The sequence below is a fragment of the Periplaneta americana genome, chromosome 11 (genome assembly GCF_040183065.1).
Source record: "Periplaneta americana isolate PAMFEO1 chromosome 11, P.americana_PAMFEO1_priV1, whole genome shotgun sequence".
NCBI lineage: Eukaryota > Metazoa > Arthropoda > Insecta > Blattodea > Blattidae > Periplaneta > Periplaneta americana.
In genome coordinates this window covers 125265086-125837347 of record NC_091127.1, presented here as the reverse complement: position 1 = coordinate 125837347, position 572262 = coordinate 125265086, and the positions used below count along the sequence as shown (strand labels likewise).

The window sequence follows — 572262 nt, the reverse complement described above, 5'->3', positions numbered from 1 at the left end:
TTGATGAGGAATTCGCTAAGTGCCAGGCCGAGGTCTGTGACAAGTAGCAATGATTGCAATGGTACTTACTCCTGTTCATGTTTCACCGAAGTAGCCTATTTTATGTTATGCTTTCAGACAATGTTTTAACTATCTTTCCAGCAGAGATGCCGTTAGATGACCTCAGTCATTTTGACGAGAAGAGTGGAGTCATTTTTTGTACTACGCCTTGGGGTCGATGGTGGCAAACTGTTCATGAAATCCATATTGAAGTAAATCTACCGGAAAATACAAGAGCAAAAGAAGTGTCTGTAAAAGTTTTTCCTAATGAAATCAATTGCATAGTTCGCAAGGAGACAGTTTTCAAGGTATATAGGCCTAAGACATGCAATGGGGGCTGTAGTTATTTTGCGGTACATACGCAATATCTGTTGCTGGTGCCATTTTCCCCTATTATGCCTTATACCCGTTTTCGCCACTACTGCTGCTCTCACTTTCGCCAACATTCTCTCTCTTACTCTATGTCTCTCTCTCTCTCTCTCTCTCTCTCTAACTGTAGACTCCCGCTCAAGAACAATGAAATAAAGACGCGCGGGATTAAAAATTCGGCATCTACAAAAATAACACTGTGAAACGATCGTTGAGTGACTCCCGCCAAATTTGGAATAGACACCGACTGACTTGAACTGCCAACATAGAAAACAAAAAATCACTACCTGTTCAAGAGCGTCACACTCAATCGCCTTCACCATCTTGACGATAATAAAAGCCTAACTTAACCTATCGCTAAAATCTTAAACTAACCTAACCAAACCTAATTTTTCACATATTTGTCTATACAAGGCAAAAAAAAAAAAAAGCCTAAACTGTCCTACCCTAACCTGTCACAGTTTCATATATGCAAAACATAATAAAAGCCTAACCTAACCTAACCTAACCTGTCACTAAAATCCTAACCTAACCTGTCACAGTTTTGCCTATACAAGGCATAACAAAACCCTAACTACTGTAACCTAACCTGTCACAGATAAGTAGGTAAGACATAAAAGTCTAAACTAACTAACCTGTCATATCACTCCATTTTCTTACCCCTACACACTTCTGTGAGATATGAAAATGGCCGAATTTCTATCCCGCTGGAACATTGCAAACTAGCCAGAAACGTTCGTAATATCTCGTAAGTTATGTTGGTACGACATGTAAGACGGCTGAAGATGCATATTGTATCTGCAATAGGAAAAGAAGTCACTCAATGCTCGATGAAACGAGCGTTGAGTGATTTCCGCCGAATTTGGAATAGACACCGACTGACTTGAACTGCCAACACAGAAAACAAAAAATCACTACCTATTCAAGAGTGTCACACTCAATCGATTTAGACCTTAGCTACAAATCTAAATTTTTACATGAAAACAGAAATAATAGACACTGACAATTTCTACAATTCAAGTTCTGATTTAAATTTAATACAAGTATTCACTGAAGTGACTAAATTTAAAATTAGAACAAGTTTCAAACCTGAATAAGGGCGATAGATTTTTCACTTAGTTTCTATTTCAGAGGCAGATTGATCTAATAGTGAACCCCTGATGGTGTTTTCTACTAGGCCTATCTAAATATTGCAGTTTCAAATATGGATAAGGATGATGGATTTTTAGTTACAATTTCTATGTTCAGATGCAGATTGATCTAGCAGTGAACCCCTGATGTGTTTTCTACTGTCTAAAAGTTGCAAATTTCTTTGCTAATTATCATTCTCGCCTATTTTTCTTTTATTCAGTAGTCTAATAGTTATATTCATTTTCGGATCCAATGTCCATGGGTTGAGACAGTTGAGGATAAGAATTTGTAAGAGTTATAAAAATAATGAGTGTGAAGTTCTAAAGATAATAAAGAATCCTTCATATAACTTCATTCAGAAATGCAATAAAACCAGAAGCTTCATATCGTATGTTTATAGTACAGAAAAGAAAATTATGCCCGATTGAGAGAGCACCAGACAAAATTATTGATGAGATGTTTCTCGCTGACAAATTTTCCTACTTTGTAAAGAGATGCTTTCGTGGGCCAACATCTAAATTCAGACTGTAGATGTTTTTGCAGACTATTAAGATTACAAAGATGCCCAACAGAGAAATCATGAAGCAAGGGACACAATAGACCTTCAAAGGCCACGATGTTTCAGGAGACCACTGATAGACATCAGAAGGCATGGCAAAACAAGCAGCAGAGCAAACTGATGTTAGAGTTTTAATTTCTTTTCACTATTGTAACTTTTATTTTCAACAGTAATGTGTGACTTTTATTTCTAACTTTAATCACACACCTGTCAACAATGAGTATTCCAGTCAACACAGCAATATGGTAGTCGTTGTTGCACTCTACAGAACGACAATGACAATTCACGTGTATTATTGAGAAGAACAACAATGTACTCCTAATATCAACTAATGTTCACAAAGCACTATGTACAAAACAAAACTGCCAGTTTTCAGTTCGCAGTTCGTTCGCCTTGGCTAGTTCTTCTAGCTTACTCACTCAAGTTCACTGTACGTCGAACCCAAGACGTTCAGACACAGTTCACTGTACTTCGAACCCAAGACTTCCGGATACGCCGCACTTGCCTGGATGCTTCCACAGTTGCGGACCTACTCAAGTTCACTGCACATCAAATTCATGTTCACCTTGCTTGAAGACTAGCTAGCTCTCTCACAGCTGACAAACTAAACTAAACTAAACTAAACTGACTCGAACTCAGGTCCACCTTGCTTGCTGCCCAAGGCTGGCTCGCTCTCTTGCTGCTGATTCAACTGACTCACTCGCTCAAAGGCTGCTCGCGCTTTTATTTATTAAATCACACATTCTCAATCATTCTGTGTCACGAATGTTCTGGGCCTCCACAACACTCGGAGTCCAGATGTTTCCTTATGTCAGTCCACTCCACGCCGGGCCCGCAACTCTCTCCCTTGCCGCTCCGTGCTTCAGCGTCCGCTGAAGCCTGAGCCCCGTGTTCCACGCCTTCCTCTCCGCTGGATGCGCACGTAGACTCCCGAGGCAACGAGAATCTTCCAGCATGGTTGTCACAGTATAAAGGACTATCTTTAAAGACATACAGTGAAAGGATCATTTTATCTTCTTACTTTACGAAGTATGAAGAGAAAGTATTATGATGCTACCAAAAATCGATTTCGAGATTTTCCCAGATATACAAGTTTTCAACATCCCTGATACTGAAAAGTGGTTTTGGACAGGCTGTCTGCATGTCTTTCTGTGTACAGTGATTAGAGTTGCCAGTCCTTCCGTATTTCTTGGGATCTCCTGTATTTGCCCCTAATTTTCAACAGTCTCTCAGCTCTCATATTTTCTTTCTCTTCGAGCATTTTTCTCCCTTACTTTTACATATTATAAAAAATCATTATTTTAAACATTTGATTTTGCCGTGAGTGATGATTGTTTATGTGATGAATTTTGTTGTTCAAGAGATTCGTTGAAATGTGCAGTCTTTATAGAAAGTAATGCTTGCCAAGAATGGGTTTTAGTGTTCACCCATTTAAAATCATCATCATCATCATCATCATCATCATCATCATCTTCTTCCTAACAAGTATTAGGCCAAGTGGCCTGTTACGGTCTCAAACTAGAATTTTCAGTCCATCTCTTCCTGTTTAAAATCAAACCATGTTAATGTTATAAATTTGGAAAAACTGTCTAGTTTTGTTCTAAGCAAGCAAGTAGTGTTGCTCATACAAAGAGGGTGTTTCATCTCATGAATAATTGGACAGATGTCCGAAACAGTAGCATAGTAGCATGACACATCTAATCAAATCAGAGTTAAAAATTGCAGTAGACTTCAACTGTTACCCGAGACAGAATCTGTCTCAAAATACTCTTAATTTAAGCCTAGCTGCCAAAGTGTACCTAGAATAAAGTTTTTTTTTTTTTTTTTTTTTTTTACTGAACGGAATAATTTGTCAATCTTATATCTGAAATTTTGTCGATTCCTTAATCTCCCGTATTTTCTTTTTTTTTTTTTTTCAAAATAGTTGGCAACCCTAACAGTGATCTCTCTCCTTGATATGTTGTATTACGAACAAAAAATTGGCAAATAAGATAGTTTACTTTTCTATGAATATTGCGTTTTGCATTATCACAGCTGAAGATAAACTCTACAGCCCTGTATTTAAAAAAAACCTTTCTATGAAAAAAAAGTTTGGTTATAGGAAATTAATTGTTATACAGTAAAATCTCTATTGTTCGTGTTAATGTGCCAAGACTACCTCGGATAAGTAAAAACTCGGATAAAATGGATAGTTATTGAAAAACTGTATTTTGATAGAAATTAACCAAATGTTTTACTTAATAGACTAAATAGAATGAACACATCAAGTTAATATGAACTCTAGTCATTTAAAAATATAGTACATATAGATTTTAAAAAGGAACTAACATGCAGTAGATACTTAATATGCAGTACTGTACAGTATTTAGAGTATATTTTTTTGTTTGGGCTCGAATAACACGGAACCTCAGTTAATCGAAACTCGGATAATCGAGAATCTACTGTATCTAGAATTATTTATACCTTTCGTTATGACTTATTTTAAATGTAAGTCATAAGCTGGGAGTATGCAATATTCAAGGCATGGTAGATAACAAGGGAAAGTAGACTTATTGCTCCAAGGAGTTACTGTTCCTTCTAAAATCATATGTTATGCATGGTTGAACTTCTAAAATGTGTAAAAAAAATATATCATTTATAGGAAGGAGCTGTCAAGCGAGGTAACAGAGATCATAAAGTACAATAAAACTTCTTTATACATTTTACACTTTGCATTTTCTATATTTACATGTTTTTTGCTGAAGTCCCGGCAAAATTCCTATAATGGACTTTCCATGTTAATTTGTTTCAGTTATATGTTTTTCGTTTATTCATTTTTATAATTATCGTATTTTTTAACCCATTGTCATTTATGTGTATGTTCTAAATCAATTTTGCTCGAAATTAGATTTGTTCTAAAAATGTAAGAACACGAAAATTATTCATTACATGTTTATTGTTAAGAATAAGTTCAGATGAGGCCTACTTTGAAATTCGTGGAAATTCGAAGCTATCTGTGCTTGCCTCCAACAATCTTGTGTGTTTTTTTTTATGATACTGTTACTGCTTTAGAAACAGTGAATCGTTTTGTAACACATCATGATGTAAGTGAACAAATTATGGAATATCACAATTTTAGGACTTGATTTATTCCTTAAGAACAAGCAGTCCAAAATAACTGATTTTTTTAATAGTCACATATTATATATAAGTTCTCAGCAGAAGAACAGCCTGTGAAATGAAATTTATGAGAGCAACACAAGGATATAGTCTCTTGGACCACAAAAGGAATGAGGATATCATGCAAGAACTCCAATTACAACCAGTCTCTCAGTTTATAAACAAGTACCAGCTGCAGTGAAAAAACCATGTCCAACAATGAATCAGAATAAACTTCCAAAAGCTATGCTTCAATATCGTCCCTAAGGAAAGAGATCTTTAGTAGATAAAAAAAAAAAAAAAAAAAAAAAAAAAAAAAAAAAAAAAAAAAAATGGATTGAGAATGACTCGCTGAGACCGTAACAGGCCTTGGGCTAATTGATAATGATGATGATGATGATGATTTTGATATGTCAGTTTTGACTCTAAACAGCTATGATTTCCAACAAATAACCTTACATTCTTCAATATGTGTTATAAATTTGAGTATTCCAAGGATAGTATAACTGTGAAGTTCTAAATTTCTCTTGCGAAAGTTTTACTAAATTGACTAACTTGTTCTTCCCGAATAGGCTCTTTCAGATGCTATTAAATATCATTTCAGTTACTACGTTTTTCTCACATTTTTTTATCTTCGGACCCCAGAAAAATGTATAGGCCTAAATGAAGTTTTACTATATTATGTAAACAATAAAGCAACCAATAACATGAGAAACTAAAGTGTTATGGAACACACAAAATGAGAAAGTATGTGTAATCTTGTAATATTCATGAGTTTATTTATTTCATTCTGTGCCGAAGGTGCTAAGACAAAAAAAAAATTGCTAAAATGAAGAAAAGAGACATTATAATGTTCGTAAAGTGATTATTATTATTATTATTATTATTATTATTATTATTATTATTATTATTATTATTATTATTATTATTTAGGGCCCATTGTTTAGAACAGTGCATCCAGATGAAACAGTTTGGACGATAGAAGACAATAAACTCTTGAACATTGTTTTGGCCAAAGCTGATGTATCCTCTAAAGATGAAATATGGGAGTCTTTATTACGAGATTCCTTCAAACCAGATCTGATGACGTTGCACGAGATGAGGAAGAAGATAGATTTGGAAAGGTTCCAAATTGAAGTAAGTGTGAAGTAATTGCAGGTAGGAAGAGAAAATTTCCAAAGCATTTCAGTTATCACAGATTTTCCTCAAGTAAGCATTAAAATGAAAGTTTATGTACATCATTTTCTTAACATGAAATTTAGGAAGAGTTATTGTATGTGCTAAGGCAGCTGGGTAGCTCAGTTGGTAGAGCAGCTGGCTACGGACTGGAAGGTCCGGGGTTCGATCCCAGGTGGTGACAGGATTTTTTCTTGTTGCCAAACTTTCAGAATGGCCCCGAGGTTTTCACTCAGCCTCCTATAAAATTGTGTACCGGGTCTTTCCCAGGGATAAAAGGCGGTCAGAGCGTGGTGCTGACCACACCACCTCATTCTAGTGCCGAGATCATGGAAAGCATGGGGCTCTACGTCCATGCCCCCCCCCCCCCAAGTGCCTTCATGGCATGTTACGGGGATACCTTTACCTTTTTTTTTTTTTTTTTTTGTGTGTGTTATAGCTATCATGCTGGCTGATAGATCTGAAGTTTAAATCCACCGAGGGGCGATAAAAATTTTTAGCATACTTCCTTTGAAGGGAAAACAAACTAGAGATCCTGTGATCATGTGTCATAGTTTTATAACACGTAAAAAGCTCTGTCCTCAATAAGAGGGCTTCAAGTAAAATTCACTAGCCATTTCAAGCCCACAAAGTTCCCTACTTCATGGTTAGATACATCTGCAAGTAAAAGCCTCATGAAACGAGATTGAACTCTGGTGTTCCAAGATTCCCAGAATGTTGCCTTTCTTTCCTAAATTTCTTTCTCTGGTTCACAAAGAGTGTTAAGGCTGCATTAAACTAGTCTAGAGCTGCAGACTCACACAGGTGGCGCAAATTATCAGGTGAATAAGGTTGCAGTTTTGGAAATTTTTTTCGGAATCTTTATTATTTTCAAACTTGTTTCAAACAAAAGTTGCCTGATTCATTGACGACAACCAGAATATTAAAAAAAAAGATCATCATTCCATCAAAATGTCAGAGCTGAGTGGGGCCCAATGGAATTCCGTCCATGACGCAATTTGATAGGCCGCCTCCTCTAATGAGATTTGGAAAAATCAGCATTTAGTTTTATTGATCCATTTAAGAGAAACTAGTAACACTTTACTGTTCAGCTCAACTCCAGGCTGGGATTATGCACATCTGACATGCTTTTATGACGCATAGAATGCATCATCAATCCATAACCTTCCGCGTATTTTTACTCATATATTTTGATTAATAATAGCATATACACGATTATATTTGTATTACGTAATGAACACAAACCTGTGTTACAGTTGTTCAAAGTGGTGTCCATGTGCATTCACACATTCCCAACCTCTTTTTGTTGTTTAGTAAACTGTCCGCAGATAGGTCTGAACCTCACAAGTGTTACCAAGAAGGCATCACTTATGAGGAAAGTAGGCCAAGAGATAATGGTGTAGGTTGGCCAGTTCCTTTCCCCTCCAATGCATACATCACCGACTAGCTATATATTACACTAGTCAGAGTTCAGATGCATACAAACAATTGGTCTTCCGCTGATAGGGTAGACCAGGGTAATTGTAAACAAATGCTATGAGAAATACAAAACTGTCAATATAAAAATTTTAATTCGGGGAATATTTCAATTAACATGTTGGCTAACCTACAAAGCAGTTTGGTGCCAAATAGGAGTAACTGCTTAGTTGTGAACGAATGTTTTGTAAAAGTCTACAAAAAAGTTGAGGAAGAATTTTGCTTCACCTTCATTTTTGGCATTGGAAGTAAACGTACAGTGCTATGTTTTAAGAATATGTTGTTTTTATGAGTAATCTATAGTAGTTAACATTTATTACAATGGTTTTGTGATCTCCCATAACCTCAGTTCAATAAATTATGACGTGTTTACATTTGCCCCATAGTTTTAATTGTTTGGGGGTAATTGTAAACATGTTTTACTATGGTTACATTTCGTACTTTTCAGTAATCAAAGAGACCCCCACCCAACTACACTGGAGGATTTAGAGAGGGCTGTCACAGATGTGAAAAATGGTAACTACAGTTATCGTGATGCTCAGGAGAGGTACTGAGTTCCTATATCAGTCATATATCATAGGTTAAAGGAACGAAATGTACCAGTGACCAAAATTGGAGTTGGAAGGAGTACAGCTCTTTCTTCTGAAACAGAACAAAAAATGTTCAGTGTCTTATAGCCCTTGCGAAAATTGGTGTTTACAATTACCCCTCTTTCAAAGGGGTAAATGTAAACAGGTGGGATAAATGTAAACTAGCAATTAAAAGATGAAAAAAGTCAACATTATTATTTTAAACCCATTTTTAGGGAAAAGAAGATGTAAAAATAACACAATGTTTCTTTGTCATGCTTACCATTACTGAGGGTTGTGTAATGTTGAAATATATTTGAAATCAGTGAAAAGTGTTTACAATTACCCTGGTCTACCCTACATATCGTCAAGTGAGATGTAGTGCTTGATAATAGATGTACATATCAGCCAGAATCTCAATCAGAGGATAAAACATCTTTTTATGGAATTGTTATTCACACACAAAAGTTGTATTGCCTTTGAGGCCGGAAAGGGGATGGATCAATGCACTTAGGCTTATATTGGTCCATTGTGTGCCCTAAATGCGATAATTGTCGAAGTCTGGCAGGTGGCTTGGATGACATGGGAGTGCACAATAAGAACCCTCTACAATTCTGCTTTGTGCACCACAATTTACATCACGACCTAGCCAGAATTCGAACCCAGGCCATCTAGATTGAAGTTCAGTGTGTATGTACTTGAGATACAAACGTGGCAATGCTTGCAATCTCTCTTCTTATATTTTTTCAAGTTCATATATAAAAATGTTGTGTTCTATTGTGAACTTGTTGGGTGACATATCAATGAACTACCATGAAACTAAATGAACACACACTATAGACGCGTCACTGTTATTTATGATAGCCAATCATGTTGCAGCTCGGCTACATTTAAACGTACACGTCTTGTCATTGGCTGTTGATGACGTTATGCACTTCCACTGCTGAAACATTTATTTAATAGTTGTTAATTAATATCACAGTCTACTATATACAGTCACAAAGCTTGAGTTTTGAGGGTGCTAGAAACAATAGATTGTGACGGTACTATTTTGCATTGCCTGTAATGAGGCGATATTAGCGATCCTAGTGGTGAGCAACTATCCAATGTTTGCATATTTACTACGTATTGAGCTTCGCGACTGTATATACTAGACTGTGTTAATATAGTGTCCTCTCGGCAGCAAGCAAGTAGAGAATGTGTAACAATGCAGCCAACTTAAGATGTAAACAAAGAGGAGGAGCACACCAGAAATAACAGTGATGTGGCTATAGTACTTGCACTTTAAAAATCATCTTATCAGACTGAAACCTGGAAATCAACTAACATATACGCAAAATCAACACATGTCTGCTCTGCCCTTGAGCAAAGCATGATGCGTCATATGTGTGGGTCATCAATGCATGGATGCAGGCATGTCTGCTGTGAGTGTTCCCAGCTGGGAGCCAAGCTGAACTCATGTAAATATTATTATTATTACCGCCATGACAACGATGACATTTTCTTCATACAATAGTATAAAGAGAGTAAAAAGTAAAAATAGATTCAACACAATTTGGACAATAATTCTACAAAATATGAGAATAACACGTTTAAATCTCGACGAAAATAGCGAAATGATTGTGTTGAAACTATTTTTTCTTTCTTTCCAGAATCCTGGTTTTGACTTTAGTCGTGCAAAATTATCTAAGACCTATGATCACCTACCAGGTTGGTCTCAGGAGGTTCTGAAGACTGAAGAGGAAGCGAAAAAAGATGAGAAAGCAGAAGAAGAAACTTAAGTGCATGTGTGTTAATGATATTTCCCTCCTGATATCTACTTCCACTCCCATCCTGTTTCTACATCCTTCCTATACTTATCAATATCATCACCTCTTCTTACAATCAAAAAGGTAACTCTTCTTTATAATTATAGTGTAATTCATTTTCTTTCGAAGTCCATCAAGAACAGTTTTACTTCATTTATTTACAGTATGTTGCCTAGTCAAGATATCTTGTCTAAATCTCATATTAGAGAATTGTTATTCCTTATTAATTGGTGACCTAAACTTGCCTCATAGATCCTGTGAGATCTGTGGTGAACAAAGCATATAAAGTAGTTTTTTCTCAGATGCTTGGTTTCTACTGACATACTCAATCCGTACTGCTCCGGTATTGCCATTCCATTTTATGTAGTTAAAAAACAATGTTAAGTAAAAACTACGTCTAAATGGAATTTGTGGTTGACCATATTTACTATGGGTAAATGTATCTCATTAATTGCTGATTACCATTCATTTATTAATATGCTTCTTCATACCTCTCCCCTCACAAAAAAATGAATAAACAGTAGATCTGACGTCCTCATCAGATAAATGGAACATCTGCCAATTTCAGTTATTGCTGTAAGCTCCAGAAACCCAATCATCTGCTTGCCACAGGCTAGTGATCTCACAAATGAGACGAGTGAATTTTCAGCCTCATTAAGTTTCTTTCAAAATTTACCATTGTGACTGATGAATTTGTTTTTTGGATCTAGTAATTTTTCCAGAAAACAAATTAAGATGCAAACAATATATGATTATACATCTTGATTACACAACTTTTAACACTGTATCACTTCGGAATATGTATGATAAGAACTTTCTTGTGTTAAATATTATTAACGTACCTTGTTAACATGTTTCGACCTATTTTCGGTCATCTTCGGAACTGGTCGTTGTTGGTCTTGGGCGCCTCATGTTTCCTGTGTGGGTGTGTTCGAAGTGTAGAGTCAAAGAGTGTATGTGTTTTGAAATTGAGTTGTGTGTTGAGAATAATGTTGGGGTGTGTTTTCGTGTGTCTGTATATTTCATATTGTTCTAGTGTGTTGAGTTTCTGACTTTTTGGTTGGATGTGCAGTATTTCCATGTCTGTGTTGATGTCTCTGTAGGTGTGGTTGGCATCTCAACACACAAACAACACAAACAAACAAATACAACCACACAGGCGTATACAAACTCAAATGTAACACCTGCAACAACTTCTACATAGGACAGACAGGCAGATCATTTCAAACACGTTACAAAGAACACATCACAGCCATAACAATATTACAAAACACCTCCACATATGCAGAACACATCACAAATGCCAACCACACCTACAGAGACATCAACACAGACATGGAAATACTGCACATCCAACCAAAAAGCCAGAAACTCAACACACTAGAACAATATGAAATATACAGATACACGAAAACACACCCCAACGATATTCTCAACACACAACTCAATTTCAAAACACATACACTCTTTGACTCTACACTACGAACGCACCCACACAGGAAACATGAGGCATCAAGACCAACAACGACCAGTTCCGAAGATGACCGAAAATAGGTCGAAACATGTTAACAAGGTACGTTAATAATATTTAACACAAGAAAGTTCTTATCATACATATTCCGAAATATATGGCTGTTAGTGTTTCTCATACATAAGTTCTTGGCAGGCTTATATTCACCGTCTTTCTTCCCAGCACAGATGATGATTTTTCTTTTTAAATTGTTATTTAAAACTGCAAATTTGAAGGTGTTTTCTATTCGTTACGAAAATATTGAGAAATAGACAACATTCTTTGAGTGAGCCCAGCAAAGGAATGATCACTGTCCAAACGCAAACTGTTTCTCCAATTACTGTCCCCCTCTTTTCAGTTCTCTTTTTCCAACATTACTCCTGCCGTATACAAATTAATTAATATGGACATTATAGTATATAATAGACATTCACCCATTTTATATCCTGAGGCAGAAAGTGCCTGTTATTGTACTTTTATCATATGGATTCAGTGCCTATATTTTTGCTACATAAGAAATAGATACCTGTGTTTTATTTTATGTTATAGATCTTCATGTTTCAGATATAATATTCAAGATCACTGTAATGTATGTGTACTCAGTGACGTGTTCAGTAAATCAATACATATACTGATTCTACCCAATAATTTAAGTGATCCATTTTCCGTTCGTATTATAATTATAAGTAGTACTGTAAGTCTATACCGGTATGGTGATACAACCATCTATATTAATACGCCAACATTGAAAACAAGGGATTTTGGATATGAAAATAAACATTTTAGCTTTTGCACATGATGTGGTGTTGATGGCAATCTCAGAAAACGATATACAGAGAATGATATATAAACTTTCTCGATAGCTAAAACCTACAATTTTAATATATTCGTTAAAAAGACCAGAGTAATACCTTTCAAAGGCAGATACTCATTAGATCAAAGATACAAATATAAAATTCAATCATTGAACAGATGTTTCATTCCAGTACTTGGGATGTGATGTCATCTACCTAGAAAACCTAGATATACACAACAAAACAGCAAAATTACAAGCAATGTGTGAAACCATACAAAGAACCCTTGGCAAGAAGACAAAAAGGGATACACAATTAAAACTGTATACCAGTAAAGACGCTTGCTTCATCTGCATGCATATATAAGGGGCAGTCAAATGAAAACAGGTCAGATACCAAAACGTATAATAGAACATTTATTACCTCAAAAGTAATCTCTAAAACTGTTTTTACATTTATCCCACTGTGGGACAAGACGATCAGTCCTATTCTTGAAAAAGTATGTGGGCTGTCTACTGAACCAGTTCTTTACCCAGTCTTTCATCTGATGCAAAACAAAGTCAATGAATGTCTTTCTTCAATTCTCCAAAAATGTGAAAATTGTATGAGAGAGATCTGGGCTTTAAGGGGGTGTTGAAGCGTTTCCCAACCAAATCTCTGAATCATATTCCTCATGGAGTTGACAGTATGAGGGCGGGCATCCCCATGAAGAAGGATAACGCCGTTCGATAGCATTCCAGGGCATTTTGACTTAATGGTGTGTCTCAGTTTCTGTAAAGTTTCTTCATAACGTTGTGCATTGATTGTGGCCCCATGCTCGAGAAATTCAACAAGCAGAGAACCCCTAGACTCGAAGAAGAATGTCAACATGACTTTACCGGAACTTGTGTGTATTGCTTTGGACTTTTTTGGTGGGAAAGAATCTATGTGTTTCTATTGTTGGCTCTGCTGTTTGCTCTTCAGTTCAAAATGGTGATGCCACGATTCATTCGATCATTTATATATATATATATATATATATATATATATATATATATAATTTATTCAACAGTTATTTATACTGTATATGATAGGAAAAACACTTTACTTTAGATAACAGGAAAATACATGGAAACAAATCAAATATATTGAAATAAATGTAATTATAAACACAGTAATGGAACATCGAACTCACCAAGGATGAAGAATGAAACTGGCATATGAATATATTGAAGAAGGGGTAGGAGGACTATGTCTTATGTCGATGTAGATTTTGTTACTCTGACAGTGAAAAATTAGAGAAGGGAAAGCGATTATGGATTTAAAAAACTCAAATCTACAATAAATATGTCATTTTTTTAAGGTCAAGGAGAGGGTTCTGACTCTGTAACCCCCTCCCCTTGCCTATGCCCCTGATGATAGGCTATAGTTTTAATTAACTGCAACTATAAACTCTTTTCCAGTTAATCCTGTTCCCCTCACCCACATATATACACGGATATGAAAAATGCTTTGGCATATTATGTTAAGAATTAATCTAGAATTTGTGTTCTCTGTATAATTTCAGAAAATACACTAATCTTGTGGACAGAGAAGACAGACACTACGTAAAATTGTAAATGTTGCAATTTTCATTCCTTCTGTTGAAGATTGATTTGTAAATTTTTGGAATAGGTTGAAAGCATAACTACACAATGTATTAAATTTATAATTCAGTGTTCTGAATATAGCATATATGTGTGGACAGTATTGATCAATTTATTTATGTGTAACTATTATAAATGACTACTGTAATAATTTTCTGAAATTTGTAATTTTATAGCAATTATATCGGAATTAAACCTGCAGTTCTTTGTCTATTGTGGGTACTGTTTTGTAGTGGTATAAAATCTAAAACATTAGCACTGCATGGCAGATTAAAAACACATTCTCCAGAATTTAGATGGTAGTTGTCAACAAATTAGTTTTAAACAGTGCTTCTTTTGTTTTGAAGGCTTTCATAATTATATTAGAGTTTACCCTTACAGGTCCATACATATGTACATTGACAAATTACTGGGCCTTCACTTCACAAAAATCAAAGTATCACATTCACAACGCAAATCATTCATGACTGATGTAGATTTTGGACCCATAATCGTGGCTTCAATGCAACTGCGAACCTTGGCAATATAATTATTCTATTCGACTGGGTAAAAGTGCAGAATTTGAGACAATGCACATCTGATTTTTTTTTATGCAAGAGTAAGGTACAATATTGTTTTTCATCTACGGAAAATACTTGTATTTTTATGTCTTGATTCCATAGTTACTTAACAGCAAAATTACACGCACACACCCTTCCCACCCTCACACACGCACGCGCACACACACACACGCGCACGCACACACAGGGGGGGTTATCCTTAGGAGACTTACTGAGAATAAAACACCATAATACCATTTGCACCATGATCGCCAGTGCTCTTTGACAGCATGACTTAGAAGCACATGAAGAAATGCAATGTATAGCTATCTGTGGAAAAACTCAGAGAATTGATATCATAACGATTGACAGAAGAAAAGAAGCTCAAATAACATCCCACTGTCAGATTTGAAACTAGTCCAATCAGTTGAAGTGAACATGGAAAAATAAACTATCGACTATTCCATTCTTCCTAGAGTTTACTCCCTAAAGAAAATTATGGTTACAGATTTCTTTCTCAGAGCTAGAGGGCCCATTCCTGAAGTTGCATCTACATGGTTCAACTATCCATGTGCATACGCATGCAGTCTGGGGAGGATATTGAAAGATAAAAACAGATTGGAAATATCTAAAGTGAAATTCTTGTGCTATGTGGAAGGATGCACACAAATGGATTAGATAAGAAACTCTCCATTCGAAGTAAATTATGTACTTCCTCCGAATTCCTCCACGAATTTCTGTACCTAAAAGTATAAAATACATGTTATTCGAATGGGTATTATAGAAGTTTGAAAATACATTTTTTAAATTTCTCAAAGAGACCATTTACCTATAATTCTCTTAATGTCATTGGCTTCAACATGACACAGTTTCGTCGTCTGTTTTCTTGTCATTCAATGTGACCACTTTCTTGTACATACGACTGTCCCTGAGCGCTTGTGTATGTTGTACCTGAAACCTTACTCATGCGCACGAACAGAAGTCCCCAAGTATTTGCCTATGCAATATCAGTACTATTAATGTAAATATAGCACAAGTGTCGATAATTTTTAGTGGGTTATTTTACGACGCTTTATCAACTGCTGTGGTTATCTAACATCTGAATGATATGAAGGTGATAATGCTGGCGAAATGAGTCCAGGGTCCAGCACCCAAAGTTACCCAGCATTTGTTCTTAATGGGTTGAGGGAAAACCCGGAAAAATCCTCAACCAGGTAACTTCTCCCAATGAACTCAGGCCCAACCGTCCGAGGTGTATCTTATGAGATGAATCACAACAAACCAAAATGGAGAAGTTTTTCGAAAAAAAAAATACTGACGTGATTAACTTTAAAAAATGAAGAGATGGAATGAATCAAAGGCCTAAGCAGTGAAGTTATTGGTGGTGAATGTATTATGACTGGTAGAATAATTAAAGGCATGATTCTCGACTTTCGTGTCAATGTTACGTTAATATTTAAGTTTGCATTATGATTGAAACCTTATATCCAAATAATCTGAAATTTTACTGACGAATCAATCTTCTGTCCAACAGTTATACATCATTGCTGGGAGGTCTCTGGCAGCAGAGGCACCATAGCAGATTCCATATTGAGTTGTAACTAGCCTAATTCATTTCTTCTAAGATACCTCACATTATATATAAAGTAAAACATAAATAAAGACAGTTTCAAAGAATATGATTATTTATTTACATTAAAAGGCTTTTACAATTCGGTACATGATTAAATTTTCTCCTGCTATGCCCTCATCTTCCTCTGCAGCTCTTTTAAGTACTGCATTTTCTACTTCCACACCAGTGACATCTTCCTCTCCTTGTATTCTACTTCTGCTTATGCTTCAAATACATTCACAGCGGTGGCGGTGTCTGCTTCAAGTTCTTTTGGCAGCACTGCAAACAGGAAATTCCGTTTTTCGGAGACGTTCTGTGGTTCATCATCAAAACAGTCTTTGCTCTCATCTTCCTCTGCAGCTCCTTTAAGTACTGCATTTTCTACTTCCACACCAGTGACACCTTCCTCTCCTTGTATTCTACTTCTTCTTATGCTTCAAATACATTCACAGCGGTGGCGGTGTCTGCTTCAAGTTCTTTTGGCAGCACTGCAAACAGGAAATTCCGTTTTTCGGAGACATTCTGTGGTTCATCATCAAAACAGTCTTTGCCCTCATCTTCCTCTGCAGCTCCTTTAAGTACTGCATTTTCTACTTCCACACCAGTGACACCTTCCTCTCCTTGTATTCTACTTCTGCTTATGCTTCAAATACATTCACAGTGGCGGCAGTGTCTGCTTCAAGATCTTTCGGCAGCACTGCAAACAAGAAATTTCGTTTTTCGGAGACGTTCTGTGGTTCATCATCAAAACGGTCTTTCTTCACAAGGCTGAGCTGGAACCCTCGTCGCAGTGATGTTCCTTCGTACTTGATACGTATCTGATGCTCGTTCTACCTTGTATGGAAATTGCAAAGATATCTTGTACCTGAAATTGCAGAGATGCCACGTACACAAATTTCAGAAATACCTCGTACCAGAAATTGCAGAGCAGTAGAACAACAGGCAGTGCATATTGGTGTATCATCCATCTTCTTAGAATGAGCAGTGGCTCCGAAACTGAATATTTAAATCCTTTCGATGGACTGACGGGAAAACACAGACATCAGTGATTTAAAAACGCTCACCGTTGTTCGATTCCCTTGATGTGTATTCCCAAATTGACTTCCTTCGCTTCTTACTTGGTGACACCTACAATACACACGACGTCATTGTTGAGTCTGTGCCAGGCAATCACAGAAAATTGTTTCTTGCATCTCTAAAATATGAGATTTGAATGTAAATTTTTTAAGCATGCAAATATTAAACATTTTGGCTACAAAAATGTTTGCATGCCTAAATAATAAACATAGTCTACATTTTCAAATCATGGGACTATTGGGGTTCCAGGACAGTCTTTCGATTTTCGTGTGTGACATATGCCATATGGTTGGTGAGTAAAAATAATATTTTGTATAATAATAATAATAATAATAATAATAATAATAATAATAATAATAATAATAATTGTGGCGCTACAGCCCACAAAGAGCCAAGACCGACCAGCCGGCTGCTGGCCTCACGTCCACATGCCAAAGCAGAGGTGGACGATCATCCAACCAGAATGGAGGTATTGTGTGGTTAGCACGATGAGCCTCCCAGCCGCCGTTATGGCTGGTTTGCGTAACCGGATTTCGCTACCTATCGTAGCTCCCCAACTGCATCACGATGCTGGGTGGGCACCGGTCCCATACACTGGCCGAAATTTCATGAGAAAATTTCTTCCCCCATGAGGACTCGAACCAGCGCGCATCCCGTAATGCGAGTCTCAGACAGGATGCCTTAGACCACGACGCCACGGTACAGGACTAATATTTTGTATGCAGTGAAGAATTCGTTCCTGACAAGACTATGCTGAAGAATCATGAGACATTTCTGTCTGTACACTTGGCACACCAAACGAAATTCTTCTATTAACCAGTGTTTTATCATAGACCATGCTTTCACGTATAAATCGCTCTTTTAGTCTCATTGGTAATACTGTTGCCAGACGATCATTCTTTGGTCTTTCACGTCGTATTTTTTTTTTATTTGGACGACATTTGAAATTTGATTTAGAGCTCTTAATGCCTTGCATCCTATTAACATGTTGGAGCTACGTTTTCATATTTATAGCATCTTATGTCCTAATGATGCAATACTATAATGTTATATTGTCCATAAGTGTGTGTCTCGCCATTCGATGTATAATAATTCTTTTCAGTACTTAATTCAAAATGCCCATGACGGCTCACTTCATTTTACGTGTATTATGTTACTTTATTGTAATCAAGAATATGCATTATTATAAAACATAAATGTAGTCAGTTATTTCAAAATCATCTAACTGGGAATTAATAAAATATTTTATAAATAAACACAGTAATTTATTATCAAAGTTCAGTCTATAGAATATCGCCAATATTTAAACCCAGGACATTTTGTCGAGCACAATTTCGACAGTTATATTCTTATTGCAGTCACCATTCCAGCGCTTGGTCTCGCATGCATTCAGCTGATTTATATACTGTAGCTGAGTTTCTACTCAGATAAATGGAATTGGTGTCTGTTATTAAATTCGCCGTAAATTAATATGATATAAATCAATGCTGTAGTTAGAAACAAATTTTGCAGGGTAATGTTGAAATCTCGTTGGTCAGACTAGACTCGTACTGCACTTCTTTTCCAAGGTTACTTCTTCGTTATGCAGGCTCCTCTGCAGACCTTCTTCCACATCGCAGCCACAATTGCATATAAGGCAAGAAATTAAATGCTGACACTGGTGGCCGAACACTTTTTAGGAACAAAAACATAAGAACTCTTTTACTGGAAGAGTATTCCTTTTCTTAGTGCAGATATTGTTCATTGCAGTAATGCTCATTCAAATTGTTTAGTTGAAATTGGAATGGAATCTATAATATAGGCCTATAACTGGACTCAAGATTCATGAACGCACGAAAAGTAACAATATTTCCCTCCTCTAGCAAATTGCTAGCATTACGTCTGAGCGAGTTTTAAAATTAGTGAATCAGTGCAGCAGAATTCTTGAGGCGCCACATCATAAAATTAGTTACGCAAGTTTTGAAATTAGCGAATCAGTGTAGCAGATTTCTTGAGGCGCCATGCCATGAAGTTAGTGTTAATTACTTATAGAAGTACGACGGCCATATGCAAGTTTGAAATTAACAAATCACAACTACTCCTGAAGTGCCATACCATGGTTTTCGATAAAACTACGAATGGACAAGCGTTTAAGCAAAGATACGAAATGCCAGCCGCTACTTTTATGTCATATATCAAAATCAAAATGTTTTTTAAATAGGCAACATCCTCCATTTAAAAGTATATTAAAGGTTACTTAAACATTAAAATTTCTTGGCTTAAAAATCGATAATGTGTTAAATTGGAAAAATCATATTAAAGAAATTACCCCTAAACTAAATTCAGCTTGTTTTGCTATTAGATCTATGCAAAAGATAGTAAATATCAATACTTTAAAAACAATATACTTTGCATACTTCCACTCGGTAATGACTTTTGGAATAATATTCTGGGGAAATTCCACAGATAGTAACAGTATATTTCTATTACAAAAAAGAGTAATTAGTATAATAGTAGGTGCCAAATCTAGGGAATCTTGTAGGACTATTTTCAAAAAACTACAAATAATGCCCATGGCTTGTCAGTATATCTTTTCATTAATAGTTTTCCTTGTATGTAATCGTGAAAGCTTTGTAACTAATTCAACAGTTCATAACATAAATACACGTCAAAAATGATTTTCATACTCCATCGGCAAGTCTATCGTGCTATCAAAAAGGAGTGCGTTATATGGCAGTAAAAATTTTTAATAGCCTCCCTATCGATATAAAAAATGAAAATTGAAGAAGTACCTAATTTCTCACGCCTTCTATTCTGTAGGTGAATTCATGACATTCAATAACACTTCATGAAATTGATACTAAAACTATGTGTTTTACTAGTAGACTATATTGTAAATCTCGTCTGTATGTATATATTTCATCTAGACTGTGACTATAAATTAAGACTTTATAATAGTATTAAGTTTTTTGACTTGTCCCATATTCTAGCTGTAAAGCAATGTATGAATACCATGGAATGTTAATAAATACAATACAACATAATTATTCTATTTTCGAGTCTGTATCTTTTTCCGGTACGGTAGCAGCGAGTTTTTATTTTAGACGGTACGGTGTATCAACCTGTACTGGCTCATCTACAGCACTGATGTGAGTACAATGTATCAAAAGGAAGCTTGAACGATATTAAATAGAGACACGTAATTGCACAGAGATGAGATTTTAATTATGAATATAGCTTTTAGCTACCATCAAACTACGGAATACAAAAAATTAACAATTGTTAAAATTTCGATTCAAATGTATTGATGTACAAGAGGCTAAAATAGGATATAGTAGTGCATAATATTGGGTGGTACAGAAGTCAGTTTACACTTAGATAATCATTTGTGTACATAAAATAATAGATAACATATTTAGTAAAATGTCATGTAGTAGGCCTAGTCACTATTCCAATGGTTTTATATGGAGGTAAATATTAGACTTTCAGATATTAAGTGGCTTTGAAAACAGATGGTTATCACTAGGGGGCGGATTTTAACATATTTGCGTATTTTATTCCTTAGTTGCAAATCATATGCTGTCATTATATAACTGCATTTCAAGTTATTTGTAATCAAAGATTAAGATTTTATAGTGCATATGTATGTATATTTAAGGGGTTAAAACATATTTCAGCTATTAGCGTATATAAAAGCATATTTTATTTTCTTGGCAATGTGGTGCTTAAACCAAGAAAATCGGAAAAATGGAATACAGAAGAAATACAGACATTGAAACGCATTACAGGAGTTATACTGTATTTTATTTACAGTATTGCAATCTGACAACATGGAGACAGGGTTGTCGGTGAATCATTTTGGACAAATCCTTGGCTATCAACAAAGCACTCAAGTAATTGAGTGCATTGCCAACTCTGCAAATTTACAATATTGGAAAGTTATGATGAATGAAAGTTGTCATTAAAAGAACAGTAAAGTTATTCGAAACGAGAAGCCACTTTATTGTCTACTCCGCATGTGCATAACATTTTGTCACTAGAATGCTGTAATGTGATTGGAGCAGAAGTTACAGGAAGTGTTCATAGGCTTCTTTGCACTCTCTAAACTCGAATTTCTCCAACTGTCAACAATAATATAGACACGATAATGCTATTTTCTGTTTTTTTTATTTGCCAACGTGACATATCAGAATATTTCATTTTATTATAGTGACAGATTTAGAAACTTCGACAGTGTGTAGAGTGCATTGTATTTTAGAACAGCTTAGCTGCAAGAAAATTAATTTATTGTGATTTTCTTTTATTAACAATGCCTAACGAAAAATGTGCTAAGCAATTGGTTGAAGGACACGCAACTTTAACAATTGATAGTGCCTCAATATTCTTATGTACAACAGAAAAACTATCAATAATAGTATTGCTTCCCCCCCCCCCCCAATTTCAAGAGTGTATATTTTGTTATTTTTAGTGCATATATGAAGCGCGTCCATAAAGTAACTTTCCCCACTCGCCCCACAGCTAGGAAACTATATGTTGCGCGAAGCGACGGTGTGTATGTAATAGAGTAATGTCCTGGCATGGCGCATGCGCTAGTGTAACTTCCCGAGTGCTCTCAGTAGCTTCGTTGCATTGGTTGAAGATGGACGTTCCTATTCCAGCTCCTGCCGCGTGAAGTGCGGTCAGCGATAAAGTTTTTGAATGCACAGGGCAAATTGATCGTCAGCTGTGCCAGGTCTATGGGCCTAACGTCATGAGCAAGCAGATATTGCGTTGCTTCACAAGGTCGTCTGTGATGATGGTTGGCCTCTCACTGCGCTCCTCGTTATGCACATTTTGGCGTCCTGCTGAAAATTGTCTACAGCAGCAACACACCATCTGATTGCCCATAGACCTGGCACAGCTGACAATCAATTTCAATCGGCGCTACGCCCTGTGCATTCAAAAGCTTTATCACTGACCGCACTTCACGCGGCGGGAGCTGGAATAGAAACGTCCATCTTCAACCAATGCAACGAAGCTACTGAGAGCACTCGGGAAGTTCCGCTAGCGCATGAGCCACGCCAGGACATTACTCTATCACGTACACGCAGTCGCTTCGCGCAACATATGGTTTGCTACCTGTGGGACGAGTGGGAAAGTTACTTTATGGACGCGCCTCGTATTGTGGTTTTTTAAGTGCATACGTGCATGCATATTTTGCCGTTTTTTTAGTGCATATGAATCCATCCCCTAGCTAGTTACCACCAGACAGCGGATTTTCAGTCCCTACACAGCGACAAGACGCTACATCCCTTGGCTTTTGGAAGAAGCGTAGCAATGACCTCCCTTCAACTGACATACACCTAACGTTCTGTATCGGCACCCAAAATTCGCTCTCTGGTTATAATAATATATTATTATTCAAATACGTAGTAAATTTCCGGCTGCGGTGTATTCAACTAAGACGCGCAAGTTTTAACGTTGCGTGAAAGCTACGATTTTTGGTTCGAATCCTGCCTTCGTTATGGATGTTCAGTCTTTGTTATGATATTCTGTATTGTCTTTGGTGAAGCACCGAAGTCTTCCTGAATCCACATCACAGGTGTCTCTCTGCATTTTCGTCTAATATTATTTACTTATTTAATCTGACGGAGTAAAGGCCATCAGGCCTTCTCTACCACAGCACCAGAATACAAATAGGCATACAAAAAAAAAAAGAAATGCATAGAGAATAAACAAATAAGAAATATAAAAGAAAATTACAAATACAAAAAGCACAAGTGAAAAAATGCAAAAAGTGAGGAATAAAGAAAAAAATATACAAGTAGAAAGATAAGATCACAATGGGCATAAGAAGTACTAATACAATATATTGACTGCCTAATTATTAGTATTAATGATTAAAGAAAATGACTAATATCTAGAAATAAGTAGCTGACTGTGCAAATATCAAGAGAAACAAAATGCTAACAATTTCGAAACATTTGCAATAATTTAGAATACTCATGCTGGGTTGCAAGAAAGCACATCTATAAATAATGTATTCCTCCATTAGTTAGTGAGTTATGTATCCCGACCCCAGTGGTCGAACTACGAGCCCCAGAGGCCCAAAACCTAGGGTTCTAATAATTTAATATTAATATCAATTCATTATAATACACGAGTAAGAATCATTCTGGCCAGGCATATAGTCTGGGATTTATCACTAAGAAAATAACTCATGACTTTAAGTCATGCGTCTTATCGCCTCACGAGGGTACGAGTCACAGTTCACCCTAGCTGGACTCATATAGGATGACACCCCATCACGGGGCCATGACTGTCAATATGCAACGTCATTCTGTCAGACCATGTAAGTTTGACACCAGAATTGACACGTGACCCAAGCCTGGAAGAATTCAATAAAACTAAGGGTTTTCAGCCACTCACTCTTTTTCGTTTACCTGTCGTCGAAGTTATAATAACTGACCAGCAGGCTTCACGTCTCAAGTCTTGGGTTCAAACACTGACTGATTACTTAGCTGACATGTAGTTCAGTCTAAGGGAATTGTACATTTTAGAACCGGCTATAGAGGATTGAAAATAAACCAAGTATCATAAAAACTGGCTTCTCATTTCGGTTGAATAAGATATCACACAGCGCGAAGTGAACCAACGGAACCGTGGCTTCAAGTTCGCGATATACAAATACTTGTTAAGCTGCAAAACTTAACTAGTGGACCTTCAAAGTTAGTGGATTGTCGGGTTGCAGAACAGACATTTAACGGGCCACTAGTTATTGGATCGTTAACCAAGCATCTTTGGATTTCACAAGTGACGCAATAGGACATGAATGAATAAAAAATGTACATCGGCTGCTTGACTGATGTGAGAAATTAGTTTTATTGTTGTCAAAATTTGCAATAAATTTAGACTAATACGAACCAGAGAGAAATCAGGAACAGAAGTTTCAGTGAGAAAGATAAATATCCCTATTTGTTATTAGAAATAACGCACGAGTGCATTAATTTCATAGAAAATAAAAATACAGACTACAGAGCACATAACCTCGTCGACAGAGTCTGTAATAAAGAAAATAATAATAATAAACTGGCCCCCATTGAGGGTAGCCCTTACGGACTCAGTATATCCTCAAAAAAATTATTATACATATGTAAACATACTTACTTACAAATGGCTTTTAAGGAACCCGAAGGTTCATTGCCGCCCTCACATAAGCCCGCCATCGGTCCCTATCCTGTGCAAGATTAAGCCAGTCTCTATCATCATACCCCACCTCCCTCAAATCCATTTTAATATTATCCTCCCATCTACGTCTCGGCCTCCCTAAAGGTCTTTTTCCCTCCGGTCTCCCAACTAACACTCTATATGCATTTCTGGATTCGCCCATACGTGCTACATGCCCTGCCCATCTCAAACGTCTGGATTTCAAGTTCCTAATTATGTCAGGTGAAGAATACAATGCGTGCAGTTCTGTGTTGTGTAACTTTCTCCATTCTCCTGTAACTTCATCCCGCTTAGCCCCAAATATTTTCCTAAGCACCTTATTCTCAAACACCCTTAACCTATGTTCCTCTCTCAGAGTGAGAGTCCAAGTTTCACAGCCATATAGAAGAACCGGTAATATAACTGTTTTATAAATTCTAACTTTCAGATTTTTGGACAGCAGACTGGATGATAAGAGCTTCTCAACCGAATAATAACACGCATTACATATGTAAACATAGATATTAAATTTTAAAGAAGGGAAACAAAGAAAAGGGCTTGAAAAATTACAATTGCTATTAATGTGGCACCATGTGATTAATTAGGATTTGGCAGGATTTTTTAACACAATTATCACAATATCATCCCTCAGAGATGTTGGCAGAGCAAACTGCCGTCGAAATTCTTAGAAGAATTCATGAATAAATAAGTAATCAAATTACCGTATATCGATAGCTAAGAAGAGATACCTCGTATCGACAAAATAGGTAATTTAGTCTAACTACATTATTACTATTTAAATTAACTACATTATCAATATGTTCACAAAATTGGACAGTGTATTAATATTTTGTTCTAGAATAGAAAAGCTTGCAAAGCAGAAACATATACTTATACAAGTTTGTCTATTTTGAGAAACTAATTTCTAAAACAGTTTTTTTACCTACCAATGTAGAGACACGAGGTATCACTTTTTAGCCATCGATATACAACATTATTTTAATTTCGTTTATATATGGGCCTAGTATACAAATTATCGCATGCCTGAATCTCACACAGGTAACATTATGATGAACCAAAATATATAAACTACTCGCCAATACACGAAATGTACGTAAGATGACTGTCTAACGGAGGAATAAAATAATATTATTAGATAGGAGGAAAATCAGATCTCTAAGTTAGTGAATCCTGTAACGGACCAATAACACTAAAGATGTTTCTTGTATGACGTATTTCGAACTTATTAGTCCGTTCGCAGCTAACGAAGGAATAAATGCGTTCTTGCAACCCACCATCAGTTTACTTATTGCAGTGCATTCTACACAGTAAGAAAATGTTTAATAAGTGTTTTTGAACACTTTTAAATTCCGATAGTCTCTGATGTCACTGGGTAGAATATTCCACAAGCGCGATAGTGGGATTGTGTATGATGAATACGATTATATCTTCTGTATTGCTATGGCTAGTACATACGACTATCTTACGTGCGTGTGATTGTGATACGATGGAAGGTAACTGAAGCGGAAGGCAAGGTAGGTAGATGTAGAGGTGTGAAGGACTTGGAAAAGGAGAACAAGAGACTGAAAATTTCTACGTTCATTAAGCCGTAGCCAGTTTAAAGTTTGGAAGGATGGCGTAATGTGGTCAGCGCGACGGACATCGAAAAGTCTAATATATGACTTTTTAATTGGTTATTTAAGCATTATTATGCATCAAGTAGGTACGTAATTATATAGCATCAATGGTATTTGGAGAGACGAGACCGAAGATTTACCATGAGATTACATGACATTCGTCTTATAGTTGATATAAACCCCGGAAGGTGGATATTATTTTGCTTTTTATTCTTAGCGAGTTACCTATCTTATTAAAATACAGAGCTGTCACTGCCATTCACGAGGTGTAGTTACTAGCTAGGTAACAGTAGGTAGAATTCATTCATTAATAGTGTATGCCCAAGTTTAGGTCTTTCACTGCAAACCCAACATTCTCCTATTTTCCATCTTTCCCTTTGATCTCCGCATATGATCCATGTATCTTAACGTTGTCTAGCATCAGATATCTTTTTTTTTTTTTTTGCCTAATAATTAAAATCTACAGACATGCTGGAAGCATTTGGTAGAAAACGTTTTGGCATGTCATAGGTATAATTTAAAAAAGACAACATCTCTTCTTGCAGAAAGGTATCATAGCACGTGCCACTCTAGACACGCCTTTTGACACTGGCAAGGGCAAATACACAACTCAAACGGAACATGTGACAAGAGGTGGTCTTCTAATCTGGGAACTCAAATGATTGGAACTGTTTTAGATTGGTTATTAATTAAAATGCTAATCATATACATTCACTCCAAAATTACAAGAGGGCTGTGACCCAACCGGTAGACACTGAAAATAGCATCATTGTCCTGCATATAGAACAATTCTACAAGGGAGTGGCTGTCAACCAATGTCAGCTCGGAATAGAGTGAAAAAAAAAATAAAACGAATCTGCCCAATTTCCTTTCAGTCAATGCTTTGGTTTGTTGTGTGAACGATGAAACAACTGGAATTGGCATTGGCTTCCGCAACTATACGATGTGAAGATCACAGTACGTCCAGCCAGGCAGTGAACCGGAAACAACGAGCAGGCGCACCAGCACAAGAGACAAGAGAGGACAGATGCATTGTGAAGCCGGTTTCGCAAGGATATACAAACCCACATGGAGCTGATAAGCTCTTCTAATGTGAATTGGCGGTACCCGTAACTATAGAAACAATGATATGAAACAAACGTTGCTGCGATTGTGCGCTGATCGATTTCATGTTTCGGAATAACACCGCCAGATGGACGATATAACATGGAACTTGCAGTGACGCGGGAGATAGCACTGGGCACGGGCTCACAACAATATGGCTACTACAACAACCTTCGCGACTGTTATTATAGGCCTGCTGACAACTTATTGTTACCGTGTCCCGCCCGTGTTGGCCATCCCAGACAAGAAAGGTAAGTATTTAAATTTTCACAATATTTCTCTTACAGGTCTACTGTGTTTGTTCGGTAATGAATAGTGAATTCAATACCTTCCGTCGATGCGGTGTGAAGGGGGAGGGAGTGGTTTAGAATGCTGTGACGCAATCCGAGCATTTTTACAAATGAGAAAACCACAACAATGACGTTATTTTGATGCGCAAAAGAAAATTGTTCTTTTGAAAAGCGAACAAAAATTGTGTTTATTGCCAATACATAGCGATTGTTTGTACCGGAAATGGTGATCGTAGTCGACACAACAGAACTGTACCAAAATGACGTGTGCGTGTTGCATTGACCTCTGCTGCACGTGTGTCTGACAGGAAAGCACGCGCATGCTGGAAGTGACGGCTATTGGGTATTTCAGGAACAAAAGAATAACATAAATCCGTAACATTCCCTCTAATTCGATACGAGTCAATTTTGGATTCATTTGTTTTTCTTTAAGAAAATTATTCGAGAGTATGCATTATTATTATTATTATTATTATTATTATTATTATTATTATTATTATTATTAAAATAAAATACCGAATTGCGTATCTCTCCCTACTAGTAACTTTTCATTCAAATATCGAAAAATTATATTTTTTATTAATTTTGTTGTCACACACTATTTCATTACAAACATTCAATATGCTAATACGACTTGAGGACAGACATTAAGAAACGAATAAAATAAATAAACATATAATTTTTTAAAGTCAAATTCCATAAACTGCCCGACGCTGTAGCCTAGCTCAGGTAGCGTGTTGTCTTCTTAACCAAGCGGCCCGTAGTTCGGTTCCCTGCGTAGGTGATTTATCTCCATTCCACTAGACTATGTATTTGCCCTTTATCTTGTACTTGTCCTGTAACTTCCCAGCGATGGCCCTGCATCTTACTGACCACACAGCCAGGGAGGTCCATATCGTGAGAGTCTGGTATTGGTCCAAAGAAAGGCCAAAATATTTGGACTTGATTAAGATGAGAATGTAGCGCCTCAAGAGGAAATAGAGATTTCTTACTTAGTGCCTACTTTTGGGTTTAAAAAATTTTTGTTTTACGTGAGAATCGCGGAATAGTATATTACGATATAAGGTTGCGAAGTGGTTTTTACAAAATCGAGAAAAAGTTTGAAAAACGAGCAGAGTGAATTGTTATAGGCAGATCTTCGGATTTTAGGTAAAACTCACATATTAAAACCTAGTTTGTTCCTCATGTAATACATGAAAATAAATTTTATATAGCTTACACGATGTGAGGAAATATATTACCGAATTTGGTGGACCTAAACTACCTAAATTGACGTGAGAAACTATTTTTACTTATTTTACTTTTTCTTTGCAAAAATTCATACTAGTACCGTATATAGCATATAAAATAGTTATTTATGATACAAGTTCGTAAAGGTTCTCTTTTTGGTACAAGTGTTAAGCTTGTGAAACGAGTTCGCTTCGTTTTACAAACACACGAGGGCCAAAAAGATAACTTTACGAATGTATATCATATAATGTTTTTTTCTACGGTAGCACAAATTTACATTAGATAAATATTTAAATTTAAAGGTTATAAGATCACAATTTCAAGGCCGTATAAATTCAGAAGCATTAAGAAATAAGCATTCATGGAATTACAGCCTGTTTTATTCATGATCACTATTTTATGGCCATCTAAACCGTTACTTCAGAATAATATGGGCTAAAATGTAAATATGAATGTTATTTACTTATTTATTTACTTACTTATTTACTTACTTACTTATTTACTTATTTATTTACTTACTTATTTACTTATTTATTTATTTATTTATTTAACTAGCTAGCTAGCGAGTACAAATTAAAATTATAAAACAAAAATGTTGTGTTACGTGTAATATTTACGTCATGAAAGATCGAGGTAATGCATTAATTTCTTACTGAATGAAGTTTGTACAGTGAATATTGCATTTTCTTTGGCAGTAGGCTAGGTAAAATGATTACTTACTTACTTTTTTTAAGCACTTATGTTTTAAAGGCTCAGTTTACGCACTAATAACATTGGGTAAAATGCAACTTTACGCGCTATCATAGAAAAAGTTGTTTTAAAATATGACACTGCCCAACTCTGGATTTAGTGACGTCAGTTATAGTGAAAATTCGGCTATAGTTAACTTAAATCATTGGTCGCGTGGCCAAGTGCAACGACCTCTGCTGCGAACCCGCAGGATAAATGAGAAGGGGTGTGTGGAGATGGACGAGTGACTTTCTGTGCTGTACTTGTCAATTTAGTTAAAGCACTAATGGAAAATAAAGTACTGATCCTTTTTTATATTAAGTTATTTCTTTATGTAAAGGTATAGTAAATTTAACTCCATGACAGCCCAAATCGGCCCAAAGGGTGGCGGGATGTTAAGACTGCCACTTTACAATTGGCACTAACGGCAGTAGGGATGTCAGTCCCACGTGCCCGCCGTCTTTATCCTCTAGGAAATGCCCCGGTATTTATTTCTATTACAGGCTGAATAAACCCCAGGGCCATAATGTGGTCGGAAAGCAATAGGGGAAAATCTATAACCCCATCGGGAATCGAACCCACGACGTTCTAGCTTTGCAACGACTGTTTCTTTGAAGCATTAATTATTATCTAATTCCACATACTTTCAGTATAATATGAATGATTATTACAACGTCGTTGGAATGAATGAATAAATGTGAATTATAGAATTTATTTATTTGAATATACAATTTCTTGAACCGTATTTTACCCGAAAGTACATTAGGGTTATAGTGATAGACTAATAATTTATATTATTACAAGGAGAATTCATTTTGACGTGGGTAATCCAGTCTTGCTACTTGAAATTAACACATATCTACTACATTAATTTGAATTAATGACGAATTCTTAAATATATTACATATAAAATTATAAAACTGTTTATATCAGCATATTTTTCTGAACATATTGAATAGTGGTTTGTCATATATTACATTACAAAAATGTAAATGTCCGACAAAAATAAATCTTCTGTTTTCGAATACTGGACAATGAAACAAAAGGTGATCCACAGTTTGCTGTTCCTCACAGATACATAAATAGCCATTTTCATTATGTAATTTAAATCGTTTCTAAATAAGACCCAAATTTCCCATGACCCGATAAAAATTGGGTTTGTATAAAATCCGGTATAATTTTGTTGCTATTTAAGCGGGTGTTTGACCTAGGAAAAAAGATTTCTCTCGTAACTGAACCCTTTGCTTTGCACAGCCACTGATTATTCCACCTATTCATTATGTGCTCATTTATTTTTCTTTTCACATAAGAATAAGGACACAGACTATAGCTCAAATTGAAGTTCGAAACTGCAGCACTTTTTGCCAGTTCATCAGCCCTTTCATTTCCTGCTGTTCCACTGTGTCCTCGCACCCATGAGAAGCAAATGTGTTTGTCGCAAGGTATTAAATATCTTCTGATTTCCACAGCCAGAGGATTTAAGTTAAACTTATTATATATAGATTTGAGGGCTGTTTGAGAATCACTGTAGATATAGCAATTTATAATTACGAATTTTAGTCCATGTCAGTGCTTTCTTAATAGCTAATAGCTCAGCTTGTATAGAATTAAAGCTAAGTATAATGGAAATATAAATACTGTAAATATTGTAATATTAATAGACATGACATGTAGGAACTCAAATTAATATGAAGCCATATGAAAATTGTGTATATTTTTACGGGATTAAAATTATAAAGCATAATTGATCGTGTCGGGATTCGAACCGTCGATTCCGTACTCTAGGCACATACACTTTAACCACTGGATTACTTCGCTTGCCTCCAAGCATTAGTTGTTTTCATAACATGGTAGAATGCTCCCGGCTCTTCTGAATATTTCAGGTTTGTCTGTATATATGTATACACTATTTTAAATACAGTAGTAAACCTCCACATGTTTTAATTTCTCCTCAACATAGATATTATGTAATATTGAAACAGAAAAGAGACACGAATATCTCTTCATGGTGTGAACCAGGCTTTTAGCTCGGAGCATGCGCAGTGTAGCATTCTTTGACAGAAAATACTAGAGCCGCTCAACAATAAATTATGTCCCTACATAGAATCGCTTTCCATCACACACTAATTTATTAAATCTTGTCGGACCGTAAAGAAAACAACTATCGCAATGTCCATATTTTTATGTATTGTACAATATTATAGAATTGTGAAATTTTAATTTTCCTACCATTTTTTTTCTATTGTTCTATTAAAATTATAGCATATAGCTTATTAACCTGTTGTATCCTATGGGATACATTGTCAATTTAAGGGTTAACAAATCACTTGCCATCAATTCCATGATGATGGTGATGATGATATCTGTACTTTATTTTCATATTCGCATTCCTGTTTCGTTGTGTATGTGAACCTTCACGTATCTCCGCACGTGCATTTCAAGACCACACAGCCTCGATTTACTGCGCTTAATTTCCATGTACTACAGGCTGTATCTTTCATAATATACCCCGTTGTATATTAATATTAATCACAGTTACATTTCTGAAATAGTTGACACAGTACATTTGAGCTCTCTGTACTACCAAGCGAACTGTACACAGTAGCTGCCGATAAGATCCATTGCAGACTCTCTCCCCTTGCAGGCAAGCAACACGCAACGCGAGTGATGTCACGAACTTTGCTCGTCAAGATTTTCATTCAGTACTGCTAGTCCGGAATTACTTTTTGGTCTTTAGAGTTAGATTCTAAAGAACAAAGACTAAGTATTTTAATTATGTGACTTTAGAGACTTTTACCTCACAATTTAGTCCAAGGGCTAGAATGTCGAGTTTTCATGGTTGTGGCGCGAGATTCAAGACTGACGAGTGAGAATAATTTGTGGTGAACAAAGACTATCTCGGGGCAGATTTTCTTCAGGTACTTCAGTTTATCCTTCCATAATTTCGCCGTTTCTGCGTAATTCATAATGTTTTATTAACAGTGCACTAGCAACTGAGAAATGCTGTACCATACCACTTACCCTAGGAGACCTACTCCATGGAACTCCTGCAGCAAATGTAAAGGAGCAAGAAAGGATGGGAATTTTTGACGTTGGCGCTGACGCCCGAATACAGGCTCAAAAGTTAAAACAAAGAGAAGCAAAAAGCATGAATCCACAAATTAACCGTTTACGAGATAATGCCATTTTGTGCTGATTGGAGCCAGCTGAATACTACACTCTATACCAGATATTTTTGGAGCAGACATAACAACGGAACGAAATGCAAGAGAGAGCGGTTCACACGATACTAAATGTCTGTGTATGAATTAAGTGACCGACAACATTCATATAACGAAAAGTGAAAATTAAAGTAATGTGTCTTTAAACATACCTTCTTCAAATTTCAAATGTATTCACAATTTATTTACATTTGAAATGAATACATATGAATAGATACCCGAAATGAGCATATGCTCGTGCTCAGGTACAGTCCAGTAGTCCACATAAATTTTACAGAGATCAATAATAATGTTGATGATAGAAATAATAGTAACAACAACAACAGCAACAACAACAACAACAACAACAATAATAATAATAATAATAATAATAATAATAACAATAACAATAACAATAATAATAATAATAATAATAATAATAATAATAATAATAATAATAATAATAATAATATAACCGCGACGGAAATTATACAACGATAATAATACAAATTAATTCATTAATAATAATAATAATAAAACAAAAATATTTACAATAATAAAATAAATACTAAGACGGATAAAATAAAATATAAAACCTCTTAGCGAGAGTTAACACAACTTAAATAACCGTATAATAACCAGGAAAAAAATGACGAACTCTAAAATCAACAGGAAAGTTCGTTGTATCGCAGACGACAGCAACCGCCGTATTGACAATGTGTTATGCATTATTGGTAGTAGGAGGGAGCCGAAGGTCTACGTAACTGCCGTTCTCTTCGAATCTTCTCATACAATCATGGGAAGTTAATGCTGAAAAACAAAATGTCTACGAGTCAAACTGTTCATTATTACCAGGATAAATACAAATAATACTGAAATATATTATTAAAGTTTCAGTTATAGATCTCCCCTTTTGTGCAAGAGGTATCATAGTAAAATATTTTATGAATGGCGGGGAAAATATCAATTTCAAGAACTCTCTAGTGACAGAGATAATGACAAGTACAATCAAGTGTATCTGTGGCGATGCACTGTTATTAATTAAGAAAATGATCTATTTATATTTATTACCAGGGAACGGATTTATATGGACTAAAAATATATGAAATATGTAAATATATATGTAGTTATTTTTACCAAAATATGGAATTAAATATGGATTTTTACCAAAATATGGAATTAAATATGGACTTAAAATTATAAAAAAAATGACTATGTACGTTAAATATTGGTACATTTTAATCAAACTAAACAAAAAATATAATGGACGTACCTTATCTTCCAATGTAGTTTCAACAAAACACAATTTTTATTGTCTGTTACCATAACAATAGGTTACAAACATTTCTTTCAAGTGCTGAAAAGTGAATCTTCTTCTATTGTCTCTGAGGATAGATTTATACTGACTAAAAGAGCGTTCGACGTCACAAGAAGTAACTGGTACATAATTCAATTTCACAATGTCTGCTGGGGATAAGTCCAAGTTAATCTTCACTGTTGATTCACCACTCATCACAGCAACAACCTTTTGTAGTTCTTCATATCCAGGGTTTTTTGAAAGTACAGTGTCCACCTTAGCTCTTACTGCATCTGCAACTTTACCTCTACCACGATTCAGTTGTTCCACAGTACTATTTATAATTTCAAAACTTTCAGATAGTGAAAGGTGCCTATTTTGGAGACTTTTGAGCGTTTTTATGATGCATGAAAATGTATGCTGAATGTGAGCTAAGTCATTCTTCACACTTATGTCACAGGTAACTGTTTTCGCAGTATCAATTGAGACTGCATCTTCAGAGTCCAATGCAAGGAGAACATTGTTAATAGAGTCTATATGTTCGGCATAATATTCAACTGCTTCTAGCCATGTACCCCATCTAGTTAAAATTGGCTTTGGTGGCAATGGAATTTCAGGGTACATTTCTTTCAACACGTTAACTCTACTGGGAGCTTTGAGAAATACTTTTTTCACTGATGAAATCAACAAATCTACTTTAGGGAAATTGTCTCTGACCACTTCTGCCACACGATGAAATGCATGCGCCACACAAGTAAAATGAGTCAATTTAGGATATACAACAGATAATGCTTGTCCAGCTTTGACCATATAAGGGGCAGCATCGCTAATAAAGAATAACACATTATCGTACATAATACCCATTGGCCACAGGATACCCATAGCTTCGTTGAACAGTTTAACTATAGTTTTGTTATTGCACTTTTCTAGAACATCACAATGTAAAAGAATTCGTTCAGAATATTGTTCACTTAACAAACCGATAACTACATTACCAACAAGTCTACCTTCTTTGTCGGGAGTCTCATCAATGGAAACCCAAATTGAACTATCTTTAATTTCATCTCTTATCTTCTGTATTGTCTCATCGTAGATGGATGGAGCATACGTCTTCCTAAGTGTTGACTCATCCGGGATTGTATGTTGAGTATATTTTTCAAGGAATTCCCTGAAGACCTTATTCTTTAGTTTGTAGAGAGGAATATCAGCAGAGATGAGAGAACGGCACAGGTCGATGTTAAACTCAGATCTTACATTCGATGTTGTTGGTTGTGTTAAAAACAATTGTCTCTGCTTGGAATTTAGTTGTTTGTTGGCCTGATGTTTACTAGTTGTAATGTGTTGTTGCACCAGGAACTTTTGTGTAGATGATACTGCACACTGACACAAATTACAAAATAATATTTTATTGTCAGTTGATAAACCATCTTCTTTAAATTCTGAAATGTAACTTGTTAGTTTTGATTTTAAATTGACTGAATGACGTACTTTTGGCATATTTACCGTCTTTATAGTATGATTTACAAAACTGAACCTATGTGTACTCTGACTGGCATTTAACTGTTGAGCTGCACAACTGAAGTCTGTTAAAAATTTTAAATTAAATTAATACAGTTTTGTAACTTACTTTCCCATTGTTGATAGGACTGCTAATTTTCAAATAACTCTGATGTTAAAGGGATTACTGAACATGTGTTTAAATCTCTATTGTTGAAATGTATTTTTAAAAGTTAATGGAATTTTGTTTTGTTTTATTGTTAAACCTAATATAATATGGACTGTTTTATATGAAATATGGAAAATATATGGAAATTAACGAAAATATGTACTAAACTCTAAAATATGGAAAAATATGGAAAATAAAAGTAGGATTTTTCAACCCTACACATTGTGAAACATAAAGATAATGCAAAATATAAATTATATTAGCTTTATAAGTAAATATGTATTTACATATAAATCCTTTCCCTGTTTATTACAATGTTTTATCTTATAGGTTACATGCATCAGGTAAATACAATAAATATTAGTACCATATAATGCTAGTAACACTTAAAATAATAATAAAATTTATCAAATATTATACAAACATTTTCACTTTATTTTTAAACTTAAGAATGTGTAAATTGCTTAGGTCTGGATTATTTTTCAATACTGAATTGTATAGTCTTGGTCTATCAGTCACTAGTTGTACTGCTGTCGTCTGCTCGTACACCGCACAGATGCTAGACGCAATAGAACTGTAGTAGTGGACGCGTCTCTGAATACCGTCTCATAACCAGGATATGCACGCGCTAGTGTCCACAACGCTCTCAGCTAAGTAATGACTCGCCAACCAATGGGAGCGCAGCGATAACATGAGCTGCATCGAGACCTTTGTTATGGTGTGCTCCAAAGGCATCTGGTATAGAGTTAAGTACTAATTCCAACCAAAGCAATGTCAACTTTATTTAATTTATTAATCACGAGACTGTAAAATACATAATTTTGGCTTCAACACCACAGAAATGTGATTAAAAATAGCCTACACGAAAGAAACTTCTTTGTTTGAACAACAGTAAAGTATGTGGGTAAGAAACACAGTAGTACAGTATGGATATGTTAACTGAAGAATTTTACAGCAGGTGTTCAAAATGCTGACCATGCACTTGAATGCATCTGTCTAGTCTTCTCCGCAAATATCCGCGAATGCGCTCGAGCAATCCTGGATCATTCTTCATTTACTGGATGGCATCTACAAACCGATGCTGCAATTCTTCAGGTGTGGTGATAGCTGTTGTGTGAAGTAGGCTTTCTGCATATACACACGTCCAAAGGATTTAAAACCTGTGATCTAGGTACAGGACCTCCTCTACTTATCCACCGTTCACCATATTGTCTGTTTAGATATCGTTTCACACTTATGGTTCGTTCCAGGAATCTGTGGAGTATAAACACTAAACAAGACCTCTGCGCAAGTAGTATGCGGGAGGGCTAGGGCCAATGACTACTCTGGGGCAAAGACGTTTCATAGTTTAACCTAGACTCACTACGAGCGCTGTTCCTCGACCAAAAATTGAACACTTTCGCGCATCTCCATCTTGGGGCAGAGAGTCATGTGACTACAATATGTTTACATCACAATTTCGCTTAATTTGAAATAACATAGAAGGTTATTCAGTATTATTGAATGTGTTAGGAGTAAGTGCGTATTAATTTAATCAATAGTGTGTGTGTATATATATAGTGTTTATATAGTTTAAATGAATCTCACAGTGTAGGCCTACTATTGTGCTACATATGAGGCCTATACATATAGTGTTTATATAGTATTTTAATCATGTTATAAGTGAAACCATCGTGTGCTCTTGTGCTGCATACAACTGCATACTAAATCAATTTTATTTATGAATCAATAGGTGAGTGCAAAATAAATCTGGTTAAATATTTTCATATTATCTAGATATGGCCTAGTTACAATATTTTGACATTCTTGCACATATTCGATTTAATAATAACAGTTGATGCATTTCCTTGTTTATTGAAATATTTATTATTAGGCCTAAACAAAATGCACACAGTGTGCAAGATTAAGTTAATGTCCTAACTCGATTAATTAAATATTTCAGGAACTCCATCGGTACAGATTTGATGAATTGTGTAAATATGAATAGGCCTAATCACGAAGACAAGAATTTTAATTGACAGCTTTAGCATAACAGCTTAATATTTGTTGTTCACAAAGATGACGATTACTGACTAACAGTTCCAGTTTCTCCAATTATTTGCTGTTGTAGACTACTACAGGAATGCAGGTGATTACGTTTCACTGTTTATATTTGTTTTTATCCTTGTTACTCTTTTAACTTATATTTGGTTGTTTTTTATAGTGTAGTAATAAATCTTAGTGTCTTTTATGGTTGCGTTCTATCAGCATTATTTTTCGTCCGCTATTTTCACGACCGCAAGATGCACACAATGTGCAAGATTAAGCTAATGTTCTCACTCGGTTATTGAAATATATTTCAGGAAGCCCATCCTACAGATATGATGAATTATGTAAATAGAAATACCCCCAAGTCATAAAGACGACGAAGATTATTGACTGACAGTTGCAGCATTAATATCTTTGATTATTTGATGTTATACCACAAGAATGCATGTAATTACGTTTTACTATTTATATTTGTCTTTATCCTTGTTACTCTTAGGCTCATGTTTGGTTGTTTTTTATGTTGTATAGTAATAAATCTTAGTTTGTTTTACGATTGCGTTCTATCAGCATTGCTTTCCGTCCGCTATCGTCACGGCCCCAAGATGGCGGCGAGCGATCGCTTCAATTTGGGTCCAGTCGTATCTTCTGCGCAGCCGGCAGTGTGGGGACTTGCTCTGGGGGGAGGCATTGCTTGAACGAAGCGAGCAGGAGAGGATAATTTCTATCTGAACTCTACTCCAACTTCTACTACGAGCATCTTACCCCTTAGCGGACTCGAGCTGATACTGCCCGCAATACACTCCGGCATAGATAGACTCCGCCCCCATATGCGCGAAGTTACTCCACAGGATCCTGGGACGGACCATAGAAATAAATGGGATGGGGAGAGTGTGACATACATACAAAGCATGAATGTTGCCGCTTTACCGTATTCAAGCACTCGGTTCACTGGCGACCCTAACCAGGGGGAAAAAAAAACATTATCTCGTAAACAGTTAATTTGCGGACCATGTTTACTGAAACTTTTTTTGCTTCTTTTCGTTTATACTTCTAATTCTTAAATTTTTTACCATCGCTTTTGAAACATCCTGTATATGGGTATGTTAACCTACCACATCCGAACTTATTAACAATTAAACTTCTCAGTTTTACAAGACAAATCAAGGTTTCGGCCCTTTTGTTCTTTCCGTCCTCACTCTTATGCCAGTTATGAGTAGACCGAGAAGTTTCATGAAACTGCACGTTTGTTTATCGAAGACCAATTTTATTTCGCATATTTCACCAGTTTTTATAAAAATGTATATTTTAATAATTTATTTTTTCATATAATTGCAATTTTTTTTTTCACGTTTTCCACAACATTTATACGATGAAACTTTAAAGCGTTCCTTGAAGTGAAAGGGATGATTGCCACAACCGCGCTCAAAGGATTCGTGACTTATTCCAATATGTTTGATTGTTTATGCGCTTGGTTTGAGCCAACACCCAAAAATAAGAAAAGAAACAGCTTATTACCACAGTCTAGTATATACAGTCACGAAACTTGAGTTGTGAGGGTGCTAGGAACAATAGACTGTGCCGGTACTATTTCGCATTGTATGTAATGAGGCGATATTAGCGATCCTAGTGGTTAGCAACTATCTATGGATGCATATTTACTACGTATTGAGCTTCGTGACTGTATATACTAGACTGTGTTATTACCAGTTCAGAAACGGATGACTAAGGAAAACCGGCTCTTAAGTTCCAGCATAGGTATACCTATAGAGAGCAGGGCGCTGCTTCGACTGGTCTGCAGAAGAGCCTGCAATTCCTAGTAGCACACTATTCGCTCCTGCCTAAGCTAAGGCCATTGAAAAACTGGAGATCAGGAGTCTACCTCTCCTTGACTCCTTAGCGGTAGTTTAAAATTTATTACAGTGTGCCAGAAAATTAATGTTCTAACTTCATAGTGAATTGCAGAAAGTGGCATCTGTGTTGAAGGAACAAATAAAGTCTAGACTAAGTACTGAGGATTTTAAAAGGATGACTTTTTTTACGTTTGCCTCAGTTATATCCTGTGATGTTGCACGTTCATTTTCAGCATCCGGATTCTATTAATTGAAAAAAGACGTTTCTTTGCAAAAGGAAACCTGGAAAACTTCTTACAGTTTATTGCCATTTAAACTACGACAAACGTGAAATTATTTCGTTGTGCGAATGCAAGAACTAGGTAACTCGAAATTTGCGTTTTTTAGTTACCTCTTTTATAGCATAGCAAAAATCGCACAAAATGTAATGCAAGAACTTGGTAACTGATCGAACGATACCAGCGACATCTATTTTCCAATATAACAAATAGGTGAATGAAAACGAAACATATTCCTTAGTGCAATAAATAAGTAAATAGGCAATATCACAAAATATGACAAATCAAGTTACCCAGTTCTTGCATTCACACGACGATTTGATATTTGTAATCAGAATTTTTTGAAAGTAAAATTATAGTTTAGAAGTTATTTCAATCTCTCATTAAAAGTGCACTAAAGCGTTCCATGGTCAGTTTTTTAGTGCATATTTAAGTGCAAATGTATAAAGTTTTTAGTGCTTAATTGCATGCATATTTTGGCTGTTTTAGTGCACATAAATCCTCGATCTAGTTATGAGTCAACATTAGGCACAAGTATCGGAACTCCCTGTCCATGTGGTTAGCATGACGCATAGCAGAAAAACGCTATTAGTTCGAGCCATAGTTGAGAACCTTATTTCTTTAATATGAAAATGGAATGGTAATGAGCTTACAGATAATGAAAACAAAAGACGGACAGAAAGGTAGAACTCCGTACTTTATACTTTAACACAGTTCTTCGTTCACGAGAACTTCTGAGTAGAAGTAACACAGCTTCCTTTAGAACAACAGTGTAGTTCGCAACGTTCAAAGCTAATCCGAATTTATTTGATGAAAATCGAAGATATAATTTTCTATGTTTATCTAGCCCGCAATACAAATTTATTAACTTACCATCACTTTAATCTAATATCTTACTTCAAATACAGAAATTCGCATTTCAATAGTTCGATAATAAGTAATTTCTCGACAAGAAGGAAAGAGAAATATAAACAAAAGGTACGCGAATTAGAGACCTGCAAAACTGCGCACACAACCGGTTTAGATTCGTCCGGTCGGGAGCTCAACCGGCTACGATGAACATCGGGCCGAATAACTCGGTTGTCGAGCGATTACGCCTGATGTATTGCAGAATAGACAGAACATCAGGCGCATTTACATGAAAATAACGTTTTTCGAGTAATAAACCGGAGTAACAAGGAAATTTACTTTGTCTTATTGAAAAAATAAGTGTTTGCAAGTACTCTTACAGTTCATTCGACACTATAACACATATATTTCCTTTATTATTCTGAACTTTTAGTAACTTTATAAGTATCGTTTATATTTTAAACTTTTAGAGCTTTACTAATGAAAGTTGCTTATAGATATGTTAAACAATGTAATAGTTTTTCACAGAACAAGACGTGCACAAGCCATGTATATTTTTCTTACCAATAAACGCTATATAGCTGGCGTTTTTCCATACCAGTGTTAAACAGTATACGTCATAACTTCATCATTTGATTACGTCGTAACTCTTTCTCGTCACATATTGACTGAATCTTGTTCGATTTGTATAACCCAATGATCGATATTACATAAGTTCATGTAAGATCGCGAATTGTTTAGAACACAAATCTCACACAGAAAGAAATGGTAAGGAGGAAGAAAATACGATCTCCAAATAACACCAGGTACATTTCATCATACAATAACTTTTTAACATTTTCTCAGTAGGCTATACAAACAGAGTAATAATATGGAAGGATATTTATTTTGTTTAATTACAAAAATATGTTTGCTTCAAATAGGAATACAAATAATATGACACTTTAATATATTTATTTTTGTATTTCGAACTTGCAGTAATTTGACTAGTAACAAATAAATGAACAATGGACACAGTGACATCGAAGGAAATAGACGTAATGTATAATGTGAAATATCATAATGTAAACATATTCAAAAATATAATTACAATTCATTATAAAACAAAATAGGGAATAAGTACACAAGTCCATTATGACGTTTGTACTTTAAACTAAAAAAAATGCATAGGCCTACCTCTAAAACAATAGTTGCATGCTTTTTAATTATTCTAATCAGTTGCAATATTACTTATTAAGAAATCAATTTAAAAAGATAAACAGTACTGTTATTTTCAACAATACGATTACTTTGGCTCCCAATGGTGGTTGTTCTGTACAAAATAAGTATAATTTACACATTTCTAAACTACGAATAACAAAAGAATAGCAAGGTTTAGAAACAAATCATTCTGTATAGAAAAGATCTACTTCAGAGAAAACAAGTGTCATTCAAAGAACTATTTTATTACACACGTGCTAATATCAACTATTTGATGTTCACAATTATTATTAGGGCCTATTATCATAGACTACATGATCAGAGTTGACTTCTTGTGTTTATGTATTAATAAATCTGCTTTACTAGTCTAAAGTTACGCTCGGTGCAAACACTTATTCATGGAATGGCCAATATTCGTTTCACAAGTGTTGCTAGAGAGGCTAGAGTTGTTTGGTGATCTTTCCATCAATTTAGTACATATGTAGAAAATGAAATGAGCATAATGTGTAATGTGAGATATAATAAGTAAATAAATCCAAAATAGAATTACAATTAATCACAAAACATAAAATTAAATAATTATTAACTGTAAATGCATTCCTCCAAAACAGTAGCTATTCATATAAAGGGTAGAAGTGAAATAACCCTGCAGATTGTACGGGGCGATAAGGTTCACTTAAATGAATGGAAAACCTATATTACGTTTAATTCTCTAGTCATAGTAAACATACTAAAAGCATTGGTTGTAGTAGGTTTCCGAAGATATAAAGTTATTTTTGTTTTAGTTTTACTATTGATCGAGTTTACTGTTTTTTTAAGTGTGTCATTATTGTAATATTATAATTCAGTTTTCTAGTGTAAGCAAAAATTACAACCTTGGTAATTTGTGGATATCGAAAGTTTTTTGTCTGCAATTTACGCTTTACAACGTCTGTAGTTTCACTCTGCATGCTGGTTGTTCCTCTTGATGATCCGCAGCTATAATATCTGGATGGTTCACTGTGATCTTCATTTTATACACCAGAGCCGTCCACCCAGAGAGAGATCGGATCAACACGAATACACGTTAAACCGAATACTCAGGCAGTACGCAAGCAGATGTACTTCGCATACTGCCTATAAAGCCAGGCGTTCAATAGCGCTATGCAAGATTGTTCGGCTTTCAACCGGGTTTGCAGGACTCTAACGCGAATGCGTGTCCTTGTAAGGGTTCTTGGAATGGAATTTTCGTGAGCGGGGGGGAAGTATAACCCTAGATCATATATACCCAGATTGCTCGGCCTTATAGGCTTTGACGGTAACAACTTTTGTCAGGTTTACAATGCTGCCATCTAGTTAAGGAATCACGTCATAACTCCCATTTTAATTACATTAGCGACTGTGCTTCCATCTCATGTTCGTTTACGGCGAACGGGTGGCGATCCTGGCGGTTGTTCTCTTCAAAGTACAACCGATTTTAACATAGGAATGAGCAATCTATTTGTGATCTGGGGTATAACCCAGCACTGGGACTTTTAACGATGTATTGTGTTAATCCTCGAGCTAGACACATTCCCAAGCCCACACCAGCTGACTACACTAAGGTTCGCTGCGTATCCAAGTTTCGAGCAAGCCACCTCACTCTTCCCTAGGCCAGTTCTCTCCGTGCGTCGCCAGCCGACGTTTGGAGAATGCTACAGAATGATGACGGAATAGTGATGCCTAATATGGGGAAACGGGAGAACCACGAGAAAAGCCCCAACTGCGATTTTCTCCACCATAAGTGTCACTATGAATTTTTCAATGAAAAATCCCAAGCCTGACCGGGACTTGAACCCGGTCCGCCTGTGTGACAGGCTGATCACTCAGCCACAACAGGGGGAGGATTCTTGGGACTTATTTTAATATTTATGTAAGCTCCAAGCTTAAAGGCCACCTGTTTCACTTCGATCAATGGTCCTACTTAAACGTTTGCACGAGGGAAAAACCGAAAATTGATCGTAACATTAGCAGAATAATGCTAAAGGGTGAGAAAAGATAATCAATAATACACACGGCGACTACAGCCCCATTCCACTACAGCAACCGGCAACCGACCAGTCGGCGAGGGAATGTTAGAAGCGCCGCCAAAGCAAAGTCTTCAGTGCAGCCGAAGAGATTGGAAAAGATATCTATTGAAGCCCACGCACAAGAATCGCAGTACTGATCCAACAGACAATGGTTAACTAAAATCTACCCCTAATAATTTTTTTCTCATGTAGTCTACTGTTTACAGTTTTGTTAAACGTGAATACCCTACACTATAAAAGATATCCTACTTTTATTCTTTATTTAATATGCACTTTGTCTGGGCCCGAGGTAGTGGGCTACGGATAAGCCGTTTCTGATCTTTACTCACGTGTTTTTACTAACAATTTTGACACGAAACGTTTATGCTCGAGTATCAAACTAATACTATAATACAGTATTCTTAAACTTTCAACATCTGATGTCAGTTACTTAGCAACGGCAGAGAGTTGTGTCACACTATTCTGACGTCAGTCGCTTAGCAACGGCAATGAGTTATGTCACACAATAGTCACTTGCTTAGCAACGTATCATTCAGATGAAACATAGAAATTCCATTAAATTAATTATTTCACTCTCAATCATGTTCACAACCATTACAAATATAAAAACCAACTCCTTAAAATCCTAAATATCACAATAACATCCGAACGACAGCATAAACGTTTCACGCAATTATAGGGATCATACGAATTCCCTGCCACTTTTTACCTTATATTAGCTATGAAATAGTTATACTTTACTCCCATTACAGAATGATTGCCAACAAATGAATTCACGATCGAAGAATGCCCCCAGAGCACGAATATGTATTCTTTCTGGGGAGGTAGAGATATTTTTTATAAAAAAATATATGTACCTTTGTTCTAGCAATAAATTTATTATCATCGTCTTTTTTTTTAGTTGGTTATTTAACGTCACTGTATCAACTACTAGGTTATTTAGCGTCGATGAGATTGGTGATAGCGAGATGGTATTTATTATAATAATAATAATAATAATAATAATAATAATAATAATAATAATAATAATAATAATAATAATAATAATAATAATAATGATTTATTTTAGCTGACAGAGTTAAGGCCGTAAGGCCTTCTCTTCCACTCAACCAGCAAAAAGTATATATACATATGCATGGACTTACAAAGAATTCAACAATTTGATTTAGATGAGAGTTACATTTATACAAGAGTTATTTACGAATTAAACAACAAAATACTATGAACTATTAATTAAACACTGAAATAAACTGTGTAGCAGAATTAAACTAAAATACATAGAATGTTAATATATTTCAAATGATATTAGATAATAGAAAGAGATTATTATGAGACAATTTTGAAAATACAGCACAATCAAGATGATGTCTAAAGAAAAAAGTAACAGTGTAGTAGTATTTGACGAGATGAGGCCGAGAATTCGCCATAGATTACCTAGAATTCATTATACGGTTGGAGGAAACCTCGGAAAAAACCCAACGAGGTAATCAGCCCAGGCGAGGATCGAACCCGCGCCCGAGCGCAACATCAGACCGGCAGGCAAGCGCCTTAACCGACTGAGCAACGCCGGTGGCGTACATCATCTTAATTTCGTCTATCATCTGATATCTTCTTCTGCCACGAACTCTTCTCCCGTTCACCATTCCTTCCAGTGCATCCTTTAGTAGGCAGTTTCTTCTCAATCAGTGACCCAACCAATTCCTCTTCCTCTTTCTGATCAGTTTCAGCATCATTCTTTCTTCGTCTCTTTCGGACACAGCTTCGTTTCTTATGTTGTCTGTCCTTCCCGGTGCATTGGGCAGTGTATCATCTTCCCATCTGCTCCAATATAGTGTATTTTATACAGAGCTCCACCATCTTTTTCTCTATAAAAGAAGCACTGCTGATAAGTATTATGAATATTACATAACAGTAATAATGATTTTGTCATTAATTTATATGGATAAATTGGTTCAGCATTATTATTATTCTTCGGCGCTCGCAATCCTTGAAGTCATTAGCGATACTGGACCATCAACACCAGCACCAGAATATGGACTACGGATCCTTTGGTTCTTTCCATCCATATTCCTTGGCACTAGACTCCCAAGACGTGGGGTTTGGCATGATGCCAACACTGGACATAACACTAAAAGCTGACGAATCATCCATGCCCTACATGTTTTCCGATTCGGTAATCGTTGAATTCCACGCAGTGCCAAAAATGCACCTTTACGTACAAGGCTGTCACTCATTACGTCACTGATACGAGTAATGTACCGGTAATTGCAGCAATCTAGTAGAATTTTAACCCGTTTGTTTATGGTACGGCGATGCATGGTTATTTTTGGAGCTTGTGATTTGTACCATGCTTGAATATTGATATCGGTCAATGTCCCAGGCTGCGCCCGGCACGGAGGTGCGTGGCTGTATCGTTATTCAGGGAGTTCGATCCGCGAGGGAGAGGTAGAGGGTTTCTGTCACCGCCACGCACCGAAACCTCTCTTCCACCCTTAATCTATCAACAGGGACATCCACAAAAATATCATGTTCACAACGAAGCTACATCTATTACTATAATTAGCAACGTACATTGCTTCATACGAAGTAAAACTTCAAGGCTGAGGAACTACTTAATTAGGGTGATCAGTTCCTCCGATGTGGAAAAGAGGAAAAAGGGGAAAAATGAAGATCACTCTAATGGAAGTAATGACGAATGGATATAACAAACTAATATCATGTAGCAATTTCAAAATATATTAAAAATAGTAATTCAGTGAATTTTAGTACGGTACTTGGAATATTTACGAATACTTTATTATAAAATAAAAAGTACCATGTTTTTTTTTTACTTGATTATTTAACACTGGGGCATTTAGCGTAGATGGGATTGGTGATAGCGAGGTGGTATTTGGCGAGATAAGGCCGAGGATTCGCCATAGATTACCTGACATTAGCTTTACGGTTGAGAAAAAACTCAACCATGTAGTCAGTCCAAGCGAGAATCAATCCACACCAGAGAACAACACTGATTCTGCAGGCAAACGCACTACTACCGCCTGAGCTACGCCAGTGACTAGGTGCTTCCCTGAGGATGATATTTTTTGCAAGAAATTAGGTTTCTATAATAGATATTTTATAACATTCTTAATTCTTTAAGGAGTATTACTTAAAATTGATTTACCAGGAATAAAAAAAAAAAAATACAGTATAGCCTAGTCTCAACAGTGATGTACGAGTATATCGAAGAGAACTGAAACTTATAGCGCCATCATAAACTGTGAAGGCATCAATACTGAATACATGCACATTTTGATTATTAATGATGCTACGTTCAGGAAAAAAATTATATTAATTGTATAATTGTATTAATCATAGCAAGCCACCGGCGTGGTTCAGTCGGTTAAGGCGCTTGCCTGCCGGTCTGAAGTTGCGCTCGGGCGCGGGTTCGATCTCCGCTTGGGCTGATTAACTGGTTGGGTTTTTTCCGAGGTTTTCCCCAACCGTAAGGTGAATGCCAGGTAATCTACAGCGAATCCTCGGCCTCATCTCGCCAAATACCATCTCGCGATCACCAATCTCATCGACGCTAAATAACCTCGTAGTTGATACAGCTTCGTTAAATAACCAACTAAAAAAATAATCATAGCACGCAGGCCTATTATTCAATCATAGCCTATAAGATGACAAACTTTAATCTTCTGAATTGTACACAGGAGATATTCTTTCTAAATTTTATTGTACTATTTAAGCAATGTGTGCATTTAATTTTACACAAATTTACATTAAATTGCTTTTGTACATAATTACTAACATTTCATATCTATTTACGATATTCGATATTTAAAAATTGATGTCAATATAGAAAGTCTTAAGTACCGGTACGTTCCTTTCTTGTCAAATAACCAGCACTATAGTCAAAACAAAAATCATTAAAGAGAAAATTGTAAAGATAATTGATTCTGTAGGTATTGGTTCATATGCATAACAAGGATTATTTTGAACTAGTGACTGCTAATCCTTTAAGAAAAAGTGATCCGGAATTATTGCTGTACTACCTGATGGTTATCTTCTCTGGTGCTTTCTCTTGGAGGTGATAGGACTTTGGACGAAAAGTTTATGTAAGTTTGTAGAAACTAATTTCTATAGAAAATAGTTATATAATACAAATTATACCGTTTCATTTCTGAGATTATTCCACGCAATAAAAATTTACCAAGAAAATAGCCCGCTCAAATTTTATGCGTTGATGATTTAAAAAAAATAGTTTTTTTTTTTTTTTTAACTAAAACTGCCGATACTATATTTCATGTGCGTCATTCCTTCTTGAATTGGCTCATTGCTACGTATGTATTTAATCCGTCAATAGTTTAGATCAGTGATACGTGCATGATATTTAGGGGGTACACGAGCAGCTTTCAAGAAAAAAAAAAAAATATAAAAAACAAACATACACAGAAAGTGAAAATATTTTCCCGTCCTACCTTTATAGTACATATGTCTGAATGTTGTTGGCAAAGTTTTACTTTTGCCGACAGTCACCAATCTAGCAATTGCTTAAGGAGACCATGCCTTTTCAAAGTTAGAAAACCTGTGTTAATTTAGCAAATGTTTCAGGAGGGAATTCCAGATTATTTTCTATCTTATTTGAAGAAATGGAACGTGAGCATAAACATCTTCTCTTCCATACTGGGATAAGATGGCTCTCCGCAGGAAATTGTTTTGCTCGTTTGTATGAATTGAGACAAAAAAGTACAAGTTTTCCTCTCTTGAGCGAGAAATTTACAGATGAGCATTGACTGTACAGGGAAGCTTTCTTGGCTGATATCTTCCAGCGGTTGAATGAACTGAATAAAGGTCTGCAGGGCTAAGAACCCTTCATGGTTCATGAAAAAATAAAAGCTCTAAAAAGAAACTTCAATTTGCAACACAAGAAGTTGCGAATGGACAACTGACATTTTTTTCATTCTTGGAAAATTTTGTAGAAGAAAATGAACTTCAGCTTCATGGTTCCGTGATCAAAGACATCAAAGTACATTGTACATTATCTGGGAAGCGGAATTCTCGTCACAGGCACTCTCGTCATTGTACCACTTAGTTACTCTAATTTTGTCACCGGTATTTTGGTCACTTTTTTGGTTATTTAACGACACTGTATCAACTACTAGGTTATTTAGCGTCGATGAGATTGATGATAGCGAGATGGTATTTGGCGAGATGAGGCCGAGGATTCGCCATAGATTACCTGGCATTCACTTATAGTTGGAGAAAACCTCGGAAAAAACCCAACCATGTAATAAGCCCAAGCGGGAATCGAACCAGCGCCCTAGCGCAACTTCAGACCGGCAGGCAAGCGCCTTAACCGACTGAGCCACGCCAGTGGTCGTTTTGGTCACTTCGACTTTTTGGTCACCCGATATTTTGGTCACCAGTACATATTTTCTTAAAAATAATAATTTATTTTGACAAGTAAAATATCCATAGGTACACGGTATAAATCGTTATGTGATTAATGTTTCAAAATTGCCACAATGCATAAAATGTTACATGATTTATGTTTCAAAATTTCCACCAAAATTGTTTCCGATGGCTCATTGATCATCAGTATCTTCCAATTCATTTATATGTGGGGGATCAGGTGAAAAATTTCGTCTTCGTGCTTTTCGGACAGTGCTCTTCATGGTATCTTCCTTTGGCAGGTTCAGGTTTGTTTCACTCGAGACATTTCTGAATAATGGCTGCAGGTGATGCATCTGCTGTTCGTGCAGTTTCTTTAATTGCATCCACGGTTTCAATGGCGTGAATCCTTTCCCATGACTTGGGTGTTCAGAAGGAATTTCAATTATAGATGTTTTATCTGGAGTTAAGGTTATTGTAGCGTTGCATCTTCTGCGCTGGTCGCATCTGCAAACAACACCGGAATCTCGAACTTTATGCTTGGCATACATATACCCTTGATGTATTAGTTTCACAAAGCCACTAATACTTCGAGTGAATCGAAATTCCCCTTCGTGATACTCCACCAATACAATAGATTTGATAATAACTAAAATAAGTAAGAACGTCACCTTACACCTACAATTTTTTTGCCAAATACTGCGTAACCATAGAAACAACCTTAAAATTACATTAAAATCTTATTGAATTATTCCAACAAAACATTAATTATTAAATCTAATCGATGACGAGAAGGCCGGTGACTAAAATGTAGGCTAATAGGTGGCCAGAACGCCAGTGACTAAAATGTAATCGATGACAAGAAGGTATAATGACGACATCTCCGGTGACGACAATTCTTAGGCCCACATTATCTCGGTATGATTGCATACTTTGGTGAATATTTTCCTGAGAATTTAGATAACGAGTTCTGAATGCGAGATCCTTTCTCTGCAGTGGAAGACGCCAGTTTGCCAAACTTCTTTTCAACGAAAGAAAAAGAAGAAATTATTGAACTGTCCTGTGATGAAACTCTCAAATCCAGTTTCAAGAAAACATCTTTGACAAACTTTTGGATGCAGAGATTGGACGAGTTTTCTTATACCGCTGACCGTGCTGTGGAGTTTATGTTACCATTTTCAACAACATATCTACGTGAGAGTGTTTTTCGTTCATGGTGTACCTAAAAAATAAGTTCCGAAATAAGCTGAATCTGGAGCCGGACTTTCGCTTGAGACTTTGAACTGGGCAACCAGACATCAGAAGACTGTGTCACGCCATGCAGGCTCAGCCATCTCACTGAAAACTTTGATGAATAATAATCTCAACAAGTAGGATTAAAAACGTTCATTATTAGTTATTACTTGCATTTTATTTTGAGATTAACAACATTAGTGTCTTGTAAATTTTCATACATTATTGTTACTGTATTGCACAAAACGATACTGACATGAACACTCAGGTTGCTTTGTTGTGATGTGTTATCAAATTTGTATATCTTTTCACGATCTTATCTTATTAATTACACTGTGTATTTGAAGATATGTCCTTTATAAATTAAAAATTAGCATGTAGTCGTATTTTTTCAGTCTGTCATTTAGGAAAACATTATCGAGGGGGTACATTACATTTTTAGTCATGGCTAAGGGGTACAATCTTAAAAAAGTTTGAGAACCATTGGTTTAGATGAAATCGCTGTATTCACACAAAGATAGTCAGTACACTGAAGACTGCTTTTTCTGTGCCAAGGATCCTGAAAACGCGTATTTCCAGGAAAATATTCATTAAATGTGAATCATTGGAACGCCATTTCATAATTTCAATTAAGAAACACGCCAAACGAATTATCTTTGCGCCAAAAACGGATGCTCCCTGGACCAAAAATACACAAATTCAATCTTCTAACACGATTTTTTTGTTTTTAATACACAATTACAATTAATACTTTCATTTTATAGTTTATTTCACCGATTTTGAAAGAGGTAAGAAGTAGCGTTCCTGTAATTCACAATTACCAAATATTCAAATACGTTTTTTAGCGACACAATATCATGTCTCAATACTTCGTGTAAGTCAACAAAAATCTATAATACTAGAAATACCGTAGATGAAGTTGTAGAACACAGGAAATAAATCGACCATATTCATCTGAATAGAACAGTTCGGAGAGAGGAGTCTACTGTAGTTCAAATGTTGCTCTGACAACACTCAAGGTGTAGTCATGCAACACCACACTGACTTTTTTAATTTGCATGAGCAGCAGCAACGCATCCTTTTGCATGTTCACATAACAATGCGGGAAAAGTTGCTATTTTTATAAAAGCAGTTCTTACAAATATAGCCAGAGTTACAAGGATATTGTATATAGTCGGTTCTTTACTAGAGTGATTCCAGCTGTTCTTTTTTCCCCGGTAAGGTAATCTGAAGGTAATAGGCTACTGCAGTGGTATTCAATCTGTGGTACGCGTAACCCCAAGAGTATACGGTTGTCTCAAGGAGTGCGCATCACTGATTACGTATGTAAAAATGCTGACATATATAGCCTATTTTATTATACTTGATAATTATTACAGTTTACATATTTTCTTTTACAATATCAACTCTTGTTTTCCCTTGCTTCAATAACATTTTTCATTACTATTGTTATTGCATGAATGTATGCACTTATAATAATAAACATTTATTTTGCATCAATCATAGTCTCTTGTTATTTCTTATATAAATGCAATGCAGTTTTGGGGATACGAAGGTAAAAAAAAAAAATGTATTTTGAAGGTACGCTAGCAAAAAAATAATACTGTGCTACCCTAAGAAGCAGAGTATAGTTGATTCCTGACGAAAGAAATTAACGTTACCAAACTTACAGCCGGAGCACGTGATGATCTGTTTTTGATACATGCTGGAACATCTTCTTAAGTAGCAGTTTTAAGCATGATTTTAACTTTAGGCAGTTTTTGCTTATTTATATAATGAATATAGCTTGCAAACATAAGAATACACACGCAATAATAGTAATAATTCAATTCAGTTCAATTTATTATAGGCCTACCAGTAAACATAAAAGTAATAGGATTCGTCACTATGATACATTTTAAAAACACAAAATATGAATGAAATTAATTAAAACAATTTACATATGATGTACTAATAAAATGTAACTAAATTCACTTACCTGTATTAAAAAGCAATTTCATTAGCATTTGTGTTTAAAAACTCACCAACGGAGAAAATAGTAATATGCGTTACAAGAGCGGTATGTTGAAGTTTTCATGTTCGAGGAAAAGTTTGAAAAAGCGAAACGTATTTGAGCTTTTTTAATTTCCGAGAATTGAAAGAAAACATACCGCTGGTGTATCGTACATTATTTTGTGCGAAGATCGTTTATTACATACCTGAAAGAGGAATTTCTAATTAGTTGGAATGAAATCTCCATCTTGGTTTCTGTTCAATGACGGCAAATTTTCAAAACAAAAATATCTATCTTCAACATTGTTGCTTTAAAATGTTTTCTGTGTTTACTATACTCCATCAGGCCGTGATATACGTCTGTCTTTTTTTTCCCCCCAGTCTATGATGAGTCTGGAATCTTGTTGATTTTTTCACGGCTTCCTTAATGTTACTTGCATCACGAATGCAGTAACTTTAGTGGAGTTGTAGAGTTTACTTAATTTTTGCAAATATTTAAAAACAATAATTAAGAGTGCAATTTAGGTGAAATTGCAGTGGTAAGTTTCCAATTTATAATTATTACTATATTGAACGTCTCTAAAAATAATATGTTAAAAGCCTAAAGCAGTAAAATCAATATGTCACTTAAGCGGTAAGAAGAGGGAAATTGTTATGTGTGTTAGGTTGGGAATACTGAATGTGGAATTTTAGACTTTCCGCGGATTGGTTTTGTGCGGAAACCAAGCAAATACGCACGATCTCGCACAAAAGAATTTTTTGATAGCCAATTATAAAATACAGAGTGTTAAGAAAAAAGTATCCAATAGTTTAGGAGGTGCTAGTATGCATCAAAACAAGAAAAAATGTCTAACAAACATGGGTCCTACAACACATACTTTCTGAGATCTGAACATTTGTTCATAGGAGGCGCTCAAGGTGTGTGGCCTCCCCAGTCAATCCAGCGGTCCTGAAATGTCAGCGTCAGGTCTTCACGCTCATTGCGGAAAAAAAAAAATGTGCTGGTGTGCCATCATGCATGAACCATATCTGTAGTCTTTGATGACATGGCACATACTTCAGAAAGATAGGCAATACATTAATTAGAAAATCCTGATAACGAGCCCCAATTTAATCTCTGTGGTAGCACGTATGGCCCTTAATCTATCACCAAGAACACCTGCACATACGTTGATTGAGAATCGGTGCTGATGCCTTATTTCTTCAACTGGATGGGAATTTTCATCAGCCCACACATGCTGATTACGAAAATTCACAAAACCATCTCTGCTGAACCCTGCTCATATCCGCAACCAAACTTTTCTTTATAGTATTTCTTGCGACTTATCAGTATTCCATGCTAGGGTTGTCAACTATGGTATTCTTATTTGGTAGTCTGTTGTATTGTAGGGCAGAAAAATACATTGGCATAAATGGACGTCACATTGAGCACCTCCTATGAACAAGTGTTCAGATCTCAGAAAGTATGTGTTATAGGACCCATGTTTATTAGACATTTTTTTCTTGTTTTGATGCATACTATCACCTCCTAAAATATTGTACACTTTTTTAGCATCCTGTATATTTTAAAAATTTTTATTGGTTAATTATAATACTGACTGGACGCTTATTATATATATTTTCATTCCCATAACAGAAAAGTTTGTGTTAGACTTTTTGTAATATGCAATATGGAATATTAATTTGTTTTTATTTCTAATTTCATGATCATGAATATTGGCCAAGGTTGTGGCTGATCTGTACATCTATTATCAGGCTGTACATCTCTCTTGGCGATATTGTGTTAGAGGGAGAACAATAAATATTTGTATACATCTGAAGTCTGAATAGTGCAATATGTAGCTAGTCAGCGATGTATGCAATGGAGGAAGAAAGGAGCTAGCCACTCTACCCCATTATCTCCTGACTTAGTTTATTTATAAGTGGTGCCTTCTTGGTATCATTTGTGAGGTTCAGATCTGTCTTCGGACAGTTGACTAAACAACAAACAGTGAGTAATTGTCGATATTACGTCGAGTGTAAAGAACTATATCGTATATGTATAAATTTACAACTGTTAATGTCTGTAACTGTACAAAAAGCGATCGACTGTGTTCAAGATAGTTTTATGGACATAAAATTCCAATGGCTTTCTTTTGAAAAATGAAAACATTCCTAATTTTGGTACCATTTCCCCAGAAAATTAAAGCATATCGGTTTATCGACTGAAAAAAAGAAAAGTACCGTAAGCACATCTTAGATAATTTTGAGAAACGAATAATAATAATAATAATAATAATAATAATAATAATAATAATAATAGTTGTAATACTAATAGTAATTGTAGTAATAGTTATAGTAGTAATAGTTCTGTAGTAGTACTAATAGTAGTAATAGCAGTTGTAATAGCAATACAAGTAATAGTAATTGTAGCAATAGTTAAAGCAATATTAGTAGTTATGTAGTAATAGTTGCTGTAGTAGTACTAATAGTAGTAATAGCAGTTGCAATAGCAATACCAGTAATAGTAACTGTAGTAATAGTTATAGTAGGATTAGTAGTTATGTAGTAATAGCTGCTGTAGTAGTACTAATAGTAGTAATAGCAGTTGCAATAGCAATACCAGTAATAGTAACTGTACTAATAGTTACAGTAGTATTAGTAGTTATGTACTAATAGTTGCTGTAGTAGTACTAATAGTAGTAATAGCAATACAAGTAATAGTAATTGTAGTAATAGTTATAGTAATATTAGTAGTTATGTAGTAATAGCTGCTGTAGAAGTACTAATAGTAGTAATAGCAGTTGTAATAAGAATAGAAGTAATAGTAATTGTAGTAATAGTTATAGTAATATTAGTAGTTATGTAGTAATAGCTGCTGTAGAAGTACTAATAGTAGTAATAGCAGTTGTAATAAGAATAGAAGTAATAGTAATTGTAGTAATAGTTATAGTAATATTAGTAGTTATGTAGTAATAGCTGCTGTAGAAGTACTAATAGTAGTAATAGCAGTTGTAATAAGAATAGAAGTAATAGTAATTGTAGTAATAGTTATAGTAATATTAGTAGTTATGTAGTAATAGCTGCTGTAGAAGTACTAATAGTAGTAATAGCAGTTGTAATAAGAATAGAAGTAATAGTAATTGTATTAATAGTTATAGTAATATTAGTAGTTATGTAGTAATAGTTGCTGTAGTAGTACTAATAATAGTAATAGCAGTTGTAATAGCAATACAAGTAATAGTAATTGTAGTAATAGTTATAGTAATATTAGTAGTTATGTAGTAATAGCTGCTGTAGTAGTACTAATAGTAGTAATAGCAGTTGTAATAAGAATAGAAGTAATAGTAATTGTAGTAATAGTTATAGTAATATTAGTAGTTATGTAGTAATAGTTGCTGTAGTAGTACTAATAGTAGTAATAGCAGTTGTAATAAGAATAGAAGTAATAGTAATTGTAGTAATAGTTATAGTAATATTAGTAGTTATGTAGTAATAGTTGCTGTAGTAGTACTAATAATAGTAATAGCAGTTGTAATAGCAATACAAGTAATAGTAATTGTAGTAATAGTTATAGTAATATTAGTAGTTATGTAGTAATAGTTGCTGTAGTAGTACTAATAATAGTAATAGCAGTTGTAATAGCAATACAAGTAATAGTAATTGTAGTAATAGTTATAGTAATATTAGTAGTTATGTAGTAATAGCTGCTGTAGTAGTACTAATAGTAGTAATAGCAGTTGTAATAAGAATAGAAATAATAGTAATTGTAGTAATAGTTATAGTAATATTAGTAGTTATGTAGTAATAGCTGCTGTAGAAGTACTAATAGTAGTAATAGCAGTTGTAATAAGAATAGAAGTAATAGTAATTGTAGTAATAGTTATAGTAATATTAGTAGTTATGTAGTAATAGCTGCTGTAGTAGTACTAATAGTAGTAATAGCAGTTGTAATAAGAATAGAAGTAATAGTAATTGTAGTAATAGTTATAGTAATATTAGTAGTTATGTAGTAATAGCTGCTGTAGAAGTACTAATAGTAGTAATAGCAGTTGTAATAAGAATAGAAGTAATAGTAATTGTAGTAATAGTTATAGTAATATTAGTAGTTATGTAGTAATAGCTGCTGTAGAAGTACTAATAGTAGTAATAGCAGTTGTAATAAGAATAGAAGTAATAGTAATTGTAGTAATAGTTATAGTAATATTAGTAGTTATGTAGTAATAGCTGCTGTAGTAGTACTAATAGTAGTAATAGCAGTTGTAATAAGAATAGAAGTAATAGTAATTGTAGTAATAGTTATAGTAATATTAGTAGTTATGTAGTAATAGCTGCTGTAGAAGTACTAATAGTAGTAATAGCAGTTGTAATAAGAATAGAAGTAATAGTAATTGTAGTAATAGTTATAGTAATATTAGTAGTTATGTAGTAATAGCTGCTGTAGAAGTACTAATAGTAGTAATAGCAGTTGTAATAAGAATAGAAGTAATAGTAATTGTAGTAATAGTTATAGTAATATTAGTAGTTATGTAGTAATAGCTGCTGTAGAAGTACTAATAGTAGTAATAGCAGTTGTAATAAGAATAGAAGTAATAGTAATTGTAGTAATAGTTATAGTAATATTAGTAGTTATGTAGTAATAGCTGCTGTAGAAGTACTAATAGTAGTAATAGCAGTTGTAATAAGAATAGAAGTAATAGTAATTGTAATAATAGTTATAGTAATATTAGTAGTTATGTAGTAATAGCTGCTGTAGAAGTACTAATAGTAGTAATAGCAGTTGTAATAAGAATAGAAGTAATAGTAATTGTATTAATAGTTATAGTAATATTAGTAGTTATGTAGTAATAGTTGCTGTAGTAGTACTAATAATAGTAATAGCAGTTGTAATAGCAATACAAGTAATAGTAATTGTAGTAATAGTTATAGTAATATTAGTAGTTATGTAGTAATAGTTGCTGTAGTAGTAGTCGTAGTAGTACTGGTAGTTACGGTAGTATTAGTAGTTATAGTAGTTGCTGTAGTAGTCGCAGTAGTACTAGTAGACCTAGTAATAATAGTTGTAGTTCTTGTAGTGCCTTAGTTATTGTATTAGTTGTAGTAGTAGGCTTAGTTCTTTTAGTGGTAGTAGTTATGACGGTGATAGTGGTAATTATTGTAGTTAATATTTGATTCTATGCCTCTTTTAAATGAAAGAAAGTATTCATCGTCGAAATTCAACGTGGGCGAGAAATGGCAGCCAAATTTTGCCTCGATCCCTCTATTTAGTACAAGTTTCTTTTATGTACATAATCTACGACACGGGTCCGGAAGCCTTATTCCCACCTGAAGGAAATCATGCTAAATATTTCATTACTCTTTAAAATCTATCGTCCTCGGCTGGGTTCAAACTCAGGAATTCTGATGAAACGTCCAGCATGGTAAACGCGAGACCTAACAACACTGCAGAGCAGATTTGAGGATAAGAATTTTTCTTGAAACTATCTCGTTCCCCTCATCTTCACAAATTACATTTCATCAACACTCAATTTCACTTAACTCTGCCTATATTTAATATTATTTCATTTCATAAAAAAGCGAGCCGTGTAACCTAAGATATTGTGTAATACTAGGTAAGAATAACCGACCAGATTACAGCTTTCTTCCGTGTACCGGTGCTAGTCGGGAACGCCCAGTCGGCGAGACTCGCTAGTGTACGGATTAGCTCTGTCAATCTGGTAACATGCAAATTTCTACATATTATGCCTTCGAGGTACAAAAGATACAGTAGTGGCCAAAAAAAAAAAACACCCGGACCGACCCTTGTTGCTGATTTCAGAGCCTTGTTCACTCCAGAGCACGATAGACTGGTAACTAAGACTTTCGTGGTTCGAATCCTGCTTGGGAAGGAAACTTTTTTTCGTTCCTTATTCAAATTTATTCCCTACTTTTCGATTGCTGGTAAAATTCATGTTCTGGGAATAATAAGTTAATTAAGTAGTAAAATATCGCTGTAATCGAAAAGTATTTGGGAATACATTTGAATAAGGAACAAAAAAAAGTTTCCTTCCCAGGCAGGATTCGAACCACGAAAGTCCTAGTAGTCTATCGTGCTCTGGAGTGAACAAGGCTCTGAAATCAGCTACAAGAGTCGGCCACTACTGTACATTTACATTTCTCTCATCTCACTTCACCTTCCCGAGGGCTGTGCAGGTAATTTACCAATCGATAGTCGAAATGCGGAAGTACTTCCGTCCTATCCCTCCGTAGATGAATAAAAAATTGGAACGTTGCGCAAGAACTTAATATCGCTCGATGGAAGAGTAATGGAACGGAGAAAAATTCTCTCCGGCGCCGGGATTTGAACCCGGGTTTTCAGCTCTACGTGCTGATGCTTTATCCACTAAGCCACACCGGATACAACCCCGACGCCGAACAGAATCGACTCTGATTGAGTTCCAACTCTTGGGTTCCCTCTAGTGGCCGCCCTTTAATATCGCTCGTTTCTATTTGTTTAGTTGGACTACACAGTGACTAATATTTTCAATGTCCCAAGGTTAGTAACACGCACGCACACACTTCTGTTTTACTACTTATATTTTTAAATGTTGACGACTTTATCTAACATCTTTCTAATTGAATTTTCTACACACACATAATGCAGGTTCTTAGAAACTTTTACATTTTAAATGTTCGAAAGCAGGCTATTGTATCAATTTTTTTAATTGTATGTAATCATACATAAACAGGCTTTTGCTGGGAATTTGTAATTAATTTTATGACTATAATTATGGATTCGCCTTCTCTGAATAATAGGTAGTCAAAGTTATGTTATTCATGTCTTTTTTTCTTAATTCTGGGAAACATATCTGGCCCATGCTAACGTAGTTAGGATTGTCCAAGAGATGTATTGCGGCAGTGAGGCCGATGACGAATTGGAAACCTGCAATTATGATTTACTGGGTTGTGTTGTGTTTTCATTTTTACTTGTAGACTAGATGATTGTGTCCATATTTCGTCTACTACAGGAGTCGTCATCTCAGTGCACTATGGTGCAGGCACAGTTCGCTCGCTAGCTCAGTTCTATCCCTTAGACATCAACTGTGCAGCAGGAGTTGGGGGGGGGGGAAGGAATCAGGCGATGGCAGTAGCGTTCGTTCACTTGTTCAACCGTTTTAATCAGTCTCTAATAATTATAATAAAAATAAACATGGAAGAAGCATGTACTGAATTTATTTTAAGAGAAACTGTGTAATAAGTAAATCACTTTTCAGTTTAAGACAGGAAACAAATTGTATTTTTCCGTTATGTATTGTAACGGTTTTGAAAGTAAATAGTTTTTTTTTCATATTAAAGTAATTGAGAACTTACAGACCTATAATGCATTTTCACTGTAATATTTAAATTATGTCATCCTATTCCTTTGTTCAAGTGTCGTCAATAAAATAAAATTAATTATCCATTTCTTACCTGACACTACTGGGTGTTCAGTTCAAAGTGTGTCATGGCTCGCTGTATGTCGTCATGTGGCTAGTCGATGAGCCTAGAGAATTCGATCTTCCTACACTTCCGCAAAGGCGAATTACCTATGTGGTAGACAAGTTGCCTAGCAAGTACGGCGTTCATTCTGAAGAGTACGTACCGATACGTACGGTAACGCTGGTAGTGGCAGGAATGTGAACTGTTTAGAAATACGTAGTCTACAGAGGTGAGTTTTTTTTTCTTACAGTCGGGATATGGGGAGAGAGTCAAAACGATTACTTGCGTATTTGTTGACATTAACTTCGACGGTCAACATGGACACGGAGCATTTGATTTGTATTGTGGAATGTTGCCGTACGCAACCGATGATAACAAATACCCTGCGTACGACTTGCCCGAGCAAAACACAGTTCGAAAGAGGTTATGGTAGCACACAGACCGTACAGACCGCCATCTATTGCTACGACGTTCAAGTTATACCGTACACGTTCTCAAGTTCAGATTGAAAGCCTTAAATATAGGCAACTTCTCTGACATAAAAGCTGAAACTCGCTTCAAATCGCTGACTCACAACAGTGACGTCATGACACAATTTGAAATGAACACCCAGTATATAACACAAAACCAATTAATTGTTATTATGTATAACATATGAAACACATTATCGTTTCTATTACAAGACTGAAGTAAGCCTAAATTATTTTATTGCAATGTAAATAACAAACGAGAAAAATTATTTTCGATGATCATTAGCATTGGTTTTCCTGCATTTTTAATTCGTTTTTCCCTCACTAACTGTTCAATGTTACGTTTCAATGCTCGTGTAGAACACAATCGAAGAAGACATTGTAAATTATGGACAGAAAGTTGGCTTCTGTGATGGGATGCGTTGGCTTGGCTCGACACACTGCACACTACTACCTCCTCAGCCAGCGTCTCGGCGCTCCGAACTAACATGCAGGCCAGTTGACGATGGCTGGTCTACTAAATCGTATTTGATGCCATTCTCGTACTCTCTTTTCTTTCCTGATATTATCTGCTAATATGACCTCTTCCTCTTTTTCCTATTCCTCCTTCGATTTTTCTTCTTATTCTCCTCCTCCTCCTCCTCCTCCTTCTTCTTCTTCTTCTTCTTCTTCTTCTTCTTCTTCTTCTTCTTCTGTTCGTCACCTTTATTGCTTTCAATCTTCATTTTTACTTCTTTTTTTTTCTCGTCGTTCTACTCTTCATCTTTATCGTCCTTAAATTTCTTTAATTCCTTATCAGTACTTCTGATCTTTCTTTTTCTATGCTTCTACATTTTCATCCTGTTCTCTTTCTCATCGTCTTTATTGCCTTCAGCTTTTCTTTCTTCTTATCTTCTCACTCCCTCTTCCTCATATTTTCTTCTCTGTTTCTATCATGTTCTTTTTCTCCTAGACTTCGTATTTACCATTGTTAACTTTCCTTAACTTCTACTCTTCGTCCTACTTCTCTGTCTTTTTCTGTTTATTTTAATTTCATCTTACTTATCTTATCGCCTTCCCGTTCTTGCTTATCCTCTGTTCATCCCTGTCATTGATATTTCCTTTCTCTTTTTCTCCACGTCAACTTACTCCCTCTCCTCCTCCTCCGGGTCTTCCTCTTCACCCCTTATCTTAGACATGGATTGTTCCTGCCTTTGTAATATATAACCTCATTCTTGGTCTTCGTGTTATGTTAAAATATATACATTGAAATGCACAGTTTTCTTTTCTGTTAGGTGGTGAAGCCATATTTGCTGTATTGATCTATTTTCTTTCTTCGCATTATATCATTTTCACAAAACGGATGTAAAACAGTTTTCTTACGTGTCTATAAACGATACATATCATAATGATGTTTTCTCAAGAACTGTGAAGCTGTGCAATAGAACGTAAAATAAATAGTAGAATCCGGAAGCTAGAGTTTTCATGCTTTACTTTCTTGGAATTTATGTTCACAAGAAATTAATTAGAACACAGTTCTAAAGAAACTCGATATCTAGGTTTATAAATTTTGGTACATTACTCTTTAATTGCGAAAATAGGTCCAATACGTTCAAAGACATCAAAATCTGCACATATGTCAAAATATGAAATTCATCTTTTGTAAGATTGTAATACACCTATTATAAAGTAAAATTTTCGCTAATAAAAGGTTTGAATGCGTAATGAGAGCACCACAATGAAGTACAATAAAGTTAGTCATCGAAGAAAGTCCTGTAGATTAAAAATCTTAATGAAAATCACGACTTAAATACATTGATTTGATAACACTGAAAAAAAAAATGTCTAGCTACTGGACATATGTGATCCATGAAACTTAATTGCGAATAATATTCAAAGTAACGTTGTTCATTAACAAAAACCGCTATGACTCATAAGTTAGTATTATTATTATTATTATTATTATTATTATTATTATTATTATTATTATTATTATAGATTGGTTACTATGTACGCAACGGCTAAAGTGGACCTGTAGCGCTACCTAAAACTCACGGTATGATCCTGTATAAGGTATCATTAATTAGGCTGTTGCCTGTGTAATAGTTTTTATTATCTTATATGGACGTCTGATGTTTTGACCACACGTCACTGAATCCGGACCATAAGTCAAGACAAAATTGCGTCGCGTCTCGAAGGATTTCAAAAAATATAAACTTAGGCCAAAGCCTTTCAAAGACTGTAGGCGTCATGTAAATACCTTATGTGATCAAAATTATCCGGACACTCCGCAAAACATGTTTTTATCACAGAAGGCGACACAGTAGTCAGCAGAAATCAGACAGCTGTCAGCAGACAGTGTGAGACAGCGGAATGGGATGGTCTGAGGAACTCACGGACTTTCGACGTGGTCAGATGGTACTTGTGTAAGAAGTCTGTGCGCGAGATTTCCACTCTCCTAAGCATCCATAAGTTCACTGCTAGTGATATTATACTGAAGTGGAAACGTGAAGGAATGTGTACAACCCAAAAGCATGCAGGCCTACCATCCATGACTTCCAGAGACCGTCGAGTGTTGAAGAGAATCGTACAGCGTAATCGTCAATCATCCACTGCCACCATGACACAAAAATTCCGAACTGCATCAGTATCTTCAAGCACCATGACTGTTCTGCGCGAGGTGCGTAAACCTGGTTCCCATGGCCGAGCAGTTGCCCATATCCACACATCACACAGGCAAATGTCAAACGCCACCTCGCGTGGTGTAAGGAGCGTCAAAACTGGACCCTAGAAGAGTGGAAAACCACTGTATGAAGTGATGAATCACGGTTGAATGTGGCGATCTGATGGTAGGATATGGGTGTGGCGACATCTACCAGCCTTTATAGTGCCGACTGTGAAATTCGGGGGTGATGGGGTTTCAGTGTTGTCATGTTTCTTCTGGAGGGAGCTTGGTCCCCTCGTTGTTTTACCTGGTAATGTCATGGCACAAGCTTACGTTGACATTTTAACCACTTTCATGCTACCGACCGTCGAAGACCAGTTCAGGGTGACCTTATGTCTTTAAACTCAACCGAACACCCATCCATACTGTAGGGCTTGTCGGGGAGTGGTTTGACGACAACAACATTGCACTAATGGACTGACCTGCGCAGAGTCCTGATTTGTACCATATAGAACATCTCTGGGATGTTTTGGAATGCCAACATCGTGCTAGACCACACCGAACCACATCGATACCACTTTTCATTTCGGCGTTCGGGGACGAATGGGCTGCCATTCCCAGGAAACCTTTCGCTGCCTGCGAGAATGAGGGCTGTCATGAGACTAAGGTTGAGCGAACACCGTATTGACTGCGAATGTTCCCAATGAAGGCCTGCCCAAACTTGTACTTCATTTTGAGGTGGGTGTCCGGATACTTTTGATCACATAGTGTAGTTTCTCGTAATGTAATGGTATAAATAAAATAAACCTATATATATATATATATATATATATATATATATATATATATATATATATATATATATCGACGGGCCAGTTCAAAACGGAAACAATTCAAAATGCAAAGTTTCGAGATAACTGCATTTCAAAGTTTCATGTTGCTGTGAAAAATCCAATAATCATTGAAATTACTCCAAATTCTGTTAATGATGTTTTTTTATACTATAGTTCCAATTACATTGAATTTTTCACTGCAATATGAAACTTTAAACTGGAGTTATCTAAAAACTTTGCGTTTTTGAGATGTTCTTCTTTTGAACAGTAGCAATTAAATCCACTATATTAACCCTTTGATGCACGTATTTGGGAAGGAAATAAAACATTGTGTTTGCAATGAAATTAAACTTTTATTTGTCTAAGAGAAGCGCCTCAAATTTTAAAAATCTTAAAAACTTCTATTTCTTACACAGAAAATGGGTGGTTTCAATACTACGCAATACTATGCAATACTGCAGAACACAATGTCTTCAGACTTATTGCGAATGATACAAAAGAAAACAGTTTCTGGTTTCATTAAGGCAAAGTGCCATTTCACATGTGTTGCGTGCTAATTAGAAAGGAAAAGAATGGACCTTCTATCCTTCCACTTGAGCCAGACACTCCAGCATATGACGTACGGCTATCACTCTCACCATGTTTCATGTCGCGGTCTCTTCTTTCGTCGTGTGGTAAACCAATACGCCCGTGTCTAACTGTACCAATGCATAGATATTTTGCTGCCTTAGAGATCATCAGATTCAAACTTGTGAAAAAGTTGTCAAAAACACTTTGTGATTGTCATCAATTATCTCTTCCTTGTAGCCATGATGAATAAACTGACACAAAAATGGAACATTTTGTTGGACATGGTAAGCATAACTACCCTGTTTGCGTAGTGGTTACGTTTGAAACCACCACATTATTTCTATATTGACGCCACATGTGTCGAAGAAATTACAATCTTGTTACTGAAATATGTTCTAAAAGACCGAAAGACAAATAATACTAAATAGAAACTTACATAACTGTGATATTTAGCATACAACTGAAATAAAAACACGTAGCGAGTCTTCCACACCCCAACTATACACAACAACATCGGCCATCTTAGTGGAGCAACACAAATATAGGGAAAATAAAATTCTTCGACAGTTACTAGGGATCAGTGAACGCAGCGCAGTAGTTTTGAAATAAAAATCACACTGTAAATGGGCATGAAACTCAAATTTAAAAGGTGGTTATGTACTGTAACCACTGTGCTTCAAAGGGTTAAGAGAAGGTTTATTAAATTTTATCCATCTTCATATTATTGCAGATACATTTGTTTTGTAAAGTAAAATTCCCAGCTTCAGGGTTGCTGCTTGCCCTAACTCCGCCACATAAAGCTAAGACACACGCACATACAGAAGAATTCCTTTACGCAACAGCCCATGGAGGGCCAAGGCCCACCAATGGACTGCTGACCTCCATCCACATGCTTCAATAGAGGTGAACGATCACCCAACCAGTACGTAATAATGTGTGGTTAGCACGATGATTCCCACAGCTGTTATAGCTGGATTGCGAAACTAAATTTCGCGATTTGCTACAGGTCACAAAATTCATCAGGATGCTGGGTGGGCACCGGTTATATGCAGTGGCCGAAATTTCAAGAGAAAATTTCTTCCTACGTGAGGACTCGAATCAGTATTCATTCCGTCTGCTAGCCCAAGGCATGACGTCTTAGACCATGCAGCTACGGAGTGTGACTACAGGCAGTTATAACGCCTATAACACAATAAAAACAAGAGAATTCCACTCTAAGCAGCTCAGCCATTTCAAAATTTCTGTTCAAAACAGTTAACCAATCTTGCATATTAACCGGCCAAATAAATCAACTTGTATTTATTCTGAATCAAACTGCTTCATTCGGAGCTCTCAATTACATAGATGTCGAGAAGAAATTAGTTAGAGCTGATTTTGAGTAAACGGTCCTTTTTAAATGGAGTGATGTAAATTTCCTCCAAGGGGACCGTTTACCTTTTTATAAGTACGTAAATTGCCTCCTGTTTATTAGAGATATTGTACGTAAATTGCATCTCATTTACCTATGACATCGAACCTTCAAATCCGCCACTGAGTGCATCGCGCATGGTACTACGTGTTCCTCCGCCGAAATGATGTCATTCCATTGAAAACTAATCTTCAACGCCAGTTATCCAAATATTTATAACTTCATTGAATTTCTTAAACAAATACAGAGCGATACCTATTTGTTGTTTAGAATCTTGGGCAAAATAAATAGGACTAAATCTGTTTTGCGCAAACATTTATATTAAAAAAATAACATACTTGCCCTTGGCAAGAACAGACTGCTCGACCTAAGTTTATAAGAGCTGTATGTTTTAAATTATTGCCTATGTAAAAAAGGAGGCATTTAATGTTTTAAACACATTTTAAATTCTATGACGAAGTTTCGGTAACTAAAGCTGTCCAATATATTAATCATATTGAACCACATTTTTAACCACATCAGTAATTTGTGCGAATTATGCACGTAAGCCTATATTACTGACAGTCCTAAGTATGCGAATTGGGAAGGAAATGTTGATTACAGTGGCGTATTTACAAACGGGAAGCACGTCCGCTCTCTCCAGTAAATAGGAGGCAATTTACGTACCGCAAGCTCCTGTAAACAGGAGGCAATTTACGTAGCCTTGACCTCGGGAGGCAATTTACCGTCTCCGTTTTAAATAGGAGTAGGTCTACATAAAACATAAACAGTATATATACAGGGACATCATTTTATTTTTACTATCATTTCTAATATTAACCTGGGTATACCTTTGGATTAATTGTTGAGAGCCGGAAACATCGTTTGCTACCCGTTTCCAGAACTGGAGTTCGATGAGAGACTACTGGCGTAAAATACAAACAAATCACTTTACTAGGACGAAATGTAGTTCATCCACTTACGTAATGTAGGATATATCGCGATTTTGAGTTTGATAATTTTCATTAGGTTTTTTTTTTAAATCAAAATACAGTACAGTATTAACAATAAGTGTTTTTACTCACGAACTGAGCTATCCATTCGGACGTATTCATTATGCATTGTACATTATACTGTCTACAGCACATTAGCGTACAATGTAGAGAGTGAAGTTAAATTGAAAATTAATCATAATAATATGGATATTTAAACACAATTTTGAAAATGGTGGCCGTTCATTTCGAAATAGGCTTCAGTTCTTTTTTGCACATTATCGCAATATAGACTATTGTACGTAATTCCAATTACCAGTTTCGTCCTTCGTACTAGTAACTCATGTTGAAATAATTCTGTACCTACTCTACGTAGGTACTGTAAATTCAATCTTCACTTCTGCCCGATCCGAAAAGATAAAATTACTCAGACATGCTATCTACTGTCCGTTCAAGTGGTTTTGTCACAGGGTCGTGAAAAGGAGGGAAATCACGTGACAGTTAATTACTTAACGAGGGCCTTTTATTTAAGTTATTTTAAACAGTTGTATAATATTATGTAGACGTCCAATTCCTAACAGAAATTAATGTTTTCAGAAAAGAGCTAACAGCCCAGCCACTAGCCTTTACAGAGGGGCGAGCAGAAGCGGGTGGGGGAAACCGAGATGCGACGTAGGCAAACGGACGACAGTATCTGTGCGAAAATATGATTCAATATTGAAAGCTCTTTCGTCACTGGGAAAAGACAACATATTTCTGAAACGTACTATATTCACTAACTCAATACTGTTTGTGTTTACTATGTTCGTCAGGCGACTTCGACTGTATACGCTTGGTTCTGTGTGGAATACGGTTGGAAGTTTACTAGTAGAGGGGGTAGGAGTGAAGTACATTAAAAATCTCAGGTACAATAAAAATTGAAGTTAAAATGACGTCCCTACATATATTCTGGAATAAAAATTATTACATGTCATATCGTCGGTTTCTTGGTAAAAGTGACCAAGTCCAAAATGCAAAATTGTTGGGAAAAGGCATTTAAAGGTTTAATGATCAATCAAAAGATAACTGTACTTCTTTAGATGTTAGTAATAAGCTATTTTGAAGGTAAATATGCTATATTATTAGTTTTAATATAAAATTATGTCTCAAATTTCCATAATACTTGGAAGCTTTGGAATGTGACTTGGTCACTTTTACCAAGAAACCGACGATATGTGCATAGACAGACCTATACTAGCCTATATTTCCGCAAATTAATTAATTAATTAATTAATATTTCAAGCAGGTACAAAATTCGTATACTAATTCTGAAGGAAAGGCTGTATACAGACAGAATGTCAAAAATGGTCTCTTCGTCGGTGTTAGGGATGCTGGAATCTTACATTAGGCTTATTATACAAGCTTAATAGCCGATCCTTCGGTGCATGAGTACTTTGTGTTAACAGTTTAGACTAAAAGATTAAAGAGGCTGTGCACAGCGCGACGAGGCATTATGCAGGAATGCGAAGCACAGGCTGTGCTGTGTGCAATTTGCGGTTAGCCGCCCTGTGCAATTCATCACCCGGAAGCGGCACTACCAATTAATTGTATGTGCGAGTTACCTGGCCGTGACGTCACGGATTATCACGTGACCCTCAAGGGTGCATTGATCCATGAGGAAGTATTTTGTGTTTGAATATCCCAGCTTCATGTGTGCCTATGTCAAACATACGAGCGCCTTCAGTAGGACGTGTTGATTCATCAGAGTGGAGGAATTTTACGTTAATTAGGAAGCACTAATAGTTACAAGGGAACCTCTGGAAAACCAAATCGTGGAAGAACGTATAGGCCTACTCTATGATGGTTTGAAGACTTCATCGGAATTATTGTTGTTCTGTTATTTCATGGATTACATCTTCTGGTGTCTTTCGACTTCAAGGAATGTCTCAGAACTGATTTCCATTGAGAGGTAGTTCAGCTTCTAGAATCCGCTTGGCTTGTAATTAAGAATTTATATTTGGTTTCCTGCATATTTTTTAAGATGAAATATATTTAGTTCTTTTCCAGTAAGAGACATTAAAATCAATCTCGAAAATAGCAATGTTTATTTCATCATTTTTATTTGAAGTTCAGTTTAATATAGGTGTTTCCATTATGTTATACAATTAATTCAGTACTTTTCATGTAATGCTCATTTTTCTACTTAGTTATTTAACAACGCTGTATGATGGAATTGGTGATAGCGAGATAATATCTGGCGAGATAAGGCCGAGAATTCGCCATAGATTATCTGACATTCGCCTTACGGTTGGGGAAAATGAATGTTCTTCTTGCCAATCACACATACTGTATTCTGAAATTTATACAGGGCTAAGTTAGTACTCAAATCCTCTCTTCTGTAGTAAGATATTCTATGTATTATATTAAGATCTAAATGGTTACTCATGTTATGTTGTTCAGAAAGCATGAAGATTCAAAGGTACCAATTGTACAAGTAAGAACATTTTCAAATATCAAGCGTTCTTAGGCTATAGTGAAACATAGTACAAAAATTCAAATTCGTTTCATTAAGCTTAAGAACAATAATTTATGTTCCTTGTGGAAGTGGAAGACTAAATAAGCCACAGGCGTAGCTCAATCGGTTAAGACGCTTGCCTACCGACCCGGAGTTGCGCACGGGCGCGGATTCGATTCCCGCTTGGGCTGATTACTTGGTTGGGTTTTTTCAGAAGTTTTCCCCAACCATAAGCAAATGTCAGGTAATCTATGGCGAATCCTGGGTCTCATCTCGCCAAATATCATCTCACTCAATCCCATCGACGCTAAATAACATTGTAGTTGATACAGCGTCGTAAATAACCAATTTAACAGAAGAGACAAAATATTGTAGGCTCTGCAGTCTTGTATTCAGATGTAATTTCTCTAACACAAGGTTGCTAAATCCAAAATTTTCAATGCAATGAAATCATCGTGGAATCCTAAAATTTCCTCTAATACGGATATGCACTTTCACGGTGAAACAATGCAAAAATATAAAATGTTTCTTTCTAACCTAAATCTAAATCCTTTATGATGAAGGATGGGCGGAGCGGAGAAAAATTCTCTCCGGCACCGGGACTCGAACCCGGGTTTTCAGCTCTACGTGCTGACACTTTATCCACTAAGTTACACCGGATTCCAGTTCCGAAGAGAGGATTCAATCCGGTATCGGAACTGGAATCCGTCGTGGCTTAGTGGATAAAGCGTCAGCACGTAGAGCTGAAAACCTGGGTTCGGAGAGAATTTTTCTCCGCTCCACCCATCCTTCATCATATAATAATGCAGAATTCCTTCACGGAAATATCATATATACTTCGGTACATCATAATAATATGGTTTAGTTCTACTTTTCTTGAAAAACTCTGAAGCTATTAAAGATCGATTGTGCCCCATTTCTTTGTTTCCTGCTTTGGCCTTCAGTTACATCTTCGCTCTCGTAAGATGCATTGCAGAGACATCTCAAGTCTCAACACATGGGCTACAGGGTAATAATATGTCGGAGCGAGAAAACGTTAATCGGTAATTTTGTCGGAGACAGAATTCTATTACTCGCAGTAGCCTAAGTCTAAGACACAGGACCTCTCGTTTTAATCTCCTCCCAAAGGAAACTACGTTATGGATATTTCCAACGCCCGTGTCAATAGCCCATTGCCCTGGGATCATTAACTTTTGTATTCTTGTGTCGTAGAAGTCTGCCTCCTGAGATCGGAACCAGTGTGTGATAGCCGTTTGCACCTCTCTGTTGATCCCACGGTATGACAAATGTTTCAATTCTAGAGGGGAATATGTTCAAAAATAGCTCAACAGTTGTATCTCTTGGAATAAATTTTTCCAATGAAATTGTGATTTCTTCCTATAAACGGTCTCAGGGAAATTTATTCTTTACGGCCCTAATAACAGCGCTAGAGTGGCCAAATTTGTACAATCATTTGTTTTGACATTATTGACATGGTGGAAGATAAAAAAGTTAACTTTTTCTCTGCCTCCATGAGAATATTTTTGTAGCACACACAGTGTATATACAGGGACATTATTTTATTTTTACTAAAATTTTTAATATTAACCTGTCTATACCTTTAGAGAACCGGAAACACCGCTTGCTCCCCCCTCCAAGACTGGAGTTCGATGATACTGGCGTAAAACACAAATCACTCTACTAGATATAAGAAGGAAGAAAAGTAGTTCATCCATTTACGTAAACTAGGAAATATCGCGATTTTGAGTTTGATAATTTTCATTAGGTTTTTCTTTAATCAAAGTACAGTACTGTATTAAGAATAAGTGTTTTTACTCACGAAGTGAGTTATCCATGCGAACGTATTCATTATGCAGTGTATATTATACTCTCTACAGCACATTAGCGTACAATATAGAGAAAGAAGTTAAATTGAAAATAATCATAATATGAATATTTAAACACAATTTTGAAAATGGTGGCCGTTCATTTCGATACAGGCTTCAGTTCTTTTGTGCATATTATCGCACTATAGACTATTGCATCTAATTCCAATTGCCAGTTTCGTCCTTCGCACTAGTAACTCATGTTGAAATAATTCTGTACCTACTCTACGTACTGTAAATTCAATCTTCACTTCTGCCCGACCCGAAAATATAAAATTATTCAGACATGCTATCTACTGTCCGTCCAAGTGGTTATGCCGCAGGATTGTAGAAAGGGAGGAAATCACGTGACAGTTAATTACTTAACGAGGGCCTTTTATTTAAGCTAAATTAAACAGCTGTATAATATTACGTAAACTTTCAATTCCTAAGAGAAATTAATGTTTTCAGAAAAGAGCTAAGACAGCCCAGCTATTACAGAGGGGCGAGCAGAAGCAGGTGGGGGAAATCGGGATGCGACGTAGGCAAACGGACAGTACCTGTGCGAAAATATGATTCAATATTGAAAGCTCTTTCGTCACTGGAAAACGCGAACATATTTCTGGAACGTACTATACTCAGTAACTCAGTACTGCTTACTATCTGCGGTCTTGGTTCTGTGTGGAGTTGGAACTTCTTAGTAGAAGGGGTGGGAGTGAAGTACATTCAAAAACTCAAGTACAATAAAAATTGAAGTAAAAATAAAATGAAGTCCCTGTGTAACTATATGCTATGAGCTTTATCGACGTGATACACTATATGCTCATTAGGGCCTATATACTGAGTGCAATCAAGATCACGTCGATAAAGCTGATAGTACGGTAATTGTTGGTAAACGTGCAATTGCAAACATTTATAATACTGATTTCCATTGCTTTCGCTAATAACTGTTGAGGGGACGCCGAGTGGCGTCACTGACGATGCGAACCGGTGATAAAGTGAGAGGGGCATCCGGTGGCGTGAGCGAGGGTGGCTCACCCCTACCACTACTTGAGCGACGGGGAATTTCCCGATTGTTGTTCAACCACTTCCGTGTTGGGGTAATGTGGACACAAGGGGCTTGGGAAGGAGACGAAGCGCCTGTGCGCTGCAAGTTTCATCTTCATCATATTATCGGGAAAACTGAGACATGCAGTCATGATACTGGTCACACGATAAATTTCCAGGGAAGAAATAATTGATTCTGGACGGCGAGAAACTAATGAACAGGTGGAGAAGCGTGCATCGAAAATCATGGGATGCGAAGGGGGAAAAAGGAACGAAAAACAAGGAAAAGGATGGAAATGTAAAAACAAAAGAATGAAACAAAAAAGGAAACAAAAATAAAAATAAAGGAGGAAAATGAAGTGCGGACGAAGTAAAGAGAAATTAAGAAAAGAAAGGGGAAAGAAAGAAATGCAAAGATAAAATATACCGAACAAAAAAGGAAACAGAAAACACAACAGAACTTAAAAGAATGGAAATAAAAGGAAAGACGAGCAGGTAAGATTAAAAAAAAAAAGGTGGTAATTTTGGACTCCTGGGTAGCTCAGTTGGTAAGAGCGTTGGTGCGTTCAGCTAAAGTTCGCGGGATCGATAATCGATACCCGGCCCCGGAACAATTTTTCCCTTGAAATTATTTAATGCTAAAAAGGTTCAGCGTTGTCACAGCTTAAGACTGTCAAAAGAAAGTTAAAGTACATACCTGGAACAGAAATAGAAAAGAAAAACAGGGAAGATAATTAAAAAAACAGGAAGAAATAAAAAACAATAACAAAACAAAGAATAAAGAAATAATACGGGAATTAAAAGTAATAAGAGAAAAAGTAGATCAGAAAAGGCAAAGAACAAAAGCAAAGCAGGAAATAGACGAAAATAATTACAAGGGAATGAAGGAATTAAAGAAATTGAGGAAACGGATGTAAGAAAGAGAAAGAGAAAAATAATAAATAAAAATGGGAAGAAGAGAGACCTAAGGAAACAAATTAAAAGAAAAAACAAGAGAGAGATTGTCAAAGAAACAACAGTGAAACAAGAAGACAGACTAAAGAAGAAACACAAGAAATATAGAAAGCATAAAAGGAAGCAACAACAGATAGGAGGAATAAATACGAAGCGGGAAATGCTGAAGAATAAAAAATAAGAAAGATGAAGAAGGGAAAGAGAAACAACAAAGGAATCAAACGTAAAAAACATAGGAAGAAAAGAAAAGATTAAGAAAACGATGATGAAAGAAAAAAAGAGATGAAAGGAGAAGAAAGTAGAAAAGAGAGATTCAAGAAAGGAGGAAAGAAAAAAGAATAAAGAAAGGAATAAGGAAAAAGAAGGGGAAGATGGAAAAGACAAAAAAGAGACGAACAGTGGAAGAAATATAGGAGACAAAGATAAGAATGCAATATACAAGAAATGAAAAGAATCGATAAAGCAAATTTACAATGTCTTGTTTGATTTGATCGTTTCACTAAATGTGAATTAAAAAATAATAATAATCCGTGGCGCTACAGCTCGTGAAGGGCCTAAACAGACCAGCTGGCTGCTGGCCTCACGCCCACATGCCGAAGCAGAGGTGGACGATCATCCAACCAGAATGGAGGTATCGTGTGGTTAGCACGATGATCCTCCCAACCGCTATAGCTGGCTTTCGCAACCGGATTTCGCTACCTATCGCAGCTCCCCAAGTGCATCACGATGCTGGGTGGACACCGATCCCATACACTGGCCGAAATTTCATGAGAAAATTTCTTCCCCCATGAGGACTCGACCTAGCGCGCATTCCGTAACGCGAGTCCTAGGCAGGATGCCTTAGACCACGACGCCACGGCGCGGGACTAAATGTAAATTACCGGTAGACTATATTTTATTATGAAAGGACTCGTTTGCCTTAACAATATACTTTTAATGCTATTAGAAGGTGGTAGTTTCCTTATTTATGTACCCCTGTTTGTAGTGAGGTGCTAACGGCGATGGCGTGAGTATGGCGTAGATGCAGATTTGAAAACTTGTTAACACAAGGATGGGATGATTGCTTCTACATTAGAGGGCTGACACTGCAACGTGAGTGCTTGGTGAACAGCTCTACCGGAGGAAATGGAAACAAAGTTTCAGAAGAGCATCGCCGGTTGCATGACCAGGCTTACTAACTTTCGAGAGTAAACTTTGTCCCCCACTCCCAACACAAGCTCTACTGGTACAAATCAAACTACCTATATTTTCTCTAGTTTATCAGCGGCGGCTGGTACAAAAACATTTGAGAGTATAGGCTACGCATTACAAGGAGCCATTTTCTTCTATTTAACCAATATGTAATTATTGGAATTACACAACGCAGAACTGCACGCATTGTATTCTTAACCTGGCATAATTAGGAACATTAAATCCAAACGTTTGAGATGGGCAGAGCATGTAGCACATATGGACGATTCCAGAAATGTATATAGAGTGTTAGTTGGGAGGCCGGAAGGAAAAAGACCTTTGGGGAGGCCGAGACGTATATGAGAGGATAATATTAAAATGGATTTGAGGGAGGTGGGATATGATGATAGAGACTGGATTAATCTTGCACAGGATAGGGACCGATGGCGGGCTTATATGAGAGTGGAAATGAACCTACGGGTTCCTTAGAAGCTATTTGTATGTAAGTAATTATTGGAATGAAGTGCAAAGTTAGCTTGAATATTTTGAGCTTCGGCTTTCCACGCAAAAGTCTCGTCTTCAAATTCAGATGAATACAAAGAGAGCTTGTGGTGGACAAAGAAGATTTAGGGGCTGAATTACCCCTGCAGTTCATAATAATCTCTATTACTAACTACGCAAAAGATGCTGCAAGTAAATACAAAATCTATGAAATGCGCTCAACGTCTAAATTTTCGGGTATGATACCTTATAAGGAAGAAATAATTGGATTATTTCAGCACAATTTTCCGTTCAGTATCACACAGGAGAAAATAACAAAAATCTTGTTAGACCAGTCCTGGGCACAAAGGGGAAGTGCAGGAAAACGAAGAAACCCCCGCCCGTGTCCTTCTTTGCTTTCACAGCCTACAAAAAAACGTACAGCAAGGCATTTTATGTGCATCAGTGGTGAATAAGATGAGTAGCGAGAGTCCAAAATTCGTAAAAGCTATGATAATAGTGTCGTCATGTAATGATACTTAATATAATAATTATTTGCATATCCGTTTGGTACTGAATACACACGCAGCTTATTTCACTAATTTCTGGCACCACATATCTCACGAGTCGCTTTGATGAGAAGCCGACATCTGACTCAGCTGGGGTGAGGCCTTGTTATTTTCTCCACCACATATATCATGAGCCTACCGAGCGAGTTGGCTCATACGTATCGCATTCGAGAGGTCCATGGTTCGATTTCTAGACCGACCAACCTGACTGTGGTTTTCCACAATTACTTAGGCAAATGCCGGGTTGGAATTTTCATTGCCACGGTCCATTTTCCCTTCCCCTCCCGTGTAGAAAAAGAATTTAGATTTTCATATATCATCCATCTTTCTCATCTCATGCAATAGCCATATTCAGGATCAAGACGCATGTCTTCATCCGCTTACGGGAGGGGGCGTCCTTTCTATAACCGTCATTTTGCTTAGCTAATGTCACTCTGTCAACTCATGTTTCACAAGTATCTTTGTTAAGAAGCAGTCATTCTAGTCAACAGGCTCGCTACTGTGTCCACCGCATAAATCACTAGTCTCTTTGATGAAAACAGTCATTTGACTTAGCTATGGACGGGCCTTGCTACCATAGTCTAGTATATACAGTCACCCATTTTCCCTTCCCCTCCCGTGTAGAAAAAGAATTTAGATTTTCATATATCATCCATCTTTCTCATCTCATGCAATAACCATATTCAGGATCAAGACGCATGTCTTCATCCGCTTACGGGAGGGGGCGTCCTTTCTATAACCGTCATTTTGCTTAGCTAATGTCACTCTGTCAACTCATGTTTCACAAGTATCTTTGTTAAGAAACAGTCATTCTAGTCAACAGGCTCGCTACTGTGTCCACCACATACCTAAATCACTAGACTAGACGGCAATTCGGAAGGCGGGTGGCCACTAGATGCGCCGTAGCCTGTATGGCATGTGACGTCACAAGCTTGAACAGGAGAACCAATCAGAATCAGTCTTTAACAAGCACTTCCTGAGTTCGTTTGTTCACGTGCGAGTGTTTCAATACATTGAATAAGTAAAACTAACATTTACTATGTGTATGTAAGGTAAATAAATGGAAGAAGAGACTGTAAAAACACAAGTATTACACAAGCAGGCGCGGAAAATAGTGTTTAAGGTGTATAATTATTATAAAAACGTTAACGAGCAGAACGCTGCCGGCAGCAACGTTGCCAACGTGCAAGAAACGACTGCAGAAGCATGTGGTGTGGGATTGAGAAACGTGCAAAGAATATTGTTAGTCATGCTTACAGTAATCAACGGCTAAGGTCATTATTGTCTTTTGATAATTTAAATTCTCTCCTGCGCTATTTGTATTGCACGTGCGTGAAGTACGATGTGGCAATGTTGTACGCTGCCTTGCTCTCTCTATCTGTCTCTCTCGACGCAAACGCTAGCAGACAATCCGCCTTCCGAATTGCCGTGGACTTTGGTCTCTTTGATGAAAACAGCCATTTGACTTAGCTATGGACGGGCCTTGCTACCAGTCTAGTATATACATTCACAAACTCAATACGTAGTAAATATGCATCCATAGATAGTTGCTAACCACTAGGATCGCTACTATCGCCTCATTACAGACAATGCGAAATAGTACCTGCACAGTTTATTGTTCCTAGTAAAAAAAAAGGTAAAGGTATCCCCGTAACATGCCATGAAAGCACTTGGGGGGCATGGAAGTAGAGCCCCATGCTTTCCATGACCTCGGCACTAGACTGAGGTGGTGTGGTCAGCACCACGCTCTGGCCGCCTTTTACCCCCGGGAAAGACCCGGTACTCAATTTTATAGGAGGCTGAGTGAACCTCGGGGCCGTTCTGGAAGTTTGGCAACGAGAAAAAATCCTGTCACCACCTGGTTACCCTCATCAACTCGAGCTTCGTGAATGTATATCTAGACTGTGCTTGCTAGTCTGTCCACTACATATTTCAAAGTATCTACGGTGAGAAGCCGGCATCTGACTCATAGTAAGGTCTCGATTATCTCTTGCGGTTGCTGATTGATCAGACTTTCAGCATGTCACGCAGGCGGTTCGGATTCAAACCCCTATCAGACATGAGATTTTTCATTGACACTTGTGATGGACAGAAAAAAATTAACTCCATATCTAAATGAAATTATTGGGGATCATCAGTGCGGTTTTACGCGTAATAAATAGACTATTGATCAGATTTTTGTATTCGACAGATATTGGAGAAAAAAATGGCAGTATAAGGGAACTGTACATCAGTTATTCATAGATTTCAAAAAGGCATATGACTTGGTTAAGAGAGAAGTCTTATATAATATTCTTATTGAATTTGGTATTCCCATGAAAATAGTTCGATTAATTAAAATGTGTCTGAGTGAAACTTACAGCAGAGTCAGTATAGGAAGGTTCTATCAGATACTTTTCCAATTCAGTGCGGACTAAAGCAAGGAGATGCACTATCACCTTTCCTTTTTAACTTCGCTCTAGAATATGCCGTTAGGAAAGTTCAGGATAACACAGAGGGTTTGGAATTGAACGGATTACATCAGCTTCTTGTCTATGCGGATGGCGTGAATATGTTAGGAGAAAATCCACAAACGATTAGGGAAAACACGGAAATTTTACTTAAAGCAAGTAAATTGATTGGTTTGGAAGTAAAACCCGAAAAACAAAGTATATGGTTATGTCTCGTGACCAGAATATTGTACGAAATAGAAACATAAAAATTGGAGATTTATCCTTCGAAGAGGTGGAGAAATTCAAATATCTTGGAGCAACAGTAACAAATACAAATGACACTCGGGAAGAAATTAAACGCAGAATAAATATGGGAAATGCGTGTTATTATTCGGTTGAGAAGCTTTTATCATCTAGTCTGCTGTCAAAAAATCTGAAAGTTAGAATTGATAAAATAGTTATATTACCGGTTGTTCTGTATGGCTGTGAAACATGGACTCTCACTTTGAGAGAGGAACAGAGATTAAGGGTGTTTGAGAATACGGCTCTTAGGAAAATATTTGGGACTAAGAGGGATGAAGTTATAGAAGATTGGAGAAAGTTACACAACGCAGAATTGCACGCATTGTATTCTTCACCTGACATAATTAGGAACATTAAATCCAGACGTTTGAGATGGGCAGGGCATGTGGTAGGCATGGGCGAATCCAGAAATGCTTATAGAGTGTTAGTTGGGAGGCCGAAGGGAAAAAGACCTTTGAGGAAGCCGAGACGTAGATGGGAAGATAATACGTATTAAAATGGATTTGAGGGAGGTGGGATATGATGGTAGAGACTGGATTAATCTTGCACAGGATAGGGACCAATGGCGAGCTTATGTGAGGGCGGCAATGAATCTCCGGGTTCCTTAAAAGCCATTTGTAAGTAAGTAAGTAAGTACTTGTGATGGACAAAGTCGCAGTTAGGATTTTTCTCCGGGTTCTCCCGTTTCCCCATATTAAACTTCTACATCATTTCATCAATATTTTTCCATTTAAGTCGGCCTGGGTAGCGTAGTCAGTATAGCGTTGGCCTTCTGTGCTCGAGGTTGCGGGTTCGATCACGGCCCAGGTCGATGGCATTTAAGTGTGTTTAAATGCGACAGGCTTATGTCAGTAGAACTCCTGCAGGACAAAATTCCAGCACACCGGCGACGCTGATATAACCTCTGCAGTTGCGAGTGTCGTTAAATAAACCATAATTTATTTATTTTTTCATTTAATCATAATTTCATAGCATTCCCCGATCGACAGTTGGTGACGCACAGAGAGGGCTGGCCTAGCGATAAGTGGGGTTGCCTGCTCGAAATTTGGGTACGCAGAGAACCTTAGTGTAGTCAGCCGGTATGGTTTGGGAATGCGCCTAGCTCAGAGACGAGTAAAGGCTGGTTCACAATAAACCGGGAACGAGAACCAGAATGAAAACGAGAAGGAGAGGACGTGAATATGAAAATTTTTGATTCACAATAAACCGAGAATGTAGACTATGCATATCGATATGCATGTCAATAACGATATGTAAAGTCGATATTACACATTCTGATGTTATTTGTGTATAATTGACCAATGGCGTTCTCTCATGAGTACAAGGCAGCCAACAAAAACACAGGTTAACCAACTTCGAAATTTCAACTGAAACATTTCATTAGGTACGGTACTATAAATATGCCCATGCATCTTTATTATCACAACCTATTTTAAGTCTGCCGTAACGTAAAATAATTAGAGAAGAAACATTTGTAATAGAACAAAAATGAACACAACTGTAGTTATTGAATTGAAGCATGAATAGCTATGTAGTGTGTAATACAACCAATACAGTAATAAAATATGATTCACTTACGATCAGTGTTCAAAGATGCAGCTATTGAAAGCCACGTATTCTCCTTCATTTTCTCATCTTTATACGAGGCGCGCCGCTTATCGTAAACGTGAGGATTTTCCTCAACACTCAATATTAGAATCTCATCAAATAAAACTTGCTCCATGATGCACAGCACAGAACAAAATAATGCATAGGTTATGTCACTGTCTCCTTGCTACAAAATATATGACGACAAAATAGCTTTTAGATGGCAATAGAATGAATCTAGTGGGCTGTGATCGGAAACGTGAACGCCAAAGTTGAAACTTTGCCAACTCTTCGTTCCCGATCCTGGGCTCCGGCAAGCTTTTCGTTAATTGTGAATGCTCACGTTTAAATGTACACATTTTAACAATTTTACCGTTTTCGTTTTCGTTCCGATTCTCGTTTCCGGTTTATTGTGAACCAGCCTTAACTCGTACTGTAAACAGAGCAGTCAGCATGAGTACTTGCATACAACAGCAACTAAGGTAGCGGGAGAAGTTAAGCTCTCTAAGAAAGGCTGTTCCCCGTTGCTCGCCTAGTTTGAGGGTCAGCGCAATAGCGTAAAAAGTCGCAGTGCTGGGTCGTAGTGCTCCTCTCCCGAAATTCCATTTCATTCCAAGATCTCGATACTCTGTCCACCATATGAGTCGGTTAGAGTCATAACTCACTCGTTCCAAAAATGAAAATTTTCGCAAATTATGGAAAACATATTTATAATACTTGGAGTCTATTTTCTTCACAATAAAGGTTAATAAATGAAAGAGCAATGATTAAAAATACTATTCAGATTTGTAACCGTATTTATTTATATAGGAGTAAAAGTTATTTAGCTTTAAACTATGGATCATACGAGTTTTGACAATGACCAATCATGAGTGTTCTGAGAGTGCTCCGTTTGGAACATGTGAGTTTAGAAAATGACCAGTTGGGATCATGTGGGATTTGACATTAACAAATTAAAATATTACACAAGAAAACTGCCTCAAGCATATTTTTAAATTCTATGTAAAAAAATGTGTGTTATATTATTAAATTCTTTAGATGAGTAAGCTACATTTTACAAAATAACAAAGTACAATATAAACTGGGAGGTCGAGTCAGAGAGAAGGATAAGTCACAAAATTTGGAATAGAGAAATTAAGTATTCTGAAAACAGTCTGAGAATTTCTGGCGGATATTTAAAACTCCAATGGAGTAAACTATTGCCAGAGATATTGCAATTATGACACAGCATTCTAGATGTAAAAAAAAAACTAAATTTTGTTAGAAAAACTCTCAATTTATAACCTACAAAGAAATACTGATTAATAATAATTTTATCTAAACTCAAATTTTCCCTATTACGTTCCTTTATATCACAAGATTAACATCTAGATATTAAAAAAAAATTTTTCACCACTTCCGCATGTTTAAAGATTACAAATTTCATTAAAGAAACACTGAAAACGACGTTCAGAGACGTTATATACAAGTAAGCTATTTGAAAATGTTTGGTTAACACAAACCGCTAAAATACCGGTTAACAATTAATGCATATAGGCTATTATAATTGTGATAAAACATTAGGCCCAGCTTAATTTACCAATACATCAGTAGCAGCCAAAGAGGATCAGAAAAGAATATTAACCTTGCTAATTTGGCCTGTTTTCTTTTCGTTATTTCTGGAGCTGCTATACATTTCCGTGATCGTCCTGTCTCTCCAACTGGCGATACGTTCTCTTCCGTAATATTACGTTTACAAAATGCTCAATTACAGCCGCTAAATTCACTGATATTTATAAAAATAACAAGGCACATGTAAGATAGTCATCCACAAGTCTATTCTACACAACAAGAAATAGAGAAGTGGGAGGGAAATACTGATCGGTGATTGGTCGAGAAGCGCTATACAACAGAACTCACAAGGTCCAGTGGATCATGAGATTTTTGACAGAAACCGGGAAGTTTGTCGCCTGTTTACACAAGCATCATGTAAGAAATGTGACAAATTAACCTCTGAATCGTGTTCTACGCATATAACCGCATGGGAATATAACAGTATCTAATTTTTTTCATTTTTGGAGCATGTGAGTTGTGACTCCAACCGACTCGTATGTATCAAGTTTCTTTGATGAGCTGACATCTAACTCACCTACAGTCAGGCCTCGCCAATTTGTCAACTATAATCTCAAATGAAGAAATAATATAATTTTAGTTTTGTTTCCGTCTTGACTTATTTTAATGTTAACCCAGAAGTATGTTTGTTAACACATTTTAATATTTTACTGGTGATCGTTTTCGCCCATTTTGGGCATCTTCAGACCATGAAGATATCTGTACATAATTGCATAATTAATACATATTGAAATTCTACAAACAATTAATGGAAGTTTATAAATACACTAGAAACATTTTCTATAAAGGTACACTAAAAATACAGCAACAAAAAGTAGTTGTATGATAAATATGCATATTTAATGTCATATTATAATCATTCATGACAGCTAGAGATCGCGAACGAGTTATTATATTGGATTGGTAAACTGTATAATGACTCAAAGGTGAATACTTGTTTAACAGTAAAAGTCTTAGGTTAAAAGTGCATATTTTAACAGAAAGTCACATGAAAATATTACATATCAAAATTCAAAATCATCAAAAAATCAAAAAGATCATAAAGATGTAAGGGGTCCTAGTTGACTGTTGTATTGAAGTTGGTGTAAATAGAAAGGATGTGGATTGAAGGCGAAAGGTTTGGAATTACAAAATGAATGTTAAATGTAGTTTATATAAATTAAGTGACGGTGTGATAATCTATTAAACAAATATGTTATAAATATGCACTATTGTGAAGGTTGCAATATTAAATAAGTCAAATTGTTACAAGTATGTATCGTTATGATGGATACTATCAACTTGTTATTGTCAATCTCATATTGCCGTAGAAGTTCGTTGTGTATCAAAGATTAATAGATTAATAGTATAATGACAAAATATCATTATGTTGCGGTCTTAAATAACTTCATAAAGTTGAGAAGTATATTAAAATCACATGTTAAAATCAGTTAAAAGTCGAGGATTAATGACATATTTGTTTAATAGATTATCACAGCGTCACTTAAGTTCATACTGTAGAAACTACATTTAACATTCATTTTGTAATTCCAAACCTTTCGCCTTCAATCCACATCCTTTCTATTTACACCAACTTCAATACAACAGTCAACTAGGACCCCTTACACCTTTCTGACCTTTTGATTTTTTGATGATTTTGAAATTTTATATGTAATATTTTCATGTGACTTTCTGTTAAAATATGCACATTTAACCTAAGAGTCTTATTGTTAAACAAGTATTCACCTCTGAGTCATTATACAGTTTGCCGATCCAATATAATCTCGTTCGCGATCTCTAGCTGTCATGAATTATTATAATATGACATTAAATATGCATATTTATCATACAACTACTTTTTGTTGCTGTATTTTTAGTGTACCATTTTAGAAAACATTTCTAATGTATTTATAAACTTCCATTAATTGTTTGTAGAATTTCAATATGTATGTACAGATATCTTTATGATCTGAAGATGCCCAAAATGGGCGAAAACGTTCACCAGTAAAATATTAAAATGTGTTAACAAATATACTTCTGGGTTAACATTAAAATAAGTCAAGACGGAAACAAAACTAAAATTATATTATTTCTTCATTATAATTCGACGTATTTGACAGCTTCATTAAGATAAATTCAAAATTCAAATAATCTCAAATATTTTCGTAAGAAGCCTTCAACTGACTCAGCTACGGTCAGGCTTCGCCACTCTGGCCACCATAAGTCTCACAATCATTCTGGTGAGAAGTCGTCAGCTGACTTGGCTATCTTCTTGTAGAATTGAGGATAACCTCATTTGTTACTACAACAGTAAGCATAATAAATATATCAACGTGATTCTGATAATGTCATTTTTACGACGACTCTTCCCCTCCGGGATTTCGTTTCGGAGAAATGGGGGCGAATGGCACCGGATGGAACGCGGAAGTGCCCCGAATACGCATTACATTAGTCAGGGAGTGGTGAAAGTCCCCCTCTCCGTGCGTTTTAATTGTTCCGTGACGTCCAAACTTTTGTTTCAGATCTCTCGTTTTCCCCTTTCTTTGTTTGCGTTATAAGTCGCTAATTCTCTTTATTAAGCCCATGGCTTGCATTCATTTCTTTGCAGTTCATTATCAAAATCCGAAACCTATTTATTCTATGAAGCAGTGTTCAATATGAAATTACTCCTGCTTTATTTACCCAGTACGCAGGCTATAATAACTAATCGCAGACAAGTTTTTGAAATGTGATGAAATGGGTTAGTTATTATTTTCATTTTTCTCAATTCACGACATTCTCAACATATGGAGCGTGTACTTTCGGCAAGAGGAAATAATCGTATGTAGTTACGACAATGTTTTAATTATAGATAATAATTGCTTCATAATCTGAATGGTACCTCTACAAGAAACATCTTTCTCTGTATCTCAATTTAAAAGGCACATATTACCTGAGTCGATCAGTCAATAGTGAGAGGGGAATATTATCAAACTGAAGTATCAGATTTGACAGCCATTTAACAGCCTAATGGCCGGTTTCACCAATCTCCTTTAAATTAGCACAAACGACTTGTCAATAAACGGATCATTTAATTTTAACGAGATCTTTAAAAGTTGACTGTTTCACCATGCCTCGTTTCTTTAAAATTAACGTGCGTTTACTAACCTGGGGATTTTGTACTTATACCTTGCATGTTTTATTTCTCATACGACCATGGCTTCGAAATCGCGAATTTCATTGGTTACATATGATCACGGCTGACTTTGTTTGGCATGAGGAAACAATCATAGGCAAACGTGTAAGAGGCTGTAATTTTAAGAACATCTAAAAGTTTTTATTCTTGATATTTTTCCTAAATACAGTATGTTGTCATACCGTAATTTAAAAACCAGATGCTTCCAAATGTAAATAGGAATGTAGAGCAGTTAATTTGTAACTTCTAAAGGAAATATAAAAAAAAAATTTGCGGACGATAAGGTAAACAGCTTCAGAATTGATGCTACAATAGTTATTATTAGGCCTAAATTTAGGATAGGAAATTAACTCTTCCATAAATTGCATACTACTTTTATGCTGTATTTCATGTAGATTTATGTATCCTGCAACAATTTTGCCCTGCTTGTGTGGTAGAATTCAGAAGCGGTGTCATTAAATTGGATTTTAAAGGGTATCCATTATCCATTGCATCCTAAAAGCAAAATCTCTTTGCAACCTTTTTTTAAAAAGGCATCCTCTTACATCTTTGGAATGTTGTGCTATCGTGTACTGACCGTAACATTATCTTAAAAACGAGAAGAATCTGTTGAAGAGGCATTAAGTGGGTGATTCCTATCTGTCGTATTCTAACCTATTACAATTTTAATAAACTAGCGCTGAGGTAATTCTGCTGATTTCGGAATTGAAAATCGTTGAATTTTATTTATTTTATTTTATTTTATTTTATTTTTTTTTTGTGGAGATGCAATTGATCGTATATACAAGGCATAACAAAACCCTAAACTAATCACACCTAACCTGTCACAGTTTCGTATGTGCAAGATGTATAAGCAGAGCACGAAGGAAACTACCTCAGCGATAGAATAGTCACAATTTTTATGCGGAACTTTACAAATGAAACTGTTTGAATATTGAATGAAAAATAGGATCTTCTGTTGCGGAATCTTTTGGCCATATTACTGACAGGAGATATAATTGGAACATGTAGCCTACACACTCTATCGTTGTCAATGACGACAGGAAATTTAACTGTAGGCCTATTATAAAGATAATGAATGTATTGTGGTCGTAATGTTCATACGTCTGATACTTTATTCACATATCTAGACAATATAGATTTTGACATCCCGTTCATATCACCAATTACTCCTTCAAAACTTCCCGTAACATTATCTTAAAGCGACAAGAATCTGTTGCAGAGGTGTTAAGTGGGTGATTCCTATCTGTCGTATTCTAACCTATATTCAGTTTCTTCTAGAATCATTCTTATTACTTATTTCCTTAATGTGTGGCTTTCTGAAATTCTTTATCACTTAAATCTTCAAAATGATTATTCCAAGTGTTATTACAACACACAGAAGTTCGTCATTATGTTGCGGAACTTCAACATCGAATACGTCCGCCATGTTGTTGACTTCTTAACCCATCGTTACTGCTTTAACGCGACGAATTAGGTCCTAATAAATTAACGATGAGTTTATAGATGCGTTAACAATAACGATGTTTGGTAAAACACAAAAATTGACTAACGTGTCATTAAATTATTAAACGAGACGTTATAATGATAACGAAGGTTGATGAAACCGGCCATAAATCTGCTTGCATATGGCATTAAACACCGAGGTAATGAATGGTAGGTCATTTCATTTCTGTAGTTTCTCATTTCGTTTAGTTTTAGAACAATATTTAATGTTCTTTTAATTAACTTTATTTTGTGGTCATAAAGTGACACTTATTTTAGAATAATTTCATCATCATTTTCTCAGTTTGATATTAGAATAGTCAAACAGATACATAATATTTTTACATCTTGATTACACAGCTCTTAACACTATATTACTTAGAAATATAAAATAATACAAATTATATGCTTTCACGTGTTAATTAACTAGGTTACCTTGTTGACTAGTTTCAGCCGGTGGCCTATCATTATAACTGGGTGGTCCGCAATCAGAAGGCGCGAAGACCACTCAGTTCTACACACCGGCCGAAACTAGTCGACAAGGGAAACTAGTTAATTAACACGTGAAAGCATGTATATACTTTGTATTCCCAAATAATATTTTTAGTGAATACGTTGTGATAGTTTATCTGTATTTAGGTATACTAGTACTTTTTTTAGAGCTGTGTTTTAGATAGGCCTATGATAGCTTTTTTTAAAATAAATTTATTGACGGCTAGTATCTAAGTGGTATTTGTAGGACAGTATTTTGGTTTGTGGCTTTGACTTTGCTTTTGGAAATGCATTTCGGATTATAATAGCATTATGTATAGCTCCAGGAAAAAGAAATGAGGTGCCTAATTTTACTAAATTCCAGATTCAACGCATTGCGCATGTGCAATAAACAAGGGCGCCTGTACATATGCTACCTGTTGACAGTCTTGCGAGACGTGTTGCATACATACAGGAGGACGGTCATCAAGACTTTGTCCATACTTTCTTCTGGTACTGTACAATTAAACGAAAACCTTCTAAAAATGCATTAACATATATGAGTATATCTATACTTTATATAGGGTAGACTGTATAGTTGTTGACACTGTTACAGTTATCGACACTTTTCCATTCTTGTGTACATAATAAGGTTCCTACTGCAAAGAGAAAGAATGTACTTTCATTATCTCATGGTACATTTCAATCCTAAAACAACACTGGTAATTCGTTTTAAATAGTTGGTTGCATTGTCGAATAATTCTCAACTTTCATAGGGCGTGTAAAAATGAGTGCATATTTTAAATATTTTCTTAAGAATTTACATTTATTCTTCGTGTGCCTGCGTACATATTAGTATCAGGTAAGACATAATTTCAATTAGTATTATGATAATGAAACTACCTAATATATTAAAACTATATCTACCACTTTTATTAACTATATTGTGATGATTTATTCTCAATGACAATAACTAGAACGTTATATCTATTAAACTCAGTCACTGACACCCTATGTCAACAACTGTATTTTTGAGAAATTTATTTACAGCTAGAATTTTAACGGAATTTTATAGATATTGCCATAATGAAACCATAATACGGATTTTAGAAGTGCTAATTTTACTTCTTACAGTTATTGTCACTGGGTGTCAATAACTGTGTGTTGTGTGTCAACAACTCTCTTATTCTTATTCACGCCTAGACCTAATATGAATAAACAAAAACATCTGTACTCTTCTGAAGCATTGGAGACTGCTATAGACGCTGTGGATGTGCATAAAACTCATCTCACATATCAGTTGAGTGAACTCTGTTCTGAATTAAAAATAATTCTGATTGCTCAGTACCCAAATTCTACGAGAATCATACAGCCAGCAGATGTATCTGCTTTCTTTCCCCTTAAGTGTGGATGGAAGTATGCTGTGTTAGAATGGCGAAGGGCATACCTATCAGAAGCATTGACCAGGAAATTCCTTGCTGCAATCCTGGAAAAAGTGGTGAAGACACAAATAAAGGCTGAAACATTGCAGAAAGGTTTCAGAGCTTTTGGTCTATATCCTTGGGATAGCAATGCTATAGATTATTCAACATGTTTGGGTGACAGCCATAAAATAAAAGCCAAATGAAATGATTTACCTAGTAGAGATACCAATGAACAGAGAACATCCAACTCTGTTATCACATACAACAGATTCAAGGAAATTATTGGCCAACATTTTCTTTCAAAATTTGAGTCTGTAGACAGAAACAACAAGATCTGTACTTCGGAGAATGAAGAGTCTAAAATGTTGTTTACAATATGAAGCTAGTATCTTCCCATGAAAGTCCGACTGAAATGTTGGAAACACAATTACCAGCAGAGAATGATGGGAACAAAGAAAGAGATTTGACTCAAAAGGAAGATAATGTTTCTGTACTCGAACGTATATCTCAGATGCAAATCAATAATAGGTGAATCAAAATCAATTCAATGATGTGTAAATGATAACCCGGCTTTGGTTGATAATAGTCTACCAACACAAAATAACCACTGTCAGATATTCTTGTATGGCAAAATACCCCTAAGAGGAAGGGGAAAAGAAATATTGAAAGAATGCCTTTTGTACTGACTTCAGATAAATGGCAGGAGTTACACAATGAGGAAGAAATGAAGAAGCTTACATTAGAAAAAGAGAAATTGGAAAGGAAGAGAAAAAGAGAAGAAAAGAAAGAAGAAAAAAACAAAAAGAAATACGTAAAGCAGTCCGAAAAGAGAACAAATGTTTACAGAAACAAAACGTAAAGAAACTGTAACTGAAAATCGGGTAGAAGAAAGTAAAAATAAGAAGCTAAAATAGAATGAAATTCTACAGAAAAAAAATGAAACTGCGAATCTGGTACAAGAAAAAACTAAGGTAGTCAGGAGAAAAAGCAAAAACTCACTTTAAATGGACAATGTTTTAAATGTGCAGCGAATGTAAAGAATTATGGAACAGAGTGTGACTTCTGTGAAAGATTGTTTTATGACAAATGTTTCTCAAATCTCCCTTCAACATCAAATTCCGACAGTAGTATTCGCTATTGTGACCATTGTAAAACATTTATGGATGACATTCTACATGATCGTATGTAGGATTCCATGTTCATTTCTCATAACCAATTGTTGACCTTTATGTGGATAGACTACATAATTTATTATGTACTGTAAGTGTAATGTGGTCTAAATATCCTTCATTTCATCTTGTGTAAAAGTGGACTTAAAACAGCTAGGCTAGGTCTGAATGTAAATAAAATACTTTTGTGTCAACAACTGTATCAAATGTGTCAATATCTATCAAATGAGTGTCAATAATTATACTTTTTGTAATTTTTTATTTATTAATCAATTAATGAACATTAAAGTGTATTTGAAAATATTTGACTCACCCAAGATAACATAGAAGTTCTTTAGAACTAATAACAAAATGTAAAACATCTTAGTTACTGAAAATAAAGAATTGCAGGAGACAAATGTAAAGAAAAGTGCTTAATGTGTCAATAACTATACAGTCTACCCTATATAATATAATTTTGTATATATGCCTCCGTCACATGGAGATGTTTGGACACATGCATAGGCAACTCCTTAATACGCAAGCAGGACGGAGGGGTAAGGCATGATCTCCCTCCTCTTAACCATCACTTGTTCATTTAACGTTAAGCAGAATGAGTATCGTCCCCTCCTACCTTCCCCTTTGCTGTGTATTACAGACTGCATTTTATATTACGTAATCTTTGCCGACCACTGTTCTATATATTTTTACTTTAGTAGGTTATTTTACGACGCTTTATCAACATCTCAGGTTATTTAGCGTCTCAATGAGATGAAGGTGATAATGCCGGTGAAATGAGTCCGGAGTTCAGCGCCGAAAATTACCCAGCATTTGCTCGTATTGGGTTGAGGGAAAACCCCAGAAAAACCTCAACAGGTAACTTGCCCCGACCGGGAATCAAACCCGGGCCACCTGGTTTCGCGGCCAGACGTGCTAACCGTTACTTCACAAGTGTGGACTCACTATTCTGTAGGAACTGTACAGTACATGTCTCTTCAGAACAACATCTCATGCTATCGCCGAGGATTTGAACAGACAAGCAGTAAACCTGAAAAAAATGAGTAATATGCCTTTAAACACCTTTCGTTTAAAGTAACTGAAAAGACCAAAATTACTAATTATTTAGATAAAACATCTAGACTGTGCTTCTCATCTGCAGACATCTACGTGGAGGATGACTGGCCACTAAGACGCTCCTATCGGCTGGAAGACTTTCTGTGGTCAGGATCTGGAGATGGTCAACCGGATGGAGGTTCCGGCAGTGGACAGGATCCTGGAGGAGGAGTTGGTTCCACTTGGAGAACCACCACCATCGTCCGTACCACCACCGTCTTGACCACAATATACCCTACCCCTCTCTACACAACGACATACGTGCAGGAGCACTCACAACACACGCCGTCGCCATGTTCCTCGGGGGTGTGCACCCCTTCGTGGTCGACGTTGCCCTCCAGCGTACCGTCGGGGCCCATCGAGCCGACGCCCACGCTGTCGCTGCCCTCGCCCACCGTGCGGCCTCCCGGACCAGAACCCAATGCCTCGGTGCCGACACCCGACCCCCGCTTCTGGCTGCTCACGGTGCTGCGAGTGGAGTCCGCAGCAGAGGCGCCCGCCACGAAGGAGATGGAGGACCGCCTTGCCAGGCTCTACAAGATCGCCTTTACCAGGTGAGGCAGTGCAAACCTTCACAATAGGTCACTTACTTTAATATAATACTGTATTTATAAAAGTGAACATATCTACTGGAGCCAGAAAGCAGTAGCGACCGGTGATCGAAATCCTCGGTGAGGCCAGATGCAACTAGTTTAAGTGCTTCCGGTAGGAAATGTTTATTACTTACTTACTGGCTTTTAAGGAACCCGGAGGTTCATTGCCGCCCTCACATAAGCCCGCCATTTGGACTCTATCCTGAGCAAAATTAATCCATTCTCTATTATCATATCCCACCTCCCTCAAATCCATTTTAATATTATCTTCCCATCTACGTCTCGGCCCCCCTAAAGGTCTTTTTCCCTCCGGCCTCCCAACTAACACTCTATATGCATTTCTGGATTCGCCCATACGTGCTACATGCCCTGCCCATCTCAAACGTCTGGATTTAATGTTCCTAATTATGTCAGGTGAAGAATACAATGCGTGCAGTTCTGTGTTGTGTAACTTTCTCCATTCTCCTGTAACTTCATCCCTCTTAGCCCCAAATATTTTCCTAAGAATCTTATTCCCAAACACCCGTAGTCTCTGTTCCTCTCTCAAAGTGAGAGTCCAAGTTTCACAACCATACAGAACAACCGGTAATATAACTATTTTATAAATTCTAACTTTCAGATTTTTTGACAGCAGACTGGATGATAAAAGTTTCTCAACCGAATAATAACACGCATTTCCCATATTTATTCTGTGTTTAATTTCCTCCCGAGTATCATTTATATTTGTTACTGTTGCTCCCAGATATTTGAACTTCTCCACCTCTTCAAAAGATAAATTTCCAATTTTTATATTTCCATTTCGTACAATATTCTGGTCACGAGAGATAATCATATACTTTGTCTTTTCGGGATTTACTTCCAAACCTATCTCTTTACTTATTCCAGTAAAATTCCCATGTTTTCCCTAATCGTTTGTGGATTTTCTCCTAACATATTCACGTCATCCGCATAGACAAGCAGCTGATGTAACCCGTTCAATTCCAAACCCTCTCTGTTATCCTGGACTTTCCTAATGGCATACTCTAGAGCAAAGTTAAAAAGTAAAGGTGATAGTATATCTCCTTGCTTTAGCCCACAGTGAATTGGAAACGCATCTGACAGAAACTGACCTATACGAACTCTGCTGTACGTTTCACTGAGAAACATTTTAATTAATCGAACTAGTTTCTTGGGAATACCAAATTCAATAAGAATATCATATAAAACTTCTCTCTTAACCGAGTCATATGCCTTTTTGAAATCTATGAATAACTGATGCACTGTACCCTTATACTCCCATTTTTTCTCCATTATCTGTCGAATACAAAATATCTGGTCAATAGTTGATCTATTACGCCTAAAACCACATTGATGATCCCCAATAATTTCATCTACATATGAAGTTAATCTTCTCAAAAGAATATTGGACAAAATGTTTATTTTTGATATTAATTATTGTTATTATTATTAATATTATTATTATTATTAGTCTATTATTATTACTACTAATGAAAAATAATTTCACTCGCCAAATAAGCTGTTATGCTGTGAGTTTCAGTGATTGTTTCAGTGTGATGAAGCAACTCATATTATGTGTTGAAATTTCCCTTTCTTTCTTTTCTTTTTTTTTTTTTTTTCCTTTGACAGCAACAAACAAGGCCAACAGAGAAGTTTATTTTGCACCACATTACCACTTAACCATTTATGTTGCCCATATCAGGATGCAATAGAAACTCGCGTTTTAAGATTATCTGTCAGAAAAATTGTCAGCGATGTCGTAGGTACAGCTCGACCAAGTTAAGTCTGCGAGCCGAGAGGGGAAGTTGGAAACAGTTCTGTAGGGAAAGGAGGCGATAACGAGAGCAGACCAGTACAGTCTCATATGACAGCAAAGTTTTCCTACTGCGCTTCAGTTCATAGAGCGGTAACAATTTAAGACGCTTTAAAATAGACTGTACTTCTACTTCTGCTTGACAGTGAGGTTTGGCGTTCTGATTGGCAAGCGTGGGCGTAGGAGAGAAAGTTGCATGAGGGGAGAGCAGCGTAACTGTTGCCTTTATCTGAAGACAAGGACAACAAATGCATGCGCTCCGTAGTGTATTTTAAACGATGTGCACACGTTGAAATCTGAACGTCAAGTGACCTATGTGGCAACTGTGTTTTGCCTCTACATTCCATCCCGATAACCCCACTCGCAGACTTGACTTGGACGAGCTGTATCTCGGTAGGCTCTCTCTTTAAAACTTCCTTTCTTTCAATATTACTTCTTCTCTAAAAAGAAAACACTAACAATGAATTAACTACACCAGCATTATTTCTCGCATTTGTTTCTGTTTATATTTTCCCGAAATACATAACAACAGATTCACTACTGTACTATGAAGTACAATAGTACAACACCCTCGCTTAAGTCATAAACTAAGACATAAGAGGAGAGAATAGTGTGAGTCTCTGCCTGCCAAAGAGTTGGAATTTTTGTTATTTACGTACTATTTAGGAAGACAAGTCACCATCGCTATTCCCACCCCCTCTACCCTTGAGGTTGGCCCATGGATAGGAGGAGTGAAACTTGACCAGGCCACGAGGCCAGACGAATTGTGCCTCAGCTACAACGTTTTAAGCGTAACCTCAAAAGCCCGCGAAGACACACGAAATGCAGAAACCAGACCCGTCACGAGCAATCCTGGCCTCAGGAACAAATTTTACTGCAAAACAGGTCTATCTACATCACAACGTTTTCAAATGCTTCTACAGTGATATATGCTTCATTCAAATAACTAATACATTATATAAAAACACAAAATTTGATTTCAGTTAAGCCAAGTGACTGAGGCCCGGCCTCGCTTGCCTCAGTCAATCAGCCGCCACTGCCAGAAAGTTACATTCAGGTCAAGAAAAGCTTCAAGTTTCAAATAACGATCAAAATATCATAATTCAACGCTAGACGCTGTTTTTAAAACTGTTGTTTGTTTTGTTTGTTTTGCATACACGCATACAGATACACAAACATACAGGATGTATCAAAAGATTAGGTCAATCGTTAAGGACGTGATGGAGGACCTGATTTGCTGCAAAATATGTTAATACATTTTTTTTCGAATTCGTCCCCGTTTCTGAGTTCTACAATGATAAACATTCCCATGAATGTCATTACTCTATGGACCCATTTCGTATTTTATTTCGCTAAATAATCATGATAAGTACTTGAATAAGCATAAACTATTCTAGTATATCATTAAAGTCTATCGGAGCAGGTGTTGAAAATGTCTCGCATTCTCATGCACACACAGTCTAATCTCGCGCTGCATGTTGTACTCCCTGCTGCCATATCTCCGCTGTAGTTGTGTGAATCTTTGCGACTAAATCATATTCACTTGATATCTCAGAATTGTAGACACGTTCCTTCATGGAGCCCCAAAGATAGAAATCCACTGGTGTCAAGTCTGGAGATCGTGGCGGCCAAGAAACTGGACCATCCCGTTGGAGAAATCGAATGCAGAGTGTAAAAATACAGTACATTCAACACAACAGAGCATATTTAGTGAAATAAATCGACAAAGAAAATAATTAAAATATGTCTTCATAAACCTATTTATTTTCCATCTGGTAGAGGGGCAGAGAAGGCCTGATGGCCTTATCTCTACCAGGTTAAATAAATAAATACTAAAAAATAAATACTAAAAATTGTTTTTTAGACTTTAATGTTCTTAAAATAAGACAAATTTATTATATTGTATTAATAAAATTCATATATAAAATGGAAATAATTTTGAATTGTATTCCCATAGTTATGAAACAAAAGGTATGAATTCTTTAAGATTGTTTGAACCAAAATGCAACACTGCTACAGTATTTAATCATAATAGTAATTTAGCCCTAGAATATATGACAAATTTATATTTAAATATCCTAATCTTGTCAATTCTTATAGTTGTAGTATTAAATTAAAAAAAAAATAGGTATGGATTTTATAAAAATTGAAAAATTGTAAATTTAAATTTATATAGGGTAAACTAGAGTCTGTTGGACAGTCGGGCATGTTGGACACTCTGTACTTTAACGTGTTACCACGCCACTTGTGGGCACCACATTCTGCTAGAAGTCAATGACGGAAGTAGCCCCACTCGTGGCTACTTCCGTCATTGACTTTAGCAGAATGTGGTGCCCACAAGTGGCGTGGTAACACGTTAAAGTACAGAGTGTCCAACATGCCCGACTGTCCAACAGACCCTAATTTACCCTACTTATTCTTATTGCGTAGTAGACGTAAGACAAATTGTATTATATACTTCTTAATTTCAGTTCAGGAATCCGCCCCTGAGCACGAGTTCTACTCTTTCAGGGGCGAGCTAAAGTTTTTCTGTTTATATTATATTTTATGTTACAGTTATTAGAAAAATAAATAAATAAATAAATAAATAAATAAATAAATAAATAAATAAATAAATAAATAGAGCATGGCAATCAAAGGAACGGTTATCATCGTGCAATTCGAAAACGGAGACAAATTGTGAAAAATAGTACCTACTAACATTTTTGCAGAAAATCGGATCCTCTATCACCTTCATAACGTTTGACTTTACCTTTCGATAAACCCTGTAAAGACTACATACATACATACATACATACATACATACATACATACATACATACATACATACATACATACATACATACATACATACATACATACATGCATGCATGCATACATACATACATACATACATACATACATACATACATACATACATACATACATACATTACATATACATTACATACATTACATACATACATAAACAAACTAAAATAAATGAATAACACATAATTAAAACAGCAAAAAAAGATATGCACACATGCAAACACACATACATACACAGAAATGTATCCTTCGACACGGAAATTGGTCGCTGTTCAGAGACTAAATCGCACCTCGGAATAGCTCGGGAATCATCGTGTGCGCTGTTTACACGCGTGAGTTTTACATAGAGATATTCGAAGCCCGGTCTTTGTAACGAGAAGAAAGAGCTCTATCGCTAAGCCATAAAGGCTTCGTAGGAACTATATTATGTCGCTTCGTGACATACAGATACGCCGCTGCTACGACTTGACTTCATCCTCGAACCTCAATGCTAAATATTGTCCCGTGTGCATTGTGCATTGCTAACCCGAACGAGACACAAATTCACGCCACAGGAGAGCGACTATTTTCCGTGTCAAAGGGTGTACATACGTGCGTACAACTTGTAGAACTGAGTAGCTGATTGGCTTACAAGAAGAATAAAGTATTCAACAGACAAGTTAATTAACGTCTACAGTTGTTAAAATCAATGTTTTCTTTACTGAGATACAAACATTTTATTATTTAAGAATATTCATGAGATCATATCAATATAATTGTGAATGAATGAATGGGAAGAGAGACATTAAAAAGGTAAGCGAAAACTCTTCCTTTCAAGGGAGTTCGGAGTTGAGAAAACTGAATATGTGATCTCCACGCCTTTTGGCCTCTTGTCTCACTCCAAGTTTCCCTGTTCCACTGAAGGAACTTTAGAAACATTTTGAAGGGGAAAGGCCGAAATGGACGTAACCTAAGCTACCACATAAGGGGGGGAGAAAGTCGTTTGTATATTTCATCGACATATTTTGTAGTCTCAAAATTCATCGATGCAAAATAATTCCAATGTCTTGATGATTCACTCAAAACAAATCTAAGAATCTAATTGCACAATTGATATTTATATCTGGGAAACAAGTTGTGTTCTGAGAAAGAAAACGACATTATAAAATGCTGTGACTCGAAAGTGTATAATGTACAATAAACCTTTAATTAACGAAATGTCCAAATGTCCCTTGAACTGATTAATATTGTCATTTTCATGGTGGCAGGCACCAGGAGCGTCATTTGGGCATCGGCAACGCTACAGCTGCCCAGCTGAGGTCGCGACGGGCGCGTGACCACAGAGTCCCAGACAACGTGAGTGTGCACGTGCACAACAAGACATCGAAGGGGGAGCACGAGCTAGAGCTGCTGTACAGTGTGCATGTGGCCGGGAAGCCCGTGCCGGCTCCAACCGCAGCTGAAGACATGAAGCTGGTGTCCAACAGTGAGGTCACTGCACAACTCGGCTACCCCGTCATTACCAAAGCTGAACGTGAGTATTTCATTCAGCCACATATAATCACAGACGAATTATATCAAACCTCAATGTTTCACTGTAATGGACTCTTTGTGTTTATCTATTTAAGTAACAGGGATGAAGTTAATTACTTTGTATTTCTAGGAATCCAAATTCGTTGCAACCTATTGCCGTATTTTGCTTCTTCCTGCTTTGTCCATCAGAAGCCTCTGTTGTCTTAAGATATATTATGCTGCAAAATCATGCGCAGTCTCAATCGAGATGATGGCCCACGGAAATGTTAGGCTACACGAAGAGGGAACTTGAGGCGAGGGAAAGTTGACCGGTAAATTTTTCCTGAGACCTATCAATAAGAGAAGCCCCAACTTTGTTTCCTTATTATATGTGCTCTACTCTGTTTTCTAATTTGTACGTTAGACGTTTCTGCAACCTCACAAGACGTCCTGCAGATACAGTATATCTTAAGATTCTGGTCTGCAGAGAGATATCTGCTAAGGAAATCACTCGGTAGGGTGAGAAACTTGCCGATGAGTTTTGCTTGAACCTTCATGTCGTGGATCAGATGCTCTTCTTCCTCTTCTTCTTCCCTTCAAGTATTACGCCATATGGGCTGTTATGATCTCACAGTTGAATTTTCAATCCAGCGCTTCTTTGGACGACCGAGAGATCTCTTCCCGTTTGGACGATAGTGGAGCATGACTTTTGGGATTCCATCTCTACGCATGCGATGCAGATGATTTTATCCAGTTGTTCCGATAATGTTCTACGTGATTAATTACAGGTTCTAGTTGTAATTCTTCCATTACATCTTCATTGCGTTTGTGATCCCATTTCGTATATCCCGCTGTATATCTCATAAATTTCATTTCATTAGCCGTTATTCTGCTCTTATAAATCATAATTATACACATTGGGATCCACACCTGTGGAGTAACGGTTAACGCGTCTGGCTGCGAAACCAGGTGGCCCGGGTTCGATTCCCGGTCGGGGCAAGTTATGTGGTTGAGGTTTTTTCCGGCGTTTTCCCTCAACCCAATATGAGCAAATGCTGGATAACTTTCGGTGCTGGACCCCGGACTCATTTCACCGGCATTATCACCTTCATCTCATTCAGAAGCTAAATAACCTAAGATGTTAATAAAGCGTCGTAAAATAACCTACTAAAATAAATAAATAAATAAATGAATAAATACACCTTGGGCCCCTTGTCTTTCTTCACTTCCGAAGAAAGCAATAATCCTAAATATCGTCTCATGCAGTTACATTTTTTATACTTCCTAACTTCATACTTCGCGGCGCTTAATGAATCACATTCATGTAGTCGTGAGCAGGACTTCGAGTAGTGCGATGATCGACACTTCTCCGGAGTGTCATAAAGGACGTTTTCTTATGTATGGGCTAATCTTCGTAATTGGCTTAATATTATTGTCTTGAATAGAGTTGTTAATAATATTAATAGTCTGTTAATAATATGGTAAAATGTGAATCTTTTAATATGTGAGCAAAATATATATAAACAATGTTTAAACTTAATATGGAAAATTATTATAATTATTACAATATATTCTGGCCGTATGTATTAGTGTCGTGCATTTCATGCTGTATGTTCGGTTCAAGTTTGTCGAGCGTGACAAGAACCGAAGTCTGCTTTGAAGAAGCGGATCTGTCTCGCTCGCTCGGTCTTGCGCCTTGTATTATCTGGATCTGTGCCCTTGAAGTTCGCTGGCCTCTCCTACACTCCTCTCCCAACACTTTATGCTTATAGCTGAGTAAGGATTTTAGAACAAATCTTGTGAAGTTTCATTTAGTTGTAAGGAGAGGTAATTTTTATTACAAAAATATGATTAAATTTCGACAGAAATATTCGTACATATCGGTACATCACATTTTGTTTTTAAAATACATGACATTTGTTACTATTCCAGTTACCGAAAAAAATTGCTATAATTAAATTCTTAACATAATATTAAACAAATCACAGTTTCTCGGTAACAATATATATGTGACTATACGGATGATGAAAGTATTACAGGCACAATGTTCGATTCAAGTTATAGAGTTTGATGAAGTTCGATATTCGTCGATGTTCGTTCTGCAGAAGGAGGCCTGTCGTGTCTGTTCCATTTTGCATTTTGTTATAAAAAGTATTGGTTGTCCTCCACTCCCACCCCTTCATGTTTTAGCATACATCTTGCGATTAGTTTTTCATATAAAATAAGACGAAGTTTATAATGTCTTGGTTGCCTCTCTCATGTTTGAACATTGCAGGACGATATTTTAAACCGCTTAAGGGTTTGAGCACATATCTTGCCATTAGTTTTTTTTTTCCTATGGAATAAGACGAAGTTTACAATGTCTGGGTTTCTTCTCCCATATTTGAACATTGCACGTACTATTTGGCACTTTCAACATATACTTTTTAAAATATATTTTGTTTGATTTCTTTATACGTATATTTGTGTGAATGTTTAGTCGTATTAATAACAAGAAAAATTACCTATACTTATTACTGTGCGCAACTTCGCAAGATATGTGCCTGATATCCTTACGCAGGTAAAACATAAAGGTGCAGGGAGAGTAGGAACTAAAGAGAATGGCACCGAACATATGTAAGGAAAGGGAAATATTGAACAAACGTAAAGGTAGCTTCAGTTCTGCAGAGACTCGGCAAACATGAACCGAACATAATGCCTTTTACCGGTTTTCAATGGACTCGGTTATTTTAGTTTACATCTTCACTTCCACGTACTGTTGGGATGTCTATGGACTAGGCCGAAGTTTGTGGTATCTTGATATCCATATAGGCCCTACTGTAGATACTGTAGGTAGGAAATGAATAATTGGTAATTAAGTGGTATAAACGATGTAATTTAAAACTTATTGTGTTAATAAAAGTCCTGTTTCTCCACATTCTAATTTATTCAGTTCACTGTTATAATCGATGCTTCATGGTTATTACTCTTCTTGTAAGTTATAAGAAATCATAACCTTTGCGGGACTGGCTTTATTCTCCTTCCAGCTGGTACGCCTACCCCACATCCGGGGTCCGGAGCACACTTAGCATGCCCCGTGGTGTAAGTTCTGAACATGCCTAGTCTAGTAGAATGTCCTGTCGAAGAGTTTTCTTGATTCTTGTGGGTTGAGTGAGAGCTCTCCGTTCCAAGCGAAGCTATTAAGCCTATGATCCATGTACATTTACTTATACTCATATTCACCAAACGCAGGGCTCTAGTCATAAATCTACAACACAAGGCTCGCAGCCTTAAATCCATGCCGTAGAATGTCATACTAATGCTTTTAGCACGCTTAAAAATTCGTTCTTAGTCTCTTGAACCAGTCAACTTCGTATCCAATAGAAATGTGACGACCACTAGACCACAAAGACGATGCATCATAATCATCATCATCATCATCATCGTCGTCATCATAGTGTGTGAATGATGCCTTATTCACAAAGCTGTCAATTCAGCCCATAGTCATTAAAACTTTTGTCCAAGTTGTACTTGAATAGAATGAAGTTCTGTGATACAAATCATTGTTTTAGTGGGAGGGACGCTAGTTTCGATTATTGTCAATGTAATCTCCCCCCCTCTTAATTTGAATTTGTGGTTCAATTAAGGAACACAGGATACAGGAGAATGCACCTTGTTGATATGATTTGAAACCTCCAATGACAATACAAGGGCGTGACTTTTTTTTCTCTACCCTAAATGATTGGCCATAGGCCGAGTTGTGTCGGTATACACAGAAAGGAACCATGGCTATCAGTAATTGTGAGGTCCTCTGAAGTTACAGTTATTCAAGCGAACTGAATGCTGAATTACATTCGGGAGAGTGAAAAATCAACTGAACTGGATGCACAGATTTGTTTGACCTCAACTTACACGTAAGTAATATTGGATTTATTGTAACATGTAACCTGATTTATCTTGATATAGGGTAAAGGTTGGTAATATTGTGATACTAATAATATTATGATAGTACTTTTTGAGAATTTTTTACAATTTTACTAAGCGAGAGAAGAACCGGTTTTGTGTAGAAACTTGTCCACGAACATTCTCTTAATACGTTGACGCAAAAAACCGACCTTCCTCTCGCTCAGTAAAATTATAAAAAAATCTCAAAAGAACTATCATAATAACGTATTATTAGTATCACAATTTACCAACCTTTACCCTATCTCTTAAAAGAAAGTTTCAAATTTGTTGCTATTGTCCTACCTATTAACCTGTAGAGTTCTAGATCACTTTACGTTTTGCTAACTGTAGGCCTCTATTTATAATTCCTACCGATATTTCAGAAAAAAAAATAGCTTCACAGTTGTTATATAGCAGAGATGTAAGGTGATTCAAAAAGGATGGTGCGAAAATAAAACTGATTTATTCATAACTGAGCAAACTTAATACAACTGTATTATCATGAAAAGAAGCATTAACTGCCAAGTTTTACCTGTCCATTACACATTCTCGACTTGAGCCGCGTTTGTGACACAATAGATGATATCGAAACTGTACACCAGTTCTTTCCAGGCTCATGCCACCATGACCTCGAATATTGACTCCACTGCTTTTGTGATGCGCCATGTTAGTTTGTGTGGCATGGGGTGACAGACCCGAAGTCATTGGAATACCCCAGTAAAAAGAAGTTCGCGGATTAAGTCTGGCGATCATGGAGGCCAGAGTGGCATTGGTGAGTCGTATCCTGCATGGCCATCCAACGTTCTGGGAGAGTATTATTATTACGTTTCCATAAGATACGCCTACTATGGATTATGGCAATTGTAGTTCTCTACTAGCTCGCCTTGTTGACTTGCTAGAACTACGTTCGTACAAGACTCGTATGTTGTTTACTGTACCTTCCGAAGTCTATGGACGGACCGGACATTTCCTAGGGCATAAACAGCCATTAGTTTCGAATTACGTCACCCAGCGCGCAATGCAGTTTCTATGTGGTGTATTCTTATCAAATTCAATTCTAAAGTTTCGGTGTACTGCATACAATAACTTGAGACCTGTCCCTTTCACTAATTTGAATAATTTATTTTTTACCATTGTTGTCACTCTCACTAGAGGTCTTTACTTTTGCACCATCCTTTTTGAATCATCGTGTGTAATTGAGAAACATCTAGTGAAAATTTCAAAGCGATGGCCTTTATCGGAAAAATCGCAATAAAATTTAAAATAGTAATAAATAGGAAAACGTAGTAGGCCTACTTATAGCAAGTTAGTCATTTTAAATATTTGGAGTGTGGTATCTCATCCAATCATGATGATTATCTTCAAAATAAGCTGCACACATATTCCAGTACATGTGTGAAACTATTAACCATAACCTTAAAAACAAATCTAGAAAATATAATATACTATCCGTACCTTATTTAATTAAGGGCGGTTGTTACAATTATGCGGTTTTCAGGAAAGGCAAAAAACGAAGTGAAATTGATTGCAGACGTGCAGAAAATTTAACCATAAAGGCGGTTGTCATGTTATCTAGGCGGCTGTCCATGAAAATAACATTATTGTGAATTCTGAACTTGGAAGTTCATATTCGCTCTTAATGCTCCAACAATGACATTGACTTTCGACCTTGTACAAATAGATCCTCGTAAACCACTGGGAGTTGGACTACCTGCTTTTATGATCTGATTGAGAAGCCGTTTCTTATTAAGAATCCGAAAATATAAAAAAACAAGGTACGAAAATTAAAATAAAAAAAAACAACGGCCATACCAGTGTTGACTTATGAATGTGAAACTTGGCCACTGTAGAGCACAAGATAGAAAAAGTAAAAGAGAAACAGATTGGACGAAATAAATAACATCACAAAACGAAAGGAACTAAACATTTTAAAATTAAATTACCCAAGTACTGCGGAAGGAAACTAACTGGAAAGAACATAGATTATTAAAAATGAACAAAGCGCGAGAGCGCTGGTCTTCCATCCAAGCGGTCCGGATTCGATCCCCGGTTAGGTCGAGATGGAATTTATGATGGGCAAAGGAGACGTAGCAGAGGATTTTTCTCGCCGTACTCCCGTTTCCCTCTGTCATTCTACCAACACACACCATCTTATTTTATTTACATCTGCAACGATTAAAAATAGACTTGGGTAAAATATTGGTGATAGTACAGGTTTCGGATTCTGATACAGGAAAGGCTTCGGGCACCGGACCTTGGGGCTTGCCAGGCACTCGTCTGAGGACAGGACTTGACTCTGACAGGCTGAGGCAGGATGGCCTACCTGTCAGCATCGGGTTCACGAATATCATTCAGGCTACTAGAGCAATCATCGGCCAAGCCAAGAATAGACAAAACAAAAATAGTTCAACAAGCCATAAACCTACAAAGCAAATAGCAAGAAAGAAGTGGGCCGACCAAGATGATGATGGAGAGAGAATTTTGATGCTTGTGAGCAGGGTGGACCAGAGGGTTCAATTCATGATGAAGAAGAAGAAGAAGAAGAAGAAGAAGAAGAAGAGGCAGAAGAAGGTGGTGATGACCAACTTACTCTGTTACCAAGGTATCTGTTACCTAATGTATCACCAAAATAAAGTTGAATTTAAAAGTTGTTTCTACACATTAGACACTTTTCCTTACTTGAATGTCATGCCTCTGTGCTCAAGAATATATTATAATGATAATAACCAGGGTTAGGATTTTTAGGGGCAATTTTCATGATGAAAAGAGGAGTGAAAAGGTGCTAAAATAAGCCAAAAAAAAGGGACGAAAAAGTGCTCTTTCAAGCTAAAATTGACTGTTGTCAACAGTTTGGAATGTATAAATACACAGTTACTGATTCCAGATAAAATTAAGAGAAAACGAATGCACTCATATTTCCCATTGTTGCAGGTGTGCTGTTTTTCTTTCAGTCCCGCGTTCACTGAAAGCTGACGGGTTCACTGCGAGAAGTTGATTAAATGTTTTAATGTTTATAAATAATAAATTTAAAAAAATGTTTCTTGGGCATTGAAAAGTAAATAAAATGATAAAATGCGCTGTGGAAAAATAAAAAAGTAGCATAAAAAGGTCAGAAAAAGGAATTAGGGGAAGAGTGGGGCTATGAAAGATGAAGGTCACAAAAAGGGGAAAAAAAAGGTGCTGTAAAATTACCTTCAAGGAAACGTCTAACACATTGGTTTCTTAGAAAAGGTGCGCACCTAAAAATCCTAACCCTGGTAATAACGATGATGGTGATGACAACGTTAATAATCATGATAATGATAATAACGGTGATGATGTCATTGATGAAGACGAAGACAATGGTTAAAGTACCGATAATGATGACGAATGTAGCGACAACGGCGATGATGTCATTGGTGGAAACGAAGACAATGATCACGATAAAGTGATCTTGCTGTTAGCGACGACAATCGAGATGACGATAATGATGATGTCATTGTTGACGATCACTAGAATGATGATTATGGTTGCGACGACGTCAATGAAGACGAGATGTCATTGATGAAGACGAAGACAATGACAACAGTTACGATTACCATAATGATCATGGCAATGACAGTAGATATGACGACAGCGACGATAATGAAGATATGATGACGACGAAGTCATTGTGAAGACGAAGACAGTGATCACGATGACGATCATGATAATGTCAATAACGATGATGACAAATCATTGGGGAATACAAAGACAATGATCACGGTCGAAGTGCAGTAAACTGTCTCTGGAAGTCTTGGTTTCGACGTACCGTAAACTTGAGTGAGTGAGCTAGAAGAACTAGCCAAGGCGAACGAACTGTGAACTGAGAACTGACAGTTTTGCTTTGTAAATAGTGCTTTGTGAACATTAGTTGAGATTAGGGGTACATTATTGTTCTTCTCAATAATTCACATGAATTGTCATTGTTCTGTGGAGTGCAATAACGACTACCGTGTTGCTGTGTTGAGTGGAATACCTGTTGTTGACGGGTGTGTGGTTGTTGTTGAAATAAAAACCATATTATTGTTGAAAACAAAAGTTACAATATATTATCCCTTTTTAAAATTTATAATGCCTTCTTCAAAGATTGTTGTGCCTTTTTTTACGATTTTATTGCCTTTATTCTCTGCCTATTTTAACTGTTATAAATGCCTAAACACCTGGGCTCTAATCATGATGATGACGATGACGATATAATGGCTGTGATGACGATATCATTAATGAAGACGAAGACAATGATCACAGTGACGTTCACGATGATGATGTCTTTGGTGAAGACGAAGACAGTGATCACGAAGACGATGTTCATGACGATGGTGATGATGACAATAAAAATGACGTAATTAATGAATACGAAAGCAATGATGACGGTGACGATAGCAAAGATGATGATTATGATGATGAAGAGAACGATAACGGAAATGGGAATAATTGGAAACTATGTAACTGTAGATGGAGTGACTTACTTCTGTCACCTGGATGAAGTAACACTTTATTTACATGCAGCCTACTTGAAAGGTGCAGTGCCGCTGGACAGGGAGTGGAGACGGGGCCGCGCGCGAGACACGTGGCTGCTGGTAGGGGCTGCCATCGCTGCCGTGTCCTTGTTGCTGCTCCTCATTGTCCTCATCGCTCTTGGCCTCAGCAAGAGGAAGCGCAGCAAGAGGCGAGTTCTGGCTGGAGGACGTCAGCCCAACGGCCAGCAGCAGTTCGAGGAAGGAGGAGGCACTGCCAATCTCGCCTATCAGGATGACGTCGATGCTAAGGTATGTCAATTATTAATGTTAGGCCTAACTGTCTATCAAACAATACATCATCTTGCTACTGGATCCGAACCTGACGGAAGGTGACGAATTTTTAATGAAAGATAGAAATTCTTACATTAACTTCCATAATATGAAGGGAAGTAAGGCCGAGGGGCCTATCTTTTTGTATGTACCGTTCCTAACTAAGAAGGGTTCATGAAAAATTTACCGGCTGGCTGTTCTCACCTCCCTGCTTTGCCATTAAATATGTCTTTGTAGAACAGCGTCTTATAAGGCCACCGAGGCCGCTGACAGACTTAGTAGGAAATAAAGTACAAAATAATTATGATGGGCACAATAAGCTTACAATCTGTGATGCATTCATATATAGTGGATGGTCCTTCAAAATGAAAAAAAGTAGTAACATTATTGCCTAAAAACTCATATTATTGCAATAGTTTCTCCTAGAAGAGAAATAAGACCGATCAGACCGATGATCTGCCCTAGATTCACAGCATGTAAATCAATCTTATTTCTAAACCAGAAAGCTTAAACCTTTACCTAATACTCCCTTGCCCATGTTTCTTAATTCATATGTAGATGTCTCTGCAGGCTGATTATCAAATCAGGGAATTACAAAACCGATTCCTATCATTATTTCCAATGTTCTAAAGGCCTCTACAATATGGCTAGAACTGACGGAAAAATTACGAAATTGATTTACGGTATTTAGGATGACCAACCTCTGGTCACAAAAATACGGAAGACTTGGTTAAGACAAATTTTAGCGAATTTTTTTGAGGTGTGAAACCAGGATTCATTGGTGAAAATAGTTTATGTTAAATGATATAAAATTATATACCGTATTTAATTAGAATACAAATATGAGTTAGATAACAATATTGAGTACAATATAAAAAATATGTATGTTTCTTAGTTTTAACTTATTTATATTTGCCAACAGAAGAAGATTTAATTTCTTTATCTTCCTATGCAAGCTAAAACATGTACTCAGTTACACCAAAGTTTATAGGATCACTGGGACAGAATTATTGTATTGATTGGTAGTACTTGCTAAACTATCGATATTATTGTCAGTTTATTATATATAAATATATTTAGCGGCTATTATTATTATTATTATTATTATTATTATTATTATTATTATTATTATTAGGTTATACCAAAAAATAGCTTAAATACGAAAGTTCTCAGAAAATACGCGAGAGTTGGTCGAGTTGTTCTAACCCATTAATCTTATATCGGTCGCATTATCCTTCGCTATTTCAAGTATTTTCAACCAACTCAAAATAGTAACAATAGGCAGGTAAGATAGCTCTTAATGTCGCTTTTAAACTACAGAGGCTATTCGGAAACAAGGGGCAGAAAGACTGGCGAATAGGAGATGGCAGGGCATATAAGCAGTCGGAAAAAACCTGTTCCACAGCTGCTTTGTTGAATATGCTGATAGTTCTCTGTTATTTGAACTGACGGCATATTATTTAGTCTTAGCCTACAGTGTATTTTAATATCCAATCTTGACCATTCTCCTACTTTTAATGCAGATCCCTTTTGAGTTGTTCTCTTCATCTTCCTACTCTTTTTGTCTTATTCCTTTTTTCCTCTTTCTATCTTCTTTTCCCTTTTCTTCTTTTCCTCCTACTTCTTATTTTTTTTGTTTTAGTATTTCTTCTTTCTCCTATTTTCTTCTTTTTTTCTTTCCCTTTCTTCTCTTCTTGCTCTGTTTATTCTTTCATCTAGTCATCATCCTCTTTTTTCCCCTTTTACATCCTATTTCTCTCCTTTTCTCTATCCCTTTTCTTCTCTTCATTTTAATTTTTTCTTATGTTTTGTTCTCCTCTTCTCTTCTTTCTATTCCCCTCTTTTTTATCTTCTTCCTCTTTTCTCCATTTGTTTTTCTTTTCCTTACTTCTAGTTCATTTGCATTTCTTCTTTCTCTTTTGTGTAGGCCTTTTCCTCTTCTATGTTATGTCATTATCTTCTATTACGAGCTATAGCAATTGATTGTTAGAAATTACTTTATAATTTCCAGTTAATGTTACGTTTATGTTGGTGATATTATCTGAGTCGTTTGACTAGATCTTGATTATGTTTATGTTGGGGAAATTAGAAAACTTCCTTCTCTACTGGTACTTCAAATCCAGTAATTTAACTTAGTTTGTATTTTTAATTAATTATCCCAATCAACTCAATCCCACTACAGATTTCATTTGTACCTTTGTTTCCTCAGGGCCAGAGTAAGTCTGGATCAACAGTCTGGGTGGGTGGCTCCAAGACTTCTCCCAGCTTCTTGCCTGTAGGTCCCGCAACCACAGTCACATTCAAGGACGACATTGAAGAGAGTCAGAAACGCAAGGGGTCGAGCACGAGCCTCAGCAGTGGTGAGTCATCAGGGACATCTTTGGTCCGGCGAAGAGCAGCCAATGGAAGGAAAGGTGCCAAGACTAAGATCCGACAGATCGACAGTCGGCAGCGAGAAAGTGACAGGGACGAGGAAGTGAGCATTGTCCAGGATTATCCTAAACCCCAGCCACGCAAGAGACAGCACATCTCTACCAGACCACTAAAAGTCATGGTAAGGTTGCATGCAGCTGCTTTCTTAGTCTTCACTGTTTTTTATTAAATTGTATTTGAAAGCAGGGCAACTGCATTAAATTTCTGAAACACAAAGTTGTATTGTCTTTTGTTTTGCAAAACAAAAGTGTGTTTCTGTTATTCTAACTGGAGACAATGATCGAAGGTCTGTTTTAATAAGTGTGAAGGGAGGAGGATATGAGTTAACTTTGTACGCGTACTTGTACCGAAATACCCCTGTTGACGTCATCCCTAGACAAAGCACAATACAGAAGATAAAAATTTTCTTGATTATACAGCGATTTTAATTTTATTGCTTTGATATAGCTTCATTTTAAGTTTATATTATAAAAGAACTTGGTAGTCTCAAAAGATTTATTTTAAGTTTATTTCTCAAGTGGAAAGCTTAGGACGTATCTCAGAGTTCAAATCTATGGGCCTACTACACACTAGAGACCAGCAACTACGTAGATGACTAGTAAACTACACACTAGAAGCTTTGTACATGTAGACTTTATAGACTATTTTTCTTAAAACTATGACATCACGGTGCAGCACTGAAGTAAGAAAGCAGTGTCCTAATACTCCTAATGCAGTTTCATTACGAGTTATGTGGAAAAGATAAGGGCTTAAAATATTATAATAGTTAAAAAAATATGAAGAAGGTACTGGAGTACCAATGTCAATGCTGAAGGTTAACATATTGTTCTATATTTTACTTGCAAAGCATCTTCAGATTTCATAACTCCAATTGCTGATGAGGCATCCATGTTTGTTTAGTGTACAAGTCATCAATCAAGTAAGCATTTTCGTTTACTAGCTACTACAGACTTGATTGCTATGCACTATGTAGCTTTGGATCATGATTTCTGATGCCACATCCGGCTGTTTAGTCAACTAAGTATCTGCTTCACTTCAGCTGTAAATGTAGCTGTAGAACTCTAGGTTCAAAGGCCTCATTTTAAGGTTAATTTATCGAAATCTTCACCTGTAAAAATTTATTCTGGAACAACAAGGTTTATTAATTTGTTTAGTAGGTTATTTTACGACGCTTTCTCAACATCTTAGGTTATTTAGCATCTGAATGAGATGGTGATAATGTCGGTGAAATGAATCCGAGGTCCAGCACTGATAGTTACCCAGCTTTTGCTCATATTGGGTTGAGAGAAAACCTCGGAAAAACCTTAACCAGGTAACTTATCCCAACTGGAAATCGAATCCGGGCCACCTGGTTTCGCGGCCAGATGCGCTAACCGTTACTCCACAGATGTGGACAACAAGGCTTAGCTTGACATAGTTTATTGTAAGTTTATTTATTGGATGAGGATGATTATTTCGTTTTTAGGTTAGGAAGTTTAAACTGAAAATTCTAATTTTAATTAATTTATTGAGTGAAGACACTTTGCTTCTAATACATCATTCTAAAGCTGTAAATATTAGCCTAAAATGCCACAGATTGCATGCTGCCCAGATTTAGCCTACAATGCAACAGCGTGCATATTTTAGCAAACAATTTTGGGGAAATTACAGTAGTGTCTGAATTCTAATTGAGAGCATTTGACTTGCTTCCTGCAGTTGCTTTATTAAAATTTATACATATTATGCTTTGCAGCACTCATCACACGGAACACAGACTGCCGTGCTGAGTTCAGAGAATGGCAGGAGGAAGGCACAAGAGGCAGAAGAGGCAGACAGCAATGATGAGCTGCCCGTCTGCGACTCACCACCTGCGAGACGCAGAGTTGGCGCAACCATCAGTCCAAACTCTTTCCTTTCAATGCCTTCGATAAAAGCATTCCCACGGTAACGAACTTAGCTATTTGTGTTCCTACGAAAATATGATACTTAGATGTGTTAACAATATGATACTGTAAGCAGATGTGTTCATACATCTATACATTTAAGCGTGAATGTAGGAATTCGAAAATTTACGAGTAAAGCATCACGTTTTAAGCCACTATATATTGTAAGACTTTTCCTATTCATACCTGTACTAAGCACATCCCATCAGAAACAAAATGTAAATTTTCTATATATTTGTCTTTGTAAAAACTGTGCTTTTGAGCCACTTCTTTACAGCCTTGCAAGGAAGTCATTATCTAAAATTTAATTTCACCACGACTGCAACCTTTGAGTTTATCAAAAAAGATCCTATCATCATCATCATCATCATCATCATCATCATCATCATCATCATCATCATCATCATCATCCTCATCATCATCATTTCTTGGTCATGTAGCCTTTTACGAAGTTTGGTCAGAAAGTAATGCTTCCTATTTTTCCCCCTTGAATAAGTTGGTAATGTGAAAATCTATTAATTTGAGAAAAATTCGTTCCGGCACCGGGAATTGAACCCGGGACCTCTCAGCTCTGTGCGCTGAGCGCTCTTTCCAACTGAGCTATGCCGGGACACGATCTCTCCTCATTGTATCGTCAATGACCTACTATCTGCATTTTAGACATACTGTATAATTATATGCAGGAGCGCATATTTAAATGACTTTATGGCCATATTTAACAACAGTTAATAAATACTGTTAACATTGATATACACATATATTCATATATGAGGTTTCGCCATCCTCACTGAATAATCAAGACTACTATTTTATGTTAGTAGTCAACATGTAAATGTGAAACATTTTAATTTCGCGCTTCCTCAAACCTTCTTCTACAGTCCACTGTAGCAACAGCTTTCTTCCTGTTCTGTGAATGATATTTGTCACTGAATGGTTGTACTGTTGTACAAATACAGCACGCTGCACTATGAACTTAATTCAGATTATGATAATGGTGATAATATGTGAATAATTTATGACGAAATTAGTCTGAGATCCAATGCCAGTAATTACACACACGCAATCACGCACATAAACACATACGAGGGAAGAATCACTGAGCCAATTTTGCTGCAAATCAGCTCTTTTGTTTGAGTGCTAGAAGGCAGTGTAGTACAGTACCATACAGACACTACAGTACTGTACAAAAAAGGAATCGGCCTGGGTAGCGCAGTTGGTATAGTGCTGACCTTCTGTACTCGAGGTTGCGGTTCGACCCTAGCTCAGGTCGATGGCATTTGAGTGTGCTTAAATGCGACTGGCTCATGTCAGTAGATTTACTGACGTGTAAAAGAACTCCTGTGGGACAAAATTCCGGCACATCAGCGACGCTGATATAACCTCGGCAGTTGCAAGCGTCGTTAAATAAACCATAATTTAAATTTAAATTTAAACAACAAAGGAAAGGGCAGTACAGAATATTTGGAATAGGATTGCAATTGTTTCCATTTTTAATAAACTTTTCAAGTAAAATTTACTAGGTTGAATTACTGTTAGGAAGAATCGATTCACACTTTCCTTACAGTAATCAGAAGACTGAAACAAATATTTCGTATGAGTTGAAAAAAATTCTCTCCAGCACTGGGACTCGAACTCGAGTTTTCAGCTCTACGTGCTGATCCTTTATCCACTAAGCCACACCAGATTCCAGTTCCGATGCCGGATTGAATCCTCTCAGTTTAAGTTCCACCTCTTAGTTTCCCTTTAGTGGCCAACCCTCATGCACTGTGTCACAGATGTGTGACAGTTGCACAATGTCCAACACACTATGTGCAAAGGTGCACTCATTACGAGTGAATAAGTGGCCGGGATGCAACGGAATGAACGCCGTCTTAAATCACAAAGTGATTATTTACACATATCATATTATTGTGGTGTGGCTTAGTGAATAAGCATCAGCACGTAGAGCTGAAAATCAGGGTTCGAGTCCCGATGCTGGAGAGAATTTTTCTCTGTTCCACCCATCCTTCATCATATGGTAATGCAGAATTCCTGCACGGAAATATCATATGTACTTCGGTAAATCACAATAATAAAATATTTCATATGTTTGATGACAGAGGTGCCAACATACCAGAGCCACTGGCTAGAGTACTGGAGCCCATGAGTGTGAGACACTTGGATTCTGAGGGAGGAGGAATCATCGTGGAGCCAGTGCGACGCTTGGCAAGGCACGGCAGTATGGAAGGAGAGGATCCTGGAGTGATTGGTCCCCTTGTATGGGACCTGCATTGTCACAGGGTCCAGTGCCAGCAGCAACATCAAGGTGTTCATACAATGTCAGTTTGTTCAAATTTAGCTTTAACTACCGTGTGTAGTAGTTGACTTGCTTAGTTTATATGGATGCTATAACTACCAGAGCAAATATGCTGCCCATTGCCGTCATAGCCCATTTAGGCCATGAATAAACTTCTCGAATGCCTATTATGCTAACACTAGGCCTTTACTTTTTACTTTTTAACTTTGCTCTGGAATATGCAATTAGCAAAGTCCAGGATAACAGAGAGGATTTGGAATTGAATGGGTTACGTGAATATGTTAGGAGAAAATTCACATACTATTAGGGAAAACACGGGAATTTTACTTGAAGCATGTAAAGAGATAGGTTTGGAGGTAGATCCCGAAAAAATGAAGTACCGGTATATGATTGTCCCGTGACCAGAACATAGTACGAAATGGAAATATAAAAACTGGAAATTTATTGTTTGAAGAACTGGATAAATTAAAATATTTTGGAGCAACAATAGCAAATATAAATGACACTGGGGAGGAAATTAAACGCAGAATAAATATAGGAAATGCCTGTTGTTATTCGGTTGAGAAGATTTTGTCATCCAGTCTACTCTCAAAAAAAAGCTGAAAGTTAGAATTCATAGATATATTACCGGTTGTTCTTTATGGTTGTGAAACTTGGACTCTCACTTTGAGAGAAACAGAGGTTAAGGGTGTTTGAGAGTATAAGGGGCTAAGAGGGATGAAGTTACAGGAGAATGGGGAAAGTTACACAACACAGAACTGCACACATTGTATTCTTCACCCGACATATGTAAGATATGCATAAAGGATACAATATCTTTATAAACAGAAATATTTCTCATATTATTCATGTCAGCATGTGTCGTTCATTAAATTTCATATTGGTGTACTGGCAGTGGAATCCTCAGGCATCTTACGTACCTATGTAATCACATACATACATACATGATATTATGTTTATACTCTTGAATTGAATATGTTTTACGCTATTTTATAACTTGACAATTTTATATATGTAAATTTTTAAACCATATGATTTAACTGTCAACCAACTTATTATATTTTGTGATTGTCTAATATCATTCATTTGTATTTATATACGTACTTCCACCCATGTCTCTTCCTAATTACCTGTATTTCATCAATGTATTCATAAAGATCATGAAGGTCATTAGATCTGAAGATGGCTCTAAGTAGCAGAAAACGTTCATCATGCATCATTAATACTACTATGTAGTTCAAATAAAATTCTGTTTAAGATAAGCTTTTGACAGCTATTGTGTAATTTATATATCTGCACATATTATATCTTCACCTGACATAATTAGGAACATTAAATCCAGACGTTTGAGATGGGCAAGACATGTAGCACTTATGGGCAAACCCAGAAATGTTCATAGAGTGTTAATTGGGAAGCCGAAGGGAAAAAGGCCTTTGGGGAGGCTGAGACGTAGATGGAAGGATAATATTGAAATGGATTTACGGGAGGTGGGATATGATGATAGAGACTGTATTAATCTTGCTCAAGATAGGGTCCGATGGCGGGCTTATATGAGGGCTGCAATGAGCCTCTGGGTTCTCTAAAAGCCATAAGTAAGTAAGTCTCTTATTCTATTTATTCTGTTGATGCATTCTTCTCACTTCATGTTCTGGTGTTGCCATGTACTATGCTCCATACTTAAGTTTTGTATTATTTGTTAATTCGTTTATAATCTCATTTCTTTTTTGGTTCTGTTTATGCTTCATCATTTCTGTTGCTATCCCTTATCTATGCACTTGCTCTTGGACAGTGCAAGTTTTACAATAAAATGTCCAGTTTTACATGTAAATACTCAGTATCCATACTGTTATTGTGTGTTTCTAGGTTACTTAGATGATACCAACACAGTAGAAGATCTTGTTCTCGAAGCAGTGCAAGAAGACATACCTCACCCAGATAATACAAGTGGTAATGTTGGTCGCATGAGACGACGATTCCATGAGTTACTTGATGACGCATTTAGCTTGTTTGGAAGTCGAAGTGGAAGTCCAGGAGCAGAAGAAGACAGCAGTAGTCCCCCCACGTTACATAGAGTCCATTCAGCAATTGTAAGGTACGCCTCTACTCCGACTCTCTCTATACATTGCTTACAAGTAGAGCTCTCCAGTTCGCTTGTATGTTTTCAGAATTAAACATATACGGACACATAGTACGCATTGGTAGAGTCTATTGATATACCTTTTAGCTGCTAATGGTCATGGGAAATGGAGGTACAAATTCGAAGTGTGAACTTCAAAGATATCAATATATGAGGGGTTCACAACCAGAGTGGACCAAGTCCACCAGTGATCAGTTTGTGGATTAATACAATCTCGGATGAAGAAAACTTAGATTTATTCATTGTCATAACAAACAAACTCCATAACTCACTGGTTACTCCACAGAGGGCAGCATTTCTTATGGAAGGTGAAGGTTGCTGAGCGTGAGCCAGGAACTTTAAGACTCGATATCTCAGAACTATTCCAGATGGACTTGGTCCACTCTGGTTGTGAACCCCTCATATGAACGTATTTGCTGATTCATCAGTCTTAATGAACAAAAATGCGGCAGTGGGTAAAGTGCAAGTCACCAGCATTCTTAAAGTGATCAAAATATAACTTTTCAGTGCACCATGAGTACCTGATATAGAAAGAACCTCCACAAATATCGCAAAAGTTAACTCCTGGTAGTATGTAAAAAGGGTACTGCTTCAGCATTCAAACCATTCGATGGGATCATTAATGTATCCTGATTTATAAAATGTATATCGAATCATGTCTTTGAATCGCGGTGACTGAAATCGATTGTAAAAAAAAATGAATGCAAAGTGACAATGGTATTTCTTTCATTAAGTTTTGAATGAAAATGGTTGTCCTTGATTGCATAATCCGACATAGTCCTCCAGTATATTTTGTATTGTCTGAAAAAGAATACGTCCAACTGTTGAATCGTATCAATAGTTCCTTTTGGAATTTGCCAAACTTCTACTGACTTTCCAGCCGGAACTGTTGTTGTTTGTACTTTTCATGTACTAATGCATCAACATCTGGTAAAATGGGATTACAACAGCTGCGGGAATACTACCTTAATTGCTATTGGCCAAATGCAGGTAGCAGGAATTTACTTATGGTGAATAGCTGGACATTGTTTAACAATGAACAAATGCAAACAACAATGGCTACGGCTGGGAAGTCAGTGGAAGTCCGACAAATTCCAAAAGGAGCTCCTGGTATGATTCAACTGTTGGACGTATTATTTTTCGGACAATACAAAATATATTGGAGGACTATATAGCATTATGCAAGCAAGGACGACCATTTTCATTCAAAACTTCATGACAGAGATACCATTGTCACTCTGCATTCCTTTCTCTACGATCAATTTCAGTCACCGCTATTCAAAGACATGATTCGATATGCATTTTATAAATCAAGATACATTATTGATCCCATTGAATGGTTTGAAGTGCGAACCAGTACGCTTTTCACATACCAAGAGTTAACTTTTGCGACATTTGTGGAGGTTCTTTCTACATCAGGTGCTCCTGGTGTACTGTGAAGTTCTATTTTGATCACTTTGTGAATGCTGGTGAGCTGGTGACTTGCACTTTGCCCACTGCCGCATTTTTGTCCATTAAAACTGATAAATCCGCAAATACGTTCATATATATTGATGTCTCTGAAGTTCACACTTCGAATTTGTACCTCCATTTCCCATGACTATTAGCAGCTAAAAGGCATATCAATAAACTCTACCAATGCATACTATGCATCAGTATATGTTTCATTCTGAAAATGTATAGGCGAACTGGAGAGGTCTACTTGTTAGTATCTGAAGTAATAATGTAGTACTAAGAAATAGTGATTAGGTATATTATTTTAATGTACCGAAGTACATATGATATTTCCATGCAGATATTCTGCGTCATCATACGATGAAAGAGTAATGGAACAGAGAAAAATTCTCTCCGGCGCCAGGATTTGAACCCGGGTTTTCAGCTCTATGTGCTGATGCTTTATCCACTAAGCCACACCGGATACCTACCCCGGCATCGGACAGAATCGTCTCAGTTTAAGTTCCAACTCTTGGGTTCCCTCTAGTGGCTGCCCTCTGCACTACATCATAGATGTCTATGAACGAAGGACTGAAGTCCACACATGTGCTGAGGTGCACTCGTTATGAGTGACTAGTTGGCCGGGATCCGACGGAATAAGCGCCGTCTTAAATCACGAAGTGATTTACGCATATCATATAGGAAAGATATGATGAATGAGTGTAATAATTTGTGAAGCTTTAGATTCTGTTATTGTATAAGCGTAGGTACCAGTACCACTTTCATAATGTGATCACACTTTCAATATAAAACATGAAATTCCCTGCCACTGTCACCATCAAAATCACTACATCCTTTTCCCACTCATTTATTTTTTATTTATTTATTTATTTATTTTTTTTTTTCTTTTTTCATGTTCCTCTTCTTATTTTTCTCCTCGCATTTCTATTTTATTCTCTGTCATCATCGTTACTGTCTTCTCCTCCTCTTCATTCTCTTACTCCTCTTTTCCTTCTTCTCATTTTCTGTTATCTTAATTTTTTCCATCATCTTTACAATCACTTTCCTTCTCCTCATTTTCTTATTGTTGTCCTCCTTCTCTCTTTCTCTCCGATATAGCTCCATGGCCCTTTAAGTTTAGTCTTGGCTTCCTTTAGGATTGATAAACACTGTTCATGAATGTCTTCTTTGCTATCACTAATATTATCGTCACCACAATTACTATAACCAACATAGTCCTTTGCTTCTCTTTATGTTCTTCTACTTCCTTACTTTCTTTTTTTTTGTGTGTTTGTTTTAAGCTTTGGAATAGATATACTGTACTGTCCTAACCAATATATTTAACCATGAAATAGTTGACAAGAATGCTTATTTGATAAAGCAAAATAATCTTATTATAAAACAGCTCACTCCTGAATCTCACCAAAGCTGTATATTGATTGAAACTCATTTTAGGATAAATACTAGTACCAGTACTGTGGCAGAAACAGAATAGCTACGATAATATGATAAACATGTTCCCTTGCAGGCCAGTAGGAGAACCGTTGCTGGGACCTTCTGATACAGCCCCCCGGCCAAGAACATCAGACCCCCGGCGTCCAGCCACTGCAGCAGCTGGAGTGGCACGGCCTAGAGGGGCTTGGGGTACCTGCAACCCATCTCCGCACTCTGGAAGATCTGGGACCCTGCCAAGACCACTTAGTGCTGGTCCTTTCCATCGCCCACAGTTACCCGGCCCAGTTGAGATCACTATTGACAGAACGCTTATGCTTTCGGACAGTCAACTTCCCCCCACGGACCCTGCCATACCACTCATAGCAGCTATCAAAGAAGAGCTCAGGAAATTCCAAGGGACAAATGTGCACCCTGCAATATCCTTGCCTGGTAGCACTTCGACGAAGCCTTGAGCTACCGCCATCTGTAGCAATATCAGCCTCCAACTGCCTTCTCATCAGGGATCCTAGAGACTTGAATCACTGTATCCTCCAGTTCTATTCTAAATACATATGGTGTCCATAAATATCATTTCAATTTTAAATCTAATTTTATAAAGCTCGTTCAAGGTACAGTTTAAAATTAAATCATAAAATATCAATTAAGTATTTTTTAATATGTTATTATAGTAGAACCAACTGCAAACTTGGTATGATAAACAGATTCACGTCATCAGTTCAATGAATTATCGTCACACTCAGTGCTGTCATGGTAATTTTTTTCTTGGCCATATGCCCCACACCTTGTTTTATCCCTTGAAACATTTGACTCTCCTCTCTCTATCTCTCCGACTGTCATTTAATGATTTTGTTAATATTAAAGAAGAAGTAAAGAAATTGTTTTGCTTTACATTTTAATTGTACAACAAATTTGATTCAAAGATTTAGCACCACCGTAGATGCACACTTGTTTCGATGAATCTTGGAGTGTGTATTTGCAGCACTTCTTGTTTTTCAACCATTATTTTATACAATTGTGGATTCCAGTGCTGCAGAGGTGGAAAATTTTTATTTATGAACATCAAACAAAATACATTAGGAACAGCAAGAGATGATCTAAGATCTGTACGTGCACAGATTTCTGCCTACAAAACTGAGGCACCCATATGACCATACAATTAATTAAAAAAACTGTAGGTTCTCATACGAATTATGGCCTCCATGACAGCACTGGTCACATCCAGAAAGTTCATTTTACAGTTGGCGTTTCATAAAACGTAATCTGTTAATATTTCAGATGCAGAGTAACATTTCAGGTCTGATTAATTTCCATCACGGTGCCCCAAAACACGTCTTTGATAAAGCATAGTCTTTCCAAAACACACTTTCCTATTAGGTTGAGAAAATAAGGCGATCCTTAAAGCTGTAGTATTAAGTCTAATACAAAAATATGAATTATATTGTTCGAAATACAAAATGCAAGCTTCTACTAAATAAATAATTTAATCGATTTCTTTAAAAGAAGAATAAAAAAAATCGTATTTCTAGTTAACAATAGCAATATTTTATTCCATTATTAAAACAGAATGATAATTAATTATTGTTTTATAAAAAATATTTTTGGGTCTCAAGAAAGAAACATAGAAGTAAATTAGAAACTGCTTATATATGAGATTGTTGAGATCTTTATTGGGTTTAACAACTTCTAATCACTAAACTGTGCACCAATATGCCTGGGTTAAATCCCAGATCTCTTCACAGTCCATAAATGAAGAGAAGGCATATGTCACTGTTGATAGTGATTCGTCCATCAGATGAGGAAGTTAAGCCTGGCCGTCCCCTTGACGCTATTCAACAGGAGTAGGCTACATGGTTTCCCCTTCTCCCTTCCTCACCATCATTGTCCTCACCCATTTCCTACACTATACTTACACGAACACTTACACATACACTCGCCCTAGTAAACGACATAATTCTTCACAGATACTACACATGCATAACGTAGCCGAAGTGGTATGCAACTTGAAAATGGGTTACAGTCCTGCCATCTATCCGCAGTATGCGGAACTCGAACCACGCAAGTGAAGTGGGTAGGCATTAGTCACACACACAATATTAGATAGAGAAAAAAACATAACTATTAGGGAGAAATTATGTATTAGCAACAATGTTGATGACATTTGCAATTATCAGTTACATTGGAGAGAGCACATCGACTGAATGGATCCAGATTGGCAGCACGAAAATCATTATTGGGTGTGGTCGCATTTCGTTCCAGTTCCTCCGAGCTGAAATCCGTAAGTAGTGGTCATTGACGGCAGTCGTAGCCCTTGAACAGCCTGTGCGAGGCAAGTCATCAACAGTTCCTGTCTCTCTGTCCGAAGAACATTGCTTTGGTCCACTCTGAGACATGTGACTTCCTGACACAATGTGACAATGCAGACACGATCAAACGTCACAATTGACCTTCTAGCCACAGCAGAACTGCAGACAACACGAGTACGAGTAGTGTAGCCTACTTTCTTCCTGATGTTATGACTATAACTCTTATAAGAGTGGATAGCGTGATTCTTGATTGAGTCTTCACTACATTTATATGTAGTTGGTATAGACTATTTCATCGAAATGTGAATTTAGCTGCCCTGGGCGTACAACAGAAAGATAGATCTACCATTACAACTCAAAAAAGGGTTATAGTTAAGTAGCAGTTTTAAAACGAACAGAATGTATTAGTCATTTTTTTAAAGAAATTCTGAAAGGAATTAGTTAGGTACTAGAGAAAGAAAAAGAAATTTCAAAATATAACTGCAAACAAGAACAAGAATAGCTGCTATAACATAACTTATTTTAAAATAAATTCACGTAAATAGTGCTGAAATTTATTTTCACTTTGAACTACATGCAATCTCTTTCAGATACAGAATAACCACGCTTAGTTGTTAATTTTTGCAGCTGCAGAGGTACTCGTATTATGTAACAGTCTCAAAATTTCCTCATTTAATGTGTTAGTTTCCGTTTAATGGAATTCAGAAAATAACATCTGCAATAACACTCCTATAGTAATACTACACGAACTAGAAGTTGTGAATAAAAGAGTCATGTACAAAAATTGTATATCATGGCATATACTCGTAATTTATTGTCAGTTTGACATTGTTTGAGTCAGTACAGTGTTCACATTGACTGGTAGTCATATCCTAAATAACAGTGTATTTAACTTCACTACACTGGAGATGGGTTGATATTATATTCACTTTAATTGTGGACGAGAAAAAGTATTCAGGTATGTTTGCCTGGAGTACTTCATCTCCGTTACCATTATTTAAAAAATGTTCAGTGCACTGTAATGCATAAAATGGAGTAGGCCAACTGTAGATGAACAAAATCATACTGCCGTTGTGAAGGCTCACCAGGGTTGGCGGATTTTGTCATCAGGAATCCAGGACAGATGATAATGCATAACTTAACGTGACTACACATTTGAATTAATTCAATTTGTAATACAAATGATTTTATTCGTTTGATGTATTTCAACTAATTATATACCAGTATAGGGTTAAGGAATAATGCCAAAACTCCTGCTTCATGGACATATTATAGGAGTAAGAAAGAAAGGAAGACCTAGGAAGAGATGATTACAGGACATTGCGATGGATATGGGAAGAATGGGTATAAGAGGATGGAAAAGAAGACACAAGATAGAGACGAGTGGAGGAAAATTGTGAAGGAGGCCAAAGCTCACAAAGGGCTGTAGAGCCAGAAAAGAAGAAGAAGAAGATATATAGGGTTGCCAACCATCTGGAACTTTTTCGGATTGTCAGGAAATCAGTCCTCTATGCAGGAAAAAAATTAAATTCTTTTCAGGATGCTTAATGTCCGTAATTTTGTTCATTGCAATATTATATTCTGAAATTTCATATTGATATGTCATTATTAGGGACCCGACATAGTTTGCAATGGCTTGGTAGTAAATCAGCATTTGAATAACTTGAGTTATTCTGATGTGTATCTCTTTAAGAATGAAGCACAGAATATGTATCAGAGGGCCAGTGACTATTTGCAAAAATGGTTTGATTACGATTCTTCATTTCTTAATAAAATTGCTTTTCTAAGCCTTAATGACACTTTCACATTCAGTGTCCTTATTGAAATTGTGAATACCTATATTGAATGTTAATATAGAACTGGACTTTGAAAATGGTGATGCATTGTACTAAGAGTATTGCCTATTAAAAGAGATAATGCCGATACTGAAAGATCTACCAACTCCTCAAGAATGCTGGAATACTGTTTTTAAGACACATAGTGTGCCAAACTTAAAGAAAATTGCTGAACACATACATGCTCTTCCAATTAGTAATGCTCATGTGGAACGAGGTTTTTAAAAAATGAAGAGAGGGACCGGATGAGGCCAGAACTTGTAAAATCAGAACTCTTAGTAAAGATGAATTTTAATATATGATGTAGAGAATTTTTTGATTATGTTTCAACAAACAAAGAACTATTAAACAAAAGCAAAGGAAGCAACAAGTACTCTTTTAAACAATGTTAATGTAGTGAGTGTAGGGACATGTATATCAACCCCTGTGCTTTTCAATGTGTACAGACTTATAGCATGTTCTTTAATATAGGGCTACAACACTACAACCAAATAATAACACGAAGGTAATCTAATTGTTTGATTGAGCGTCAAAATAGAAGTGTATTTGCATTGAAATTCATTATAAGTTTGTGTTTTTTTATTTTTTTAATGTGTCCTGAATTTCCATCCTCTAGAGTTGACAACCCTAATTATATAGGATCTAAGCTTTTTATTTTGTTACATTGTGCTAGATCATGACATTTCCTTTGAATTATTGGTAAAGTTTAAAAAATAGTGACATGTTACAGTCTGATCTATGCTTGATATTGTGTTTAAATCCTACCAATAATAAATCGACTTCCAAAGAGAGTAAAAAATAAAGATCTGTATAATACATAATACGTACTATTAATAGTATAGTATAATACCCGATATGAGGTGCCTGGCAGTGTTAATGACAACGTTGAACGTTGACTGAACTGGGTCTTGAGAAAATGAATAAGGAATTTTAAAAATAATTTTCAGAAATGAGCAAGAATTGTACTTTCCAATCTTTTTGACATTCCGGGACAAATATAACTCAATCTAGGACACAGGACATACTAATGTAATCTTCATCTTACGATGTTTGGTGACGTCACCAAACATCGTAAGATAACGATTACATTTGTAAAAAGTTTCTTCACACCCATAAGCAGTGCTGACTAGATCAGACGCTATGGACAGTACTCTATAATAGAGTCGCCAGTATGAAAGGATAATTCCAAACCTTTGGCGTGAGACGAACTCGATAGCTCAGTGGTAGAGCACCTGACCGGAAAACAGGAAGTCACAGATTCGATTCCCGCTCGAAGTTGTGTAATTTTTCTTTCATACCATAGCATGATTGTGACTATAATAGTATTTAAATTTACAGGACATACTGTTAAAATCCAGAACAATCCTAGGAAATCCAGGACGTCTGGCAACCCTAGTGCCCACAAATAATAATAATAATAATAATAATAATAATAATAATAATAATAATAATAATAATAATAATAATAATAACATGTATTTATTCTGGCGAAGTTAGGGCCATCATGCCTTCTATTCCACTTAGCCAGAAACAAAAAAAGCTGATACAGAAACATCCTCTGTTTTGTAATATCATTCAATCAGTTCATAATTCGCCCGATATGCAATTACATGGCCTTACTACCAGTAGACTTATCATAACCTGCACATGCTGTATAGAGACTTCATATCTGACCAGCCACTTGCTATGACAACAGATTAAGAAATAAACAAACACTGAGCTTACACAATTGGTTACAAAACTGTGCCTTGAACGATCTCTGATCACTAAGATAATGGACACTGTGTATTATGCCATTAGCGTATCATATACAAGTGTTGAAATAAACCTAGGGATCTAAAACGGCAGAAAATGCAAAGATATGACTTATACAAGTGGTAATAAGTGAGAAAAATGTGAAGAGTCATTAAGAAAGAATTCACTGATCCTATGGTGCTTCACAATTCTAAACTTCTTATTCTCTCTCGTGTATTCATTAACCTTCACCTGTTGAATGAGGTGCCTTATTACATGCAATCAGTGAAAGATGGATTCTGCCCAACTTTGAGCTAATTGGTTACAAATAGTTGAGTCACAGTGAGAGTCAATTCTTGTCCTTTTCATACACCATAAAGATAATTGAGCTGTGATATATCCATGACGAAGAAATCAGAGTTTTCATGTGTTTTTTGTGTGATGCTTTATTCCTTCTTTTAACACGCAAGATGAGATGTTATGTTATGTTTTATTTAACGACGCTCGCAACTGTAGATGTTATATCTGCGTCGCTGGATGTACCGGAATTTTGTCCCGCAGGAGTTCTTTTACATGCCAGTAAATCTACTGACATAAGCCTGTCGCATTTAAGCACACTTAAATGCCATCGACCTGGCCCGGGATCGAACCCGCAACCTTGGGCATAGAAGGCCAGCGCTATACCAACTCGCCAACCAGGTCGACTGCAAGATGAGATTTTTGGTGCTTTATATATTGTTAGTTTGAAGTGAAGTTTTTGGGGTTTTCTGCAGTGTTAAAGAGAGATCTATGTTCTTTGTTCTGAAAAACATGAGTGTTTCAATCTTAACATATTCAACTACAGAGACATTTTTCTTTGGTGTGCATCAAAACAAAGGAACAGATGAAAATTGGTTCTGACAAGCTTAAGTTATATCGGTACTGGTAATGTCTTATTTGTACTGGCAGAAAGTGATTTTCAGTCACAAATCAAAACGAGAAAGCAAAGCAGAAGTAATAGAACTTTCTTCCCCCTTGTCTCCCATAATGGAACCTTCTGCTGTTACAAACTCTGTATCTACTACAACAGACTTTTGACTTCTTTTACAATTCAAGTTAATTCATTCCAGTGCTCTTGTGTTCTTAGTAGGCCTACTATATTGATGACTGCTAAAATTTTCTGGTTTAAATCTGTCACGACAAAGAATATTGCAGCACTTGTTACATAACATATCTCAGTAATATGTTCAGGTGTATTTTATATCAACTAGTCTATAGACTTCATAAAAGAAAAATATTGGCAGTCCAAAATATTATAACTTTAAATTTGCAAACACTTTAACTTAATAAGACTGACAGGAGCCTAAAACACTAAATTTAATTCTTGCGATAAAAAACATAAAAAAATGAATAACATTTATGAAATAGGTACTACATATATGTAAAATAGCCTATATCAAAAATTAGGATTGCAGCACAGGGCAAGAGGATTCAGAGATATACGAAAATCTAGAAAGCAATAGTCTAGTATGAACCATAAAGTTGTGGTCGTTGATGATGATGATGATGATGATGATGACAACAATGAGTCAAAGGAGTAGGAAGGGGAGAGAAGAGAAGATGAGGAAGATGCAGTCTTCGACAATATATAAAAAAATGACACATTTTGGTCAAAATATATCATATTCAATTAAATAATGCATTAATCATAAAGAGCAACAGACCACCATATTGACGAACTAATGACGACTGAAATGGTTACTCAGTAATTTTTATATAGATCTTAAATCAAACCAGAAATTATAATTCTCACAAACTCTGAAGCAGCAAAATATTGTATTACTAATACATCAAATATTCATTATATGAGGTCTCGCCATCCTCATTGAATATTAACACGACTACTATGAAGTAGTCAATGTGTATTATCACCATTAACGAATTTTTCTCGATGTAATGGTGATAATACACATTGACTACTTCATAGCAGTCGTGTTAATATTCAATGAGGATGACGAGACCTCATATAATGAATATTTGATGTATTAAAATGTTTACAGTTATCACAAACTGTCGTTGAATATGGCCATAAAGTCATTTAAATATGCGCTCCTGCATATTGACTTACATAGGTTTAAATGCAGGTAGTAGGCTGTAAAACAGTACAATGAGAGGAGTTCGACCTGCACCGTGGATCATGTCCCGGCATAGCTCAGTTGGAAAGAGCCCTCAGCGCGCAGAGCTGAGAGGTCCCGGGTTCGATTCCCAGTGCCGGAACGAATTTTTCTCGATTTAATGGTGATAATTGTATTACTAATTATATCAACAAAATAACACAAGAAGTTAACGAAATACGAATTTGGTTAAAGAATAAAAACAGAGAATTAACAAGTTACGTTACAATGCATTTATGTGTACGCCTACGTGTGGAGAATGAATATGCCATGTAGATGAGCTGGAAAACTGTGCGATACAGGGCAATTGAAATCAGCAACAAGATCTGAATTCATTCATTCATTTCATTTATAGTTTTCTGCCCAAGGGCAGGTTTTTCATTGCAAACTCAGCATTCTCCAATCTTTCCTATTTTCTGCCTTCCTTTCAGTCTCCACATAATATATGATCCATATACCTTAATGTCGTCTATCATCTGATATATTCTTCTGCACCGAACTCTTCTCCCTTTCACCATTCCTCCCAGTGTATCCTTCAGTAGGCAGTTTCTTCTCAGCCAGTGACCCAAGCAATTCTTTTTCCTCTTTCTGATCAGTTTCAGCATTATCTTTTCTTCACCCACTCTTTCCAACACAGCTTCATTCCTTATTCTGTCTATCCATTTCACATGCTCTGGTCTTCTCCATAACCACATTTCAAATGCAAGAACTGTATATAGAAGTTAATTGGATAGATAAATCAGTATTTTACAAATGAACGAATGCAGTTGGCATTAATTTATTAAATATAATGAATTTGTTGATATTCAATGTCATAACTGACAAGAGAGACACAGTTACAGGATAGAAACGAATTATGATAACCAGCTGAACATATATTCATGGTAAACTACCTACACAGAAAAAGTACATAATAAAATAAAATAAAAATAAATATATGTACAAATGTCTGAATATAAAGAAATAGACTACCAATGAGAAGCTGGAGAAAAATTTATTCAAATCAGATCATTGTAATGCCATTGTATGGCAAACAAGGGGGAAAGGTCATCTTTCCCTTGCAATTTAAATATTTCCCAATTCTAAGTGATAAAATTTCTGAATTTAGCAACTGTGTCACCTCCTCTGCACCTTCAAAGAAAAACTGCGCACGGTTCTATAACATTGGAAAAAATTTTCAATTTGATGTAATCTAGATATCCGAAAACTGCTTGAATACACGGTATGTAGGCCTATATACTTTTGTCATTAAGGTATTGTCGTTTGAGGAGAGGAAAACAAAAACTTAATTTAACATTGTTATAAAATGAAAGGAGAATCCGGAAATTTTAACTGAAGTGGATGTTCTTGATAATCAAAATACAATACATTTTTATACAAAATTGTACATCTTCAACAGTGACATGAAATTAAATTGACTTAATATTTTTGTTATATTAGATGATGTAGGTACCGGTACTAAATAATTAGTTGATATATTATACCAACTGCATCAGTTATTTCAGCACTAAATAAGGTTATGGAACAAATCATGGACGTAAAAATTAATTTCACATAACAAAATAATAATGTTTACACAGAAATAGCCAAAATGACATCGGTCAAGAAGAAACATTTTAGGGAATGCCAGAGTTGACACCAACACCTGTGTCTTCAGATATGGTATACAATAACGGTTAAAATATGGTATGCAAATCTTAGTTTAGAACATTTGGGAATAAAAGTAGTTACCTAAAATGATCAAGGAAAATTTCATATTAAAAATACCAGTATATGTTTATGTTATTTAAATAAGACTGAAAGAAATAAATATGTCTAGATATTTGCAACTCTTTGTTAAAGGGCCTTCTAAATTGAGTGCTCAAATGAGAATATGAACTAAGCCACAATAAATGTAAATGAGGTACATTTCCATACCATCATCATAGCACTACAGTCCAAAGTGGACCTTGGCTTCCCTCACAACAGCTCTCCACTTCACTGTCCCCACCCACAGTCCTCCAATTCCCCACTCCCAGGCTTGTAACGTCTCTCAGTACGTTGTCCATCCACCGCTTCTTCAGTCTCTCTCTCCTTCTTTCTCCAGTCTTGCGTTCATTATCATCTTAGGAAGCCTTCCCTCCTCCATTCTCACTACATGTCCTAACCATCTCATACTGACAAATTTAATAATTTAATAATAATTGCCTTCCAATAATTGATCGATCTGTTTATTCGTTCTTTTTCTCCACTCTCCCCTATCATACACTGGACCATAAATCCTACGTACAATTTTTGTTTCAAAGATGAGAAAGCTATTCTCACCTTCCAGTTTCATTGTCTATGTTTCTGCTCCATAAGTAACTACTGGGCGAAGGAGTATTCTATATAGTTTAAGTTTTGTTCCTTTAGATAGCATTCTTGACATGAACATGTGTGAGAACGAGAAATAAGTTCTATTTCCGTACATTATTCTTTTATGAATTTCATTCTCCATCTTATTTTCAATTTCCATACCATAGTCCAGGTTGAGTTCATGATATGACATGCTGTACTTCTACAAGAATGCGGCTGTTCTGCTACCCAATCATTTACAGAATAGGAGTGGTAAGCACAATAAGCCTCAGGCTGCAGTGCAAGTCTTCAGGTCCTTCCTCCATACAAGAGAGAGAGAGGAAAAACCCACAGAAATAGAATTCTTGGAACATGAAGAGCATAAGACTCTGCTTTCGATAATGAAAGTGCACACTGTCAGCAGTTATTGTTGTCTTCAGATGTTAATTGCCTCCTTTGAATCCATTACAATATTCTAATTTCATAACATTGCAAGCAATAAAAAATGGCAAATTTTCGTAATTTTTTCCTTCTACCGAGTTAGCGAAAGATTAGAATGTTAAGGCTGATGATGGAAAATTAGTGTTAAATTCTTGTCTGTGCACAGATCAGCATGGGTCCTTGAGCAACTGTCTAGCATGTCTGGCATTGGCTCAGAGACCTCCTCTTGTGAGGACTGTGGCAGTCCCACTGAATGTGCAGGATTCTAACATCTTTCAGTGTTCCTGTCCTGTTACTCTTCTGTCATTCTTCTCTTTACCCTCATTTGGTAACTATTAGGTTACGTATTTTCGACTTTCCCCTTCAAAGTTCTATAACGTTCCTTCAGTTGAATGGCGAAAGTCAGAGTGAGACAAGTGACCAACAGGCTTGGAGCTCACGTATTCAGTTTTTCTCAGTCTCAGACTCCCTTGTAAGGACCCATTTTCGAGCACCTCTTAAATATTTCTCTTACCATTACCTCCATTGACATTGACAAGACAGCAATTTCAACACAATAAATAAAATTTATTTTATATTGTATTATTTTGTATCCTTAACTTTATAATTTTATATTTTTATTATTTATAATTTTTATTTGTAGTTTCAAAATGTCGTTTAGTACGCAAGGAATATGAACTACCGTCAAATGAGCAAACTTGGAACAGTGTTTAACTTGGAACATTATCATAGGGTATTTTCGTTTTGTCACAGTAACACCAAACTGTAATAGAAGCAATGTGCTGCACAACAAAGTAACAAGTGAAGATTATATTACCACTGTGACAAAACGAAAATACCCTATGATAATGTTCCAAGTTAAACACTGTTCCAAGTTTGCCCATTTGACGTTACTTATGACTGGAACAAGCCAACAGGCCTAATTGATGATGAGAAATAAGAATGATAAAGGTGATGTATGAAAAAGAACATTTTTTATTACATATGTGAAAAACAACAGAACTATAGAAATACTATAGTTGATATGGGCTATTCCTTTTTCCTACTGACCCACTGAATTCTTTTACTTTTTGTACAAAATATTTCAATAATTAACGTAATTAAAAATGTAAATATATTAACAAGAAATTACTGTGTGTACCATACCATAAACCAAATGGCTAGACCCTCATTACTCTACTAATGGAGATCCTGCTTTAAATTCTGAGAGAATAAATGGATCATGTAGTGGAAAACATTGTTATGGGGGATATTTTCTCAAGGTAATCTCGTCCCTCATGACTTATCTATATCATTATCACTATCATCGATATAATCATCATCGTCATCATCTGTATCATATTATGTGCATAGAATATAAATAGTAGTCATCCCCACAATGAAAAAAGTTTATGAGGATAAGTTTTTAATAAAGACTCCTGGATTTTGGCACCAGTTTCTGCACCAGATAGACCAGATGGCAGGACAGAACAGTACAGAATGATGGGAAAATATTAAAACACCTCTACAAATGAATATGATAAAAAATATGATTGTGGCTAATCATTCCTTCAAATTACATATTTTTAAATGTTTTACATTAGAACATATACAAAGACCTGAATTAATCGATATTCATCAGAGATAATTTTCACAGATGAAATATTTTCTTAATACAAACCTCTCTCTTTTAATAATTTGGAGAACTTAAGAAAAAATATGTACTATTTAAATAATATGTTAGTGATACACTAAAAGGTAAAATATTGAAAATCTGAAAACAGTACTGGTATGGACTACAGAAATAAATAAATCAGTAAAGGATGTATAAGAGAGGGTCTGAGATGTACCAGTATCATTACGAAAAATTTAAAATGTCAATATATTAATTCTGCAATGCTTGGGAAAAGTGGCATAAGTCAGTTTCCACAAACATTTTTTATTAATTTATTGACAACTTACGGAACATCTGCTTGCTTGAGAAAAAAGACATAAGTATTTCTCCCATTACAATAATTCGTACAGAAGAAAATCAAATTGACATAAATCAGTGTGAAGACAGCTTTCTTCCTTCTCCTGTAAAATTAATATTTTTGACTTGTGCCACTTTTCCCGAGCACTAAAGAAATATATTACACTGAACTGGTGATTGTAAAACTTAGACTATTAAATTTTACACCACACTGAAGTGGATAAATAAGTAACATACACATACACACATACATATACAGTAGAACTTGGTTATAGCGACCTCGTTTTGTGCGACACCTCGCCTATAACGTCAAATATTCTGTGGTCCCAACTAATTCCCCATAAGACATATATGCTTTTCTACCTTGCTTAATACAACAAACGTATATGCGTCTACCTCGCATATAACATCATTTTCAACCTCAGTTTGGAATACGATTTTCTAAGAACCAAAGTATTTTAAGATATATTTTGTTGAAATCTGGTAACCTGGAAAATTCTTTACTGTCCCCTTCTGTCATAGACCCCTGAAATGCAGGCAGATTCCCCACCCCATTGTAACCCATCCGAATTCATGTGGTATTAACTAACGGTAGCTGCTTGCGATCAATTTCGATAGGAAGTTTTCACTAAGTGCACGCATTTTAACGCAGTATGGCCAATAAAAGAAGAGTTTTAACATTGGAAGAAAAAGTTAAAGTGACTCATCGAACTGAGAATGGAATTAAAAAAGCTTACATGTGTCGTGAGTTTGGTCTAGTTAATTTCACAATCCAAACGATTTGGAAGAGCAAGGATAAAATTGTTGCTGCATTTGAACAGAATGGATCGAAGCTAGAGGAGGGAGCGGTGAAATTGTAACTGAAATTATGAACATACTCGTAGAACGTAATTTAGAAAGTGTGTATTCAGCAAGTAGGAGACAACAGAGTAAAATGCCTGATTACTTGACTCCTAAGTAAAGAAGTTTAGTGAGTACAGCACAAACTGTTTTACTACAGAATACTGCATTTATAATTGTACCTGTATTTTATTATGTTCATGGTAGGCTTAAAAGTGGATACATAAATCTAAAATAAGCCTAATTAAGTTTGTTATTTTTCATTTCCCACCTCACTAGACTGATAATACTAATCTCGGTTACTACGACACTCGTTTATAACAAGATAATTTTTAAGGTCCCTTGGTTGTCGTTATAACCAAGTACTACTGTACATAACATACATTACACACAACAAAAAACACGCACACACAAAACAAAAAAAAAATCTCTCTCGCTCTCTCTCTCAACATACATACATATACACACACATGCATACAGGTCATTTGTTATCTCGTGAAACCAAATGAGGACCTAACATTCTGAATGTGCTAAGTGCCAAAAACAACTTTCTGAGACACTGATGAAAAACACACTGCGAAATGCATGTTGAGATATCTGCAATATTGTCTTATGGCGCATGAATGAGTCACTTACAGTTGAGCTACAACAAAGACAATTTAGTATCATATTCTCATACGGATGTTCCTCTCTTAGATTGAATAAAATTAAATTTATAAAATTGACTGGCACTTAGCACATTTAAAATGTTAGGTATTCAAATGCTTGTGTGCGCCATAGCTCATAGTAAAAATCTTACGGTGGGGCGTAAGTGAGCTAGTTAGCTGCTAGTTGAAGCATAGAAAGGGAGAAGCTTTCTGGTCCACTTCTTCTTTCCCTTTATGCGCAGGTAGGTTTCACGAGATATTTAATGGCTTATACATACATACATCACACGATGTAATGTAACACAACAAACATACATCTTGTAAGAACTGCATTTATATGCAAGTTGAAAATAGTCACAATATATTTAATCACAATGACATCAGCCAAAGAATATTGGTGACCACAGGATTCTGAATTACAAGAAAATATTTACAAAGTGATTTAAAAAAAGAAGGATGATACTGTAATGGATATGACCGTAACAATCTGGAATGTTTAATATAAATATAGACGTAAGATATTGTAGCTGTTAATCTGTTTGCAGTGTGAAGATTGTGTATATAAGCAAGAGCACTATCTGGGAATCACCTTTTTGTAAATTATGTTGAAAAGAATTTAATTGTTTGAAGTTCTGTTTTGTAATATAAGTACAGTATATAAGTATTAATGCTGATGTTGTTCATTTATCATGTTAATATTTGGAACTTTGTTAAATTGGTACTAACATACAATAATGTGAATCTCAAAAGATATTTGCACCCTATCACATATGTCAGAATTCTCTATTTTGAAACAACGTAACACTTTTACGATCACATAAAAAATGCTACTGAAAATTGAAGTAATATAGGTATCATTCTAAAATGCCGAATATGCTGCCAATAGTCATAAGATTCACATGTTCTTCTTACTTAACAACAAATGCTGAGGTTGCAGCATATGAAATAGATTAAGAATGATAGGGTTATTGTTTGTAGCTAGAGTCCGGATGTGTATTCAAAAGCAAATTCTGAAATATGCATATCAATCGTCTAGTTCAAAAGTGCGACAACTAAAAAAAACAAGTTTTGAGATATCTTCAGTTGAAAGTTTCAAATAAACCACTTAGAAAGAACAGAATTCTGGTTCATAACTACGACAATTAGAAATGAGTCAGTATCCAGGACGAGTATATCACAATCTTCCAGTTCATTATTAGTACTGGTACATTTCGAAATGTACTAATAATGAATTAGTAAAGTCCATAGTTATAATTATTTCTAAAGCAGTTTATTTAGTTTTTTTTTCTTTTTGGTTGTAAATATGACTTATCTCAATACTGAATCGGAAAGAGCTCCGAAAGGAGTTTTGAATAGTATAAATAACTAAAAAATGTCAATTTTTGAGTTGTCGCACTTTTGAACTGGACGATCGATATAAATATGTACAAAAATTATTAAAATGTACAATTACAATTATTATTATTCATAACAGTTGTATTCCCAATAAACAGTTTAATGATTCTGTTTGAGATATTGTTTGATGCGCGCGCTCAATAAACGAGTAAGAATTCCGATCTTGAGCTGGGTGGCAGGACTATTGCCACATTTCGCTAGATTGAATGGAAAAGTTGTGTCGCTGTTAGACAAATTGCTCCTCAGAAAGAATTATTTGAAATGCTAATGGGAGAAGCAACAATTCAATCTCGATTCAATTAAAAGAATACATAGTAAGTTGCGCAAACCTGCAACTGGATCAGAAACCGCCATTGCTCAATGATCATAAACCAAAATAAAAGAAGAAATAAAATGTTGGTAAACTTAAAGTGATGGCATGAATATGTGTGGGTGGAGTTGTTAAAATGTTATTGGATTTGAGACTTTCAAAGGGCTTACAAGTATACCTATTTGGTATTTCATCCATCAGGTAGAATTGAAACTCCTAATGTTTCACATTTAGTGGCCGAGAAGTGTTGCAAACTTTGCATTTTATCAGACATTTGGTGATCAAGTAATTGCTTTCTATTTGATCCTAGTTTCCCACAGTACATTCCGACTAACAAGGGAAGGCTTTGGACCTCCCGACGAGAATTGTCACGAAACTTTCTGAAATGGACAAGCATGAGACCAAAGTAACTGGTGCGAAGTGCGGCATTTCGCAATCGTCTGCAACCGGTAAAACATGGATTTTGAAAGTGCCTGTAATGTTTGTAGTTATAAAGTGTCTAACACAATTTACCTGTGATCAGTGGCACCAACTTATAGGGCCTATGGGGCCCGAGCCCACCCAATAATTTGTGTTATTATTATTATTATTATTATTATTATTATTAATTACGAATAAGCCCATTTAGCTCTACGCAAAGTACTTAGAGGCTTTTCTTTGCCCATACTTCTCTCATTATTTGGCTGTGAGCTTCTTTTCTCTCTTCAGTCCACATTTTTCCAGTCTTTTTCGTCGGTTTTTTTCTCTTTGTCAACTTTGTTTCCAAAGATCTCTCTGTTTAAGATGTCTTCTTGTGTAATTCCTGCTATTTTAAGTCATTTTTTATTTCGTCAATCCATTTTATAGTATCTGTTTGTGTTTTACTCTTATTTTCATAAAATTCAACTGTTTGTTTTGTGAGTTTGTTGGGGTTCATTCTTTTGATATAACCCATAAAATTTTAACCTTTTTTTTATGAATGTCTGTGTTTCTTTTTATGTTTACTTTTCAGTCTGTATTGTTCACCTATGATTTTTGGGACTAAAATTTTCCTTAAGATTTTGCATTCTCTTTTCTAAATGTTTTCGACATCTGAGTTTCTATTCAAAATTAACGTTTCAAGAGACATTCTGGTTTAATGACGTGTTTATAATGTTTTAATTTTGTATGTTTGGATATACACTTTTTATTGTAAATATTTTCAATGAGCCGAAATGCTGTCTCCATTTTTTTGGCATCTAATTTCGTTCGCCTTTGTTTCAAGTCCATTTTCCTAATCATTTCGCAGAGGTATTTACATTGTGCGACTCGTTTAATTTCACCATATTTGGTTTCCATATATTTTGGTGCTTCCAGGTAACATAGTCTGTTTTTTCGAAGGATATCAGGAGACCGATTTTCTCCGCGATTTCTTTTTTGGAGTTTTTTTTTATTGTTTTTTTTTTCAGCTGTTATGACGTCATGAAAAATTGCTGAGTCGTCTGCAAATGCTAGGCAATCTATCTTTAATTTTCCTCTGCCTAATATGATTGGTTGATTAATTTTGAGAATTGTTTTTTGTTTATGCCACTCTTGTATTACTTTTTCAAGTACATTGTTGAAAAATAATGGAGAGAGTCCATCTTCTTGTCTTACTCTTGTTTTTACTTCGAAAGATTCTGAAATTTTCTCCATAAACTTAACTTTAGACTTTGTATTGTCAGTGTCTCTTTTATGATTGCAAAAGTTTTGCGGTCTAATTAAACCATTATTAATATTATTATTATTATTATTATTATTATTATTATTATTATTATTATTATTATTATTATTTATGAGATTTAGGCCTATTTATTTTAACTTATAACTCGTCTTTGAGCCCACCCAACGTTTTCCAAAAGTTGGCGCTACTGGTGTCCGTTAACATCGTCACGTCATCTTAAATAGTGTCTCTGAAGAACTCGACCAAGACTGATTTATTGTGTTGCCTAACGCACGTAATATATGAGATTCAGAAATTTTTGGCATATAACAGGTATGTGTATGTGCATATACACATCAGACATCACAATTCAATTAAGCCTACGGTAATTAAATGGAATTCGTCGGGCAAGCAAAGACAAAAGAACCATTTTAAATCCTAGAAGGAGATTGGTGCCCTAGAATCTTCCCTTAGTAGTTATTATTCTGTATATCTGCATCCAAGAATTTCGTCTCAAGTTTTTGGCAAGTAATGTTTCCCAAATGACCAATTCAATTGTGTTGCTTGCATTTCATAGAAAATTAATGCATTTTTTTTTTATAAAATTTAAAATTGTGTAAAAATTTGAGTTATGTATGAATCGAAATGTCTTGCTCCATTTTTTGTTTGTTTTATTTTATAATTTTTGTTTGCATGTTGTTTTCGAGTAATTTGCTTCTGGACTGTGAACATATGATATACCAACAAATGACAAGAAAACGAGAGAAATGCAAGGAAAAATTCCTTGTTACATTTCAGTCATCTCACAATAAATATACAAACCAACTGGTGCCTATGGCAGACATTTTGGAATTGAAACTTTCATAATTTCTTAAAGGTCAATATGTTATTTAGTGGTAATCGCAATAGTATACAATGTAAAAAGAAAATACTTGTAAGTGAATAGAAAAAAAGTCGAGGTTTAATGAATAGTACAAATTTTTGCTTTACCAATTATATGGTCGAGGAATGCAATGAAATTTAAATATTTTGTTTTTGGGATAAGTAAAACGTATTTGAGATGTATGCTGTAGACCAAGCCTTTTGTTTCCACACTTTGAAGTGTTTCTGAAACAAGTATCTTAATGCTTTAGTGTGAGATTCATTATTGTAAACTTAAGAGAATGTGTAACATTTTCCACCTTTATATGAATGACTGTAAACAGCATTATGTTGTAAATTAGAACATTGTAAATAAAGAAAGTTGATGTTTTGTTTACTCTTCAATATCGATCATATTGCTTAATGCTGTAATATCCATTATTTCCATTATCGTTATTTCTTAATTCCATGTCGTTCCAGTAGACCTATCTTAACCTAGGGTGACCAGACGTCCTCTTTTGTCCGGACATGTCCTCCTTTTCAGGCCTTTGTCCGGGTCCGGGCGGATTTTAAAAAAATCAAGAAATGACCTCTTTTTCGTAACTTGTATGCCTGATATTTTGAAATTATTTGATTTGACGCCTTTTTCAAGTAATTTGCCTGTAGGTGGCAGCAGCATCAACGATCGTAACTCTCTTTGCTTACAAAGTAATATTAAATTCACATTTTGTGCGGTCTTTTTATAATTATCAGTTCCCTTAGCTTTCATATATAGTTAACTGTAAAATCATTTTATATTATTAAATTTTATTATATATGTATGCTGAAATAAAATAGATATTGACATAATTTTAAGTATAATAATATTATACAATATTAAAGGCTTAAGCCTAAATATAAATAGATACTTTCTGTCCTCTTTAATAATTAGACTATAGTTCCCTTGACTTTATATGTAGTGTAGCTAACTGTAAAACCATTATTATAAAATTTTATCATAATTATTTTGTAATGTTATCATGCTTTAAGCATGATATAAGCCTAAATCTGTAGGCCTAAATATTTTGTAAGAAAATAGATATTGAAGTAATTTATAGCATAATATAGGTCTAAACCTAAATCTAAGTACATATTTTCTGTCCTATTTTTTCGAACAATGTACTCCTTTTTGAAGCTTTGTGTCCCCTTTTCTATCGATGTGAATCTGGTCACCCTATCTTAATTGAATATTCGCTTTCTTCCTCGTGACAAATATGTGGATTGAGCTGACATAGCATGATGGGGGGAGAGGGCGAAATGAGAAAACGTTGGTGGATACAATTAAATACTCATACTCCCTAATTTAGATATTAAATCATAAAATAAAACAGCCACTATATTAAATAATGTTTTGTCACATTAGGTACACACTATTACATTCTTCATTCTTTATGCAGCAGTTCTCTACCTACTCTATTTTCTACTGCATTAATATTAAACACACAACAATACCTAGTGGAATGAGTACCACCCTCTGCCATATGCGCTATTGTGCGGCCGAAAATTAGAAACATATAAGCTTTGGTGTGTGTTTGCGTTTAAACTAATCTAAAATTTCTCTGAATGAAATTTAATTTATGTATACCGGTACTGGTACCGTTTTATTTGGAACTGTTTCTTATGTGATATTGAAACGAGCTCTGAATAAATAATGGTTTTGAGGAATTTTGATAAAAGGTCCAAGAATGTCATATTATTATTCCTGAATGAATTGATTGATAGTGGATGCGAAAAAAAATCCGTTTTACGGTTTTAGGATAAATACATTAATAAATGCCACAAACAAAGGACATGCTTGTCGAAAACTACTTTCGCTTTAGTCCTTGAATACTTTCCCAGTACAAAAATTTGTTCCATTTCCTTTCTTAAGTAATTTCTGTTTGTCTTACAAAACGGTTCATTTTTCATTTTCATTTCTCCATGGGTCTTACATCTATATTGTAGCTTGTGTGAAACATCTATATTCGAATTAATCATATAATAAATACAGTACGTTCTTTCTTTAATACTGTAGTGTATTTTAATTAATATTCATGTATATGCACATGGGTGGGCAACTCGTGCTCTCAAAGTGTCAACACAATCTCAGTGCAGGTAGAAGGACTCTGTACTCTCGGTACTGTCTGTGTGCGGTTCTTTCAAGACACAAGTTCGATCGCGTCTGAAGTAAGTGGCGGCTCGTTTTAAGTGAAAAACAATATAATTCCCAGATCATTTTATATTAGTTACGAGTAAAAAGATATTTTTTTAATAAGAAGAGAGGTAAAGCTTGTATTCTATTACACTTTCTTACGCATGACATTTTATGTTACAAATGAAAACAGTGAAGGTTTTAGTAAAGAAATACTGTCTGCACTGCTTTAGAACAGCTAAAGGTAAAAATGGGATATCAAAAAGGTGAGACTGATATCAAATATCATTAGCACGTTGTGCGTGCGAGTTACAGAATTGCACGACATATGATCGACTAGCTAAGAGCATTTATGGATAAATTTGAAATGTGGAAATATCATGTAGAACACAGAGAACTTCACTTTCTTTGACTATAAACTATCTTGAAGAGTGATAAGAAATTCTTCTTATCAAATATAAGACCCTACTTCAAGACCTACAGCAGAATCCACTGCTAAGTTTGGAGAAACAGTGACAATTGACAAGGAATCGAAGTTTTTCTGAAATCTTTTTGCTTACGCCGATAGAAAATCCTGAAAATTTATAGCTTGAATTAATAAATCTACAGAATAGCACGCCACTCAGATTCCAGCAAAATCAGGAATCGAACTGTTCGTAATGTTGCCTAAGTAGAATTTCCAAATATACTCTTTGCTTCCTTATACAGAGTGTTTAAAAAATACGGGGCATAATTTCAGGTATTTCCCACATGTAGACAATCAAAATAGCATTACAACATGTGTCCGGAAATGCTTTATTTCCGAGTTATGGCCTTCACAACATTGAAATTCACCGGAACGTTTTTCTTTCCGCAGGTCGTTGCCGTCAAAGGAGACATTAAGAGGGCACTCTGACAGTTCATTCCGAGGCGAAGGTTACATTCAGTGTTGTGTAGGCGTTAGACTGTGCGACATGTATTCAAATCAAGAGCTGGCAGAGATACACTTTATGTACGGTAAGGCGGACGGCAATGCTGCGCTGGCTCGTCGTTTGTACCAGGAGAGGTACCCACAGCGACAATGTCCAGATCGGAAGACATTTGTACGTCTCCATTACCGTCTGTGCGAGTATGGAAAATTTAACTCTCCTGGTTTGGGAAGGGGACGACCAAGATCTACAACTCCAGAAGTACAGGAGGAGATTCTAGAGGCTGTGAACATGACTCCTTCTATCAGCACACGAAGGGTAGCGTTGCAAGTCAATGTTCCTCATACCAGTGGCGTATACTGGTTTAAGAGTCTGGGCTACCACTGACCCTATTATTACACAAAATATATTTTAAAAACCCTATAATAAAATTCCTTACCTATTTATATGTGAATTCCAGACGTCTTGATTGGGAAGAAAATACTTTGATGACTTCGTCATTGAAATTACAGTTGGGCCGCTTGCGAAGTTTCTGTAGAAATGACTTTTCAATGGACATCAGTGCCAAGCCGGATAAACGTTCTTGTGTATGAGTTGATCTACAGTAGGATTTTATTCTCTTCAACAAAGAAAATGTTCTTTCTACCGATGCTGACGTAGCTGGTGTTGTCACAATTAATGTTGTCAATTTAAGGACTTCAGGAATAACTTGGTTCAGCTGGTTTTCATATATGGCAGATAATATTTCATGGATAGGTTTGTTCGAAAAATCAAAGACTTCTGCTGAATATATTACACTTAAATTAATTTTTCAAACGTACTTGATCAAAGTGACTGTTATAGGACTGAAATAATTTGTTTAGTGCCTCATTCGGGAAGTTTTCTCTATAAGCAGAAAATTTTTGAGAATCTAGAAGATGTGTGAACTGAAGCTTTCCATAATCAGAAAATCTGTCAGTAATTTCCATGTGCATACGATCTAGTATGCTGTAGTACAGCTGCCTGTATTTCAATTTATCATCTCCTTTTCTTCGCTTTAATGGTGTTCCATTGCATTGTCTGAAGAATTTTCATTTTCCATATTACTCCATATGGACGGAAACCCACTACGTCTGAACTCGGATATAGCCTAGTATTTTTTAACTTTGATACCTCTTGCAAGCAGTATGCTATGTCTAGACTTTTTGTCTGAAGAATATTGTAGAGCACATCTGTATGTGCGAACACACTAGCATAGACTTCAAGAAGAAATATATTCTGAAACTGTGTGAAAAAATACAAATATCCTTGAGCCTGCACAATTACATCATCATCCCAGTTTTCTTCAGAGTCATTACAAATTATATTTTCAAAGAAAGCAGTCAGTTGTTCTCTGTATTCCTTTGCTGTATTTACAAGCCGAGATGTAAAATTCCATCTAGTTGGTGCTACTTTTGGGAGTTTCTTTTTCATAAATTCCTTGAGTTTTTCTGATCTTTTAGGAGATGATGAGAAAAATGCAGCTAAACCCGACAGTGTTTTGAAAAAAATGCGGCATTCTGGAATGGATGAAGTAGTTTGTTGCAAAACTAAATTGAGAACATGGCTGTAACAATGGACAAATAGTGCTTGAGGATACTTTTCTTGAACTTTTGTTTTTAAGCCGTTAATATTTCCCGCCATAACTGAAGCACCATCGTATGTCTGTGCAATTAACTTATTGCCGACATTGTATTCTGCTATAACACCTTCCACATGCTGAAACCAAGCAGCAGCAGTTTTGCCCGAACTGACATTTGTGAATCCTATAAACCGTTCTTGAACATTGGCAGTACTGTCGACGTATCTTAAAACAGTGGACAATTGACTCTGATTAGAGCAGTCACTTGTTTCGTCAACAACAATGGCCACAAAAGGTGCTTCTTCTATTTCAGATTTTATGTTCTTTATCATAACCCCACTTATAGCAAATATTAAGTCATTCTGAATTGCGGGAGAAGTACCAAGGAATACTGTTGAACTCTCAAGATGATTGGCCAGTAAATGGTCAAATTCACTTAAGGAACTTAAATATTAAATATAATTTCCTCTATTGTCTGATTCCACACTCTCATTATGACCCCGAAAAGCCAATTCTTGTTTTCCTAGAAAGCAGACTGCGTTAATAAGACGCAGTAAAATCTCCCGATTTTTTTTTCACAAGAGCATTGTGTTGGTTGATGTGTAGAACTTTTTGCTTATCTAGCTGTAAATCAATTCTTGTCTTCCCAAAGTTTGCAAAGTTCATACTACTATAAATATGAGCTTTTGATTTGTCGTGTTTTAGGACTGCCGTTCGAAGGGAGTTCATATTAGAAAACCCCTCTTTTGACCACACATTAGTTTCGCGGCTAAATAACAAACATGGCCAGCAAAATAGTTTAGACAGTTTAGAACTACCACACAACCAATTCCACTTACCATATGATGTTGAAGTGAAATGGCGTGTGTACTCACGCTGTTTTTCTTTTACGTCCATGGACAAATTTAACTCTGGAGTTGGTCTTTCCATTTTCACAATTTCAACTTCCTCGTTGTATGTACGACGGTTAAAAGGCACTTTTAATAAACCTTCTATTATACAGTCATTTTCAACACAAACCTCTCCAGAAACTTATTCTGCCATATTTTTCACAATATCACTTAATTGGGAAATTAAAAACTTAATAATTCACAATTAATATAACTCTTAGACACTCGAACAAATCACAAATTTAAAATACTGCACTGCAAGAACACAATCACATTAATGAGCTAGCGTACTAAGATTTTGTTGCTTCGCGCCTTCCAAGAAACCGATCACGAGAGCGGCAACTCAACCACCTACATTGCACGATAGAAACTGAAGGGAGTGGGGGACGGGCAGTTTTGCGACGTGAGCGGAACGGTCACAGGCTACCCTTCGCGGCAGCGGTTTCTCCAGTGATGCCAACTTGTTTCTTTTCGAGAGCAGAGAGCGCATATAAATCTAACAATTACTTTAATTTTAATTACTGCGGTAAAACTAATACGGTAATACAAAATTATTACATTATGTTATATTATAAACTTTTTCTTTTGTAATTTCCTTGGGCTACCGCCGGTAGCCCCGGTAGTCCGCAAAATACGCCCCTGCCTCATACGACTATCTGGAGACTGTTGAAAGAGTATCAATAATTGTATCCTTATCATTTGCAACGTGTACAGGCCCTGTCACCAGCAGATTACCCTGCACGAGTTAGGTTCTGTCAGTGGTTCTTGCAGCAGTGTGGTGTAAATCCGAACTTTCCTGCCTTAGTATTATTTACAGAAGAAGCACACTTCACACGAGATGGCATAACAAATTTCCACAATCAGCATGTATGGACGTATGAAAACCCACGTGCAACTGTTCCATCTCATCACCAGGTGCGGTTCTCCCTCAACATGTGGGCCGGTATCATTGGTGATCGATTAGTTGGGCCCCATGTACTTGTAAACAGACTTACGGGGCAGGCGTACACAAACTTCCTGGAAAACACCATACCTCATGTTTTAGAAGACACTCCACTGATCAATCGTCAACACATTCACTTCTTGCATAATGGCGCTCCTGCACACTTCAGTCGTACGGCTCGCCGGTACTTGGATCGAGGGTTTCCTGATCGATGGATAGGTAGAGGTGGCCCAATTGCTTGGCCTCCACTCTCACCTGATCTGAACCCTCTCGATTTCTACTTGTGGGGCCATTTAAAATCATTGGTTTATTCGTCTCCGGTGCCTGATTTGGAATCCCTTCGGAATCGAATTGTGGCATGTTCTGAGGACATACGCAATACTCCTGGAGTTTGGAATCGTGTTCGCAGGTCAATGAGACATCGATGTGAGGTCTGTATTCAAGCAGGAGGTGGACATTTTGAACATCTTCTGTAATGACAACGACCTGCGGAAAGAAAAACGTTCCGGTGAATTTCAATGTTGTGAAGGCCATAACTCGGAAATGAAGCATTTCCGGACACATGTTGTAATGAACTATTTTGATTGTCTACATGTGGGAAATACATACCTGAAATTATGCCCCGTATTTTTAAACACCCTGTATACATAACACACATAGGTATCCAATATTTTCATGATTAGCCTACTGTGTGGAAAACCTCGAGACACAAATACAGAATTGAGTGAGACAGACATTGTGAAAAACCACAAGACTCAAAGTCCATCTTAGAGCCTCTTCAGAGTGGATTCTATCCACCCCCCTCATCAGAAATCTTAATTCGCACCCTGACCACAACACATTATTCAAGTGGCCGTCTTTGTAAAATTGATATCGGAAGTATAATAGCAATCGTTCCCCAACCTTTTTTGACTGGCGACACACTTTACTGAACGCCCGCGATATCGCGACACATTTGTTTTTATTAATAATGATAATATAATAATACATCACAACCAGTGCTTTTCCTCTGGAGAGAAAGGTGGTGGAAGTCTGTGTAGAATATTTTATAGCGGACGGGAAGATGATTAGGCCTACTGTTCACGGGAATTTTGACGTTTTTAATCTCCTTTTCGTCCAACTAAGACTTTGAAGGTCTAAGCGGAATTCAAAGAAAAGTTATATTAAAAAGATAATTATTCATACATATTTCAGTTCCATGAAGAAAAATGCAAGAAAAAGATGCCGGGACGCCGTTTCAGCGCGTTTCGCCAGAAAAAAAGCACTGATAACAACAATGTAGTGTCGGACATCCAGTGTTGTAGATAGATCGATCTTAACACGCAATCGAAAATTCTAAGAAACAAGCAGGAACCTGAGTGGCATTAGAAAAAACAAAGGTAGCCTATGTGTCAAAAATCCTAACTTATCTATATTTGTTTTTTTGAAAGATGAGACATGACAGTTAAGCGGCCGAGCTTGGAACTACAGTGCTATGTTGACAATATGGACTACCACGCTGACAGCTGATGGAAGCTAGCATTTGACGTTAAGATGGCTGACGTTAAAACATTAATTGACAATTGACGCAAAGGTAAGAAAACAATACAAAAATCGACAGAGAATCAAAGACGAAACGTACCAATGCTAACATTGTATGCGCAATAAAGGTCGCCAAGAGAGCTATTAAGCACTCGCCACGTGTTAAAGTTAAGTTTGGCAACTCAACCATTGTTACCATAGCAACAGGCCTACCACGCTATGTGACATTCAGTTGTTTTTTCCGATCGCAACGCTCCTGTCATGTCCCATCTAAAAAAAAAAAAAAAAAAAAAAAAAAACAAGTATAGGCTGGATAACCGATAAAAGATTTCTATTATCGTTTTTGAAAACTCATCTATTTAAATTAATGAGAAGTCTGAGCTTGGTGGGTTTCACAAAGTTTTTCTATACGTAGTCTTATTGTTGGCAAGTCAACACGTAAACAATCTTCAAGATGCAGCAGTCTATTCCTTTGTTTAGACTTCACTATTGTCATGGTACAAAATGCTGATTCACAGAAGTATGACGTTGAAAACGGTAGTTCTAAATGTCTTTTTAGTTTATTCGGCACAATCGACGGATTTGACAAATCTTTCCGCATATGACACTCAGGATTTTGTTTATATTCATCTCCACGCCACATAAAACCATATTGCAAGTATTCATAACTAGTATATACCTATACGAAACGGAGTAGTCCTACGTTTTTGTGAACCCTGGAGGGAATTTTCGCTCATGCTATTTGAATTAGCACTGCTGTCATTTAACCCAGGACTTGATTCAGATTGTATTTTTCGAATTAGAAATTTGTCCGTGATGAAATCTAAATAAAGCACTTTTGATAAAAAATAGTCGCACACACGTAGGCATACGTACAATACTGAAACTGACCAATATGTGCTGACGATTCTGAACTCTGTTTATTACTAAGTGGGAAAGGTAAACGAATTATTAAGCATTGTTGCAGATGTTCACTTTCATTGGTAAAGTCTGTCTCAAAATAAAATGTACCATATCAAAGACTTCGTTGTAAATAAAAAATGCGTCACAAGGAGACTTTGTTGATGGCATAAAATTTATTATTCAATTCCAAAATTTCGCGACGCACTCCATGGAGCTGCGCGACACACCAATGTGTCGCGGCACACTGGTTGGGAACCACTGTTCTAATAAATAGAAGGCCATGGTGTTACAATATGAATAAATATTGAAAATAAGATTAAATTTTAGATTAATACTAGTTTTAGAAGCCAAAGGATTGAACTAAAAATATTATTGTATGTAATAAGTACCGTATGTGAAACTTTCAATGGCCTCGTATGATATTAGACTCTGTTCATGCTTCGTCCATAAACATCAGTCTTGTCCGCTAAAGATAAGTTTCACTTACTAGTACATAAATAACTAATATTAAACAGAAATTGTAAACCATTTTTGGAAATCTGATCTAAACATTTTTCTCGGCGATGTAGCCTACTTCGCTATCTTAAAAAAAAAAAGAATAGATTAAGATACCGTAATTCAGAATTGAAAATATTATTTCCTCTGCTTAGGAATTTCAAAACATTAAACTCATGTACCGGTAAATAATGTTACCGGTTGTTTTACAACTGATAACAACAAATTCTGATCTATCTTTCCAATATAATATAGCGGGCTACCGACTACAAAATTTTATTGAAGCGTAACGTTTTAAATTTGTAATGCTTGTAGCTGAGAACTTACGAGTATAATTCACACACTTCTACCACAGTCTAGTATATACAGTCACGAAGCTCAATACTGTTCTCCAACCAGGAGATAAACCGTGAAAGGAATGTGGTTACTATTGCGTCATCTATTGAAGCGAAGTAGATAGATAATATTAGAGTTATAACGTCAGTTTACAAATCATGCGCTCTCCTGCATTCCTGTATGGAGGGATTAAAAGACCAGGAGATTAACCGTGACCTAAATTTGTAACTAGGGTAGTATACAAACGTGTATATCAGTGTTATTGTTTGTGCTGTGAGACTTAGCCAATAGAGATACGAGTACCCACGTGTGTGACCTTATGACATCTTATGACATCAACATTCATTCACAGTATCACCCCGCTCCCTCTCATTCCCTAGAGACTTTCTCGTGGTTGGAGTACAGTACGTAGTAAATATGCATCCATAGACAGTTGCTAACCACTAGGATCGCTAATATCGTCTCATTACAGACAATGCGAAATAGTACCGGCACAGTCAATTGTTCCTAGCACCCTCAAAACTCAAGCTTCGTGTCTGTATATACCAGACTGTGCTTCTACGTAACAGCAGAAAATTTCGATCATAAAACGAGAAACATTTTAGAACACCAGAAGTAAAAATGAATCAACACAGAAATATTCATGTAAAAAAAATTATTGAAAAAAAAAACAACTATTTGAAACTGAAAGCAGAACGTTTCTCAGGACGTTTTGAGAAAACAATGTCATATCTTAATTTTCTGTGTACGTTCACAATCTGCAAGGAAACATAAGAGGGCCATGGATAAATATTTATCCATGACACGGCTATCCGACAAAAATTTACCGTAACTTTTTCACATGTAACGTTCCTAATAATTCAACCTATTCTCGATAGATGGCAGAAGCGAACCTCTCGTATACTGTTCCGAAACAGTTCGATATTTCACTTGGTGTGGTAACAATCGATTTAAAGGAATAACGTACATGATGACATTCATGGTGGAAGAATACCATGGAAGACATTAAATAATACGTTTGAATCACAATATTGAGAAACCCCACACGTCCATTCTTTTTAGGAAATTGAGTTATATATGATTTCGTATTCTAAACGTATAGACTCATGATATTATGAAGAGAAACCCCAAATGTTCCTATCAACATTTATTTTAGCTAAAGTGTTAAAAAAAAGTAATATCAGCACAAATCTAGGACCCGAGATGTTTTTTGTATCACCTGAAAAGTTTAGTTTTCTAGACATGTGGAGTTTCTCAATATTCCGGTTCATTTATATAATCTCTTAGTAATCAAACTTCTTGCCAATGGCGGGTACTCGACTGTTCGTCATTCACCCATATGAAGCCAGTTATGTAGACCAATTTACCGGTCGTTGTCCAGAGTGGGCCATAGGAGGCTAGTCTACGCTGCATGAGATGATTATGGAGATTTGTTGGGATGTCACAGGAGAGCCGGAGCTCCCCCAAAAAACCTCTGCGTTACTTGAGCCACGGGCTCTTTTTGCTCTTGTATGGAGGAGGGACTTGAAACTTTCGTTTTTGTAGAGGTACATGGTTTCGAGAGAGAGACTGCGACGATACGCCACTCGCAGGGCAGAGTCAAACAAATGGAACGGAGTTTGACTCCAGTGAGTGAGAGGGTAGAAGTTGGGGGAGGTAGGAGGCAAGAGAAATGCATAGCCATCACTGCGAGCCACAATGTGCTCTCGAGTCACATAACGTGTTAAGACTGGTCACAATAAACCGGGAACGAGAGCCAGAACCAACATGAACAGTTGAACACAGGTTAACCAACTTAAAAATTTATGACACAGAATACTTAAGAATTCAATTCATATGGTAATTTGGTCACATACGAATATACACCTAGCATAGCTAGCCTATACTGAAAGTGATTCTACTGATTTAGAAACGATGCATGAAGAATATGTCATGGCCTCCTTGCTACATAATTTATGACGATCAAATAGCTTTATGATGACAACAGAATGAATGTGATAAACTATGATCGGAAACGAGAACGGAAAAGTTAAAAGTTCGCCAACTTTCACGTTCCCGTTCCCGGGCTCCGGCAAACTTGTCGTTATTGTGAATGCTCACATTTAAATACATTATATTTTAACAATTTTTCGTTCTTGTACTCGTTGTCGTTTCCGTTCCCGGTTTTTTGTGGATCGGCCTTTACAAGTGTAAGCCATTAAGATTGAAGTTTTTAATAGACAGTTACAGTCTGCAATACAACTTCACCGCTGTTCGTGTTCATAAACATAGTTCTCTATGCAACACTGTCTCTTATCAACCTAATGGTCTGGAGTTCTTCATCGAAATGAGTTAGAATACATATTAAGCGTTAATGTGGTTGGGAATGCATTATAAATGATTGTATCTGTAGGAATGAGTGCAGTCCTTGAAAATAGCCAGTGCCATAATTATACTGTACAGCAGCCGTGGCGAAAATGTGACCCACAAGCACATTGTGGCTCGCAATGATAGCTATGCTTTTCTCTTGCTTCCTACTCCCCCAACCCCACCCTCTCACTCACTGGAGTCAAACTTGTTCCATTTGTATTTGTCTCTGACCTGCCAGTGACGTATCGTCGCAATGTCTCTCTCGAAACTATGTACCCCTACAAAAACAAAAGTTTCAAGTAGGATGGGAGGACGCATTTTTTTGCTGCTAGTGTGATGAGAATATTAAATGTATTTTTTGTTCACAAGCATTACGAGGAAAACGGTTGTATAACATAAAACGGCATTATACTACACGTTACTCATGAAACATTAAAAAGTTAAGTGTTGTCATCATCATCATCATCATCATCATCATCATCATCATCTCTGTACGTGGATTCTTTTTCAGCAGATGCACGAATAATGCGGTTAGACCTTCAATTTAAACTCACAGATTTAAAACGTGATGTTTAGGGACCGGATTTTTATTATTAACTTATATTCCTTTCAACCTAACCATATATAAATAACAAATCCTTGCGAATCTTGTAGTTACCATTAATATACTAAAATTTTATACTACATATTTTTACATATTTACCACGCATTACACATTATGGTTTGCTATTACATAAATCTACATATTTAGGAGTTTTATTCATTTTTACTTCTCTAAAAGGAAAAAAAAAATCTGTTGGGGAAGTTTACAATTTGAAATACACAGATTTAAACAGCCTTTTTACCTACCCAAGAAAAGACAATATATTTCGGGACGGGACATAACGTCCTTAATTCCAGGAAGTAATAGAGGCACTCACTCCTCTACCGCCCACTGTAAATATGAGTGAACACAAATTGCAAACTTTCTCATACAACTACCTTATTTTGTAAAAATCACTCAGAAAATAGCGTTGCCTTCATGCGGTGGAGTGGGAGGAGGATGACATGATTTGTCTCGAACTATAGCCTAATTGTTCTGCACACGTCTTAACAAGCCGTTCCCATACAATTTGCAACCTTACCCACCCTCTTCCTAATCCTTCCAGAGAAAATCCGTGTCAAGTTTGACATGAGCCACAATAAAGTATCCGATTTTTGGAAAGAATCTGGAGTAAAGGAATAAACTGGAAAGATGTTGAAAGATTAAAATAAATAGCTTTTCATGTTATTGCTTGACCTCTTTACTTTAAATTTAGTAGACCTATATGGAAATGGTATTTTCCGAGCAATTATAAAGTATGGTTCTCGGCTGGAATAATCCTACCCTTCTGAATGACACAGGAATGTCACTTTTCAAACGACAGTTTGTAAACGCCTATAGTTTGAGATTTTAGTAGGTACTTTGTTTCTTACAGGGAGCAGCTAAAATGTATGTATCCCACATCTCCTATTATTTTCTCCTAATCCAGTGAAGCGAAACAGTGCTTGCAGTACTGTTGTGTCATTCATTTCACTCAGTTGTCTAGGTTTAGTACTTACAGTATAAAGTGCAAGTGAATTTATCTACTGCTTTTTAACTGACTAAAATGGCAGCTGTATCTTCAACACTAACGACAAAAATAAAACAATGGATTGCGATGAATAGTAGCGATGTTAATTTTTATGACTTCATGCCTTAAATCAGTGGTCAGTAAAATGTTTATTTTATTGTACTTAACAGCAATTGCAGAACATTAAAAATGTATAAAGCGTGTGAGTATACATTTAAATCAATGATCTTGAGCGTCATTGTAATTAGTACTTACTAATTATTATGTAATTAGGCCTACATATTGCTTACCGCTGCTTTATGCGCAGTTTTACCTATTCTATACCTGCCAGATATTGATATTAAATATTTTCATGATTTTACATATTTTGTTACATATTCAGCTTATTTTTCTCACATAAATTTGTACACATTTCACACCTTGATATTACATAAAAATCCGGTCCCTAGTGATGTTAAATGAAAGCTAGATGTAAGGACTTGACAAATGTTGAACTTTTCAAGTCTTTGCCCAAAAAAAATAAATAAATATTCGAAGTTTCGTTCTTTCGCTTGCTCTGTTGAAGCCATGTTCGTTACAACTTACGTTTGTGAAATAGTAATATGCGTTACAAGAGCGGTATGTTGACGTTTTCATGTTCGAGGAAAAGATTGAAAAAGCGAAACGTAGTTGAGCTTTTTTAATTTCCGAGAACATGAAAACAAACATACCGCTCGTGTATCGTACATTATTTTGTGCGAAGATCGTTTATTACATACCTGAAAGAGGAATTTCTAATTAGTTGCAATGAAATCTCCATCTTGGTTTCTGTTCAATGACGGCAACTTTGGAAAACAAATATATCTATCTTCAACATTGTTGCTATAAAATGTTTTCTGTGTTTACTATATTCCAGCAGGCCGTGATATACGTCTGTCTTTTTTCCCCCAGTCTATAAATGCGAACTTAAAACAAACGGTAAGGTTATGTAATGATTTATTTTTCATTTTAATATTTTAACAATATTATTTATATAACATATTGCAGTAATAACATCGGCATCTGGAATCTTGTTGATTTTTTCACGACTTCCTTAATGTTACTTGCATTACAAATGCAGTAACTTTTGTGGTGTTGTAGAGTTTACTTAATTTTTGCAAATATCTAAAAACAATAATTAACAGTGCAATTTAGGTGAAATTGCAGTGGTAAGTTTCCAATTTATAATTATTACTACGTTAAACGTCTCTAAAAATAATATGTTAAAAGCCTAAAGCAGTAAAATCAATATGGCGCTTAAGCGGTAAGAAGAGGGAAATTGTAATGTGTGTTACGTTGGGAATACTGAATGTGATATTTCACACTTACCGCGTATTGGTTTTGTGCGGAAAGCAAGCAAATACGCACGACCTCGCACAAAATTATTTTCAACAATGAAAATAGTAAAAACCAAATTTAGATGACGACAGACAAATACCTTCGTGATCAACTACGACTGGCAGTAAGTGACATAATTCCTGATTTTGAAACTCTGTCGCGGAGACATTCTGAAGACAGTTAATTTTAGGTTGTGATAATGTTTCCCTATATTTTCTTATTCATTTCTTTCTTCGTTACACGTTACTAAACATTAGTTTGTAACCGTATACTGTATAAAATTATATTTAAGTGCTTGACGTAAGGAAAATAAAAATCCGTTAATAAGTCAGACAGTTGCTTCACTTCCCCTTCGGGTGTCCGCCTCCCTCCATAGGTGCTATGCACGTTGCAGGTTACACAGTGGCTCGGCGCACGATCACATTTTCGCCACGGCTGCTGTACAGTATATACTGTTAGAACGTACCGGTACTTAATCTTAACACATTCTAGAAAAAAAAAAACACAATTTATAACATGTAGTGTGGCAAATGAATCGATCGCCACTATTTTGATGTGCAATGTAGGCATATCATTTCAGTGAGAGAATTATGTAAGCAATAAAAATCAGTGACGGTTCGTGATATAAGTGGTCGCAATGAACGCAGTCTAGATCAGCCATTTTCAACCGGTGTGCCGCGAATAATCCGCTTGTGTGTCGTAAGAAAATGAAAATAATAAAGGTTGTCGTATCAAAAAATTGGAAAAGTAGAAGTAGAAAGAGGAATAAAAAAAAAAGGTGAGCCCACAAGAGTCAACTTTCAACGAACGCGACACAAGTTAACATTCAGTAAACACAGTGTAAGCAGTAGTAGTATACACAGTCACGAAGCTCAATACATAATAAATATGCATCCATAGATAGTTGCTAACCACAAGGATCGCTAATATCGCCTCATTACAGACAATGCGGAATAGTACCGGCACAGTCTATTGTTCCTAGCACTCTCACAACTCAACCTTCGTGACTGTATATACTAGACTGTGGTGTAAGCCTAAATTATATGTGAGAGCGGCACAGAAAATGATTAACACGCAGCCAGGTTGTCAGGTCAGTGAAGTTAGAATATGGGACCGATCTTGAATTGAGTTTGAATTTTAAGGAAGGGGGCACTGCGAGCTTATTAGATCTACAGTGTTGACAATCAAGGTAGGAGCATTCCCAAACCACACCGGCTGACCACACTAAGGTTCGCTGTGTACTCAGGTTTCGGACAGGAAACTATACTGTCTCTAGGCCAGCCCCATGCGTCGCAGCTGGCGTTCGGGGAATGTTATGGAATGATAACGAAATGGAAAAATGTTGACTGAATGATGTAGACGTCTGATATGGGGAAACGGGAGAACCCCGAGAGAAACCACAACTGAGATCTTTTGCGCCACAATTGTCACTATGGACCACTAACCTTTAAAAACATCGTATTTTACGTGTTTTGATTAAAAATATTTGACATATACGGAACCACTGGTTTAGATTATATGAATATGTCGTGGGATTTTAAGTTACAACTTCAGTGTGCGACATATTGAAAAAGGTGCACTGGTACACTGGTCTAGATTTTATCTACAAATGTTGGGCCTATATTTTGAAAACAGCCTTCAAACCATTCAACATAACTTTAATAACCAATCAAACCAAACCAATCCCAACCAAACCAAACCAACCCAACCCAACCCAAACCTATCTCAACCAAACCAAACCACACCAAACCAATCCCAACCAAACCACACAAAACCAATCCCAACCAAACCACACAAAACCAATCCCAACCAAACCAAACCAAACCACACCACACCACACCAAACCAAACCACACCACACCACACCACACCACACCAAACCAAACCACACCACACCAAACCACACCAAACCACACCACACCAAACCACACCACACCAAACCACACCACACCAAACCAAACCACACCACACCACACCAAACCCAACCCAACCAAACCAAACCACACCAAACCAAACCACACCACACCAAACCCAACCACACCAAACCAAACCCAACCCAACTACACCAAACCAATCCCAACCACACCAAACCAATACCAACCACACCAAACCAATACCAACCACACCAAACCAATACCAACCACACCAAACCAATCCCAACCACACCAAACCAATCCCAACCACACCAAACCAATCCCAACCCAACCCAACCCAACCCAACCCAACCCAACCCAACCCAACCAAATAAGTTTACTAAACAAACTAAAACAAATTAATCAAAGAAACAAACACACAAACCAAAAAAACAAACATACAAACGCAAAAATAAATAAATAAATAAATAAATAAACAAATAAATAAATAAATAAATACATAAATAAATAAATAAAGCAATAACGTAAATAACGAAATATGAGGGGAGTTCGTTTTTACAATAATAAATTACGATTAAAACATGATTACGCACAGAATCAGGTGTCATTAAAGTTAATTGAAATATCAACCTTCTACGTTCTCTATCGATTGTAAAAGCTGTATTTCATTTCGTTGACCCTAAATGGCAGGAGAGTTGATTATGTGAAGTGTTGTGCTAGTCAAAAGATTCAAACTTCGCAATACAAAAATATATTACACTCATTCTTTATACATCAGGCCTTTGGCAGTATCATGTATGTACTTACAATACCGTTTTCAGACATTCAGTGTTTCAGGACATAATATACCACCAAAGGAAGAACTTAATCTACAAAATCCCCCTCGTCCGGGCTTAAAAATTATCAAAGAAAAATGATATTTCTTTACTGAAATTCTTAAAACCAGAAAATACATATTCTCTTAAAAATATTGTGTGCTGGATGAAAATTATCCTGAAAGTGAATTCAGTGAACATGAATAAGAATATTTGACACTATAGTAGAGGTGTCATCTGTAGCATAGTTTCAGGACTGATTTTCTTAATACATCCTCTGTTTTTTCTTATTATAAATTTAAAACAAATATTTTGTTTCTATAGTATATTTCTATAAATAATGTAAAGGCTTATGGCCTAAAAATTCTTATTTTGTATTATTTTGATAAGCTGAAGCTTTATTGTAGGCCTACTATTATTTATTATTCATTCAATAAAGTTCGTGTATGTTACTGAAATACATTTTTCTACCGATTTAAATACCTAGGTATTCTAATTTAAGACGTCTCAGACTTTCTATGCAATAACGACTTAAGTTTTCGATATTTTATTTACAAATATTTAAAAATGGATTGTGTTTAAATTATATCTGATATTGGATTTGAATAGTTTATACAGTCTGAAATATTATACAAAATCAATGATACGAGTTTATATACTAATAACTAGACAGTGGATGCGGGATGACTTATCGTTGAATGTAAGTGCACATTTACTATAAGTTACTTTTTTTTTTCATTCAGATGATTAAGGCTGGTTGAGTGGAAGAGAAGGCCTTATGGCCTTAGCTCTGCCAGCGAAAATAAAACATTATTATTATTGTTATTATTATCATCATTGGCTGAACAGGTTTTAAACTTAAACAGATGACGTCAACATGCTACTGAATCTCCGTACAGTTAGAAGGAAAAGAAAAATAACATACTGTAGTACATACCTTGCAAGGTCCAGTCCTCGTCATCATTGATGCAATTACCAGCGTTGCAGTAAACGACGATATATTCTCGTAAGTTGTCGAAGCTGAATCGTCTTCGCCTATAGCTTAAACAGTTTTTGTATCGAGAGAATTTCTGAAGAAAACCTCTAAAATGGGGATCACTCAATTTCTTTAGAGTAATATTTGTACTGAGCATCATGTTGCACGTGTCGTTAGACCCGCACAACTAAATGATGATGATGATGATGATGATGATGATGATGATGATGATGATGATGATGATGTAGATGGTTTCTCAGATTTCATTTCAACGCATTTCCTGTGCGATGTACTGTTGCAATGTTTCTCTATAGCCTGGGTTGCTCTGGTTTTTATTTCAATTTTACATACATTACACACGATATTGTCTTCGTTAATACATAAAAGTCACTCTCATACTTCTTAATTGCATTTCGTATCTCTAAGCGAATTTAACGTTTTGACTTCGACATTATGAATGGATCAGCACTACACTATTCAACTCGTACTAAATACTTGAGCAGGATAACACAACTGCACACATTGCGCTGCAATGTGGACCGGGGTTCCTTCGTTATGTACGCTGCTGTACTCGCCAGGTACACAAAAGACGGACGATGCGGTACGTGCCATATAAACCGATACGAAACAACTCCACTTTTCCTTAAGTCATCCCGCATGCACTGTCTACTAATAACATTTCTACATTGTTTTAAAACGTTGAAATTGTTTTTTTCAAAACATAGGTTTTCAACTGAAGTTGTTATTGCACCCAGTGCTCAATTGCTCTTCAAATTAAAATTATGGTTTATTTGCAACTACGGAAGTTATATCAGCGTCGCCGATGTGCCGAAATTTTGTCTTGCAGGAGTTCTTTTACATGCCAGTAAATGTACTGACATAAGCCTGTAGCATTTAAGCACATTTCTATGCTATCGATCTGGTCCGGGATCAAACCCGCAACGTCGGGCACAGAAGGCCAGCACTATATAGGGGCTGCAAGAGAATAAACATGTTTAAAAATAGCTTAAAGGATAACCTTCTTAGCTATTCACTCTAATTATACCGACTTAACGGTCACTAACTATATGGTAACTTCTTTCTTTAGACATGCATCCTGATAGCGCTGTATTTTCAAAATTGTTTCTCAATAATCTCTTTCTATTATCTGACATTATTTGAAATATTTTAATATTTCATGTATTATAGGCTAATTTAATTCTTCTACACAGTTGCATTTCATTGTTTAATTAATAGTTCATAGTATTTTACGGTTTAATTCATAAGTAACACTTGTATACACGTAACTTTTATCTTGCCTAAGTTAAATCAAATTATTGTATTCTTTGTAGCCTTTAAGTTCATACATATGTATGTATACTTTTTGCTGGTTGAGTGGAAGAGAAGGCCTTACGGCCTTAACCTTGTCAGCTAAAATAAATTATTATTATTATTATTATTATTATTATTATTATTATTATTATTATTATTATTATTATTATTATTATTATTATTATTATTATTATTATGTCTGTGTCACCCAGGCGGAATCATTTGCATTTCCTCCGTCACATATCATCAAGCGAGATGTATTGCCTGATGTAGCTCATTGGTAAAATGCTTGATTATCTACGGAACAAAAACTATTGTTATACGAAACAATAATGACCATAGGTTTTGGATTGAATGGGGCCGTGAGATGCTTATCTACTAATACAGTATTAATATGTTACAATTTATTCATCATGAACGTTTTCGGCATATTTATGCCATCTTCAGATATTAAACTTTGTCATTGTACATGCTTAATATATGCCACAATGGTGAAACATGAGTACGAGCGACATAATCGCTGTGTGCTGTTTAAATGAACTTGTAGATTACAGTGTTCATACAGGTATTGATTATACGCTGTCACTTCGTAATGAATTAAAACACACACTGAATGAATGGAACAACTAAAACAGAGGTGTAGCAGATGATGCTTTGTAAAATTCAAGGTGAATATCATTAGTGTCAATCACTTAGTTACATTTTCAAATAAACCACTTTAAAACGGTTAAATACACATTGAAAGAATGGAACAACTAAAACAGAAATATAAAACATTAGCTTTAACACACTGGTAAATGATGCTTGGTAAAATTCAAAGTTGAATGTCATTAATGTCAATCACGTAGTTACATCTATACTAATCTATACTAATAATAAATCTGTAGCCGAAATTTTTCTGGTAATTTTCGATTTTCCAAAAATAATTGGTCCTAACATATATAATTAACCAACCTGAAACCGAAAATCGCATTTTTGAAATTTTTGTTTGTATGTCTGTCTGTATGTTTGTTACCTTTTCACGCGATAATGGCTGAACCGATTTATATGAAAATTGGAATATAAATTAAGTTCGTTGTAACTTAGATTTTAGGCTAAATGGCATTCAAAATACTTTATTTAAAAGGGGGGTTATAAGGGGGCCTGAATTAAATCGAAATATCTCGCTTATTATTGATTTTTGTGAAAAATGTTACATAACAAAAGTTTCTTTAAAAATGATTTTCGATAAGTTTTATTCTTTACAAAATTTTGATAGGACTGATATTTAATGAGATAAATGAGTTTTAAAATTAAAATAACGCCATCTAAGACGGTGCAATGAAATAACAAATGACTTCGTCTATAAGGGGCCTTGGACAACAACAATCGAAAAAGGGGCCTTGGACAGCAACAATCGAAAGCTATTAAACTTAGCCTACGGACAATGTTTCTGTGTTTGTATGAAGTAATATCGGAAGCTAAATTAACCGATTTGTATAATTAATTATTATTTCACCACTGGAAAGAGTAGTTTCTCTAGATGGACATACTGCTATAATGTTATTAAAGTAACTTCTTAGTAAATCTAGGACAGGTAAGATTAAAATATCTTCCTATGCACAGAAAATTTGATAGGCTTTTTTGTACATTCGTTTTCTGTATTTATTAAAATAATATTTATGTACACACTCATTTTAATCTCCGAGAATTAACGAACAACGAGAGTGTATTGATTTAGTATACAGTAATAGTACGTAAGCTTAGCAATCCATTATTTTATAATTCAAATTTTAACTATGCTCAATCGAATCGTGTTAAAATACATAAAATAGACTATATATGCAATAAATGCAATGCAAAAAGAAAAAAAAAACTGGGTAATGAGCCAAGCAGATTATGTTGCGCTGTTGTAAAAGTTGTTGCTTCTGAGATTCAAGAGCCCCCACAACAAATTAAAAACTTTCTTATCGGAGTACATCCGTATCAACGCACTTTTTATATAATATAATATAATATAATATAATATAATATAATATAATATAATATAATATAATATAATATAATATAATATAATATGTAGCCGAAAGTTTCTTTAAAAATGATTTCCGATAAGTTTTATTCTACGCAAAATTTGGTAGGTCTGATAGACTTTTAAAATAACAATACAATACGTTTTCACCGCCGCCTCAGATTGTAGCGTTGTTGTTCCTGCAGTAATTCCCATGTGCAAAATATAAAATTTTTGAGTAGGAAGAAAAAACACATTTATTCATTCCATGGCAATGGTACATAGAAGATCGTGAATTCTTACATTTTCGAAAGAAAGAAATATAATTACATATCACTGTTTATGTTGTATCACTATTTAAGTTATTTGAAGGTTTCAGAACCATAGTGGGCCAAGCGCCATTTACTGAAGACGTAGAAAACAAGGGTTAAAATTAAGTTATTACCATAATTCAATGGAACCATATAGCAAGTAATATACTCGTAAAGTTTACACATTAAAACTAAATGATATGTCAATCTTCATTAAACTATTGCGTGTAATAACAAAATAAGAAACATGTTAAAGGAATTGTCGTTGCACCAAATGAGTGCTCTCTGGACCAAAATGATCGCAATTTAATTATTTAAATACAATTTCAATTAAGTAACATATTAAACGATTTATCCTTCTAACAAACACGAATATTCCCTGGATCAAACGTCCTATTTTAATTATGTAATTACTTTATATTTATTTCTAACAGGTGCAGCGGAGCGCACGGGTACGGCTAGTTTTCAATAAAACACATTAAAACAATTAATCTCTGCGTTTGTACTGCACTTCAACTGTTAGTGACTGAAAACCAGACAACACAAATCACTACAAACGCAAAGATTAATTGTTTTAATGTGTTTTATTGAAAATGTAACTACGTGATTGACATTAATGATATTCACCTTGAATTTTAGAAAGCATCATCTGCTAGTGTGTTAAAAAAATTTTACACCTCTGTTTTAGTTGTTCCATTCATTCAGTGTGTGTTTTAATTCATTACGAAGTGACAGTGTATAATCAATAGCTGTATAAACACTGTAATCCATAAGTTCATTTAAATAGCACACAGCGATTACGTCGCTCTTACTCATGTTTCACCATTGTGGCATATATTAAGCATGTACAATGACAAAGTTTAATATCTGAAGATGGCATAAATATGGCGAAAACGTTCATGCTGAATAAATTGTAACATATTAATACTATAGCCTATTAGTAGATAAGCATCAGACGGCCCCATTCAATCTAAAACCTATTGTACTCTGCTTATCGGTCAAAACCTCAACAAAATGAAATAATGACCATGTCCAGACCCCGCGTATTGTTTGATTTTTTTTAAGTCCGTATTTTCACGTGTTATTAGTTTTATTCCACTATCGCTGTCGTAACATTTTGCTCATATTGTATCTCATTAGTATGGAAATTTACTAACCTACCCAAAATAATGACCCGTTTTTTATGGTGCATTTGTTGTTATAACAGCAGTTTGTGTTCACGCTCGACGAAATTTTAAGTGTGATGAAAAGAATTTTGCTATTAAAGTTCTTCGCTGTAGAACAATAATACACTTAAATGATAATATAATCAAATAAAGATTATAAATTACGTCAATGTGATAATGCCAATTCTACTTTAATTAACAGCTTTAACAGAGCTTTTATTATCGAATGATTGTGTGTTCACTTCGTCTTGCCTATGATAGGCCTAGACGTTTTCGATGTTAAAACCCCCCGAAAGATAAAACGTGTTAATGACCTATATTTTGTCTTTCGTTCGTAAAGTTACAAAAATTATTTGAAAGATAAAGTAATTAAATTTACGTTAACTCTTTTATACATATTTCATTCTTATTTATTTTATATAATAGGCCTATTTATCGTTAACGTTTTAGTAATATTAACGTTATACAGTAATTCCAGTTGTGAAAAGTATTATGAGTTTCATTTAAAGAAACACACGTTAACTGAACTGTGTAAATACATTATTGAATTTACGACTATTTTATTTAACTCGAACATTGTAAATATTTAGTCCGTCTTCCCGTACTTAATTAATTAATTCATTCATTCATTCATTCATTCATTCATTCATACATAGTGTCGTGCCCAAGGACAGGTCTCTTACTGCAAACCCAGCATTCTCCAATCTTTCCTATTTTCTGCCTTCCTCTTAGTCTCCTCATATGATCCGTATATCATAATGTCGTCTATCACCTGATATCTTCTTCTACGCCGAACTCTTCTCTCATTCACCATTCCTTCCAGTGCATCCTTCTGTAGGCAGTTTATTCTCTGCCAGTGACCGAGCCAATTCCTTCTTCTCTTCCTGATCAGTTTCAGCATCATTCTTTCTTCACTTACTCTTTCCAACACAGCTTCGTTTCTTATTCTGTTTGTACATTTCACTCGCTCCATTCTTCTCCATATCCACATTCCAAATGCTTCTAGTCGCTTCTCTTCACTTCATCGTAATGTCCATGTTTCTGCCCCATACAATGCCGAACTCCACACAAAGCACTCCATTAGTCTCTTCCTTAGTTCTTTTCCTAGAGGTCCGCAGAAGATGCTCCTTTTCCTATTAAAAGCTTCCTTGGTCATTGCTGTCCTCCTTTTGACTTCCTGGCAGCAGCTCATATTACTATCTAGGACTATAGTACACTCTAAGAAGCTGTTTACTTGCTTGGTTTGGAAGTAAATTCCGAAAAGACAAAGTATATGATTATGTATCGTGACCAGAATACTGTACGAAATGGAAATATAAACACTAGAGATTTATCCTTCGAAGGGGTGGAAAAACTAAAATATCCTGAGCAACAGTAACAAATATAAATGACACTCGGGGGGGGGGGAAATTAAACGCAGGATAAATATGAGAAATGCCTGTTATTATTCGGTTGAGAAGCTTTTGTCATCTAGTCTGCTGTCAAAAAATATGAAAGTTAGAATTTATAAAACAGTTATAACTTATTACCGGTTGTTCTATATGGTTGTGAAACTTGGACTCTCACTTTGAGAGAGGAACAGAGATTAAGAGTGTTTGAGAATAAATTTCTTAGGAAAATATTTGGGGCAAGAGGGATGAAGTTACAGACGAATAGCGAAAGTTACACAACGTAGAACTGCACGCATTGTATTCTTCACCTGACATAATTAGGAACATTAAATCCAGACGTTTGAGATGTGCAGGGCATGTAGCACGTATGTGGAATCCAGAAATGCATATAGATTGTTTGTTGGGAGGCCGGTCGGAAAAAAACCTTTGGGGCTGCCGAGATGTAGATGGGAGGATAATATTAAAATGGATTTGAGGAAGGTGGGATATATTATATTGATAAAGATTGGATTAATTTTGCATAGGATAGGGACCGATGGCGGGCTTATGTGAGGGCGGCAATGAACCTGCGGGTTCTTTAAAAGCCATTTGTAAGTAAGTAAGTAAGTAAGTAGGCAATCGAATGCTGTTTCTGTGTATAGACTGGGCCTAACATAGTTTTGGCCCTACAATTTGGCGGTCAATTAAGAAAACATGACCGGCCACTCTTTGTTTCCGTGAGTGTAGGCTACACATATTATCAAACATCTTTCTTGTGAATATTTAGAATATTCACTAGTCCTACTTGAAAAGAAATATCCCGAAAGATCTGGCACTCAAGTTTATAGGAGGCTGAGTGAACCTTTGGGCCGTTTTGGAAATTTGACAACGAGAAAATCCCGTAATCGAATCCCGGACTTTCCAGTCCTTAGCCAGCTGGTTATTTAGTTAGGAATGTTCAATTAAACTCAACGACTTTTATTAGGCCTAGTTCTTCCAGCATTGTTATTAGGCAATTCAAATAAACGTAATTATTTTATGCACTAAACATTATCCAAATTATTCATTTCATATAGGCCTGAATTTAAATATTAAAATCCCCCAGTAAAGTGGTAATAATTTATTTTCATTTCAACCAATTATAGCAACTGTGTAATAATTAGTACTGCAATAGTCTGTAGCTCTATTAATTATTTCTTACTTAATTTACTACGTTGTTTGTGACTGAGCCAATTTAATTCAGCTAGACCTATTCACTGCTTAACGTAAGTAACAAAATTGTATACTTCTCCTCCAGTTATATTTAATAAATATATTATCAATTACTTCGCAAATTATTACATTTTAAGTATTATTTAATCTACAAAGCTATTTAACAAGTTAACTTACATTAAATTACTTTAACATTAGTGTAATTATAATTTTTTAATTCGTCGAGTAAAATTTAATACATTTATTAGACCTAATTATTTCGCCAAATTTTATTAAGTCATGAAGTATTATTTAATCCAGTAAGTTATGTAAATTAGTCATTCAATTTAAGTATTTAATTCGTCAAACAGCATTTAATAAATATATTATTAATTATTTAACCAAATTTTATTAAATGCATAAAGTATTATTTAATCCATTGTATTATGTAGGCCTAAAATTCAATTTCAGTAAAGTTAGTGAGATTCAGAAATTTGTATTTAATTCAAGCGAAGTTTAATAAATTTATTAAACCCAGTTAATTATTTCACAAATTTCATGAAATTTATTACGTATTATTTAATGCATCACGTTATTTAATTCATAGCTATACTTAATTAACATTATGAGTATAATTCATAAATTTATTTTTCATTCATTCCGTACTATGTAGTAATCTTAATGGTGCATTATTTTTCAAATTGTATTAAATCCATTAAGCATTATTTAATTTATTATGCCATTGAATTAATTAAGTTATATAACTCATTACGTTATTCATTAACATGCCTATTAGGCTAAACTAATTACATATTAAATAAAATATGTGAGAGTGAAATTTAATACATTTCGAGAAGGACCATAGTCCAAAAGTTGTAAATTTGAGAAAAGTTGAAATAACTGTTCTATGTTGCTCTTATTTAATAAATGACTTCATTAGCATTGTGATGCCATAGATGTGATAATAATGTATCCATATAATATAAAAATGAAAATCAAAAATTATTTTCTACTTATGTTGTAAGTTCCCAAAACCCTGGACTTAAGCCCATTTGGAAAAAAAGTATTTTTTTCTCAATTTGTTTACAACTCGATATATAACCACAATAAAGGGTGAACCGTAAGTAATATTATTAATTTCAGGGGGTTATTCTTTGAGATATTTGAAACGAAATAGTTTCATAAAATTTTGTTCGTTTTTTCTTCCATTTCGAGATAAAAATTGTTTTATATTAAACATTTCATTGCTGTTTCGGGAAAGCCATTGATTTAATTCCCAATATGCTCAGTCAATTTGAGAGAGCAATGTATTGATAACAAAGGATTGAAAGAATTTTAGTTTTCTCTTTTAAATAGGCCTATACAGAAATTTGATCCGAACAAATATAACATTGTAAAATTCCTTTGCAAAACGAAATTTTACATGTGTTCGAATCTTCTTGTTTGAAAACTCTCTCAATCCTGCTAAAGTTCCTGTTCTTACTGTAATTTACAGCTATTCACTTTCCTCTTTCTTGAAGCATTATTTTCATCCATTTTTACTTACAAAATGAACCAGGAATGTCTTCAACAACGATACAACAGTCAAAGTAGTATCAACAGAACATTACATTTATAACATTTTACATTTATAAAACAAAAATGTTTCTAGCCACTACCGTAAGAGCCAGGCTCGGGTACGGTGTGGTCTTAGTCAATAATATAACATAAAATTTACAAGGACAGTTTACTAAATACAGTAAGTAACTTAATTTAAATCAATAAATACAACACAAGAGCAAGAATAAAGAAGAAAGAGAAAAAGAGAGAAAAATACACATTTAATATAATCTATATTGACAATCCGACAGAAGCCAATGATATTCAATAAAAACATGAATATAGTCGACAGAAATAATACATTTGTTAATATCATATATCATATATCATGGATAATTTTACAAATTTCTTTTTTAAAAGCTTTAATTTTAAAATATTTCAAATTTGGAAAATGGTTTGTAATTTTATTATAAAGTTTTGGGCCGAAACTAGCACCATGTTTAAGGGCTGCACTTGTATGACATTTAGGCTCAATTAATGGAAAAGTAGATTTTTGTCTTAGAGTAAGATATTCATGTCGATTAGATTTATGTTTTGTTTGATTTCTGTGGTAGTAAGTTAGTAAACTATATTTATAAATTTCTTCAATAGGCAATAGCTACATTAAAATCTGTATAATTTAAATTTGTTGGGTAATCCATATTTTTGGTCATATAAATTTTTATTAATCTTCTGTGTAATAAAATTAATAGATTAAGTACAGATCGATGTACTTAATAGATTAATGGATTAAGTACAGATTACAATACAAATCATTAGATATATCTATTATAATTATCAATCCAATCTCATACATAAACCATGGTTGACAACTTCACAGTCCAGGATTGACGTCCATTTGTAACAATATTCCTACACCTACAGTTCACACATAAGTATAAACTGGACTGACGCTTTTTTGTTATAAAATGATGCGTCGACCTCTAAACTGCCAACTCCAACGGAAAACTCGTTTTGCAAAAAAATGGACTGAAGCCGTTTTGGAAAGGAGCGATTCAATTTATAATTTACTAATTAAATTTAATTCATCGTGTATTATTCAGAGTTAGGTACTCGACTTTATAGACCTACGGCCTGCTAATTTTCATATAATTCGCTCAGTTTTAAACTTGTCTGTTTATAATGCTCCTAACACGTGGAGCTCATATACTAGCCTATCTTTCATAAAGGTATATGAATTCTTTTAGGTCTAATACTGTCTTCTCGTGTAATAATATACTCTACTATTCATGGTAATAAACACAATTTACAATTAAAGACTATGGGTAAGGGACTATCTGAGCTCTAAGCCACTAGACACTTGTGTCACACATCTTTATGTAGACTAAGTTCTTATTCAAATATTTATTTTTACATAATAGCCTAGATGAAATATCGGTAGTGAAATGGCTAGAGCGTCGGTTTTCCACATAGAAGACATGGGATCTAATCCAATTTCTGCTATTTGCATTTTCCCCATTATCCATTATTCATCGTTGTTACCATCTACTTCTGATGGTGCGGAATCATTCAATCGGAAGCAATGGAGCCGAAATGGAGTGCTGAATTAAAATTAACTTTATCATGTGTCATTGCAGAATGTCTAGGAGCAGTGAGAAAAGGCACTAGGCCTACGTGAGCCCCAAGCCTCTTGGCCACTTCTCTCACTGTGTGAATCATTGTTCCAGAGGAAAAAAGATCGAAGAATTGGCGTCACTTGTTAGGTTAGAACGTTATGAGGGGACAAGTTATAGAGCATTACTAAATGCGAGGTTTGGCACCACGGAGGCGAAAGAAGGCCAAGACACGATGCTTGGAAAGTGAATGCTTGAAATTTGGAAATGGAAAAATGGTTTTAAGAGGACTGTGTATGATACATCACGGACAACGTTTATGACGGTCAAATTACTACCTATAGTTTCGGCACGTTATTCCTAGGGTGGGAAAGGGTTCAAAGATAAGCAATTTATGAAAAAGAAACAGGAAACAGAATTCGCTTACCTACTGCGACCAAAGAAGTTAGTTGTGTCAAATCAGCCAAACAGCTTAGGATACAATTATATTTTGTTCTTGAAGTTATTGAATAATAATAATAATAATAATAATAATAATAATAATAATAATAATAATAATAATAATAATAATAATAATAATAACTTACAAGTGGCTTTTAAGGATCCCTAAGGTTCATTGCGGCTCTCACATAAGCCCGCTATCGATCCCTATCCTTTGCAAGATTAATCCACACTCATTATATCCCACCTCCCTCAAATCCATTTTAATATAATCCTCCCATTTGTAGGGATTCGCAACAAGCTGTTTTTGACGGTGATGAGTTGTTAGCCCTTCGTCCAACCCTCAAGCTGGAGGACCACCCCTTATCGCTGTCCACGACTGCTTATTCAATATAGCCTATTCGCACCTACCCTCCATATCTGGAGGCCGTCTCCTCTATCCGCAACCTGAGACCGCGCCATGCCGTGGTGATAGGGACCCACAATACAGTACATGGAATAATAGTAATAGTAATAATAATAATAATAATAATAATAATAATAATATTATTATTAATAGTAATAATAATAATATTAATAATAATAATACATTACTATTGTTTAGTCAACTATCCGAAGAAAGGTTTGGCCCTTATAAGTGACACCAATAAGACATCACTCATGAGGCAACTAAGTAGGAGATAATGGAGTAGAGTAGCCAGTTTCTTTCTCCCTTAACTTATTATTAACAAGCGTTAAATTTTCTTCAGAATTGGGTTGTTGGGACCCATTATATCCGCACGCTGTTGAAAACTGTGAGCAGAATAACTTAGGCCTAACTATAGACACACACAAATATCCCCATGAACCCCTAACTACTCAAAATTAATTATTAATTACATCTATCCTAATTCATAAATCAATCGACCTATTACCTAGAAGCCAAATTGGCTAGTCTCTTATATTGAGACAACTCATCCTGCCTACGGTATTCCGTGGTTTTCCTTAGGCGTTAAGACAAATGTCGGGATGAGCCCTAAGAGAAATGGACCACGGACCTATATGCCCTTCCCCATAAGCCCCCCCCCCCTTTTTTCTAACAAACAACTTAAAGCCCTAGTTCAGAGTATATAAATTACGAAATACCTGTGCAACATCACACCTGTCGTAATGCGAAAGGACAGGGAACCTTTCAATTTGCAGATTAAGAATTCACGGCGTCTCTCCTGGCGGTCTTCACCTGCCTTGTCATCGAACAACAGACGACAGAGTCTTCTCGACTCCTCCTGCACTGCGAAATGACAGTTCATTTCAATGTGCAGATCTACACCAGCCATCTCCTCCTCGTCCCGTCCCGTGATCATTTTGATCACATTTCCATCCCCCTCGCGTATGTGGTACGTAAGAGGTTACGTCCATTTTCGGTTTTCCCCTTCAAAATTTTCTAGAGCTCCTTCAGTGGAGCAGCGTAACCCGGAGTGAGACTAGTGGCCAACAGGCTTGGAGCTCACATATTTAGTTTCTTATAGCCCCAAACCCCTTGCAAGGACGCGTATTGCGTACCTTTTAAATTTGTCCTCCCAATTCTCCTCTCTTTTTCGATTTTCGATTTCGACACACAAATAATAAATCTACGTAGTTTTGTGTAAATAATAATAATAATAATAATAATAATAATAATAATAATAATAATAAAAAATAATAAAATAATAAAAATGAAATAATCAATAATAATAATAATAATAATAATAATAATAATAATAATAATAATAATAATAATAATAATAATAATAATGAACAAGTAGCCTATAGTCTACATTTTCTTGTGTCCAAAGTTTATTCCACTTTTACTTTCTTCTTCCAATATGTTCTGTCTTCCCAGTCCATCTCTTCTACATCCTTTTCTTTCATCTATTCAAGTGCTTCTGAGACGACCTCTTTCCTCTTCCAGTTAGTATCCAGTCTAGAATCTTTCTCTGTAGCCGCTGAACTGACATTCGTCGAACATATCCATACAATTCTGTTTATACTCCACAAAATATAAAGTTGAATAATAATAATAATAATAATAATAATAATAATAATAATAATCTAATAATAATAATCTAATAATAATAGTCTAATAATAATAATCACGTTCACGTGTCTCAACAGAGGTGAACGATCATCCACTCCGTATGGGGGTAACTTGTGGTCAGCACAATGATCCCCACCCCGATCGTTACAGCTGGCTTACGAAACTGGATTTTTCTATTCACTGTAGCTTCCGAAATTGATCACAAAACTAGATTGGCATTTATCCCATACAATGGCCAAAATTGCATTAGAAAATTTCTTTCCCCATAAGGAGGCGAACCAACGCTCATTCCGTACAATTAATCCATGGCACGACGCCTTTGACTACGCAGCTGCGACACGGATCAGCCACGAAGTTTGCATAATGCAAAGGCATCTCTTAAGTCTTACGATAACAAAGAGAAAGCACACTTCACTTCTTTCCAAAATCGAACCCGGGGCTACTGGTTTTATAGTCACAATACTATAATGAGTTAGTCTATAGTGAACAACCTAATTTACTCATGTTCTTTTTAATTTCTTATTGTCTAGTTATTCACTTTAAAACCATTGGGCTACATCTCGTAATATTGTATAAGTTAGACTTCTAAAATATAGAACTAAAATTGTTGCTTTGCATTAAAAGGCCACATTGTTTAAATTGCATTTTAAGTTTACACTGAACAATAATTAATAATGTATTAATATTGGAGAAGAAATCTCATCGCTTGTGTTCGAACCAACAATCTTAACTCCAATACTGACTGCTGCATCTAAATCAGTTGTAATTCTAATGTCACATTACGAAATAGTGCGTTTATAAACAATAAAAACGTCTTTCGCAGTCCATAAATCGTTGAGAGATAGTTGAATACTTTAGAGTACACGACTTTACAAACTGCCGGAACTCATAATGATCTGAACGGACTATACAGCGATGCTCATTGGTTGCAGGATTAGGATTTGAGTGCAGCCATGTTGATTGATCTACTCGGCGGTTGGTGGTCTATAACCACGCCTCCGCTCGCGATTGGTTGGGGCGTGGGTGCCAAGGATCAACTCCGAGTCTGGGAGGAACGGGTCAAAAAAAAGTTTTTGGCGAGTTGTTCGGAGGGTGTGCGGGCGCCGAGTTGTAGCGTGCGGGAGGTGTGCGAGACAGGATACGAACCCGTGTGCGCGAGCATGGAACCCGCGACTCTGTGACTTGGGAACATGTGTCCGTGCTGACGAGATGTTGAGGAACAGGATGTGTAGTGTCGTCTAGTGTCGGAGTGTGCTGTGCTCGGCTTCCAACAAGGTGGCATTCAGACGAAAAAAGTGGAGGAGGAACTGGGTGCAAAGACAATGGTTTCATACTACAACCCCTTAGCGATGTACCGGCACCAGCAGCAGGCCTCGGCTCCTGGGGGACCTCCGCAGTTCCACCACCCAACCAGCCCCGCCGCCACTTGGTACGGGCCCCCCGGGGGTTACCAGCCCTCGCATCACCACCAGGTGCCTCCACCCCCGCTGCAACAGTACCCAAATTGCGTGCAGGACGATCAGCAGGGCACCGCGGGGGCATGGCACCATCACCACCACCACATGTTTCAGCCGGAGTGGACCAGCGCGGGGGCCCCGGATTTTGGGAGTGCACCCGGAATGTTGCAGGGCCATCAGCCCTCTTCGGCGGGGCTCGAGGACCCCCAGTTACCGTCCCCGCCTATAACGGTGTCTAGTAGCGAACTGTCGAGTCCCGGCGCCGTTGGGGGTTCCGTGACGCCCCCCCAGCACGCTGGGCGCCCCATTCCCGTCCGGAGCCCCTACGAATGGATGAAGAAGCCGTCCTACCAGAGCCAGCCGAATCCAGGTAAGAAATTTACCAGATGTCTATGTAGAAAGTTGCAAGCTATTCCAAAGTTAAGAAATACCGACATTCGCCCTGAAAATGCTTTTTAAATGCATTTCATTTTATACCTATATGTTTAGGATACTAAGAAAAACCGAAAAGCTATTGCAATGTTGGGAATGTTAGGGGTTTTCCATGTTAGGTTTAGATGTCAAACGTATGCAAATAATAGGCCTATAGGTAACTTATACGGAAAAAAAATTCTGGGAAAATTTTAGAACACGGACTGCACCTACCAAATTATGTCTTAAAATACTAAAAAGAGAAGATTTGTCTGCGTTTGTCGAATGCGCATCATTATATTTACCAAAAGGCACTTTTCAGTGCCAATAATTTATTAAATTTTAAAGAAGGGAAACAAAGAAAAGGGTGTGAAAAATTACAATTGCTATTAATGTGGCACCATGTGATTAATTAGGATTTGGCAAGATTTTTTTAACACAATTATCACAATGTCATCCCTCAGAGATGTTGGCAGAGCAAACTGGCGTCGAAATTCTTCGAAAAAAGCTGGTATAGTCCCTCGAGCACCTATGAGCAAGCCGAATACCTGTCCAACGTGTGCAAATAATATGGGTAACTTATAGTCTACGGAAAAAATTCTGTCAAACGTTTGCAAGTAATATAGGTAACTTATACGGAAAAAAAATTCCGTCAAACGTATACAAATAATATAGGTCTCTTATACGGAAAAAAATTCTGTCCAACGTGTGCAAATAATATAGGTAACTTATACGGAAAAAAATTCCGTCAAACGTATTCAAATAATATAGGTCTCTTATACGGAAAAAAATTCTGTCCAACGTGTGCAAATAATATAGGTAACTTATACGGAAAAAAATTCCGTCAAACGTATTCAAATAATATAGGTCTCTTATACGGAAAAAAATTCTGTCCAACGTGTGCAAATAATATAGGTAACTTATACGGAAAAAAATTCCGTCAAACGTATTCAAATAATATAGGTCTCTTATACGGAAAAAAATTCTGTCCAACGTGTGCAAATAATATAGGTCTCTTATACGGAAAAAAATTCTGTCAAACGTATTCAAATAATATAGGTCTCTTATACGGAAAAAAATTCTGTCCAACGTGTGCAAATAATATAGGTAACTTATACGGAAAAAAATTCTGTCAAACGTATTCAAATAATATAGGTCTCTTATACGGAAAAAAATTCTGTCCAACGTGTGCAAATAATATAGGTAACTTATACGGAAAAAAATTCTGTCAAACGTATTCAAATAATATAGGTCTCTTATACGGAAAAAAATTCTGTCCAACGTGTGCAAATAATATAGGTAACTTATACGGAAAAAAATTCTGTCAAACGTATTCAAATAATATAGGTCTCTTATACGGAAAAAAATTCTGTCCAACGTGTGCAAATAATATAGGTAACTTATACGGAAAAAAATTCTGCAAAACGCATGCAAATAATATAGGTAACTTCTATGGAAAAAATTCGAACTCCTATGCATTAGTAGTTATTAAAGCAATCCCCCATAGCCGTCCTAAACTTCAGATTAGGGCTCATCGTGATTCCGCATAGGCCTAAATAAAAGTGATAATTATTTCCTCGAGGACGTTTGAGACTTGAAAAACTTTCATTTAACGCATTTAGGATAGTAACAGAAAATAAAAAAGCTATTTCTAAATATAAAATTCTCGAAAATACATCTCGAGCAAAGAAATTTATGTTTTGCAGGCATAAAATCGTTTAAAATTATGAAACTTCCAACTACATAATTAAAATAACACACGAACTTGTCAAATAAACAATGCTCTGTAGGTGATTTAGCAGTCAATATTGTTCGGAAATATTGACCACTGTAAGAGTATTACTTTCGTATTTTATACGACTGGAAAGGCGTTTATGTATTTTAAGTAGGCCTAGTTCAAATTAACGGTAAGTAATTTAAAATTACAGAAAAATGTCACTAATCGGGTATAGGTCATTAATAAAACCATAATTGTGTAGTATGTAGTCGGCAACATGGAGGAACGCGTAGCCCTGGACTAAATTTAATGATTACGTGAACTTCTCCATTTAATCGGTTCAGAATGAATAAATAAATAAAAAAAAAAAACAGGAGATTTTCTACTCTTAATAAGAATGTACGTTGTAGTAGTCACATTATCAAAGAGGTAGGCCTACATAGGCAGGGGCATGTATTTATGGAGATTAATTTTATCATTTGTGTTTTTTAATATTGGTGTCGGCGGACATTGTTGGAGATTGATTTATACTCTTGGCGGAGATTGATGGAAATTTTGGAAAATACAATTATTTTGGAATTGGAGTATTAACTCAGTAGCTATCAATATTCAATATTACTTTCCAAATAATTAATATTAAAGATTCATTGGATTCTGATAAAGGTGCGGTATGGCCAATAGACAATATTTGTTGGATTGAGACTGTATTTAACACACATTCATTAAAAACGAAAAAAAAACTTGAAACCCTCAAATTAACACTTTCAAATTATTAGTAAAATGTCAAATTCTCCGTCTTTTGAGCTCACTAATGTAATCAGAACACCTGGAATACCATGTAATGTAGCCTACTTGGATATGTAACAAGTTCAAATGAAAAAAAAAATCCGAAAAAAAAACTCGGAATATGAAATTCGCTATAAAACTACGCAATAGTAATAATTCGCGAATATGTTCATATTTCGCTATTAGAAATCTATTTCGCGGTTTGTCCCGATTGTTTTATCCATATATTATTAATCAGAATCACTTAATTCGTAAAGATTAGTAAAAATCTAATGTATATCTATTATGTCGTGATTTTCGCGATATCCATAAATACCCGCCCCTGTACATAGGCTATAATATCTCACATGTAATTCCGAAATGTGAGAGAGAAATTTTAAAACTCTTGAAACTGCTATTCGTTCGAGGAAACCTATTTTATGCATTCGTGTAAAATCGTCTATCTAAATTAAAGAATAAATGTTGTACTGAAATATATACGACGGATTGGGTAGAATATATTTCATATCAGGAAAAAAAAAATTCCAAATCCTATGTCAATATAGGCCTACCATAAATATTGCTGAGTTTTTGACCTCTAACTTTAAATAGTATGAAAATTAGTTTTAAATAGCCTAATGTATTTGATAGGCTACCGCATAATTATGTCATAAAAAAGTGGCTATATTTAAGTAAAACTATTTAAACTTTTTAGCATATCACAGTCGGCCTTATGAGTTTAAAATCGTATCTACTTGCACCGTAAGTACACTACAAGCATTAGCAGTAACGAGCAAAATTAATTTAATGTGAAGAAAAAAATAGGACTAGCAATTTTGAAGTTTAAAACATTTCCAATCTAAAAGCTGATATAAAATAACCATATTGCGCAAAATATTCGATTACATCTACTAATTAGGGTCTACATTATCAAATAGGTACATTGCATTTAGATTTAGGCTAACTGTAGTCTTGTTTCACTGTAATTGGTAAACAAAAAGTTCAGAATTAAAAAAATAATGGGAAAGTTTTCGTTAGGCCTAATTAAGTCTATTTGATATAATAACGAACTCAACTAACTACAGTATACTGCATAAAGATAAAGCTTATTATGTGAAGTCATCCTTCACTGATGTTTGATGACTTGCCGATTCTCAATATTTTAGTAGTTAATTCTAAGTTGCAATTTTTTAATAGCTATTGTGCAAAAATTTCCCTGCCTTCAGTTACATTCTTATTTTATGTTTCATATTTTTCAAGCCTGGATATTTATTCATTCTTCTCTTAGCAAGTAACCTGTATTTCATCTCTTACTGCTTAGGTCTACTAGTTATTTCAGAATCCGACAGAATGAAAGTTTCTGTGTTTAGAGTTAACATCAAAGAAATAGTCTATATTATTACAATATTTACGAAGTTATTTTTTTTTAAATGTTAAACATTAAGCTTAAATAGGAAATAAAATTGTTACAAATAAAAGCCCGTTAGATAATAAATTACGAATTCATGAAAATGTTATGAACAAAAAATAAACTATTTTCTAAGAAGTAAAAAGTTAATAATTTACTTTTCCTGTTGAATGAAGTACGTTAGTAAAATTAAATTAAAATAAAATTTTTCTCATATACTCCTGGTTTAGATACCAGTAATGCATAAAATATTATGCGCAAGGCGATTTTATTCTCGCATGGAAATTATCCACTCATGAATAAAATCACACTTTACTCTCTTGTATCAAAAACTGCTATAAAACTGAATTAAAAAAACTCTTTATAGAATAATTTACGCATTTACAGATGAAAGAAATGTCTAGGTCTTTTTTAAATATTGAATTTTAATTTCACTTGCAAAAGCTGTATTTATTAAAATCAAATTTCAGTAATTTTCGCACCACGGTATCGTAATAAATTTAATAGCAACATTTTAACAAATACTTTATCGCAATTTATGTCCGTCTTTAAAACTCACTTCCTACACGAAAGAATGTAAATTATGATACGGCGAAATATGGAAAATGTGCACACAATCTTAGTCGTATTTCTTTCATAACCATGACGTTTCCGTGTTACGTAATAACTTAGGTTAATTTTAAAAAATATATTCAATCGTAGAAATAGTGTGCAATTATTTGCAAGCTAGTTTATCACTCTGTGTTCAACCCTAATGGACCCATTGTGGTTATCTTGCGCCTTTTCCGACTTTATAAAAAGTAAACAAACTACTTCCGATTTTACGAACACAAAACGATTCGCTTCCGATTTTAAGAAGTAAAAATAAAGATGCAGGGCGCTTCCAGACTGCAGAAGAGAGTACCGGAGCGGCGCCCTGGCCTGCCCTGGCACGCCTACACCCGTATAGTAGGCCTATATGCCTCATCATTTTTGTCTTTAAGTGAAAAGAAGGAAATTGAGGAGACTTCATGAAATTAATCTTGTCGTGTATCCTAGTTTCACTTCATGAAATACGTTGTTTATTAGCAGATTCTATAGATTCGTACATCGAATTCATCACGCAGTAACTTGCATTCAATAATAGGCTTATTTTTCCAGCGTTTTTTTTAGTCTTCCTATTGTTCTTCTTCCTCTAGGTCTATATGTCATTGCCATCTTCGGTATTCTGTCTTCCGTCATTCTCCCTAGATGTTCCACGCAATTATTTCTATATTCTTCTATTTGCTGTAGAAGTGGTTGTACTTTTAGTTCCTCTCTAATCTTCTCGGGTGGTATTCATAGACATTTCGCAGTACGCGCTACGAGCGTACTAAGCTAGCCCCGGCTATCCACTGGTTACTAGTACAGAATTCAAATCATATCCTATCGCTAACACTAGTTTACGAATACGAAAAACACTGATAATCCACCGAAAGCCCGCGTTAAAAATGCCTATGAATACGGCCCCTCATTTCTAATATGTTTTTCTCGTGTATAACCTTGGTAGGAAAATTAAAATGTTTCCGAAATTGGTAGAAGTTTGGTGACTTACTGGAGACCCTCACTGCACCAATTACCTACGGCAACGAATAGGAATAGCCGTCCAACGTGGAAACGCAGCCAGCATTTTGGGAACCTTTCCAGACTCCAGTTCTCTGGATGAGATTTTCTTTATTTGAATGTCTGAAAGCAAGACAAGGGTGAAGTACGAAGCCCCGTAGGATGAAGATAAAACTCCACTCACGGCAAGAATCTTTCCAGACTCAAAAATTATTTTTAATGTTTTAACATTCAAATCCAGAGGTTCTTAGATATTAATTTTCCCTTATTTTAATGCTATTAAATTAAGCGTAAATTGAAAACATTCCTGACGGCTTCAGAATTCTTATTGAAATGTCAAAATACTATAATATTGCACAACATATAAAATATGGACATTGCGATAATTGTTTTCTTTACAGTCCGACACGGTTTAATAAACTAGTGTGAGGAATGAAGTTTTGCCAATTTAAGAGTTAATTCTAAGGTTTCAAATACTATCCCACGAGAAACTTTAAATCAACTTAAACAATTTAAAATTTCTGATGCGACGATTGATGCTATAGGATCTCATGTATTAAAATCATCCTTAGCTACAGTAATCATTTATACCAAAGAACCTTTTATTGTAAATGATTTCCTATGTTTTCTTATCATTTATCTTAATGATTTTTTTCTTTCAAATTGTCACATAATTGTTTTTAATCATTGCTCATTGTGAATTGATTAGTAGGCCGATCTATCGAACCCTAATTTAAGTCGGCTTTATTTATTAAAATGTAACGTTGTATTGATATTTTCTTTGAACCACATAGAGTAGTGAAAACATGAAGATAGAACAAACCAAAGTAGACCATAACAAACTGTACAGACAATTCTAATTACTTTGTTCAGAAGCCGTTAGTAGGCCGAACTGTGGTTAGGTCCGTATCGATTTTATTTTTCAAGTTATTCCAGATTGACGACACCTTACTTCATCAAATTATTATTTCTTTTAGGCCTATTTATTCTCATGATTAGTAACATTTTTTATTTATTCATTTTTATTTCATTTTATTTTATTTTGTTAGTAGGCTACATAAAATATAGTATATACAAAAAAAAAATTTAGCTCACCCCTGAAAGAGTAGAACTCGTGCTCAGGGGCGGATTCCTGATTTTAAATTAAGAGGTATAGGCCTATAGCCTCATACAATTCGTTTTATGTCTACTACACAATAAGAACATATAAATTTAAATTTACAAATTTTCATTATCCATACATAATTCTTTGAATTGAATACTGGAACTATTAGAATTGACAAGATTAGGATATTTAAATGTAAATTTGTTATTTATATTCTTTGGCTTAAATTACTACTATGATTAAATACTGTAGCAGTGTTGTATTTTGGTTCAAACAATCTTAAAGAATTCATACCTTTTGTTCCATAACTATGAAAATACAATTCAAAGTTATTTCGATTTTTATGCATGTTATATTAATTTATAGAGCTCTTTAAGAATGCGCCTTCTTCACTCATCGAACCACATTTCATTATGTTTATCTTAAGTGTATTTAGAACTAATTATATTATAAAATACATACAAAATAGTTTAATTTATTCTTAAGAATTGCGAGAGTATACGTGCATTGTATTCGTGCACATGCCAGCTAGCATTCCCCTATATCATGTTAATGAGTTAATGCGATGCACGGGTAAGTCAAAACGTGTTATACGGGCTTTCATACACCCTATGGCAAATAGCTAATAGGATTTTTATCTGATTCTAATGACTCGTTAGCCATTATTTTGTAAAATTCTAGCCTTTAACAATAAGCATACAAAGAAGTTTACATAATATTAGGCCCATATAAATATATTTCGTTTTTATACCAGATCTGAAAGTAGTAGGCCTACTTTTCTATTTTAAAGAGAAATAATGAGTTAAAATCTTTATAAATAGGCCTTGGCTAAATTATAAGAATGTAAATATAGATTTTTAGCGTTCTATAAAAAGTTTTGTTCTTTATTTTATTGTAAAGATTTCCATGTGGGACAATATATGCAGTAAGAAACGCTGTCTATCTGTTGTTTAGTTAGTACAATTAATTCGCAAAAGCAAATAACCAAGTATCTATGGATCAATGTTATCCGGGCTAAAGGACCGCGGTCTGTTGGCGCTGTTGCTACCATACGTTTCGTCTGCTGCTACGGCAGACATCGATCCACATAACGCCGGCCGTGAAAGCCTACATTCCAAAGCTAAGTATCCATTTATGAAAACTAATTTAGGTTTGATGGTTTTAAGGTTGGTAAATTGCGCAGACTATAATGCTTTTCGTCACAGTTGTTAAGTTTCAATAGGCTATTTGATCCTATATTGCTACAGAAAAAATTACGCTGATAGATATTTTGCACATTTGTGGACACAACATTTATTTCTACACGTTTCAAAATTTTGTTCTATCACTGATACGAATGGCGGGGGTAATCAACTACGGTAGTTCATTATATCAGACTGTAGCACATAATCACAGTAGCAACTTCAGTCAAAGGCTTTATAACGAGATAATAGCTAAATTCCCAAACATACAATTTGCAAATGCTCCTCATTTTTAAAAAATCAATTAAAAATTGCTGTTTAGAGAGAAAATTTAAAGTTCAATTATTGTGATATCTATGTTTTCTTATTTTATTTATTTTTTTTTACTTTTTACTCTTTTTATTTACAAAATGTCAACATTATGTGGAATGTCCCCTGAGCACGAATATGTAACTTACTCTTTCTGGGGGTGCTAGTGTTTTTATAGCCTATAAAAAGCAATATGTATCTTTGTTCTGGTAATAAAGTATTATTATTATTATTATTATTATATTATTATTATTATTATTATTATTTGCAACAAAAGCAGAGCATATTATGATGTATTTAATGTTTAGTCACACAGCGGTAGATTAGGTTTAGAAAATTCAGAGTGACTTCAGCGATTTTGTCCGTACTTCGGGAACACATTATAAAGGGCTGAAAGTAGAACAGCTTTCAGAGAAGCAATGTTCGCAGAATTCAACCTCTGACAACCATTTGCGGACTCTGCAATGATGGCCCAACGCTCAAATATTTCGCATTGCTTCCGTGACTTATTCAATACTATTTTTACATAAAAAAACAATACAGTAGGATCTCGTAAATCCGAAAACAATTAGTCCGGAATTTCGGTTACTTCGAATTGATGGGGAAATTTAACTATTAGCTAAATTTCCCAGTTTGCGACTAATACTTGAAAAGTTAAAGACAACGGTAAAGAATATACGCAAGTTTAATCTTCTCATGAAACTCGGATCAAAATTTCTGCACATTTAAAGGACAAAACTAAAATCATTTTATTAATTTAGTTTCATAATACTCTGCTCTCTTAAACTGACTGAGCGTATTGGAAATTAATTCAATGGGTTTCCCAAAACACGCTAAGAAATGTTTTATATAAAACAATTTTTATCTCGAAGAAGAAGCAAAAACGTGCAAAATTGTATTAAACTTTTATGTTAGAAATACCTCAAAGAAAAACCCCCTGAAATTAATGACATTATTCAGGGAAATGGAATAACCGGAAGAGGCGATAGGGTACACATAAATGAATAGAAAACCTATATTACGTTTCGTGACTAAATGCACAGTTAATTAGAAAATTAAGTTTCAGCAGTCTGGCAATATCGTCGCTAACACACTCTGCTCGTGATACAGATGTGAGAGATCAACGAACTCGGCGTATCTCGGTAGGTGAGCCAAGACATTGCCACTTGCTCACATCGTGCAATGAATTGAAATTAGAGGTTTTTAAAATTAAATTTACACGAAAACCGTCCACGGTATTGAAATACGCCAGAGGGATAAATTATTCTTTATTAGATTTCCTATCGAATATCGACAAAAATCACGATCCTACTCGCAATAGTTACCGAATAAAAGATTGTTAAAGATTTGGGAGAACACATTTTTTTTTCTAAAAAAAAGACTATAAACTTCTCACCAATATGATATAGTTTTTTTTTTTTGTTACATACAACATGAGCTATTCGCTCTGGAAATCTGCAAGGCTATTTCACTTCCTCCCTGTATAGGCCTATCTACCTAGAATAGAATTTCCTACCAATCAAATTATGTAACAGGCTATGTGACCAAGACATCTACAGTAGAACCTCTATTATCCGTGGTAATGAAGGAGGTGGTCGAATGGTTAATCGAAAAAATCGGATTATCAGTACCATAGAAGACTTTAATAAATTAAGTGTTGCATAATACAGTTTCGTAATTTTCTCCGTGGTGATGTGTTTTAACACATTAGGTAGTGGATCAGAAGTTTTAAGTATAGGCCTAATAGCTCTGCTGGAAAGAGTGGGTGAAGAAAGAATAACGCTGAAACTGACCAGGAAGAGAAAAAGGAATTGGATGGCTCACTGACTGAAAAGAAACTGCCTACTGAAGGATTCATTGAAAGGAATGGTGAACGGAGAAAGATTTCAGGGCAGAAGAAGATATCAAATAATTGAAGACATTATGATATATGGATCATATGCGGAGACTAAGAGAAAGACAGAAAATATGAAAGATTGGCGAATGCTGGGTTTGCAGTGACAGAACACTATGAATGAATGAATGAATAAATGAATGTCAATGACGGGTTTCTAAGGGTCAAGGAAACTTCTATGATGGATTTCCGTGGAAAGATAGGATTCAAGTAATTAATACACTTTATCCTTGTTTTTTTAATGAAATCTCGTACAGTTGTAACTCCAATCTCGTATTCCGATGTGAGATGAACAACAGTTCCTCTTTTCCAAAACCACTCAACTATATGGGCTATTCCATATAAAATCGATCAGTAAAAAACCTCGCATTTTTTTAATACTCTAATTTTTTCCCTATTTATACAAGGTGCTCAGGAGAGTGCATTTTCAAAAATATACTATCGAAAGTCAAACGGTTTTCGTACTATTGAGCGACAAATTTAGCGAATTTGATAAAAACAAGCCTCTTTCAGCGCTCAGAACTCTGGAACCATTTACTGCAGAACATTGAACGGGAGCTCATTTTGAAGCTGATATTTGGTAGGTTATGGTAAGAAGTAATAGGCCTACTTATTTGTATTGTATACAGGAAGACAAATCTGATTTTACTTACTTTTAGGCTTTTTGCCCATTTGTAAAAATGTGAAAAATGCTGAGAAAAAACCTTGCATTAGTAAGAGGGATTCGCATTGTTTGCTTAGTGGCTCGGCAATAAATAAATTATTTTCACATGCCTAGACTTGAACGGCGCATTACCGCACGCATTGGCCGAGAGCTGAAGATAAGCGAGCGTCGGGCGTCTTTTTACTCCTGTGTTAAGAAAACTTGTGATAAAGCTAGCCCAGCTATGCGCTACTAGACGAAACATCACGTGTTTATGTCTCCTGGCCTTGCTTGCCTCGGCTAGTTCCGGCCTCAAACTCAGCTGGTTAGTTCACGCGCGTACTATTTATTTTCTTTATTTGAAATTTTCAATAATTTCTTATCAACGGTGCACCAGTAAAAAATATGTGTTTATTTGCACTTTCAATGCGAAATCTAAAATATTTTTTCGTGGGCAAAGGCGTCTTAATGAATAAAAATCTAAATTTCTCCATTTCCATAAAAAGTAAGAAAAACTGTTTATATGTCAATATAAACTTTAATTTCTCAGCATCAAAATAAACCATGATTTTGATCATTGGGTGAAAGGGTTTCGGAGCCACAACAGTTTAAAGTTGTTAATTTTATGAAAATACGATAAATTAAAATATTTTTAATTTAAACACTATGAAGTTCTGATGCCCCAAACTTTGCACAAAGCATTGTATCACAGTTGTCAACGGACAGAAAAAGTTTAATTGTATTTAAACATTGCAAGGTCAATTTTCTCTATATTTCGGTCGATTTGAGATGGAATAGCCCATATGCACTTCTCTTCGATACTTAGCACAATTTGTATTCTTTTGGCAGTTCTGGAAGACATTTTGGAGATAAATTAAACATGTCATAATATGTAAGAGCAAAGGTTTGTACAGTCCGCACTTCATGAGAAGATCCGAGCAAGGAATGTGAGTTTTCCTCCTTCTCTTACAACCAACTCCCCAATATGGAAGCGGCCAGCCAATGACTAAACCCTGTTTGTCCCAGCCAGCCAATGATACCATCCCCATCCACCTGCTAATTCAAATACACTGAGTTACTAGCTTATCCTCTCTTCTTACCCCGCAAGGACCATACGCCCCTCGCCGATATCCTCTCGTGAAATTTGGACAGTAATATCACTCTCTATAAAAAAAAAATACGTAAGTTACTAATGTATTGTTCAGTACTCAATACGTTTCCTGCACAATAAAGACGGATAATCCAACAATCGGTTAATAGGATGACGGATAATCGGGGTGCTACTGTATTTACAATGAGAACTACCTTTTATTACAATTTTTTTTTTGTAAATAGCTTACAAAAGAAAATAGAGAACGATGCGCGCCGTAACTATTACTAAACCTATAGTTTTGCCTTTTTCGAAGAGGTGAGAAGATGCTTATGTGTTTTTTTAACATCAATTTAGATTACTCACATTAATCTCATTTCCAAGCGTAAAATATAGCGTTATAACATTCAATGTACTTCTGTTACTCATGGGGCATTAAGAGTAGATTATAGTACCGCATGCGATATTATATTATCCGTAACGATCACAATAAAAACCATAAAATGTTGAGTGATGAAAACAAAAACAAAGTTTGTATACAACTGAGAAGTATTAAGTACAGCAGCCCAAGTGTTGGTGCGCGTTATATCCATTACAGCAACCCTTGAGACAACTGTTGAAGTTGCCAGCATTAAAAAGACTATTAGGTATAATTTATAATATTGTCTGCAAACAGATTCTACAGAGCAGGCACTTGATTTATACAAGAATTCTGTAATGAGTCATTAACGGCCCCGCGCTCATAATTGCCGTGTCGAGTGTAAATATAAGTGTTTTCACACACACAAAGCGAGCCGAGATTGTGTAGGAATGCTCGACTATTGCAGTTATTGCTGTCAAAATTATAGAAAAACGTCCTTTAGAAAAATATGCTATTAAAAGCGTCACTAACTCGTTCTATGCGGATTGCTTTGTACGCAGTTGTAAGCAAGTTAAACTTAAGCTTTGCTTGCAACCCACAGCCGTATGTTCGATTCATTTATCAGTCCGCTGTCAATGTGTTCTCCTGTGTTGTCTCAAGTTAGGGCTAAAGTGATGTCGAACCACTTTACGGATGTCTATTGTGAGCTGTAAATAATTTATACATACATACGTACACTTGGTCAAAATGAAATTGGTCGGCGTCTGAAAAACGAAGTTCGAATCGGGTATTTCCGTGAGCGCTCGGTACAGCCAGGCTTGTTCAAAAGATTGCGTATAGCCTATTCTTCTAGTAGTTATAATGGGGAACACAACTATTAATCACTAAAATCTTCCGAGAAAATAATTCATACGAGATTTAAAACAGACAGATCGTTCAGATTGTTTAAACAGTGAATATTGTAACACAGGTTCTCAAGTGGAGTATGACCATTGCTCGTTACAATGCCGTCCTTACTGCAGTAGTACTCTTAGCGTAGTGGTAGAGCGCTAGCTAAGTGTTAGTGAGGCTGCAAGTTCAGATTTGCTAAACTTTTTCCTTGTCTTTTAAATGCATCAGTGAAAATATAACAGGATTTCGTCATTTTTTAAATCCTTAGAATAATTTTCGCTTTATTATTATTTTTTTTCGTGTTAATAGAGACTTTTGACGGTAGATGGAAATAACATTCAAGACGACAAATTAGGGGCTTTCGTATTAAAATGCCATTATTAATCCCTGCTGCTTTACACTCTATTGCCTAAGGAATATTCAGTAAATATGTTGACGGTTAAATAATTGACAATAATTAATTTGCAAGTTGTGTTACAGGGAATATGATTATTATATTAACCTAAATCCGTGATCATCAGGGCCTAAACGTAATAATTGTAAACAAGAAGCAAAACCATAATTCTGATGACAAAATATATCCTGATTTCCTGGAATTATAACCACAAAGTTTCACCAATTTTGTAATTATCTGTAAGTAACATGAATTAATATGAGCAAATTTATTTGACTATATTACACTAAACGAGTTGTAAAAAATACAAGAAAGGACAGAACAAAAAATTCTCTACGGAGATTCGAAGCATGTTGTGCAGCGCTGTGTATTATGGAGTTAACTAAAGCGGCGCACGGAGGTTTACGGAAGTGAACTGCGCGTTCACCCGAAGGGACTTAGAAAATTTTCACTGCTCAAGAGGCCTGCCAGTTTCATTTTGACCAAGTGTACACAGACTACATAGATCAGACAGTCAGGCAGACAGACAGACAGACAGACAGAGTATTACTATTACTTTCCATTAACCTACCAGTGACAGTGTATCCAACATCCAAGGCGCGAAGCCTGTTCAGGGCATGATGCATGTTATTCTGTTCTCCTGTGTTGCTTTGATGGAGATATGTCGTCATGTTAACCTCACATCTGTAAATATGATAATCTAAAAATGTTCGGTCTTGTTAAAATCCAGGTGTGAGTCTAGATAATTTTTGGGTGTAGTGCCGTGGAAAGAAAGGACAGAAGAAAGGAAAGAACTCGTTCCACTACTGAAATCATTGATATGGTGATAACAGAAAGGAAAAAGTAACTTAATAATTTTAATAAATACATTGTTTACGGGAATTGACAGTAAACATTTTTATATTTTTGTATTTTATGCTATCAAAAATTTGGCAACTCTACTTTTTTTTTTTTTTCGTCCCTGTGATAGAGCTATGGGTGCCGGCAACAAAAGGGTTGTTTTCAGTGTTTAAAACATTGTCCAACCGACGTAAAATTTAATATACTCGTAGAAATACTTCTACATTATTTACTACAATGGAAAATAAAGCAAATTCATTGGTAGGTACGACGTTATTTTATAGCAATGATATTAATGAATTGTAATTACACAGATACAATGCAAATATAAATAATATTGGTAGGCCTAAATAGTTGTACGGATGATCGTCCACCTCTGCTTCGGCGTGTGGACGTGAGGTCAGCAGCCGGCTGGTCGGTGTGGGCCCTTCATGGGTTGTAGCGTCACGGATTATTATTATTATTATTATTATTATTATTATTATTATTATTATTATTATTATTATTATTAACAGTTGTACACATTTTAATATTTTTCATTTAAATTCTAACTCTAATGGCATGGCATGAGCTACCGGCGTGAGTCCCGACACAAACGCACCAAGAGACTTGATAATTTTTCAGTACGTTCCGTCTGACGCACGTAAGCACGAACCGAGGAAATGCTCGTCTCAATGCCGTTAGCTTCAGAGCCGCCATCCCGGTGCGGCGTGAGTAGAAAGAACGAGGTGATAGGCTTACGTAATTAATTACTACTTCAATAATAATAATTGTGAAACAAAATAAGTTCATTCAAAAGTATTTAAGAATCTTCACTGACAAGTTTAGGCATTCAAAATCCCTGGCTCGTGTAAAAAAAAAAATCGAATGATCATTTACCATAGCCAGCTGTTTTTTGTGGAACACCACACACAGATAGTTTTGTATAATGGGAGATTGGAAACGATCTTACAGTAAGGACCGATATTTTCATCTGTAATTTAGATATGAAATCGTAGTAACTGATTGACATTGTGATCAGAACTTAGTGTCTAAAGGAGACTGACCATGAGATCTTCCAAATTGAGATGAGCCGAATAATAAAATTTTAATTGAATCTCTTAGCTATATTCCAAGAATACAATATTTAATACTTAAGGTAAGGTACTAAATAATAAAAAAAAATACATAAAGGTATATCGAAGGAGCAAAGCTCATATTCGGGGACAGTTCCATTTTGATAAAATAACAAGATTGTTACAAAAATTATACATAATTCACCAATATATCTACTGTATATTGTTTCAGAACTAAAATTTAAAATGTTAATACCACGATCAGATTGTTAACATAGTTCACAAAATATAACTTACATGATTTGTACGTGGACTAACATTTTAATATCAGAATAAGATTCTTAAAAACTATATGAAGACAGTAAAGTTAACAACAGCAATAATAATAATAATAATAATAATAATAATAATAATAATAATAATAATAATAATAATGATAATAATGATAATAATAATAATAATAGTAATAATGATAATAATAATGAATTGCACGCACTGTATTCTTCACCTGACATAATTAGGAACATTAAATCCAGGTGTTTGAGATGCAGGGCATGTAGCACGTATGAGTGAATCCAGAAATGCATATAGAATGTTAGTTGGGAGGCCGGAGGGAAAAAGACCTTTGGAGTTGCCGAGACGTAGATGGGAGGATAATATTAAAATGAATTTGAGGGTAGAGGGATATGATGATAGAGACTGGATTGATCTTGCACAGGATAGGGACCGATGGCGAACTTATGTGAGGGCGGCAATGAACCTGCGGGCTCCTTAAAATACATTTGTAATTAAGTAATGATAACGATAATAATAATAATATTATTATTATTATTATTATTATTATTATTATTATTATTATTATTGAGATAAGTTAAATCTATAGCCAAAAAAATTTCAGAGTGAACAAAGAGATGATTTTGACAGCATTAGTGTTATTAGGCCTATTAGTACTATTATAGTAGTTAGCAAATCATTTTGATATATTAACTAAGATACCTCAGGAAAGTAAGACCTATATACTTAGAAAGAAATTTGCTTTGCAATAGCCTATATGATACATTATAAACTTGCGGGGGGGGGGGTCATGAATTGCTAAATTCTGGACGAAGAATGACACGAATTTAAAAAGAAAAATCCCGAAATAGGAGGAATTATGAAGAAAAAAACATGACATTCTATCGTATAGAAATGGTCATGTCCTTCTAAATAAATGTCGAGAAAGAAAATCTCTGAGTTTGAATATTCTCTTGAAGTAGTTGATGCAGTTGAATTGATATTCAATATACAGCCAGCAAATTATAGGTCTATTATGGAGATTAAGAAAAATCATAACAAAGTTAGGCCTATTACTTAGTCGGCATGATTTCATATCTAAATTATGGATTACAACATCCTGTGTATTAGCGATCAGTGTGGATCGATGGCTGTACAAAATTGTAGCAAACAATCCACTGATAGCTGGTACTTTTTACATGCATTCGAGAATTTCCAAAATTCTCGAACCAAGATATTTACGTACTTTGTTAATTTTTCGTGCACATAAAGTAGTAGTAGTAGTAATAATAATAATAATAATAATAATAATAATAATAATAATAATAATAATAATAATAATAAAGTTAAATTATGATTTTTTAACGACGCTCGCAACTACAAAGGTTACATCAGCGTCGCCGGTGTGCCGGGATTTTGTCCCGCAGGAGTTCTTTTACATGCCAGTAAATCTACTGACATAAGCCTGTCGCATTTAAACGAACTTGAATGCCATCGACCTCGGCCAGGATCGAACCTGCAACCTCGAGCATAGAAGGCCAGCGCTACCGAGGCGACAATAATAATAATAATAATAATAATAATAATAATAATAATAATAATAATAATAATAATATTATTATTATTATTATTATTATTATTATTAATTTTCTTGAGCTTTACATGAACGTAGAACATACATTACCTTTACCGTCCTCGGATATATTAGGCCTATAGCTTAAATATTCAAAGATTTTTTACACACAATACTAAGCAAATGTAATTTTTATGTCAAATATGACTTTTCTTTTAGATATGTGCAGGGTCTCTAAAGAATTTATTTCGTATTGTTTTAAAAGAAATTGAAGAAGCTCGAGTTTTGTTTCCAAATTGATCTGTGATTAATTGCAGTAATCATATCCGCATTATTTTTTTATTTTAGGTTTACAATCAAAACGCTGTAATGACTTTGTATTCCCTTAGTATTTGTGACAGCATGGTTAGACCTACTACAGTAGGCAATATCGGGCTCATTGGCCGTTACTGTAAGATAATCTCCTGGTTATAAAAAAACTATCTGAATAAGATGATCCACAAAAAACAGCTAGCTATGGTAAATGATCATTCGACTTCTTAGTTTCTTACATACACGCACCAGGTATCTTCAATACCTAAACATATCTGCCAGTGAAGATACTTGAATACTTAAATAATCCGTGGCGCTACAACCCGTGAAGGGCCTAGACCGACCAGCCGGCTGCTGGCCTCACGCCCACATGCCGAAGCAGAGGTGGACGATCATCCAACCAGAATGGAGGTATCGTGTGGTTAGCACGATGATTCCCCCAGCCCTTATAGCTGTTATTTGCAACCGGATCACGATGCTGGGTGGGCACCGGTCGCACACACTGACCGAAATTTCATGAGAAAATTTCTTCCCCGGAGAGGATTCAACCAGCGTGCATTCCGTAACGCGAGTCCTAGGCGGGATGCCATAGACCGCGACGCCACGGCGCGGGACACTTGAATACTTAGCCATGAATATTCATTTTGTCTCACAATTATTGTTATTATTGTATTAATTAATTACGTAAGCGTATCCGCGCTGCATCGGGATGGCGGCAGTGACTGAAAAAGTCACTAAAATTTTTTCATATAGCCTATCGAACTATGTGTAGCAATTTCATTTAAAGCCATGAAAGTGCATCAGCAATTAACAGATTTTTCAAACTCTTTTTTAGAATCATTATGTTAACATTGCCCAGCAGCTGAAAAAATCTAAGAAACCGCCGTCTAGCGACGTACTGAACAGAAATATGTCTGGCACTTAAATTCGCAGTTATTACAATCCTTTGAAGCTTGAAGAGTAAATGGAGAGGACGCTTCGGCCGAATGCCGGGAGGTAAGATGTCTCTGTGGCCACAAACAAGTAGCCTATACAAGTATACACCGGAAAGAAGAAGACATTTCGGTTATAAATTGGAGAAAGTTGCGAATTTAAACCATGAAAGATACTTCTGACAATGTCGATAATGGTCAAAATTAGCAAGCCGGGATGTACGCACCGAGAGATCCAGTTGAATCATTTTTTTTTTGACACGGTCTTGGGCATCATTCTCGCCTAGGCTAAATTGATCTGCAGTCTATTATCCTTGTGTTTTTATATGAAGTCGCGGCATCGTGTTATTCCGTAACAATGTGAGTCCCACAACTTTCTAACGAAAGAACAATATCGTGATCTCAAGAGTGTTTATAGTGTAGTCAGAGCGTGTAGTCGTATTCAAAACAATAACCCCGCATTCGGTAGTTTGTGTCCCCCTCTACTCTGTCAGCCATAATTCTTCCTGTAGCAGGTTGCACATTGATTCCTATTTCTTCCTTTCGTCTGTGTCATTTATCATGTCCCCCTTGTTGTAGACCTAAAAGGACATTAGACATGTCGCTAAGGCAAAGCTGTGTTGTACCTCCAGCTAAGTTTTCAACGCAGTCCGCGACGAAACAAAGGAAAAGCTGCTGGAATTATTTCAACAGTTTTGAGGAGTGATGAGGATGAGGATGACAATGATGATTATGACAATATAGGAACGACGAACACAGTTTTGTAATTATTTCTGCAACATATTCAACAAGAAGTAAACGGAACTTATGGACACATTACACTAAATAGAATCCATTTTGAATCTTGCGTACACTACTTTTAACACTTGAATATAAGTAATTGATTAACTAGCGGTCTTACTCGTGTTAATTATGTAAGCCTGTGCGGCTTACAGCTGTTTCGGTGCTTCATCACACCATCCTCAGAGCCTACTAGATCTCGGCGTCATCTCGAACTTCTCTGCCTGTTCATGACGCCGAGATCTAGTAGGCTCTGAGGATGGTGTGATGAAACCGAAACAGCTGTAAGCCGCACAGACTTACATAATTAACACGAGTAAGACCGCTAGTTAATCAATTACTAAATAGAACTTAGCAATGATAAGCAACAAAGTTATAATATAATATTTCACTGACCTCCAAACACTGAAATAGAGAACCCGAACATACATTATAGCCTGGCCTAGATCGAAAAGGCATTGACTGTGCCGTATTTCGCATTGTTGTGAAAAGTTGTGTAAACTATGAAATGTTCGTTATCGGTTGTAATAACTTACTGTAAATGACTAAAATACAATAATTTGAATAATAATGTGGACAAGGAGACGTTTGTAGCATTATAAATTGTAAGAAAAAGAGGTCAGAGTTATTCTTCTTCCGAAAGATCAAGGAAGGTGAGTTTATAAAATATAATAAATATACTTTATGAAAATAATATATAAACCTTATGTATTTCACATTTCAATAGTGAAAGGAAGGTGTTAATTTTTTCAAAAGAACACGATATCGAAAGTACAATACATTTTATCGTCTGCTAGGCAAAGGGTCAGTCATGAGGCAATAATAGCGATCCTGGTGGTTAGCAACTATCTATGGATGCATATTTAGTAAGCATTGAGCTTCGTGACTGTATATACTAGACTGTGGTAATATTTCTTGTTTATTTGCAATTTTCTAATTAATTGTAATGTAACGTGTATGAAATTTAAATATTTGAAACTATGACTAACTTTACTAACAATAGTAAATAAAAGTAATTTATTTCGGTGCTTAATCTGCTAATAATCGTGCTTTAATATTATTGGTGTAATATGAATAATGATCGACAATCCACAGTTATTAAATACACATATAAGAGTCATGTTTTCACGGTACCAACAATCAGCTTTATAATTTTAAATATTAAACCCGTTCTCATAAAAGTTGTCACGTAGAATTTCCAATTGTTTGCTTTCATATTTTCAAATCTTACTGTTACAATTTTGTGCTACACGTGTTTATTATAAGTTAGTAGGAGAAAGAAATTTGATTGAGGAACAGTCTGTTATTATCGGCTGACAGAAAGTATAAGATAGGTTAGCTAGAATGCCTGAAAAGTGAACTTTATGCTTACGTTAGTGAATTTGGTACCCATGTGTTTTAAACCAATGGAACAGTTTTGTTATGTAAGATCTGTGAAAAGACAGTTGTTTAATTACGAAAAAAGTCTTTTATAAGTCAACATGCGTCACCTACGAAGTAAATATGCGAGTTATGTTTATATAATTTAAAATATGTTACGCCTTTTTAAAATTTATAAATGCATTTTTAAAAAATTATTGTGCCTTTTTTACGTTTTTATTGCCTTTTTGCCTGCCTATTTTATAAATGCCTAAACATCATTTGCAATAGTATCGATTGTACTATCGATAGCAGTTCCTACAATCGATAGTCCTAGCGATAGTTATAATCAAAACTATCGACAGTCATTGCAAACTTTTTTTTTTGTTAAATTTGTTATAATCTGAATATATTTTTGAATGAATATCTAAACATGTAAGTTACTCAACTATTGATTTAATAATATATTCTGAATGAAATCTGAATTAGATACCAATAAGACACTATTTAAAGTGCCAACATTAGCCATCATGTTTTTTTTTTAACCTGTGACCATTGCTCCAAGAATAATCCGAGGGAACTGAAGATTCCAGTGAACAGAGATACTTCCTGGCTAAATTAATTAGTTGTGAGTGAATGGTGTATGATAAAAGAAACGGATGATTGTAAACAATATATTACATTTGTTTAGTACGTATAAAAAATAATAAGTACACGTCTGAAATTTGCTTAGTAGTTAATGCAGGGATATAATGCAAAATATGTACTTGATAGTAAGGTTGAGTTTATAAATTATAAAAGGAACACTATTTTGCATAATTTTATAGATTAATGGAGGTTGTGAAAACTGGTTCCAGTCAATGGCTCAATTCTCATTGTAAAGAAACTCAATCCTTCCTGGGCCTACACTTCCATCTATGCGAGAGATGTAGAACGTTTTTATTCTACTCTTGATTGCAAAGGGAAAGGCCGTAATGTCTGGTTGAATCGTTGGAATCGATCCCTGATAAAGAATCATGTTGCTTAACTCCATAATATTATAAGGGATTCAAATTGATCTTCCCCTTTTTCGATACTATTAATAATCGCCTGAACTATGAATAGTATCGAAAACAATTTGACTATCGATAGTAGGTCTACTATCGACTATCGCCCAATAACAATAATAAGTATCATCATCATCATCATCATCATCGTTTTACCCATGTTAGGGGTTTATCTTCAGCTAATTTTTTTCGACATTGTGTTAGAGACATGTCACATGGCATAGCGTCAACACGACACCATATCTAATTCTACGACGATATAGGTCAGAACATCGCAACGGACGGACAGTTATGCCTTACGTGGGACTTGAACCCACAAACGTGACTTCCTCTACGCAATGTTTGAAGCCTACTCCTTAGGCTCGGCCTCATATTTAAGTAATTAATAAGCTATAGGCCTAACAAAATTACTACCTTTTATTTCGTGACATTTTTATTTACTGTACGTATTTTTTCTCATTCTTACACAACAGTACTCAGCTTACCGATTACAGATTTAGGTAATGGTACACTATTATGTCTTTTTTCAGAATGTGGCAGATGTGAAATAGTGCAGATCTTAGAAGAATTGGTATAAAATGTTCCAAACGCTGTAGTTTCAGTGTACTCTATTGACTATGCAGGGCGAACATACATTTATTATCTCACTGAATTTTACGTATTGGCTCATTTTTATAGCTTGTATTGGTTGAGTGTTATCGTTTAAAGGCACGGCCACTTCAGTTGGGAGCGCGGTGTCTTGTAGCGTAGCCTATTGTATTATCAGAATATCCGTTGCGTTGGCGTTAATAATCTCTGAGCTCTGGTCAGAAGATCAGACTATTGTCAAGTAGGCCTACACCATCCTGTTTATTATCTGTAGTAAGGAATTTCTTCTTTGTGGACGATTTATAATCAATTTGTGAATGATTTCTGCACTGTTATGCCGAGTCTCGTGCTGCCAAATAGCCAGGTACAGACTCAGAAACAAAATTTGGGCCACCTTAATTTTCCAAGTTCCAGTTATAACATACTGCGCATGCTCAGTACTTAATCAGAATCTGTCTAGAAATAGTCTTACTGTTTGATATTGAAGCAAGTGTTTACTTTTTTCTTTCTTTTGAAAGTCTATAAATATGGACTAATGACACGAGTTGTTGTTTTGTTTCAAATTTGCAAACTTCGTTGGTATTTCGAGATAAATGTTCAAGTGTTTAATCTTTTAATTTTATTCTCTACAATGTGAGTGAATTCTGAGTCTCTCTAAGTATTTCTCTCGAAGCATCAAATTAAAAAAATATATATATTTTATTTCGACCCAATTTAGTTTCTTATGCATATTAATAATTAATATTTGAGGCGAAATATTCGCTCCGGCGCCGGAGATGGAACCCGGGTCCTTGGTTCTACGTACCAAGCGCCCTGCCCACTGAGCTACGCCGAATCCAATCCACAGCACCGGACCGAACTCTCCTCCTTCGACGTTTCCCTTCGTGGCCTGACTCCAAGTTAGGCATTTTTAAAAATGCCGCCGTCCGCTTGAGTACACTTGGCCGCACGCTTGTGAACGGCACTCGTCGCTCCACGTAACTGCATACAGTAGAAGAATGTCTCAAACATGTTCTAGGGACAAAAACATATCTCGATTCTGAAAAGGATAGGCTTCAGAACTATGCTTATAGATAGGGCATTGTACTTTTAAGGGAAAACGCAAAACATTGAACTCCGGTGGAAATACCAAGTGTCGGGTTAGGAAGGCGAGGAAGAAAGACCACCTGGTACGTAATCCATGAATATGATTCATTATACCTTCCAAGGAAGCAGTTGTAAATCCGAGACACAGTATACTACCAAAATGGATGAGTAAACTTCCGATAATAATAATGATAATAATAATAATAATAATAATAATAATGTATTTTACTTATTTGTTTATTTACTAATATTTAATGAGCTGTACAACAGCCAGGGGCCAATTACAGTTCAGCACAAGAAAATAACAAAAACATTAATAATGATATGAATTACAATAAAAGTAGGCCTAGATTTGAATAATTATTAAAATAATGACAATTAAATAAAATGATAACTGCAAATAATATTAGCCGAGAAGCGATTGTTTGAGCACCTCGGAGATAACGCGAGATGATGATGATGATGATAATAATAATAATAATAATAATAATAATAATAATAATAATCATTAACAGCATGGCTTAGGCCTTTGGCCTGTTCCGGCTTCAAGTATTGTGCTTAGGTGATATTAAAGTACTAGGGTTCTTCTTAGAGTTCCACATATATGTTGGAATCTTTGTAACTTATCATTGATATCTCGTCTTGTATTATATCCCACGTTGAAACCTAGATATTTGAAATAACTTACATTACTTGTTCTACTATCATGCCGTTAATTACTATTTTACTTGTAAGAGGATATTTTCTTTTAAAAGCTGTTATCTTTGTTTTCTTCTCCGAAATTTTCATATTATTTTCACTAGCAACTATGTTTAACTTATATTTGATTATATATTGATCTTTGTAGACCATCTTCCGAGTTTGCTATTAATATCTGATCGTCGGCATAGAGAAGAATATCGATTTCTATATTGTTAACACGAAAATTATTTTTAAATTCGTTTTTCCATCTGTTATTGATGACGTCAATGTATATATTGAACAATGCGGGTGATAATTAGGGACCGGATTTTTATATAATATCAAGGTGTGAAATATGTAGACTACATATTTATGTAAGAAAAATAAGCTGAATATGTACAAAAATATGCAAAACCATGAAAATATTTAATATAAATATTTGGCAGGTATAGGATAGGTAAGACTATCCCGTTGTGATTTCATAGAGCACCCGACTTTTTTACCGCATACTTGACACATTGCAATTTTTCAATCTGTAGTGAAACCTTCGTCCATCGCAATCCAAGATTTTATTTTTATCGTTAGGATTGAAGATACAGGGGCCTTTTTTAGTTAATTAAAAGGAGTAGATAATCTCACTTGCACTTTATACTGTAAGTACTAAAACTAGAGAACTGAGTGAAATGAATGACACAACAGTACTGCAAGCACTGTTTCGCTTTACTGGATTAGGAGAAAATAAGAGGAGATGTGGGACACATGCGTTTTAGCTGCTCCCTGTAAGAAACAAAGTACCTACTAAAACCTCAAATTATAAGCATTTAATAACTGTTGTTTGCCTATAACTAAGGACGTTGTGTTTCGTGCCGAAATATATCCTTTTTTGGTTAGGTAAAAGGGCTTTTTAAATCTGTGTAATTCAAATTGTAAACTTCCCTAACGGAAGTTTTTTTTTCTTTTAGAGAAGTAAAAATGAATAAACCCCCTAAATATGTAGATTTATGTAATATCAAGCCATAATAAGTAACGTGGGGTAAATATATAAAAATATGTAATGTCAAATTTTATTATATTAATGGTAATTAGGGTAGGTTCCTCTAAGAGCACGCACTTAAGAGAAAATATTTATTTCAAAACACACTAAGTATTTCAAATACAAAACAATTTCACAAATCAAGAGACATTTGTCTACTCACTGACATCATCTTTTCTCTGTCTCACAATACAAAGTCGATAATTTAATTTAAACAAAAAACTGTAAATGCATACTCTTAGGAGCACATTCCTGTAAGAGTACGCACAGTTTCAGACATCACATTTAAATATGCCCGCGCCCTCATAACAGGAACATGCTTCATGCCACCATAGCTGACAGTTGTGCTCTGTATCCAATCTTCATTGTTGGGTTCCTGGTATGATTCATCACAGACAGGGCAGCGAATGTCTTGATTTGTAGTTGAAGATGAAGTTGATGGACCTTCAGTATCGAAGTGTTTTAGTACCTGCTTGCGTTTTCCCTTAACTTTATTTATTGTAAGTTGTTTCGTCGATGCTTCTATCAGACTGTTTTTAAAAGGTGAAGACGTCATAATTTCAGATCTTTTCCCTCTTCTTTGTACTTTCCGGTCAAATGTAGCAGTTGGAAGAGGCATCAATGAAGATGGTGATAGCCCTACTGGCTGTGAATCATCAACTAGCTGTGATTCCTCACAACTGGCTGTTCCTCATTATTAAGCCCATTATCATTAGGCCTACTGCTTGATCCTTGAACGTGTCTTTCATTTTCTTCTTCGGCAGGATTGGGTCCCTCTGTCACAGCTGATGGTTCAAAATCTTCATCAGAGAATATTGTTGGGTTGAAGGGATATATTCCAGTTCCCCTGAATGAATTTTGCTTTCTCAATTGTCTCTTATATACGGTTAGGTTGAAAGGAATATAATATGAAATTACAAAAAAATCCGGTCCCTAGTGATACTCCTCGATTTATAACCCTTTTAGTATTATTCCTTTTCCCGTTCATTTTAATCATTATTTGATTTTCATGATAAGCTATGCAATAATACTTACTTACGAATGGCTTTTAAGGAGCCCGAAGGTTCATTGCCGCCCTCACATAAGTCCGCCATCGGTCCCTATCCTGTGCAAGATTAATCCAGTATCTATATCATCATATACCACCTCCCTCAAATCCATTTAATATTATCCCATCTACGTCTCGGCCTCCCCAAAAGTCTTTTTCCCTCCGGTCTCCCAACTAACACTCTATATGCATTTCTGGATTCGCCCATACGTGCTACATGCCCTGCCCACCTCAAACGTCTGGATTTAATGTTCCTAATTATGTCAGGTGAAGAATACAATGCGTGCAGTTCTGCGTTGTGTAACTTTCTCCATTCTCCTGTAACTTCATCCCTCTTAGCCCCAAATATTTTCCTAAGCACCGTATTCTCAAACACCCTTAACCTATGTTCCTCTCTCAGAGTGAGAGTCCAAGTTTCACAACCATACAGAACAACCGGTAATATAACTGTTTTATAAATTCAAACTTTCAGATTTTTTGACAGCAGACTAGATGATAAAAGCTTCTGAACCGAATAATAACACGCATTTCCCATATTTATTCTGCGTTTAAAATCCTCCCGAGTGTCATTTATATTTGTTACTGTTGCTCCAAGATATTTGAATTTTTCCACCCCTTCGAAGGATAAATCTCCAATTTTATATTTCCATTTCGTACAATATTCTGGTCACGAGACATAATCATATACTTTGTCTTTTCGGGATTTACTTCCAAACCGATCGCTGTACTTGCCTCTAGTAAAATTTCCGTGTTTTCCCTAATCGTTTGTGGATTTTCTCCTAACATATTCACGTCATCCGCATGGACAAGAAGCTGATGTAACCCGTTCAATTCCAAACCCTGCCTGTTATCCTGAACTTTCCTAATGGCATATTCTAAAGCGAAGTTAAAAAGTGAAGGTGGTGGTGCATCTCCCTGCTTTAGCCCTCAGTGAATTGGAAAAGCATCAGATAGAATCTGACCTATACGGACTCTGCTGTATGTTTCACTGAGACATATTTTAATTAATCGAACTAGTTTCTTGGGAATACCAAATTCAATAAGAATATCATATAATACTTCTCTCTTAACCGAGTCATATGCCTTTCTGAAATCTGCAATAATAATAATAATAATAATAATAATAATAATAATAATAATAATAATAATAATAATTTCATCCTATTGAAGTTACGGATGGAGTTTTTAACGTTAAACCAATCAGGTTTTCTATTTCCGTCGCATTTTATTCTGAGGTGTAACACCTTTGAAGACACAAACTCATTTAGACTATGTGTCATTTGCTTTTGTGTAAGGATTCACAAGTTCAGATAACAGACGCCCTCTCTCCGTCGGGGTTCCGGGAACCTGTCAGCCGGGCCCGCGTTATCTCTGAGGTGCTCAAACAATCGTTTCTCGGCTAAACGCCGGCCCGACCGCAGAAAGAGCTCTCTTTTCTCCTTTTCCTCCTGTGTGCTTAAGCCAGGGATGCCAACTGCCTGCCCTAGGAAGTTAAGATAATTATTTCCAAAATACAACTCTCAGACATATGTCCGTTTACGCCTTCATCGGCATCATAATTAGCATTATTAGCATCATTATCTACTTAATCTTCATTGTAATCATCATCTCTATCATTAACATTATTCACTTCATCTAAGTTACAATTGAAGGGTTAATGCCAAAAACCGGACAAGTCCAAAATATTAATTTTTTTCAGGAAACGAAAAAAAAACTAACCCTCACGTTTCCAATACAATATAATAATCTGACATTTTATATAGGTATCTCATATATCTACCAACTTTGGTAAAAAGTTTCACTGTTCTCTTTTATATAGTTAAAAAAAAAAAACAAAACATTTGGACATATCCGCTTTTTGCAGAAAATATTATGTGTGCACGCATTAATTGAGAAAAAGTAGGCCTATATTAAATCCTGTTTCATTCATATTGTCAACAGTACTTACTTACGAATGCCTTTTAAGGAACCCGCAGGTTCATTGCCGCCCTCACATAAGCCCGCCATTGGTCCCTATCTTGTGCAAGATTAATCCAGTCTCTATCATCATATTCCACCTCCCTCAAATCCATTTTCATATCATCCTCCCATCTACGTCTCGGCATCCCCAAAGTCTTTTCCTCTCCGACCTCCCAACTAACACTCTATATGCATTTCTGGATTTGCCCATACGTGCTACATGCCCTGCCCATCTCAAACGTCTGAATTTAATGTTCCTAATTATGTCAGGTGAAGAATACCATGGATGTAGTTCTGCGTTGTATAACTTTCTCCATTCTCCTGTAACTTCATCCCTTTTAGCCCCAAATATTTTATTGTCAACTGTATCAACAAACAAATAAATACTTTATAAACGCGCAGGTAGGTTTCACTAGATAAGGAATGGCCTTTGAAAACAAATGGTGGACTACCCTTAAGGTTTCCTACTACTTCAAACTATTTCAGACTGTATTTCGGAAAGTATTACAGAAAAAAATCGCGTTCTATGATGTGCTCCTAAGGAAACTGGATTTGACCTGCAATCGGTTTTCGATATACAACCGACAAATTATACTGTCGAGAATAAATGATGAGAATGATATAATAATAATAATAATAATAATAATAATAATAATAATAATAATAACGCCGTTGATGTTAGAAATCGAATACTGAATCTCCTGAGTATGAATCAAATGATGTTATTTAATGCTATTATTGATGCTACTTGGAGGATTGCTGGAGTGTTGGATGAGGGAAATAAATGTTTAGGTATTTTCTTGATTTGAGAAAAGGTTTCGATACAATTGATCATACCATACAAATTAGAAAACATGGACGTCAGTGGAATAGCCCTAAATGTGTTTAAATCATGTTTAAGTAATAGAGCCAAGGTACCTAAAATTAGTAATCAATTTAGTAATATTCAAAATTTAAAATTAGGCGTGTCACAAGGTACTGTTTTAGGGTCAATTTTATTTTCAATTTATAAATGATTTGCTCAAAATGAATTTAAGAAAATATAGTGACATTTAATGCTGATAAAATTGTAAATTTTAGCGGCTCAACCTGGACTAGTGTGTGTACGAAAATGCAAATAATGGTATACATGTTAAAAAGGCCAAATAGCAATTTTCTTGCACTAAATGTTTCCAAGACTACTTTGATCACATTTTGCTTAAACGGAAGTGGTTTACAACATTTAAAGTCTTGTGATAAATTAAATGTATTAATTCATAATGCTGGTTGTTCAATTAATGATGATTAGAAATCTACTCAAGTGAAGTACTTAGGAATTATTATTGATCAGAATTTAAGGTGGGATAAAAAGGTTTTCTTATTTATGTAACAGACTTCGTATAAATGTGTAATTCTTCACTCTTACAGCCCTACAAATATTATGCGATTAGTTTATTTAGGTTTGGTTCAATTTGTCATCCAATATGGTATAGGCGGATAGGGAGGAGGAACAAAATTTACACTTTCTTCGCTGATATTGCTTCAAAGGCGGATGATTAAAATTTCCTTAAATAAGTCAATTGATTATTATCCAAGAAAACTGATTTATTCTGATTTTAATTCTTTCAAAATTGAACAAAATAATATACAAATATACAATATTAAAATATTATCATAAAAATCGTCAGAAATATAAAGAAGAACAACATGTTTATTCTACTAGAAAGTTAAGCAAATTATTTAGTATTCATGCTCCTTTTTACTTTTCCTTTTTCTTAATTTCAATATACGAGTGTATTTTATTCATTCCAACTTATGTTTTGTTCTTGACGTGATTCTCTATTTTTATCTTCGTAATTATCTGTGTTTTGTAATAATTGTATAGGTTTTCTAATTTCATTAAATCTTTGTTATGTTCCATTCAGTATAAAATAGTTATTCATAGCAACCGCCCCTGAACACGAGCTTGCTCAAAAGGTTGTGCGCTACGGTAACAATATATTTTTATTTCGTACTAGCCGTACCCGTGCGCTCCGTTGCACCTGTCAGAAATAAATATAAAGTAATTACGTAATTAAAATAGGACGTTTGATCCAGGGAACATTCGTGTTTGTTAGAAGGATAAATCGTTTAATATGTTACTTAATTTAAATTGCATTTAAATAACTAAATTGCGATCATTTTGGTCCAGAGACCACTCATTTGGTGCAATGACAATTCCTTTAACATGTTTCTTATTTGTTATTACACGCAACTATATTTAATGAAGATTGACATATCATTTAGTTTTATTGTGGATACTTTATATTACTTGCTATATGGTACCATTGAATTATGATAATAACTTAATTTTAACCCTTGTTTTCTACGTCTTCAGTAAATGGCGCTTGGCCCCACTATGGTTCTGAAACATTCAAATAACTTAAATAGTGATACAGCATAAACAGTGATATGTAATTATATTTCTTTCTTTCGAAAATGTAAGAATTCACGATCTCCTATGTACCATTGCCATGGAATGAGTAAATGTGTTTTTTCTTCCTACTCAAAAATTTTATGTTTTACACATGGGAACTAATGCAGGAACAACAACGCTACAATCTGAGGCGGCGGTGAAAACGTATTGTATTATTATTTTAAAAGTCTATCAGACCTACCAAATTTTGCATAGAATAAAACTTATCGGAAATAATTTTTAAAGAAACTTTTGTTATGTAACATTTTTCACACAAAAAAAAAAACAATAATAAGCGAGATATTTCGATTTAATTCAGGCCCCGTTAAAAGAAGTATTTTGAATGCCATATAGCCTAAAATCTAAATTACAACGAACTTAACTTATATTTCAATTTTCATCGAAATCCGTTCAGCCATTATCGCGTGAAAAGGTAACAAACAGACAGACATACAAACAAAAATTTCAAAAAAGCGATTTTCGGTCTCAGGATGAATAATTATACATGTTAACACCAATTATTTTTGGAAAAGGGAAAATTACCAGAAAATTTTAGGCTACATATTTATTATTATATTATATTATATAAAAAGTGCGTTGATAACGGATGTACTCCGATAAGAAAGTTTTTAATTTGTTGTGGGGGCTCTTGAATCTCAGAAGCAACAACTTTTACAACAGCGCAACATAATCTGCTTGGCTCATTACCCAATTTTTTTTTTGCATTGCATTTATTGCATATATAGTCTATTTTATGTATTTTAACACGATTCAATTGAGCATAGTTAAAATTTGAATTATAAAATAATGGATTGCTAAGCTAACGTACTATTACTGCATACTAAAACAATACACTCTCGTTGTTCATTAATTCTCTGAGATTAAAATGAGTGTGTAAATAATTATTATTTTAGGAAATACAGAAAATGAATGTACAAAAAAGCCTATCAAATTTTCTGTGCATAGGAATAGTTTAATAGCTTTCGATTGTTGCTGTCCAAGGCCCCTTTTTCGATTGTTGTTGCCCAAGGCCCCTTATAGACGAAGTCATTTGTTATTTCATTGCACCGTCTTAGATGGCGTTATTTTAATTTTAAAACTCATTTATCTTATTAAATATCAGTCCTATCAAAATTTTGTAAAGAATAAAACTTATAGGAAATCATTTTTAAAGAAACTTTTGTTATGTAACATTTTTCACAAAAATCAATAATAAGCGAGATATTTCGATTTATTTAATTAAGGCCCCCTTATAACCCCCCTTTTAAATAAAGTATTTTAAATGCCATATAGCCTAAAATCTAAGTTACAACGAAGTTAATTTATATTCCAATTTTCATATAAATCGGTTCAGCCATTATCGCGTGAAAAGGTAACAAACATACAGACAGACATACAAACAAAAATTTCAAAAATGCGATTTTCGGTTTCAGGTTGGTTAATTATATATGTTAGGACCAATTATTTTTGGAAAATCGAAAATTACCAGAAAAATTTCGGTTACAGATTTCTCATACAGATGGTTTGTCTGATGTGGAAAAGCCAAATATGGCAACAGTCATAGGAATTTTATTGACTGAGTCCTAGCCAGCTGCTTCTTGTGCAGGGAATGGGATTGAAGGGAGAGGAAATGTTGTGGACTCGTTATATTTTCTTTGTCTGTGGAGATTATCAACACGCATAAGTATCACGCATGCCCGTTGCACAATAACACATTGATTTGAAGTTATGGAGCATCTGTATAGAGTATTCCAAAATTAAATTGTATAAAATAATCGTCCCAAAAGAAAAATAATAGCTTTTAGAGTGTAAAACCAAACTGCAAAAATAGTAATTAAAAGATAAATTTTAGAAGGTTTATATTAATTTTAGAAGAGAAGCGGAATTATGGTTTTTTTCACACTGCAACCGAAATTGGAGGGATCGACAGGGCCAAGAAAATATAATTAACTCTGTACAATGAATAACGACATGAGGTGAAAACTCTCACGAGATAAAATGTACATTATTTTACCGCGTCAGTATTTCGGTATTACAGACCGTTTATTTAGACCTGTCAGCTCAGCGACGCGAAAGAAGGGAAGTAATAGCAGGAGTGGGGAGAGTTCCGGAGTAGAGATAGGGCGAGCGGTCGGTAAAGGCAAGCGAGTGAATAACCCAAACACCCCTTGGCGTAACTAAATGGACTCGCCTGTTTCACGCGCACATCTCCGCCGACAGTCAGGACTAAATAATCGTACTGTACTTACGTTCCTTTCATTAATCTTAATTAATTACTGTCAGAATTTTTTCTCATTCTTTCATTTTTCTGGCTTTACTATAAATTCACCATGTTTTGTTATCAGTATTAGACCTATGCAAGGGATAATATCTGTATCTTAAAAACAATATACTTTGCATAATTATACTCGGTAATGAGTTTTGGAATAATATTCTGGTGAAATTCTACATACAGGCTAGTAACAGTATATCCCTAGTACAAAAAGAGTAATTAGAAAAATAATATGTGCCAAATCCACGCGATCGTGTAGAACCATTTAAAAAAAAAAACCTAAAAATAATGCCCATGACTTGTCAGTATATTTTTCATTAATAAACTTCCTTATGTAATCGTGAAAACTTTGTAACTAATTCAACAGTTCATGGCATAAATACTCATAAAGATGACTTTCATACTCCATCGGCAAGTTTATCGTGCTATCAAAAAGAAATGCATTATATGGCAGTAAACGTTTTTAGTAGCCTCCCTTTGGATAAAAATCAAACTCAAAACATAAGATTATTTAGGGCCAAATTACAGAAGTTCTCACGTCTTCTATTCTGTCGGTGAATGTATCACATTCAACAACGCCGCATGAATATTTCTGTCTTGTATTAAGTATCGATACTAACCCCTGTGTTGTACTAGTATATTTTACACTCTTCAAGTAGACTGTGACTATTTAAGACTTTCGACTCGTTCATTTCCGGACCAGGGTTCCTTATCTCAAATTGATGCCCTTCGCCATCATCCCTGAAAGTTTGTAACACCACCTCTGAAACATCCTGTATATTGCCAACTTCAAAGGAGGTCAAACTAGACACAGATTGGACATCAGTTTCATTCTATGCCTATAGGCCCTTCATACCTACTTTAAAGTTAGAGTCCACACCTGTGGAGTAACGGTCAGCGCGTCTGGCCGCGAAACCAGGTGGCCCGGGTTCGAATCCCAGTTGGGGCCAGTTACTTGGTTGAGGTTTTTTCCGGAGTTTTCCCTCAACCCAATACGAGCAAATGCTGGGTAACTTTCGGTGCTGGATCCCGGACTCATTTCACCGGCATTATCACCTCACCTTCGTTTCATTCAGACGCAAAATAACCTAGATGTTGATACAGCGTCGTAAAAAAACCCAATAAAATAAATAAATTAAAGTTAGATTCATAATATTGCAAACCCAGTTCCTTTCCTTTTCGACGGAATTGTAGAATTGAGAACTTTCGCAAATTCTAAGAACTAGTTCGAAACCGGAGAAAGCTGCAGACCCATAGTGTCTTCAGATAGCCTATATCTATCCGCGAAAGAAGCTTGAACTAGGAAGTGACAGGCAATTATGTCTAAGCACTGTCATCCAGAGATATTTCACTTTTACGTGACCAAAATATACGAGACCTTATTTTCAAGGAAGATATGTTGAGGATAGTTACTTTCCCTTACCTAATTTTAATCAGAGAATCTCTCACCTATTGGCAAAGCATGATAACTACTCGACACTCATTTAAGCACATTTACAAGATCGGTGTATCTTTTCTAGAGCCGTTTTACCCATAAGATATCTATTTAAGGGTCTGTCAGAATCTGAGGTATTATAATACAATATAATTTGAATCACACCTACAGCGTTTCTAGAACGATACTCCTGTCATAGCCTGACAACTTCAAGTAAAACCCCGTAAAATACGCCAACTTTTGGTCTCTTCTCTCTTTCCCTCTCCCCTCGTCCTTAAGAAACCAATTCCCGTAAGTAATCTGAGAGGGTGTGTGTAGGCATCACAGCCAAAGAACAGACAATACTGACGAAATCTACAATAATGCCACGATAAAAGATTCGTGATTTCTGCCTTGATTGTCGGCTAGAAAGGTTTCGTAACACTGACACTGCCGACGATTATTCAACTCTTAGGCCTATTTTCTCCTACCTGTGACTGAGGTTCTGCCTGATACGTACATCTATTATCAGGCAATACATCTCACTTGATATGTGTTAATGAAAGAACAAATTGTTTGTATGCATTTGAAGTTCGATTAGTCTAATGTGTTACTAATCAGCGATATATGCAATGGAGAGGGAAAGGAACTGGCCACCCTAACTTAATATCTCCTTAGTTGCCTCATGAGCGATGCCTTATTGATGTCACTGACGAGCAAAAGTTGTACAGCGAGGAGTTCTGTGAGCTTGGACTTTATCTCTAAAGAATGAAAAGTAATAGCGTATCTCTCAATGTCAGTGAACCAGAACGACAAACATGTATAGCCGGGTGGTAACCAAACATGTGCTCCAATCGTCCACGGCCTTAGGACAAGAAAATAATAAACGAATAATATAGAAAAACAATAATTTGTAATTATAAACTTCGTAACTCCCAATCTAAAAGTAATTTACTTACTTACTTACTTACAAATGGCTTTTAAGGAACCCGAAGGTTCATTGCCGCCCTCACATAAGCCCGCCATCGGTCCCTATCCTGTGCAAGATTAAGCCAGTCTCTATCATCATACCCCACCTCCCTCAAATCCATTTTAATATTATCCTCCCATCTACGTCTCGGCCTTCCTAAAGGTCTTTTTCCCTCCGGTCTCCCAACTAACACTCTATATGCATTTCTGGATTCGCCCATACGTGCTACATGCCCTGCCCATCTCAAACGTCTGGATTTCAAGTTCCTAATTATGTCAGGTGAAGAATACAATGCGTGCAGTTCTGTGTTGTGTAACTTTCTCCATTCTCCTGTAACTTCATCCCGCTTAGCCCCAAATATTTTCCTAAGCACCTTATTCTCAAACACCCTTAACCTATGTTCCTCTCTCAGAGTGAGAGTCCAAGTTTCACAGCCATATAGAAGAACCGGTAATATAACTGTTTTATAAATTCTAACTTTCAGATTTTTGGACAGCAGACTGGATGACAAGAGCTTCTCAACCGAATAATAACACGCATTTCCCATATTTATTCTTACTCATACAAAGTATACAATTATGATCCTAGCCTCACTATAACAAATTTTATCAAAAGAAACAATATTTGTACTCTGAAAATATTCGTTCTACGTCACAAGACGTTACTGGAACAAATCTGAAATATAATACAGTATATCTTAGATACTACCATCAGGTGAACAACTAATTTTTGAATGTAATAGTTTATCTTGTATGTGGCACATAATATTAAACCCATAATTGTTTTCAAGAGTATTTTTCATTTCTATTGTAATCACAGCTAGGAAGTTCGTATCGTAATTCCGATGTTAAATTTGAACTGTAACGCAGCCGGATGCATATCAGCTCGAGACGTCAATATTTAAATATTTAACAAAGAATACTCCGGGAAAAAATGAACGTGTTACTCACTCCTGTTTGCATAATTATTTAATAAGAGATGGGTTTATTTTCTGGAATCATGCATAATATTAACATTACGCAAATAACACAATAATAACCCTAATAGCTCCCTTTGTTCAGAACCTATTCATACAGGGTGATTCATAAGTACCTGTACAAACTTTGTGGGTACAATGTAGAGGTAGAACTAAGACTAAAATGTTCCATACAACTTTTCCCACAAATCCTTACTTTCAGAGTTATGATGTATAATGTCCTACCTTGCTAGGCATAAAAAACATGGTTAATATTTGAGGAGAAAAATTCGCTCCGGCGCCGGGGATCGAACCCGGGTCCTTGGTTCTACGTACCAAGCGCTCTGACCTCTGAGCTACGCTGAATTCAATCCACAGCACCGGACCGAATCCTCCCCCTTCAATGTTTCCCTTTGTGGCCTGACTCCAAGTTCGGCATATATGTTGACATATAGGTATGTCCAATGTCAACTGCCATTATTAATTGTCAATATTACAGATATTATTCTGTAGGACAAATTAATAAATCTATAATAAAAAAACATGGGCCAGTAAAGCCATTCATTTTGTCTTTAGTTCAGTATGATTCAGCTGCGTACTTTACGATAGATCGTGTAACATCAGTTGCTTGGCCAGCCAGATCACCGGACTTCTTTTGGCGTTGTCTGAAGGCGCTCGTTTATGGCACTCAAATTCCGAACGTAACAGAGCTACAGCAGTGAAATCAAAATGACTATGAAAATGTTCGTAATGAGTTGAACAGGGTTTGTAAAATTTTAAGATCAGTTCATACCTAGGTACGTAAATAATGTCCTATTAGGTCGGAATCAACTGTAGTGGGGTGTACCAGTAACAAACATCTAACGCAGTCGCTATGTAGGAGAACATGACACATCCAAAGGCTTTACTGGTCAGTGTTTTTGATACCTAGGAAGATAAGATATTTTGTATCATAACTCTGAAAGTAAGAATTTGCGAAAAAAGTTGTATAGAAGATTTTAGTGTTATTTTTACCTCTACATTACACCCACAAAAGTTTGTACAGGTATTTATGAATCACTCTGTATAAATTAACAATATTCTTCAAACTATTCACGACTCTACACAGCTCCACAGAATGCCACTATGCATTGTTTATGTGAACATACTGTGTATCATCTGTACCGAGCGGAAGCAGTGCCAGGCGCGGGTGACATCTACCTATACTCCTCGCTGTACTCAACTGAAATCTACTGTTTTGGTACGAACTTCCTGTCTATGCTTATGAAGTTCAAACCTGTCTTCGGACAGTTGACTAATGAACGTATTTTCTCTTTGCAGTTTTGACAAACGCTAGGTGGACCAGTAGGTACAATACGCCCACAACCTCACCGTTGCCAATGGTGATTTCATTGTAGCTCATTTGTATTGTATGTTCTTGTGTTATATTGAACTAGACATTTCGAAATGTCAATTATTTGTAACGTAGAACTACGTCTTTCTCCAAACTAGGCATGGGAGGTAACTTGGAAATAGACCCATTCTCGCCACTACAGTTTGTATTCCCCTTGTTCTCTTTGTATTCTCTTTGTTTCTCCTAGTATTTATTTTGTATTCTCGCTTTCTTTTTCATCCCCTTATTATCTATGTTTTCCCTCCTTTTCTTCTTGCATTCCTCTTTCCCTCCGACTATTCTCCTTATCCTTTCATTTCACCCTTTTCACACTGAATGTGTATAAAGAATGAGCCGTAGTGTAATGTCATTAATTTCAGGAGTTTATTCTTTGTGAGATATTTCAAACAAAAATTTTAATACAATATTCCTCGTTTTTACGTTCTTTTGGAGATAAAAATTGTTTTATATAAAACATTTCATAGCTTGTTTTAGGAAAGTCATTAATTTAATTTTAAATACGCTCACTCAATTTAAGACAGCAGAGCATCATGAAATCATCATAATAAATGATTGAAAGAATTCTAGTTTTGTCCTTTATATGTGCATAAATTTCATTCAAAAAAGTATAACATCTATAATAATAATAATAAATCTGTAGCCGAAATTTTTCTGGTAATTTTCGATTTTCCAAAAATAATTGGTCCTAACATATATAATTAACCTCCCTGAAACCGAAAATCGCTTTTTTGAAATTTTTGTTTGTATGTCTGTCTGTCTGGATGTTTGTTACCTTTTCACGTGATATTGGCTGAACCGATTTTTTGAAAATTGGAATATAAATTAAGTTTGTTGTAAATTAGAATTTAGGCTATGTGGCATTCAAAATATTTTATTTAAAAGCGGGGTTATAAGGGGGCATGAATTAAATAAATCGAAATATCTCCCTTACTATTAATTTTCATGAAAAATGTTATGTAACAAAAGTTTCTTTAAAAATAATTTCCGATAAGTTTTATTCAATGCAAAATTTTTATAGGACTGATATTTAATGATATTACTGAGTTTCAAAATTACAATAACAACGCCATCTAAGGCGGTGTAATGAAATAGAAAACAAATGACTTCGTCTGTAAGGGGCTTTGGACGACGACAACAATCGAAAGCAATGAAAAATGGCCTACAGAGAATGTTTCTGTTTGTATGAAGTAGTGTCGGAAGCTAAATTAACCGATTTGTATAATTAATTACTAATTCATCATTGGAAAGTGTAGTTTCTCTAGATGGACATAATGCTATAATGTTATTACAGTAACTTCTGAGTGAATCGAGGACAGGTAAGATTAAAATAGCTTCTTATGCACAGAAAACTTGATAGGCATTCGTTTCCTGTATTTCCTAAAATAATTTTTAGGACCAAATGAGTGGTCTCTAGATCAAAATGATCGCATTTTAATATTTTAATACAATTTAAATTAAGTAACATAATAAACGATTTATCCTTCTATCAAACACGAATGTTCCCTGGATCAAATGTCCTATTTTAATTATGTAATTACTTTATATTTATTTCTAACGGGTGCAGCGGAGCGCATGGGTACGGCTAGTTTTAAAATAATTCCTCTTAAGAACGAAAAGTTACATTTGTTCAAATCAAATTTCTGCACATTTAAAGGATAAAACTAAAATTCTTTCAATCACTTACTGTCATGATACTCTGCTCTCTTACATTGACTGAGTATATTGGGAATTAAATCAATGGCTTTCCAAAAATGCACTTTGAAATATTTAATATGAAATAATTTTTATCTCGGAAAGGAAACAAAAACGTGCAAAATTGTGTTTAACTTTTTTGTTTCAGGTATCTCAAAGAGCGACACCTCGAAATTAATGACATTACTTACGGTTCACGCTGTAGGCTTATAATGTATTATTCAAAAACTATATGAGCCTGTTTATTTATATGCTGTATGAGTTGCAGCGAACTGGGGAAACTCCGTGCATGTGTGTGTGTGTGTCTCTCTCTCTCTCTACCCCCTCTCTCTCTCCCTCCCCCTTTCCCTTTCTTAATAATTAACACTCGAGATTGAAGCCAGAGTTTTTCTTCAATTTGTCACAACTGTCTAAAATGAGGGAAATCTGAGCATATTTTACTGTCCATTTTTCTTGATGTCAAATTTCAAGTTCTCTAGCATTCTTACCCATTTCTCTGTCAAGTGGGAAAAATAATTCTTCCTTCCATACAGCTATTTCAGTCTCGCAAATTAAATTCTGTGACACGCACGAAAGCACACATACACTAAATTAAGTCAGATAATATAATTCAGTTTAGGAAACATAAGTGAGGCGAGGACATAGGAAAGCAATGTATATAAAAGAAAATATGGAAAAGAGTCGTAATATGGCGACTGGAAAGCAACCATCAACTAATACGCATGGGACACAAGTCTGGTCCAGCTATGCAAGGAGTCCAGAAATACCCAAAAAGAGGCAGATAACCTTGATGAATGAATAGAAAAGTATGTGACAATCACAGAAGAAAGAAAATAAAGTTGCGATAAATGCTGAACATTAAAACACACATTGATGTAGGCCTAAATGTTGCACTGTTTTCAATGGGATTATGATTTTAGGTATTAATTAATTACCAGTAATGTTTGTAAGTAGGTCGATATTGTACTTCGTGCACTGACCATAAAGTTTAGCTTTAAAAAGTAACGAGGAAACTATACAATTCCACTAAAGTTTAAAATTAGACAATAGTTATGTGGAAAGTAGATGTTAGGATGAGTATCGTTCTACCTTATCAATACAAAAATTAGACTATAAACTAACTGAAAGGAAGAAATATTACTTGTTGATTTAAAGGCTGTGTGATGAATCTTGTCTCACTGTGAAAAGAGAGAGAAAGAAGATATGTCTTACTTCGTCTGTGCTGTTATGGCGATGGGGGAGTGGAGCGATGCCGTTCATCCATCCCGTGGCGGAAGGGACTAGTTGATACATTCTGTAGCGCAAAATAAAATAACAAAATATCTCTCTTAGTACTGTGTAGTTCCGTCACTGAGCTTGTCTTTCAAGAAACTGAGTTCCGGCAGCCTGTACAATAACAAGATTTTGAAAGGAATCCTGAAAATTTACAACCCTCCTATAATCTCTACCCTCATTTGAAGGGACTTGGTTCTATTGCTACTGAGACAAGATAAAACTTACCAGGTATAGATGTACTGTCATTACTAGAGACGAGAATTTCATCCACTATGAAACCCCAAAATATGCATGAATTCATGCACTATCAAACTACCAGACATGCACGATCAAGCGAAAAATACATTAAAATATGCACTTTCATTTTTGTTCCAAATTTCTTATTTCACTCCATTACTTTTTTTGTAAAGTTAACGATTAACAACATTTCTAAATTGGTTTCTGTGAGGTTTCAGTGCTTGTCAGTCAATTTGTATGTAAGAGAATGACCTCTCTACATCGCAAAAAGTTATGGGTACAAATTTAAATGAACATATTTGTGATAGTGTCAGGTCAAATTTTTCATTCAAGTGTTCGTTACAAATAACCTTCACTGAACAAAACAATCCGTAATCCGTGTTCGCGTTTATGACCTTATCCAATTTATTTTAAAGAAGTTTTGTGATGTTTTACAAAGAACTGTCACAGAAAGTATTCGGAAACAGAATAGCAGTGCTTACCTCTTTACTGCAACAATTAGAAGAATACGATATCCCTAAATGATCTAATAAAATCCTTTCCTTTAATCCACTGTGCAAAGATTACACTTTTGGAACCTTTAATTCGAGGCATATCAGAACCACATTAACACACGCAAACAGAATAAACAAGCACATTAACCACTTACGAGGTTCACACACTGCAAAGACAGTTTAGCAAATGATTTCAGTTTTGGAAAAATCTAAATTGATACTGGTACTGGGAAAAAGAGAAAGTATTTACAACCTTCCTGAAAAAGGGTGCTTTTTACCTAAATTATTTGTCGGCAGTTTCCTTGAACCCTCTATTTTTCCTTTCGACTATTCTCAAAATATCCAACGTAGTAAATTCATTTATGACACACAGTCTGTAGAGAGTCGTCGTTAAATTGTTATTAAAGTGAACTTCCGTCCTGGGAAAGGTCCTCTAACATCTTATTATGAAAATCTTAACATTTTATTTCATTTTTCTGTTATTTAGTTTCGTTTCTTTTCCTTCGTCAATCCTGATTCCTGAAGCTAAAATAAGGGACATAAAAATTAAGAAACTGAGGTGTAAACTCAAAACCATTAAAACATGCACTTGAACAGAATATAATCTAGACCTATATTATATGATTAAGCTAATAATTGCGTAAATATACATTATGCATGTTTTTATCCCCAAAAAGGCCAAAACATGCAAATATACACGGAAAAAGTACACATATTTGGAACCGGAAAGTAATGAAATGGGTAAGTACTAAGTTTGAGTTATGTCTTATGTGCCTATAAAAACATGCATCTGCATGGAATTCTCGCATCTAATCATTACATTATTTCTCAAGTGCGATGACCTAAGCATAACCGAAGTTACTCTGTAACATCGCAGAATAATATACAGCGTGATTCATGCTTTTGTGACAACGAAACGTCATGAGTCAGATTATCTTTGTTTATTTGTTACGAAACTTCCTTTTTTATGATGCAATATTTTATTCATTTTTGTACTTGAACAATGAGCTAGGTAACCTCAGAACGAAACAACGCACTTTAAATAATTTTGAAATATGTTTGAGTTTCTTAATATTAACAATTAAATGGTTTGTTTTCCTTCACAACATAAACCAAAAACAGGTTCGAACGATATTACGTCGCTAGTCTCAGAGGTTCACATTTCTACCTTTTTGAAACGATCCAATATGTACGAGTTGCAGATTGTATAATATATGGCGTGTGTTTAGTACCAATTTTGTTAACTGTCTTCCATTTTATTCTGAGATTAACTACCATTAATATCTATTCTGAAGATTTGGGTCCTTCAGGTCATTTTAATTTTCAATTTTCTGATGATTTTAAATCGATATAAGACTTTCAGAAACAGAGGACTCCCTGGTGATTGATCAGAGTGACGGAAAATAAGGGACATACAGACAGAAAGAAACGCATCACCATTTCTTGCCAGAAAGCGAACCTGGTGTGCTGAATTTAAATCCAAAAATCCCATGGCTTGGTTCACATTTTAAGATTAATAATTTAAAATATAGCCTAATTTTCTCACTGTAGATATAAAAAAATCAAATGATAGCCTAGGAGATATTCTATATAGTCAACCTATATCACAGGTCAGCTAGGTCATTATCCTAATCTATTATACATCACTAGGGACCGGATTTTTATGTAATATCAAGGTATGAAATATGTACATATTTATGTAAGAAAAATAAGCTGAATATGTAGCAAAATATGTAAAAATCATGAAAATATTAATACAATATCTGCGCTGGTTTGTATTGTTGTATTTGTAGTTTGGTACAATTTTTAATTTTCTGTTCTTCATGACGATTTCTACTGCTTCTGGTGCTCTTCCGCCGTTTCAGAGTATCATCATTTCTGTCTTGTCCACATTTATATAAAATTTGTTTTTATTGTACCATTTTACCATGATGTTTATTGTTTCTTGTAACTTTGTAAGGTCTTTAGACCCTACTACTATGTCGTCCGCTTATGCGTATGAGATTATTCCCTTCTTGATTTTTACAATACAAAGTAGTTGTATGAGAAAGGTTGCCTTTTGTTCACTCATATTTACAGTGAGCGGTAAGGGGTGAGTGCCTCTTTTACTTTCTGGAACTAAGATGTTATGTTTCATCCCGAAATATATCCTTTCTCGGATAGGTAAAAAGGCTTTTTAAATCTGTGTAGTTCAAATTGTAAACTTCTCCAGCAGAAATTTTCTTTTTTCCTTTTAAAGAAGTAAAAATGAATAAAACCTCTAAATATGTAGATTTATGTAATACCAAGCCATAATATGTAATGTGGGGTAGATATGTAAAAACATGTAGTATCAAATTTTAATATATTAATGGTAATTACAAGATTCGCAAAGATTTGTTATTTATATCCGGTTAGGTTGAAAGGAATATAATATGTAATTACATAAAAATCCGGTCCCTATATATCACAAGGGAAAATGAAAAACTTTACATCTGTCCTGTCTCATGAGTGAAATTCTCGTCAGGCTGAGGCTGGTAATATCTAAAACTACTATATTCTTCCTTAGGTGATGTACGAAAAGACACAAACAATACGATTTTATACCTTATTGCAGACATGAATTTGTGACCCTTACTAATGCTTAAAAATTAAATTAGAAATTGTCGTCACGTTTTACACTGTAAAACAAAAACATATTCTTCTATGGCTCTGAAGTTGGTAACACTGCGACAAGTGGAAACAATGAGTGTGACGAAAGGGCTTTGGCTCCTTTTGTTACGTAAGAGCGTCTCGCGTGTCTCCGACTAATTTTACACAAGTGCTGAAGCATCCAAAGGCCAAGTCTCAGTTTTACAGACGACACAAGATAATGCAACGGCAGAGGATGGGTCTGTTGAACTGAACAATAGAGATAATGTGATACATCTCACGTCCTCAATTAAGCTTTGTTATGCAAGCGATATACGAATCGTAGTTATCGGATAGAATCCTAAGACAATTTTTAGCATTTTGTACTCACTTATGTGTAGTCTATTTTATTGTATTGAATTCAAACTAACTATTCAAACTAACTCAATCTTTCATTAGTTTTTTACTTACGTTTTTAAAGTTGATCTAAAGAAATATGGTGGTAATATATTTTCTTTTGCAGATGATACTGTACTAACATTTAATGGGGAAAATTGGGATAACACTTATTAAATTCTAGCAATGGAATTAACGTAGTGAAAAATTGGCTCGACTCTAATCTCCTGTCCTTAAATACTAATAAAACTACCTATATTCCATTTTCTTTAAAAACGAAAGATTTGCCTACACCTATGAATAATTATCACTTAGTGATACATAATATTTCATGTAATGAATTAACAAATAATTATTGTAATTGCCCACATCTAACACCTTCAATACAAGTCAAATATTTCGGAATAATTATTACAGATCAGCATTTACGTTGGAATAAACAAATTGATTTTGTGTGTACAAGTATAAGAAAGACAATTTATAAATTCATAATACTTCGAAATTTTATCACTCAGGAGGCATTGAGAATAATATTTTTAGCTTTAGTACAATCATTAAATTGGGATGGAGTAGCAACATCTGTACTTAATCCATTAATTTTATTACACAGAAGATTAATACATACTTGTCTAACCAAAAATATGGATTACCCAACAAATTTAATTTATATTTATTTTAAGGTATTAACTATTGAAGTAATTTATAAATATAGTTTACTAACTTACTACCACAGAAATCAAATAAAACATAAATCTAATCGACATGAATATCAAGACTTTCAAATACAGTCTTTCTAGGGAATAAATTCCTGTTAGACTGGCAGGAATATGAAGTCGAGCCCTCAGCTGTAAATCGTTTTTAAATTTGTTTCCTAGATTATATTACAGAATTAGTAGATAGCAACATAAATGAAGCCGAAACATCCGTATCTTTTCAGTTGTATACACACACTCGCTCTGGTTTGCACGAGAAAGTGTCGATAAGGCTGGTGATTGGGGCCATGATAAATCGCCTTGAGGCCGCAGTGATGTAACTCCACTTTCACGTAATTGTTTGATTTTGCCGTCTCGCAAGTCCGAGAATTTCACGGTAGTGATACTATACCAGGTGTTCTGGGAGGTGCTAATGTCACTTACTGGCCCCATAATTACGCGTAATTAAAATTATTATTAATAATATTGAGGAATATATTGAGGAATTACTTGTCAATAAGTTTATTACGCACAATATAATTAATTTTATTTCAATCGGTAATTATAGGATGGGGTAGCTCATTTAAATCCAATTTTAATCCACTTTATTTATTACAGAAGAAAATAATTAAAATATGTCTTCATAAACCTATTGATTTTCTATCTCAAAATTTGTTTTTAGACTTTAATGTACTTAACATAAGACAAATTTATTATATTGTATTAATAAAATTCATACATAAAAATCGAAATAATTTTGAATTGTATTCTCATAGCTATGAAACAAAAGGTATGAATTCTTTAAGATTGTTTGAACCAAAATGCAACACTTTTACAGTATTTAATCATAGCAGTAATTTAGGCCCAAGAATATATAACAAATTTATATTTAAATATCCTAATCTTGGCAATTCTAGTAGTTCTAGTATTAAATTAAAAAAGTTATGTATGGATTTTATAAAAATCGAAAAATTGTAAATTTAAATTTATATACTACAATTGCATAGTAGACATAAGACATTGTATTGTATACTTATTAATTTCAATTCAGGAATCCGCCCCTGAGCACGAGTTCTCCTCTTTCAGGGGCGAGCTAAAGTTTTTTCTGTATATATTATATGTTATGTTATAATTATATAATAAATAAATAACATTATATTGATTTTACTTTAAGGTAAACATGAACCTTTATTCAAGAATACTGTATATCATAAAGACATAAGTATGCAAAATTAACAGAGAACATGAAGAGAATCAATTTCATCACAAAGACGTAAAAAGCTGTTCTTTTCATGGTATTAATATAGGCCTACGCAACTTTCACACAAAAATTAATACTGATTGGTTTAGACTTCAGTCTATCACATTCTGTCTCAACTTAAATGTTATATTACCTATTTTCTACAGTAGTTTGAGAATTGCATGTTTTGAACTATTCCATTCTCAGTCTAGTAAAGATTATAAACTAGGATCTGAAATACAAAAGTACCTAATGAAATTCCCTAGGATTTGGAACAAGACATTCATTTAGGTACAGTAAAGAAGAGAGATAAGAGATAAGACTAATGAAACATATTTAGTATCTCTGAGAAGGAGATAAAAATATCCACTCTATTCCAGGAACCGAGACTTGATTCCATTATATTTATTCAGGGTGGCATAAAATATAATGGCAAAACTATCGAATAAGCCAGACATAATTTGCGTAGACAAGTCGGAGAAGAAAATCTTGAGGTGCTGCTGTTCCTTTCATTGCTAACTTGAGGAGTGGAGCGTTTTAAATATTGGAAGTGAAGTCCAAAAAGTCTTCAAAAGAATCAAGTTTTCAATGATTCCAATTACTTTGTCTATGGTAAGTCACAAGAGCGAAGCGAGTGGATTTATTTGGGAAATCTCAGACCTCGAGTGACGTTTATTATAGTACTATTTCGTGAGTAAAATAAAAATGTTAGTATATCCCTAAAATTCGCTCACAAAATGTTAATAACTGTATATCCTATTCAGACATTGTGAAGTCGAAATAGATGAATAACGATAACTGCAATAAAGAAATTGAATGTTATTCAGTAATGCCAATTGAGAAAAAGGAAATACAGGTTTAAAAATGTTAATTACATGTACTGCGGTTTTCTCTTGTTATTATAACAGAACTACGTTTTAATCATCTGCTGAAATCATAATTTAATTTAAACATTTTATAGTATAATTACAAGTAACTTGATTAATACTTTAATTAAGTGAACAATTGTTATGAAGTGTCATATTACTTAGATACAATGGATATGGAATTAGAAGAATGAAGATGAAGATGTAGATGTAGATGTAGAAGTAAGATTTCACACTTTATTTAGTACAATGGATTCATGCTCATCGATTTACGCGAAAACAGTTGGCGACACTGACTAAACAAAAGAACGACCATGCGAAAAATTGAGAGTGATAAATCGAGCTGCAGAAATAATCGCGATGTATGACTGTGATTGGTTGGTATTCAAAATTTTATTACACTTCACTGGTGGAAAATGGAATGACGTCATGTGAACGAAATAGTCTGAATAAATTACTTTCTGAATAGCATTAATACTGAAGTTACTGCAGAATCTCAACATAATCATTAACAAAAATATCACACACTAAGTCATAACGCAATAATATTGCTGACTTACTGAGTTTTGGAATAATATTCTGTGGAAATTCCACAGATAGTAACAGTATATTCGTATTACAAAAAAGAGTAATTAGAATAATAGTAGGTGCCAAATCTAGGGAATCGTTAAGGACTATTTTTAAAAAAACTACAGATAATGCCCATAGCTTGTCAGTATATCTTTTCATGAATAATCTTCCTCGTATGTAATCGTGAAAACTTTTTAACAAATTCAACAGTTCATAGCATAAATACACGTAAAAAAATGACTTTCATACTCGGAAAATCTATCATGCTATCAAAAAGGAGTGCGTTATATGGCAGTAAAAATTTTTGATAGCCTCCCTATGGATATAAAAAATGAAACTCAAAACATAAGATTATTTAGGGCCAAATTAAAGAAGTACCAAATTTCTCACTCCTTCTATTCTGTAGGTGAATTCATGACATTCAATAACGCTTCATGAAATTGATACTAAAACTATGTGTTGTACTAGTAGACTATATTGTAAATCTCATCTGTATATTTCATCTAGACTGTGATTATAAATTAAGACTTTATAATAGTATTAAGTTTTTTGACTTCCATATTCTAGCTGTAAAGCAATGTATGAATACCATGGAATGTTAATAAATACAATACACTGCAAGGTAGTTCTTCTAATTCTGATACAACATGAGGAAGAAGACATTGTTTTTTTTAATTAACGACGCTGATTCAACCATTTGGTTATTTAGCACTGTTAGGTGTGGGAAAGAGTGTCTGTTGTGTCGATGAGTGTGAAGAAATAGCCATCGTAAGTTGCCTGTATTGTGAAAAGATGCTGTGTCCTGAACATTTTTTTGTGAACGCGCATTATCATCAGTGAACATAACAGGTGAATTTACCATAAATATTATCCATTTCGTCTTAAATGCAAATGTGAACATATTCCACTTCTAGATTTCTAACAGGGATGGAAAAAAGCAGTTTCCTCGCCTCTAGTGCTCTTTGCAAGTAGGTTATGAGCAAGCTGCATTCAAGAACGACATGCAATTCAGATTTTTAAAATTGCTGTATTTTCACAAATATGCAATTCCGAGACGAGAGACCTTCACCATCGTTTTCAGGAACCTTAAATCAGTTTGCATTAACACTTTTAGTCAAATCTATCGCGCCCTACTGAAAACCCTCCCTTGTGAGTATATTGGGAATTAAATCAATGATTTTCCGAAAACTCGTTATGGAATGTTTAATGTAAAACAATTTTACCTCCAAAAAGGAAGCACAATTAAGCAAATTGTATTCAACTTTTTTGTTTTCAAATACTCAAAGAATAACCCCCTGAAATTGAAGGCATTACTTACGGTGCACACTGTATACATATAAAATGTATATATATTTATGCATGCATGTATATTATAAGTATATAGCACTTCAGAATTAGGTTGACATTTGACGTTACACCTATAAATAAACCTTTTGAAGCGAGTGAAACTTGATGAATTAAAGAGTAGTTTATCAACTCTATCTTCACAAACAGAATACAAAGGAAGAATGAATTATGAACATTTTATTTTACTACTGAAACCCACATAAAAACCAGCGGGGAACTCCGATGGAGTTTCCTACCATCAGGGTAAAAGTTAAAACTTCAGAAAATAAAGATGGACGATAAGTAATGAATTGGTACATTCAGCAGTGTTACATTAATTGTTCGCCGAATTTTACGGCGGTTTTTATATCGAGCATGCTTCACTTTTAATAACTAAAAACATTGACACTAATTCGTACATTAATTAAATACTGACTGTGATAGGCCTATTACAGAACTAGATTTTGTTACTTCTATTTTTAGGTGAAAAATATAGAGCCATTTTTATTATGTTTTCATAGTCGTTTTAACTACGTCATATCGCTATCGTATTTTCGAAGTGATACATTGTTAATACATTGAATTTCCACATTTGCTGTAATCTACCGGACGGCCCTCAAACCCGACGTGTTGCCATTTATTGGCTTGTACACGGCGTCACAACTAATGACATAATTTTCACAGAAAAATGCCTGTTTTCAGAATCGAGAGCGAGAACTAATGTTGTCTATCTGTAAAGGACAGATTGTCCTAAAATATTGAAGAAGAGCTTGATCATCTTCAATATCTACGAGCCAATTTATTGGGAAATGATGCATGTAAAATATAACAAATTTAGTCGTTAAGTCTACTTGAAATCAACTTCAGACAATGGTGATGCACTGGAAATCAAATCACACGATTTTCTTTGTGTTATTTTTTTATTGCATGAAATGAATTTTAAAAAATAATGACGTTTCAGCTCGTGTAAAGTGGAATAGTTTTCGGCAGAGATATCAATTACATTTACATAATTATTTAATCTATTAGGTTGTTGCACGAGTTCGTAGCATTTTCGCATAATTTTATTAAACATATCAGACACACATAAGAGAAAAATCATGAACAATATATTCTCCTTCACTATTTACAACAGTCTTCTTAGATATATAGTTATAATAACCACTTTCATGTGTTAAAATAAAAACTAAGTTGTATATTACCTGGTTGACTAGTTTCAGCTTTATCTCAGCCATTCTAACCTGTAATCAGTTTACTCTAAAATTTTGAGTACCACGATCTTCGTGACGCGGTATCTTTCGTGAAATGTGTCATTCACAGTTTCAAAATGATTGTTTCTTAAATGGTTAACAAAATCTCCATCTAGCTCTTGATTTTCGAACAGTTCCAGATGTAACATAACTGCGTCGAAACGTTCCGTCATTTTGTATTGCAACTAATTTAAAAACGGAAATTTCTATCACTAAACTAATGATAGCTTTACTGGTTCGTAATGGCTAAAGATGCTTGGTGAGCTACAAAAATAATTTAATGAACCGGTAAGTAAATAGTTTAATGAACCATTAAAAATATAGTGGAGCTTGGTAGAACCGGCTATTAGTCTTCTGAATTATTTAAGTTTTGAAATCAGTTTTTCCTCCCAGATATTCCAGATGTTATATCACGGCTCTTTTCATCTATTTAATAAATGTTATGTACCATTTGTTTTCATCTCCTCTCCTCTCCTCTCCTCTCCTCTCCTCTCCTCTCCTCTCCTCTCCTCTCCTCTCCTCTCCTCTCCTCTCCCCTCTACACTGTACTTTCTTTTTCTTTCCTCTTTTATATCTTCTTCTCTTTGTCGTTTCTTCTCATCGCTTATCCTCATGGTCTTTCCTGTTAGGAATGTAGTATACATATTCATAAACAGCAAGCCAGATTGCGTAAAAATCCGTCTTCTAAATTTATGGATGTCTTCTTTTTATTTAAAGGTGACAAAACATGTTGATGGTAATTAATATCCATTCCACTCCAGAGTGAAAAAACCTGATGTTAACAAATACACGTGTTGTGATGTCTCTTGATCGGCCGTCTACCACAGCACAACTCTCGGCGTAAAAGAATTTAGTCCGATATTATATTCTATATATTCTACAGTTTATTTGTATTTTTAATAAATCTATGTCAAGTAATTATATTTTAATTTCAGATATATCTATGATGTAAGATTGCATAATTCATATGCCAACATTCAGCAATCGATACATTTAATGGCCGCCACTAGAATGACGTCATTCGAAAAGAAAGCATGTGTATAAGATATCACAGTCCGCCTTACAGTTGTTACATTTTTGCTGTGTGTGAAGAAAAAAATGAGAAAACTCTAAAGAGTGAAAAGAAAACTATTGTTTTATGTTTTCAATACTTTCGTTAAAAGCTACCTTTGTGCTAGCTCATGCAAGTTAACTAAAATAAGAACTCTACATTTCTCCGACATACGTTGATAGGATAAACGTGCGTGAAATCCAGCTGTTTATATGAGGTTTCATCTCCGAGATAGATTGGATAGAGCAGCATCAGCATCAGCATCAGCATTATAGCCAGTGCCAGCGTTTTTGGCGCATATCCTTGAGTAAAAAAGCCAGTCAGTGAGCACTTGTTGCCAGTGCAGCTGAGAACGATACCACTCAACACGTCGCATCAGCAATCTGCCCACTGCGTCAAAGGCAAGATGCACTTCACGTTTCTGGGGTGTGTTCTTGAGTACACTGTCCAGTCAATGACGTCTGTTGTTACTTCGGCTGAGAGTGGTACCAACTCTCAAACAGATGTAACGTCAACAATCTGCCAATCACAGTTGTCAGCTTTCTCGCCCACATTTGTGGCAAAGATAAGATACTCGCTTTCAAAGTTCCCATTACTTATTTTACACGTCAGAAAAGGTGGTACTGGTTGTAGTAGTAGTGGTATTTTATTTGACGACGCTTTCAACCGCAGAGTTTACTCAACGTTTAAATTGATCGTGGACGAGAAATGAATCACGAATTTTGTCTAGATCACTATCAGAAACAGGGTTATTTTTGTATCGTTAATGTACAATACAGGCCTCCCAGCTTTACTTCCCTCCCGGATGGAAGCAATGCCAAGATTTTTATCGCCATTTAAAATAAGGTTACCAGATATTTCTCACAACTTTCAAGGACAGATAAAGATATATTAAAAGTATTTTTAATATATCTGTTAGTTTGCATTCACTTATATTGTTTTTAAACAATTTAAATAATTAAAATTCAGGTACTCAACCTATTTACACACTATTTTCAGAAGAGTGAATTTTTTAAGCAGATGTTCCCTAGCTTCCAATTTTGCAGAAAATTCCTGACAGGTCATGACGACACTGGTTAAGCTAGAAAATTAAATAATTTCTAACCTCATTCCGGATTTTTGGGATGTCCACATCATATTTATTGAAGAAACTCTCTTCCCTGAAGCATTACTTCCAGGACACAGAGATAGTTCAATCAACTTCTGGAGTTGTGCAGAGGGAATTGGCTTCTGAGAAAAAAAAAATATATAAATTCCACTCAATGTTTGAGCAATGAAAAGCATTTTCTTCATTCCACTTTGGCCTTTTTCTGAAGTCGCATATTTCTTCGAGCAAGAAATTTCATGAGATAAATTATTTTCCTCCAGATCAAGTCCATCTACATTTGAAGAAAAATAATGGACTGTCTCTTCAAATTTTTCTCTTTCCAGAGGATGTCTCAGCAATATACGTAAGTAGGTCTACATTTCATATACATCTTATCTTGTGAATGGAATATTCAACAGCATTTTCATAAAATTCATGAGTGATAGTGAGAATTCTGTTGTGAAATAAGAACCCTTTTTCTAAAGATGCCCAAAAATTGCTTGATTGATGGTGGCATAAATACAGGATGATTCACGAGGATTTATCATCACTTATGGAAATTATTTCCGAAGACATTCTGAGCAAAAAATGTTGTATGGCCTAAACATATTTGTCCTAATTTCAATATTTTCAAAGTTACATTACTTTGAATTTGTTGGTAAAATACCTTTTTTCTTTAGTTTTAAGAGTAAAAAAAAATATACTAGGAATAGAGAATAAACTATTCTGAAGTATCATTTCTTTAATTGGCTAATATTCTGAAGCTAAAAATGTGTTGTCAATTGCTTTGTCCGGATTTTATTATTTAATTTTTAACTAAAAGTGACATTCTTACGTACTTATCACAAAATTGTTACAAATCATACGACTTTAGGAACTTGATTCTTGACAGTTTAATTACGCATCCTAATGCACAGTCTTAAAGAATTTACAAGAGTGGCGTTATTTGTAACAATTGTTGTGACAAATACGGAAGAAAATGTAATTTTGTAGTTAAAAATCGAAAAAAATTTCTGTACGAAGCAACTAGGAATTTACAACACATTTTCAGCTCCAGAATATTAACTAATTAAATAACTGATACTCCTGAATAGTTCATTCTCTATCTGTAATATTCTTTTACCCTTAAAACTAAAGAATAATGATATTTTACAAACAACTTGAAATTAGTATAATTCTGAAAGTATTGAGGTTAGGACAAATGTTTATGACTTTTTCGTTCAGAATGTCTTCGGAAATAAGCTCCGTAAGGGACGGTAAATCCTCATGAATCACCCTGTAGATCTTCTTTCCTGGAGTTCAGTTTTTTATCATCTTCGATAACAACGGAAAACTCGTCTGCAGTTACGTCCTCATATTCAGTTTTAATAATGGCATCATGGAAAAGCGGCAAAGTTGCAATAGCAAAATTTATCACCGCAAAGAGCAACGATCATTAAACCATTGTAATAATTAACAATGAAAATCTAAGAATATCTTTGAAAAAAATATTAAATCCGAAGACATTCCGGGGACAAATTTTGTCCGGGTACAGAAAGCAAAATTCGGGGACGTCTGGTAATTTAAAATCGATCACTTTATCCGCGACCCTCCTATGCATCGGCAAGTATGGCATCCTCGAGACGACAAATAATACGTTATAAATAATAACTCATGCAGTTTCTAAAGTTAATATTTTCACTATATCTGTCTCCGTGTTTTACCAGGGGGTCTATCCGAACAATGCCAAGCGGAAGTTAGTTGTCTGCTGGCTTGGGATTCAAGAGCTGGAAGAACATAAATTGAACCGTCTGTCAAGGTCGTAAGCAAGTGACATTTCGATGTAACCATAGCCTTTGGCTTTTAGAATTCTTAAACAATTATCAGAAAGCTGCTAATAGCTTATCCCGTCACGTCTTCAAGTCGAGTCATTCTAAAATTTTATTGTACAAGTCATCGTCATCACGCTTTGGCAACATATTTTACTCCAAAATTCTTTATACAGTAATGGAAAGAGTATAACCTCATCGTCATCACGCTTTGGTAACATATTTTACTTCAAAATTGTTTATACAGTAATGGAAAGAGTATAACCTCAACGTCATCACGCTTTGGTAACATATTTTACTCCAAAATTGTTTATACAGCAATGGGAAGATTATAACCTAGACATACGTCTGTTTTTAGATTTCAAAAAAGCCTTTGATAACATAGATGGGCAAAATTGTTTGAAAACCTAAAATCAAGGAACAACCCAGACAAATTATTACAATTAATAGGGGATTCGTTCATTCATAGTGTTTTGCCCAAGGGCAAGTCTTTCACTAACAAACCCAGCATTCTCCAGTCTTTCCTATTTTCTGCCTTCTTCTTTGTCTCATATGATCCATATATCTTAATTTCGTCACCATCTGCTATCTTCTTTCGCCCCGAACTCTTCTCCCGTCCACCATTCCTTCCAGTGCATCCTCCTGAAGGCAGTCAATTCCTTTTCCTCTTCCTGATCAGTTTCAACATCATTCTTTCTCCAACCACTCTCTCCAACACAGCTTTGTTTCTTATTCTGTCTGTCTACTTCACACGTTCCATCCTTCTCCATATCCACATTTCAAATGCTTCTATTCGCTTCTCTTCACTTCGTCGTAATGTCCATGTTTCTGTCCCATACAGTGATACACTCCACACAAAGCACTTCACTAGCCTCTTCCTTAGTTCTTTCTCCAGAGCTCCGCAGAAGATGGTTCTTTTTCTATTAAAAGCTTCCTTTACAATTGCTAGGGCCTATTCTCTTTTTGACTTCCTGGCAGTAGCTCATGTTACTGCTTACAGTACACCCCAAGTATCTGAAGCTGTCCACTTGCTCTACTGCCTTATTTAGAATTCGCAAGTTTACCTTCTTTATTGACACAGAAAGCAAAATAATGTAGCAATAGAAGTTAATACTAAATTCTAATAGACATTTACAATTAAATTAAAATTAAATTAATGAATTTACAATTAACACATTATTCATAATTGTCATTGCAAAAGGCTACATTACATTTTTCTCTTATTTTCTATCGTGAAACTTTGCCTTTTCTTAGACAGGACCATTTTAAAAGCGAAAAAATTCTTTCTAATGATACCAAAGCAATTGATGCATATTTAAATCTCGCAATAATTTTCCATGCTGATTTCTTTAGGAAAAATTACATCCTCACAATTCATCACATTTCTAGTGTCCGCTCAAGTGCTGAACAAGACCTCCCAGGAATTTATTCATTCCTACAACAAAACTATTACAGGACATTTGAACCATACCCACCACACGACAACTAAACTTACGCTTTTACTGCTACATGAAAATTTAAAAATTACAGGCAACAAATGCAAGTAGGGAATTTTAGGCTATAAAACCTAAAAAATAGGTCTCAATGGGCAAAATAGGCATTTTTAGGCATCAAAATCGCTAAAATATGAAGAGACTTAATTAGTTTTAATTTATCTCCACAGAAAAAAAGGCATTTAACCTAAAATCCGATGTCTACTGATTAGATATGTCGTTTATATAGGCCTACTAGTTAAAAATGAAATGTTAACGGTAGTATCAGAGATGAACAGAGCTTAAGGGTGTTCGAGAATAAAGTTAAGAAAATATTTGGTTTTAAGAGAGATGAAGTTACAGGAGAATGGAGAAAGTTACACAATGCAGAACTGCACGCATTATATTTTTCACCTGACATAATTAGGAACATTAAATCCAGACATTTGAGATGGGCAGGGAATGTAGCACATATGGGCGAATCAGAAATGCATGTAGAGTGTTAGTTGTAAGGCCAGAGGGAGAAAGACCTTTGGGGCGGCCTAGACGTAGATTGGAGAATAATATTAAAATAGATTTGAGGGAGTTGGGATATGATGATAGAGACTGAATTAATCTTGCACAGGCTAGAGACCGATGACGGGCTTATGCAAGGACGGCAATGAACCTTCGGATTCCTTAAAAGCCACAATTAAGTAATAGTAGTATCATTAGGAATACAACAAAGAAAGTGAATAGCTGGAAAACGTGTAAAATATATAGGACAAAGTAATAGAAAAGTGTCATCTTGGTGGAACTTAATTTTCGTTTTGCATAACTGAGTGCGGAATGGAACGTAATAGACACCATAACTCCAAAATATTTCGTATTATAGAAATTAATAGTGTTATTAATTGATATTTAAAGAAAGTTTTAGGGTTTAAAGAAATTTATATGGACTGCTTTGAAAAATATTAATGTACGAATATACGACACCAGTCATGTAGTCTTGTGTCAGTTGGAATAGGAGGGCCTAAGTGGTGTTCAATACGAAGTTATCTAGAAGGTAAGTGAAAGAATTGGTGGAAGTGTCGAGATTATTGTCAATATTTCCTAAAGCATGAAATCCTGTTACTGACGCCTCTCCTCATTGTCCCAAAGTAAAGCAAGGCCGTGCGGTCAGAGAGCTCCGCGGAGTAGACATGGAGCCGATTTCTTGCGTTTTAGTGGTAAGTTACCCAACTCAACATCTACTTGGAGGATTTAGTGAAAAACTGTTTTCAGAACATGGAGGAGTGATAGTAGGAAGAAGAATAATAAAGTGTACAAGATTTGCTGATGATATGGCGTTGTTAGCAGAAGAGGAGTTGATACTAAGGGATATGTTACTGGAGCTAAATGACAACTGTGAGCAGTATGGGATGAAGATAAATGCCAACAAGACGTAGACCATGGTCATAGGAAGAAAAGTAAAAAAAGATAAACTTGCGAATTCTGAATGAGACAGTAGATCAAGTGGACAGCTTCAAATACTTGGGGTGTACTATAAGCAGTAACATGGGCTGCAGCCAGGAAGTCAAAAGGAAGCAAAGGAAGCTTTTAATAGAAAAAGGAGCATCTTCTGCAGACCTCTGGAAAAAAAAACTGAGGAAGAGACTAGTAAAGTGCTTTCGTATGGAGTGCGGCAATGTATGGGGCAGAGAGATGGACATTACGACGAAATGAAGAGAAACAAATAGACGCATTTGAAATGTGGATATGGAGAAGAATGGAGCATGTGACGTCATGTGAAGTGGACAAACGGAATAAGAAATGGAATTTTGTTGGAAAGAGCGGGTGAAGAAAGAATGATGCTGAAACTGATCAGAAAAAGAAAAAGGAATTGGTTGGGTCACTGACTGAGAAGAAACTCCCTGCTGAAAGATGCACTGAAAGGAATGGTGAACGAGAGAAGAGTTCGGGGCAGAAGAAGATATCAGATGACAGGCGACATATGGATCATATGAGGAGACAAAGAGGAAGGTAGAAAATAGGAAAGATTGGAGAATGCTGGGTTTGCAGTGAAAAACCTACTCTTGAACAGAACACTATGAATGGATGAATGGTAAGTTAGGTGACTGAACTGTTTTTAGAAATGAGTGAATGGTAACTTGATAGTGTGATACAGTGAAATGATAGCAGAAAATATGGGAGAATATAGTCTTGACATCTTGACAATTTTACAATGTACCTACATGGAATAGTGGCAATGTTTGTTACACTACAAAAATAAATAATGAGGAAATTTTCCACTTGAAATAACAGCATTTATTTTGTTCCGTCAGAATGTAACACCAAGAATATATTGCAATCTGGAGACAACTGAAACAACCCAAATTATCTTTACTTTTCTGTATAAGTTCTGCGATAGTGAAATTTCTAAAATCCACAATTTTGAGCTAGAGTGTTCAAATTTTTATGTATCAATTTTTGAGCTAGAGAGTTCAAATTTTTAATGAATATACATACATATCAATATCATAGTCACTCAGTATTAATTTTCATCTTTTCTCATAATCATTAAAAAATTATACATTATTTTTTTTTTTTTTTTTTTTTTTTTCAATTTTCTTATTCTTAGTGAAAATCCTATTTCTATATAATTTTTAAACTAATTTTTTCTTCAAGGTAACACTATATTGTGCAATGCAGCATTAATAATGCCCTACACTAATTTGTTCATTTGTAAAAGAAAATGTAATTTTTTCAATACTGAAACATTAACAAAAAAATAACAACACTCAATAAAGGAATTGTATTACAATGGATACCATCCCACTGTGGAATCCTGGGAAACGAGAATACGAATGCTTTAGCAAAAAAGGGCAGCACTGCTACTTACAGACCTGTTACAAAATCTACATATTACTCTGTGAAAGGTAAAGGTAAAGGTATCTCCGTAACATGCCATGAAGGCACTTGGGGGGCATGGAGGTAGAGCCCCATGCTTTCCATGACCTCGGCACTAGAATGAATATTACTCTGTGAAAAGATTTATTAATTCTACATATTTAGAGTTCAACAAACATAATTTGATAATACAATCTCAAGAGAAAAAATAGAACTCTCTGCATCATAATCCACAGTTAATTCCCGATTTTCCACGCAAATCGTCTCTAGCTGCATTTAGATTGGCAACAGGCCATGACCGTTTGGCCAAGCACCTGCATAGAATTGGAATATATCAGTCCCCTAACTGTCCATTGTGCAACTCAAATCAAGAAATGGATTCAGAACACCTCAAAATCTGTACTTCAGTGGCTGATCATGACAATATCTTTGAAAAATATTGGAATGTAAAAGGTCAAATGACTTTACTGTCAAACGCCTGGCATTAGAAAACCAACAACATATTCCATTTCACAACAGAGATATTAATGAATAAGAAAGCCAAGTTTCATCACTCTATCTTTATTTTTTGAGATAATTAAATTTAAAGTTTTGGCTACACACAACTCTTACATAACACAATTTCTACCAATTATATAAAAGTACACTTATAATAAAGAAATTGAGATACAATTTTCATCACACCGTACAGTTTTTTAGCGCGAAAATAAATAAATGATAATGATTTTTAATTTATTTCCAATGTCCTTACCATTACGTTATCTATTTATAACATGTGCCAATAAAAAAAATCTGTAGGCCTACATAATCATCCGATGATCTTACAGGTATGTATAGTGCTGTGTACATGCTTCTATACGAGGGAGAGTCAAAAAGTAACCTCAATAATTGTTTTATCAATTGAATATGTACAATAAGACTACAAATAATTCATCACTTTTCAACACAGTCCCAACTATAAAGTACGTTCAATGTAAGTGTTCCTGTTATAGCCTACTATGTTGAAAAGTGATCAAGTGTTTGTCTTATTGTACATATTCAATTAATAAAACAATTATTAAGGTTACTTTTTGACTCTCCTTCGTATTTTGGGTAACTAGCAAACTGAAAAAGCATTCAGTAACAAATTTTATTTGTTAAAAAATCAGAGTGTCATCAGCCATTCCCTAAACTGTGAAATTAAGCTTTGAATTTCTTTGAAGATACTCTTCTGCAGTAAATGACTGTACCAAGCATCGTTTAACTTTCAGAAATATTTTACGCGGGGTGTTACCACAGTCTAGTATATATATAGTCACGAAGCTCAATACGTAGTAAATATGCATCCATAGATAGTTGCTAACCACTAGGATCGCTAATATCGCCTCATTACAGACAATGCGAAATAGCACCGGCACAGTGTATTGTTCCTAGCACCCTCACAACTCAAGCTTCGTGACTGTTTATACAAGACTGTGGTGTTACTACATTAAAGAAAACAAGCTTGGGTGTCGCAGGAGTCTTGCACAAGGGATCAATGACCTAAAATCACAAGGCCTGGTTAGACCTGTTACTCTGTGCTTGTTTGGAAAGTTTGTCTATGTGCTAATAGAGGACACGAAATTGATACCGGCTGCATCCTTACTCTTGGATAACAGAAATATGTATTTACTCAAATTTCACTGAAATATCACCAGACTGATATACGTTTGTAGGGATGTGATTTTGTGGTGATTATTTCATACTATGGCTTGTGCAGCAAATGCTGCAAACTAAGTTCATTAGACGTTCAAATAAACATTTTTCAGATTTATTTTCAATGAAGAATACCAGACATTCTGAAAGTTATTTGCTTCCCTAATAATGAAAGATACTCTCTCTCGAGCCAATACTGAAGAGAACTACGCATATAAATATCTACACCAAACCGCCATTAAATATATGAAAAATACCCAACCCCACTTGATTAATGACTATAAAAATATTTGATTTTTAATAATATTAATATCTTACGTAAGTTTTATAACTTTCAGTAACATATATATATGTATATATATGTATATATATATATACATACATACATACTATATAGCCTCCACTCAGTAAAATATAGAAATCAAAATCTAATTTAAGTTATTCTCTACATCTACTTATATAACCCCAAAACGTTTCACTTTCATATCAATATATCATTAATATGTATAATTAATGAAAAATAGTCACATCACGGCATTAACTACAATAATATTTCATTTCTAATAGTAGGCTAATAATGTCATCAAACCACCTCAAGTTTTGTAGTTTTTAATATCCACTACACAGCTGTACCCAGAAAATTACACACCACAGAATCGAACCTGTAAATTATTTTTAATAAGTTAAGTTTTTAATAACCAATTTAATTTGAGCTCTAAATATGTCAGCATTCTTGCAGATCATGGCTTTCGTGTAATATTGTTTACTGTAGTGTGCGTTTTGTTTTATTCTGAAATGGAACACGGCCGACTTGATGATCGCTTCGCTTCTCCTGAATGAAATTAGCTAGTTCTCAAAACTGACGACAAATGGATTTTGGAAAATAGGAAAATTATGTAGGAAAATTGACATTTCACTGAAAATTACTATTTTTCCGAAAAACTTTGGGTTCCAAGCTCCAAAATGAGGGGCCATTTATTAAAATCCATTCAGCCGTTTTCCCGTAATTTCCATTACCAGTTCAAATTATATATATATATATATATATAGATTTATTTCGGTGCTTATTTTATCATGATTTCGACGGATATTTAATGGACATATGAAGGTTTGGGTTAATATTATGTGAAAATATCAGTTAAGTTACTGCAGCGACGGGGAATAGCCTCTCCCAGAGACCTTAGCCTCTCCCGCTACCTTAGTTGCTGTTATATGTAGATACTCTTGCATTCCTCTAGCCTACAACTTCTTCGTCTCTGGGTTACGGCATACAAAATTAATACTATGTACGTTAACATGTAGAAATCCAGTTACTAATTTTAATTGTTACAAATTTCCTGATACTATCAATATTGTTGTCTAGTCAACTGTCTGAAGACAGATTTGAACATCTAGTGACAACAATAAGGCATTACTCATTAGGCAAGTAAGCCAGAAGTTAATGAGTAAGGTGGCCAGTTCCCTTATATTTTTATTGGTTATTTTACGACGCTTTATAAACTGCTAGGTTATCTAGCTTCTGAATGATATAAGGTGATAATGCCAGCGAGATGATTCCAGGGTCCAGCGTCTAAAGTTACTCAGCATTTGCTCTTAATGGACTGAGGGAAAACGCCGGAAAAACCTCAACCAGGTAACTTTGTCCAACCAGGATTTGAAACTGGGTCCGCTCGCTTCACGGTCTAAAACGGGACCTGAATAAACCGGAAACCTGCCTTAAACGTAATTTTTCTCTGGTTCCCTGAAGTTACAGGGCATTTTATGCAGTGTAAACAGAAAACCTATGTAACGAGAAAACTTAACAATATTGTTAGTCCCACGAAAGAAAAATCACTGAATAAAATGAAATTCTACCACTGTAATGCAATAAAATTAAAACGAAATACTAGAGAAATGTAATGTAAAAAGTGTACTACCTTTTTTTTTTCGTTGATTTTTTTTATTATAACACAAAACTATATACAAGTATAGCAATAACAAAAACATTCCAAACAGACATAATACTTAATAAAAGAATGGTCCCAAGACAATGTTGAATAATCTGAGTGAGAATCTCCTAGTTCAACAAAAGTAAATATTTCTGTACATATGATAGAATTATTATACTCCTACTTATTACAATCCGTACAAAAGGAAACATTGTGACATTGTACGAGTATATGCATTACTGTGACATTTAGTTCAAAAATTATATCAATTCCTTTACTTAATGTTATTTGTTATCACATACTTAGTACAAAAAAAAATAAGTCTCAAAAAGTTAAAGAATCTTAAGTACTTGTTAAACAAAATAAATAATTATAATAATCACATCAATACTAACAATAATGTACCCCCAAAATATATTGAGTGATCTATTATCAGTCACAAACAACAATTACTGTACTGATAAAGAAACTGATACCCTTCCTAAATATTACAATTGAATAAAATCATACTTTTGTTACATTATTTCCATATAAGTGTGTGGATATTGCCTTAACATTTATTCCAATATTGTTTCCATACAAAGTGATAATCGCTTCACAATAGCTGCCTGTGTTTTCTTTGGTTTATAATAAACACTTGGCTTGAGTATAAAGTTTAAGGGCCTGTACTACGACTCTCGGATAAAGTTCTAGTTTAAACTTATCCGGCAGATGGCATATTTATCCGAAAGTTGGGTTGTAATTGCGTACTAAGACTTTTTGTTATATGCAATCTGGAGGCTAAACTTCCAGATTAGCAATCCGGAAGGCAGAGTAGCAGATAGGCGTTATACGGAGGTTGGAACTCGGTGTTGAAATCAAGATGGCTGCACGTCGTACAGCTGGTGATTTGAAGGATCAATTTAATTTTGATACTGGGGTACTAATGTTGGTTAGAAATCCCAGGCGAAAGACATCATTCAGTATTATCAGTATCAGTGAACTTTTCTTTTTAAACGAGTTATTGTGCCTTCGACCCATGATTTGAAGCCGTGAAGTACACTATTTCTAAAAAATTACCGAAATAGGCCCTATTCACTAATAATGTAGGCTATACAACAAACTGAAAGCACACTTAATATTAATTATAATACAAAAATAATTGCCACCTACACTTCTTGTGCAGTTACACATGAATAAAACAATGATTATGGAGAAAAACGCACTTTTGCTGGAACCCGCACCCGTCCTCTCTAGGCTTACTAATTAAAACCAAAATACTATCATATGGTAGGAATTATTACTATTCGAAAAGAAACATAACCTTTAAAATCTTACCTTTTGCTTCCATGTAAAGTTTCTTCATACAGTATGTGTAATTTTCTGTTCTTTACTCTGTTATTTTCTTCGCTGGAGCTTCAGTATTATAATAAATAATAACAATAATGCTTACAATAAAACCTCAAAATAAATAGTACCATATAAACACGGAACATACACATGAAATACGCGGGAAAAGGTATACCAACGCAATAAATTTCACTATATTTTCAGTAACTTCATTTCCAACGTAATAAAAATGTTACTATATCTTCCGGATAATAATCCTGCAGTTAAAATCCGCTGGTAGTACAGAACAAAATATTTAACTTCCAGATTGCTAAACTGGAGTGTACGAATCTGGAGCTTTAACAGGCGATCGTAGTACAGGCCCTAAGTCTATGTATGTCACAGGGATATGCGCGATGTCGCTGATATCCTGAATTGTAATTTCCCAGTATTGCTTAGTCCTCGGACACTCAAGAAAGCGATGCTGAAGCTTGACCTCTTCCTGACAATAGAGGCAGAGTGATGTCCGGGCTAATCTGATATTGTATAATTTGCTGTTAGTTGGAAAAATATCATTGACCACTCGAAACTATAGATCTTGCTGTTTAAAGGTCAAAACACTGTTTCGTATATTCTTCCAGATCTACTTGCTAGCTTTCTCAACTGAGTGTTGAGTGTGATGCAATGCTTGTTCTGTGGCGCTAGTACTGAAATTATTTGTTTATTTTTTTATTAAAGTTAATAAAATTTAACTTTTCAATGTGTGTACTGAAGCAGGTAACTTGTCCTAACTAGGATTTGAAACTGGAGCAGTTCGTTTGACGGCCAGTTAGACCTGTCTAAAACGGGACCTGAATAAACCGGAAACCTTCCTTAAACGTAATTTTTCTCTGGATTCTTGAAGTTATAGGGCATTTTATACAGTGTAAAACGGAAACCTATGTAACGCGAAAACGTAACAATATTGCCAGTCCCACGAGAGAAAAATCACTGAATAAATGAAATTCTACCACTGTAATGCAATAAACGAAATACTTGAAGAAATGGTATGCAAAAAAGTGTACTACTTGCTAGCTTTCTCAACCAGTGTTGAGTGTGATGTAATGCTTGTTCTGTGGCGCTAGTACTGAAATTATTTCTTTATCTTTTTTTTAAATTTAACGTTTCAATGTGTACTGAAGCACAGAGGTATATAACAAATCAGCCAACCCTGCATAAAACGGAAACATCCCTAAAACTGAAGTTATTTCTGTTTCTTCCGGTTCAGACAGGTTTTACTGTATTATGAGCATTAAATTACATAAATATATATTTTTTAAATTAGGCCTACTTCGAATCATTTCATAATATCAGTTTACACATAGGCTATTTATAAAGAGTACTGAAAAGCACTCTGAGCACTCCACTGACCGGACAAAGTTCAATTCAATTGCAAGCAGAAAATATTACACTGGTTTACAGCACTTTCCTAAACAGGATCTTGAATATGAAGGCTGAGAATTGTTTCACCGTTTAAGCATGACAAGCGAACTCGTCGATCAGATAAAATATCTTTATACGTCGAAAATCCTCTGTCACTATCAATGTTTGAGACGGAAAACCACAGCACTCGAAGACATCTTGAAGCGAAACGGTTGTCATCCGCGTCTGATTCAAAGCGCTTGTAAATTAGAACTAGTATGAAAAGTCTTCTGTCTCTGCAAATATGCTTCAGAAGACAGCCAAATAAATTTTTTATTACATTTGAAAGGATTATCTGTTTGTTTTCGGGAGTATTTCGTGAAAGAATAAACGAAAAATCGTTTTCAAGTACTAATTTCGTGACGGAAGCTATTTCGTTAAGTTATTATATTTTCACGACATTTCGCGGTTAAATGTTATTCATTTTCTACGTCAGTGTTTTTCAACCGCCGGTCCGCGGTCTGGTACCGGGCTCTGACATCAATTATACCGGGCCACAAGATAGTCTCCTGGAATTTGTAAGTTACTCTTCTAAGCTATTTGACGAATGAGTATTTTATAGTGGAAATATTCTTATGAGAATAATTTTCGCGATTGTGTCGAAAAGCGCAGGTCCAGATCATGTATGAACTGTAAATTATAAAATACAGTATAACGAAATGACATCTGTATTATAAATATCTGTGACCAGACCACCTACTTTTTAATTAGGCCTATCTGGAATTTTTTCGGAATTAGAAAACTTTCAACATTCGGAAAGGAACTGGTCATTAAAATTGCCTCCAATCCGATTACAACAATAGGCTGTGAATAATTTATTCTCAAAACTGAACGAAATAACATGTGTTAAAAAAAACTGTCTTTCAATATCACCAATGGATATGGAGGGGAATAATATGGTTTTAGCAGTCGAGTATATACAGTCACGAAGCTTGTGTTGTGAGGGTGCTAGGAACAATAGACTGTGCGGTACTATTTCGCATTGTCTGTAATGAGGCGATAGTAGCGATCCTAGTGGTTAGCAACTATCTATGGATGCATATTTACTACGTATTGAGCTTCGTGACTGTATATACTAGACTGTGGTTTTAGTCTGAATTGAAGTTCCGGTCGATATATTCGTCTAATATTAACCTAACCGAAATAAATTTTATTTATGATCTTCCATCTTTTCCCTCGCACGTAGCTCACATTTATATTCACTTCTTCTCTTCGAAATATTGAACTCTTCTATTCCTTCGTACCTGTCGTCTCGCTTCACTTACCTTTCTTCCCGCCATAATGTGAATACACGCTCTCGCTATGAAACAATACTAACAATGCCATCCCATCGCAGCCTCATTCTCTTTCACAATAGCTCTGCCAAGACTCTGGAATTCGCTATCTGCTAGAATCAGGGACTATCGAAATAAAATTGAATTGAAACGCAAACTTAGTAGGCACTTGGTCAGTAATAGGGATATCTTATGCGAAGTCTTACCGTTAGATGGCAGGAGCGTTCCACGCGGAACAAATTGTTGTAGGACTACATTATGTCATATGCTACAGTTGGTTACGTTCTCCCGCATGTTGGTTTTCTGTGCGTGTCAAAATTATATTTACAATTATTTTGTATAACCTAGTATAATTTAATATAATTCACTATTTTCTTATCTCTTAATTTAATTTAATTTACAATAAGAGCGTAAACTTGTATAATAGTGAGCGATTTCCCTTAAGATAAGTGCAGTATGCCGAATAAACGATGCGAGTAAATTGAATGTTCATGAACCTAAACGAGCATTTTCGAGACCGAGGTGCACGAATAAAAAAAAACAGTAACTTTGTCGAATGTGAATAATGAATTAGTGTTGTAAGTACCGTAGGCCAAAAACAGGATATGCAGCAATCAATATGTTTTTTATAGGGAAGGGACTATCGAGCTTGAATTCCTCGTATTTTTTTCTTTAGTTGCAGAAAAATCAAATGCAATTTTCAATAGGATGAAATAATTTGATCGCAGTAGTATCACGATTATTCGTGCGTTTTGTAGGTTAAGGACAGCAGTTTTGAATATAATAATAATAATAATAATAATAATAATAATAATAATAATAATAATAATAATGGCTTTATTTAACCTGGCAGAGTTAAGGCCTTAAGGCCTTCTCTTACATTCAACCAGGATTAAAACTTGCTTACACATTTGAACATAAAACTTGATCAGAATTAAGTAATTACATACTGATTACATAATGAGATCAAAAGAGGTAGTTAAATAAAATTTACCTTATAAAATAAACATAGTGAAATACATATTAATTTGTTAGAATCAAATGCGAATCACATAAAAACAGAAGCCGATAATTCAATAGAAAAGAAAAATGTACACAGTAAAAATAAAAATAAACACATTAGTATACATATTAATATTAGATTACAATTAAGTAGGACTTACACAATTAAATCAGAAGCCGACAATTGAATAAAATGTACAAAAAAAAATAGATTAATAATAAAGAACAACAACACAGTGGGATACATATTGGCGTTAAGTGATAATAAAGATAATAAAAATAAGAAAAAAAATAGTAATAGCCCTAAATACAGTGGAACACATTTGCAACACGTTAGGTCTGGCAACTCATCATAAGATACTTTTCTAATTTACATTTAAAGGAAATTAAAGTTCGGCAGCCCTTGACTTCAGGCGGCAGAGAATTCCAGTGACGAGAAGTAGCAACAGTGAAAGACGAAGAATAGAGAGATGATGTGTGCAGTGGTATTTCTAGCGTGCTGTCATATTGTGACCGAGTATTTAAGTTATGATACCGAGAAAGACTGTGGAATCGGACAGATAAGTAAGAGGGAGTAGAGGTGTGCAAAATTCGGTATAAGAGAGAAAGGGAATGTAACTTTCTCCTCTCATTTAACCTGAGCCACAATAATTTATCGAAAGAAGGCGAAATGTGATCGTAGTAGCGGACATTACAAATGAAACGAACACACGCATTATGAACACGTTGCAGTTTCTTGGATAAATCCACCCCGAGATCACTGAATAAAGCGTCACAATAATCGAAATGAGGCATAATAAGAGTCTGTACAAGCATCTGCTTTAATTTAGCTGGATAGTGGTACAATCTTTTTAATGAGTGAAGAGTGGAAAATACTTTCTTGCATGTGTGTTTGATATGCGTGTCCCAGGTAAGGTTAGATTCAAAATGAACTCCCAGGTTTTTCACAGTTGAACGGAATGGAATGATCGCTTTATTCAGAGTCACGGGAGGAAGGTTGAGCTTATTAATATCGGGGATTAATCTTTTATTCGAAAATTAGATAGCCTATTATGTATGACGATTTTGAAAATTCGAAGTTAAAACATGGTTCTAATAATTAGTCTACATGATTCACGAAATTTTGAGTCAAGGTTCCTCTACTTTATTTTATACATAGACTATATTATTCATAGGCCTATATTTTTTTCACTACTGATCATCCTGAATAATAAACATCCCAGTTAATCGAGAATTTACTGTAGGCATAGTGTTGTCGCATTGTAAAATGCCTGCGGAAACTTCGGAGACTCCTGCAATTACTGAATATTCTAAGCTAACATAGCTTGCTGTCGAGGTTGCATATGTTTTCATTACAATTTTCCTTTGCCCTCTTCCAAAATGAAACTGTAGCCAACAATTTCTTACTTGAAGTATTTCTTTTCGTTTAATAGCTACCACTTCTGAGGCGCAATTTAATTAGGCCTAGTTATATTTTTTAAGGTTGAAAGCATATATTCAGAATCTTTCGGGACCTTTCTCTGGTTTTTACATACTCGTATAGGAACACAACAAAAATTTGCCATTTTGAGTTGTTTTTAAGAGTATTTAATATACTAATAAACTACGTAAATCCTCAATGTTTATATACTGGAAAACGCACACGCAACACGCATCACTCAAAGTACACGCTCGCTATCTATTGGTGCTAGTTCAGGATATCCCAATTGATACTCGTTCAGACATAGCTTCTTGTAAATAGTTCTCTTATTCTAGCACAAAATATTTCAATATCCGGTAATTTCATCACTATATAATTTTATTATCCTAGGTTTAATTCGTCCTTCAGTAAAAAATCTTTCTTTGTTCTTAACTTCTACAATAAATTGTCTAGCCTTTATCGGTCAGATAGACTTTTAGTATTTTGATTTTATACTTACTTACTTACAAATGGCTTTTAAGGAACCCGAAGATTCATTGCCGCCCTCACATAAGCCCGTCATCGGTCCCTATCCTGTGCAAGATTAATCCAGTCTCTATCATCACACCCCACCTCCCTCAAATCCATTTTAATATTATCCTCCCATCTACGTCTCGGCCTCCTTAAAGGTCTTTTTCCCTCCGGTCTCCCAACTAACACTCTATATGCATTTCTGGATTCGCCCATACGTGCTACATGCCCTGCCCATCTCAAACGTCTGGATTTTAAGTTCCTAATTATGTTAGGTGAAGAATACAATGCGTGAAGTTCTGTGTTGTGTAACTTTCTCCATTCTCCTGTAACTTCATCCCGCTTAGCCCCAGATATTTTCCTAAGCACCTTATTCTCAAACACCCTTAACCTATGTTCCTTTCTCAAAGTGAGAGTCCAAGTTTCACAACCATAAAGAACAACCGGTAATATAACTGTTTTATAAAAATTTCGTTTGGAAGATTTCGAGTGGCTGCTACATGAGGGTTGTCAACGTGTAAAAGTCTTTGACAAATATTTAAATGCAGAAGGTAAGCTTCCCACTTCTCAAACACCCTTAACCTATGTTCCTTTCTCAGAGTGAGAGTCCAAGTTTCACAACCATACAGAAGGATTTTATTGTGATTGTAAATTTAATATTAATTGTAATTGTATTCTTCATATTGTATAGTTGTAATCCCCTGGTAGAGGGGAAGAGAAGGGCTGATTGACTTATCTATATATTACTTACTGGCTTTTAAGGAACCTGAAGGTTCATTGCCGCCCTCACATAAGCCCGCCATTGGTCCCTATCTTGAGCAAGATTAATCCATTCTCCATCATCATATCCCACCTCCCTCAAATCCATTTTAATATTATCTTTCCATCTACGTCTCGGCATCCCCAAAGGTCTTTTTCCCTCCGGCCTCCCAACTAACACTCTATGTGCATTTCTGGATTCGCCCATACGTACTACATGCCCTGCCCACCTCAAACGTCTGGATTTAATGTTCCTAATTATGTCAGGTGAAGAATACAATGCGTGCAGTTTTGTGTTGTGTAACTTTCTCCATTCTCCTGTAACTTCATCCCTCTTAGCCCCAAATACCTTATCTATATCAGGTTAATTAAATCTATACTGTATTATACATGCCAGGTTTAGCCTCTCGATCTGTACCTCATAGCGCAGTTTACAAAAATTATGTCCGTATCGCAATTGACATCTCATTTTGATCAGTTGGTAAAGCCTGGCCACAGTCTAGTATATACAGTCGCGAAGCTCAATACGTAGTAAATATGCAAACATTAGATAGTTGCTCACCACTAGGATCGCTAAATCGCCTCATTACAGGCATTGCAAAATAGTACCGTCACAGTCTATTGTTTCTAGCACCCTCAAAACTCATGCTTCGTGACTGTATATAGTAGACTGTGGCCTGGCCATTCCGTTCCGTCCCACCTCCACTCGCATTCCATGGCATTCTCCGATCACCGGCTGGTGACGCGAGGAGGGTTCCGCTCAAGGGGCAAGTGTAGTTGCGTCCTTCAAAACCTAGATACACAGGGAACCTTAGAATAGTTAGCTGGTGTAAGTTGGAAATGCACCTTGATGGAAGGTTAACACAAAAGAATGGGCTATTTATGAAAGGGCCTTACTTACTTACAAATGGCTTTTAAGGAACCCGAAGGTTCATTGCCGCCCTCACATAAGCCCGCCATCGGTCCCTATCCTGTGCAAGATTAATCCAGTCTCTATCATCATACCCCACCTCCCTCAAATCCATTTTAATATTATCCTCCCATCTACGTCTTGGCCTCCCTCAAGGTCTTTTTCCCTCCGGTCTCCCAACTAACACTCTATATGCATTTCTGGATTCGCCCATACGTGTTACATGCCCTGCCCATCTCAAACGTCTGGATTTAATGTTTCTAAGGGCCTAAGTCTTGAATACTAAATTGTTAGCAATTAAAGAAAAAACTGCTTATAAGCCCAAATTTTGAAATTAAGGCTGAAATAAAAATTGTATCAAATTCTACAAAGCATTTAGAGAGTGAAACTTATTCCTCTTCATATCTAAATCGATGTATCTACACCCAAAGAGCAGTTATTACATTATAAACTCATTTTCACAAAATAATGGCTTAGGCCGTTTCATAAATAACCCATTCAAAATATCTACACCAACGTGTAGAAAATTTTAGCCTCTAAACGAGGTGCAGCAGTGACGTAATATATCTTTTAAGTGTGTGCCTGCATGTGATTCTGAGATTATATGTCATTGTTGCACCTTGTTTAAAGGCTAGAAATGCCCTCGCTGGGCATGCCTGATTTACACGATCGCGATGCTGGGTTGTATTGACCCCCCCTCTCCCCGCAATAGAATCAGTAGACATTAGACTTTCAGTTCGCAGTTCACGTGGTCATCTTGAGGATAACCGCCATGCTGCGCGCTACATGATTTTTGCCGTCGTAACTCGTGTTCGAGCCGTGGATCCTGGTAGCCTGGATGCTCAATTCCAAGAACAAGCAAACCTCACGCAATTGCCGGCAATAAACATGTGCACTGCCATGGAAACAGACTAATTAATGTCCAGTCTAATTAATTCCACTTAACTAACTTCCAGAGAACTGATTACAATGTCGCAGAGGATAGGTATTCTACAGATTTTGATCATGAAGATCGGAACGCTTCTGAGGCACAATACTGTTGTTTTCAGTATTGTTATTTGTTATACTAATGTTAATCCGCATAATATAGTTTTATCGTCTTTAAATGCTTACGTCATATCCGATAAACTGAACAATATGAACGAGTTCTTTCCTATACACAAGAGGAATCCACATACATAGGCCTACATAACCTACTCGGACTTAAATTACGTTTTATTTAACAACGCTCGCAACTGCCGAGGTTATATCAGCGTCGCCAGTGTACCGGAATTTTGTCCCACAGGAATTCTTTTACATGCCTGTAGATCTACTGACATGAGCTTGTCGCATTTAAGCACTCTTAAATTCCATCGGCCAGGGCCGGGATCGAACCTGGAACCTCGGGCACATTGCAGAATAGCAAAATGTACAAGAAAAAGGATTGGAAGGTAGACGAAAAGAAAGAACAGTTAGCGAGGAAAGGAAAGGAGTGGTAGGCGGAATAGCAATGATAAATAATAAAAATAAGGAAGAACAGTATCAGATGGAAGTGAAAGATTGGGAAGAAAGAATATGAGAGAAAATAAAAATTGTAGGAAGGATACAAAATAGAAATAAAAAGAATAAAAGAAATAAGTAGATAATAATAATACGAAATGTAAGTAAAAGCGTGGAAGGAAGATGACGAGAAATAATAATGAGGGGGAAAGAGAGTTCGAGGAGAAGGTAATAATAATAAAAGGAATAAAAGAAGTTCTTTCAGGAAATATAAGGAACAATAGAACCACATCTAAGTAAAGGAAACGGGAGTGAGTTGAAGATGAGAAATATGATGTGGTGGTGGTGGTGACGATGACGATGATGATGATGATGATGATAATAATAATAATAATAATAATAATAATAATAATAATAATCAGGACCAGGTATTTATGGATATCGCGAAAATCACGACATAATAGATATACAATAAATGTTGCCAATCTTTACGAATTAAGTGATTGTGATTAATAATATGCGGATAAAACAATCGCGACAAATCGCGAAATAGTGTTCTAATAGGGAAATATGAACACTTTCGGGAATTATTACTATTGCGTCGTTTTATAGCGAATTTCATATTGAGTTTTTTTTTTAGTTTTTTTTTTTTCACTTGAATTTGTTATATATCCAAGTAGGCTACCTTACATGGTATTTTAGGTGTTCTGATTACATTAGTGAACTCAAAAGACGGATAATTCAACATTTTACTAATTTGAAAGAGTTAATTTGAGGGCTATATTTTTTTTAATGAATGTGTGTTAAATAGTCTCAATCCAACCAATATTGTCTATTGGTCATACTGCACCTTTACCAGAATCCAACGACCCTTTAATGTTAATCATTTGGAAAATTATATTCATACTGAATTAATACTCCAATTTCAATATAATTGTGTTTTCCAAAATTTCCATTAACCCCGCCAAAAGTACAAATCAATCTCCAACAATCTTCGGCAACACCAATATTAAAAAAACACGAATGGTAAAATTAATCTCCATAAATACCTGCCCTTAATAATAATAATAATAATAATAATAATAATAATAATAATAATAATAGAATGAAGTCATATAAGAAAGAATAAGAATAGGAGACAGAATAAGATGAAGGATGCGAAACAGAGAAAGAAATTTAGAAAGAAAAATAAGAGAGTAATTATTGTATTGATGAACTAAAAAATATTATTAAAATAAAGTGATGATAGCTGTTCTATCTAATGTTTGCGAAACATAATCTTTGTCTAGATCAGCGTTGGCGAAAATGTGATCGTGCGCCGAGCCACTGTGTAACCTGCAAAGTGCATAGCACTTACGGAGGGAGGCGGACATCCGAAGGGGAAGTGAAGTAACTGTCTGACTTATTAACGGATTTTCATTTTCCTTACGTCAAGCACTAAAATATAATTTTATACAGTATAAGGTTACAAACTAATGTTTAGAACGTGTAACGAAGAAAGAAATGAATCAGAAAACATAGGACACATTATCACAACCTATTAACTGACTTTAGAATGTCTCTGCGACAGAGTTTCAAAATCAGGAATTATATCACTTATTGCCAATCGTAGGTGATCACGAAGGTATTTGTCTGTCAGTCATGATCTAAATTTGGTTTTTATTATTTTCATTGTTGAAAATAATTTTTCACAAACGTAAGTTGTAGCGAACATAGCTTCAACAGAGCAAGCGAAAGAACGAAGCTTCGGATATTTATTTTTTGGCAAAGAATTGAGAAGTTCAACATTTGTCAAGTCCTTACAGCAAGCTTTCATTTAACATCACATTGTAAATCTGTGCGTTTAAATTGAAGATCTAACTGCATTATTCGTACATCTGCTGAAAAAGGATCGACATACAGAGATATTAATAATAATAATAATACAACCTTTTAATGTTTCATGAGTGATATGTAGTATAATGCCGTTTTATGTTACGTTTTCCTCGTAATACTTCTGAACAAATAATACATTTAATATTCTCATCATATTGGCAGCAAAAAAATGCGTCCTTCCATCCTATTTGAAACTTTCGTTTTTGTAGAAGTACATGGTTTCGAGAGAGACATTGCAACGATACGCCACTTGCAGGTCAGAGACAAATACAAATGGAACAGAGTTTGACTCCAGTGAGTGAGAGGGTGGGGTTTGGGGGAGGTAGGAAGCAAGAGAAATGCACAGCTATCATTGCGATCCACAATGTGTTAGCAAGTCACATTTTGGCCACATCTGGTCTAGAGTATTTTTGTTTTTATGGTTAGCCAGTACCGTACTTGAGACTTGTTTTTCGACTTGACGCGTAGAGACTCCAGTGACATATGATCATTATGTATTACTCCGGGTCTTTACGGAAGACAACAAATGACTCCGTCTTGACAACCGACTACCAAACGTGGGGTATGCGAAATTCTAACACACGATCATACGGGCTATTCCATATGAAACCGATCAGTAAAAAACCTCGCATTTTTTATACTCTAAATTTTTTTCCCTATTTATACAAGGTGCTGAGAAGAGTGCATTTGCAAAAATATACTATCGAAAGTCAAACGGTTTTCGTATTGTTGAGCGACAAATTTAGCGTATTTTAGAAAAACCAGCCTCTTTCAGCGCTCAGAACTCTGAAACCATTTATTGCAGAACATTGAACGAGAGCTCATTTTGAAGCTGACATTTGGTAGATTATGATAAGAAGTAATCCTTATTTTTATTGTATACATAGAGACAGATAATCTATTTTACTTACTTTTAGGCTCTTTGCCCATTTGTAAAAATGTAAAAAAAATATTGAGAAAAAACCTTGCATTATTAAGAGGGATTCGGCATTGTTTGCTTAGTGTCACGGCAATAAGTTTCGGGGGTATTAAATAAATTATATTCACACGTCTAGACTTGAAAGGCGCAACACAGCAAGCACTGGCCGAGAGATGAAGATAAGCGAGCGTTGGGAGTCATTTTACTCCTGTGTTTATGAAAACCTGTGATAAAGCTAGCCCAGCTATGCGCTACTAGACGAAACATCACGTGTTTATGTCTCCTGGCCTTGCTTGCCTAGGCTAGCTCCCGCCTCACAGTCAGCTGGTTAGCTCACGCGCGTACTATTTATATTCTTTATTTGATTTTTCAATACTTTCTTATTAACGTTGCACCAGTAAAAATACGTGTTTATTTGTACTTTCAATGCGGAATCTAACCATATATTTTAAAAATATTTTTTCGTGGGCAAAGGTGTCTTAATTAAGAAAAATCTAAATTTCTCAATTTCCATAAAAAGTAAGAAAAACTGTTTACATGTCAATATAAACTTTAACTTTTCAACATAAAAATAAACCATGATTTTGATCATTGGGTGAAAGGGTTTCGGAACCACAACAGTTTAAAGTTGCTAATTTTATGAAAATACGATAAATTTAAATATTTTTAATTTAAACACTATGAAGTTCTGATGCCTCAAACTTTGCACAAAGCATTGTATCATAGTTGTCAACGGACAGAAAAAGTTTCATTGTATTTAAAAATTGTAAGGTCAATTTTCTCTATATTTCGGCCGATTTGAGATGAATAGCCCATACAATCCACACAACATAACATCTGCGGGCCCTAGCTTTTGCGTATACCGCGGCCAGCAACCTCTTTTCACTCCATGTAAACATCAAGCATAAGAAAATAAACGTTCAAGTTTGTGTTTGTTGTTCCTGCCACGCATGCTAATTGCAGGTATAATCAAGGCGTAATTGCCGCTTCCTCCGTCTGCCAGCATATTGCCCGCCCGGGTCGCCATCAATCATGTGAGCCATTGGTGGTGTTGACACAAGCCGAGGGAGGAAACCGATCAGCGCCCAGCAACGCACGCACGGGGCACAAGCAGAATTGTGTGTTTATCTTGCTCTTCCTCATTCTTCAAATATATACTGAAGTTAATGTTGAACAAATTCGTCTTGTTGCCTTTAGTTCTTTACTGCCTAATAACCGACTCTAAATCAAGCCTTCCCGCTCTCTTTCTGCTGTAATAAACACATATAGTTGAGAGCTGAATTGCTCTACTGCTGCTGTGTTTAGATCAGGGCTGAGGTACGTCAGTTCCTCTCAAAGTGATTTACCTACGTAAGCAATTTTTTACTATAAGATTCCGCTACCTAAGAACTAATTTTATTGCGTTCGCGCTAATATTTTCTATTATGTTTATTATTTGAACAGTTAACTGAGAACGGGTCCTATGTCAGATCAAGAAGAAACCGAGGGGAAAAAAAAAGTATTTTTCTAAAAGTATGTGTTGATCATAATAGCCGGATGTTTAGACATTTATAACTAGGGACCGGAGTTTTATGTAATTACATATTGTATTCCTTTCAACCTAACCGTATATAAATAACAAATCTTTGCGAATCTTGTAATTACCATTGATATATTAAAATTTGATACATATTTTTACATATTTACCTCACATTACATATTATGGCTTGGTATTACATAAATCTACATATTTATACTATTTTCGCTGTAAGAAAAATCCTAATGTAAACATAAGCACGTTGCTGTCACACCCGTGATTGGCTCTCAGTCGAAACACTCACATGACGCAGGAAAATATAGTTCGTATTAGGAAACTACAATCTTGTATTATTTGAAAATAAAACATTGAATTCTAGTTGTTAAATACGATGAAACATTTAACTTTACTCATATGTAAAACGCTATGTAAAAGAAAAGCTACTTCTATATTTTGTTATGTACTGTGAACGCGGATGAATAACAACAGTAATACCGAGGTAGTCAAAAGAAAAGCTACTTTTATATTTTATTATGTACTGTGAACGCGGATGAATAACAACAGTAATACCGAGGTAGTCTGTTCTTGTAACAAGCTGGTGTCACTTGAGCTCGTAGTTGTTCACGTAAGCACGTGGTACTGAAGTATGGTTTTTGCATCCTCAACTGTCCATCGTGAAGACATAAGACTTAAAAATAATTTAATTACAGTAATTATAAAATAAATGTTTCCTAAGCAAACGAATGCATAGTAGTGAGGTTAGGCCTACTTGACGAGTAACGGGAAATGTTTAACATGAAACAGAATGTACAACAGTAGGCGGGAATACGTACTGAGAATCTATGGCTCCAAACAGTGGCCAATGAAGCCTCACTTCAGTCACGTGCTACTGTTTACATTAGGATTTTTCTTACAGTGAAAAGATTATAGGGGTTTTATTCATTTTTACTTATTTAAAAGGAAAAAGAAAACTGTTGCTGGGGAAGTTTATAATTTGAAATAAGCCTTTTTACCTACCCGAGGAAGGATGTATTTCGGAACGAATCATAACATCTAAATTCCAGGAAGTAAAAGAGGCACTCACCCCTTACCGCCCACTGTAAATATGAGTGAACAAAAGGCAACCTTTCTCATACAACTACTCTGTATTGTAAAAATCAAGGAGGGAATAATCTCATACGCATAAGCGGACGACATAGTAGTAGGGTCTAAAGACCTTACAACGTTAAAAGAAACAATTAACATCATGGTAAAATGGTGCAATACATACAAATTTGATGTAAATGTGGACAAGACAGAAATGATGATACTCTGAAACTGCGGAAGAGCACCAGAAACAGTAGAAATCGTCATGAAGAACAGAAAATTAAAAATTGTACTAGACTGCAAATATCTAGGCTTAAGAATACAAACCAGCGCAGATATTGCATTAAATATTTTCGTAATTTTACATATTTTGCTACATATTCAGCTTATTTTTCTTACATAAATATGTACATATTTCACACCTTGATATTACATAAAAATCCGTTCCGTAGTGATATACCTACATAAGCAATTTTTTTACTATAAGCTTCTGCTACCTATGAACTAATTTTATTGCGTTCGCGCTAATATTTTCTATTATGTTTATTATTTGAACAGTTAACTGAGAATGGGCGCTATGTCAGATCAAGAAGGAACGAGGAAAAAAAAGTATTTTTCCAAAAGTATGTGTTGATCATAATTAGAGCCGGATGTTTAGACATTTATAACAGTTACAATAGGCAGGCAAAAAAGGCAATAAAACGTAAAAAAGGCACAATAATCTTTAAAAAAAGCATTAAATTTTAAAAAGACATATATTTTAGCAATAAATTTAAATTATATCAACATAACTCACACATTTACTTCGTAGGTGACACATGTTGACTTATACTTTTTTTCGTGATTAACCGTCTTTTCACAAACCTTACATAACAAAACCGTTCGATCAGTTGAAAACACATGGGCACCAAATTCACTAACGTAAGCATGAAGTTTACTTTTCAATGGTTTTCTGAATTTAGACATTATAGCTAACCCATCTTACTAAAAAAATATGGTTTATTTAACGACGCTCGCGACTGCCGACGTTGTATCAGCGTCGTCGGTGTGCCTGTCGCATTTAAACGCCCTTAAATGTCATCGACCTGGGCCACTTGGGCTGGGATCGAACCCGCAACCTCGGGCACAGAAGGCCAGCGCTATACCAACTGCGGCACTCAGGGCGACTAACCGATCTTATACCCTCTGTCATCCGATAATTACAGACTGTTTCTCACTCAAATTTCTTTCTCCTACAATAATAAATACGTGTAACACAAAATTGTAACAGTAGGCTAAGATTTTAAAATATGAAAGGAAACAGTTATTGGAAATGCTACGTGACATCTTTGAAGATATGACAATATTATACTGTATTTGTAACTGTGGATTGTAGATCATTATTCATATTATACCAATAGTCTTAAAGCACGATTATTAGCAGATTAACCACCGAAATAAATTACTTTTATTTACTATTGTTAGTAAAGTTAGTCATTGAATTATAATCAATTAGAAAATCGCAAATGAACAAGAAATACTGCTTTAAAATGACAAAAAAAAAAGACATTTATCAGTAAGAAACAATAAATTTAAAAAGGCAAAATAAAAATTGGCCCGTCACTTTGATTTACTCCAAATCACATTTATATCTATGCAAAATAATGATTTACTTCCACCCAGTTAAAAAGTAACCCCAATTAAAATGTAATTTCTGTGCACATTCATAATCACAGGTTACTTAGGGGAGAGTCGGGTAGTATCGGACATCGGGTAATATCGGACAGTGAGTTTCTTTCATCTACTACACGATGATAGTACCTGATTGACATGGTTACGTTTCTGTGATGTCGCATAGAGAAACGTAACCATGTCATTCAGGTACTACCATCTGGTGGTAGATGAAAGAAACGCACTGTCCGATACTACCCGATGTCCGATACTACCCGACTCTCCCCTACACATGGTTAGCTGACATCTCATTTACCAGAATAAAGTCTGAAAATGGTATACTGTTCCGTCGATTTAGTAGAAAGTCAATCTTAGCCTAGTTAGATATAACACGCGGGGCAAGTCCCCTGCAATCGGCAAGCACCATCTTTTGAAAAAGCAGTCGTATTAAATCTATGGTACGCGTACCCACAGGGATACGCGGGGTTGTCCCAAAGGGTACGCATCCCACTGATTACATATGTAAAAATGCTGACATTTATTTTATTATACTTGTTGATAATTATTGTATTATAACTTATTATACTTTCTTTTGCAATATGAACTCTTGTTTTTCCTTGCTTGAATACCATTTTACGTAAATCATTACTGTTATTGCATCAATAACTACTGTATAATAATAATAATAATAATAATAATAATAATAATAATAATAATAATAATGCTAATAATAAATGAAACATAATAATAAAATAATAATAAAAATAATAATAATATAATAATAAAATAATAATAATTTATTCTTTGTATAACATCAACCATAGTCTTTTGATAATTTTTATATAATTGCTATACAGTTTGGAGGTATAGGTGTCGCAAGCAGGGATTACCGACGATAGGAATGCGAACGAAACAATTCGATAAGGAAGAGCGGGCGACAGGAAAGGTCACGAGATAACTTGGATGATATTCAAGAGTACAGTCGGAAGAGAAACGACATCGATAGAATCAGTCTTGCATTGTAATAATTACATTACGGTTTTAGTTTCAGTTCCATTGCATGTGAATACGTGTCTTCTTCCAAGTGCGTTTATTTTATTGTGCAGTGATGGAGCGTTCCCCTCGCAGAGTATCATTATTTTAATCGTAAACACAATGTGCGCTTAATTCGCTTCGAATTTTTCCCTTGCTACGCTCTTTATTTCCACAGGCGATGTCCCCATCTGTTCATATTCTTGGAAGAGGCAGTACTTCTATCTGCCCGTATCTCTCGCCCCCTCGGTGTGCCTACATACACACGTCAAAACAGACAGTAACGCAACCACTGTTTTTCGGTAATCGTTCCTTGCGCGAGCTATATAAATATATTTTTGGAGTGCGCTAGCAAGGAAGATTGAATACCACTGAGGTAGAATAAGAAAGTCAAGGAATATTAAGGACAGTAAAAAATCGATCATACGGGAATCGGTATTTAAGGGTTGTTAATTCATTATAAAAAGCGAATATGACACAATATTCGATTTGTTCCTACAACCGCTTTTGTTAACATTATGTATTAGTTGTAGTGACATAAAAGAAATGATAGTCTTATTAAAAAATTTGAACTGAATACCTAAACAATTCAGGCACCACATAAAACTTTTTAGTCGCCATGATAGTTTTTATTTTCCCTGACAGAGTTAAGGCTATCAGGTAGGAAATAGCAAATGAAAAAGAAACACAAATGTCAGCACAAACTAAATAAAACAAATTATGATAATTATGAGTGCATGCTTTACACATTACAATGAATGACTGTAAACATTTTAAGTGTTTCAAATGAAAAATTACTCATTTCAGATAAAAATACATTTTCTTCTCTCCTAATGAAGTGCTCGCTACAAAATTCTTCTATTGGGGCAATGATCTTCCAAGCGCCAAACTTTGTTTTGTTTTCGCATATTCACTGAACAGCAGATCTGAACTGTGTAGATAGTGTTGAATGCCGACGATTTGTTCTCTATACATACCTACACTGTTGCGGGTCGCTTGGGAGGCTCTATATCAGTCATGCCCAGCCGGGGCAGATCTAGCCTTCAACCGAGGTACAACAGTGACATAGAATCTCACAATACCATGCAGACACAAGGCATAAAAGATATTCTACGTCAATGTTGTATCTCGACTGAAGGCTAGATCTGCCCCTGCTGGGCATGTCTGCTCTAGATAACCAAAAGCAAGACTCTAATGATAAGTATATTACAAATTCGACCAGTAATGCCAGTAACGTTAAGCAAAAATTCCAATCCCGTGATATAAAAATACAACTAAGTCTAGTAATACCAGTAACGTTCACCAGAATCTCCAACGTTTAATATAAAATACAAAATAAGGCTGTTAATAATAGTAATGTTTAACAGAAGCGTCAAACCGGTGATATAAAAACACAAATAAGGATATTAATGTCAGTAACATTTAGCCGAGCTGTCAATATCTGATATAAAACACAAATAAGGCTATTAATGCCAGTAACGTTCAGCAGACTCGCCAACGTTTAATATAAAATACAAAATAAGGCTGTTAAAGATAGTAATGTTTAACAGAACAGTCAAACCAGTGATATAAAAATACAAATAAGGTTATTAATGTCAGTAACATTTAGCTGAACTGTCAATCTTTCATATAAAAACGTAAATGAGGTTATTAATGCCAATAACGTTCAGTGCAAGCATCAAACCGGTGATATAAATATGCATAAGGTTATTAACGACAGTGACGTTCAGCAGAATCATAAAATCCATAATATAAAAGTAGAAGTAAAGCTATTAATTCCAGGTACTTTAGCAAAAGCCTCAAACACGTGATATAAAAATACAAATAATGTTATTAATGCCAGTAACGTTCAGTAGAACCGTCAAACACGTAATATAAATATAAAAATAATGCTTTAATGCCAGTAACATTCAATAGAACTGTCAAACCCGTGACAAATATACAAATAATGCTATTAATGCCAACAAAGTTCAGCAGAACCGTCAAACCCGTGATATAAATATAAAAATAATGCTTTAATGCCAGTAACATTCAGTAGAACCGTCAAACCCGTAATATAAATATAAAAATAATGCTTTAATGCCAGTAACATTCAATAGAACTGTCAAACCCGTGACAAATATACAAATAATGCTATTAATGCCAACAAAGTTCAGCAGAACCGTCAAACCCGTGATATAAATATAAAAATAATGCTTTAATGCCAGTCACGTTCAGTAGAACCGTCAAACCCGTGATATAAATCTACAAATAATGATATTAATGCCAGTAACATTCAGTAGAACCGTCAAACCCGTGACAAATATATAAATAATGCTATTAATGCCAACGAAGTTCAGCAGAACCGTCAAACCCGTGATGTAAATATACAAATAATGATATTAATCCTAGTAACGTTCAGTAGAACCGTCAAACTCGTGACAAATATACAAATAATGATATTAATGCCAGTAACATTTAGCAGAATCATGAAACCCGTGATATAAATAGGCCTATACAAATAATGATATTAATATCTGTAACGTTCAACAGAATAATCAAACTCGAGATACAAAAATACAGATAAGGCTGTTAATGCCAGTAATATTTAGCGGAATGTCAAACCCGTAATATAAAAGTACAAAGAGAACAAAGAATATCAAGCAAAGCTTAACGAATCTTGAAACTTCTAACATAATCGTCAAACCTCTGAAAAGTTACCGAATTATTCTAAGTCCGTGTCGAAATATAATGTATACATTGCAAAATGCATTCGCACAGTCTCTATAGCAAATTTCTTAGGCCTCTATGAAAACACTGTTAGCAACTGAATAAAAAAAACATAAATAAAGCTATTTGTTCACTCATGGAGATTATGTATTTTTTTAAAGATTAATTAATGTATAATCAAACCAATGCACAACTGACTGTGTGATATGTTAGTAAGCCTATGCAACATTTATGAATTTCAAATAAAAACCAGCATTACGCAACAAAAAAGAGATTTCTTTTTTAATATTTATTTAAGCTTATGCTTACAATGTTTGAAGGAAATTCTGGAGGCCGATATATAACTTACTTGAGATCAGAGAGAGATATCCGTATTTCAAAGTTTGTTATGGTTAAATCTTTCACATAGGAGAACAATAAATTATAGATATCATCTTCCCTTTGACTTGTAGCGAGGATCGGGCACGACAACCATTTCAAACGATATAGGTTTAAGACAAACACCAGAATCACGAGTGTTGTTAGTGTTCCTAATCACGCTTCGTAATCATTACAGACAACATTCTGCTAGGATAACAGTAAAGGGGCGAAAATAAGAAATATTTAAATACAAATAACATATCTAACTAAACACCTGCAGTGGAGATGATCATTTGATTTGGAGTATCGAATGCATTATATTTGAAAATATCTACCTCTCTCTCCCTGGATAGACATAGCAAGCAGTTCCGAACCTTTGAGGACTGTTCATGCCAACGTGCGGTGTAAATACCCAAAACCTCACAACGCACTCATAGCAAAAAACGTAAATCTCATTATCAGCGCCTCATCTGAGTGATGTAAGCAACCGCTGCAGCTGGAAGAGTCGTAAACGAGGCATTAAGAAACAAATTAAAAAACCTCAAGAACATAAAGTGTGCACAGCTTTAAAATGAGAGAACAATGGTGGACGCCAGTCGAAAGAGGTTTTCTTTCACAGTACAATTGATAGGCCTATATTCCGAAAACACAACCTTTCAATTGGGACAGTCAGGAATGACCGCAGTGATTTCGTATCTTTGCCCTCCGATAAGAAATGTGTACATTTCTGAAAGGTCGTATTTTTTTCACATGTACGCTAGTTGCAACAGTATAATTTGAAGAGATGGATTCCAAAATATCGTAAGAAGTTTTTGTTTAATAGATTTTAGGTTTTATTCACGTTTTAATTTATCCATTTCAAGACCATATAACTGTGTAAGTTTAATTAACATACTCGCCTAAATCTTGACTTAGATCCGTTTGAGAAAACATATGCAGACACTATAGTCGCGACGCTGTTATTTCCTGCGTGACTCCGCCTCTTTGCTTACGTCTTAGAAAGTGAAGGCTCTATAAAGTCTAGGTAGGTAGTAGTATATTTGGGGCTAAGAGGGATGAAGTTACAGGAGAATGGAGAAAGTTGCACAACACAGAACTGCATGCATTGTATTCTTCACCAGGCATAATTAGGAACATTAAATCCAGACGTTTGAGATGGGCAGGGCATGTAGCACGTATGGGCGAATTCAGAAATGCATATAGAGTGTTAGTTGGGAGGCCGGAGGGAAAAAGACCTTTAGGGAGGCCGAGACGTAGATGGGAAGATATTTAATCTGGCAGAGCTAAGGTCAGTAGGCCTTCTCTTCCGCCCAGCCAGACTCTAATTCTAATTAAATACATTTGCTTACATAGTTATTACATTAATATCAAGATCATAAAACAACATAAAAGTAAATAATGAAAATTGGATAACTAATGTTAGTGTGACAATAATAAACACTGGTAAGAAATAGTTATAATAATAATGATAATAATATAATAATAATAATAATGGTAATAGTAATAATAATAATAATAATAATAATAATAATAATAATAATAACGAGATAATTTAGATATTTATCTGTGATATATATAACCATTAAACATTGAGAAACCTGAAACAGCTATTATTGTTGACAATAATTGTTAGAAAAATATTTCGTTAGCCTATTCTTAAATTGATTTGATGTCTGACAGTCCCTGACATTACTCGGTAGGGAATTCCAAAGTCGAGGAACAGCCACAGTGAAAGAAGATGAATATGAGGATGTTCGGTGGGAGGGAATGGATAATATTGAGGAGTGTTGTGATCGTGTGTCTAGGTTATGATGGGTGGATAAATTTTGAAAACGAGACGCAAGATAGACAGGAGTGGAGAAATGCAATATGTGAAAGAGAAGGGGAAGACAGTGGATTTTCCTACGATCTTCTAGACGGAGCCAGGACAACATTTAGAGGGATGGTGTTACGTGATCAGCCCGGCGAATATTGCAGACGAAACGGACGCACATATTACGAACACGTTGTAGTCTCTGCGCCGAAGTAACGCTTAGGTCAGTAAGCAGAATATCACAGTAATCGAAGTGGGGCATCACGAGTGTTTGCACTAACATTTTTTTTCATGGAAAAGGGTAGAAAATTCTTCAATCGTCTAAACGAGTGGGTTAATGAAAATACCTTTTTGCAGGTTTCTGCAACTTGAATGTTCCAATTTAAACTTTTATCCATATAAATACCTAGATTCTTTACTGATTCACTGAACGGAATTTCGATGCCGTGATAGAGAATGGATTAATTTTGCTCAGGATAGGGACCAATGGCGGGCTTATGTGAGGGCGGCAATGAACCTCCGGGTTTCTTAAAAGTAAGTAAGTAAGGTAGTATCGTTCGCCATTTTTGTTCTTACGTTGCCGAGCTACCATGCGAGGAATCTATTTGCCATACTGTTAAACATTATCATGTCGTAGCTCCTATGATAATAAATCAAACGCAATGTGATTCAGCAAATAATTGAGCGGCAAATAACGTCTTCTTGTGCTTTCTGCGAACGCCAACGAAAGAGCTAAAATGGCGGGCGATTATATTAAGTATTTATCGAGCCTTAAGAAATGAATCGGCGAATCACAAGAAGCACACGTTTAAATGTAGCCGACCTGCAACGCGATTGGCTGCCGGAAATTTGAGCGACGGGACTATAGGAGTGCTACATGTTTGATCAATTGTTGTCATTTTTCTCATAACTTGTCATCTTGACTTAGGCCAGTTTGGAATCCACCCCTTAAATTAGTAATACATAGAAAAATTCTTACATAAAACATGTTATTATATTATTGTTACTGTAAAGTAATTGTGCGTTGCAGTAGGAGATTAACATTTATTAAAAAGGGACGTCCGTAGCCAAGAAAGAAAACATGCGCGTTGAGGTTTGTATACGCTCAACGGTAAAGGTAAAGATAGGCCTATGAGATACAACTAGGCCTATATTAGCAACTTTGCAGAATTTGTAACGTTCCTTCTCACTACTAGATTTAGAAGTCACTTTGCTTTCGTCCTAAGAGTAATTTAAGGATTTTCGTTTAAGGGGTTAGGTACAGCTTACAGCAGTAAAATGTTTGGAAATATTCAACATTTTTTTCCTCCATTACTGTATCTTGTACAATAATGAAAATTGGTATGTGTAAAACACTGTCCTTCTACTATATGAAAAAAAAAATATATTTTTTTTTGCGTTTTAAAAATTTATTTATATTTTTTTTACCAGTTCAAAATGGTGGCAGTTCACTGTGCAGTGATGAAGCGTTTCCCTCATAATTCATAAAATTGTTAACTTTTTCATGTCCTCTCTCTTATTTTATTACTTAAACTCATGTTTACAATATCATGCTTTTTCAAGTACATTCCTTAATAATTTTTTTTTTTTTAAATTTTGTGCTAGAAGAAAGTACTAATACTTGACCATTTTTTAAATGAATTTATTTTTTATCAGACAATCTATCAAAGGTAGATAAGTGATATTGCATCATATTGTAGATATAACATGCATGCATACATACATACATACATACATACATACATACATACATACATAAAAAATTTCATCACAGAATGTTGAATAGTTTTTGAGTTATGTGGGAAATGCTTCATCACTGCATAGGGAAATAAATTTTGGAAAAAAAAAATGTAAATAATTTCTTTTAAATCGTAAAAATATTTTTTTTTCATATAGCAGAAGGACAGTATTTTACACATACCAATTTTCATTATTGTACAAGTAATGAAGGAAAAAAATGTTGAATATTTCCAAAATTTTACTGCTGTAGGCTGTACCTAACTCCTTACGACGCTCTTTCAATTTGGAACTAACAATTACTCATTTGTTTCAGGTGTGTATTTACAATGTCACATCCAGTGAGTTGTATCGTAGCGACAAACTAGCGGTAAGATTTAATATTAACATTAATGATTATGCAAAAAATATTTAGTTTAATAAATGGAATAAATGTGCAATGAGGGACGTAACAGTTGAGCGACTCCAGTTTTTTCTATCAAAGAATGTCATACTGCGCATGCTCCGAGCCGAAAGTTTTTGGTCATATGTTGATGAGATATTTGCTTCACTTTTCTGTTTAAATATTACATATCTATGCTGAGCAGGAATTAAAACTATAGGGCCATATTCATAGACATTCTTAGCGCGGGCTTCCAGTGGATGATCAGCGAACTAACCTTTTTCGTATTCATAAACCAGTGTTAGCGATATGATATGATATATGAATCCTGTACAAGTAATCACTTGATAGCTGGGGCTAGTTTAGCACGCTCGTAGCGCGGGCTAGCGAAATTCTATGCACAGCACCCGTAGTCACTTATGAACCGCGTTATATTTTCGCCCGCTTAACAATATATCCCTCACTGAACATACATACATACATACATACATACATACATACATACACCCACGAACTAAGAAGTAAATGGGACTACTAACTTCGAAATTGGTCGTGTTATACGACAGATTAAAATGTACAAATTTAATGTTGCGATGAATCCATAGTCTTCAGTTTCAATCCAACATAATGCACAGATATTTGTTAGTAATTAGTCAATCTCCATTGTCTTAGATGATAACTCGGCGTCATGCTGTTCACACTTCACAGGATCATACCACGTTTCTGACCAGAAATGAGTAAGGTCTTCAGAAATTCCAGATATAGACCTGAATCAAGTTATCTTCAAAAACCTAGAAATAGCGTGGGAATTGACTTTACACATGGTAATCCCTGCTGAATATCGTAAATCTGTCTTTATGCAGCAGATTCTCTGGCTTATACTCAGGTCATCGTCATGAAAGTCACTGTATTAGTCATAAACAGAACTGCGCACCACGTTTGAATTCTAGTTTAGAACACTTGTAAGTCACAGATTTTATCATTCATCTTTGTACGCGTAAGGATTACTCATAGTATTAATACTAAAAGACCCAGTACATTATATCAGTTCAAAAAATTAAGAACGGACTTTTATTGTATTCAAAATGGAAGTTTATATTGTCATTTGTATTTGTACAATGTCTTCATAAATTTGTTGATGAACAAATCTTGCAGGTGAAATCGAAAAGCACAAGTAATAATTTTTACGCAACAAAAACAACCGATTCAGGTTTTCCAACGCGTAATCTGCGATTTTTAACCAGCCGATAAGAGACATGGGTTTATTCGTCGGTCATACCTGCTCCTGTGATTTAATTCTATGTTAAGCATATTACAAAATATTTTATTATGCCTTTTTTTTTTTTTTTTTTAAGAAAAGAGGAGCTTTCTGCTAACGAGTAGCTGTGATGGTGGGATTATTTTTAAATAAAACTAAGATACGGAGTATCTATTTCTTTATCTGTCGTAGCTTTCAAATTAATTCAGAGTCAGTTGTAAATGTCGAATTTTCATCATAACCTTCACTGCCATTACCTGTGATTTTCTTAAAAAGAAACACATTAACGAATTTTGCCCCTTTGCTTCGGAATTACGACGTTTCATTTTATGTAACAGACTAACATTACTTCAAAGAAAACCTGTATTTTAATTATGAAAAATTAAGACAAGTATTAAAAACGACAATGAAATACAATCTCGTTGGGTTTCAATATAATAGGCATTGTTGTCGGCTTTAGAGAAAACTTCGAAAGTTCAGAAGGGCATAACAGTGGCACAGATTGAATTAACACGATTTATTTTTGATGCCCCTTATTTTCATGTGTAATCACAATATATTCCGTTAAAAAATAAAATAACCTTTCTTCGGAAATTAAACACAAACTTTATTCAAGGATACAGGTGAATATGGGACTGAATGGGGAAAAATTATGTGCTTACAATTCACAATATGGGATTCTAAACGAAATTATTAATGAGAACTTTAATTAAAACAAGTAGTCATTGTTAGTAATTAATAAGGCTAGCAGAAAACTATACCAGGCCAGTAGAATCTACTTCTAATACTATAGGCTATACAGAATCTATGTAAGTAAATTTATACATGTATTCTGGCTATAATAATAATAATAATAATAATAATAATAATAATAATAATAATAATAATAATAATAATAATAATAATAATATATTATTATTATTACTATTAGTAATAATACTAATAGTCTAATATAATTTATGGTCGTGTGGTGATAACAACCCTGATGGCAGAAATTTTATGTGATTGTATCATTGAAGACTAAATAGTAATATGCGTTACAAGAGCGGTATGTTGACGTTTTCATGTTCGAGGAAAAGATTGAAAAAGTGAAACGTAGTTGAGCTTTTTTAATTTCCGAGAACATGAAAACAAACATACCGCTCGTGTATCGTACATTATTTTGTGCGAAGATCGTTTATTACATACCTGAAAGAGGAATTTCTAATTAGTTGCAATGAAATCTCCATCTTGGTTTCTGTTTAATGACGGCAACTTTGGAATACCAAAATATCTATCTTCAACATTGTTGCTATAAAATGTTTTCTGTGTTTACTGTACTCCAGCAGGCCGTGATATACGTCTGTCTTTTTTTTTCCCCCAGTCTATAAATGCGAACTTAAAAAAACGGTAAGTTATTGTAATGATTTATTTTTCATTTTAATATTTTAACAATATTATTTATATAACATATTGCAGTAATAACATCGGCATCTGGAATCCTGTTGATTTTTTTCACGGCTTCCTTAATGTTACTTGTATCAGGAATGCAATAAGTTTCGTGGAGTAGTAGACTTTACTTAATTTTTGCAAATATTTAAAAACAATAATTAACATTGCAATTTAGGTGAAATTGAAGTGGTAAGTTTCCAATTTATAATTATTACTATGTTAAACGTCTCTAAAAATAATATGTTAAAAGCCTAAAGCAGTAAAATGAATGTCGCGCTTAAGCGGTAAGAAGAGGGAAATTGTTGTGTGTTACGTTGGGAATACTGAATGTGGTATTTCACACTTACCGCGTATTGGTTCTGTGCGGAAAACAAGCAAATACGCACGATCTCGCACAAAATTAATTTGTGTGATGGGAACTATGACAACGTTATTGTTGTTCTTAAAAAAGTTGTTGCTCCTTTCAGCTAGCATTATCAAATTAAAGTTATTCGTTATATGTGAGTATAATAATTTATGTTTTATGTCATACAATTAATAAATACGATTTATATAATAATAGGGAGTGACAGAAACAGTCTTATTTGTAGTAGAATGTAGTGTGCTATTTAATTTTCCTGAGGACTAATTCTTTCACCTAAATATGTCCATTCTACATAGACCTACCATAAAGATGATTTGTGTTCTTGTGTAAACATAGCGAGAAAGTACTTGTGCAAACGAATCATTCATTGAAAGTTGTTCCAAGTTTCTAGGATGTGACTAGGGTTGCCAACCCTCCCGTATTTCCAGGGATCTCCCGTATTTGCCCCTAATTTTGAAGAGTCTCCCGGCTCCCGTATTATTCTCGCATTTTTTTTCCTTATGTTTGCATAATGTAAACATTTTTATTCTAAACATTTGATTTTGCCGTGAACGATGATGGATTATAAGATGAATTTTGCTGTCCCAAAAAAAAAAAAAAAAGGGGGGGGCATTAAAATGCGGAGTCTTTATAGAAAATAATGCTTGTCAGAAATGGGTTTTATTGCTCACCTGTCTAAAACGAAACAGTGTTGATTTTATAAATTTGAAAAAAAACTGACTATTCGAAAATTGAGCACGACACATTTAATCAAATCAGAGCTGAAAACTGCAGTCGACTTCAATTATTACGCGAGATGAAATGTTTCAAAATACTCTTAATTTAAGCCTAGCTGCCGAAGTGTAGAATAAGTTGTTTTTTAGTAACTGAACCCAATAATTTGTCCATTTTGTATGTGAAATTTTGTCGATTCCTTAGTCTCCTACATTTTGTTCAAAAAATGTTGGCAAACCCAGATGTGACTACGTACATAGAAAAGTTTGGCGATAGTCCTCTTTATTAATTTTATTATTTCATGGACGCAGATAAATATATAATCTCATATTTGATCTATCTCATTGCAGTTTTATTCTGAATGGGCTTCCGGGACTGAAGCTGGTTATATTTTGCACTTTTGATATGTGCAATACAAACGATAAAATGAGATGTTCTGATAGCACACTCGTATCTGCTTTGTTAATCGCATAATCGATCTGTCAAATCAGATCGATCTGTCAGAGAGAATCTGATTACCCACAACAGTCATTAATCTTTGCTTGTGACGCTAATAGCGCAATATGTTACAAACAATTGAGAATCAAGTGAGGCGAATAGCGCATAAAGATTGATGGCCGCTACGTGATAAGTTTGTAATGCAGTTCAATTCTAAAATAGAACGTGCATCAATGCAATCGCTTCTGACATTGGCGTTCCGGAAAATTGGGTCCTCTCCCTTGTTGATGTTTAGGATTCTTTAAGAAGCAGATACATTCAAATCGTACTTGTATAAATCAAGCACATTAATATCAGCGTTAGTACCCTTAGTAATAAAACATAATCCAATTTATAAATATCTAAAACCGAGCAACTCGGTTGGCTTAGCTATGAATTGAAAGGTCCGAGGTTCAATCCCGAATGATAGCAGGATTTTTGTCATTGTTAAAATTTCGAATACCGGGAGTAAATGCGGTCGTGGAGTGGTGTCGACCAAACCATCTCATTTTAGTGCCGAAGTCATGCGTATTCGTGGTGCGAAAAGGCGATACCTGTAACTGCACCGGAAATATTGGTCCCTTTTTTTACGTGTCATCCGGTGTTATTGCGACAGCTTTGTATTCCGTATAAATTGTGTGAATATATACACAGTAGAACTTGGTAATAGAGACCTCGTTTTGTACAACACCTCGCATATAACGTCAGATATTCTGTGGTCCCAACTAATTCCCATAAGACATATGCTTTCCTGCCTTGCTTAATACGACAAACGCATATGTGTCTACCTCGCACATAACGTCATTTTCAACCTCAGTTTGGAATATGATTTTCCAAGAACTAAAGTATTTTAAGAAATATTTTGTTGAAATCTGACCCTGACAAATTCTTTACAGTCTCCTTCTGTCATAGACCTCTGGAATGCAGGCGGCCTATTGTAACCTGCCCGAATTCATGCGGTATTAGATCAGTTTCGACAGGAAGTTTTCACTAAGTGCACGAATTTTAACGCGTCATTGGAATTATGAACATGTTCTATGAAGCTAGGGAAGGGAGCAGTGAAATTGCAACTGAAATTATGAACATAGAATGTACTTTAGCCCTAGAAAGTGTGTATTGGGAAAGTAGAAGACAACAGAGTAAAATTTTATTTATTTTATTTTAGTAGGTTATTTTACGACGCTTTATCAGCATCTTAGATTATTTAGCGTCTGAATGAGATGAAGGTGACAATGCCGGTGAAATGAGTCCGGGGTCGAGCACCGAAAGTTACCCAGCATTTTCTCATCTTGGGTTGAGGGAAAACCCCGGAAAAAACCTAAACCAGGTAACTTGCCCCGACCGGGAATCGAACCCGGGCCACCTGGTTTCGCAGCCGGACGCGCTAACCGTTACTCCACAGGTGTGGACACAGGTGTAAAATGACTGATTACTTTACTTCTAAGTAAAGTAGTTTGGGGAGTACTGAAAAAACTGTTTTAATACAGAGTACTGTGTTTATAATGTAGGTCTACGTGTATTTCATTGTACGCTTAAAAGTCAATACATAAATCTAAAATAAGTCTAATTAAGTTTGTTATTTTAATTTTCCACCTCACTAGATTGATAATGTGAATCTCGGTTACTACGACACTCGTTTATAACAACATAATTTTTAAGATCCCTTGGATGTCGTTATAACCAAGTTCTACTGTATATATATATATATATATATATATATATATATATATATATATATATATATATATATACATTCCAGTTATTCATAACTTAAGAGACAAATTTAATAACATGAGAGAGTGCAAAGCGAGTTGTCATATATTATCATTATCATTATCATTATCATTATTACTATTATTACTATTATTATTATTATTATTATTATTATTATTTCTATGCGGTAGTTGAAGTTAAGTGCAAATGGGATATCAATGGTAACATGATAGAAAAGTGAGCATTTGCAAAACCTAAAAACTTCTAAGGTCCAATGAGAAAGTGTCATCTTCATGACACTGATTATTTCATCATAAATTAAAATGCTAGAACTAATTCACAATCATTATTCTAGAGAGAATGAGAACTATGGTCAAATATAGTTGAGCATAGCGTAAAATATGATATATCAGAAAATAGCATGAAATATAAAATATTTATTTATTTTCCAATGATACGTATTGAGATTTACATCTTTGACCTAAACACAACTTCAATACAAACTAGAATAAAAAAAAAGACAGAATTCAAAATGAGAAGAAAATGTCCTTCATTGTCTCATTAAGTTCCTCGCCTCCCAATATCGGTCACACTCTTTCACTTTGGTCAAGGTTGGGCAACGAAGTAGTGGTCCCTGATTCATGTTTTCTTTTAGCTCACACAAGGTACATTTTGGGTCTGGTAGTAACACAAAATATAGGGCATTAATAAATACAGCAAGGACAGAAATAAAATGCTGTTACTGTATATGACACATGGAATCCAGCAGTTACTCGATCTGTAGCATATAGTATTCCTATAATCAGAAGGGAAACAAGAACTCACAAAAAGAGACGGTGGGACTTAATCGATAGATAAAGCTGAGTATTAACTTATAAAAAGAAAGTGACATATTAAAGATATTACATGGACATGGTGATTATTGTAACGGGCATTCTGAGAGACTAGAATGATTATGGTGGGTTGAGGTAATTTGGACATAAACAGTCTTTTTTAAGTTTATAGACCCATAGCCTATTACACTTTTACTACGTCATACTACTTTTGACCAATAAAACGGTACGAAATGACGTCTTTCAACCAATCATTGCTGCTTATCGCACAATTGTATCGCTTCCATAGCATTTGTTTAATTTTGTCGCTTCCCTAACATTCATTTAATTTTATCGCTTCCCTAGCATTTGTTTAATTTTATCGCTTCCCTAGCATTTGTTTTTATCACTACCCTAGCATTTATTTCTTTTTGCCAACATTTCAAACTGAAAATTCTTTACGGTACTATAAAACATGCTTTGCAATCGTGATTTGTTTACAGCATAGACAGTCAACTGAAAACGACTGCTCCGTTCAAACGTTTTGGTGAAGCGAACATTAGTGAAATAGAATTTCAGTATGTCAATTAATATTTTATTGTATTAGAGCACTTTATTTCTTCTAATCTTTATATACTTTTTTCTAATCGTGTAATAGTCAATTAAATCCCACTCGAGTTTTGATTTTCTCTAGATAAATCAAAACCTCTAGTGAGATTAGGCCTACTGTTGATAAAATTTTCCAGACAGTTTTCATATGTTGGCTATATGTCCTACTAGAATGATCCTATTGCATTTTCAAGTATGTTGGCCTTTTATTATAACAATAACCATAAGTTTAGCTATACTCAATTTACCCCATAGATGGGGAGATTTGGGTATATGTTTATTATTAAAGTAAAACATCCTTTAAAATCCTGATAAAATAAAATTATCCCAACCATAGGTTAGGGTATGTATCCTAGAACAGAATACCGAGGTTAAGTAGGCATAACAAATTTTAATTAGACCTAGAAGGATAAAAAAATGTTCAGCCGCAACTTAAGAGCTTGATGAGATTTATATTGTAAATTTAAAATGTCTCGCAGTGAAATCAGGAACAGAAAACACTTCGGATTCTATTTGTCTTTCACTAATCCATAATTTGTGTGCGTGGAATGATCTGGAAGAAAAACTAGGTTAGTTACCAGTTAACCTATAATTACACCCAAATTGCTCCATGATTGTAAATTGCAATTTACTAACAAAGTATTAATGATATATTACTACGTTTATTAAAAACATGTTCTAAACATGAGTAATGTAGGTCCTACACGTGCATAAATTTTATTACTGTATCCCCAACAATATTGCTTGGAATGTAGGTCTAATGTGTCATTTCACACACTAGTAAATAAAAAAAGTTTTTATAAGGCAGTATCAGTGTGATCAAGATAAATTTTTAGACAATTGTGAAATAGATAATCTAGCCTATATTAAATTGGTATGTGTTTTTAAATAAAGTAAAGTTTTATTCAATAAATTTTAACTTATATCCAAATTACCCCACTACATTCAAATTTCCCCTACCCACCCTACTTTTGACAGCGTTCCCACAATTGCTATTTCTCTTGCCTCTACATCTAGACATAACATTTTGAATTATTTCCACTTACCACTATCTAAACACACGCTGAGACCCCTGTGATATGGTTTTCGAGCTACTATACATCACAGGACATTGCATTGACAGCAAACGAACATTGCTGTACACAACAGAATTGAACTTCCTGTGTTAAAAGCTGCATTTTAACAGTGACCTGTATCAAAATTATACATTAAAAAAGTCACATTTTATGGAAGACAGTCTGTTAAAAAGTAGCCATACACAAGAGCATTCAATAAGTAAATACACCGATTCAAAACATGTGAACAAACAATAACAAATTAATGTGTAATCCATAGATTATAATGCTTGTGATTTGAGTTGGGAGCCTAATTGATCGCGCGAGAAAGAAAATATATATTTAAAGTTGTTTTATTTCAGTTTTTAGTTTGTGTTGCCAATAATTTAGATTATTTCAGTCAGTTCAGATATATAATATTTTATTAAATAGATAGTGATACTGCTGGTGATATTAGGTTAGATTTTGTACAGTATATAGCTGATCCATTGATTTATATAATTAGATTAGGTTTTGTACATATCTTTTTGATTGATTTACATCGTTAAGTTAGGTTTTGTATGTATTCGTTCCACTGATTTATATAGTTAGGTTAGATTTTGTACATATCTTTTATTGGTTTATATAGTTAGGTTAAATTGGACTAAGTAGGTTAAGTTTTGTATATATTTATAATTTATATCGTTAGGTTAGGTTTTATACGTACCTGCTTAATTGATATATCGTTTTATTCCCTTTATTTTCATTTTTGTCTTTTTTCTGAATAGTGAATAGGAGTCAAAAGAATGAAATAAACATATTACTACTGCTATTATTATTACTATTAATGCCAAATTTTTCTACAATGCAAAACAAAATAGACCTAATGGTATGAGATCTCTTTTCATGGTGAGGTTATGACTGCACATGAACTAGAGACAGTATCTCAGCAGAAGCAGCCATTTCAGATTTATTGCTTACCGTCATGAAAATATATTTTATCAAAACAGTAATGATTATATCAACATCAAGATAAATCTTATCTCAAAATACAGGTAGTCAACAAAAATCAAAATCATTTAAACCCAATATAATTATAGAATCTGGTTAGAAAGTAGGCACGTGAGGTCTCTCAATGCTAATTTAAGATAGTTACGCCTTCATGAGATTGAAGTTATTTTAATATTATTTAAGTTAAAAAAATTCGTTTCAGTAATAAAAATAGGTTATATAGGCATATCTACCTACATATCACTTCATCGAATTGAGGTTATAAATATACGAATGTTACTACAGAACTATAATATTGTAGATATTAATGTATGGTACATATCTGTAGCATAGAATTTTAATGCAGTCAATAACTGTATCATTGAAGGCACTGGCAAACCTCTATTATTCGTTTTTGTCAACCGGTCATGGAAAAGATGAGCAATCTCAATAACAGTTTCTTTATCAAATCGGAACCTTTTTTTAATTCTATATCATTATAAAATTCCACGGGATTGTCTTTAGGCCTATCCCTAATGTAGTGCTTTTGTACATTGTCCACTAATTGTTCTAATAAATAATTCGACAACTTCCAATCCGCCATTTTTCTACAAAGTGACACTTTCGGCTCAAAGTGTGGTCGGAAGTACACTTTCATCCAAAGTGTTCCTTTGCATCAAAGTGTCGACTGTGCAACGGAAAAGTGATACTTTGCGTCTTCCACAGGATACTCGAAAGTGTCGACTATGAATACCAGCCTTATTGTCTGATACTGCAGTTTGAGCGAAGCGCTTCTCAAGTGGAATTTTTGGTCTGCACATGTGATTAAAATGAAAGCACGGAGTAGAATGGTAAATATAAAACAGAGATATCACTCGTGTACATAGGCCTGCTTGTATTCGATTCGGAGAGGGAACGAATGACCTGGAAACATTTGAAGATGTCGGTTATATCACAGTTCTTTTATGGCTGGGGTCAAAACTGCTTCCCCCACCAAACCTCCTGCATGAGAGATGAATAGATGAATTTTAAATTCAAATTTTTTAATAAAATGGCAGTATGGCGTCTCTTCACATTCGAGTAAAAGCATGTATGAGAAATAATCTAATTTTTAGTCAACGATTTTTACTACATATAGGCCTAGTTTTCGTTTTATTGGAGCTATTATTTTTCTTTTTGTCATTATTTGTGTTTTCATTTGATACATATATTATTCAATAGAATTTTCAATAAATTGAATTTTTAAGTTAAGATTCTTAATTGTTTCTAAGACCAGAAGCTCTAGATTAAAATTATTTTACGTTAATTCTTGGCAGTTATTAAGTTTTAAGTATTTTCGTAGAGCGTAGACCAGTTTTGGATCAAAAGAATGCAAGATTCTCAAGCTTTTAAAAGATGCTCTTAAATGTTTGATAGCATTTGTAAACTCATTTATGCAAAATACATTTTTAGTTTATGATTACTAGGGACCGGATTTGTATATTTTTACAAATTTCTTTCCTTGCTTCTGAATTTCTAATTTCTTCAATACTTTTCTGAATCATGATCGTAGGAGTCCTATGTGAACAAGTACCAGGACCCGTGGGTGAAGCCGTCACATTAAAACTGAAGAAAGTATTGAATTTAAAAAAAAAATGAAAAATGTGTGCGCCATTCTCCAGGGGGAAATCTTCAATTGTCAGTTACCATGGATACCTGCTGCAGTGTCAGCGATGAAATGTGCACCTATGACGCCATGATGTGTTGTCAAAAGAACCATTTCGTCCTTCAAATGTATTTTGACAGACAATAGAAAAAATTCAGTGGAGAATCTTGAAAAGTATTTGGCCATACATTGCATCCAGGAAGAGTACCAGTAAATAATGTCATTTTGTTTGTTTGTTACATTTTAAGATAATTCTTGGTCAAGTTTGAACAAATTTAATTCAAAAGTTGTGTGTACTGTGTTTTTTTATCTATCGAAAATTTAAATAAATGTAGTTATATTAGGCAGATTATATTAGATAAAATGATAATTATTACTGTAATTTATTCAAACTACAAATAATGAACAAAAATTTCGAATCTTATAAATTTGGATAAATAGTTTGGTTCTTGAAAAGATCAGTTTCGTGGTCCATTTTGCCTTAATAAGTGTATATTTATTTTTTTTAAAGAATAAGTGAAGGGTTCAGAACCATAATGGGCCAAGCGCCATTTACTAAAACCGTAGAAAATAAGGGTTAAAATGACGTTATTACCATAATTAAATGGAAATACATAGCAAGTAATATAAAGTACACACATTAAAACTAGATGATATGTTAATCTTCATTAAATCATGATATTCACTTAATTAATCCTTGCTTTCTCCGTTTTTAATAAATGGCGCTTGGCCCACAATGGCTCTGAACCCTTCAGTTGTAAGGATATATTTTTAACGATTTGGCAGTTTTTGCAATCCCTTTCACAGGTTGGACATAAAACCTAAAAAAAAAACCTATTTCACTTATTTTAAAAATCTAAAAAAAATCAGGTCCATAATGATTGCCATCAGGAGAAAAGTGAAAAATCTCCTTGAAAATGAAAAATTATATCATTGTCTGTAACGAAGAGAGTTCAAATTTGAGAAGCTACTTTCTTGAAAGACAGCATAATTATCGCATTAATTATAGGCTATTTTACTTTGTAGGTCTAAGTACCAAAAGATTTATTCTTATTTTTAAGATCTACGTAACTGTAGGTTAATAAGAGTTTTTTGTTGTATTTTAAATAGACTATCAACTCGCGACCCCCCCTCCTCAGCTGTTTACACAGCTTCCACTTTGGGAACCACTGACTATATAAATAAAGGACAACATTAGTAGAATATTAAAGAAATCTTGAAATGCTTGAAGTCTAATTCAGGATACTTTAAGAAGATTGGTGCATTGATCATGAGTTTGTATCGTCGTCGCACGTGTAGGCTATCTACAGAGTGGATTCACCCGGAGAGCTGGAGGCATTATCAAAGAGTCCAAAATTGTAGTGATATTGGAAGATCTCGACAATCCTCGTTCAAACATTGACGGGTGTTCAAGGTTTTGTGCTTCCTGCGACACGAACGGATTAGATCAGGAACAAGCGATGGATGTGCCAGAGGCATTTCGTGTCATGTAATATGCAACGTACATTAATCAGTGTTTTTATGTCCCCATCATTATTACTTCTCTTTTCATTATACTTTAAGTTAGTACAAAATTAAACATTTTTATCAACATTAAAATGTCATGGTCAGTAGTAACACGCTTAGACGACTTGGCTTCTTTATTCGTCAGTATTTTAATGTTAGCACTGACCTCTGTTGCAAGAGAGCTAGGCAAACGTCAGAATACGAAACGACGCTATTTATTAGCCGTTGAGAGCAGAAGTGGTGTAAGTCAAAAATGGGTAATGAGGGTTAAAGTAAACATTCTGTAAAATACAACGCTAAGTAGCAATTAATATTCAATTTATTTAAACTATTAGTAATCAGCGGATAGCATGAAGGACATATTAATTGCTACTTTGCGCTGCATTTTACAGAATTTTTACTTTAAACCTCATCACCCAATTTTGACTTACACCACTTCTGCTCTGAACGGCTCATATATTAGTCCCTCCTTGAGGGGCAGGCACGGGCTGCAGACTATCCTCGCACGCAGGTCGTTTGTATGACCTCCATTGTACTACCCAGAATGGATTGGTGTGCATACTACACATTCCCCTGTGGGCTCCTCCGAACTCCCCTACAGCCTACGGAATCCCTTTACCTTTCCTCGTAGGTATCACCGCGGTCTCCAGGTTCCACGAGCATGGCCATCTATGTTTATCAAAATGCAGTATATGTTGAGTTACACTATAGTGCTGTTTTACATTTTATTTATTAACGTTTTCAGCTTCATTGAGCCATCTTCAGATCATATTTGTACATAAGCTCTCTAAATACATTGATAATAGAGGTTAACAAACATTCATGCATGCAAAGTTAATAGACACTTTAATCGAGTGTTGCGTTAAAACAATTTTAACGTTTATACAGGGACATCACTTTATTTTTACCAACATTTTTTAACATTAACCTGGCTATACTCGAAAACATTGTTGCCCCCTTCCATTACAGGAGTTTGATGTTACTAGTACAATATGTAAACAAATCATTTTACTAGGTATAGGAGGAGAGAAAAGTAATGTATCCATTTATGTTATAGGGAAATACGATATTACGATTTTCAGTTTGATTATCACTTTTACGGAATTTATCAAAATACAGTAGAGTAGTAACATTTTTTTTTCAAAAACTCAAACTTTCAGGCGGCTATGTTCGTTATGTAATGTCTACTTTATTTAGCATATTAATTATTGGTGTTAACATACAATATAGAGAGTGCACTTAAATTGAGGGGGTCATAAGTAAAGGGCTGTAAGTGCATTTAAGTTACTTTTGAGAAAATGGAGTTTAAATATTTAAGCTTTCGTAAAATCGGTGAAATTTTTATTTAAATTTTAATGTGTGATGCGATTAAAATATCCCTTTGCCACTAAAATTTTAGATACTTTAGCTTACACTGGATGCACTTAACTCATGTTATTACATGGATGCACTTAACTCATGTTATTACAAATGTCACTAGCATTCCTTTGCTTCTAGCCACCTCAATTCAAAATAAGCTAATCTGAATTTTTAAACTAGTTTCTGAAAATGGTTGCCGTTCATTACAATGCAGGCTTCAATTCTTTTATGCATATTATTAAAAACATTTTGAAGCATATTCTCTGAAATTGAATTTATCGTTTCTTGAATATAATTTTTTAGTACGATGTTATTAATATAGGTTCTTTCTTCAAATGGAAATGCAACCATATTTTTGAAACACACTATACACTGCAGTGTTTACTTCAGTGCTTGAAGACTTCGAATGCAACAGCGGCCGTAAGTTTGTGTGTCTGACGGGAACAGTGAAGGGGCGGGAGTGAAGTACATTCAGAAATGCAGGTACAATAAAAATGCAAGTAAAAATAAAATGATGTCCCTGTATATGCGTCACAATTTGATTTTTAAGAATTTGCACTACCGACAACTGCTATCACTGCTGTCAACATAACAATTAGAAAATCACTACCAGTTGTATTTGTCAGTATCGAAATTCGAAACGAAGCTGGCAAAAGAAAATTCATTCTGCAAACTAGAAAATCACCATAATCCACTAGCATAGTCTATGTAATAATGGAAAAGAAATGTAGTTTCACCCTTAGGGTATTAGCCTAAGTAAGCTGATTCGGTCTAGGCCTATATGAGGAGTCTACTTAGGAATCTTTTACCCAACCTTCTCTAGATGAACGCATACAGCAGGGGTCGTCAACACAGAGCACGCTGGGGCTAGCCTCTCTTATCCGCGGAAAACGCAGTGCACTATAGTGCTCTCGTAGCTGCTAGCGAGTATGCTCTCTATCTCTCCCTGTTGCACGACAGTGCACACGGGACGGCACCGCGTATACATTGCATATTTCAGCGAGTGCTTACGACCACTTATACATGTGCCATCGATTAGAATTCAGGCATTTCTAAAGCCTTCTTCTTATTCATAATGAAGTGACGGACGACCAGGTATTTTCCTTCTTTCTTAAGTTTCCTAGCAAAAGATCTACACCTGGCTTCAGAGCTAAAGTGGATCAAGTCCATGAGATGTAGTTTTGAGATAATAGGACCTAAAGTTAACTTTCTCTAGTGGATTATCTAATTTTATTGCTCCCTTCTCAAATTCTAGATTTATAAAATATAAACATTTGTGATGTTAATTGATGCAACGCTTTGGTGACTTGATCCACTATGGCTCAGAACATCGTGAACAAATAATCTGAGCCGAAAGTGACTGGTGTCACCTACCGGCGAATGCTTGGAATTGACTTGATCCACTACAGCTCGGAAAAGATCCAACTTTAAATAACCAAACAATGAATTAAACTCATTTATGAAAAATTGTGACTCGATCCACTTTAGCTCTAAACACTTGAATGGCAAAAGGTGATTCATGTTCTGGATCTCTGTGGTCCTGCGCAACCTTCCGAGTTTGCCATCCCTCACGTCAACACAGCAAAATCATTCATCTGGCTTTCACAATCTTGCTACACAGCCAAATCGCCTGAAATAGAATCTCTGTGAAATAGGACTTTTAATCATCCCGTAGTTTAGATGTCAAGCATATTATCCATTATAATAATAGTTTGGGATTGTGCACACTGTGCATAGATACGGTTATACTATCTCCTGTATTGTTTCCCTGATAGATTTCACACGCTTTCTACACTCGAGAATGTGATATCTCCCGCATTGGACCCCGCACAGTTCAAAGATACACATTTCGCTTGCGGAGTGGTATCTTTTGGTTGCACACACTCTGTGATGATATCCTGTGGTCAGCCATCTTGTGTCGTAGCCGGCATTCGTCCAGTCTCGCTGTATCATTGCATTCGTTGTGTAGAAATCCTCTGTGATCTCCTTCTTCTTTCTTCCACTACTTTCTTGTAGCTCTCCGTGGCTGGTAGCAGCATCCTCAGTCTTAAGTCTTCCAGAAAGAAAGTTTCCCGTGCTAACTCGTATGCGTACCTTGACAATGAGTATTTGGAGAGTCCGAGTGCCCTCTTCAAGTATCTTGATTTTATACTTTCCAGATCTCTCATTTGTTTTTCGCTTAGATATTCCCATATCATTTCCAGACCGTATGTGCAGGTAGGCCAGATTTTAGCTTCAAAAAGTTTCATCTAGTTTCGTGCTGATTATCCATTACTGGATTACGTATCAACCAAATTGGCTTGATATATCATTTCACTTATAATTTAACCATTTTTAGTACTTTTATCATTTTTATACAAGTAAATCGTGTATGAGCTCTACACATAATTTCATTTATGATGCCTTTTATCATTTATTTAGTCAATGTTCATATTTTTAGGACCATTAGCGTGTAGTGGAATCTTAAAAAATCAATTTTATTTCTTACTTTTCAGGAACATGTGTATATTTTAGCAACATATTTGTTCTGGTTTGGTTTATTTCATTCATATTTCTCCACTGTAATATAAAATCGAAAAAAATATTTTATAATTCATTGTCATGACATGATACGATAATAATGGTTAGGTTCATTGATCAGCAACGATCAAGGTGCAATTCTGACTTTAGAAGAAATACGTCATCCACTTCACCTCTCGTAAGCCTTGGTTTTTCTGACCGACACATGCGAGGTGGAAAGCGGATCTCGCACCTCACATGCGTCGGTTCAGAAAAACCAGTCAGCTAGTAGTCCAGGAAGGTTTTCACTGGCAATGTCGGGAAGTGTCAGCAATAAAATAATCAATTACTGCAAGCGATGATGTACTGTACATTACACCATATCTGTGTTCGGTTAGGTTGCGATGCTTCAGAAGAAGCAGGCAGGGAGTCCATAAAATTGCTGACGGCAATCGATTCTAGGACCTTAAGCGTGACCTTAGGACGGCCAACCTTGAGTTTTGCTCATAATTAGAAGATTCTGTTGGAAGCATTTCTGGTTTCTGTCTATGAATACATTATTGTCTTGAGGTTCAGTACACGTTATATGCAAAAGAGGACGGATAAATCCTAGTACAGAACCAAAAGGATGAAAAAGAAATGGTATACAACACCTGCGAGAAAGTTACCGACTTGCATGCGAAAAGCACAGTAGATTTAATCTTTATGAGTAGTCTATGCCTTTCCCATGTAGCAAGTAGTAATCCAGGATATTTTCGACAGTCGATGTACAAGGTTTGGATACAAAATAGTGGCATAGTACAATCACATGAGCTGTATGTGTCACAATATTGGATGTTCAATATCGATGACAGTCTCTGAAAACAATCTTTTGCGTTACGTTGAAATCTCACTGCATTGCTACTATCAATAAAGATGTAGTTATGGCACTAGTACAGTTATTCAGTACCTTGCGGCATTGCCTGTTACATAAACACACAGGACTATCACAGTTACGTTGTCCATAAAGTCTCACAATACATTATCAAGTACAGAACACCCAATGCCAGGATTGGACTGCTGCCACTATTTTGTATCCAAGCCTTCTCTGAGATTACAGACGTTGTGTCTGCTATGCCGCACAGTTCCAACGTTGGTTTAAAACGAACAGTTTATGGCTTCCATTTCGCGTTGAATGTGGTCTAGAGTATGTTTACCGGCAATGTTGAGTTCTGAATGGTCACAAATTTAGATCCATCGTGTCCGCATACTGTAGATGGAGTAAAGTAAGGGTATAGAATAAACCTGTTAGAAGTACATATACATAGCTAGATAATGCGATAGATAGATAGATAGATAGATAGATAGATAGATAGATAGATAGATAGATAGATAGATAGATAGTGCTGTTTACAAAGGGCGCGTCAGCTGCTAAGGCTATTTGCGGTCTTATCTAAAAATTTTTCAAAAACAAAACACAAACAATACCATAACCTGAATGCACTTTCCAAAAATATGGCCTCCGCGATCTCCAGATTTCAATCCGGCTGACTTTTGGTTGTGGGATTACCTTAAAGCACGAGTTTTCCTGACACATCCAACAAGCCTATTGCAACTGAAAGATGCCATCTCGCAAGAAATCGCCAGTATTCCAAGATATCTTCTGCAAAATGTTGTGCATGGTGTCATCTGCAAAATGCTGTGCATGATGTCGCAGACATAATGCTGTACATTAAACAAGAGAACGGCGGACATCTTCCAATGTTTTGTAAACCCCGTTGTTTGCCCAACACTGTGATGTTTTTGTTTTTTCCCTATCTCAATATTTGAACTGACTTTTGAAATAACCTATCGATTGAAATAGAGTGATAGAGATGTAGAGAGATATAGATACATAGATATGTTTTTGAATACATCTTCGTTTATTTTCTGATTGCAATTCGCACCAGACAACGACGAAGATGCACTTATTATGAGACCACAATGAAAGGACACACTTGAGATCACTGATCATGCTATTGCTTCTATTGGACGGATACTAAAAATGACATTAGCTGACAAACAGTTAATGGCCAATCAAATGCTAGCAATTCTTCGACCTGACGTAACTGCTCGCAATTCCGACATCGACATTAAGTTTTATGTTTCCTTTCCTTATAATAATGGGAATATGAATTCGTTTTCGATAATGGAAGATTAGGGAAAGTTTTAGGAAATAATAACCCGACTGTTGAATGCTAATTGCCTCCAGTTTTTATATGCCGGAGATCAAAGCCTTGTAATCACGGTATAAGGAAAGCTTGAAAATCGCAGTCTACCATTAAGTATTCAATTTGCATTCATTTGGCTCTGCGATTGCTCATTTCAAAATCTAAATTATGAGTTCGGTTCTTTAATTGCGGTATGATGGTAATGAGATTTTCAATATTTATAAAATGCTCAGAGCAAGAAAATGAAGAAAATATGCGTACAGTATATGTAGCGCCTTTTAAGGAGAGATTGAAAATTTAGCTTTGAGGCAATATTTTCAAGCAGACTATTTTAACTATACTAAGCTCGATATACTAGCTTAGAACGATTAGACCTGCAGTTGATTGAATATAATGCAGTGAATATGCCTTCACTCTTACTGAATATCAATCCAATGAAATTCTTCCGCCGTGAGAATCATCCGCGTAGGAGCAATGTAAACAATTCAGAACTGTAGGCCTATTACAATCCCATTTCGAACTCCCTTATAGACGCACTGTATTTTATATATTTTTTTTTTGCACTAAATGTGTATAGCTATTAAGTATGAGTGTTTGATCACTAGACATGAAATAATTCCTTCGTAAACACGATACCAGCGTGTATGTGACTCGAGTATTGTACATGACGTCAGAGGGAAGGGGTAGAATTGTTTTTTGTACCATCTGATTACAGCAACTATACTGAACTGAGGTGCTACGTGTCCAGTACGTAGTAAGTGAGAGAGTCGATTTCTAACCTGTAGTGCAGTGTTATTTTCATAACTAGAGCCCGGATGTTTAGGCATTTATAACAGTTAAAATAGGCATGCAAAAAAGGCAATAAAACGTAAAAAAGGCACAATAATCTATGAAAACAGCATTATAAATTTTAAAAAGGCACAATATATTTTAGCAGTAAATTTAAATTATATCAACATAACTCACGTATTTACTTCGTAGGTGACACATGTTGACTTATAAAATAATTTTTTTTCGTGATTAACTGTCTTTTCACAAACCTTACATAACAAAACTGTTCCATCGGTTGAAAACACATGGGCACCAATTCATTAACGTAAGCATGAAGTTTACTTTTCAATGGTTTACTGAATTTAGGCATTCTAGCTAACAGATCTTATATCTTCTGTCACCCGACAATAACTGACTGTTCCTCACTCAAATTTATTTCTCCTATAACAGCGTTTCTCAAACTTACTTATATTTTAAAATAGAATTAATTACTTATAATACCTTTGTAATTATATTTCTTCTAGCCAATTACAAGTAACTTATAACAAATGCTGTGCATTGTTGATTCATCGCTTGCCTGTTAGCAGTTAGTTGTTTGAAATCCTTCTTATGTGGTACATGTCTCAGTTAAATAGTGCCCATTATAAATAATGGAAAACTGGCTTCGATCCGGATCTTTGAAAAGAAGTGCCATTAAAGAAATATCTATCTATTCAAAGGAAAAGAATACTTCCGTAAATATGACAAGAGTTATTTGAAACTTGGATTTGCTTGGCGTGGCAATGAGAGTGAACCAAAACCTCGGTGCGTTGTTACGAAGTGCTTTCAAACGAGTGTATGAAAGCCGCGAAATTGAAGCGACACTTAAGAGATGAAACACGCAAGTGTAAAAAGTAAACCTGTCGTATTTCAGAATAGGCATAGTCTAAAATTTTTTATATCGTCATCTGGAAAAACAAATAAAGAAATTAATTCAGAAACATGCCCGATTTTCAACAAGTAAAGATGCAAATTTGGCACGTTCTGATTTTGGTGTACGTATAGTACGTGCTCATTTCAATGTGTAGACTGGGTGTCGGCAAAACTATTAAGAACGACATCAATACACTAATTATTTCCTTTGCTGTTACTGGTGTCCATTTGTTCATTTATGTGTTAGTTATGAAGATAAGTGTATTGAAGTGTCCAATCAATTGTAGGCTTATATCAAGCAAAAAACATTTTTTAACAAGACAAAGTAGAGTTCCTTCAACTGTTTCTCATTTTGTGTACTCAGAAAAAGTCAGTCTTATGTATGATGAAGTGCGCCTAGTGTTCCGTCTATTGTGCAAAATATTAGGAGTAACCGGTTGAAATTCGAGAATTCATTCGGATGCTCGACCTTGACCAGTCGAAGCTAAACCGGTTGTAAGTCCTATTTTGCAGCTCTCTGACCGAAACGAATCAATTGATCTGACACTCGATGATATCAGATGATTTCGAGTTCTAATTTGTGTCCTGGTGACTACTTCTTCAGCGACAGACGTGCTGATTGTTGCGTTGTAATAAGGCGTGGCAATTGAAAATAACTTTTACTGTATATTTATTTGACTATAGGACTCTATCGCCTATAATATTCCTCCTTGTTTTTTGAAAGTCAAAACACAAGATTTTGTAATAACTTTATTTTAATTATATATTTTATGTTGTGTAAAAGAGTAGGCACACCAAAATAGCGTAATTTTAATCTCCTGCCAAATCAAATGCTTTTGTTATATTCGCGCAATAAAATTGTCCCCAAAGTTTGGAAGCAAAAATAGAGAGAAAGGCGTCTTATAGCTCAGTAAATGAGATAATTTGGAATTACTCATTAATGAAGGCCATGGCAAAAAAATTAAGGAAGCAACGAGCATAGGATGCCATCCAGCATGCAGTTGTAGCTACAATTTACTTGTGATATTGGAAGTAATTTAAAATGCAATTCAGCAGACATAGTATGTTCTTCGTAGAAAAGTTTATAAAACAGAGTCAATTGTAGATGTTCGGCGTGCATTCCGACTAAAATTCGGAGGTCAGCGTGGTCAAACACCAGTTCCTTGAAGCAAAGCAATAAATAAATAGAAAGATCACTGGTGAAAAGAAAAGGCTTATAACTAACATCATCGTCGTACGAAGACAATAAGAACATTAGAAAGTAGTGAAGCGTAGTCCTTGTTAATCAGGAACACATTAACGTTACAGATATTAGCCAGGAATTTCTCATTCAGCTTAACATTTCATTCCTAGAAAATGTAGTTTGCCCAGTCATCGAACCAGCACGACAAACATATTCGTTTAGAGTGTTTATGATTTATTTATTATTTATCCATGAAACCAAATTTCTTCATAGGTATCAGTAGGAAAAAGAATGATACTATTTAGCTGAAAATTCACTAAAAATCCACCAAATATCTTTTCATAGCAAAAAGGTTGTTGTATTGCGTGAAACAGAAGTTTGCGATATATTTTTGGCCTTAGGTAATTGAAACTCCCCATGGTGAAGCTGTAAAAGTAACTGCAGAACGATATTCACAAATTGTTCAGAATTTTCTCATTCCTACATTAGAAGAGCTATAGCATCAGCTCAAAAACCTGCGATTTCAACAAGATTTGACAAGTGTACATACAGTTTGCAGTATGCAGATTATTCCTTGGGTGTAACATATCCCGATTTCTTTGGCATTGTGTGGCCTTCACGCTCACCCGATCTAGGAGCTCAAGATTATTTTAAACGGATTTTTGAAACAAAGGATATTCTCTCATAGTCTAAATGGGCTAATATTCGAGAGTTAATGTCAATATACAGTGTGAAGTTGGCAATATTGGTCTAGAGTTAAAGCCTTCAGGTTTGTGTAACGGCGAGATTCCGTGGGCCAATGCAGGAATGCACTGCAACTGAGAGGGACATAACTGAAGGATGTAGTTAAAAAAATTCAATTGTATAAATGAAACAAATTCCATGATTCGAATAAAGTGTTGCATTTTTATATACAAGTTTGGCTTACTTTATAACATTTTACCTAATTTTGAAATTAGTTCGCTTAAAATTCTCCATCTTCTATGACTTACATAGGCCTGCTTGCTCTACTTTTATTTCCTACAAAAATAATTCTTAAGGCCCAAGTGCGTGGAAAGATCGTATTCTATTGAACTAGCTTGGGATTTATGTCGCTGTACTGAAAGTGTTCAGTCGGGACTGAGACAAGTAGTCTTCAAAAGTAGCCTAGACAGACGCCATACGATTATTGAATCAGTCCAACATCCCTCGCTAAGAATCGCGCATACATTTTGTCTTTGATGGAGTAAAACTGAACATCGTTAATAGTTTTTACGTCACTCGGAACTGAAGCACCTGATCTTCAGAAGTACAAACACTTCACACAAGTATTGAATCAGTCCAACATCCCTGGCTAAGTACCTCGCATATCTTTGTATCTTGGTTCAGTTTTACTCCATCATCGTCAACAAGTTCTACGTCGCTGCGCTGTACTGAAAGTGTTCAGTCAGCACTGAGGCAAGTGGTATTCAAAGGACGTAGACATCAGACGTTCATCGAATCAGTCCAACATCCCTAACTAAGAATCACTCGTATCTTTTGTCTTGGTTCAGTTTTACTGCATCATTGTCAACCGTCAACAATTTTTACGTCGCTGTACTGAAAGTATTCAATCGGGACTGAGGCAAGTGGTCTTCAAAAATGACACAGACTTCGCACGATTATTATCCCTCTTGGTTCAATTTCACACCACCATCGTCAATGTTTTTCAACCATGTATTATTAATAAGAGGGACGTGACGAAATGGGAGTACTGTCATAATTAACCCAGAGTTGTGGTTTTCAAATTAGAAAGGCAAAGAACAGACACTGGAAATCTAGAAGTGAACTTCTTTAAACGTGTGGTCATCTCCAAAGTAACAGAGCGAAAGAGAAACTTAATTAATAATTAAAAAATAAATATTTTTAGTTTGGATGATATTTTAGAATGGAGACGAAATTGCAAGGACTATCTATACAGAAGGCGTTAATGTTTGGAAATATGTGTCAGATTGCAAAGACAGCATATGCTATTTTAGAAACGGAACATACGCAAATTTTGGAGATCTTTGAGGAAAGAATTGATCACTAAATTTTTGGCGAGAAAAGGACGAGTTACAGTAATAATGAACTAATTACTGAGTAAGGTGATAAGTAGGCGGCGGATGTTGATGACCTAAAATTCTACTTAAAATGATCAATACAATGCCCTTACAATAATGAAAAAATGGCATAATTAAAAGAAAATTATACATTTAGATATTATACACCGTAATCGCACCACAACTTCTTAAAAATTAGTCACCTTGTTTCAATGACTGCCCTGCAAATGTCGGAGAGAGGAGGAAACTTCGTGAAATTTGACTAAGATAAAGGAAAATAGTATGCAACAAAATGAAAGTTTTAAGGGAAAACTATAAATTGTAATTAGGGTTTAAGTTGTGTTTCATTCAGGGGTGGTCCATGTCAGTGTCTTCATTTTCCGTCTCCTCCTTTCGCTCTTCACTTTTGTTACCAGACCTTCCAGAAGAGGAGTGTAAATAACAAAAGAAATTGTAGGCGCAACGTGCATTTTTGCAATCTTTGTGTTAAAAATAGTGTCTACTGTAGTACGTCCCTTTCGAACCATATTGAGGACACAACGTCCTATTGTCCAGGAAACTGTGGAAGTTTCCCTCCTTCCAAACATAAATTCTAAAGACATCCTCGTACCAACAAAAACAGTAGCGTTCAAAGTCCTCACTTAAACTAAGCTGTTGTCAAGCATTTTATATTACTTCTGTTGTGTGAGGTGAAGCCTTCAGTGAAATGAGGGATGGACTTTAGAGTTTGTTCCAAACTATAAAACTCAAGCTTCACTGTTATTCACTTATCAGTAGGTAATTACTAGTAGGGCCTAGTACTCATCTGTTTGCTTAGAAAAAGTTTAACAGGCCTATACGTAAAGAAGGAAGTAAAGCGCATTCAAAATGATCTGAAAGTTATTCAAAATATTAAAAATGACCAAAAATGCTGAGAAAATGTAGAAAATTACTTCAAAAAACGTCAAAAAATGCAATATAAGAAATTAATCATTTACGTTGATATTAACATAGAAAGGATTTCTATATTAATAGGCATAGTCCTAATGTGAAAAATAAGACGACTTTTCATCAACATCCGCTCCCTAGTGATAAGACTAAAATAACTGTTCGTCAGAACCGTGGCTTTTGGGAAGCGAAAGGGCAATGCGGCTTTCTAGATTGTAACCTCATAGTCAAATCATGGAATGTCAAAATGGTATCTGCTTCAGAACTAGGCCGTGATTTATAGATTTTCCTCATTTAATTTACTTCTAAAGTGCGTATTTTGCATATCCTGTTATGCTGAATTCCAGACATTTGCATTTTGTATAGTTGTAATTTTATAGTGTTTTATCAAACAAGACCATTAGCTGAATTTTGGTGTTATTGTCTGTTCTAGTTGGCCCCAATCCCCCGCTTCTAGACCATACACGTGCCGGAATGCAGGAACTGTTGAGTATGAACACTCAAGTCATTTTAGGCATGCTTCTATACAGTGTCCATATAGAGACTATGGGGGAAAGAAAGATTAGCAATCCGTTCTTAAAAGACATTACAAAACCCAAATTCATTAAACAGAAGCACTGGCATACATTTCCGAGTAAGTATAGATTAGATTTCAATACCCACATATATTAAGTTAGTCTATTATCAATGTACATAATTAAGTACTAAATCTTTAATTCAAAAGTAGACTTTTATTACATTTCACGCTTTTACGGTGTTTAGTTTGTGAAGACTGATTTTATTTTCTAGTTTTGATTTTGATTATTCTAACGTTTCGGGATCGTTAAAATTTCATCTTCGGGTCATAATTGGTACTCAGTTCCGATATTTATACTTGGTTATGTCCCAAAAAATTGGATCCAATTGATTCCTAATGCGTTAATTTATTTTAAGAGTCCAAAGATACTTTTAATATAGGCCCAGTTCAGACGTTTTTTCAGTTTCCTACATCACAAATAAATTTGTTAGAAGTAGACATCATTTTCCTCGCTATGTTCGTGGACTTCATTGCTTTGTGAATAGTAACAGCTATATTTATGATATTGAATTATTAACAAAAGTGTACATTTCTTTCCTAGTGTTATATGGACATGGTATTCTTATTTATAATAACAAGCGCTTAATATCGTTGCTTGAGATCTTACTCGAAGTTTAATGTCTGTTAAATAAAAAGAACTTATCAGAATGTAGGAGAGATTATGAGATAAGGTAAAGGAGATTTTTAATATATAAGAAATTAAATCAATCTTTTTGGGAAGTGTTTTAAGATATTACAGGTCTTTTGAAAGAATTTGATTTCATAGGTGATTTAGTAGAATGACGGAAATATTGAAGCATAAAATAAGTGAAATAATCCTGCAGATTGAAAGGGATGATAGGGTGTACTTAAATGATTACAAAACCTACATTACGTTTTCTGATATAATTAGAAAATTGAATTCCAAGTTCCAGCAGTCTGACAACATCGGCGCTAACACATTGCTCTTTGTTCTCGGAATATAGATGTAAGAGGCCAATGAACTCAGATTTGTCTCCCATCTTCCTTTCTGGTTAAAAATGAGTTGTTTTTTTAATTCAATTTATACGAAAACTGCCCACGCTATTGAAAAACGTCAGAGGGATAAATTGTTCTTAATTAGATTTTCTATCGATATGGGCTAAAATCATATAGATGTAAGAGGCCAACGAACTCGGATTTGTCTGCCTTAGTGAACTATCTCCCATCTTCCTTTCTGGTTACAAATGAGTGGTTTTTGAATTCAATTTATACGAAAACTGTCCACGCTATTGAAAAACGTCAGAGGGATAAATTATTCTTAATTAGATTTTCTATCGATATGGACTAAAATCATGTAGATGTAAGAGGCCAACGAACTCAGATTTGTCTGCCTTAGTGAACTATCTCCCATCTTCCTTTCTGGTTACAAATGAGTGGTTTTTGAATTCAATTTATACGAAAACTGTCCATGCTATTGAAAAACGTCAGAGAGATAAATTATTCTTAATTAGATTTTCTATCGATATGGACTAAAATCATATAGATGTAAGAGGCCAACGAACTCAGATTTGTCTGCCTTAGTGAACTATATCCCATCTTCCTTTCTGGTTACAAATGAGTGGTTTTTGAATTCAATTTATACGAAAACTGTCCACGCTATTGAAAAACGTCAGAGGGATAAATTATTCTTAATTAGATTTTCTATCGATATGGACTAAAATCACGATCCTACTGGCAATAACTGCCGAATAAGAGGGTCTTACACTTGGAGGGAAAGAAAATTCTGGGGATATTAAGGACTTTTCATCAATATGGTATTACACTTTTTTGTTACATATAACATGAGCTATTCGCTCTGAAAATCTAAAGAATTATTTCACTTCCACTCAGCATTTAAAACATTTTGTCAGTCAAATTAGTCATTTCAAAATATATTATTAAAAAGGAGCGAGAATATTTTGCTAATAAGAACATTTAAATACCTAAACGCGCTTCATAATATGTATGACAACATTGATACCAGCCACCTAGGCCTAGTAAGTTTTGAATGGTTCTGAAAAGATCTTGCCGTGAATTGAATAAATGAAACGTATAATTTCATACTTTTTGAAGTGCTTGAGTTAGCCTTTCTATGGCTGGACCCGCAATGGATTTTTGCACTTAATGGCTTGCATTGACCCAATAGATGCGAAGATTGTGTAAGTTTGGCAAATGGCCTAGGTTGCATTCGTGAAGCCAATGCTGACTGGTGGGCCATCTTTCCGCAGCCCGGATTCTTAAAGCCTTCCTATATCGTCCAAGACTTCACTCCAGCTTATTTTTAAATACTGCATACGATATGAGGGGGAGGAAATGATAGAGAGAAGCGGCAATACCCTGAAAAAAACCCTCTGCAACGTTTTTGTCCACAAATTTCATCACGTCCTGGTCGGGAATCGAATCCGGGCTTCCTGGATGGAAGATCAGCGCTCTATCACTTGAACTACAGACTGAGCGACTTTCTGAAGGGCACTGCAAAACGAAATTTTGCAGACATTTCCAAGACTAAATTCTCTATGTTCAGTACAAATATCCGCTAAATATGCAAATGAGAAAATAAGCGATATAATTAAAGAAGAGATAAACGAATGAGTGTACGAATAAATGAATAACAAAATAAAAACACAGTCACATACTTATAAACTTGTGATCGTATCGAAGTGATTGCAATTGGAAGAAAAGATGTTACGTCGGATATTATAAAATTGAATGTCTTTGAAAACTTGATATTAAACTTCCGAGGTGTTATAGGCGGGAAAGGGCGATCAACTGGAGCTTTGCGCTGAAGCCACGGTTGTGGATTTGTAGGCCTATCTCGGCTCTAGCTACATGTTTGGCTGTTCAAGATTATCATTTGTGAGAACTCCATCACTGATTTGACAATTTTATATTCTGATTATGGACAGACATTTTTTCTGGAAAATGTCAGAGGTAATGAAATGAAAGCGAGAACTTTAATAACAATGTTTAAACAAGAGTATAACAAAAACAATGGAAAGTAAAATTATAGGTAAGGGATTGGAATTCTTACGATATGTAGAAGAGAATGAAACAAACTAATCATACATGATCTGAAATAAATAAATATAATACACGTCTTTGTTAAAAGAAAATAAAATGGATCGAATATTGAAAATATACAGTATTTGCGGCGTAAGAATTCCAAGAAAATTTTCAAAATATACTAAGAGTAATACAAAGCCAGAATATCGCCCTAGAAGATAATTTTTGATAGAAATAAGCGTCATATATATTTCATAATAGAAAGAAAAGAAGGAAAACAAATTGCTTAATATTGTATAGTCGTAAAGTTGTTTTATAACTTGTTGATGGGACCAGATTTGTTTTTATCTTTGTAATCTACAACTTTTACCGTTATTTATTTCAATACAAAATTTTTAAACCCTATTTTGCCCGAAAGTACATTAGGGTTATAGTTATAGACTGATAGTTAATATTATTATAATAAGAATACATTTGACGTGAGTAACCCAGTAAATTAATTACAAGTTCTTAAATATACTTACTTACAAATGACTTTTAAGGAACCCGGATGTTCATTGCCGCCCTCACATAAGCCCGTCATCAGTCCCTATCCTGTGCAAGATTAATCCAGTCTCTAACATCATTTCCCACCTCCCTCAAATCCAGTTTAATATTATCCTCCCATCTACATCTCGGCCTCGCCAAAGGTCTTTTTTCCCTCCGGCCTCCCAACTAACGTTCTATATGCAATTCTGGATTCGTCCATACGTGCTACATGCCCTGCCCATCTCAAACGTCTGGATTTAATGTTCCTAATTATGTCAGGTGAAGAATACAATGCGTGCAGTTCTGCATTGTGTAACTTTCTCCATTCTCCTGTAACTTCATCCCTCTTGGCGCTAAATATTTTCCTAAGAATCTTATTCTCAAACACCCTTAATCTCTGTTCCTCTCTCAAAGTGAGAGTCCAAGATATAGAAAACAACCAGTAATATAACTGTTTTATAAATTCTAACTTCCAGATTTTTTGACAGCGGACTAGATGATAAAAGCTTCTCAACCGAATAATAACACGCATTTCCCATATTTATTCTGCGTTTAATTTCCTCCCGAGTGTCATTTATATTTGTTACCGTTGCTCCAAGATATTTGAATTTTTCCACCTCTTTGAAGGATAAATCTCAAATTTTAATATTTCCATTTCGTACAATGTTCTGGTCACGAGACATAATCATATACTCGTTGTCATTACTAGTTACGTGTAGGCTCTCTTTTCCAATATAATTAAAAATATATATATTACATATAAAATTACAAAACTGTTTATAGCAACATGTTTTCATAAACACATTGAATAGTGGTTTGTCATAACATTAGAAAAGTGTAAATGTCCGACCAAAAGAAATTATCTGTTGTCGAATACTGGACAAGGAAACAAAATGTGGTCCACAGTTTGCCTTTCCTTACAGATACATAGTAGCCATTTTCCTTATGTAATTTAAATCGTTCTGAATAAGAGCCAAATTTTCCCATACCCGATAAAAATTGCAATAGTATAAAATCCGGTACAATTTTGTTGCTATTTAAGCAGGTGTCGATTCTAGGAAAAAAGACTTATTTCGTAACTGAACCCTTTCTACTGTATAGTCACTGATAGTTCCACCTATTCATAATGTGCTCATTTATTTCTATTTCCGCATACGAATAAGGATACAGACTATAGCTAAAATTTAAGTTTGAAACTGCAGCACTTTTTGCCAGTTCGTCAATTCTTCTATCATTTCTTTCTGTTCCACTGTATCCTCGCACCAACTTTTACTGTTATGTAGCAACGAATATGAAAAAGAATGAAAATGTACAATATTTTTAATTGCTTATAAACGAAATAGAATAATTGTGATACAAATTCGTAAAGGTTCTCTTTTAGGCACGAGTGTAATGTTAGTGAAACTCGGCTTTGCCTCGTTTCGGAGAAACCCGAGTGCCAAAAGAATAACTTTACGGATGTGCATCATACAATGTTTTTTTCGACGATAGTACAAACTTACATTAAATAAATATTTAAAGTTGGAGAGGTTATAAGATCACAATTTCACGGCCGTATAAACTCGGAACCATTTAAGAATACTGTAAGTATCCATGGAATTACAGCCTGTTTTATTCATGATCGCGATTTTATGGCCGCCTAAACCATCCATGATCAGCACAACGTATCTCAGCGAGAAAATACAGTAGTTTTATACTAATTACGTAATTAATATAATAGAGTTAATATTATGTCTTATTATAATTATTAAGCTTAGAGTCTCTTCCAGAAATTCTTGTTAGTAAGTTACTAATTTTCACACAGCATTCTGAACTCAGAATCATAAAGAAATAAGTAACCATGGGAGTCCACACCTATGGAGTAGGCCTAACGGTCAGCGCGTCTGGCCGCGAAACCAGGTGGCCCGGGTTCGAATCCCAGTCGGGGCAAGTTACCTGGTAGGTTTTTTTCCTGGGTTTTCCCCTCAACCCAATACGAGCAAATGCTGGTTAACTTTCGGTGCTGGACGCCGGACTCATTTCACCGGCATTATCACCTTCATTTCATTCAGACGCTAAATAACCTAGATGTTGATACAGCGTCGTAAAATAACCCAATAAAATAAATAAGTAACCATGGAATGATAGCCTATTAGCAGTGTGTAAAATGAATAGCTGTGCGTAAAGTGATTACGTACTTATTTTTAAGCACTAATGTTTGAAGGTTCAGTTGACGCACAATGTGGGTAAAATTCAACTTCACATACTATCGTAGATCCCAAAATTTCTTTTCTAAACGGAACTTAACTCTTAAGCAATATGAATTGAATGTAAGTTGAATTCAGTAACTTTTGCACGCAAGTTGAGTTCAGTAACTTTCTTTTAAATTCTACTGAATGTTTATCTTGGATCCTTATCGAATTTGATTATGTGAATTTATGAGAGCGATTTATCTTAAAAATTAATTATAATATACATTACCGCGAATATATTACTTTAGAAACTTGACCAAGCTACATTTCAGAAAAGCTGTCACCTCTCTCAAAATGTTATCGACCTCCTGTTACACATTACGTGTAACTTTACTGAATATAAAGCTAAATACAACGAAAGAACAAGTCTAGCGTCATCATTTTTAAAGCAACCTCTATTATGAAAGAATGTGTCTTAAAATGCAAAAAAGTACTCTGCATAAATTGGATAAAGACTACATTTTTATCTAACTAAACCCCATTGCAAGCTTATCGATACACTCATTATGTAACTGTTGCTAGCATGTTTTGTATTGATCACTAATATCCATCTACACCGTATGAACAATCTATACTAATAATAAATCTGTAACCAAAATTGTTCTGGTAATTTTCGATTTTCCAAAAATAATTGGTGTTAACATATACAATTAACCATCCTGAGACCGAAAATTGCTTTTTTGAAATTTTTGTCTGTCTGTCTCTCTGTCTGTCTGTCTGTCTGTCTGTCTGTCTCTCTGTCTGGATGTTTGTTACCTTTTCACGCGATAATGACTGAACCGATTTATATGAACATCTTATTTCAAATGGTATCGTTTGGTGACAAAGCCTTCTTCCAGCTGCAACCTTCAGTTCTTACAAATATATATATATATATATATATATATATAATTTAAACTGTTAATGGAAATTACGGGAAAATGGCTGAACGGATTTTAATGATTGACCCCTCATTTTCATGCCTGGCATCCAAAGTTTTTCGGAAAAATAGTAGTTTTCAGTGAAATGTCAATTTTCCTACATAATTTTCCTATTTTCCAAAATCCATCTGTTGTCAGTTTTGAGAACTAATTTTATTGAATCACGGCCGACTTGAACAAAACACACACTACAGTAAACAATAGGCTATTACACGAAGGCCATGACTTACAGGATTGCCGACATATTTAGAGCTCAATTCAATTTGTTATTAAAAACTGATTCTGCAGTGTATAATTTTCTAAGTACAGCTGTGTATTGGATATTAAATCTACGAAACTTGAGGTGGTTTGATGACGTTACCATTAGAAATTAAATATTATTATAGTTAATATCATGATTCGTCTATTTTTCATTAATTGTACATAATATTTATTGCTATTTTGATGACATGAAAGTGAAACGTTTTGAGGTTATGTAAGTAAATGTAGAGAATATCTTAATTTAGATCTTCATTTCTATAATTTACTGAGTGGCTGCTATATATAAATACAAAACTTAAGTGAGATAATAATATTATTAAAAATCAAAGATTTTTATACTTATTAACCCAGTGGGGTTCGGTCTTTTTCATATACTTAATGGCGGTGTAGTGTAGATATTGATATGTGTCATTGTCTTCAGTATTGGCTCGAGATAGCGCAAAAATTATAGTTCCTAAGGAAAGATAAAAAGATATTACTTACTGATAAAATAAGAGGCCTAGAAAATTTTGTAGTCTCCAGATCATTTCCGCAAGATCTCTTAGTAGGGTAAAATGATTTTACGCTCTACATTTCAAGTTCTAAATGCAGAAGCTATACGAAAATGCTATTGTTCGAAAGCTTAGCAAACCTGACATTTTTTTAACTTTTGCCTACAATCCACAATGACTTGAAATAGCTACTGCTATCGTCCTGACATTGATACTTGCGTTTTCGCGTTGAAACTCAAAAACTGAAGGTTCAAGAAAAAGTATTTGGCCTAAAAAAAATCCATTCAGAGGGAGTATGTTTCATTATTATGGAAGCAAATAACCATAAAAAAAGTATTTTTCATTGAAAATAAATCTGAAAAATTTTTATTTGAACGTCTAACGAACTTAGTTTGCAGCAGCATTTGCTGCACAAGCCACTAGTATATTCTATTTCAGACGCTGTTAGGTCTAACATAATATCAAGCTTAAAAGTAATAACGACTTATGATAATGCAGTGACAACTGAACACTTATGCGTATCGATTTGCAATAATGCAGTGACAACTGAACAATTATGCGTATCGATTTGCAATAATGCAGTGACAACTGAACACTTATGCGTATCGATTTACGATAATGCAGTGACAACTGAACACTTATTCGTATCGATTTGCAATAATGCAGTGGCAACTGAACACTTATGCGTATCAATTTATGATAATGCAGTGACAACTAAACACTTATGCGTATCGATTTACGATAATGCAGTGACAACTGAACACTTATGCGTATCGATTTGCAATAATGCAGTGACAACTGAACACTTATGCGCATCGATTTGCAATAATGCAGTGCCAACTGAACACTTATTCGTATCGATTTGAAATAATGCAGTGACAACTGAACACTTATTCGTATCGATTTGCAATAATGCACTTATGCGTATCGATTTGCAATAATGCAGTGGCAACTGAACACTTATGCGTATCGATTTACGATAATCCAGTGACAACTGAACATTTATGCGTATCGATTTACGATAATGCAGTGACAACTGAACACTTATGCGTATCGATTTGCGATAATGCAGTGACAATGAACACTTAGAAAATTTAAGTAAATAAACTGGACTGTGAATACAAAATTATAATAAAACTAATTTGAGTACTAAATCAAATAATTATAATAGTCGAGATTTAAAATAAAAAAAAACAGACTCTAACAATGAAAATTACATAATGGAATACTTTTGTGATATCCCAATCATTATTGTTAACTACTTAAATCTTTTATTGTTGATAGACTATATCATTTCTAATTACATGAAATATAAGATTAATTCGTATAATTTAAGCTATAATATAATTTTTGCTATAGAAACACTTAATATACAACCATTCGGGTAACTTCTGGATCTTTTTAAGTTCCAAAAACATCTTATTCCAGAAAAATCTATTTCTAATAATAGAGCACTAATACCGAAAAATGTCCTATTGTTATAGAGGAGTAACAGAAATAATTTCCCCAAGTCTGGAACTTCTAACTAAATACCCGTATATTTTACACATACATCTAAATTATCATTCACACCAATTATAATACTCATAACTAGCCTACAGCCGTATTTGAGTACCCTATGAAGGCATTTCGTTGGTTATATGATTCTGTAATCCTTTATTAAAAAAACACAGAATTTTTTCTGACCAATACTACCAATTTCACAACGATTCCTACAGCAGGATACCTGATTTTCGTATTCTACCAAAACCACCGGACCAGTATTCTACAAGGCCGCAACTCTACAGATTCTATCTTTAGGGTAAATTGGTACAACCTAAAGGGATTACTACACTGTTAGGCTCAGTTGTTTGAATTAGTTAGCATGGACCCAAAAGAGTAAGAAGGAACATAATAGATTTGCGAGACGAAAGATAGGCCTGCAGACAGCAGTGACGTAGCGTCAATGTAAGCTAAAAAGCTTAGCTTCCCCAGTTAATAATAATTTCATAATAAACCTACAGTTTATGGAGAAAATTATTTATTAATTTTAATAGAATTTATATTTACGCGTTAAATATTGTGATGCGGCAGCTCAGGATGATTCGTGATGCAGCAGTAAACAAGTAACCTGCACACACCAGCTTCCAAGCAGACTGGTTTCTTCTGTGTAATCCACCCCGCAGATTTTCCATCCCTTTCTAACTAAACTACCCTAGTCGCAAGGCTCGCAAGAAGCTAGCTTTAACATTTAAAATAAGTAGTTTCCGAGTTATCCCTTTTCGTCAGTTGTGTTCAGTTGAAGTGTTAGTGTTAATTGTGGCTGATATAATAAATAATGAGCGAAATAACAGTTCCTGACACTAATTTACTTGAATTTTTTTAGGACAATTGTATTATCAAGACTGACTTACGAACAAAAGTGTGATTTAAAAAACAAATGACCGACTCCCTTGCTGTCAATGAAGGACACAACCAAAATACAGACGCATACTTACGTAATGATACTAATATTGTGATTTCTCTAAGTATGACAGGGAGTGAGCTAATGTTATACGTATACGTGTCTATTTGTTAAGAGATATGTGTAAACCGTGAAATCATGTTTTACTACGTAACATTTGAGGTCATGCCTTATTGGTGTTACGATATTCCAACCAATCTCCGACTGCTGACTTGAAATGGACTACTATTCATTTTAAGACTGTATTTTTGTAATACGTTTTCTCATAGTGCATGAAAGACAACTTGAGTTAGCTTCCCCTGCTCAAAATCTCATGCTACGCCACTGGTAGACAGAACTACTCAACCCTGTCTGTCCATGTGTCCGTCTCTGACAGTTATCTCTGTCAACCTATTGAGTTTACATCCGTCAATATCTTAAATCAGGGAAGTACAAAATCAGAGTAATAAGGGATAAAGATCCGCAATTTTTTATTGTTGTTCCTCTGATCACATTCATTATTTTAACCTGCTTCTGATGGTTAAATATATCTTACAGTTCTCTTAAACTTTCGTAAAATCGTAGAAATTGTATTCGTTACTTTTATTAAACTTACAGTAATTTAAATTAGATACAACAATTGGGATCTTTACTCCAGCTATTGAAGTAAAGATCCACGAAACAAGAGGCAAAGATCCAAAAACAAATCAACACTATACTTACTACATAAACTTGCAAAAATTTCTCAAGTACTTACTTACTTACTGGCTTTTAAGGAACCCGGAGGTTCATTGCCGCCCTCACATAAGCCCGCCATTGGTCCTATCCTGAGCAAGATTAATCCAGTCCCTACCATCATATCCCACCTCCCTCAAATCCATTTTAATATTATCCTCCCATCTACGTCTCGGCCTCCCCAAAGGTCTTTTCCCCTCTGGCCTCCCAACTAACACTCTATATGCATTTCTGGATTCGCCCATACGTGCTACATGCCCTTCCCATCTCAAACGTCTGGATTTAATGTTCCTAATTATGTCAGGTGAAGGATACAATGCGTGCAGCTTTGCGTGTGTATCTTTCTCCATTCTCCTGTAACTTCATCTCTCTTAGCCCCAAATATTTTCTTAAGAACTTTATTCTCAAAAACCCTCAATCTCTGTTCCTCTCTCAAAGTGAGAGTCCAAGTTTCACAGCCACACAGAACAACCGGTAATATAACTGTTTTATAAATTCTAACTTTCAGATTTTTTGACAGCAGACTGGATGACAAAAGCTTCTCAACCGAATAATAACAGGCATTTCCCATATTTATTCTGCGTTTAATTCCCTCCCGAGTGTCATTTACATTTGTTACTGTTGCTCCAAGATATTTGAACTTCTCCACTTCTTCAAAAGATAAATTTCCATTTTTTATATTTCCATTTCGTACAATATTCTGATCACGAGACATAATCATATACTTAATCATATAAAATTGCTCAAGTATGGAAAATAAATATTTATAGATAATATAATACGAATGTTACTATGGACATTATTACTTGGGGCGAATTATCAATTATAGAGTGTTATTGAATCCCAATATTCGACCTTGTGACACGCCATAAGCGATACATAGATTAGAACGAATAATCATATTTTAACAATTTTATTCTTTTATTTATAAATTTTATTGCTAATCTTAAACATTTTAACCCATTCTACTTGTGATTTCATATGTACCATTATATTCTATTACATACTCAGGCCCACTTCACATTTGGGACCCATGTCTTCACTGTTTGTTTGTAATATAAGTTATCTGTAGGTTTATTAATGACCTGATAATGGGTCAGTGGTACCGAAAACGTTCGTCTAATTGTAAACACCAGCAAATTTGTGTTTATCATATTCGTAATTTGATAAGTTTGACAGTGTTAACAATAAAAACCTTGATAATCTGTACAGCTTATCGGACCCAAAATGGTTTTCAAATAACATAACATAACCTAACACACTTACTTACTGGCTTTTAAGGAACCCGGAGTTTCATTGCCGCCCTCACTTAAGCCCGCCATTGGTCCCTATCCTGAGCAAGATTAATCCAGTCTCTATCATCATATCCCACCTCCCTCAAATCCATTTTAATATTACCTTCCCATCTACGTCTCGGCCTACGCAAAGGTTTTTTTTTCCCTCCGGCCTCCCAACTAATACTCCATATGCATTTCTGGATTCGCCCATACGTGCTACATGCCTTGTCCATCTCAAATGTCTGGATTTAATGTTCCTAATTATGTCAGGTGAGGAATACAGTGCGTGCAGTTCTGTGTTTTGTAATTTCCTCCATTCTCCTGTAACTTCATCCCTCTTAGCCCCAAATATTTTCCTAAGCACCTTATTCTCGAACACTCTTAACCTCCATTCCCTCCCACCGAACATCCTCATATTCATCTTCTTTCACTGTGGCTGCTCCTCGGCTTTGGAATTCCCTACCGAGTAATGTCAGAGACTGTCAGACATCAAACCAATTTAAGAATAGACTAACGAAATATTTTTCTAACAATTCTTGTTAACAATAATAGCTGTTTCAGGTTTCTCAATGTTTAATGGTTATATATATATATATATATATATATCACAGATAAATATCTAAATTATCTCATTATTATTATTATTATTACTATTATCATTATTATTATTATTATTATTATTATTATTATTATTAAACTATTTCTTACGAATGTTTATTATTGTCACACTAACATTACTTATCCAATTTTCATTATTTACTTTCATGTTGTTTTATGGTCTAGATATTAATGTAATAACTATGTAAGCAATTGTATTCAATTAGAATTAGAGTCTGGCTGGGCGGAAGAGAAGGCCTACTGGCCTTAGCTCTGCCAGATTAAATAAATACATTTATTATTATTATTATTATTATTATTATTATTATTATTAACCTATGTTCCTCTCTCAAAGTGAGAGTCCAAGTTTCACAACCATATAGAACAACCGGTTACTGTAACTGTTTTATAAATTCTAACATAACATAACATACAAAACAGGTTCAATTTAGGTCGAATTTAGCGAGAACACTTGGTTAGTGTGACTACCATTCGTCATGAGAACTGAAATTGTAAGAACATAAATCGAAAAACGATTTGTAGAATTATTTAGAACTTACCTACCCTAGAAAAACATTCTGTAACATAATTTAGCAAGTATAAACAGTGATTTATAAACCATGCATGTTCTGAAAAAGAAAACACTGAGGAAATAACAGTCTAATAGGATTACATTGTCAAAGAAATAAAGATGCACAGCTCAGACTGTACATATGCACAGAATGTTTGGAACGCAGTGGATCGTGTTGCAATCTGTATGCCGAGTGCTGTGGCCGGCCGGGCCGAATTCTCAGCATCTGAAGGCGGATCCTTGCATGTCTGGCCGACTACACCCGCCATAAAATTCAGTGCCAGCAGCAACGGACAGACAGACTCTACTATGCGCTCTATAAAATAAAATAAAATTAGGAAGACAGAGATAGAATAATAAAAAAGAAAACCGTGGACGAGTCACGCGACGCTGCGTGGCCATCTTGCCCAGCAGCCAATGAGTGCACGCAAGCGCACTGTGTATTCATGAAGCCTGCCTGTAACTAGTTGCATGTACCCGGTCGAGTTTATGGCACCTTTGTATTGAGAGTAGCTGAGAAATTATTCTTTCTCAACGCGTACAAGAATGGGCCCCGACTTACTCAAGGAGATCCTTATTTTGAATTCCACCACATACAAGAGTCTCGAGTTCAGTTTTCACGCTCATTCCCACAACTGAAAACGTCTCCTCAGTGTATTCAACCTTACCTCTGTCGATTATTCCGTCTTTTCACGTGTATTTTTATGTCTACCGGTTTACTTTTCTTTCTTGTTTTCTATTACCCTTCTACAGGGACATCATTTTATTTTTACTAACATTTCTAATATTAACCTGGCTATACCTTTGGATTAACGGTTGCTACTCCCTTCCACGACTGGAGTTCGATGATACTGGCGTAATATACAGGGACATCATTTTATTTTTACTAGCATTTTTAATATTAACTTGCCTATACCTCTGGATTAACGCCGTTTGCTACTCCCTTCCACTACTGGAGTTCGTTGATACTGGCGTAATATACAAACAAATCACTTTACTAGGTATAGGAGGGAAGAAAAGTAGTTCATCCATTTACGTAAACTAGGAAATATTGCACTTTTGAGTTTGATCATTTTCATTAGGTTTTTGTTTAATCAAAATACAGTACACTATTAACAATGATTGTTTTACTCACGAACTGAGCTGTCCATGTGGACGTATTCATTATGCAGTGTATATTATACTGTCTACAGCACATTAGCGTATAGTATAGAGAACGAAGTTAAATTTAAAAAATAATCATAATATGGATATTTAAAAACATTTTTTAAAATGGTGGCCGTTCATTTCGATACAGGCTTCAGTTCTAATGTGCACTATAGGCTGGACAATTGTACCTAATCCCAATTACCAGTTTCGTCCTTCGTACTAGTAACTCATGTTGAAATAATTCTGTACCTACTCTATAAAAAAGTACCTTACGTTCTGTAAATTCAATCTTCACTTCTACCCGATCCGAAAAGATAAAATTATTCAGACATGCTATGTACTGTCCGTCCAAGTGGTTATGTCGTAGGGCCGTAGAAAGGGAGGAAATCACCTGACAGTTAATTACTTAAAAAGGCCCTTTTATTTAAGTTATTTTAAATAATTGTATGGCTATAATATTACGTAGACGTCCAATTCCTAACAGAAATTAATGTTCTCAGGAAAGAGCTAAGACAGCCCAGCCACTGGCTGGCGAATAAAAGCTGGTGGGGAAAACGGGATACGACGTAGGCAAATGGACGACAGTACCTGTGCGAAAATGATTCAATATTGAAAGCTCTTTCGTCACTGGAAAAAGCGAACATATTTTTGGAGCTTACTGTTTACTATGACCGTAAGGCTACTATATTATGCGGTCTTGGATCTGTGTGGAGGACGGTAGAACTTCATTAGTAGAAGGGGTGGGGGTGAAGTACATTTAAAAACTCAGGTACAATAAAAATTGAAGTAAAAATTAAATGATGTCCGTGTATAATAAACTTCTCTCTTCACCATTTCTTTCGTTCCTATTTAAGTCTTCTATTCCTCACTTTATCTTTCTCTTTGTTACTTTAAGTTATTAGTTGCATTATTACTTCCTTTACTAAGCCTTTTTGACGTAGACCTACGTCTTTCTCTTCAATAGCTGTGGGTGGGGATAAAATATTTGTTAATTGACTGTGACTTGAAAATGCAAATTTCCCTCTTAATTACTCCCCCTTTTCTCCTCCCTCTCTTGCTCTCCTTGCCATTCCCCTGTTCTCCTTATAGTCTCCTTGTTCTTATATTCTTCTTTGACATAGAACTAAATTTGTCTCCTCACTAGGTATGGGAGGGGGTAACTTTGGGATTAACCGCGACACAGAAATTCAAACCATCTCTCGCCACTATTCCTCGCAATGAAAAGACACGGAGAGGTGTAGCATCAAACGAGATACTAACTACCGCTGTCGGTTGAACCTGAGAGAAAGCTGGCAACGTCGCGAAAGATGTGCATCATACAGTCCATGAGGATTTACTTGTCTAGTTCCTTTTAGAAAGAGAGAGAATGCTCACCATCTCTCTCTACCCTCATTTATGATGGTCGACACTCCTTCAAACGACCACGAGTTACCAGTGGCGGCATTCTCTTCCTCTTCAAATTCTGACTCCACTCCGCCAGAAAGTTCGTCCATGTCCGTGTCGTTCAAATTAATTATGAACGAATAATAAATTTCCATCTACAAGTCCATCCTTCGCCCAATAAAATTTTTCAACTTTTTCCTACGTGTTTACAGGCCTTCCTCTAATTTTCTTCCGTCACTTTTGCAAGTGCGCTCATTTTTAACCTGTTACACACGTTTTTTAAGAATCCTATTCGGGCGTTTCTTTCCTGGAGATCGCAGCACGCTTCCAATTCCGTTTCCGCTTTCTTTTGTTTTTGTTTTGTTTTGTTTTGTTTTCTATTTTAATCCTTTTAACACCACGAGATGATATATCTGTCGCTGCAGCAGTTTTTTCGATAAAACTCGGCACAGATATTGTTTGTTTTCCGCATTTCAGTGCCTCATATTCTTCAGTAAAGAATTTATATGCATTAATAACCATGTTCATATCGCCCGACTTCAAGGCTTTCCCGCGTTTTCCCATATTGCCTACCATTATTATTAAATACAGGAACACAACACTCATTACAATATTTAAGGTAACAGTTAAACCATGCATCTCCGAAAACATTTTAATTTCTGAATTATATTATATTAAATTGGTACAACAAGATACAAACTCGTCCACACCTGTGGAGTAACGGTCAGCGCGTCTGGCCGCGAAATCAGGTGATCGGGTTCGAATCCCGGTCGGGGAAAGTTACCTGGTTGAGGTTTTTTCCGAGGTTTTCCCTCAACCCAAAACGAGCAAATGCTGGGTAACTTTCGGTGGTGGACCCCGGACTCATTTCACCGGTATTATCACCTTCATTTCATTCGACCGCTAAATAACCTGAGCTGTTGATACAGCGTCGTAAAATAACCCAATTAAAAAAAGACACAAACTCACTTCACTATTCACAAAATACTACTATAACTAATGAACTCAAACAACCCCGAGACGCCACTGAGAGATCCACTAATTGGGTTTGCAAAAGTGTGAAGGGCGAAGGGAGGAGAAAGGGAATTCCAAGAATTGTACAAAAGGAAACCTCTTGCCCGTCACATCTGGTGGCAATCGGTAGACAAGGACCTCAGACAAGGACAGTAGAAATCACGCCAACTTAATCCTCATGCACTGTAGTAAAACCACAGTCTAGTATATACAGTCACGAAGCTCAATACGTAGGGAATATGCATACATAGATAGCTGCTAACCACTAGGATCGCTACTATCGCCTCATCACAGACAATGCGAAATATTACCGGCACATTCTATTGTTCCTAGTACTCTCATCACCTCAAGCTTCGTGACTATTTACTAGACTGTGGTAAAATTATGAACCTGTCAGTTATTCTTATTTTACTTTCTTCTATCATCCACTTTTCCTCTCTTTTTACTTTTTTGTTTCTTACTGTTTTCTTTGCTTCTTTCCTATTCCCTTTACAAGTTTTTACTTTTCTTTACTACTGTCTCTATATATTTATTATTAGTCTACTTTGCTCTTTATGCTCATATTTTTCCCCTTTTCTTCATTCTTTCTTCACCCTAACTTTATTATTTTATTTATTTTATGTAATTTTTCTTTCTTTTTTTCTACATTATATTCCTATTTGTTTCTTTTGAAGAGCTATAGTGATCCACGGTAATGTGTACTTTTACCGTTTCACCACAAATTTGGTCCACGGTAAAATCATAATTTTTATTCCATTTGTATTATACAATTGGTCCAGAGAAAATACTCGTCTTTTACTGAAAGACTAATCTTTCATTCACTTATTTATAGTAGCCTACTATCGTGGATCAGTACATCTAAATAGCTTAGCTGTTTCTTTAAGTCTACTTTCTCACTTTTTTATTTATTTCCTTTGTCACCTATTTTATTCTTAATTTTTCCTCATTTAGTTTTTAATTTTTACTTATTTTTCAACTAAAGTAATATTTTCATTTCCGCATTTCTATCTTTTATTTTCTTTCAATCTTTCATTTGAAGGGTACACGGGAAAAACGAACAATATCACAATGCTGTTAAGGGTGATGTCATTATCTAATTCACTGTATTACTATAAACTTTAGTGTTATTTTTACCAAAAGTGGTAAAGGAGAATTAAAACCATGGATACACTCACCATTTCATTCATTTCAGTAGAAGTACCAATAAATTTTGCAGTAATATACTGAAATATCTCACCCTTAATGGAAATGTGACATTGTTCGTTTTTGTTCGTTTTTCCCGTGTACCCTTAATTTCTTCTCTCATTTCTTCTTTTTTTTCTGGTTTATTTCTTTTCACATAAACTTTGTTTCCATATTCTTTCTTCTCTTACCATTTTCTTGAATCAATTCACCAAAGGATTTTCGGTCACGCCTACTGGATCAAGTGAATTGGTGGTGAAAAAAAAGCATCTATCGAACATATTAGTTCTGAATTTCCCCTACCACTTCTCATTTAATCATAAGCTAGACCTATATATTAGTTATATCTGTAACATTTCTGTTGACTTTGATAACACAGGTCTGCGAAATTAAGGTTCATAAAAACTTTTTTTTAATATAGATTACTAGATCCTACCTCTGATTGAGGTTCTGGCTGATATCTGCATCTATTATCTGGCAGTAGGCCTACATCTCACTTGACGATATGTGTCAAAGGATGAACAATTGTTTGTATACATTTGAAGTTTGATTTGATGTAGTCCTAATACAGTATGTGTACAAAACACATAAAACTGGTTTAATAAAATTGCATGAAATGTTATTACCCAGCCTGAAAAGTAGAGATCCAGAAACATAATTTGGGCTACCTGAATTTTCCAAGCATGTAAGCACTGAGCATGCGTAGTGTTATAACTGAAACTTGGAAAATTCAGGTGGCCCAAATTTTGTTTCTGGGTCTGTACAGAAATAAATGGAAGGCCAATAGTTGCAATAGAATATTCTGCATAGTCATGAAGAAAAATATATTATTATTATTACTATTATTATTATCATCATCATCATCATCACCACCACCATCATCCATTCATCATCATCGCGGAAGGATTCTGATATGCGCAGTCATCTTGTGTGGAATCAAGATTAGGCTCCAATCTGTGAAGGCTCTGCAAAATGTCGAAATTTATGACAGGAAATAATTATATAGCCTAGTCTGTGGCTCCCTTCTTCTAGGGTTTACCAGGATGAGTTGTCTCATTTTAGAATCCCTTCCACGATGGTTGAAGCATGACTTTGGATGCGCTGTGAACGAAAATTCGACTACTTCGTAAAATCCCGACGTGTTACCACTGACGTAACCTGACGTGAAAATATTTTTTCATATAGCAGAAGGATAGTGCTTTACACATACCAATTTTCATTATTGTACAAGATATATTAATGGAGAAAAAAAAAATGTTGAATATTTCCAAAATTTTACTGCTGTAAGCTGTACCTAACCCCTTACAGGGACAAAAGATGTATTGAAAACAACCCTCAAGAATCGTTAAATACCAATTAAAAAACACCATGTTAATATCATTAACGTATTTATTGTTACTTATAGTGTTGAAGTTTATTTATTCTTAATATTCCTTTACTGTATTAATTTCCTATTATTGTTCTTATAGTAATTAGTTATATACAGGTTGTTTAAAAAAGAACTTTACAGCTTTAGAAGCCTACAGAAATTTATTTACATAGCTTACAGAAATGGTAAAGGTGTCATTTCAAAGGACAATACATCAAGTTTCTACCAAGCAGTTGTTTTGGTTCGATGTGACTACCGTTTGTAATATGGCAGACATCCAACCTATAGTCAATCTCTTGCCACACTCGAGCCAGTAGATCAGGAGTCACTTCTGCAACTGCGGCAATAATTCGATTTCTCAGCTCAGCGAGATGGGCAGGTATTGTCGGACCATCGGATCTGTGCCCCCGTAAGATATGTGAACTAAACCCTAATACCTACTCAGCCTCGGTAATTCATTTCTCTCCCTGCATTTCTATCTCTCTCTTTTCTAGCTCTCCCCCACTACTCACAATTTTGAGCCTTCTTGCAGGACAGTTTATTTGCACTTGCGGTCCAGTGTTGTCAATTCACCATGAACACTGTAGCAAGGAGTGGCGAAAGAAATTGATTAAGCAAGTACGTAATAGCATTTTGCGATGAAGAGAAACAAACAGGTCAATAACTCTTTCCTATAAATAACGCAACGAAATTAGCAGCTGCGATTACTGGTGAGGCTTATTTTATGTCAATTGATTACGTATTAAAACTGCTTAACTAATACTAATACAACATGTTATGTAATTTCTATAGGCAGGTCAGAGCGCCTAATAAAGAAAATCACGAGAGAGGGAGTCTGTGCAGGAGATGAAAAGCTAGAATCACCAGGGAAGAACAGACCAAGGGAACCTTTAATTCTTGTAGATGATATGAACCGATGTATATTTTAAGAAGAAAGATACAAGAATTTTATAGTCTACCGTGCAGAAAGAAGTTCCGACATTAAATAAATTACTGAAGGTTGCGAGAGAAGCAATAATTTCCAAGGTTGGAGGGAAACGCTATGGAAAGTGATTCGAGATATGGGATTTAGGTTTAAAAATTGTAGAAATACAAGATGTATTTTGATTGAAAGAAATGGTATTGTAGCACGAAGGACCAGTTATTTAAGACACCGTTTGACGGAAGTTTGGCAACTTCCCTATTCGGAAAGGTTCGTGGTCTGCTGTTTGACGTGGTGGGAGGAAAGCGGGCGGAATGGAGTGAGTACAGGCGTTAACTTTTTCAAGAACGACGACAGCGCTGAAGGGGCACAGATCCGATGGTCCGACAATAAAGGAGGAACAAATCTTCGACATTTCACGAGCCACCTCAGAAAAAAATCGAGGTCTATAACTAAGAAAATGAGAAAGTATTATGTATTGAAATTAAATCAAAGAGTTTTTAAGCCTCTCGCAGTTATTCGCATTACAGTTGCTGCGTGGTTGCTCCGTTGCACTGCTCGCACTGTAGGGCCTAGCCGGTTCCTGCTCGTGTAACTTCACAGTTTTACAGCATCCGCGAGTTACTACACGAAACATGCGCTGCGTGACACACGGTGATCCACTTTCTGCAGATTTCTAGAACTCGCGGCCTGGTAGAATGAGGGTGAAATGTAGGTGGCTAAGGGTTGGCCCTTTTTATTCAGTTTCTCTATTTGAACTCCACCACATAACAGAAACAACAATAACATTAATAATAATAATAATAATAATAATAATAATAATAATGCCAACGCTTCATTATTAATGGTCGAAGAAAGTCAGAATTTCTTTTCAAAAGTAGATAAGTTTACAGAAATTATGGTATGTATGTATGGTACGTACGGTGTGTAGACTAGGCTGTGTATTTAGGCCTGGTATACATTATGTACGTATGTGTATTTGAACGTATGTATGCGCATGCAATATATAGAGCGAACCGTAAGTAATGTCAATAATTTCAGGATGTTAGACTATTCTTTGAGTTATTTCGAACAAAAAAGTTTAACACAATTTTGCTCGTTTTTGCTCCCTTTATGAGATAAAAATAGTTTTATAGTTATATTTCATAGCGTGTTTTGAGAAAGCCATTGATTTAATTCCCAATATGCTCAGTCAATTTAAGAAAACAATGTACACTATCTACCAAAAAGTAATTGGGCACTGTTTTTGCCCCTTTAGAACCTCGTGGTACCACCTCTTGTTGCTATAACAGCAGCCACCCTGTCAGGCATGCTCTCCACTATTTTTTTGTGTAGGATATCCACTGCGTTGCCATTCCTCTTGCAACACGGCACTCAGTTGTACAATGGAAGTTGGCCCCATGTTTCGGCGGTTACTGTGCAGTGGTATGCAGACAATAATGTTCACCGCTTGGACTGGCCTACAGAGTCCTGATATCAATCCCATTGAGCAGCTTTGGGACGAATTGGACCGGTGATTGAGGTCTGGGAAGATGCGGCCAACTTCCATTGTCCAACTGAGTGCCATGTTGCAAGAGAAATGGCGACGCATTCTAGTGGATATCCTACACAAACTAGTGGAGAGCATGCCTGACATGGTGTCTGCAGTTATAGCAGCAAAAGGTGGTACCACGAGGTTCTAAAGGGGCAAAAACAGTGCCAAATTACTTTTCGGATAGATAGTGTATTTTTATAATAAATGCTCGTCAGAATTTTAGTTTTGTCCCTCAAATATGTAGAAATTTTACCCGAACAAATGTAACGTTTCGTTCTGAAAAGGAAATTTAAAATGTTACATTTGTTCGGATCAAATTTCTGCAGATTTAAAGGATAAAGCTAAAATTCTTTCAATAATATAATAAATTGCTTCTTAAACCGACTAAGTATACTGGGAATTAAATCAATGGCTTTTCGAAAACACGATGTTTCATAGAGGCCTAAAATAATTTTTATCTCTGAAAGAAAGCGAAAACGGAAAAAAAATATATATATTAAACTTTTTTGTTTGAAATATCTGAAGGAATAACCCCCTGAAATTAATAACATTACTTACGGTTCATCCTATATAGGCCTACGTAAGCCTATATACGTGTATGTACAGTATTTATGGTAGACAATGTAGGCCTATGTATATCCTAAGTGTGTATGTACTTGGGCTATGTCTGAATGTTTACGTTAGATGATCTATTACCTTTTCGCTGTAAGAAAAATCCTAATATAAACAATAGCACGTGACTGAAGTGAGGCTTCATTGGCCGCTGTTTGGCGCCATAGATTCTGAGTACATGTTCCCGCCTACTGTTGTACATTCTGTTTCATGTTAAACATTTCCCGTTACTCGTTAAATAGGCCTAACCTTACTACTATGCATTCATTTGCTTAGGAAACATTTATAATTACTGTAGTTAAAACTCACATAACTTATTATATACATTTAAGACTATTTGTTTTTCTTCGCTTTTGAGAGTGTTTCTGCTCTTATATTTAATAACCAAACACACCCAGACACAGAAGCCATACTTCAGTACCGCGTGCTTACGCGAACAACTACGAGCTCAAGTGACGCCAGCTTGTTACAAGAACAGACTACCTCGGTATTACTGTTTGTATTCATCCACGTTCATAGTACATAACAAAATATAAAATTAGCTTTTCTTTTACATATCGTTTTATATATGAGTGAAATTATGTTTCATTGTATTTACCAACTAGAATTCAATTTTTTATTTTCAAATAATACAAGATTGTGGTTTCCAAATACGAACTATATTTTCCTGCGTCATGTGAGTGTTTCGACTGGGAGCCAATCACGGTTATGACAGCAACGTGCTTGTGTTTACATTAGGATTTTTCTTACAGCGAAAACAGTGTACGTACACCTATGCATTCATGTAGTCACTACATTGTTTAAAGAGTCTTCAGTGTTTACTGCAAGCGTGTTCTTTTTTATTTTCTGTGAAAATTTGTGCACCATATCCTCATCAAATGTAGCGAATCTGTGTCCTTTTCTATATAATAAGTTCCTAGGACGATAAATCCGGACAGAAGATCGGAGTCAGCCACCGGAGTACCTCAGTCGGCTGAGGAGCATGACTACCGACCTGGAGTAGCGCTCGGGACCGGGTTCATTTCTCGCTTAGGTTAATTGCCTGGTTGGCTTTTTTCCAGGGTTTTTCCGCAATCGTAAGACGAATATCAAGTATGTAATATATGGCGAATTCTCGCCCTCATCTCGCCAAATGCCATCTCGCTATCACCAATTCTATGACGTGTTTTTTTTCATATGTCAACATCACGCAACCGACTATGAAGCATCAGATTCTTCCACGCGATAAATCTTTGTCAGTCTTCTCCACTTATTGGATAATATTTCTATTTTGCTCCGTATATCTTCCATTCTTTTTCATTTACTCAAACGTTTTCATTGATTCTTACGGATTTTTAATACGCTACTCATATTTTGCGTCGTGATGACTGCTACAATACATTACCCGATTTAACTATGTTATTTCATATGTCCATGCTACATGCAACATGTTCAAGTCTTCCTTTCAATGTATGATTCAAGGCATTTAATATTTGGACTTTGTATGATTATTAATCACTTACAACCAGTATTTGAACAGCAATTTTTGCATACTTTCATGTGATTATTAGTACAATATTTTGAGTTTGTACAGTTATTTTATTTAACGCTGTTTTTAAGTCACCAATGTCATCATCTTCACATTCACATTTACGATGCATTTTATCAAATCTTATTTTTTTCCACACTAGTCTTGTCTTTATGCTCATAGTATCACTCTGATATGTTTCTAAACCTGATGATGCCACTAATTGGCGAAAGCGCTTGTCACGTTTTAATTTGCATAATTTGCCTAATGTAATTTATTTGTATCATTCTTTAAGTTGAATAAGACAGTTATTTGAATTATTTTTACATTTATTTTATTCAATTCTATCACGCTAAATGACCGAACAGTTGATACAGCGCCGTTAAATAACCAAGAAAAAAAACATCGGAGTCTGTAAAACTGCCCACTACTTGCTATCGTTTTAAGGTCTCCTGGACGTTGTTACGATGAGCAACAACTCTTTAACATACAGCAACACGTTTATTTTGAAATTTCTTTCGTTCTGTACTTGATTAGGTCTAATGCTTGGATAATTATGTCGAAAATGTTAGAAATTGACTTGAACTATCTGTAGCCAAAAGTATAGGCCTACTGGATGACCTTTCTTCGGTTCTATAGCTCGGTGACATCCTTTGTCCCTATTGCAATTTGGACTTCTTCTCTACTTTTAATTATACGAATAATAGGGGCAATTTCTCAATTTAACTTTCATAAGATGTTACATTCCTTGTTCGCATTTCCAATATTCCACCAAGATAATAGGCGTCCCATACAGACGACAAGCCTAAAGAAGGAGTCTTGAACGATCTATAACACGAGAGAGAGAACATATGATTTGCTGACAACCCAACCACCTAAATTCTCAAACGTAATCATTTTATTCATTTACATGTATGTAATTCCTTGAACTTCATAGTGTTACACTATTAAATATATAATACGCCGATACCTTGATTTCGCCCCACAGCCGTTTCGAAGCGGAGTCCTCTGTCGCTGCGTAGAGATAGCAACTAGCGTAATGCATTACAGGCGCTACTCGTATGTTCGGTCCTAGATCATATATGTAACAGATAACTCCTCGCTACGTTAAAATAGGCAGCACTTTGAAGAGAACAACCGCCAGGATCGCCACCCGTCCGCCGTAAACGAACACGAGATGACAGCACAGTCGCTAATGCAATTCAAATGGGTATTATGACGTGACTCCTTATGTAACAACTAGATGGCAGCGTAGTAAACCTGACAAAAGTTGTTAACCTCAAAGCCTATAACCCCGACATATCTGTTACATATATGATCTAGGGTTCGGTGCAGCTTTGTCTAGTGTGGCGAAGTTCGTTAGGCCTATTCGCATATGTTCACTCTACAGGCCTGTCGTAGTTGTTACACTTTGTTATAAAAATATTCGCTCTACTCTACTCATTTCTCAACCGCTTTAAGGATTTTAACACAGATTTTAAGATTAGTTTTTTCATATAAAATAAGATTGCAGGACAGTAGTAGCAACTCCATACGCGTGTGAAGCAGTGGAAAAATTCAAATATCTTGGAGCAAAAGTAACGAATACAAATGACACTCGAGAGGAAATTAAATCCAGAATAAATATAGGAAATGCCTGTTATTATTCCATTGAGAAGCTTTTGTCATCTAGTCTGCTGTCAAAAAAACTAAAAAGTTAGAATTTATAAAACAGTTATATTACCGGTAGTTCTGTATTGTTGTGAAGCTTGGACTCTCACTTTGACAGAGAAACAGAGGTTAAGGGTGTTCGAGAAAGAGATGCTTAAGAAAATATTTTGGGGCTAAGAGGGATGAAGTTACAGGAGAATGGAGGAAGTTACACAACGCTGAACTGCTGTCCCTCTGTCTCACATTTATCAAGCTACGATCGTTCAATTGGATGTCACAAATTCCGATCCTCACCAAGCACTTGGGTTGCAATAATTTCATTATTCATTTGGTTCTCCTTACTGAATTCCATGAATTTCCAGATCGATGTGTGTTGGCTGACGATGTGTTTTTAGAAAATGTATTACACTATATCCATTACTTCAGACACAATATTATTTTCAAGACTATCAAAAAACGACCTGATATAGGAATTGATATCAGTTGTCGAATTTCATTTAATAAGTCCTTCTTGCTATCCACTGATTACTAATAGTTTAAATAAATTGAATATTAATTGTTACTTTGCGCTGTATTTTACAGAATGTTTACTTTAACCCTCATTACCCATTTTTGACTTAACAACACTTCTACTCTGAACGCCTCAATTGTAATAAATGATGATGCTTACAAACACTGCTTTTGTAGAATTTGCCTGGCGGAGTGCCATACGGTCTTAACTCTGCTTAAATAAATACATATAGGCCTATGCATTTCACATTCCACGAGTGGACATATATAAAAACGGGCATAAACATGTGTGGACATAGGTCACTTGGACCCAAAATGTGGACATAAAAGTTAACAAAATTAAAAGTCGACATAAATGTGTGTAGACGTATGTAATATGGACATGATAGCAATAGACGTATCGTCCTGGAAAAAACTTTTTAAACAATTTTAGCTCTCGTTTCTGTATTTTTGTGTACTGAAGCTAGAAATGGCATAAAAATGGCACATCACGCACCATTTTTACACAAAACTATATTATATGTTTTATACTTTGTATTAATATACTCGTGATTTTGCTCTATCCATAATCCAGTGCTCTAATGTAAAATTTTGTACTAATCTTGATGAGCACCAGAAACATAATCTCATAATCTAGAATGCTGTGTGATTTAGAAAGTGAAGACCTTCAAAATTTACCAGTTTGAACTCACTGACTCAATAAGAGATATAAGATTAGGGTCTACACGAGGAAAAAGCTGAACTTTTACGCTTCAGATTAAAAGAAATTAATTTGCTGGCACCAGAAACATTTCTTCATTGGTACACGAGAGGAATTTACTCCCTACTTTCACAAGAGGGTCCCTACTGATATTCTTGGTTTGATAGAAAAGTTTAATGTTCAGCACGAAGTCGATGAATGGAGATTTTTATCGATTCCTCCAAAAGATATCTGAAAGCAGTGACAAGTACTTTTGCACAATGGCAACAAGTATATTTCGTTACCTGTTGGTCATTCGGTACACCTTAAAGAAACTTACGTAAATCTTGAACTTTTCTTACTAATATAAAATATAAAGATTATAACCGGATGATTTGTGGAGATCTGAGAGAGTTTTGCATGCTTCTTGGTCAACTGGCTGAGTATATTAAGATTCCATATTTCCTTTGTGAATGGAACAGCAGAACAAGAACCAGTCATTGGGATTAAAAACACTGGCCACAAATGACATCTTTTGAGCCTCACACAAGAGGAAGAGCAACTAATGCGAATCCACCATGAAGAGAAAAAAAAGCGGTTTTATGCATTTTAATAAATGTGAGTTATTAATTATGAGGATCTAATACTTACTTACTTGCTTTTAAGGAACCGGGAGGTTCATTGCCGCCCTCACATAAGCCCGCCATTGGTCCCTATCCTGAGCAAAATTAATCCATTCTCTATTATCATATCCCACCTCCCTCAAATCCATTTTTATATTATCTTCCCATCTACGTCTCGGCTCCCTAAAGGTCTTTTTTCCTCCGGCCTCCCAACTAACACTCTATATGCATTTCTGCATTCGCCCATACGTGCTACATGCCCTGCCCATCTCAAACGTCTGGATTTAATGTTCCTAATTATGTCAGGTGAAGACTACAATACGTGCAGTTCTGTGTTGTGTAACTTTCTCCATTCTCCTGTAACTTCATCCCTCTTACCCCAAATATTTTCCTAAGTACCTTATTCTCAAACACCCTTAATCTCTGTTCCTCTCTCAAAGTGAGAGTCCAAATTTCACAACCATACAGAACAACCGGTAATATAACTGTTTTATAAATTCTAACTTTCAGATTTTTCGACAGCAGACTGGATGATAAAAGTTTCTCAACGACATAATAACACGCATTTCCCATATTTATTCTGTGTTTAATTTCCTCCCGAGTATCATTTATATTGGTTAATGTTGCTCCCAGATATTTGAACTTCTCCACCTCTTCAAAAGATAAATTTCCAATTTTTATATTTCCATTTCGTACAATATTCTCGTCACGAGACATCATATACTTTGTCTTTTCGGGATTTACTTCCAAACCTATCTCTTTACTTGCTTCCAGTAAAATTCCCGTGTTTTCCCTAATCGTTTGTGGATTTTCTCCTAATATATTCACGTCATCCGCATAGACAAGCAGCTGATGTAACCCGTTCAATTCCAAACCCTCTCTGTTATCCTGGACTTTCCTAATGGCATACTCTAGAGCAAAGTTAAAAAGTAAAGGTGATAGTGCATCTCCTTGCTTTAGCCCACAGTGAATTGGAAACGCATCTGACAGAAACTGACCTATACGAACTCGGCTGTACGTTTCACTGAGACACATTTTAATTAATCGAACTAGTTTCTATGAGGATCTAATAGTTTTTGTAAAATATATTTTAATATAATATTTGCGACAGGACATGTTTCACTTCATGACATTTTCATTTCAATAACGCTACATTCACATTGTTAAAAGTGCCAATGCATGTTGCGGGAAAATGGTAAGTGATAGAGAAAATCTGACCTGAGTTTTGGATTCAGCACCTCAAGAAACTATAAATGTAGCATAAGTTTTTAGAAAAATTTTTATGCCACTTAATTTTGCAGATCTATGTTATCGAATAATGTTCATAGGGGAAAAATTCAGCAGTACGATACAACAATACTGATCCAGCAGTTTTGTCTATCTCTTGGTTGCGTGGTTGGACATAGTAATTGAATTGTTGCCATTCTGTCGGAGTTTCACTTTGGAAATGGTTTTGGATGCACAATATAGATATATTTTCTGAGTATATCTGGCCTATACGACTGTAAAAATAGGCAATGGTAATATGCGTTACAAGAGCGGTATGTTGATGTTTTCATGTTCGAGGAAAAGATTGAAAAAGCGAAACGTAGTTGAGCTTTTTTAATTTCCGAGAACATGAAAACAAACATACTGCTCGTGTATCGTACATTATTTTGTGCGAAGATCGTTTATTACATACCTGAAAGACGAATTTCTAATTAGTTGCAATGAAATCTCCATCTTGGTTTCTGTTTAATGACGGCAACTTTTAAAAACAAAAATATCTATCTTCAAATTGTTGCTATAAAATGTTTGCTGTGTTTACTATATTCCAGCAGGCCGTGATATACGTCTGTCTTTTTTTCCCCCCAGTTTATAAATGCGAACTTAAAACAAACGGTAAGGTTATGTAATGATTTATTTTCAATTTTAATATTTTAACAATATTATTTATATAACATATTGCAGTAATAACATCGGCATCTGGAATCTTGTTGATTTTTTCACGGCTTCCTTAATGTTACTTGTATCAGGAATGCAATAAGTTTAGTGGAGTAGTAGACTTTACTTAATTTTTGCAAATATTTAAATACAATAATTAACATTGCAATTTAGGTGAAATTGCAGTGGTAAGTTTCCAATTTATAATTATTACTATGTTAAACGTCTCTAAAAATAATATGTTAAAAGCCTAAAGCAGTAAAATGAATGTCGCGCTTAAGCGGTAAGAAGAGGGAAATTGTTGTGTGTGTTAGGTTGGGAATACTGAATGTGATATTTCACACTTACCGCGTATTGGTTTTGTGCGGAAAGGTAGCAAATACGCACGATCTCGCACAAAAAGTTGTTTACGTGGAAAGGTGATTAAGTACAAATGAACTCCAAGAAAATAATTTGAGACATGAACGTGGAAAAGAAAAAACTTACAGAGGCAAGCCTATAGTGAACCAGAAATATTCAGACCTGCTCACGTGGCAATGCGGACGCGGCTCATGAATGGGAATGAGGGCCTTGTGCTTGGAGACCACGCAACTCGGCCTGGCGTGACTCGTTGCCTGGTTACGTAGCAATAACGCGGAAACTCCCGGGCGGCCCACGGGCAGACTCCGACGGCCATAAAGTGGTATCCTCATCCATACAACACACACGGACGCCAACCAAGCCGAACGCCGCACTTCCGGGTGGGCGCCCCTCAACCTCGTGAGAGCGGAATCCTTCCAAACATGAGATCGGATTCCACAGAAAACGCCGTCTTACGACATGCTTGAGGAGTCGTGCCGCTTCTTCGCAGGCATGGTTCGATTTCAGAGAAACCGGCAATAATGTAGCTCTGCACACATTAGGTAAGCGTGCTCACTGGCCGGCTTAAACAGCCCTACGCATCGCATTACTATAAACTATACATCACTACTAAACTTTTTCTTGAAGAGTAAACTCATTTCAGGGAATTTTGTAAAAGGGTGCGGCAAAACATCCTCCCTAATTTAAAGTTTAAATAAAAAACAGATGGATCAAAATAAGGAAACTGTATTAATATGAATTGTATCTAAACAGTGGGAAATTTAGGTTTACATGCGTTGCCATAGCGATATCAAATGACATGCGGAAAACAACAATTGAATAGGACATTGAATACACGGAATTGACATTCAATTAGTGGAAATTGTAATCTGTAACGAATTCCAACTACACCGTGGACGGGTGAAGAACGTGCTTACGCTGTGGTATCGTTTCTGGTAACTGGTAATTCCGTTGTCGCTGCTCAGATGTTTCCCGGACGCTCAATTTCTTCACGTGGCGACGTCTCCTGGCCAGCACGATCACCAGACCTTGCACCCTGCGATTTTTTCTATGGGGGCATATTAAGCCTGAGGTGTTCAAACATCGGCCGAGGACTTTGCCAGACCTAAGAAATGCAATACAGAAAGAAATTGGTCTTATTGCTCAAGAAATGCTAGTTAGAGTGATTCAGAATTTCCGAAGTCGTATTCAACAATGCATTGATAGTGAAGGACACCACTTGAGAGACATTGTTTAAAAAAAAATGAAAAAATTCACACTGTTAAGATACCATTCATATTAATAAAGTTTCTTCATTTTGATACATCTGTTTCTCATTTAAACTTTAAATTAGGGAGGATGTTTTGCCGCATCCTTTACCTAGGCCTACTACTCGACCCGTAATTTCTGTGTGAAATATGGGTATCAGTCAAGTGAAATGGAAATCAAATCAACGCAAAATTATAGAAATACACTATTTGAAACTGTCCAAGAACCAATCACATGTTCTCCAAGCGCTACATCATCATCATCATCATCATCATCATCGATTATTTTTTCTTTCGAGCCAATACCGTCTCAAATGGCAGCCTTCATAGTCTACCCGTTTAGTCAGCAAGTGGTTGGGTCACCGCGGAGACATCGCAGGTCAACCACAATACAAGAGACAAACACCAAGTCCTGTAGAAGGGACCAGCTTCCAATCCAGTGGAATGCAGATAAATCTCCGTCTACGCCGTGAATCAAGCCACGGATCATTTAGTTGGAAAGCACGCTCTCCACTGATCATGATAGCGTAGCTACTTCCAGTCACATTAGACCGGAAAAAATTGAACAAATCATTTGTTTTGGAATATGTCTACTGCAGCCGTGGCGAGAACGTGACTCGCGAGACATGTGGCTCGCAGTGATACCTGCTTCTAACTTCCGCCAACCCCCACCCTCTCACTCACTGGAGTCGAACTCCGTTCCATTTGTATTTGTCTCTGACCTGTAAGTGGCATATGTCTCTCTCGAAACCATGTACGAAAGTTCCAAGTAGGATGGGAGGACGCATTTTTTTGCCGTCAGTATGATGAGAATATTAAATGTATGATTTGTTCACAAGTATTAGGAGGAAAACGGTTCTAGGCCTATAACATAAAACGGCATTATACTACATGTTACTGATGAAACATTAAAAGGTTAAGTGTTATTGTTGTTATCATCATCATCATCATCATCATCATCTCTGTACGTCGACCCTTTTTCAGCAGATGTACGAATAATGCGGTTAGCTCTTCAATTTGAACTCACTGATTTACTATGAGATGTCAAATGAAAGCTAGATGTAAGGACTTGACAAATGTTAAACTTTCAAATCTTTGCCAAAAAAATAAATATTCGAAACTTCGTTCTTTCGCTTGCTCTGTTGAAACCATGTTCGCTACAACTTACGTTTGTGAAAAATTATTTTCAACAATTAAAATAGTAAAAACCAAATTTAGATCACGACTGACAGACAAATACCTTCGTGATCAATTACGACTGGCAGTAAGTGACATAATTCCTGATTCTGAAGACAGTTAATTTTAGGTTGTGATATTGTTCATTTATTGTTCATTTCTTTCTTCGTTACACGCACTAAACATTAGTTTGTAGCCTTGTACTGTATAAAATTATATTTAAGTGCTTGACGTAAGGAAAATGAAAATCCGTTAATAAGTCAGACAGTTGCTTCACTTCCCCTTCGGGTGTCCGCCTCCCTCCATAGGTGCTATGCACGTTGGAGGTTACACAGTGGCTTGGCGCACGATTACATTTTCGCCACCGCTGGTCTACTGCATCTCCTTTTTATATTGATTGTATTATTTTATTTCTATTTCTATAGTTGTAATTATATTCTGTATTCTGTATATTTAAATTTAAATAAATAAATAATAAAAAAGGAAGAATAAACAAAAACTTTACAAACACAAAAACACACAAAACACAACACAAACACAAGAACATAAGAAATACATCACACTAATATACGAAAACAAAAACACAACATACAAACAACACAAACAAATAAATACAAGCACACAGGCGTATACAAACTCACAAGGAATAGTTGCGACAGTTTCTACATTGGACAGACAGGCAGGTCATTCCAAACTCGATACAAAGAACACATTAAAGCAATAACCAGAGGACACAATGCTAACCACACATACTATAACATAAATACAGACATGGAAATCCTACACATACAACCCAAAAACCAAAACTCAACACACTAGAACAATATAGAATATACAGAAACACTAAAACACACCCTAATCAAATTCTCAACACACAGATCAATTTCAGAACACACACACTATTTGATACAACTCTTCATCACACGAACGCACCCACACAATAAGCAGCGAAGTTGAGATAGCGCCGAGATCTAGTAGGGTCTGAGGATAGTGTCAAGTAACACCGAAACAGCTGTAAGCAACACATGCTTACATAATTAACACGAGTAAGAACACCATTTAATCAATTATTAATAAATAAATTAATTAAATAATGATACTAAACTGCCCCCCATTGAGGGTAGCCCTTACGGGCTCAGTATATCCTCAAAAAAATTATACATATGTAAACATAGGTATTAATTTAAAAAAGGGGGAGGAACAAAGAAAAGGGCGTGAAACATTACAATTGCTATTAATGTGGCACCATGTGATTAATTAGTATTTGGCAGGATTTTTTTAACAATGTCATCCCTCAAAGATGTTGGCAGAACAAATTTCCGTCGAAATTCTTCGAAAAAAGCTGGTATAGTCCTTCGAGCACCTATGAGCAAGCCGAATACCTCAACGTGAATTAAGGCATATTTCAGCTTGAAATAGTTGACTGTAGGCTCATAAATCGACTTCTTCTCAAGGTGGACCTCAGCTGACTGATGACATCCTACTTCAGAACGTATCGTGGGGTCCACAATGATGCCCTGTTTAGGTCAGCATTGTACGCTAAAATATCTACTCGTCTCGTTGACCCATTTTCAGCTAGACAGGAGATTTCTTCTTCTACTATCCAGCCCTTAGTTCTTAATGCGGCAGCAATTTTGGATCTTACAAGATGATGTCTAGAGTTCCTAACTTGATCGAATCGAAAGTTAATCCTTAAATTGGCAAAACATCATTTCTCTTATTAAAGCGTGTCGGACTGTAAAGAAAATAACTATCGCAATGTACATATTTTATATGTTGTACAATATTATAGTATTGTGAAATTTTAATTTTCCTACCAATTTTTTTTCTATTGTTCTATTAAAATTATAGCATACTAGTGGCTTGTGCAGCAAATGCTGCTGCAAACTAAGTTCGTTAGACGTTCAAATAAAAAATTTTCAGATTTATTTTCAATGAAGAATACTTGATAGTTATTTGCTTCCATAATAATGAAACATACTCCCTCTGAGTGGATTTTTTTAGGCCAGTTTTTGAGTTTCAACGCGAAAACGCAAGTATCAATGTCAGGACGAGAGCAGTAGCTATTTCAGGTCATTGTGGATTGTAGGCAAAAGTTAAAAAAATATCAGGTTTGCTAAGCTTTCGAACAATAGCATTTTCGTATAGCTGCTGCATGTAGAAATGTAAAGCGTAAAATCATTTTATCCTACTAAGAGATCTTGCTGAAATGATCTGGAGACAACAAAATTTTCTAGACCTCTTATTTTATCAGTAAGTAATACCATTTTATCTTTCCTTAGGAACTGTAATTTTTGCGCTCTCTCGAGCCAATACTGAAGACAATGACACATATCAATATCTACACTACACCGACATTAATTATATGAAAAATACCCAACCCCACTGGGTTAATAAGTATAAAAATATTTGATTTTTAATAACAATATTATTATCTACTTAAGTTTTGTAGTTATATATAGCAGTCACTCAGTAAATTATAGAAATGAAGATCTAAATTAAGATATTCTCTACATTTACTTACATAACCTCAAAACGTTTCACTTTCACGTCATCAATATAGCATCAATATTATGTACAATTAATGAAAAATAGATGCGTCATGATATTAACTATAATAATATTTAATTTCTAATGGTAATAATGTCATCAAACCACCTCAAGTTTCGTAGATTTGAATATCCAATACACAGCTTTACTCAGAAAATTATACACTGCAGAATCAGTTTTTAATAACAAATTGAATTGAGCTCTAAATATGTCGTCATTCCTGCAGGTCATGACCTTCGTGTAATAGCCTATTGTTTATTGTAGTGTGTGTTTTGTTCTAAAATTCAATCAAGTCGGCCGTGATTCAATAAAATTAGTTCTCAAAACTGACAACAAATGGATTTTGGAAAATAGGAAATTTATGTAGGAAAATTGACATTTCAGTGCAAACTACTACTTTTCCGAAAAACTTTGGATGCCAGGCATGAAAATGAGGGGTCACTCATTAAAATCCGTTCAGCCGTTTTCCCGTAATTTCCATTACCAGTTCAAATTATATATATATATATATATATATATATATATATATAGCCTATTAACCTGTTGTGTCCTATAGGATACTTTATGAATTTAAGGGTTAATAAGGCCCACTTCTACTTAGCGGAATCAAATCCAACAGAATTTCTCTTCACTTTGTATTTCAATGGAAGATAGCAGAAAGTGGCGCGTCACGGCGCGTCGAATCGAACAGAACAGACAGAACCGAGCTTGAATATTTATTTCACTGCCGGAACAGAATTTCTTGTTTCGGGTAAGATCGTAAGTTCTCGTGAAGCCTTCGTGGAAAAACAAATGAACCACATCCATTCTTGGCGGCTTAATTTGTTTAACTTAATATTGAAAGTTATTGCTGAAATCAGAGTGCTGCATTGGAGTTAAATCGCTCGCTTGAACTCGGTCGAGTGTCGCACCCTCGAGTGAGATACTATCGGTCGTGATACGCTCGTAATAAATAGAAGCACAGAATTAAACTATTACCTAAAATATCAAACATTTTTGTGCACCATACACCAAAATGTATAATAATATATATATATATATATATATATATTATATCATCTCACCGACATGTCTTATCTTGTATGGAAGGCGACAGATAAGATACACATATGTTTTGCTCACACGGTAAAAATAAGGCTTTATTTTCTGCGTTTATGACAAACGTTTAATGGAACAGTCAATGGAACGTACAAAAACAGGGACATGAAGTTATAAATAAAATAGTATGAAAAACTTCGAAATACAGTTATTATTGCTAATTAATAATTATTCAATATTTGATTTATAATATGATAGGTCCATACATAGTGCTCCGCCTATATACTACGACAATGTAGAAACGTTTTACAAAATATTATTGATATAGCAGTCGATTAATAACAATATTAGTACAGAGATAACGTCACAGAAAATATAATAAAACGAATAATCATGCTGCACAACTGTTACAGACGCAAAGATTGATACACTAATTATTAGAGATTATTATTTTATTATTATTATTATTATTATTATTATTATTACTAGAAAACTTGATACAGTTCTTGCATTATCGTGATTGTGTTCTCCGTTTATAATAATTACATTTACATCCAATAACATCTATCAGATGTAGCAAAAACAAAAATCACTCCTGTATGGGGGGGGGGGGCGGGGCGGGGAATACCTACAACATTTATATTACATTTTAAAGCAAGTTTTGTAGTTGTACTATGGAGAGGTTAGTTAAACACTGCAAAGTTTTGAAATGATAAACATCTATGATGTTACTACACAGTTCATCACTGTAACAAGAACGAATGTCTAACGCTCGGCTTATACCGTTCGAGGATTTATCGATCGTGACAATTTTACCCATCATGCATGTGCACTACCTATCGGATTATGCTATGAACTACTTGGCGCTCGAGCGAAAACGTCCGATGCAGACCTCTGGCTGAAATAGTACGTATACAAAAGTCACAATTTAATATGAACGAAGAAAAATTAATAAACCTTGTGCAGAATTATCCTCTTTTATATGACAAAACACAAAAGTACAGTTCGGTTCTATTCAACTAGATGTGAGCTGCATCAGACTTTTCGTTTCGATTTGATTCGGTTCGATTCCGCTAGTTGAGAGCGGGTCTTGACGGAATGAATAATGGTGTGGTTTTTTTAAGGGAAACCTTTAGAATTTCCTTTCGGCAGATTCCGACTACCCTACACTTTAGAAAACAATTTTAAAATTTCCAATTTAATAACAGTTGAAAGATGAGCTCGATAGAACATTAGGATGATCTAGGGATATATATTAGCTTTGCTGTATTCCGGGAGTGATTTGTTTCTATTTTTGCACACTGCTGGACGGTAGCATTCGCACTGTTGGTTGCAGAAATAGTCGTGAGTGTGCTGGCGGAACCAGTTTCGGCTATAGTGCATATTTTATGGTGAATCTGGTGACTACATGTCTTTGTTTTTGAGAAGCGTTGATCCAATTTCGGTCGATTATTGCATTGATGCTGCAGAATTCGGGTTCCATTTCTTCTTGTTTCCTATGGCTTGTCTCCATTACCATGTTGTAAGGCCTGGTACATGGTAGAAGCATCTTCATTCTTATATCCTTGATGAAGAAGGTTTTCCGAGCTAGCAGGTGGACAATAGTACTTAGGTTTGTTTTTTTCTTTTTCGTAGGCCTTTCTTTAGTAATTTTCGTCTTTACACAATTCCCTCTCACATGAATCTTGTGTTACAAGTGAAATACCAGTAGATATAGTTCAGTGGTAGTCAGCAATAGCTGAAATGGGCAGAATGCATGGAGGGTAAGGAACTCTGCTCCGTCGTGCACAAGGGATAGAGAGACAGAAGCGACGATTGCACGCTAGGGCAGTGTGTCCACGGGTAAAAGACGCTAGCCCGAGCGTGCAGTGTTTTGATGACCGCTGATATAGACTACTAACAGTGATTACGACTGTTCGGTTGCCAGAAATGAATCAGGGGAAAAAAGTGTTTTATTATAGTCTACATATCCAATTATAATGAAGGTTGTTATGCCTATCAGATGATAATGTAGAATTGTGAAGTTTTGTGAGACTCGTAGCAGGAGATAAAGATCCGCAATTTTTATCACTGTTATTGCTCTGATCACATTACTCATTATTTTAACTTACTTTTGATGGTTTTCTTTAATTTTTGTAAAATCGTGGAAATTGTATTTGTTGTTTTTATTAATTTCAATTAGACTAGACAACAATTGAAATATTTACTCCAGCTATTGGGGTAAAGATCCGCTAAACAAGGAGCAAAGATCCCAAAACAAATCAACACTATACATACTACATAGGCCTAAACTTGCAAAATTGCTCTAGGTATGGAAAATAAATATTTATGTATAACAGAATACGAATGTCACCAGGGAAATTAATGCAGAACCTAGGCCTACTGCATAAACTGGCAAAATTAAATGGAATATGCGGAAGAAATATTTGTAATTAACTTTAAAGAATGTCGCAATGTAAATAAACACAAAATATGTTGCACAAACTTATAAAATTACTTGAAACAAATTATTAGATTGTCAAATTAAATGAAGATTTTGGTAGAGCCACAAAGGAATTTTCTCCCCCTCATAACCTGAACAATTTTCACGCCACCAATTTTTCTGTAGTAATGTCACGAGAGGTCTGAGATTTGCCGATAAATCCACGAGCGAAGCGAGTGGATTTATCTGGGAAATCTCAGACCTCGAGTGACATTTATTAGGACTATTTCGTGAATAAAATAAAAATTTAAATAATATATCCCTAAAATTCGATCACAAAATGTTAATAATTGTATATTAACGAATACTTAACCTATTCAGACATTGTAAAGTTGAGATACTCGTAGATGAATATCGATTATTGCAATAAAGAAATTCGATATTATTATTCAGTAATGCCAATTGCGAAAAGCGAAATACAGGTTTAGCATTGTTAATTACATGTACTGCACTTTTCTCTTATTATAACAAATACATTTTCATTATCTGCTGAAATCATAATTTAATTTAACAGTAACAGTGGGGTCAGCTATATACCAATGCTTATGTATTCAGAGCGAGACATGTTGCTACACAGTGAAGTCATCTCTGTATAGATAGGCCTAATTAAAACACGAATTTTATTACGCCATACGAAAGGCAGTTTGATCAAAGACATTATTACTATGCAAGGTCATTGGGTTTGATATGCGATGATGTTACATAAATTTGAACGTCTATTAATTGTTTAATGTCATAGGCTACAATTTTATAGGTTACGTTAGGCCTGCCTGTGGCAGAAGAACCAATGTCAGCTGTGCCTTGTTTCGACCGTTACTTACAATGAGTGCTTCACGAAAGCATTTTTTATAGCTCGACAAACGCATTCTCGCTGTAGTGTGTAACGGAACTAAAGCTGCATCTACACAGTTCAATATTCCAATCGCGTATGCGTGCAATCTGGGAAGAATAGAATCAAGTTTAAAAGGTACGTTCAATTAAGATGCATAAAGATTTTGTGTCTACATGATGCGCCGTTTTGAACGTGGTCTTCACTGCGTAAATATATTAATTAATATTAAATATCAATCTTGCATTCATTGCTTTAAAGTTGAAAGAAAAGTTTAACCGTGTACTTGCATCTTAATGTATTCATGATCATCAATTTACGGGGAAACAGTTGGCGACAACGACTAAACAAAAGAACGACCATGCGATAAATTGATAGCGATAAATCTAGCTACAGAAATTATCGCAAAGTCTGACTGTGATTGGTTGGAATTCAAAATTTCATTACACTTCATTGGTCGAAAATGGAATGACGTCATATAAACGAAATAGTCACATTTATTTCATTGCAGCCAGTGTTCTGCTGAGAGATCCTCGTATATCTTATTACATCCTGAACATGAAATATCAGTTTTTGCAGACATTTTTACACTTGATGCATCACAAAGACGTCTTCATATTGTGGATTTCTTTTTTCCGCCCATTTTCTTGCTTTTTCCCTTTCCTCGTGTGTTTAGAATTAGTTTTTATTCAGTAATTACTGCAAAACATATTAACGTTCCTAGTAATTGTTTAAAAAACAAATCTAACATCGAAGTTCGAGTACTATTTTACTATAGCAACACGGTAAATATTTCAATACGACCCATGATGCAAAGTTCCGGATTCGGATCTTTGCCCCATTTATCATGCGGATCTTTAATCCACACGGCAGGCCAAAGAACTCAAGCAAGTGCTGTCATTCAGAAAATAAATTGTGAACCTACGAAGTATGCATTATATTCGGCACAGACAATGATATAAAGCACGAACAAAGTAATGTAATTGCTATTATTATTATTATTATTATTATTATCATTATTATTATTATTTCTATTATTTTAACGTCTATTACTACGAACATAGGCTACAAATCCAATAACTTATAACAGAATAGTAAAAAATAGAAAATGTCATTATTTCCAGTACATTAGACGGAGAAACACCTAATTTGATATAGGGTAAACTAGGGTCTGTTAGACAGTCGGGCATGTTGGATACTCTATATTTTAACGTGTTACCTCGCCACTTGTGGGCACCACATTCTGCTAGAAGTCAATGACGGATGTAGCCACGAGTGTCCAACATGCCCGACTGTCCAACTGACCCTAGTTTACCCTATACACAGCTTCTAAAATGGCAGAAGTTACCGCAACAATGCAGCCACCTGGAGATGGAGGGAAACAAAATATTTAGCACACAATCTTTACCCCAGGTTATAGTCCGGGTCAGCTCACTTCATACACTAAGGGTGAAACCTAACCATTTTTCCCCCCTATTACTACATATGCTAGTAAATTGTGGTGATTTTCTAGTTTGCAGATTGAAGTTTCTTTCGCCAACTTCGTTTCGAATTTCGGTACTGACAAATATTACAAATGGAAGTGATTTTGTAACAGTTATGTTGCCAGCTGAGACAAAAGTTGTCGGTACTGGAGTTTCATGAAATTAAAATTGTACTTTCTCAGGCGATTTCTGGAAGCTAGTGAAATTTGAACAGAGTAATAATTAATTAATATCAGTATTAATATTAAAACATAATAGTTATTTTATATGTTGAGTTGTGGCTACAATTCAAGACTATAGTCAGGTAGGCATAAGTGTTAATAAATATCTGTAACATGCTTGGGTGTGATAATGCGGGTGGGTGATCTGTAACATGCTTGGGTGTGATAATGCGGGTGGGTGATCAATAGAAATACTATTTCACATTTTAATAAACTTCTTTCGTGATTATAGTCTATATTTATTACAATAATGTCAGAAAGAGGAAAAAGCATGGCTTTGATTCCACCAAGTCAGTGTAAAGCGTGCTGCGAGAGTGGGGATAACTTCCTCTACTGGCGTTCTGTTCTTTCAGATTTAACCGAAAGAAGATAATGAAGAAGGAATTATGCTCACGGAGACAACAATTATAACTAGAATAGCAAAATTATTAGGAGTAAGTATTCTTAAGAATAAATTTCATAGTGATATTAGGTTTTCTGTGTTAGTACTAATAATTTCACGTGGTCAAACAAAATACATTTTTAGGGTAGGTCTCGTGAATCAATTGTCTAGTCAAACTAATGAATTTCATATTGCCAGACAAATTACCTAACATGGTGATCCCTTTCTCGTATAGTTTGCCTACGAAAATGTTACAAATTATTGAATTATTTAGAATAACTTTCTAATATAAAGGTAAAGTACGATAAGTAAATAAGTCATTCAGTACGTAAGATCGTGATTTTACTTAATGTGGTGATATCTGGTAACAGTTGGTAACACTGACAAGACTGCAATATTTGCTGTTTAGGAACTGTTCTTATTTGACCCTCACTATACTCTAAGATTAAATTTTCTTAAGATTTTCTGAGAAATTATTTGCTCCAAAATTGTCTAATAATTGAGACAGGGAGAGACCCACTAACTCCAATTTTTGACAAAATTGACTTATGGGCTGGATGGTGCTTTTTAGTTTGTCCCGCATGCGTGGAAGGCAAGAATACACTAATAAGTTATCAACATTCATCTGCATTCTGGGGGCTGTTTTAAAACTCGTGGAAGTCAGAACTCCACTTACTCCATGGAATAAGAGAGTTTTTGCATTCCAAGCTTAATTTCCCGGTAGATGGCAACACTATCGCTCAACCAGCTGAGTAAAGTGATAGGCCTACGGTATTCAGAATGTCACAAAAATCTGTGAAATTCATGTAAGTAAGACTATGAAAGGCACAATATGGAGTCGATTTAACTTCCAGAAACCCAGTACAAATGCATTATTCCCTAGTCAACTAAACCACAATTCAGCATTGCCATTGAAAGAAGAAAGCAAAAGGACTTGCAAAATTTAATGCAGTTTATTTGAGGAAAGTAGTATGAATTACCAAACGCCGTTTGCGGACACTAATAACCTAGAATCTAGATGCACAGGAAGAATATGAGAGTGAGAGAAAAAAAAACAATCTATAACATGAATGAGACTGTTTTAACATTTTAATATTGTTTGTGGCTCTTTTTGTATTTTGATGTGCTTTATGGTAATTTGTGATTTTCTGTATCATATATTTCAAATTTTAAAAAATGTAGCAGTGTTAATCTTAATAGGCCTAATAAACTTCCATTTTCTCGTATATTCCAATATTTCATAAGGGAATTATGATATACTTATCTTTTTTCTTCACATGGCTCGTATTTATTCACTTTTCTTGGTTCATACACTATGGAAGTCAGAAAACGCCTAACTCCAGCAGTGTATATTTGAAATTGTAGCGTAAGATTATTAAAAAATTTGGGTTTTGAAGTATTTAATTGATAAAGGATGTAATTTTACACAATATTAATAGATAAATGTATGATATTTAAAGTTAGTAAGAGAAATAATAAGTTTTTTCTCTCCTGTAAAATTTGGTTTATTGGAGTTAAGGAGTTTTTGATTTCCCTGTCTCAATTCTAATTCCCGACTTCACACTGTGTGCACTGCCTCTAGCCCGAAACGCATACAGTTACTGTTTACAGCTCATGAAGGTGTTTTCTGAAAGTTGTATCCCAAAAGACCATCGCATTTTTGTCCTTAGCCAACTGCATACATTTTATTAGCAGAGGTCCGTTCTCAAGGACGAAGTGATGGGTACTTCCTTCATCCCTTTTTTCGAATCGAGCGAAGCTTGGATGAGTTGTGTGTTCTTTGGGGCACATCCTCTTTTATGGTCTGTTTCTTAATTTATTGCCTTTGTCACTCGGCTGTGCGCATGTGTAGATGTTTATTCTGATATCATCTAGGCATGAAACCCGACATTGAGCAATGTGTGCATAAAACACAGGGCGACTCACAAATTCCTTACCTCAAAACAATTGTTTCTCGCTTACCTTGAAAATCATGGCCATGTTGAAATTAATTGTTAACGATTTTCAGAAGGAAGTTGTGCGCACAATAGTTTTAAAATGCATGTTAGAATCGGTCGTAAAATTGCCTTTATTTACATAGACGAACACGAATCATTTTTAATTTATCGTACCTTTTGTCTTTATCATTAACTTCTTTGAAACAAAGAGGTTTCTCGTTGCATTTAAAAAGAAATTGAGTAATGGTTATGCTAACCATTACTCAATTTCTCAAATTGACCATGAAAAGAGCGGACTCGGGATCGAATCCTGGTTGGGGCAAGTTACCTGGTTGAGGATTTACCGGGGTTTCCACTTAGCCCACTGGGTAACTGTTATTATGATGTACATATGATATTTGAGTGCAGGAATTCTGCGTTTTACGATTAAGGTTGGATACGAATAGAACAGAGAAACATTCTCTCCGGCACTGGGACTTAAACCCGTGTTTTCAGCTCTACGTGCTGACGCTTTATCCACTAAGATACACCGGATCCTAGTTCCGATGCCGGATCGAATCCTCTCAGTTTAAGTTCTACTCTCAGTCTCTCTTTGGTGGCCTATCATACTTCGGTACATCATAATAATATGATAGGCTATGCGTAAGTAATCACTTAGTGATTCAAGACGGCGCTCATCCCGTCGGATCCCGGCCACTTACCAGGAGTTTAATCGTGAAAGGAATGTGCTTACTATTGCGTCATCTATTGGAGCGAAGTAGACAGATAATAGGCCTTTACCGTTATTACGCCAGTTTAAAAAACATCCGCTCTCCTGCATATGTTATTTCCTGTATGGAGGGATTAAAAGACCAGGAAATAAACCGTGACCTAATTTTGTAACTAGGGTAGTATAAATATGTGTGTATCAGTGTTATCGTTTGTGCTTTGAGAGTTAGCCAATGGAGATGCGTGTACCCACGTGTGTGTCCTTATGACATCTTATGATATCAACATTCATTCATAGCATAACCCCGCTGTGTCTCATTCCCCTGAGACTTTCTCCTGGTTGGAGTACAGTAGTCACTCGTAATGAGTGCACCTCTGTACATAGTGCGTTGAATATTGTGCCACTGTCTCACAATCTGTGACACAGTAGCCTATATGAAGGTAGGCCACCAAAGGAAAAACTAAGAGGTAGAACTTAAACTGAGGGGATTCGATACGGCATCGGAGTTGGAGTGATTTAGTGGATAAACCGTCAGCACGTAGAGCCGAAAACCCGGGTTCGAGTCCCGGTCCCGGAGAGAATTTTTCCTCTTTTCTATCCATCCTTCACCACTGGATAATGTTCGGCGTTGGATCCTGGACTCATATCGACGGCAATATCACCATCTTACGCAGACACTACATAACAGTAGCAGTTGATAAAGCGTCATAAAATAAACAATTGAAATATTGTGAATATGAATTTATGGGGGAAAACCTTCACAGGAAAATGAAACGTAACTGAAAAAAGTAGATTTCAACGCCTGGCATTTTTCTTTCTTTTCGCTCTGCAGGTCTTGTTGTCTACAGCTGATAATCGCTGGAAAAAGCGTTTCAAGCTGTGACCACCCGGTGTCTTGTTTACTGCATTTCTGTGTACCGTTCTTCTTGCTATCAGTCTTGTAAGAGGAGAGGGACGATCTTGGTATATACACAGTTTTTGTTTTATAGGCTACTATATCCAAATCGTCACCATGGATGAATTCCGTCTAGGCCACAGTGATTCCCCAACCTTTAGAGCAGCGGTGACCAAAACTCGAGCTGCAGTGTTTACATGCGACAGACAGCCTATGAAGTAAGGAGACGGAGGAAAGGTACCAAATGGTGGTTCCTGTACTAACATCTTCATCATTCCCGAAGATAAAAATCTCAAGCTTTGCTGTATCAGTAACGTCACTGCTGTTATCAAGAGCCAGTGAATAATATACAATTTTTGTCTTCTTTTTTTTAACCTTCCTCTTGAATATAATAAGGAATTTTCTAAATTCTTGGTCGAGAAATTCGTAGTTTTTCAAAATTAAAAACTTCTTATGGACAAGTTATTTAAGCTATTTTAATCATTACTCTTTTGAGAAATTCTGTTTTATTAGTTTAAAAGGCTTTAGAGCATGAGACATTTCAAACCCCATTAGGTAGCTGACTTCCTTACATTTATTTGTCTCATCTTTCTCTTCCTGGCTATGATTTAAGACATGTCAATTTCTGGCGTTTAAGAGTTCGTTGGCACATAACATTGAATCAATTTTTCTACAATATTATTATTAAATAAAACTAATAAATAGTTACCCTCATCTAAAGATTAAGAAGATTAAAATTGAGATAAAATCTAATAATTTTACCTTTCTAGGGAGAAGATCTAAAAATATCAATATTCATGCACATACGGAAGAATTATAGAAACACATACTTTGTGCTCAGTAGTAGTAGTAGTAGTAGTAGTAGTAGTAGTAGTAGTAGTAGTAGTAGTAGTAGTAGTAGTAGTAGTAGTAGTAGTAGTAGTAGTAGTAGTAGTAGTAGTAATAATACGGTCTTACTAATAAAAACTCTATATACAGATGTTTGACTGCCTTATACTTATACAATGAGTAGCTCGTTTATAAGTCGTGTGTAAATTCCTTACTAATAATCACTACATACGTCGTGTATAACAGTGTAACTGTTACACAGCTACGTCATAGTTTCGTCATTACTTCGTTACGAAAGGTAATAGAATATCTGAGGTTCCCTACTGCATCCGGTAGAGCGCTCTCGTGTGGCGTGTTAAATATCGATAGTACAACTGGCTCTAATCGATTACCACACTACAATTTGGTCAAAGAGTACAAGCTACAGCAATATTATTCTAATAATTCCATGATCTTTGGTTTGTTCTTCTGTGGTTACAAGATAAACATCATCATAAAATGACAGTCGATACGAACAGCTGTTAGAGGGGGCTGCCATTTTTTCCCTATATATAACGCTTAAACAAGGGGTTTCGTGTATATAACTACTGCAAAGCAATTCCCATTGTATAGTTACAGCCTGTTTATACGTCCATAGCTTATTCATGGTTTATTAGTAACGTTTTCTGTCTCAACTCTGCATAAGTCTCGTATAGAAACTATACACGGTTTATTAGTAAGACTGTTTATGTATTAATAATAATAATACATTATTCATCGTGGCAATTAATGTTTCTATATACTACTAATTGAATCGTTGAACAAAGTAAACATATTACATTTTATCCGTCAGAACAACAAAAAAGTTCTCCTTCTCATTCTTTACGAAATCACCTCTTACTGCTTGTAGAGACAGAGTTTGTAGAGCGACGTGATACAGCCACTGCTTGTCTTCAGTACGTGAATGAAACACACAGCAATGTACAGGAAACTCCTCGTACCCATTTGAATGTCTGTGATTACACGATGTAATCATGACACTCATTTGGTCACCGCTGCTTTAGTGTGTCACGGAACTTTAGTTCCAACTTCATGATGGCGAACCCCCAAAATATTTTGCATTATTTAGGTCCATAAATATGTTCTACTAATTAAATATTTTCATAATGTAATGAATTAAGTATCCTTAATGAATTGGTGGCGATATTAAATTTTAGTATTAGCTTTTAAAACACACAAAACAACGTTTTCCTGAGAAAAATGAAATTTGTTTCTTAGACTTGCCGTAAGGTTGTTATTGGGATGGTTGATATTGCTTTGTAGCTGGAAATTTTGACAAGTCTGATTCAATAAAATTGTAGTTACTCTTAAATCACAAGTTTAGCTCAATATTAAATTTACTCGCACATATCTACATTAATTCTTCATGGAGTCCAACAGAAAATGTGCACTGGACACAAGTAGACTATGTTGATACAAATGACGTTTAGGTGTTATGTTGTAGATCAGAAAACATGGGGATACATGGGTGAATGCAGATAAGATTGTAACAAGGTCGTTGTGGGTAACACGATTTTTATGTTCGAGCCAATAGATAATAACCAGACTGGCGCACGGTACCGAAACGTATTAAGTTACTAACGCACTGACCACTGTGTTGTGTAGAGGGGAATGGGAGATTGAGAGTGCAGTTACTTCTTGTCTCAACATCTAGACATTCAGTCACAGTAGAGCACAAAATAAATATTCAGGTTTATAAATGTAATGTAAACAATGCATTTCTAACACAAAAATAATTACCTTCAATCACGATTTGTTGCTATAGGTTAACAACTGGCAAAACTCCGTTGTAGGAGGTTACTAAACCTTACCGCTTTGCTGGAGGCGGAACCTGGAGTTTCCCTCCATTAATCTGAACCAATGACAAGTCATCTGATGCATCACTGCTATCAGTACGCGCTACTATTGGCTGACAATTAGGAAGGAGGAGGTGAATAGTAACCTATTTTGTGTCACTCTTTAAGATTGACGCATGCGCAGACCAACAGAGTTTTCTAAGTTGTTCCCCCTATAGGAAGTAACTTAGAGAGGGAAATTAATCGAATTCTCAATTGACATCACAGCTAGATCACAAGTGTAATTTCTTTATCAGTGCTTGAATCTTACCCTAAACGGTGAACACCTAAAGCTGGACTCATTCAAGGAATTTAAAAATCTAAAGTAACAGATAGGTAGGCTAGACTTGCAAGCTAAAAGAAGTCCCTCAGGTAATCTCATTCCTGGTAAACTCTGTATCTCATAAGTTTGGCACAAGCAAATAAATATTCCTTCAAGATGAGAAAGATCAGAGAACGCGATGAAGTTAAGTTTAATTGAAATTCCATTTGAAATATATATCTTGTTCCTGCTGACCACAGGTTGGGAACAAATGACTCTAGGATATGGATACGCCTATTTCATAATTGTCAGTGTGTCAGTATATAGGCCTAAAATCCCTGGTGTGTGCTGACTCATTGCTAACCACACGATACCTCCATTCTGTTTGGATAATCGTCCAACTCTACTTCGGCATGTGGGCGTGAGTCTAGCAAATGGATGGATGGATGGTCGTTCTGAGCCCTTAATGAGCTGTAGCGCCACGTATTATTAGTTATTATCATCATCATCATCATCATCATCAATAATCCTAGAGAACTCAAACTGAAGTAGATGGTAGAGAAAGCCGCTAAGTAGCTCTGGTCATAGTTTCGGTTTGATTATTGCAAAGTGTGAGTTCTGTGGACAAAACCATTTTTAGTAACAAAATTAAACATTTCTTTCATTGATATATATGTTTTCCAACACAAAACCAGATTGTATTTGTTACTATCAATCAAGTACAGTGTGTTCCCTATCATCTGGTGAGTAATAGACCTAATATATTTTAACTTTCAAGATTTGTTCGAATCTCTAGTTTTGGGAGCCATATTTGTTTAAACGTACACCCTCTTGTACCCTCGAACACAAAATATCTTCTACCATGGAACATGTTCCAAGGTACACGATAATATCGGTTTTTGTTTTCATTTTATTTTAAGATCATGTCACGAAGTAAGTCTGGATTTAAAACGCCCTCCAGTTGATCCGGATGCATTGAATAAAGCTGTTGAAGCAATTATTGCTCCTCCAGGAAATGAAATCTAAATCAGAGAAGCTTGCTCTGGTTTATGATTGCAAATACAGTTTAAATATAATTGTCAGCCTCCTATATTCCATGTGTTCCAAGGTACAAGAGGGTAGCCTATGTTCGAAGGTACACTCTTAGACAAAAAAAATGACCGGACTCTTGAAGCGTAAATTTGTCTAAGTTCCGTTCGGCTGTGCGCCTGATACACAAGACTAAAATCAGAGTAGTAAGGACGAAACCATACTCTTATATCGGCAAACAACGATTTGAACTGTGTGTGTGTCATAGCTCCTTGGTAAAACTCTGACTTCACACGCAGAAAACCCGGGTTCGTATCCGCCTTCGTATATGTATTTGTTCCGTTTTATTTTTTGTCTTGCTAGAAACAAATGATACATTTATTAACGTGCACAGGAGTGTGGATTAGTTCAAAAATTAAACAAAAACATTCAGTAATATCGGAGACTTCTTCCTAATTACCCTTGAAATAAAATAGATGCTCAGTTCTTGCATCTTCTCCCTTCTCCAGAAGGAGTATTGATCAGTTACTATAATTTGTAGTAGTAATAGTAGTAGTAGTAGTAGTAGTAATAGTAGTAGTAGTAGTAGTAGTAGTAGTAGTAGCAATAATAATAATAATAATAATAATAATAATAATAATAATAATAATGCAACAACAACAATAATAATAATAATAATAATAATAATAATAATAATATTCATAGTATTACAAACGCCATAACAATAATAATCATCATCATAATATTGCAAAAACGAGATGAATAATGTTAAAGACAAAACCAATGTGTTCCAGATATTGGCTACACTCGTAAATAGCGCCGTTACATATCTGCTTTGTAATAGCTCCATGGCAACAGTCTAGCTTCTTGTGTAGGCGATTCAAGGTCGTGTACCCCGTAGGATGCAGGCGGTTATAGATGCGGAGGGATTACATACTCGTTATTGAATTTTTTTTTCTATTTTGATTTTTGTTTATTGGTCTCCGAGATGTATTTTTTTAATTTGTTTAATACAAAGAAAAGGATGATGTTTGTTTATTCCTATCCGAGTAGGATTTCTTTTACTTAAGGTTTATTTTTGTTTATTTCTATTCGAGAAGATTTCATTTAGTCTCTTTAAATACAAAATACAAGGGAAAGGATTGCTATTATGTATCTAACTTGCCCTTTGTAAATATTAACTTTGTGTTAAATATTTCACAATACTGGTTATTATCAGTATACAAGAAGTAAAAAATGAGAATGAAAAAACAAAGTATAGACTGAGATTCGAACTGGAAACCTTTCGAATACAAGACCACTATGCTACCAACTACGCTATGCGAGAGAAACGATGGTGTTTAAGAAGCATGTTATATAATCATCATATAGTGGTGACAGTGGAATGTTGGAAACATTTACGACAGAAGAAATTCGTCCGCGTGTGTACGAATGCACCCGAAGTCTTCCGAATCGGACATAGAATCTGGAGCCCGGTCATTTTTTTTTTTTTGTCTAGAGTGTACATTAACCTGTTGTACCTTCGAACACATTACATATCCCTTCATTTTATTTTTTCCTCCTTAATAGATCTGTAAAACAGGGAAATGCATACAGGAAGTTGTAAAGGAATCTTCAATAATTATTTCAAGCATTTTTTCATTCAAACAATTTCATTTCCCAAAAAAAAAAAAAAATAAATAAATAAATAAAAGTGAAAAGTGTTTAAAGGTACAACACTCTCCTCTATTATTAGGCCTACATATTATTATCATTATTATTAGTCTATTCTATTGTTATTATTACAGGTATGAACCTTACAGTGGTTTCAGTTAACTCTGAAATGAAAGAGATGTTCACATCGCATTACGAAATTAAAATTTGATCAGAATTATGTCAGTGTACAAGAAAATTCGACAATTTTCATATGCAAAATGGGAGTCCCTCCTTAGTTCACATTTGGACTATTTCGACTCTTAACTGTCCAGACGCACACTAAGATTTCCGAGAAGTAGAATCAGAACGACCAGTAGCCTATGTTGTCATGGGCCTAGGACCAGTTTCGTACTGATCCTACACGCCATGGTAATTCCACCAAAAGCATCAGCCTAATCCTAGGGCAAAAGAGGCTAGAAATATTCTAAGTACAGTATATTAGTAAAAAGATTATGAAAACCATCGAATACGCTAGTTTATCTAAATTTCAAGGTGTAGAGTGAAACTTAATATCAATAACTACTCTCTCTCTCTCTCTCTCTCTCTCTCTGTCTCTCTTCTCTCTCTCTCTTTCTCTCTCTCTCTCTCTCTCTCTCTCTCAATTATTCTGCATTTCTTTCGACTCTGCTATCGGGGGTAGGACTTTTTGTATGTCTTTATCTCGTTCTAACAATCTGCATTATTTACAGTTATGTTCTAAGAGTCACAGAGTCATCATTTTATTGAAAACTGACGAATGTCATTATAATGTAGGATTCGAATCAATAACCAGAGCGTTAATGGAACTCTTTGCGTATCCTTCGGATAGTAGCTACCTATAGGCATACCTTACAGTCTGAAAACACGCAAGTAAATTATTTTCTTCGCGTAATCGAACGTTTATTAAACGCACCAAATAGAGTACAGGGACGGCCTATATGTGTTGCTAGTGCCGGGATTATAGCGACATAATATGCAGGAAGCGATACCAGCCCTCGCTCCTCCCAAGCCGCCGCGCGCCCAATGGATGCACCGCGACTCCCCGTTCATTCGCAGATAAGGACGAATGGGTGGGTCCTGCCACAGGCAATGATGGATGCGGCTATTGGTTATGCACAACGCCCCGGGTCTCAGGTTGCTGGACACACATCCCTCCGGAATTATATGCAGTGCTCTACATTTGGAAGAAATAGGTAAGCAATTTATCATGAACAATCTGATGTCTGGGAGCGTATACACTGGAATAATGATGATGATGATGATGTCCACCACCATCACCAATAATAATAATAATAATAATAATAATAATAATAATAATAATTAATAATAATAATAGCTTATCAGAAGACGAAAAAGGATTTTCTATTTTAAGAGAATAAGTTGAACTAGGGCTTAGGGAAATGAAGAATGGAAGAGCAACAGCAGTTGATGAAATCCCCACAGAATTAGTGAAATGCTTGGATGAAGACAAAAAGTAAATTTTATCATTATGCAACGAAATATATGAAAAAGGCGACCGGCTCCAAAGACTTTACGGCAGCGTTTCTCAAACTATGGTCCGCGGACCATCTGTGGTCCTCGAGGTCTGCCCTTGTGGTGCTTCAAAAAAAGACAGAAGAAAAAATAAAATTCAAACGAATTGCGTATCACACTATAGCTTAAAATCAAATGACACATGACAATCAAATTTCACTTTTTCTCCCAGTACTGATATTTTATGAAATTTATTACCCTACCCGTCTATCGACTTCCCACTCTACTCTCAGCAACAAAAGGAGGATTCAAAGCACTACTGTATATACGTGGTGTTTCTCGACATATTTTCCCTGCACATCTGGCGAAGCGCCTGTAACCCAGCCAGGGACCACCCGAATTCATAACAGAGGACCAAAGTACCGAACCTTAATTCAATTTTAAAATATAAGTATACTGGTATTACAATATGCTACGGAAATGATAAGTTTGCTTTCGAAGGGAACAAGAGTAAGGTGGTCCGCGGGACTGTTCTGACTTTAAAAAGTGGTCCCCACTTCAAAAAAGTTTGAGAAACGCTGCTTTACGGAGACAGTGTTGCTTCCAATATAGAAGAAAAATAATGCCAAGAAATGTAACGAGTTCAGGACTATCAGCCTGATATCACACTCGGCGAAGATTCCTGCGAATACTGTATCGACGTTTATATTCTAGGCTACAATGGAAGTAGCCTACAGTAGAAAGAAGAGCAGTTTGGCTTCAGGAAGGGAAAAGGTACGAGAGATGTGGTCGGACTGCTACGAACAATCGGCGAAATATACCTAGAGAAGAACAGAGAAGTGTAAGTTATATAGTATTTGTAGATTTAGAGAAGGCGTTTGATAGAGTGAATTGGGTCAAATTGATGGGAATCCTAAACAAAATATGTATGGATTAGAAAGAGAGGATATTGTTCAGTAACCTTAATATCAAACGAGTCAAAGTCAGAATAAGAGAAAAAAATGTCAGAAGGAAGTAAAATAGGGACCGGATTGCGTCAAGAATGCCTATCTTGTTCAACATCTACTTGGAGGATTTAGTGAGGAACTAAAAAGGAGTATCTTCTGCGGACCTCTGGAAAAGGAAGTAGAGAAGAGACTAGTGAAGTGCTTTATACGGATTGTGGCATTCATTGTAAGGGGCAGAAACATGAATATTATGATGAAGTGAAGAGAAGCGACTAGAAACATTTGAAATATGGGTATGGATAGAATGGAAGGTGTGAAATGAACAGAAGAATGAGAAACGAAGCTGTGTTGGAAAGAGTGGATGAAGAGAGAATGATGCTGAAACTGATCAGGAAGAGAAAAATGCATTGGTTGAGTTACTGACTGAGAAGAAACTGCCTACTGAAGGATGAAGACGAATTCGGGGCAGAATAAAATATAAGATGATAGACGAGTCAAGATAAGGCTATATATGTAGAGACTACGCTGATTTGTAAAAGGAAGGCAGAAAATAGGAAAGATTGGAGGAAGCTGAATTTGCAATTGGGCAGAACACAAAATAATAATAATAATAATAATAATAATAATAATAATAATATTATTATTTATTATTATTATTATTATTATTATTATTATTATTATTATTATTATTATTTAGTGTATTTAGTAATAATAATAATAATAATATTATTATTATTATTATTATTATTATTATTATTATTATTATTATTATTATTCTCTAAGGCTGCTTTCGGTTTAGATACGAAAACTGCTTGAACTGATTATCTAGTTGGGTTCCCTTCCTCCGCGAGATTTTTCGTATTGTGAGGAATCCTCCGACTCTTCACACGAAATCGGTGTCATTAAATCCATCTACATTTGATAGCTTCGTAGTTGGTATAGCATCGTTAATTGAACAATTAACACTATTGCCTATAATATAATAATAATAATAATAATAATAATAATAATAATAATAATAATAATAATAATTCTATATTAATAATGTCAAGACTTAGGAGAGTCTGTTAACTAAACTTAGGCCTACAAGTTATATAGCTATAAGCTATAAGCAGAGTGTAAGTATATACAGTCGCGAAGCTCAATACGTAGTAAATATGCATCCATAGATATTGCTAACCACTAGGATCGCTACTATCGCCTCATTACAGACAATGCGAAATAGTACTTGGACAGTCTATGGTACCTAGTACCCTCATAAACTCAAGCTTCGTGACTGTATATACTAGACTGTGCTATAAGCTTGAAAAGGATAAATTAAAACGTGAATAAAGCAAGTAAAAAAAAATGACTTAGGGCACTTTGAAAACCATCTGTTCAATTCTGCTTAAATTGATTTGGGGGGGGGGGGGAAGGGTAAATCTTTCCACCCATGATTTGAACCCGTGCCCGTTTGTTTCACAGCCAGAAATGGTAACCTTTACTCCACAGCAGTGGACTTAAACTGCTTTACAAATAAAACAATGATGAACTTATTTTGTCATTTATAATGCGGAAGAAAGTATTTGTATGTATGAGATGTGTAAAACAGTAATTTGATCTAGCTTTATTAGAGCTTCATTATAGAGATAGTGTCAACAAACACACAAGAATGAATTCTGCATTATTTTAGTGACAGTTCACGTGAAAGATCCTGAGTTATTACGTGTGTGCATATAGCACATGTACTACGATGTGTTAACAGATGTTTCCTCATTTGTTTCCTGATGCATATGTTGGAAGAAATATAGCACATGTGTCTAGCAGTAAATTTTTATTATTATTGTTATTATTATTACCTGCAGGAATTTGATTGTTTTAGTGTTTCCACACTGTAGCGTAGGCGTGGTGGTTTATTTTTATTGCTGTTATCGCCATCTACATTTTTATGCGGTCTCGTTCATTATATCATTATATTTGCTACTGTTTAGCTGTTTCTGTCCATTTCACCGCACCGAACTGCGAGTACTGAAGACGAACTCATAAATAATCCGTCACTTATTTCAGAATATAGTCACTGTACGATGACTTAGTTAACGCTATCAAAGCGCTAAGCTGCTGTCTTATGTCGTGGATTGGAGGGTATTTTCTTTTATATGAAAATAACACAGTAGTCTGTTGTCATGTAGGCTATGTGCCTTAACCGTGTATGGCATGAATGCTGGTTCAAAGACAAGTTAAGCCTAAGTATGAATTTCATCTAGTTCTAGAACAGCGGTGACCAAAGCGGGTGTTGTGATTACATCGTGTAATCACAGACCACAGTATAAGAAGAATCAGTAGGGACAACTCTTGCCGGCAACTTTTGATGTTGTTGGTACTAAATTCAAGCTCAGTAAGGTCTAGTTCTCAATGAATCCAACTATGTCGCTAGTATCAAACCACTACCAAAATATAAGTAAAATATTTATTTATTTATTTATTTATTTATTTATTTTATTGGTCAGTAATACGAATAATCTTGTATGTATATTATCTGTCATTAATATTATGTCGCTAGGAAGTCAAAATACTTATATCCATTGTTGACGTTCATGTTCGCACTTCACCGCAACGGACGCCATGATGTATTATGTTGTACTTGGATCAATTTTACCAACATAAGCCTCAAACAGTGACTTGAACGTTAGCGTCAATTAGTGAATTTTTCCACGATGATTGCATACGGAAGTAATTATTATTATGGTTATATTGCCATTCCTTTGCCTCATGTCTTTAAAATTATTAAGAGATGGGTAATGAATGTTTTCAGTTAATATTAAATTATGCCAGGCCTGTCGTAGATGGAGACCCATCTGGTGGAGGTTCCAGATTATACACCCGGTTTCGTGACATGCGCACTCAGAATTTGTTCCCACGAAATAGCTTAGGTGTCTTTACTGTGTGTTCTCTATACTGTGCACAGACATTCAAAAGGGTACGAGGAGTTTCCTGTACTTTGCTGTGTTTCATTCATGTACTGAAGGCAAACAGTGGCGGTATCATGTCGCTCTATAAACTCTGTCTCTACGAGCAGTAAGAGGTGGTTTCGTAAAGAGTGAGAAATAGAACTTCTTTGTTGTTTTGTCGGACAAAATGTAATGTGTTTACTTTGCTCAACGATTCTATTAATTGCCATGCTGAATAATGTATTGTTATTATTATTACTGGGCGGCCGGGTAGCTCAGTTGGTAGAACAGCTAGCTACGGACTGGAAGGTCCGGGATTTGATCCCAAGTGGTGACGAGATTTTTCTCGTTGTCAGACTTCCAGAACGTCCCCGAGGATCACTCAGCTCCTATAAATTTGATTACTGGGTCTTTCCAGGGGTTAAAGGCGGTCAGAGCGTGGTGCCGACCACACCACCTTATTCTAATGCCGAGGTCATGGAAAGCATGGGCTCTACCTCCATACCTTCCAAGTGCCTTCATGGCGTGTGACGGGGATACCTTTACCTTTACATTTTTATTATTACTGACCATTACGTACATGTGTTTCTATCATTCTTCTGTACATGCATGAGTAGGCCTATTGATATTTTTAGATCTTCTCTCTAGAAGGATAAAATTACTTAGGTTTTATCTCAATTTCAACCTTCTTAATCTTTAGATGATGGTAATTATTTATTAGTCATTCATTTAATAATAATATTGTAGAAAAACTTATTCAGTATTATGTGCCAACGAACTGTTAAACGCCAGGAAATGGCATGTCTTAATCATAGCCAGGAAGAGAAAGATGACATAAATAAATGTAAGGAAGTCAGCTATCTAATGGGGTTTGACATGTCTCGTGCTCTAAAGCCTTTTAGACTAATAGAACAGAATTTCTCTAAAGAATAATGATTAAAATACCTCAAGTAACTTGTCCATGAGAAGTTTTTAATTTGGAAAAATTACGAATTTCTCGACCAAGTTCGAGAGAAAAATTTATAAAATTCCTGATTATATCCAAGAGGAATGTTAAAGAAAGATGCAAGAAAAATCGTACTGGCTCTTGATGACAGCAGTGACATAATTGATACAGCAAAGCTTGAGATTTCTATCCGCGGGATTGATCAAGATGTTAGTACAGGAACCACCACTGGCTGTAGTTTTCACGCCAAGTACCTTTCCTCCGTCTCCTTACTTCATAGACTGTCTGTCGCATGTAATCACTGCAGTTCGAGTTTCGGTCACCGCTGTTCTAGAACATATCAATATGACGATAAGGATCTAAATTTTTCATCTTTTTTCTGGTAAGGGGAAATATTGCACCTTCAATGGTTGGTTCGTCAACATTAGAATCAAGTGTATCATATTTTGCGCTTGTCTTTTTTTAAAGGTGTTTTTATGTAGGCCTATCTTTGAAAGCTAATTAGTCACCTTTCATCGCATTTGTACCTTCATTATACTGTATTTTATTCCTCTATAATGAAACAGCATCAGGCCTAATTGGTCTATAACCTTCTCTGAAGAATTGCAAATATCTGCAGGCTAGATAGCAATTATGTAATTATGTCAATATAAGCCTATCCTATTTACTGTTCTGATAGTTTTATTCCACACATTTAAGTACAATCAGTATTTTAACTTTCACCCTCTTTATATCTTAATCTGGTGTTTTCTTTATTAATCTTCTCCTTTTATACCGACTTACATTTTAATGCGGTGTAATGGGGAATAGAAATATCCATTTCCTGTATCTATGTTGCCGAAAAATGGGTAAAAAACATCACAACGACTTTCCATTTCAAGAATCGACAGACGATTTTATTTCTGACATTTTGCATTCACATACGTAAAATAAAGTGACGAATGATAAAATAAGAAGTTCATAATGAGCTAAAATCATCTTCCGTCAGAAAGCATTCATTCATTCATAGTGTTTTGTCCAATGGCAGATCTTTCACTGCAAACTCAGCATTCTCCAAACTTTCCTATTTTCTGCCTTCATCTTTGTCTCCTCATATGATCCATATATCTGAATGTAGTCTATCATCTGATATTTTCTTCTGCCCCGAACTCTTCTCCCGTTCACCATTCATTCCAGTGCGTCCTTCAGTTGGCTATATTATAAATAATTGTACAGAAAGATAAAATTAATAAAGTAATCAGAAACAAAAAGTTATGTAGGCTAATTTGTTTCTTGGAGTTTTATTACTTTCAATCCATCTTATCACACTCTAGATATACTTATGTAAGTAAATCATTAGACCTAGGTAAGTTTAGAATCAATTACTGCTGAATTTACATCACATTAAAATACGTTATTTTATGGGCACTCTATACATTGAAATTGTTTACTAGTAGGCCCTTCAAGATTTATTGTTAGCAGAATGCTAACTCTTTAACTGAAAGGGACTTTCCAGTTCCAGTTTTTACAAGATTCATGCAACTAAATCCTCGCTCACAATTCTGCAGTGCTTGGGAAAAGTGACATAAGTCAGTTTCCACAAACCTTTTTTGATAATTTATTGACACTTACACTGGTTTATTTCGATTTGATTTTTGATTGATTTTGTAATGGGAGAAATACATATGTATTTTTTTCCAAGCGAGCAGATGTTCCGTAAGTTGTCAATAAATTATCAAAAAAGGTTTGTGGAAACTGACTTGTGTCACTTTTCCCAAGCACTCCAGAATTTACAGTATGCGATGGAATTATATAAGTCAATTAGAAGAAATTGTTCAGTTAACTTACATGAATTTCACCAACTCTTTGAAATAAATTTCTGAACATCTATTGCTCAATACCTTTTTGAACACTGACTATGCCATTAGAATTTCATTTAAGTTCCGATTAGTTCAAAAATATCTCTGATTTCATTTTCTCTATTACCATCTTCGTTTCTGAAGTCCAATTTGGTTGTCGCATTTACATTCAAAGTTTGTTGCATTTTTAGAAGTCGAGTAGCAAAATGCGACAAATGCGACTGTGGCTTAAACCCTGCATTACACACAGTAATATCAGACGTTCTAATGTGTAATTACGTTAGAATCTTAATACTGTAGTACATTATGGAACGAGCCTATAATGGTATAATTAAGACGCAAGCGAGTTTCATAATTTTCATACGAGCGCCTTAATTACCATTAAGCTTATAGTCAAGTTTCATACGACTTTTTATGCTCGACCATATTTCTAACTTGAAATTATTCATAAGTATTCATGTTATTCTTATCTGACTGAGGAGCGGAACTGACCTTGTGCAATACCTCGTAAATTCTGAGATGTGCGCAGACGCGAAAGTATTGATTTTTTCCGGGAAACAAATGTCGTAATTGACCTTAACATTGAAAAACGAGATGACAAATTGAATTTATTTGAGTATTATTTACAATTAACGCTAATTATTATAGTAACAGAAATGACTTTATTTCAAATATAGGTGATTTATTGATTTATTGTTGTCTTTCGATTGCATATCCGAGAATTATCGATACTTGCGCTTTCATATTGCTACAATGGTATATTCTGATTGGTGGAATACCTGAACTTTAATGAATAGGTGTACTTTAATGAGGTCCATTAAAGGGCTGCTACAAGGTGTATAATTACTACATTTCGGCATGTTTTTTATTAGATTATTTTACGACGCTTTATCAACATCTCAGGTTATTTAGCGTCTGAATGTGATGAAGGTGATAATGCCGGTGAAGTGAGTCCGGGGTCCAGCACCGAAAGTTACCCAGCATTTGCTCATATTGGGTTGAGGGAAAACCCCGGAAAAAACCTCAACCAGGTAACTTGCCTCGACCGGGAATCGAACCCGGGCCACCTGGTTTCGCGGCTAGACGCGCTAACCGTTACTCCACAGGTGTGGACTCGGCATGGTCGAGCATAAAATACATTATTATTGAGTCAATAGGCCTAGTAATTATGGATATGAAGAAGAAAAAGAAGAAGAAGAAGAAAATTACTGTAATGTTGAGCATGCGACAATGATGATCAACAACACTGTAAGTTCTGTCGGATCTGTTTCAGTTATATCGAAAATTATGGTGAAAGAAAAAGGATGACGATTATGATACTTGAGGTAATTATACAAGAAAAGAAGAAGAGTGAGATACGAGTTCTGTACTGTCTGATAGCCAACATTGTGTACTGGTCGAAGTAGATTTGAGCCTTCGGACCTGACGTTTATCTGATCTTACTAAAGGTCTGTTTACACTCTGACACGTCAGAAGAGCGCCAGAGCAAACAGACTGTAATGACCGCTTCTACGGTATTGATCAGTGTCATGTCCATCGAGACTGGAACGGAGGAGTAAAACTCATACGTAGTATCTTTTACTGCTGCATCCTCCCGTGTTACAAGCACTATAATACGTAGATTCAATGATCTAAAGACACATTTGCCATAGGCTATTAGCCATCGCACTTCGTACCTGGCGTTCCTACAACAAAAGATACAGTCTCGGCCATTTTTTATGAATAGCCCCACAGAGAGAATAATATAGTCCGGATCACCTTACTTAATACCACAGTCTACTATATAGTCACGAAGCTTGGGATGATTTTTTGCATTTCTCGCTATAGTTGCTAACCGTTTGGAACGTTGTGAGTACTAGGAACAATAGACTGTGTCACTACCATCGTGATCTAATACAGGCCGTAAGGCAGACCAATTGACTCGCTTAACCCGATCATGAAGGGCGGCGTTCCAACCATATAAATTAGTTGGAATGCATAAAGAGTAACATATTTCTCTAAAATGTAGTGTAATTGCATTAATAAAATTTAAAATAATGATTATGAGACACGTCAGGCATAATTCACTTGCGAGTAGCATTATTTTTGCTGTGAAAATTACGTTGTTCGTATGTGTAACACCTGCCTTTATTTCGATTAAATATTGCGAAATTCTTGTGCATTCATTTATTTGTAATTATTGTTAATTATTTGTAATTATTTCTGCAACATATTATACAACAAGAAGTAAACGGAACTTATGGACACATTATACTAAATAAAACTTAGCAATGATACGCAAAAAAGTTATAATATTTCACTGAGCTCCATACACTGAATAGAAAACCTGAACATACATTACGGCCTGGTCTAGATCGAAAAGGCATTGACTGTGCCGTATTTCTTATTGTTGTGAAAATTTGTGTAAACTGTGAAATGTTCGTTATCGGTTGTAATAACAATAAATGGTTCAAATATAATAATTTGAATAATAATATGGGACAAGGAGACGTTTGTAGCACTATAAATTGTAAGAAAAAGAGGTCAGAGTTATCCTTCTTCCGAAAGATCCAGGAAGGTGAGTTTATAAAATATAATATATACTTTATGAAAATAACCTTATGTATTTCATATTTCAATGTTGGAAGGTGTTATTTTTTTTTTTAAAGAACACGATATCGAAAGTACAATACATTTTATCGTCTGCTGGGGAAAGAAAGGGTCTGTGATGAGGCGATAGTAGCGATCCTGGTGGTTAGCAACTATCTGTGGATGCATATATTTTATTAAGTATTGAGCTTCGTGACTGTATATACTAGACTTTGTTAATACCTTACGGGTAAAACCTAACTATTCTTCTCCTATTACTACATATGCTAGTGGATTATAGTGATTTTCTAGCTCTCAGGTTGAATTTTCTTTTACCAACTTCGTTTCGAATTTTGCGTTCTGACAAATACTAAAACTCGCAGTTATTTTCTAACTTATGTTGCCAGCAACAATTTCGGTTTGCAGTAAAGGAAACTGATGAAAATGCAAGCAAGTAAATAGAGTTTTAGGTTAGATTTCATGAATCGTAAACTGTTCAGTCAAAGCAATGAATTTCATGTTGCCATACAAAATAGACTTTAATATTAGACCATACTAATCCTAATTACCAACATAATATGCGAGAAGTCCAGGAGGAAGATATACTATTCCATAAATTATTTAATCATTTAGGGAACACCTCGCAAAATAGAGATGAGATGTAGTAAACAAGCAAGATATTGTTATCGTTAATACTATTATTATTATTATTATTATTATTATTACTATTATTATTATTATCATTATCATTATCATTATTATTATTATTATTATTATTATTATTATTATTATTATTATTATTACTTGAAGCAAGTAACGCGATAGGTTTGGAAGTAAATCCCGAAAAGACGAAGTATATGATTATGTCTCGTGACCAGAATATTGTACGCAATGGAAACACAAAAATTGGAGATTTATCCTATCGAAGAGGTGGAAAAATTCAAATATCTTGGAGCAACAGTAACAAATATAAATGACACTCGGGAGGAAATTAAACGCAGAATAAATATGGGAAATGCCTGTTATTATTCGGTTGATAAGCTTTTGTCATCTAGTCTGCTGTCAAAAAATCTGAAAGTTAGAATTTATAAAACAGTTATATTACCGGTTGTTCTATATGGTTGAGAACCTTGGATTCTTACTTTAAGAGAGGAACAGAGGTTAAGAGTGTTCGAGAATAATGTGTTTATGGAAATATCTGGGCTAAGAGAGACGAAATTACAGGAGAATGGAGAAGTTATACAACGCAGAACTTCACGCATTGTATTGTTCACTTAACATAAATCCAGACGTTTGAGATGGGCAGGGCATTTAGTAGGCTACGTATGGGTGAATTCAGAAACGCATATAAAGTGTTACTTGGGAGACCTGAGGGGAAAAAGACCTTTGGAGACGCCGAGACCTAGATGGAAGGATAATATTAAAGTGGATTTGAGGGAGGTAGGATATGATGGTATAGACTAGCCTACATTAATCTTGCTCAAGATGGGGACCGATGGCAGGCTTAGGTCTATGTGAGGGTAGCAATAAATCTCCGGGTTCCCTAAAAACCATTTGTAAGTAAGTAAGACATAAGTCGTATCGGATCTATTTGAACTGGCTCCAGGTTTCGCAACTTGCATGTCTCGTATTCCTCACACAAAATGTCAGCCATTGCGGCCCTCTAGTAGCAGCACGCACATGCCATGCGAGTGGGGTGTAGTTTACTTTAGATCTGGAGATGCCTGCAGGGATATGAAGCACCGACCAATCGCAGCCAGCCATCTTCCTAATGCGAATAAATTTGTAATTGTTTAATCGTACATAGTCATCTTTTATTTTATTGTGTCATTATATTACAATATTTGTAGAGACGAATCGATAACAGAATTTGTTGATTACAATGAAAGTCCCAGAAGTTTGGTTAAATGCCCAAGTAATTTTTATTTTCAAAAAGAAAAATCATGACTATCGGTTATGGGGGTATAAGTTCAATATCCCCACAAAATAAATGTAAACTAATAAACCATTTCATCCAAAATATTGCTAGAACTCTAATTTTAGGAGGACAAAATGAAATCAGAAAGGGCACATTCTGCACTGGCAACAGTTTTATTATAAGCCAGGTCATTAAAAAAAAACGTCAGAAGCTTTATAAAGATACAGATATTCTTTTCATAGACTTTAAGAAATCTTTCGAGCTCGTAGATAGGAATGTATTGTGGCGAATAAGTAATTAAACAAACAATTATACAAGTTCGGCTTTTTTGCCGGAAAAAAATAATTGTGAAAAACAATAATAAAATATCCTAAACTCATTTGTTAATTAGGGTATTCGACAAGGGCATAGCATATAACTCACTGTTTTTAACATTTATGTTGATAAATTAGAGAGAAATTGAAATATTTAGGAGACCCTAGAATCAGAATGGCGAAGGACACGCACCTGAATGTACCTTTGAATCCTGATTACTTCCTTATCCACCACAATGTTTTGTAAATATATATATTATTTTAAAGTTAACAAAATTTATGAATAATATAACTTAGAAATTTCAACAAGAAATTAAGTGGCAAAGATCCAATAGGAACTAAGATAACAACGAATATGTACAACAAGTGAGCCACGTTATTTACTTAAATTGATGTTAGTTACGATAAAGATTAGAATGTGGACAATAAATTACAACAATGATTTCTTGAACGTTCAATCGAACTCTAAGAAACAAAAGACGCAGATATACAAAAATGAAAACAAAGTTTTACGTAGTTTTCACTGATCCTGCTTTGTCTTGAGGAAATGAATTGTGGATTAAATAACAAACTCTTGTAAAATTGTTTTAATGTCGGGACCATCACAGGATGGCTCCTCTAATACACGTTATTCAGGTTTTGTTTTATTATGTTATAAGTTAAACTGTAATGTATATTTTATACAATAAAATTCTCTTGGATTTAAAAAGAAAACATAAAATAAAATACAGTACAGACTGCAGGCAATAGGATGGGATTCAGACATATGCGGAGTCACCTTGTATGGAATGAAGATTATATACAGTGTGCGACGAACTTTGAGATGTGATGTTGAATCTATTTATTTATTTTATTTAAATTTAAATATACAGAATAAAGAATATAATGACAAACAAACAAGAAAAATAGAAATAAAATAATACAAACAATATAAAACAGGAGATAGAGTAGTATTAACAAAATTTGAGACCGAATGAGCAGCGCTCGTGTTCGGTCGCAGTTCAGATATAATATTAATAGGCCTATAAGAGAATATAAAATAAAATAAAATAAAATATAGGAAATAGAATTAAAATCACAGTTACAGAAATTATATAATACAATATTAATATGAGAGAAATATAGAAAATTAAAAAAAAAAATAATAAAAATAAATAAGTAAAATGAAATAGGAACTAAAATTTAAATTACAGCGGCAATGGAATTCTGTAATATAATATTAACACTAAAGAAGAATAATATCGCATGTGAAAAGTAGGACTATGGAACAACATTTGCTTTTAAACCCATATCCGGCGGCAGTTCAGTACGAAGCTACGTACCATTAAAAGCAGCGAGTTTTCTTTGGAAAGTTTTTTGACTGTCCCTTTTCTGTATTAAATTCTTGGAATTATAGCAACCTGTTGAACATATCTCCATTTTCTGTTGTGTAATACAAAGGGGTTCTTGAACGCGTTCGACAGTCAATGATGAGACGATGCAATGTGTGCAACGAGAGGCTATTTACTGTACGTACATTAATTTTGTAATGATGTATTGACATGTAATCGTTTGTAATTTGTATAGCACGTTCGTTATGTGAAAACATGTACGCTATTGAGTTGTAAATAAAGGAGAGATAAAAAGTCATCTCAACAAAACAGTAGTTATTTCCTCGTTCCACGCATCCCACCCTGATGGAGGGTGTAATGGAGTGTCGCGGGATATGGTTTTATAAGTAAAAGTTCTTCCATTTGACACTACCTATCACACCTCAAAGTTCGTCATACACTCACCCGAAAACACAGTGCAACTCACATGGCCTGACGCCGTAACTTTGACAACACTCTTCCGCTGAACAAGAGAACATCACACCGCGTTCGGTTGGCATTGCATTGTCAGCTCGTCTCAAGCAGACAAATTTTTGTATTATAAATTGCAGTGAAAAGTTCTAGTGCCCCTCTTTCAAGGACAGTGACAGAGTATTTTTACGTATCGTAAATCTATAATGGACTCAAAGCTTACTTCCCTTTAAAATCTATCATCCTCGGTCGAATTCGAACCCCGAAACGTCGTATCCAATGACTAGCGTGATAAACATCGTGCTACCAAATACGACTGCAAAAAGATAGCAAATAAATTAAATTAAGAGAAATATAAGTGAAAAGAACTTTAAGAAATAATGGAAGGTGAAAGCTTTCCTAAATAAGAATTAAAAATTTGTAGAGCCACGCAGACGAATGGTGATTTTTATATTCAGTATTATGTCTATGAGCCAGTGTTATATCTACCCCTTTTCCAATTTCCTTTGCAACAGTACTTAGGCTTCTGCGAGGTCGTTAACCTCCACTTTGACTGTGGGAACAGCAGAATAACTCCCCGAGATTCTGACCATTCAACGGAAACTAAGGAAAGTATTATGTACCGGTGTTCAGTTGTGAGACAGACACAAATGGATTTACACAGTTCCATTTAGGCCTTATTTATCCCTTTGTCTCGTTGCAGAATTCTGACTTCGGTTGTTGGTTGGATGGTCTGGGATACACCTAAGCCTACAAATTGCGTGTTATGTAGATGACGTTTTTTCATTAGGCTGGTATTGTACTATCAAAGTTCTTTCACAAAAATATTTTATAAAATATATGACAGTGTAATGAGTTACCTTTTGAAATATAACTTAAGTGCATCTGATCTTTTATAAAAGATTTGCCTAACGAAACCAATAGACTATGACGGAACATAAATATTGTAGGTACGACTGTTACTGTGACCAAAATGCTGATAATGAGAATATGAAGCAAATGAAGTGTTATAAAACACAAAACACGGACTACAAAAACAAAAGACGATAAATGTACATAAAAATAAGGTAGCAGAGAGTGTAACTGCTGTACAGGAGTGATGAACAAGTTGGACAGACTGAAAATTATCTTCATTCTCAAATGAAGGCTTCAGAGCCATAGTGGGCCAAGTGCCATATATTAAACACGCAGAAAACAAAGGTTAAGATAAAGTGAATGACATAATTCAATGAAACATATAGCAAGTAATATAAGGTATGCACATTAAAATTAAATAAGTCAATCTTCAATAAACTTTGGTATTCATTTAATTTGTACCTTTCTTTCTCTGTTTTTAATAAATGGCGCTTGGCCCACTATGGCTCTGAACCTTTCAAATAATATTATTTTAATGTACTGAAGTATATATGATATTTCCATGCAGATATCTGCATGGAAATATCATATGTACTTCGGTACATTAAAATAATGATATGGGTAAATCACTTCGTGATTTAAGACGGCGCTTATTCCGTCGGATCCCGGCCAACTAGTCACTCATATCGAGTGCACCTCAGCACATGTGTGGACTTCGGTCCTGCGTTCATAGACATCTATGACGTAGTGCAGAGGGCGGCCACTAGAGGGAACCCAAGAGTTGGAGCTTAATCTGAGACGATTCTAACCGGCGTCGGAGTTGTATCCGGTGTGGCTTAATGGATAAAGCATCAGCACGTAGAGCTGAAAACCCGAGTTCAAGTGCCGGCGCCGGAGAGAATTTTTCTCCGTTCCATTACTCTTTTATAGCTTTCAAATAATGTATACAACTTTTCAAGTCCCCGCATCTTGTCACGTCTTGCAATCTCTGGCTACCAACAGACGTTTTCTTTTCGATTTATTTTTCAGCAAGATGTATATTATAATATTTGGTACTAATTGTAGCTATACATGCATAGTACTGTTCATCATTCATTTTTACATACCTGTAATCAGAAAAAGATTTTATTTTATTTCACTATAAATAGAGGCTGATGATTCTCGTTCCTTAAATTTGGGTTATGTAATGTATAGTGTAATATACTCAAAATTCTACTTTTTATAATAGATCTTTGATAAGAACATTTTATCATATTCTTTGTCAAAGAACTTTCATGGTGTAATACCAGCCTTATATGTTTTAAGCGTTTTGTAATATTTAAGTTTCTGTATTCATCAATCTGTGATATAATACCTATAGTGCAATATACTCAATCCTACTTTTATAACGGTTCTTTGATAAGAATATTTTATCATATTCTTTGTCAAAGAACTTTGATAGTGTAATACCAGCCTTACATGTTTCAGCGTTTTGTAATATTTAAGTTGCTGCATTCATCAATCCGGTGATATAATACTAACGATTACAATAATTTTAAGCCACATCAGTGTCTCTCTTTTCTAGAGTAACATACTCCATAATCAAACGGGATTTATTTTGACTATTTCGTTTATATGACGTCATTCCATTTTCGGTCCATGAAGTGTAATGAAATTTTGAATTCCAACCAATCACAGTCATATATCACGATAATTTCTGCAGCTCGATTTATCACTATCAATTTATTGCATGGTCTTTCTTTTGTGTAGTCAGTATCGTCAATTGTTTCCACGTAAATCGATGAGCATGAATCCATTGTACTAAAGTGCGAAATCCTAATTCCACATCTACATCTTCATCTTCTAATTCCAGCCCATTGTATCTAAAGAAAATGACACTCTTTCATAACAATTGTTCATTTAATAATGTATTAATCAAGTTATTTGTAATTATAGTCTACTATAAGATGTTTAAATTAAATTATGATTTCAGAAAATAATGAAAACGTATTTCTGTTATAATGAACAAGAGAAAAGCGTAGTATATGTAATTAACATTTTTAAACCTATATTTCGCTTTCCTGAACTGGCATTATTGAATAATATTCAATTTCTTTATTGCAGTATTCGTTATTCATCTATTTCGACTTCATAATGTCTGAATAGGTTAAGTATTCATAAATATACAATTAACATTTTGTGAGCGAGTTTTAGGGATATATTATTTACATTTTTATTTTATTCACGGAATATTCCTAATGTCACTCGAGGTCTGAGATTACTATAGACAATTTGGTTCCTTTCTTATGGAATGCCATTAGGTCATAATTACAATAATTATCACAGAAATAATAAAATGGACCGAGACTCTACTCTCAATTGGCATTACCGAAGAACATTCAATTTCTTTATTGCAGTAATCGTTATTCATCTATTTCAACTTCACAATGTCTGAATAGGTTAAGTATTCATAAAGTTTTAGGGATATATTATTTACATTTTTATTTTATTCACGGAATAATCCTAATGTCACTCGAGGTCTGAGATTACTGTAGATAATTTGGTTCCTTTCTTACGGAATGCCATTAGGTAATAATTACAATAATTATCACAAATAAAATGGACCGGACACTCCACTTACGGCTATCCATGTTTTGTGTGTTGTCACTCATTTTTCTTCGTTCATCACAATTATATGGGAATTAAATCTCGATAAGTTTAAATTTTTTCGCCGATGTTGATTCTAATGGTGAAGGTAACGGTAATGGTAGGCCTAATGATGATAACAGTAATTATAGTCTACGAAGAGCTAAAATGTTAATATGGAAGCTTTCGCAGAAATAATTTTTTTTACTTCATTAGTAGAGGGGGGGGGGAGCGGATTTATATGCAATAAAAACGACAAAATATGCAAGCACGTATACATTTAAACACCAGGATATATGCACTAAAAGTAACGAAATATAGCTACACTGTGAAGCTTATTTTAAGCAATTTATTATTGTTGATTTTTTCGTTATACAAAAGAATATTGATTCACCATTCGTTATGGGAAGATTAACTGCCCTATACCACCAATGTTAAGTTTTCTTATTTAATTACTCATTATCTCAGCAACTAATGAAGGCGTCCTATTGCAATTTTTACAGGATAAAGATGCAAGATTTCTAAGCAAACTGACTCAGATTTATCAAGAAATACAAGTTGTAAAAATAGTTATGATTTTTTGGGGTAATGTTGATTTCATTTCGGTACGTTTTATGTAAAATATTTTTTTCTGATGAAATTAATAAACATACACATTCAATATAAAATTGAGTACCGGGTCTTTCCCGGGGGTAAAAGGCGGTCAGAGCGTGGTGCCGACCACACCACCTCATTCTAGTGCCGAGGTCATGGAAAGCATGGGGCTCTACCTCCATGCCCCCCCAAGTGCCTTCATGGCATGTTACGGGGATACCTTTACTTTTTTTTTTTTTACACATTCAATATGCATCAGATTCATTAATATACTGTTACCGATGTGATTAAAATTTCTAGCCCTGTATCAGTCACAATTCGTGAGAAAATGGGGAATTTGCATAAAAAATTAAAATACAGTCAACATTATTTCAAAGATTCAGATCTCTTTTTACAACATGTATTTCTTATAAATACGTATAAATCAGCGTCACTTTCTTACAAATATTGCATGATGAAGGATAGATAGAACAGAGAAAAATTCTCTCCGGCACCGGGACTCGAACCCGGGTTTTCAGCTCTACGTACTGACGCTTTACCCACTAAGCCACACCGGGTCCCAGTTCCGATGCCGGATCGAATCCCCTCGGTTTAAGTTCTATCTCTCAGTTTTCCTTTTGAGACCTACCCTGATGCACTGTGTCACAGAATATGTGACAGTGGGACAATGTCCAACGCACTATGTACAGAGGTGCACTCATTACGAGTGACTAAGTGGCCGGGATCCGACGGGATGAGCGCCGTCTTGAATCAATAAGTGATTATTTACGCATATCATATCATATGTACATGAAGTACATATGACATTTCCGAGCAGGAATTCTGCGTTATCATATGATGAAAGATGGATAGACCAGAGAAAAATTCTCTCCGAGTCTCGGTGCCGGAGAGAATTTTTCTCTGTTCTATCCATCCTTCATCATATGATAACATAGAATTCTTGCATGGAAATATCACATGTACTTCGGTATATAATAATAATTAGAAATATTCTATCTTTATCCTGTAAAAAAATTCAGTATGATGCCGTGAGTAATTTCTGAAATAGTGGATCATTAAATAAGCAAATTTAACATTGCAGCATTGGTGGTGTAGAATAGTTAACCTCTCTTTAAAGTTGCGTTTCCTCTCATTTCATCTACCACCGAATGTAATGTAATATTCGTAATTATTACTCGATCAAGGCCAGTAGAGTCCTGCAACTCGGAGCACCACTTGTACTTCTCCTGCGTTCGTATAGCGTCATCGCGATAGTTCACATTACTCCCGCGTCTCCACTCGCCTCGGTCGAGTTATAAAAATATATTGGAGTGAAGTCTTTTTGGAGGTAATACGGTTTTTCAATAATTACGTAGAATGTGCTTGAAGCTCGGACTCTGGAGGTTCATTAGGTACTCGTCTGATCTGGCTATGTCAGGGCTGAGGCATGATGACCCGCCAGTCAGCATCGTACTTACGAATTTCACCCAGGTTACTTATCGGACTTTGATAACAATCACGTATGTAATATGGCGCATAATGGGCCAATGTAAGCCTAAATTTCGAAGGTTCTAAAGGGACTTGCAGACATACACTTAGAACCAGAATATTTTCTAACAGCACCCCAAAGAAGCGAGTTCATTGAACTCTGTGTAAGAACAGACTTGAAAGGTAAGACTTTTTGTTCGTGCGTCATTAGTTAATGCGATTGCCGTTCTGATATACAGAGGTGACAGTCTTGGGGGTCGGACAATAGACGGCATGCAGGACATTGTTTGGCTGCGTCCAAGCTTTCTAAGTACTGGCTACACTTTAAAACGATATGGATATGAAGCTCGCTGTGACACTCCTTGGAGCACGTGTCACCCGCCGGCGCTAGAACCTGCTTAACACTTGCACCATTCCACAGACGGCAATTTTTGCCGATACTGGAAGTAGGGACACTGGAAAATTCCAGATACCGAATTATTCTAACTTGGTTTGATCATTAATAACTGGAGATAAGAGCTTAGAATGCTAACCACAACGTTATCCATGTAGCCTATTATTGTCGATGCGTAGGATTATTATTAATAGTGAAATCTTATCAACATTCAATTATTCATTAATCACGTAATATCTGCAATGTTTGGGAAAAGTGGCACAAGTCACTTTCGACAAACCTTTTTTTTATTAATTTATTGACAACTTACGGAACATCTGCTCGTTTGGGAAGAGAGACATAAGTACTTCTCTCATTACAATAATTCGTACAGAAGAAAATCAAATCGACATAAACCAGTGTAAGACAGTTTATTTCCTTAACATTTTTGACTTGTGCCACTTTTTCTGAGCACTACAGATATAGCTACAGTACACAGACACAGAAATAAAATTTGTTAAGCACTAAGCATGTGCAGCATGTTATAACTGGAACTTGGAAAATTCAAATGACCCAAATTTTGTTTCTGGGTCTGTATTGTAAGCAGATAATGCGAATAGTTTTCCTATAGGACACGGCAACAGAGATTGCAACTAAGGTTACATAACACAATATACAATCATTACCGATATATGTCAGAGAAGTTTGGCATTTAAAAAACATTCTCAAAAAACGAGAAGCTATGCAAGCTTGCAAGCTATATTCGTAGGAACAGTATCAAGACAAGTCTGTGCTGTCAAGGAAATCATTATAGCCAGGGGCAGATATTTATGGAGACTGATTTTATAATTTGTGTTTTTTAATACTGGTGTCTGTGGAGATTGTTAGAGATTGATTTGTGTTCTTAGCGGAGATAAATGCAAATTTTGGAAAATACAATTATTTTGGAATTGGAGTATTAACTTAGTATTTATTTATTTATTTTGCTAATAATTGTAACATAAAATATAATATACACAGAAAAACTTTAGCTCGCCCCTGAAAGAGTAGAACTCGTGCTCAGGGGCGGATTCCTGAATTGAAATTAATAAATATAGAATACAATTTGTCTTATGTATTTAAAATATATAAATTTAAATTTACAATTTTTTAATTTTTATAAAATCCATACATAACTTTTTTAATTTAATACTAGAACTATTAGAATTAACAAGATTAGGATATTTAAATATAAATTTGTTACATATTCTTGGGCCTAAATTACTACTATGATAAAAATAATAATACTAAACTGCCCCCCATTGAGGGTAGCCCTTACGGACTCCAAAAAAAAATATTATACATATGTAAACTTAGGTATTAAATTTAAAAAAAAGAGAAACAAAGAAAAGGGCGTGAAACATTACAATTGCTATTAATGTGGCACCATGTGATTAATTAAGATTTGGCAGGATTTTTAACACAATTATCACAATGTCATCCCTCAAAGATGATGGCAGAACAAATTTCCGTCGAAATTCTTAGAAAAAAGCTGGTATAGTCCCTCGAGTACCCATGAGCAAGCCGAATACCTCAACGTGAATTAAGGCATATTTCAGCTTGAAATAGTTGACTGTAGGCTCATAGATCGACTTCTTCTCAAGGTGGACCTTAGCTGACTGATGACATCCTACTTCAAAATGTATCGTGGGGTCCACAATGATGCCCTGTTTAGTATCAGCATTGTACGCTAAAATATCTACTCGTCTCGTTGACCCATTTTTAGCTAGACAGGAGATTTCATCTTCTACTATCCAGCGTTTAGTTCTTAATGCAGCAGCAATTTTGGATCTTACAAGATGATGTCTAGAGTTCCTCAAGAGCAATCCCTGTTCACAGAATCCCAAGACGTGTGCTAAAGTTTCAATCTCCGGGCAGCCATGTCTGCACCGGGTACCGTCGAGAGATCTGCTGGGAACGGAACGAACAGCTGCTAAATTTGCTGTCATTTTCAGGCTAGATATCCATTCACTAGTCGAAAGTCCTTTCTTGTTTGCAATCCAACTGTTAGCGGCTGTTACTTCGCTATACATCTCAACACCTTTTCTCCCCGTTCTGAAAGGGTCTTCCATGATTCATATTCACGACCTCGCAATTCTTCTCGAAAATTTCGAATTGTAGCTTTAGTAAAGTCTTCGGGAAAAGAAAGGCAGAGGGAATCACAAGACGATTTGAGTTCGACATCTGTCTCATCATGTTAACATGCGGATTATCTGCTCTGATTAATGATAGACAGATTTTACAATGTTGAAGAAAAGCTTCCCACGAAGCGCGTATTAGCTGAAGTCCTTTTAACTTTTTACTAGCGTACAGCATGCTATTTGGAATATCAGCCAGGAGGAAGAGCATATCTTTAACAGAGCTTCTAAGGATCTTATCAACGTCTTCCAAAAAACTTCGAGATAATTTATGTAAGGGAGCCATTTGCAGGGGATATATGAGCTTGGGCCAGATATATTCAATATTAAATTTTTGATCAGGCCGCAACATAGCTGTCGATACTAAAAGCTCAAGATCCTGACGAAGGGAAACTATCAATTCTTCGGAATTAAACTGCAGTTCATCATTAAAAGTTATTCCTAAATATTTTATTGTGTCTTCTGGGCCAATGGCCTTTATATACGACTCATGGTGAAGAAACAAATCCTTTTCAAGTAGTTTTCCTTTATGAATATTAATTGACGCCGATTTCTGGACATTGAGTTGTAGGCCAATATTTTGAAGTAAAGATGTAACCATCATAACGAGCTCTTGTGCTGCGTTCATGGATTTACCAATGACAACTATGTCATCTGCAGAGGCTGATATAGTAAGACTGTCTAAATCGGAATTAATTTGGAAACCATATTGGTCAATGATATGTTTTTCTGCCTGATCTGAAATCAATGGATAAATTAAACAGGAGAGGGGACAATGGAGATCCTTGAAAGACCCCTCTTTTGAGTTCGATACGATCAGACTTTTAGCCTGAAGAATGGATGGTAGTGAAGTTTCCTTTGGTTAAAGTTTTTATTAATTCGCGAAGGCTAGTCGGCAAAGGCTGCGTGTTAAGTGTTTGTTCTAGATGTTCAAAACCCACGTTGTCAAAAGCCTGAGTCATATCCAACATGACAATATTAAGATCTTTCTTATCTTGCTTAGCTTGTCGTAAACAACCGTCAACTAACGAAATATTGATGTATGTACCTGGTTGACTGACGAAACCCCTTTGGTTCTCATTCAAAAGGACGAATTGTCTCATTTTTACATCAATAACTCTCTCAATTAATCGTCTAACAGCAGAACATATAGAAATCGGTCTCCAGTTGGAAGGATTGCATCGCTCTCCTTTCCCCTTATAGATTAAAATAGTTCTAGCATCTCTCATTCCATCAGGCACGACATTCCAGTCCATCATGATTTCCAAAATTTTATTAATTACTGAAGCACAATCTATTAACTTCAAAGTCCGAATTAACACCCGGTCTGGCCCAGCTGCGGAATCCGCTTTCATTCCATGTAATGCCCGTTGAATATCTTGAACTGAAATTTGAAACATCAGGTCAAGCTGTAACTGTAACAGTGTTGCATTTTGGTTCAAACAATCTTAAAGAATTCATACCTTTTGTTTCATAACTATGAGAATACAATTCAAAATTATTTCAATTTTTATGTATGAATTTTATTAATACAATATAATAAATTTGTCTTGTGTTAAGTATATTAAAGTCTAATAACAATTTTTGAGATAGAAAATCAATAAGTTGAAATATATGTATGGATATTACTTTCCAAATAATTAACATTAAAGGTTCGTTGAATTCTGGTAAAGGTGTGGTATGGTCAATAGACAATATTTGTTTGATTGAGACTGTATTTAACACACATTCATTAAAAACGGGGGAAAAAAACTTGCAGCTTTCGAATTAACACTTTCAAATCATTAGTGAAATATTGAATTCTCCGTTCACTAATGTAATCAGAACACCTGGAATACCACGTAATGTAGCCTTTTTGAATATATAACAAATTTAAGTGAAAAAGAAAATCCGAAAAAAAAAAAAAAAAAAAAAAAAAAGAACTCGGAATATGAAATTTGCTATAAAACGACGCAACAGTATTAGTTCGCGAATGTGTTCATATTTCGCTATTATTAGAACTCTATTTCGCGATTGTTTTATCCGCATATTATTAATGGGAATCACTTAATTCGTAAAGTTTAGCAAAAATCTATTGTGTATCTATAATGTCACGATTTTCCCGATCTCCATAAATACCTGCCCCTGATTATAGCCTACAAGAAAAATTAAAGGTAGAAAATATGGGAAGTATAAATTGTTTCCAAAATGAATTGATCAAAACAAGACATGGACAGAATAAGCCAAACCGAGTGTTTGCAGCTATAATCTTTTCGCTTTAAGAAAAATCCTAATATAAACAATAGCACTTTACTGAAGTGAGGCTTCATTGGCCGCTGTTTGGCGCCATAGATTCTCAGTACGTGTTCCCGCCTACTGTTGTACATTCTGTTTCATGTTGAACATTTCCCGCTACTCGTCAAGTAGGCCTAACTTCACTACTACGCATTCGTTTGCTTGGGAAACATTTACTTTATAATTACTGTAATTAAAACTCACTTTAACTTATTATATACATTAAGGACTATTTCTTTTTCTTCGCTTTTGAGAGGGTTTCCACTCTTATGTTTAATAACCACACACACCGAGGATGCAGAAGCCATACTTCAGTACCACGTGCTTACGTGAACAACTACGATCTCAAGTGACGCCAGCTTGTTACAAGAACAGACTACCTCGCTATTACTGTTGGCATTCATCCGCGTTCATAGTACATAACAACATATAAAAGTAGCTTTTCTTTTATATAGCGTTTTACATATAAGTGAAGTTATATGTTTCATCGTATTTAACAACTAGAATTCAATTTTTTATTTTCAAATAACACAAGATTATGGTTTCCAAATACGAACTATATTTTCCTGCGTCACGTGAATGTTTCGATGGGGAGCCAATCACGAGTATGACAGCAGCGTACTTATGTTTACATTAGGATTTTTCTTACAGCGGAAACAGTATATCTACTGGGAACACAGCCTCATAATTGCTATAATCTTTCACATTATAATACTGTGGAAAGATTCCGTACTCAAGATTGATCAGTTTCAGATTATATATTCTTAGAATGCATGGGGCCAAACAATGACATAAATGGAAAAGTCGTCATATGGGTGATAATCAAATTTAAATTTAATTATTATTACAGGCCCAAAAAGAGTAGAAGCCAGGATGTTGTACGTCCTGCTTAATTACGAATTCTTATTAGCTTATCGAGTTGACAGTTAACATGTTTCGCATTGTGTACGTAATCGTCGTTTTATTTCATTCTCGTTAGCCAGTTCATGCTGTTGAACAAGTGAGCGATTCGACGATAACATTCAAAACACGTTCTAGAGAGAATATAAAAGTCGAGCCACTTTTCAGTGTTTTGCTAAACAGAAAACTCTGCTTTATACGGAATAAAACAAATTACATTATACAGTACATATTACCAAGACTTGTGTATACAGAATGGATAATTATCATAAGATTTGAATGAATTAGGCCATCGTTTCTCAAACCTTTTTTAAGTGGGGTTCACTTTTTAAGTCAGAACAGTTCCGCGGACCACCTCACTCTTGTTCCCTTCATTTTTATAGCATATTTTAATACCAGTATAATCTACTTACATATTAAAATAGAATTAATTAATTAATTATAATACTTTCGTAATTATATTTTTGTAGCCAATCACAAGTAACTTATAACAAATTCTGTGCATTGTTGATTCATTGCTTCCCTGTTATCAGTTTGTTTGAAATGCTTCTTATGTGGTACACGCTAGTAGTTGTCCATGTCTCTGTTAAAAAAGTGCCCATTATAAATAATGGAAAACTGGCTTTGATGCGGATCTTTGAAAAGAAAGTAACATGATGATACCCTTCATTTAGGCAGTGCTAATAGTTCAGAAACTGTGTGTGAAGAAATATATTATTTATAGTGTCATTAAAGAAATATCTAGTCCTACTATCAGCTATTCAAAGAAAAAATACTTTCGTAAATATGACAAGAATTATTTGGAATTTGGATTTACTTGGTGTAGCAATGAGAGCGAACCAAAACCTCGGTGCGTTGTTACGAAGTGCTTTCAAACGAGTGTATGAAACCCGCGAAATTGAAACGGCACTCAGAGACGAAACACGCAAGTGTAAAAAGTAAACCTGTCGGATTTTAAAATAGACAGAGTTGAAAATTTCTTATCGTCATCTGGAAAAACAAATAAAAAATTAATGCAGAAACATACCCGATTTTCAACAAGTAAAGATGCAATTGGGCATGTCCTATTATTGGTATACGACGTACAGTACGTGCCCATTTCAATGTGCAGACTGGGTGTCGGCAAAACTATAAAGAAAGTGATCAATACATGAAAAGGTTCGGTACTTTGGTCCTCTATTATGACTTCGGGTGGTCCCTGGCTGGGTTAGAGGCTAGGCGCCACATATGCAGGGAAAATGGCGAGAAACGCCACGATCATAGTGCTTTAAATCCCTCTTTTGTTGTTGACAGTAGAGTAGGAAGAGGGTAGACGAGTAGGGTAAGAAATTACATAAAACATTAGTAGGCCTATTGGGAGAAAAAGTGAAAGACGATTGCCATGTGTCATGTCCAAACTTTGAGATTTTCAGGTATAATGTGATACGCAATTCGGTTTATTTTTTTTTTTCTTCTGTCTTTTTTGAAGGATCACAAGGACAGAACTCGAGGACCACAGGTGGTTTGCGGACCATAGTTTGAGAAACGCTGAATTAGGTCATATTTCTTAATCCATTTCTAATCATCTTTTTTTTGGCGTCCTGTTAAGTTATATATGATTTCGATATTTGTATGTCAATTTAAATACCTAATATCCAGCCATTTCAATTAGTTTATGCCAATTGCGTTTTCAATAATATGACTGTGATATCTTTTTCGCTTGTAATATTCAATAAGGTTCCTATATTAATGCATACTTACTTCCTGGCTTTTAAGGAACCCGGAGGTTCATTGCCGCCCTCACATAAGCCCGCCATTGATCCCTATCCTGAGCAAGATTAATCCATTCTCTATCATATCCCACCTCCCTCAAATCCATTTTAATATTATCTTCCCATCTACGTCTCGGCCTCCCTAAAGGTCTTTTTCCCTCCGGCCTCCCAACTAACACTCTATATGCATTTCTGGATTCGCCCATACGTGCTACATGCCCTGCCCACCACAAACGTCTGGATTTAGGCTAATGTTCCTAATTATGTCAGGTGAAGAATACAATGCGTGCAGTTCGGCGTTGTGTAACTTTCTCCATTCTCCTGTAACTTCATCTCTCTTAGCCCCAAATATTTTCCTAAGCACCTTATTCCCAAACACCCTTAACCTATGTTCCTCAAAGTGAGAGTCCAAGTTTCACAACCATAAAGAACGACCGGCAATATAACTGTTTTATAAATTCTAACTTTCAGATTTTTTGACAACAGACTGGATGATGAAAGCTTCTCAACGAAATAACACGCATTTCCCATATTTATTCTGTGTTTAATTTCCTCCCGAGTATTATTTATATTTGTTACTGTTGCTCCTAGGTATTTGAACTTACCCACCTCTTCAAAAGATAAATTTCCAATTCTTATATTTCCATTTCGTACAATATTCCCGTGACGAGACATCATATACTTTGTCTTTTCGGGATTTACTTCCAAACCTATCTCTTTACTTGCTTCCAGTAAAATTCCCGTGTTTTCCCTAATCGTTTGTGTATTTTCTCCTAACATATTCACGTCATCCGCATAGACAAGCAGCTGATGTAACCCGTTCAATTTCAAACCCTCTCTGTTATCCTGGACTTTCCTAAATGGCATACTCTAGAGCAAAGTTAAAAAGTAAAGGTGATAATGCATCTCGTAGCTTTAGCCCACAGTGAATTGGAAACGCATCTGACAGAAATTGACCTATACGAACTCTGCTGTACGTTTCACTGAGACATTTTAATTAATCGAACTAGTTTCTTAGGAATACCAAATTCAATAAGAATACCATATAAAACTTCTCTCTTAACCCAGTCATATGCCTTTTTTAAATCTATGAATAACTGATGCACTGTACCCTTATACTCCCATTTTTTTCTCCATTATCTGTCGAATACAAAATATCTGGTCAATAGTTGATCTATTACGCCTAAAACCACACTGATGATCCCCAATTATTGTGTATCTAATTTCAATTACTGGTTTGTTTCTTGCAATGTAGTCTCTTGACAAATTCTTTGTTTTCTCTTAGAGTCCTGACGCTTGGACGCTTAACTCCAGAGGTTTTCTTTGTTGTGAGAAACCTTTTCATATGTTTACGAAAGCGTTTTCAAAACTCTTGTTATTACTGTCTTTTCTCATACCTGAAGATTACTATTACGGAAGATGATAGGTATGCCTATGTTTTTTTTTTTTTTTTTTTTTTTGCATGCTCCACAACTAACTTTGTAACTTGTAAGAAGCAAGTTTAATCACAGAAGTACGAGCAAATTATATTTATTTACTCATTTATTTATTTATTGGTATTAATTTGCTCGTCATGTTCGAACGCCAGGATTTTTAGTTAGAATTCTTTCAACTATCAAGAGAGGTCAACGCTCTTGAGGTCGACAATCTCTAACGGTAAGAATTAAAAACTTAACACCACCCTCTGAGCGGTCAACAACCCCAACAGGGGTTGTTGTCTGAGTAAATACTTCATCAATTTGCACCAGTGTAGTCCCCTTGTCAGTCTGTGAAGTTTCGTCTGCCCCCTGGGACCGAATGTCATAATCGCTCTCAGAAAAATTTGCACACACAGGACGCTGACCCTTCCGTGTTGACTAGAAATCTTTGCAATCTTCAAATAGATTTTTACCTTGTCACAAGACAGCGTTGCCATGCAGAATGATTGTTTTCGGGTACTTACAACATTACGCAGTTATGGACAGTATTATACTGAGAAAAACAAAAAGATTCACAATGATTTCTTAACTTATGGTTGCTTGTTATAGTTATAATAGTTTTTTGATTGTGGAATTCCAGTTTGTGGAAGCATTCTTTTCTGGTTGGCGAAGAAATCTATGCTCTCGCAGTTGTATTTTTTTATTCGTCCTGAAAAGTTAGCCCTAATAACACACCGAAATCACTGTGCTATATGCGATAGAAATTGATCTCAGTCGGGAAATTGTACAAATGTTTAAACATTGTAATACATTTTCTTTGAAAATTTAATGTTGGGCAAAGTATAGTGACAATTCTTTTTTACAGGTACTAATATGTATGGAGAAGGCCTCTACTGAAAGTGATAAAACATTCCTAAATCTTCCGAGAATTTACCTGAAAAGCATGAAAAGACGTTTAGGAGAAGTAAATAATTTGAAGCGAATTAAGTTGTTGACATAGGGCCGAAGTGTAACAGGAAATCTACTGGAGTAGGCACACAATCATTGTTTTATCGATAGTTTTATTTGCAGTATTAAGTGCTGCAGGTGGGCTGTTCAAAGGAGAAATGTTATTGTAAATGAGAGAGTGAAAGTTGCAAACTACAGTACAGGTAGCAATTTAAAACTCCTTCGTACTACCCTTGATTACTAATATGTTCAACTAAAATTGACCATTTCATTTAAAATATATCAATGTATTTCTTATAATGTTAACCTAAGCTGTTACAGAAATTACTTACGCAATTTCTACTTTGAACGGCTCAGATATTGCATGCATTGTTACCTATACCAATTTTGGAGTGGAATAATACATATCACGTAACTAAGCAACTCAGCTCTTAAATATTGTTAATCTCCAGTCTTATTAGGCCTAATAGTAATTATGAAGAATTTTAAATAAATTACGGAAATAGGGTACCAGGGAATTTTTTATCATCATCATCACTTCACGGATTGGGAAACTTTTCTGTTCCGACTTCAGCTTTCCTTCTCCGTCTCGAATAGCCAACATCTCTTCTTCCTGTTGGTTTCTGAAGGAATGCCTGTTTTGGAATAAAATTCCTTCGTTCGGTCCAACAAGTTTTGTAATCTTGAATCTTTCCTTCTATGGAAAATATACTTAATTCTTAAGCATATACAATATATGCTGCTGCCAGGAATTCAAAAGGAGAATAGCAATGACAAAGAAAGCTTTTAATAGAAAAAGAAGCATCTTCTGCGGACCTCTTTGAAAATATATAAGAAAGTGCTTTGTGTGGAGTATGGCAATGTATGAAACAGAAATATGGACATTAGGACGAACTGAAGGTAGAGAAAAGAAGCATTTGAAATGTGGATATGGAGAAGAATGGAGCATCTGAAGTAGACAGGCAGAATAAGGAATGAAGTTGTGTTGGAAAGAGTGGGTGAAGAAGGAATGATGTTGAAACTGATCAAGAAGAGAAAAAGGAATTGTTCGGGTCACTGGCTGAGAAGAAACTGCCTACTGAAGGATGCACTGGAAAGAATGGAGAAGGGGAGAAAAGTTGGGGGCAGAAGAAGAATTCAGAAATGTCCTATATATATAGCCTATGCTAAATGCAAAATACCTAATTCTCTTCTTTTATGGACATTTCTAATCTTATTTAATCCAGTACATAGTTTACCAAACTGTGGTTCGCGAAATTTTACAAGGAGATTCGCCAAAACTTTTTCCTAATGGAGGATTTCAAACTTATTGTCTTTTATTGTTATGGTGTTATAATTACAAGTTACACCTTGAATATCGAAATGTAGTAAATATAACTCCACGTGAATGGTAACATTCTTGCTAATAATACAGTCAGCAACCTTCTCTACTTAAACGCTATTTGCATTCACATTTCTAAAGTCTTTATAACAATAATGCAGTAGGCAGAAAAGAAATCGCTTACTAAGTTTACACTTAATGTTCATGTTTAGCGTGCGAGCGCGTATGTATGTATATGCATGCATGTATGTGCGTATGTATGTATATGCATGCATGTAGGCCTAAGTATGTATCTATGCATGGATACATGCATGTATTTGCGCATGGATACATGCATGGATGTATGTAGGTATGTGTGTATTTTAATTATAAGATATTTGAACAATGGGATAATGTTTTAATCCTAACACGAATTTTATCTTATTTTTTTATTTATTAAGTATGCTTCAACGAATGTAACTCATATGTAAAGGCTTTACAAGAACACATAAAAAATATGGTTTATTTAACGACGCTCGCACATGCCGAGGTTATATTAGCCTCGCTCACACATACATATGTAGTACAATGTAATTAAAAAGGAATGAAACTACAGTGTGTGGAAAACATACAATACCTAAAGAATTAAAGAAAGAAAGCAAATAAGAATAAACAGTAAGGTAACAAAGTTTTGGGCAGAAAGAAGAAAGTCTGAAACCATGAAATAAATAAATCACCTGAGAATTAAAGTAAATAATCTTCCAAAAAACGTATTTTTAAAACACCGGCAATTTGGTAAAATTCTAAGGAAAGTTTGTTAAAAGTTTGAAAAATTCTTAATCCCTTCATTCCATAAGTTACTGAGCCAAAAAGATTCAATTTTCTTGCAAAGATTTTAATTTTTCGCATGAATAATTAAATTTCGCTCAATTTGTCTTGCGAAGAATTTTATCTGAGTAGTAACTTACCTTTTATTACCAATATTTTAATTTTGGCACGAAGTTTTTGAACTTAATGCGTGAACTTGAATAGTTACACGTTTCAATTTTACCTAGAGGAATTATTTTTAACAAATATTTAATTTTAATACAAAAACATAACTCTTAAGAGAATATTAATACTTGTAAGAGTAAATTATATTTTGGTAGATAGTAGCCTAAGTAGCGTACTTAAAGAAATTTCCTAGTCGATATTGGCAACGCTGTCACGACAGGTGACAGCTGGAAAAAAGTTCTTGAACCCTACTGTAATGTAAAACAGGCGTTGTGCTGAGAGGCATGCTTTGAACCGCGTAGCATTAAAATCAGGACAGATAAGAGGAGTGGTAAATTAGCTTCTAATTTATAGTTTTGGTTTTACTGCGGTTTGAAGGAATGCTGTAAAGGAAAGTAATGTCTTCTGCCCAGTGTGTATATTATCCAGCAAATAGCGTCTTTTTACGAGGTTCTGTTAACTGATGTCTTTCCGCAATTCGAAATATTTTCCCAAAGCTTTTCTTACTAATTTATTATTTATAAAACACGCCGTCTGTCATCGCGACTTCTTACAATCTCGGAAACTTTTACTGGAACAAGATTTCACACTTTTCTCCTTAAGCGGTTGTCATAACTCCAACAGTTCAATACTACACCACAACGACCGCCACACTCATCTCCGTTACTATTTATCGTTCCATGAATTTCCTAGCTTGCTAGCTTACTAATTTATTATTTATAAAATACGAAGGCTCTCATCGTATCTATGTATAAACACGAAAACTTTCAACATATTAAAATATATTTAGGCGTGTTTTTATAAAATTACATACTTTACAGCTTTACGACAATCTATAACTTTTTGTGGTGAATTAAGACTTTTAATGGGGCAGAATTTCATAGTTTTCTCCTTACGCGATTGCCATTGCTTTTTCATTTTTCTATACAAAATTTTACATAATTCTTATCAAAATTACTTGTCCCTAAGCTTTCAGTTCCTCACTATAGTGAGGGTCACATAAGAACAGTTCCTAAACAGCAAATATTGCCGTCTTGTCAGTGTTGCCAACTCATATCAGATATCACACGATCCTACGTACTACTCGTAAATGACTTATTTACTTACCGTACTTTATGTTGGAAGGTTGTTTACTTACCGTACTTATGTTGGAAGGTTATTCTAAGTAATTCAATAATTTGTAACATATTTTCATAGGCAAACACTGCGGGAAAGGGATCGACATGTCAAGTATTTTGTCTGGCAATGCGAAATTTATTGGTTTGACTAAACAATTAACTCACGAGACCTAACCTAAAAATATATTTTGACCACACGAAATTATTAGTACTAACTCCGAAAACTTACCTGACTATAGTCTTGAATTATAACCACAACGCAACACATATAAAATAACTATTTTGTATTAATATTAATACTGATATTAATTAATTATTAGTATGTTCAAATTTCACTATCTTCCAGTAACCGGCTCAGAAATCTAGTACAATTTTAATTTCATGGAACTCCAGTCCCGACAAATATTGTCGATATTGGCCTCAGCTGCCAATATATCAGTTACAAAATCACTATCATTTATAGTATTTGTCAGTATCGAAATTCGAAACGAAGTTGGCAAAAGAAAATTCAACCTTCAAACTAGAAAATCGCCACAATTCACTAGCATATGCAGTAATGGGGAGAAAATGGTTAGGTTTCACCCTTAGGGTATGAAGTAAGCTGACCCGGACTATAGTAAGCGAAATCAGAATCAACCTCTTATTTCTATTCTTCGTCACAGAATTTCCCTATAGTCTTCATCCTACAACTATTGCATTGCCTCGCCCGGAGTTTACTAGTTCGGTTCCATGGTCAAAAATATATAGGCCTACTAGTTCGGTCCCGGGTCATTAAGTTAACAGTACTAGTTCGGTCCCGGATCGAAAATAGAGCAGTACTGGTTGGAAATCAACATTTTCCTTCCCATTCTATAAAGGCTTAGGACTGTCGTAAGGCAGGAACGGGTAAATCCTTGACTCGAGACAGCGAACTATAAAATTGCCTGCCCCTTGCTTAACGTATGGTTAAAAATATTGATTATCATGTACGTAGTACAGTATAAGCCTTAGTCAAAACTCCTTAAACTTAAGACTAGTCAGTCATACTAGGAGCTATGTTTTTGGGATACATTTGTAGGACAGTGTTTTTTTTTATATTGGAGTCTGTTTAGTGATTTAGATACAATTCTGCCATTTTGTCTCTAATAAATTATTCTTTCTTTAATTAGTCTGGTCTTCTTTTTGTTGAACTTCTAATTTGTATCTAAGTACCAATTTGTATTCGTTTTAGAACGTCTGTTAATTGAAAGATGTTAGGGTGAGCGGTGTAGAATAAGCTATTTAACTTTACATGGAAAGATTCACAACTGTTTGTCGTTCTTTCTGTCGTAGCTACGAATTCGGCCCATAATTCTGGCGGGAGAGTAGCATCAGGCTTCATGTTTTCAAAGATGTTGTAGTTATATAATGGATATACTCCTTTAGCACGTAATAGGTAAATTGCTGCACTCCTTGATTTTTGGGCTGAATGCTCATCAAGTCTTCAGTTTCTTTGAGATATACGGTATATATAACTTTATACCTGCATAGTTCGGACCGAATTAGCAGGCTACTGTACCTTTCTGAATCCTGGACCGCATTAGTACGTACTGTATATTGCAGATGTGTATCTGATGGCATCGAGCTAGCATCCACCCGTCTCGCCACTTACGCTAGGAAAATTTGTTTTATCCCACGAAATTCGTTGCTGAGAAGTTGCAATGTTTATGCTCCTAATGATTTTGTCTTTAGTATTTCAGTAATTATTTCCTTGTATTAGATTAACCCTTTCTCTTGTCTATGTGCCAAGATAATAGAATAGCCTATTTTTCTTAGATTAATTACACTGAAGCCGATTGTCACTATTATTTTCTATCTGCAAATCTGTTATATCAGTTTAATTTTTTTGTATAATTCCTTAATACGTCAGACTAATTTGTATTATTTTTAATTTGTACTTGTATGTTAAGTTCAAATATCTGGGAGCAACAGTAACAAATATAAATAAGACTCGGGAGGAAATTAAACACAGAATAAATAGGGAAATGTCTGTTATTATTCGGTTGAGAAGCTTTTATCATCTAGTCTGCTGTCAAAAAATCTGAAAGTTAGAATTTATAAAACAGTTATATTACCGGTTTTTCTGTATGGTTGTGAAACTTAGACTCTCACTTTGAGAGAGGAACATAGATTAAGGGTATTTGAGAATAAGGTGCTTAGGGAAATATTTGGGGCTAAGAGGGATGAAGTTACAGGATAAAGGAGAAAGCTACACAACACTGAACTGCAAGCATTGTATTCTTCACCTGACGCAATTAGTAACATTAACTCCAGACGTTTGAGATGGGCAGGGCATGTAGCACGTATGGGCGAATCCAGAAATGCATATAGAGTGTTGGTTGGAAGGGCGGAAGGAAAAAGACCTTTGGGGAGGCCGAGACGTAGATGGGAAGATAATATTAAAATGGATTTGAGGGAGTTGAGATACGATGTTAGAGACTGGAATGATCTTGCTCAGGATAGGGAACGATGGCGGGCTTATGTGAGGGTGGCAATGAACCTCCGGGTTCCTTAAAAGCCAGTAAGTATGTTCAGTTGTTTTTATACTATTTTCATTTTAGCACGCGTTCTTGTTTTATATTAATTTGCATGATGTACCTACGCTTTTTTTTCTTGTAAATGTATTACATCTTTCATGGTGTGGAAGGAAAGGCCTGATGGCCTTAACTCCATCAGAGTAAATACAAACAAATTAATACTAATAAATAAATAAATAAGTAAATAAAAAATAAATAAATCCAATAGATGTAGGCTATGTCATCACCACTATTACCATCCTCAAAACAGTCGTCGTTATCTCCATCACTATTATATCGCTTTTTGAGGTACTGCTTACAATGGAATATCGAAATAGTCGCTCATAATCTGACACTTTAGATGAGAAAACAGTCGGAGATACATAAAACAATAAGGACCACGCAATTAAATAGGATAAGATAACGATAAGGTTATAATGGAGTCATGTCGGAATAGGAATGTCGAAAGTTGAACGCAAACAAAATCTACATAGTTGCCAATTTGTTCACAGATTTAGCAAACAGGATCTGAACGTGATGAAATTCAGCCCCTTTTCGAAGGGAAATCGTAACTAAATTCACTGCTAACAAGGATTTCAATCACATTATAAATATAGTACTTATAATAGTAGAAAGATTGGGTTTAAATCTTCCTGGTTCACCTGGCAACGAAATGCTGGGTGTAACAATCTTAACATAAAACATAACGTACCGGTATGTGATACTTTTGTTTAAGATCATGTCTTTATTGTAGAATTTTCATGTAGTATTTTATCATGTCTGGTTTCTTGGAGAAATGCCTACGTATTCTATGTGCATTACTTATTTTAGAAAATGCGTAATTTTCTTAATTTTTGTTTTGTTTCATTAAAGAAGCAAAAGCTTTTAACACAGTAATAATAATAATAATAATAATAATAATAATAATAATAATAATAATAATAATAATAATAATAATAACAGACCACACCTGTGGAGTAACGATTAGCGCGTCTGGCCGCGAAACCAGGTGGTCCGGGTTCGATTCCCGGTCAGGGCAAGTTACCTGGTTGAGGTTTTATAGAAAATCTAGAATTTAGTCGTAACCTGTGTTCCTAGACTGTTGTACCGGCCGGTATATAAATTACCAACACTGTCAATGGTGACATTACTCCCATTATTTACTTTTCACTGTCCTGACACGTGCTGCTATAGCAACGTCCCAAAAGGATATTTTAGCCTACGCGGCGTTTCTCAAACTATGGTTCGCGGATCAACTGTGGTCCTCGAGGTCTGCCCTTGTGGTCCTTCAAAAAAGACAGAAGAAAAAATAAACTTCAAACGAATTGCTTACCACACTATAGCTTAAAATCTCAGAGTTTGGAAATGACACATGGCAATCGAATTCCACTTTTTCTCCCAGTATTGCATTTTATGAAATTTATTACCCTACCCGTCTATCGACTTCCCACTCTACTCTCAGCAACAAAAGAGGAATTTAAAGCACTATATACGTGGTGTTTCTCGACATCTTTTCCCTGCACGTCTGGCGCCGTGCCTGTAACCCAGACAGGGACTATCCGAATTCATAGGAGGACCAAAGTACCGAACTTTAATTCAATTTTAAAATACAGAGTGTTTCAAAAATACGGGGCATAATTTCAGGTATGTATTTCTCACATGTAGACAATCAAAATAGTTCATTACAACACGTGTCCCGAGTTATGGCCTTCACAACATTGAAATTCACCGGAACGTTTTTCTTTCCGCAGGTCGTTGCCGTCAAAGGAGACATTAAGAGGGCACTCTGACAGTTCATTCAGAGGCGAAGGTTACATTCAGTGTTGTGTAGGCGACTGTGCGACATGTATTCAAATCAAGAGCTGGCAGAGATACACTTCATGTACGGTAAGGCGGACGGCAATGCTGCGCTGGCTCGTCGTTTGTACCAGGAGAGGTACCCACAGCGACAATGTCCAGATCGGAAGACATTTGTACGTCTCCATTACTGTCTGTGCGAGTATGGAAAATTTAACTCTTCTGGTTTGGGAAGGGGACGACCAAGATCTACAACTCCAAAAGTACAGGAGGAGATTCTGGAGGCTGTGAACATGACTCCTTCTATCAGCACACGAAGGGTAGCGTTGCAAGTCAGTGTTCCTCATACGACTGTCTGGAGACTGTTGAAAGAGTAGCCTATCAATTGTATCCTTATCATTTGCAACGTGTACAGGCCCTGTCACCAGCAGATTACCCTGCACGAGTTAGGTTCTGTCAGTGGTTCTTGCAGCAGTGTGGTGTAAATCCGAACTTTCCTGCCTTAGTATTATTTACAGATGAAGCACAGTTCACACGAGATGGCATAACAAATTTCCACAATCAGCATGTATGGGCGTATGAAAACCCACGTGCAACTGTTCCATCTCATCACCAGGTGGGGTTCTCCCTCAACATGTGGGCCGGTGTCATTGGTGATCGATTAGTTGGACCCCATGTACTTGTAAACAGACTTACGGGGCAGGCGTACACAAACTTCCTGGAAAACACCATTCCTCATGTTTTAGAAGACACTCCACTGATCAATCGTCAACACATTCACTTCTTGCACGATGGCGCTCCTGCACACTTCAGTCGTACGGCTCGCCGGTACTTGGATCGAAGGTTTCCTGATCGATGGATACGTAGAGGTGGCCCAATTGCTTGGCCTCCACGCTCACCTGATCTGAACCCTCTCGATTTCTACTTGTGGGGCCATTTAAAATCATTGGTCTATTCGTCTCCGGTGCCTGATTTGGAATCCCTTCGGAATCGAATTGTGGCATGTTCTGAGGACATACGCAATACTCCTGGAGTTTGGGATCGTGTTCGCAGGTCAATGAGACATCGATGTGAGGTCTGTATTCAAGCAGGAGTTGGACATTTTGAACATCTTCTGTAATGACAACGACCTGCGGAAAGAAAAACATTCCGGTGAATTTCAATGTTGTGAAAGCCATAATGAAGCATTTCCGGACACATGTTGTAATGAACTATTTTGAGTGTCTACACGTGGGAAATACATACCTGAAATTATGCCCCGTAATTTTGAAAGTATAAGTATACTGGTATTAAAATATGGTAGGAAAATGATAAATTTGCTTTCGAAGAGAACAAGAGTAAGGCGGTCGGCGGAACTGTTCCGACTTTAAAAAGTTTGAGACACGCTGGCCTATAGGATTTCCTATTATCCACGGTTTCGCATATGCACTGTAGGTTTCGGTACCTATCCCTCTCCGGATGCGGAGAGATTATTGTACTTATGTTGGGGGGATGCTGTACATAAATAGAGAATTCCTGAAACCACTTTTTCAATATCATGGGCTTGAAGAGGCATATTTCTGCGAAAATGTCGAAATCAAAATTCTTGCAACATCACAATACTGTCTCCGATGAGAATGTAAACAAAAAAAAAATTCACTTACATGTCCTGTATTCCACAGTAGTAAACAGAATCGTGATTTCTTACCCACAGCGCATATTGTAATAAATGTTTGTGCTTACGCGATTTAAAATTTATTTAAATTTATTTCTGTACACATATTTTACATATGTCAGGGTTCTACAGATGACTACATGGCAGTGTGAGCTGGGTTTCGTTGGATACTAGAGCAGTGAATTATTGCCCAATACTCATGCAGATTTGTCGGTGAAGTGAACACAACAGGAGATTCCATCTTTATGGTCATTACTACATTAAACGGCTTGATACAGAGAGTCGTGCGATTATCAAAGTTATTATCTCCTGCCTGGAGAAACTGTTGTTTCTCGCCATAAACTTTTACTCTCTTGAATACTTTACAAATGTCTGTTGATTAAGATCAAAAGTTCTCTTTAAATATTACGAAACTTAATTCATAAATCAGAACAAACGAGCGTAATTACAGCAGAAAGTTCAAGTTTAGAGACACATGCTTCCGAATAGAAGTGGCCCGTTGCGGCCACATTCATCCAGAAATCTCTTTAGACGACTAGAGGACGTCCTATATTTTTTCTGGTCTCTGGTCTATATTTGAGAATTAATTATGCATTTATGTCCCTGTTCATTCTACGTACGCGTTGGATTCAGTTAGTTTTGTATTTATTATTTTTTTTTTGTCAAAATGGGGTCAGTTTTTAATCCACTGTGAATGTCTTCATTGCGTTTATGATCATTAGACCTCGGATTTTTAGGCACTGAGGGTCGTATTCATAGACATTCTTAGCGCGGGCCTCCGGTGGATGATCAGCGAACTAACGTTTTTCGTATTCATAAACCAATCTTAGCGATATATGATATGAATCCTGTACAAGTAATCAGTAGATAGCCGGGGCTAGTTTAGCACGCTCGTAGCGCGGGCTAGTGAAATATCTATGCATATCACCAAAACTAACTTTTAGGCACCTGAATTTATCAAAGTAGGTATCAAATATAGATTTAGGCACCTAAAAATACAATTTGAAGCAGCTAAAAATCTATGCATCTAAACTGTAATTTCTATCCACATAAACTACAGTAACTAGCTATATATAAAAATGCAATTAATTAGTGAGTAAAACTATATTGCGGTTAGAAACTGTATTTTTGTTAAGTCTTAAATTATGAATACCGGTATTTAATTTTTAATGATTTCATCGACCTCATTTCTCCAAGACTGTTAATACATAAGTGCTCATACTTACTTACTTACTTACTGGCTTTTAAGGAACCCAGAGGTCCATTGCCGCCCTCACATAAGCCCGCCATTGGTCCCTATCCTAAGCAAGATTAATCCATTCTCTATCATATCCCACCTCGCTCAAATCCACTTTAATATTATCTTCCCATCTACGTCTCGGCCTCCCTAAAGGTCTTTTTCCCTCCGGTCTCCCAACTAACACTCTATATGCATTTCTGGATTTGCCCATACGTGCTACATGCCCTGCCCATCTCAAACGTCTGGATTTAATGTTCCTAATTATGTCAGATGAAGAATACAATGCGTGCAGTTCTGTGTTGTGTAACTTTCTCCATTCTCCTGTAACTTCATCCCTCTTAGCCCCAAATATTTTCCTAAGCAACTTATTCTCAAACACCCTTAACCTATGTTCCTCTCTCAAATTGAGAGTCCAAGTTTCACAACCATAAAGAACAACCGGTAATATAACTGTTTTATAAATTCTAACTTTCAGATTTTTTGACAGCAGACTAGATGACAAAAGCTTCTCAACCGAATAATAACAGGCATTTACGTAAATGCTCATATTACAATTAAATTAGTTAATTTACTTCCTTTCTTTACCTTAGTTTAACCTCTCCCTTTCAGGTTCATTTATACGACCCACGCCACACGGGCCTTACAGGGCCGCGACCTGTCGGGAGAGGAATTAATCTATTGGATCCCATACATACTTTTTTTGACTACAGAAGGACATGGAGGTCCTCCCCGGACGAGTGATCAGCTCAATGCCAGGGCCACCTCAGATACAACACAAACATTTAAGACATTACACACTATTCACTCACACATATGAAAGGATTAAGGGAATGATAGCCGTCCATGGCCGGACTTTTCAAGAGATACAATCCCGACATTTGCCTGGAAATAACTGAGGAAGCCATGAAAGACCTCAGTTAGGTTTGCCAACCCCTGAGATCGAACCCCGGACCTCCCGAATGCAAGGCCAGCCCTCTACAACGCCGCTAGCCCGCTCGGTTAGTTAATTTACTACCGTAATTAATTTACAATTAACACATTATTCATAACTGACATAATTTAGAATGCTCCTTGTCAATATTATGTACTGGTATTATTATTTATTAGTTTTAATTATTATTAATGTATTTATTATTAATTGGCATTATTGAGTGTAATTAGTTACCACTGCTACCGTGTATTTACCCATTTACAATGGGAATAAATACATACATACATTACACATATCAACCATTTAAATCCTGCCATTTGAGTGCTATAGTTACGATATTTTAGTGCCGTCTGACACACTGATTAGAACGGCTCATTAACTTCATTGACAGTTGTGTGATACAATCTTGTCAGCTGAAACTCAGTCGTGCTGTACGTGTAGAAGTTTCCACTTCGAGCCTTTTGGTGATGTTAGAAAGAGTCGTGGGGTGCCGGTATTGGAAACGCAACAGATACAATCATTGGCAATAACCAACATATTGACGGGGGACGTAAAGTATTCAGGTAGAAAACCTTACACTGTCTTTTTCAACTTCACTGGCTTCGTTTAGATGCAGTAGACTATAAGATAAGATTCTTTTAACAGAGTGACCAAAAGGGAAGTTATAAGAAGATTATGGCTCCAGGAAACTAATACCTATGAAACATATAGGCCTACCTATTAAGGGCCTTTTAATTATGTACTCTGTTCTGCATTGGTATGTGTTGTGCGCAAAGTCATTGGCAATGGCATTCGGATTTTTTCGAAATGTAAACACATATTGGACTACTATCAATCTTAAAAATATGGTATTTAATAAATTAAAAATAAAATCATAAGAAATAATTAAATTTCATTAAACAGATATGTGCTGTCTATGTAATTTTTGGCAGTTCTCTACCTCAGAGCGAAAAGGATGGAAGTCAAATTTTACTGATTTTGAGATAAATACATCATTTTGATCAGAATTTCTCCTGGAAAAAGATAGAAGTGCACAAAATCCGTATTCTCTTTAACCCCTTCAGGCCTGATGTACATTGTTTCTTTTTTTTTTCTTCTTCTTCTTTTTTTTTTTTTTTTGGAATATCTTCGATACTTTTAAATATTTTGAAAAATTCAATGTGACAGAAATGGAGAATATTATTTTTGAAACATTTCTATATCTGAATTAAAAATAAAATTTAACATTTTGGGGCCCCAGGGGTCAAAATTGTCCTCAAATTTTGATTTTCTGTGAAGACGTGATTTGGGAATTTTGGATCCCCAGAATGATTATGTGACCAGTTTTTTCTTTTTTTCAATTTTTTAAAATATAAATTCAGGTCTGAAGGAACTAAATTCAGATGTCAAAGGATTATTATGGATGGAAGGACCATTGCGCTTCATGTACTTGCTTTTTTTTTTTCTTTTTCTTTTTTTCCTGAAACGTTATGTTTTTGCGTCTTCCATCTATTTCGCTCGGTCGATTAAACCCTGTATACGGAAGTTTAAATTTTCCTTATCCATTGCTATTTTGTGAGAGATGTGGTTTATAAAAATAGGAAGTAAAATAAATGTTGCGAATGTACTGTCCGTCCAATAAATGAAGAGGCCCAATCAGGTGTAGAACCACATGTTACCTTCCTCCCTTTCATTTTTCCTCACTTAAATAACGACAGTACTCGGAAGATTTCCCGTGACATAGAAGCCTGTCTCGAAATTGTTTGTCGTTTTCATGAACGATTATTTTAGATATCTTCTTTGCGACAGACGACCTAACTCAGTCAATCAGAAAATATAGAACTTTGCGTAAATGAATTAGAGGACCACAATGGTGTCCGCTTGAGATGCTGGTTTCCTCTCTAAGGATATTACAGAGTGTTCCTATTAGAGATGAACAACGATCGAGAAAGCAAGACTAACAGCGCCCGCAAAGCCGAAAACCCGCACGACAATGTTGTAGGCTATACGTCGCGTCGTTGACGTAAAGACTACTTGTGCGTGTTTCGGGACGTCGAGATTGATCATTCCCGAAGTCCCTAACGTCAAGCGGCCTTCAATCGCCATAGTTGTTTATACCTGACTGAACTTGTCTACTTTGGCAACTGTTATATAGCCTATGTATGAACAATCAGGTAGCCTATTTGAAACATTATCTCTACCTTTCAGTGTATAATAATCCGTTCCCCAATCTTTATTTAATTACTAGGAATTTTCTTTTCATATGTTTGAGATCAAGTGTCCAATCTCTAGTAAAAAGATATTAACGTTATGTTTTATGTTTCTTAGAAATCCAGATTTAGCTATTTGAGAATAGTTTTTTTTTTCTACTTATATAACCATAGGTACCTAATATCATATAATAGAACCAGAACATTTTGATAGGGTAACTAAGATACTGTTCTGTTTTGTCTTTTTGTCTCATTTAAACATTTATAATGTTACTAGCCGTACCCGTGTGCTCCGCTGCACCCGTTAGAAATAAATATAAAGTAATTACATAATTAAAATAGAACATTTGATCTAGTGAACATTCGTGTTTGATAGAAGGATAAATCGTTTAATATGTTACTTAATTTAAATTGTATCCAAATAATTAAAATGCGATCATTTTTGTCCAGAAACCACTCATTTGGTGCAATGACAATTCCTTTAATATGTTTCTTAATTTTTATTACATGCAACCATAGTTTAATGAACATTGACATCATTTAGATTTAATGTGTATACTTTATTTTACTTGTTATATGTTTCCACTTAATTATGGTAATAACTTCATTTTAACCCTTGTTTGCTACGTATTCAGTAAATGGCGCTTAGCCCACTATGGTTCTGAACCCTTCAAATAACTTAAATTATATTATATAATATTACATTACATTATAAATTGTATTATATTATATTATATCAGAAGTTAGTGTAATAACATTATAGCATTATGTCCATCCAGAGAAACTACACTTTCCAATGGTGAAATAATAATTAATTATACAAATCGGTTAATTTAGCTTCCGATATTACTTCATACAAACACAGAAACATTCTCTGTAGGCTATCTTTCATAGCTTTCGATTGTTGCTGTAAAAGGCCCCTTATAGAGGAAGTCATTTGTTTTTTAATTCATTACACCGCCTTAGACGGCAGTTATTTTAATTTTAAAACTCATTTATCTCATTAAATATCAGTCCTATCTAAATTTTTCAAGGAATAAAACTTATCGCAAATTATTTTTAAAGAAACTTTTGTTATGTAACATTTTTCACAAAAATCAATAATAAGCGAGATATTTCGATTTATTTAATTCAGGCCCCCTTATAACCCCCCTTTTAAATAATGTATTTTGAATGCCATATAGCCTAAAATCTTTATAAACCCCCTTTTAAATAATGTATTTTGAATGCCATATAGCCTAAAATCTAAGTTACAACGAACTTAATTTATATTCCAATTTTCATCGAAATCCGTTCAGCCATTATCGCGTGAAAAGGTAACAAACATACAGACAGACATACAAACAAAAAATTAGAAAAAAAAGCGTTTTTCGGTTTCAGGGTGGTTAATTATATATGTTAGGACCAATTATTTTTGGAAAATCGAAAATTACCGGAAAAATTTCGGCTACAGATTTATTATTAGTATAGATATTCCAATTTTCATCGAAATCCGTTCAGTCATTATCGCGTGAAAAGGTAACAAACATACAGACAGACATACAAACAAAAATTTCAAAAAAGCGATTTTCGATTTCAGTGTGGTTAATTATATATGTTAGGACCAATTATTTTTGGAAAGTCGAAAATTACCGGAAAAATTTCGGCTACAGATTTATTATTAGTAAAGATTTATTTCAATGATGTGTGTTATTCAAAGTTATGAAATCTTTCCACGCCGACCAAATGCTATTTCGAGAACGACGCGAGACTCGAAAGACAAATGCAACGAACGCAGCGAGCGAGAGCGTCAGTAAGTTTTGTTCATCTCTAGTTCCTATGCAGACCGGTCCCACTCCAACCTCAAGCTAACAAAATCTGTTGGGCTTCGGGCGGTCGTACGCCGGCGTACAGACAGGTCCATGCACATTTCCCTACGCAGACCGGTCCGGAACATTAGACCTACTGCCTGCGACCGGTCTGCATTGGGACTCTCTGTATATTCGCGGTCCTAGAAGCGATAGAACGTATCAGATCTCTGTGTCAGAAGAATAAAACCACCAGGTATTAAATTAGCCCCAGCACTCGAGTTCATAATATGTTCCGTCTTAAGTATCTCGGGCGAAATGGAGAAACCTTGAAACCGTAAGGTACAAGAGGATGGGCGGAGGTAAACTACACACACTTTTGAGGTATATTTTTTCCCATACTTTTGCTGTACATTTGTGGCATGTAATCTGTACACATAACAAAACCTGGGTGGTAAGGGTCGTATGTAAACTGCACACATAGCATATCTCGGATTATTTTTTTTAATAAATGACATTAAATCGAACGCAATGTCAACCAATGTTACAAGCGATAAACACAATTGACAATTGTAATGAAAGGAGAGAGGTATTGTATGAATTAGACTGACTCAAATGGATAGTTACACAACAGTTCAACATACAGTATTGGTCCTTGAACACAGTTGTTTATAAGTGCTATCTATGCTGCAATAAGGGTTGTATGGAGTGAAGCCAATGTCATTGGATGTACATTCCACCTAAGTCAATCTTGGCTTCGTCAGATTAAAAAAAATATGGTTTAATAAACAAATATAAAAGTGATTCTGAAATCGGCAGGTGGTTAAAATTTGTATTCGCTCTACCATTTTTAGACTTACATGAGGATGGCGACTGTTTTGTATCTGATTTAGTGGCCATTAAGCCACAAGATGAAAAGCTAGATAACTCCTGTGACTATTTATTTTAGTAGACACCTATGTAGACGATGACGCTACCTTTCCTCCTTCAATCTGGGCAGCTAAAACAAAAAGCTTGCAGCGTACAACCAATTAATGTTTGTGCGTATTTTCATATTAGATTCAACAAGACATTTTACTCTGCTCATCCAGATATTTATACTTTTACAAATAGGTTAATTGAATTTCAAATATACATATACGTGAAGATTCAGGGGATATCTACTGCAGCAAAAATAAAAAATAAGGCTCCTTGAAGAAGAAAGTATCTATGGAGAGAAATATAAAAGATTTTACTGAGAAGCATGTATCCCGATTGGAATTCATTAAGCGAACAAAATACCACCTACCGATATAAATTATTGGTTAATACGTTATTAGTGTAGTAGGAGTATGTTCAAAGGAAATACTTGCCATTATTGCTCTGTGTGCAATTTACATCCTACTCTTATTACCTGGGTTGTTTGAGTGTGCAGATTACATATCCAAATCAGTGTGTGCAAATTACATGTGTAAAAATTACCTTCTTTTTAGTGATATACCTGAAACATGTGTGCAGTTTACCGCCCCCCGAAGAGGATAGGTTGAAAACAAGGGACACTATACTTGTTTTTGGAAAGATGGGACATGACAGGAGCGTTGCGATCGGAAAAACAACTGAATGTCACATAGCGTGGTAGGCCTGTTGCTATGGTAACAACGATTGAGTTGCCAAACTTACCGTTCCCACATGGCGAATGCTTAATAGCTCTCTTAGCGACATTTATTGTGCACACAGTGTTAGCATTGGTACGTTTCGTCTTCGATTCTCTGTCGATTTTTGTGTTGTTTTCTTACCTTTGCGTCAATTGTCAATGAATGTTTTAAAGTCAGCCATCGTAACGTCAGTTGATACCTTCCATCAGCTAGTAGCGTGGTAGTCCATATTGGCAACATAGCACCGTAGTTCCAAGTTCGGCCGCTAAACTGTCATGTCCCATCTTTCAAAAAAACAAGTATAGTTAATGTTTTTTTTTCTCACGTTGGTTGGTTCTTCTTTCACGTTTGGTCACTTCGCCGTTTTATCATGTAAGGGTGAATTCGAAGTGCTTTGTGTGGCATCTACACCTCTCGAAATGGAGTGCAAAACAATTGTTGGCAGCCGAGCGCGGGCTGTAAAGCACACACGACGTGGCGTCGTCGGTGTGATGGAAGCTCCCTGCAAGGCTCGTAAAGCGGCGCACGGCGTCTCTTTATGACCGGTAACAGCGCGACCCGCCCGTAAACCTGGCGTCTGACCAGAACATTTTATTAAAGACGCTGTTGCAATAACTTAATACAGTTCTAAGCTCCCCGATCAGTTTTCATTATTTTTCAATAAAACATTATTTATTTATTCAAGTTCTACTGGGTACATTTCGCTACAAATTACAAACGACTACCGGTATCTTAACAAATAAATTGAAAATCTCTTAAAATTAAAGTGTCAACTATACATCAAATAGGCATATAGTAAAACCCCGTTAATCCTGACTCCGTGGGGTGAAAATTCTCCGGATTAACAGAAATAGAAAATACGGTATGCGCCAAAACAAACGGTATTGAAATTTGGCTCATCTGCAGTCTACGTTTCCCTAGCAACGAAGTATTTATTTATTGTATAAAACAATTTGACATATCGATAGCCCAGAACCAGACTGTTCCAAGTCGATTTTACTATTTTTTTTTCAGGAGAGCTATTTTAAGCTCCTGACATTCAAAGCTTCATGAAACAATTTGGAATAGCTTCGTAGCATCCTTATAGAGGGGAATATTTACAATTTTGTTCGATTCATATATGCAGACAAGAACTGGAACACAATGAAACACAGATTTCTTTCTTATAAAAAGTTGGACTTAAAACAGTCTGGTTCTCAGCCATCGATATTATGAATTCAGTGTTGTGTTGATTTATGCAATTATGGTTCTCACAACAGAGGAGAAGGTGTTTTTTGTCCAGCATTATTTCCGGTCATATGAAATGGGCCAGTACTGCGTATGACCAGAAGTAATGCTCGACAATAAACACCTCCTCTGTTGTGAGAACCATATATTTTTTTAAACAGAGTATGGAAATTAAAAAAAAAAAAACATAATGCTCTCCCAAGGGCAGGTCTTTCAACGCAAACCCAGCTTTCTCCAGTCGTTCCTATTTTCTTCCTTTTTCTTTGTTTCCTCATATGATCCATATATCTTAATGTCGTCTATCATCTGATATCTTCTACCCCGAACTCTTCTGCAAAAAGAGATACGAATAAGTTTTCTTTATTTATATGTCTTGGTACGAATAATCTATATATGGCTGAATCGAAAAATGTAATTTTTACTAAGTAAATCCAAAGAGGAACAATATGACTGTCCAGTAAAACTGTTTGTGGACGTCATTATATTGACGTTAAAGCCATGAACTTATAGTGGACGCAAACAAAAGCCCTGCAATGTGGAATATGAGAGCTTTGGCATATCCCAATTAATATGGTACTTCACCGTATGAAAGGAAAATGGCAGGAGTATACAGTCTTGCATCTATCTCAAAATTCGAGGTCGGTTGAGATCTGCCGTTATGCTGAGTTCCTCAAATGTCGAAGACAATGTAACTAATAAAAGTATGAGCACTTATGAGTATGAAAATGGATGTGCAATGTACATATATACTGTAAATAAACTATTTAGTAATTACTACTTTGAGAATGGGGTGTATTCTATAAGAAAACCAGCCTAAAATGAAGATTCCATTCTGTTTGGCGGTCGTTCTCGTAAAGCTCTGAAGACGAGTGACCCACATGGAGGGTCCTAGATGATTATAGACTGGAGATGCCGAAACAGAGAGCAATGCTCTAGTTGTTTACAGTTGGGTCGGCACAAGGCTACAGATGTTGTAAATACTTTGAGAATTACGGCGGCGTCGTCCTTTATGGAGATACAACCATTAGCCTAATGTGGCAGCCCTCCAAGACACTGCTGGGAAATTACCCAATTTGAGGTCGAGAGTTGTAGATCTGAGATGGAAATCTTATAGTGACTTACTACGAACAATATTTTAAGAATTATTTACCGTTGAAGAGATGTTTAATTGTCCTATTTGAGGTGCGTGATTACAAATATTGAGTCCGCCGTTGTGGCTATGTGTTCGCTTTCCAACCAAGAGGTCTATGGTTCGATTCCCGGAATAGCCAATGGAAAAGATTTAGCTCATGTTACGTCTACGGACTGGGTGTTCGTTCTTCGTCAATTACTTTCCTGTGTTGTCTCAGAGATTGCCCTGCGCTGTGATGACTACACGACTAGAGAGGCCCGCAATGTGTACGTAACTTGTCCATAGTTATGATAAATATTCTCCTACACATCAGTATAAAAGGAGGAGGTTGAACGTAAGGTAGGGTAAAGGTTGGTAATATTATGATATGAGTAATATTGTGATAGTTCTTTTTGAGAATTTAGTACAATTTTACTGAGCGAGAGGAAGATCAGTTTTTTGCATTAGCGTATTAAGAGAATGTGGACAAGTTACTGCACAAAACCAGTAATTCCCTCGTTAAGTAAAATTGTAATACATTCTCAAAAAGAACTATCACAATATTACTCGTATAGGTCTCGCAAGCAAGGATTACCGACGATAGGAATGCGAACGAAACCATTCGTTAAGGAAGAGCGGGCGACAGGAAAGGTCACGAGATAACTTGAATGATTTTCAAAAGTACAGTCGGAAGATAAACGACATCGATAGAATCTGTCTTGCATTGTGATAGTTACATTTTGGTTTTAGTTTCAGTTCCACTGCATGTGAATACGTGTCTTGTTCCAAGTGCGTTTATTTTATTATGTAGTGACGGAACGTTCCCCTCGCAGGTTATCATAATTTTATTCGTAAACATAATGTTGTGCGTTTAATTAGCTTCGAATTTTTCTCTTGCTACGCTCTTCATTTCCACAGGCAATGTCCCCATCTGTTCATCTTCTTGGAAGAGGCAGTACTTCCATCGGCCCTCACCTCTCGTTCCCTCGGCGTGCCTACATAAACACGTCAAAACAGACAGTAACGCCACCACTGTTTTTCGGTAATCGTTCCTTGCGCGAGCTAAATCACAGTATTACCAACTTTTACCTTAGTCTATATGGAAATCATGTTAGGCCTACAAGTTTTTTAATATTAATAATAATAATAATAATAATAATAATAATAATAATAATAATAATCCTGGCGCTACAGCCTGTGAAGGGCCCAGACCGATCAGCTGCTGCTGATCTCACATCTACATGCCGAAGCAGAGGTGAATGATCATCCAACCAGAATTGAGGTGTCTTGTGGTTAGCACGATGATTCTCCCAGCCTTTACAGCTGACTTTCGCAACAGGATTTCGCTATCTATCGTAGCTCCTCAAGTGCAACACGATGCTGGATGGGCACCGGTCCCATACACTGGCCGAAATTTCATGAGAAAATTTCTTCCCCATGAGGACTCGAACCAGCGCGCATTCCGTAACGCGAATCCTAGGCAGGATGACTTAGACCACGACACCACGGCACGGGGCACAAGTTATTATTAGTACTCGTATATAAATAAAAATTATAATACAGGCCTAGGAAGATCACGGTTTTATTTAAGAACACATAAATGTAGTAGGTTCACTTGGAAGAAGCCTCCATAGGGGCATTAACACAGGCACCCCAGTATATGGGGTGGCGTCGGATGAGTGATGAATTTAGGGTGAGGGTGGTCCTGATGGGAATTTCCTCCCCGGATTTCAAAATGTCCCTAGGAGATTTTGATTTTTTAAACTAGAAAAATATAATTTATACGATATTATACAGTAGATCAGGCGTTCTCAACCTGGTGCTCGCGAGCACTATTCCTTTAATGAAGTAGTAGTAGTAGTAGTAGTAGTAGTAGTAGTAGTAGTAGGGTTTAAGAAGGGCGCGTCAGCTACTATGGCTATTTGCGCCCTTATCTAAAATTCTTAATGTAACAAATGCATAAATAATATAATAATCAGAGTGCTAAAAGAACTAAAAAGCGTTGTCACCATAAAACGAGACACACAAATGCAGTATACATAAGGTGATTTCTACAGAATCATAAAAGTGAGCAATTCTACCACACTAAGGTGGTATTCAAGACGAACAAATAAAACAATAAAACTAAGGCCACCAGAGATAACTTGTCAATCATATTTTAAAACCATAAAATTTTATAAAATATTCGGATGTATAAAGTCCGAAATGTCAACAATGTAAAATCAAATATAAAACAACAAATGTAACCTCCGGATGTAAAGGGTCTGGAGGATGAGTAAAACGGATCAATCACCTTATCCAAACCTGTATTTGATAAAAATCTCAGAACTGCATTTGCACAATTAAAATCATTTCCAAGAGCGTCACGTAATGTCGGCCGAATTCCATATTGCCTCCGTGCATGGTCATATTTCCTGCAACGCAATAAAAAGTGTTCCACCGTAAGTGGAACATGGCACATATCGCACTCCGGCTGAGGTTCGCCACGTAGGAGATGGCCGTGTGTCAGATGACAATGCCCAATCCTCAACCGGGTGAGTAAAACCTCGTGTCGCGACGCTCTTGTAGACGAATCCCAAACTCTAACAGTATTCTTTATATTTCGTAATCTGTTTCCCTCTTGTGCAGACCATTCTCCTTCCCATTGCCACCAAATTTTATATTTCAAGTAGTTTCGAATGTCCTGCCACCTCTCGCGCCAATATACCAGAGAGCCATCCAGTGCGCCAGCCCTGGCTGCAGCATCCGCGGCCTCATTTCCTACAATCCCTACTCCTTTAATGAAATTTGGTGCTCTCGTCATGAGGGCAAAAAAAGTCCTCGCGAGCACTAACGCTCCTGAGATCTTTGTTTCAATTCATGCTTTGTTGTACGAACTGTAACAGTGTTCCTATCCATCCATTGTACTATGTTAGAGACGTGATAGGCCTTCTCGTATTTCATGGTATATAACCCCTCTCAATTCAGAATGAACTTAGAAAACTAAAGATTATTCAAGAGAATATTGTGGTTGTTCGTGTCGAACTTCAGTAGATAGATCTCTAGTCCTTAGCGTTTGCAATATTTGTTTTAAAACGAGAAATTCATAGTCTTTGGGAAGGAAAAGTTACAAAAAATTCCAAATACTGCGTAGTGTTTGTCCAGAACAACGTACATCAGAACAACCGATATACTGTATGAGAGGGTTGGGGGGGGGGGAAACTTTCTCATTTATGAAATACCTCAACAACAAAGCACGATCACTAGAGACCGGATTTCAAAGGGAATCCCTTTTTTTATTTCAACACGAAATATGAAATAATTAATTACGATGTTCAAAACTATCTTCCAGCGACCAAATTATGTGATTTTGACTTCCCTTTTTTTAGTCCATATTCCCTTTTATCCTTTTTTTTTTTTAAGACATCCCTTATTTTGGCCCTTTTTTTTTTTGACAGATTATCGCATATATTTAGATAATTTTTCTATAGTTTTTCCGACAGGCCAACTTCCTGTGCAAGCGAAAATAAATATCGTTCTTCTGATTCCAGACATTGAAAGACTAATGAAGTGTGCTGATTTAGAGTTCAGGATAAAAGAAAAATTTTCACCTCTGGTTCAGTTGAGCGGTCATTTTCTGTTTAAAAGGACATTCTGCATTCAAAGAGGCAGAATCATATTGAAACATATTGAAATGTTGAATGTGATCAAATACAACACTTTCCTTATGTTGTGAAGCGATAAATATAAGCTTGTGTGTGCTATGTGTATCCATGAATGTGCTGAAGTGTTTTTTCAATTAAAACAGCACTCCTTTGAAGGAATATTACAGTCCTTTTTGAAGTCTTTTTTTTACTGCAGTATATCAAATACAGCACTTTCCTTATGTTGTGAAGAGATAACTGTAAGATTGTGTGTGCCATGTATATCCGTGAATGTGCTGAAGTGTGTTTTGGGGAGTAATATAGTCATTTTTCCAAGTCCTTTTTTTGGCTATAACCTTCCCTTTTTTTTGTCCTTTTTTGATGAAAAATTTTCCCTTTAAAATCCGGTCTCTAACGATTACTATTAACCAATTCACATCTGCAGGACTCTTTACATGCAGCTACAAACGATTTCTCCTTGGGTATCACTGAAATTCTGAGTAACATTCAATTTCAAGGAAATCATAACTCTTGCGAGTGTTTAAAAATTTATTTATTTATTTATTTATTTATTTTACTGATAAATTATGTATTCATGCAGGTCTATTAAACCTATTCGATTTCATGGTGCTCGCTCACTTAGTCTCACACGTTGGCGGTGCTCACAATCTTCAGAAGGTTGAGAATACCTGCAGTAGACTCTTTTTAATCCAGCCATTCCTTGCACAGAGAGGTGCCAGATTACTGAGAGTCCTTAAAATACCATTAAATTTAATGTTATAAACTGCGCTATACACTCCACTTGCACTTCTAAATCGAAACTAGAACGTTCCTCACGGGGTCGACGCATGTAACTATAAGTAGGTCTATATAAGATAGAGTCTACGTAAGTTACGTGCAGTATCCTATATGTAATACAGTAGGCCTACAACACACGGAACCGATGCAAATTTCCCAGAAAACTGTTACAGTAGAAGTGATAGGAAGTAGACTAGTAGGATACGGATAATTGAGAGGTCGGATTAGCGAGAGTCTAGTGCATTTCAATTTGATATGAATTTTCAGTAACTAAAATAAATTCTGTTATGTAGGCCTACATTTTCAAGTACGTTCTTTCCTTAAAGGTTGGGGTCTGCCGGCCGATCTCGATTGAAATTTTAATCATCTGAATTTTCGGTCTCCATTGTTACAGTTAAGAAATTAGGAGTGCTGTGTTTTTAAAGGCATAGTTTCTACTGTTAGTTTTGTTTAGCAAATACTAGCCTACATAATAATTCTGTTACTAGAAAAGTCATAAAATATACAGGAAAATATAAGTACAGTAGAGTCCGTATTATCGGACTGTGCTGTGTTTTTATTGGCTCAGTTTCTATTGTTAGTTTTGTTTAGCAAATACTAGCCTACATAATAATTCTGTTACTAGAAAAGTCATAAAATATACAGAAAAATATAAATACAGTAGAGTCCGTATTATCGGACTGTGCTGTGTTTTTATTGGCTCAGTTTCTACTGTTAGTTTTGTTTAGCAAATACTAGCCTACATAATAATTCTGTTTACTAGAAAAGTCATAAAATATACAGAAAAATATAAATACAGTAGAGTCCGTATTATCGGACTGTGCTGTGTTTTCATTGGCTCAGTTTCTACTGTTAGTTTTGTTTAGCAAATACTAGCCTACATAATAATTCTGTTTACTAGAAAAGTCATAAAATATACAGAAAAATATAAATACAATAGAGTCCGTATTATCGGACTGTGCTGTGTTTTTATTGGCTCAGTTTCTACTGTTAGTTTTGTTTAGCAAATACTAGCCTACATAATAATTCTGTTTACTAGAAAAGTCATAAAATATACAGAAAAATATAAATACAGTAGAGTCCGTATTATCGGACTGTGCTGTGTTTTCATTGGCTCAGTTTCTACTGTTAGTTTTGTTTAGCAAATACTAGCCTACATAATTCTGTTACTAGAAAAGTCATAAAATATACAGAAAAATATAAATACAGTAGAGTCCGTATTATCGGACTGTGCTGTGTTTTCATTGGCTCAGTTTCTACTGTTAGTTTTGTTTAGCAAATACTAGCCTACATAATAATTCTGTTACTAGAAAAGTCATAAAATATACAGAAAAATATAAATACAGTAGAGTCCGTATTATCGGACTGTGCTGTGTTTTCATTGGCTCAGTTTCTACTGTTAGTTTTGTTTAGCAAATACTAGCCTACATAATTCTGTTTACTAGAAAAGTCATAAAATATACAGAAAAATATAAATACAGTAGAGTCCGTATTATCGGACTGTGCTGTGTTTTCATTGGCTCAGTTTCTACTGTTAGTTTTGTTTAGCAAATACTAGCCTACATAATAATTCTGTTACTAGAAAAGTCATAAAATATACAGAAAAATATAAATACAGTAGAGTCCGTATTATCGGACTGTGCTGTGTTTTCATTGGCTCAGTTTCTACTGTTAGTTTTGTTTAGCAAATACTAGCCTACATAATTCTGTTTACTAGAAAAGTCATAAAATATACAGAAAAATATAAATACAGTAGAGTCCGTATTATCGGACTGTGCTGTGTTTTCATTGGCTCAGTTTCTACTGTTAGTTTTGTTTAGCAAATACTAGCCTACATAATTCTGTTTACTAGAAAAGTCATAAAATATACAGAAAAATATAAATACAGTAGAGTCCGTATTATCGGACTGTGCTGTGTTTTCATTGGCTCAGTTTCTACTGTTAGTTTTGTTTAGCAAATACTAGCCTACATAATAATTCTGTTTACTAGAAAAGTCATAAAATATACAGAAAAATATAAATACAGTAGAGTCCGTATTATCGGACTGTGCTGTGTTTTTATTGGCTCAGTTTCTACTGTTAGTTTAATTTAGCAAATACTAGCCTACATAATAATTCTGTTACTAGAAAGTCATAAAATATACAGAAAAATATAAATACAGTAGAGTCCGTATTATCGGACTGTGCTGTGTTTTCATTGGCTCAGTTTCTACTGTTAGTTTTGTTTAGCAAATACTAGCCTACATAATTCTGTTTACTAGAAAAGTCATAAAATATACAGAAAAATATAAATACAGTAGAGTCCGTATTATCGGACTGTGCTGTGTTTTCATTGGCTCAGTTTCTACTGTTAGTTTTGTTTAGCAAATACTAGCCTACATAATAATTCTGTTTACTAGAAAAGTCATAAAATATACAGAAAAATATAAATACAGTAGAGTCCGTATTATCGGACTGTGCTGTGTTTTTATTGGCTCAGTTTCTACTGTTAGTTTAATTTAGCAAATACTAGCCTACATAATAATTCTGTTACTAGAAAGTCATAAAATATACAGAAAAATATAAATACAGTAGAGTCCGTATTATCGGACTGTGCTGTGTTTTTATTGGCTCAGTTTCTATTGTTAGTTTTGTTTAGCAAATACTAGCCTATATAATAATTCTGTTACTAGAAAAGTAATAAAATATACAGAAAAATATAAATACAGTAGAGTCCGTATTATCGGACTGTGCTGTGTTTTTATTGGCTCAGTTTCTATTGTTAGTTTTGTTTAGCAAATACTAGCCTACATAATAATTCTGTTACTAGAAAAGTAATGAAATATACAAAAAAAATATAAATACAGTAGAGCCCGTATTATCCGACTGCCTTTCTATCGCTCCTTTTCTTTTTGCCTCTGAAAAGACATGTAATATTGTACCGTAAGGTCCGAAAGTCTTGTCACTCCCCTTGTTTGTATGTTGATGTGCATCCATTTTGAACATGTCATAGCAGATGTGACAATGGTTGATACTCTACGTTCCAGCTTGTTTAGTGATTCAGAACATCTGTATGGGCATCGTCATTGTCGCGGCACAAAATGATGCGGCGCCATGTCCTGTGTGAAATTTTCCGCAGCAAAGGCGGTGTGATTTCCCTGAATGCCTCCCTAACAGCTTGCTTCAAATCTTCAATTGTCTGGTATCCATGTTTCGAGACATGCTGCTTAATCATTCCCGAAGGGGAAATCTCACCGGCTTTGCTGCGGAAAATTTCACACAGGACATGACGCCGCATCATTTTGTGCCGCGACAGTGATGGTCCCATACTGATGTTCTGGATCACTAAACAAGCTGAAACTAAAGTATCAACCATTGTCACACATCTGTTATGACATGTTCAAAATGGATGCAAATCAACATACAAGCAAGGGAAGGTGACAAGACTTTCGGACCTTACTGTACAGTACCTTACATTAGACGTATTTTTTCTAGATGTATTATTATCAACGAGTTAGAAAGAGAAGACTATAGAATGACCATGTTGTCCTGTACAGCGCTCTTTGCGGTACCAACGCGAAACACGGCAGATCTGAGCTAAGCGCCCACCTTTGTAAAAATTCGTCTGCTTACAATGTTGTATAACGGAGGTAAGAAGTACAAAAAACGAAGAAAAAACATGACTGTTGTGTGTGCTGCATATAACTGCAATGTCAAAAGGAAAAAGACAACTGATATATCATATTTCATGGAAATTTTATGAAGGTAAGTCCATAGTTTTGTTAATTAGCAGCATTTTTTTTTTTCATGCATAAATGTGTAACAACGCCCGGCATAAACTAAATACGGATAAAACCAATACAATTCCGTTTCAGACCCAGTGAAAAACAAATAGCAATACAATATTAAAACGGTATTTCGACACCGGCATCCTTTATTTCTGCCCCTTCTGTCCTTACCGCTTATAGAAGACGACGATGAGCTGTAGCTTATAAGAAGTAGGCCTATTTCGAAGACAAACGATTAATCAAATAAATGGTTCACTAGTAATAAAGTTAAACTAAATACGGATAAAACCGCTACAATTCCGTTTCAAACCTAGTAATAGGAATCAAATATTAAAATTGTATTTCGACACTCGCATCCAAAATAACGCAAAACTCTAGGGTAGGTCGTATTGTTGTTAGTATTTTGACTGGAAGAACATGAAAGAACATAATTGAGCACCCACGTGCAATAATGGGGTAAGTATGAATATATATTGCGTAACTACTTACCCCATTATTGTACGTGGGTGCTCAATTATACACTAATAATTATCTGTGGTGCCACAGCCCTTGAAAGGCTCAGACAGACCAGACGGCTGTTGGCCTCACGTTCACATTTCGATAATAATTATACTCTACTGTAACAAAAAAAACTGAAAGTGTGTTTTGTCATGTTTCACCCATGTTACAAGGTTGGATGTAAAGGTTGTTTACTACAGATAGGGCCTACTTTCATTCTATATCTTATGGTATAGTAAATAGTTTTGCAACGTGTAGAGACGGGGAAAACAATTTAATAAAATCATCCGAATGATACTTGTTCATTTTATAGGCAATCTTGCAGGTCCCATTTAAAAGAACCTAGGAATATTAACATTTTCTTCAGTATATTTGCTACGACTTCTTGTCATACTACATGACAATTTTGCTTAGGTTATTCTTTTAAGCATTCCTTCTAGGAATAGCTCAAGTGTTTTAAATTTAGCGTACATAAGATTAGATTAAGTTCCTAGCACGTATTTGACGAAATACTAGGTTTTTTCACTTCAGTTTAACTGATTTATGCACACGAAATTAAGACAGCTGACGATTCTCATGTCAGTTATCACCACGCCCACTTTGTTTTGGGCGCATAAGTTCATTACCGACGGTCGTTCAATTTTCTTCAAACATGGCGGCGCAATGACCACTCTATATCTTTCTCTTTCTAACTCGTTGATTATTACACAGTATTGCTACCGCAGCTGTCAATAGGAACAGCTACTTGTGGCTGTTTTCCCAGCTTGCAAAATAGTCACTTCCTGCTTTCAAAGAAATGACACCAAGAACTTCCACACAATTTATAACAAACCTGTGCAGCATTCAGTCCTTGTTCTACTGTTCCAGTGGCCGTACTGTGTAATTTATATGCAAAATGTCTTTCACAAGTATCAAATAAGTATAGAAAAAAAAGTGAAAATAATTAAGCGGTTTGACAAAAGGGAAACCTTAACTATAGGGGAACAACTTACGAAACTCCGTTGGTCTGCGCATGCGTCAATCTTAAAGAGTGACACAATATAGACTACTATTCACCTCCATTGGCAGTTGAATTGGAATATAAACGTCAACGCATATGTCCAACTTGGAGTCAGGCCACAAAGGGAAACATCGAAGGAGGAGAGTTCGGTCTGGTGCTGTGGATTGAATTCGGCGTAGCTCAGTGGTCAGAGCGCTTGGTACATAGAACCAAGAACCCCTGGTTCGATCCCCGCCGCCGGAGCGAATTTTTCTCCTCAAATATTGTCATTATAACAGATATTATTCTGTTGACCCAATTAATAATATCTTTAGTTAAAACCGTACTTAAATTACTGAACTTTTTATCCACTATCTAGCATGTTAAACACAACAATATGGAAATTACGAAAACTGTATGTAAATTGCAATTAATTTACGAAAATATTTTATGGTACGGATTAACTGTACCAAGTTTTACAATATCTCCGTTTCACATCGTAGTTATTAGTACGTTCCTGATGTTAAAAATAATTGGCAGATTTTAATCTTTAATTAGTGCTTTGTTTAGGAGACGATTAGTTTAATTCAGAGATACGAACGTTCTTTACAAGGTTGTAAGATTTCTTAACACAACGAATAGACAGACAGCACTAACAAATATTTATAATCTTTGAATGTTGAAACGCTTTAATTTTCCCTATCAATTTCATTCCATTATTCCTTCATTATTACTATTATTATTATTGTTATTATTATTATTATTATTATTATTATTATTATTATTATTATTGGGTTATTTTACGACGCTTTATCAACATCTAGGTTATTTAGCGTCTGAATGAGATGAAGGTGATAATGCCGGTGAAATGAGTCCGGGGTCCAGCACCGAAAGTTACCCAGCATTTGCTCATATTGGGTTGAGGGAAAACCCCGGAAAAAACCTCAACCAGGTAACTTGACCCGACCGGGAATAGAACCCGGGCCACCTGGTTTCGCGGTTAGACACGCTAACCGTTAATCCACAGGTGTGCACATTATTATGAATATAAAAGATGCATCTTCAACAGAACGGTTACCAGCACTTTCACGTTTGCATTAATGAAAATATAACACAGATAAGAGGATTTTCGAATAGTTTCACAGGGCAGCAGAATCACAATTTTAAGCAGGATGTGTATCCCACCCCACCACGTTGCTGTTACGCTCCGTCTCATGTTTGATAGCCTATTACGAGGTTTCCCACAACCCTCAGCCTTCCCATTTTCTTGCTTGGAGGGAGTGAACACATAACAAGGCACGAAGCTCTTCTCTACTTCTCTGTTATTTCTTGAAGCCAGAGAAGTTGTCTCTGTTTTGAGTACTGGCGTTCCTCCAGCGAGAGGGAAGACAATGAAAATATGAGGCTTGCACAATAAACGTACTGCAGAAATGATCTCAATATACATATTTATCACAATTTGTGTACAATCTCTTCATTTTGGCATTAGTTATCCTGAGACAAATGCAACTCAGATCACTCCACACAAGAAGTTGGGAATTATATCCGGTAGGACAGTGGACTCTCACGTTGAGGAACACAGGTTAAAGGTGTTTGAGAATAAGGTGCTTAGGAAAATATCTGGGGCTAAGATAGATGAAGTTATAGGAGAATGGAGAAAGTTACACAACACAGAACTACACGAATTGTATTCTTCACCTGACATAATTAGGAACATTAAATCCAGACGTTTGTGAAATAATCGTCTTTCAGTTCTATGCGATCGTAATTTGTTTCCCGTTTGTTTTCCGCAAAGATAGTTAACTGAAAATGGCGGCTCCATTCAAACGTTTTGGCGAAGCTAACATTAGTGAAATAGAATTTCAGTAAGTCAATTAATATTTTATAGTATTAGAGTACTTCATTTTTTCTAATCTTTATATTCTTTCTTCTAATCGTGTAATACTGTAGTCAATTAAATCTCACTCGAGTTTTGATTTTCTCTCGATAAATCAAAACCTCTAGTGAGATTACTGTTGACTAAAACATGGAAGTCGATCCTTTTCTATTGTTTACTTATGACTATTAGATATATTCGGTTTACAGTTAAGGACCTGGTAATATTTATGACAAGGATAATTACATCGTACATTGTTATTTTATATCCCACTTAATATTTTACGACAAATTAATCAACTTATTTTCGGCATCACCACAACAGGAAAAACTTTTCTTCTCATGCTTCTTAGTTACGTTTTCGCGTATTTATTTTTCGTTTTGAAAGAGATATTTCGAAACATAGTATCTTATAATAACACATTACGGTATTACAAGTGTACGTCCGCTGTTCATATCTGCTCCTACTTATCTGTAACAAAGTGAAGAGGGTAAGAAGAGGGTAGTGGTATGATGCCATCGTTAGACTTGAGTAGAGGCAGGGACAGGTGTCGCGCGAACAGCTCTTGGCGAACACTGGTGTGCACATATGGATATACTCCGTATGTAACTTATGTTTGCATGCATGTGAATTTGTAAGGATGTATGAAAACGGACAAATATGACATAGAGGAAGACTATTACGTTATGCGAGGAAAAGTAGCATTTTTAATGATTTTAAGGGAAAAATTGTTCCGGGGCCGATTATCGATCCCGAAACAACGCACCAGCGCTGTTACCAACTGACCTACCCAGGAACTTCACCCGACACTGTCTCAACTTTTCCCGTTATGTCCACATAACTCGAGTGGGCTGACAAGACACCAGAAATCCACATCGAGTGCACACAAATTCTGTGCGAGCTGAAATAGTGGTTTTCTGTTACTGTAGATACGTTAACGAATATATTATATAAGTCTAGCTTTCAGTCGAGTTATGTAGACATAAGCGGAAAAGTTGAGACGGTGTCAGGTGAAGTTCCTGGGTAGCTCAGTTGGTATGAGCGCTGGTGCGTTCAGCCAGAGGTCCCGGGATCGATACCAGGCCCCGGAACAATTTTTCCCTTAAAATTATTCATGCCTGCTTTACAAGGAGCTTAACCTGAAAACTATATTTGTATAAAGTAGCATTTTGCTTATATGCAAATGATAGATTTCGGCTGAATTGTCTCGAAAATATTTCACTTCAAAAGTAAAAGTTATCTTACTTTATGCGCATAATGATGTCATTTTTTGTTTTCCCTCATAACTACACGGTGAGAGTTTGTTTATTTTATTCGGTTATTTTACGACGCTGTATCAACATCTCAGGTTATTTAGCGTCTGAATGATATGAAGGTGATAATGCCGGTGAAATGAGTCCGGGGTCCAACACCGAAAGTTACCCAGCGTGAGAGTTTGTGTTGAAATAAATCATGCATTATTGCTGTACACACATTTATCTCACTTCATGGAATGTTTGATAACACAGTTCTTTCACATTATACCCTCCTAGACATAAAACCCAGAGTTTTGTTCACTACACGCCCAGTCGGTTTCGTATTACGCCACAAAGTGTCCGTTACACATATGATAATTGCGGGACATCAATTTCACCCTACTCCCCGCAGTGTAGCGTCTGCGGTCGATTTCGATTTGGACGCCCCACCCCAGTAGCCTCGTTCAGGTTATGCGTCCCTGGGGCTCCATTGCCTCTATTACTCGATTTGGCAGTGCTCGTCCCGTCCGTTGGAACTCGCGGAATATCAAGCGACGGCGCCAGTCCTGCTAACACATTATTGCATTCAGTTAGTGTACAAGAACATGGCCCGCTCTCGGTCCAGACTCCAGCATGGTATCCATTAATGTATTGATCGTAGGCCTACATATAACATAGCCTATATAGGCACGCAGTCTTTCCTTTCTTATATGCATGAACTGTATTCAACCTGGAATCTATCTACGAGACAATCCTCAATCTGGGTTTACATTAGTCATTTGAAAAGAGCGACTACTTCAATTCATTTAACATGAACGCGAATTGAACGTATAAACCCAATAAAGGTAGATTCACAAACGGAACGTCAACGTCACGGACCGGTACCGTCACCGCCACGTCCAATGGCTACACATTCACATTTAACGCGTATAAACAGTTCTTTTCTTCTCAAACTGGATCTCTTCCTTGGCAGTAATGTACTGTAATATTTGTATTGTTTGTTAGACTTACTAACATATACTTATATATTCATCTACATATTTTGTAAATCAGATATTTTTATAACTAGGATTCGAATATTTATTTAAAGTTATTTTTTGCAGCAGCATTCCTATTCAGAAATACACACTAACAAATAATAATAATAATAATAATAATAATAATGAAATTCAGTTCAATGAATATAATAACTATATTTAATTAAGCAATTATTAAAAGATAGCATATTCATATGTTTGATCATGTTTTGTTATTTAGAGGTCAAATTTTGCTATTTTGAAATTCATGTTTGCATGCATAGTTCCCGATTTTTTGGTCATAAACATCCGAAGCCTAATTACAGCATGTAACAAAAGCATGAACAATTTACGATTGAAGTTCATTCATTTAGTGGTCTGCCCAAGGGCAGGTCTTTCACTGCAAACCCAGCTATCTCCAATCTTCCCTATTTTCTGCCTTGTAGTACACAAAAGCAAAAGAATAGTGCGGTATGCTAAAACTTTTATTTAAATTAAACATAGGCCTACTGAACTTATTAAATATTAAGACATAAAATTAAGTAAAATAAATTCACCTCTGTAAAAGTAACACTTGTGTTCCGAGATTCAATATTGAAATATAGATAGGAGAAAGAAAAAGAATAAAACAATATATAAAATCAATAAATATAGTGACATCAAAAACTTTTTCCTTACTTTTTATTGCACCTTGTTTCTTGACTATACCATGCAGGCTTTGCTTAATGGTAAGTTTTAGTTGCCACAGTAATATTTTACACTGCATAGGACATAGTTAAAAATGCAAGGAAAAAGTTTCTGATGTCACTTTATAAGTAATTGAAACAATATAGTATAAATAGAAATGATGTATGATGAAATAAGTAATTACAATTTAAGTAATTTATAACTAATCTACCACTGTTAATTTTTCTTGATTTCCTTGATTTTAAGTTTAAAATTCACCATACCTATTTTTTCTAAATCAGGATATTGGAAAGAAATTGTCACATAGTTTTAGGTCGTAGTAGTAGCTAGTTTGATTGTTTTGGAAACTGTATGTTAATATTGTTATTGCATATACATTGTAAACCTAAGATTCTAATACAGAGGGATAATAAATTTGCAATAATGAAATGTCGTTCTTTTCTGTTTTAAGTATTTCCCAATGTTTCGCCATATTGCATCTTTATGAATATTATCACTATATTTCCTATTACCCAGGTCATAGGGTTCTTCATGCTCACGCACCTTTTCGATTAGCTCTTCATCATCCATTGTTAGTGCAAATAGAAAAAAAAAATGTGAGTGACTGTGCCGCTGCGGAGTTCACGCTAGCAGAACAGACCGTCCACGTCACGTCAAAACATTCTCCTTCAGAATCCCAGACGGTCAGTGTTGTTGCCTGTAGGCCCTATATGTGAATGTTACCATACAAAACGCGTTGTACAATATTTTGATGTAACGCTACTGGTCCGGTCCGCGACGTTGACGTTCCGTATAATGCGAATTGACCTTAAATTCATGTCAGTTATTTGTTTGAGCTAAGTAAGTGCGAGCTGAAACATGTTAAACTTCTTGCGTTCAACTGGCGCCTTTCAAAATGGCGACAAGAAGACGGTCAGAAGAGCAATCTGTTAAATTTGTTATTGTTTATGAACAGTATATTGTTTAAGGAACTCGCAGCGTTAAGAATATAAAGAAAGAGAAACCAGAGCACCTGTTGCTATTCGAATTTTGTGTTAAGTAGGCTTAGGTGGAGGCCTATAAATGAGGGAAGATGTTACGACCAGAATGAAAACAATGTGAAGTACATGTGTCTCAATTGTGAGGAACAGAGAAAGCTAAGAAGTCAGGTGCTGATTATCTATATATATCAAATTGTGCATGGTTTAAAAATGCTGATCATTTTCTACGAAACGTTTCTCTCCGGCCAGCTTTTCTTTTTTTCCAGAATTCACAATCAACAGAAGATACGAACTGCCAAGACAATGGCTGAAATGATGTTGTAGAAAAGGAATCACTACAGGGCAAGGGCATTGATACAGTAGACCACAGCCATCAACACAGTTAACCAAAAGGACTGAAAATAGGGCCGATCATCAATACACAATCCACTTCACACATTCTTCAAAGTCGCATCGAGATACGACCAACAACAGCGGTGATAACGCAGGCGTACATATCTTTTATTGGTTATTTTACGAGACTTTATCAACTGCTATGGCCTGAGTGAGATGAAGTTGATAATACCAGCGAAATGAGTCCAGGATCCAGCGCTAAAGATACCCAGCATTTGCTCTTAATGGGTTGAGGAAAATACCCCGGAAAAATCTCAACCAGGTAACTTATCCCATCTAAAATTTTAATCCAGGTCCGCTAGTTTCACGGTGAGACATGCTAATCGTTACTCCACATCGGTGGATAAGACCTATTTCGATACTTAGAAAACATGTAGCAAATCGGTTACGAAATATGTATAGCCTACTGTTACTGCAATTGACGTCCAAACTCAACCTAATACAATCATCAGTAGGATTGCAGGAGGTTAAAGAGAGGTAAAATAATCAATAGGCGAGTCACCACGTGATGAGACAGACAGTGACGAACAATATATGATCTATTCTTTCCCCAGGCAATTCATTCTATTTTTAGTGTACATTGCTCCGTCTATAGCCTATAGGAGGAAGTCAATGTCTATCTACTTAGATATAACTCGCAGTTGTCCTAGGTGGCGCAGTCGGTATAGTGCTGGCCTTCTGTGTCCGAGGCTGCGGGTTCGATCCCGGTCCAGGTCGATAGCATATAAGTGTTCATAAATGCGACAAGCTCATGTCAATAGATTTACTGGCATGTTAAAGAACTCATGCGGGACAAAATTCCGGCATACCGGCGACTCTGATATAACCTCGGCAGTTGCGAGCGTCATTAAATGAAACATATTTTTTATAACACGCAGAGCAAGTCCCCTGCAATCGGCAAGCATCGTTCTTAGATATAGTATGAAAATCCAGAAATATTATGGACAATAAAAAATTGATCCTACGGGAATGGGTACAGAGGTTTGTTTCCGATCTCTGAAAACGAAGTTAAATGACGTCATGTGCGTCAGGAATCACACCGACAGCTGAATTGCGGCGAGAGGTGACAGACCAGTAGTGAGTGATTTCATAATCAGAGTGCACGGTGTAGCAATGCCCAAGAAAATCGAGCCTTTTTGGGAGGGGTACATAACTCTTTCCGATGCCAAGTACAGTTACATGAAAATCATAGGAGCCTGCAAAAATCGTGGTTTCATTATTTCCAAGAAATGCATCTTGTGTGTACCTAATAAGACTGGCAAAGCTTGGATGGGAAAATTCCAGAGTGGAAAAAGGAAGAAAATCAATCCCCCCCCCCCCGTCACAAGTCGCCGCATCCCACGAGATGATACAAATTAATTCCATTCGAGCTTTACCAATCTTATTAAGTACACAGAAGATGCCTTTCTTAGAAATAACGAAGCCTCATTTATTGCAGGCTTCTTTTATTTTCACTTAACTGTACTTGGCATCGGAAAGGGTTGTTATGTACCCCTCCGAAAAAGTCTCTATTTTCTTGGGAATTTCTGCTGTGAGTCGCCGTGCACTCTGACTGTAAGATCACTCACTACTGGTCTGTCACCTCGCGCACAGTTCAGCTGTCGTGTGACTCCTGACGCACATGATGTCATTCAAATTCGTTATGAGAGATCGGAAACAACCCTCTATTTAAGAGGGATTAATTAATTAAAACAAGTTAATCTGATACAACACTAATACAAATTAATTTTATTTCCTAACTATAGCCCATCTATCTATGAAGTAATAAATACATAACAAAAATAAATAAAAAGATAAATAAACAATTAAATAAATGAGTAAAGAAATAAAGAAATAAAGAAAGAAAGAAAGAAAAACATCTTAAACTCTCCAACACTATCATTATTTGCGTTGTTTTTTAGGCACTTAATAATATTTACTTTGTGAGAAATGCTCAGAAGTGAACGTGTTTGTGACATGATGTCTTACCGGTATGCGGGGGTTGCAATCTCGTCACAACAGACCACGTTGTGCTGTTTTGCTGCTTTTTTTTTTTTCTTTTTTTTAAGACTCAAATGCATTCTACTAAATCGGCGGAGCAGTGTATATGAAATTTTCGCCATCTTAGATCAACTTGCATAAATGCACCAGCAATCTCAGATGGAACGCGTAAACATATAAATGCTTTCAGGTCAAATAAACTTAAGTGATTTGATCAGCTCACACGACTAGTGTAAACTAAACTTTACGCGACATACTGTCACCAGATGGACTTACCGATAAGTTGATTATACCTTACTGCTTGCCATTGAAATGTCATTAAAAGCGGTAGATTATTCACTGCAGCAGGTTTTCCCGATATTCTGTCAGGTGTGCGTGTATCATGCTTTAGCACAGATGACTATATGGATAGCAGTATATAGCGAATCGAACCTGTGACGCTACTGTGCGAAGCAGGACGATATTATCTACAACAATAAAAATAATATTATACTAGGTGCACCAGTATACGGACTTAGGTCTTCGGCCTGTTTCGATCTCGAGAGAGGATATTCCTATCTTCCGTTTTGTCTTCATGACAATCAAAGTTTACTGAAATTCTCGGCAATCTAGCTTCATCCATTCTCTTTATAGGGCGCAGAAAATCTTCCGTTTTGTCTTCATGACAATCAATAGTTTAATAAATTGACAGTCTAGCTTCATCCGTTCTCTATACAGAAAGCGTGTTAACATCAACCTATCTACAACTCTGGATGTCCGACACTATATAGAAGTGCTTTTTTTCTGGCGGAACCCGTTATAACGGCGTTCCGGCACCTTTTTACTGCATGTTTCATCATGGAACGGAAATATGTGTGAATAACCATGTTTTTAATATAATTCTTCTTTGAATTCCGCTTCGATCTTGAAAGTCTTAGTTGGACGAAAAGAAGGTTAAAAACGACAAAGTTCCCGTGGAGTGAGCAATAATTTCTTTTGATCCTAAAATTAGAGCAGAAATTTAATATTTTTCACACAGTTCAGGACTAATTTTGAAAATTTTGACACTCCATCTTCCCGTCCGCTATAAAAATATTCTACACAGAGTTCGACCACCTTTTCCTCCAGAAGAAAAGTAGTGGTTATTATATTATTAAGAAAATCAAATAAGTTTGTCGCGATATCGTGGACGTTCAGTAAAGTATGTCGTCACGAAAAAAGATAGGGAACCACTGGTCTAAGCACCTACGAACTACTGTACGTGTGAATTTGACGCGGTGTACCATTAGCATGACCTTCGCGTTCACCTGACCTCTGACACCTTGCTATTTTTTCCTCTGGGGTGCCATGAAAGACGTTTACGACACGCTAGTTGAAAATGAACAAATCTTAATACAATGCATGATAACTGCTGCACAAATCATACAAACTAATTCTGGGATCTTCCAAAGAACACGCCAATCTTTGTTGCACCGATGTGTTACTTGTCACAATGTCAACAGTGAAGTATTTGAATATTTATTGAGACACGTTGTATATTTAATACTGTAATAATAAAAACAAAATCTTGCGATTTCACAAAAAAATGCAATTTGAAAGTTGACGCATGTCATGCCGTAAAAAAGTTTCTGCAAACCGTGATTCCTGTCCTCAAACTACTTCATTTTGAACATAGTTGTCACCCTTAAATTTTCTGCACTGAGTGTTTTCGCACCCTGTAGGTTACATGGGTTTACTAAGGTTTTACTTACTGAAATCTTTTGTTTAATAGATGACATACCAAGCACCTTGCTCCCATTTGCACAAAAACGTCGTGGAAGTTTAGTTTATAGCCCATGCAAGCTTTAGTCCTGTAACTCCAAAAATACTATGTTTTTAATGATGACAATTATATTTAATAGTGACTTCAAATCAGTCTGAAATAGTGAAAATGTTGTTGCTAATGATAAGTGACCAACATCAATTAATTGCGCATGGAGTTGGGGTTGTGCGGCTTTTTAATTAAACAGCGATCACCTGCGAAGTGGTGCCCTCCTAACAAGGAGAGCCTCATTATCTGGGTCCTGCGCTCTGGAAGACGCCAGTTCATTAACGATGACCACTTGTTCCAATTCAAAACATGTACACAATAAAAGTGCTCTGAGGGGGCAAATGCTACATTTTTATGGGCCCGCAATAATTAGAATACCATTTCCGCTTTGAAAACACATCGATTCTGGCCTACGGCGTTTCGAATTGCAGCTTAGGCGTCAATGTTTCTCCGTGTAGTTTGAAAGTAGTTATGTACGGATATTTATTCTCCATGGTAGATGTTTGGTCTGACGCTGGTAAGTTCAGTTCTGCCACCTTTGGAGCCTTCCGGACAAATGAGGCGTTCAGATGTCAACATGAGTAACTCCACTTTTGGTTATTTCAGAGTTTATAAGTGGCAATGTATTAAATTGACCATATTTTCTTTGGTCAATATGATTTGCCCCATAGTTCAGTAAAAAGCCCATAGACTGCAATATTCTTCTAGACTACATCACAGAATTAATAGTGTGTGTTTAACTTTAACCTTGAATATCTCAAAATCTTTGGAAAAGGAGTTAATCATGTTGACTTCTGAACGCCTCAAATGTCTCTTGAAACAATTCATTACTGAATTATACATTTTTTGTAACAATAAAATGTGTTGCAATTATTTGAGATGCTCTTTATCATTTGAGAGTGAAAAATATTTTCAGATGTTGCTTTAATTTCAACAAACAGTAATTTTGAATGTAATATTCAAGTTAAGCAATGCTGCTAACAATATATTTTAAGTAAACACATTTTTGACAGTGCTATCACTATTGCATGGTAGCGAAACTAGGACAGTTCCGAAGGGAAACATATAATTCAATGTTTAATCTCGACAAGTTACATTTTGCAACAAGAAATGTGTTCGTACTTTCAGGGTTTTCTGTAATTTCAACATACAGTAGGCTCGTAGTACTTCAGAACAAAATATTCGAGTAACTGAGATGGTCTTTATCATAAATGTCCATAGCTTACGTACGTGTTCCTGGGATTATTTTGAGTGAAAAAGTTCTAATCAACATGGATCCGAATTGCAACGGTATCTACAGAAAAAACAGTTCTAAATTAATAATTTTATTACTTGTGATTGACTTTGCAATTTTGTTTTGAGAAATAAACATTCTGAATTGTCGCATTTGAGGTTCGAAATGACCAATAAGGTTGTCGAGTCATCTTTGAGCTCTGTCTGTAAGAGAGTTTATCGCTCTCATTAGAACACCGCCAACATTTCTCAAGCCTTCACTGCACTCCATTATTTTCTCGAGAAGTTCGACCAAGCATCTTACACAACTGATATCATGTCATCTCAAAGGAAGTAATCTAATGGGAAAATTGAGATAACACTTATTTAAATGCTAGCAACGGAATTAAAGAGTGAAAAATTTGGTTTGACTCTAATCTCCTGTCCTTAAATATTAATAAAACTACATATGAGTAGTTTAATATCAAAGACGGACATCTCTCGTCTCCATAGTTTTGATCTAGAGGCAATTTTTTGTTTCACAGTGTTCTTTGTAATGTTTAACACAATTTATTTTAAAAATGTAGTGTTAGAGTTTGCATATGGTTTCACTATAGCTGGAAAGAGCATGAAAAATTGTATAAAAATCCACAGCTATCTAAATTTTGATCTGAGGTCAGATGTCCGCCTTTGATATTAAGCTACTCATATATTCCATTATCTTTAACAACGAAAGGTATACCTATACCTATGAATAATTATCACTTAGTAGTACATAATATTTCATGTAATGAATAATTGTTGTAATTACCCACATCTAACACTTTCCACACAAGTCAAATATTTAGGAATTATTAGACTATAGATCAGTATTTACGTTGGGATAAACAAATTGATTTTTTCATGTGTACAAGTATAAGAAAGACAATTTATAAATTCATAATACTTCGAAATTTTATCACTAAGGAGGCAATGAGAATAATATTTTTAGCTTTGGTACAATCATTAATACAATATGGTATAATAATTTGTGGTGGAGTAGCATCATCTTTATTTAATCCATTAATTTTATTACACATAAGATTAATAAAAAATTGTCGACCAAAAATATGGATTACCCAACAAATTTAATTTATACAGATTTTAATGTAATAACTATTGAAGAAATTTATAAATATAGTTTACTAACTTACTACCACAGAAATCAAATAAAATAAATCTTATCGACATAAATATCTTACTCGAAGACAAAAGTCTACTTTCCCATTAATTGAGCCTAAATGTCATAAAAGTGCAGCTCTTAAACATGGTGCTAGTTTTGGTCCAAGACTTTATAATAAAATATTACAAATCATTTTCCAAATTTGAAATATTTTAAAATTGAAGCTTTTAAAAAAGAAATTTATAAAATTATTCATGATATATAATATTAACAAATCGATCGTCCAGTTCAAAATTGCGACAACTCAAAAATTGCCATTTTTTAGTTATACTACTCAAAGCCCCTTTCGAAGCATTTTCCGATTGAATATTGAGATAAGTCACATTTACAACCAAAAAAGAAAAAAACTGAATAAACTGCTTTAGAAATAATTATAACTATGGACTTTACTAATTCATTATTAGTACATTTCGAAATGTATTAATAATGAACTGTAAGATTGTGATAAACTCGTCCTGAATACTGACTCATTTCCAATTGTGGTTATGAACCAGAAATCTGTTCCTTTCTAAGTGATTTATTTGAAACTTTCAACTGAAGATAAGTCAAAACTTGCTTTTTTGAGTTGTCGCACTTTTGAACTAGACGATCGAAATATGTGTATTCTTTTTTTTACCTTTTATTTCTGTCGACTAGCCTATATTAATGTTTTTACTGAATATCACTGGCTTCTGTCTGATTGTCAATTTATATTAAATGTGTTTTTTTCTCTCTTTTTCTCTTTCTTCTTTTTGTTTTATTTTGTTTTTTTTTTTTGTTTTTTTTTTCTCGTGTGTTATTTATCGGTTTGAATTAAGTTACTTACTGTATTTAGTAAACTGTCCTTAAATTTTATGTTATATTATTTACTAAGACAGGACTGGGCAGCAAGAGCTGATTCTACTCTCTCACGGGGACCCATATGATTTTTCTTCATCCCCTTTCTTCCCCGCCGAACACCGCGCAGCGTTGCTTCAGGGACGGATGAATATTAAGCGTCCCCGTTTAGAGTCTAGTTCCGCTCCCGACGCCCAGCCCTGGACTAAGATCACACGGTAGTGGCTCTTACGGTAGTGGCTAGAAAAATGTTTGTTTTATAAATTTAATTTGTGCTAGCTAAATAAATAGGTAAATAAATAGTTGAAATGCTTCAACTATGAAGTTTACGGTTAAAATGAAATAACTCACTTTTATAAATTAACAAAGGTTGAAGAAACCGGGCCATAGTCTGTGTGTAAAATAAGCAGGCGTCCTTAAACATGGTAGGAGCACTATATGTATATACCATTTTGTCACACTTTGTAATATCTATACATGGATATTAATGATATTCTAAGGATACAACACGCACTGGACTCCGCTTCTTTAAAACTACTCCCATCGGCCGTTAGTCAACTGTCGCTGTAATCACTGCCGATGAGTTTAACAAGTGTTCTGAATCGCACACATCTCTATTACTAGTGGGAACGGGGCCCCAGAGACCAGGGACACATTGACACGGAATTCGTGTAAGTCTTTGTTAACAAATGGGGCGGACGCTCCCGTGAGACCTGGGCCGGGGCGCCCCGCTGCGTCTCTGGCGGGCAGGCGGAAGGCCACTGGCCGCCAGCCCCGCTGCTGTCCCCCGCACAAGATGCATGTGCACACACACTAATCTGATTGTTCCACTTGTCAGCGTGTCGACGGGATGGGGCGGAGCGGCTCTCTATCTGTTGTTGGAGGCGTTCTCGGCGGTCAGGCCTGCAGAAAACATCTCCGCTATCTTCGAGGTCTGTTGTGTACACTACTCACACCTTGACTCCACCTCTTTTCGTTATGTTTGGTATCATTTGTCAACTTAACATGTCAAGTAGGCTAAAGATTCTTTCACTCCATTCTTTATTTATTTGTTCTTGAGTTCTACGACGTTTCTGAACTGCAATGGTCATTCTGCAATAGGGACACAACAATCTGCTGCAGCGTTTCTCAAACTTTTTTGAAGTGGGGACCACTTTTTTAAGTCAGAACAGTTCCGCGGACCACCTTACTCTTGTTCCCTTCGAAAGTAAGTTTATAATTTTTGTGGCATATTTTAATATCAGTATATGCCTACTTATATTTTAAATTACAATTAATTAATTAAAATTAATTTAATTCAATTAACTTTATATTAGTATTAGCTAATTAAGTTGATGTTAATAGAAGAAAATTTATATTCGTTTTTTTTTTTAATAATTCAAGGCTATTAGAGTTTGGATAACCTTTAACTTATTAACTAAAAAAAAAAAAAAAGAAAAAAAAAAAGCAAATGTTGGTACTCACATTAGTGAGATGGATGAGCCTGTCGATTCTTACATAGTTGTTCTAGACCTACATTTGAATGACTAGATATTTCTTTAATGGCACTAGAATCATTGATATTAATATCTTCATACACAGCTTCTGAACTATTAGCAGAGCCTAAATAAAGCGTAGGCCTATCATCACATTCCTTTCTTTTCGAAGATCCGGATCGAAGCCAGTTTTTCATTATGTATAATGGGCACTATTTAACAGAGACATAGACAACTACTAGAGTGTACCACTTAAGATAGATTTAAAGTCATAAATACATGAAAAGGTTCGGTACTTTGGTCCTCTGTAATGAATTAGGGTGGTTCCTGGCTGGGTTACAGGTGCAGCACCAGAAGTGCAGGGAAAAGATGTCGAGAAACAACACGTTCATAGAGCTTTAAATCCCTCTTTTGTTGCTGAGAGTAGAGTGGGTAGTCGATAGACGGGTAGGGTAATAAATTTCATTAAATGTCAGTACTGGGAAAAAAAAGTGAAAACGATTGTCATGTATAATTTCCAATCTCCGAGATTTTCAGCTATAATGTAACACGCAATTCGTTTGAATTTTATTTTTTCTTCTGTCTGACCATAGTTTGAGAAACGCTGATCTACTGTAACATGAATGAACGTATAGCCTATAAGAATATAAAGTATTATTATTATTATTATTATTATTATTATTAGCTAAGCAATGAGTACACTGCACTGAGTTGTAGATTACTCAACGACGGACCCATTTCTTGTCATAAGAGATAATCTTTCAAGTGTCAGATCTCAACTAGTAATCAGTTATGATAAGGAATTGGTATATAAGCCTTAAATGGTTTTTCCAATATATTTTATATTTACTTTTTTATTATTGTGCTACATTTTTACATGACATGGTTGCGCTTAGTAACTTATATTACATAAAGTTGGTGACGCTAATAGGTCTATAGATTTTATTAGTAATGCGTCCTAAACATTGTAAGCGTGCAAAGCAAACACAACACACCAAATTCGCATGTATTTTTATGATTAGATAGTTTTCAAGTATATTAATTACCACCGATTAAGTTGATGGGAAAATGAAAATGAATTTAAGGTGTAAGTAAATGCACGAATGAACAGAACTGTCCTCTTATTTGTCCATAAAAATTAACAGGCCACTGTACAGACAAACTGAAAACTACTGTTCTCCAACCAGGAGATAAACCGTGAGGAAGGAATGTGCTTACCATTGCGTCATCTATTGGAGCGAAGTAGATAGATAATATTAGAGTTATAACGTCAGTTTAAAAATCATGCGCTCTCCTGCATATGTTATTTCCTGTATGGAGGGATTAAAAGACCAGGATATTAACCGTGATATAATTTTGTAACTAGGATAGTATAAAAATGTGTATATCAGTGTTATTGTTTGTGCTGTGAGAGCTAGCCAGTAGAGATACGAGTACCCACGTGTGTGACCTTATGACATGTTATGACATCAACATTCATTCACAGCATCAACCCGCTCCCTCTCATTCCCTCCCTCTCATTCCCTGGAGACTTTCTCGTGGTTGGAATACAGTAACAAAATCAACGGACCAATAGATAAATAATTAACTATCCTTCTCGATTTACTACTGACTTTTCGCAGTTTTGACTTCGTACAACAGACCTTTGTACTTATAGAATGTACTGGGAACGTCGTCCCATGGGCTTCCTCCCTTCACTCTAAAATAATACTTGGTTCGTTACGTTTTCACTTGCGAATGAGTTAGACTTCAATTCGGCCAATAGCTTGCTGTGTAACTTATAGACGACAGTCTTACGCGATGCGTACTCTTATAAAAATCACATGATTATTCTTAGAACACCAACATCAGTCCCATAAGCAATCACAAAGGTTATCATGTCTTCGTATGAGTAATGAAATGCATTCAACAACTAACTGCCACCATAACCCACCCCCGGCAAAAGAAAACCTAATGGCTTAAAATCAGAGGATCTTGGTAACTATTTCAGCATCATTATTAGTCATTGTTTTTGTTAGTTTCTGTCTATGATTATTTTATTCATGGCTCCCTTTTCCTTCATAGTGAATAATCGATATGGAATTTGTAGCATTTCGCTGTAATGTAGATCTACACGTACATTTGGATAATCAATTTGAGCCAATTTTTATAAATAGTTTTAAAATAGTAATAAATGTAATTTTGTACATTTTCAAACCAGGAAAATCCAAAAATGGAAAAAATAAGTACATAGTGCCATTAAAGAATATAATCCTTGGCATATACTTTACTTTATTAAGCACTTGGTTTTTGAAAGCATGTTCAAAATATTCCTTTTTTTTTCACCCACCAAACTTTCTGTACATAGTTTACTACTTTTTATAATTACCTAGTGCAATCTTTAAATCATTACAATTTAACTGTCATTGTCCTTTCATCTGTTTTGTTCTTAGCATTAGAATTTTCAATTAATACTAGACACCTATAAGTTTCAAGTATCCTCATCATATGGTTAATGGACGCACGGTCTATGTTCAAATAATAGAAGAAAATAATAGACAATTTAAATCCTCAAGAAATGAAGGTAAATCTTGCTTTCTTGTCAGAAATAGATGGATGGCTATGCTCTTGTATTTTCTTTTTGTATGCGAGCCTAGTTCATATATACCCAGATTGCTCGGCGTTATAGGCTTTAACGGTAACAACTTTTGTCAGGTTTACTATGCTGCCATCTAGTTGTTACAAGAGGTGTCAAGTCATAACTCCCATTTGAATTGCATTAGAGACTGTACTGCCATCTCGTGTTCGTTTACGGCGGACGGGTGGCGATCCTGGCGGTTGTTCTCTACAAAGTGCAACCGATTTTAACATAGGAATGAGCAATCTATATGTGATCTGGGATGCAGTCATATGCAGTGAAGACATAGTTATTCGTATTATAAACGTGGAGGTCTCTTTTTGATTATTTTTATTTGGTTTATTTTAAGACGGTTTATCTACTGCTATGGTTATCGAGCATCTGAGCGAGATGGTGATAATGCTAGAGAAATGAGTCCAGGGTCCAGAGCCGAAACTTACCCAGCATTTGCTCTTAATGGGTTGAGGAAACCTTTGGAAAAAATCCTCAACCAACTAACTTGTCCCAACCAGGAGTTGAATCCGGGCCCACTCATTTCACAGTCAGACATGCTAACTTTTGCTCCACACTATTGGACTTTTAGTTGCTGGTTAGCCGTTCTGAGCAAGTCTTTCGCCCTCTTGCTACATATATCACGCCCTCATCTCATTAAGCGTGGTGTTTACTGACCGGTGATCGCATCTCTAGAATGGCTCTGCTTTATTTATTTTCTTCTCACGAGAATCGCAGCTGCCGACGGCCGTTGCTGAAAGCATGACCTTTTTCCAATACAGGGAAATCCAGATCTGCCCCATTGTACGTTCTAATGAGGTCATTACTCGCGAAGTGTCATGGTTCATAACAGCCTCTGCGACGGGAGGGAGGCTATAACAATTAACACACACAAGCTGACACTCCGTAGAGCAAATATCATCACCACCTCCACGAGGACAGCCCGAGCATCTGGTCGTGCCCTCCCTACGTAATGGTTGCCACTTAAACCCACCCCAATTCCACCTCGTACCTACGTTATTATCTAACTACGACTTAGAATTTTCAATTACAACATACTGGAGGCAGTTCCCTTTCCCCTTTCCTAGACTTTATATGCTTCTTAGTCGTGCTGTAACGATGGCTAGCCTGAAGCTTTGTCATGTTTTAAAATTATAGTAGGTCTACCAACATTGAAATAATTTAAATTTGCAACTACATCTGAATTTGCCTCCATAGGTTTTAAATTTTTCAGACGAAACAAAAAGAAAATATGAAAATGCTGAAAAAATAGAATGTTTACGTTTCGCATAAAATAATTTTATTAAGTAGTTTATAAAATAACACTGATATGCATTTCAAAAAATGTTTTCTGCTACAAAAGAAAAAAATATAATGATTCTAGTTAACTGAAGTATACCCTGAATCCGAATCTGTATTCATGCTTTCTGTATCACGTCAGATTTTTCTATTATTTTGAAAAGAAAAATGAAGAAATGTCAACATTGGCAAAGTTAACGATTTAAAAAAATTAATACGGCTATTTCGTTTTTAAGTCAGAATATTGCAACTGATTTCCCCCCTCCCCTTCTAAGACTAATATGGAACTAACTTGCAGACCAGTGTTCGTCTGTTAGATATTTTTGCAGCATTTTTGGGCAATTTTGCAGTTTAGTATCGGTATTTTCATTTTAATATACGCAGAAAAAAAAACTGAAAATGAGGTTTGAAGCACGAATATAGCTTCTAGACATTTATAGTAGTTTAAGGTCCATTTAGGCATTTTATTTATTTGTTTATTTCTATTGGCAGAATTAAGGCCATAAAGCCTTCTCTTCCACTCAACCAGTACTAGAACAATAGCAAATATAAAAATGGCAGATATACAGGAACAACATACAATTAATAGTAATAATAATAATAATAATAATATATTAATAATAATATAATAATAATAATAATAATAATAATAATAATAATAATATAATTTTAAGGTCATTTTACGACGCTGTGTCAACATCTTAAGGTTAATTAGCTTCTGAATGAGATGGTGATAATGCCGGTGAAATGAGTCCGGGGTCCAGCACCGAAAGTTACTTAGCATTTGCTCAAATTGGATTGAGGGAAAACCCCGGAAAAGACTTCAACAAGGTAACTTTTCCCGACCAGGATTCGAACCCGGGCCACGTGGTTTCGCGGCCAGACGCGCTAACCGTTACTCCACAGGTGAGGACAGTATTAATAATAATAATAATAATAATAATAATATTTTAGTAGATTATTTTACGACTCTATATCAAATTTTAGGTTAATTAGCTTCTGAATGAGATGAAGGTGACAATGACGGTGAAATGAATCCTGGGTCCAGCATCGAAAGTTACTTAACATTTGCTCAAATTGGGTTAAGGGAAAACCCCGGAAAGAACCTCAACCAGGCAACTTTCCCCGACTAGGATTCGAACCCGGGCCACCAGGTTTCGCGGCCAGACGCGCTAACCGTTACTCCACGGGTGTGGACAATAATAATAATAATAATAATAATAAAATGAAAACAAGTTTAGTTACAGCCCAAATCACATATAGATTGCTCATTCCTATGTTAAAATCGGTTGCACTTGGAAGAAAACAACCGCCAGGATCGCCACCCGTCCGCCGTAAACGAACACGAGATGGCAGTACAGTCGCTAATGTAATTCAAATAGGAGTTACGACGTGACTCCTTATGCAATAACTAGATGGCAGCATAGTAAACCTGACAAAAGTTGTTACTGTCAAAGGCTATAACGCAGAGCAATCTGGGTATATATGATCTAGGGTAAGAGATAAGTGACTTAGTAAGTTACATTTTAGGACTTACAGAATTTTAATAGGGCGATCCTGTGTACATGAGAAATAGAGATATCTGAATACCATTAGCCTACGCTTAGGACATAGCAAATAAGTAAGGAACAAGAAATCCGCCCCCTAGTCATAACTAACAGACGACTCTGTAACCAGTCGTCTGAAAACAAAAAATTTCACAACCCCCCCCCCACCCTAAAGTGAGAGGCATGGCATTAATTTATTGTACGCAGATCTTAAGCTGGGTAAAATACAGTAAGTCATAGGCTGCTTGTACCTAGATCCGACTGGCGAAGAAAACTGGTTAAATTGTTTAGCTGCTTTCCTTCCCGAAGCTAGCCAACTCGCAAATCAGTCTCATTATTTTTAGTATTCAGATCTTATATTCCATCTCGAGATAGAGGCACAAACACCGGCCTAGAAATAGCTTCCTTCTAGTTGGCCGTTTATTATGATATACCTCGAACACTACCCCATTGTTTCATTACAATGCCTACATAAAACATTTCCTTGGTAATAAACAACGAAGCATATGCACAGGGTTCGCGCATGCGTCGGACACACGTCTGCGCATATCTGCACTAATTTATAGCGTCGACACGCGAGTGAGTTCTTCCAGGAATGGATAATTATTTTTATGTGCAGATTAACACCTGATGCAGCAGAAAGACGGAAAAAACTCTCATAGTGCATTCAGGTCGGCCTTGAGTGCATTCAGACTGCAATAATTACACTCTGCAAATGACACCGCTGCTGTATTCTGGCTGAGGTTTATTGCACTTAAACGTGCTGCTTTCGTAGTTGAAGATGCAGCTGAAATTTAAGATCAGCTCCAGAATTATCTCCTATGTTCTTTTCCGTTTACGAAAGTTCGAATGTTTTCATCTTTGTTAGACCAATTTCGTTCTCGTGCTCTTATATTCTTTCTTCTATTTACGTTATCGAACTTTTGTTCAAGACAAAAAGTCAGCTGTAATCTGTGTGTCTTAGTAACAACAGAGATAAAAATCTTCCTCATTATACTGTTAAAAGTGTTGCAGCGAATGATTAGTGGAAAGGATCAAGTAATTCCAGGTAAATTAACTCATGAAGCAAGACTGGCTGAGTTATTTGCTCTTGACCATACGTATCTACTTGTGTTTACTTTCACTTATGATTTCATAAAGCTGAATACAAGATATTTGCATGAGATGGAATATAAGGCCCTATAACATAATAACACGACAGCAAAGTGCAACTTTGATATTCCTAGTGACATACTCGTAAGATGCATGTGACTGGTTCTCAGTCAATAAATTAGTATTAAATTGTAACAAAACTAACATAATTCAATTTAAATCCTATCCAAATTCAACCTCACAAATTTCAAGCGCAATAATTAACAAAAGGTCCCTATTAGAAACAACCAAATTTCTTGGCTTAAAAGTCAATAATGTGTTAAATTGGAAAAATCATACTAAATTCAGCATGTTTTGCTATTAGATCTATACAAAAGATAGTAAATATCAATATCAGTCAAATTTAGAAACTGCTTATAACAACATTGTTTTACGGAAAACTGTGCAACATCTTCAGAAATTTCTACCCACAGAAATTTAAATTACATTCTAATGAATATTTGGATTAGTTGTTTGCTTAGGTTATAATATTGTATGCATTTCATGAAACTTGTCAATTGAAATGTAGGATTGTATTTTAGTATTTACTTTCATCTCATTTCATTTCATTCATGTGTATAAATTACAAAACGTTATACAGATTTTCTGAATTTATAGATTTGTTAAATTGTATTAATTTCATAATTGAAACATAAGATTAATTCAATAGGAGATTTAATTAAGCAATATCATATAAATATTATAATAATGTATTTATAACTCTAACATACATATCTCAGGTAAAATAGGGTTCTCTGTAAAATTGGAGTACAATAAATAAGTAAATATCAATACTTTCAAACAATATACTTTGCATACTTCCACTCGGTAATGAGTTTTGGATAATATTCTGGGGAAATTCCACAGATAGTACCAGTATATTCCTACTACAAAAAAAGAGTAATTAGAATAATAGTAGGTGCCAAATCTAGGGAATCGTGTAGAACTATTTTCAAAAAACTACAAATAATGCCCATGGCTTGTCAGTATATTTCTTCATTAATAATCTTCCTCGTATGTAATCGTGAAAACTTTGTCATTAATTAAACAGTTCATAGCATAAATACGCGTCAAAAATGACTTTCATACTCCATCGGCAAATCTATCGTGCTATCAAAAAGGAGTGCGTTATATGGCAGTAAAAATGTTTAATAGTCTCCCTATCGATATAAAAATGAAACTCAAAACATAAGATTACTTAGGGCCAAATTAAAGAAGTACCTAATTTCTCACGCCTTCTATTTTGTAGTTGAATTCATGACATTCAACAACGCTTCATGAAATTGATACTAAAACTATGTGTTATACTAGTAGACTATATTGTAAACCTCTTCTGTATATATTTCAGTAGACTGTGATTATAAATTAAGACTTTATAGCAGTATTAAGTTTTTTGACTTGATCCATATTTTAAGTAGGGAAATTAACGTTATGCTGTCTCATTGAAGGACTTCGTAGCTACAGTGAAACCAGCGATCTAAGAAGGAAAATTCCATAAATATTTCGGAAAATTTTCAGCCTGCTTTCTTTGCTCTCTTACAGCATCAAAATACACGCATTAATATCATTTATTACCCTCATTAGCTATCAGTTTATCAAATTCATGTCGTGAGTCTAACATTCGATGTATCATTAACTCATTACTATCTCCAAAATAGAGTCACGAATGCTTCACCTTAACATTCATGTTGATTTAAAAGTAAGGGCTAATATATTCTGTGAACTTTACTGATTGAAGGCTGGTCCACAATAAACCGGGAACGGAAACAACGAGAACGGAAATATTGTTAACATGTATTTAAATGTGTGCATTCATAATTTAACTTTCACGTTCACGTTCCCGTTCCCGGGCTCCGACAAGCTTCTCGTTAATTGTGAATGCTCACATTTATAGTGAGGGTCATGTAAGAACAGATCCTAAACAGCAAATATTGCCATCTTGTCAGTGTTACCAACTTTTATCAAATCACGCGATCCTACGTACTGAATGACTTATTTACTTATCGAGCTTTACCTTTATGTTTAAAGGTTATTCTAAATAATTCAATAATTTGTAACATTTTCGTAGGCAAACTATACGAAAAAGGCATCAACATGTTAGGTATTTTGTCTGGCAATATGAAATTCATTGGTTTCACTAAACATAGATTCACAAGACCTAACCTAAAAATGTATTATTTTGTGGCCACATAAAATTATTTGTACTAACTCCAAAAATTTACATGTTATAGTTTTGAATTATAACCACAACGCAACACACAAAATAACTATTATGCATTAATATTAATACTGATATTAATTGTTATTATGTTCAAATTTCACTAGCTTCCAGTGACTGGCTCAGGAATCTAGTACAATTTTAATTCCATGGAACTCCAGTACCGACAACGCTTGTTTCAACTGCCAACATACCAGTTACAAAATCACTATCATTTGTAGTATTTGTCGGTATCGAAATTCGAAACGACGTTGGCAAAAGAAAATTCAACCTGCAAACTAGAAAATCACCACAATCCACTACCGTATGTAGTAATAGGGGAAAAATGGTTAGGTGTCACTCTTAGGGTATGAAGTAAGCAGACCCTGACTATAAATACATTTTAACAATATTTCCGTTTTCGTTCTCGTCGTTTCTATTCCCGATTTATTGTGGACCAGCCTTTAATCTAAATTATTCTCATAACATTTTTTCTACATGGGGTTGATATGTGTCTAACATTTTAAAATAATTACTTATTGTTATTGTTTGTTAGGGAAATATTATTATTGTGTATGGTTCGTGATTCCCGATTTTGTATTCCATGTAAAAGTATGAAACAAAGCTGTGCAATGCAAGAGAAAGCCTAATGGCCTTTCAATTCTGCCAGGCAAAAATGAAGCTGCTGTTGCTGATACGTAAAATAAGTACTGTATATAGATTTCCTATTTATTTTTTAGAACTTAATCACAGTTCAGACGATTGTCCATGCCCAGATATGTCCGGATTTTAAATGTTAATTATTATAATTTTATGAAAATGCTGCTGAGTGTCTCAGCGCCTGGGGTATTCATTAATAACATAAGTTATCTGTGGTATGTATATTGCTGAGCTCTCTTCCAGAAAGAAAAAAAATTTAAAGAGACTGTCTACTATTTTTTCCAATGTAGATGGACTTGACCTGGATGAAATAATTTATTTTATGAAGTTTCTTGCTATAAGAAATATGTAACTTCATTGAAAATAGCAAAGTGAAATGAAGAAAATTCTGATCTATGCTCAAAATGAAATTTTTTTAATTTTCTCTGAAAAAATGATTTTCTATGTATAGTTTGGCTGATGAATTGTATATGCTTTTAAAATGATTACTAGTCTGTGTAGCTCTACTGATGAATTGTACAGGGACATCACTTTATTTTTACCAACATTTTTAACATTAACCTGGCTATACTCGGAAACACTGTTGCCCCCTTCCATTACAGGAGTTTGATGTTACTAGTGCAATATGTAAACAAATCATTTTACTAGGTATAGGAGGAGAGGAAAGTAGTGTATCCATTTATGTTGTAGGGAAATACGATATTACGATTTTCAGTTTGATCATCACTTTTACGGAATTTATCAAAATACAGTAGAGTAGTAACATTTTTTTTTTTTCAAAAACTCAACTTTTTAGGCGGCTATGTTCGTTATGTAATGTCTACTTTATTTAGCATATTAATTTTTGATGTTAACATACAATATAGAGAGTGCATTTAAATTGAGGGGGTCATAAGTAAAGGGCTGTAAGTGCACTTAAGTTACTTTTGAGAAAATGGGGTTTAAATATTTAAGCTTTCGTAAAATCGGTGAAAATTTTATTTAAATTTTAATGTGTGATGCGATTAAAATATCCCTTCGCCACTAAAATTTTAGATACTTTTTCTTACATTGGATGCACTTAACTCATGTTATTACAAATGTCACTAGCATTCCTTTGCTTCTAGCCACCTCAATTCATAAAATGCTAATCTGAATTTTTAAACAAGCTGCTGAAAATGGTTGCCGTTCATTACAATGCAGGCTTCAATTCAGTACGCATATTATTAAAAACATTTTGAAGCATATTCTATGAAATTGAATTTATCGTTTCTTGAATATAATTTTTTAGTACGATATTATTAATATAGGTTCTTTCTTCTATAGAAAACGCAATCATATTTATGAAACACAGTATACACTGCAGTGTTTACTTCACTGCTTGAAGACTTCGAATGCAACAGCGGCCGTAAGTTTGAGTGTCTGACGGGAGCAAGGACATTGTGAAGGGGTGGGAGTGAAGTACATTCAGAAATGCAGGTACAATAAAAATGAAAGTAAAAATAAAATGATGTCCCTGTATATAGACCTACTGTAAATTGAATGGTAGTCTATAGCTGAATTGATGAATTGTATATGCTGTAAATTGTATAGTAGTCTGTATAGCTCAACTGATGAATTGTTTATGATTATAAATTGAATTAATCTACTTGATATTAATTGCACAAATTTGTATACTTTAATGAAAGTATGCTACATTGTATTGTATATATTTGTTTAGTTTTGGCCGATGAATTGTATATGCTTTAATTTAAATAGCAATCTATATAGCTCTATTGATAATTTGTTTGTGTTTGTAATTTGAAGTAGTTTGCATGATATGTATTATCAATTTCTGTATATCACAACTGGTTGAATTGTTTATGCCTTAAATTTAATTAACTTGTTTCATATTATACATATAGCTCAACTGATAAATGATCATTTGCATTTGTAAATTTAATAATCTGATTGGCTATGTATTGTATACTTTTAGTAGAGCCATCGATGTAGCTCAGTCGGCAGACTCGCTGGGCTGCTGATGCAGAGTTGCGTTCGGGCTTGGGTTGGATCCCCCTTTGGTCTTTGATTTCTTCCGAGGTTTTCCACAGCCGTAGAACTGAAGCCGGATGGTCTATGGCGAGTCCTTGGCATCAACGCCTTTGATTAGATTACCCCTCTTTGATTTGATTACCTGGTTGGGTTTTTCCGAGGTTTTCCCCAAACCAAAAGGCAAATGCCGGGTAATATTTTGGCGAATCCTCGAACCTCACCTCATCTCACTACATCTCGCAAAAATATTGTAAAAAAATAGCACAAAATTGTAAAAATTGTAGAAAATTACTAAATTGTAAAACTATGAAAATTTGTAAAAATTGTAATTGTAATATTGTAAAATTTTGACTTCTTCCAAATCTTAAAGCTTCATTGCTCATGTAAGATCTATGGAATAAAATGAATGAATGAACTCCAGAAGTTGATTGAGATATCTCCGGTCTCCCTGGAAGTAATGCTTGTGTGTAAATGGAATGGGTATTTTAATTCTTTCAAATGTGTAAAAAGAATACAAATAACAAACTAAAAGAGATGTTAAAAGTAGTTTCTTTATATATACCAATGTCTGTTCCCGAAAACTATGAAAAAAAAATCTTGTAACCTTAGATGAATGTGTAAACCAGTTGTTATCACGTGGCGTCGTTGGGAGTCTGTATCTTGAAATGTCCATAGTGATGACGAAAATGAATGTTGTGTGTCACCATTTAGACGTGATAAACTCATACATACAGTGTCAGCTAAACTCATTAAAAATGTAGGCCTATATAAATATTTTGAGGGAGGAAGACAATGCCATTATCTACTTGCAAAGACCACAGCTGCGACAGGATCAACGTGGTTCAGTGATTCTGTAGTATGTGAACTCGTAAGTCGGGAAGATTTCATCGAATTAGGTCACGACAAAATTAATCGATTCTACGTAGGTCTGTTCTTTTGTTTTGGGTACGCTTTTTGACTTTAAATGTTTTGCTATATTTACCGCAACTATCTTCAACGTTGAGCACATTACTCCTATCGCAGCTATGATTTTTGCAAGTGGATTAAGTTATTTGTCCTCCTCCGTTCTTAAAATATGTAGCCTATATACATTTTGAATGTTTTAGCCGACTGCAATTTTTTAAGTTATAGTTTATTTAACGACGCTCGCAAATACCGACATAGTGTCGCCGGTGTGCCGGAGTTTTGTCCCACAGGAGTTCTTTTACATGCCACTAATCTAGTGACATGAGCCTGTCGCATTTAAGCACACTTAAATGCCATCGACCTGGGCCGGGAACGAACCCGCAACCTCAGGCACAGAAGGCCAGCGCTATACCAACTGTGCCACCCAGGGCGACTCGATTGTGTATGTATGATTTTACCGCGTTCATTCGGTAACACACAACGTTCATTTTGACCTTCACTAACAATATTTCGAGATACAGACTTCCAAGGACGTCATATGATAACTAGCTTACACTTTAACTAATCCCGGTACAATGCTTAGTTTCACCTCATATACGAAGAATAGAATTCTGAATAGCCTCTTATTCAAATAAAACAGGCATGCCAAAAACCTGTACATTGTGCAGTGGCCTCTGTGCAATGTGCAGTTCCTATTCCCCTACCCGGAGGGAATGAATCGACTTTGAGGGGAGCGCGACAGGGCTATAGGCCTACAGTGCCTGCGGTAGCAGATGAGCTTTTTTTTTCAGATCACGTTTTCAGTACGGGTGCTAGTTGAGCTGTGATTGTGAATGCGTTATGAAAAATAAAGTGAGGAATCCACAAATATAACGAAAGAGAAATCACGAATCATATAACATAATTGTTATAATGTTTTCCTCAGCCAACAATAATTATTTTAAAATGAAACACTTTCATCAGCCCATGTCGAGCTAATAGTGTTGTCACAGAGATCAGATTAGTAAAGTTCTGAAAATATGATATTCGTCAGTGTTTGTTTCTTATTCAGTACTCTCACGGCAAAAACAAACGTGACAACAGCGTTGTTTTGGAGTCTGTACTAAACAGCCATCAAAAGTTAAGACGACTTACGACTTCTATTTAATAAGCTGATAACTATTTAATAAGCTGCTAAGTGATGAGAATATTGAGTGAGGAATACATGTGAGCTGATGAGGTTGTAAGGGAGAGAAGAAAGCAGCTACTGTATTTGCAAGGCTGAAACACTTTCTGGAAAATGTATGACAAATGTTCTATCTCACGTCACTATATTATTGTAATATACTTATATTTTAATAAATCTTTAAACCTGACATAAAGAGAATGTCATCGCTTCACAGTTTGTGACCTACGTCTTTAATTTCTTTCAGTAACGCTCCCAACTTGTTTGCTGATGTCACACATACACTTTCTTATGTGAAATAATTGAGAGATTGAATGTTTGGCTGTTACATTAAATATATTAAACATTTACACAATTTTTTTATCCTCTTCCATTATTGATACGCTTTATTAATTTGTCCATGAGTAGACCTATGTCAAATACTAGTGAACTCAGGAATTCATCCAGTTTAATACCGCTTTCAGCAGCGTCTACAAGAGCAGACTTTATTATTATGATGAAGCATGCGCGTCATTACCAAAACTTTAGGTTAGTTATAACTAGACCATGGAACCTAAAAATATGCATGCAACTCTGCAGTAAAAACTACTGAAATATGCGCTAAAAATTGAAATATGTGCAGTAAAATACACTTTAGAGGTTTATTTCGTTTAAAAATGTGTATGAAAATAATTTGAAGTAACCATAATTTTTATTAATGTTTTTTTTTCTATAAATGTATTAATTATTTATTTTACATATATATTAATAACTGGTACATTTTTAACTTTTAAAGTTTCCAACTTTTTTTTTTTATCTTTCTTTGCCTTTCGCGTAATTATTATGACAGTAAACAACCATCGATTTCGCCAGGCTCTCTACTATGAAACTTCACTTAGGCTATCTGCCAGAATTAGTTCAAATGCCGAGACCGATCTCTCGAAATTACATGATGTAACAAGTGACTTCACTGTCGCAGGTGTTTAAATAAATTCAGTTTTGTTTCTATGAAATCATAGCGCATTAGCAGCACTCGTTGCAGTTTCAAGACCTCAGAAATACGTGGAGTTATTGTCGCAAGTGTTTAAATATATTCATTCTACGAAATCGGGGTAAACGCCTGAATGACATCTAGGCTATGCGTATTTTCACCCTGGCTACTGAAACATTGCACTTACACGGATAGTAGACCTTTGTACTCAGAACTTGCTTCATGTTAAAGTGGAAAACGACCCAACTAAATACACTCGGGAGAAGTATCCATTGTCATCGCAGCAATTTCATGTCCTCAACAGTAATTAACCAAATTATGAGTTTTATTTTTCACATAGTTTGTATAGTTTTTCGAAAATTGTTCTTATTTTTTTTTCACAGATAAGTTTGAAATTAGATCATAAATCGGGAAAACAAGAGAAGATATTAATATATCAATTTAAATATGTACAATATATATATATGTATATGTATATAGTAAGGTAACCGGGGGTAATAAGGACCACCTAAGGAGTAATACGTTCTTTCTTCGAAATGGAAACGTTTAGCAATTTTTAAATAATGGAATAGCATACCTTTATAGTTATCCTATAATATTTTACTTCAAATAAATATTCAAACATACACATAAATGCTGTGAGCAATGAAAATTAACATCACGTCACTGGGCCTTATATCCCACTGTGACAGATAATAAGGCCCACAATAAAGAATATAAGTATTGAACACAATTTGGGCATACAAAGTCTTCAGTTTTTTCCTCAGTGAGACCTAGACATTCATCGTACACCCAACATTCACACGTGTATATCTACAAAAATTCTCTTCGCAGACAGAACATATCCGCGTCCCCTGGATGTTTACAAATCCTGAAGTTGATGGTTCATCCAAAGCTCTTTCTGCATTAGGAATTGTCTGTCTTTCGTTTGTTTCACTTCTTGCAAAAAAGATTGTGCTATACTGAGTGTTCAGTTCAAAGTGTGTCATGGCTCGCTGTATCCCGTCATGCGGCTAGCCGATGAACCTAGAGAATTCAATCTTCCTACACTTCCGCAGAAGTGTATTAGCTATATGCTAGAGAAGTTGCCTAGCAAGTGCGGCGTTTATTCTGAAGAGTACTTACCGATACGTACGGTAATGCCGGTAGTGGCAGGAATATGAACTGTTTCGATTCTGTACTGAGGTGAGTTTTTTTCCTTACTGTCGAGATATGGGGAGAGGGTTAGAACGATTACTTACGTGTTTGTTGACATTAATTTAGACAGTCAACATGGACACGGAGCATTTGATTTGTGTCGTGGATTGTTGTGGTACGCAACCGATGATAACAAATATCCTGCGTACGACTTGGCCGCGCAAAACAGTTCGAAAGAGGTTATGGTAGCACACAGACTGTACAGACCGCCATCTGTTGCTACGACGTTCAAGTTATACCGTACACGTTCCCAAGTTCAGATTGAACGCCTTGATTAATAGGCAACTTCTCTGACATAAAAGCTGAAACTCGCTGGCTCATCAGCAGTGACGTCATGACACACTTTGAAATGAACACCCAGTATAGTTCAGGGACTTCTATGAACTTGTAGGAGTTTCCACGTATTTATTTCATGGGCTTTATTTCCTGCTCTGATATTTCGCACCAATTTTAATTTATGGAGTGCTCATATGCTCATTAGCGAAAGTTTCACGATAGCCCCAAACTTCTTAATATTTTCACAATTACGTGCATTTAATATTATATTAATAACACACAGTAAAACGATTAAATATTAGCTTAAATTTTGCAAAATTTTGTAATGAAAGCAGAAATAATCATACATAACTTGTTGCCACAAGTCAGCTACAAACAAGAACGAGAATCTAATTTATTTATGCCTCACGCGAATGCAAGAAGAAATAAGTCTTAAGAGCTGCTGCTCTCTTTTGCAAAATCGTACAGTATAACTAATAACGTAAGAACCATCGTCAACAAAAAATCCACTTTTACTTTTTCGATATGCCAAATCAATAAAAACATGTAATTGCATGAAGTTCCGCGGTCTAGTTACAACTGGATCAACTGAAATCATGTGGGCAACTGTACGCACTTCCGGTTCGGGACTTGGAAAATTTGAGGTGCTGAAGGTACACAAGAGTGGAGGCGGCGAGCACACACAGAGCAGATAAGAGGTTCCTCCTCGAGCGCTGCTATCGCGACAGGATTAGCGCCGCGGCGAGATGACAGGAGAATGCGGCGCGTTTGAGAACCGATAAGCGCAACGACGCATCAGCTGGCTCGTGCATCTGACTCCAGTCGAAGACAGACGTACCAATTAGTAGATATTTCGTCGTTTAACTTATTTTCTCACTACCGATATCATTCGGAGATTTTAAACGAAGATACAGTATAGCCATAGTGAAGAAGTGTTGAATGGGAATGTTAAAATTCAAAATATTCCAAGGAAACTACTGTCTTGTAACAACTGTAAAGTTCACAGAGTATACTGGATGTCTAAATCTAGCGCTTTGGTGATAAAACATCAGTTGATTGATTTACTGATCCTCGCTGTTGTTACAGTTCGTAAATTATTACCCAGCTAAATAATAATAATAATAATAATAATAATAATAATAATAATAATAATAATAATAGACTATTTAAATCTTCCTTGGTGCAGAAACATAAAAAATAAGGGCATACAAAACCTTGGCGAAACTTATGCTTACATATCAATGGCTAAGAAGTGATAGGCCTACCTCGTATCTATGAATTTGCAGGTAAATCAGAAAACTGTTTTAAAAATGAATTTTTCTCATAATAGACCAACTCTTTTTATATCTTTCTGCTTTGCAAGATCTTCTACTCCAGGACAAAATATTAGTTAACTTTTCAATTTTGCGAACATAATAACAGTTACTCTAAATCAAACGTCTCCAAAAGCGTACTCGCGAGTAAGCCCCTGAACGGAACTGAAGCCAGTACGTAATGACCGCGCTCGCCTCACCCATCCCCACCTGTACTGTACTCAGTGTTTATGCGCAAACGAAGAGCAGGGGCGGACTGCCATTATCATTGTGTTGGTCGGAGTGTTCCACCGTTTCACAATGTCTTCTAATCATGGACGTAGTACATTCAAGGATGAATAGGAAGAGAAATTTTATCGTGTTAGTGGGGAGAATGTGAAATGCTTATTTTGTTCGAAAATTCTTAAGGGTGTGTTAAAATTCAACATGCGACGACAATACTTGACTCTTCAGAAAGAATATGATACAATTACAGGCATGCTGGACATGTGAAAATAATTTATTTTGTGGCTATCTGTATAACTGTTTGTTATACATAATAATCAGCATATTACAATACGTTTACACTCAGTTCCGCATGATAAACATATAGTTTTTCGTTTAATTTTAGGTGAAATGCGTAGGCCTACAAATATTTTGATAAATATAACACAAGAAAATACAAACACAAATCACACACGGTGCTCAGTCTTAAACAAAAAAAGCTTCTTGCTAGCTATGTTCTAGCTTGGAATATTGGAAAATCAATGAAGCCATTTACAGAAGCATCATTTATAAAATCGTGCATACAGGACCTTACTAAAATACTATGTCCAGAACAAAGTCAAAGTTTAAGAAAATTAAATTGTTTCCAATTACAGTTCAGAGACGGAATTTCAAGATTGTAATGTAATTGAATCTGAAGTTGAAACCACAACTAACCAGTTTGTAGCTTACTCACTTGTATTTAACGAAAGCACAGATAGAAATGACAAAGCTCACCTAGCCATTTTCATCCGAGGAGTTAATGAACATTTTACTGTGTCTGAATGTCTTCTAGATATAATTACAAAATACAAATGGAGATCTTTTCCAGGTACTGAAAGGCACCATAGAACAGAAGAGTTTGAATTTGCAGTGGCTTGTGTCAATAGCAACAGACGGGGCTCCAGCTTCATAGTATGTCAAAATAATATACAAACGTATGATATTTCTTATTCTTTTGATGTTGTTATTTGTAAACATAAGCAGAATGTTGCCGCGATCCCCCACTGATCACTTCCATCTGTAGACGTACGAGTCTCTCCCCCTTACAGCACCCTGTGTTCGGCGGGCAGTATCGAGAGCACGAATGACGATACGCTTTTTGGAGACCTCTGCTCTAAATAATAATAATAATTTTTTATTATTGGGTTATTTTACGTCGCTGTATCAACATCTTAGGTTATTTAGCGTCTGAAAGAAATGAAGGTGATGATGCCGGTGAAATGAGTCCGGGGTCCAGCACCGAAAGTTACCTAGCATTTGCTCAAATTGGGTTGAGGGGAAACCTCGAGAAAAAAACCTCAACCAGGTAATTTGTCCCGACCGGGATTCGAACCTGGGCCACCTGGTTTCGCGGCCAGACGCACTAACCGTTACTTCACAGGTGTGGGCAATTAAAATAATAATAATTACCATTCTTACAGATATGAGGTAGGCCTATCACTTCTTAGTCGTCGAAATGGCAGTGAAGCTTGGACCATACACAAAAGCGACATAAGCAGAATAACGGCGAAATTAAGTTCATGAGAAGAATAAGCTACAAAACTAGACCAAAAGAAAAATGCAGACATTCTACAAGAACGGAAAATCTCTTCAATTACGGACCATATATCTACATACAGGACTAACATCTTCAACGTATGAATTGAACCCTCATCCCTCGCCAGGCTCTTAATTACAATACCAGAGAAAAGAGATCTTTAAGAAAACAATTAAAAGGATAACATGAGACCGTAACAGGCCACCAGGCCTAATACATCACGGAAGGAAGATGAAATAATAATAATAATAATAATAATAATAATATGATGGTGGTGATAAACAATACACTCTGTCAATGACGTATGTTGGCGGTGATGATGATGTAGCTGCGATAATGATATAATATGATACCGGTGTTTTTGAAAGGTAATTTTATATAACTTAACATCGGAACTAATTCAGTGATAAGGCACACTAGTAGGCCTAATCGTTGAATATTCATAATATGACATTTTGATAAGAGCAGCGATTCGATCTTCTAGACTTGAGCAGTGGTCGTCAGCACTCGCTGAAATGGGTAAAGTGCATGGAGGGTAAGGAAATATGCTCCGTCGTGCATAAGGGATAGAGAGACAGCATACCCGCCAGCAGCCACGAATGCACGCTAGGGCAGTGTCTTGTCCGCGGGTAAGGGACGCTAGCCCGAGAATACAGTGTTCTGATGGCCGCTGCTCTAGAGCAGCGTTTTTCAACCTTTCCCGAACATGTGGCACACTAAAGGTGTAATTTAAAATCCCGCGGCACACTTGTATAATGTAAAGCTGTGGTTCCCAACCGGGGAGAATTGTGAGAGTTTTAGGAGGGAATGAGGACTATAAAATACAAATAAATTAAAAAAAATAGTTATGCATTATTATATAAAATGAAGTATTTTCAACTTTATATTAATTTTATTTTTAATCATCATGGAGGGGGGGGGGAATGATGATATAATGAATGCTGGAAGGGCGCACGGGGAAAAGTTTGAGAAGAAAAACAAAATGCATATTATTCACAAACAAAACTAATAATTTTTTTTTTTTAAGTTTATGATAGTAATTTAAAATTTAATGATAGAAAATGATTACAATGCAATATTAGTGTGATAATTATGGTATTATGCAGGATTTATTAATTTGCTCTTTAGGACGTACGAAACTTACAATATTATTACATGTGTTGGCAAGCTACTTAAAGTACGACTTTTTTTCCATAAAATGCGACATTTAAAGTTTTTATTAGAGATGAACAAAACTAACTGCCGCTCTCGCTCGCTGTGTTCGTTGCATTTGTCTTTCGAGTCTCGGCTCGTCATTCTCGTGCGCTTCGAGTCTCGCTCATCATTCTCCAAATAGCATTTGGTCGGCGTGGAAAGATTTCGTAACTTTGAATAACATACATCATTGAAATATTATAAATGTTTATATGAGACAAAAAGACAAAACAGAACAGTATCTTAGTTATCATAATGTTCTCGTTCTATTATACCCTATGATATTACCTATGGTTATATAAATAAAAAAAAAACAATTCTCAAATAAATTTGCATTTCTAAGAAACATAAAACATGACATTAACATCTTTTTACTTGAGATTGCACACTTGATCTTAAACTTAAGAAAGGAAAATTCCTAGCCTTTTAATAAGGGCCTAGTAATTAAATAAAGACTGGGGAACGGATTATTATACACTGAAAGATAGAGATGATGCTTCAAATAAGCTACTTGATTGTTTATACATATATAACAGTTGCCAAAGTAGATAAAAGTTCAGTCAGATATGAACAACTGCTGACTTCGGGACTTCGGGAGATGATCAGTTTCGAGTCTCTGAAGACTCACAACCAGTCTTTACGTCAAGGACGCGAAGTAATACAATCTCTTTTTCTCGTTCGTTGTTCATCTCTAGGTTGTATGCTATTCTAACTTTACGACCTGGCAAGCCTGGCTGTGAGTCAATCATTCTCCTCTCTGCCTATCACATACCTACACTGTGTTTACTGAATTCTGACTTGTGCGACGTTCGCTGAAAGTTGACTTTGTGCACTCATTTTTTTTACTACTCTTTTAATTTTTCCTTCCCCAATTTTTGCTACGACAACCCTCACTACACCGCCTGTTAAAAACGGCTGCTCTAGACCTTTGGAGGAAGAGCTGATGTTAAGATTAATTGTGTTCATGTATGTCGGGAAATCTTGTCATTTTCCTCCCATATTTCCTTAATAATACTTGTATCGTCTTATTAAATCTGCAATCACTCTAATTTGAGGTCTGAGGAAATGAGTACTGTACACTAACAACGACCAAACATGCTACGTATGATTATTCAAGATGCTGCATTGTCATGGGTTACACGTAATTAGTAATATAACGTGTAAACTTCAATACCAGTACAATTCTCACACAGGTAATGAGATCATGCCCTGTGACTGTAACAAGAACTCCATAATCACCTTAAATGTCTTAATAGATGTTACTCGTAAAAGGCGTGGCAGGCGCAATTTAATTATGAACTGTTAACTGATTATATTACTGTGTGCCATATTCACATTTATCTAGATAACAAGGAAGACTGCTTCTTTGTTGTTGTCTTATCTGTATGGTTATGTATTTTTAATCCTAGTTTCAGAGTGATTTAGAAAATGGCAGTTACACATCTTCAGTAGCAATATCTATTATACGCATACATTTCATGCGAAAGAGCCTATTTATCTCGGTATAACCACAGTCTGTATATACAGTCACGAAGCTCAATACGTAGTAAATATGCATCCATAGATAGTTGCTACCCACTAGGATCGCTACTATCGCCTCATTACAGACAATGCGAAATAGTACCTGCACAGTCTATTGTTTCTAGTACCCTCATAAACTCAAGCTTCGTGACTGTGTATCTAGACTGTTATTGAACTATGACAACTGTAGTAAAGACGCCCAATGAAATGTGCTATGAAATTCCGTTACGGTTTAATAACAATCTTATTATTCTTCACAGTCCAAGGTTTAAATATGTTACACATCCCTGAACTATGACCCAAAAGAGCAGGGTCTATCAGGGTTATCATAAAATGAGCCGTAACAAATATGCTCACCCCTGTCACAGGAGTCATGCAAGATATAATTTTAAGTACAGTTATACCACAGTCTAGTATATACAGTCACGAAGCTCAATACGTAGTAAATATGCATCCATAGATAGTTGCTAACCACTGGGATCGCTAATATCGCTTCATTACAGACGAGAAATAGTACCGGCACAGTCTATTGTTCCTAGCACCCTCACAACTCAAGCTTCGTGACTGTATATACTAGACTGTGGTATAAATGTCTTACCGTCGGCAATAGCCTACATAGTATTTTACGAGTCATTCATATTTCAACCCTGGACACGCTAAAAATTGTAATTATATCAGAGTTTCTTTTACATATTTCCTTCACTGTCGACCTGATGAGACTGCGATGCCTGCAAATCCCGAATTAGCCCTACATGAGTGAGAAACAGCCAGCGAATTTTTCTTGGTAGTGTTGCCAACTTCTCTGTACAGGAAAACCGGACACACAATACTATTTATAGAAAAATGGGAGATGTGGATCAGTACTTCCAGATGTGTATCAGTATTTCCAGTGTCAGATGAAAATTAGTAGCAAATGTAACTTGGTATATAGGTTATGGATCCCGCGTTTTCGAGGGTCCTAAATAGGAAATAAAAAAATAAATAATCAAATTGAAAATTTGAAAATAGACCTACTTGTAAGCTGTCTGTTGAATCCAAACCTCATTGAAGGGAAAAAAGGAGTAGGTTACACTTAGAATTTGTCATTAAAAAGAAATAGCAAGTTTAAATAGCTTTTAAAATCTTGAATAACCAAAAAATTACTACACATCCCACCAAAAAGCCAGAAACTAAACACACTAGAACAATATGAAATATACAGACACACGAAAAAACATCCCAACGAAATTCTCAACACACAACTCAATTTCAGAACACACACACTCTTTGACTCTACATTATACCACACGAACACACCCTCACAAGAAACAAAACAAGAGGCGCCAAGACCAACAACGACCAGTTCTGAGGATGACCCATAAATAGGTCGAAACATGTAAACAAGGTACGTTAGAATTTAACACAAGAAAGTCTTATCATACATATTCCGATGTGATACAGTGTTAAAAGTTGTGTAATCAAGTTGTACAAAAAATTACATAAATACAATATTTTGCAAAAAAATAAAGACTGTCAAATCGAATTCGGACGAACTATTCAACCACAACAACACCGAATAAAACCGAACTGTCTGAGCGAAAACCGAACAGTTGACAACACTAATTCAGGGTCAGATTATTCTCTCCTTCAGGGAAATATATCTAGAAACCTCTTATATGTTCATTTCATGTCGGCAGTCATTTTCTTGAACTGTTATCCAAATTCAGACATGAACTAAGTCTTGCATTGCAAAGAAAAAGCAATTTTAATAACGCACAAAGTTAGATGTCAGACTTAATTTATAAATTGGAATGATTGTGTAGACGTATGCAATTAATTAGACTAATTAATGGTACAAATTCACATAAAAAGACCTAATGTTACATTGTGAGAGCTTCTGATATTTGAATGCTGTTTACGAAAGTCGATGTTAAAAATTAATAGTTATTTTAAAAGGATTACGTGATTTATAACGAGGATGTTAATGTACAACCAACAGATCTTTCAAAGCAGATAACTCAGGTGAAAGTTGTAAGACACTACCGTAATAGAACAGAGATGAGCATTCGTGTGCACTTGCACAGCGTGAATTCAGTACTTTCACTCATGTACATTGTTCTGCAGATTGCATAACCTCTAGGCGTTCTTGACTTTGTCTGACTAAAGTGATCATCAAACATCTCACTTACAGTCTATACAAAACTAGAAAGGAATTGACAATTCTCTGTCACACGCGGGAAGAGAGCGACGTTGTGAAGTTGTGCGGACTGCGGTGTGACTGATTGCACTGCTACCTTCCGTGTCGGAATCGAGCAGCTGACACAAACTCTTAAACTTGTAACAGATTCTTTGCCTAGACAAATACAATTATTATTATTATTATTATTATTATTATTATATTATTATTATTATTATTATTATTATTAGACAACAGCACAAGGAGTGAAACAAGGCTGTCCACTATCCCCACTATTATTTAATTTATATGTAGATGAGTTGACCAGGGAATGGAAAGAACAATTGAAAACACATTATTTGCTAAATGATACAACCTTAGACATATTACTGTTTGCAGATGACCAAATCGTAGTTGCCGACTCGGAAGATAATATGCAAAGAGCAATATACAAATTAGAAAAACTTTCGAAAACATATAATTTGAAAATTGAAACAAAAAAAAAACGAAGGTTTTAGCATTGTCTGGGTCAAATTCCATCAGATAAAAATAGTTGTAGATAATCATATATTAGAACAAGTTAACTCTTTTGATTATTTAGGTTGCAACCTCTCTCACATTTGACAATAAAATGGCTAAATATCAGCAACTCATAAGCAATACTAAAAGAACACAGTTGAAGAAATTTAGAACTGAGACTGTTTTAAAATTTTACAAAAAACTAATCGTACACTATTATATGGTTCTGAAACATGGACATTCACAGTAGATCAGAAGACTAGAAGCAGCAGAGATGTGACTCTTAAGGCCCCTAGCAGGTTATACACTTCTTGATCACCAAAGAAACGAGGACATTCACAACATATTAAAAATACAAAACATAACTACAATTTTAGATACATTCAGAAGAAATTGGTACGACCATGTGATCAGAATACCACAAAATATCCTAAACTACACACCAAGAGGAAGGAGAAACATCGGCAGACCGAAGAAGCGTTGGAGGGACCAGCTGAATCCAGGAGACGGAACAGGCCCAACGGCCTAATCCGAAGAGCATTTGATGATGATGATGATTATTATTATTATTATTATTATTATTATTATTATTATAAAAGTAATAAAAGAGTAAATATGAATATGTTATAGTATGCTAACGATATGTAGTATAAGCCATAAACTCCATGGACTACCTTACATTTAATAAATGTCACTTGGAAAAGTGTCGGGCTACATTAATCTGAGAGTCATAATGTAGCGAACAATACAGAAAATATTGAGGCTTGTGGTTTACCTGAGCCAGTCGTCCTAGATATTAGTATCGGTAATAATGACTCTAAATCAATTAGACCTGTTTCATATTATACCGGTGACTTAAACAGGGTAAAAGATGATAGTGATCCTGTTTCTGACGATTCTACAAGGTGGAAAATGAATTTATCCCTTCGCAATCATATCACTAAATGGATTTTTTAGCAAACGGATTTAATGAAAGAAATCTTACATAACAAAAAGTAATGACTTACGCCCTTTTGCCCGCCCATCGGAGATATGAAACCTAAATTCTTTACGATAGTGTGCAGAGAAGAAACACTGCAGTGGAAGATTCCGCTTCTCGTGGCGAAATTTGCATATTTTTTAACGTAGTCGGTAATATAAATACACATGCCACCGGAATACCTACGAAAACAACAGCCACGACAGAACCAACAATCTCTGTGACACAGTACCGAAAATTAACCTTTTCCGAATAAAACAGCTGGCTACCACATGCTCGCTGTGAAAGAGTCTGCAACGCCGACCTGTCGCCATGGACTATAGTTGGCTGGTTTGAGCGGTTACCATGGTGACGCCTTGAAGCCGCTGAACTGTCAATACCTTTCTAGTTTTGTATAGACTGTAAGAAGCGAATTTAAATATGTAATCAGGCAATGTTGTATATAAACAGAACTTCTTGATTCAATTACAGTATGGCTAGGACGAGTGATGTAAGATGACGCTCAGGGTCGCAATTGAATCCTCAGTGAGGAAATGATTATTTATTTTCGGCGTAGAAAATGAGAAAAATTGTTTAGTTTGTCCATTTAGAACGTCATTACAAAACACGATATTAATCAGTATGGACATCTCGCATGAGTGTATCGTAACGTCCTTGTGAATAATAATGATAAACGTGAGATGGAAGTTTTTTTAATCCTACTGCATATCAACATTTTTTTGTGCATTAATAGAGAATTCGCTTCTAAAAAAGTTTAATTTCATTTCAGAGAAGCATGTCTTCAATTCTGTACTTGTTCTACTTGTGTGTTGACTTTTTTAGTCTCAGTTGAGATATTTAATATTAAATAAATACCGGTATGCCTACAGCATAAATAATTCCATTTTTTAAAACATTAACGATATTTGATTATATAAGTATAAAGAGTGTTTTATAATTACACAAATTGCAGGTGTGAGTAGAGGACTGTGAAACAAGGCAAGAAATCCTAATAAATAATTATATGTTCGGAGACCAACCACTGTGGCCAACAACTGAATACATCTCGTACATTTTCAATTTAATTTCTTAATAACCCCAGACTTAATGGTAGCGCGTGCCTCCATTTGTTGCGACATGAGCTATGCGATATTTTGGATAATGTGTCTTATTGGAAAAAGCTGCTGTGGTATATGTACTTCTGAGTACGGTTCACTTTCATTTGAGAGGTCTTATGTTCAAGCTTCCACAACAGGTGTATCGGTCACAGTTTACTAACACTATGGCCTCCAATGGTCCCTGACTTCAACTCTCTAAATTTTTTGTTAGGAAATATTTGAAATCTTTTGTATATTCCAGCCCTTTAGATGATGTTAACGAACTCCGGGAAGTTACCCCCAGAGCATCCGTACTGAGGATATATAATAAAACCCCATAGATTTCTAAAACGGCTGATTTTCGGACCTACGTTTATTAGGAATTTTTACCTAATTTCAGTCTCCCCGCAGTTTGTACTATAATTATGAAACATCCTATATATTGTTAACCGTTATTTCACCTTTCACTTAAAAGTTTCTGTTTAGATTTTGTCATCTCATATTTTCCATAACACACCACAATTATTGGCCAAACACAATATATGTATGTAATGTTCTTGAAACATGCTTAAAAGTACCAATTATAAATCACCCGTTGTCTAACATATCAAAGACAAACCAGTAACATTTATAGCAAAGAGTTTTGAGACAGTGTAGCAGAAGGAGTTTAAGAGGAAAACTATTACGAGATAACAGAAGTGATAAGCGTGATCGTGTAATAAGGAACTTGTAATCAGGGCTCCATGCTGGTCACGTGAATTTGCACGCGCTGAGTAATGCTGTCGTATTCAAGTGATTGTTTTCATGTAAAATCGTCGAGGCGGTGATAGTGTGTGACAATAGGCACAAGATGTTGCGACATACTTGCAGGGTAGAAATTTGGACCATATGGAATTGCTTAAGTTAAACTATTTGCAATGATCTCTTTCCCTATTAACAGAGAACCCAGCAACTGAAATATGTCATAGATATGTAATCCATGATGCTACAGAAATAAAACTCCGAGTTTCGTCTCAAATTTATATTTTAATATTAGGCTATACATCTATCCTATGTCTTCTCTTATACATTTATGCAGGATGAGCCGTAATGTCATTTATTTACTTATAATACACTGCTCTTTTAAATTGACCGGGAATTGGGAATTAAATCAATAGCTTTCCCTAAATACGTTATGAAATGTTTCATATAAAATCATGTTTATCTTGAAATGGAAGCAAAAACGAGCAAAATTAAATTAAACCTTTTTGTTTGAAATGTATCATAGAATAACGACATCTTAAAATTAATGACATTACTTACGGTTCACTCTATACAGGGTGTTAAAAAAGTATCCAATATTTTAGGAGGTGCTAGTAAGCATTAAAACAAGAAAATAATGTCTAATAAACACCTGTCCTACAATATATACTTTCTGAGCCCTGAAGACCTGTTCATAGAAGGTATTCAATGTGACGTCTGCCCTTCGGCATAAGGAATTACACACTCTTTGAAATTTGTTTTAATACGTTAATAAGAAAGTCCTGATAACGATCCCCAGCTAATTAATCTCTGTGGTAACACGTATGACCTTATTAATGTAGGTATCACCAAGCACGCCTGCCCGTAAGTTGATTGAGAATTGGTGCTGATGCCTTGTTTCTTCAACTCTATGAGGATTTTCACCAGCCTACACATGCTGATTAAGAAAATTCACAACACCATCTCTGCTGAACCCCGCTCATATCCGCAACCAGACTTTTGTTTTCAGTATTCCTTGCGACGGATCATTATTCCATGCCAGGGGCGTCAACTACGGTATGATTATCTGGTAGTCTGCTGTATTGTAGGGCAGAGAAATGCATGGTCATGAATGAACGTCACATTGAGCACCTCCTATGGACAAGAGTTCAGATCTCAGAAAGTATGTGTTGTAGGACCCATGTTTATTAGACTTTTTTTTTTTTTGTTTTGATACATAGGCTATTATTATCTCCTAAAATATTGGATAACTTTTTAGCATTCTGTATATCTACAGTATTTCAAACGATGACAAATTGGTGGTGACAAGCAACTGGTAAAATAACGACAAGCGTATAGGAAGAGAGTCGGGTATATCTTTGTCCATCAAGCTGTCTATCAGACTGTCGTATTACGCTCGAAGAAATCTGTTCCTTAGGCAAATGGAAATGAGAAATCTTTATTCTACGAGTCCTGACAAATATACAAAATACGTATTTAATTTTCATTTAAACAGGCATCCAAAAAGGTATCTGGTCATAGACAACATTAAGATATGTGAATCGTATACAGAGAAGAAGAGGAAGGCGGAAAATCAGGGTTTAAGCCACAGTTGCATTTGTTGCATTTTGCTACTAGGTAAAGGTAAAAAGGTAAAGGTATCCCCGTAACATGCCATGAAGGCACTTGGGGGGCATGGAGGTAGAGCCCCATGCTTTCCATGACCTCGGCACTAGAATGAGGTGGTGTGGTCGGCACCACGCTCTGACCGCCTTTTACCCCCGGGAAAGACCCGGTACTCAATTTTATAGAAGGCTGAGTGAGCCTTGGGGCCGTTCTGAAAGTTTGGCAACGAGAAAAAATCGTAAAAATGTAACAGACTTTCAATGTAAATGTGCAAAAATGCGACGACCACATTGGACTTCAGAAACGAAGATAGTAATGGAGGAAATTAAATCATATATGTTTGAACTAATCTGAATTTAAATGAAATGTCAATGGCATGGACAATGTTCAGGAATTTATTTCAAAGAGGTGGTGCAATTCATGTAAGTTAAGTGAACAATTTTTTCTAATTGATTTATATAATTCCATCGCATACTGTAAATTGTGAGCGAGGATTTAGTTGCATGAATCTTGTAAAAACTGGAATTAGAAACCGCCTTTCAGTGAAAAGTGTTAGTACTCTGCTAACAATAAATCTTGAAGGGCGTACTGGTGAAGAATTTCAATGTTTAGAGTGCCCTTAAAATAACGTATTTTAATGTGATGTAAATTCAGCAGTAATTGATTGTAAACATACTTATGTCTAATTATTTACTTCCATACTGTAAGTATATCTAGAGTGTGATAAGATAGATTGAAAGTAATAAAACTCCAAGAAATTACAACCTTTTGTTTCTGCATACTTTATTAATTTTATCTTTCTGCACTATTATTTATAATATTGTACAAGCATTTCGCAATTTGCACAAATATAATTTTTCATTTGTGCATTTTTTCGACAATTATTTATTTTATAGCTTAAACCCTGCGGAAAACAAAAGATTGGAGTGTGCTAGGTTTGAGTGAAATACCTGCCCTTTGCAGAAAACTATGAATGAATAAATGAATTATGTATCCAGTTCCGTAACGTTAAAAATGTTAAGTTTCAGGATACTGGGGATAACCCAAAGATCTGAATATAATCTCTTGATTTTAGTTTTCACCTGGCTCTTTATATGTTTCGACGTTTCCGAAGGCCTCGGCTATGTCTATTAAAAAAAAAATCGGTTTCGTGTTCATAGGTAAACGAGCAGTGTCGCTTCAAAATTTTGGCCTACGCAGAACTCTTAAGGCGCAATTCACACAGAGAAGACGTGGCTCGGACATCGGGCGGAGGCATGATAACATTTCAAGTCTCTCCCATATAAACAAATGTATCAATGCATACAGAGGAACGCCACTCCTTAGACAGCGCTTTGCCTCTTTCCAGTCACGTGTGATCCTTCAAAGCGACACGTGGTTTCTGACTGTATAAGAAAATTCGCGATGCTTTTGAATTTGATATTCAATTTTGTGAAGAGATTGTGTAATATGATATAGGAACATTGGTGGACATTCTACAAAAATTCTGGAAAAGCTCGGTATACATTTTGAATTATTTCATCATATCGGATATGCCAAACATCCATCCTTGTTTCAACCACAAATAGTGCACACAAAATCTTATCTGTTTTTTAGTATTAGAGAGTTTTCGAGAGCCAAGGCATCCTCATCCTCTGAAGAAGACATTATGAAAACTGTGCGACGCGTGTCACAAGGATATTCGACTGTTCAGTAGGCCTATACCTCAGATCACATAGAGATTGCTCATTCCTATGTTAAAATCGGTTGCAATTTGAAGAGAACAACCGCCAAGATCGCCACCCTTCCGCCGTAAACGAACACGAGATGGCAGTACAAATGTAATTCAAATGGGAGTTACGACGTGACTCCTTATGTAACAACTAGATAGCAGCATAGTAAACCTGACAAAAGTTGTTACCGTCAAAACCTATAACGCCGAGCAATCTGGTTATATATGATCTAGGCTTATACTTTACTCACATCATGTCCACGTCATGTCTCCGCCTGACAACTGAGCCACGTTCTGTCTACGTATTCTCTGTATCCTAACAGGTATTGAGTACTACTACAGTCAAGTATATACAGTCACGAAGCTTGAGTTGTTGAGGGTACTAGGAACAATAGACTGTGTCGGTACTATTTCGCATTGTCTGTGATAGGCGACAGTAGCGATCCTAGCGGTTAGCAACTATCTTTGGATGCATATTCCCTACGAATTGACCTTCGTGACTGTATATAGCTACTAGACTGTGGTACCACGTCCTGGGCGGATTCTCGCACCTTGTGCGAACTGCGTGACTTTCCGGCAATCTGGGCCACGTTGTGGCATAACTGCCGAGACCCAAATACCACCAGTATTCAGCCTTGAATTTTGCACGCTGAATTTGTTCTGGTCTCGTTATTAGGAAATCAAAAAACTACCACGACCTGCAGCTTATTCCAGAGAATGGAATTATCATTATGCCAGGTTTTAAACCTGAAAAAAACATATTTCAGTTACTGTTATTAGGTTCGTTCCAACAAGCGGTTCATGGATCAGTTCATGTACGGTTCCTGTACCATCTCATGCGCATGCGCTAGTTGAGCAGCTGCTATGGGATTGAAACTGGACGCTGTTGGAACGCTTTCGCGATGCTGTAACTGTGATCATCTTTGCTAAGAACGGGATGCTTATTATTATCGTTTCGCAGCTAATTCTAATTGTAGAAAATAGAATTTCGATTATTTTCTATAAAAAGGTGACAAAAAATATGGAAGGCAAGAATTCCGCCAATTCAATGTCGTGTACTGGGGGACTCTCATCTAAAAATAGTTCTGTTTTTAATTATTAATATATGTACGTTATTTATTATACTTTTAATCAAAGCTGCACGTTGAAATTGTAATTAACTATTTCAATACCCAAATAATTTCCATTCCCTTTCTTTTTGGCGAAAATTTAAATTAAATCTCTAATTTTATGATTCGTCTGCACTGTCACTTTTCATCTTAACCTCATTGATGTGAACAGTCGATCATGTCTTTCTTCAGTATCCAGGAGACGTTGGTGAGCTTATGCGCATGCGCGTCTCGCGTACTCTTCCGTACATGCCTTAATCCGCGGATTATTTTTGACCGTTCCGAACCCGTGTCAAAAGCTTGTTGGAACTCCCGACTGCAGTACATGTTTCCGGTTCAGGACTTGTTCGGATTGTGTTTGAACGCTTTTTCTGTACTGCTCATGCTCACGATGGTTACGGGCGGTTCCTGACTGCTGTTGGAACGAACCTACTGTTAACTAGTGAAATTCGTAGTCACCTGTTGTCGGCAGGGCAACATATCTTGCATTACATCTGATAAACGAGACTTTCTTTAAAACCTAAGTAGGGATAATTGCAGTTTATATTACCAGACAGATGTATATGTGTTTTGTTATATAGAACCAGTAGGACCACCAACGTACAAAACAGGAAACATAGAAAATATTGCGACGTGTACAATAAACCAAAATATCCATATAGGTAGAGTGATTAAAAGACGAATGATCGGCTAATAATTCGACGCAATAACCATTAAACTCGTAACTTGCATAGGTTTCTGTCTTTATACATATTTTAAAACGTTGCACGTCTTCTGATTTTCAATCTTCACTATTCTATATATGTCATCCTGTGGAGCATACCTTTCCATCTCGATATCTTTTCCTTTAAAGTGTCCACAAAACCAACTTTTCTGGTAGTCGTATCTCATTCAACCTTTGTAGCCTACATACCGACAGCTGTTTGTCAGGAAATTCCATGGTTTCTATAATCTTATCATTATCGTTTTATTCCTCTCTCAATTTTTGAGCGAGACGTCCCTGCAAGTATTGGCACTTATTTCCTTTTTATGCGTCACAATATTCTCTATTATTGCATTATACACTCACTGTTTCTCTTTGAGTCACCATACATCAGCCGTGGCGAAAATGTGTAACTTGCAACGTGCATAGCACCTGCGGAGGGAGGCGAACACCCGAAGTGGAAGTGAAGCAACTGTCTGACTTGACGGATTTTCATTTTCCTTACGTCAAGACTTAAATATAATTTTGTAAAGTATAAGGTTACAAACTAATGTTTAGTACGTGTAATGAAGAAAGAAGTGAATAGGACACAATATCACAACCTAAAATTAACTGTCTTCAGAATGTTTCTGCGACAGAGTTCCAAATCAGGAATTATGTCACTTACTGCCAATCGTAGTTGATCACGAAGGTATTTGTCTGTCAGTCGTGATCTAAATTTGGTTTTTACTATTTCCATTGTGAAAATAAATTTTCACAAACATAAGTTGTAGCGAACATGGCTTCAAAAGAGGAAGCGAAAGAACGAAGCTTCAGATATTTATTTTTTGGCAAAGATTTGAAAGTTCAACATCTGTCAAGTCGTTACATCTAGCTTTCATTTAACATCACATTGTAAATCTGTGAGTTAAAATTGAAGATCTAACCGCATTATTCGTACATCTGCTAAGAAAGGATCGACATTCAGAGATAATAATAATAATAATAATAATAATAATAACAACAACACTTAACCTTTTAATGTTTCACAAGTAACATGTAGTTTTATGTTATACAACCGTTTTCCTCATAATACTTGTGAACAAATCATATACTTAATATTCTCATCACATTGACAGCAAAAAATGCGTCCTCCCACGCTACTTGAAACTTTCGTTTTTGTAGAGGTACATGGTTTCGAGAGAGACATTGCGACGACGCCACTTGCAGGTCAGAGACAAATACAAATGAAACGGAGTTTGACTCCAGTGAGTGAGAGGATGGGGGTTGAAAGAGGTAGGAAGCACGAGAAATGCATAGCTATCATTGCAAGCCACAATGTGCTCATGAGTCACATTTTCGTCCTGGCTGCCATGCATAGTAAAAGCCCTATGTAACGACATCCTATACAGAGTGGACAGTAATTAAACCGACACTTATAACTACGATATCGCACCATCTACCCTTAAGTACTAAATACGATAACCTGTCACTGATAAATTCGACCTTTTTTACTGCTGATTTTATTCTTTTATGTACAAAGAATCCTGTTCCTAATTGGTGATTAATGTTACCTTCCCCATAATACAACAAGTAATTGCCTATTTGTGATATACCATTCCCATCTAACCTAACCTCTTGTACTTGCTACATTTTAAATACCTAATATGGACACGGCATTTTAGCTGTTACTATGAGAATTTTACTTTATTCTCGCGAAATATTTCACATGAAGGAAATAATTCTTGTGACGTTTACTACATTAGTATTGAAACTACTCACTGTTAGGAATTTATAACTCTATCGTTATAAATGCAATAGGCATAATGGGAAGGGTATGAATTGATGGACGTCACTTGTTATACAAATTCTGCAAATGACCCAGTACTCAATACCTGTTAGGCGCAATTCATACAAAGAATACGTAGATAGAACGTGGCTAAGTCGTCAGGCGGAGACATGACGCGGGCAGGACGTGAGTAAAGTATAGGCCTACTGAAGAGTCGAAAATCCTTGTGACACTTCCTCGTCACACAGTTTTCATAATGTCTTCTTCAGAGGATGAGGATGCCTTGGCTCTCCAAAACTCTCTCATATAAAAAAAAAACTGAAGAAAGTCGCCTTAGGCCTATATCGAATTTCTACTGTACCGATTTCGTTGACATTGGTCATAGATTGTACGGCGGGACAAGGGCAAGGATTCGCTGGCGTTACATGATTACCTGATATTTGTCTTACAGTTAAGAAAAACCTCGGAAAATGTCTACCAAATAATCAGTCCAGTCGAGTATCCAGACCAAGCTATAGAGCTCTGATTCAGTAGGCAAACGCGCTTATCACTTGAGCTAAGTCGGTGGCTAATCCGTGTTTCAACTGTGTGGTTTTCATTCCCAAACATGTACTCCTCACAGCCTATATTCCTTTCACATCTTAAGCCTGAAGATCATCCTGAGAGTTATTGTCCCTTACATATATTTTCTTGTTCCTAGGCAAAACGCGAACGAAGGACAAGTACCGAGTGGTATATAGCGATCACCAGCGACTAGAACTGGAGAAGGAGTTCCACTACAGCCGGTACATCACCATCAGGCGTAAGGCGGAACTCGCAGCCAACCTGGGACTCTCAGAACGACAGGTCAGAATTTGCTTACATTATTTCTTTACACATGTTTTGGGGTGTACGCATTCTGCTTGGAGAATATCCGCAGTCTTTGAGTGATCCAGGAATGATAAATTACTCTACACTCTACAGTTTAACGACACCTGAGAAACAACACAAGAAGCAGGCACAACAACCATGCCAGGAAGGAACAGTAGATAATTTATTACAAAGGATTCTCAAGATCATTTAGCGTAATATTTGAGGATGGTAAAGCGAAGTTCAGATACAGTATACAGGTACAAAGCAGTAGGTAGGCCTATTGTGTTGAATCACATAAAGCTTATGAAATATCACTATGAGATCTGAATTAAGTTGGAGTAGGTAAAAGACACTTAGTGACGCATGAACATGCAATAATGTCTAATACCTGTCTACAGAAGAAGAAAAATGAGAAATATTACTCTTGTTTTCTAACAGTCTTACTAATAAACCGTGTATAGTTGTTATACGATACTTATGCAGAGTTGAGACAGGAAAAGTTTACTAATAAACCATGCATAAGCAATGGATGTATAAACAGGCTGTAACTATGCAATGGGATTTGCTTTGCAGTGGTTATATACACGAAACCCCTTGTTGCGTTGTATATAGAGAAAAAATGGCCGCCCCTCTAACAGCTGTTCGTACCGACTGTCATTTTATGATGATGGTTGTCTTGTAACCACAGAAGAATAAACCGAAGAGCACAAAATAATTAGAATAATATTGCTGTAGCTTGTAGGCCTACTCTCTGACCAAAATATAGTGTGGTAATCGATAAGAGCCAGTTGTACTATCGATACTTAACATGGCACACTAGAGCGCTCTACCGGATGCAATAGAGAACCTCAGTTATTCTATCACCTTTCGTAACGAATCAATGACGAAACTATGACGTAGCTGTGTAACAGCTATACTGTTATACACCATGTATGTAGTGATTATTAGTAAGGAATTTACACACGACGTATAAACGAGCTACTCATTGTATAAGACAGTTAAACGTCTGTAGGCCTATATAATTTTTTCTAGTATTAGAAAGATCGTAAATTCTGTAATGTTCGGGAAAAGTGGCACAAGTCAAAAATGTTAACTTTACAGGAGAAGAAAAAAAAACTGTCTTCACACTGGTTTGTGTTGATTTGATTTTCTTCTGTATGAATTATTGTAATGCGAGAAATACTTATGTATATTTTCCCAAGCGAGCAGATGTTCCGTAAGTTGACAATAAATTAATAAAAAATGTTTGTAGAAACTGACTTATGCTACTTTTCCCCGAGCACTGCAGAATTGCTGGTAGGCCTACTAGTTTTGAGCAATAATTACACTTTTTTATTCCTCATATTGAAAGTTCAAAACAGCTCTTTCAATACAATTAACGCTCAATGCATTAAAAAATTCAATGATATTTTCTTTTGATTCCACGTAATTTGACTTTGCAGGTCATATTCTATGTGTTGTTTTATTCCCGGCGCTTAAGATGAACGACTAGGATGTTGAAAAAGATTCACCACTTCAAAATACCACTTAGGGGCTTTCAAACTTATTCATTGCTGTGAAAACGGTTTGGTCATTTGACAATTGAATAGAAGTGGATTCTCTTCGATGGTTTACGACGAGTATGTTTGTCTGTAAACAAGGTCTTTTACGATTCAAGTTGTTTGGGTGAACTGTCTCGAGGACGGCGATATTCAGCACTGTCCCTCTGAACATTTTGTTCTGGAAGTGCAGAAGTCTGCTTCCAATGCGAATACGCCTACAAAATAAATGTGCTTCCCTACTATCTGAAGTCTCAAATGGTAGATAGCCGGAATAATAATAATAATAATAATAATAATAATAATAATAATAATAATAATAATAATAATAAAATAATAATATATATGTATATATTCAGGATTCTACAGCTACTGTGCCAATCTTCCAAAGCCTTTTGTCTTGTGCGTCTTCAGCCCTCAACCCCCTCTTGAGCATGACCTCCATTACTTCGTTGTCCCAAGTTCTTTCTAGTCTACCTCTACCTCTTCTTCCTGGAGGTTTCTACTGGTAAATTTGTTTAGGCCATCTATCTTCACCCATTCTCATCAGATGACCAAACCACTTCAAACTCTTATTTTCTATTCTATTTAACACTGTCTCTTCAGCATCCATTCTATGCCTAATTTCTTCATTTTTAATGTGGTCCAAGCGGGAGACTCTAGCACTTCGTCTCAAATAATCCATTTCTACGGCCAAAATTCCTTTTCTATAATATGCATTCGTTACCCATATTTTACTTCCGTAATTTAATACAGATTCAATTAACATTTTGCCAATATATTTTTTGGTATCCTTCCAAAGATGTTTATCCCACCATATAGAATTTAAACATGTTTTTTTTTACTTTGTTCAATTCAGTTTTTTATTTCCTCTTCGCCTATAATAATAATAATAATAATAATAATAATAATAATAATAATAATAATAATAATAATAATAATAATAATATACCCCTCAAAAACTATAGAGTTTACTTGTAGGATCCTAAAGTTCTCTAATATACACCTCTTTATGGTTATGTATTCACACATTTAATGCAACGGGAAGAGGGTAAACTTCACTGTCTTATGCCATAGTAAGAGAAAATACATACAAATATACAGTTACACGCCCACATCAACAGATTCAACTTCAATTTTCCAAATACCTAACTTTAATTGCACGTTTTTTGCAATTTTATATATAAAAATACAATTATATTGTCTCCAGTACATTTTCAGAACACATTTTGAACAATATTTACATTGTCAGATTACAAAAAGACAGTTATGCATGATGTGACACCTTGTCACACTGTTAAAAGAGCGAAAATCTTTGCCAGAGAAACTCTAGCAGATTATTACAACCAAAGTCATTGAGAAAATTCCACGCAGAGTTGAGGCTATTATTAAAGCAAAAGGGGGACCGATAAAATTAAGGACTTCTCACATTGTCATTTCGTAATATGAAAATGTAAATATTTTTCAAAGTGTGTGCTGGAGAAGTAGTTGTTTATTTTCAAATATGCTTATAATATAAAATTGCAATAAATGTAGAATTGAAAGTACGAGTATTTGAAAAGTTGTGGACGATTCTTTGGGTTAGGGAAACATGTAGAATTCCCCATCATCTGCTGCACATTTATTTGTAAGAATCTTGCTGCTGCAATAGCATTGCTTTCAGCGCACTATGTTTCAATTCACCGCTCTACATCTTTCCTTGTCCTAAGCTTAATTTCAAATCGCGAGTGGCTGTTATTGTACCACTTCACAATGAATGCAACCTCAATTACATACAAGTAACAGTTTCTGCACGACACAAACTCTTGCTTCCCACGTCTGAACCATGAGCCAAAAATACGGGAAATGTGCTCATTTAGGTCTCAGTTTATAACAGCGCTTTTAATGGTTAATAAGGGATGCGCGATTATGTATAACAGTTGTGAAAGACAGGTCTGAAATTAACGGGGATCTGTGAGAATTTGTGTTCCATTTTTCGTTTTGAATTCAATATCTCAGTATTGCTTTAATTAATATTAAGTTCATCTAATTAGTCACTAGTAATTAAGCGCTTTTAGATTCAAATTAAACAATCACATTCTAATTCATGGAATTGCTTGTTGAACACCTGTCAGGTTGCGCAACTTCGGCTTAACCCATGAATTGTAATAAATATTGTAACTATGCTGTTGTAAAATTGACAATCAATATGCAATGTATTTTATTATTATTATTATTATTATTATTATTATTATTATTATTATCATCATCATCATCATCATCATCACTATCATCATTGCTATCTCTGTTTTCCTTTTTTTTTTCTTCTTGTATTCGCTCGATGAAAGCTCTATGGTGTTCTTTTGACCCTGTTTATTCTTTATAGGGCTTTAATTTAATTTGTGTTTGTATTTCTTTTTTGTATTTATATGTGCTATCTGGTAGGATGGAACACAAGGCCCAGTCATATTAAATAAATAAATATAAATAAAATCGTGTAAGGATCGCTCGGCTCTTCCAAATTGATTTAATATATTGCCGCCGTCATAGCTCGAAAGCAGGTCCCTAGCATATTAGCAAATCATGTTACTCGTAATTTTACGAGGCAGTTTTGTTGAAAGAGTTTAATTTGAGGTATAGTGACATCAGGGATTGCCGAACGCTATTCGAAATGTACTTTTCTGTCTATTATTATTATTATTATTATTATTATTATTATTATTATTATTATTAAGTTATAGGTATGTCGATTACGGTCTTTGTCTAATCATTTATAATTGTATTTCTTGTTTGCATTATTAGTTGCCATTTCTCATCTAGTTATTTAGATTAACAATAGAAGTACAGCTTTGTTTAATAGTATACAAATTCAAAATGTTTAATATTTTTGCATTATCTTTCTGTTTTGTGTTACTATAATTATAAACGTTCTTGTTTTGAGTAATTGAACGTTATTGGTTAGTGTCTTCGCTACCCAGAGTTTATATAAAAGTACAAAAATACTATGTTTACTGACAAAGGTAATGGCCTGGAGAAATAAGTACAGACATAGATGCTGGCATTAGATAAGGATGTCTACTATCACTAATGCTTTTGTAAGTACTTATACTGGCGATGTCATTTTTAAATTGCAGAATATTTTAGATGATCATTTTATTTTATTGACGAAATGAGTGTGAACAGCCTATTATTTTCTGATGACCAAGTAATTATTGCTAACTCGGAGGACCTGTTACAAAAAGCAGTAGTACTTTGGTTCAAACGATGAAATCAGGATCAGTGTCTTGTAGAAGCTATGTACAGCCAGACAAGAATCCTCAGATGAAATATAGTCTGTGTAAAGTGACTTGAACAAGGTCTGTTCGAAATCCACAAACAAACAAAAACATGTGGACGAAAAAAGTTGGTTGAAATGTCCTCCCCAACATTTATTTCTGTTATTTCGTTGTTCGGGCTCTATTTAACGGATTTCCATAACATTTTAGAAACATTCCGAGTTTCGCAGAACTTAAGCTTTCAACATTGTAATGTTCTCGGACAACATGTAGCTATGTTTCTATTTCAATCTTCCGTTTTCTCTCAGATGGTTCCTGTAAATTGCTAAAACTGCGTAATCCTATTACCTATACACAGTGGCGGCTCGTGAACTTGTGGATTGGGGGAGCTGCAGTAGATTTTGGTACATACAAATTTCACTTCTTGATATCATTACTAATAAGCATAGGACAAAAATAAATGCACAAAAATAAATGCACTACATATCGACATATCGACTTATTTGGGAAATGTCTGTGGCATCATTCGCCATAATCTCTATAAAAAAAAACTAATACCATCGATTTCAGTCTGAATTTCAGATCGGCAGACACTCAACTCACAATCTACCAGTTCATCCTGAATTGTTTTAGAATTACCTTTAAACAGTGGCATGTTCCAAATGATTTTTGAGAGGCTCGTTTAGATTACTCACGGACTGTAGCAACCCACGAAATACACCAGGGTTCTTCGACTCGTTTTTTCATCATGTCCACCTAAGGGGAAGTTCATATTGCCACAAAATTTGATACAATTAATATTTTTTAAAATAATTTCACAATTTTTTCCAACTTTTTGATTATGTTTGAGGATATTTGTTCTGTTCACTTCATTTAATTGCGCGGCAATATTAGTTTTGCCTAACATAGCCAATGAAACAACATTTTTCAAGTGAGACTGCGAAGATTCGTGCTTTTTAATTTTTAGGGGCAAATGTCCTAAATCTGTCACCCACTCCTAGTCCATGCAGTGTCACCACCGAAGAGGAGGCAAAGAAAACAAAATACTGGTTAAGTTACGGTACTAAGACGTCACACCAAAGCAATGGTCAACAATTTTCTGAAACTGGAAAATAAGTTTCTTTCGTATTTTACATGCTATATCAAAAGGATTCTATTCGTGCAATCATTTTGAGTTAAGGCAAATCCTATTAAGTTCTGCTGGAAACTGGATATCTACGTAATAATAAAGCAAAAGGTAATATTAATTTCGTTATATTAACTCGATAAGATTCTACAACAATAAGTATGTGAAGAGAAAATAAAAACTTTGTCATTAAGTTTCAAGGGAATAGAGAATCCATTTGACGTAGCATTACAATAGTGATGTGGGAGTGGAGGAAAGATCTTCCCTTGTAGTATGGCTCTGCAAGCCACTGCAGCGAAATATGGGTTTTAAACAGCGGCAGTTTCCCTCTGCTTCCCTTCACCTCTATCCCCTGACCAAGCAAGAGACACTCTCTACGAGCTGTCCCACCCTGCAGATCCCAGGATGACTTTGAATGCAGTGCCAATTCCAGTACATTCGACGCGCAAAAAGATTATGCATAAGATAATAGTACATATTCCCGGCCAGATGAAATATAAAGCAATTTACCGATAAAAGCTGTAACAATTCTTCTACAAATTAAAATAAATATTATTTCTATTTTCCTGTCAAAGTAGGGAGTGCTACAGCTCGGCAGCTCTTATGGACAGGCCGCCCCTGACTATACATTACATACAATACTTACCTACATAGTTTCTGTCATTAGCATCAACACAATCAGTCACTGGTTGGCATGTTGGTCTTTCATCAGGCTGGTCGGATTCAATATCCAGCCTGGTCGTGGTAGAATTTTTTTTAAGTAGGTTATTTTAGACGCTTTATCAACACCTCAGGTTATTTAGCGTCTGAATGAGATGAAGTGATAATGGCGGTGAAATGATTCCGGGGTCCTGCACCGAAAGTTACCCAGCATTTGCTCATATTGGGTTGAGGGAAAACCCCGGAAAAAACCTCAACCAGGTCACTTTCCGCAACCAGGAACCGAACTCGGGCCACCTGGTTTCGCGGCCATACGCGCTAACCGTTATTCCACAAGTGTGGACTAGTAGAATTTATGGTGGGCAAAACAGACATTTTAGAAGGTATTTCTCGGGTGTCCCCGATTGCCCCTTTCATTCGGCCAGCTCTCCCCACATCTCCCGCACTTCATCTATCAAGAGTAAAAGTTAAAAATACGCTATGATGAGGTATTTGAAGTAGTAGGACTTTCCTTGGCTGATACAGGTTATAAAGGTCTTTGAGCTCCGGGTCATGAGATTTAATGTGTCGTAGAGGGATTAGACACCCTGTAGCACTGAGGTAGGATTGCCGCCTGTTAGGGTTTATGAATGTCAATCAATGATCACAGGATGGACTCATGGCATTAAAGGGCGTACTATGGACTGAAGTGAGCCTAAGTGTATCGATTCGTTGAATTGAATTGAGAGAGAGGAAATGGGAGGATAAATTTAAAAGGTACATGAAAATGCGTCCTTGCAAAGAGTGTTCGGGAATGAAAAGAACTAAATATGTGAGCTCCAAGCCTATTGGCCACTTGTCTCACTCTGGGTCACGCTGTTCCACTGAAGGAGCTCTAGAAAATTTTGAAGGGGAAAGTGGAAAATGGACGTAATCTATTAGGTACCACAAATGGGGGAAGAGGATGATATGTTCGAGATAGGATCGGAAGAAAAAATGCCTGAAGGTATAAGTCTACATATTGAAAGGTATTGTGTACTTTCGAAGTGCAAGTGGAGTCGAGTAAACTCGCTCGTGTAACAGGTGATATTCGAAGGCTGAGCCAAGACCGCCGGAAGAAACGCCTGGAGTTGTAAGTGTGCACGTCCCGAGTTCGGCCTTCTTAAGAAAATTTGAAGTGCCCTTTATTGTATCAGCCCGTTATTCTTTGTTTGAAGTGAATAAAACAGAATATTGCCTTCGAATATGAGATTTACCAGCAACATTCAAACAATCATTATTTTATACAAGACCACAAACCTCAGTGTGTTGTTTGCATGCATCTGCTGACTGTTCAATAGAAACAACGTTACATATCCTAAACCAAGAACATCTGAAGAAATATGATGGAACTTCTACAACTGTGCTGATTAAGGTGATGGAAATAAGTTGGAATAACTTATCGGTAATTTTGTCATAGTTCGTAACCAAAAACTTTAGGGTTTGAATGCTTCATATGCTGCAAGATCATACTCAAGCATCTCAAATAGAAACAATGAAATCCTACCTTATTGTTTCAAGAAGGTAAACATTAACGTGCAGCAGTTACCGAAAATTAGTTCGAAGTATAGTTTTATGTTAGTCTATAACTAGACCTCGAATTTTTAGGCACATAGGGCCGTATTTATAGACATTTTTAGCGCGGGTTTTCGGTGGATTATCAGCGTTTTTCGTATTCATAAACCAGTGTTAGCGATAGGATATGATTTGAATTCTGTACTAGTAACCAGTGGATATCTGGGGCTAGCTTAGTACGCTCGTAGCGCGTACTTCGAAATGTCTATGAATACGGCCCTTAAAAAATAACTTTTAGACACCTAATATAGGCACTAAAAACATAGATTTAGGCACCTAAAAAAGAAAAACTTAGAGCAGCTAAAATGTAATTTCTATCCACACAAATTACAGTAACTATAAAAATGTAATTAATTAGTATTAAGTATTACTGAGAAAAAAACTGTTAAAAATATTACGGTTAGAAACTTTATTTATGTTAAGTCTTGAATTAGGCTATGAATAATGGTACGTAATTTGTAATGAATAATCTATCGGCCTCTTTGCTCTAAGGCTGCTAATACATAAGTGCTCATATTACAATTAAATTAATTAATTTATCAGTGAATTTACAATTAACATATTATTCATGATTGGCATTGCAACACAAAGTTTTTCTCAAATTTTCTGAAAATTTGTCCTTTCTTAGATAGAACTATTTTATAAGCGAAAAAATTCTTCCCAGTGATACTAGAGAAATGGATGCATATTTAAATCTAGCAATATTTTCCATGCTAATTTCTTTAGGAAGAACTACATCTTCCCGATTCATCACATTTCTACTTTCTGCTCAAGAGCTCAACAAAAACCAGACACCTTCCAGGAAGTTCTTCATTTTTACAACCAAATTACTACAGGATATTTGTAAACGCCCTAATGATATTAAAAACTCTCTCTTTCACTGCTACACGAAAATTTAAAAATATGTACGTAACAAATAGAAATAAGTAATTTTAAGTCTAGAATCTTAAAAATAGTTCTCAATGGGCAAAATACGTATTTTTAGGCACCATAAAACCGCTTTCAAACGTTAATATTTTAAATAAAATGTGAAGATATCTGACTAGTTTTAGTTTATCTTTACAGAAAAAATAGGGCATTTAACCTAAAATCCGAGATCTAGTTATAACAAGTTTAATTTTTCTATTATGCATCAATTTTATGAAATATTTAGAACTGTCATTTATGCCCGTATACCTACAGCATAACTGGTTGAAAGCAGCAGCTTATATTCTGTTATCACTAATTTGCTAACTTCATAAAAATTTTCTACCTTCCGTCTTGGTTTGACATGCGGTAGAGATTATTTTCAAATTGGATAGTCCTGTTCTAAGGCATCGATTTAGAAAGATCTGCAATCTTGTGCATTTATGTTAGCTTCGACAACTCTCAAATCACGCAATATGGCGTGTACATACACTGGCACGGTCGAAAAGATTTCAATGTAATGATAATGACTGTGTAAACCGAATTATTTATGGCGAACCTACCCTGGTCGATTTATCACTTAGATATGTCATAGGATACGTTGGTTATCTAACACTAGCCGAGCTACATCTTGCCCAAAATAGCATATTATGTACAGTTCGTTGTACATCATGTCTCGCCTTAGAATGAATAAGTTCTCCTGAAAAATGTATGATACTCGAGTTATACAGGGTGTTTCCGAGTTAGTGTTACAAACTTTCAGGGATGATGGCGAAGGACACATGTATCAATTTGAGATAGGAACCCTGGTCCGGAAATGACCGAGCCGAAAGTTACAAGCAAAAATAGTTGTTTGGAAATGATATAATTTTATTCATCTGTACACCTTATTTACGTGTATTTATCTGTACGTCTTACACATACTGTATTCATCCGACGTTGTTTACGTTGTCTACTTACAGTATTCCATTCAGTGCGCTGTCTGAGGGATGGGGACAGGAGACTACATTAAAGCAATGCAGATAGCGTAATGTGTAACGGACATGGTCGGTTCTGATATGCACGTTTGTAGACAGCAGTTTATGTGTAGGCTACAAGTTGCAGTGTTCAGTTGATCAGTCCTAGTGAAATGGAGGAGTACACGAAAGCGGAATAAGCAGACCTGATTTTCGAATACGGATGAGCCAATGGGAACAGTAGACAAGCTCACAGATTGTATCGGGCAAACACCCACGTAGGAGACATCCGACCCATACCATCTTTCCACGACTGTTCCAAAAGTTAAGGGAAGGAGGGCACGTGGTGCCAAATTACAATTCAATTTCCACACAACTATTTTTGCTTATAACTTTCGACTCAGTCATTTCCGGACCATGGTTCCTCATCTCAAATTTATACATGTGCTCTTCCCCATCATCCCTGAAAGTTTGTAACACCACCTCGGAAACACTCTGTAGATATGAAATAATGTTGGCGAAAGGCTGTCTTCATCGGTGGGTATCTCTTCCGTCAGTTTACCACTTGCGTATTTACACGCATATTAGTCCTTTCGTCCTATTTTGTTTAATGCAAAAAAAAGTATGGATGGGTCTTGTATGAGCATATATAAAGAAGCTAAGAGAAATCCTAGATACAGAAATTAATTTAAAAATCCCAATACACTTTTTTCCGCGAAGTCAATCACATTCAATTTAAATGAAACAGAATAACTCGCTCGCTAATTCATTTTTACATTCACACCTGACACTGATCTCTTCCTCTGAATGGCTGCGCACTGTACGAAAAACAATACCATCAGTAGAAAAAGAAAGAGACTTCGTTTCTCTGCCTTTTCCATGAAAATGGAAGAACTAACGGGACAGAGTACGGTGGGTACTGCAGGATAAACAGACAAAGAGCGTATTCCGAATCTCACCAGTGAGCAATCCGATGGCATCACGGTGTTCCGAAGTCCATCGATGACGTCATTGATGCTCCACCTGTGTCGCACCGGTGCCATCAACTTGCAGAGGTGGTGGCAGTCTCCATCAGCCGCCATCAGTGAATCTGATTGGTTCTTGTATAGGGCGGGAATTAGCAGACGAATAACATCGTGCACTGTTGTGTCATGGCGGTGTGTTCTGCTTTAGTTCTGCTGTATTGTTTGTAATGAGCACAACGTAAAAACAATATGTTAATTGCTTATGAGCGAACATGTCAACGGACCCGTTATTACTACCGGTCCAAGAAATAAATTGTTTATGTTATATTTTCTTTGAACGAGATGGGAGTACGAAAATCTCGCAAAATTTTGCTAGCGTAGCACAGACAACAACTTGTACAGTCGTCATGACAGCCATCGATCCTTCCAGCAGTTTTGTTCCTTATTTCGCTGCAACGTGACGTCATTGATGCCACCGGACCGGTGAGATTCGGAATACGCTGAAAGAGAGATGCCCTTCCTCTTTGTCAGAGCGGTGACAATTGGAGAAGTAGCGGGGCAATAGGACAGAGAATGGTTTCAGAAGCAGGTTTTACTTTGCAAACTTTCCATGAGAACTTGTGATTGATAATGTACACTACTATGCAAAAGTCTTAGGTAGGAATTCAAAATCTAGAGCCTTGTATTGTACAATGTCAATGACATAGGCAGAGAGAGGACAGTTCCTTGGGGAGGACAAAGCAAATCATAGAATCTCCCAACATAATGGTGTTATGGGGGACACCATTTACCTCCTCCCCCCGTTATGGCTTGGCCGTGGTACAGTATATCGGAATATGATCTTTATAAAGATATTTTCGTGGGGCATGTTTCTTGCAGTGTTACATCCATATCCGCGATGTTTCGGACCGAGTTGTAAAGGGCTTGAACAATAGGTTTACTACAAATTATAATAGGACATAACTAAAACAATCTCCCCCTTTTTCTCTCTCTTACAGATACACATACATACATCAATAAAACTACGTAATAATGCTAACAAACTTTTTATATGCAGCTTACCTTCCTGAAGATGTCATATGAAATGTAAACTTTAATTATTTTATTTAAACTCGTCTTTAAATTTACACATTACACCGGGATCACTTTTCTTTTTTCTACATTATTGTGCAGTATGTTATTCATATTTCTCCAAGTGGTAGCCTGAACACCTGCATACTTATAGGTTAATATGTGAGTACAGGCCTGTTACAAAAGAAATATTACAGTGCTCCCATTTCCCAAATGAAGTATAGAAATTCTTATAAACTAACATTCAGAAATTTAAAATGTGTATTATAGTACAGACCGGTAATTCACTTTCAGGAATTGAACGAATTAGAGGGAACGAAATCTGAAGGAAAAACACGGAACTAAAAACAATCAACTTACCAAAGTAAATGAACCAGATGAAGAATGAAGTCTGAAAGCAAAATTTTTAATTGAACAAATCCAGACTTTCGGGGGGAAAAATTGTAAATTCCATTAAATCACACTGAAAATCTGCATCCTGTTAGTTAACAAGTCATCAATAAATCTCAAATAAGACTGTAATATGCTTGGCATGTTTATAATCTTCGTACTCGAACAGTAATGCAAAATTAATGAAAGAATTTTCATGATACACAATGTTAGTAATGGAACTATTAATCATTTAATAGAACTGCGAGACGAAGCTAGCGGCAGAAATTGTCATGACACTCAGAGACCCAATCATGATCATGCTATGCGCCAGCTTAAATAATCTCGTAAGAACGGTCCAGACACATGATCTGAAGACATGAATTTGTCAATTTAAGCACAAACTTTTGAATTCAATACTTTCTAACATTAATAGAAAAAAAGAGTTCAGACAAGTTTGGGAGGGGGGCAGTGCTCCCCATGCCCCCCATAACTCCGCCTATAGTCGAAGATTGGGAGTCTTCTAATATGCGGATACATAGGCTACTTTTTTTAATTTTGTTCTTAAAGTAGAGGAGGGTGTCAGGGGCGGATGCAAGGGGGGGATTAAGGGGATATAGCCCCTCCCGAAATTTTGAGAAAAATACGAAACAAGAAACAAATATAATATTAATTTTAATTCGTGAATGTACATAGGAATTAGAGAGTTTTCCACGTAAATTCTCTTTGCTAAAGTGTTAGGTAAATTCCAAGAACTGCAGGAAGACAAACACAGCGTTCTTACTTCAAGACAGAGTCATGAAGAGTATTTTAGGTTTTTAATTTTCCTTCTCTTCTTAGACTATTTCATTGGTCAGCTCAAGGACAGGTTTTTAAATCATAAGGAAATCCTAAAGTCCATACAAACGTTTCTGCCTAAAAACATAGTGCGAGCATCAGATGAAGATTAGAAACTGCTGTTGAGGCTATAGTAAATCAGTGGCCCAGTGATGTTGATGCATCACAGAGTCTTTCTTCAATGAATTGAAGAAGTGGAGAAGAAATTTCCTTGATCAGAAAAATCTTCACCTAATACTTACTGACTTTATATCATCTTTGAACAGGTGCAATGAAATTATTTTTCCCTGCATTCACAAGGCGCTGAAACTTTTCTGCACATTGCCTGTAACTACAGCAACACCAAAACGATCGTTCTCAACATTGGGGTATTTGAAAACTTACTTGAGGAGCACGATGGGAGCAGACAAATTAAATGGACTGGCCTTGATGTAGCCTATATACTGTACATAAAAATGTAGAAGTAAAAGCTCATGAAGTACTGGATGAAATGTCTAAGAAGCCTCGTCGCCATCTTCTGCAAATGTCATTCTGTCATTGTTTTTGTATTGCTGTCATTGTAAATGTTAAAATAAAAAAATTATGGTTTATTTAACAACGCTCGCAATTGCCGAGGTTATATCAGCGTCGCCGGTGTGCCAGAATTTTGTCCCTCAGGACTTCTTTTACATGCCAGTAAATCGACTGATATGAGGCCTATCGCATTTTAACACACTTAAATGCCATCGAGCTGGGTTGGGGTAGAACCCGCAATTTCGAGTACAGAAGGCTATACCGACTACGCTACTCAGGCCAACTTGTAAATGTTTGTGACTCAGAAACAAATTGTGAGTATATAAACTTATTTCTCATTACTCCATTTTTACTATCTCCTCAAATCCCTCCCCGAAAAAAAATCCTGCGTCCGCCCCTGGAGGGTGTTATATGCGAGGGGTTCTAATAAGTTAGTAAATAAGGTATATATAAACGTAGTGTAGTACCAACATACATGCATAGGCATCTTACAGCTTCTGTTAAGCGACTTCGGTATAAGAAACAAAATAGAAAATATGAGGACGTGCTCAGCAAGAATATCCAGCAGTGTATTCGTATTCATGGTCTCATAGCGGACCGGTAGGTATTCGAAATAAGGTAAAAGTGTGTTTTCCGTCTATAAAATGTGTTGAACAATCCGTGCGCGATATCCGCGAAGTTTGGTTGCAGTTTTATTTAAATAATAATGGACGTAATTTGGCGATGTTTATCTGGACATTGTGTTTGATTAACGCTCCGTAATTACCTCTTTATTTCGATCGTGTCCAGATTCTGTCCACATTGCGATAGTGGCGAGGAATGTGTGGCGGCAATAAAATTCAATGGAAATCGCACGGCGCGTTCAGACGTGGGTATTACATAAGCAGGGTTTCGGCAACAATGCCGGTCGTAAAAATATAAATATTCATGCGTTGGGCAGTAGTTGAAACGCTGCGTGCGTTCACAGGATTTTATTGCGCTGAAGTAAACAATGGATCGACGGAATCGACTACGTTCGGAAATGTTACATAGCGGCAGCAACAGTTGAACGCAACAATGCGGCTATATCGAGTACGTGGGAAATAATAATTGAGGCGGGTTCCGGAATAAGGGCACATGGGATGTGCCCTTTTTCCAAAGATTTCATTAATTGACCGCTCGAGTTCATAGGAATATACCCAACACTTTTCATTTCTTGACTATGCAACAACGGGGCAGGAGAACTGTCATGCAACGATGCTAGGAGTCAGGATCGAGCATCCCGTGTGCTTCGGCAGTTCACTGCTCACAGGTATATCATTCTGTCTATACGCTGTAGTGCAGTTGGTTCGACCATTTAGAGATTGAGACTTATAGGGTAATAAGAATAAAGCTTAAGTACTTTCTCAAGGTTTATACTTTTGAGTATGAGTACTTCCTGTGATTATATACTCGTAACCACTAGAACATACTCATATTCGTAAGAATAAAGACATTCTACCTAACGCGAATATATACTCATCTCTACAGCCTTCTTGATCGTTTAAAAGTTAGTATGTACTCGTGTTACCTATCCTCTTTGACCACATTGCACCGTGATGCTCAGTTTTTCTTTATAGACTTTCACATGCTATCAGCATGCTGTAGTGGTTTGTGTTTCGTTTTTATAAATAAGTAAATAAACAAATAAATAAACAAATTAATTAATTAAATAATAAAATAAATTAATTAAATAAACAAATAAATAAGTAAAATAAATGAATGAATAAATAAATAAACATGAAAGAAAGCGTGAATCAGATAAGTGACGTTAATAAACAGGAAACAAAGAAAATAGTACTGGGAGATCGTCATTACGGGATGTTGGATAGAGATTACAATCCATTTCTAGAATTCCAGTTATGCGAATTCTATTTTTTATTATAGACTTATATATACACCGTGTTCCGCTTATAAGTATAACAAAAGAAATAGCTATAACTTCTGAATTAATACAAGTATATAGTTGAAACCAACTGCTACAAAGAATGAAAACTGGGAATTTTTGTTACCTTATGTTCCATAAACCTCAACATGGCTTCCATTGGTGGCACGGGAAATATCCAACCGGTATTCAACCTCGACCCAAGTGTTATGAAGCATCTGTGGTGTAACATTGTTGACAGCAGCATAAATTCTTTCTTGTAAGTCTGCCAAATCACGTACTGGCGTCCTGTAGACCTGGTCCTTAACAAACCCCCGCAGGAAAAAATCAGGTGGTGTTAGATCTGGTGATCTGGCAGGCCATGTGATGTACGGTGATCCTCTTCCGATCCATCTTGCAGGGAATTGTTCGTCTAAGAATGTGCGAACCATGTTGGCAAAGTGTGGTGGAGCCCCATCTTGCTGGAAAATTGCTCCATCTGGGAGTTGTGGCACAGCATACAGTTGCAACATATCCAGGTACGTGTTTGCAGTGACTGTCTTTTCAGCAAAGAAATAGGGACCAATGATTCTGTCACGCATGATCCCACACCAAACATTCCATTTAGGGGAATCCCGTTGGTGTTCAATTACGACACTTGGATTTTCCGACCCCCAGATGCGACAATTGTGTCGGTTTACTTTTCCACTGACAACAATGGATTAAAACTTCCCAATTTCCTCTTTACAATGGTACCAATCTTAACCCATTTGCATGCATTATTATGAAATTATAACTATTTCTTTTATTATACTTATAAGCGGAACACGGTGTATATATATATATATAATTTAAAGTTACAAGTAATTGCATTTTGCAATTCAAATTTTACAAAATAAACTAATTGTTAATTATATTTAACAATACAATCTAACCTTATAATTTGATAGCCATTCATATTTTTATAGGTTGTTTTTTTATGAATAAGAAATACGTGTTTAACTTTTTTCACATTCACTTTTGTGAAGCGTTAAAGGCTTCTGAAGTTCACGTCTTTTTCTATATTTCTCCATAAGGTACTACATCGTTCATAAATTCTGCCATTTTTTTATTTAACTTTAAACTGAACACAAATCAACAAATATTCAGAATTGAACCTACTACAAACCATACCAGAATAATATGAGAACGAACTTATAAATATAAGAATATACTAGCTTTTATTCGTATCAAGCATGAGTATATATTCTGTAAAAGATGGACACTTGAGTGTATTGTACTATGCTTCCATGTTATGAGTATGTAATTAAAAATGAGTAGGTACTCAAATGTTTTTATTCTTACTAACAAGAGTATATACTAAAAAAGTCCAGTATATGCTATATATTCATGTTTATTTTTACCACGGATAGAGTATGTGCTTATTGGTGATAGTGTTTCAACAATTTAAAAACTTATCTTGTAATTATTATTAAATAATGGAAGATATTTGGAGTAATTTTGTTCTATACCTGCTTCTTGGAAACTCCTACTTAACTTGTATTGTTTCGTGGAAACTCAAGCAAAAAAGAATGCTAATTCAGTGGCATCGTTTTTGTATGCCTGCCTTCAAATAATTCTTAGAAAATGTCCTAATGTGGAAACTGTCATAATGATGTCTGATGCCGTAGGACAAAATAGAAATTCGACGCTTCTGAAGTTTTCTGCTTGGTTTGCCAAGGTATATCAGGTTGAAGTAATCCATATTTCCTGTTTGTTCACTCATTTACACAATGTGACAAACTTTGGACTCGTGAGATCTGCTATGAAAAGAAAGAAACCATTGGAACTGCAAAGCCATGGTTGAAAACTATAGCAACATGCAGAAAACATCCTAGTAAGTTGTAATGGATCATATTATTATAAAAGAGTGGGATACAGCTATAACGCCTTATTTCATGAAGACCTCATCTCCTAGACGCAAATTACAATTATGAAGTATTTTATAGTGAAATACAAAGTGGATGGTACTTTTCGGTGCTCCGGAAATTACAACCCCTTATGGATTCCCTTCAACTATTTCATCATACTGAATAGAAAAAGGTATAGTGATATCAAACCTACGATTGTTCCATTCCCAACAATCAGCCAAAGCAAGGTTGAAAACATAAGATCTCTATTTTAGTACTTAAACGAAGACGACGTCAAATGGCTAGAATTTGTCCTCGAAGAATCTCAACGTATAGAAAAACAAAATAGTACTATGCCTATGCATTCACAATAAACGTTTTGTAAAATAAGTTGATTAATGAGTTATTGTTATTATTATTGCTATACTATTCATTGAAATACAATGAGAATGTGAATATCTTTTATGTTAATTTTTTTTCCTATTTATAATTATTTTTAAATAGTTTTATCTTTGTTTATTATTTCGTTTTCATCACTCCTTAAGTTTATTTAAAGCAAATAAAAGTATCTTTGGAAAAGGAGGCACATAGATCTTACCTAAGTCCTGAATTCGTTCCTGTAGGTATTTAATGCGGATGAAACATTTTAAATAAAAAAACACATTTTACTCTTCAATACAAATTCTCTTTGTAGTCCTACCTTCATGAAGATACAAGACACACCTCTGTTCTGGATAGCATCAGTTTTCATCCTGCAAAAGAAAGGACATTTTAAGCTGTTACTACGAAGTCACAAAAATGTCTGGTGTCCAAACTCGCTTTGTACAGTATTGGCAAAAGTGCTGTGTATTGTGTCAAAATGTGATAATTTCAATATGGATAGTGAAGCCAGAAGTATGTACTGCTATTTAATGTAAAAATATGCAGTTATCTTTGCCGAATAGAGGTAGAAATGTAATATTGATTCCAGATGAAAATAAAACTCTCAAAGTTTTTTCGTCTGTAAGTTTAAGGCACTGAAGGAAACAAAAGACGGTAAGAATTGAACAAATGCAATAAATTTCATTATTACAATTAATTATACAAGATGGATGTGTTTTGTGACTAGCAAAATTTGAATCTGTGACTCTGAAATCAGCTACAGGAGTCGGTCCGGTTTTTTTTTTTTTTTGCAACTACTGTACAATAAAACTAAGAGTCTACAAACTAGTACTGTTATCTGAGCTTTTATATTCACTAGAAAAGTGAATCCTGACTAAAATTAATCAAAATCTCTGGTTACATTCGAAAAAAAGTTGACAATTAATTTTGGTCCCATTCTAGACATGGGTGTATGGGAAATCCTAGAAAATAGTGAACTGAGATTCTCATATAAGGATCAGATTTAGTGGTAGGCTAGTGAAAAGCAGAAGGCTATAATCGCTAGGTCATAGTCTATGTCGAAAGCCGTAGATTTTCAACACCCCATATTCGCACATTTTGGTGGGTCACCTTTCTATTGAGATGGAAAGTAGTCTCATCACTAGAGGGCGGATTTTGGCATAGTTGCATCTTTTATTTCTTGAAGGTTAAAGATATGCATGTATGAGAGAAATGTGTTTCATGCTATGGGGAATCAACGGGGGAAGTTTTATAGTGCACATTCAGAGGTTAGTGCATATTTTTCAAATATTTGCATGTGGATGCAATATATTATACTTTTTATCAGAAGATCGTTACTAATGAATGACTTCTCAAACTTACATTTAAATATTAGCTGTTCATTATTTGAAACCCTCTACTTCAACGCAACGACAATCATTCATGATCGTTGAAATTTTAAAATTGTTCCATAACTGTCAGAATAACATTTAATAAAATGAAAACACAAGTTTAAGGTTCAAAACAATTCAATATTTTTACACCCAAACCGGCATTTCTTTGTGTATGAAACAGCGCAGTTGTGACATTGCCCCCCCCCCCCATGGGTCAGGTAGCAGCAGTTATAAATCTTTACAAGTCAGTAAGCAAAACTGATGCAGCAAGGGAAAACACCAAGAAAGTGCTTCCAACAACGGACAGTTTATTGGTGGTCGGAACTCTCTGTTTCTTTCTCTATAGTCTAAATTCTTGCCAGTTTCTTGATCATTGTCATTTTGTAAGTATGAGTGAACAAACATAATGCCGAAGGAAGAAGGTAGCAAAACAATTTTGCTTAAACAGTGGATTGGGGGGAATCCTACATTATCAACGGATGGGAAAATTACCTTCTGCCAAGTATGTGACAAAATTGTGATCTAATTGTATTATAAATCTTTATTATTTAACAAATTGTAATATCAATATAACTCTGCAGTAAATATTTTGTTATATTATGTAGACTGCAGTAAGTTTTATCTTTTTTTTTTTTTTTTGCCAGAAAATTTGGAGAAATATTTAGTTGCGTATTATAACAAAAACAATTGATCAAATGATCATGAAGTGACTCGTGAATGATATTTGATATAATGAATATAATGATTAATGACATGAGTACATGACTAATGAGAATTATATACTCGTAAGTAGGCCTGATCACAATTTAATTAATTATCAAATACATTCAATGACAGAATAACATCATTCCACTTTTGTCATTAGTTCATTACATTTATTACTTGAATAAATTTATGAGAAAATTGTGAATTTCATTAAAAATCAAAACTTTTTTGGTGCATATTTCTTAATTTTTAGACATATTTCCAACGTTTTACTTCATAAATGCATGCATATATTCACTAGTTTTAGTGCATATAAATCTCCCCTCTACTCATCACTGAATACAATCGTGTGAAAAAATTGTCTTCATTTTTCATTCTGTTGAGCATTTCAACACAGAATTAAAGTCATTCTCTTTATCCACATTACTTAAAGCTTGCAGCAACTGTAGTCTGTACAGCTTAAATCGCATACGTGTTCTTAACATCCTTTACACTATCATTTGGGGAATGTTTAGGTCTAAGCTGGCACATTTAACGTATTTCTTTGAGCTACGAACGGTTGTTTCATCTGTAACTCGAGGTCTACCCTAACCTGATCTCCTGTGTGCTACACAGCCAGTTTCAAGAAAACGATTATATCATGCACTAATTGCCGAGCTCTGTGATGGTTCCTTGTGATATTTCGTCCTGAATTTCTTTTGAACAGAAGTGAATGTTGGCGATTCATGAAACCACAACAACATAGAGCACACTCCGCATCTCTATACTACTTCACGATGACTGCCGAGATTATCACGTAGTAGCTTGATGCACTCGTAGTCCCGAGGTTGTATAGTGAGGCTCACGTAAGAACAGTTCCTAAAAAGCTAATTTGGCCGTCTCTTCAGTGTTGCTAACTAATACCACATATCACCAAAGAGAGTAAGAACAGTTCCTAAAAAGCTAATTTGGCAGTCTCTTCAGTGTTGCCAACTAATACCAGATATCATCAAAGAGGGTAAACTCACAATGACATGTACAATAATAATAATAATAATAATAATAATAATAATAATAATAATATATTAACGATAGTGATGTCTTGCTTATTTACTTAATCTCATCTTCGTGTTGGGAGGTGTTTTCTAAATGGTTCAATAATTTATGAAAGAGTAGGTCTATATTTTTCCACCTGGATCTCTCGCACATTATGTTGGAAATTAGTAGATTAATATTATCTGATATTAAAATGTATTTTGTCTGATAACATAAAGTTCATTGCTTTGACTAAACAGTTTACGATTCACGAGACCTAACCTAAAAACGTATTTTGTTTAATCACGTGAAATGATTAGTACAAACGTCGAAAACCGAATGCCACTTTAAAATGTATGTTTAAGAATACTTACTTACTCCTAACAATTTTGCTATTTTAGTTATAATTCCTGTCTCCTTGCGCATTTTCTATCGATCACCCAAGAACACATAAAATAACTATTATGTATTAATATGATTCTGATATTAATTAATTATTAGCATGTTCGAATTTCATTAGCTTCCAGTAATCTTCTCAGAAATCTAGAACAATTTGAATTTTAATAATTTCCAATACCGACAACAGCTGTTCCTGCTGCCAATATAACAGTTAGAAAATCACTACCAGTTGTAGTATTTCTCAATATCGAAATTCGAAACGAAGTTGGCAAAACAAAATTCAACCTTCAAACTAGAAAATCACCATAATCCACTAGCGTTTGTAGTAATGGGGGAAAAATGCTTAGGTTTCACCCTTACGGTATTAAGTAAACTGATTCGGACTATATAGTGAACTTGAGGATTTGGTGAGACTTCTTGAACTAGCTGAACCTTGCCAGTGCAGCTGTTGAGTTATAGCGGCTTACTTGTGTGCAACTAATTTAGAACTGTTCTGTTCATTAACTTAAAAAAATATGCTTTTATAATAACGATGGTACCAAGGTAAACAATTCGCATTGAAATTTAGGGAAGAGAGAAAAAAAGTTGTCTCGAACTCTTTGTTGGTTGTCATCGACTATGAATAGCTTGTGCATTTTAAGGCGGCTTTAAATTAAGGATCTCGTGGTTGCCAAGTGTGTGAAATTCGCATGTTCCGGAACTGGTATCAGGCGCGGATAACATACCGACTCGGATCTTCGTGTCTTGAGAACCTGACAGTAGCATATTCTCATTACAATGTCCAAAGAAACAAGCTGCAAATTAGCCTTAATAATATTCGTCACCGCTTCGACGCCCTTCGGGAATAACAACACTTTTACAGCTTAATAGCAAACCTTTGCTTGCAGAATAGGGCTGGACAAACTTTCAACTACCTATATTCTTATCTTATTTATCTGCACTTAAACGAAATATTAAATATCTACTACTTTATTTCTGAATTTTTTACTTGGTTATTTAACGATGCTATATCAGCTACTCGGTTATAGTACCGATGGAATTGGTGATAGTGAGATTGTATTCGACGAAATGAGGCCGAGGATTTCCCATAGATTACCCGACATTCAACTTACGGGATAAACCGCGGAAAAAATCCAGTCAGGTAACATTGGTCAACAGTCATTTTGCGCCAGATTTCGACCTCCTGAATTCAAAAATAATAAACAAAATTTTCCATCAGTTCGGGTTTTCGAAATGCACAATATAATTAATTTAATTTTTAAAAACCTCTGTATTTCGTGTGTAACTATTTTCTTTTAAAATGTGATGACCCATTATGTGAAACCAATATTAGTATAAGTAGGCCACCATATTAGAAGCACTTGTAGAATAAAAAATTATTTTATTGCCCTTTTACGAATCTACTTGGAAGGGTGAAACAGGTTCGCGGTATGAATTCGCTTGAGTTTACCTGATTTTACTTGAGATGTCTATTTCTTTCACTCTTTAATGATATTGCTGTAGTTTATATTTTGCAATACACCACCCTGGCAAAATCATTTCTAGAAGCGAAAATTGTTTATTGCCATTTTCGGTTCCATTTGGAGGGGGAGAAACAGGTTCGGCTTATGAAATCGCTTCAGTTTACCAGGAGATTTCCGGGGTGTTCTGTGTAAGACGTGTAGTTTTTTAAAGTATGCTTTAATGATAATATTCAAAGTGCGAATGGTTTATATATATGCTGATTTGAAGGTTATAGCATTGCTTCTTGGAATACAATTAGGCTACACAAAATTGTGCTGCTTTCGGTACGAATGGGACAGTCGCGCTGGAAATAAAGTATAAAATAAAAATGTGGCCAACACGACAATCACTAGAGCCGGGAAGAAGAATATTGTATATCAATCCCTTGTACTTCAAAGTAAAGTAATATTACCCCCTTTAATGAAGAATTTTGTTAAAGGGATGAATCATGAAACTGAAGTATTTAAACATATCCAGGAGAAATGTCCTGCTATTAGTGACTCAAAAGAGGAAGTTTTCAATGAAAAACACATTAGAGAAATAATGAAGGACAATCACTTCGAATCTTTGTTGGAAGGAAGAGAACCGCCTGGATTGCATTCAAGGAGGTTGTATTAAATTTTCTGGGTAACCGTAGAAATAAGAACTATGAAGAACTAGTGCAAAATTTAATGTTGGCGTATAAAACTATGGGTTCTAACATGTGCCTGAAAATTCAGTTCCTTCACTCCCATCTTGACTTTTTCCCCGAGAATTGTGGCGATTTCAGTGATGAGCATGGTGAGCGTTTTCATCAAGAAATTTCAACTATGGAATAAAGATATCAAGGACAGTGGAGTACCAATATGCTAGCAGACTATTGTTGGACTTTAGCTCGTGATGTACTCAATGCCCAGTATAAAAGAAAATGCAGAAAAAGGTGTTATCTTGTGGACAGTGAGTATTTAACCTTATTGTCATTATATAAAGCAGTATTTTGAATAGATACAAATTCGAAAATTTCTCAAAAACCGTAATCAACTATTTTTTATTGTCATATTCGTATTCAGGAGGTTCAAATTATACATAAAACATATATCACATGCCCAGCGCAAAAAAATTTAGAGTTCAGACATTACAGAGGACGGTAAATGTCATTCATTCATTCATTCATTCATAGTCTTCTAAGGGTAGTCTTTCACTGCAAACACAGCATTATTCAATCTTTCCTATTTTCTGCTTTCCTCTTATTCTCCTCATATGATTCATATATCTCAATGTCGTCTATTATTTGATATATCTTCTTCTCCCGTTCGCCATTCCTTCCAGTGCATCCTTCAATAGACAGTTTCTTCTCCGCCCAACCAATTCCTTTTTCTCTTATTGATCAGTTTCAGCATTATTCTTTGACAAATTCAACTTTTCTTCTCTCATTATTTTCAGCATTAATTTTTTCATCTCTCACTCTTTCTAGCCAACAATCCTTATTACGTAATTGAAATTTTAATCTTAGTAATTGAGAGTGTCCTTTCTCTACAATACAGAATATGATGAAGGATGCAGTGTAATGTTAATTAACGGCATAAGCAGATTCAGAGATGGAAGCCATGGATTGCGGTTCTGATGTACATATGTCGTATGTTAAGATTTTCTTCCTTCTATTGAGCTATGCCTTTGGCATTTTGAAAAATTCTGAAGTATGGCCAAATTGTCTCTGTGACATACGAAACAGTGGAAGCAATTTTAGATCGAATAGTGCAAGGTCTGTTTTCAGTGGCAGCCGGCTAACGTTTCTGATATTACCCCGTAGCCTATAGGTCTAGACCAGGCCTGAACGTTATTAAATTGATTGAGTCATTATTTCGGACCTATACGAGTACACAGTGAGTGACGGATTGTAAAAGGCAAGCATCATAGCTTTCGGCTCTTGCTAATCGTCTGAAGTCCATCACTGATTCACACTGCCTGACTGTGTTTGTTTTACCCTTTCGTTAGAGTTCTGCTGACTTTATTATGAAACGTTCGTTTAACATTTTGTGCATTTGACAGTTCATATTTTTAATAATAATAATAATAATAATAATACACGAAATTTAAAATATCGATAATTTAAATTATAAACAATTTAATAACGACAAAATGCACAAAATTCTGCGTACGCCACTGGAAAGGAAGGAGATCTGTTTTGAGTCTTCTTGAGAAATACTTGTATAGACCCAGAAACAAAAGATTAATTTTTTGGTCCTACAGAATATATGTTATGGTAACAATGGTTTGGTCAACATGATTTTTATCTCACGTATTTTAAAATATGTATTCGGAATTTCTCCATCGCCCACAGTTGTTTTTTTTTTATTTCAACTTCAATTTTGTAAACGTTTTTTCGTCAAATTGTCCATTGTCAAATAAAAACTCCTAGAGCATTATAAATAATATGATGGAACCAGTGGTACCGTTGCTACTGTTGTATGGGTTCAGACATACACAGACATGTACAGACCACCGCCTGCAGAATACGCATCCACAGACATGTACAGACATGCACAAACGTGAACTAGGTAGCATGCATTCATCAGAACGATGCCAGCTGTGAGACAGCAGTGAACCAGTAAACATGTAATTGTTTAATTAGTCGTTAGTTACAAAATGTCTAGAGTTTGTTTCAATCATCCTAACAATTTTTCTTATATATGTGGTGAAGTGACGCTCTAGTCCCAAGGCGAAACCTTACTCCATTAGTGAAAAAGTGTTATGAACTTCATTTTGGGTGTAGAGTGGGGGACCAAACAAGACCCTGGGCCCCACATATCTGTTGTTTATTGTGTTCTAGGCTTCTCACTGCATGGAAGAACGGTACACGTCACATGCCATTTGCTATCCCTATAATTTGGAGGGAACCCAAAGATCACTCCTCTGACTGTTATTTCTGATTAACAAACATTAAAGGGATTACGTCAAAATCAAAACATACAATGGTGTACTCTAACTTGCAATCTGCAATGAGACCAGTTCCACACTGCGAAGAATTGCTCATATCAAAGCCTCCAGAACAAGTGACATTAGATGAAGAGAACTCAGATTCTGATGGAAGTAAGGAAGGAAAAGGAACAGAGTTTGGTGATACAACTTTTGAACAAAGCTGTTCATCTGAGCCTCATTTATTGACTCAAGAAGATCTTAACGATATCATACGAGATTTAAAGGTATCTAGAACACAGTCTGAAATGCTTGCTTCCCGGCTAAAAGGATGGAATCTTCTTCAAAAGAATACAAAGAATGTATGTATCGTAATCGTCATTCTCAATTTAAAGACTATTTTTCTGAAGAAAATGGCTTAGTGTTTTGTAATGATATTTCTTCTTTCATGGAGACATTTGGTATTGAACATAACCCAACAGAATGGCGCTTGTTCATTGATTCCTCTAAAGTTAGTTTAAAAGCTGTACTTCTGCATAATGGTAATAAATTCCCATCAGTACCTGTGGCTCACTCTGCTAGTATGTAAGAAACATATGAAAACTTTAATTTTATATTGGAAAAGCTTCAATATGCAGTGTATGAATGGAATATTTGTGGTGATTTGAAGGTAATTGCACATATTCTTGGTCTGCAGCTTGGTTACACAAAGTACTGTTGTTTTTTTTTTTTTGTGTGTGTAACTGGGTTAGTAGGGACAGAAAAACCATTGAAAAGAATGTCTTAAACGCGAATCATTCATTCCTGGACAGAAAAATGTGAAACAGGACGCATTGTGTAATCCTAAAAATATGTATCTACCTCAGTTACATATCAAACTAGGATTAATGAAGAATTTCGTCAAAGCCATGGACAATACTCCTTGTTTCATGTAGTTAAAACAGAAGTTTTCTAGAATTGGTGAAGCGAAAATAAAATTAAATAAGGAATATTTGTGGGTCCACAAATACGATCACTAATGCATGATGAAAAGTTTGAGGATCTATTGATTCCACTGGAGAAAGCAGCTTGACAAGCATTCAAAAAAGTTACTCACACTTTTTTGGGAAATCGAAAGGCGGAAAATTACCGCGATATTGTCAAAGACCTTATAACATCTTATAAACAATTGGGTTGTATGTCCTTAAAAGTACACTTCCTTCACTCGCACCTAGATTTCTTCGCGGAAATTCTTGGCACAGTGAGCGATGAGCACGGGGAACACTTTCATCAGGAGATTTCAGCTATGGAAAAGAGGAATCAATTCAAATGGAATCCTAATATGCTGGTCATCAAGAGGAATGCTCCACAGGCGAAATATAGCAGAAAATCGTCATTTCTTACTTTCTAGGAGAGCCAAAATTTTTTAATATTGTGTAGTTAAGAATGTAGAAAATATTATAAACGCCTGTCTCTCGGAAACCTTGCGTAATGGGGAAAAACCGATATCATATTTAAATTCAGGAGAAAAATACTATCAGTATCACATGTTTCTTTCCGAGACAAAAAAAAATATTTTTTGTTCCTCAGTGAGAGGAGAAAAATTGGCTCCGGCGCCGGGGTCCTCCTCTAATAATCAAAATTTGGACCAAGTTCCAGTTATAACTATACTTCGGATTTTAGGTAAAAACCTATTTTAATCCTTAAAAGATAAGTTCATAAAAACTTGCAAGTACACGTTTCATATAAAACTATGCCTAAAGCTGGTATTTTAATAGCATCTAATATGCCTATTTTGACGACAAAGCCTATTTTGACCTATTAAGTATGTTTTATCTCTAATAGGTCAAACACCCATTCTTATTTCGAAAATTTGTATTTTAAATTCCAAATGTGTTCTGTTGGAAATAAAGTAGGTCTAAGGGATAAATTGGAGTAAGTTCTGCAGAGGAATATAGAACTGAAGGAGTTGCGTATTGCTTCAGATATCCTAGCAGGGAAGAACACGGATTTACAATATAACATTTCTGTCCAATTTAAAAACGCTCCTGTTACTTCAGTGGATGTGGAGCGTTCATTTTCAGCATACAAATTGTGTTAAGTGACGGACTACATTGCTTTTTAGTTGAAAATTTAGAGAAAGTATTAGTAATTTATTCTGATGGGCATTAACGGACAAGGCTTGTTAAAAATTGATTATATTTGACTTGTTTTTGTACTGAATTTATGTCTAAAACTTATTTTTCACATTTAATTGTTTAGTGTATGTATAACTAGTTAGATATTTATTGTTCTTGTACTTTTAGTAGTACTGGTAGTAACGGTGTATAAGTATTTAAAATTATTAAATTCCTGATGATCTGGAACATTTTTTAAATAAAATATGATTTTTGTTAGAGGCTATTTTAGGCACCTAAATTTACTTTTTAACAACCTAAAAATCCGTCCCCTAGTTATAACATACAGTACTGTGCTTCTGTGCATGCTCAGTGTTTGCTGAGGTGGGCCAAATTTTGTTTCTGGGTTTGTACATATTTATTGTGTATTTTCTATTTCAGTATTTGTCTACTCTGATTTCAGAATGACATAACTGATTTTAACTGATTCACTCCAAACTCTTCTTTCAGCAAATTAATCTCCAAAACTTAGGATTCTTTTATTTCAGGCTAGTCACTACCTTATTTTCTGATACTTACTGAATTGATTGTATTTTATTTTAGTAGGTTTATTTATTTTACGACGCTTTATCAATATCTAAGGTTATTTAGAGTCGGAATGAGATGAAGGTGATAATGCCGGTAAAATGAGTCCGGGGTCCAACACCGAAAGTTACCCAGCATTTGCTCATATTGGGCTGAGGAAAAACCCTCAACTACGTAACTTGCCCCGACCGGGAATCGAACCCGGGCAACCTGGTTTCGCGGCCAGACGCACTAACCGTTACTCCACAGGTGTGGACAATTTATTATAAGTAAGGTGGGGAGGGTGAGTAGTTAATGTAAGAAATAATAGTACGATTAACTTTTTTTGAGGTCGATAGCTAGGACTGATTGAAGCTATCGACCTACAGTAAGTTTTGTTCTTCGGATGTGCGACAAATTGCAAATTATATTAAAGCGGCCCCTCGAATACTCCAGACCGAAAAGTAGAATTAAGCCTGAAATCATGTTATTAAATATCGGACTGCGTCGTCTCAACACCTCTTAGAAGTTCGAGGCTTCACGTTTACAGAACAGCGAAGCACGGACCACAGTTAGCCACCCCTGTTCCGCAGCAGAGGTAAATGCGATGGGAAACTCATAAGACAACTTCCTGCTGTGTTTATGACGATTAATTTATGATGCTGCACTGCCAATTAAAACTCCAAAACTGTCTCTCAATATGTCAGCGGTGTTCGACGGTGTTTGTAGCGGGCAGGAAAGGAAGGTACCTACGGGTACTTGATTCCCCGAACCTCCACTTCGATTGATCTGTCCGTTTATTATTTCATCCGTCCTGTTTGCAACACACTACCGTTAACTGACGAACGAAACACGATCACAAATATGGATTAGAATTAAGACTGTAATGACATGAGTGAAATCGATAGCAAACTTACTCTGCAAATAAAACGTACCTACTCTATTATGTGCTACTTCGTGTATCTGAGGTATTTCAATTTAATGAAAAGTTAGAAATAATTTTACAGAATAAATATGGGAAATGCCTGTTATTATTCGGTTGAGAAGCTTTTGTCATCTAGTCTGCTGTCAAAAGATCTGAAAGTTAGAATTTATAAAACAGTTATATTACCGGTTGTTCTTTATGGTTGTGAAACTTGGACTCTCACTTTGAGAGAGGAACATAGGTTAAGGATGTTCGAGAATAAGGTGCTTAGGAAAATATTTGAGGCTAAGAGGGATGAAGTTACAGGAGAATGGAGAAAGTTACACAACACAGAACTGCACGCATCGTATTCTTCACCTGACATAATTAGGAACATTAAATCTAGACGTTTGAGATGGGCAGGGCATGTAGCACGTATGGGCGAATCCAAAAAATGCATATAGAGTGTTAGTTGGGAGGCCGGAGGGAAAAAGACCTTTAGGGAGGCCGAGACGTAGATGGGAAGATAATATTAAAATGGATTTGAGGGAGGTGGGATATGATAGAGATTGGATTAATCTTTCTCAGGATAGGGACCAATGGGGGGCTTATGTGAGGGCGGCAATGAACCTCCGGGTTCCTTAAAAGTAAGCAAGTTAGAAATAATTTTATAATTCATGCGTACACTACAGACTATTATGCAAAGCAAACGACAGTTTGCTATACGACTATGTGGCGCTTTTATTACGGATGGAACGCCAATACTTTTCTAAATTAGTTTCTAAAACTTAACCTTATTTCAAAATATACCTTAAAATGTACAAGTTTTTAAAACCGCGGTTGAGAAGCTTTTATCACCTAGTCTGCTGTCAAAAAATCTGAAAGTTAGAATTTATAAAACTGTTATATATTTTTCAGCGTAACGTGTATTTGTGAGAAAATCTGTTCAATATTTTTACATAGCGAAAGTGATTGCAATTTACGACTGTTCTTAATCCTACTAAGTCCTAATTCCAAATATATGTGGATTCAACTTGTGCAGAGATAGGGCTACCTAGTTTTTGCAAACCACGGATTCGCGAAATAGGCCTACGGTTTTATTTTCAAGATAAATTTTTATTTTCTTCTACGAAATTTTAATTCAAAATGTCCCGAAAAACACTAATTTCGAGTAAAATCGTGCTAAAGAGAATTGTTTATATGCATCTGAAGTCTGACCAGTGTAATATGTAGCTAGTCGGCGATGCATGCAATGGAGGGGGAAAGGAAATGGCGAAACTATCCCATTATCTCCTGGTCTAGTTGCTTCATATATCACATATGAAATATGTCTGCCAAAAATGAACTAATTAGGTCAAAAACTGCAGAAGTCAGAAATTTCATCCATCCCCTCCCTTAAGATTTTTATACATAATAAAATAGGATCCCTAACCTTAAGTAACTACACTGTATCACTATCCAGCTAAATTAAAGCAGACTCTTGTACAGACTCTTATGCCTCATTTAGATTATTGTGACTCCTTATTCAGTGATCTCAGGGTGGATTTATCCCAGAAACTGCAACGTGTTCATAATGCGTGTGTTCGTATGTAATGTCTGCTACTACGATCACATTTCGCCTTCTTTCGATAAATTATTGTGGCTCAGGTTAAATGAGAGGAGAAAGTTGCATTCCCTTTCTCTCTTAAACCGAATTTTGCACACCTACTCCCTCTTACTTATCTGTCCGATTCCACAGTTCTTCTCGGTATCATAACTTAAATACTCGGTCACAATATTATAACACGCTAGAAATACCACTCCACACATCATCTCTTTATTCTTCATCTTTCACTGTTGCTACTTCTCGTCACTGGAATTCTCTGCCGCCTGAAGTCAAGGGCTGCCGAACTTTAATTTCCTTTAAATGTAAATTATAAAAATATCTTACGATGAGTTGCCAAACCTAACGCGTTGCAAATATTTAATGGAATGTGTTCCACTGTATTTATTTTTATTTTTTTTTTGTTTCTTATTTTTATTGTGTAATCATGTAAATCGTGTTTATTTATCACTTAACGCCAATATGTGTTTTTTTTATTAATCTATTTTTGTGTACATTTTATTCAATTCTCGGTTTCTGCTTTAATTATGTGAATCCTATTTAATTGTAATCTAATACTAATATGTACACTAATGTGTTTATTTTTATTTTTACTGTGTACATTTTTTATTGAATCATCGGCTTCTGCTTTTATGTGATTCGTATTTGATTCTAACAACATTAATATGTATTCAATTTATTCAATTATGTTCATTTTTATTTTATAAGGTAAATTTTTATGTAACTACCTCTTTTGATCTCATTATGTACCTAAATTGTATCAATATGTAATTATTTAATTCCGATTCAGTTGTATGTTCAACTATGTAAGCAAGTTTTAACCCTGGTTGAGTGTAAGAGAAGGCCTTACGGCAGGCATGTCAGAAATGAGACATTCATTGTGCATTTATGTGCGCGGATCGCCGGTCTGTGTGGACTGCATCATTCAGGCGTTGCTCTTACCAGTTCTTAGCTGAAGGGGTGTACAATAATGTATTCTGCGCTTCTAGTGTTGGATTAAATAGGCATTTGGACATCATAAACTCACTTAGCAGAAGGAAAAAAAACACAGTTATTATCAGTGTCTACATTTGATACTTGTAATACAAGAATCTTTAGGCTTACTCAGTTATATTTTATAAAGTAGTGGTTTGTAAAGCATCATTTATTAACATGATTTTTATATAGTATTTGAAGAAAAAAATATTGCAGTAATTTCGAAACAACAAAAAACGAACAAGTATTTCATTTTACGTAGTAGGTACTAATTATTTTAAAGTAATAGATCATACTCTTTCATTGTTTCTCAAGCATTATTATTTATTGGGACCATTGGTACACAAATGTTGAAGAAAATATTATACTTACAATTAATTACATTGCAGTAGAACATTGTGAAGTTTTTACACTGAAATTATTTCCTTGATGTATGTCAATATAAATTAACAATAATATTAATAAATAATATAAATTAAGCGTAGAATTTAAATTCACATATAGTATATTTGGAAAACTTTGAGAGAAAGTATGGACAAGTCGGGAGTAGAAGTGTAATTCACAATCTGTGACGCGATGACATTCTCTATGTCAGGTTTAAAGATTTATTAATGTAAGTATATTAACATAATATAGATGGAAAATTTTCCATTGTATATTTTTCCGCCTTGCAAATAGTTGCTTTCTTCGCTCCTTACAACCTCAAGAGTCTCACATGTATTCCTCATATTCTCATCACTTAGCAGCTTATGAAATAAAAAAAGTCAGTCGCCTAATCTTTGATGCCTGTGTTAGTACAGACTCCAAAACAACGCCATTGTCAATTTCGTTTTTCCGCGAAAGTACTGATTAAGAAATAAGCGCTGGCGAATATCATATTTTGAGAACTTTACTCATCTGACCTAAACTGTCACAAGGCTCTTACCTCGACATGGGTTGATGAAAGCTTTTCATTTTAAAATAATTATTGTTGGCTGAGGAAAACATAACAATTATGTTATGATTCGTGATTTCCCTTCTTCATTATATCTGTGGAGTCCTGACTTTATTTTTCATAACGCATTCACAGTCACAGCTCAATCAGCACCCGTATTGATCTGTGTTACTAAAACAAATCCTGGTCTGCTGCTGCAGATACTGTATAGCCCTGACGCGCGCCCCTCCAACCTGATTCACTCCCTCCAGGTAGGGGAATAGGAACTGCACATTGCACAGAGCCAGCTGCACAATGTGCAGGGTTTTGTCATGCCTGCCTTACGGCCTTAACTCTGCCAGGTTAAGGGGAGGCTGAGGTGAATATTTCAAAATCCACAAAATGTATCCGATTTGTTTGAAATTGATCATGGATACTAAGTATGTTATTAGTAGACTTCGTTGAATTGCCACACGCACCATGCAATCAGGCTGCCGATGTACGGTAGTATAGAGGAGGTGGGCGACCTCCCGGTCTCGTAGTATAAGCAGTTCATGTTAAAAGATGTGACCGGTCCAAATAGATAGAGCAGCTACAGCTAATGTATACATAAGTAAGCACTTGTTTTTGCATTACTGTGGTTGGAATAGTCAAAGCTTAACATTTGTTCAGTGCAGACAAGAATTCAATCAAACATGCTACAATGAGAGAGTTGCTGTGCCAAATAATTGTCCCTGGAGTATCCTTACCCCCGAAGCCAGTCTTGACCCGTTGGGGAACGTTGTTGGATGCTGTTAATTATTATGCAGAACATTACGGCAAAATAATGGAGGTAATTGATGCATTGGATAGCACAGACAGTTCCTTCGTCTAAACTATAACTCTCAGAAGCCCTTAATATAGTGGATAAAGCATGACAAACCGTTATCCAAGATAACAATTCACTGATTTCAGAAAAAGTGAAATGTAAGTTGAGAAATATTATTGCTAAAAATTCTGCCAATTCACAACTACATATTATAAATGATGTACTATCAGGTCACGACAAGACGTCTGAAGTTGGTGTACTAAAAAGTAGTGACTTTCATATATGTAGGTATTACATCGTGTGATGTTGAACGTATATTTTCCCAATATAAAAACTGTTTGAATGACCATCGGAGGAGGTTCACTTTGCAGTCGCTCAAAACGTACGTAACTCTTATCTGCAATGCACATATTCAAGGATGATGTGAAAATATTACATTAAATTTTAAGAGTTAATATATCTCACTACAAAATAATTGTGTATTTATATGTTTAGACATTTCCTACTTCAATGATCATTCATTATATTTCTTGAATGCAGGATACAGGTTTTATTGTAACCGCAGTATACTGCTCAGTGTTTACATTAGAGGCATAGTCTATCCTTTCCACGCCTCCTTCTCATACAGTCTATACTGCGTGCATAGTAAACCTTACGGTTCTCGTGGCAATTCCACGAAGTCTAGTTATTAGTAATGGACATACCAAGTTTCAACTTTCTAAGTACAATAGTTCTGTAGATATTAATAATTTTATAAAACTTTATATCGATTGACATAAAATGCTCCATGCACCATATTGTAAGAAATTTTCAATATTTCTTTTTATTCATATGTTCAGAGAAGGTATATAAATAATGATAAGTATTAGTTTATTATGGAAATAATATAGTAATACAGTTATCTTGGTTTTAATTTCATACTTTTAAGGGCACAAAATCAGAAACTAACATCGGAATATCAAAATAAAGATAATAAAAATGGAAAAAACCAAATTTTCATTTTTTCTTCAGTTTCGTTCGAAAATTTCACCTCTGCCTCCCCTTAAATAAAGCCATTATTATTATTATTATTATTATTATTATTATTATTTCAAAGACTAGTTTTCGACAATGGCAAGAGAAGTGCTAAGGAGCCGTCTGCTGATCTGTGTTGCAGGTGAAGATCTGGTTCCAGAACCGTCGCGCCAAGGAGCGCAAGCAGGTCAAGAAGCGGGAGGAGCTGCTGCACAAGGAGAAGCTGGAGGCGGTGAGCGCGGCGCACCACCAGCTGCAGCACGCGCACCAGCAGATGGCGGCGGCGGCGGCCGTGGCGGCTGTAGGCGCGGCCCCGCCCTCGCACGGCGTCGTCATGTGACACGAGGAGCAGCCCGAGCCCGACCCTGCCCACGAGCCCTGGTTCGCGCCCCAGCAGCCGCAGCAGGCCGCGCAGGACCTGCTTCTGTGACGTCGCAGCGCTGCTACTGCTCATCAGCATTCAGACAATAAACGTGCGAGTCGCGCCATCGTACATGACAACACGGGATGTTGTCGGTATGGATCTGGCACCACGAGTGCTGCAGTGAATTCGGAGACGGAACAAACTTCTACAGGTTGCACAATATCCATGGAATCAGGCTTTTTCAATTGACACAAACCTGACGACCTCATTATTTACTGTTATTTATTTTGTCTGTCTCTTACTTAGCCTTGAACATACCGCAGTCTGCTAATTTATTGTAGCCGACGTCTAAATTTTCTACTTTGTCCACAAAAAAAAAAATAATATAAAAAAATATCGAAAAGCACAGTATTCCCCGAAACAACAGTAAGACCTCTTTGATCATATGCAGCCTTACTCAAAAGGGTAAAGTTTCAATATGTATGCGCCACTAGAAAATAACTTGAAAGTCGCTAGGATTTATAGATGAATTACTAGAAATTGGATATGATCACTATGAGAGCTGTATGCTCACCCAACCCGCCCCAAATATATACCTTATTTATATATGAAATTTGTCGTGCATGTATAATACCACACCTCTAACTTAACCTCTCACATAATACTACAGACCAATTGAAGACATTATTTTTAATGAAATTGAGTTAAAGATACATTTCCTACTATTTTAAATGTTTATAGACTCCAAAAACGGCCCATGTCAAGTACAATAGACACAAGGATAAAACACTTGTTGAACGGAAATAGCTGACATATGTTATTCTTTTATTTTTTATTGTTTTCCTGAAAAATAGCAATTTTGACAAGGGTTGTTTGTGTAATAATGTCTTCAATTATTTAGTCCTGACAGCTCAGCGACGCGAAAGAGGGGAAGTAATAAGAGAAGTGGGGAGAGCTCCGGAGTAGAGATAAGGGCGAGCGATCGGTAAAGGAATGCAGTACAGCTTAATTGTACTAGAAACATACCGCTCTACCGCACCCATGACATCCGATTGCTCCGACGGCAAGAGAGAGACTAACCCAAACACTCCTTGGCGTAACTAAATGGACTCGTCTAACTCAGGCGCACATCGCCGAGGACTGTCAGGACTAAATAATCGTACTGTACAGTACATACGTAATCTATTTTGTTTGCAATGTTGTCGTCCTTGCTACGCCGAGTCGGGAGCTACCTATTGGATGAAGCGAGAAGCATGCCAAGAATGGTGGCTCATTCGAACCACCAATCATTATTTTTACAATTTTGCTCCTGGAGTGTATTTTGTGCAATAATCAATGCGTTTATGTAGTGAACATCCCATATACAGGGTGGATGGTAACCTCTGCACTAAAATGAAACTGGTAATAGATCATGAGGGGAAATATGAAATGCTTAAATCAGTTTTTCTCTAACATTTACCCTTTTAGAGGAAATCGTTTAGTTTCTATGAAGCATTTGGCAACATCACGGCTGCTGCAATAACTCTAAGCAAGCGAGGTCTGCACTCCTTACCCTCCCCTCCCCCTCTGCTGTACTCAGTCGGTAAAACGCGACGTGCGCTGCGTTACAAGATTAATTTCAACGATTTCCACTATTATTCAATTTATATTCATGGCTAAACGGTTTAATTTGCAATATATATATATATATATATATATATATATATATATATATATATATATTCAAGACATTAACTGTTTATGTTATTATGCATATTTGGCTTTCAGGTAAAGCTCCCTGTGAATAATTTCAAGGGAAAAATTGTTCCGGGGCCGGGTATCGATCCCGGGACCCTTCGCTTAGCGCATGAATGCTCTACCGACTGAGCTACCAAAGAACTATACATTTGAGTTGTGTGGATATAAAGGGAAAATTGTGACGGTGTTGTGTATAGTTCCTGGGTAGCTCAGTCGGTAGAGCATTCATGTGCTAAGCGAAGGGTTCCGGGATCGATACTCAGCCTCGGATCAATTTTTTCCTTGAAATTATTCATGTTCAGATTATTTTTACCTATCTGCTTGTATATCAATCAGCCATTTCTCTCGGGCTGTTATCGCAAAAGAGTGCTGCAAACATTGGCAAGGACTATTTTTTTTTCATGTTTAAAGGTGCTTCATCGAAGGAAATGTGTAATAAAAGTTTTGTTATATTCGTAGAATCACCTAGGTATTAAATTCTGCTGCAGAGGTTACCATCCACTCTGCATAGAACAAGAAGAAATTAAATGTGTTGTAGCCGTGATAAAATTGTGAAAAATGTTTATAGTGGCGCGGACATATTGAACCTTTAATCAAAATAATCCTTGCGAGCATTTCAGTAATAGCCTACGTTCTAATTCTTCATTAAAATTGACAATTTCCCAATTCTTTTAACTATGATGCGAGTACTGCATCAGCCAATTGCAGCTGATAAAATTCGGTTTATCTTATTGTTGTTATTTTTAGTGAACATTAGTTGCCCGATATCAGGTACGCCTTAGCCTATGGTTTTTTTGAGCGAACTGTCATGTGTTTTTGTATGAATTTACTTTCTAAAGGACAAAATAAGAAATGGACTGCGGTTTTCTCCTGACGAGGTTGTCATGCACCTTCAGTTCGAGGGAGAGAAGCTTTGTAGATCTTTGCATAGAATGTTGTTAGTCCAGTATCACACGAGTTTTGAAATTAATGGTCCTATACGTTATGTAAAGCTTATCTTCTCTCATTCTGTGCACTTTTTAAAATACGATCACATGCCGATTTAATTTTCAGAATGAGAACTCAGTTTGTTAGAGAGAAATTATACATTACGACTAAAGCAGAAATTTTATAACAAATTTCATAAACGTGATTTACATGGTTACTTGCTTTTTATCGAAACTTGATATCATGAAGTCCAACATCTTGGTTTAATGTTCAAGAGATTTTTCTACATTATTATGTGTGCCAATATTTTTAATAATTATTTTATACTTCCTTTGAGACTATCCAAATTATATCGAAAAGTAATTCATACTAGAGCTTCTCTGGTTCTTTGTAACCATATACGTTTTACTAGAAGTAACTCAATTTAACTACTAAATCTCTTTAGCGTACTTTACGTTATAAAAGCTATCGGAATAAATTAATGACATAGTAGCTCTAAATGTTGATAGTTATTAATTTAATGGAGATGGCAGTAGCCTATGCTATATTATTATTGGAAGAATCAAATTACAACCTGTCAGATTTTTATGCTTCTGTGAGCTAGGAGATTCCTAACACACCATCTGACTAGACTAAGGTTCCCTGGGTGTCCCGGTACTTCATCTTGTAATATATTTTCACGGGATGTGGGGGATAGAATTCAACCTCTGTCTCTGGTTTATGATTCTTAAAATAATATTACTTTCTTTAAATAAATAATTAAGAAAATGGAGGGTAGAAAACGCTATGCACAAAATCTCGCATACTTGTTGGGGGAATAATTCTGCAGTACTTTGGGAAAGTGACATAAGTCAATTTCCACAAACCTTTTTTGATAATTTATTGACAACTTACGGAACATCTGCTAGCTTGGAAAAAAATACGTAAGTATGTCTCCCATTACAATAATTCATACAAAAAAAAATCAAATCGACATAAACCAGTGTAAGTTGTCAATAAATTATCAAAAAAGGTTTGTGGAAACTGACATGTCACTTTTCCCAAGCACTGCAGAATTTGTGTAGCTATTTGGATTCCAAGCCACATTTCTGAAACTCGCCAAATGAACTTGGAGTTTTCTTTTAGAATGGTCGGTAAAATGTGGAAACCAGAGTTTATTAAAATAATACAGACTGCAGTGTGTTCATAAACTTAAAATTAATTTTGAATAGGAACTGGAATTTAGTAGGCACTATTAAAATGTAGACCTACTACCGTTTAGGGCATACATATAATTTCTTGTTGAGGTAATGTTTGAGGTCAGATCATAATACATGGGCAATTAAGATGTTACTTTTTTTCATTTCAGTACAGTAGCAAGACTCAGTCGCAAAATACCGCTTTGGATGCAATTATGTTGGCATCCAACTTCTGTAAATTTCTGCCATAAAATTGTACAGCCTTGAGTATATTTGAAATCGTAATCTGTTTCGGGTATATTCAGCAGTTAAGTTGTTTAGCCTGGAAGTTTGTTCCTAACCTGATTTTACTGCACTCGTTTGTCAACTCTGTTGGGAAAGATGTCCCTAGGCAACTCTTCGGACACAGAACATTTCGTCACTCCTTCCTGAAACTTAAGCCATTGATAAGTTTGTTACGTTCGATGAATACGACTTGAGCTGCTTGCAATAACCACCATCAGCTACAGAGACACGTGAACGTAATTGGTGACAAACTCCCAAAAGTGCTACGAAGTTGTCAATAGTCAACAAATATCATCTCATGGAAAAGGACAAATATAGACAAACTGAGTAAACATTTGTGACTGCGATATTTCTTAGTTGTGCTGCTGAACAAAGTGAGCCCACGTTGTGACTGATTTTTGAAATTACTAAGTTATACGTCATTATGAGGGTATGATATTGTGAAAATGAAAAAAAGTGCAATTTCTTCAGCAAAAGAACTCTACATGTATAGGTTTTGAGATTCTGAAAGTGATTTCAAGTTCTTCATTGCTTTCAAGTCACGATAAAATCTAGTACCAATTAACATCATCCCCAGCTCCAAATGAAACACTTACTTTTATCACCATGGTTACAAATGTGTACTGTTGATTTCTTATGACTCTTGACGAAGACGTTGCCGTGGTAACGAAGGGTACTAAAATTATTGCTTCATAGAGAAGAAACTAACGTTTTTATATTGTCGAATTACTTTGATCAGTGACTTAATTTTGAACTTCTGTTAATCCAGGTGGCATAAAACTAAGTAAAATGACATTGAAGCAATAAAATAAATAATAGGAAATCAATTCTCTCAATACCTCTACAAGAAGACAATGATAGTAATATTAATAATAAAATGAAGCTCATGTTAGGTTATAGTAAAAGTGACAAGCTGTGTATTAATATATTTACAAAGGTGATTAATGAAAGTAATTAAGTTATAACAAAGTGCGGGAGACAAATCTCAGACAACTGTACATAATGCACTCATTGTAGTATAGATTTTTCTCGCTCCGCTGGTTTTAAGTAATGAGACGACCTAACAACGTGGATGGACGACAATAGAGCTCCGAGAGAGGAGACAACGTGTGCGCGTGTGCCTTGTTATAATATTAGCTTCAACAAAAATCTCATTTCCACCACTGTGTGAGTGTAAAGTGTACAAGTTATATGAGCATAGTGGAGTTGTATTTTACGAGTGAAATAGGCCACAACCTTGTTCCACTTCAGTTAAGTCGTGTTCAAATATTGATCACCATTTGGCACCCGAAAATAAGTTTTATTTTTAAATTGGGTCTAATTCTCCTGAATTTGTCTCTCAAAAATGCTACCATTCTGTCAAAATATTCGCTTTTGGAGCCGGCAAATGAAATTTTCCGCATAAGATGTTCCAACCATTGAAAACTAATCATCTTTAACACTTTACGTTCGCAAGGAATTTAACTCTTTTTTAACAATCATAAATAAATAAGTTCCTTGAATGATAGGCCTACCAGTTCATCAAAAACTGTCAACTCGGTTAATTCGCTTCTCGTTTCAGATCCTTACGACAGGTTTAACCAATACTGAACAAATTTGCTCGACGAATGTCACATTATTTTTCTAACCTTTCATCAAAATGAAAAGTGCATCATCAGCACCAATTAACAATATACAAATCCATTAGTCTGATTGTTTGCTTCAGCTGTGAGAATTTAAAATTGACATTGATGGGTTCGGGAGTAAAACATGGTAAGTGGTGTTTTAGTTTTTTGAAGTTATTAGGTAGGTGAACATTTATACTTTAACGGTTTGCATAGTTACCAGGAAAGTAAAATCTGTATACTTCTGCCATCTGTTGAGATGTTGAAAAATTAACTACGGTAATGCATTAGATACAGAATGTAAGATACCATATTATAAGCTATACATGTTTTTTTTAAAGATGGGACATGACAGGAGCGTTGCGATCGAAAAAAACATTGAATGTCACATAGCGTGGTAGGTCTGTTGCTATGGTAATAACGGTTGAGTTGCCAAACTTACCGTTTCCACATGGCGAGTGCTTAACAGCTCTCTTGGTGACATTTATTGTGCACCCAATGTGAGCATTGGTACGTTTCGTGTTTGATTCTCTGTCGATTTTTGTCTTGTTTTCTTACCTCCGCGTCACTTGTCAATGACAGTTTTAACGTCATCTTAACGTCAATTGCTAGCTTCCATCAGCTGGCAACATAGCACTGTAGTTCCAAGCTCGGCTGCTTAACTGTCATGTCCCATCTTTAAAAAAAAACAAGTATATATATATATATATATATATATATATATATATATATATTATTTTTCACCAAAATGTCAGTTAGCATGTTTTACATCCGAGCCCCTCATTTGTACTTCGCAGAAGCAGAACTTATAATGCATAATTATGATGAATTAATGCTGGTTAGACAAAACATAAAACGATCATCTGAATATTTCCTATTTGTTGAAAAAAATGCTTCATATTTTGTACTCGTATAATTTCAATTAGTGTCGAGCATTACAGGCGCTATGTTCGGTTCAGGTTTGTCGAGTACGGCGAAGTTCGATATTCGCCGACGTTCGCTCTGTAGAAGGAGGCCTGTCATGTTTGTTCCGACTATAGTTCCTTTTAATCTGCAGGATTATTTCATTTCCACTCTGTATATGTAGAATTGTTACTTATAAATTTGAGTATACGTCATTGATACAACCTGTTATACGTAAGTTACTTCTAACACTCGTCTTGAAGAACTTGTGTATCTTATGATATTTACCTGTTAGCATGTCTCTTCAAAGGTTTCAAATTCTTATTATATTAATATGCAGATCGATGATACCAAAGCAAATGAACAACTCTATAGGCCTATCCAGAGCAAAATGTTCAACCTAATGGGTGATATTAATTTTTCTGTGAACGCCTTGCTTATTTTACAAATTGTTTATAATTTAGATAATTAACTTAAGATGTTTTTGTTAACAGTTAAACTTATTTTTATTCTTTATCAACTGTACGCAGACTGGCACTGGAACAAGGTCGTGGCGATGTTCAGAGAGCTCCTGTCACACCGCGTCTTCAGTATTTTGCAAAGGCTTTCCCCCACAAATAGATAGGACAAAGTTCAGGCGGCTGTCTGGAGCTAATTCCTCGTAAGCCTGTCTGCACATGCATTTAACAGCGATTTGCGTAGATTCAGAGTGGATGAAGAGCTAAACTGAACAATGTTAGCAGAGTGTGGAGGACAATGGTAACTTTATTGTAGGGATTGTTCTTTTGTATTTCTTCCTAATTTTTTTTCTCATATTTGGAAACTTCTATCTGCTTTGTTGGAGTGTGACGTCTCACTGTAAAATATATAAACTGTTTCACAATATATTCTAGTTATGCTTTTAAAAGTATACGCTGCTTTTATTTTCATTTCCCTCTCTATTCCCGTCCGTCTTCCCTCTTTAAATACTCACAAGAAGTAAAGCGACAGACCTGTGTCGTAGATTTACGGCGCATAAAGAACCCTGTTACTGGTAGAGAGCTTAAATGAAAAATTCAAGGTCATCTCTCTTTCATTTTTACATCCACTTTGAATTTCGACGCTAAACGATCTCTGCAGTTACTTCTACTACTGTTACTACTACCACCATCACAACCACCACCACTAGGCCTATTGCTGCCGCTGTTGCATCTACAAAATAATTTGTTAGCACAGTGTAATGTCTCGTAAGGTTTCGTTTCGAAATGAGTTGCAACGACAAATAAAAGGGCCTTGATCGTAAGTAAAAAGTTCCAGGAAACAATTTTTCCTTTCTTTTCTCCCTCACGTCATATTGAAAATCTGGTATTGCCATCCTCGTACGTCATAGTTCTACATTTAAAATCAGAATGTAAATGGAATGCTGGTAAATAATAATTAAGATGATTTGATGACGTGCAAACAGATCTGAGAATTCTGAAGACAGGGGCGGCTCCTCTTTAATAGGGTGACCAGATTCACATCGATAGAAATGAGACACAAAGCTTCAAAAAGGAGAACATTGTTTGAAAAAAAGAGGACAGAAAATATGTACTTAGATTTAGGCTTATGTCTATATTATACTATAAATTACGTCAATATCTATTTTCTTAATACATATTTAGGCAATATAGATTTAGGCTTATATCATACTTAAAAATATGTTAATATTACAAAAATAATTATGATAAAACTTAGTAATAGTGCTTTTATAGTTAGCTACACAGGGAAAGTCAAGGGAACTATAGGGTAATTATTGAAGAGAACAGAAAATATCTATTTCCATTTAGGCTTAGGCTTAAGCTTATTATGCTTAAAATTATGGCAATATAATTTTATTACAGTATACTTATGATAAAACTTAATATAAAATGATTTTTACAATTAACTACCTACATATGAAAGCCAAGGGAAATATAATTATTATCAAAATACATCAAAAGACCGCACAAAATGTGAATTTAATATTACTTAGTATGTAAAGAGAGTTATGATCGTTGGCAAAAGTATATTGTCGATACTGCTGCCACCTACAGGAAAATTACTTGAAAAAGGCGCCAAATCAGATAATTTCAAAATATCAGACATACAAGTTACGAAAAGGAGGACATTCTTATTTTTTTTTAATCCGACCGAACCTCTTTACAAAGGCCTAAAAAAGGACATGTCCGGGCAAAAGAGGACGTCTGGTCACCCTACTGTTTAAGGGCCATTAGGGCTATGTCCCGGTCCTCATTTTTTGAGAACAAATTACAATATAGTGCAGTATATTTCATATTAAACTCATCTTTCTTAGTGCGTTTCCAATACAAAAAATACTATGCATTGACGCAATTCTGCGAGAGAATGGACTGACTGGGCCCATGAGAGTCTGCCCTGTACGTAGTTCATTTTAGCACTAAAGGTTGGACTGTAACACACTAGACTAGACGCCATTTCGGAAGGCGGTCAGCTGCTACATGCGCTGTAGCATTTCTGGTATGTGACGTCACAAACTTGTACAGTAGAACCAATGAGAATCAGTCTATAACAAGTACTTCCAGAGTTCGTTTGTTCTTGTGTGAGTGATTCAATGCATTGAATAAGTAAAACTAACATTTACTGTGTATGTGTAAGATAAATAAATGGAAGAAGAGACTGTAAAAAGGCAAGTATTGCACAGATAGGCGCGGAAAATAGTGTTTAAGGAGGCCTATATAATTATTTTAAAAACGTTGACGAGCAGAACGCTGCAGGCCATCTTGATGCTGACTGCAACGTTACCAACGCGCAAGAAACGACTGCAGAAGCATGTGGTGTGGGATTGAGAACCGTGCAAAGAATATTGTTAGTGAAGGAAAGAGGATTTGTTCGGTGTCACGCTTACAGTAATCAACGGATAAGGTCATTATTGTCTTCTGATAATTTAAATTCTCTCCTGCGCTATTTGTGTTGCACGTGCTCGTGAAGTACGATGTGGCAATGTTGTACGCTGCCTTGCTCTATTTGTCTCTCTCGACGCAGACGCTAGCAGACTACCGCCTTCCGAATTGCCGTCGACTCTAATAGTTCTTTCCCGTCCCTTTCCACACCATGTCACAGTATTCTATAGTGTTACTTGGGGCCGGCCCTTCTGTTCAATTCTGTCTGTAATATTGTGTTAAAATTGAAGTTTTATAATACATTAAGTTCAACGTGAAGTGCGTGTGAGTATGTACAGCAGTGGCCGGCAGATGCTGCAGTTGTGACGTAAGAGCCAGTCAGACCGCAAGAGCTTGGGAGAGCGAGCAGTTGAGTCGTATTAATGTTAGTACACACCAGCGCAGTGGCGTCAGTGCAGCAGTAGAACGGGACTGTTGAAAACAAAATGATCTATCTACATTTTATAGAAGATTTCCCCAGGCAAGATTCCCTCGATTGCATAGATTTGCTGCTAGGATGTTGAGCATATTCGGATCTACGTATGTATGTGAACAGTTCTTTTCTTGTATGAAGATCTGCAAACCACAACATAGAAACCACCTGTCTGATCTGAACTTGAAACATATTCTTCGCTTGTGTGTTAGCCAGGCTATGACTCCAAATATTGCAAAATTAGTACGCGAGAAAAGAGGAAAAAAATCTCGACAAAGCGTTTAGCTTGGGCACGGTAGTGACACGAAGTGATGGTGTGTTTCAAAAGTTGAAATATACTTTGCATACTATTCACCAAGATAGGGCCTATATAGTTTAATCTGTATATTATGTAGAAAAATGTGTGTTAAAAACACTGTTTTCAAGTTTCCGAGTAGATAAAGTGTTGCAGTACTGCTTAAAGTATTTATTTATATGTTTGTATGATTATAGCAGTTTCGGAATTTCATTCATATATGCAAACGCTTCTGCAAGTGGCTGTATTATGAGTTTCATATTATTGTAAGTACATTAAATTTTATTACAAACCAAGATATTTTGTTACATTGATTTATCACGGTTGTACAGTTTTGTTTTCGTACAAATGTATTGTAATTGTGCTGTTCCCATACTATCTCAGAACAATGGATCGCGCTCTGTCAGTGCATAGACCCGCACCACCACTGTTCAGATGAATCTTCTCTTCTCGCTGTGAAAAGTATGCAGAGATTGCCGAGCAAAGAGCAGGGCGGCTACGTCGTATGACGTCACAGAGCACGGAACATGCCGGTCACTGATGTACAGCGTTTAATGTGGAGAAGTACGTTTAAAAAAGTGTGTATAACATTACACCATTAAGTATAAAAGTGTTTAAAAAATAAATACAGTAGATAGTTTGATTCAAACTCCGTTCTCGCGGTTTATATTAGAAGATAAATTGACAATTAAAGCTCTCGTACCTTTTCAGCCTAAAAATATTAATATCGTTCAACACGACTGAAAGAAATGCAGAAAAAATTGTTCTGAGTGGTTTGATAAGAAGGAATGGTTAACGGCATGTGAGACACGAAAATCGTTATAGGCCTATTGTTATTGTCTGCTTTTTGAGGGCGAAACCTGTGGACTAATACGAGGTGTATAGATTTAAAGTATTTTTGACAGAAAGTAAAATCACATAAAAATTCTACAACACACATTAACAAAGCTATAGCATATAAAACTATACGTGTTGTGTCAATTCAAAACAAGAGCGTGACATCATAACGTGTCAAATAAATGATAGATTCCAAACTTCAGGAATTTTTTCTGCATTTTCGATAATTTATCCCAAAAAATTCCGTATTTTTGTGACTATTACACTTATACTACGTCACACTACTTTCGACCAATAAAACGGTACGAAAGGACGTCTTTCAACCAATCATGGCTGCTTATTGCACAATTTTATCGCGTCCCTAGCATTTGTTTAATTTTATCGTGTCCCTAGCATTTGTTTAATTTTATCGCGTCCCTAGCATTTGTTTCTTTGTTTGCCAACATTTCACACTGCGCTGGTCTGGACGTCAAAAAAAAAAAAAAAATAGAAAATTACAAACCACTCCAGTCGATGCACAGCAGTTTCAAATATGACTCGCATTGGCATTCAAGAACAACAATTAATAAAAATCACTGATCATACCTATGCATCTTCTGAAATCCTATTTACAAATAAATGAAGAGCGCCATACGGAAATCCTGAATAAGTTGAATACACCATGTAGGCCTACATCAACGAGTTCCACTTCTATTACGCACACTTCCAATATAACATCAATTGAACCACCAACCACATTCAAATTTGAAAATTGTACATTCAATAATTATTCCTTTTAAAATTATTCATGTTTATTTTTTATGTCATTGTCGTTAATTAAAACTTTTCTAACACTTGTGTACATTATTTAGGTTATGTTATAGCTTCTGCTATATGGTATTATGGATAGTCACGTATCAGAGATTGTTTAATATTAAGATTTATTGAAAATCATCTGTCAAGTGACGTTGATTACTGGGATTCGGATAATTGAAGTGGAATGCAACTGTTTTAATAAAAATGAAACTGAATCAACAAAGCCTTCTTGACTAGTAACACTGCCATCGTGATATAGATCGATAACTTCTCGACGAGAAGGAATTGCTAGTAATCATAACTCACTACTGCCATCTAGCATGCATCTAGCGTAATATTTGTAATGTTGAGATGGTACAATAATACATTTGAAGACAGTTGTATTTTCGTAAGTCAATTAAAATTTTATGCTCGACCATGCCGAAATGTAGTAATTATACACCTGGTAGCAGACCTTTAATACATGTCATTAAAGTACACCTACTCATTAAAGGTCAGGTCTTTCAGCCAATGACGACTCAGGTTACAACTGTTCAGCCAATGACAGGTCAGCTTTCTACCGTTATAAAACCGCAAGTATCGACTATTCTCGGATATGCAATCGAAAGAGAATTAGCGAAAAGTCACGGAGGCTGGAAATCGAATACGTCGCAGGTTATGTTCTGTTACTATAATAATTAGCGTTAATTGTAAATAATATTCAAATAAATTCAATTTGTCATCTCATTTTTCAATGTCCAATTTTATTTCAGTGTTATCTCTGTAGGTTCTTATGGCCTAGCAAGGTCAATGTGGACATCTGTTCCTCGGAAAAAATCAATACTTTCGCGTCTGCGCACATTTCACAACATACGGGACATTGCTCCAGGTCAGATACAATAAAATTAACAATATCAAGTTAGAAATATGGTCGAGCATAAAAAGTCGTATGAAACTCGCCTATAATGGTAATTAAGAAGCTCGTATGAAAATTATTAAATTCGCTTGCGCTCGTTTCATAAATATCCATACTCACTTCTTAATTACCTTCATTATAGGCTCGTTGCATAATGTACTATTATTGTATTTGAGTACTTCGTTACTTCTAATCGTGTAATAGTCAATTAAATCCCACTCGAGTTTTGATTTTCTCTAGATAAATCAAAACCTCTAGTGAGATTACTGTTGATAATTTCCCTGAGTCATTGCTTCAAATCATTATTGCGCAATACAATACAAAAGAAATACAGTACTTAGAGATGAACTAAGTGCATTGTGTTCTAATCCCACGTTCAGGAACGTCCCTACCTCTAGTGCGTTAATGTTGTTACTCCATGAAAATGACCTTACAGAAACACTCCAGGAAGTAACAAAGTTGTTGGAAATAGTTCTTGTGACCCTGTGGCTACTGTCGAAGCGGAGCGTTGTTTCAGCATCCTTAAGCGCATAAAATCTTTTCTAAGAAACACCATGACACAAGAAGGATTAAATTCACTGGCTGTTCTTTGTATTCACAAGGACTACATTCACAAAATAACGAGCTATAATTCGAAATTGATAAATTAGCGTATCAGAAGAATACAAGAGCAGCATAGCTACACAAATAATCGGCCACTGTAAGTTTGTTGATTTGTTTAACTTGATTATTGTTTTATTAATTATGCATGTACTAACCACTGTGTAGACATATTTTAATTATTGCATGTTTTATTCTCAAGTATTTTTCTAGTCCAACGATTGATAACATGAACTGATATATAGATGTATTGAATGGAATTTAACTGAGGGAGGCACGGATGGCCCAGCACTGCGACCTACTGAGATCTATTGCGCTAACCCTCGATATGGAATGAGTTGCATGCCATAGATCCCCTACGCGCACCGCCCCAACTACATGACTCCCTTAACGACCAGTCCCTACAACGGAAATAATCCATATACCATTCCTGCTTCGGCAAATTCCCCCAAGGCCCCCCTGTCGGTCCAAGGCGAAACTCCTCCCCCGAGTAGGTCCGCCAACCATCCAACGTCGCTGAACTACATTCCACGGAGGCCGGTCGAGAGAGTCAGCAACTTCGGGAGGCCGCCTGTTGAGTGATCTGAAAAACCAGAAACGTTATGATGAGGAAAGGATGATGGGGGAGAAAAGGAAGTGGCGAAGATGAGTGGGGTTCCAATCGCCTGATAAAATTACCTGATCATCCATAGGAGGGGGGGGAACAAAAACAAACCTCACCCAGGCAACTCGTCCTGACTGGGAATCGAACCCGGGACCGCATATGTTGATGTAACTATAATGGCATATCGAGAGGCGCCTATAGAGACATATCGTATAATACACGAGTTTATTTTTAATCAGACCCCACCGAGCCTAGAACTCACGAGCCGCCACTCTCTGAAGGTGAAATGTTGGAGACTGAAAGTGTTCAACAAAGTTGAGTGGTCCGCAATTGTAAGACGGGGTGAGGCTAGGCTCCAACGGCCGTGAAGCTACAGAAGAAAATAGAGAGAAATGAATTCCTCCCTGACACGAGCCCCTACTTTAGGAATGGAATGCTATTTTTTCATATTCTCGAATGTAACAACAGTGAAAATATAAATTTTATAATCTTCCTCATTAATACAATGTTTGCACCTGTTAGTTTAAGTACAAAGACATAAAAATTTTAAGTGGTGTTTGGACAGAACATGATAACTCCAAAATGGCCATTCCCCGCTATCTACACTTACAGGTAGTCTAATTAGAAGCTATAGATGAGCATGAGCATGTGCGTATAATGAAACAGTGCCCTAATCTATGTTATTTTAATTGACATTTGTATGTAAACTGGAATTCTGATTTTTAAAGGAAAAGTGAAAATAAAAACGCTTGTATCTCAAAACAGCTTTTTTGGAGTTATGTTCTGTCCAAATACCACAGATATTTCTCCAGTAATCACACAGTGATACTGGGCATTCAATGTCGGCATAAAACGTTAATACCGACAAAATGTTTGAAAATAAGAAGTAATGCGAAAAGACCTTTGCACAGCACCCCTTTCTTTAACTTTTTTGAAGTAAAATTGCCTCCTAGGGATTTGAACTCTGTAGTCAGTTTTAATGATCACTTTCTAGAGAGGCCTCAACATTGATCACTGCATTTATATGGTACAAAGGAAGCTTTGCAGTAGTGCCGTTGCGATTCTTCGCCATTAAAATAGGATTACTGTGTTTATATTTTAAGAAAAAGAACATTAGATTGGAATAATAGTATACCATTAAATAAATAGCGGCCTAAAACTATATCGGGAATACCTCAGAGAAAAAAGAAGACGAATTATGCATCAAGAACCTGCTGTGTAAGATTCATGTTCGTTCATTTTGTGTTGGACAACACTGAACTTAATAGCACATATCCTTATGAATGATAATCATCAGAAATTCTTCCCAGTTCCTCATAACCGAAACCTTTTATTCCCACACACTCTTCCATACTCCCACATCGACAGGACGCTCCAAATAAAGTTATGCTCGTCTAGAAGGCGTTCTGAAAAGGAAGCGTCAAGCAAAAGTTTGGCAACATAGTCAGCGGAAATCTTGTCGCAACACTCCTACTTATCACGTCCATAACATTATGGGCCTCCGATAAAGTACTAGCAAAAAGGTCGCTAATTATCAACCCTACAATAAAATAATGTGAACAATATTTAAATTTGAAATATTTTTATTCGTACGAATTGAATTTAGCGTGGCTTATGAAATGGCTCTTAAATATTATCTAACTTCATCAAAGTTTGGAAATACTGAAGTACCGGCATGTTCATAAATACTTAACACTGTGTTTGAAGAATTTTACCACAAAATTTAAGTAATTTCTATTGTAGCTGAATAATCGTTACAAAAATTTTAAATTTGTTATATTTAACGACGCACGCAACTGCCGAGGCTGTATCAACGTTGCCGGTGTGCCAGAAATTTGTCCCGCAGGAGTTCTTTTACATGCCAGTAAATGTACTGACATGAGCCTGTGGAATTAAAGAACACTTAAATGCCATCGACTGAATCGGCAACCGCGGGCACAGAAGGCCAGCACCACCGACTGTGCCACCCAGGTCGATAATAGGCGTTACATTTGGCATAATTTTCGTAATCAACTCCGAGGTAGGCCTAAAGAAATGTTAACCTCAGATGTTGCATTAGGCTACTTACTTACTTGCTTTTTAGAAACCTGGAGGTTCATTGCCGCTCTCACATAAGCCCGCCATTGATCCCTATCCTGAGCAAGATTAATCCAGTCTCTTATCATATCCCATCTCCCTCAAATCCATTTTAATATTATCTTCCCATCTACGTCTCGGCCTCCCCAAAGGTCATTTTCCCTCCGGCCTCCCAATTAACACTCTATATGCATTTCTTGATTCACCCATACGTGCTACATGCCCTTCCCATCTCAAACGTCTGGATTTAATGTTCCTAATTATGTCAGGTGAAGACAACAATGCGTGCAGTTCTGTGTTGTGTAACTTTCTCCATTCTCCTGTAACTTCATCCCTCTTAGCCCCAAATATTTTCCTAAGCACCTTATTCTCAAACACCCTTAACCTATGTTCCTCTCTCAAAGTGAGAGTCCAAGATTCTCAACCATGCAGAACAACCGGTAATATACAGTAAGTGTTTTATAAATTCTAACTTTCAGATTTTTTGACAGCAGACTAGATGATAAAAACTTCTCAACCGAATAATAACAGGCATTTCCCATATATAATTATGTTGAATTAAATTTAAAAAAAACTTCTCGCAGTTTTAAGTAGTTTGTACTCATAGATCAACCGTTTGTTACAATGTAATTTTACTCGCCATCATCATCACAGGCCCAAAAACTACATGAAATTTCTTGCTTTCTTTTGTTGCATTTTGTGCCTGCTGATACGAAGTTGCGTGGGTTCGATTCCCGCTTGGATTGATTACCTAATTATGTTATTGTATTTCCGAGGTTTCCCCAACTGTAAGGCGAACGTCGGGTAATTCATGAGGAATCCTCATTTCGCTATCACCGATTTCACCGACGTTAAATGACCAAGTAGTTGATACAGCGTTGTTAAATAAGACTAAAATATTCTGAATTCTAAGAACTTATGTCCTCAAACATTTTTTACTTGGTTATTTATCGACTTAGCCAAAAAAATCCTGCCCCCCCCCCCCGAAATACAAATTGAAATGACTTCCCTGGTAATAAGTTAAAGAGGTGAAAAGTCCGTAACCTTCTACTACCGTATGATACTCATGACCTGTGTGTAAGAGAGATAAAAAAAATAATACAGAACTAATTTTTTTCCGGATTCGTAAAAGATGCTCCGTAGTGAGAAAGTGTCATTTTCGTGACATCGATTTTTTACATAAATATTTCGAGAACCCGTCCACCATCCTGCCACGACCGGATATGCTGCGGTCTATTGGTTTATTATACTGTCATTAATGTGTTTTACTGTGTCCTTCATTAGAGGCCACTGCAGTCTCACAAGGCGTTGTCCAGAGGTGTCATCTGCTTATTTAATCGAGACGCTGGCCAACGGAAAAGTTCTATAAAGGCTAGTCCACAATGAACCGGGAACGAGAACGAGAACAGAAAAATTGTTAAAATGAATTTATTTAAATAAACTGAAAAATATTAATTTATAATTTTAGCCAGAAATTGTACAATTTATCCTTAAAAATGTACAGTAAAAGTTGCATTTGAAGTCCGTCAAGTTCCCGAGAAAACTGAACTTATTTGAGTGGAAACAACAAAAAAGTCATTCACCTTCTCAAAAAATGTTTTCCTAATTATAGGCTATAAACCTGTGAAAAAAGTTTGCCTACTATGCGCGTTAAATGATTATGAATTTGCTTCATATTGTGAAAAGGTTGCATTTAATTATCTGTTGTAGTAATGGAATAAAAAAAAGGTTTTAAAATCATTTTTAAGTCGCATACATTCGAAGCAACCTTCCAACTACCCACTGGCCTTAATGCCATAGTTCAAGAAATGGTTATACATGTGAAAAAATGAACTTAATTATATTATGTGGAAATGAAACGAAACAATTTTTACAAAACAATATCCGTGACAATTTGTAAGGACCTGAATTTGTAAGTTAAGAAATAGAAAAGGGTCACCACGTTAGGTGCTAGCGACTGGAACTGGTGCGGCATGGCTGACTCATTAGCTAGAGCCCGGAATTTTAGGTGCCAAAAGTTAAGAATGACACTGAGTGTAGATGAATAGAAGTGGTGCCCGTGAGGAGAGTTTCAAGCTTAGTTCACAAGAGTGAAGTGGAGGCATGACAATGATCTTGCAAATCGTGCGCTAGTTTGTAAGTGGTGGTTAAGAGGATTAGAGACCTTTAGCGGTACCGAAGGGAAAATACTGAATGATATCTCAAAGAAGTGGGAGCATGGCTTTTATATTTATAAACTATAGCGAGGAACAATAAGCTTATTAATTTTTAGCACCTAAAATTCCGGTCTCTAATTATAATTATAAGTGACATTGAACGTGGTCTTTCGCAAGCGCAAGTAGATCGACAGCATAGTTTAAGTAAATCAACTGTGAGTATACAGTGTAATTACAGTGTAATCCATTACCTGGCAGAGGCGTTCAAAAGTGGAGTTTTAACTCCAACCCCTGGAAAGAGGAGAAAGTATACTACGTAATACTGATGTAGTACGTACTGTACCTCCCTTCCAACCCCTCCGCGTGAGTAGGCTACTCGATACAGTGGTAGTATTTAGCTGATTGTTGTTAGCAATATCTGTGTCGAAGGCGCGTTCTTCTGGATCAGTGTACAGAAAAAGGAAATTTATGTCCGAGTGAGAAGAAACGTTCTTTTGTCGCGAGCATGAGGGCAGCATTCAATACCTTATTTGTTCCAAAATTATACGTGGAATGTATAAAACTAATATAAGGTGACATTACATGGCCGATCATTCTACATATTCACAATTAGAAGGTAAGTTCCAAATTATTTCTTGCACAACTGCATATTGCTGTAACCGATAACACCTGATTTTGAATCCATAATTTCTAGTCACAGAAACTGCGCGAAAGAAAGTGAAGAAGAAAACATGACAGTGAAAAAAGAAACAAAATGACAGTAAAAAGAATAAATTGAAAACGAAAATGACACTTTGGGGCCGTTAAACGTTTAGGTTAATTACCACATGGCTATAATTATTATGTTAACGAGTTTACAGGTTAGTGAACGGTTCATATACATAATTTGTTTCCTTTTGTTTAGATTAAACATTTAAGGGTTTATACTGAAGAATAGAGTTGGGCTATATTATTTGCATGGAAGTATTTAAAATGTTTGAATGTAAAAGTGAATGACTCTTGTTTTTGTAAATAATACTTTAAAAGTAATATGCCATATGGTTATTGATTTCGTGAAGGTTTGTAACTAGGTTTACGACACTAAATACATTTTATTTTCTAACAAGCATTAGCTTTTCAATATATCTTAACACTAATGCAATGAAATGTTTCATAGTATAACTTTGCTCTATTTATGGCCATTTTAGTGACTATATACATAAACTCTCATCAGCAAAACACTACAATCCGCCGCTGCTTAAGTTCTTTCATGAAATCGCCTCCCAACCTATACGGAAGTTATCTGTGTGTTGCGGGATATATTTCTTTTAATCTCCCCAGCTTATCGTTTTGAACATGTTTGCACCTGGTTGGGTTTCTCGTAGATTTCCCAAATTGATTTATTTATCAGAGCTTCCTCAATTCAGAGGTTGCCACTTGACAAAGCATACAAAAGAAAATAGGGAACAAACAAACAGACAATGAAAGTTAACAGAGTAAGAGATGGTGACAAACAAAGAAAGCTAACAAGGAAATGATAACGGCGTATCAGTTTTTTTCAGTTCAGTGATTATAGTCCATATAGGTGATTCAGTAAGAGTTTGACTCAATTACAAGAAGGATCAGATCATTTAGAAAGGATTTGTGCACCCCTAATGTCTTGCGCCAAACAATCCTGCGACACTGATATCGTCAAGTTGATGTTTGTCTTCATAATACGAGATGGTTGGAACATATGAAGACTCCATTGCAAGAATGATGGATGTCACTTTCTTGTCGAAAATGAACCAAGACTGTTGATGCATAGCTTAAGACATAGAATGTACATAGAGAGTTACATGGCATTAACACTGATAGTCATTGTCCAGTAATGATCGGAAAATCACAGTTACGCTTTGAGCACTAAGCATTTCAAACTTTCAATTGCTTCTCCTGAAAAATGTATTCCAAATGACATCCATCATTCTTTCAGTGGACTCTTCATATATTGCCCACTTCTCGTCGTGTACGTTTTCAGACTGTCTTTGTATGTGTCCGAACCTCATGATGGGGTCAATGCTCATACCCTGAGACAGGGATTCACTAATGGTGATTATGTCAATGCGCCTGTTACTGCCATTGCTGGCAGTTCCAGACTTCTTCGTAGACGGTGTATTTTTTTTTATCTTCCAAGAGCATCGGCTAATTTAGTTCTGATTGCTTGGTGCCTATGTAGAAGCAATGCTTCGCATAAAAGCAGGCTCCCCGGGCGTGTCCAAGGGTTTCTATCTCACTGATACATCTCCTGCAGTGCGTGTCCTAAGAATATCGGATGGCGAAACCTCGAACTAATCTCACCGATTTCACCAGCATTAAATAGCCGCGCAGTTAACACAGTATCATTAAATAATCAATAAAAGAAATATACAGGGTGAAAGTGAAATAACATAGCAGATTGAAAGAGACGATAGGGTACACGTAAATGAATAGAAAACCTATATTACATTTTGTGATTAAATGCACGGTTAATTAGAAAATTAAGTTTGAAGTTTCAGCAGTCCGGCAACATAGTCACTAAACACTCTGCGGTCTCCGTACGTAAGCTGCCAAGACTTTGCCACGCGTTCGCTTCGTGCAATGGTTTGAATTTAGGGGTTTTTAAAATTAAATTTAGACGAAAACCGTACATGCTACTGAAATATGTCAGAGGGATAAATTCTTCTTTATTAGATTTCCTATCGATATGGACAAAAATCACGATCTTACTCGCAATAGTTACCGAATAAGAGATTGTTAAACATTTGAAAAAGAATTCTGAAAAAAAAAAAAAAAAACTATGAAATTTCCACGAATAAGATAGTATAGTGATTTGTTACATATAACATGAGCTATTCGCTCTGGAAATCTGCAAGGTTATTTTATTTTCATCTGTATAGGCACAACATAAGTGCCAAGAATTGGAACTTAATTGTGTGATGGGAGATACAAGAAGAGAGAAGACTGAACACGAAGATATGAATTAAATAATAATGAGAATCTAGAATCAAGATTATGGAATTCACAGACATGTTATATTTCATACTTCATTTTGGCGGAACCCGTAAAATGTTACGAATAATTTAGGCGTACAAACATGTTTTTCTCAATAAAAATTTGCATAATATACTGAGTTAAACATTTTAAATAAATTGGTAGCGATATTAAATTTTAGTTTTAGCTTTTAATATATTCTCTTCTTCTTTCCCTTAATTTAACCTCTCCATTTTAGGTTCTTATTACACGACCCACGCCACCCGAGCCTTACAGGGCCGCGACGTGTCGGGATCACATACATAGCCTACTTTTTTGACCACACAAGGACATGGATGAGGGATCAGCTCAATACCAGGGCCACGAATATTTTCTCAAAATACATAAATACAAGTATATTTTACGTTGAGGTTGTTATAGGAAGGTTGATATTACCTTGCAGCTATCAGTTTTGAGAAGTCCAGTTCAATTGTAGATTAAGTCGCAAGTCTAGTTCAATAATAATTTACTTGTTTAGGTGAGGGGTTTGGACTTTTTCCATTGCTGGTTGTCACAATCAAAAATTAAGACACAACGATCCCAACAGTAGTTTTTTTTTTTCCTTTCTCACCTTCTTTCCACCTAAAGACGAAGGGAGAACCACCCTTCGAAACGTTGTGTCTTAATTTTTTATTGTGACAACCAGCAATGGAAAAAATCCAAACCCCTCACCTAAACATTAATGATCCACTATTGCTTTCCAACCCCTCATTTAGATCAACATTAATTTACTTCTATATATTAATTGTTCTTTAAGAAGACCAAAGCAGAAAATGTATACTGGACACATGTACTGTACGTTGAGGAAAATTCCAATCAAGTTTTGTATTGGAATTCAGAAAATATCGGGATGAATAGTCGAGAATGCAACCAAGATTGCAACAAAGTCGTTGCAGGAAACACAATTAAAGATCTGAATTAACAAACATCCCAAGTACACTGAGGTAAATTGTTCAAGAGAGAAAACTATACAGACTTGCAATATAAGAGAACTGAAATAGGCTTAGAGTCGGACTAGGGATATTCTCTATCACAGGATCGTAGTCTATGCAAAACACAACAGATGTAATGTAAAAAGTCAAATTTAGTAAATTTTGGACTTGGTATGTTTTTCAGTTCAGGTCTTCAATTTGTCAGCTCGAATCAGAAGATAATTCTAACAACTTCTCTTTCTTTTTTTTTTTTTTTACTTACAAACTAGTTGTCACCAAGAAGGGGTGCTTAACAACAGAAAGTCCAGACTCTATATAAAATATAGGCGGTTCGACGTGGTGGCATAGCTGCTTCAAGAAAACTGTAACGTCACATTTGTTGAGCTATACCAGGCTTACACAAGATATCAGCAAGGAAATAGTAAACGCATTTCTACTTCAGTATCGGCTACAGGCTCACAAGCTCTCCGAAAGATGTTAAAGAAGTCTCGCATATAAGACACTTGTTACTATCACTATCTATTAAGTACTCTTCTGTTCTGAATCTTTCTTCACGTAAGACCTACACTTCCTTAGTCTCGATGTTGCCAAATGTCTCATTTGTGCCGTAACGACCACTCTATTTAACATTGATCTGAATGAAGGGAGGGGGGCAGCAACTGTGAATTGTTCAATGGTTGAGCTGTTTGGACTTTTTCCATTGCTAATTTTCAAAATTATAGCACGTTTCAAAGAATGGATTTCTCTTCATCCTCAGATGAAAAGCTACTGTGACTATTCTTACAAACAGATTCACTATGTATCACGATTCATATTTTGGCCATCTATAACGACGCAATGGATGAAATGTAGCCTATGAAAAAACAGGTAATAGTATATTACTAGACTTCGAATTTTAGGTAAAAGCCTATTTTTAATCCTTAAAAGATAAGTTTATAAAAACTTGCAAGTACACGTTTCATATAAATCTTTGCCTAAAATTGGTATTTTAATAGCACCTAAAAATGCCTATTTTGACGACAAAGCCTATTTTGACGTATTAAGTATGTTTTATCGCTAATATGTCAAAACACACATTCTTATTTCGAGAATTAGTATTTTAAATTCCGAATGTGTTCCTCGTTCTGTTGGAAATAAAGTACGGAATAAACTGGAGCAAGTTCTGCAAAGAAATGTAGGACTGAAGGACCTGCGTACTGCTTCAGATATCCTAACAGGGAAGAACATGGATTTACAATGTAACATACCTGTCCAACTAGTGTCAAAATTGAAATACGCTACTGTTCCTTCAGTGGATGTGGAGCGTTCATTTACAGCATACAAATTTGTGTTAAGTGGCAGACGGCATGTTTTTAGTTGAGAATTTAGAAAAAGTATTAGTAATTTATATAAGCTAATTATGGACATTAACGGACAAGGCTTGGTAAAAATTGATTATATTCGACTTGTTTGTGTACTGAATTTATGTCTAAAACTTATTTTTCACATTTAATTGTATAGTTTATGTATGACTAGTTAGATATTTGTTCTTCTTGTACTTTTAGTAGCAGTGGTGGTAACGGTGTACAGTATAAGCATTTAAAATTATTAAATTCTAGAAGTGAATTTCTGATGATTTGGAACATGGTTTTAAACAAAATATTGTTTTTGTTACAGCCTACTTTCAATTCTTTAGAGACTATTTCCGACACTTTTAAGCCTATTTTAGGCACCTAAAATTACATTTTAACAACCTAAAAATCCGTACCCTATATATTACAATACAAGGTTTGGACGTGCTTTTACAAAATCGAAGAAAAGCAATTTCAGAGATTTTAGTAATGCACTTCACAAACGTGTATTGTACAATACTTTTTGCACGATAATATATTTTGAAAATATATATTTTTTTAATCTTAATATAAAGTACGTACATTACACTATGAACTGCAGGTTAGCAGGTGGCCAACGTACAAACTGCAACTTCAAATTAAAGGAGTAAAAATGATTGAGATACTTGTAATATTTCGTGTTTAATTGGAATAATTTTTATTTCTTTTTGTTAAGTGAAGTTTGATCTGTTTCGTATATTAATTCACACTGCCTTTTGTGTATGAATTTTACATGCGTTGTAGGCTTGTAGCATACATAGAAGGCAGTGGTTTTCATTACAACTCTAGAGCAGTTATTTGTAATATTTCAACATACTTATCTAGTTTGGCAACTCTGAATTCAGTAAAATCAACTTTCAATTGTGGCGGCAGTTTTCTGTAACGACGAGAAAACACGCTATCGTGCAAAAAATCAATAACACATTTAGTAATAAGTGATGTAAATGTGTTATGTCATTTCATGAAGAGAGAAATTCTTCTATTGCAACTGGTCGAATGGAACTGGTTTTTAAGTAAATTGCTCCTCTGGTCTGCAAAAATATCCACAAAAAATTTCACTAATATTAATTCGTGGGGGAAAAAACGAAAGGATTCAAAGAACGCTCGCAAATGAGTGAAACGTTTTTGTTCTCGGTTGGATATTACTGTGATTGAGTTTTAACGAATTTATTTTTTGAAAGATTGCGAACATAAGATTGAGAGTGAAATAAATTTAGTACAATTTTGTATTTTATTACTGCTTATTTTTCCATCGTTTCTGTATTTAATAATATATACAATAAATGTATCTGTACAAGTATTTACAGTGAAATTACTGTGTTTCGTCTGAATGATCCGTTGCTAAGTCACGTGAGAATAGTGTAACATGTGGCTAACGAGAGAGACAGGCTTCGGCAAGAATCGGAATCACGTGATTGGTCCAGTCATGACCATCTTGACAATCGCCTAATATAAATACAGTACATGTTCAAAGTTATAAAAAAAAACAATTGAATTCCTATATTAAACTCATATTAAACATGTATTTACATATAAACTTCTTCAATGTTGGCCATGTTATGACTAAGAATGTGACGTCGCGCCGTAAGGCTAAGCAACGACGTCAGATGATGCAATTTTAGTCATATTTTATTAATCTGATACTTGAATGTAAAATATGTTTCACATTAAAAATGAGTACCGGTAATCAAATATTTTTTATTGCAAAACATATACTTTTCTTGAAATATCACTCTTCTTAGATTCATATTTAGACCTAGAGAATCGTACTTGCTGAGAAAAGATGTTGAATAATACTATGTTTCGTACAAATGAGCAGAATAAATTAAAAAATAAGTTTTAAAAATGACGTGAAAAAAGAGAGCACTAAAGTAAATAAATTTACTTATTTTTATTTTTTAGTCAGAGTCAGAAGACTGGTTGGAACCTCGTAACTTATCAATAAGGCATCACTCATGAAACAACTAAGGCAGGAGATAATAGTGTAGAGTGGCTAGTTCCTTTTCCCCTCCATTGTATACATCTTTTACTAGTAACATATTTCACTAATCAAACATAAGATGTAAGGACCTACATCAAATTGTTCTTCCTCTGACACATATTAAGGGAGCATGCATTGTCATTTTGCGTAAAGTTTTATTGGAGAATATTATGTAATTTTGAAAAGTTTAAGAAACTTTCATCTTCTTTCATTCAAATAAAAATAAAGACGATTGTTTTTTTCTTAATATCACGTGTCTCAAGAAGGCGTTTAATTTCCTCCCTAGTGTCATTTATATCTGTTACTGTTGCTCCAAGATATTTGAATTTTTCTACCTCTTCGAAGGGTAAATGTCCAATTTTTATAGTATTTCCAGAATTAAACGCAGAATAAATATCGGAAATGCGTGTTCTTATTCCGTTGAGAACTTTTTGTCATTAGTCTGCTGTCAAAAAATCTGAAAGTCAGAATCTATAAAGCAGTTATATTACCGGTTATTCTGTATGGTCGTGAAACTTGGACCACTTTGAGAGAGGAACAAAGATTAAGGGTGTTTAAGAATAAGATTTTTAGGAAAATATTTGGGGCTAAGCGAGATGAATTATAGGAGAATGGAGAACGCAGAACTGCACGCATTGTATTCTTCACGTGACATATTTAGGAACATTAAATCCAGACGTTCGAGATGGGCAGGGCATGTAGCACGTATGGGCGAATCCAGAAATGCATATAGTGTGTTAGTTGGGAGGCCGGATGGAAAAAGGCCTTTGGGGAGGCCGAGACATAGATGGGAGGATAATATTAAAATGGATTTGAGGGAGGTGGGATGTGATGATAGAGACTGGATTAATCTTGCACAGGATAGGGACCGATGGCGGGCTTATGTGAGGGCGGCAATGAACCTGTGAGTTCCCTTAAAAACCATTTGTAAGTAAGTCAGTCCCAAGAAGGCCTACTTCACAAGTGTGACGTAACATCATGGTACTCAAATAACTTTTTGCACTCCGTCTTTACATTCCTATCAGTTATCTGTTGTCATCTATTAACTAACATCGGTTTCTGCTGAAAAGATGTGCAAGAAAATGTATTTTTCTAGTTTATTGTACGAATTTAAAACACTTATTTGACGTTTACAAAGTAACGAGACCTTTAGTTTCACGTTATAAAAACAGTTGGAATTAATTATCCATGAAGTGCTAGTGTCTGTAGTACTTTGCGAGCCTGGTCCGATGAATTTAGACCGTAACGAAGCAGTTTCACATTTTCTCTAAAGCATCTACATTCAATTAATCTATCCGTGGTAATTATCGACTTCTGCCTTCCCAAATTCTACATTAGCTATCGTATTTGTTTTGGATACAGGAATAACGAACAATACAATGCAATCACTAACACAATCTGGTAGTCTGAATCATATCGAACTAAAACTTAAGTTCCTGTGAAAATCTTGGGGTGCTATTCATAGACATTTCGCAGCACGCGCTACAAGCGTACTAAGCTAGCCCCGGCTATCCACTGGTTACTAGTACAGAATTCAAATCATATCCTATCGCTAACACTGGTTTATGAATACGAAAAACGCTGATAATCCACCGAAAACCCGCGCTAAAAATGTCTATGAATACGGCCCTTAAACTTTTACTGTGGCGTCACAACAGTTCCTTACTTACAAATGGCATTTAAGGAACCCACAGGTTCATTGCCGCCCTCACATAAGAGCGCCATCGGTCCCTATCCAGTGTAAGATTAATCCACTCTCTACAAACATATCCCACCTCCCTCAAATCCATTTTAATATTATCCTCCCATCTACGTTTCAGCCTTCCCAAAGGTCTTCTTCCCTCAGGCCTCCCAACTAACACACACTGTGCATTTCTGGATGCGCCCTTACGTGCTACATGCCCTGCCCATCTCAAACGTCTGGATTTAATGTTACTAATTATGTCAGGTGTCCCGCGCCGTGGCGTCGTAGTCTAAAGCATCCTGCCTAGGACTCGCGTTATGGAATGCGCGCTGGGTCGATTCCTAATGGGGGAAGAAATTTTCTCATGAAATTTCGGCCAGTGTTTGGGACCGGTGCCCACCCACCAGGGTTGCTACGATAGGTAGCGAAATCTGGTTGCGAAAGCCAGCTATAACGGCTGGGAGGATCATCGTGCTAACCACGCGATACCTCCATCCCGATTGGATGATCGTCCATGAGGCATGAGGCCAGCAGCCGGTGGTCGGTCTAGGCCCTTCACGGGCTTAGCGCCACGGATTATTTATTTATTTAATCATGTCAGGTGAAGAATACAATGCGTGCAGTTCTGAGTTGTGTAACTTTCTCCATTCTCCTGTAACTTCATCCCTCTTAGCCTCAAATTTTTCCTAACAACCTTATTCTCAAACATCCTTAATCTCTGTTCCTCTCTCAAAGTGTGAGTCCAAGTTTCACAACCATGCAGAACAACCGGCAATATAACTGTTTTATGAATTCTAACTTTCAGATTTTTTGACAGCAGACTAGATGACAAAAGCTTCTCAACAGAATAATAACGCGCATTTCCCATATTTATTCTGCGTTTAATTTCCCACCAGTTCCTTACAGTGAAGATGAAATATAAATACGGTGAAATATCAATATAACGAACGCCACTTCAACGAAATCTTCAGTTCAACGAGAAAATTCGTATTTCCCATCCATATCGTAAGTTGCAATGTTACATAGAAGTAGAATCTATATTTTTATTATTTAGAGAAATATATACTTATGCCGATAGACTTTCCCATTGAGCTATACTGACAGGGTTGCATTCCATTCTGAAATTGAGACAAGTATGGCACAGTTCATGAGAATCTCAGGCAAAGATGATGAATAGCAGAGAATAATCCACACCACTAAGTGATGCCCTTTACCATAGAGCATAACATGTAAGTGGGAACTGCAGAATACGCTACAAATGATGTTAACTATTTTATAATTTATCTACAACGCTCGAATACCTTTTTCTTTCGGAATTCAAACTTTACTACTTTTCGTCTGAAAAATGCACCATCTTGAACAGGTTATGAACCTGCGGTATTTCGAGCCAAACACGATGATAGATATAGACAGGATAGCCAGATAGACAAATAGGTACATAGATAGATTAAATGGATAATGAAAGGAAAAGCTAAGGAAGAGACTAGTGAAGTGCTGTGTATGGAGTGTGGCATTGTATAGGGCAGAAATATGGAATTACGACGAAGTGAAGAAAAGCAAATATAAGCATTTAAAATGTGGATATGGAGAAGAATGGAGCGTGTGAAATGGACAGACATAATAAGAAACGAAGCTGTGTTGGAAAGAGTGGGTGAAGAAAGAATGATGCTGAAACTGATCAGGAAGAGAAAAAGGAATTGGTTGGGTTACTGGCTGAGAAGAAACTGTCTACTGAAGGATGCACTGGAAGGAATGGTGAATGGAGAAGAGTTCGGGGGTAGAAGAAGATATCAGATGATAGAGACATTAAGATATTTGGATCATACGAGGAGACGAAGAGGAAGGCAGAAAATAGGAAAGACTGGAGAAGGCTGGGTTTGCAGTGAAAGATCTGCCCTTGGGCAGAACACTAAATGAAAAAAGAATGAAAGGAAACGGAACAAGCAACGTCGGAAGGAAAGAGGAAAGAGAATAAAGGAACAGGAAGAGATAAAGAAACTGAACAAAGAAAGAAAACCCATACATCTTCGGTACAATAAACTCGATTTTAGGGAAAGCATCAAATCCAAATTACATTAAAGTTATTCTTAACCTCAAAAAGTAAGCGAAAACGCACGCGACGCTCTATTTATAGGGCAGAACAGAGTTATGGTCCGCAATCACACAAGTAGAGTATTAAATCTATTTCGAGAGAAAAAGTGGCGCTCTTTTGTTTTGGTGGTAGTGACGTAAGTACGCGGCGCTGCTGGGGGAGCGATTTATCTTGTGAATCAGCGGGCGGAGTCCCCGGGCAGTTAGCGGCACGACGCCCGCGGGACACATAGCAACTCGTTCTTTCTATTGTTCAGTTCCGAAGCCACAACTCCGCTCCTAAATACAAAGCAAGCAAATGCGAAGCTTGGGACCGCACGAATTGGCTTCTTGAGAGTCACCAATCAAACACACGCTGTTGCTAGGATACGCGTTCCTAAACATGACGTAAAGAAATCGCTACGCAACTTCATTTTCCTATCGTTTATTAAGTTATCCGTGCTTGATTGAAACAACGATTGGACAATTGCACGGAAATATATGCACTTTTACAGGCGCATTGTTAGTTTAACAGACTATACAGAACAGTTCGAATTATCTGAATAAGACTATAAATTACGGTTGACAAAAACGATGTCAGGGGCAGGTTATCGCGGCGTATTCCTGTTTTTCCTGCATGCATTCCATCACCTTCACATTAATACTACATTCATGCCAATGTAACGTAGATTATCTGAAGGTGCACCACGGGCAGTATCATAGAAATAATCTCCAGTATTGACTTATCCGTCTGAAAACTCAAAATGTTGGAGAATTTGGCTACTAAAATCAATATACAGGACTGAGTGTTTCTGGAAATCGCGGAAATCATGACATAATAGATATACAATAGATTTTTACTCATCTTTATCGAACTAAATGATTCTGATTAATAAAATGCGGATAAAACAATCGCGACAATTCGCGAAATAGAGTAATAGCGAAATATGAACACATTCGCGAATTATTACTATTGTGTCGTTTCATAGTGAATTTTATATTTTGAGTTTTTTTTTTCGGATTTTATTTTCACTTGAATTTGTTATTGTATATCCAAGTAGGCTACATTACATGGTATTCCAGGTGTTCTGATTACATTATTGAACTAAAAAAACGGAGAATTCAACATTTCACTAATAATTTGAAAGTGTTAATTTGAGGGCTGCAAGTTTTTTTTCGTTTTTAATGAATGTGTGTTAAATACAGTCTCAATTCAAGAAATTGGCCATAACGCACCTTTACCAGAATCCAATGAACCTTTACTGTTAATTATTTGGAAAGTAATATTCATACCCGAGTTAATACTCCAATTCCGAAATATATTGTATTTTCCAAAATTTATATTAATCTCCGACAAGAGTATAAATCAATCTCTAACAATCTCCGCCGACACCAATATTAAAAACCACAAATGATAAAATTAATCTCCATAAATACTGTACCTACCCCTGTCAATATATTTAACCCTAGCATTACCAAGGTTACGCAAAAATTGCCCAACCTTTTTATCATCTAAAACGTCTTGCAATAAATGAAATCGACACAGTTTTCACCCTTCCTCTATTTGTTTCCAACATGATAAAGCATATATATAAACATTTGTTCTGTTTTAGATTTGAAATATAAGAGGCTAGTAACTGAAATATTTGTTGGTAGGCAGATTTTACTCATCCTTGGTATTTCATGTTACATAATTTTTTTTAAACATTTTCAAGTTTGAATTCTGTAATTGACCAATGTCAGATGTGGAAATTGTAGACGCCGAGGTACAGTATATTAAACTCCATAATGTGAGCTGGGACACACACAGATATTCAGACAAAATTCGAGACGTGTCGGTCTCTTAGTTTAGTTTAAGTTTAATTACATCATTCTGTATTATCAATTTATATTTTCTGATTGAGCAATAAACTTAGTAATGGCAGTCATTGGTTGTTACAGACAGGATTTAAGTCTTTTACTTACCCACCTACAAGGCACTCCAAGATAAAACTTCATACCAACTTCATCACATATTATATTATTCCATAAGTAAAGGAATCGTCTATTACTGCATTTTCTACTTTATTAATTGTTAATGACATAACTCAATCATGATCTTGGTCTCCCATTGATATTTCCTCAAGCAGTATGAATTCTAAGAATAATTATTTTAAACAAAGAAGATTTACGTACATTATTAAAGGTATGCGTGGTAAGACAATCGATGAAGGCCTTGTTAAGAGTGTTTCTCTTTGGAAGCCATTTTGATTGAAATGGTTCGTTACTTTTCCGAACTACACGACAAATTTATTGAGGTCTGAAGGAAGAGTAGAAGAAATAAAATTGATGGAGAGATAAGATTTACAATGGTTTGCAAGAAGGAAAGAGAGATGAATATCAAGGAGTTTCCAGGTAGTGTTGCTTCCTACAAAAAAAGGAGTCGGAAGAAGTCGTGAAGCTGTAAGGCATATTCCTATACAGTCTACGGTTTGAAGTAGAAAGTCCAAGTGTATATTATATAGGCCTACAACTACTGTTGGTTTTATAATCACATACATTATAATGTTATATGTCTTTCATTTTCCCTAGATGAATTAAAGTGTTACTTCTTTTCCTTAAAATATGTAAAAAAAAATCAATTAATAAATTAAGGGAGTCATTCACTCAGTTATTTCAATTACAGCATAAGTATTTATGTTTCATTTAATGTTTTTCTGTCTCCACTGAACTTATGCTTCAAGGTTTCTTCCACTAGACTAGATGGCATTTCGGAAGGCGGTCAGGTGCTACATGCGCCGTAGCATTTCTGGTATGTGACGTCACAAGCTTGTACAGTAGAACCAATCGGAATCAGTCTGTAACAAGTACTTCCCAAGTTCGTTTGTTCACGTGTGAGTGTTTCAATACATTGAATAAGTAAAACTAACCTTTACTGTGTGTGTGTGTGTGTGTGTGTGTGTGTGTGTGTGTGTGTGTGTGTGTAAGATAAATAAATGGAAGAAGAGACTGTAAAAAGACAAGTATTGCACAGGCAGGCGCGGAAAATATTGTTTAAAGTGTATAATTATTTTAAAAACTTTGACGGTCTCTTGATGCTGGCTGCAACGTTGCCAACGCGCAAGAAAAGTCTGCAGAAGCATGTGGTGTGGGATTGAGAACCGTGCAAAGAATATTGTTAGTGAAGGAAAGAGGGTTTGTTTGGCGTCATGCTTACAGTAATCAACGGCTAAGGTCATTATTGTCTTCTGATCATTTAAATTCTCTCCTGCACTATTTGTATTGCACGTGCGCGTGAAGTACGATGTGGCAATGTTGTACGCTTCCTTGCCCTCTCTATCTGTCTCTCTCGACGCAGACGCTAGCAGACTACCGCCTTCCGAATTGCCGTCGACTCTAGTTCCGAAGATAGCGAGCCTATACTTCGTTCCATAATGTCTGACAGGAGAAGTAAACATCGCCGGCAGAGGAGAGAAGTATAATTGCTATTCAACGAATGTCAGAGGTCTCATTCCAAGCTCAACTTGAAGTTGGGCGGTCTGAAGCGTTCCACCTCCGCCAAACTTCAACATAAGCATGGAATGTCCCTCCATTGCATACAACATTCACAAAAATTAGTGTACACTAGCATGAAACTTTCGTAATGACACCTAAGACGTGTTGGTATGACTGAGGAAAGAGCTATAACACAGTTGAAGGTGTGTAAGCAGAGTACGAAGCGAAGTACCTATTCGCTCGTTTAGCAAAATTATGATTGCTTATTCTCATTTTCAAAAAAGTTGGACTCGCAAAACACATTTTTTCTGGGAAAACCTTGATAGTTACAGGAACATATTATTTGACTTTTTTTCTTCAGTTAGTCATGCTCTACTACCAGTATTTTTTTAGGCAGTTCATATTGTATAGAAACATCAACAACCAAATTTCTTGGTTTGCATATTAATAATACAATAAATTGGAAAAAATCATATCAAAGAAATAACCCCCAAACTCAGCTCAGCATGCTTCGCAATTAGGTCGTTACAATTATTTCTAAACAGCAGCAGCCTATCTTAAAGACAATATATTTTGCCTATATTCATTCCATTATGTCCTACGGACTAATATTTTGTGGAAATTCTGCAGATAGTAAAAATATATTCTTATTACAAAAAAGAGCCATTAGAATAATAGTTGGTGTAAAGGATAGAGAATCATGTAGATTATTTTTTTTTAATTAGAGATTCTGACCTTAACAAATCAGTACATATACTCTATAATAAATTTCCTCTTATGTAATAAAGAAAATTTTCAGCCATACATAGTATAAATACCCGCAAAAAGAATGATTTTCATACGCCAGCATCAAATTTATCATGCTATCAAAGGGGAGTACGTTACATGGCGATAAAAATGTTCAATAGTCTTCCCGAAGACATTAAAAATTACAGCCAAAAATCTGCATTATTTAAGGTAAAACTAAAAAATTACTTAATATCTCACACTTTCTATTCCGTAGATGAATTCTTGACATTTCACAGTACTGTGTAAATATTTTAATACTACGGTCCCGAGGTTCACTCAGCCTCCTATAAAATTGAGTACCGGATCTTTCCCGGGGGGTAAAAGGCGGTCAGAGCGTGGTGCCGACCACACCACCTCATTCTACTGCCGAGGTCATGTAAAGCATGGGGTTCTACCTCCATGCCCCCCCCCCAAGTGTCTTCATGGCATGTTACGGAGATACCTTTTTTTTTATTAAATGGTAAACATATTACATTGTATAAAATATTATTGTTATTAATTCTGTACATATTTCATATTTGCATTTTATATATATTGCATTTGTATGTTAATCGTAAGAATTGGACATGTTCTTTATTCTATGCTATAAAGCAAATGTAAGAATATTATGGAACGAATAAATCTGTCTGTCTGTCTGTCTATCTATAGACAAACACTGCATTACTTGAAAGTAACATAACATCGGTAGAAAGTGAACGTAGTTGTTACAAGTACTATTGTAGAGTTATTTTCGCTATTTACTAGTCTACCTGAAATGTAGGCCTATAATGATTTCCTTGACAATGTTTGCTCTAATGTTATCATATGTTAAACATTTTCGATAAGGATACAAACAGGGAAGTCTTTGGCGGAAAGGAAAAATAATTGAAGTCATCTAAGTTCACTATCGGCTGAATTTAAACCAAAGGACGCTATGGTGTGTGTCTGCCTGCATGTACGTACGTTTACTCTATACAAAAAAATGGCAGTAAATGTGATCCACAGATGAATTAGGCAAGATCAAAGCACTGCAGTTGCAGTAAGTGCACTGTGCCTGCTACTTTCGTATTGAACACGCTAACCTAGTTATTGGTTTGGGGATATGTAAATTCGTCCCCCCCCCCCAATTGAGGATCTAATTTCGTTCGATTTCTCAGAATTGTTACCCGAATAATAATGTAATCTCGTGCAATGTCCTCAAACGTTTACCTTAATAGTTAACGTAAAGTCTAGGCTGACCAGATATTTTATGGTCCAGCAGAGGAAATCGACAATTTTAAGAAAAACCACAAACGCTTATCTAGTCACTCTCCGTTGAAATGTTGCATAAAATACATGTAACAGAAGATACAATGATAGTACTTCGCACGCTAAATTTATAAAGTATCTTAACTGTTTTAATTAAATGCATAAACACACGTAACTTCTATACATAATTATAGTTACTAAGGGTGCTATTCATAGACATTTCGCAGCACGCGCTACGAGCGTACTAAGCTAGCCCCGGCTATCCACTTGTTACTTGTACAGAATTCAAATCATATCCTATCGCTAACACTGGTTTATGAATACGAAAAACGCTGATCATCCACCGGAAACCCGCTCTAAAAATGTCTATGAATACGGGCCCAAGAATTCAATTTCAGTACTGACGCATGCATGGAACTCTTTCACATAATATTGTACACACTGAACTCTAACACACACATTTTACAAGTACTTGTCTGAAGAATGTATCTTTTTAAGAATCTGTTCATTCCCATACAGCTTCACGCTAAGTACTTCACATGAGAAATGAAATTTTGTTTTCACTTGCAACAAAGCTTTAACTGTTTCAATTTTCATTCTTGAATTTTCATCAGTCCAGATTGAGTTCATTGTGGAGAAAATCTGCACTCTGAAAAGAACATAGTATCTTTGTCTTCATTGGCGTTGCGCGGAAGTGTCAGAACTGCCGCTGTATCAATTTTTAAGTAGGCCTAGTTCAAATAAACCAACATGTGAAAATTGGTATGATGTTTTTCAACATTAAAAAAATCCTATTGTATTTGAAAATCTTTTCAAAATAGTGCCAGTAATCATGTGTCTTTCAGTCAGTAATTCATCATTTGAAAGATTTTTCGGTATTCTTTTATTATAGGATGTCGCTTAATTTTCGTAAAGTTTAACGAAGGACGTCACAACATGGCGGCAGTGACGTCACAACATGGCCGACTTAAAGCAATACAACAAGTAAATAAAACTATAATTGCACACAATTTCACGGTATCCCATTCTGAAAGAGAACCCATGCGCTCTTATTGAAAATAGAATATCATCAACACAATCCATAGGTGAAATTTCGGAATCTCCCCACACTATAGGGTCTACACGGGAGAGAAAACGCACTTAAATAATTTAATTCACAGTATTCGGCTTCACGTCACTCATATATCCCCTCAACTTTCCCAGTAACCTTGTCGCATACCTCGGCTTTATGTCACTTAGCTATTCCCTCATTGAACCCATCTAATTCATAACCGTAGTCCTCGTACAAATTAAAAACCCAAATTGAATATAAATAAAGAGAAACAACGAATAGCTCCACATACTCGCACTACCGATATTATAATCAAATAGACCCGGAAAAGTAACCTGTCTGACATATATGCAATGATCTACTAAGTAATAAAAAAAAAAAAAGCTGAACTGACCTGTCATCCGCTGGTTGTAGTTAATGTAATTCTGTGACGAATGGGAATTCCACTTCTTTAGGAAGGTAAACACTTAAGTCCAAAACAACTGGCTAAGTATTATCCAACGTCACTTTGGCCGCTGCACTCGTTGGCAAATCGTAAAGGTTAAATATTACGTCAACACGCCTGAGAATTATGTAATCTTCAGCTTATTTTTGTGTTTGCTAATACAACAACAAATGCAATGTGAATTGCTATTTCGTAATCCACTATTTCTTCTTTCAGGAACACTACCAAAGTTCGTTATTAACACTCAGTAATGATAAGTTCTAAACAATTACTTACGTCTGATAACCAGAGGGATATAATGCCCATTTATATATTCATGCACAATAAATGATTTGGTGTAGAATTCAGAGCAATATTCAAATGCTACTTCTACAAAAACTGAATCACTTTCGCCCAAATAACTCACACTGCTATCACAAGAATAATATTAATATAAGAGACTGTGAATAGTTTACTAGTAAAAAATTATCTTCACGACTAAATAGTTCTTATAGTACGTAAAATTTCTTGGAGAGCTTCGTGCACCTTATCTTGTAAGACTGGAAGCAGAAGTTTATTTCTTCCTACATTATAAATATTACGTTTAGTGCACGATAAATAATTTTTTATAAGGTCACTGCTGTCCTCAGCAGTCAAAATACTTCGTAAACGTCTTGCAGACCAGCACACACACTTTCCACTACTGCATTTTAACCCAGTTATAATGTAGCATCTCGTTTCAGTTTTGTAACGTCATAGAGATCTTGACTACGAACCAAGTTGCTTCTAGATATTAAGTTATTTTCTCCCAGGCAAGCTGCACAATTTGATGTTCCACGCTTCTATTTATGTTCACCATTTTATAATTTTGAATGGGAAGCGAATTTATAAGTCTGCCAATAACATACCACTACCAGTCAGACTGCTTTTTATAACTGATATGCTAGACATATTCACTCACGATCAGTACACCAACCAGAGCTAGATGCACAGATTTAGTCAAGGATGTTCTATTCGACTTACATGAGGAACACTCATCAAGTTACGTAATACTGTGTTAAGAGGGCAGCACATACGAACATCATCGATCAAGAAATTTCGACAATATCATAACTAGAGACGAGAATTCCATGCATAGGACATAGCTCGAAGTTAGTACTTATCCATTTCATTACTTTCCGGTTCCAAATACATGTACTTTTTTCGTGCATATTTGCATGTTTTAGCTTTTTCGAGGATAAAGACATGCATAATATAGGAATATTTAAGTAATTTTTAGCTTAATTGTGCATACAATATACATTATATTCAGTTTAAATGCATGTTTTAACGATTTTGAGTTGACATCTCAGTTTCGCGATATTTATGCCCCTTGTTTTAGCTTCAGAAATCAGGAGTGAAGAAAGAAAGAACTAAATAACTGAAAAAGGTTTATTCAAGTTTGCACCCATAACTTCTTGGGATGTAGAGAGGTCATTCTCTGCCTACAAAAACATATTGACTGACAAGCGCAGAAACCTCACAGAAACCACTTTAGAAATTGTTAGTTAAGTGTGCAAAAAGAGAGTGAAATTAAATAAGAAATTTGAAACAAAAATGAAAGTGCATATTTTAATGTATTTTCCATAGTTTGATAGTGTATGAATGCATGCATATTTTGGAATTTTATAGTGCATGAAAATCTCATCTCAAATCATAACACTTAAGAAAGGGAATTTTGGGAAAATTTACATTGCATATTAGGTTGGAACTGTTCTACTACTTAAATGACTTTAGGACAGACTTTTTGGCCAAGATGGCACAAATAAATATTTTTGTTCTTTTTATGTAAATAGTTATCTTGTATATTTACTTAAAAATTGTCCTATATTTATCCTCCGCTCACCATTTCGAGAGATCTGGCGGCAATTTTTTTTAATGCTATGCGCAGCTTTTTATACCTAACACACCCACTAACATTTGCGTTTTCTCAAAACTACGTTCCCAGCGGCTTACATTTGCTTCGATTTGAATTAAACTTTTCAACAATACTAAGCATACTCCAATGCACAAACCTGTGCATGGAATCAGTTCTTCGCTGAAAATTTTTCATGGTATGACTTAACTTTTAAAAATAGAATAAAATTTATCTAGCAAAAATTAGAGTTTTCTATTAAAATATTTTCTCATTAACAACTGACCGAATTTAAAAATCTATGCATAGTTTCCTTAAAAATGAAATTTAAGTCCTTCACAGAAAATTTTAATACGCAATAACAAATTCTGAAGCCATCAGGGATGTTTTGAATTTACGCATAATTTAATATCATTAAAATAAGTGAAAATTAATATCTAAGGAACTAATACACAAAATTTTACTAAATTTGGTACTATTATTTAAATTTACAGACACAAAAAATCCACAGAATTTGAAATCAATTGATCAAAAACTTTAGAAGTTTCAAAACTCGGTCCCAGTGTTCCTTAAGGAATGATTTTTCAGATCTAAAATAGGATTTTCTTACATCCCTCGACTATTTCTCGCTTCTAAAGATTTGTAAATGTCTTCAGAATATTCGCAACGATGCTATTCCCAGACTCTTCTCTTGTCTTTATTCGAGTGTCAGAGACCTCTATAACCGTCCCAGACCTGAAAAGATATCTAACCACAGTCTACTATATACAGTCACGAAGCTTGAGTTTTGAGGGTGCTAGAAACAATAGACTGTGACGGTACTATTTTGCATTGCCTGTAATGTGGCGATATTAACGATCCTAGTGGTGAGCAACTATCTAATGTTAGCATATTTACTACGTATTGAGCTTCGCGACTGTATATACTAGACTGTGATCTAACCATGAGCGAAAAACAGTAGCCTAATTCCGTATGCTGCCGTCTCTTATTTCACCATAAGAGATAGTCTACCCAAATTCAGAATTCGTTTTATCTCTTAAAAATCCATTCCATTCGGACGGGTTTCAACTCTAGAATATCAGATCCTAAGGAAAGGATGGAGACCCATAGACCACCGAGATCCTGTGTAATGTAACCTAAAATGGGAATATTCTAAACCCCGAAACAAGTAAAATTCCTTGTAAAATAGTTTAAAACAATTTACCTGTATATCCATCTATAAATCATCCATCCGCTTGGATGGAACGGATTTCTAGCTCCGTACCGATTTTGTTTGCTATATCCTAGACGTATGTTATTCAGATATCTCTTCGTTTCATGTACACTGGCGTTCAAAGATATCAGACGTACGATTTTATGATCGTGTAAGCGAACTTTCTAACTACGAGATAAGTCAGAGCCAAAAATATAATAAATTACAAACTTTGAAATAGTTCCACTAGTTCCCAATAGGTGACACCATTATTGGGACGATTAAAATAAGTGTCGAGGAAAACGTTGATGTACTTAGATTATGCATAAATTTTTCTCATAATTGACAATATCGGCTGCTTCCAGCTAAACCCAGTGTTGTTATACAATTAGTAGTGAGGGATGAAAAATTGAATTCTATAATGCGGGTATATTTATGTACGATTGGCAACACTGACTATTATCTTCGCCATCTATTCATAGAAGTAATAACTAAAGAAGCCACGCTTACACCAACAAATTATCGATCACTATCGATTAGTAGGGTCAGATATCTTAGAACGCCAGTGTACACTAAAAAAAAGACAAACTTTGAAACAGTTCCGCTAGTTCTCAATAGGTGGCTTCATTATTGGGACAGTTTAAAAAGTGTCAGAGAAAATGATTAATGTAGATTAAGCATTAATTATCATTACAATTGACAATATCCGCGGTTTCCAGCTAAACCCAGTGTTGTTTTATATCAATTGAGTGGGATGAAAAATTGAATTCTATAATGCGGGAATATGTATCTACAATTGGCAACAGTGACTACTATCTTCGCCATCTATTAATAGAAGCAATAACTAAAGAATCCACATTTACACCAACAAATGATCGATCACTATCGATTAGTAGTGTCGGTTTCGATAGCGTAGTCGGTATAGTGCTGGCCTTCTATGCTCGAGGTTGCAGGTTCGATCCCGGCCCAGGTCCATGGCATTTAAGTGTGTTTAAATGCGATAGGCTCGTGTCAGTAAATTTACTGGCACGTAAAAGAACTCTTGCGGACAAAATTCCGGCACAACGGCGACGCTGATATAATCTCTGGAGTTGCAAGCGTCGTTAAATAAACTATAATTTAATTTTTTCGATTAGTGGTGTCAGATACCTTTGAACGCCAGCGAAATTCTATAGAAACTAAAACGCCTAAATGAACCATAAACGTCTATAAAAGCCTAAAAGTATGTTTGTGCCTGAAAAGCGCCCTTTTTAGTATTTCACTTTTACAATTTACAAATTTGTAAACCTTCGCCATTACTTGCCTACTCACGTATTACGTTTGGTTTATTTGGCTCTAGTTGAATCTGTTATCCAATATGGTATAATTGGATGGGGAGGCATTACAAAAACTGCTCTTTTTCCTCTAATTATGTTGCAAAAACGTATAATCAAAATTTGTTTGAAAAGGCGACTGGATTATCCAACAAATTTGATCCATTCTGAATTGAATGTTTTTAGAATTGACCAAATTTATGAATACTCTTTAATGAAATTCTATCATAAAAATAGAACGAAATTTGTAGCTCAGCCACATGATCATAATACGAGACGAAATGAAATTCTTAAATTAGTTGAACCTAAATATTTCACATCTGCTGCTTTACTACACAGTACAAATTATGGTCCACGGCTATATAATTCGATAATAAAATTTCATCCAGAATTGACTACTTTAAGCAATGAAATTTTCAGATCCAGAATTAAAAAATTTATATGACAGACTTCCCTGTATATATATTATGTACCATGTATTGTAAAACAAGTTTATTTCTATCCTAAGTGTATTTTTCTATTTTATCTTGGTTACTATGTCAACATGACCTGCACTAATTATACTACTAATAATAATTTAATATTAATCCATCAATCTAAACATCGTCTCTTTTTTCACTCAGTTATTATTAGTATTATTATTTACTAATTTTATTACAATCTTTATGTGAGCTTTTTTCTTAAGTATTTTGTCTACAAAGTATGTGTATCTATGTAACGGAACTGTCCCCGAACACGAGCTTTGCTCTTTCGGGGTATTTTAATGTAACGTTTTTATGTATATGTTATTATTAAATAAATAAATAAATAAATAAATAAATAAATAAATAAATAAATAAATTTAAAATAAAAATACCGGCACAAAATTACAGAAAATGCTAAAAAAAACTACAAAAATTATATTTAAAGTTATGTAAACAAATCTCCTACAATCACTGGTCTGACAAGTTCGTTCCATATTGGTCTTAGAAGGTGAGGGAAGAAAATTTTGCTTAACGTCATGGAACTAAAGTTCGAAAGGTGGTAGGTTCTTCAGGTTAGGTGAAAGCTTACAAATTAGTTTTCGCGTCAATTGACCTCCGTTATGCGAAAATAAACTCACCAATCAGCGATCAGTCTCTTTCACTGATATGATCTGAATCTTCATTTCAGTAGCACTCATTGTCAGCACCAGTTCTTCATACACAAATTCCACCTAAAATGGAATATTTAGTAAAATTATTAATTGTTCATTTTATATAAACTCCTGAAAGTCATAAATTAAATTTTATGAAGTCGTAAATCTCGCTTTTTAACATCTAGAAATCCGTTCCCTAATCATCACTTTTCATATCTTTATCCAGTCATACGCAGCACTTAATTTTCAGGACATGGGAATGAAGCAAGTGTCTTGTCACTCACTGGACATGGAGGGACCGGTGGAGGATTATACGAAACATGCAAAGCGAACACAAGCATTTGAATTTGCGGTGAACTTCGATTGACGCAGCAGCTTTATTTTCAATAGCGCAAGAATAAAGTGGTAAAGATAAACGTAGATCAACTACCTCTGTCGAAGACGTGTGGAATATTATTTAACATTATAATTTGGTCTGTTATTATTGCTTCTAAAGTTACTATTGTCCTGCGTCGGGGCGTTGTGATCTATGGCATATTGCAGCCGTGGCGAAAATGTGACTCGAGAGCACATTGTGGCTCGCAATGATAGCTATGCATTTCTCTTGCTTCCTACCTCCCCCAACCCCCACCCTCTCACTCACTGGAGTCAAACTCCGGTCCATTTGTCTCTGACCTGCGAATGGCGTATGGTTGCAATGTCTCTCTCGAAACCATGTACCTCTACAAAAACGAAAGTTTCAAGTAGGATGGGAGGACGCATTCTTTTGCTGCCAATATGATGCCAATATTAAATGTATAATTTGTTCACAAGTAGTATTAAGAGGAAAACGGTTGTATGTATAACATAAAACGGCATTATACTATATGTTACTCATGAAAAATTAAAAGGTTAAGTGTTATTTATTATTATTATTATCATCATCATCATCATCATCATCATCATCATCATCATCTCTGTACGTCAATTCTTTTTCAGCAGATGTACGAATAATGCGGTTAGATCTTCAATTTAAACTCACAGATTTACAATGTGATGTTAAATGAAAGCCAGATGTAAGATATCCGAAGCTTCGTTCTTTCGCTTGCTCTTTTGAAGCGAAGTTCGCTACAACTTACGTTTGTGAAAAATTATTTTCAACAATGAAAATAGTAAAAACAAAATTTAGATCACGACTGACAGACAAACATCTTCGTGATCAACTACGACTGGCAGTGACATAATTCCTGATTTTGAAACTCTGTCGCAGACACATTCTGAAGGCAGTTAATTTTAGGTTGTGATAATGTGTCCTATGTTTTCTTATTCATGTCTTTCTTCGTTACACGTACTAAACATATGTTTGTAACCTTATACTGTATAAAATTATATTTAAGTGCTTGACGTAAGGAAAATGAAAATCCGTTAATAAGTCAGACCTTTGCTTCACTTCCCCTTCGGATGTCCGCCTCTCTCCATAGGTGCTATCCACGTTGCAGATTACACAGTGGCTCGGCGCACGATCACATTTTCGCCACGGCTGGCATATTGCATATAAACTGGTGTTCACCTGAGTCTGAAGCTATAATAGAAGGTACTCCTCTTTCAGCACTGTATATTTCCAGTAGTCGGAGATTGATCTCCATGGATTGTTGCGCCACCAGTTGGAATAACTTTAAGTACTATTATACTCTCGTATTGTTCTCGTGGCATTTTGTTTATAATGCTAGACCTTTTGCTAATTTTCTTAATTCCTCTCTCGCGTTTCTTGACAATAAATCCACGAATGAAATAAATCCAAGAGGTCGGCGGAATGAAGCATATCGGCTTACAGAAGGCCAAGGAGACATTTCTGCAAGATCATCAAGCACATTCCTAAAACTTCCAGTTTAAAATATATGTCACCTGAATGATTCGTGAGGGCCGTAAAATGTTTACGATGGCGGAGTCCGCCTATACCGAGTGGTTAAGATTAACATCAGATTCTCTTCAAATGTCATCTCCAAATTTAGAGAGACCATAATCCGAGTCAGGCGACCGCAGTCTATAAAATAGCAGTACATGGCGGCGAAAACAACGGCGGCCATCTTGCACAATAGCTCCCACGTTAAGTGTATTTTATTATTTCCACGAAAACTGTTGTTAATTGAATACGACCAAGACGGTCTAAGTTAATTTTTTTACTACAAATACACGCGTTTTTAATAATAATAATAATAATAATAATAATAATAATAATAATAATAATAATAATAGTAATAGACAGAATAATTTAATGGCAATGATAAGGAATTCTCATTTTAATTAGGAGAGATTGAAAGAAGAAACACGTTCATCATAAAAAAACTAATGTAAATTTTTACACAAGGATAAGAATTACAACACACTTGTTAACATCCTCAGTCCTTTTTTTTTTTTTTTTTTTGTGATGCCCCTTTTATTTCTTAAATAAATATGATAGCTACTTCTGAAGAGAACATTTTATTTTCCGTCGAATGAAGAAAATATTGATTATTATAATTTTGTAACAGTGTATTTGAAAACTTTACCACAAGGAAGACATTCAACATCATTGACACTGGAAATCTAATACAATTTCAGGCTTCCAGCTTCTGCTCAGATTCTTCCACAACTTCCTCACTGTATTGCATGTACGAATATGTTTATGTGCGCATGTATGAATGTGTGTGTGCATGTGCATGTGTCTGTATGAATGTGTGTATGTACGAATTTATGTATGAATGCGTGTATGTATAGGCCTATATGAATCTGCCTACCTTGCTACTTACCTGCATGTATGTATGTATGTATGTATGTAAAATGTTATTTTTATTTAACGACGCTCGCAACTGCAGAGGTTATATCAGCATCGCCGGATGTGCCGGAATTTTGTCCCGCAGGAGTTCTTTTACATGCCAGTAAATCTACTGACATGAGCCTGTCGCATTTAAGCACACTTAAATGCCATCGACCTGGCCCGGGATCGAACCCGCAACCTTGGACATAGAAGGCCAGCGCTATACCAACTCGCCAACTAGGTCGACTGTATGTATGTATGTATGTATGTATGTATGTATGTATGTATGTATGTATGTATGTATAGTACGTCCGCTCAAATGAGAGCCACTTGCACCTACCTTGAGCGGGAGGCGTCAGCTGTTTCAGTCTTGAAGCACGCGGCTGGTTGTTGGTACGCAGCTCTGTTGACAGATCTAAGTCGGTGCTCCGAGAACAAGTTCATATGTAGTATTCGGTTTCAGAGGAGCCCGCAAATATTTGTGTTCCATATAATATAAATAAAAAATAAAATAGCTCCAGCTTCAAATAAACTTCTCAGCGCAATGCGTAATAAAACACAAGCTACCCAACATGAGTTTCCGTATCAAAGAAATACCTTAATGGAACTATTACATTCAATGGGGTTTAAGTATAAAATTCATGGATATCAACCAGCAGTAATGGAATCATTACAATACGGATGTGGCAGTCTTCGTATTTACGGAATATAGAGTAACAATAGTTGTCATTAAAACGTGAAAATAACATTCCTTTGCCCTCGCCAGTCCCAACAACAAAGTTACATCTGCTGCAAGAGATAAAACGTAGCCATTACAGAAAAAAAGATGTATGTAATTGACGAACTATCATCAAAATACGGCCATGTTGTACTACGACTGCCCCCCCCCTTCCATTGCCCTAGAATTCGTTTGGTCGGAACTGAAGAGAAATGTCCGGTAAGAAAATGAATTGGGAAACAAATCTGTTCAAAAAGTACGCGATTTGATAGTAAATGTGATGGATGACATTAATAATAAAAAGCATTGGGTAAAGTATATCGAACATGTAAAGACAAAAGAAAGTGATTATCGCTCCTTAGAAGCTAGCTTGTAATCTTGTGAAATTGACTCAACTGACTCTGAATAGGAGGTGTTCGTGTTTTATTTCTGTATTTACAAGACGCACACGAAGGTTCACTCCAGTCTTCAGAAGGGAGAGATGGCAACGCAGCGTTGTTTACTTGGAACCTGTTCGGAGTCGCGTGCCTACTTGCTCCCTGCGGTAAGTGTGTCCAATCGAACGTTCCAAGTGGCTCTCATTTGAGCGGACGTACTATATGTATGTATGTATGCACTGCCTTCTTTTTTGAGACTTATGAAGTATCACAACTTTTTTCTAAGACTGTACATTTTGGTCTACCGACTCATTTAGAATTCACACGTTTACCTTCTCTATTTTTCTTCCGATAACCATCGCCTTCGTCTTCTTTGCATTTATCTTCATATAACGTAATATTGGTTTGGAGTTCATTTGAACGTAATAAAGGAAGTGACATTATTATCACTACCACCATTTTATTTTCAAAGTATTAAACCTAGAAACTTATTAACAACGTGCAGTCGAATAAGGGTCCATGTTATGCAATTGCGTCACAGGACTGATTTTTAGTGTCTTCCTAGTTTCAAATTCAATTTTTTCGGAACGACTTTAACGTAACATAGATTCTTGTTCGAATCCATGCTCCAATTCTTAACAAACTTTTACACTGGAATGAAATAGTTTTGAGATTTATATTACTATAAAATGAGCGATATTAAGTTAAATAGCGTTGTTACCAGAAGAGGAGCTAAATGATAGCTGTGAGAAGTATGGGATGAAGATAAATGCAAATAAGATGAAGACCATGGCCATAGGAAGCAAACTAAAAAAGGTAAACTTGCGAATTCTAAATGAAGCAGTAGACCAAGTGGGCAGCTTCATATACTTGGGGTGTACTATAAGCAGTAACATGAGCTGCAGCTAGGAAGTCAAAAGGAGAACAGCAATAGTCAAAGAAGCTTTTAATAGGAAAATTAGCATCTTCTGCGGATCTCTGGAAAAAGAACTAAAAAAATGATTAGTGAAGTGCTATTTGTGGAGTGTGGCATTATATGGGGCAGAAACTTGGATTTTACGAAGAAGTGAAGAGAAGCGACTAGAAGCATTTGAAAATGTGATACGAAGAAGAGTGAACGTATGAAATGAACAGATAGAATAAGAAATTAAGCTTTCTTGGAAAGAGTTGAAGAAAGAATAGTGCTGAAACTGATCAGGAAGGGAAAAAGGAATTGATTGGATCACTGGCTGAGAAGAAACTGCCTACTGAAAGATCACTGGAAGGAATGGTAACGAGAGAAGAGTTCGGGGCAGAAGAAGATATCAGATGATAGACGACATTAAGATATAGGCTATGGATCTATGAGGAAACAAAAAGGAAGACAGAAAATAGAAAGCATTGGAGAAAGTGTAATTAATTAATTAATTAATTAATTACACTTTGTTACTGTATAATTACGCATAATTGAAATAACCCCTAACTTATACATTTATCATAAGCCAATGTCTGTTAAATTTTATTATTCCACAACATTTTTTTTATCTCAAATTCCTTCCTTTACCGAGTAACAAAAACTACATTACCTGTTCTTTGCAATCCTTACCGCACGATCTACTATACAAAATAACTGGGTGTGTCACCCTTAACTATGACGCGCATCCCTCTTCCGCCTAATCCTCTTCCAACAAGTTAGTATGCCGAGCGAGGAGCTAGAGTTCAATAACCTTGCGTGCAAGTCATGCGTATTCGACAGATCTGAAAATTATTACAGTGAACAATGTATGTCTAGCAACGTAGATTTTACGTTTTACTTTCATGTTATAGAAACACAGAAGAAAACAAGGTTGATAATGAGTTACTGGAAGAAATTGTGGTCATTATAGTAAATGATCCTTGCCTTTGTACAAATTTGTTTCGTTTCTGTTCTATGGGTGCGAGTAATGTCTCATGATGAAGGGAGAATGTTTTCACTACAAAGCCACAGAAGTTTCACTGGATGACTTTCATTACATATTGCTACATTTACAAACACGAGTAAGTAAAGCGTAACATCACGTATACAAACTAAAGTTATTGTATTTATACAGAGGATAACAATTCACTTCGGCCAGAGTATGGGACCGGTGCCCACCAAGTATCGTGATGCACTTGGGGAGCTAGCGAAATCCGGTTACGAAAGCCAGCTATAACGGCTGGGGGGATCATAGTGCTAACCACACGATACCTTCACTCTGGTTGAATGAATTTCCACCTCTGCTTCGGCATCCTAACATAACGAAGTTGCACAATAAGTCTGAGGCTGCTGAGCTTTCGTATGAATCCTCCTCCCCCCTCCAAAAAATCACAGTCTGGGTCTATTGTAATATAAACTCGACAAGTAGAAATTTCGTCTTCAGCAAAATTCGTAGGAAGGACTCTTGGAAAAGAAAGGACGGTGGTTCTCCCACAAAGAACGCTAGCGGTAGATCTATGTTGTAAGGTAAGTTATCGTTCAGTCTGTGGCTTAATGACAAACCAACGATATTCCATCAAGGTGCTTAGGGTTCGTTTCTGCCCGGTGATGAAATTTTTAGTGATGCTGAGAATTTTCCTTGAGTTACTCCAGTTTTCCTCTTCAATTCCACCAACGCCTACTACTTCTCCTTGTTTTCTCCATCATCTACAATAGTTAAAAATAGACTAGGGTGAAGTCTTATGGATGGTGCAGGTCTCCAATAGTAATATAAGATTTAATGGCTTAGGGCTCTGGGACTCTGGGTTTATCATCAAGTTAATATTTGAGGAGAAAAATTCGCTCCGGCTCCGGAGATCGAACCCGGGTCCTTGGTTCTACGTACCAAGCGCTCTGACCACTGAGATACGCCGAATATATTAAATATTAGATGTCATTGTCAATATTACAGATATTATTCTGTATGACAAATTAATAAATCTATAATATTCTCATAGCTGCAGTGCATATGTCTGTACAGATTACTGTGCACTTAACTGCGGAATCCCGGCCAAACAAGTCACTCAGCTGAGTGGGCTCCTAGTATAATGACAGTTGACACTGGACATATACGTCAACATATATGCCTAACTTGGAGTCTGGCCACAAAGGGAAACATTGAAGGAGGAGAATTCAATCCGGTGCTGTGGATTAAATTCGGCGTAGCTCAGTGGTCAGAGCGCTTGGTACGTAGAACTAAGGACCCGGGTTCGATCCCCGGCGCCGGAGCGAATTTTTCTCCTCAAATATTCATTGTCAATATTACAGATATTATTCTGTATGACAAATTAATAGATCTATAATATTATTATCACGTACTCGTCTGGAGATGGGACTCGGCTCTATCAGAGCTGAGGCAGAATGGCCCGTCTGTCAGCATCGGATTCACGGATGATTAAATAATGAACACAAAATGGGCTAATGAGTGCCTAGGTATATGGATCCGTCCTCGGAAAGTCAACCCACGGTCAAATGTTTGGAATGTTCAAAATAAGCACTTTCCATTTGCAGACATGCTCCTTTCGGAGACGAGAGTGTAATTTTTGTGTGGGGGATATAACCAAAGCCACCGTTTCTGGCGTGTGAAATAAGTAATTGGAACGTTGAGAGCAAAATATCTTATCTTGCCTGAGTCTGTGGGCGTGAAAGTAGACAACTACTGTGATTGCCAGATTGTTGTCGTCACTTCTGTTTAAAAAGTGGTACCACTCTCAGCCGAAGTGGCAACATGCCACTGACTGACAGTGTACTCAGAAACGCAAAGTGCGAGTGTCTTGCCTTTGACGGTGTCAGTGTTGGGTGGTACCGTTCTCAACTGCACTGGCAACAAGTGCTCACAGACTGGCTTTTTACTCAAGGACACCCGCCAGAAACGCCGGCACTGGCTGTAGTCGAGGAATTTTCGTATGTAAAAAGTAGAGTTGTTGCATATAAATGTATTATTTGCGAAAGAATGACTTGCCCATTTGACTTGTGAGGAAAATTTCAAGAAGATAGATTCACATACAATTCATAGCTATTCTAATGCTATACTATACCTGATATTCGCAGGCAGCATTATGTAATCATGTTGTTAATTCTAACTGCGTAATTATAGTGCACATTTTGCGCAGTGTTTGGGTTTAATATCACAGTTACAGATGTAAGTACAGGGACATCATTTTATTTTTACTAACATTTTGAATATTAACTTGCCTATACCTCTAGATCAACGCCGTTTGCTACCCCTTTCCATGACTGGAGTTCGATGATACTGGCGTAATATGCAAATAAATCACTTTACTAGTATGGGAGGGAAGAAAAGTAGTTCATCGATTTACGTAAACTAGGAAATATTGCGCCTTTGAGTTTGATCATTTTCATTAGGTTTTTGTTTAATAAAAATACAGTAAAGTATTAACAATGAGTGTTTTTACTCACGAACTGAGTTGTCCATGTGGACGTATTCATTGTGCAGTGTATATTATACTGTCTACAGCACATTAGCGTACAATATAGAGAATGAAGTTAAATTGAAAAATAATCATATATGAATATTTAAACACATTTTTTAAAATGGTGGCCGTTCATTTCGATACAGCCTTCAGTTCTAATGTGCATATCATCGCACTATAGACTGTTGTACCTAATCCCAATTATCAGTTTCGTTCTTCGTACTAGTAACTCATGTTGAAATAATTCTGTACCTACTGAATAAAAGAGTACCTTACGTACTGTAAATTCAATCTTCACTTCTGTCCGATCCGAAAAGATAAAATTACTCCTCAGACATACTATCTACTGTCCGTCCAAGTGGTTATGTCGTAGGGTCGTAGAAAGGGAGGAAATCACGTGACAGTTAATTATTTAACGAGGCCCTTTTATTTAAGTTATCTTAAACAATTGTATAATATTACGTAGACGTCCAATTCCTAACAGGAATTAATGTTCTCAGAAAAGAGCTAAGACAGCCCAGCCACTAGCTGGCGAATAAAAGCTGGTGGGGGAAACCGGAATAGGACGTAGGCAAATGGACGACAGTAACTGTGCGAAAATATGATTCAATATTGAAAGCTCTTTCGTCACTGGGAAACTCTAACATATTTTTGGAATGCACTGTTTACTATGACCGTAAGGCTACTATGACTGTATGTGCGGTCTTGGATCTGTGTGGAGGACGGTTTAACTTCATTAGTAGAAGGGGTGGGAGTGAAGTACATTCAAAAACTCAAGTACAATAAAAATTGAAGCAAAAATAAAATGATGTCCCTATATAACATAGCACAAGGCCCAGATATCATTATGAACATACCTACCGTTAGATCTATGTTCAGAGACCGTAAAAGTCACATTAGCTTTTAAATCCTATGTTTTTTTTAGTAATTATTAATATTATAATCTTATACTTTTTTCACAATACCACGAATAGAAACAGACCTTATTTTCAGTTGCCTTCCATGATAATATCAAGGAACATTTGTCTCGTGGGCTACCTATCTGAAACAGTATTTTTTTTATTTCCCGAGGCCAGCAACTTTGTCTTATCCATAAGAGATAAAAACATCAACATCTGTCTTACATGCTGCATGTCAGTCAGAATATTACGAAGTTAAAGTTAGATAATTCTGGTTTTTACTACGAAAGCAAGACAAAAATAGAATTTATTTATGGAGCACCAAATAGGGTCTATACTAGGCCTACTAGAGAAATTCCTGTTGTATAGTTCTTGAGTATTCAAAACTTACTGTAAACTATTATACAGAGTGAGCATAAAGTCCAGTTATCCCTTATAATAAATTCCTCAAATATACACACTATCTGTGTAATTTCGATCATAGTGCAGACATACATCCACTTTACACTAACTGTGTCTCCTAAGTATCCAAAGAGTCAGTATGTTCCCTACAATACTAACAATACCATCCCATCGCACCTTCTCATACTCATCCTTTTTCACAATAGCCCTGCCAAGACTCTGGAATTCGCTACCTGCTAGCATCAGGGACTGTCGAAATAAATTTGAATTCAAACGCAAACTTACTAGGCACGTGGTCAGTAATTGATTTCTTGTAAACAGTTTCCTTAATCTATCACAAAATATTTCAATATCCAGTAATTTCATCACTATACAATTTTGTTATTCTAGGTTTAATTTGTAATTCAGTAAATATAAAATATTCTTTGTTTTTCTATGATAAATGATCTAGCTTTAATTAGTCAGGTAATCTTTTCGTACTTTCATTTTTATTGTAATTGTAATTGTAAATTTAATACTAATTGTAATATTACTTGTAATTGCAATTGTAAATTTAATACTAATTATAATTTTATTCTTCGTATTGCAGTTGGAATCTCCTGGTAGAGGGGCAGAGAAGGCCTGACGGCATTATCTCTACCAGGTTAAATAAATAAATACTACTACTATCATTCTCATCACAGAAAATAATGCGTCACGTGACAATCACCTCAGTATTGCTGGTGTAATCTGTTGGAAAGCACGACGCACGACATTCTTCAATTCTACAATGTTGTCATTCCGTTCCTGTGTAAAAATGCTCTTGACGAAACCCCACTACGCATTGTCACAGGTTTCCACACGCTGGATTGGTCGTCGGTCACCCATCTAACCAGCTCCTCTTGACTGTCTACCTCGCAGCCCTGATCTCACAACTTGTGACAATACGCTATGGGGTTTCATCAAGAGCATTGTTGCACAAGAACGGTACGATACCACTGATGAATTGAAGGACGCCTTGCGAAGCGCTTTCCAACGGATTACACTACCAATGCTGAGACGAATGTCACACCGAACCTGGCGATGCATTATTTTGTGCGGACACTTATGACACACAGATAGTATAAAGTGGATGTAAGTCTGCATTGTGACCGAAATTACATAAATAGTGTGCATATCTGAGAAATTTATGAGTAACGGGACTTTCTGCCCATCCTGTATAATCCACTCAAGTACGGTCAAGAACTTTCTTATATACGAGTAGATAAGTAAAATGCGAATTTCGAGATTTTTAATAAAATACTCGTTTTCAACATACTTAATACCAGAAAAATGGCTCCTGGCATGACGTCCAATGTCCATCCGTATGATCATGTGTATATAAACTTTGTTTCTAACTACTGAATAGGTAAGCATTAGTAGCCTACATTTCAGAGTAATTTTATCCCAAGAAACGTGTGTGTATTATGTATGAATACTTTAATAAAATTTATGTCAAAATTGCACAAAGCAGTGTTTTAGGCTACTCAAAATCGGCTTTAGATATTGTATCCTTTACTACTACCACCACCACCACCACCACCACAACAACAACCACAATAGTAATAATAATAATAATAATAATAATAATAATAATAATAATAATAATAATAATATTTACAGTTAGCCATGGGAAGTTGCGTTTATTTGATCTAGATTGGAACGCTAATACTTTCGACTAATATTTCATATGTATTTTTGGTGGTGGTGGTGGTGGTGGTGGTGGTGACGACGAACACAACTACTGTTGGTACTTCCGAAATCCCAGAGCCAGGGTACTTCTTTTTTTTTTTTTAGAAATACACCGTTGATAAGACTACTATTTCTCTGGCACACTGAGATGATTTTTTAGAGAATTTCTCCTTGCTCATTTCAGCTCACTTCTACATCTTTAACTACCGCCAAAGAGTCAGGGAGAAGTATAAACCTGGTTTCAAATATTTCAATGGCCTTCGGCAGGAACGAGTAGTGTGGTACTAGGAATTTCAGGCGAACCAGCGCACTGTCCCCTATAAGTATTCGGCGGAACTTAAAAGCCGGCTGTCTGTTTAAAAGTCAATGTGATAAATATTATAACAACGTATTTATAACCCTAACATACTTATCTCAGATAAAATAGGGTTCTAGGTAAAACTGAAGTAAGTTATATTAACATAACTCCTAAAAGTCCTGAATTGGATTTTATAAAGACCTGAATCTCTTTTCTAACACCTAGAAATCCGTCCCCTAATTATGTTGTAAAAGGCCATTTTTAGGATTTAAACAGTACATTTTCTTTAATAATCCTGTCTTTAGCTCAATTTTTCAAATTTCTACCTCTTATCATACGAAATGTCAGCACAACTGTCTATAATTTTGTTTTTCATCCATCGTAAGATTTTATCTTGGTTTCCCAGCTGATAAATGTTTAGTTTTCTTCAAGTAATTCCCTAACATTAGCCTACTAAGATTTATTTCTTGGCATTGAATATGAAGAAAATCCGCCCAGTAGTTCAGGAGAAAATACGTAACTTACCAAATAGTTGCCATGCCTGAAATAGGTTTTTCAATATCAGGGACTTCGAAAATTCGTATTTCTGTCAACAGCTCGAAATCTATTCCTGTATCACCAGAGTAAGCCTACTTCCTCTGTATTCAATGTAACGTTTAAGTAGAGATTGTAGGCTAGATAAAGGGTAATTTAACAAGTAGGTAAATGGGATTGCATAATGTCTCTCTTTCTTAAGGTTATGTAATGCAAGTCTGCCTTACTTTTAAAGCAACAAAACATAAACGACCTTACAGGTCACAGACTTTTAACCAGTGAGCCTTGAACCAAATCTGATCTGTCACACGTACAAAAAAAGTTGAAGTTAAGTTTCGGTCGCCTCATTTAAGGGATCACTTATTTTTGCTTGTCGATCGCTGGTTTAAGAGAAGATTTACAATTGCTCCTATCCAACGGGTTTCTCTCACCTCTTCCAGTGAACCAAAGAGTGATTAAAATGGGCTGACGTGTAGCAAAGATACAGTGATTCGTACAGTTGTCAAAAAAAAGTGGCCGCACTCGTGAAGAGCGAATATTTTCTAAGTCCACTTCGGGTCGCGGCGATATTACACGATGCATGTGCTTGTAGAAGCAGTTCCGGAACTATGGAATTATTCCATATCTGCGTCTCATAGAACGGTGGTAGAGTGTTCGTTTAATGATTCGAAGGTTGTGAGTTCGGGCCTTGTTCAAGTTTTCATTTTATTTTTTAATCGTTCTTTAGCGATATAAATAATATTTATATTCTGTTATCGTTCTTTAGCGTTATAAATAATATTCAAGTTACCATTTATATTCTGTTATCGTTCTTTATCGATATAAATACTATTCAAGTTATTTATATTTTGTTATCGTTCTTTTAGCGATATAAATAATATTCAAGTTATAATTTTTTTATTTTCTGTTATCGTTCTTTAGCGATATAAATAATATTCAAGTCATCATTTCTTTCTGTTATCGTTTTTAGCGATATAAATAATATTTAAATTATAATTTGTATTCTGTTATCGTTCTTTAGCGATATAATTAATATTCACGTTATTTATATTCTGTTATCGTTCTTTTGTGATATAAATAATATTCAAGTCATCATTTGTATCCTGTTATCGTTCTTTAGCAATATAAATAATATTCAAGTTATCATTTGTATTCTGTTACTGTTCTTTAGCGATATAAATAATATTCAAGTTATCATTTGTATTCTGTTACTGTTCTTTAGCGATATAAATAATATTCAAGTTATCATTTATATTGTTTTCGTTCTTTAGCGTTATAAATAATATTCAAGTTATTTATATTCTGTTATTGTTCTTTCGCGTTATAAATTCTCTGTATTTTATATAAGTAATTATTATAATATAAATAACTATTTTTCTTTGTAAAATAGATTATTTTATTTAAATAATTAATTATATAATATCTTACATTATTAAAACAAACCGATAGTTATCATTTATATTCTGTTATCGTTCTTTAGCGACATAAATAACATAAATTTAATATTAGGTTTGGAACAAAACACTTGCATAATACTGGTGTTAGCTTTTTCTTTTTGTATTATTACATTATACTATCTTGAAACACAATAAAATGAAAAGGAGTGACGAGGAATTGAACCTGAGACGTTGATATCTAAATTCCGACGTTTTTCCGACTGAACTACGAGGGCACAAGTATAGAAACATTTGCGGAAAAATTGGCCCAATCCCTCCTCCAAGATTTTCTGATTTGTGGAAGCTCGTCCAGGATGCGGGGGGGGGGGGGCAAAGGCTAATTGGGATTTCCCGGTATCTGATTGGGTCAAAAATCCTGATAGAAGTAATATTAACCTTTGCGGTGAATTCCGGTGAAGTCCGGAGGGCCCAATTAGTCAAATCGACTCTCTTCACTTCCATGCTTGTGCCCCATGGGATCTATTAAGATTCGAAAGAGACAGTGGTGTGCGGAAAGCAACGGGAAGTTACCGCATTTATCCTTTCCAAGAAAAACTGCAAACATGAGCAAAGGAAGGTTTTAATAGAAAAAGGAGCATCTTCTGCGGACCTCTGGAAAAGAACTAAGGAAGAGACTAGTGAAGTGCTTTGTGCGGAGTGTGGCATTTCATAGGGAAGAAACATGGACATTAGGACGAAATGAAGAGAAACGAATAGAAGAATTTGAAACGTGGATGTGGAGAAGAATGGAACTTGTGAAGTGAACAGGCACAATGAGAAATGAAGCTGTGTTAGAAAAAGTGGATGAAGAAAGAACGATGCTGAAACTGATTAGAAAGAGAAAAAGGAATTGGTTGGGTCACTGGTTGAGAAGAAACTGCCTACTGAAGGATGCACTGGAAGGAATGGTGAACGGGAGAAGAGTTCGGGGCAGAAGATATCAAATAATAGACGACATTAAGATATGTGGATCATATGCGGAGACTAAGAGGACGGCAGAAAATAGGAAAGATTGGAAAATGCTGGGTTTGCAGTGATAGACCTGCTCATGGGCTGAACACTTATGTCCAGGATGCTTGGAATGTCGTGGCTGAGAACAGTCGCTATTTGAAAAGACTCTAGTCGATTCCATGCTCACTCGATTGCAAGATGTGATCGAAATGTGGGGAATATAGACTAAAATACTGAATCGTGGCTTTTTGTTTTTCGTTTTGTTTTTTGAACGTTTAATTGTTTCAATATTCTAAGGCAGACGCCAGTAAGTTTGTTTTGTTTATGCCACGAAAGATATTTGTGCCGAGAATAAAATCTTTTTTTCTTTCCATTTGCAGCCATAATGTCATAATAAATAATGAAAAAGTCATGGCATAATACATTCATGAACCGAATGTTAATTACTAAAATAATCATAAAAGAGAAAGGAGCTATTATGTATATTTTGTCTCGCTCTCTTAAAAATGAACATAAAAAGCCTAGGTTGTATTCGAACGCAGGGCCTCACGAATACCATGCCGAAACGCTACCATTACGCCATCAAGTAACACATAAAATATCTTAATTATAACTGTAGACTAGATATCAGGCAACGTGGTCCAACAACATGTAACATCGCCTGTCAAAAAATATTTTGAATTTATCTTTAAAAATGGCTTAGATATATCGGTTTTAATAAAATTCTACATTGGGTACATTTTTTCAAATCTGGGCCCCCAAATAATTTTTTCAAAATATTTGTATTTGGTTGAGTTGCTATAGCCATGAGCTCTCTATGTACAAAAAAATTAATATTTTACACCAAATAGGGAAAAAGTTAAAAAAATACCGTACTCTCGCCTTAATTCTCAGATTTTCTGAGTGAGTGAGTGAGTGAGTGAGTGAGTGAGTGAGTGAGTGAGTGAGTGAGTGAGTGAGTGAGTGAGTGAGTGAGTGAGTGAGTGAGTGAGTGGTTAATAATTTGTTAAAATTGATCGCAATTTCCTTTTTTTAATGACTTCATTCTCCATCTTCTTTTACTTTCCACAAGAGAAACAAAGCGCCACGAGAAACATAGCCTCCTGCAAATTCGTCAATATGGTCTTCGCTCGAAGATCTAGCCGGTTCTCTCCGTTGAATTGCCGTTACGTTACTCTTGAGTCTCGGATAAGCCGTGAATTTATAAATGCCACTAAAATTCTTGTCAAAGGATTTACTTCAGATACAGAGATGTGACGGTTCCGACTGGAAATCTGGCCTTTTTCCAGCGCGGCGGGAGACCTGTTTCCTGAGAGAGAGTATTGTACTGCCAAGGGTTTATGACGGCCGGGAAGCGACTCCGAAAAGGCATGTGGTTATCACTGCACAAACAATTATGTGATTGAGAATAAGTCTCCACTGTGACGAGACAAGCAGCGTTGCAGTTCTCTCAGCCGACCGACTAAAGACTAAAGCGTCGGTTTTCCACGACACAGAACGGTTTATGAACTGAGACCACAGAAATTATCCTTCTTGTTCCCGGTGGTAGAGTGATTACCATTCTTAACACTGTAATTGGTCCAAGTTTTGCGGATTCAATTTCAACTGTAGGCGGCAGATTTATGGATGAAATAATAATCAGAGACAGTCAAAATATGAAAATTTGCTATCTACTTAATTTCTCTTCTTTCTGTAACTTCACGGGTTTTTTAATCGTGCAAGAGATATTCACTTACAGAAAATATGATTTGCCAGAAAATATAAAAAGTTACTTGTGTAACCAGTGTTGAGTCCAGCCAATGCAAGAACACACACACTCTCTCTTTCTCTCTCTCCTCCCCCTCTCCCATCCCCCTCACACCCTCCCCCCCCTCTCTCTCTCAGTGTAAAAAAGTGAGTTATCTAGTTCTTGCATTAAGGTAAGGATTTGTTGACGCTGAAAAATTGCTTATTTGTGCACATTTATCATATTCTCTTTTGTAGCATATAAAATATAGACGAAACTGTTACTCTCTAAATGTCAATTTTGTAAAAATTATGTAAGCCTGCTCTAAATGGTTTAGCATTGAAGGGTGCTATTCATAGACATTTCGCAGCACGCGCTACGAGCGTACTAAGCTAGCCCCGGCTATCCACTGGTTACTTGTACAGAATTCAAATCATATCCTATCGCTAACACTGGTTTATGAATACGAAAAACGCTGATCATCCACCGGAAACCCGCGCTAAAAATGTCTATGAATACAGCCCGAAATGTTATTTCATGCTTTCATATTTTGCCAGAATTTTCTTCATATTGTGCTGTTCTCTATAGTCCCGTCGCTCTTATTTCCGGCAGTCAATCACGTTGCAAGTCGGCTACATTTAAACGTGTGCGTCTTGTGATTCGCTGATGATGACGTTATTCACTTCCTAAGGTTCGGTAAATAATATAATCGCCCGCCATTTTGGCTCATTCGTTGACGGTCGCAGAAAGCACACAAGGACGTTATTTGCTGCTCAATTATTTGCTGAATTACAGTGCGTTTGATTTATTATCATAGGAGCTACGACATGATAATGTTTAACGGTGTGGCAAATAAATTTCTCGTCTGGTAGCTCGGCCACGAAAGACCAAAAATGGCGAACGATACTACCTACCTAGACTTATAGAGCCTTTACTTTCTAAGACGTTCAGTAAGCAAAGAGGAGGAGTCACGCCGGAATAACAGCGTCGCGACTTTAGTAATGATGATCAGCAGACTTCGTATTTTAGGTAAAAATCTATTTTAATCCCTAAAAGATAAGTTCACAAAAACTTGGAAGTACACGTTTCATATAAAACTACGCCTAAAATTGGTATTGTAATACTTAGCCTACTACTGGCTTTTAAGGAACCCGGAGGTTCATTGCCGCCTTCACATAAGCCCGCCATTGGTCCCTATCCTGAGCAAGATTAATCCAGTCTCTACCATCATATCCCACCTCCCTGAAATCCATTTTAATATTATCTTCCCATCTACGTCTCGACCTCCCCAAAGGTCTTTTTCCCTCCGGCCTCCCAACTAACACTCTATATGCATTTCTGGATTCGCCCATACTGCCGGAGAATCAGTCCCATTCCGAGGTTTATTGTTAGGTTTCGTAACAAGCTTTTTTTTTACGGAGATGGGTTGTTAGCCCTTCGCCCAATCCCCAAGCTGTAGTACCACCCCTTATCGGCTGTCCACGACTGCTTATTCAATATATACGCAGCTACTCTCCATATCTGAAGGCCGTCTCCTCTATCCGCAACCTGAGGACGTGCCATGCCGTGGTGATAGGGACCCACAATACATAGCACCTAAAAATGCCTATTTTGACCTATTAAGTATGTTATGTCTCTAATAGGTCAAAACACCCATTCTTATTTCGAAAATTTGTATTTTAAATTCCAAAAGTGTTCCTGGTTATGGTGGAAATAAAATACGGAATAAACTGGAGCAAGTTCTGCAGAGGAATGTAGGATTGCAGGACCTGTGTACTGCTTCAGATTATCCTAGCAAGGAAGAACACGGATTTACAATGTAACTTTCCTGTCCAACTACTGGGTGTTCAGTTCAAAATGTGTCTTGGCTCGCTGTATGCCGTCATGTGGCTAGCTGATGAGCCTAGAGAATTCAATCTTCCTACACTTCCGCAGCTCAGGTGTATAATCTAAGAGGCAGAGAAGTTGGCTAGCAAGTACGGCGTTCATTCTGAAGAGTACGTACCGATACGTACGGTAACGCCGGTAGTGGCAGGAATGTGAATTGTTTGGAAATACGTACTGTCGGGATATGGGGAGAGGGTTAAGACGATTACTTACGTATTTGTTGACATTAACTTCGACGGTCAACATGGACACGGAGCATTTGATTTGTGTTGTGGAATGTTACTGTACGCAACCGATTATAACAAATACCCTGCGTACGACTTGCCGGCGCAAAACACAGTTCGAAAGAGGTTATGGTAGCACACAGACTGTACAGACCGCCATCTGTTGCTACGACGTTCAAGTTATACCGTACACGTTCTCAAGTTCAGATTGAAGAACGCCTTAAATAATAGGCAACTTCTCTAACATATAAGTTGAAACTCGCTTCAAATCGGTGACCCAACAACAGTGACGTCATGACACACTTTGAAATGAACACCCAGTAGTGTCAAAATTGAAATACGCTCCTGTTACTTCAGTGGATGTGGAGCGTTAATTTTCAGCATACAAATTTGTGTTGAGTGACAGACGGCATTACTTTTTAGTTGAAAATTTAGAAAAAGTATTAGTAAACTAATTTATTTTGAAGATAATTATGGACATTAACGGATAAAGCTTGGTAAAAAGTTGATTATATTTGACTTGTTTGTGTACTGAATTTATGTCTAAAACTTATTTTTCACATTTAATTGTTTAGTTTATGTATAACTAGTTAGATATTTGTTGTTCTTATACTTTTATTAGTAGTGTTGGTAACGGTGTATAAGCATTTAAAATTATTGAATTCTAGAAGTTAATTCCTGATGATTTGGAAAATGTTTTTAAAGAAAACATTATTTTTTGTTAAAGCCTATTTTCAATTCTTTAGAGACTATTTCCTACACTTTTAAACCTATTTTAGGTACCTAAAATTACATTTTAACGACCTAAAAATCCGTACTCTAATGATCAGCATGACTTTTTCATAAGGATAAAATTTTGGAAGCCCTGTGCAGTAGGTTTATGGCAAGTAAAAGTATTCTATCCTTCAATGAGAGGACACAAAGTACAGTCTTAGGAAAAAGTTTTGTCGCATAGAGACTCTGTAAGTCCCAGAAAGGAGGCAATGCGTATGATCAGACATACAACGTAACAAAACTAATTTTATTACCTCAACTAGTCGTTCTCTTGTGAACCAGGTCGCTCGTCCTCTGATCATGTGCACATCCTTTCTGGGATTTATAAAAGTATATGTGCGACAAAACATTTTTCTGAGACTGTACATCAGCCATTCTCGCTCATGCAATAAATTAACTAAAAATTGAACATCTGTCAACGCATCACCGAAGATAGCGAATTCTTCATACTGCCATACTGATATACTTAAATAATGAAGTCCAGACAGGTTTCCAGCGAACATATCTAGAGAAGTATACAACATATAAAACTTTTAAAAGAGTCGTCCTTTTTAGCGCGAATTGCGGAGCACTGGCGATATGAGGCTTCTTTTCAAGCTCTTTAAAAATTGTAAAGTAAATGAGAAATAGTAAATTGAAATTCGTAATGAAGCATTATTTAAATGTTATCAATTTATTCTTCTACAGCATTGATGTCAAAGCAAGTTCATTTTTCTGACCTTGACGTCGTGCGCGGGCAGCAAGCGCTAAGTATGGAAAGAGGAAGGGTTGTGTAATGAATAAGCAACCTATTGGATTAAGAAAACAGTGGTGCACAAACTTCAAACGGAACGTGAAATTTTATGTCGTTATTTTTATATGCTGCTTTCTGTTTAATATTATCTATATTGTCTGTAAAACAAAAGTACTAACACTGATTTCTTAATATTGCACTTGTGTTTTAAATCTTAATAACATAATAGAGAGTTAAGAAGGAATATTCACTTAAAATCCATAGTAGTATAATTATACTGTATTAAGTGAATGAAACACATCATTCATAAAGAAAGTGATATTCCAAAGAAAGAGATTGAGTATGACATGATAAGTTGGAATTAATATTGATGGTATCCTTAGTCCTACAAAAGTAATCAATAAACTAATCAAAACAATATTACAGTACAAAGCAAAGTTACCTAGATACTGTATATGTTTTAAGTGTAACTAATATTACATAACAAAACTCTTATTGCATTATGCTTTTAAGGTAATATTTGTGAGCAACTTCCTGTCATCGAATATTAAATTATTTTCTCGAAATCTGCTGAAGCTATAGAACTGACATTTTTACAACACATGGGCACGTATCTTTTGCTTATGATGTAACAGTAGTTGCTTTGTTAATTCATTTCCTTACAAACAATTTCCATGCGAATATTTTCAAAATTTTCAATACACTATCTTCAGTAATACGTATATACGGTATATTAGATTTACGAAAACATTCTGTAAGGCTACTAAATAAATAGGCCTATACCTGAAAATGTCACTTTTCTATACGAAAAGTTGAGAAAATATTTCTTTTGAATAAAAAAATCAAACTTGTGAAAAATGAGCATTAAAATTAAAACTTACATTCTTATAATGCACTTATACTTCTCAGACAAATCTAAAAATTGACACGGATACAGTTTTAATAAGTTCTCTTCCCTTTATCTATGGAATCAGTGCTGGCCATCCCTGTATATAGCGCGACCAGGCGGCATATACCACCTCTTTCGTCTGTCTCTTTCCTTTCCGCTGTAAAGCGCTCAGGCTCTCCTGGGCTCTAAAGCGCGCGCTTGCTCCTGTGGGCATCAATTGACATGCCTGTTCTACAGCTTAAAATCAGTTATTGGTTTTACATTTATTTAGGCTTCGCATTGGAACAATTTTGGAGTTAGTTTTAACAGACAGATTCAACAATGAAGTGTTTCATACGTACATAAGCTAACTGCATCTTATAAAATAATTAGGTACGTATTATATTATCATAACAATAACTCAAAAGAAACAAGCGAAAAAGTAATTGAATGTGTGTTTCTTTTAGTTGTATGAGAATTGAGAAGTTGTTACGTGTTCTGGGTATGTTATAAATGTAATATAATTTAACAAATTAAACATGATTGTGATGTCTAATTTTTAGTACTTGTAACTACTAAGCTACAGCTTCTAACAAAGGCATAAGGACACTCCTTCAAAATAGATGTTTTGCTTTTGTCCTTATACTTATAATATGTCAAAATCCCTGATGTTTATACAGAAACCAAATTCTAGTGAAAAATGAAGTTTTTTACTGCAAATCCAATCTCTCTATCTTTCAAATTGTGGATTATATAACAATTTTTCTGTTATGAAAACTTACTGACAAATAAATAAATAAAATAAATAAATAAATTATATTTTTTTTTGGAAAAAATTAATTACTCCAGAGTTAGTTTACTTAGATCAATGAATTTTGGAATAGAGTTAGACTTACCTGAAATGTTTCTTGTGCAATTATCACTTTTTATTTTAAAATTTGTGTCCCGCACCGTGGCGTAGTGGTCTAAGGTATCCTGCCTAGGACTCGCGTTACGGAATGCGCGCTGGTTCGAGTCTCATGGGGGAAGAAATTTTCTCATGATATTTCGGCCAGTGTATGAGACCGGTGCCCACCCAGCATCGTGATGCACTTGGGGAGCTAATATAGGTAGCGAAATCCGGTTGCGAAAGCTAGCTATAACGGCTGGAGGGATCATCATGCTAACCACACGACATCTCGATTCTGGTTGGATGATCGTCTTCCTCTACTTCGGCATGTGGGCGTGAGGCAAGCAGCCGGCTGGTCGGTTTAGGCCCTTCACAGGCTGTAGCGCCACGGATTATTATTATTATTATTATTATTATTATTATTATTATTATTATTATTATTTTAAAATTTGTATCAGCTCGTGCACACATTGTAATCCAGACTTTTTCTTTCTTTTATTTAGGAAAAATTGCCAGTTCCTAAAATTCTCTTGAGTTTGAAATTCTCGGAAAATTAATCAGGAATCGCTACTGCCATTTACATCATAACATTGGGAGTTGGTAAAACTTGTCAATTAGCTTATTCCCTCCATTTTTAGTAGGACTAAACAGTTGGGAATTTGTTACAAGTGTGGAAAAGTTAGATTCATCCCTTAAAAAAGAGTGAAAATGGGTCGAAATGTAGTGAGTATGAACATAAAGTGACAGATTATTGTAATGTGGAAAACTAACTTGAGATAATATCTAACTTTATCCCAAAATTTATTGATCTAAGTCAGCGTTGTCAGACAGCCTAAACGGAGCGGAGCGCTCCATTATAACTCGTTGCGTGCTCCGGTGCTTCCACAGACATAAGCAAGTTCACGCTCCGACTGGACGTCTCTAGCACCACAACCGGTTTCGGAGCTTACAACTCTGACACTACTGGCCTAAATAATGGAATGGAATTTAACTTAGAGGGCACGGATATCTCGGCACCGCGACCTATTAAGATGTATTGCGCTAACTCTCGATATAGAATGAGTTGCATGCCACAGATCCCCTACGCGCACCGCCCTAGCCACATGACTCCCTTAACGACCGTTCCCTACAGCCGACACAATCCATATACCATTCCTGCTTCGACAATTCCTCCAAGGCCCTTCTGTCGGTCCGAGGCGAAACTCCTCCCCCGAGTAGGTCCGTCTCGGGTGCTATTGCAGAAGCCATCCAACATCGCTGAACTACATTCCACGGAGGCCGGTCGAGAGAGCCAGCAGCTTCGGGAGGCCGCCTGTAGAGTGATCTGAAAAACCAGAAACAGGATGATGAGGAAAGGATGATGAGGAAGGAAAGGAAGTGGGGTTCCAATCGCCTGATAAAGTTACTTGATATTCATCCATAAGAGTGAGGGAAAAACCCCGAAAAGACCTCACCCAGGCAACTCGTCCTGATCGGAAATCGAATCCGGGACCGCTGGGTTCGGAGTTAGACTCGCTAACCCCTCAGTCACAACGGTGGACTTGATCTAAGTAAACTCATTCTGGAGTAATTAATTTTTTTCCTACAAAAAGTATAATTTTGCAATAAGTTTTCATGACAGAAAAATTGTTATATAATCCACAGTTTGAAATATAGAGAGAATTGGTTTGTAGTAAAAAAAACTTCATTTTTCACAGACATTTGGTCCCTGTATAGAAATAACGGGTTTCACATAAGTATAAGGACAGAAGTGAAACATCTATTTTGAATGGGTGTCCTTAAACTTTTGGTAGAAATTTTAGTGTGTTTAAAGAACGTGTGCGAGGAAATATTGCAAAAATTCAACGGAATTAAGCAGTAGAAATTATTAAAAAGCAGTCTTTAGAGTAGCAATGTACATTTTGTTTTTGTTTTCATTTATTTAAAATTGTATTTATTACTAATGGATAACAAATATTATAAGAATACAAAAACAACGATTGTTTATTATCCAATGGAACAGAGACCAGAGAAGTTCCAGTAAAGATGCAGAGTTTCTGATGTCGGAACAGGCTGCAATAGGCCTAATTCAGGCATGCCCAGCGCGGGCAATTCTAGCCTTTAAACTAGGTGCAACAGCGACGTAGAATCTCAGAATCGCATGCAGGGACACACTTAAATGTTAGTCAACGTTACTACTGCACCTCGTTTAGAGGTTAGAATTGCCCGCGCTGGACAAAGCTGGCCTGACTAAATTATGAACAAAATCTCAAGCAGGAATGTTTCCACGAAAATTTTTAGTATTACTCGACCGAGGGCTGTGGAATCCTGTAGCCCGAAGCGCCACTTGCACTGCTTCTGCGTTCACAATACGACATCGCGATAGTTCACATAACGCCCGCGGCTCCACTCGCCTCGGTCGAGTAATACATTCTCTGGCAGACAGGCAGAAAATAAGCAACAAAATTGACACGCCTAGTAAACAAACAAGTTATAATACTACTCATGATGAAACGTTTTTCAAACATGGAAAATGGAGATAAAGATTGACACCTTTATGAATTAAATAGGACGTTGATACATTCTAAGACCTCAAAGCAGTGTGGCATCTCCTCACAGAGTTGGGATAAGTGGTAATACCTAGCATTAGTTGTAGTTTTTAATCCCAGTACAGATAATGTGGTTGACATGGCGAGAGCTTACAGATTACAAATATGCTTGTTATCATCTAATAAAAGCTCGAAGATTGTCATAGCAAACAATACGAGCAAATGAAATTTGCTAGAAACTCCCACTGATTGTGATAAGCCTACTTCTTCAGCAACAAATTCAAAGAAGTTGAAAGTCGAACAAGAGAGAGATCTATCTATGTAACAGAAAATCGAAAGTATTTGTTTCGATATTATTTTGATTTTCCATTTCAATTAACGCCTCTAGTTATTTGATATATGCCGCTTTATCATTGAAACTTGTTAATATTTATAGGCTTTTTTAATTTGTTTGCTTTTTTATTTTATATGTATTCTCTCTCTCTCTCTCTCTCTCTCTCTCTCTCTCTCTCTCTCTCTCTCTCTCTCTCTTTTTCCTTACTCGAACCGTCAACACGAAAATTAGCAATTAAGAATTTCAATTTCTCGGTTTCCCTTCCCATCAGTAATTATTTTTAGTTAGGAACAGATGTGTGATTCAGTCTATTTATTTATATTCTTTAGTTAGGAACAGGCGTTTGATTAAATCTACGTAATTATATTCTTTAGTCAGGAATAGGCGTTTGATTAAATCTACTTATTTATATTCTTTAGTTAGAAATGAATGTTTGTTTCAATCTAATTGTTTATATTCTTGAGGAAGGAATAGATGTTAGATTCAGTCTATTTATTTTTATTCTTTAATAGGTGTTTGACTCAGTATACTTATTTATATTCTTGAGGTCAGGAATAGGCGTTGGATTCAGACTATTTATTTCTATTCTTTAGTAGCTTTTTGATTCAATCTACTTATTTATATTCATGAGGTCAAGAATAGGTGTTAGATTCAGACTATTTATTTCTATTCTTTAGTAGCTTATTGATTCAATCAACTTATTTATATTCTTGAGGTCAGGAATAGGTGTTGGATTCAGACTATTTATTTCTATTCTTTAGTAGCTTATTGATTCAATCTACTTATTTATATTCATGAGGTCAAGAATAGATGTTATATTCAGTCTATTTATTTTTATTCTTTAATAGGTGTTTGACTCAGTATACTTATTTATATTCTTGAGGTCAGGAATAGGCGTTGGATTCAGACTATTTATTTCTATTCTTTAGTAGCTTTTTGATTCAATCTACTTATTTATATTCTTGAGGTCAGGAATAGGTGTTGGATTCAGACTATTTATTTCTATTCTTTAGTAGCCTGTTGATTCAATCTACTTATTTATATTCATGAGGTCAGGAATAGGCGTTGGATTCAGACTATTTATTTCTATTCTTTAGTAGCTTTTTGATTCAATCTACTTATTTATATTCTTGAGGTCAGGAATAGTCGTTGGATTCAGACTATTTATTTCTATTCTTTAGTAGCTTTTTGATTCAATCTACTTATTTATATTCTTGAGGTCAGGAATAGGTGTTGGATTCAGACTATTTATTTCTATTCTTTAGTAGCTTATTGATTCAATCTACTTATTTATATTCATGAGGTCAGGAATAGGTGTTGGATTCAGACTATTTATTTCTATTCTTTAGTAGCTTTTTGATTCAATCTACTTATTTATATTCATGAGGTCAGGAATAGGTGTTGGATTCAGACTATTTATTTCTATTCTTTAGTAGCTTTTTGATTCAATCTACTTATTTATATTAATGAGGTCAGGAATAGGCGTTGGATTCAGACTATTTATTTCTATTCTTTAGTAGCTTTTTGATTCAATCTACTTATTTATATTCATGAGGTCAGGAATAGGTGTTGGATTCAGTCTATTTATTTCTATTCTTTAGTAGCTTTTTGATTCAATCTACTTATTTATATTCATGAGGTCAGGAATAGGCGTTGGATTCAGACTATTTATTTTTATTCTTTAGTAGCTTTTTGATTCAATCTACTTATTTATATTCTTGAGTACAGGCATAGATGTTAGGTTCAGTCTGTTTATTTTTATTCTTTAATGGGTGTTTGATTCAAGACACTTATTTATATTCTTGAGTACAGGAATAGATGTTAGGTTCAGTCTATTTATTTTTATTCTTTAATGGGTGTTTGGTTCAGGACACTTATTTATATTCTTGAGTACAGGAATAGATGTTAGGTTCAGTCTATTTATTTTTATTCTTTAATGGGTGTTTGGTTCAGGACACTTATTCATATTCTTGAGTACAGGAATAGATGTTAGGTTCAGTCTATTTATTTTTATTCTTTAATGGGTGTTTGATTCAGGACACTTATTTATATTCTTGAGTACAGGAATAGATGTTAGGTTCAGTCTATTTATTTTTATTCTTTAATGGGTGTTTGATTCAGGACACTTATTTATATTCTTGAGTACAGGAATAGATGTTAGGTTCAGTCTATTTATTTTTATTCTTTAATGGGTGTTTGATTCAAGACATTTATATTCTTGAGTACAGGAATAGATGTTAGGTTCAGTCTATTTATTTTTATTCTTTAATGGGTGTTTGATTCAGGACACTTATTTATATTCTTGAGTACAGGAATAGATGTTAGGTTCAGTCTATTTATTTTTATTCTTTAATGGGTGTTTGATTCAGGACACTTATTTATATTCTTGAGTACAGGAATAGATGTTAGATTCTGTCTATTTATTTTTATTCTTTAATAGGTGTTTGATTCAGTATACTTATTTATATTTTTAAGATAAGGAATAGATGTTAGATTCAGACTATTTATTTTTATTCTTTAATGGGTGTTTGATTCAATCTTCTTATTTATAGACCCTATTCTTAAAATCAGGAATAGATGTTAGATACAGTCTATTTATTTTTATTCTTTAGTAAGTGTTTGATCCAGTCTATTTACTGTATTTATATTCTTTCGTGAGAAGTAAGTTTTCGATTTAGCCTGTTTATATTCGTTAATTAGGAACAGCTGTTTGATTTTGTCTACTTAGACCTGCAGTGTATTATACTTATATTCTTTAGTGAGGAATAAGTGTTTGATTAATTCTATTTATTTATATTATTTATTGAGGAATATATGTTTAAGTTGTTTAGTTATACTCTTTAGACAGAATTAAGTGTTTCATTCAGCCTGTTCTTTAGCGAGGAAAATGTGTTATCCAGTTATGTACTTACATTATAAAGAACAGGTATTTGATCCAGTCTATCCATATTCTTTAATTAGAAATGTACGTTTGATTCAGTTATTTACATATATTCCATAGTGAGAAATAAGTGTTTCATTCGGTTTATTTATTTAAATCACTCAATATTCTTTTTCCTAAGTAATGTATTTTATTTTGTTAGATTAATTAAGTATTATAATATTTTTCCTCTTTCTGGGTTTCTGATTGAGTCAATTTAAATATCGCTCATCTAACACTTGCGCTTGTTCCTTCGATCTTTTCTTTCTGTATTTCTCTGTTCACTTCATCTTCATATCCATTTAATAATAATTATATTAAAAGTCGTTCTTATTTACTTTTTTGACACAAATAATAATTTTGTTGTTCATTTTAATTTTCATTACATTGTGTTTTTCTAAAGCACTATATTTTGAAGAATTTTAATTTATCAAATAACCATTTAAATGGAACCAAAATATTTCCGAAACGACAAATAGAGTACATTTTTTCATCTCGTGGTTGAAGTTTCCAAAAACTACATCGCGACTAAATTACATAACAATGTTTAGTGAACCCCTTAAATTTGGTGACAAGAATGTTTCTTACAAGCAGATATAACGAACATGTAGAAAGCTTTATATGTACAAGCTAACCTAAAAATTGAACTGTGTCATTTCAGTACAAGACACGTTTAAACATGTCTCTGTGTGCAGTACTGTAATGTGATAATGGTGGCAGTAGTGATAATCGCAGTAGGCGAACCGAGCAATCACATGTTAGGGTAGCAACCGCCTTTACCAAGCTACCAGGGGTTGTTTTGCTTCTAAGTTTTATTGCAGGGACGAATAGAGCACTGCAAGGTTTCTTTGTCAAGTCGCATGGATTCATTCGTTACGCTTTCTCTTCGGTCCCAACTCAACCGTCCTCACGTCTTCATCCAAAGGGGTGTCACACTTAAATCATTACGGTAAAATTTCTCGTTGACATGGAATTATTGAAACATTGCTTACGCTGATGTTACACTATCGAAGTTCTTTGGTAAAGATCTTTCATTATAACACTAGCCTTAGAATAGTAATATAGGTTACAAGAGCGGTATGTTGACGTTTTCATGTTCGAGGAAAACATTGAAAAAGCGAAACGTAGTTGAGCTTTTTTAATTTCCGAGAACATGAAAACAAACATACCGCTCATGTATCGTACATTATTTTGTGCGAAGATCGTTTATTACATACCTGAAAGACGAATTTCTAATTAGTTGCAATGAAATCTCCATCTTAGTTTCTGTTTAATGACGGCAACTTCGGAAAGCCAAAATATCTTTCTTCAACATTGTTCTACAAAATGTTTTCTGTGTTTACTATACTCTAGCAGGCCGTGATATGTCTGTCTTTTTTTCCCCCCAGTCTATAAATGCGAACTTAAAAGAAACGGTAAGGTTATGTAATGATTTATTTTTCTTTTTAATATTTTAATAATATTATTTATATAACATATTGCAGTAATAACATCGGCATCAGGAATATTGTAGATTTTTCCACGGCTTCCTTAATGTTACTTGTATCAGGAATGCAATAAGTTTCGTGGAGTAGTAGACTTTACTTAATTTTTGCAAATATTTAAAAACAATAATTAACATTGTAATTTAGGTGAAATTACAGTGGTAAGTTTCCAATTTATAATTATTACTATGTTAAACGTCTCTAAAATAATATGTTAAAAGCCTAAAGCAGTAAAATGAATGTCGCGCTTAAGCGGTAAGAAGAGGGAAATTGTTATGTGTGTTACGTTGGGAATACTGAATGTGGTATTTCACACTTACCGCGTATTGGTTCTGTGCGGAAAACAAGCAAATACGCACGATCTCGCACAAACACAATAGTACATTATGCAACGAGCCTATAATGATAGTAATTAAGAAGCGAGTATGGATGTTTATGAAACGAGCGCAAATGAGTTTCATAATTTTCATACGAGCTTCTTAATTACCATTATAGGCGAGTTTCATACGACTTTTTATGCTCGACCATATTTCTAACTTGAAATTATTCAGATGTATACATTTTATTTGTATCTGACAAGATCGGAAGTGACCTTGTTCTAGGTCGTGAATTGTGAGATGTGAGCAGACGCGAAAGTATTGATTTTTTCCGAGGAACAATAATGTCATTGACCTTGATGTTATCCCGTTGAACTTGATATAACCTTGATTATTGAATTCGACATTGAAAAACGAGATGACAAATTGAATTTATTTGAATATTATTTACAATTAACGCTAATTATTATAGTAACAGAACATAACCTTCTGCGACAGTATTGGATTTCCAGGCTCCGTGACTTTTCGCTAATTCTCTTTCGATTGCATATCCGAGAATAATCGATACTTGCGGTTTTATAACGGTACAAAGCTGACTTGTCATTGGCTGAACACCTATAAGCTGAGTTGTCATTGGCTGAACACCTGTACTTTAATGAGTAGGTGTACTTTAATGACATGCATTAAAGGACTGCTACCAGGTGTATAATTACTACATTTCGGCATGGTCGAGCATAAAAATTATTAAGAAACATCTTCAACTTCCAATAAAGACAATGTGTTCAGTCTGTGGACAGAATAGAACTTCTTAACTACAGACGAAATGTGGGGTTGTTGTTAATTGATTAATGTTCTAAATCGCTTATAATAACAATAACAATAATAATAATAATAATAATAATAATAATAATAATAATAATAATAATAATAATCTATGAGTCATCAGGCCTATATATTACATACACACATAGTTTATTATAAAACAACCTCCTGAATTTACAAGTTGCCGAAAAAGACAAGGTAAACAAAAATACAATAATAACGGGAATTAAAAACTTAGGATATGAGTGTGGATACATTAAATGTTGAAAAATACAAAAAACAAAAGTTAATATGAATCATGAATCAAAATAACATTTAAGTGTTTCCTCTAAAAATTGAAGGGTTCAGAACCATTGTGGGCCAAGAGCCATATATTAAAGACGTAGAATACAAGGGTTAAAATTAAGTTATTACCATAATTCATTGGAAACATATAAAGTATGCACATTAAAACTAAATGATATGTCAATCTTCATTAAACTATGGTATTCACTTAAATTTAAACCTTACTTTCTCCGTTTTTAATAAATGGTGCTTGGCCCACTATGGCTGTGAACCCTTCAATTAATATGTAAATGATTTTTAATATATACAAGGACCACTAATTACAATGATAACAAAGCTTTTAATTTTGTTAATGGGTCGTCCGAGACTTTTCCCATGAAAAGAACTTATTTCTTCTTCCCTTTTTCCTTCATTTCCTCTGCCTTACCCTTTCTCTTTTTTACTCTACCTTCTTATTCCTTCTGAATTCCTTCTTCTCTTTTTCTTCTTTCTTTTCCTTTTATTTCTCAATGTCCTACACTTTATCTCCTCCTTCCTTTTTTTTTCGTTGGGTTGTTTAATCTGTTTCACCATTTATCTATATTTTTCCGTTCATCATATTCAAATTTATTTTTCTTTCTTCTCTTTTTCTCTCGTTTCCTTCTCATTATAGCGTTAACTTTATCATTTTCTCCTCTTGTTCTTTTTCATACACTGGACATTATTAAAACAGGTTCGGTACATTCGTAGAGCTCTTTAATTCTTCTTCCTTCCTCCTGTCTTCGTTTGGAAACATCAACTGATATATTACAATTCTTAAAAAATTTCGAACATTAACAATAGTTTTTAAAATCCAGACTATATTATAGTGAATTAATTAAGAAGAATACAACGAGAGTGAAGAAAAAAAACTAACAAAATAACGAGTTGTTACAAAACTGAGCATGAAAACCGTTGTGCGCTCTAAGAAAAAAATGATAAATTTTTAGAGTCAACTATTGAGTATAATCGATGACTTCAATATGTCGATGACGAATTGTTGCACATTCCTTCCAACAATTCACGAATATTTTGAAGACTTGAGGAACAAGTCTCCTGCTGCTTGAATCGCATGTTCATCGAAAAGTCCATATGTTACGCGTCGGCTATTTCTTAAGGAACTGAAATTTACATTCTGCTCACGGCTAAGGACAGATGTGAAATATGAAGCAAGTTTTTACGAATCATCAGGCGTCTTGAACAGTACAGCAGCTGTGGTAATTATGGCTAAAGAAAATTGCCTGAACTAGAAAATAAAAACTGAACAGTCACTACTTAACGGGCAGCCGTCTGTTACAAGTATCTCCTTTTGTGGGAACGAATACTCAGGAACGGGACAAATAGTCAACTTGCTTGGAGCTCGTGTAGGCCTACTATTCTGTCAGTTTCGAGTCCCATCGCGACATCTATTTAACCATTTAGATTTTTTAGATTTCATTTCCACGCTTTGACACCGTGTCAGAAATTAACAATAGTTTATCGTTTAACACAGAAAATTTAAGTGTACAACTACTCGGCAAAAGTGTCCGCTACCATTTCTGTAATACGCTACGCGTATCTTGCTTCTTAGCGGGAACACGCCGATGCAATCTGCAAACATGTCATTTCTTTACGACAGCGGACCGATCTAACCCAAAATAAATCATATGAAAAAATAAATGAAGTCTGAAACCATCAGATAATAATAGGCCTAATTAGGTTCATGCATAATGTAGCTTTTTGTTCGTCATAACACTGCGTTGTTATAGGTATCCTGCAAGCAAAACTCAGCTCGAACTCATCGCGGCGCGCATGCTATACCCCTTTTACCCTCCTGCAGTTGGCGTGAGAGCATGCTGGGAACGGGAGCATACGTCATCTGCGCGAGACAGTCACGCCCGTTGGTTTCTGCGCACTGAGTTTTCCTTGTTGGATGCCTATAGGAGATTGTTTATCATTTGTCATTAGTTATTTGGAGTGCTGTGCTTGTAAATACACCATCAATTTTGCGGATTTGAAGGAAGTTTGAGCTATTTTGGATTAAATAAGATGGAGTGTCATGTAAAAAAAGAACCAACACTTCCAACATATTCTTCCGTTTGAGTTTAATAGAAGAACGAAGGCAGCGGAGACGGCTAGAAGTATTCATGCCGTGTACGCGGAGAATGTCATCGGAGAAAGCACTGCAAGAAAATAGTTCTGTCGTTTCAACACACAACACCCCGTACAAGAGTTAGTGTCTACCCACAAGAAACAATGTTATGCGTCTGGTGGGATAAAGAAGAGATTTCGTGTATTAAAAACTGTTTTCCAGGAATGTAATCATAACTGTCGACATATATTGCTAACAGCTCAGATGTCTTGCGGCCGCAATTGAAGAAAAAGACCAGGAAGACTGCATCAAGAGCTGCTGCAACACGATAATGCACTTCCACTCTCCGAATGCAAATATAGAGCAATTGCAAAACAGACCTCGTACGTGGGTGGGTAATTATTCTCTCGGTTCTCCACCGTGACATACCAGGTTCGATCCCAATCTGGGACAAGAAGAAATTTTTTATAGGCAAAGAAGAGCGAGGGGTTCTTCTCGAGATTCTCCCGCTTGCCCTCATCATTATCATCATCATCATCATCATCATCATCATTCCACCAATAATCCACAATCACTCTCACTCTGTGAGGCCCTGAGTCAGGCCTCCAGAACAAATAAAAAAGGCTGAAAGTTATACACATTTGCGTTTAATAAAGTTTATAAATGCAAACCAAGTAGGCCTAAATCCATTTCTTTCGACTTTCAACTTCCCTTCCTAGAGGATAATCCTTGTCCGTTAGATTTCTAGTCGAATACGTATCACAGCGAAAAAACGCCATGAAAAATGTGTGATATTGAAAACAATGGAATTTTATAGCTGTATCATAAAAAGGGAAGATCCGTTCAGAGTGAAATATTATTTCTTGCGGACTGGACGACAGGAAAAAGGTCTTGCTTTCGTATGGAAACACGAAGATGCCTTAAATCTGTGACTCACGCAAACCTGGGGTGGGAGTAGGCAGGGACCGTATTCATTTTTGCGAGTGTCGTGTTTGAAAATAAAAGACGAGTTTTCTTCTAAATAGTTACTTCAGCAAAATAGCATGGCAGAATGGATCGAAAGGAATTCTGAGATATTCTGTATGAAATGTGTACTCAAGAAAACTAACAGAAGTTAATTCAAACTCTGCATCATGTAGCCTAAACTTTGTACGAATTGTTAGAACGCGACACTTTCACAATCACGTCCTATAAAACAATGCGTTGAATATAAACACAGTATTTCAAAGTTCGATCCATTTGTTTCATTTCAGCTTAATTCGCGAGAAAATTACGGAGATAAATTCTAACTTAAAGCTGTGGCGTTACAGCTCTTTAAGGGCTCAAAACTGACCAGCCAGCTGCTGGCCTCACAGCCACAAGCCGAAGCAGAGGTCATCCAATCTTAATGGAGGTATCATGTGGTTAGCACGATGATCCTCCCAGCCGTTATACATGGCTTTCGTAACCGGATTTCAATATCTATTATAGCTCTCCAAGTGCATCACGATGCGGGGTGGGCACCAGTCCCATACACCAGTGACGTCAAAGCAAGCGCATTTTTCTGACCTTGACGTCGTGCGCGGGCATCAAGCGCTAAGTATGGAAAGAGGAAGGGTTGTGTATATGAATAAGCAGCCTTTGGATTAAGGAAACAGTGGTGCACAAACTTCAAACGGAACGTGAAATTTTATGTCGTTATTTTTATATGGCTTCTTTCTGTTTTATATTATCTATAATGTCTGTAAAACAAAAGTACTAACACCAATTTCTTAATATTGCAGTTGTGTTTTAAATATTAATAACATAATAAAGAATTAAGAAGGAATATTCACAGTATAGTACAACTATACTGTACGAAATGGATGAAACACATCATTCATAAAGAAAGTGATATCCCAAAGAAAGAGATTGAGTATGACATGATAAGTTGGAATTGATATTGATGGTATCTTTAGCCTTATAAAAGTAAACAATAAACTAATCAAAACAATATTATAGTATAAAGCAAAGTCACCTGGGTGCTGTATACGTTTTAAGTGTAACTAATATTCCATAACAAAACTCTTATCGCATTATGCTTTTAAGGTGATATTGGTGAGCAACTTCCTATCATCAGAATATTAAATTATTTTCTCGAAATGTTCTGACGCTATAGAGCTGACATTTTTACAACACATGGGCACGTATCTTTTGCTTATGATGTAAAAGTAGTTGCTTTGTTAATTCATTTCCTTACAAATAATTTCCATGCGAATATTTTCAAAATTTGTAGTACACTATCTTCAGTAATACGTATATACGGTATATTAGATTTACGAAAACATTGTTTCAGTACCTGTAAGGCTTCTAAATAAATAGGACTATATCTGAAAATTTCACTTTTCTATAAAAAAAAAAAGGTTGAGAAAATATTCTTTTTGAATAAAGAAACAAATTTGTGAAAAATGAGCATTAACATTAAAACTTACATTCTTATAATGCACTTATACTTCTCAGGCAACTCTAAAAATTAACATGGATACATTTTTAATAAGTTCTCTTCCCTTTATTTATTGAATCAGTGCTGGCCATCCCTGAACATAGCTCGACCAAGCGGCATATACTACCTCTTTCGTCTGTCTCTTTCCTTCCCGTTGTAAAGCGCTCAGGCTCCCTTGAGCTCTAATGAGCGCGCTTGCTCCTATGGGCATCAATATTGACATGACTGCCATACACTGATCGAAGTTTCATGAGAAAATTTCTTCCCCCATGTGGATCCGAAGGCCAGCGCGTATTCTGAACCGCGAGTCCAAGGCAGGAATCTTAGACTACGACTCCACGGCGTGGGACAAATTCTAACTTATCAAGCACATAGAAAAAGATGCTTGGCAAGAACTAAAAAAATATGATATGAGAGCGGAACAGACCATTCGGGCTAACTTCCTTGCCAAGAAGACTACGACTTCGCAAAGCTTATATTCATGGCACGCTTAAGAATTAGGTAATTTCAACATATTCGGGATTAAAAATTGTTTAAAACAATTCTGTACCTATATCTATTGGCTTACATATTTGCTTAAGTCCACACCTGTGGAGTAACGGGCAGCGCGTCTGGCCGCGAAACCAGGTGGCCCGGGTTCGAATTCCGGTCGGGGCAAGTTATCTGGTTGAGGTTTTTTCCGGGGTTTTCCCTCAACCCAATACGAGCAAATGCTGGGTAACTTTCGGTGCTGGACCCCGGACTCATTTCACCGGCATTATCACCTTCAAATCACTCAGACGCTAAATAACCTAGATGTTGATACAGCGTCGTAAAATAACCCAATAAAATAAATATATGCTTAACATCTAATCGCAATATACAAATCAAAGCATGAACGTCAAACATGTTTTCATAAATTGAGTCGCTTATTTCAGAAAGTAGTCAAACGCCAAAACAAGAAAAAATGAGTTAAAGGCGGCATAATGTTCTATGAGGGTATACTTATACATTTTAGTGCTGAAAACAGTCAAATGCCGTCCTCCTGTAACGGCCAGGCGTTACGTTGAATTCCATGTTTAGGTCAGAAACCAGTCAAGCGACAGCGTATACATAAAAAAAACAAGATCCAGAGCAAGAGTTAGCAATGAAAATGTTCATGAAGGCACTTTTGAAAGATCTCATTCTTACAATTATAATTTAAGGACTGGTGGTGTACTGAAACACGTTTGCAAGAATGTGTTTATGAAAACCCATGGTATTTCACATAAAAGATTAGGGAGAATTTGTCAGTTATTGCTTGAATATACTACCCCTAAAGACATTACACATTTCCTTTAAAAAATATGAGTTTTATAACAAAATCCTAAACAATTCGAGAATTAGTCTATGCCATAAAAATACATTTGCACCACTCTTTTATTTCGGAATATGTATGATAAGACTTTGTGTTAAATTCTAACGTACCTTGTTTACATGTTTCGACCTTTTATGGGCCATCCTCAGAACTGGTCGTTGTTGGTCTTGGCGCCTCTTGTTTTGTTTCCTGTGAGGGTGTGTTCGTGTGGTGTAATGTAGAGTCAAAGAGTGTGTGTGTTCTGAAATTGAGTTGTGTGTTGAGAATTTCGTTCGGGTGTATTTTCGTGTGTATATATACATTTCATATTGTTCTAGTGTGTTTAGTTTCTGGCTTTTTGGTTGGATATGTAGTATTTCCATGTCTGTGTTGATGTCTCTGTGGGTGTGGTTAGCATTTGTGATGTGTTCTGCATATGTGGAGGTGTTTTGTAATTTTATTATGGCTGTGATGTGTTCTTTGTAACGTGATTGAAATGATCTGCCTGTCTGTCCTATGTAGAAGTTGTTGCAGGTGTTACATTTGAGTTTGTATACGCCTGTGTGGTTGTATTTGTTTGTTTCTGTTGTTTGTGTGTTGAGATGTTTTTGTAGAGTGTTATTTGTTCTGTATGCGATGTTGTAATTTAATTTCTTGAATGAGGTTGCAATTTTGTGTGTGTTTTAGTTTTCGTATGTTAGTGTGATGTATTTTTTGTGTTCTTGTGTTTGTGTTGTATTCTTATGTTTTTTGTGATGTTTTGTCTTACTATTATATTGTCTATTATGTTAGGGTTGTATCCGTTTTCTTGTGTTATGTATTTGATTGTGTTTAGCTCTTCGTTGTAATCCTGTTGGTTCATTGGTATGTTGAGTAGTCTGTGTACCATTGTTCGGAATGCATCTTGTTTGTGTTGTGTTGGGTGGTTGGATGTATTGTGTATGTGTGTTGTTATTGTGGGTTTTCTGTATACTTTGAATGGGTGTTTGTTGTCTACTTTTGTTACTGTGATATCTAGAAAATTTATGGATACTCTTTTATTGCAGCTAAGTTACAACGTACAAAATAATTTCCTTAGATAAAAAAGTATTGAAACATGTACTACTTTCAGCAAAAAATATTAAAACTACTACAAAGCCATTTAGTCTGATGCTAGATAGTTCCCCCCCCCCCTCCACAATAGGCTAACTTGGCGCTTGACTGGTTTCTGAAATAAGCGATTCAATTACTATATCCCTAGTAGAAATGTGCACGAGTAGACAGCGGGCTTAAAGCAGACTACCTAATCCCACTAAAGTCTGGTTCACAATAAACCGGGAACGGAAACGACAACGAGAACGAGAACGGAAATACTGTTAAAATAAATAAATTTAAATGCGACCATTCACAATTAACCATTATTAACTATTGTGAATGCTCACATTTAAATACACTTATTTTAACAATATTTCCGTTCTCGTTTTCGTTGTCGTTTCCGTTCCCGGTTTATTGTGAACCAGCCTTAAGTCTGAATGCGGTATTACGATCTCTTCATTCATGCAATGAACTTGAGCCCGAGATGGACACCCCGTGTAGTCCACATAGCTTGCCTGCAGTCTGGGTTTTTAATATATACAAATCAACACTAGTTATAATTAAAACAACAAAAGCTGAGCTTCAGCAACCGAACAAGTGAAGGTAAATACATGTGCTACTATATTTTTAATTCCTCATACTAGCTCCGCCGCCATGTTTGTACGTACATATGGTGTCAATATTCTATACACATTAAGTTACATAATCTGTACTTATACTTTTTATCTGGTATCGAAAGATTAATAATTTTAATCGCCTCGGTTCTTGTAATTAACGTCTGATCGACAAGCAACTTTGCACAAAGTGACAAGCGATATCACTGGATAAATGCGGTTTTTCATCTGTGACGAAGGGTGGAGCACCGACTGATTATCAACATATAAATGTCATAAAAATGTCTGTCGCAGGCGTTTCCTAGATAAAATTGCTTTGCACAACACGTGCATATGGCCGCTTCAATTTAATCGCACATCCTTCACAGCGCAGTCCTGACACTGCGCTCTTTCAAAGATGAATTCGTTTTAATGATACAATATTTCAAATGAAGAGATTAAGAAAATTAAAATCCAACCAGAAAATTAATGAAAATCTAAGAGAGCTGAAACTAATTTATCCAACAATTAATAAAATAGCCCGTTGCTATGTTGATATTTCACATGTTATCCTTTACATCAGTGTCTCTCGACCTTTTTGATCATTAGGCGTTCTTTCCTCACATTAGTTTAATGTGGTCCCCTGGCTAAGGTCTAGGGTAAAATGTATAACATAATAATGTGAAACTTGCTATCAATATAAGAGGGAAAAAATTTAATTATTGTGGTCTGGGTTCGATTCCCGGTCGGGGCAAGTTACCTGGTTGAGGTTTTTTCCGGTGTTTTTCCTCAACCAATATGAGCAAATGCTGGATAACTTTCGGCACTGAATCCCGGACTCATTTCACCGGCATTATCACCTTCATCTCATTCAGACGCTAAATAACCTAAGATGTTGATAAAGAGTCGTAAAATAACCTGTTAAAAATTAATCATATTTTTATTTAACGCAGAATAGTCGGATGTTTAAAGTTCCATGGAACAACTTTTAAAAACTATTTTCAAATACTTGGGGTGTACTATTATAACATCGACTGCTGCCAGGAATTCAAAGGAGTATAGCAATGGCAAAGGAAGATTTTAATAGAAAAAGGAGCATCTTCTGCTGGCCTCCTAAAAAAGAACTAAGATGAGACTAGTGAAGTACTTTGTGTAGGGTGTGGCAATGTATGGGGCAGAATCATGGACGTTACGACGAAGTGATGAGAAAAGACTAGACTCATTTGAAATGTGTATATGGAGAAGAATAGTGTGTGTAAAATGGACAGACAAATTAAGAAATGAAACTTTGCTAAAAAGAGTTGCTGAAGAAAGAATAATGCTGAAACTAATAAGGAAGAGAAAAAGGAATTGGCTGGTCACTGGATGAGAAGAAACTGCCTACTGAAGGATGCAATGGAAGGAATAGTGAAGGAGAGGAAAGTTCGGGGCAGAAGAAGATTTCAGGTAATAGACAACATTAAGATAGGCTACATTGTTCGTATGCAGAGACTAACAATCAAACATTCTCATAGGGGCAGATAGAAAAGTTAGTTTTTTTTTTCCACCATGTTAACCATGTCAAAACACGTGCTTATATACATTTTGGCCATTCGAACTCAATTACGAGGGCTGTAAAATTAAGTTTCCCTGGGCCCGTTTACAAAAAGGAAACAAAATTTCATGGTAAGATTTATTGAAACAGAAACGGTAATAAAATTGTTGAGTTATTTTTCAGCATATTCCGCACCGGAACTGAGAAATTTGACATACCGTGGAATCAACTTTTATATCCCTATGTCGTAGAAAACTGCCGTCTGGGATCGGAGCCAGTATGTGACAGCCATGGTATGACAAATTTCTCAATTCCAATGGGGAACATGTCGAAAAATACTCAACAATTGTTGTATCTCTTCCTACATTTTTTTTTTTTCAATGAAACTGTTTTCTTTCGTCCAGGGAAACTTATTTTTACGGCCCTCGTAATTGCGTTCGAGTGGCCAAAATTTGTACAAGCACTTCCTTTGACATTACTAACATGGTGGAAGAAAAAAATAACTCTTTTATTTGCCCCCATCAGAATGTTTGCTTGTAAGAGGAAGACAGAGAAGAGGTAAGATTGCAGAATGCTAGGTTTGCAAATGAAAAATCTGTCCTTGGGCAGAAAACAATGAATGATTCATTTTTATCTATCTATCTATCTATCTATCTATCTATCTATCTATCTATCTATCTATCTATCTATCTATCTATCTATCTATCTATCTATCTATCTATCTATCTATCTATCTATCTATCTATCTATCTATCTATCTATCTATCTATCTATCTATCTATCTATCTATCTATCTATCTATCTATCTATCTATCTATCTATCTATCTATCTATCTATCTATCTATCTATCTATCTATCTATCTATCTATCTATCTATCTATCTATCTATCTATCTATCTATCTATCTATCTATCTATCTATCTATCTATCTATCTATCTATCTATCTATCTATCTATCTATCTATCTATCTATCTATCTATCTATCTATCTATCTATCTATCTATCTATCTATCTATCTATCTATCTATCTATCTATCTATCTATCTATCTATCTATCTATCTATCTATCTATCTATCTATCTATCTATCTATCTATCTATCTATCTATCTATCTATCTATCTATCTATCTATCTATCTATCTATCTATCTATCTATCTATCTATCTATCTATCTATCTATCTATCTATCTATCTATCTATCTATCTATCTATCTATCTATCTATCTATCTATCTATCTATCTATCTATCTATCTATCTATCTATCTATCTATCTATCTATCTATCTATCTATCTATCTATCTATCTATCTATCTATCTATCTATCTATCTATCTATCTATCTATCTATCTATCTATCTATCTATCTATCTATCTATCTATCTATCTATCTATCTATCTATCTATCTATCTATCTATCTATCTATCTATCTATCTATCTATCTATCTATCTATCTATCTATCTATCTATCTATCTATCTATCTATCTATCTATCTATCTATCTATCTATCTATCTATCTATCTATCTATCTATCTATCTATCTATCTATCTATCTATCTATCTATCTATCTATCTATCTATCTATCTATCTATCTATCTATCTATCTATCTATCTATCTATCTATCTATCTATCTATCTATCTATCTATCTATCTATCTATCTATCTATCTATCTATCTATCTATCTATCTATCTATCTATCTATCTATCTATCTATCTATCTATCTATCTATCTACCTACCCACCCATCCATCTACCTACCTATCTACCTACCTATCTACCTACCTATTTATCTATTTATTTATTTATTTATTTATTTATTTATTTGAATTCCCAAAGGAGCAATTTCCTTTGCCATAATGACATGGCATAAACAATATACGTACATACAGATTACACATTAACAATAGCAATTAAAGGTAACAATATAACGACTTCGATAAACGTGCTGAAATAAATTATTATTATTATTATTATTATTATTATTATTATTATTATTATTACTATTATACTTCGTTCGCGGCCCCGATTAACTGCTCTTCGGATCCATAGGGAGCAGAGACCCTCCGGTTGAGAATCACTGTTTTATGTTTCAGTTACTGTTCTTAGCAACAAGAGTGCATATTATGTTTTTTAGTCTCTCGTTGCCATAGCGAAGAGTGACTTTTGTAAAGTTTTATCCACTCATTCCTTCCTGCAACATTTATACAAGTACAAGGATAACTTTATATATTAAGTGCGTATTTAATATTAAATTATATTTATTTATCATAACTATTTATGAAGAGGTGTTTAATAAATAGTCTATTACACTCGTGCGTAAATAGGTTAAATTCGCTCTCGTATTTATCCTTGGTATAGGCCTACGCCTTGTGTACTGAATACTCCCACTCGTGGACAAATCTAAGCTATTTCTACTTTCTGTTTGATAACAAATAATAATTATTACTTACTTACAAATGGCTTTTAAGGAACCAGTAGGTTCATTGCCGCCCTCACATAAGCTCGCCATCGCTTCCTATCCTGTGCAAGATTAGTCCAGACTCTATCATCATGTCCCACCTCCTCTAATCCATTTTAATATTATCTTCCCAACTACGTCTTGGCCTCCCCAAAGGTCTTTTTCCCTTCGGTCTCACAACTAACACTCTATATGCATTTCTGGATTCGCCCATACGTGCTACATGCCCTGCCCATCTCAAACGTCTGGATTTAATGTTCCTAATTATGTCAGGTGAAGAATACAATGCGTGCAGTTCTGCGTTGTGTAACTTTCTCCATTCTCCTATAACTTCATTCCTCTTAGCTCCAAATAGGATTTTCCTGAGAACCTTATTCTCAAACACTCTTAATCTCTGTTCCTCTCTCAAAGTGAGAGTCCAAGTTTCACAACCATACAGAACAACCAGTAATATAACTGTTTTATAAATTCTATCTTTCAGATTTTTTGACACCAGACTAGATGACAAAAGCTTTTCAACCGAATAATAACAGGCATTTACCATATTTATTCTGCATTTAATTTCCTCCCGAGTGTCATTTATATTTGTTACTGTTTCTCCAATATATTTGAATTTTTCAACCTCTTCGAAGGATAAATGTCCAGTTTTTATGTTTCCATTTCGTACAATATTCTGGTCACAAGACATAATCATATATTTGTCTTTTCGGGATTTACTTCCAAACCAATCGCTTTACTTGATTCAAGTAAAATTTCCGTGTTTTCCCAAATCGTTTGTGGATTTTCTCCTAACATATTCACGTCATCCGCATAGACAAGAAGCTGATGTAACTCGTTCAATTCCAAACCTTTTCTGTTATCCTGAACTTTCCTAATATATTCCAGAGCGAAGTTAAAAATTAAAGGTGATAGTAAAGTATCAGATAATAATTAATACACGCTAAAATTACATGTAGTACTTTTAAGTTCCTCATATTACGCTGTTGTATTGCACGTTAGTCTGCATATCGAAATAATAGCTTTCTTACATCATTGTTAAATAAATCCGCAGCCAGTGAACTGACACAGTTTTTCTGTATCTAATGCTTCAGGTAAGATTTAAAAGTGGATACATGAAATGGACTTAAAACTTACAAAACAGAACGATTTTTCTATTTTCGTAATCAGACAATCACTGATCGTGTCTATAAAGCAAGAAGCTTGGGTGGAGATACGGTCGTAATATTGTTTGCAGTACTCTCATTACGTGCCGTATAGCCTATCTATTAAAAAGTGACAGAGAATTTACGATATCCCATGGATTGCGTGAAATGTCTTTATTATTGTCATGTACGAGTAATTAAGTTCACAGGTTTTAGGTCTTGGTGGTACCAGAGCGCAGCACACACCAACGTATTATTAAAATATTTATTAAAATGACTAAAATATTATATTTAATATTGTCTTTCTTTAATACTGATAACATTAAACGTGATTTTATAGTTTGTACATTTACAGATTATGTAGAGGCATCTTTATGTATAGTTGATATATTCTGTAAATATATTTGTCGTACCTTTTCACGTTCTCTACACACGCTTTCACTCTTTTCCACTCTTTTTGGCACGTTTTTGTTTTCCCGCTTCACCATTTTTACTTTCATTACTGTGTTGCCTTTTTCGATTGCGATAAGAATGTATCTACTTTGCTTGCGACTTCTTCGCTTTCATAACAAAACAATACTGACGTTTGTAAAGTTATCAATTTCAAACTTGATATACAGGGTGATTCACGAGGATTTACCGTCCTTTACGGAAGTGCTAATAGATAATAGATAGCACATTGCTTGTCTTTTCTATGTTTTGTATGGTTTTAAAACTTTATGACACATACATGATTTTAAATGGCATATGTTTGAACTGCCTACCATATCAATTTTTTAACACATTTTAACGATTGTCTTAAACCAGAAAATTTTAAGTGTTCATCATGTGTTATCGTTTTGATGTGACCTGAGGATGCCATATTCATGGCGAAAATGTTTGTCAGCTTTTATGTACAATTTCATATAATACCTTAATGCATGATTATTGATAAGTAATTTATCGATAATAAACCCATATACATTTGATAATTATATTATACTTATCGGACTGAACACGCCTTTGAAATTGTCCTTTATGGAGCATATTTCTGAAGACATTTTGAGCAAAAAAATGTCATATAAACATAATTCCTATTCTCAATATTTTCAGAGCTACATTAATTTAAAGTTGTTTGTAAAATACATGTTTTTCTCTAGTTTGAAGGTAAAAGAATAATACAAATAGAGAATGAACCATTCAGAAGTACAATTTCTTTAATTGGTAAGTATTATAAAGCTAAAAATGTGCTGTGAACTCCTTAGTTGCTTGTACAGATAACTTTTTTCTATTTTTAACTAGAAAATTACATTATTCTTACGCACTTATCACAATTATTACAAATCACACCACTTCCGCCGACTTAATTATTTGCAGTTCAATTTGCATCCTAATTTACAGTCTTGGAGAGTTTACAACATATTTTAAAAAATGTCGCCGTCCGCTTGAGTACACTTGGCCGCACGCTTGTGAACGGTACTCGTCGCTCTACGTAACTGCATACGACTATCTTTGATTTCCGTAGCGCTCGCGCTGGCTGCTCACTGCACGCTGACCAAGATCACGCGTTCACAGCAATGCGTTTCAATAACGAAACGTAACTTTGTAAATATTGAGAATAGGACTCATGTTTATATGACATTTTTTGCTCAAAATGTCTTCGGAAATAAGCTCTGTAAAGGACGGTTAATTCCTCGTGAATCACCCTGTAGATATATAATGAATTCTTGCTTTTTTTTTTTAACTTTGGATACACGAATTTCCTTGCATAATGGGACTCGTTTATATTGCACTTGCACGGCCAACAGTTACCAGTGTTTTACGTCATACTTTCCTTCCATACACATTCAACTTTAAAACTGCCATTTATCGGCTGATGCAATAACAAAGTCAATGGTTACCATTGGTTATTAATGGAGAAAAATTCGCTCCGGCGCCGGGGATCGAACTCGGGACCCCAGTTCTACACACGTTTCTCCATTAATAACTAATAGTTTGTAGGTCGAATATAGATGTTTCAATTCAAAAGTCACATCCACAGCTTTGCTACTTCACTGTTGCAAGCCACACTAATGATTACTCTTACAAATTATGTATCTCCATATGCGGGGTTTTAACACGCTAATATCGAATTTAATAACAGTATTCTGACAACTGAATCACTAAGCATTATGAATTACAAATGGTTTTTAAGGAACCCGCAGGTTCACTGTCTCCCTCATATAAGCCCGCCATGGTCCCTATCCTGTGCAAGATTAATCCAGTCTCTATCATCATATTCCACCTCCCTCAAATCTATTTTAATATTATCCTCCCATCTACGTCTCGTCCTCCCCAAAGGTCTTTTTCCCCTCTTGTCTCCCAACTAACATTCCATATGCATTTTTGGATTCGCCCATTCGTGCTACATGCCCTACCCACTTCAAACGTCTGGATTTAATGTTCCTAATTATGTCAGGTGAAGAATACAACGCGTGCAGTTATGCGTTGTGTAACTTTCTTCATTCTCCTGTAACTTCATCCCTCTTAGCCCCAAATATTTTCCTAAGAACCTTATTCTCAATCACCCTTAATCTCTTTTCCTCCCTCAAAGTGAGAGTCCAAGTTTCACAACCACAGAGAACAACCGGTAATATAATTGTTTTATAAATTCTAACTTTCAGATTTTTCGACAGCAGACTAGATGACAAAAGCTTCTTAACCGAATAATAACACGCATTTTCAATATTTATTCTGCGTTTAATTTTCTCCCGGGTGTCATTTATATTTGAGCCGTTCAGAGCAAAAGTGGTGTAAGTCAAAATTGGGTAATGAGGTTTAAAGAAAAAATTCTGTAAAATACAGCGCAAAGTAGCAATTAATATGGCCTTCTTGCTATCCACTGACTACTAATAGTTTCAATAAATTGAATATTAATTGCTACTTTGCGCTGTATTTTACATAATGTTTACTTTAACCCTCATTACTCATTTTTGACTTATACCACTTTTGCTCTGAACGGCTCATTTGTTACCGTTGCTCCAAGATATCTGAATTTTAAATCTCCAATTTTTATATTTCCATTTCGTAGAATATTCTGGTAACGGGACATAATCATATACTTCGTCTTTTCGGAGTTTACTTCCAAACCAATCGCTTTACTTGGTTCAAGTAAAATTTCCGTGTTTTTCCTAATCGTTTGTGGATTTTCTCCTAACATTTTCACGTCATCCGCAGAGACAAGAAGCTGATGCAACCCATCCAATTCCAAGAATGATGAATATGAAAAATATTATGTGTATCTACCCGTTGAAATTCGTAGGCTACGTTTTCATACATGATTTTAAGAAGTTCAATTTTATTATGACAATTGCGACTTCTTTGTTTTTTATCTTTCGAATAAACTGAACAGAATTCCACATCATACTACAGCGAAGTGGGTCAGGTCGTAACCCTACAGCGTGAATATCTGTTCAAGATTTTCGTGACTTCTCTTATTCTTTCGATCCTGACCACACGAAACGTTTTTATAACAAACTAGGCCAGTTCGTAGGGCACGGAACTGGTTGATCAGTTACACAAATAAAATTTAATATGTCTATAAAACCCTGATCAAAATTAAAAGACTCACCAACACAATTGTTATGGCACATCACACCTCTATATGCTCTTAATTCAGAGATATTCTTATTTCCACATGAGTTATGATCCCGGGCCCCAATAACAGGAAGTCTAAGGCAATAATGCAATATTATTTACTGCAATATGGAAATAATTCGGGGATTCTATTGCACCTTCCCTACTATGAATTTTATTTGTAGCAAACTGCGTTAATTTGTTTTCATGTTTCCATGGCGACTTGTTTTTATTTACCGCAATATGAAACTCGCCTAATAAAAAACGTGATCATTTTATCCAGAGAGACAGAATAAACAGTTTTCAACGCTTAGGAAATCATATGTACTAATCTTAGAGCTCTTGTGTAGAAAAATAGGCACAGAAATTTGCGTATTCCTTTCTTTCTGTAGTAATGAATTCATAGGTCAAGATTCGAATTTGGAGCGTCGTGAAAACCACAATCTAAGTTCGAATCTCGTCTAATGCAAGAATGTTTTTTTTTAATATCATGTCTAGTCTTCACATAGACGGAAACTGGAAGTTGTATTGTTATCACCAATGGCGAAGTTAAAGTGTAAATACTGAGTAGGCTGAAAAAATCTGCTTAACTTGTAGCAGATGTTTACCGGCTTTTCTATCAACATTTTTTGTGACAAGATGATAACTCATTGACACTAACAACAATTAAAATATGTAATGATTTGATAGCGCTTTAAATGGAAAACAAAACTCCCATGAGAAGAAAAACCATACGCGTATATAATGTATACAAATATTAAACGAATTTGATACATATTTTTATAATGTATTGTATTATTTTATAATAAAATTTATTACATATAAAACATTAAAATTATTATTACAGCTAGTTTATCATTGAGAAATAAGGTAGAGCTGTTAACTTGAATTTATTGGAAGCAAAGCGTTACTGGATTATGCAATAAGGTAGGCGATGTTTGGATCCTGTGTCTCAACTCTTGTATTCAATTATTATCTTAGCATGTGCTCGATTACACTAACCTCTAGTGCTTGAAAGTGGAACTAAACGCCGGCGCACAGAGAAACAAAACAGGAAAATTCGCTCAGTATCCATTCTTATAATCCCTATTCGCTGTTTTCCCTATCATAGTAACTGAAGACGTTTCTCAATTATTATTTTATCTACAAATTCTCAATAATGTCTGTTCCAACGACATGCAAAATACAATTATTAATTTATTTTCTCTTAAGATATACGATTCAAAATACAATAAAACGTTGTACAATACACGACCGTCACTCGTTCAGTTAAATTCCATGTTCGCATGTTAAGTTCTACATAATAGTCTTGTAAGGTAAATAACTATTATCCGTCACCTCCCAATAAAATAGCTCGTTGTTATGTTGATATGCAATATAATACTTTATATTCGTGTTTTTGTTGCAAAGAACAAGGAGTGGATGTTTTCATTTATTTTGTGTTGTAATGCCTCGTCACAATGACAAGGAATGATTTTTGTAAACTTGCATGCACTAGTTCTTGGCAGCAGTAACATGAATAGACAACTTCATATATTCAATATTTAATATTAAATTATTATAATTAATATTCATTAAAACGACTTATTACGAGATGCTGAATGATATTTTGTATGTCATCTATCTTATGGTTTTCCAATTCACTGTGGGCTAAAGCAAGGAGATGCACTATCACCTTTACTTTTAACTTCGCTCTAGAATATACCATTAGGAAAGTTCAGGATAACAGAGAGGGTTTGGAATTGAACGGGTTACATCAGCTTCTTGTCTATGCGGATGACGTGAATATGTTAGGAGAAAATCCACAAACGATTAGGGAAAACACGGAAATTTTACTTGAAGCAAGTAAAGCGATAGGTTTGGAAGTAAATCCCGTAAAGACAAAGTATATGATTATGTCTCGTGACCAGAATATTCTACGAAATTGAAACATAAAAATTTGAGGTTTATCCTTCGAAGAGGTTGAAAAATTAAAATATCTTGGAGCAGGTTATTTTACGACGCTTTATCAACATCTTTGGTTATTTAGCGTCTGAATGAGATGAAGTTGAAAATGCCGATGAAATGAGTCCGGGGTCCAGCACCGAAAGTTATCCAGCATTTGCTCATATTGGGTTGAGGGAAAACCCCGGAAAAAACCTCAACCAGGTAACTTGCCCCGACCGGGAATCGAACCCGGGCCACCTGGTTTCGCAGCCAGACGCACTGACCGTTACTCCACAGGTGTGGACAATATCTTGGAGCAATAGTAACAAATATAAATGACACTCGGGAGGAAATTAAACGCAGAATAAATATGGGAAATGCCTGTTATTATTCGGTTGAGAAGCTTTTGTCATCTAGTCTGCTGTCATAACATCTGAAAATTAGAATTTATAAAACAGTTATATTACCGGTTGTTCTGTATGGTTGTGAAACTTGGACTCTCACTTTGAGAGAGGAACAGAGATTAAGGGTGTTTGAGAATAAGGTTCTTAGGAAAATATTTGGGGCTAAGAGGGATGGTGTTACAGGAGAATAGAGAAAGTTACACAACGCAGAACTGCATGCATTGTTTTCTTCACCTGACATAATTAGGAACATTAAACCCAGACGTTTGAGATGAGCAGGGCATGTAGCACGTATGGGCGAATCCAGAAATGCATATAACTTAGAATATATATTTGGGAGACCGGAAGGAAAAAGACCTATGGGGAGGACGAGACGTAGATGGGAGGATAATATTAAAATGGATTTGAGGGAGGTGGGATATGATGATTGGGACTGGATTAATGTTGCACAGGATAGGGATCGATGGCGGGCTTATGTGATGGTGGCAATGAAACTGAGGGTTCCTTAAAAGCCATTTGTAAGTAAATAGGCCTAAGTAAGTATGCCACACGTGAATAAACTGATTTCATGCACTGGTGGAAATTATCACTCTCTGCTTGCGTCTCAGACGGTAAATATTCCACTCGTCCATAAAATCCTACTTTACTCTCTTGTAGCATAAACTACTATTAACATGATATTTGTAATATTGAATTTTTGATGATGTCCTTTTACCTAAGTCTGTCTAAAAATACTTTCTGCAGGCAACATTCTTTCCAATCACACGATTGTCGCTGAAGAATGGCAGACGATGGATTCGGCGTCACACAAACACGAGAGACAGGCCTACCCTGTTTCTCAAGATGGAGATGAGCGTGAAAGGGGAATTGTAGTGTGTGTTGTTGTAATTACGAGGGAAAATTAGGAGAACTCAGAGCAAACTCTTAAAAACCTTTGTTTTACTCAAGACAAATACAGTTTAGTCGTTGCCGAGACATGAATTCGGGAGCATGGTCGCCGTAGATCAGCGCCCTGTCAACTGAGCTGTCAATGGAGTTTTATTGCCCTACACAATAGACGAGGGTTGGACACCGGGAGCGAATTGAAACTATAAACGGGAACGCTTAATATTCATCCGTGACGACATCAACGCTGCGCGGTGTTCGGCAGGGAAGAAAGGGGTTGAAGAGAAGAAATCATATGGCTCCCCGTGAGAGAGTAGAATTCACTCTTGGTGCCCAGCCCTGCAATAGACATACGTGGAGAGGCACAATGGACCTAAGATTTAAACCAGAACCACTGCCTCACGTACCGCCAAATGTAGTTATCTCATCCCTTGTGTACAACTTGGTTGACATATATTGTCGTATAAATAATTCTTTCAGTAGTTTCATAAGGATGAGTGCGGCCAAAATTCTTTTTGTTTGTTTGTTTGTTTGTTTTAACAAAGACTGCAGAATATAATATCAGACTACAGAATATAATTACAACAATAGAAATATAAATAAAATAATAACGTGAATACAAAAAAGGATACAATAGTATTAACAAAATTTGAGGACCGAATGAGCAGCGCTCGTGTTCGTCGCAGTTCAGACACATTATCAAATATGAGAGGAATATAGAAAATAAAATGAAATAGAAACTAAAATTAAAATTACAGCTCCAATGAAAATTATATAATATATATTATTAATATAAGAAGAATATAGAAAATAAAATAAAATAGAAACTAAAATTAAAATTACAGCTACAATGAAATTATATAATTGGCTATAATATTAACATAGAGAAGAATAATATCGTACGTGAATGAATATGAAAAATATATATTCCGAAATTATAGAATACAAATATAGGCTGATATATTCTTATTTATATAAATAGGTTATAAATTTATTTAATCAAATTGAAGACATTAACACGTTTATAATTTTCTTGTTTTATGTTAGTTGGTCACTTGTTAGAAGTTCTGGGTGTAATTTAGCTAAAGAATTATACAAACGAGGACCAAAATAAATGCTATGCTTTAGACCAACAGATGTGAAACATTTAGGTTCTACTAATGTTGAATTATTATTTCGTCTTGTGTCATGATTATGTGCCTGTAATTTAAACTTATTACGATTTTTATGATAAAATAAAATTTTAACAGAGTATATTTATAAATTTGTTCAATATTAAATTCAGAACAAATTAATTTAGTTCGATAATGAAAACGTTTCGTCAAACAAATTTTAATTATTCGTTTTTAGTAAATTTAACGGATTAAATTTAATTTTTGTAGTTCCACCCCAAACAATAATGCCATATTGAATAATAGACTGAAAAATGGCTAAATAAACATTTCGTAGAACTCTAAAGGTTAAGTAACATTGAAGATTAACGAATTTATATATTGTTTTACGAAGCCTCTTACAAAGATAAGTAATACGATAAGACCATTTTAAATTTTGATCAATAATGATACCCAGATATTTCACGTATGTGACTTCTTTTAATGGTGAACATTTACCACTTTTTGGCTCTAAAAAATTTGCCACTGTGTATTATTATTATTAGTCTATATTCATCGATAATTTTTTTATTTTGAACACTGGCAGTTGTTAACGAAAAAGGAACTAAGCTTGATTTAGATATACTGTATTTAAAGAAAGGAAGTTGGAATTAAGCCATCTTCCAAAAAAGTTTCAATGTAGTGTCGTTTCATCGACATTTTTTTTAACCTGCAGTTTTGCCACCCCTAGCAGACGAACAATTGACAATATGGTACATCGCGGGCCGCCTACCAGGACCCATTATATCCAAATCGTGGCTCTAGTCACTCAAGACGGAAGTGTCGGTTATTAGAACTCGCCGACTTTCGTTGTCTGCGTGAAGGGTTTGGCTTTTTCTCGCGGTACGCTTATGTAATAAGCTGCTCGTTAACCCTTGTTTCACTGATGACATGATTGCTTTGCCAGCTCCAATGCCATCACAAAGACCCAAGGTACTATTGTATCAATAGTCCGTATTCGAAGCGATCCTATGTTTTTTTTCCTAGTACTTTTCAATCATGTCGTTATCTAATAATAATAATAATAATAATAATAATAATAATAATAATAATAATAATAAGCACCTTTACTATTTAACTTTGCTCTAGATTATGCCATTAGAAAGTTCAGAAAAACAAGGAGGGTTTGGAATTGAACAGGTTACATCAGTTGCTTGTTTATGAGGATAACTTTAATATGTTAGGAGAAAATCCACAAACCATTAGGAAAAACACGGGAATTTTACTTGAAACAAGTAAGGAGATAGGTTTGAAAGTAAGCCTAGAAAAAAAAAGTATATAATTATGTCTCGTGACCAGAACATAGTACAAAATGGATATATAAAAATTGGAAATTTATCTTTTGAAAAGGTGGAAAAATTCAGGTAGGCTACCTTGGAGCAACAGTAACAAATATATATGACAATAGAAAGAATATTAAACTCAGAATGAATATGAAAAATGCCTCTTGTTATTATTAGGTTGAGAAAGTTTTATCATCCAGTCTGCTCTCGAAAAACCTGAAAGTTAGAATTTATGAAACAGTTATATTACCGGTTGTTCTGTATGGCTGTGAAACTTGCATTCTTACTTTGAGAGAGAAACAGGGGTTAAGGATGTTCGAGAGTAAGGTGCTTAGGAAAATATTTAGGGCTAAGAGAGATGAAGCTACAGGAGAAAGTTACACAACGTAGAACTGCATACATTGCATCTTCACCTGACATAATTAGGAACATTAAATCCAGACGTTTGAGATGTGCAGGGCATGTAGCACGTATGGGCGAATCCAAAAATGCATATCGAAGGTTAGTTGGGAGACCGGTGGGGAAAAGACCTTTGGGGAGGCCGAGACATAGATGGGAGGATAATATAAAAATGGATTTGAGAGAGGTGGGATATGATGGTAAAGGTTGGATTAATCTTGCTCAGGATAGTGACCGATGACGGTCTTATGTGAGGGAGGCGGCAATGAACCTCCGAGGTTCCTTACAAGCCATTTGTAAGTAAATAATAATAATAATAATAATAATAATAATAATAATAATAATAATAATAATAGCAATAATAGCAATAATAACAATAATAATGACAATAATGACAATAATGACAATAATAACGGTTTATTTATTCTCTGACATTCAATCAGAAGTAAAACTACGATACAAAAAACACTATACTCTATTTTTTTTCATGGAGTGCAGTTTCATAGAAAGGACTTTGCCGACAGACCTTCTACTGCCCCCTACTAATTGGTTGTCATAAATAAATGTCTTCCTTACTATGACGGAAATCTTGTCTTCTCTTGTTAGTAACCAATCACAACCCTCGTTCAGAAGAATTGGCAGGTGCCCGTCAAATCCACGTGGAGGCAGAGTTGCCGCATCTTTTCCGAATTCCAAGAATCCCGTCAGTTTCACTGCATAATTTCGAAGGTCATCAGGATTGTGACAACTGTGCAATGTTGGGACTAGGGGACAGGATGGAATTGTCAGAGGTGTTTGTGTAGGAAGTCATAAATCTGTAAGTGGGTGTTCAAAGGAGCCACCGAATTGCACTCCTTGAAATAAAATAAGGTATACACTAATGATTACTAGTTTATCATAAGATTCGAATTTCATAGATTCAGACCCGGGCGATGGTAATAATGAATTATTAAGAGACGATGTAAGATGCTAAATGTATGTACGTATATCAAACGAACGTACTCCAAGTCACGAAAAACAGCCGACCAACTATTTCTATTTCATCAAGTTCTTTTGCTTCAGAACAGATCCCAATGTCTCGATTGAGGGTGCTGTTGTTAGTCTCATAAATAAGTCCACGAAGATACGACGAACAAAGGGATTGGGGAAATAACTCAATAGTCGGAGAAAACTTTTCCTTTTTTCCACTCTTCCCAAAACAAAATCCTAGATGGGGAACCAAGTTAAGTTATTTTTGTTCTTTAAATTGCTCACAGATGATACCATAGTCGCTGAAGCGTAGTTCTTTATCGTTTAAATCAAGAGACATGATTCTACACGAATATGCTAAGGCTTATGTTACACTATCGAAGGAAAGATCTTTTATAAATTATGACAGTGTAATGGATTTTCTTTTGTATAAGTTTCTTTGATGAAAGTCTTTTATAAAATGTAAGTGAATCTTGTTATCTTTTATAAAAGATCTGACTAGTTTGAAAACAATATGGCTGAACATAAATATTGTTGGACTGTTACTATGACCAAAATGCGAACTATAAAAACAGAAATAATAAAACTAAAAGTGCACATAAAAATAGCATAGACTGTAACTGCTGTACAGGAAGGAAGCACAAGTCTGAAAAAAACTGAAAATTATTTTCATTCTCAAATAATATATGTAACTTTTCAAGTCCTCCCATTGTAGATCTCTTTTACTACGTTTTGATGGATACTTTTCTTATCACGTCTTGCAATCTATGGTTTAATGCACAACCATTTCCTTTTGTATATGAGAGCAATGAAAATATGTTCTTGAAATTTCCTTTCTGTTTCTTTTTCCACAATATTAATATTGTAATATTTTGAAGTAATGGTTCTATTACAAATAACCCGAAAATCAATTATATGCAGATTGCTCAAGTCAATAAATATAAATATCTGGGAATAATATTAAATGGCAATAACTCGATAAGGGATGAAATTAAAGAACGAATTACCAAAGGTAACAGAGCCTATTTCGCCAACCAAAACTTATTTAAAAGCAAACTAATAACAAAAGAAACAAAATTAAGTTTATATTGGACCATATTAAGACCAGTTGTCACTTGCCTGTGAAAAATAGGTATTGAAAGAATCAATCAAACAAAAATTGTTAATTTTTGAAAGGAGATTTTAAGAAGAATCTTTGGACCCTCCAAGGATAAAGATGGCAATTGGAAAATAAAAACTAACAGAGAACTAAATGACTTAATATATAATAAAAATATAATAAATTTCATCAGGGCTATGAGGTTAAGTTGGTTTGGCCATGTTAAAAGAATGGAAGACCAGAG

General features: G+C 35.6%; 2 protein-coding genes and 1 non-coding gene across 4 annotated transcripts; 2 read left to right on the top strand and 1 right to left on the bottom strand.

Annotated features, from left to right (window-relative positions):
* Positions 1–27278: 27278 nt before the first annotated feature.
* On the top strand, positions 27279–118160 carry LOC138709323 (uncharacterized). 2 transcript variants are annotated; one of them, XM_069840012.1, is made up of 9 exons: positions 27279–27578; positions 90259–90766; positions 96673–96938; positions 105386–105627; positions 107858–108202; positions 109814–110004; positions 112103–112308; positions 114163–114391; positions 117399–118160. In XM_069840012.1, exons 1-9 carry the CDS (start codon positions 27482–27484, stop codon positions 117775–117777), a joined length of 2463 nt encoding a protein of 820 aa, XP_069696113.1. In that variant the 5' UTR covers positions 27279–27481; the 3' UTR covers positions 117778–118160. The 2 variants fall into 2 exon arrangements, with proteins under 2 accessions (XP_069696113.1, XP_069696112.1); XM_069840011.1 differs by having other exon boundaries at positions 105368–105627.
* Positions 110538–110614, bottom strand: TRNAC-ACA (transfer RNA cysteine (anticodon ACA)). The gene has a single exon. It is a non-coding gene; the product is annotated as a tRNA-Cys (tRNA).
* A 50415-nt stretch (positions 118161–168575) lies between the features above and the next one.
* On the top strand, positions 168576–477226 carry cad (caudal type homeobox). Its single transcript, XM_069840010.1, has 3 exons — positions 168576–169310; positions 440330–440475; positions 475330–477226. Exons 1-3 carry the CDS (start codon positions 168806–168808, stop codon positions 475525–475527), a joined length of 849 nt encoding a protein of 282 aa, XP_069696111.1. The 5' UTR covers positions 168576–168805; the 3' UTR covers positions 475528–477226.
* The last annotated feature ends 95036 nt before the right edge of the window (positions 477227–572262 follow it).

Bases quoted from the DNA above. Each gene is read 5' to 3' on its own strand.
- LOC138709323 (XM_069840011.1), top strand. From the start codon at position 27,482: ATGGCTACTACAACAACCTTCGCGACTGTTATTATAGGCCTGCTGACA. The intron at 27,579-90,258 runs GTAAGTATTTAA...TCTCATCTGCAG, and splicing joins GGCCATCCCAGACAAGAAAG to ACATCTACGTGGAGGATGAC. The intron at 112,309-114,162 runs GTGTTCATACAA...GTGTGTTTCTAG, and splicing joins GTGCCAGCAGCAACATCAAG to GTTACTTAGATGATACCAAC.
- cad (XM_069840010.1), top strand. From the start codon at position 168,806: ATGGTTTCATACTACAACCCCTTAGCGATGTACCGGCACCAGCAGCAG. The intron at 169,311-440,329 runs GTAAGAAATTTA...TCTTGTTCCTAG, and splicing joins CCAGAGCCAGCCGAATCCAG to GCAAAACGCGAACGAAGGAC. The intron at 440,476-475,329 runs GTCAGAATTTGC...TCTGTGTTGCAG, and splicing joins TGGGACTCTCAGAACGACAG to GTGAAGATCTGGTTCCAGAA.